Source organism: Columba livia, chromosome 3 (genome assembly GCF_036013475.1).
Source record: "Columba livia isolate bColLiv1 breed racing homer chromosome 3, bColLiv1.pat.W.v2, whole genome shotgun sequence".
NCBI lineage: Eukaryota > Metazoa > Chordata > Aves > Columbiformes > Columbidae > Columba > Columba livia.
The window spans coordinates 60,496,297-61,073,012 of NC_088604.1; the positions used below are offsets into that span (position 1 = coordinate 60,496,297).

General features: G+C 40.4%; 10 protein-coding genes and 1 long non-coding RNA gene across 58 annotated transcripts; 4 read left to right on the forward strand and 7 right to left on the reverse strand.

Annotated features, from left to right (window-relative positions):
• Positions 1–7,655: 7,655 nt before the first annotated feature.
• On the reverse strand, positions 7,656–18,368 carry MTFR2 (mitochondrial fission regulator 2). The gene is made up of 8 exons (XM_065057122.1): positions 18,078–18,368; positions 17,374–17,505; positions 16,847–16,951; positions 16,493–16,617; positions 14,287–14,504; positions 12,871–13,171; positions 10,894–11,077; positions 7,656–8,834 (listed from the first exon to the last, which is right to left on the reverse strand). The coding sequence occupies exons 1-8, from the start codon at positions 18,138–18,140 to the stop codon at positions 8,736–8,738; spliced, it is 1,227 nt and encodes a 408-aa protein (XP_064913194.1). The 5' UTR covers positions 18,141–18,368; the 3' UTR covers positions 7,656–8,735.
• Positions 18,369–22,420: 4,052 nt separating this feature from the next.
• BCLAF1 (BCL2 associated transcription factor 1) lies at positions 22,421–48,868 on the reverse strand. 20 transcript variants are annotated; one of them, XM_065057080.1, is made up of 14 exons: positions 48,640–48,846; positions 41,337–41,410; positions 40,139–40,226; positions 39,164–39,287; positions 37,402–38,307; positions 35,271–35,942; positions 34,986–35,155; positions 32,155–32,260; positions 31,135–31,219; positions 30,252–30,427; positions 28,918–29,098; positions 25,274–25,420; positions 22,932–23,141; positions 22,421–22,793 (listed from the first exon to the last, which is right to left on the reverse strand). In XM_065057080.1, exons 4-14 carry the CDS (start codon positions 39,265–39,267, stop codon positions 22,788–22,790), a joined length of 2,763 nt encoding a protein of 920 aa, XP_064913152.1. In that variant the 5' UTR covers positions 39,268–39,287; positions 40,139–40,226; positions 41,337–41,410; positions 48,640–48,846; the 3' UTR covers positions 22,421–22,787. The 20 variants fall into 20 exon arrangements, 18 of the variants coding, with proteins under 18 accessions (XP_064913152.1, XP_064913162.1, XP_064913150.1 ...); XM_065057090.1 differs by having other exon boundaries at positions 35,271–35,417; positions 48,640–48,844; XM_065057078.1 differs by lacking the exon at positions 48,640–48,846 and adding an exon at positions 48,185–48,411.
• A 4,787-nt stretch (positions 48,869–53,655) lies between these two features.
• Positions 53,656–81,665, forward strand: LOC102096500 (uncharacterized). Of its 2 annotated transcripts, none has more exons than XM_065057116.1 (14): positions 53,656–54,344; positions 58,952–59,071; positions 60,018–60,137; positions 61,289–61,408; positions 66,337–66,459; positions 67,483–67,565; positions 68,791–68,916; positions 69,772–69,817; positions 70,983–71,116; positions 75,238–75,366; positions 76,732–76,846; positions 77,742–77,876; positions 79,077–79,202; positions 80,408–81,665. In XM_065057116.1, exons 1-14 carry the CDS (start codon positions 54,119–54,121, stop codon positions 80,527–80,529), a joined length of 1,725 nt encoding a protein of 574 aa, XP_064913188.1. In that variant the 5' UTR covers positions 53,656–54,118; the 3' UTR covers positions 80,530–81,665. The 2 variants fall into 2 exon arrangements, with proteins under 2 accessions (XP_064913188.1, XP_064913189.1); XM_065057117.1 differs by having other exon boundaries at positions 53,693–54,344; positions 70,986–71,116.
• A 1,816-nt stretch (positions 81,666–83,481) lies between these two features.
• On the reverse strand, positions 83,482–202,994 carry MAP7 (microtubule associated protein 7). 22 transcript variants are annotated; one of them, XM_065057096.1, is made up of 21 exons: positions 202,847–202,979; positions 188,278–188,424; positions 180,133–180,210; positions 135,842–135,910; positions 130,437–130,514; positions 119,645–119,808; positions 118,730–118,841; positions 117,735–117,821; positions 115,216–115,326; positions 109,651–109,764; positions 106,055–106,203; positions 102,947–103,062; positions 102,255–102,535; positions 98,374–98,554; positions 96,309–96,504; positions 94,694–94,795; positions 94,355–94,405; positions 94,208–94,265; positions 92,978–93,116; positions 85,969–86,195; positions 83,482–85,293 (listed from the first exon to the last, which is right to left on the reverse strand). In XM_065057096.1, the coding sequence occupies exons 1-21, from the start codon at positions 202,890–202,892 to the stop codon at positions 85,283–85,285; spliced, it is 2,517 nt and encodes an 838-aa protein (XP_064913168.1). In that variant the 5' UTR covers positions 202,893–202,979; the 3' UTR covers positions 83,482–85,282. The 22 variants fall into 22 exon arrangements, with proteins under 22 accessions (XP_064913168.1, XP_064913172.1, XP_064913167.1 ...); XM_065057100.1 differs by having other exon boundaries at positions 106,055–106,179; positions 202,847–202,978; XM_065057095.1 differs by having other exon boundaries at positions 98,374–98,557; positions 202,847–202,977.
• A 2,694-nt stretch (positions 202,995–205,688) lies between these two features.
• On the reverse strand, positions 205,689–309,705 carry MAP3K5 (mitogen-activated protein kinase kinase kinase 5). Its single transcript, XM_005509432.3, has 30 exons — positions 308,694–309,705; positions 277,570–277,709; positions 274,769–274,792; positions 265,078–265,271; positions 264,641–264,809; positions 263,561–263,667; positions 259,881–260,051; positions 254,995–255,107; positions 248,704–248,863; positions 246,383–246,533; positions 243,289–243,396; positions 238,935–238,984; positions 234,558–234,653; positions 233,743–233,824; positions 231,666–231,799; positions 227,221–227,348; positions 226,310–226,446; positions 225,575–225,680; positions 224,456–224,613; positions 223,793–223,970; positions 222,985–223,005; positions 221,708–221,885; positions 221,439–221,607; positions 218,267–218,452; positions 214,539–214,644; positions 211,926–212,166; positions 209,297–209,409; positions 208,304–208,416; positions 207,342–207,418; positions 205,689–206,515 (listed from the first exon to the last, which is right to left on the reverse strand). The coding sequence occupies exons 1-30, from the start codon at positions 309,688–309,690 to the stop codon at positions 206,455–206,457; spliced, it is 4,668 nt and encodes a 1,555-aa protein (XP_005509489.3). The 5' UTR covers positions 309,691–309,705; the 3' UTR covers positions 205,689–206,454.
• Positions 309,706–315,811: 6,106 nt separating this feature from the next.
• PEX7 (peroxisomal biogenesis factor 7) lies at positions 315,812–362,237 on the forward strand. Of its 4 annotated transcripts, XR_010471391.1 has the most exons (11): positions 315,812–316,054; positions 317,418–317,475; positions 318,964–319,114; positions 322,447–322,524; positions 322,832–322,940; positions 332,707–332,813; positions 333,208–333,321; positions 335,561–335,616; positions 346,359–346,458; positions 351,211–351,407; positions 359,944–360,079. XR_010471391.1 is itself a non-coding variant. In XM_065057123.1 (10 exons), exons 1-10 carry the CDS (start codon positions 315,928–315,930, stop codon positions 360,010–360,012), a joined length of 969 nt encoding a protein of 322 aa, XP_064913195.1. In that variant the 5' UTR covers positions 315,813–315,927; the 3' UTR covers positions 360,013–362,237. The 4 variants fall into 4 exon arrangements, 3 of the variants coding, with proteins under 3 accessions (XP_064913197.1, XP_064913196.1, XP_064913195.1); XM_065057123.1 differs by lacking the exon at positions 351,211–351,407 and having other exon boundaries at positions 315,813–316,054; positions 359,944–362,237; XM_065057125.1 differs by lacking the exons at positions 346,359–346,458; positions 351,211–351,407 and having other exon boundaries at positions 359,944–362,237.
• A 4,944-nt stretch (positions 362,238–367,181) lies between these two features.
• SLC35D3 (solute carrier family 35 member D3) lies at positions 367,182–372,246 on the forward strand. The gene is made up of 2 exons (XM_065057121.1): positions 367,182–367,724; positions 368,871–372,246. Exons 1-2 carry the CDS (start codon positions 367,289–367,291, stop codon positions 369,698–369,700), a joined length of 1,266 nt encoding a protein of 421 aa, XP_064913193.1. The 5' UTR covers positions 367,182–367,288; the 3' UTR covers positions 369,701–372,246.
• Positions 372,247–403,393: 31,147 nt separating this feature from the next.
• IL20RA (interleukin 20 receptor subunit alpha) lies at positions 403,394–426,883 on the reverse strand. Of its 3 annotated transcripts, none has more exons than XM_065057127.1 (7): positions 426,695–426,883; positions 411,533–411,631; positions 409,476–409,654; positions 408,611–408,786; positions 407,507–407,651; positions 406,810–406,871; positions 403,394–404,688 (listed from the first exon to the last, which is right to left on the reverse strand). In XM_065057127.1, the coding sequence occupies exons 2-7, from the start codon at positions 411,604–411,606 to the stop codon at positions 403,750–403,752; spliced, it is 1,575 nt and encodes a 524-aa protein (XP_064913199.1). In that variant the 5' UTR covers positions 411,607–411,631; positions 426,695–426,883; the 3' UTR covers positions 403,394–403,749. The 3 variants fall into 3 exon arrangements, with proteins under 3 accessions (XP_064913199.1, XP_064913198.1, XP_064913200.1); XM_065057126.1 differs by having other exon boundaries at positions 406,810–406,949; XM_065057128.1 differs by having other exon boundaries at positions 406,810–406,949; positions 411,533–411,662; positions 426,695–426,880.
• A 16,504-nt stretch (positions 426,884–443,387) lies between these two features.
• IL22RA2 (interleukin 22 receptor subunit alpha 2) lies at positions 443,388–460,240 on the reverse strand. The gene is given in 7 exon segments (XM_005509414.3): positions 443,388–454,550; positions 455,640–455,818; positions 456,242–456,411; positions 457,681–457,859; positions 458,675–458,825; positions 459,756–459,831; positions 459,833–460,240. Coding segments are annotated over 6 exon segments (771 nt in total). The 5' UTR covers positions 459,872–460,240; the 3' UTR covers positions 443,388–454,550; positions 455,640–455,662.
• A 5,362-nt stretch (positions 460,241–465,602) lies between these two features.
• On the reverse strand, positions 465,603–495,540 carry IFNGR1 (interferon gamma receptor 1). Of its 2 annotated transcripts, XM_065057131.1 has the most exons (8): positions 495,140–495,289; positions 485,445–485,617; positions 484,943–485,057; positions 484,363–484,535; positions 482,708–482,868; positions 481,802–481,979; positions 477,782–477,903; positions 465,603–471,167 (listed from the first exon to the last, which is right to left on the reverse strand). In XM_065057131.1, the coding sequence occupies exons 3-8, from the start codon at positions 485,044–485,046 to the stop codon at positions 470,673–470,675; spliced, it is 1,233 nt and encodes a 410-aa protein (XP_064913203.1). In that variant the 5' UTR covers positions 485,047–485,057; positions 485,445–485,617; positions 495,140–495,289; the 3' UTR covers positions 465,603–470,672. The 2 variants fall into 2 exon arrangements, with proteins under 2 accessions (XP_064913203.1, XP_064913201.1); XM_065057129.1 differs by lacking the exon at positions 485,445–485,617 and having other exon boundaries at positions 495,140–495,540.
• LOC110363913 (uncharacterized) lies at positions 495,222–497,456 on the forward strand. The gene is made up of 2 exons (XR_010471392.1): positions 495,222–495,423; positions 495,623–497,456. It is a non-coding gene; the product is annotated as an uncharacterized LOC110363913 (long non-coding RNA).
• Positions 497,457–576,716: the final 79,260 nt, after the last annotated feature.

A 576,716-nucleotide genomic window follows, 5' to 3' on the forward strand; every position in this document is an offset into this window, starting at 1 on the left:
GATGTTTGTCACTCTTCTTGACTTTGACACATTTCTAAAGCCCGAACTTACTTGTACCTCGAAGTCTTCAGTATCAACATTCATATAGTTTGTGCTGTGCAAACACTACAGTTGAACTTCATATAGGAGCTGGAAATACATTGTTTCAATGTTATATAGCCAACATGTCAAGTTTACTTTCTTAAAACAAAGAAGCATCCTTCAGAATCATAATAAAACATGTTTTAACATGTTCACCACCCACAAGTTGAATTGCAGAATGGATTTTAGAATGAAGCCCCTGAGAGACCTGTATACGTCCTACATATGAATGGAGATGTGATGATTTATCCAAGAGAAGTTTTACATAGTCAACATTGGAAAATCACTCACAATTTTCCACAATGGATTTAGCAGTGTTGTTTTCACATACAGCAAGATCAATATATCTCCCTGCTCTGCACAGGCGGTGTATGTATGGATGCTAATGTTCAGTCAGTCAAAACAAATAATAAGTTGAAATGAAGTCACTGAACAGCAAAAGAAAAAAATAATAACATGGCAATTTTTTTTGTCCTGGCCAAAGTGACTAAGCTGTGGTTTAAAACTCAGGCAGAAAATCTTGACAATGTAACTACTCATTAAGAAAAGAAGCAATACAGTATACATGGGACAAACATTTAGGTGTCAGACACTCCATTTCCCTAAAAGGTGAGGAAGGCAGGGTCTCTCCAATGTCCAATATAGTCCAGTCCTCTCTGAGTTAACACGGGTGTAGTTAAAAAACATGCTGGTTTTAACGACTAGGCAGGCTTATAGTGTTCCCACTCCTACACCTCTCAGTCTTTAAGTGGTGTTGTGTACAGTACAGTCTCAAGCAGCTATTTAGGGACAGACAGAAAATGAACCACAGGATAGAGAAGAAAGGGCTTAAATGGGCTCTGCCACTAAAACCAATGGATCACCTGGATATCCTGGGCTAGTTTGGGTCCCAGGCAGAGTTTTACTAAGCACCATGCAACAGCTACGTCCATGACAACTGCATTTTGTTACCAGCAGCCCCACTTCCTAAAAGCCACCTTGGGTGTCTACAGAGGGCCACGCAGACCTAAACACATGAAGAAGGGAATATCACAACAGCAGATGAATTTCATGTCAGACAATTTTATGGTAATACACTTTAGAGAGAAGAGATGAATATTTTACCTTAGAGGGCTCTAAATATATTGTACTATTCGTAGATTAGGAAGGGGGCCTGAGTGCCACACAAAGTTGCAACTAAAATGGAGTATTAGAATTCATACAAACAGGGATAAAGAAGAGTTATACTATTATTTCCACCTCTCCTACCACCCCGAAATAAATCCTACGTCACCATTTTCACACTAATCACCCCTCTCTAGAAAGTGCAAGTACAAGAGTGGGAAGCGCAAAGAAGGGTGGCAAAAAGCAATTGGAATCATGAAATGCCTCCAGAAAGTAGAGATGGAAGAAAAAAGACTCTGTAGCTTCATTAGTGCCGCCTATTAAAAACTGAACATTTGGGCAGATTGAGAGCTTCTTTTTTCCCCCCTAATCAAAACAAAAGTAAAACAAAGTCAAGCAATGCACATGGAAATCATTGTCACAAGAATACATTAACATTTAACCACACAGCAAAACTTAAAACCAGACATGAAGGGAGCCAAAGAGACTTCACTGCAACTCCAAAAGGTACTGAGGTAAGTGGAAGCAAGGACTTACATACAGGGGCACCCCCATCCCGCTTTTTTTCCTGTTCTATCTTCCTTGGTCATTTCCAAGTTCTCCCTTGTTAAAATTACAGAGGTTTTATTGCAATAAAACCTGTCTTTCGACTTCAGGAGAAACATTTTCCTGAGGGCTCAGCTCAGCTTCAATTCCTGTCACACTTTTTGTTAAGCACAGTTCAAAACAATATGATTTTTGGGTTTTTTTGGTAGGAGATTCCTGTATACATTTAATTTTCTCAGTTTTAAGGATTCAGAGTTAAAAATATTACTATTCGTGTTTGCTTAGGAAGGATTGTAGGAAAAGTATCTGGACTTCATCTGTCTTTTGCCAAATCCTCCATCTGCACAAGACTGAAACACATCATAATGTAACCTGGTGTTACCAACAGCCTTCATTTTCTTCTGAACAGTCCCACTACTTCAGCCTACATGTTTGCAGGCTTTGAAATATAAACCCCTAACAAAACGATCTGGCATTTTGACTATTACAGCTCAACAGTCACATTGTACATGAAATGCTAGATAAAAGCGGAATTTGTTTATTTGCACTGTGGTTACACTTTGGAGCACCCTAGTTATAGATCAGGTCCCCACGGTGCGTGTCATGCTCATCACTGAAATGCACTCATTGAAGTCGTTTTAGTTTTAACCTCCTGTTACTGGTTAGTATTATGTTTTTCCCTGTCAGAGAAGGGGCTTTAGTACCTTTTTTTTTCCTCTTCATGCATTCACAGACAAACCAGGGAACTGCAAACACATTTTCTGAACAAAACCCATCCATAGTTTTCCAACTGACTGTACTAGAATCTACTTATTTTCTGAAGACCTAACGTACTCTGGCATTACCGTCGTGGCTCTGCACCATCATTCCCATCTTCGTTATGTCTCACAATGTAATTTCTGTTTTTAATTATCCATAAATTTTATCACTTATTTCATAACTAAAAATATGAAACCACATTAGCCTAGAACCATTCCCTATAACCCAGGGAACTGAAATAGTTCTTTTCAGTGATTACTATTACCTGCCAGTCAATCAGTTCTACATCCATTTAACATATACTTTGTGGATAATATGAATGCTATATTTTAATTAACACTATTCTATTACAGCCATTTTTGTCAAAGCCTATTAAAAATATCTATTTTCCAACAAAGTCACATGAGATCACTCCTGTTGTTATCTAAGTATTTCCAAATTTCCAATAGGATCTCATCGTACAGATTTTTTGCCTAGAATTGATATGTGCTAATTGACTTATTTTCACCTGGTTTACCCCACTTCTCTTAGAAAGAAAACTCGGATGGCACAAAATATGTTTTATTTCCGTATTACTCTTATGATTACTCAAAGTGAAGAAAAAAGGCCAGATTTAACCAACTTCTTCAGAATTTGCAGATTCAAATTGCTTAACCATCTGCAGGTTAAAGCTTTTGTTCCTAGTGAGCAGAGTTTAACTTATTCATCCATTAGAGAATTACCTTAGCAAGTAGCGATCCTGCTTTTTTTGAAGTAAATACTTTTCCCTTTTCCTAAAATCTATGCAATTTGTGAGACTTTGATTTGTGTTTTAGCAAGAGAAGGGCAACAACTTCCAAATGAAAGTGCCAGTGAACATTACTAGGTGTGATGTTCATGATCCTCTACTCATATCGGGGTCAACTATTCACAATTATTGTGCTCAGTCAGGGTCTGGCTAAATACCATTTTCTTCAAAGCTACTGGGTCTTTATCGGAAGAGAAACTTGTGTGCTGGAGAATGAGAAAGGACTTGGTCCTATCATCAAGATGCAATTTCCTACATCCACAGCTTTTATTGTGCTAGAAAGAGAAGAAAATGGGAGCAGAGGGAAGAAAAAGATTGTCTGTGAGATTGTACAGATGTGTAGAAATAGCACAAGTTTCTGTGGGTTCCCCAGGCAACTACTGGCTTAGAAAACTGTTAACATGCTCTTCTCCTAGCAACAGCACAATAGCTTACAAAGCACAAAACAGGATCCCCCGAATTCTGTTCATTTAGTTTACCATGTGTTAATATCTTTCTTTTCTTTGTGACCTCAAAATCCTAATCAACATCAAAAATTATGATATCAGACACAAACTAGGTTATAAAGTAGATTATTTGGTAGAGATCAGTCTCACCAGCAGCCTCATTGTTCCAACATAATAAATACAAAGAATACTCTTCAAATCTTAAAAAAGAAAAAGGAAAAAAAAAAAAGACGATGACTATGCCACTAGAGAAATAACAAAGTGGCTGAAGATTTACTAGAAGCTGTGGGGGGAAAAAAGACCCTGCAGAAACATAACAAGTAAAATCTTACTATAAATTCACTTACATGCAGACAGCACATATGAGAGGAATAGAAGACGTAAGAAGCAAACACGACCAGACAAAAAACAGTTGAGTGGTTAAATGGGCAGATAAGGAACAAGGGTTGTTGATAACGCTCACATTTAACCTGAGTTAATTCAAAGTACAACTTCAAACCAGCTATTTTCACTATCACAAAATCCCGACTTTCAGATTACTTTCCCGCTGCTCATGCTGGTGAGGCAGCTCCTCACTTAACAAAACTGAAAACAAGGACATTGAGCTTGACCTCTATTCAGAAACACTTCCTCAAGGGCAAGGAAAGGGCATAACAAAAACAGCCCGGCTTATCAAGCCCACCCCAGTAGATGGCAGTCAAACATGGCATATAAGTCAAGCAATACACCTACTAGAAAAAGTGTAACGGAAAAAGATGACTAAAATACCAGTGAGACAAAATTCAATAAGAAACTATAGAACAGGCATACAAAATCCCCCAGTATTCTAAAGGACAAAAAAACCCTCACTTCAGTAATAGAACACACCACCGGCCTCACTGATTCATACTGCTATTTTGGAACTTTTAACACACATTCCTACAGCTCTCACTATCAAAACCCACAACAAATACAGGCTATAAACTATAAGGTGACAACACGTCAAGCAAGTCTAAGGCAACAATAACATGCAGCTTACTTCGAGTTTCTTCCTGCTCTTCCCTTGTCCCAGCAGCTGCTGCTCAGTGGCAACTGCCTCCCAGCAAATCCAGCTGTTGTGTTACCGCATTAAGTATTAAAAAAAAGCAGGAACAATCAACCTGGTTTAACTTTCCCTGTTGAGTAAAATGCAGAGTACTCAAGAAGAAGCACAGATGGCAAGAAGAAAAATCTTGACTGTACACGTTCTCCACAGGTCAAGGTGTGTGCTGTAACACAAACAGAAATTTTCTCCAATAGCCATTTTACGTGGGATATGAGAGAATATTTCTTCAGGAAAAGACTACTGCCAGATGAAGCTCTTTTCTAACTCACCACATAAATTCTTCTGTCTGTTTTCCTAGAAAACAAAGTAGCAGATTTATTTTGTGAATAACAGAAAAAACCAGGCTGGTGTTGACTTTTTACTAATCCAAACACGCATAAATATAGTTCACCATAACGCTAGTAAGTTAGAAGCATATACTTCTACAATTTAGTGAACACCACCAAAAAGACAAAACTACGAAGGTATTAAAATTTTGCTCTTAAGACTTATTACTGACCAAACATCATTACTTTTAAATTTAAGACTAGCAACATCTATCTGGTATAACACTGCTCTCTTGTGGTTAAATACATGCAGTTCATCTGCAGAATGTATCACCTATTTACATCAATTCTTTCCAAAATTTTCAGATATATTTGATTCTAAGACATTTTTTGCTGATAAGAGGTTTACCATAACCAGTGCCAACTCCACTCCTGCACACTGTGCTGCTACCTCTCTGTTACCTAAAGGGGGAATTCAGACTCCTGTTTTTTCTGCTCACATACAGAAATAATCTTCTTTTAAAGCCTCCTTCAGCCTTCCAGGCAAATAGCCTGAATGAAAATGTAAGCAGAAATTCAAATGTAAAGAGGACTAGAAACATAGCTGGAACAAAAGCACCACATTGTTTTCCTTAAAAAACAATAAAAAATATCCCCATTGCAGGAGAGATCCTGCTGACAGGATTACTGGGGAAAATAACGAATATCAAAATAAAGGCCTTTTGATTATTATAATTAGCTATCAGAACTAATTCTCTAAATAAAGAATACTGTGGAAACTAAAGTCCAGTTCAATCAAAAACGTCTCTCAGCTAAATAGCTAAATTATAGCTAGGTGAAACAGTATTGTCACTGAGCAATTCAGTCAGGGACCACATGTAAACAAAGTTACTTGAAGGTAAACAAGGCAGGGATAACCTAAGTTGCTTTCAAGCTGTTGATACAAATGTTTTAGTCAAAGAAAATAAGATGACAAAGCCATGTTTCCATTAGTTCTGAACGAGAAAAATCTCTGCAATGGTTGATAACCTTTTCATTAGTAAACATCATTGTCTAAGTTTTGCCACTTCTTGGTATTGAAAACTGTCAGATATTATCAGGTGCCACCCACAGACTTCTCAGGGTGTACCAGGGCTCAATACCTAACCTAATTTACATCTGGAACCACATAAAAAAAAAAAGAATCTCTACTTCTAACAAGTGTAGGTGCTATATAGTTGGAAAAATAATAAAAATCACATGGACCATAACTACTTCTTTTCCCTAAGGAAGCAGATCAGCTATGTAAACTACATTACTACATCCAGATCAGACTTTCACACAAAAATCAGAGATTGTACCCAACAACCTGAAGGGTCACAAAGCTTACTGAAATTTGCAGATGTTTCTGACATCTGACACTAGGTCCTTGGCTTAAGATGTACTAAGAAATTTTTGAGATAATTCCCTCCCAAATGAAAATATAACACTTTCAAATTCAAAATTCCCACTGCAAAACACTCCTGCAGGCCAAACTTGTAAAATGATGAAGTCTGAAGAGAATAGAAAACACATACGAGTTCAAAATAGTTCTTCCTGAAGAGCATAAACTGCTGGTCACATAAAGCAAAGTTGTAGCACTTTTGCAGCAAAATCAGAGCTTTGCAGATTAATTCAGCCTCTCACAGCCAGAATTCTCCCTTCCTGTTTGTCAGTCACAACAGAAGGACCACAAACCCCGAGATGCCCCGGACCTACGAAAGCCGGTGTAACGCAGGAGATAACTCACCACCCTGCAAACATCAAGCAAAAGGGACCCCATTCAGAGGCGTCATGCTCACCAGGACTCACCTGCCCCCGTGCCCCTTGTGCAGGCAGCGCATGGGCCTCCTTCAGTGTTGCGCTCTGCTGTCCTCCTGCATCAGCGACCAGAGCAGAAGACAAGGCAGACAGAGCTTTGGCAGAAGGGGTAACACTGCTAAGGAGGGGGCCAAGTTCTGCACGGATGTCACAGCAGTTGTCAAATTTAGGTAGAGAATGCAGCAAATGTGTATTTTGAAAGTGGAAAGAAAGCGAAGGTCAAACTGTTATGGACTGAGAGAGGAATGGGAGAATGTCATAAAGTTCAATAATACCTGAATTCAGAAAAAAAAAAAATCTAGATTACATTTTAGAAGTATAAAATAGCAAGTCACTTAAGCTCCGCTTTTAGTCAAAAGATAACTTTAAAAACTAAAAACAGAAGTATGGGATTTGCACAGTAATTTCTTACAACTGTGCAAATAAGTCTCAGCAGCACGAGGAAATCCAGCTGCCAGTCTGCTTTGTGCACATGGGCATGGAAATAGAAGACACACAGGATATACAGGCTAATTATATATATATATAATTATATATCAGGATCATTAGACAAAAGATTAAGTGAAGGCAGCTACTGTAAGCAAGAGAGTGAAATAAATTTGTAAATAAGGGACTCCATCAAGTACTCTGGCAGGAAAAAAAAATGTAAGCTCTATTTTAATTCATTTTAGACAATACAATCTATTTAAGTTGGTCAGCTCTTGAGATACAAAAGAAGACAAAACCCCAGTACCACACACAGCTGTGATATAAAGAAAATTTTATTTCATAAACTCTTGTGAACTAAACAGACTTCATGTGGAGAACCCAAGGAGGGAGTTCAGGTTTATACACACATGGAATTCAAACTATTCACTAGCAGATCTCTACAAGGTCTTTTTTATCTCAGAACAGAACTCAATGTTATCAGCATTTAACAGACAGCCTGCAGTTTCCTTACAGCATGACCCATTTTCACAAACATAGAAGTCTATCTACTGACCCAAAATAAGTTAGAATACTGTTTGCACATGGAATATGGAGTTGCATCAGTAAACTACAAAGAAAACTGAGGCAACTATACCATTCTAACGAAACAGTATTAGCTGCCATTAATTACATACAGTCAGATACATATAACACATCAAAAAAAGTTTGCACTTCTTCATTTTTTACACTGAACTGCAAACAGAGTGCACACCTCAGCTGCCACACTAATAATTATTTTTCTTTCACATACACTTATTGCCTGCATCTCCCAGGTTTCAAACACACTGCACCATAGCAATAAAAACCTTGTTTTGGCTGTGTGCATCACATTCACAAGTTTGGCTGCTGGGAAACTGTGGAGGGGTTTCTGTTAGATGGAGATTTGTTGTTGAACCAGCCAGGCCCAAAGGAATTTCATGGCCAACTCAAAAGCTGAAAACAGGACCTGCCATGGGAGAGAAGCACTTCTACAATAACAAGGCCCTAACATGATGTAAATCACAGACCCTTCAGCAGTGAGACTCCAGCATGTGGACAGCTCATGAACATAGATGATATCCAATCAGTGAATGCATGACTGGAGCGTGGATGCGTAATCAGAGAATAGTTGCATATATAAGGAGGCTTGTTTCTGTAATAAAAGGCTCTAGTGTGATTCACATTGAATCAGAGTGCAGGGTCCTTTATTCACTCCAACAGGAAACAAAGGAGAAGGAAGAGGCAATTTTAGAAACTCTGCAACCCAAACTTCAACAGCCTGGAAGAGACATGTCCTAGAACAGCACCTTACAGGAATTTCAAAGTGGACCTGCCACTTATACACGCTATTAAATTTCTTCAGAAGTCTCCATCAGTTAAATATGAGCTCTCACTTTCCACGTTGATACCTGATCAACTTCATCAGTTCTTATAAGGCTCGATTTTGCATTTGGCTTCAGACTGCAATGTCCAACCTGGGCAGCAGGGATGGAATTAAACAAAATTATACCCATGACAAATGAATGAGAAGGTATTTAAAACAGACAGTTTGGAAGAGTTGTTGCACTTAGGAAAAATAAAATAGTAAGTCTGTGCAATTGCCTTAAGTACATTTATTCTTCAAAACACTCAAGAGTAAACAATCAGAAGCTTGATTATAAACTGTTCCAGGACCTAACTTTGTATGTATTATAGAATCAGGCATATCACCTATGCAATGCAATGGTCTGCAGCATCCAAAATACAAGCCTGGTTGTTTTTAACAAGTTCTAAGTTTTCCTTTGGGGAAAAAAAAAAGTCCACAGGGAAATTTATTAAGACTGCACCAGAGATGTTGACTCAGTACAGTCTGCAAAATAAAAGAAATACTTGTGGCAGCTAAAATAAAAAAAAAATAAAAATTATATCTGCAAATAGAAACACACGCCTTAATTTTCCTTAAATTTCCAGCCAGGCAGCTAGCCACTCATATAAGCAGCCTTCAAAGAATGTCTGGTTCTCCACAATATGTTTCACATTATTTTCCTCCATTATGCTAACAAAAGACGGAGTCCAAATCTTTCTCTCGCTCCTAAGATACAAAGATAGAATTGCTAAACATAGAGACACAGTTTTAATTACTACCACCTATTTGTATCTATCCCTACTAAGCAGTTCTGCAGTTTGTGGAAGTCTCTAACAAATAACCAACAGTAGTGTTGGACACTAAGTTGAAGTAGCTTGTACAGGCTGCTCCACAGAAACTAGTGCTCAGGATCACCTCAGCCCAATGGCTTTTTCTGCTGCACTTTTCTTGTTCATAACAAAACCTGTATTTTTCATAGGCTTTGCAACAGCCTTCAGAATCACACCTCATTCTGGGTAAAGATGCAAACTATGGAAATTATGCTACCTCAAAGAAAAATATTAAAGCAAATGCTTTCATTTTAAATTTCTGAACCCATAGCATGTGTTGCTCAGACCTCTCTGTACCACCCGAGCATCTTTATTGGTAAAATTAATAAGTCAATAAGTAGATAGTATTCCTAACTAGGCACAGTTTCCATGTGTGGATACTTGCCAGTTACCATCAAAGCAAATGTCCATATTTCAATTAACCATGAGCTGAATTGTGAAGGTCAGTCTTCTAAAATTTTTCCTCTTGGAGCATCTAGAAGTATATTTACCAGTCTAAATCCACCCAAAATAATTAACCTTTGAGGTTCCCTGCCTTGACTAATCCTTGAAAAAAGTAACTACCTACGTTGATGGCCTAAAAATATTGCAGAAAAGATGTAGACTCTCAAAAAAAAAGAAAGCAACTATCAATGTGTCCTGGTTTTGTTAAAAAACAAGTTTCTCTTTTAGTGAATTTGCCTGTCAGCTAAAGCCTTCTTATTAGCTGCATTTTCGTTGAGAACCAGATACATGTTTTGGTAAACATAGCAATGGAATGTGAAGTTATTGATAACGAATGGATACAGGTCTCCTGAGAGGGGCAACGAGAAACAGGTGACCAAGAAACTGAACAACAAAGCATAATATCCCATTCACGTGAATACTTCATATAAAAGCAGGAGATCACAAGGATCTCATCCCTTTTCATCCCTTTCTTTTCCTTTTTGTTTACGGCCAACATTAGGAGAGGACCTTGCTAGTCGTCCCTGCAAACTGAGGCCTAGTGAGAGACTGAATCCAGTTCCTGTTGGCTGCAGAGTCCAGTCCAGGACTTTGGATGCTGGCTCTGCAGTTGCTGAGACTTTCAAGATTGGTTCTGTATATTTTGTATTATTTTCTCTATTCTTATTAGTAGCATTAGTAAAACATTGTTAATTTTTCCAACTCTCTTCTCTCTGTCCTTCTTTCCCTCCCGATCGCCTGTCCTGAGTGGGAAGGGGGGAGAGGGAGGGGCCAAAAGGGGAAGGAGGAGGGAACACGGGGGTTAACAATACATCTGCCACAGTTTTATTGTCACCCCGCAATCAAAACCCTTGACACAATGGAAACAGCAGTCACTTCAAGAACATAAGAACACATTCTTATATAAAAACATACCAGTGGGATCTCTGGACTAGAAAATGGGGAGCTTTCAAAAGATCGATTTTCTTTGTCCAAAGAATCATCTTCATCATCTCTATGTGCAAATTTCTGCTTTAGTGCATGAGTTAGTACAGCAACTGGATCCCAACCTGAACTTTGCCTCTTTTTGGGTCTAGAAAGAGGAGTACCTCCAGGTGACCTATGGAAAATAAATAAATAAATAAATAAAGATTTTTGTCTCCTGACCACAATCCTGTGCTGAGTGATCTAAAAATCCAGAAACACAACTTTTGTATACACCCTATCCTATAAATCCTTGATTACACAAACAATGCTCCTAATGTTACTTTACAGAAATTCACCAAACAGGACTAACACAAGTACACCAAACAACTTGACAGCCAGATTCTGAGCTTGAAAATATAACTTGATGCTGCTCCATAAAGAGAAATAGCAGTAAATTAACACAAAATATTGAAGTAATACAAATTACTGAGGAAAAAAAGCAAAATGTGCAGTTCTCATAGCAGGTCTCATTTGTAAGTTATATTAAGGTATGTTAGTGGGAATCTCCCACTAAAATTTTTTTCATAACCAGTGTGAACATAATTTGATTTAAACTTCATTAATTTCAAGTTCAGAACAGAGTGCCTTTCTATGGTCTCACAAGAAAGAACAATCTTAGACAATTCCTCAGAGCAATTACATTTAAAGAAAACAACCACTTTAAGTCAAATATGTAGCCAGGTGACCACAAAACCCCATTGATAAACCACACTTGAACTCAAGTTCCATTACCAAAACAAAAAAATCATCAGATTTGGCACAAAGGTTTCAAAGACTCTTTTTTCCCTCCAAATGAGCACCTGAGCATCCAAATCTGACAATTTATGGGCAAGAAATAAGAAGTAGAGTTTGCATTTTAATTTAGAAAGAAACTGTTATTTTCAAATTAAAAAAAAAAATCAACAGATAGCAAAGACATGCAAAATCAAAATAGGACCTGCAACCCAAATCCTAACAAATGTGCAAATTAGTGACCAGTCCAAGAAAATGAATCATAAGAAAGGCTTCCTAACCACTGAGATATTTTAAATAAATAAATCTAGAGATATTCACACTTCTGCTAGTAAGGTGCCAAAAAAATTATTGTACCTATTTACACCTACAGACAGCACCGAGCTCAAAGTCTGGCAGTTACAGCAGAGATCATTTAATGTGAAACTTAAAAAGACTGATTTCACCCTTCCTATAAAAATTAAGCTGTTAGAACACTTGCCCAATGAATAAGCTGGTGCTCAGGTGGTAAAAACTGGGATCTCCAGACTCACAGCTTCCGAGAACAGAAGTTCAGAAAAGACATCTGACAACCTCTATTACACCTAGCACAGCAGAGCAACACTGACCCTAAGAGGTACTGCAGTCTTTAGTAATGCAATTCTGTAACATGTCAACTGTGCTTACCCTCAAAACGATAGACCATTAAAATTTTGTATAATCCAGCTTCACTATTGAAATACAAATTTACAAAACACTTTCAATAAAATATACTGCATGTATTTTTACACTTTGATGCCAGAACCAGAATACTTTGGGTACATTAAAAGTAGTTTTCCAATGTAAGGATTTGTCCTTTCACAGCAAAGGCAAAAATTTATTTGTTCAGATCAATTTCCTGTGACTGTGTAGGCAACTTTGCAAGTGATCTCCAGACAGCAACACAGCCACTTATCCACAGCAACCTGAGATTTGCATGCTAAAGCCGCAGACTAGTTTTAAATGCTGTGATATTCAGTGTCTTTTAAATGCATCTAAAAGCCATGTCACAAGTATCTATATTTCAAACTGTGAACTTACAAGTTGCCAACTTAAGTTTGTCAGCAGTAGCTGCCCATTAAATGAAGTTTCACACTGGTGTTCTCTGGTGCTTCTTAAGCGCTGCAATGCTTACACAGGCTTGGCTCATTCAGACACACATTTAATTCAACCCACCTCTCAGTAGCTCTCAGCTGAACTTTGTTTAGGTCTTTCAAAACATCCATCATACTAGGAACAGTCTTTGTCCTCTGGGGATCAGCACTATCAGCTGCAGTTGAACCACTGTTTCTTGTAGCACGACGTTGTTTTATAAGTTCAATTGCTGAATTACTAGCACCAACACCAGATGGTGCACCAGAAGGAAGCGGAGGAGGTGAGGGGATTACAAAGTGATTGTGAGACACAGACAATGGTGTAGAAGTCATGGCTGGCACTGGGTAAAATCCATCTGGAGTGTTGAATGTTTTAAAGAGTTCTGGATGCAATGATAAAAGAAAAACAGTGATTTTATTTTTAGTAAGTGTACCTTCAATTAACAATATTAAGCAACACCTAGGATGACTCAGTTATAAGTCAAGACATGATGGCCCTCTTAAGGCACTTTCTCACACGCCTCACACATTGTAACACAGAAGAATTATATTTAAAACAAACAACATGATTAATTTCAAAGTTACATATTAAGAACACACGAAATAACGGATCTGAGGTGTCTTTTGCTGCCCTGATTTTCTGCATTTGCCTTCAGTCTAAACACTATATAAATCAGCAAAGCAGCACTGCAACAGCAAAGCAGCCTGCTACTACATAGTCCATTCTCAGTGGTCTGAATGTAAGAATACCTTGCATGAAGCAAAGATAACCACAAAACACAAAGCAGACTGCAACACTGAGCACAATGGAGAACAGACAAAAGAGCCAACGGAACACCTAAATGAAGCACAGAGGTGCCTGCACTGTTTAAGTTCACTTGGCACAACGCACACAAATGTAACTCACTCATGCCAGTTCAAATGTTTTAACAATCACAGCGCAAGTAAGACAATCAAGACCTCAACACTTTCTTTTCTGGAGCAAGGAACTAAAAAAGAGATCACAAGGCATATGAACTCCAATCTTTGATACTCTCTCTAGTGGCTGTTAGACATAACTATTGCAGTATTTGTTTTTGTTAAAACCTAACTTCCTTGGAATATTTTTTTAATCTATTATTTTAACAACTTGTCAGAAACAGTACAAAAACCCCAAATATCTAATTAATAGTCTGTAACCTTTTAAAGTAGTAATTGGTAATCTATGGACAGGGTTGTTACTAAGATTCTTCACAAACATGGAAATGAGTATAAAGATCAGTTAGGATCAGCTACATTCAAAATTGGCATACAGGCCACAAAAAAAAAAGTGGAGGGCTACAGTGCCAAACACCAAAAAGAGACAAAAAATACTATATCCTTTAAATTTTGTTGGTGTAACTTCATTTAGCGAAATTAAGAGATGTTCTCTATTGACATCAGACACAGCAAGCTGTGAGCAAGCACTCTAAAGCAAAAAAAAGGAACACTGGTCTGCTTCAAACCAGGAAGGGCTTACTTGAGGGAACGCTTCCCAATGTCTGCGCTGAAACAATCGCAGCAATCTGCATGCGAAGAAAAGTCAGCTCATCTTCAAGCGCAGAAATCTTCTGTAGGGCTACTTGATCAACAAGGCTGTCCTTTTGTGTAATGTTTTTTGGAACACTTTTTATTGAACCTACAGATGGATGTAGGTCACAATAAGCTGTACTTTTTTCTTTTCTCCATAATTCAGTCCTAGAAAGCAACAAAAGATACAGTTTCAAAAGGCTCAGCCAGCAATGGAAACCTCAAAACTTACTGTCTGCTCAAGCAAGTTATCATCATTGAGCAAGACATAAGTTTGCAAACTATTTAAGAAAACACTATACTTTTAACAACTCATAACCTTTAAAATAGTTTTTAAGTCTCCCTTTGCTCAGGTATGATGCAGGTCTTTGAAAAGGCATCATAAAAATAGTCAGATAATCTACTCAGGGATAAACTACACATTGTAAGGTCACTATATAAGACTGAGCTGTTATTATTCAATGGCTATTAGACTGAAACCATAAGGGGGGGATCTCCCTCCTCCCTACCTGAAACATTAGATAGGAAAGGCAGGGAGAGTCAAATAATAATGACCTCTTAATTTGGCTTCACACACTTTAGCCACTTATCAAACTCTAAAAGGTGAACACTGCAAGCAGTAACAAAGTTGCAATTTTTCAGAAAATGTATTGGAGAATAATAATGAATTTTAATACGCACTTACAAAATAATAAACTCATCTTCTGTAAGCTACATATGAACACAGACTGCATTAGAAAATTGTGCTACAAGCCTCAGGTTTTAATTTTAGAAATTGTTTAAAGTCTGTGCCTAAAGAAATAACCTCAAAATATAGAGTATAGACTCAAACTATCAGAAATTCATTGTAAAATAAAGAACTAAATTTACTTTTTTTTTTTTTTTTTCAAGATGCACTAATTTTTTTGATTGAAACAAAACCAGACTGTTTCCCTTACACTAATCATCCTTTTACTTCAAATCAGACCTGCAGCATTGCTTTCCAATATGCCAAAATCCCTTGCGCTGCATACTGACTCAGAAGGAAAAGATATCAGTTAGAATACTCCTTCTCGACAAACATCCCACAGAGTCAGGAGAGGAGGAAGTAAAAAGAAAACAATTGAAACAACAAAAGAACAAACTTTCATGGATCTGTGAACCAGCTGAAGAACAGCACAAGGAAGACACAACGGGGCACAGCTCCTTTTAACAGTATTCTCACTCTTGCAGTGTTTTACAGCTGCTGCAAAAAAGACCCCCATAATTCAAGAGTAACATCTCAGGAATAATAAGATGAAACATGACTTTTTATTCAGGAAGTTTTTATAAAGTGTGTGATTTCATCAGTTTCTTGTAGTTTCACTACAAGCAAGCACCACAACGATTACAAACAAATGCAAATATGAAGTAGAATTACATTGTGTGATACAGATGTAGTACAGGACAATATAACTGTCCAAATATTAATCTTGGTTCTGGCTGGCTCATCCTCTGCTATTGAACATATCCTTTACTAGAACACTAAGGCAACTTTCTACTTTTTCTCTAGTGAGGGGAAAAAAATGAAAAGACTTGTATGCTACTTGTGTCTGAAAATTCCTGGAAAATTTGTCATTTCACAATACTTGTAATATTTTAAGATTGTAATGATATTTCCTTTAGCACTCCACAAAAGCTAGAAAGAATTTTAAAAATTTACTTTGAATATACTTTATATAATAAAGAAATCATGTTTTTCTTTCCATCAAAGCAACCATCAATGTTTATACACATAGCACTGTAGTAATCAAAGTCAAAAGGAGATATTTAAGTAATTTTTCTTGTTCTCCCCTTTATAACATTTGTCAAAATGCCTGTAAACTAAATGATAAGAATAACATTATTGTATGTTGCAATACACAAGTTTCTCTTAAACTCCATCTCTCACAAATTACTTTGCGAGTGAAAACAAATTAAAATACTAGTAATGCATCTGATGTTGTGTTATTAGGAAGAGAAAACTGAGGAGTAAATTTCAGAAATCTTTCACATAAAAATACTTTACATAGCAAGAATTTTAAGATAAGCAGGACCTGCATCTCCCTGCAAGGGCTAGGGAAAAAAAAATAAAAAGAAAGGAAGACATTGGTTACTTTTATTACTCCTTTTTATGCGTATAGTCTACTTTTACTTACCTAAGTCTAGTATATGCTTGTCCCTCATCATTTGCCACCCACAGGACATCAGCAAGTGATGGGGCTACAGGAGCTGGACCTCTACTTTGTTCATGGTAACTCAATGGACTTGGGTCTTGAACAAGCTAAAAACAAACAAGGGCAAAAAGGTATTAAGAGAAACCAGATTCAGCACATACTACAAGTTCTGCCTCAGCAACAGTAATTTTTAAACAGTGCTGTAAGCAAGTTGATAACAGTGAGCATAAAGGACACAACACAAGAGCTACGCAAACTGAAAAGAACAGGAAAGCTATCGCTAAATTAAGCAACTAGAAAGCTTAAATAGCTGAAGTATAACAATAAATCACTTACTTGAAAATAAGGTCTTGGGGAGAGCTTTAAGGAAAGAATTGTTCCAAGTCTACGAACAACACTTCGAGTAGATCCATATTCCTTCTTTTGGTAAAAAGATGTGACCTAAAAATCAGAATACCTTTTAAACTGAGACGGAAAATCAAAGCCCTCCATTCTTATAATCAAAGTTATTAAGCAATTCAATGTTATATGCCATAAAATACAACGCAGTTAGGTTAATATAACTTTTCAATTTAACTTTTCAATGTACTCCTCAAGCTGAAAGTTCAAAGAGGCCTACACTGGTTTTAACAGACTGTTTCCAAAACACTGCCAAGTTACAGCCTGTGTATATATATAGATAAATATATATATGCAGCCTGTACCCAGTATATTCTAGAGTGGCACAAAGAATGTAGAAGCCACAGCATGTAGAAAGTCATATTCTAAGCTATCGACAAAAGTGCACATTTGAGTAACCATTTGCATCCATATAAGTCTCGAGGAAAAAAAATTAGCCAAGACATTAAATAAGTTTAATGTACCTTGACTTGACACTTCCTTAGGACTGCATATAACTGCTGGAAATGCCTTCTTGATGCGATTGCTGAGGGAAGGCACGTTCTGACTGTATGACTGATACTCCTGCCGAATATGCGACTTTCCAAAAATATGGCCTGTCAAAACAAACGAGAATCCCCGACAACGAAACAAGAAAATAATCGGGATAACTCTGCCAAACTAACACTCCTAGAGATGCTGCAGTAGTTTCACATAAATAAACTAAGGATTTCCTGATGACAAGCCTCGGCTACTGACACTCCTCAGCGCAGAGCTGCCCATCCACTCCCGCTGTCACATCAGCCCCGGCCCTGCCGCAGTTCACCTCTCCCGTTTCCCACACAATAGGTTTCCCAGGCCTCTGAAAACACAGGATTAGCTGGTACTTGGTGATCTTTACACAGTCTTTCATTTAACATAGCAAAACGTTAACATCTGAAGTTTCTGATTTTTTTCTTTTTCCCGTTCAGATGAAAAAGAACACCTTGAACAGCGGTATCAGAACAGAGACCCCACGAGACCCTGCATGCGGGCAGCGTGCCTCATTACACCCGCGAAACTCCCTCAACGACAGACCCCACGGTGCTCCCGGAGCGCAGCCCACCCGGCCACCCAAGCTGGCGCCCGCTCCTCCCCCGACCCACAGCGGCTGCGGACCAGCCGCCCCAGCCCCGCCTCAGAGCCTCACCTGGTCGGGCGGCCAGCCGAAGTACTCCAGCACCCGCCTGAGGAGATCCAGCACCAGCGCCATGGCCGCCGCGCCCGCTGCAGGGCGGAAGGGAGAAGTGACCGCACCCCGCAGGCAGGGACAGGGCGCCTGTCCTTCCTCACCAGAAGCAGCCGGCGCTCTCCCTCTTCCGCGGGAGCCGACAGCGGGCAGCGGAGAGCCCGCACGCCTCCTCTTTTCAGGCCGCGGCCGACGGGGGCAAAAGGCGGCCCGCAGCCCGCTCGGGCTGACAGCACCAGCCAGGAGCAGGGGTTGGACAGAAAGGAAATCAGGCCAATAGGAAGCAGGCGTGCTCAGCGTAGAGCCAATGAGAGGGCGAGGGTGGGCGGCCCTCGCGGGGGGTGTCGGGAGGGGGGCACGTTTGAATGCCGACGCTACGCCAGGCGGGTGCTGTGGGAAGCCCGACCGGTCTCCGCCCGAGGGACGCGCCCGGGTGGTGATGGCAGCCCGATCTGGGCCAGAGACAGCAGCTTTTTCGTGACACACACTGCCTGTTGAGTGGCTTCCAGTGAGCGTGGCTGGCGTGCGCTGAGATGGGGGATCTCGCACCGAGGCAATTCTACCCCCGGGAAAATGAAACTTCAGTGCGTGCCACAGCAGAGGTCATACACAGTAACAGGGAAAACTCAGCAGGGCAGCAGGACATGACCAAATTCATGATGAGTCAGTGTTAAAGAGCTAAACTTAAACGACGTGTTTTAGGTTGCTGTAGCAGGATGCAAACCCCCCTTTCTCCCCCTCCCTCCTTCAGTATGGAAGGAGTGGGCACATCTCCCTCTCTCTCTGCTACTTGAGGCTAACAGCGGCTTTTGTTTGGCCCAGAGCACCCTGGCCAGGGCCGTTAGGAGAAGGGAGTGCCGAGGCGCCAGTGAGCCGCTGGGTGCCCGCGGCCAGTGTGGGGGATGTTTGGAGGCTTCAGGGGCACCCACAGCCAGTGTGGGGGTGCAGGGAAGCTTCTGGAATGCCTACAGTCAGATCTGATCAGCCAATAAAAAACGTGACTCTCGTCGAGACTCCGCCCATTGTTGCGGGTCTCTCGGAGCAAGATGCTGCCGCCGAGAGGCCCCCTCCCCGGGATGGGGACTGCGCTTGCCCTGCCGCCACGGGTGTGAGTAAAACTTCTCCTCGCAGGATTGTGAGTGTATTTACTTTCCGTGCTCAATATGAGCACGTGTAAAATTAATCCTCGCATAATCGCAGGTGTATTTTCCTCCCGTGCTTCCACATAAGCACACGTAACTTTCCATGCACATTTGCACACGTACTTTCCGTGCTTAATACAAGCACGTGTAAAATTAACCCTCGCAGGATTGCAAGTGTATTATAAATTTACCCTTGCAGAATCACGAGTGTACACTTCCCGTACTCAATACGAGTACATGTATCCCTTTAAAAATAATCCCACACCGTGTCCAGGCAAGTGTGTACTCCTCCCGGACACAGAGACAGCTCCAGCGTTGTTTTGGTGAAGCCATGTGCACGCACTCTGGACCGCCTGTTGTATTAGTTGCTGCCCCTTAATAATTTTCTTCAACTGATACCCGAACCCGTATTTAGGTCACTTTCGGAGTGCTAAAACCCTGTTTCTCACCAGTTTAATAAAAGTTGTTTTGGACCCTGTTGTCCCTTAAACTAACCTCGGGGTGCCTCCATGACAGTTGCTAATGTAGTAAACTTCTAATTAGTGAATCCAAAGAACTAAAAAGCAAGATAGGTGTACAGTTTCAATACACAAAGTATCCTCAAAACACAGACGTTACTTGGTAGCCTCTGACCAAAATGAGCGAGCTTCACAATAAATTTGGCTTTGGACACTGTACTTGCTCACACTAGAGGCTATTTCATTTTTATCTTCTCAACACTTCGGTTGTTTTGCTTAAGAAACTGAAAACTTCAAAAAAAGTAAGTGCTTCTACTCTGAAGAAACTAGGAGATCTTCTTCCTCCAGCTATGCAGTTAGTGTTATCTGCTCATAACTACACATTATTTCAAAGACAGTGTTCCCAGTAACACTAATTTCAAAGCTTTCAATAAATTAAGATAAATTATTAGACATTTTATTTATTCACTTATTTATGGCTGTCACCATGTGTTCTGTAATCAACAAATGACACTTTTAATAAGCTGCACCGAAAAAAGGATTTCTATGACTTAACCTACAGACAGGTAGGTAGGTAGACAGGTCTGTAGGATCAAACGCCACTAGCAAAGCAATCCCTACCAGATGTTGTTAGACAGGCAACTGAAGCAGAGAACTTAAATTTGCCCCATCATGTAGGAATTATCTTGCCTTATGACACACAGACCACAACAATCCACTTTCAACTTGACCTAGATGATACAGATTATCTGTTCTAAGGTTGTGATACAGTACATCTTGGTTTATTTGTTAGTTTCAGAATTATGTCTAATTTCACTTCATTAGGACAGATTTTTATGCTGCTGCCAAATTTGTTCTGTTCCTTTTCTTGCTTATTCTGAATTAATATACACAAATCCTGGGTCAGCTTTGCTATAAATACAAGGAATCATCAGTTCTACATTTCAAACAGCTATTAAATAATGTATCGCACATGTAAGCGCAGATCTTGTAAAAGCAGTATAGTTTGCCTAAACTCCCTAAAACATAAAGTGGTAATGACCCTTTAGTAACTACTAGAGCAGGGCAAGTAGTATTCCTATTTCCCTCTCTACACAGGTGCTAGCAAACTAGTGCAATTCAAAGTACAACTTCCTCAACTACAGTTAGGACTAGTGACAGTACTACATTGTTCTGTGTTCTAGTGTTTAGTTTTTAATTTGGATAGGGCAGATGGTTAACTACTGCCTAACAGTAAAGACAGTAAGAGGGCATACATAACACATGCATTTAATACTAACACCTCTACCAAAGCTTTTCCAGTATGCCACTCCAAGGGACAAACTAAGAACAACTACACTTTTAACTCCATACAACATTTAAGATTTACTATATTTATCGCAGTCTGAGAAAGGAAACGTAAGTGGTCTCGTAGCAGAATGTCCTTGTTCTGGTAATTCTGTTACTGCCATCCTTAACATTTTGTAGGTTAAAAGTGTACCTATCCCTAAAATAAGTTTGTGTGTTTGTTGTTTTTGTTAAAAAAAAAAGTGAACTTATGCAATTCGGCTACAAAAATACTAGAATCACAACTACTTAGAAATCCATGCCAAAGAAAGTAAGACTCATTTCTCACACCTTTTGCTAACTTAACATTTACCAACTTGAAATCTGTACATTCTATAAAGTGAAATACCAAAGGAAAGTACTTCCAGAGCACTGGGATGGAATTAACACTTCATAGAATGTTTAATACATCTGAAGTATCTTCACCAACTCAGGTTTTAACATATCTTGCTTTACTTTTTCAAGGATTTTTGTGGTGTTTTTCTGTTTTGTTTCTCCCTTACCCTTGACAGCCTCCCCACCCCCAATTTCACTTAAGGCTGTAAATGTGATAGAAGATTCAAAGACCCACTCTTGCCTCTCCAGGTATGTAATCTGACAAGTCCACATAAGGAAATTAAAGAGGCAGTTTTAACAAACAGGAATAAAAATTGATAAAAAGGAAGCTTACTACTACTGCCACCAATTTCTTAACTAGAATGTTCTATTGCTGATTAAGCTATCAGCAGAAAGCTGAAACTATAATTGCTAGTGGCCATGAAAATGCCACTTGTATTTCATACTTTATGGATGATACACTTCTCTTGCAGCGAGCTAAAACTCCAGGTTTATAAAACCTTAAAAATTGTAGTAAGTTACCCTTGACAAGAGAAGAGTCTTTAATGACAAAGCAAATCACAAGGTATCCATATATACAGGACTGATCTGTTCTAGAGAGAAGCCACAGGAATCAAGCTGCTTGCAGGTAGATCTGTACTAACTACAAAGAGGGGAGAGAATTCCAGTTTTCAGATCTGTTTCCAGCAGCAATGACTTGGAAATATGTTTATAAAATTCACATTCCAGAAGGGAAATAATACACTTGAAACTCACTTCAATATTTATATACAGATGTATTTCTTTTAGGCTACTAAAGAAGAGTGACAATTTAACTCTCAAAGATTAAATTCTTGCTGCACTCTCTAGCAGGGTGGAATAAGAATCCAGGTTTATCACTGACACACTATGTAAATGTGATTCTCATGCACTAACGTATAATCAGCATTTTGCACAACTGTTTGTACTTACACTGTGACTGGATAACTACCCTTAAATATACTTCTTATAAAGTGGTAACACAGAAGTAGTAATCAGTTTATAAAAAAATGCTGCTCCAAGATTTCAGGTGTGCAGAGCTGTAAGTTTACTTCAGAATAAAACACAGACATAGGGGAGAATCAAAACTTTTAGAGTTGTACTTGACCATATATTTGGACAAAGCAGAATTACAATGCATATAACAAACAGTAAAATTTCTTAAAAGTTGTTACAAATATTTTACTTTCTACCTGTACGATCATTAACATAGTTTACTATATCAAGATTTTTTTTCTAAAGGCTTAAAACAAAAACGATCCCTCTAAACTACTTTCCAACAGTAAAATTTAAGTAAAATGCTTACATTCATTTGACAACAAAAAAACATATTAAAAATGTTGTGTGGGTGGTGCAAGAGCTGCTCTTTCAGCTACAACTTTCTTCCAGGGTTATTCCTGGGGAAAGAAAGAAAACAGTTTTGTTGGAAACTGTTAATAACCAAACTCCAAAACCTTTTAAAGTGATCCCCCCACACAATTACTTCAGATACTGCAAAATACACTGTCTAATCTGCAATTCACTAAACTGTTTACCTTTTCCTCTTTGCGTCTGTCCTTTTCTTCATTATTTTCAATCGTTTCTTCTTCATCTTCCACAATCCCATCCCCTTGATACTTGTCATGTGTCCACTTCGGACTGCTACCTGACTTCTTGAAGTTAAAACGCCCTCTGCCACGCTGGAAAGTACCACGGCCTCTTCCTCTTTTGGCCCAATAATCCACACCATCATCTCTGTCATCATGCTACAATAATACCAGACAAAGAACAAGCTTAGAACATCCCTTAAATGCACCTCTTCAATGTTAGTACTCTGTGTCGTATTTATACTATACATAGAAACAAACAAACAAAAAACTTAACAGAACTTTTACCCGTTCAGATCATAATCTATAGAATATATTGTGAAGCATACAATTCATGATCCTATAACTAAAACCACAACAATAAATTGTTTTAAGAGCCCTTACTAGCTGTGGGCCTGCTCAACTGATATGAGTAACTAATCAGTTACTGTCACTCATCTTCAGTCAGAAGAAAGAATTGCTCACCGGTTTTGATGAAAAATATAAGCCTGTGATTTTAAAGGAAGAAGCTCTAGCAATGTGGTGTTTTTTTAATTTTTACTTTAATGCAGAGATAAGAGTTCTTTATACTTAAGGAACGATAATTGATGGCAGTTTTCAGAAACTCTGTTTCACCTGAGCAATGGGGCAAATGAAGTTTAAACTGTTTAAATCTGACATTAACAAACAACAGAGTTTCCCTGCTTAGTAAGTTAAGAGTTTGCTATCTTGCTACCCAATATAGCCTTACACAGTCTGATAAGTCTTCTAACAGTTCACTGCATGAATACTGTAATTATTTAATACAAAAAAAGTTTCTATTTATAAGGTATACCTGCTTCAACACCCGCTTTTTTTACTTGTGATTTGGAAAGAAATCTGTACTATTAAACACATACACCTATATAGAGTAGTTTATTAACAATTATGTATTACAAGTTAAAGGGTGCTTTTTTAAAATTTAAGAACATTTTTGGAGATGAGGAAGAAGTTTAGTAGCTATAGTTGTTTGTTCTAGCTATCACAGAATTTCTTAATTAATAGATTATCACATCTCTATGTTTACAGATCAGAAAAGTTCATATATGTGGGGAAAACTTCTATAAATATCTCAATTGGGACTGCAATATCTCTTACACCACCTGCTAACATATTTGTGACAAACTACATAGCTACAGGAGAAGGTCTAGTTAGTCTTCACTACTTAACATTTTTCAATTGTGAAACAATATCCTTAGTCTGCATTATTAAGGCAATCAAATGGAACAGAGGCTACGTATTCAGTACACTACACAACATCCACACTCCTCCTCTTGTAAACGCGGGTGTTAATGCATCAGTTCTGGGCCCCTCAGTTCAAGAAGGATGGGGAACTGCTGGAGAGACTCCAGCACAGGGCAACAAAAATCATTAAGGGAGTGAAGCATCTCCCTTATGAGGAAAGGCTGGGGGAGCTGGGTCTCTCTAGCTTGGAGAAGAGGAGACTGAGGGGTGACCTTATTAGTGTTTACAAATAAATAAAAGGTGAGTATCACAAGGATGGAGGCAGGCTCTTCTCAGTGACAACCAATGGTAGGACAACGGTTAATCGGTTCAAATTGGAACACAAGAGGTTCCACTTAAATTTGAGAAGAAACTTCTTCTCAGTGAGGGTAACAGAGCACTGGAACAGGCTGCCCAGGGGGGTTGTGGAGTCTCCTACTCTGGAGACACTGGAAGCGTGCCTGGACACATTCTTGTATAGTCTCATGTAAGTGTTCCTGCTCCAGCAGGGATTTGGACTAGCTGATCTTTCGAGGTCCCTTCTAATCTCTAACACTCTGTGATTTTGTGAAAACTAAGGTGATTTTCTTACGACTGTCACAACTGTACTCAACTAAGAACAGAAGGACTGCTAATATCAGAGTCATCCTACATACATCCACAAATACTGTCAGCTTTTCCTGGTCTTCTGCTTTTGCAGACTTCTAGACAAATCTAAGACAAAGCTTTAATGCCATACAGACATAAATCCAGGAAAACACAGTACAACGCTTTTTGGTTTAAAATTTATTTTTTAATAATTTTAGCCTGAGTCTGCCTTCTTTCACACTCACTGATGAAAATCTTGGAGATTAATTCCATCAGGCCCCAGTTATTGCCAGGCTGCTGCAGAAAGATACAAGCAAAGCAGAACCAGGCACTACAACCACGCTGAAATTCCCATGGCTGCATAACTCAAGTCCCTGACTATACATGCATGCTACTTCCACACTTGTAGAAAGCTTGAAAAAACAAAAGCATGCATAAGACATTGAGTTCTCCACACCCACCAAGAAGTATTTCTTGCTTTTTGGGGTATATTCAGGATCCCATTCCTCTTCTTTCGGTCTCTTCTGAAAAGTAGTATTTGAGTTGCTGGGACCAGTATTTGTTCCAGCAAAGACTCCTCTGGCTCTTCCTCTGCCCCTAATTCGAAACTGATTAACCAAAATGTCATTTAATTCATTTACATAAAGCCACAAAGAAGAGTTCAAGTTCTCAACTACTGAAAATGCTCTTTCTGTGCTTAATTACAGCATTTGGAAGTGTAAAACCATTTTCAAATTTACATATTACTTTAAGTAATATATTCAGTCATTCACTTTGAAATAATTATTCTATTAAACTTAATGAAACATATTTGAGTTCTTGGCATAAATTCACCCACAACCACCAAAAAAATGTCCTTTGACTGCTGCTACACTGGTGTGTTGCAACAACAGGTCAGAAGAAGCTTCTGAAGCTGTTCACAGACAAAACCAAAAAAACTGAACTGAAATAGGGAGAAAACTGTCAGCAGGAAAGGTCATTTATGGAGTCAGTCATACCAATTATAAGAAAATTATCCTAGAATACATACGAACAATGCCATTTTCAAGTAAGTATATCTACTTTGTGTGACTCAAACATTTGCAACTGAGATTTAGAAATGTACTTTAGGCCAAATTAAATTTCAGGTGAGCAAATTCTTTACTCAGAAAAAAATCAACCATATGTACTGTACAAAGTAGCAATACTTGAAGTGAAAAGTAATGTCTTAAATATTCTTTATAATGAATTAACAGGTTTTTAAAATGTTAGGCTATAAATTCTCACAGCAATAAAGAAAATATTTAACTTGGAATATAGTAAGTATAATACATACAGTTCCCTCAGCATACATAATTTTAGCTTGTAGAAAACATTAAACAAGAGTTTATATCCTACATTCAAGGCAAGAAGAAAGGTTAGGTTGGGAAGACAGACTGCTAAAACATGCAGTTACTGCAGAACACGATTTCCATAAACAGTCTACTTAAAGACACAGCAACCGTACAAAAGTATGGCCAGAAATTAATTTGTTAAAAGTATGTTTCATAAACCTAGACCAGAGCAAGATATAATTAACTAACTGGAAAGAGGAGTATTATGTACACTGGCTTCCACAAAGCGTCTATATTTCTAATGTAGAATTTATGCTGGACAGTTTTAAACCCACTCTGAAATCAAACAGACCGAAAAACAATCCATGAAAGGCTCATAAGACCTACCCTACTGTAGGCAAAGGAGGGAAGAAAAAAATTGCTTGGAGAATCACATGGAAAGTGTCAGAATATCAACTGAAAAAACCTGTACAAGACAGGAAATACTACATGCTTTACTTCCACTAGCTTTAAAACTTCTACAAAGTTAGGGCACAACAAGCAGTATCACATAGTGGGAAGGGAAAGGATGTAGAGACAAAATCACAACAGGATTGAAAAACCCAAAAATCAACAAAACAAGCACAGCAACCACCAAAAAAGAAAAAAAAAAAAAAAAAAGAGAGAAAAGAAAAAAGAAAAAATAGAAAAGAATACCCACCCCACAACACAAGATCAGCATTTCCTGGCATTAGGTCCTATTATTAGATTCCCTTTAAGAAAAATATCTAGAACTTTCCTCACCATTGTATTAGCACTCCTCTACCCATCAGCTCATCTTTCAGTAAAGAAATACAGAAGCACGTTATCTTTACAGGCTTACTTACTGCAAAGACCATCACAAAAAGGACAGAGTACATTTTCTATAGAAAAAGAAAACACCTTTTACACAGAACTGTTACACACAGAGTTCTTTAGGAGCTAGATATTAATGACAGTGTCATTAAAAGATCCTTCTTAACCTTATTTCTGTGTTCTTACTTCAAAACTATTCATGATGTTTACGTACAAGAAGGCTAGAATTAAGCATAGTCTATCAGCATTAGTGAAAAATCATTGCCAACCTAACATGAAATAGACAGCTTAGCTTTCACTAAAGCCCCTATATTCGGCAAGTTATGCTCTCTCAGTGTCTCAGGTCTTCCTGCTCCTGGAACAATTCACAACCAAAACATTTACTTCAAAATTAAAGCAGTATTTACTGGAACACAGCCACTATTAGCCTGAATTACAAGGACATTCCTACACTAGCCAGCACGTACGTTTCAATACTATCCAAGCTGTATCCCTAAAGAGAAGATCTGAGTCAACAGTGGCCTATTTAGATTCTTCGGTTCAGACACACTTTGTTCAATAAGTCTGTGTGTGACCACCTATATTATTAGGAAACATTAACCAGTTAATATTGCACAGGTAGAACTGGCAGTCACCAGTAGTTAAATTAGTAAAAGTCTACTAAATTTACAATTCGCATCTACTACATATCCAATTTGATGTTAAGTGGAATCTCTTTCACAACATGTACAATCTGGTTTTATAAAGCAGTAAGGCTTCCACCAATTACAAGTTTACTTCAACCAGTTCTCTTGGGGATGGGGGATATTTTTGCTTACTCAGTGCCGGTAGCTTATACAGCTAGAAACTGTGCTCGTATTATCATGTTTGATGCCTATACCATCTAAGCATTTATACATTCAAGTCACATAGCTGTTCCTTAATATAATTATATAAAAAAAATAACAAGGAAGGAGGAAATGATGCATTTTTACTGTTATAAATTTTGAACTCTGAATTTTCTTCTAAGTAGCTACAGTGTTTTTGATGGAAGATTCAAGCCTTAACTCAAGTGTTGTACACCCCACATGCATTTCAGACACCCTTCTGTGTAGTTTTTTTACCCTACTACAAACAATTCAGTGTACATTTATACCAAACTATGCATTTGAGCATTATTTAGTCTTAATTACAGGCTACATGAAGAAATTACTGTGAAAGTATGAAATTACTCCTACCCAATTTGTAAGTCTGATGCTTTCTCCCCATCCAAACATTGAACTTTCTACTTTTGGGCATTTTGTTTTGGGGTTTTGTTGTTGTTTCGGTTTGTTAGTTTTGTTTAGTTTGTTTATGGTGTTGTTTTTTGTTTGTTTGTTTGTTTAAGTGCTCCTTATCTTTTCAAGGCCTCCTTTATTCATTTCTAGTCTTTACTAATGCTTCTACATTTCCCAATTAAATTAAAGAAACACTAAAAAACAAGTATACTATCTCCTCAGTACAGCCATTTCAAGCTTGAGGTATATTTTTAATTTTGTGTCTTTATTTAACAAGTTGCAGGCATCACACACAAAGGAAGGCAAGACTAAACTGAAAATGACACAGAAAAACAGGGTGCAGGGAGCTAACTAACAGATCGCAACATTCAGTTTTTACAGAAAGGTAAATTTTCAGGTCCTGTCAGGAAACAACAAAATTACAAAAGAACAAGGAATACGCAAGAAATCATTCTTCCCATCCTTACACCAGGGTCTCTACTGTGTATACTAACACATATTTATACAGCAATTAACCACTATTGGTCGGTGCCGGGAAAAAAAAACAAACAACTTTTCAGGTTTGGTACATCACATAAAAGAACTCAAGAACCACTACTATGAAAGAAGTCTAGCCTAACGTTAATCGCTGCAACACTTACATATGTTATGCTATTAGTCAAGTGTTTGTAATTTTGGGGGAAGAGTAAGAGAGTAACTTACAAAGGTGCCTCTTGGCCTGTTGACTCCTGCAAAACCAGAGTATTCTTTCTGTTCATGGTGGGTTTTGAACTCTTCATCTCTTTCTTTCTTGCTATCCTTTTCTTCTCGAGAACTCGATGAGGAAGAAGATGGAGAGGAAGATGGGGAGGACCGGGTACGGTCTTGATCTCTTTTTTGTTTACTGAAAAATAAAAATATACACTCTGTGCTATTTTAAAAGTGATAGATAGTCCATAACATGCTATACTATAAGGTGTCTATATTTTATGTAAAACCATCCCCCTTCTGGTTATAAAGTCACATATCTGTTACATATTTCAGCTGTTACATTTGAAGTATAGTTCCGCTTTCCAGCCGCCTCTTACACATTTAAATGCACATTTTAAAAGTATATTATTGCTAGCGACTTGGAAAGCAGCAGTCTGCAAACTGCAAATACAGTTTTTCTAGGTTTTGATGCCCTGAAGAGATTCTGTTACTTTTAAGCTCTGCCCTTCTTCTGAGGCAGAAAAACAGAAACTGAACAGAAGAAAATCCTCAAGGCAAAGTTTTACAGTAACTTTACATAGTTCAGTTTGCACACTACTGAGAAGATTTAGTGTGGGCTTCCCTACATAGATGGCTGTATGGAATTAGGCAGGGGAAAATAACATGGATACCAAAGTCAGAAAGTGAATGAGAAACAGGAAGCGTAAGTAAAAATTCATTGTATATCCAAGTACAAAGCAGGGGGAAAATATCCTACAGCAAGACTTTTAGTAACCCCCACAGTGGTACTAATTTGACCCAATTTACAAGATTTTTAATATTCTATTCAAAGGAAGGTCATACCTGAAGTAACTCTTACCACTGCTACACAGTATCCACTGAGATATGCTAACATTTTTTTCTTAGAAACAGCCCACTAGCTTTAGACAAAACCAAAAATTCCCCTTCTCACCCATGTTAAAACCTAAGTATCAGTAAGATTCTCATACTCTGGGTGTTACGAGTTGAAAAAGTGCGGAATCAAGCATAACGAACCAAAGTTCTTACACAAACTGTTTATAGAAATGTACTGCATTGAAGTCCAACCTCCTGATGTAGCCTGGATAATAGGACAGATTAATTTGTCATTTTTTTTTTCAGTGTTAGCTTGCTATTCCAAAGTTTTTGTCCTCATCCACCATAAGCCGTGTAAAAGACAGATAATACATATTTGCTGTAAAACAAATAATTTTAATTGTTTAAATTTAAATGTTCCATTATACATTGAAAATTGAAAGCAATTAAGCTTACAATTACAAAAGGCTAATTAGAAGCTAAAAACCGATATAGGGACTTCAAATATTTACCTGTCGTCTTTGTAAGATTTGTAATCCTTGTAATCTTTTGGAGTTTTCTCCCGTTTTCTTGACCCACTGGATTCCCTGGAACCCTTTGAGTCTCCTCGCTCTTTACTTCGCTCTTTTCTACGCCGGTCAATGTCATGCCGAAGATCAGTAGAATCACACTTTAATTTTTTATCTCCCTGTAAACAAATATATATTTTGGAACAAAATTTTGAAATAAAACCTCCAGAAGATAATCTGAATGAAAAGACAAACTGTGCATCAGTTTTCAAAAAAGTGAGATGTATTTATCTATTTTTCAACAAACTCTTCAACACACAAATGGACTTGAAGTGAACGCCCTTTATCTGCAATGGCTGGATCTAAGAAAACCGCAAAGCAATTTCATCTTCAAAGAAGCGTTCCCATCAAGCCAACAGGATATCTATTTTTTGATGCAGACAGACCATAATACATGGTTTGGGAGTATGTTTAAGTATTAATTTCTTCTGGTGAATTGTCTTTAACAGAGTATAAGCACCTTTACAATTCAACCATACCACTGTCTGACCACCTCAGTACTTTTTTTTTCTTCTTCTATTCTTTATCCTTGGGTAGCTTAGAGCCACAAAATTGGTCAAGAGATGTCCACGAACAAAGGCGAGGTGAGAGAACACTTGACCTTACATGCCACTTTATCAACATAGCAAAATCATGCTATAGAAACTGGCTTCCTGGTAACATGTTTTACTCAATAGAAAAAAAAATATTCTAAATGCAAGTACTCCAGATACAATACATACTTGTTATCTTTGTATTTGTATACACAAAGTTAAAGTTCAGATTTAAAGGGAAACACAATAAATTAAGTTAGGAAATACAGCCAGGATGTTTACTTAGAACCTACTTTTTGACTTTCTTCTTTAAAGACTCTCTCTTCACCTGCTAAACGGGTGTGCTTCCTCAGAGTACTTGGAGAGATGTCAATCCTCCTAAATGTAAAATAAAAGTGGTGTCTTGCCACACATGTATGTGACTGTTAACGGCCTCAGGCATTTCAACAGAAAACTGAGAAACAAGGCATTTTTACAGCAGAACAAACTTTTTTATGTTAAGCCCCAACATGAGAATACAGAAGCAGACCAAAAATTAAAAACCTCGGTTGTGTTCTGTGTCAAGTATGCTAAAAATGCAAATACAGAAAATAGGCAGTTTGCATTTTCACATTTTAAGTGCAGCTTTGAAGATATAAAAAAATGTTTAATGAGTTATTTCAAAAGATCAGTATATGTAGCCAGTTGAAAATCCATCCCCCCAAGAAGTCATCAACACCACGACAGTTTGCTGTAAAGCCAATAATATTTAACAGTTGAGAAAACTTATAAAGTTGGATACTGAAAACAAAGATAATATATCCTCACATGCAACACAAATGCAGCACAGAGCATCATAAAACTATAGCATATGATCAGAAAACTACACCTGCATGCCTACCTTCTTTTTAGGCTCTAAGATTTAAGCAAAAAAAATGCTGTAAATTAACACACACAAAAACTAAAGTAATATGAGATGGAACATTTCACACTGAAGAATAAAGATGCATGTATGGGGCTTCTTTTCATCTTCAAGACATATGCCCCTCAATATTTGAGCACTGCATGTGAGGACAGTAAATATATCCCAAATGAGATCCAGAGGTAGAGAAGACATCTGCTAGAAAGCCATAGATTAAGTCAGACTTAGCTCAGATATCCAAGTTCTCTTTGACAAAAGACAGTGTTGGTGGGGTTTTCTTGTATTTTCTGTTTTCACAAGAAACTGACAAATAATTCAGTACAGACTGAAAAAATAATTGGGGTTCTCAGAAGAAATATTAGCAAGCACTTATTTGAAACACAAAGTATCTACCTATGCAGTTAACATGTACCTATGTATTTCTGGGCTCTTTTGCCGGGTGCAGTGTTCTTCAGTAGCTTTTTGATACGCAGTGAATCTCTCATTTAGGGTCATTCCAGCTGACTTGAAGTATTGCTCTGTTGGTTACAACAGAAAAACACTGATTCATTAGTTTAATTCAACTGACAGGTATTTTGCTCTCGACAGAAAGGCAAGTAGCAGGCAAAACCATAATATTTTCAATAAATTTATCAGGACAAGCAAATGTGGTGTTTTCCCTATATTTACACATTCTGAAACCCAAACAAATTAACAGTGCACAGCATCACTGCAAGTCTACTTATAAATATGCCATGACTGTATTATATCTAATTCAAGCATCATTTACTGATTGGACTTGCTCATTTTCAATGACATTTTCAACTAACGCATTAGAAAGAAGCCATTTCTCAACAGTTATTTTATACTTTGCCCACAAGAGAAAATGAAGTCACTTTGAGTCATGAATACTTGCAATAAGTAAATTTTACTATTCATCACATTTTTAACTTAAAATTTAATTCAGTGAAAACACTTAAGTAATGTATGCTTCAATAACTACATGACTGACCTAACAAGTAATTTCTTAAAAGAATACAATTTCTTGATTTGAAGTTGTGATGATAAACGATCCAAGACAATTAACACACCTATATATAAATAAACTCATTTAAGCATCTGGCATCTTGGCAAACTTGACAATTTCTCTGACAAATTTTCTCTTTCCTTCAGAGACAGTTAAACTAGCAACAGCAAAATTCAGTTTTTAAACCAGCTCAACAAATGTGTTTAAATGTAATATAGAAATACATAAAGTCATGAGCTATGAAATGTTACATATGAAGCAAGCTATCTGCTTAACAGGTCAACATACATCTGTATCAACTTACCGCCCGGCATCCAGTATTTGTCTCATAACCAACCATTAAAACTTGAAACGGCCACTACAAGGGTAGTGCCTCAATCACAATTCCATCAAACACAGGAATTTGATCTAGAAACTCTGTTTTTATGCCATTTTTGCCAGGAAGACAGAAGGTTCAACTGTGCCTGTTTGGCATCTGTATCTTTCAACAGCTATTTTACTTTTGTAACATGGATTTTGCCATTTCAAAACACATTCCAGGACCTAGTTATAATGAAAAAGAAAACATCACTGGGCATTTTCAGCTCTGCATTAATAAAGAGCTGTTCAGACTGGTCGCATCACACCAATAATGAACATAACTTCAATTTGTCAAGAGAGTTACTAAATTCTGATCACAGACAACAGTCAATTTGAAACTTAAAGAGAGGTTCTGCTTTCAAAAACAACCATAACTGTACATATTCTAGTAACTTGACCAGACAGGCTGTTAAGCTGTTACATTTACCAGGTATTTGTTTAACATACAAACGTTTACAGAAAACAGAGAGTTTCAGGAATATTATTTCACCTACAGCCTACATATGCACCATACAAGCAAAAACTTACACAAGCTCTCATTGGATTGAGCCTTAAATCTCTTTACATATCAATAAAACAGATACTTTCACAACAAAAATCATTATACGCTGAACAGGTATCCTACTAAGAATTTTTTTTAATCTAATACATTATCATAATCTATTATTGTTGACTATTACTTTCTTCATAAGTAATTCAAAACACAGGAAGTCATTTGGCCTTAGTAATATGAATTTTGCTAAAAAATGGGGCTTTTAAGGGAATCTTTGCACATACTTCTAGCACTCAAATTCTTGCAATTTTAGAAGCTAAAGCATCTTAAAAAACAACGTTTACAGACAGATACACTAAAACTGGTCACCTAATTAACATCTCCACATTCCCACTTTGTATGATGATATGGCAAAACTATTTTCACAAGCAAATTCTTTCACATTATCTCAGTACATAAGAATGAGACAACAACCCAGTGAAATAAAATAAATGCTATGGGAAGAAAAAACAAAACAAAACAAAAAACCACACATTTAAAGAACTCTCCAGATATCCTCACTGAATTTTAAGGAATTATCTATTTTTCCATGAGAAAACTTTGACAAGATATGTGACTTAAATAAAATAAATCAATAGTATGGGTTTGTTTTTTGGTGGGGGGTAAGGGAGGCAGGTTTTTTGGGGGCTCGGAGGTGTTTATATTAAGCCACAGCTACTACCTTTAAATCAGAAAATAATTAAGTCTATAATTAATTTAATAGAGACTTATTTATCTACTGCCAAGTTCTTTTAAGTGAAATTCCTGGCTCCAGCACTACAATACTGCCAAAGGGGAATAAGATGAAATATCACAGCGTATTTTACTATAATTTTAAGTGCAATTTTTCTTAAATCTTATTATTTTGACACACACACACAAAAATTTATTCTAATAAGAACCTGGAAATGAGTTCTGGGATGCTCCAAAACAAATGTCATCGTATTTACAGAGCAAAAGACACCTGTCAACCCATATTGCACCACTTAATATACGATTGTATGTTAGTGTCATTAAAATAAAACTAAATAAGATTGACTGAAGTAGTATGTTTTAAACTGCACTACAAAAATTCAAACTTGATATGCTACTTAGACTCAAAATTTTATCCAGAAACACAGTATAACTGCTATTATGCTTGACATTGCTTGGGGGTTTCTGACACTAGCTTCTGTGGCTATTATTTTTCTAATTCTTTTTCTGTGTTGTGTACCTCAAAAGGAAGAAAGCATGACTAAATAAATCAACATGAAAATAGGGTTGAAATCTTCATGTACTAGAGATAGCAAACAGGCTTAAAAGAAATTGTCAGATGTGTATTTGGTACAATAAACTGAATACATACCTTTGACATGATGAACCAAGGACACAATGTGCTGAATAAAAGACTCTGACGTGCTTTTGCTGGCCTGTGGCAACTTTATGTGGTCAAAGATGGATCGGAACTCTTGCTCCTTCTTGACGGAATGGACAAGTGTGCTAGCAAGCAGCCTGTCTTTAGTCAAGGAAGCAGGTCTAAAAATGCATCAATAACAAAAAAAAAAGACACACAAAAAGAAACCACTAGTTTAAATAAAGATGAATGACACCACAGGCAGGTGGAGAACCACTGTAAAGTGGAATAATTTACCTATTGGAATCATCAAGAGGTACTGGTGCCATTTTGAGTTTAACTTCAGGACGATGGGAGTCACTGGCTATCATTTTGATCCTAAGTGGGCTCTCCTCTCTGAAGGTGGATTTTTCTCTCGCATCCAGATTCTTGTGTAGAGGGGGACTGTAATCAAAGAGTTCTTTGAGCTTTTCAGACTTTACCTGCTCAGGTGACTGACTTTCTTTCTTCATCATTTGTTTCTCAGAACTCTTGTCTTCTTCCTTGTGCTTATCTTTTGTTGTACTAGGCCTTTCCACTACATAGCCAGTCTCTTTAAGCTTATAACTTTTCTCATCTCTAAATCCATCGCTCTCTCTATTGCCCTTGACTGATATTTTAGATTTGTATTTGGCTCCTTCCTCCTCAGCATTCCGGTGAGATGCAGTAGGAAAATTTTTACCCTGATCTGCCAGGACAGACTTTCTGAACTGTCTGTAATCCTCTGTCTCCTCTGTGTCCTCCCCTTCAGAGTCATTAAACTTTTCTTTCCCAGTCTCTTTATCAACAAAAAAATCTAAAGTTTCCTGTTCCTCCCATTCCCTTTCTCCCTCTGTCCTCCCTTTTTCTGATCCTCTCTCCTTCTGGGCCTCCTTCTCCCTGGTATTACCCCTATCAAGCAGGTATACTCTAGACTCTTCATCTGTGTACCTGTGGATAGCAAAGAAGAGACTGGTAACTCTGGATTGCATTCATTCCAGTTCACCTGCATCCCTCTTTTCTGTCAATCCCATATCAAGAAAAAAACACAGTCCTCTGAGCAATTAAACTTCAGCATGCAATGCTTCACACACCATTCATACAAAGCGTACTGTTTGTACGGTACCACTGGAGGCAACTGAAGAATATAATGTCTTTCTGTAGAACAGCTAGAAATTCTCTGCTTGAGTGTATAAAAAACGCTATTGGGTCTTTTATTTGTTCTTTCTTAACCGGCACCCAGTTTTACATTCTCTTATACCAGTCATTTTTTTCCATCAAATTCACAAGAAATTTGATAATCCAGACTGTAATTCATTGTCGTACTACTTTCAGTTAAAAAGTTAAAGGAGTACCATAAAAAGAAGTAAATGGTTTTCATGATCTTGCACATTTTTAAGACAATCCTAAAATCTGACACAGGCTTAATAAATTCGCTGTATTGTTTACAAGCAAGGAACCTTTAGAAAGCAGCTCTCCTAAACACAGAAACACACCAATTAATTACTTCAACCACTGCCTTATCTATGTGCTTATTTCCATACAGCTCCTGATACATTCACCAACTCTAATACATCTAATCCAGAGGAAGTTGTATTTTTGATCTTCTAAGCAGTATTTTTTTCACAATGAATCACTGACTGGACAAATTAAAAGTCTACAATCAAACCTACATAGCACAGTGAAGCTGTGCTCAAGAATTCATTTTGTAAGAAATTCACTGAAGTACAAGTCACATTATAAAGAAACCGCTGAATGTTATTAAGATCTTTACGACTTCTAAAAAATACTACTATATCAAACATTTTAAGAGCAAATTTAAGATTTAAGTTAATTGGAAAACACGTATTCAACTTCAAAGATGTTGTCCTTTGCATCAACAGAATTATGGTCCAATAATACTAAGACCTACCCTCTTTCATGAGTAATGCAAGTCAAGGCAAAGGTGTCATATTGCACCACACAATTAGCAACGGATGCTGTTTGTGTTAACAAAGAAATCATTGCACAACATCTGCATTTTTAGACTTCCAGAAGATTTGCACTTCAAACTACAAAAAGCATTAATATCTTAAACTACTAGAACAGAATTCACTATCAATGAAGTCTGATGCACTACTCCAATTAAGAGTTTTCTTAACAGTAAATGGCATACAACAAAGTATACTGTAAAGGAAAAGCACAAAACATTTTTTCCTCAGGGATACAGGACCCTATCTCCACTATCCAACAGCAAAGGCCTTGATATATCTTAGGAGGAAAAGGCATGTTTCAAACTAAATTCCAACGAGACTAAAATTAGTAATATTTACTCCATAGTATTCCATATGGCACTTCCCAAGGCACAGTGATGATCTTGTCAAAACTCAGAATTTTAAAGGCAACATTAGGCTTATAATTTAATTCTTACCTTTTCATAAACTTTCCACCTTTTGCAGCTTCCTGTTCACCACCCTCAGGATAAAATGACCGCACTCGAGCCTCCTCACGGGGAGCACTCTGTGATGGGATTGTCTTTGCAGGGCTTCTCCTTGAAGGGACGTGATGCAATGGGCTATTCTGAGAAGGGCTATAACGGCTAGAACCATTTCCAAGAGAACCAGAGCCAGACCTCTCCGGACTATGCTGAATGGAATGGGAATGTTGAGGTGTGTCTTTTGCTGAGTGGGCTGTGCCAAGCAAAGGGGCATCAGAGCAAGATGAACTCTGACTAGGTGGGGAGGCAATAGAGGGACTATGGGGTGACCTTGGACTGTTATCATATGCTGAAAGGCCAGGCCAAATGTCGCCAGAAGCTGCTGCTGACTTGTTAAAATCATCAAGAGGCTCTGATGGGTCATGTTCAAATGTATCTTTCTGTTCATCTTGTGATTTATTTTTCAAAGGGCTATCTTGCAAAGGAGCCCCTTCAGTTTTCTTTGCCTGCTTTTCCAGAGACGCACGTCTTTTGGAAGAGACAGGTGATTTGCTGTATGGGGATGAAGAACGAGATGAAGAGGACCTTGGGGACCTGGAAGATCTGTAAGATCGACGAGATCTGCTCCGGGACCTCTGGGAAGACACAGACCTTCGTTTTGGGCTTCTGGAACGTGAACGGCCACGCCTAGGACTTCGGGAGTGTCTTCGGTTCCAGACAGGCCTATAACCTCCACGATGGTATCTACCACCTCCTCCTTGATAATACCCTCTACCTCTTCCTCTGTAACCATAGGGACGTCTCATTCCTCTATTATTTCTGTAATCTCTGCGATAATCTCTAGAATAAACACGATCCCTACTGCGAGATCGTGAATATGTTCTTGACCGAGACCTAGAACTAAAATTAAAAAGCAAACATTAATATTTTACAATTAAAAACAAAATGCCTTGGCACTAAATGCTTGATTTCACAAATGCAGTCAGAACAGTAAAGGAAGCTGACTAACAGTCTTAAAGTAACTTCTAAAATCTCTATTATTTCTGTCTCGAAGGTTTATAATAAACATGTCTATACTCCTAAGGACAGTGAAACTTAGACTTCAGCATCACATGATTAAGACATTACCAGCCTCAGCGGCCTACCCTGCCATTTTATTAAGGATTATAATCATTCTGGAGCACAGGACTCAGTTCCTCTGCCACCACAATTCACAGCCTGGAACATGAAGTTACATGACCCCTGGTTTAACATGCCAGCCTGTGGACGGCAGCTGAAAAGGCAGTAAACATTCAATTCAGCCACTTCTTTCAAAGGAGATGGTAATGTCCACTAGTAAGAAAGATGAGGAAAAGGCCAGAGGCAACTGAGAAGACAAGACACAGCAAAGCTTATCTGCTGAAGCCTTAAGTTACTCCAGATCTGAAAAGCTGCATGAGAAATACAGAACAAATCACAGGGAAAGAGACTAGACAAAGAAAACATCACGCGAAGGGAGAGGGAAGAATCAAGCCACAAATCACTAAGAACCATTAGCATTCTAAAATTATCTTTAGATAAAGGAAAACAAAAAAACAGCCAAGTATTAAACAATCAAAGTAACATAAATTACACCCAAAGCAGAATTTACATACTGCCTAAAATGAAATAAGATCCCAGGCCCACCTTCACCAGAGGATCATGCAAGTGAAAAATGATTTCCAGACAAAAACTAATATACTAAACCCAGTTTTCATGCAGTAAGACATCAATTTACCTGTATCGCTTTTTTCTAGAATGGGATCTGGATCTTGACCTAGAGCTGGAATGAGATCTGGACTTCGATCTTGAAGAATGTGATCTAGAGTTAGATCGACCCATTTTTCCCAGTAGATATACTCCTTCCCAAAAGGAAAAGCAGCAAGGAGAGAGAAAAAAAAAAGTTAAGTGACTATTTAGGGTCTATGTAAATTACAAATGAACAAAATTTTTCTATGTTAAAGTGAGAATACTAGAAAGAAGTATAGCATTTCCTAAACAAAATAACTTGGAAGATTAGTATATTAAAAGCCCAACCACGTTTTAAAGAATTTAATGTAGCTACAGTACACGCAGTTTATCTGAAACTATAACAGGTTCTCCACATTTAATTTCAAACTGGTCCTGTAGGAGGAGAGCTGAAGCAACAAAAAAAAAAAAAAGTCTGCAAATTAAGGCAAGAAATAATGTGAGTCTGGACAATTACACATTTCAATATATTTTAAACAAAGTTCTTGGTATTTGCATGATTTATAGTTCCCTTGCATTTTCAATGCACCAATCCTTCTGTGGAAGGACTTTATAGTCCCCTACAATGCATTTTTTGCATAAGCAAAGAAAAAGCCCTGAGGAGTTTTGTCCAGCAGTTGTTGGTTTCAGCCAGGGGTATTATTTCTCTTAACCACATGTACTAAATCACTCTGACCAAATTTTGCACTGGTCAATATGCCCACTCTGCATCTTTTTAGGCTAGCTTTGCTTTTTAAACTACATGTAAAATGCACAGCCAACTTAAAGACTTTAACAACTTGTTAAATAATATGGCTTACAACATAATTCAACATTTTTCAGCTCAAATTAAGCTACAGAACTACAATTTATTCTATAGCAGTGAGTCCTGAAAGAAAATAAACTCATAATAACTACTTCTTCTTACGTACAGTCATAATAAATATTTAGAATTAATGAGTACTAACCATAAAAAAATACACACCTTTTTCTTTTCAGATCATTGGCTAAAAATCCCCAGTTTAATTAATAAAAACTTTGACCCATTACCATGTTCTTTTGAAAATGCTCAGCTTTAAAAAAAAAAAAAAAAAAAAAAGGGTCACATTAGACAACCTGAATATAAACTGTGAACAAGTAACTACATGTTTTCAGGCCTTTGTATGCTCAATCTCTATAATTACCATTGTTTAATAATAATTAAAACAAAAAATGGAAAACACAAACATTTAGCTTTTGTACTGCAAAAAAGTGTAAAAGCCTAAAATTATTGTATTGAAAATACAAACTCAACACAACAAGCACTCTCTGTCACAAGGTACTTTATATAATTTTTCTTGTTACCTGGGTGATATTTCAATTATGTAAGGACAAATAAACAGCACTGGAGCTTAAAGTTGAGAAAATTTCAGAGATTCTAGATACATCAAAGCAAACCAAAAAGAAAAAGCAGACCAAACTTTCCCCTCTCAACTGGTCCCTCATGCCCCATATAACTTTCCCCACCGCAGTAGCACAACAGTTCACACAGCCCCAAAGAGATTGTAACCTCATCTAAAACTAACCCAGCAAATACATGATCTTAACCTAAACTAGCTTTCCATTTAAATAAGAACAAAAATTATATACCTTGGAGAAGAATATGTTGAATGCTGGTTTTTTTATTGGCTCCTTCCATTAAAAAGCAAATTTACATAACCTATACTCAGAAGATGGCTTCTAATTCATTATGTTCAATTAAACTCACAGAAAATATCTTATCTCTTAGGCCCATGTACTCACAGGCAACATAAATTTAGAGTTTTTAAACTGTTGTAAGACATGAGGCATACCAATTTTGCAAGAGTGATATAAAAAAGACCTCTGTTTTTTTCTATTACAAGTAATTTTCAGACCAAACTTTAGGTGCACAGTAAGTTTATAATACAACCCAATTTCAGCTTTACAGGAACTCTGTTTTATTTTCCCTGTATTCAAAAACATTTATACATTTTCATTCTACGTGCAGCAAGTATGTATATACTGTACAACAGTTGACCTTCACCAGAGATGCAATTTTCAAAAAGATTTATATATTTCAGTTTCTTATTGCACATATAAAATTTAGGAAAACAAAATCAATTCTCATTTTAAATGGTTGGATTCAATCAGAACATTTAAAATTAGAATTAAGTTAATCTTACCTCAAACGGTTAGTTGGTTCCAACAAAGCAATTATTTCAAAACTCTCTATTTCTGCTTTCAGCAATACTGATCCCTATAGAATAGAAAAAGAGACTGTCAAAGGTATCAACTCTCACTAAAGGGCAGGTAATACCTTTGCTTAAATGGGTTCAAAAATTAACTTATCATGAAAAGACAACACATAAGGAACGCCAAATTTTCTGTTGGACTCAGTGAAGCTGCATGTTAGGACTGGAGCAGCTCAAGAGCCAGCCACTGCCAAGGGGCAAACCATGCTTCCCTTCCACACATAATCATTCCTCCTTCAGCCTTGCTTACAGGGCTGTATAACGCACTATCCTCGCCTTCACAACAGCCCTGACACCCTTCGGGTCCTTCAGTGAGCAGGCTCTCGATACCCAGGAATCACATCCATATGGCCAGGTTATCAAACTGGCTTAATGAAGGGCCAAACAATTGCCAGAGCTGGATTATGGAGTAAAGAACAGAGTCAGGAGGAGGAAGCAAAAAGGACAGTGGCAAACTCTTAGAGCAGTCTGAACTTTACAGCTTTGCACTTAACTGGTGCTACCTTCATTGAAAAAAAAATTAGGCATGAGGGCTTAAGACAACAGGTTTCTCTGCAATATTTATACAAGCATTACTCTCTTATATCTTCTTGTTTAAATTGCATACATACATGAGTTTAACTAAATAACCAACATCTCCTCCTTCAAAAATAAGCTCTTTCACAGATATACAGGAACAAAGCATAATCATTATAATTAAACAAGTCTCGAAAGTACAAAATTGTCACTGGCTTCAGCTTTTAATTACCTCAAAGCCTTAAAACTGCTTATACATCTGTAGTCTGGCTCAACATTAAGCAAACTTTCCAATTTCACTCAAGCAACTCAGAATTTTGTCCTAATTCAATACAGACAGAAAGGATCTCCCAGAAATTCTGCATCTCAATAATTTATTCATTAAAGCCAAAGCTGTAAGACATCCACTGCTCCTAAATGACACTTTCACACTTGTTCACAGACGTTTTCAATGTTTTCTTCATCTAAAAGAAATACTGCTTTCAAAAGTCCACTTACCATTCACTACTAGTGACCAAGAGGTTTCCAATTTCTACAAAATATATGCTTAATAAGATTAAGTTTTTATTTCTCAGCAGCAGCAAGCATGAGCCTCTGAAGGAACAGGGTAGTGTACTGGACCACTTCAGATCTTGTCTAGACAACAGGTGAGATGGTATTGGCTAGCAAAGGTTAGTTAAGGTATTCAGAAGTCTAGCACAGAAAAAGTGATACAAACTTCAGCTAAATGGTTTAAGTTCAGTTCAAGATTTTAAATCAATATTTAAATCAACTCTACTTCTGACTTTTAAAAACAATCTCTTGGTGTCAGCTGAAATCCAAAATCCTAAGTTAGCCAAGTCTTTAGATCTTTGGGATATAGAACAAGATAACTGCATCACCTTTAAAACCTCTATGCAGAAGACAGGATCTTAAATCACTATAGCTCAAACTCTGACAGTCAGTTCTGCACAGTTTCAGGAATCTTTTCTAGCAACTGGCAAAAGAGAGAAGTAACCACACTTCTTTATTTTTTTAAACAGCCATTGGATATACCATGTCCAATTCCGGCAGCCAAAATATATATTTGATACCCTTCTATTTTTTTTTTTTTAAGAAAAGTATGGATCTCACATTTTAAAATAAAAAGAGTTTGGAATATAAAACCTTAAATATTGAAAAAAGACTCCTCAATTATTTTCAGCTTTTGTTTCTATTTAATTGTAATAAGTAAAAGCTTGACACAAAACCCCCTTTTCCAAACAATGCTCATACTTAGGAACAGAACTGAAGAGACTACATAGCTGTTTTTTGAATAAAGGTTTGTCTGTGTAAATACTCCCAAAATAAGCAAGAATCTAAAATTTTACTAACCTCTGTTAAAACTAATTTAGAGGAATAGTGGCAGATAAAGAGATGAGTAGGAAAACTGTTCCTTTGTAACAGTAAGCATATACATGCTTTACACTTCTGCAGAAAACATACACGTTCCTCTGAACGTATCACAACTATAAAATATTGTTTCATGGTATCAAATAAAATCACCCACAGCCTTTTCCTGTAGAGTGCTCCTTGTCAGTCTGTAGTGGCTACACCGTGTCAAGTAAGGGCACAGTAGTAAAAGGCAATGAAAAAGAGGTGCTAAGAATCGTATGCTGCTATACAACAACATAAATCACTAAATCAAGAGACTAGTTGCCTCTCTCACTTCAGTGCATGAAGTTTATCTCTGGACTAGTTTCAGAAGAGACCCAGAGTCTGCCAAAGGTGCATATTAAGGATGTGGTACAAGACATCATCACTAAACACCAAGCATTTTTAAGAGAGGACCATGACTACTATGAACGTGGCCTATGCCTGAAACACCTCGGCTGTAATCCACACACTTTTTGCAACTCAAGCTTCATTTGTCCTTGCTTTCTGCCCTAAACATAGGAAAAGAGATGCTTGGCTCTCAACCATTTCACTGTGCTAGAAAATCTGGATATTACAAATGAAGCTGCTATAGCTTCACTGTGCTTTAAACCAGAATAAGCTGGCAACACTAGTTTAAAGAAACAGCCCATCTCTCATTTCCTTACATTCCTCACGAATCCTTCCTTACCACAGCACAAGTATTTCTGCAGGCATATAGTGAATTAGATCACCAAATATATGGACCACCTGGATTAGCTTCAATACAAATTACTTTTTTCCGATGTCATTCGTAACACAGCCCCACAAACATTTGGGCCAACACAGACGAGTTGCAATTGCAGCCAGACAGGACTGCTTCTTTTGGCAGCACTGCAATTTTAAAGCTTCCCTGAAACCAGCTTGGCAAAGCTAGCAGCAGCAGCAAATTTGGAAGTTAAGCTTTTTAACCGTACTTGCAAGCAGCTAGTGGAAAGGAAAAAAAAAAAAAAAACACACACACAGACAAAAAAAACCACACCACCCAACACCAAAACCCCACACAAACAAAATGAAACACGAAAACCCACACACAGACAAAAAAAAAAAAAACAAAAAAAACCCCACCCTAGACAACTTTAACACAGAAACCTGGGCATTTAAAAAAAAATGATAGTCCAGTACCTGTCAGATACTAGAGTCACATTCACGACCAAAGAGAGCCAATGAAAGTTTCTTAACGACATTAACAGCAGGATCTCGGGTGTCTTAAATCAGTCTCAGCCAGCAAGTGTGACCATCAAGCAAAAAAACTATACACATCACAATCAGGTCTATCCCACAGCAAGCAACAAAATAACAAGGATGTAAATGTTGCTGTGTTTAAAAGAAAAATGGACAAAGAGAACTGCTTCCAGTTCCTTTTACATATTACTTTTAAGAGTCTTTACTCCATCACTGAAGTTTAAGTTTTCTCAGAGTACACAGACTGAATATGCAATATATCTGTAGAGCCATTTTTAAAGTTTTTGAAGACATTTTAAGACAGCTATCCCCACTTACACTAGCAAAACACCGCTTCCTCTTAGCTTCATTATTTTAGTTATCCTTCAGTTATAGTTATTTAGTAGTCTACACCTCTCTTGCTTAAGCATTACTTGAAAGATGTCAGGAAGATTTAAGTCAAAATCTTGTTAAAGTAGTTCACAAGCTGTTGCCAAAATGCATTTTCATTCAGAGATTCAGGCTTCAAAATAAATTAGGATTATACATCCAGGACAAAACAAAAGGGGATAGGACAGTCTTCAACAAATCTCACTGAATTTGTAGTATTCTCTCATAATACCTACACTGAATTAAAGAAATTCAGTCTTACTGAGACAGTAGTGTAATGCGTCTATTCAGTTCTTGTACATCTGCCATGCTTTCTTATCCATTCTTTACATCCCTCCACTTTTTTTTTTTAATGGCCACAAGCTTAACAGCAGCACATCACAAATAAGAACAGAATGCATTTCATTTGTGACTGTAATCTCCTATCACTCAGATCATCAATTACTAGAATCCTACAAATACTAAAATACCATAGCAAATTTACCCAAACTAACTTGGAATGTATAAATTAGAGCTTGGAAGCATATTTTCCCCCATTATACATTCTTGTTATATAATGGTATCTTGATACCATATATACACAGTTACAAAGACAAAACAGACACATAAGAACTACAGCATGAAAAGTCAACTGGAACAGTAAAACATACATTCATTCATTTCTTTATAGAAAACAATATAAAATATTTGCAAATTAAGTAAAAAAAGAGCACCAAACAAAAAAAATCAGCTCTGCAAAACTATCATATGATTGACAGCTGTTCTTTTATGTAATACTATCGGCAAACAAAAGCATGTTTCTCCTCTAACCGAAAAAAAAAACAAAAAACAAAAAACAAAAAACAAAAAACAAAACAAAAACAAACAAACAAAAAAAAACAGAAAGGAAAGTGACTCTTTCTAAGAATTTTTTCAATACACAAAGAGGAATAGCCATTTCTTTTATGTTTTGGTTAGTGTTTTAAACACTGTGTTTTCATACACAAACGGTGGTTTGCAGTCTCTTTGCAATAAGCTATGAGCATACTGCTGCAGAAAAGGCTATTTTCCCTCCCTCATTCATTCCAAGATTCATATTCATATAGGTGCTTGGTGAGCTGGACCAGTGACCTAATCCAGAATAAAACTACTCTGGATGAAAAGACAAAGTTGACTTAGCCACACTACCCCACACATCCCATTTACCACAAGGCTGTATGAAGGCCAGTGCCAGCAAAATGAACAAGGCCACAACACACTTTTGAGAATATCTTTGGGAGAAACTGTTGCACAAATAAAGTGAATACAGCTGTAACCCAAAGGCTTACTTTGATAGTTTCTTTCACCTGTCTCCACTACTTGTAAACCAACTTCAAATATTTTCTTGTATTCTTCATACCCTTATAACACCATATCTCCCTGACAACAAGCCCAAATCAAATCCATCCTAACACCTGCACCCTAGCTCCAAACATGAGCTCCCTGCTGACCCTTTCTAAATTCCTACGATCACCCGAAGCTTTCTCAGTCACCAGCGGCAACACACCTTTCCCTGTGGTACGTTCTCCCCACAGCTCACCCTTCCGCAAGGCCTCAGCCACGGCCTCCACCCAAGCAACTGTTCCTTAGAGCCAGGCTCACTAAAGCCTTGTTCAAGCCATGAAAACAGTGCTCAGAGGAGAGGCAATCAGGCCCCAAGTAACAATATATGTAACACATTAAGCATCTTCCTGCCATTCAGCACAGCCTGTCACTCCACATCAAAAGGGACGAGTAGGAGGAAGCAATTCCTACCACCCCTGCCACAAGAAGCTGCATGCTTGGAGTGCACCTCAGAGCCAGAGCCTTTACCCCTTATTTTCCCTGCTTTTATCTAAAGCAACATGATTATCAGAGAGGAGAAAGATGAGGAAGGAGGAGAAAGACAACAGCTGAAAGGAGGAGAAAGACAACAGCTAGACAGCATTTTCCTGGAATCCCACACTGTTTAGCCAATCCTTCCCACACTGACAACAACTATTCAAAGGGATGATTTTATGTATTTATGATAAAGCAGTGCTACTTACAGTGTCAAAACCTCCTTTGTTTTGCATGCCCTCGGGTCTTTCTGTAGTAGAATTTAACTGCCATCGTTAAGGTAAAACTTTGATGTCAGAGATAAACAGACGACAAGTTGTACTGCCTTGGTAAAGGATTACCGTGACACACAAACAACAATCTAATTTTCATACGAAAATTATAGGCAAAGAGTAAGTGGCTTACAAAGCAAATGAGGAATAAAGGACAAGATCCCACAAAGGTTGTATACCAAGGTATGATCAGCACCAGGAATATAATAACCTCTTTTCAGCAAGGGGCATAAAACCCACTCCAGCCCCTCACCGGCTCTTGTAGGCATTTCTATACAGGGCAGTCAAGACGCAGGAAGACAAGCAGGAGCAGAGTGTTTAAGTCACAAGCGCCTGAACCGCAGTCATGCCCGAAGGGAAGTTCCTCTAACGAGCGCAAAGGCTGATCCAATACCGGGAAGCATTCTTTCACCTCAGCACCGTTTCCCTCCCCGGAGTCACACCCGCAAGGATAACGGGCAGATTTCACACTCCCGTCAGCGGCGCGGCTCGGCGATCCCCTGAGGCCTGGCCCCCACAGGGCGGGCGGAGAGGTTGGAAACCCAGGTCGGCCGGGGTGCAGGCCCAACGGGGCAGGCCGCCCGTTCCACGCCCCCCGCGCCCCCCCCCACCTCCCCGCCCCACAGCGCGGCGGGCTCCCAGGAGCGGCGAACCAGCACAAGGCAACTCCACGGCCGCCTCCCGCCGCCCCTTCCTTCTCTACCTTCGCTCTCCGGGGCGCCGTCCAGGCCCAGGGAGGAGCGACGACGGCTCGGCCCGACTCCCGCCGAAAGCGGCGGCGGCTGTCCGCGTCAGGGCGGTGACGACGGGCAGCGGGACCCGGGCTGCCCGGCCCGTCCCGGGGGATCGGCGGGGCCCGTCGCTGTGGGGCTAACGCGGGGAGGGGGCGCGGAGGATAATGGCTGCGCAGCGCCCAGGTCACGCGGCGGGGGAGGGCGGGACGGCGCGGCGCGCGGGCACCGCGCGGCCGCGGGGGGAGGGGAGGAGAGGCGAGGCAGGCGGTACGGGGGGCGCGAGCGCCGCGGGAAGCGGGGGGGGTGGGGAGGGCTGCTCCCCCTCAGCCTCCTCCCGCCATCTTCCCCCCGCCCCGGGGCCGGCTCGGCCGCGGCTACGCACACCACCGTCCCCCAAAACATCCCCGCGGCCCCTTCACCTCCGCCTCTTCCTCACCTGGCGGACGGAACTCCCGGCAACCCCGCTCCCCTATCGCGGCTAGGCGGCCATTTCCCGTCTGGCCGGGAGAAGAGACGTGAGGCCCAACTGGAAAAAGAAAAAAAACTAGCATAGAGAGTGGGGGGCGGCTGCCGCCGTGGATGCGTCACTTCCGCCGTGGGCGGGGGAACACCGGCTCCGCTCACCGCCTGAGCGCCATCTTGGTTTTGGGTAGCGGTCCGCAAGGAAGATGGCGGTTGGTGACCGACCCAGGCCGCCCCCGGGCCTGGGGGAGTGGCGTGGCCTGGCCACACGTCCCCTAACCCTGCCCCGCGGCAGCGGCTTCGTAGCCCGTCGGCTGCAGCTCTTATCTCCGCTCGCACCGCCGCGACTAAAAGCTGTCGCCTTTTCTTTCCCTGAGCAGTGCCCCAACGGGCCTGCTCCCTCCCCCGGCCCAGCCGCTGCCTCGTTACCTGTTGAGGGCGGGTGCGCATCCATCCACAAGAGCTGCTTGAAGAGGCTTGTTTGTAAAGCGGGGCCCACGCAGCGCGTCACCATCAAGCGGCATTTGCAGGCGCCGCTCCCAGGCAGCGGGCGGGCGGCCGCGCAGCAGCGGTGCTTCACTGCAGCTCCTTCTGCGGCAGGTGTGCGCCCGGGGGCGACACCGCGGCGCCGAGCTTCCGAAAAGGGTGCCCGAAGAACGGCCGGGGGGGCGGCTCTGTAGCACCAAAAAAAGTGCGGCAAAGGGCTGAGGGTGAAGAGTAGCGACTGGTGCACAAAGATGGGTGGCAGCTGAGTAGGTGATAAAATTTACACTCCTCAAATCTTACACAGTTTATTTCTTTTTTTTTTAATTTTTTTTTTTTTAAGGCTAATACAGATTATTTCTGAGGCAAGGGGAAAACCTATAAAATAAACGAGTGCATCAAAAGATGCATATGCACAATTTTCAGTTTTTAAAATCGGGACAATGACTGAGAGACAGCCAAAACAACTGATGGAGAGAAAAGGCACGGAAGACAGGCAGCAGACACAATCCTCAAACATCGGCTTGCTGTTTCTCGCATAGGAAAAGTAATGCACTGCTTAGATCTATTTATTTTGGCTACCAAGTTCTTTAAACGCAGCCTTCTATGGAGCCAGCAACCTGTGAGTTGCTGGTGCTGAAACAAACACAGTGAAAGATTTTAGTTCTGACTATTTAATTGATGAACAGCCCGGCCTGGGGAGACACACATTCCCTCTCTCCTTCTTTTAAGGTCTCTCCCTTTTACAGGGGTAGCGGTGACTAACCTGTATCTCAAGTGCAGCGTGTGTGCTACAGCTTTTGCTGTAACCAACAATAAGACACTATTAATGTGGAGACTGCTTGATAATGTACTTGTGGGAGGAAGCTGCCTTGCTAGGGCCGGTAAGGTTTTCAGAACTGTTGTGGGATTTGGCTGCACACAACCCCCCTGCCTCCACACACACGTGTATATTGGTTAATGATCCTGAAGGCCTGTGGGATGCTCATGTTGTTTCCCTTCACTGATGGAGCTCTCTTTTCTGAGATATGTCAGATATATCTTATTGGGACAGAAAGAGTTCACTTCTGCTCTTTCAGTTCTCCATTGTATTTAAGAAAACATACTATGGGCACAGAAGGAAAAAAAGAACCACAACACTATAATGTGAAACATTTTGCAGATATATTTAAATTATTTCAAATATATTTGTCTAATTACAGGTAGTTCAAATTGTTTCAAGACTTTTTCACTCCTTGTTTTATCAAGAAGTTGATATTTGGTTCTTCACTGCAGCCCCTTGTTAGCAAAAGCATCACGACTTGCACCTGTGCCTGAAACACATCAAAAAACTGAGGTTGTTTTTAATCTCTTCATAAAACTGGAGCGTACACTTGTAGAAGTCGGGTGTTACCATCTTTGGTCTGGTCCTTTACTTGCAGGTCTCACTTTGCAATAGAGATTCACACCTAAAGCAGCTTCTCTACCTGTTAGACCCTTGTTCAATTTTACAGCCCCCTGGGGTAGATTTTGTCAATCCGTGAGTGGGACAAAGCTCAAGGGAGCTGTGCAAAGGGGATGCCTCAGTAGATGGCACTCTCCCTCTGAGTGAGGATGAGCAAATACCTCAGCCAAGGCGTTTGATGCAGTGAAAGCAACTTTATTTATAATCTACAGAAATTGAGGGGAATGCAAACAGAGCGCTGCCTGGCTGTGCAACAAAGTAACCCCTGGCAGTTTTTCACAAATCTGGACCTATCAAATCATATCTGGCTTCATTTCTTCTTAAATGACTCTAATCTGTTTCTGTTAAGCCTGAAGTCCTCCTGAAATCTTCATGGTGAGTATACACACACACACACATATATATACGCATACATGTATTTAGAAGATCTATGTATATCTAAAAGAGCTCAGTAGTAATATAAGTTACATGAGACTCAAAGTTTAGAACTCATTGCTTCTTCAAACATTTTTTTTTTAATGCAATATTTTATTTTACTATTCTGTCTAGGGTAGATCCCATTTAAGAACTTAAGGCCTTTGGTTTGTTGATTGCTTTTCGTTGTTATTTTGAAGCCACAAAACTTCATAGATCCAGTTGAAAGAGCAGTTGAACTGAATTAGTACAAGCAAGGAGGCCTTAACTATAGGTATGAGGACAATAAAGATCTGCAATGTATTAGGGGAAACATCACCTTTTAGATAAAAATCTGTTGCTAACCAAGCAGTAATGCACAACCATCATCTTACAGCTTCCTAAACTGTACAATGTTTTCCTCGCTCCTGAACAGAAGGGTGAGAGATGAGAATGAAGGAAACAATGCAAAGGTGACAATAAAAAATTACATGGGATAGATTCAAATAACGCAAATTTAAAGTTTGTGGTTTTTTTAAAGTTTTGGATTCTTGAGTAATGTATTTTTCAATTTACTGCTTTTTAAGCATTCCTGTAAGTATCTATTTTCTTACTTGATTGGCACACAAGTCAAATAAGACTCCGTATGTTCTTAATCCCTGCCTCTCTCTTACACTACTTAAAAATCCTTTTCCATCATAAATATCACAGCGATAACGTTTCTAAAATTCAGAACCTGGAGCTATCATTTTCTTCCTTTAAGAAGGAAGCATTTGCTACCATAGTTCAAATAAAGCGGTTGACCCATTTTTTCCAATATTCATGTCAGAGTCTGTTGGTTTTGGGGCCTGTTAGAATGAAAAGGCCCCAGGTCATGTATGAAAGAGGAGTATAAAGGATATTTGTGAACATCCCTCCAGTGCCATTCAACCTTTGAGCAATCAAAAGTTATGCACCATTGCAAACTAGATAAGGGAATTTCTATTATAATAAGTGGTTCAAGCTATAGCATGCTGCATGAGTGAAATGGCACATTAATTTAGTGGTGAATAAATATATTTTTAGATTTCCTGTTTTTCATTCAAAGCAAAACAAACCTGCTGTGAGTGTCAGATGCTTAAAGGACTGTGCCCAAAAGCAATATTTTCTGTCCTTTGCAGAGGAGCTACATGTCAGATAAAAAGCTGGAACAGTGGAAGCTCCCTGTTGAAAATGCCACTTAGTTACAACATTTATCTATTATTTGGAAAATAGATTTAAACTTCCAAATGCATCTTACACATAATTCCAAATAGTCTTTGTACACTAAGGTTACTACTTGGAAGCCTCTTTTGCACACAATTGAATGGAAATGGAGAAGCTTTCTTAATACTTTACAAATAAACTTTTTTTTTCCTTTGGGAAAAAAAAATCAGGATGTGGGGTATGGGGCTTCTACTATTTGGAATACATTCTTCAGAAGAATAAAAGCAAAATGGTTTAACGCTATTATAGTACTACTGTTTTTTTACCTTTCTGCAGTGTTGAGCTGGCATTTTGTTCAGTCAGATAAGGAAACATATCTCAGTCATGAAACTAATAAAAACATTAGGTTTATGTTTGCAGCAGCTACTGTAAATTCAGAGAAGGTTTGAAGATCCACAAACCAGCCTTCTGCACTGGCTTTCAAGTAGTAGTTTCAAATCAAAGTAGAACGATTTCCTGACTGAGTCATCAAACTAGGTATTGGGACACCTGAGTTTTATGCCTTCAAGCAAATCATAGCCTAATGTTCAGGTGTGGCGCATTTCTTTGACTCCATTGATTTCAAATGGAGTTACAAGAGCTCAGCATCTCTGAAACTTGTTTTTAAACCATTTGGGGAATATCTTCCCTACAGATATATTAGAAAGCTGTTTTAATGCTTGTAATATATTTTTAAATGCTTAGTAAGAATATGTGGAAGACATATCCAGAGATGGAAGACATATTCAATGGATTCCCAGGGATCTGCTACCTCCCTGCATTTAGAATGGAAGCTGAAGGGTGAAAGATCATGAGTAAAAGCTGAAGAGCAAGTGGTGCCAGAAGCAGGACCTGGTAATCACATGAGTTCCCTGTAGTTTAGAAGATCCCTACTGAAAGGATCCAGAAGACATGGTGAGAAAGTAAGAATATTAGCCTTGCTTTTGATAGTATCAGAAGCCAGACAGAGATCAGAACTCAGTGGGCTTGCAGAACTGGTCAATTAAGTAGCCAGAAAAATCAAAGTCTTGATTCCTTGTAGTGGATTGCATTGTGTAGTAGAGGTCTCATACTTTTTGGTTTATGGGTGTAGATGGGTTCATCTGTGCCACGTGGTATTTCTGTTTAGGGAAATTACATTGAGTGTAAGGTAAGAGAAGAAATAGCAGTAGCTGGACAGACCAATGAAATTTGGGTGAGCCTGTTCATCAGTGTTTGGAGATGGGTGCAGAACAAAGGGTTGATTTTCAAACATGATTTATTTAGAAACTTAAGATCTGTTCAGAGACAGGCTAAAACGTACCAACAAATGTATCAAATGCAATAGTTAGAATAAATCCATCAAATCCATGGATAACGACAAGTTATTAAAAGTGATCAACGCTCAGCAGACCAGTACTTACTGGTTCCCTAACAAAAGCAATCTTTAATCAGAGCAGATTTTGCTGGAAACCTCAAGAATATTACAAATATCACTTCATGCTACATTAATTAGACCAAGGTCATTTGTAAAACTGTTCAGCCAAGGATGGGCACCTGCATCAGAAAGGTGCAAAAGGATGGAACAACAGGAGAACTGGTATTTTTCCTTCTTCTGCCTTTTTCTGCATGAAAACAGCAGATGATTTATGCATCTTCCCATTTGCTACCTTACCCAGCCCACTCTGCAGGATTTGCTTGACAGGATGAAAGCATAGTTCTAAATTCATTTGGCCACTCTATTTTTTTTTCAGTTTTCTAGTCGTGCTGATTTGCAAAGTCTCAGTTGACTCTGAATTATGAGCTGTTTATCCAACAGGGCCTTTGTTCTGGTCTGTGCTTCAGCAAAAACTGGAAAAACCTGTTCTAGTGCTCCTTTTTTTTTTTTTTGGATCTTCCTCTCCCATTGGCAGCTGCAGCTTGTACACATGCAGACAAGGTGGTGCTTACCTTTCATGTGGAAAGCTGCCTTACAAAAACAGAGGTTGCTTGGTCCATTATCCCAGAGCTTTTCTAGCCTCATGAAGGCTTTGGTGGATGCTCCAGAAGTTAAACTCTGTTTTCCACGAAATGCATTTAGGTTATAATTTTATTTTTCTTCAATCAAGGGAAGGGTGCTGGAGTGTGGCTCCAGTACAGCCTTTTAAATAATATTTTGTAAACTCTAGGAGATTTGCAGAAACCAGCCTTGCTGTGCAATGTAGCTTTTTGGATACAGCAGCTTGTCTACTTTACAGCAGCTGCGGATTATGTAGTGTTAACATCTTGTAAGACAGGACAAACAGTGAGGCAGCAAGTTAGTGGAAAAAGTGGACAGGTTGAGAAGAAACTTTTGTTTCCATCTGCTTCTTTTTTCTCTTGCTTTGTGCTGCTGTTGGAACAAGAATGGGTCAACTGTGTGGACGATGCATGCAGCTGCTGCGGGACTTCGTGGCGTTTGTTCAGAGGATGTCCTCTGACTTGGTGCGCAGCGTCAAGGAATGCTTGACTCTGATAAGCAAATGCTCGTGCTTGAAACAAAACAGCTCTAAAGCCAGACAGCTTTACAAGCCCATCCTGCAGCCTCATGAGAGAGTTACAGCGCAGGAGTTTCTGCAGCATATTGAAACAGGTAAGAAGGCTTGTTTTTGTCTAAAGCGATGTGAGAGAACAAGGAGGTTCGTTTTGTGTGTTGAAAACAGATTGCTGGTTGAACTGCTCTGCCACAGTGTGGAGCACCTTTATGGTGATGTAGGAAAGGCCAGAGCTACAGAGCATTTTCTTTGTGTACAGGACACCAAGGGCTGAAGTGGCAGGACAGCTGGATCTAGGTAGAAATAGTCACATTCTTGCTCTGCCACTACTGTTAATAAATACCTCATGCAAATATGCTTCATAAAAGTTAGTCCTAATGATTGAAGTTAATTTTTTGAAGTTGGTCACTGAGGTCACAAAGTTGGAGACAGCCTGTACCGGCACTGGATGCTTCTTGAGTGCTGAGCTGTGAGCAGGAAACTCACAGCGTGGTCCTGTCTGAGTTGTGCCCATCCATGTTGGCTGCTGCAGAACACCTGGGCTTGCGCTGGGGGTGTCTGTGCTCTGCATGGGGGAGGTCAAAGTCACCCCAGGGAAAGCACCATTGGGCTCCCAGGACTTCCTCAGATTCCAGGCGACTGGTCTTCCAAAGTGCTTTTGTGCAAACGTTTTAGATACAAGGCTTGAACACAATCATGGGATTCTGCTTGAATCAAAGTAGATCCATAACTCTTATGTATCTCTTCTGCTTTACAGGCTACCTGCCTAATTCCCTTGTTTATCTATCTGTGATATCCTCTCTATCCTGTCCTAGGATACAACAATATCAATAGGACAACTTTTTAATTTCACTCTTGCAGTAACAAAATACCGTCTTGGACTAGTGTGTTTTGTCAGTTGTCTTACCTAAAAAACATTCTTTGTCTTAAGCTTAGGTAGGGGCCAGGCCATTGCTTGTTTGGTTTTGCTTTGCCTGACAGCTAACTGGGTATATTGCTTTAAGTTTAACAACCCTGGGCTGAAGCTACTACACAAAAATTGCATAGCCCTCTACTTTCGTTTGTGTGAAGGGTGTGGAACACAAAATACTCTTGCTTTATTTGTCTTTTTGTGGACATAAAACCATCTTGTGAGTGGGACCAGGAGAGATACTTTTCCTTGGTGTGACACTGTGGAGGGGTTTTGATAGATAAAGATTTGTTGCTGAATTAGTCAGGCTCAAAGGAACCTCAAGGCCTCTTAGAGAAGCTGAGAACAGAATCTGCTGTGAGAGAGAGGGGCGTTCCTCAATCACCGGGGTCCTGGCGTGGCGTGAATCATCGGACGTATCATCAGTGAGACTCCAGTGCATGGACAGCCCACGATACTCATTTAGCGAATCCATGCTTGGAGCGTGGACACGTGATTAGAATATAGTTACATATATAAGGAGACTTGTTTCTGTAATAAATGGCTTTAGCGTGATTCACATTGAATCGACTTGTTTTGCTGAGTCCTTATCTCGTTCCTACATGACACAATTAACACTGTTTGATCTGTCATGGAACAACCTTTGGAATAATTGCTCTGACGCTGGTTGTTGGGAACATGCGTGAATTAGCTTCAGCTGGTATTAGCTGGTGTAATTACCCCACGAATGTGGCGGGTCCCATGCTGCTGATACGGTTCACTAGTTGTTGTACTTTAAGCACTGGCTAAATCCTGAAGTCTGTATCCAGAATAGGACCAGACTTTTGTCCTGATCTACAGTGAGGATCTTCCAGGGCTGAACTTTTTCTTCCAAAGGTTAGCATGCTCCTGATTATATAAGAGACAGTCTTAGCAGTACCCCAGCTCAGCTGATGGCTGAAGTGCAACGAAGGGGTGGTCTAAAAAACTGGTGAGGCTGGAATGGCCCTTTGCAGCACTCACTAGCCTTTCCTGAAGAGTCAATGTGTATGCTTTCTTGTGAAATCCTTTCCTCTCTGAAACAAGTATTCAAAAAGCTGGTCTGTCTTGGGTCCTCAGGAGCTGGGCTACAGCAGCAGGAAGCCTAGAGCTTCTGTGACAGCAGTGCACAGATGACAATGTGTGCTCTCAGGGGGGTCCTAATGTCTGTGATAGGAGAAGTACCCAGGAAGAAGAATCAAGGTTAACTCTCTAAGTGGCCAAATCCTGCTGCCAACACAGATAGAGACAGGGAAGCCTCACAAAGAGAACCAAGACACATACCTCTTGCTTTAGTGCTCACCTGTATATTTTATTCTGAGATGGACAAATCCCATCCTCAGTTCCGGGCAAACAATAATAAGCAGGGAGCTAACATTTGCACAGTTTAGGTGCAAGGAGAGATTTTGTTGCTGACCATTAGCTGTCTGCTAGGGCAGCAAATGCTTGATAGAAGCAGATGAAGATTTTGAGTAGTTTCTGCTTCATCACTCTTCCAAACAAAAACACATAGATGTGTGGGAGATTTGGATAGTCACTGTGTAAGGAAGAGAATTAAACCACATTAAGAGATATATTTTTTTCTCCAAAACCTTGCACATGATCACACAGTATCACAGTATGTATGTTTGGGATTGGAAGGGACCTCAAAAGATCTTCTAGTCCAATCCCCCTGCTGGAGCAGGAACGCCTAGGTGAGGTCGCACAGGAACATGTCCAGGCGGGTTTTGAATGTCTCCAGAGTAGGAGACTCCACAACCTCCCTGGGCAGCCTGTTCCAGTGCTCTGTCACGCTCACTGAGAAGAAGTTTTTTCTCAAATTTAAGTGGAACCTCTTGTGTTCCAGCTTGATCCCATTACCCCTTGTCCTATCATTGTTTGCCACCGAGAAGAGCCTGGCTCCATCCTCGTGGCACTCACCCTTTGTATATTTATAAACATTAATGAGGTCACCCCTCAGTCTCCTCTTCTCCAAACTAAAGAGACCCAGCTCCCTCAGCCTTTCTTCATAAGAGAGATGCTCCACTCCCTTCATCATCTTTGTTGCCCTGTGCTGGACCCTCTCCAACAGTTCCCTGTCGTTCTTGAACTGAGGGGCCCAGAACTGGACACAATATTCCAGATGGGGTCTCACCAGGGCAGAGTAGAGGGGAAGGAGGACCTCTGTCGATCTACTAACCACCCCCCTTGTAATACACCCCAGGATGCCATTGGCCTTCCTGGCCACAAGGGCACAGTGCTGGCTCATGGTCACCCTGTTGTCCACCAGAACCCCCAGGTCCCTTTCCCCTACACTGCTCTCTAATATGTAATTTCCCAACCTATACTGGAACCTGGGGTTGTTCCTGCCCAGATACAGGACTCTACACTTGCCCTTGTTAAATTTCATCAGGTTATTCCCCACCCAACTCTCCAGCCTGTCCAGGTCCTGCTGGATGGCAGCACAGCCTTCTGGCGTGTCAGCCACTCCTCCCAGCTTAGTGTCATCAGCAAACTTGCTGACAGTACACTCTATTCCCTTGTCTAAATTGTTAATGAATATATTGAATAATATTGGCCCCAGTACTGGCCCCTGAGGCACTCCACTAGATACTGGCCTCCAACTAGACTCTGCACCGTTGACTACCACTCTCTGGCTTCTCTCCTTAAGCCAGTTTGCAATCCACCTCACTACTCTATTGTCTAGACCACACCTCTTCAACTTAGCTGTGAGGATGCTGTGGGAGACTGGCTAGTCCTTCCTCTTGTGTTTATTGTTAATTATTGTTATTGCTAATTATTGTAAATTACTAAACAAAATTGATCTTTATATGAAGCAGTTCTGTGAAGCCCACTTACCTGATCCTGAAGGTGGGAGTTGGTTGCTCTTGACATGTCAGCAGCTTCTAATGGCTTGGAATATCGATCGAGTTCTGCACTGAGGCATGAAAGCTCACACCCCTCACATCTCTTTATCCCAGGGAAGGTAAAAGTAGGCAGATCTTGATCATAGAGATATTTCAATATTTAATACACTCCTTTCATCTCTTGTCTGAAAATATATCTTATAATTGTGTGCCCCACCAGTCAATTTATACTACGTTTCTTTTTCAACTGTTTATACTATTGAGCATTGGTTCAATGGCCTTTTTTTCTCCCTTTCTGCTGCTCCATTCTACACATTACATAGTGACTTACAGAAGTCATGCTTGAATGCTCTTGCTGTATTCTTGATGGCTGTTGCTGAACATCTGGTTTATTCATAGGGGAGCTATCATACTCAAGAACAGGTAGATTCATGATAGAAATTTGAGCCTGAGGCAAGCCAGTTTACAATCCATGTTGCTATTCCCTGAAATCCTGTAGTGTAATACCCAGGATAGGAAACGTGGTGAACGTAAAATGTAGTAAATTAAAAATATATACTCTTTCTATAGCTTATAACTATGAATATTGTGTTCACTAGATTTTTTTTTTTTTACAAATATGTTCTACAATTCAGGAAAAGATAAAGATTTTTATGGAGAACAGGAACACTTGCATTTATACTGGATAGCATAAAAGTGTCTAAAGGTTATAATTTACCTTACTTCCAGTCACTAGCTTCATGAGCTTCACAAGAGGCATTGCCAAGGACAAGTTATTCCAGGTTCATTTATTGCTTCTGCTCATGGAAACATGAATAAGGATGCCTCTCTGGAGTTCTTGCAATACAAAAATCTGTATGTGTTTGGTTGGCTGTAAATTTTGATTTATTTTTTGAGAACTCTGTAATTGTGCTGTCATTGTACATTGTAGGTTTTGAAATGTCACCACTTGGAAAGGACTCTCTGGAAGCCTTGAGGACCTTAGCATTTTCAGAAAACCCGGGTTTACAGCAGTCTGCTGCCCTCTATTACTTGCATATGAGTCAGCACAGTAAGTTATCTCAATGCCTTAGAAAATTTTCACATAATTATAAATAAAATATGTTTCCGACTGTGAAACTCCCTCTGGTTCATTAAGCAAAGTTCTTTTTTTTTTTTTCTTTCATGCTATGTTGTTTGCTAAGGGAAATGGAAATGCTGTCATTGCCACATGGGCAGTCTTTCTGGGTTTTGCAATGAAGCGATATCTTATGATTATAAAAGACTGTCATTTATGTAATTGTAATACTTGTGTAAAACTCAGCAGAAGCCAAAGTAGTTAGATTCAGTCTATACTGAAACTCCTGAGAGCAACAGAGTCAAAATATGGTGGAAGGAAATGGATATAGTGATCATTTAAGTTTTTTATATTATATAGTTTTTTGGAAGGGGACGAAGCTCTAGAGGCCAGATTGTAGTGGAAGTTTATGAATGAAACATTCTCCTTTGTTCCAGTTATTCTGTGGGAGCACTTGGCTCCTGAGGTAATTTGTAAATGGTTTGAAGTCAGCCTAGATATGCCAAATAAGATTGCAGCAAGAGTTTGGGTCCCACAAAAAGGCAGAAATACCAGCAAAAAGCAGGATATGATTTATTTATTCGATTGTTTTAAATTTACTTCAAGGAGAATATTCTGGCACTTGGCTTGATAGCTTTATCCCATGTATTTTTTGCTGGATGAAAGGTGCAGATAACCACAACATGGGGACCTGCTATGAGGTGGAATGACTTGTTTGGTAGTGAGGCATATTACTTCCCTTCCCATGATGTTTTTGAAGTAGTTGATTATTCAAAACCTTTTCAGGAGACTTGCCCTATTTTGCTGGTAGCAATGGTATTTAAATGAAGTGGAACATCACTCAGCCTATGTGTGGTAGCACCTGAGGCTTAAGACCAACGAGAAAAATGTGACTGCTATGAACCATGAGACTCCTGAGTGTTTTCTCTCATTCCTGCAGTGAACATCCCCCTGCCTGTGGAGCATCTGGAATCCTTCTATGCCTTACTACGGTCTGCTGACCTGGAGGTGCAGCAGATGTCTTCCTTGTCCCTTGTCAATATCTTGCTGGAAGGAAATAGTGAGTAATTAACTACACTTCTCTGTTCAGGTGAAAAAGTATGTCTTCAGACACAAGGATGGCACACCTGCACAAATCCAAATTCTGTTTTTTGTGTTCCTGGTGGGACAGGTATGAGCCTGTTTCAGTCTGCACGCCACATAGATTCTGGTGGCACCAAGATATATCAGATCCCTCCAGATAGGTAATATCATATGCAAGAGATCTTGGATCTGTGTGCAAAAGCTGATAAACTATTCCCAGACTGGTGTGAGAACAGCTATACTATTTTCATTCTTGGGTCGAGAGCCCACCACTTACCCTTTCAAGCAACAGATACAGCTATAGAAATAAACTCTGAGACAGTGCTCATTCCCTTGTTATTTATTAACTGAAACTTGGTCTTACATTGCTTTCAGATTTAAAAAAAAAAAAAAAAAAAGAAGTTTCATAGAATTCACTTTATTCTGTAGCTAATAGGGCAAACGTAGTTGAGATAGGATCTGAGAGCTGCAGATTAAAAACTTCCAATAAAGTTTGTGCTGATAGACAGGGCATGAACACCCTACACCTCATCACCAGTGTCCTTGTTGCATCTGCTGCTGCACTCCCTGGCACCTGGATCATTACAAGTATTCCATCACGCTATCCAATAACAGCAGAAGACAGTCAGTCTAGCTATTTTTTGTTTGTTTCTTTTTTTTTCTCTTTGTTTTCCTTTTTGTTTCTCTTTGTTTTCCTTTTTGTTTCTTTTTAAGGATCTTACTGTAAATAATATGTCACAATTTACAAGTTTAAAAAGTATTTAAAAGGTAGACTTTAGAAGAAAAAGAGTGGGGGCTGAGTAAATTGTGAACCTATTGGAAAGCTGCAGTTACACTTTCCTCAGTTTGGAGACCTTAGGTTTGAAAACAGGCTTGCTAGCAGAAATATTTGGGACCTTCTGAACTAGAACCTATGAACATCTCTTACGCTCTTTCCTGAGTCTGAAGAGGAAACAAGCAAACCAAGCTAGGGACTGTGAGTGCCTTTCAGACCATTTCCATCCTAGGTCCATTTTGCCTAATCATAATATAGACCCCCAAAGCAGTCGAAAGAAGGTATATTCTTTTCACAAAGGCATTAACTGCTTACTATTCTGTTTGTCCATTTTCTCTTGAATGTATCAATAGTCGACAAGGAATTAGTTGTTCAAATGGGTTTACTTGAGCCAGTTCTGGATCTGCTTGAGTCAGAGGATCCCACCGTCCAGTGTAACTCCTGTGCCTGCACCATGATTTTGGCTGTTTCAGGTGAGTGTGCTGTTCTTTCCCTTTGTCCTCTGCAGTGGATTCATTCAACTCTCAACATCATATTTCAAGGTGAAACAACTTATTTGCAATTGGTGTAAGAGTCATAAGATGCAGCAGCAAATTGTGGTATTCCTACATCATAAATTCAACCTCTCGAGATTCCAGCTAAGTAAGGTCTTTTTCTCAGCATTTCTGACATTCATTTGCTTATGATTACAAGCTTTCTTCTGATTTCCAACGTAAATATATTAATGACCAGCTTATCTTATTTAGTGTCTACACTGGTTTTTGCTTCAGCAGTTTTTCCTCTCTAATGTTTATGTTGATCAGGATCCTTCATTTTACTAGACTGAAAAAGCCAAGCCCATTTAAGACTCCTCTTGTAAGCAAGACTCTCTGTTCATCTTCATAGCCCTTCTGGGTGTAAATGATATGTTCCAGAAATAGAACACAGTGATTGCATCTGCTGTTGTGATACCACAGACCTCAGGCATTGTTACAGTCCCAAGATGTACATAAATGCTGTGGGAGTTCCAGTTTGACTTAGTCTCTGCTGAAAGAGAGGTTGCCAGGAATGTGCAGACACAATCACCTGTATCTTTTATTGTGGCTTTTGTGGTACATCTCATGATAACACGTGCTTTTTTTTTGTGAGTGCATTGTGGTGATGTCGTCATCCATCTTTCTCCTCCTTTGCTGCTATTTTCAGCAGAGACCATTTGATTAAGGATCTGCAACAAAAGTTTCTAAGCATGTGTCCCTGCATTTTGTACTGTAAGGTTTAATTCTGTTCCTCTTGCTTCAGTCTTCTAACTCATCTGTGATTTGTAAATTATTCCAGTCCTCCACCACACTGACAATACTGCACTCACACCTTTGTATTAACTTCTAGTTCAAAACCAACAACAGACCAGTCCCTGTGGAATTCCAATTGTTGCCTCCTTTCAGATGGTCATTCCCATTCAGCAAAACCTGCTGCTAGTCAGTTCCTTATTCACCATGCACTACTTGCATTTAGCACTATCTTCTCTTGCTTAACTATGCATTAGTGTGACATCACTACATTTTTAGGTACTTGGCACTAGGAGGGCTTTCTATATGTATGGTCAGTGGAGCTATGCGCCTGAAGATGTACAGATTTCACCTGATTTAAGCAGCCCACAGACAACATGACTTCTTGGGGCACCTAAGGATGTTCTTTAGTCCTGAAGGCACTCTGGCCCTCCTAAATATCTCTGTCTTTAGCCCAGAGTATGGGGAACCCTCAGCCACTCCAGATCCAATGCACCTTCATTCTCTGTTGAGGGTGGTCATCTAATGCCATCGCACACTCCCCTAAGTGTCACTGTAGTGCTGAGCACAAGCAGTTCAAATTAAGTCCTCAAGGAGCTTTCAAACTAGATATGAAGGTATCTGCTGCACATAGAGGTAGGTGCATAGGCTGGGTTGCTGTCTGGGATACAGATCAGTTTTGAGGATCTCTGTCCCAGTTTAAAGAGCATTTAAATGGACTGGATCCATTTATTTCTTTTTCAGACTATATTTAGCTACTGCAACAATGAGACTAAATCAAGTGGCAATTCTCTAGCGTTTGCTTTCGTTTTAACTTGCAGATTCTGATATCTTAAAAAATACTCTGTTCAACCATGTCCTTTAAGTAAGCCATTCATTCTTCAGAGTAATTTAAAAAAGATAAATATAGAAGCACAATCAAATTAGAAAGATCCTTTAAATAGCTTTAAGGTGACTAAAATTCCAAATCCAAGAATGGTAAAAATGTCTTAATTCTGCTGCATAAGCATGCAAGACTGTGTACAGAGTGAAGCTGTTTAGCAGTGTGACTGTAAGCTGGGTTGTCTCATACTTAGCCACCGCAATAGGTAGCCAAAAATAAAAGGAGCAAACAAACCCATTCAGAGGAAAAGAATTTGAAGGTCAGTTTGTTCCAACACTAACATTTGTCCACACAGCAAGAGGACATGTGCACAGTTGCAATTATCTGCATGTTTTCAATCTGTGGATGAAAGTAATGTGTTCTGGGATAAGAACTCTTCTCAGAGAACATAGGAACAGAACAAAACATTCACAACAAGGGCTTAGGGAGGCCTGAACACCTGCATTAAACTGAACAAGGAAGACGCACTGAATGCAGAGCGTGTTTGAAGTTGTACTGACAGGAGAATTTTCAAGCATACAAATGGCAGAGTGGAAAGAAAGAATTCATAAATGCATGTTTCAAGGTGAGTTATTCAAACCCAGCTTGAGTAGATGTTATTGATTTTCCCACTTAAGAGTAGTGTCTGAATACAGGGTTCCCTTCTAAAAGCACTCTAAGGGGCATCAGTGGTTGTGGTGACATCAGTGGAGACACTGCATTACTTAGATAAACAGGTGGCCCAGGAGAGAAATATAACCTAGCCTACCCAATCACTTATGGAGATGATAGTACAATTACACATCTTGGTGAGACAGATATCTCCATCCATTCTGACATAAGTTGACGAAACAGATAGTGTTCAGCCACATTATCTGACCAAAACTAGAATGAGAATGGAGAGGATAAGGGAAAACGGCGTATGTAAATTAAATCCAGCAAACCCACACTAACAGGCACTAACAAAGACTGCAGGGAGAACTTGTCAGCTAGTGAGTGACCCAAGGGAAAAAAAAAATATATATATATATATATATTATTTTTTTTTTCATCACATAGGTTTCCATCATGTGGGTACCTATCATTGTCTTTCCACTCCTCCACAATGAGAGTGGGCGCTCCAGTCCTTCCCAGGCAGAATGGGGTGCCTGGGTCTCCATGTGCCACCCCCGACCAAAGCAGGCTGCAGGAGCTCATCCTGCCACTGTAGACTTCCAGTGTTGACCGCCACCTCTGAGCCCTCAGGCAGAAAAATTCTTCGAGCTGTTGCAGATGTGAAGCCTTTCCAAATCAAGCCAGTTATCTTTCTTTAAGGAAGGAAAACCTTTGAAGCACTCAACAGCTCCTATTCTGTCATGTTTTGTCTGAAAGTTTTTAAGCAAATGTGAGGTTCTTAAACAACATTCATGAAGTGTGTTGTGTGAAAGAATGAAGGAAGCAGCAATATCTGAATACTCAATCTTTTTACCTCTCTTCTTTACTCAGCTAATTAGAGTTTCCATCACACCAGACTGGTTTCTATCAGTTGCATCTGCACAAAAGAATTTCTGCTTCTGCTTAGGGAAACAAAAGAACAATATGTAGGCAGATTAGATCGAAGAAAGGCTTGTCCACAAAATTGGCCAGAAAATTTCACCAGAATAATAGCTTCCCACATGGAAAATCTATTTTTAAATACACGACTCTTCCCAGAATAATCATTTGCTCAAAAATTAGAGTGTGCTTTTCCAGAATAAAAGGTATTTTTTTGAGTATAAAATATCCATATAAAGGCAGAAAGGGCTTTGTCCTGGAATATTAACCTGATAGTGGCTGAACTATACTTGAATAGATATCCTGGATTATTTGTGTATATCAGTTCCCCAGTATAGATAGGCTCCAGGTATAGAAATAGTGGCTTTGATTTCTTAACTCTCTAAGTTAGTTGGCATGTGAAGAGTTGATCTCATCCAAACATCCAAATACCTTCACATTTCTTGCTTTCTTCTGCTTCACGTTTCTCCCAGCAAACCTGCAGAGACTGGCCATTGTTGAAACTGTCCAGAAACGTAAATAAATAAAGCAATACTCAGGCAAAACTCCTGTGGTCTTCAGTGGCAGTTTGGCCAGTGGAAGATGTAGACTATGGGTTTTGCTTTTTCCTTTTATAAAATAATCTGCAGAATACTATGATATTAAGAGAATGCTTAATTGGTCTAATTCCCATTTAAATCTCATCAACTTCAAAGAACACTACTGTCAACACCTTTTTTTTTTTTTTTTTCAAAATTATGACACTAGAATGCTTATAGATACAAATACAGATAATGTATAGATATAAATAAGACAGTAAAGAGGAGAGAACCATAGACAGCTGTCTCAGTATGGCAGCAAGCTATGTGTTGAAAATGTTTTTATGACCTCAGAGTAGAGAAGTAAGGAAGAGCACAATGGAAGGATTCTTTTCTATACACCACAACTGAGGCTACCTTCAGTAAGTCTAAAACAAGGGCAGTAGAAGTAAAAGCAGATTTTTTAAAAATCTAAATTGTATTATATTTTATAGCACAGTATAACTTTATCATATGTAATATACACAGTTTATAAATATGTTATATAGTATTTTATAGTAGATAGTTAATTTTATAGCATTATTTAAGTATTATAGTTATTTTTTCCCCAGTTTTTCATACAAGACTCTAAGGGACTCTGCAGATCTATTTTTTGAATTTTTCTTGTCCTCTAGGATGTTGAATACAACAGTACAACTTAATACACTGCTGTGCAAGGAAGCATCACCACTTCAGAGAAGATGTATCTTTTCAAATTCCAGTGGTTAAGTCAAATTCTGTTTGTAGAAACCTCTGCATTTTTTGTGGCTGTCGAAGGAGTGTCACAAGCACATTCAAAGAGGGAAGCTGGCCCTCAGTACACCCTGCTAAATAGATGCAGTCTTCCTGCAGTTACTCATGTAGTTTTTGGTTGGCACACTGTGAATAGCTTGATCAGACATTCCAGGGTTACAAGACAAGTACAACACCTTGCTACCTGTTTAAGGGGTGTTATGGTCCCAATCCAGTCTGTGCCCAATCCAGAAGACATGAGTGAGTTTCTTTCCCATTAAGCTCTTAGGATTTTTAAGAGGTTCCTTTGAGCATGCAGAGAAATTTGGATGTATATATAACAAAGAAACAGAGAAGCGAACACCAAAGAAATCTAGTCCTGCTATATGTCCTGCTTCTGGCTCACAGTAATATGACAACATAATCTTTCTTTCGCTGGTTCTTTTCTCCAGAGTCCAACCGAGAGGCTATTTGTGCTGCTCGAGGAGTTACACCCCTACTGTCTCTTGCCAATTCCTGTGATCCTAGAGTCCAACAAAATGCAGTTGGTGCTATTCTCAGCCTCACACAATCAGGTACTTTCTGACTAATGGTTTATCTAAAATTGCTGAAAGAAACTTCTCACTGATAGAAAAATAATTCAAAAGGGTTAAGGCAAGAACAGGAGTATATCTGAGCAACAAATTATTTCCTTTGCATATCATGTTCATGTTGATACCATAGGCTGGCGATTTAAATTTGGCCTCTCTTTAGCTACAACCATTTTTGCCTAGTACCAAAGAAGAAAGGCTTGATTTTCAACCCCAACAGTCTAATGTACAAGCACTTATATCATCAGTCAAAGAAACAGGAAAAATAAAAATAGATAACTTGGTCTAAAAAGTCAGCAGCACATTTGGTGGTCCTTTGTAGCAATCTCAGAAGCTTGTCAAGCTCTAGGAACATTTGACTTGCATCCCTAACTTGAGGTTGGAAGATGCAAAATATAACTATTATGGGCCAGATGTTAAAGGCTGCTTGGATATATGCCAACAGCTTTAGCAAAAGGGGTATTTGGTCCTCTGCAGTAACTTGCGGACTACCATACATTAACTCTGAAACAAGCCAGCATTAGCTCTCACCTATCTAGACGATACCATTGTCCCACACAGCTAAACAATACAGCCATAAGTAATGTTTCTTATCTTTATATGGTAGAATGGAACAATAGACAAGAACTTCTACAGTTGGCTATTACACTTTTGTTATTATTCAGAATTTTTAAAATAATTTGATTTTTTTTTAACACAGAAATCACAGTGAATATGCTACCTGAGGTTTTTCAGCTGCTCATAACAGTCTTTAGCATAAAACCAGCAAGAACTCAATTGATCAAACAGCCTGCTAGTCATTTTCCTAGAATGTCTGCATACTGCTACATTGCACAAGCTCTGAATTATAATACTCTCCAATCACACTGCTTGGCAAATAGTTGAACAACATCAACACTCTCTAGAATTCAAGGATTGTGCATATCACTTTTAAATAGTGCCTCCAGAGGAGAGAGGGTGAAGGGAAAGGATACACTAACAGCACTTTTTGTTTATGTCTAATGGCAGAGAAAATACAACAGGTCCTATGCAAGGAAGGAGCTCTACCAGTTCTTGCCTTGCTGCTGGAATCTCCTGACTCAGAAGTGCAGGTACGGTTCAGACAAATCAGATTTTTAAACAGTAACAGTGTGTAAGGAGAGCGTAAACCACAGCATGCAGAAATGTAAAGGTGGAGAGGAGGGAAGGTTCCTCCAGAGAAAGGGGGAAATATGAGAGCATCTTGGTGAAACTCAGCTCAGTTAGATAACGTATATTCAGAACGCTCCTTTTGTCTAGCTCCACAGAAGAAAGTTCATGATGCAGAAGTTCATCTGCCAGCACGATAACACAGTTGTTACGTGGTTGTCTTTCAGATCAGATAAGTTGTAGATAGGGCTCTTCCTATGTGTTTTTTGTGTGGGTGTTGTGTGTGTTTGTGTGTTTGGTTTGGTTTCTTTTAATCCTAACTTTGCTCTTCCACTCTAAGCACTTTTACTAAGTGTTCTGAGAAGGCATAGCTTGCAAAGATTTTTTTATTATTATTGTTGTAAATGTCTGGGGAGTCTTCCTATTTTATGCCTACTATGGACACCTGTTTGTGATTCTGCACACTTAACAGAGAGCTGGTCTTGGTTCAAAAGTCTGCTAATGAAAAACAATGAATCAGCATTGTAAACCTTAAAATCCACTAGTTCATTCATTTGGTCCTCTAAGTAGTATGGGGCAGTTTCCTCCATTGTTGTTGTTACTCAGTTCTCTCTTTAATGTCTGAAGTGATGGAGCCTCTGGAATTGCTTTCTGCAAACTGCTTCAGCACCATGAGCTTTCTGTGAGATTCATCTTAAAATTTCCCTCTCTGCAGTTCAACCTGTTTCTTCTAATTGTACCTCCCTAGTAATCCATACTCATATATATAATTCTCTCTAGCATTAATGTTTAAGTCATTTGAAAATGAGCTCTTGGCATGCTAGGGCAATGACTACATCCAGTTTGAGTAAATCACTGTAAACATATAATACAGCAGATGTAGATGAGCTCACTTGAGTGCCAACAGCAGTGTTGTTGCAGCAGCACAGCACATTCCCAAATATACAGAGTCCCATTGGGTTTGTACAGAGCAGTGCCACAGCCTGGCTGCAATTGGAGCTACAGCAGGTGGCATTGCTGTGCTTGGAGGAAGCCTACTCAGGCTGTTATCACATCTACACAATAAAACACTCTTAAGACGAAAAAGCACTTTATTTCCATCAGCTCTAAATCTGAGCATTTATCCAAGTTATTTTCTTCAGCATGTCACTGCTGTGACCTCTCTACTTTTTTCTTGGTTCTCTGCAGTATTACAGCTGTGCTGCCCTAAGCAACATGGCAGCCAATGCTCAGCACCATGAAGCAATGCTGAGACCTGGCAACAGATTCCTGCTGCGGACACTTATCTCTCTCCTATCCTCTTCTGTGGGCAAGGTAAAGCTGTAGCTTTTTATCTTTGTGTAAAGACATAGCATCAGAGTAGAGCTATAAAACTGGGGTTCCAGTTTCAGTCTTGCACAATTCTGCTCATCTACTGTACAGGTCCCTATGCAGCATGTTTCCCATGAAAAAAGATGTATGCTATAAGAAACATAGGTTCTACAAGGTCAGTGTACAGCGAAAGAGGAAGAGAAAGGAAGTCATTACAGTAGTTCCACAGCCTCAGACACCTCCTTTATACTAGACTGGCCTGTATTTTTTAAACTTCAAACTACATGTGTGAAGTGCCCTATCAAGGCCCTCAACTATCTTCAGTCATTGTGTCTGTGACAGAAACTATCTGAAGCATCTATTATGCTATATTTTTCTTTTTGGTATCCATAACCTTGACTATATGGCTTCAAAGAATAACATCTTGAAAATTTTGCTTTGTTAGGAGCCACACCGAAGAAACTTCAGTAAGCCACAGTTTGGGATTTAAAGGACGGAATCTTAAATTCTGTGTAGAAGGGAGGTATAAAAAGGCAAATCAGACAAATTTACTCCTCTTCATTTTCCTATAACTTATCTGACATGCCCAAAATAAACCAGCATCTGAACCCCATTGGCTGTTCCTCATCAACAACAGAATGACTGATAATAGAGGAGGTTGAAAAAAAAATCTAAACTTTGGGAAAAAAAGAGTCCCAAAATTTGTTCTCCGAAGATAATGTAATAGCTTGCTAGTGTTGTCACATTTATTGTGTGTACAGTAGGCGAGAACATGCATTACTGAAACCACTCTTTTTTTTCCCCCACCCTCTCTTTCCCGTTTGTGGCCCTCCCCCCACCCCTTTTTGGCACAAGCAGGTCTCAAGCCAGGCATGTGTTTGCCTAAGAAATTTGGCTACCAGTGGTAAGCAATATATTGGAGATAGATAAACAACACTATTTCTTTTTCTTTCTCTCTCTCTGTCTTTCGGAGTGAGCACAGTGGGCTGGGAATCTTTCATAGTAAAAGCAAAGAGATAACATCCAATTAAAATGTAGAGAAAAGGGTAAAGGAAGAGGGAGGTGCAGGTTTACTAACTAGACCAGTCTCAGAGCTCTCAGGTAGCAAGGGGAAGTACCTGGAAAAGTGAGAGAAAAAGCAGAGGTCTCATGCACAGAGCCTTTGCAACTGTCTTTTTTTCCCCTTCCATGTTTTCCTGGGCATTAAACTTGCTTAGGACAGAATGTCTCCTGAAATTGCTGCTTGAATAAGGATCTGCCTTCTCCCAAGGCATGAATCTGTCATTAAATATAATTTTCTCCCAAGTGTTTGTCATCCTCTTAAAAAAAAATCATATCCTATTAATGCCCAAGATCAGTTCCTACAGCATACTTGAAAGATGAAAGCAGAGGACTGGCACACTCAACGCTAGAGCCCTAGGGCCCATGGTAGAGTTGTTCATTTAGAAAGCATAGAGGTGCTTCATTTTCAAGCAACCACAGTTACAGTGGATCTGGAAGTGAAGGAACTGTTGTGCTGCTCCTTGGCATGGTTGAAAACCCCTGGTCTGCTTGGCCTTTTGGAACTATCACTCCATCTGCTTGCTGCTCTGGCATTGCCTGTAGTATCCAAAAGCACTTGCTGAGGTTGCAGGGACAAATGGGATATACAGATTCAGCCAGGATGGCTGATCTCTCCCCCGCTAACTGCTGACTCTGTGAGACAGGTGATGTTTGGGGAGGTCTTTCTATCTGTCCAGCAGAAACTGCATCTCCCTACCAGGCCTTATGCCAGTAAAGGACTCAGAAAATTTCCTTCATTTCTTCTCACTGAGGTTCAGACACAAACTGAGGAGTACACAAAGCTACATTCTGCTCTCAAGCCAATATTAATCATTTGGAAAAAGGACCCAGAACAAGTGAGTGTTTCTTTTTATAACCAAACATGCAGCATTGTCCCATCCCACAGAGATGAGGAAGTCCCCTCTAATTTCAGCACTGAGGCACAGTCAAATGTTTATGAGTCAGGACCCAAATACCACCTTGTGGTACCCTGAAACTCCCTGACCACAGTCATTTTCCCAAACCAGCAGACATCCAGGCCGAGATGGTTGCTGAGGATGTCCTGCCCAAGCTGTGCTCTCTCCTGGCATCCGGCAACGAGGACGTGCGTCATGCTTCCATCGCCCTGCTCTGGATACTGTCCCAGCACCCGCGCAACCAGGTAGGGGAGGTCATTTCCCAAGACCGGGGGAAAGAGTAGCTCTGTCCACCATCTGGGTTAATTGTCATGATGGCAAAACCGCAAACAAAACACATTTTGTGACTGACTGATAGACTCTGAGGGGCTTCCCAACCCTTCGGTCTCCCACCGTAGTGGTGGGGTTTTGCCTGCTGCATCTGCACCGTCACTAACTGCCTGAGGAGCCTTTCTGTTGTGGTGAGTGGGATCCAAAGGATCCCAAAATTAATCAGGTTACCTATAACAGGATCAAGGGGAGGGTAGAGGGGAAGACGGGTGTCAGATTCTTTGGATGAGTAAACACTGCCCCGCAGTCTCTGCAACTCCCTATGGTCCCCTCCATTACCAGGCTGTGCATCTCTAGGTGGGTATTCAAGGTGCAGGACACAGGTTTGGCACCATGAGAGACTGCAGCCGTGGAGACAGCTGAGGAAGTTATTCCTTGGCTACAGAGCTTCCCCACACATTGAAAAGCAGAGAAACTAAATTAGACTGTGCATTTAAAGTGCATCAGTGTGAAATAAAGTGCAAAAATACATTCTTTCCCTATATGGACAGTTATTCAAAAGTACATTTGCATAAATATGACATCTTGTGAATTAGGATCAAGACAGGAAGGGTGATTAATGCAATTTGAAATCTTATCTGTCTTTAGCTAATTCACAAGGGCTTTCCTGTGTCTTAGTTACAGAATGGTTCTTTTGCCCAGATTCAGGATAAACACTACCATTAACAGTGCAACACTATGCAAACACATTAAGAAGTCTAACTAGAAATAAACTCTAGCAAATAAACAAAACAGATACTTCTGCTGTACTTTCAATATTCCACATAAAATAGCAAACCCAGTAAGTAGCAACTGACAAATTATTATCTTTAAATGTGCTTTTCCATTACAATAATTAAAGACATTGTTAGGAATATGGATATGAAAGCTTTTTTTGATAGGTGTCGTAGGCTAACAACCCTTTAAGAGAGAGTTTAGGGTAAAGCAAAAAAATGTGAGAACCTTTCCTGCCAGATTGCTTTAAGCAGCAGTGACAGACAGTCTGAGTAACCATAGCTGGGCTTAGGTGCTTCTTGTGGTTGAAACACACTCAGTCTGATTTCAAACATCCTTGGGGAATTACATCTCAGTTGCACGTACACAGCGCAGTATGAACCCAATTGCACCTCCTGTGACTTCAAGAGGGGATGGCAAAAATGGGTAAGCTCAACCCCTGGGAATCAGCAACTAGAGTACAGAGCTCTTCACAGGCACTGTGGCTTCACAGGGTTTGTGCTGGCTGCATTAGCACAAAGCATCTTCACTGCATGAGGCAGTTTGACAAGCAATCAAAACACAATTTGCTCTTAACAAACTTACAACTGAAATACATTAAGTTAGTTGGAGGCTACTTGCAAAGTAAAAACGTTGCTCAGTATGAGGCATTATGCTGAAACATTGTCCTCGCTCGTATTTGCTTTTCTTGCTCCCAAACATCATTTACACTTTTTGTTCTTCCAGAAAAGAGTGCCCACAGCTCCTTTCTTCCCTGATCCTGAATCCAGCCTTTAGCAGTGCTTCAAACTCCCAGCTACAAAGGGCATGTTGTAGCGTCAGTGGGAACAGCCAAAAGCACTGGGAGCTCACACTTGTTACCCCAACAATGAAACAGCCCGTCCTTCATGGGGGAAAAGGGTGAGCAGCAGGAGGCTGGAAAGCAAAGCATCCCCCTCAAGGATTTGTTCTCCAGTGAGAAGTATCTACATCTCAAAATTTGTTTTAGTGAGCAAACACGGCTGTCCCTGATTGCTGAATGTTGCTGCTTTGTGCAAGGGAGCCCCAGGCACTCTGAGAAGAGGCTGACCTCTTCTTACTCATATCCTGCCTCCCCACCTCCATGCCTCTTCTGGCCTGTTTTTCAAACCTTTTCAAGGTTTCTTTCTCTAACCCAGGCTGAATTCTTAGTGAGTGAAAGCGGGACTTCTCCATGGGAACAGCTGTTAGAAAACAAACCACCGAACAAAGCTAACCTTTACAAGCAAGTCAAGTGATGCTTGAATTATTACAAATACTACCCAGGATACAATAGGGCAGAATTCATCTGCCCTTTCGTTACCATGAAGCAAATCCCTAGGAATGTTTCACAGGAGCTCCCCTATCTGCTTAACCCCTTTTTTGCAATCTCCTGGCCAGGCTGTTGACAACAATTCCAAACAAGTGCTGGAAAACTTCCCTCTTGCAGCAGGACTTTAATTCAGTTCTCCCAAGGACAGCCCAGCCTTGAAACACTAAAGAAAGAGTCAGGCATTTTTGAGAAAACAACTTTTTAAATCATATTCCTTTGAGCAAAGGCCTGGAAGTCAGGGTGGCAGGGGCTTGTCTAATCTAGATGATGCCACTGATTTCCCCACTCCAGGTACAAAATAACCTTGCCTTCCCATCTTGCAACCTGGCAAATGGCATAATATTTACCTTGGCAAGAAATCCCTGGATAAGGGGTGCAAGTACAGCATTGCAGTTGTAAGCACAATTGCTGCTGGAATGCTTTTCCCTTTTTTTTTTTTCTTTCTTTAATAATGTTGGGAGAAGTTAGATCAATATCCATCTGAACCACCCAATCCATTTTTACTCAGTTTTATCATGATTCTCTTGCACTGTGGAAGACTGAGCCAGAAAACAAAATCTGGATCCCAGCCACTTGCCAGCCAAAAAAGAGGTTCGTCAAAATTTAAAGTAATGTTGCTTGCAAACATAGGTCCTAAACAAATAGAAGAAGTTGGCAGGGAAGTCATTCTATATTAGAAAGTTCATTTATAATCTGTAGACGACTTCTTTCTCTCAGGCTGTAGCAAATCAAATAAGTATACCGTATGTAGTTAATGGGATTACATAGAAAAGAGGACAGTTGGTCCAAAAGCACAGTACGCAGTCATCATGGTAATTTAATTGGGTTATCTAATTTTTTTTTTTCTGCCTTTGAAAAGAAGGAAGAATAAAAATAGAGAAAATTTACAGCTATAGTTGCATATAGGATTCTTTAAATGCCCTGAATTTAGGCATAGCACTGCCCTTTCCATCTATTTACATGTTTTATTTTAGGAATGCTGGTTGTGACAGTTCTGTAAATGAACGTAAGTGAAGATGTCAGCTGATGTTAAAGGAAAATAAGATGCATTTTTTCAATTTAAGCTAAGTAAAAGAAAGATGCAAGTTAAACTAATTTTTAAAGACATCTATCTATCAGTGCTGTTTCAGTGATCCTGACATTTCACAGAATTCACAGTTTCAGAATGAGATTTTCCTCAGTTTAGATAGGACCAATGATTTGTTTTATATTGCACACTCTTGCTAATGTGCCTCAGTTTCTAAGTAGGACAAATAATATAGTTGATTGTTAACAAACATATGAACTGCATAAAGACCTCAGATTCCTAAGGGAAAGAGAGAGAAAGAAAAAAACACTTCCAAGAGGAAATCTTTTGCTTTTTACTGTGGACCTAACCCAAAGGCTGCTGGTATCAGGTTTGTCTTATAAACAGCAGCGCCCCCTTAATCCATCCTGTTATTGAAGAACTACCAGGGCAGTAATCCAAACTCAGAACATCTGATTCAATTAATATTAGTGGTAACTGAAGGAAGACTACATTCAAAGAGATATCTGTTAGCAGAGAAACGTATGTATGAACTCAGAAGATGCTGTTCAGAACATGTTACTGAAGTGGTGCCTGATCACAAACTGATCTAGACAGTCCACTGTTGTAGGTAAGGTCACGCTGCTGCTTCTACTACTACCACGTACTTTTGCCTTTCACACCTATCCTGACTACTGTTCCTTCCAGTCAGGATCGCACGTCCTTCCCCTGCCTACCAACAACCTCTGAGAAGCATTCAGTGCAAACTACCGGACCTTAAAGACTCCAGCTTTCCATAGCAAGTGCTCTATAGATCAATGCCAGTCAGTAGACTGTATAGACCCAGCCCCTACACTGTCGGTTTAAATGAGCTAAGTACTGCTCCTTTCAGAGCTAAGATCTGTCTATCTATAGTTTGCTTCAAAGTTGCATTGTGTTGCCTGTACTGGATCTAATGATGTAATTGAGATACCGGTTGTTCTCAGGACACTCTGGCGTGTGCCGAGCTACTACAGAGCCTGGGGATGTTACTGTCACTGCATAAAACAGACCCTGTAATAGTTGCCCATGCCGCTTGCATCATCAAAAACCTGAGCCTTTCCAAAAATACAGAGGTAGGTACCCAATATTTTTCACTGAGCTAGACCTGGGAGGTTGCAGTTATGTTTATGTCAAATCAGCATTTCCCACAGAAATGTATGTTTGTTTGTGTTGTGGTTTTCTTGTTTGTTTGGTTTTTTAAATGAAACATACACCAAAGATACTCTACACAAAATTATAAGTATGAAGAAAAGGACATGATGTGCCATAATGAAAAGGGGGTTTACTTTTATTTTTCCAATACAATACAGCAATGCTAATAAAAATAAATGTCTATTTTTTTCCTATGAAGGGAGGTGGTTCACCTTCATAAAGCTTTATAATGTGCCGTGCAATGTATTTAGCTGTCACTGCACAAGTGAATCCACAGACATGAGTGGGAGTGCCAGGTTTCCAGGGTCAATTCTAAGGAACCATCCCTAAAATACATAAGAGTCCTTGGAACAAGAGGGAAAAAAAGTGGTGTTTTTATGCCAGCCAGACACAAACAGTGTGGGAGCTGGAAAGGCAGCAGTCTGGAATCCAGCTTTAACCACTAAGCAGCAAGTTAAAAAACTGCAATGTAAAATGAGCACACAGAAAAGATATTCCTTTTTGATGACTGACACCTGAGCTCCCTCATGGAGACGTGTTATTAGGACCTCCTAGAGAGCTGATGACTTTGGATTCAACTTCACTAGTAACCAGTCACCTCCAGGTGACTCAGGACTCATTCCTTGGTCTCATGTGCTTTTAATCCTGGTCAGCACACACTAAGTCTCCTATCTATTTTCTGCTCACTTTCTAAAATACATATCACAGTACAGAGACATGCTGTCCAACACCACTTTTAGCATAGCAGATTCAACCTAAGAGATAAGAGATGCATAGAAATGTTTAATTCATACCATTTCTCTCCAGAAACAGAACCCACCTTTGCTAGTCAGAGGTCATCTCATATTTCTGCAGATCAGAGCATTTCAACACCAGAAAGTTTTCAAAGCCTTGGAGGCACTTAAAAACTGAAAAACTTCCACTTTCCTAATGTTTTGCCCTGGAGCACTCAGCTTATTCACCTCTGCAGCAAGACTTGAGCAAATGACAGCTAAATGACACAGAGCCTGGTACAGCAGCAATAGGTCAGGAAATTCTTTGAGCTCAGAGTGATCTGTGATCTTGATAACATCCCACAGACAGAGCAAGCCCTGAGAAACGCCTAAAATACGGTGATCTCTGAACAATCCAAGGTGGTTTTCACCTGGCTGTGGTAGATCTGAGAGGAGACATTTCCATTACTGATGTTTTAGCCTTTGGTAAGAGTTATTCAGTACTTCTGAGGTCCTTGGACACCACAAAAATGACAATGGAAGTGCTAAACATGAATCTCTTTCTTGTTGCAGAGAATCATCGAAAGCCGATGTGTTGAAAGTCTCCTCCAGACTATGCTTTCTACCGACACTGAAGAAGACTCTCTTCATTATGTGACATCTTGCCTTGCTGAGCTATCAAAGCAAGGTAGGGAAGCAACCCCACCAGAAATGGCTTAATCTGAGAAGCGTGCATATCGCTCATTAATCCTAATAGGAGATAAAGCACAGGTGGATGTACAGCCCAAGTCTTTTCCTTTAAATTCACTGGGAGTTTTGCCATGAGCTTCAAGAAGAGAAAGATCTGACTCCCTGGCAGGACACATGGGCTCTGTAGTTTGCACTTTTCTCTGTTGAACTGCGTAAAATTTTTTACTCAAATTCTTTGTGCTGAACTTTATTGCTGTACTCTCTCTTTTTATTTGTAACGTCACCCAGTTTCTCCAACTGAATTCATTTCACAATAGCAGAAACTAATATGAGCAAAAAAATAAAATACAAAGTGGCTCTAAGTTTTTTGCACATAGATTTTATGAGATTCTAGATTAGCACCCGTGGAATGTAGAGCACTCCCCATGGCAGAGAAGATCAATATCAATTTTCTCAGCCTGCTCCAGCATTGGATATTGTCTGTCAAACATGTCATCTCTTTTATGTGGTGTAACTGCCATGCAACTGGTGACATGTCACATTTAATTTTGAAAGAGGTGCCCAGGAGCTGCTGGACAGACTAAGCCCACTAGGCAAGAGTAGATATCGTACATGAAGTATTTCTTTCTTTCAGAACATAAAACCAACAAAATAAAAATCCACTAGCCTTTCTGTGAATCAAATCCACAGCCCTGCCTTACTGAGAGTGTAACCTCAGGACATGACCCTGTTTTACAACCTAAACATATTGTGCAAGTTCAGCACTTATTTTGCTTCTCCAGTGGCTTCATGGATTTCCTATTTAGGCAGTATGGTTTATGGCAGACCTCTCACCTTTATTTCTTTGACACTGGAGTTTCTGTTTACTGACCATTCTCTTATCTGTCTTCCAGAGGGAGCCACATTACACATGGTCCAGTGGATAGATGAACCCCTGACAAAGTGCTTGGTGAGACTGGCTGGCCAGCTGAAACATACTGAGACATCCTTTCAAGCTGCCTCCATCATCCAGCACGTGATAGGTCATGGTAACTGTCACACAGCATTAACTGTGCTTTCAAATATATTTATGGCTACCTGGAGTGAAGTAAGCCTTTTCCCAAAGGAGTTAACTGCCAAAAAACCTTTAACATTCCTTCAGCATCCTTCACCTGGTCTCTACAATTTTATTAACATAAAAAGCACCTACAGCCATCCTTGAAATACACATAAAACAGCACTGAGTGCATAAGGAAGCCCAGGGATAAAAAAGGACCGCAGATAAAAATCTGATTCAGGTGTTTGTTGCCTTCTTCAAGCACCACACCATTCTGCAGTGCTGGTCTGAAGCCAATTTGGAGGTCCTTAAACACAACTTAAGTAGGAAGGTGAGAGAGCATAAAATACTCCTTACCAAGGGAAAGATGAGAACATGTTTCAGACAAGAGGCATTGTTGCATCTTTCTGTTTGACCCTCCTCCTCAGTATATTCAAGGTGATGGCATTCCCCACAAATAGGAGCAGAGGTTGGTAGAGACAATGACAAGTGAATGGTTGTGTTCCAAAATTTTAAGACATCTCTGCTCCCTGAAAGCATCTTACTGAACCAAATGCTGCTGTTGTAATTCAAGACTAGATTAGCAGAAGTGAAGTGGATTTTAAGAACATAGCCTGTTTTTTTAAGTTTTGGTGAGAGAGAATGAAAAAAGCATTATTTTTGTCTTCAGAAACAAATTACTCTATGCCTAATATCATTGTCCCATGCAGCTGAGGGCCTTTAAGTCTGGCAAAAAAAAAAAAGTTCAGATAATTCTTGCCACGTTCTCTAAAAAAGCATGGTTAAGATTTTCATCCTCAGATGTGAGAGAAACTTAAGTCTATAATGAGTTTCTTATTAGAGAAAACACAAAACCGTTTCAATTCTACCATCAAGGATTTGCAGAGTCCCAAGTGGTGAACAGAGCACAACAGCCTAAGGGCTTCACAGGTGGGTTTGCATGACAAGTGGGACCAGTCTGTAAGTCGACATGTGTGCCCCTCGCACAAAGACCAGCTTCCCAGCACCACACCCACCCAGCCTTTTGTTTACCTCGGGTATCAGCTATGCCGTTAGAGGCTGTAGTATGTGGAAGTCCTTTGCCATTCTTTGCAGTTGGTTGTCGCTGGAGATAGATGAGTCATTACAAAAATCAGTTTTCAGTGTGTTAAAGGCTCCTACTGATCTCCCCTTGGTTCTCCCATTTATGCAGAAAAAATGGTACTTTTGTTGAAGCATCACATCGGGGAGATTCAGGCCTACCTCAAGAATTTTCTTGTCCACCAAGAGATCCGCTTTCAGCAGCTGGGCATCGCCACTTTCTGCAGACTGCAAGCAGGTATGTCCTTACTGGTGGGTGAGCCCCTCAGGGGGCTGCCTGCTCCTGTCAAAATTTGTAACAGAAATGACCAGCTCCACTCAGTTAAGCAAACAGAATAATCTCAAGGATAGCTCTTGCCTGTTTTTAAGTAACTAAGAGTATCTTATGATAAAGGCAGGGAGTGAGTTTGTTTCCTTGGAGCACAAGTCTTATGAGGAGCGGATGGGGGAACTGGGGCTGTTTAACCTGGAGAAGAAACTGAGGGGAGACCTTATCGCTGTCTACAAATACCTGAAAGGAGGTTGTAGCATGGAGGGTGTTGGTCTCTTCTCCCAAGTAGCAATTGATAGGACAAGAGGAAATGGCCTCAAGTTGTGCCAGGTGAGGTTTAGGTTGGATATTAGGAAAAAATTCTTCACGAAAATGGTTGTGAGGCAGTGGAACAGGCTGCCCAGGAAGTGGTGGAGTCACCATCCCTGGAGGTGTTTAAAAGGTGTTTAAACGAGGTTCTTAGGGACATGGTTTAGTGCTAGAGTTGGTTAGGTTATGGTTGGACTCGATGATCCTGAGGGTCTGTTCCAACCAAAATGATTTTATGATTCTATAAAGGCTGATTAGCAGGGAAACAGGACTACAGGTACAGATGTTTTTACCTGATATAAGAATGCATTTGGGTTGCTAGATGCAACCCAAAAACTTTTCAAATATGAATCTAGTTTATTTTCATAAAGGAAGCAAACAAGCAAATTGCATGATTAGCTATTAAAGTTAGCAATTCTCACATCTTTTTCATACTTTAAATTTTGTTCCTTGGGTTTTTTTCCCTCTTTAGTTTCCTCTCCATGTTTTTGGGTAGAAGTTGCATACAGATGAGAGTTATAATATGGTAATAAATGTATATAGCATGTATCTTCACATATGCAGAGTCAAGACCCTACTACATCATGATATGCATTTGTTGCATCAGGCTGAATTTGGCAACTGAGCTTTAGACATCTGGATCAGGAGAACTTTGCAGCAAGCCATCTTGAATGGCCACAAGGATGAAAACGGAATTTGTATCTGCTTTGTGTGGTAGATGAATATTGTTCTACTTTCACTATACTTCACACTGTAATAAGACCCATCAACTGCATCTAACCTGAAATATAAGCATTCTAAGCATCTGCATTAGAACACAGGGAAAAGCAGCAGGTTGCCTAACACTTGTTTTTTCTCTTCAGATCCAGAATTTGCATTAGCATTCAGAAAAAGCCAAATGGCCAAACTCCTTGAGCAAGTCCGTCAGCAAACAGAAGAAACTCAAGAGCTCCTCAGGGCAGCTAATTGCCATGAAGACAGTTAATATATAAGCCAGATGGCATATGAAAATTTACCAGATCAAAGAGCTTGAACTTTCAGAGAAGACAAGTCTTTCATTGGTTCCTGTAGTTAAAGTTTTCCTGCTATTTGCAGTTTCATCACACAGAAAGAGATGTTCTGATAACAAGAATCAGAGCAGGTCAAAAGACAATCCCTTAAACGCTTTGGCTGGCTGCTTATGTGTGCTTGAGGACTACAGCTGCATTCCTTCCAGTGGCTTGGAAAACACCTGTTACGCTTGGGTAATCTTCTGTGCTTTGTTTTGGGTTTCCTAATTGCCCCCTCCAAAAAGCAAGTGCTGTATTCCTGAGGTTTTACTCCCAAAATAAGCCAACTCTGCTGAAGAGGCATCTCCCAAGTACACAGGTTACTCTGCATTCATCTCTATTTTGTTTCTGTTCTGTGTCCCTTATTTCAGAGCACGCTCCAGGGACTTGACTTTAGAAAATAACTGAATTAACATATAGTATAAAAGTTGTAAACGGGTTACTACAGGAAATAACTGCTGAGGAACAACTGAAAGAAATTTTAAGAAATTCGTAAGAAACAAGAATGGAGCAAGCCTTGAGGCTGACCCTTGATATGCTGTAGGCACTACTTTCCAGTAGAAAATCAAAGGCACATTGAGGCAGATAAATGCTGCAGAGAGCGCATTCAGAATATAGCAGCCACTGCAAAAGATTTGGGTGGCAGTTGTCTGAATATAGAAATCTGTGTTCTGCAGATGGCAAAATATTTCCAAAGGTACTTACAACAGGTAAAAAGCAAAGAAATCTTGCAAAATTAGGAATTGATCTTACATTTTGATATTGATGCTTTATTTTAAAAGGAGTTAAAGAACAAAAGTAGTAGAAGTATGCTTAAATTCAAATAATTTTCTTACGTATATACAAGACACTGAGCAATCTCACCTCTCTTCTCCAGAGGGTAAGAATCTCACAGACCTTTCAGCCAATCAAAATAGTATTTTTCAGGGAAAAAAAAAGTAGCATAGAGCCTTGAAATTATGGAACACTAGTTTTATAATGTAGGTTTTAATGTGTAAGAGAACAGTTATCTATTATCTATTAAATCTATCTATTATCTATTAAATATAAGAATCCTGCTGGAACACTGACACTTCGGAGTCACTCTTCTGACAAACATCTGCTCGCAGATAGCGAAGTTTCTTATGAAAACATTTCAGAAGAGTTTCCTGTTTTCTGAGGTGTTTCTGACCATGGTGTAACTCTTACATGCAAGTAGAGCTCTAGAGCTGCTACTACCTACAAACATGGCATAAAAGGGAGATTAAAAATAATAATAAAAAAACATAATTCTGTCAACTAAGAGCTCAACAGTACATTTTACAGTGCCCAAAATCTAAGCTTAGTTTTGATGCCTAGAGGAGGCGTTTCTGTTAATGATGTGGTTTAGTAACTGAAATTCCTCTCCAATAGTAGCGTTAAAAAAACAACCAAACAAAAAGCCCACCACACACACAAAAAAACCCCAAACAACAACAACAAACACACCAAAAAGCAAACAAAAAACCCCCCTGAGAACAACAAAAACAAACACACATGAAAGCCACACTCAAAATCCTCTGTGCAGAACAGTAAAAATACCTGAAGAACAGGGCAGCCAGAAACCAGATAAAGCGGTATGGTATTTTCAATATTGATGTGTGATGGGAATTTTCTTTTGGGATCTCATGTCAAAGACCCACGTGCTCAGCCGTGGGCATTTGGGCTTATTAAAACAGAGGACTACAAAGAGCTGAATGACACAGCTAGGAACAAAACCAGACAAATCTCAAACTTCAGGCCACCTCCTTGGGTGACTTTAGGCGATGTTCCAAAACGAAAATCAGTGCAATATTAAGCAACGACATTAGAATCTGCCTGTTTTTCTCAGGCATTACAAACATTACTTCAAGGTCTTAGTAAGAATGAAAAAAATAAAGCATTCTTCATGAGGACCGAGGAGACAAAAGACATGTGAAACAGGCAAAGCAAATTAACAACCCAGTAGCTGTGATCTGTTGAACTAAACTCCCTGAGTGTCACCTCCCGAGCATTCCTGTTGCACTATCAAGATGTGAGCAAGGAGCCAAGTCTTTCTCAAGCCCAGCTGAGCTGCTGTGCAAGGTCACTGCTCCCAGCCTTCAGAACAGCCGCCTGTCGCTTTACAGTTGTTCCTTCTACCTGGCTGAGCAGTTAAGTGTTGCCTCTGATAGCGCAAACAACAAAACCAGTTGCAGCAGCAGGCAGAGGAGCTGGCCTTCATTTGATATCATTTTTTTTAATCACAAACAACATTCAAAGTACTTTTCCCTGCATTTAAATTAAGGACCTTAAACCAAGACTTAATTTTTATCACTTTTCATTTTTTTAAGGTTCTTTTGATTCATACACCTAATTCCACTCCCAAATCCCTAGCTTTTAGCTTGTATTGTCAGGCTCTTGAAAAGGAGGAAATTTTCTCAAATGAAGCAAACCTGGAATGAATACTATTATATTTAAATACATATATTTTTTTATTATTTTTTTTTTTTTACTGCAATCCTGTTCAAGAACAAAACCAAAAAACAGCCACACACATGAGAAACAAAGCAGGCTCTTCATCTCTGTACTGCAAACATGGAAGCAAACATTCTGAAGTCTCACAAGAAACAGATCAGCGAAATTTATACCTGAGCCTATATGGATCAAGATCAACATAAATTTAAACCTGAGCCTAAGTGAATCCTCAGACTTAAAAGTGAAGCTAAACCTTACTGGCTATTTCTTCGCTCTGTTTCTAGCCATAAGTAACCCTGTACTGATTCTAAATAAAGAGATTAAAGGAAACTTGAAGAAAAGTTTTAAGCAGACCAGGAGTAGCAGGAAGAATCTTTCCACCACAGATAAACATCTGCTTCAACTATGCAAGAAAAGGAAAATATAAATAAAAGTAAATATTTCAAACAAGTTTTATTTGGTACTTACATGCTATATATAGGTTTAAAGAAAAACTACATATTTTAGACACTTCAAAATATTGTGGCTATGTACGTGGAAAACTAAAGAAAGCAAGAAAGGAACCCAATTCATTTCACTGTGTCACAAGCTACTACGGAAAGCATTCTGACTGAATGGCTGTTTTTTCCCTTCCGTATATATTCTGGCAGATGAAGTCTCTTTTCTGTTGCATTTCTGTTGATTTTATCCCATCTCCTGAATAAGATGAACACTTGGCAGTGGCAGAAAGCAATTTCTTCAAAAATTCTTCAGTTTTTGTCTCAGAGGATTTCTTCCGCTGGCACAGACTTTCTGCACAGCCTCCTACAGGCCCAGCTTGGTGCTCATCAAAGGCAAGTGCAGGAATCTTCACAGTATATTCTCTGGTAGCACCAACCTCCGTTTCCACTAGCCAAGGTTTCAGTGAGCAATGCATCAAGCCCTGCTTGGTGCTTTAAACTCAAATACCAAGTGAGCTCTACCTGCAACAGCATTGTTTATCAAAGTACAAAAAGGTTCAAGAATTTACAGTTCTGCCCAATAGCAACCAAAGGTGAGGGATGGAACAATGACAGTAGAAATTAGCATCAAACTAAAGAGAAAGCAACCTCCATTGCTTCTCTTATCACTCAAGCTGTACTGCTTCATAAAAATCACACACTACAGGAAAAGCACAAACAGTGACCATTTTCCATTTGCTCTGAAACGAGCAAAACCGAAAAATCCCCGAACCAACCTACTTCATCATCCAAAAATCAAATATTTCGGGTTTCACACAGTCTTCAGTAGTCTGATAAGGCAAAGGAAAATCTTCCATCATTGGGAACAGCAGCAATTTACAGGACTCAGAACAAGGTATTTCCTTGTGTGTGTGTGTGTGTGTGCACGTGTGTGCGCATACGCGTACACATCTTTTATAGTATAGTGAACATGGATGTAACTTAAAAAAATCAAGTTTGCAGTATCATTTTACCACATTTTTCTAATTTATTCAATTAAACAATTTATTTCTGCACTGAACAAAATTCATAAATACATAATCTAGGAGAACAATAGGTTTTCCTCTTGTCCATGAAAAAATAATCCTTTCAAATCGTCACATTTTAAAACCTGCCTTTTGTTTTTAGAGAAAATGCGAGAAGATCATAGTGACGTCTCAATTTACAGAATGTCCCTGTGGGAATTACATTTACAAGAACCTGATACAGAAGCCTATACTTTGCCCCCATAATTAGAGTTCTCTGCAATAATAGTTAAACCAACAGGTTTAAATAAAACACCCCATTAACTCTACTTGTAGAGCAATGAGGTATTTATTTTTCAAGTATTAGAACCACGAAGTGTAAAAGATTCTTTGCCAACTTTACAATTATACCATTCAAACCAACACCAACCTTTTTAAAAAAAGAATCAGTCCCACCACCCAAATCAGCCCATTGCTTTCAGATTCCAGTGTCCTGTGTCTTAAGGAATGCAGGAATATCCATTTACTAACAGAAAAGCTCGTTGGAAAAAGCCATATTAAGTAATGCACGTGAAGCATGATTTTTCTAGTGATGAAAGCTATTAGAAAGGTGATCCAAATCTATTCCCATCATTTCTTCTGCTGGTTTTACTAAAGTCCTTCCAAAAAAGATATTCAAGAAATCTTTAAAAAACTGGAGAGAAAAAAATAAAACACTCCTTCATAGCATGGAAGAAATTCCACTGACTGCAGAGATGCTCGTAATCACCTTTGGTTCTTCAGAGAAACAATCAGATCACTTCTACAACAGAATGTATCAAAAATGACAGGTCAGCAGAGTGGCAACGCTTACTTCAAAATGCAATGCATTTGTGCAATTATTTTACTGTAAGATGATTTGCCTTACATTTTTGAGCCACAAAAAAAGAAAATGGTAACCAAATTTCGCTTGCTAAATTAGTATTTGCTTGCTTAACATCCTTTAAAAGTTGTGATGTAATTCAGAAACATCTAGTGTGCTGCAAATTATCCCTCAGTATTCATGTCAGCAAGAACTCAGCGTGGGAAGTACATCCCAAATTTTACAGAGAAGGTAGGTACCAGCTCCCCTTCTACATGTACGTATCAGACGTTACACTTGCAGAAGCGGATGATGATTACTGACCATAAGCTCAGAATGGCAGTTGTCACTGTTACTGATTCTGTTTGAAAGCACATGGCAAATGTTTTCAAGCAACTGTGAATGGCAGAAACTGCAGCATAACGGAGAACCCCCCTCAAATAAAAGATAAGGCCTCACCATAATTTGCACAGCATCTGTATGCACTTGGCATGCATGGCTTTACAAAGAGATATACTCCTTTCCCAATATTATATGGGGTTTAAAAATGCTTAAATTAATTAGCTTGTATCAATTAAGAGCTCTAGGTCCTCTGACAATTACAGTACAAACATTAATGAACCAAGGCAGACCTACCTGCTGTTTGATGTGTCTGAACACTGTCTACCTGAGGCAAAAGAGTCCCCTTATCTTCAAAGGCTAGAATTGGATTCAAAGGAATTTCGGGACTATTGCTTCCATCATTGTTCATGGCATCCAGCCGGGATGGTTTGGAACCGACAGGCAGGTTTATGATCTCTTCAAAGTTATCATTCTGCATAGACATTCCATTTTCATTTGCATTTTTCTCTGGATTTTGATTGCTGAAAGAGAAAAGTAGGTATTTCCTCATACGCTTCATGTAGAAGAGAATCGTAGTCCCACTCAAAGCAATATTACAAATTGACAAGTCTGCATTAATCTAGAGCATTCCTTTAGCCAGTAAAAACAAAACTATGCTTCTACCACAGCAGAAAAACTGTTTTTGCAGCCAAGTACTAGATAGGCCTTCCCTCAAACACAGCATAGTTGTTACACGTAGTTGCACGATAGCCAGAACTACAAAGAGCTTTATGGACACCGCGCTTCTGAGAAGCAACTGCCCTGGGAAGCAATAATCAAACTCTGCAGCACCACCACTACTACCTCGAGCCACCCACCTTATTGCAAATCAATGCAATTGCTCTTAAATAATATCATTATCATTTTTGTTATTCTTTGGATCACCTGCCCCCAGTTTTGGAGCAGCCCCTTCTACCTGCCACTCAGCCAGAGAAAAAGCTCTCTTACTAGCACAGTTCTTTCAGTTCCTCCTCCCCTACAAGTTCTTAGGGTGTATTTCCAAGGCACTACCCACTCTGCACTCCTCCTGCTTATCATGCCCAAGCCAAAAGAAACACCTCTCAGCATCCCCCATGTCAATCTGCACTTGCTTTCTCTATCTCCCACTTGACAGAGACACCCGATGAGCAAACTCTTGTCTGTCTCCCCCAGTCAGGAGGGTACCAGTACAGACATTCTCTGGTTATACAGACTCTCCCAAAAACACATGATCATACCTCACAGTCTTGTCCCTCCCCTCTCAACCCTTGTACTAGGTGCTGTATTGTCAAATCCTGCTGCCTTTGCAGACAGCAAATGCCGTCTCGCCAGAGGGAAGAAACTAGGGTGCCTCCTTAGTGAACAGCATGACAATAATGGGACCACAAGATCCTCAAGAAAGAGCAAGTTCTCAACTGACACTCAAAAATCATGTGATCTTTCACAGGTGCTTCTTAAGGCCCTCAATACTTAGATCCTGACAATGCTGGGTACCTGTTCACTATTCAGAACTCCCTGTTCATGTTGTTAGGAAATGCCTCAGCCACAAAGGCTCAGATGCAATTTTCTAGATTGAAACTAGGCTGTCGCTCTCCTTGGGTCATTTCTGAGCAGGTGACTTTGTTTCACAGGCTAATTTTCTCCTGACAGTATGTTTGCTAGTCTTAAAAACAAACAGAAAAACAACCAAACAAACAAACCACCAAAACCCACACCAACAAAAATACAACCTGCTTGTAATTGACATAAGTTATTTTCATTTGCTGGCTTCTTTGGGTTTGCAACTCATCACAAATGATTACAGAACTATTTTAAAGTACTCTCCAAGAGACAGCAAATAATTATTGCTCTTTTGAAAGTGTCAACACTTTATCCAAAGCCCTGATTTTCTGTGAGCACAACATGCTGGCTTTCCTATCAGCCTTTCCCCGTTTTTCAAACCATCACCAGTTCTTTTTCAGAAGAGCGCTCACCTTCTGCTCATTTGTGGATACATTGAACAATTTTCAAAGTGAAAAGTATGTTTGACTGCACTGAGTTTGCAAGCAGACACAGAAACCCTGACGTCTGACTTGGAGAGGTCACAAGTCACATCACCCTTTTGTGCCAGAGATCCACATCGGTAAGCTGAGGAGCAGAATCTGTGAAATGCTTTAGGACTAATAAAACCTGCTTTATCATGTACAGTTATTAGGTTATTTATCACTATAACGTATCCTATTACTTATTTCATTCCCATCTATTACCAATAACCTTACCAGAGCTACGATAACACGGCAACCTTGATGGATAGGGTAAGAAAGAGGGAGGCAAAAGAGCAACTGCTCATTCATACAAATTAGACAGCACAGTACTTCAACAAGCATTGGTAGAATGAAGAAGCCTCTTGCTTCTGCAAAGAGATGTTAATGTTTCTGTCTGATTGATCAGCTAACTTCACAGAGAAACAATTCTTCACATTTATTTGTCACTGCACTGCCAGTATTGCATACTTAGACCAGATTTCACAGATTTGAAAGATGTCTGAGACAGGAGAGTCTATAAAATCAGAAAGGGGGTAAAGAAGAGGAAACCATGACTATGAATCTTCTGCATTTTATGCTATAAAATCTATATTATGCACTATTTGCTATATCGGATTACTAGGGGAATAACTTTAGAAGAAACAAAAGGAAAAACAGGACACTGGAATTATTTCTAGTGGACATCTTAGAGGACACAAACTCAAAAGGAGATTAGACAAATTCCTAGGAGACTGGTATAGCCTCCAGCTTCTGGTAATTAGCAGCTTAGGGACTACTGGAGCCTGTAGTTGTGTTTGGACCACAGTGCTCAGTAACCCTTCAGTGACCAGCAGATCTTCTGGTACTCCCTTTCCCCCCCCCCACCTTTACCATCTCTCCCTATGACTGCTACAGGCCATTAAAGCAAAGAACACAACAAAGTAATGGATTTTTGACCCGATACAGCTGTTCTTACTGTCTTAGCAATGCCTCAGTATCCAGCACACTGGAGATACCCCTTTCAGGTGTACAATATTGCAGGTCTGTTTCTAAGACATGGATAATTTTGGCATTCTAATATATTCCATAAGTGTGCTTGTAGCAAGACAGCTACGAAATTAAAAAAAAAACCAAGTCTAAGCTACTCTGAGTGCATTTTCAAATGTAACAGTCTTGCAAACATCTGAAGCTTCACAGCAACTAAAAAACCCAGTATCTGTACAGCTTCACATTTTGAATGCAACACATTAATATTCACAAGACAGACTAGAGGAAGTTGAGAAAAGAGCAGCTAATTTAAGGAACTGCAACAGCCAAAAGTTAAACACCACTGAAATTTATTTCTCATGTAGATAATTTTAGCCAAAACTCTGTGTGGACATAATCTGTATGTAAATAATTTGAAAAGAGTAAAGAAAAAAGACCAGAATTTCTTAAGATACTGATTTGGAGGCCTTTGGAAAGTGCCAAAATATTTCTGTGCCTGCTATTCCTGATATGAAAGATAATGTCAGTCGCTTTATTTATTGACATTATATTAAAGATAGATATTAACAGCAAAATGAACCTCAGACTTTTGGATTATTTAAAGAAGTGTTCATTTTTAATCCACTGAGACAACACCACTGAAATCAGCCAGGAATGAGGAGCTGGAGGCCTAAGGAAGGGAAGGCAGCGCTAAAGAAAATTTGAAGTGGGCTGTCCCACAGACTGAGCAGTGAACACTACACAAGAATTTAAACCCAATAACATTCTTTTCCAGGACAATCACCTTGTCTAACTCTAATATTTCTAAAAACTGGCGGGGAAGAAGGAATTACATTATAAGAATAACTATACGGAAAATATTGTCAACATGAAGCACTGTACTGAAATAACTTTCTGAGAAGTAGCAGACAAGATCTAACTTGGGCAAAGAATTAGAAAGAGAAGAAGCAAAAATCTGCAAGTGGGAGATGGATTAGGCAGCTGTGTTGGTTATCCAGCTCCAACTCCTACCACTGTCTTACTTCCAGGATTCTACCATTCAGTAAAGCAAGAAAAAATAAGAATCTGGAAAACATCTTGATGGAATATTTTATAATTTACAAAAAGTTTGAAAATACTTAAACATTATATCTTATTTTCAAACAACTGTTTGTTTTGGTTGTGGGGTTTTTTTGTGGGTTGTTGTTTGTTTTTTTTTTTTTTTTTTTTTTTTTTTAAATCCAACCCCAGAATCTAGCTGGAAGTTAACATGCCACTAGTAATATTGTAGCCTCCATGAACCACCAAGTTTTCTTGGCAATTCTAGATACATTACTAACTGGAAAATTTCCATGGTATGCTCCATCTAAAAATATATTTAGTGTCGCCTTTTCCATAGTACTGCACCCAGATGAGAAATGTCTTCATTTAAGTTCAATTAGTTCAATTGTGAGTCTTCTCCTCGCAGACTTAGGTCAGACATAAGGTCACTCTCCCCACCCCAATAATTCCCTATGCTTCATTAGCATTTGAGCATTAAATTGTGTAACTAAATATACTTGAGAAGAAGATACTCAGAGGAAGCACAGGTGGCAAAATCAGAACCCTTGCAGCACCACTGAAAACTATGTACCACAAAAACCATGTTCATGTTCAGAAACATCATTTTAACTCAGATAACTACAAAAAGAGAAATTGGTTTTATCGATTGAGAATTCATGTAAGATCTATTTGAGAACGTTCAGCACTAACATGGTAAAGGAGCTCAATTCACAAGCACATATATCTGCGTTTTAATTTCACAATGCAAAGCGATAAAGCTTTAAGCCTAAAGAAAAGTGATTATTGTTCATTTGTTTAAAACATAGGAGGAGCAATACCAATAAAAATGTTGACAAACTGTTAGGTGGGATAGATAACAGCAACAATCACTGCAATTTATTATTTATCAATAAAACTAATAATTGTTAACAATAGATATACAATAAATAATGCAGATCACAGAATTTTCCGTAGTGTTTATGAAGATTAATTGCCTTAGAAAGCTAATGAAGTTCCAGTACAATATCTGCATTGCTGATCAAAAGCAGCAACAGAGAATGGTGAAGTATTTAAATCAATTGCTTTAACTCCACCAGAATTCTTTCATTTTTTGTCAGTTGCATTGCATTCATGGCAGTGGAAGTAAACATGCTATTTCCAACTGAATCACAGCCACAGAGCTGACACAGGATGGATGACATGATGTGGAAGAACAGGGATGAAGGTTCAGCACGGTCAGCGGCTGGGCCACTTCTTACTAGCCCCTCCAGAATAGCACTCCTGATCTTCACACAGACCTCTAGTGGCCTCTTCCAGGGCACCTTCTTTCAACACTACCGCTGCAAGGGACAGAACATTTGCAGTGTGTGGGGAGTGACCCCCAAATATAGGCATTCTGACCCCCAGCAGAGGTACTTGGGGTTTGGTGGCTGAACACCAACCACCAGTCCTGTTTAAAGACACGCATTCAGGCCAGATCCCAGTGTTGTACAGAACAGACCCACCAACACTTCTTCTGGCCTGGACCCAATGAAACTTCCCACACTTCCTACAACGTAAGAGGAGAACAAGACTGGCTGTTGTTCTAGGCCTGAGGACAACTCCTTTCCTTCACCCTCTCGCCCACACATGCACGTGCCAGAAGTCCCCAAGGCAAAGCCCTTTTCGAGTTCTGGTCAAAAATCTGAGCTATCCTGCCCTTAAAAAATGCTCAAGTCTCTTCCAGACAAAAGCTAAAACTTCCTTGGGGCTGGAGTGAGGTTGTCACACAGGAGACCATCTCCACCTGTTGCTGTTGTGTGCGTGCTACAATATCATGTACATTTATATGCCAGAAAACCACAGCACATGAGATGCAGTACCAGTGGTGTTGTACCTGCTGCTTTTATCATGTCATAAAATCCATGCCACTTTATATTCCCTACAGCAGTTTTGAGCTCAGCTGACACTGTGGTGCTACCAAGCACTTCAGCCATTGCATTCCCAGTCAGTGTGGATGCATTTTTAAAGCCTCCGCACCCTGACTTGGTGCACGAGTTTCCCCTTATACACAGAGCCTGCTTTAGTTGCTGTTCTTCAGTCTCATTTGTTCGTTCTTCACCTCGGCCACTCTGAGCTTCCTTTCACAGGGGTTATAGCGCTACAGAACAGCATTCATTAGCATGGCACATCTAATATCATGAACATCCAGGTGTATATAAATAAGGCTGTGAGTGATTAACATTTAATAGCTGCCTGAGACAATTATGAGGCAGCTCTGTGCAGCTCATCCAATGCAGCTCAGTGTCACTGACAGAACTTATCCCAGCAGGAGCATCCATGTCAGCATGACTGCAGGCTAAGATCCCCCAGGCATATGGAGGGACTGAGAGGGGGCAAATTCCTCCTTCAATTAGTGCCAATCACACCCTGAAGCATACCACCCCATCACAGACTCTGTGATGCCATGCATATTCTGGCACTTCCTGCATAAAACATGAAAGGACTGAGGGATTATTTGGCTTTCTGCATTGCTGAAACTGAAATAACTGACAGCTCATGCTTATGTAACAGATTTCACTCAATTCAACACCAAGGTTTCAAGCATTTCGAGGGTTTCTCAAAGGCTGAGTGACTTGCTTCATGGCTACAGAGAGCTCCTCATGTTAAATATTTCCCTCTCCAAATTCTCCTTATAGGGGACAAAGGGTTTTTTGTTTTTGTTTTGGTTTTTTTTTGTTTTGTTTTTTTTGTTTGTTTGTTTGTTTGTTTGTTTTTTAATGCAAAGCCAAAATGAGTAGCTCTGTATCTCACATGAGGGACTTCCGCTTGGTAAGCAAAACTTGCTAATGCTTCAAGTACTTCAGAAACTGAAACATCTGGGCTGAAAGCACAGTATTTATTATTCCAATCAAGAAAACTTGCATTGCAAATCCAGAGTGGTTTTTATGAAGGTTAATTCATGGAAAAGAACAGAAGTTTGCCCTTTCTATTAAGTTTTGATTTATGTAATATTAATAATTGCTAGCAAATACCACATTGTACCAAACACTGTAAAGAATGCACTGTATTTTCACAAAATTCTTCCCTATCAGTTAGTAAAAACAGGTTACTGCTAAGAGAAAGATGATAAACGCTCTTTTCTGTACACCGGAAAAGATAAAACTAAACAGGAAACACAGCAGATTGAACAGCTGTCTCTTATTTAGTCAATGAATACACGGATCTGAAAATAATCTGTCACTCTAGTAACCCTCATCCTCCAAATACCCTCCAATACTTATCAGTGTTCTTACCTGTCCACATTTACAGTGGGTTGGTGCGAAACAATCACGCGTGTGCAGGTGACGGGTTTCCCATTGTGCGGAGGTTGTGCTGCGTGCTGAAGCTGAGGTCCAACTGCGGGTTCCAAGGGAGATGCAGGACTGGTTACGACTAGAGAGAGGAAACAGGTTTTCATAAAACCAAGCAACATCATGTACCTGAAGATTAGGATAAAACCTTTACTACGAAAGACAGCACAATCAAGGCAAGCTACAGCTTTAAAAAAATAGAGTCACCACCTTCCCAAAAAAAAGTTCCCAAACTTTTTTTTTTTTTCACCTAAGACAATACATAAACAAATAAGTTCCAAACATGTGTAGTGAAATACGTAACAAAAGTTTTCCTGGAAGTGCTAATTATAGCATTCACTTCAAACATTAAAAAAAAGCAATACAGGCAGCCAGTGCTGTTGTTTGTCCTCTGTGTTACTCAAAAACAAAAGAGAAATAAAGATTAATGTCATTTAATATGTGACACTACAATAGGATAAGCCACTTGATAGCTTGACTTCTGTGTCTTTAAATACTTCTAATTCATACTCAGTGATTGTCGAATGTGAGCTACATTTTCTTTTGCTTCCTTCATTCCAAGTATGAAAATCTTATATAAAACTTTACCTAAAATGAACTGAGGGGGGAAAAAAAAGATAAGAGGGAACAGAAGGGAAGACTAAAGTGTGGCTGTGACAGGGAGACTCTAAGCTTTTGCAGGAGCTGAATTTTGAAAGGAATAGAAATTAAGACCAAGTGAATAAGGCAGCAGGTGTGGAAGACAAATCACAGGGAGATGTTTGTATAATGAACAGTTTGTTTTCATGACCAAGATGAAATAACCCTTTACGAAAGGGGAATGAGTCTGCAACAACCACATCTGTAATACTATGTAAAAGAAACTATAGAATCAGTTTCTTTTGTGATCAGAAAAGTATTTGTTTATTTTCACTTTATAAATAAACTGGGTAAGCAACTCCCTCTCCTTAAACACCAATGTGACTAAGCCACCAAAAGAGCTGACTCATTTAGTAATGGCTAACTACCTGTACAGGAAGGCTGAATAAATAATGTTTGCTAAGACTTCAGTTATACTCTCATGGGTTTTGTTACTGCAATTAGCGTGCCAAGTTTCTGAACTGTATCTCAAATCATTGTGCTTAGTAGGTGTTTATTCACCTGTTTTGCTCAGAACACAGTTAAACACAATACCTGCTTCTCCAGAAATATTTGTCTTTGATATATGTCCATTTTGCTGGTCACTTGGTTTCTACAAAGGAAGCACAGTTTTGTAAATTAAAAATGGCACTGAAGAAGTGAAACATGCCCAATATTTACACGTTAAGAAGCAGCACTGACCTTATCTACAGCTTCTACACGCCTAGTTCTCTTCATGATCTCCTCAAGCCTCTACAATGAAATGTAAAGGGGTAAAATAATGTTTGTTGGTGTTAATTTAAAAACATCTCTCCCAAACCACAACTGCTTGACATTTATCAGTTGCATCTGTTTATTGCAAAAAGATAAATTATTTACGACTGTTGGCAATATTCCCTTCACTTTCAGATCACGCTACAAAGATGAGGACTGCAGCTTTTCTGAGGGCACATTTGTATCATGGGCAACTTTCTACAGTTGAGGTGGAAGAAAACTGCTAAGGCAAAACCAATTATAGTTTTTCTGCATGTACTGAGTTACCTTCTTCCTTTCCAAGCGCTCTTGCTCTTCTCTTTGGAAATGCTTTTCACGTTCTAATCGAACCCGCTCTGCCTCCTCACGTAGGCGAGCTTCCTCTTCTTTCTGAGCAAGCGGTAAAAGAAAGAGAAGTGAGAAAGAATTTACTCCTTAAGGACAGACTTACACTGATATCTGCTTAACTGTGCATATCTACAACACCCTGAAAAGACATTTTTGAGGCTTACACGTCACCAACAATCTTTTCAGACCAAACTGCACATTTTTTTAAATTATTCTCCATGTTTTATATAGCATTAAGAGATGTATAACTAAACAAGGGACATCATATTTGGTTCTATACCTGTTCTCAGACATGTGCCTGAAAGCACACCAGATGACAAATAAGGAATACATATCCTAACCTTCACCATTAAAACAACAGCCAGGAAAGTATTAAAGAGATTCATGTTTTGAGTGGTGGATGCTTTACAAAGTCAAACAAAAGCAGCAGAATGTTTTCTTTGGCTAGAGTCATCACTTAATGAGACCAAGGACAAACAGCCACAGGTACCTTTGCACAAGCTTTCCATTCCTGCTTTTTTAAAATTAAACGTAAAGCTTCTCTGGAATATACTGTAGAGAGGCCTTGCTCCCTGACAGTCACAATGTTGTGTGATAGAAATACGACTCATTTGTTACAACTGTAGCATTCAAAAATACTTGGCCATGCGTTATCTCTGAGTGCTAACCTGGGGATGTACCTCAGTTTAGCATTTCAAAGAAAGCAGCATACATCTTCTGAAAAAGAAAAATGCAGTCTTTAAGCTATTTTCACTAACACGATCCTTTAAGCATTTATTTTCAGAAGCATACATTTAATTACATACCAGAAGAAAAAAAACTAATGTCTATGAGGCAGACTGCAGTGCTGAATTTTGCAGGCGAGAAAGTGCACGTAAAAACAGTATGTGCAAGAAGAATCATATCCAAAATGCTTACCACAGCCTCTCCTGAAGTCAGTAAACCAACACTATGCCCAGCAAAAATGAGAGTACGTGAAAAATTTTATTTTGATGTATTTACTATTGTATCTTTCGAGTAGCTGCTCCAATTTCAGGAGGACTGCACCATGTAAAGCTTATCCTTGGCTTGATTAAAGTGATCAAAACCTACACCTTCTCGCTAGCCACACATAAAAGCAATACTGGACATAAGATTAAAACTCAGTGTTATGTCTTCAATGCTCTAAGTAGTTTGTCACCTTGACATCTAGACTTTCTATGACTGTGGGGACAAAGAGTTCTCTGCTATAACACTATTCATCAAAAAGCCCCAATACGACTCTATTGATTTTTTTCATCACGATTTATCAAGAGAAGGAAAAGATTTGTTCTAAATAATTGAATTCTACAGGGAAAAAAGACAAAACGACCCTGTACGATATGTTTTTGTCAAGAAGAAATATCTTCACTCTTTGAACCACTCTGTGGAATGAACTCTGCCCCAAACCTATTCACTTTGTCTGTAGCACTTGAATTTTAGATATCCCCCTTATCTAGGTGCTGCACAGGAGGTGTTCTGTAATGCACTTTGCTGCTAACCAGACTGGCACAGAAATCCCCAGAGATGACCATACTTGTTTCTGAATGCGCTCCATCTCTTCTTTCTCCTTCTGTTCTCTCTCTTCTGCCTGTCGGCGCAGCCGTTCTTCCTTCTCCCGCTCCTCCTCTGCATCCTTTCGTTTTTTCTCCGCTTCCTGTCTGCGAGCTTCTTCCTCCTCTCGGCGAGCTCGTTCTTCAGCTATGCGCTGTGATAGCTCTTCCTTCTTTTGCCTGCAATCATGAAACAAGCATAGGAAATATTAAACAAAACAAAAAAAAAAGTGGGGTGGGGGGAACAAACCACCAGACTCCTGACCCGCGACACCGGCACTGCAGAGCAGCTGCATGGAGGTTGCACTGCTGCCTCATTCATACGTTGTCTGTTTTGCTTCCAGCAGGGCACAGAGGCAAAGCCCCATGGAACACAAAAACTTTGCAAGGCAATACCAATACTTCTCTGGCTTCCACTGATCTATGACTTGGGTACTTTCTGAATCAGAAACAATATAATTGACTTTAATACATCTTGCAGAAAACTTCTTTCTGTAATTTCATTTAATCATCTTTTGAAATAGTATATACTTTGGCACCCATTTTATCCTGTGTCAACGGCTCCTGAATTTGAAAAAAAAAAAAAGTCTCATTCTGCTGATTTTTGAATGCTGCCTCCCAACCTCACTTAATGGCCCCTCATAATTGTATTATGAGAGTGAATAACTTTTCCCTTTCACCTTTGATATTACCCAAATTATTAGGACTTTGTAGCTTATAATATCCCCACTCAGAAGTAGAGAGCAGATGGTCGTCTCAGCTGACGAATCCTCACCTGTTTGGTAGGTTTTCATATGGGAGCTGCTCTATACTTCTGATCTTCCTTGATGTCTGTCTGAACTTATTTTGCTAGTTTTACTATCTCAAAACCATAAAACTTAACATTGAAGATATGGATTCACCTCAGATAGTTCAGAATGACATTTTCATTTTGTTCTCCTTTTCTAGTAACTCATAACAGTTCATTTATTTTTGTTGACCGTGACTTAGCTGATACTTTCATATACATAACTACAAACAAGATTTTTTCCCTCAAAAATAATTAGCCCAGAGACCAACACATGAGATAAGCTAGGACTATTTCCTTGTACGCATTCCTTTATGCATAGTAGTATTGAAACTCAACTTCCATTTTGTATCTCAGCAACATAAGGTTCATCTGAAACTCTTCACAACTCCTTTATCTCACTAAAGACCTCACTGACCACAACTCCTTTCAAGCTCATATATGAAGGCACTGAACAGAAGCTGAAAACTCCTTTAACGGTGAAAATGGATTATTCTTTACCTTTTGTTTTCCATCTTTCAGCCTTAGTATTTATTCTCTATATTACTCCTATGCCACAGCAGCTTGTTTTCTTCAAAACCCCTTTTGAGGGGGGCCATGCTGTGAGCCTTGTGGCAAGCCAGACTATTCTAACTGGCTCTGCCTTGTTCCTGTGTTCAGTGATGATGTTAAAAAACTCCAACAAATTCCAGCGGCATGGCATCCCTCTGAGAAGGGGTTTAACTCATGTTACTGCCAGAGTCTTAAGTATCGAAATAGTATTCTACTAGAAAGTGAGATGCAACATCAGGTAGTTGCCAAAACTGTTGGGGATCTTGATTTTAAATGAGAAAATAAAGCGTTTTAAGTAACAGCTGTTGGAGAACTAAACACCACCCATGGTAGAGATCTTACAATTTCAAGTAAGCAACATTGTCCCAATCACAAAGTTGAAAACAGTTGTGCATAGTTCCCTAGCTGGAATAAACAAGTATAGCTTTGGAAATCTCTGAGAAAACAAAGAATCACTACAGCAAGTATCTGCTTTCTCATCCTATTTTTAAAGCATTATTAAGATAAGTTTTAACATTACAGATCTGTTTAGGCATAAGTTGTACCTATGAAAAGCCCCAACAGGACAATTTGGTTTTGGGGAGGAATTTGTGCCTCCTGCACTTCAATACTATGATTTACATATCACAATAAAACAACAGAATACACACAATAGGCTGCTAGGAGGCTGCTGAAAACATCTCTTTTCCACTCCAGAGGTCTAGAATCACCTTTCAAGCTCTTCTCTCTCTCTCCTTTCTTGCTCCTCCCGTTCCCGCTGCTCACGGGCAAGGCGCCTCTTCTCAGTCAGCAGCCTTGTTGCTTCTTCGGGGTCAGTTGTACCTGCAGAGGTCTTTGGGGGGACTGGGGGTGAGGAAATAGCTGGAGGAGCAGGAGGCAGGGACGGGTTGGCTGCTGAAAAAGATGGGAAGGAGAAGTAATTTGTACAGACACAGTAGCCAAGATGACACTCTCTTACAAGGAATAGAAAATAGTTTCAAATACTCTATAAAATATATTCAAGCTTGCGTGGTTTTACCAACGATTCAGAGGAAGAACAAATTTCTAGATGCTAGGGGTTCATGTTCCCTAAGGGAATTTCATTTTTACAGGATACATGTAAACAGCCGCAGCTGAAAATTTAAGCCAACTCCTCTGTCAGAAGAATAAATGCTGACAGCTGTTCATCCGGAGTTATGCTGACTCAGCAAGTTCCTACCATCACATTTCTTAAGTTTTCCCTATTCTGTATGGAGAGCAGAGATGAGACATTGTGATGTTATATTTTCTTCTGTCTGGTGGTCTACATTTGAAGAGCAGAGCCAGACTCTTTGGTGATAAACCAGTAACTTTTGGTGACTTGGTGATCTCAAATATCAACTGCCTGAAGTGATCTGCAGTAAGGGTAGGACACAAACCATCATAAATTTTGCAGTTACTCCAACCTGAGGCAACTCATGGAACCAGAACACAGCCTCTTAACCAGCCATGCCACTACTGGTGAACTATGGCTTATGTTCAAACCTTCATAGTGTCTTCAGGTAAGTTCTTTATTCAGGACCAGATTGGGTCGCCTGGTAGACAACATGTTACAGGTTTTTCTCAAGTAAAACACTAGTTCACATTTCTGTAAGTTTGCCTGGCACTCTCCAGCACAGGTACAGAGCACCTCAACTGTGTTTCTTTCTCTGGAGGCCAGGGACCATCACCCACACACAAGTTAACTGAAAGCAGCATTCCCAGGGTAATCACATCTGGTAACACAGACAAACGTGGACAGGGAAGACTTTGAACTGCCAATGGAACCAGATTCCAATCTAGGAACATACATTTAAAATAAATCACCTCCTGGCTGTTCCTGATGACTTTAAATTTACCTTTTTAACCAACCTCTGGCTTGTTACAGCATTTTCCACACCTCACTAACAACTTCCAAGAGGGGTTTCCTCCCTGATTCCCCCTCCTACACCTCGTGTATACAAACACAAATTCAGCTGCTTTCTCTGCGCTGAACGCTCATCTCCTGACCTCTCTGCTCTCTTCTTCTATAAAGGAAAAACTATGCAGGTCTTTCTACAGCTGCTTCAGGGCTTCCACCTTGAATTCAAATGATACACGTACACCAGTAATTTAAAGAGTGCCAGGGCCTGTTTTCTCACCCTAGGGTGAATGGGCATAGTTTAGGCTCAGCCAGAACACTCTACTCTCACATTACAAAACAGGTATTCAGTCCACCCCAAGGGAACAGTCCAGGTCTGGGCTAACTTCCAAGAACTCAAAAAACTCTGGAATGGTCAAACATAAAAAGGTAAGTAATCTAATCATCGTAAAGCTTGGGAGCCCTTTAGAGCTGCGCTCTTAGCAGCCTTGGGGACAGAAAGTAAGAAAATGTTGGGCTGCAGTTACAGCCTGGATCAGAAACATAGGAGAGCGCCTCTGTAATAGTTAAACAGTATAAATTACAGCATTCCTACACCTTAGCCCTTTGTAATTTACTAATATGGACCGAGGCATGGCTGTCACTCCTGAAGCGAGTGGAGCTTTGTGCTGCTTGGGGCTCACTTCTTGCCTCAGGTGCTGAAGCTGGCAGAGAAACAAGTAGCCTGTTGAATGCACACCTGCCCCACTGTCAGAAAAGATAACAACTTGCACAGGCACACCCAAAATACCTTTAAAAACCGCACTGATACTAGTAAAGTCATGTGAGATTTGCCTGCACAAGCTTGAAAACCTCCGTCAGTGATCACTACCAGCTGATCTCCTGGCTCCTGTGACCACACAGCCAGCAGGTAGCGGAGCTAGAGAGGTTACTGGCCAGTTCAGGTAACTGGCAGAAATCAACTATGTTAATCTGCAATGCAGACCTAGGAGAATTAGCAATGTGCCTGTAGCCCCAAATGCTACACTTGCCCCTCTCTAGATTCTTGCATTCAAGCAGTGGCTAAGCTCTGGCACTTTGGGCCTTCATCTGCATACACAGCCTGTCCTCTAACCTCACATGTAAAATGTTCAGTGCAATGTCTCAGTCTTTGGTCCCAGGGATCATTTCCTCTGGCTTCATCAAAAGACCTCCAGTTTGAAGTGCTGCTTACCATTTTGACTACAGTATCCTAGTATCCTTCTCTTTTGCCTCACTCTACTACTTGTTTCTTTGCTATGAATAAAAAATACTTCGCTTTTGAATCTCTATCACACATAACCTGTCTCCATACTAAGTGACCTTGTCACAAACTCCAATATCGACTGAATCTGCAATGAAGTTGAACCTCTCTTCCTCCTGAGCTAAACCGTCAAACAAACATGACTATGTTTTGCTGGTCTGCACCTTGTACTGGTGAACTACAACTTGTAAACATTTGCAAAGTTATCTCAGCAGTATCCCTGAAGCCCTTTTAAAAGGAAGCTTTCTCCTTAAAAGAAAGCAGGCAAAAGGCTATCAGAAAAGCACTGAAAACTCATGCTAACATAGCAATTATCTCTTATCTTCTTTACCTGCCCACAGCCAACAGATGCATCCATTTATTATTGTAAATCTCTAGCTTGGGTAGCAGACAGGAACTACTGTAATATAACTTATCAGAACAAAAGAAATCAATTCACATCAGGTTGTCTTGCAGAAGAACAACCCTTAACTACACATCTTGCGGCTAAATGCAGGATTATTAATATTTAAAACTGTTTTCTGAAGGATAATCACAGGGGAATCTCTGAATTTTAAATTCAGAATCCTAAGTAACACGTGCTGGGAATCTCAGGGGCCACAATAGTCATTCTATCCCATCAGCAAGACAGTTTATGCCATGTTTACAACTGACTCAAATATCTGCTAGAGTGAACCTACATTCTTCATTTTCAGGTTTACCTTTTGTCTGTCCTACACTTTATGATAATTATTTTGCATGTACATCCTTTTCTGCTTTTCAGAGTTGGTATGGTTTGGTGTGGGGTTTTTGTTTGTTGGTGGTGATTGGTTGGTTGGTTTTGGTTGTTTGGCTTGTTTTGTGTTTTATTTTTGTTTTGTTCTTTGTGTTTTTTTTTGTTTTGTTTTGTTTTTTTTTTAAACTCGTTTTCCCTGAAAAATTCTTCCTACTCCTCTTTACTCTTCTCCTTGGTTCTCCTCTGCATTTCACTTTTTCCTGCTAATCTCTCCCATGATGTGGTACTCTTGCAATATTACAGGTAAACTGGTAGTAGTGTCGGCACAACTGTACTGAGTGTCTAGCAGAGCTGGACATTGTCACTGCTCACACTAGCTTATGCAATGGCTTCCTGTACCATAAGTCTTCAGATGATTATTATTCTACTTCAACAATTCAAAAAGCAGCCATGTTGTGATGCGAGAGACAAAATCCCTGTCCAAAAGGGCAGAGAATAGGGCTGTGAAGCCACACTGTGTGAGGCAGGTCTGGATGTTGTTTTGACTGTTAAAAGCAGGAGGGCTTCAATCCGTTTACACTTTCCTCATAATGAATGTACACCTGCAGGAACGTTCTGAAGAATTTAGACCAACATTTGATAGAAAACTACCAAAAGATACATTGTTTCAGAGAAAGGGAGGGAAGAACATGAGACCTTTGGGTTAAGAAATGTCTGAAGGAGGGTCTCTCCTTACCTTGAGCAAGCTCTGCCTGGACAGTGGGCTCTTCCTGACTTGCAGATTCTCTGGCACCTGCTGAAGTTCCTTTACTCTCTTCTGTCCTCTCCTCGTTGGCCTTTTCAGCCTCCTTTTCTGGTCTGTTCTTCTCACCCTCTGGTTTGGCCTCTTTTTTGACCGGCCGAATGTTGCCAGGGGAAGGAGGACGTGCCTGAGCAGAGGAAACTTTGGAGGAACCAGGTGGGGAAGTTACCTGCCTGGGTGTGCCAGGCAAAAAAGGCAAAGACTTGGATGCGTGCCTGTGTAACCAAAGAATGATAATCACAATCAGACACGCTGTGCTGTACACCACCTACATATCACTCCTACAACTATAATAGCTAAAAATTTAAAAACATCTCTCTTTCTCTGCTATCAAGCAGGACTTTTAGAGCAACCAATTAGATTCCATGCAAAAAGCTTCTCTTTGCAGCTCTCCACATGTGTGAGAACTGAGCCAAGCTAAGAGGGAAGAAACCAGGCATCCTCATCCTCCTCCCCCCTTCCTCAAAGCAGCAGTAATATTTTTCTAAAAGCAAGACTATCTTTCCGTTATTGCAGAAAGAAAACATCTACATCACCAAATAAGTTTGCACTGTTTCACATTTAATTAATAGAACATTCAGAGCTGTCTACAGCTCAACCCCCAGCTAAGCATGTACTTGGCTTACCAAACTGGAGAGGGAGCTGGTGATCTAGCTTTGGGGTTGGAAGAAAAGTGACCTCCTTTAAAGTTGGCTGAGAGGCTGGATGACAAATGGTCTCTCTCCTTTTCCTTTTTGTCAGTCTATAGTTCAGCAAACAAAAAGACAAAAGTCAAGCCAGAGTTCACACGGCTAAAGAAAGCAAAGCAAGCTCAGTTAAGGATGTGGCTGAGAAAAAGCTGTGCTGAGTCTGTCATTTCTACAGCCTGTTTAGCAAGTGCTCCTGTAATCTGCTACCATCTTTGTCAGTAAATATCCACTTTACAACAAGAATCCTTCTTAATCATGCTTTTGACTCTCTTAGGATGTAATGGGCTAGTTTGCAGAGGCTTATTTTCACATGGGAAAAAATGACCTTTTAAGGTTAAATCTTTGCTGATTACCATATTGTACCTTCTGCTACTCCCCATAAACCCTGGATTTCATTTGAACAAAGAGCAAAACACTCTTCCTGCCACACACACACTCCCCTAAGCTCACACCTAGTCACAGTCCCTATTCAGCACAAGCTTTCTGCTTTTGTGCTTAGATGTGTGTACCTCGGATGCCCTCAGATGTGGTACAACAGCTATCCTTTTTTTCTTGGGTAATTCCACAGCACATGCTTTTTTTGCCATTGATTCTTAATACATGGTAGCAATTTCCTCTTTTTCCTTCTTTATTTCTCTTCTCTGGATTTTAGTTTTTAAAATATTTCCATTATAGCTCTAGTATGAATTCACAGAAGTGTTGATTTAAAGGGATGTATCAGAACTTAGAAAACATATACTTCCTCCACTTAGGTGAAAATGGAAGATGAACTACTGAAGGTCTTTGGAATAATGAGCTCAGACTCTGGGAGTCTGAAGAACGGAAACACTGGAGAGGTCACTGAGCTGCCACTGAGTGGGCGCGATGCAGAGGGGCTGCTACTCACTCCTTGGGCTGGGGCTTAAGCACAAATCCCTGCAGTGCCTGTTCCATGCTGCTTTAGAGCCTCACCAGCCCAGAGCTCTGCAATGCTCGTCTCCTGAACTGAAAACCAAGCTAACAACTGAAAAATAAAAACTGAAAATAACTTCATGAGCACATAAGCCCTTTGTTTATCTTCATAAATCCAACAGGCTCTTTGGGGTCATTAAAGTCTTGATCCTGAAATCATTACTCAAGAATAATTAGCCTGTTCTTTGGCAGCATAACTTACCAGATATTTACTGATTAATATGATGACAATCTGAGTTATCAAAGCATACACAGCCAGAATAAACACATTGCAATAAAAAATAATTTTGGCTTACTAGCAACAACTCTATATTGGATCTACTTTGTTTGTCTCAAAAATAGAGCATCAGAATTTTTATCTTAATATAAGCAAAACACTGAACTCTTATAAAAGTTAACAGAAAAAGTAAGATACTCCACACCACACAGGCTACCAGAAACAGCTCTTAACTCAGTCATTTTGTATAAACATATTTACACTGTCTCTTTCACCAAAATGTAGCAACTTTTCTTCTTTGTAATTAAAAACAAAACCAAACACAAAAACATTTGCAATGAGAAAACCCAAGAGATGCTAAACTGATAGACCTGGAGATTGCAAGACACTTTTGTGCATACTATGAGATTTCTCTACAGATACATCCCGATGCTGTGCCTTAACTTAAAATTCAATATACTACCATCTGCCTGAAAGATTAAGTAGTGGCTATAATTCATATGACTTTCATTAACACTGCTTCTAACAAGAATGTCAATAGCAGCACTGCCTCTTGATATTTTGCCCATCAGGCCAAATGAAAACGCAAGCCCCTCTCACACAATCATTTGCAGAGATTACCTCATTTGCACTCTAAACAAACTCAGGCTGTACAGTACAAGGAAAAACATAACTGCTCAGGTCCAGCAAATCGTATCTGAGCTGAAGCTGACTGCATCCTATTGGATTGGAACACAGCCAACATGAATTTAGTCTGCCTGTATCATACTGTTCTGATTTTCCCTGAAAGCTCAGGTCAGTCACAGACCTGCTACCAAATCATTCAGAACAAACAGGGCATCTGTGGAAAGCTTCACTTACAAAACCATGTTCCTAAACCAGCCTCTTCCTTCTCTATGGGGAAAAGTTTACTAGCCTGGTCTCTTAGGCACACACTGTGACTGCCTCTGTGCCTCACGAGACGACAAAGCAGCCACTCTGCAAACATGGGTGTTTTTCTGTGTGCATTCTTTGGTGAATAATCAGGCCCTGTGACCACGTAGTGATACTTCAGTTAAAATCCAGCCAACTATGAAAACTATGGGGGTCCTGGTGGACAACAGGATGACCATGAGCCAGCACTGTGCCCTTGTGGCCAGGAAGGCCAATGGCATCCTGGGGTGTATTAGAAGGGGGGTGGCTAGTAGACCGAGAGAGGTCCTCCTTCCCCTCTACTCTGCCCTGGTGAGACCACATCTGGAATATTGTGTCCAGTTCTGGGCCCCTCAGTTCAAGAATGACAGGGAAATGTTGGAGAGGGTCCAGCATAGGGCAACAAAGATGATTAAGGGAGTGGAGCATCTCCCTTATGAAGAAAGGCTGAGGGAGCTGGGTCTCTTCAGTTTGGAGAAGAAGAGACTGAGGGGTGACCTTATTAATGTTTATAAAGGGTGAGTGCCACGAGGATGGAGCCAGGCTCTTCTCGGTGGCAAACAATGATAGGACAAGGGGTAATGGGATCAAGCTGGAACACAAGAGGTTCCACTTAAATTTGAGAAAAAACTTCTCAGTGAGGGTGACAGAGCACTGGAACAGGCTGCCCAGGGAGGTTGTGAAGTCTCCTTCTCTGGAAACATTCAAAACCCGCCCGGACATGTTCCTGTGCGACCTCACCTAGGCGTTCCTGCTCCAGCAGGGGGATTGGACTAGAAGATCTTTTGAGATCCCTTCCAATCCCAAACATACTGTGATACTGTGAAAATGAAGAGGGTGGGGACAGCACAGGGGGGAAGATCAGAATTAATCAAGTATACTTGCAACTACTCCTGGCCTAACAAGCAATGCAAGCAGGTGGTCAGGGCACAAGGCAGCAGCTTACATACGACCGGTGCACTTACCCCTGCAAGATGCGTTGTTCTCCTGCGTCCAACAGCATCGGTAGAGGCATAAAGTTTTGCTCGGTCTCCTGAATTCCTGCAGCTCATGGCCTTGTAGGACAGAGGACTGATGGGGCTGCAAGATGCTGAACGGGGACAAATGGGGATAACTACGGTGTTGGTTGGTTTTGTTATTTATTAATTTTAATTACAGAGCAGCATTGGAGAATAGACAGAGGAAAGCCAGCAGGAACAGAAACAACAGAGAAAGACAGAAAAGAAAGAAGGTATTAATACAAAGAGGAATGACTAATTCTCAAGTCAGAACCATCATTTGATACTTTAGTTTGTCCACGCATATAGCAATGATACAATTTCAATAGGCACTTGTGTACTTTTCCATTTTGTAAACTAATAATTTCTTTTAAATAAATTAAGTACGCCGCATAACCAGGTAGTAGAAAGTAACAGTTTTTCTGTTAAGTTTTTATACAACTGGTGGTTCTGGAAAAGCAGTGGACACAATGACTGGTCTGACTGGCTAGCTTAGTATATGCATTGACATGAGTTTCAATCACATTCAGAATAGAAAACAAAGTAAAATCAAAATGTCTATTAATTGGTCTTGGAAGCAGAGGAAAATGAAAGGAGACATACACAAAGATCAAAACACATTAACAACACAAAACAGTTTCATCTAGGAAAGAAATGAAATTGCTGTCTACAATTTTTAGCACGTGATGTGTTTTTTTTTTTTAAATCCCTCTTTTAGGAATATTTGAAGCCCATCCATTTAAGAACTTTCAATATTTCTTGATAACACCAGAATAACACCTGACTTGAGTACTTTCTCAACAGGAAACTATTTTACCCATTTCAGAAAGCAGACTCACAACAACAAATCAGCTTGGAAATTAATATTTGTACAAGTAATCAGGATGGCTCAGTTTGCACAAGGACAAAGATGATTACCGAAAGATTTCCTGCCAATGGCAGGTTATCATGTATATGGTGTTGTGATCACATATTCAAAGAGAACTGTAACACTGTAAAATGTATAATGAGGTACTTCCTGCAGCAAAGCTCTCTTGGACTTTCTCTTGATTTAACTGAAGGAGAAGGCTGGGGAAAACAATGTTATTATTGCAGAGTTGTATTTGTCTGCTCCTGTTCGTGTTTCCTGGTCATTTAATATAGTCTTAGCATAATTATTTTTCAGTATGTTACTTGAAGGAAAAGCAGAGCTTCTACATGGTATCTTTCCTATTCCTCTCCCCTTTTTGTTTTGTTGTTATTGTTTTTTGTTTTATTTTGTTTGTGTTTTGGTTTTTTGTCTGTTTGTTTGTGGGGTTTTTGTTTGTTTGTTTCTGTTGGGTTTTTTTTTAAGGAAAAGAGAATTACATCCTCAGTTTCCTTGCCTGTAGATCCCTCTCTGAGCACACTTGAGAGAATGCAGTTCTACATATAGTTAATTCTTCCAGTCTTAGAACAGTACAGCTGCTGCTACAGGAAGAGCTCATAGACTTAACAGTATTAACACTGCAAATTCTCCTGCACTGAGAGATTAATATTAAGAGAGTCTCATGTAAGTGTTACAGCAAGGGCACTCATGTTTGCTTTATCATTTAGAGGAGTGTATGTTTAATGAGATATTATAAGATGACTGACTTAAAAAAAAAATCAAGAAACAAGAAAACAGGGCTTTTTTGTCATTATTTGTTCTGTTTGTTTGTTGTGGTTTTTTGTTGTTAAGCATATCTAAACCAGACAGGAGGAAGTGGCACAACATATGTTTTAAACAGCTTATAATTCGTGTGGTTCCCACCCTCTGTGAATCAATTGTCTTGCTGCACACCAATTATCTGGTTATCACCAAGGATGACATCATAAGTATTAAAAGAGAAGCAGTTCATTTCCATTTGAGATGTTGCCAAACAATGCTTTAGGAAGCACTCTCAGTGACGCCTGTATCAACAGGATTACATCTATTCAGAGAAGCTTTTAGTCATTTAAAAAACATTTTGGTTTCGCAAAGTTATTTAGATAAAGATCCAGACATACTCTTATGCTGGATGTCCCTAATAGCTCACTTAAAATTTGAGGACATGAATCCATATTAATTTCGATTTTTTGCGTTGTAATTTGTCTTTACAGCCAAAGGGCAGGGTAATTTTCCAGAGAATAATGACCGGTTGGGATGAGCTGAATGCTCAGAGCACAGCTGTGGGCCATTACCACCACCTGATCATTAATCTCCAGGAAGTGCCCTGCACAAAAGGACTGCAGTTATTGCTCTCAAAGAATAATACCTGTAAACCAATGAGCAGTTGGATCATTCTTCTGGGTGGTACAGTTCCAGTTGGCACAGAGAAGGCACTTCAGGGGAATTACCTCAGACTGACGACCAACAAATCAATCATTCCTGCTATTTGCCATCTTTCTCAATATTCTACTCAGTTTAGAGCTCATTGCACAACATAAGCAATAGCAGTCACACACCAAAAAAAAAAAAATCTTCATGCTTGCTCCAGTAACCGGTCACAAAATTAAGTCACTGCTTTCTGAACTATTCCTCAATGAAGAGCTGAATTTCCAATAACCTGCTGGCTAGATAACATTAAGTATTCATTTTACAAGCTTTGTTTGTGAATAGTGAAAAGGAATTTTGCACTTGTTAATTCACTGTTTGCAAAATATCAGCCACATTTGTGCTCCTACAGCACTACCCTTGCGGAAATATACTGTAGCCTAATTAGTTATAAGAGTTCTTAAGTGCAAGCTTCTTTAAAAGTAATCTTAGTAGATCTCTATTCCTTCTTACGTTCTACATCCTTTAATTAGAATAAAAATCCTGTCCATATCAGACAGGAAAGACCTGCCTAGACTTAAACATTCAGCATGTACAGCAACATACTATTGTAATGGTAAAGTCCCACATGCACGACCATAAAAAAATTACTATAAAAGAAGAGGCAGCTGTCACCCGCCTAAAGCACGCTATAAGGAAGTATGGCCTAGTAGTCTTTGGAATACAGTTTTGCCTGGACTTTAAGTTACCACCTAGCAAAATTTTCACATTTCTACACAGCAGTTTTCCCCTTGGGAGTACATCAGAGAACTTTATAATTACTGTAACCTCATTAAACCTGCACATTTAACTTCATGTGCTATTATATCCACTGCAAACAGAGCTTATCTCTCTGCAAGTCTAATGTGTTCCAACGTGGGAATTTCTCTGGTACAGAGTGAAACTGTTTTTTGCAGGAAGCAGCTCACAGCCTAAGCACGGGGTGTGCTGAATCAGCTCTTTACAGCACTGTGGGTATTTCCTTAAACAGCCACGGACAGCGTGGCATTGTTGACCTGTGTGTGCTGCATTGATTTATTGCATTAATGACGAGGCAAAAGAAATTAAGAAAGGTGGTGGGAGAAAGAGGCACAGTGAACAAGTGTACAAACAAGCTTTCATGCTGTCACACAAGGCAATCATTGACATTCAAGCTCATTCTGGGATGCTACAGTACACTCATAATTAGATCAATAACTTTACAGCATACCACAGGGAATCTGGAAAAACAAGTGGCTGAGACATAAAGCCTCTGTTCTCACAGGTTTACCTGCATCTCCAGACAATGCAGCCGTGCTTTTACTTCGGGCCAGGAATGAGTGAGTGGGCGTCAGAAGCCTGCTAACGATGCTGCTCTCCCATGGACTGAGCTGTAGGCGGCGAGCTGAACATGCACCATACAAGCAAGATGTTAGTTCAAACACACGATTAACTACATGTTGCAGAAGCATTAGTATTATCTTCTCACTACTACATACCAGGAAAATCTTGACACTGTCCTTCAGAGATCAAAAACATACAATCATTCAGTGTTTTGCATTTTATTCTGACTCCATTTCAGTAGGAATTCCTATAGGAATGCACATATCTCAACGTTTAATTTGTGTACTGCCTGTGGCATAACAGCAAATTGTTACGAAATAAATATTGATATTTATGTGCACATATGCCACATTCCCTATTAGGAATGATATGATAACTTCTGCACTAGGAGAGCAGTTGCCACTCCTACGTATAGACTTTGACAGAGTTGTTCAGGTCCCAAGTTCTTCCCACACAAAGTATTTCGTCTTCTAATTACAAGATAGATGAATTACTAAAACACCGTCCATGGTCTGCCAGTCTAGCTAGAAAGAAAGAAAAGTTTCTTACAGAGAATCGAGTCAAAGAAAGAGGTTTTGTAAAAACACCACAAAAGGTTACAAGTGCTTCGCCTACAGATACCAAGCTCAGCAGCTACAGTCATCTCAGTGATACATGAAGCCACAGAATACAGTAAGTACATTTGATCATTAATTCTTTGTTAAAAAAAATGCTAATGATAATTTTCAATTTACAACAGTAAAAGAGCCAACTTTTTGCACTACTAGCCTGTTTTGAAAACGTACTACACATTGACCTGGCTGCATTGACCCTTGCCTTGCTTTTCCCAGTATTGCCTAATGCAAATTTAGCTTGTCAATATATTCCTTTTGCCTTGTGAAATTTCTTTACTTTTTTTTTTTTTTCTTTTTAAATACTGTTTAAACATTGATCATGGTGAAGTAAAACCAAAAAAGACCTTAAAGTTATATTTTATATCAAACTAGACATTTCTTTTATATTCTGATGCAACATATTGTATTATAATGAGCATCACAAACCAAAACATTCAACTAGTTCCCACAGTAGTTCATTATAAAAATCTTGGACCACAGCAGTAATCTTGATGTTATAAGTGAATTCGGGTCTTCTCACATCTCGGCATTCATTAGCCTTAGCTTGGTGTCTACAGCAACAAAACTGCATCTGGAATTTACGGGGCTCAGTCTCTAAAACATTCATTGAAGTGACAGGCTGTAATAAACTTGAGATTAATTTGCATTTTTCAAGGTAGAGATCCATCATTTTTAATAGCCATAAACTCTGAATCTGTCTTTAATCTACTCCATGCTGAGCCCCATGAAAAGAAGGGCCAATCTCAATCTCACCCTATGAAAATGTAATTGCCTAATCTGTCCTCAATGCTGTTTTTCACTTCTCAAATTGCTCTCCTAAATTCTGCTAACTCAATAAGGGGCATTTCTATAGAAATATAGGATTCTCAAACCCAGCAGGCTCTCTGGGTAAGTGTCCTTACACAATGTACTACTGCCAGAGCTCTCTGTGATTAATAGTTCCATTCTGTGTTGGTACAGATTACACAGAGACACAAAATACCCTACAGAGACCTCCATTATAGCACACGCATTATCATTAAGCTTGTAATTTAACAATGAAGAAAAAGCACAGAGCTACCATTAAACTGCATGCAATAATTGTAAACTCTTTGCTTCCTTTCTTCTTCAGGCATCGTGCTCAGTGTGATTAATGTTCAAAGCTACTCTTGAAAGACAACAAATTCTTTTTTTGTGGTCTCAGGCTTTACTAGGTCAGGCTCATAGGCACAAGCATGGCTGAGTCTGGAGAAACTCTTCTACTGTAGGTTAAGACAAAGATCATACAATTTCTCAGAAGAACAAGAGTGTTGCACAAAATTGCACCCATACCACAGAAAGCAAGCTCTGAAATTGTAGGCCAATAAATCAGTACTATGCATACAATCTGTCCCCTAGAACTCATCTGTACAGTTGCAGGCACCTGACAAGTAAATGTCACTATGTAATATGGCCCTGTGGGCCAGACACAGACCTTAGAGGTGAGGCCCCAGAGATGAAGTAGTCTCAAGAGGACACAGCTAAGAGACTGATGACCCACAACACTAAATTGCCATGTCTCACCTATCCCATGTCACTTGCCCTAAAGGTGAGTATGGTTTAATGCTCTTATCTTTGTCTCTAACACGGGGAATCTTATATCCACATCACCCACTGGAAACAATTGTGTGTCCACAGTTACCAACACTGAGGCAGTGTTTGGGAGCAACCCAGCTGATATGCACTAACAGTGAGCTAAGGAAAACCAACAAAAACTTTCTTCCCCATATAACCAACAGGCCTGATTCAGAGGTGCCAAAATAATTTTTGCCAGGAGGCTGGAGTGAAGTCTTCCTAAATCTCTAAAAGGGGGTATATATCAGAACTCATTTACATACATCTCAGCTTTGTGGATCAAGGTCATCACATACTGAATTTTCGAAAAACACAGCTCCCTGAAAGCACCATATTTGACACTTAAAATGTAAAGTCTAACAGTCATTAGTATCACCATTAACCTAGAACAGCCAAATAAACTTTTGCCCAATGAGTTGCAAGTACAAGAATACTAACACCTAAATGCTTTGAACAACTTAAATTTGGTGTCCAATTCACACTGAAGCAAACTGAATAAAAAACAAAGAGCATCACAAAACAAGATCAACTTTAAAAAAATGAGGTAGATTTTTTCCTTGCACTTTTTGCTTTTAATGTCTTAGAGTGATATTTTCAAGATTTAGTCCTTTAAACCATTTGACAAACATGGGGAAATTACATCTGTTTTTCTCATGCTGAGTTAGGCTATCACTCTAAGGGCTGTTTGTTCCTTGTTTCCACACAAGAAGCATATTTGTGATAGGGTTGCTTGTGCAAGTATCTCTACCCTCCAGCTACAAGCAGGTGAGTTTAAACAAATTAAAGACAACCTTTATACCCTAACTTCTAACTGAAAAACACACCAAGTCCCAGGGAGCTGGCAACAGTAAATTGATTACAGTCATCTCTATTTATCTTCAGGATATACCAACTGAACACTGGAAAGTTGTCTTAGCAGCTGCAGAATAAATTGTAAGTAAGCAAACAGCAGCATCTGATTAGTTCTAGGAACAGATGGGAGGCAGGGATTTAACAGGTCTCCTGATGAGCACCACCAAGGAGACTCCCACTGATAACACTGGTGTTTGCTTATACAGAGTCACAAATGTGGTGAGGAGTAGATGGGGAAAAGCTACTCTATGCTTTGATTCTCTTTCAACAGAAAACAATACTAGAGACCCTGAATTTCTTCTATAGAGGTGGCAAGGGTAATTTAGTGATCAAGACCATCACCTGTTTGAAAGGAAAAGCCCTGCAGAGAGGAAGAGGAACACAACTATGGTGCAAGTTTTCAAAACTGGGTAACTTACACCTAATCTAAAGTTATTATCTACCTGCTAAGCTTTCCTTAAAGACCACAATTACCAACATTTACAGTAGCTTTCTCCACTTGAATATGCGTGTTCATATTTTGTTACAGTTTCAACTACTCTGTACCAATCACATAAAAGCATAATGAGAAGCCTATTATAGCTGCCCAATCGTAAAACTGTGATAAAGAGCTATATAGCAATAATATACTTGAAAAGGAATTAACAGATCTTTTAGGCAATTAGTTTATGAAAGTTTTTGTCTTTTGCTGGGCCAAAAAAAAACCCAACTTGTCCTTCAAGTGGTAAAAAAGGTGCTGCTTAACAGAAGACGTTCTTGATGACAGCTGTAAGCCACTTAGGGTAAGCTTATCATCCTCATCTCCAACTTGCTGTTTTGCAGGTAGGAGTGTGAATGACAGCCACAGTGTGACTGGGTGCCTTCTGGAAGGTGAAATTGGGAGCAGACAGTTTGACCCTTTAAGTGTTTGCCTTAAGTTGTTGAGGCCACTGGGGAAACAAGTGGCACTTCTCCAGACATGCCCAGCTAGATTTAAGTATATGGCTTTGCACAAGAAAGAAGGCATTTAAAGGGTTTGGATTTGCTTTCTGTCTTGGAGTTTGAAAAAGACTTAAGAGACTTCTGAATGGTTCCGTGCTGTTTTAATGAAAATGCCAAACAAAAACTGCCTCAACATTTAAAGTTTTTGACATATGGCCATCACTTCCATATTCCTTCTCTTTCCCCACCACCAGACTGCCTACTATTCAGTCTAACTTCTGAACTTGAAATTGGTGGCAAAAACTATCACACACTGAGTTACAGTCCATAAGAGACTATCCTTCATATTTAATGCCTGCTGCTGTTTCCCCTTCTAGTTCCCCAAGATCCTTGCTTAGAGAAGCATCCCCTGACAAACAACAGCAACCGTCTAGAAAAAAAGAAATATACATGTACGTCTGAAAAGCTAAGAAAATTAGGACTGGATTTCAACATCTAGAGTGAAAAAATTATTGGAGTTTTGGAGTAAATTATTTCATAATGTAATGTATTTTTCACAAGTTGCCAGACTCTACAGCTAGGTTAGCCCACTAGGATTAACATGGCTCATCAAATCATCCAGATACACACATACAAGCATGCATATAAAACACAACACTTAGTTAAGACACAAAAGTAATGAAATCTACCAGTTTTGCAACAATCGAAGTTCCATTCTAAAAACTGATTTTGAAAACATGCACTTATCTGGATTGAAATGGGACAGAACATATCATTCTCAATAGAGGACTAAAATCCCTCCCTGAGGACTTTCCTGTAAAGCTCTTTGCACAAGTTATACAAGAGACATTCTTCTATAAAAGTCCTTTAAGCTCAATGCTTCAATCTCTCAAATCCTCAGAACAGAGGCAGCAATTCAGCTACATTAATTTTTGAAAGCTTGATAGTTTATCATTTGTGCAGAGTTGTAAACATCAAAAACACACACTGAAATAAAGTAATCTTTGAAAAGTAACTGGACACAAAAAGTCAATAAACAGACCATAAGAAAAACATCCGTACCTCTTCAATAAAAATAATGAGAAATGGTAATAAAATAACTACTTGAAAGCGTCATGCAACATGTTCTTAGATATTCAAGAACTACTACCAAAGAAGAAAGGAAAACAAAATAACAACGAAATGACCTAATGCAAATAAAAGGTCACACATGATTGCATGCACTGTGGAGCAATGTATTCTTTCAATAGTTGTACCTCATTTACTAAAAACCTGACAGAAGCACTACTTTTATCATTTCTGATGTGAGATTGTTTAGGTAAGTTTTCTTGTTATAAAAAAAACCCAAGAAATATTTATTCTCACAGGAAAAAATGTTCAGCTATTTACTTTTCACATTTGAAGTCTTTTCACTCCCACTTAGATGAAGTACAGAAAATGACTTCAGAAGCTTGCTGTATGTGCAAAGTAATACATCAATATAGAACATTCTTTCTTGCTTTTTTTTTTTTTTTTCTCCTTTGAAACTGTACCTCTGTCTGGAGAATTTAGTAATGTTGCAGATGAGGAGGAGAGCCGCTTGTTAATGACTGGATCAACATGTTTCGAAAGGTTCATTGTTGAAACAGACCTCCTGTCTGGATCTAAAACAAATGGAAATAATGCTAATTGACAGCCCGTATGCAGTAGTGCAAGTTCCTAGCTCACTAGTGGAAGGAGGAAAACATGACTAAGTCACTCCTGCTCTACCGTAAGAACTTTCAAAATAGAATGCACTTCTCAGCAGACATTGTACAGGTGACTCAAAGACTGGGCACAACACCATTTAGGTTTCAAACATCTAAAATATTCTGTTCGTTGATTATCATTCAATCAGGTTGCAATCCAAGGACTTAATAGAGGATCTCAAGAGGATATTGGTAGACAAGATGATATTTCCTTGTTCCTTTCAACATTCTCAGAAAAATCTTGCTCATGACTTAGAACAGAAAGCTTCAGAGAAGGACCGATATGCTAGGAAATGTGAAGTTATTGATAAAAAAAGCCCTTTGCTCCTGAATGAAAGGTGCACAAGGCACTGTTACTGGGAAGGTCAGTATTGTGACAATACAATACTGAAAAATTAAGGGAAGACTAGTACACAAGGGAAGCAAGGCTAAGCACAAAAGGAATTAAAAGATTTAGTTAAAAATCCAGTAGTTACGTATAAGTGCTAAACTTCCCACCCCAGAATCATTTTCTACCTGCTGTGAATGAAGCTGTAATTAGTCAATCCAAAACAGCACACAGCTGAGCAGATAAAGACGACAAGTCTCCATGGAAGACTAGACACTACTTGGTAATGCACATGCTTGGTATATAACACTAAAGGGTTTTATCTTGCTTTTAGGTTTGTACATTTTAGAGCAGTATGACATCATTTGCCTGCGCATCTGCTGCAGAGTCAGCATCTGCACCCCACTGAGGGTGGGATGGTTATTTCTTGCACACACTTTGTGCACATGCTTGTGTCACGTGGAGGTTGCTGGCAATGGCAGAAGAGGAGGAATGAGCTGAACAGGTCACCTATATCCTGTTATCTCAGAAAAATGCTACATGCATCAACTACACGGCCTGTATTGCAAGTTTCCATTTGGAAATCTGACATTTGGCAAGTGTTGGAAGAGTCATTTCTGCTTTTGCCTACATTTTAGCATGTGCTGAACCTCAGTACTACTCAGCAGAGTATTCAACCATGTTGAAATGCAACAAGGCTTGAGCATATGCCTAAATGCTCTGTTGATTCATATTCTGTGTGTGCAAAAACATGTCTACATACTGTTTTGGAAGCAAATACAAACTCAGGACAGTGACAACATTAAGGAGGATGTTGCTGAAATTTATCTGCAATTGTTTATTTATGACAAGTACATCAACATTGTATGTAGCTGTTCCGACCTAGTGGATTAAGGTATACTCATTGCATACGAAGTATTTCATAGAAATACCTCAACTCTCCCCAGATCTACAAACTATATAGGATTCACTGCTACTGGTTGGGGAGAAGAAAGATTCTCCCCCACCCCATGTGATTATTTGTCCACTTCATCTAATGTTAGAATGACTCTCAGTTTATAAAGCCAGTAAACTGGGCCCTGGAAAGGGGATAAAACTCAGGGGTTTTAAAAGGAGAAATCTGAACATTATAGCTAAGAACAAGAACTCTGTAGGCTGGCAAGATTATCCCAAATTGATCTATGGGGTATATTGAAGAGTGCTGTGTGTAAAATGGTGCTGGAGACAATACTTGGGCTTCACATGCCACAGATCTTTGTCAGAACAATATTTGTGGGAATGGAAATTTTGATCTCTTTACATTTGTATAGCATATCAGTAGAGCCAAAAAGTTTCTATATTGGGCATAAAGGATGTACTACATAAAACAGCTTTCTGACAATGACAAATGACAATATAAAAAAGTCACCTCTTGGATTTGGCATGCCACATGCCAATGCTACTCTTGTGTCCATGAATTTTATTTAAGTGAATGAAATTCAGCATGAGGATTTGTGTGTAAGTGTCGGCAATATGAACGCTATAAATGCAGAAGAGGTAATGAATTTCATTTGGCCTATAAGATTGTTGGTTTCTTTGTTCTTAAAAAAAAAAAAAATAAAATAAAAATTGAAATATCTACAAGCAACACATCAGCCAGTGCAGCTGGTCATATGCCTGTATTCATGCACAAAATAAATGTAAACCCTGCACATATGTAGTATCCAAAATGATTTTAGATAAGACCAAAATATTTAAATTGGGTCTCCTTGGATTCCAGTAGACAGAATATTACTCTTCAGTGAAGTGTGCCCAGTCTTTAGAGTCAGCGAGTAGTAATTGCCAATAGTAAAAATAAGAACAATGAAAAAAGTCTGGTACGAACAACAGTTCTAATCTACCAGCATGATGTTAAGCATGCACTGCAACTACATGAGGGTGGTTTAGTTACTGATGATCTCATTTCCTGAGAACTAGCTATGGCTAAAGGAATCAACAAACCACAGCAATTATGTACCAGGTTTTCTAGCACCACCCAGAGCTCTGAAGTGGTGCTCCAGGCCTGCTAAATCGAGAAAGGTGAATGATGATTCAAAAAAATAACCTAGGAATAGAATGCAAGATAATGATTTTTCACAGGAAAGAAAATAAAAATCAAATAAGTTATACAGAGCTAAGCAAAAAAAGCAACCTTTTATGAAAAGCAAAACAAAAACAACTGTTTATTGAACTTCCATATGAAAAAGATTTCAGAGGATCCTTTTCTCAACTTTTTTTTTTTTTTTTTTCTTTCCTCCTTGATGGACACTTTGAAATGTGTACATTAGAGTAAGAAGAGAAGAATTCCAAGTATTGCTTTCTGGTTAAAGAAATAAAAGACAAGTTCTCTTTTTTGGGTTTGAGTAACGTTTAACAGAGCATATACACATTAATGATTGGCAGGTTAAGTTAGAGAAGATAACTGAGGGGGGGAAAAAGGATATAGTTAAAATTCACTTAAACTTAATTTGCCCGTCTTTAAGTTTTTCTAGGGAAAGAACTGGAATTCTATCTCCCAAAATATCTGTGCAAGATACAGATAGCTTATTACAAAGAACAATTTTCTCTCCTTGTGTTTGCTTTAATCTCGGTAATCTCTTTTCCGCCAGATTTATTTTTCAAGCCATGATATTTAGCATTTGCACATAGTAGCTCATATGACAAGATTGACACAGCAGAAGCACACACACATACATACACAACAGCAAAGCAGAAGGGAGAAGCTGTAGTGAAACAGAGTTACAGAATTACTCAACTCCAGAAACAAGTTTTAACTTTGTTTAGATTTCTTGTTATCTTTTTTTGCTACACAAGAATGTCAGAAACATGGTATTGCTAGCAATAGTAAGGTCAAGAAGAAAGAATTTAATGCAACGTACAATTAATCATCTTTCCTTCTAACAGAACGAAAGTAAATTCCAGTTAATTGGCAGGGCATGGAAACTGGCCAGCAGACCAAGCCTCCCTCTTTACCTGTGTTATTAATGCGGTTATGCAGTGCTCCTCCCCAGGACCACCTGTTTTGCTTTTGTTTTGGCTTCTGGCTTCTTTCAATTGTGCGACGTACAACAGCTTCATGGCGTTCCTTCAGTATGACAGGATAACACATTTGGATATTTTTGGGTGTTTAACTTAATCTTCTCATCAAACCCTGCTACCTTCCATTAACAAAATCTAGCAGGCAGCTTGGAGTTGTGTTCAAGCTTATGTGCTACCTACTAAGACACACACTAGAACAGGACTAGGCAGTAATTAAACCATAAATACATTAAAATACTAACTGTAATTTTTGCTCTGTTTGAGACCTGCAGAACTGCAGGGAAAAACAGTGGCAGCTGCTACAGGAACACACCCAAGGCTACTCCCCACCTTGTATCTCCCACCTACTAAATACTAGAACAGTGGGAGAGACAGGAAACAAAAAAACCCCACAAGGATGAGCTGACTTACATGGGATCACACTGCATGTAGTTCCAAACTTTAATTATAGAAATCAGCCAAGAGCATATTTCATTACACACTCACTGTCTTCAAGATTTTGTTAGGTCAACTAGTATTTAGCTACCCTTATACTGAATGGCTAAGAACTGACAGATAACTATAACACACCAACACATTTTATATTTTTCTGCATGAGTTTCTGCGGTGCCATACTCTATAACCCAGACATGTTCAACTTAGCTGCATTTGATTCCTAAAGGGCACTTTAAGAAGCAGCATTTGTGCAAGTAAGGCTTAAAATCTTTTTTTTTTTTTTTTTTGCATGCTTTCTCATACTGATCATGGCTTATGCTGCATCCTTTCCATCAACAATTAAAGAAAAAGTTGAATAGTACCATGTCTTATAGTAAAAGCAAGCTGAAGAGTGTCTATGACATTTATTCTTACCTTATCTTCTTCTATTCTCTGCCTTCGCTTTTCTTCTACAGCAGCGCGTCTTCTCTCTTCCTTTAATCTCTGCTCTTCTAGCTTCTTTCTGCGTTCCTCTAGGTGTTTTTCATAATGTTGCCGGGCTCTCTCTTCTCTTTCTAACCAGATGGATTCTCTTGCAGCTGTGAGAAAAATCAGAAAGGAAAGTATTAACATGCTACATGTGATGAAATCTTTAATATAATTTGAATAACCAAGCTAGATGAAAAAACTTTTGAACTCATTTTCTTAAGACATACATATATGATATCCTAATATCTCCTCGCATATTAAAACATTGTGTACCCTTAGTCACGCATTCATTTTATCTCAGCTTACTGTGAATCACCATCAGAAATAGATAGAAACTATATGCTCAAATAATTTATGTGGAAGAAAGGCTTATTGTTATAATCACATACTCTAGAACAGCAACTCCAGCCTTCAATTAAGAGAGATTTGTGTGGACACAAGCATGTACTAAAACCAAAAAACCCAATGCCTCTAGGTGGTCAGAGCAGACATTGCAATAGCTTTTTATGACACTAGGACTCATCTTCACCAAACTGCTCTTCTGCACTTGCCTACCTAACTCAAAAAAAATCCCCTGCTCCCTTAAATTGCACTCTAAACCTTATGTATTTGCATATGCAGCCTCATGAAAAATCTCTGTCCTAAATAGATCAGTTCATATGTCAAGCATCTCCCTTAAGAAAACAGCTTTCTGCCATTTCAGATGTCAAATAATTTGCTAGGAAATGCGGACAGCGTGTTTAGCTTTGCTGTGCAAACTCCCAGAGAGATATTTTTTCAGCAGCTACAAGTAACCATAAGACAACCTCCTGGTAAGACGGGTGAAAGTTCAGCAAGATGTTAGCAGGAAATTTAACAATCATAGCTAGAATAATTACAACAACAAGGAACACTGCAGTCACTTAGATAATTACTAACAATAGGTGTGACAAGTGACACCTATAAATGTGAAATACTAATGCAAGAGCCACCAGAACATTTATAGAAATACTTTTCTATGCTAAACTAGTTAAATAACTTGAAGGACTTGTAGAGTAAGGCAGAAAATAGCAGAACACAGCAGAAAAAAAGCAGTTCAAGGCCAGCTGAAAACTGCAAAGTCTCCTTCTTCTACCTTACAAAACAAAATATATCCCAAATGCAAGACTAATTTGTAAAACAGGAACATATATCTGCTGCCCCTTCTTGGGAGCCAACAGCTCACCAGGAGAATAGATGGACAGAGAGATAACTCTCACTATGGTCTGCCCTTCTCCTGGGACTACCTGACCCCTCACGATGCTGTCTCTCTGTTGCCCAGGTCCAGAGAAGACTGAGTAAAGAGCCCACTCAACAATTTGAGTTACATTCTGAACAACTGAAGTGTAAGACATGTCACCTCTGAGGTACCATTCTCTCTTTTAGTATTTGCCTTCTGCTCAACGGTCCAGCTTAGCTAACCAGCGCCTTGGGCAGAACCACTGTCAGCCTGTCACCAGAAAGGTAGTGATTTTTGCTAAAGCTTACTCTTCCTATTAGCTTCTGCACACTCAGATTGCAAAATAGGGTCAGCCCAAGAATGGTCAGCCACATCGATGAACCATACTGTTCTTTACACTTACTCAATGTGCATTTCTCTTGTTTTCTTCAGCAAATTCAGATAACATTCTCTAAAAGCAGAAACCCAGTTAACTTCAAACAACTACTTAAAAATAAACAAAAACAAACAAACAAAAAACACACCAAAAAACCCCACACAACCAAAAAACCCCCAACAACTTATCTTTAATACCATCTAAAAACTGGCAAAATACGTTTCTGAAGTGCTTACACTTAAAGAGAAACAGAATAAAGAGCATTGCTAATATTTGAATTCCGCACTGCAAATATTTAATGTTAACTCCTCCTTTCACGTGAATCTCTGACGAAAATTTCAGAGAAAGTTGGCACTTATTATTACAGGATAGGATCACTTCAGATCTCCCTATTCAAAACACACACATTTAAAAATTGTATTAACTTTTACCCATTTTGGTGACTTTCATGACCATTTTAACCAAAGCTCTGGCTGACACCAAGAGGAGCAGCATCTGACCTCCTCTAGAGCCTGATGTTGTACTCCTCCTCCCCATTCTAAAAATGCTGCTCACGAGACTGAGAGAGCAGGTGGGCCAAGGAAACAATGTGGTTAAAATCAGGTTGCTTCCATGCCTTCTTTCTTCCCACACTCCTAGCTGCAGCTGATCCTAGTGGAGATAGGTCAGCCTAGGCAGGTGGGGGAACAGATATGGTGCCAAGGGGTGTGGGGGCTTCTGAAACCAGAGAAAGTCATGGGGCAGAAAGGGGATGCTGGCTGATGCAGCAGAGCCTGCCTGAGCTCTCCTGAAGCAAGACAGGGCTCACTAGCTTGTTGAATTTCACAGAAGATTAATGCAATACACGCTGAAAAGCTGATTTCACCTTGATGACACTAGACTATGACTCCAGAGTAATTCAGGCCCATGCTACACCTAAAAGGAGGGTTACAGAATATGGCTTCTCTGTATTGCAAAGATTTATAAGAGCCTCTGCCCCAAGCTCTCAGTCATTACTTAATTCTGCATAAATCAAATTTGAAAGTTTTTGTCTCATCTTCAAAGACCTCTGCAGTTCTGTTTTGAGCAATATCACACATTACTGCTTCTCTGACAAGTCATACTCTTAGCTTAGGACTAATTTTTGGAGAAAATATATCCTTTCTCCTCCAACAACAGAACCAATTACTATATAGTGAATGCCTGTCTGAAGACAGAATTTTCATAAAAGGCACAGTGAGGCTGGGAAATCATGCCTATTACTCATGAGGACACAAAAGGAAAGAAAGAGACATTCAGGGCCTGAGTTTACAGGCCTGAACAGAACTCAACTAATAATTCACTGTGAACAACAGAATACTTTTAATAATTTTTTTTTGCATTTCAACCCTAGGTTTTTATCTTCCTCCTTTTCCTCAAATAATTGTTCATTAGTGCTAGACTGCAGTACTGTTAAATAACTGTTAAATGACATTCCTGGAAGATACGGTATTACTCTCTCCTTCTGTTCTTCCTGTATAATTACTTCCTTTTCCTACCAGTTTCCATCTTCAAAATTGTTTCCTATTTGAGTTTACTGCTACATTACATTTCTGATACAGAAATGTTTACAGTGTTTGTTTCAGTTCTGCAGATAGCACCGCACAGGTACTTATAGAAGCAGAGCTTGTAATACTTTAAATTTTAAAAGTTATATGATTTTATGGGCTTATTTTATTATAACATGCACAAACTACAACAATTAGTTTTACTTTCAAGTCTTTATTATTTGTCTATCTGTAAATATCACAGAAAAGGACCTTGGAAAAAAATGAGAACCATCTCCTATATTTTTCTTAGAAGGAAATCAGGAGTCCATTTCATTTATTGCATGCAAAATTTGCATAATTTGATCTTTGTTATAAGCTTTTGCTTCCCTTGCTAAACATTCAAGAGTAGAATTAGATTGTTCCCTTATGCAACATCATACGTTTGCAATCTAAGTTAGACCTACCTTCACACAGAAAATGCTCTAGGTTCTTGCAGCATTCTATCACCACAGTGCTATACAGAAGAATTAAAAAAACCTAACAGTGCACATACCCTGTTACATGGACTCTCAACACACTAAGTAACCTAAACAATGTAGTTGTTCAAAACAGTCAAACTGTTTTGCAGAAGGTTTGAAACACCCTTTCTCCTTGAAAAAGCTAGGAGCACTTAAGGACCTTAGTAGGTATCTCAAAAGTCTATCTTGCTGCAGCGTGTTGGCTATTACTCAATAGGCACTATATGTACAGACACTAATGACCATAGCAAGACAAGCCACTGCTCTGAGACAAAAAGTCATCTGCAGATCCTGAGATGTTCTGGATCTTTTGTGCCCAGAATCTGCTTACAACAGCAATCCAGCATCAACAAGCTCTTTGGTTCACTACCGAAAATAAAGCACTTCCTGAAGGACACAAGAAATTTAAAAAATCAAAGAACAAAACCCCAACAACTTTCTTAACTAATGTCTCTTTAATATTCATCTGCCTATAAAAGACATGGAGGCTGTTTGTTCTTTCTGTCATTAATGTAAATGGCTAGGCCTTCTTAGGGCATTTTTTGTGGTGATTTCCATAGGCTTCAACCCGTCACGTTGTTTAGAAAAATAATGAAAATAGTATATTTGAACTGAAAACATTTTTATATTTCGGTATGTAAGAGTTAACTTTCACATATCCTCTCACTGCTGGGAAGACAATCAGAATGCTAAACCTCTGTATGGAACACTGATCTTTAGCTTCCTGCTCCTCAGAGAAGGGATGATAAAGATCTTACTTTTTGATAAGGAAATACAGCTCAGTAACAGAAACATACATTATTGATGAATTAACCTAGGCAAATGGACAGGTTAGGCTGGAATAAATTATTTTAAAAAGCAGATCTGTTTTCAAACATACAAAAGCTACCTCTTTCTACCACCTTTAAGTTACAACCAAAAGGTGGCAGAAAATATACACCCATCTGTTCACATGAGGAAGCTATTAATACATAGACCAAGTATTTAACTAGTATTTAACATTTTCTTTTATTAGATAACCAATGAAGAATATATGCTTTGTTTTCACTGCTTCCTATATGAACTACAGACATTCTTGCATGAACATAAGGGCTCAGGTTTTTGACATCTACAATGTAGGTACATACAGTGACATAAGTTAGTGTCCTTAGACATATGATGATGTCTTCTCAAAAAAAAACAACCAAGGTTAAAATAATCTTTTCATTTCATTCTCATGACCCTAGTTATGAATTTGCAGAAACTTTTTTCCTGCTACCCAGGACAGGAACTAACAAAATGTATTCCAGTGTAAAATTTGAAGTTTACTTAAGGGTTAAAAAAAGCCTACTCTAAGGTAAAAAAAAAAAAAAAGAATATTAAGCCCTATTCTGAATATACAGGTGTGCTTCTAGAAGCACAGCAAGCTGTGTTTCATAGAGACACATACATCAAATGCATTGCTGATAGAAGAAATCAGCAGACAAGCCTACAGGAAACCAAAGACACCACTAAAAGGTCTGGTCAGCTTGGAAGAGCAGTCAACTTGCAGAATGTGGAAGGAGAAAAAACCCACTTATATGATGGCTCATCCAGAAGCTGTGCTAAGATCTATGCTGAGTATTGAGCCAATGCTGCACTCCAGCATGGGTACAGTCCAACAAAAAGGCTTTTACTTAGCACCGAGCCTTAACAACGTCACGATACCTTTCTCCCTTGTAATAGCACACACTGTTGTGACAACATGCAAGAATCATTCAAAGAAAGCTTGGTTGTTGTTAAGCTAGTACCTGCATGTTGAAAGCTGAAATAGCATAGGAATATTTATGTCAAAACTGGAAAATACAAAGAAAAGTCACAATCTGATCCTCGTTCTGTCTCATTACTTAGTACAATCTACAAACTTGAACACAGCCATGTGATACAATGACACAAAATTAGAGCATAAAAACAAGATCTAGAAATTGAGCCCCAGACATGCTGTTAATACCTTCTACTTGTTTGTAAACTAGTAATGCTGGATTACATTACAAAGCAACATAATTAAGGCTGTATTTCTGGCACCTCTGAAATGAATAACAGATCAAAAGAAAACAAGGTCAATCAAGAAACATTCCAATATTAAGAGACATGTAAGACTTTAAACCAACCACTTTACACTAGAATTAACTAATTTAACATAGATGTTAACTGCAAACCACGCACATTTCCTTTGTGGAAATAATTTCATAGTTTCTTTGCCCAATCGTGCACACAGAGAACAATTCTTTGCAGGGGCTTTAGGCTGTGAGGGAAAGGGGAGCATACAGTAAGTGTCAAGGCTTCTATTTTCTGTTTATCCATATGAAGCAAGAAAGTCCCCCCAGCTCTTCTGCAGTCCCTTCTGCTGTCTCTTCACATTCTCTTCACTTCTGCTTTACTACCTATATGAAGGCAGATGAGTCTTGCGCTGCACTTTCTTCATCTGCCTTTTGCATCCACCTTGGACAGACAGCTCACCTGAGTAAAGATCCTATAGCTTTTGTCAATCTTTCCAGCCTTTATATTTTCTGACTTTACAGCAATAACCTCAGCAATCGCTTTCTCCTCTGACCGCTGTTTCACCTTTCCTCACTGTGCCAGCTCCGCACTGCCTGAGACTGTGATCACCTCCTTGCTGCATTAGCAGAAAAATGGATCAGTGATGCTTTAACTGTACCTAAAAATGGGAATATTCCATTAGGCCACAGAAATGGCTGACTAAATAAATTAAAAGGTGAACTTCAGAGCTGTAATTAAAGCTGAAGTTAACATTAGATTGCCTAAGCCAGCCTTTTCCCAGTAGCCATGCTCTGAGGGACATTCAGCCCAGAAATTTTTAAACTAATCTTCCTTAAAAATAGTTTTCTTGTCTTACAAACCCTTCTGACACTTAAGTTTTCTAAGGATATCCCAAAATGATTCATATTCCAGGCCCACTGATTCTCAGTTTCTGTGGGGCTTCTGACTGTGGAAATGTTGGATAAAGTTCTGTCCCCAGCTGTCAGAGAAGACAAAAAGCCACAAGGAATTCACTGTCAGAAAAAGAAAAATAATTTTTATTAATGTGATCACTTTCAAATGTGTTCTTTTAAAATATTATTGTGATGCTTATGCATTGTAAGTATTGCAGGTTCCCAGTGCCAGAAACTGAATGAGCCCTGTGTCCTTGTCAGGATCATAACTGTGATACAGCAAGGTCAGTCTTCATGCAGGATTCATGTAGGTAAAATATGCACAGATGGAAGATGTAAAATGGTTTTCTCAAGAACCAGGGACTGAGATACTGCAAAGTAAAAACACGAATTCCCAACCCAACTCTTCCTCTTTTCTAGGCCACTACTTAAGGCCATCAGAATGAAACCTATTTTTAAATCTCAGTTACGTTTCCTGTTGAAAAACACATTTTGATTTTTCTTTCCAGTTATAGAAAACCAGCTCTATGCTAATAAATAGAATGTGCCCAGAGACCAATAGGCATAGAAAAACTTTCACCTGTACTACTAGCCTTCTAGCCTCCAGAAATAGCAACAGTACTCAAACAACATGAGTAAAAGCCCATCAGCCTCTCCTGCCCATTCTCAAACCTTGCCTGGGAATCAGCGAGGGGATAACTAGGGGCTGGAGTCAAAACCCTACCAGGATCCATCATAACAGTTTAATAGCAAGAACAATTGAGTTTCAGCACCAGGGAATGCTCTTTAGCACTGTTTAATTTGCCAGTACACATACAACCAATATGTAAAGGTGAAGCCCCTCTACTGAAAGAGCAGAAACTTGTATTGAACTTTACCAGTTTGACCAGGCCATCTATCATGCTTGCCTTCACAAACAACTCAGTTCTGACACGTGTGTCTCACACAGCCTCCGGTGCCAAACGCAGGCAGTCAGCCTGACACATGCAGAGAAGGAACCACAGTGCGGGGCTGGAGCCAGGCGAGTGTGACAGCTCCCTTCACTCCTGGAAGAACAGCCCCCTTTGACAGCTGTCACCCTCACCTACCACTGCCTCAGTTGGGATTCCGGTCTTGTACAACCCATGAGGGTTGGTCTCACACAGAGAAATCCAATATTTATATTTTAAATGGACAGATGTTAACTTCGTGCACAGGGACTGTGGGAGAGAGTGCTAGCAAAACCAGTACAAAATGCAAATGTGATTACTAAAGAGCAAGTGACACATTGGAAGTATTATTTATAGAATCAAAGGGTAAAGGTTACCCTAATAATCCTTTAGAGGTCTCAATGTGCATATCAAAATTACCAAATGGTCAGGGGAATAAAAAGTCCTGAAGCACAGCTGCTAAGCAATTCCCTTATTTCTGCCCACATGAAAAGGTGAGTCTAAGAACAGAATAAAGCTAAAATCCTCCAAATCCATACAGCTTATTAGTCATAAAAATACACATTGCAAAGAAAAAAAAACAAATAATTTATCTTTCAGGGGTATTTGGATGGCATTTCAAAGCAATGCCTTTCCTACAGTGAAGGAACTAAACAATCCTTCCTTTTTTTGTGGGTTGATTAGCCAAAATAGCATATGTGTCTCTGTGTGCCTTCTATGTTTCCTAAAAGAGTTCCAAAATTAGACATGAATATACTAAGGTAAAAGGGGAATTTCTGTAGAAGCCTTTTTATTCTTTTTCATTAGGTAGCATAACTTGATCCTAAGGAAACAGCAGATACCGACAGTCCTGCCACACAAATGCTATATGTATCCAGACAAAAAAAAGATAGCACTCAACTTTTCTACTCTCTAAACCCTAACTTAAAAAGAGAAGAGGTAGAGACCCAAGTATGGTAAGTAAAATAAGACTGCTAAAATACCACTGCTGGGTGAAAGCAAGTCACATACTGAACTATTCTACTAGTGAAAGCTACATCTATCACAGCACAGCAGAACCTGAAAAAAACAAACAAACAAACAAAAGCTTGAGAGTAAACAAAAGGGGGTAAAACCAGTTCTCAAATCAACCCTCCTGTAACGTCAGAACATTGCCCAGTAAAGAAATATAATCATTATTAGACTGGTACTCCACACAATCTCAAAAGGGTCAGACAACTTAATCTTCATGAAAAGATAGATAACACGACCTCCTGCAGTTCAAGCTACTTAAAGTACAAAACAAAATGGTTACTGATTGCTACAAGCTCTACACTTACAGGACTGAACATTGTCCTTTTTTGGCAGCAGAGAATAATTTCACTTGAGATGTGACAGAAATTCTCAACTTCTGCTTAAAAAGAAGCCTTCACTAAACTTGACAGATCCTCTGAATCAAAACAAAAGTAATCAAGTTTAAATCAAACTTAATCCTATTTAAAAAATATCCTTCCTTTAGTTGCTTTACTCTCATGGCTGATGTCCCAGTATTAACAAAATCCAACTCTAATTTTCAGCAAAATACATTTATGTAACAACATTACACAACTTGATGTTTAAGATAGACAGCTTAGGCACTTCTTTGCTATGATTCACATGACATGAGTGACTAATTATCTAGACTCTGCACTAAAAACAAAATATAAAGCTTGCATGCCATTGTAAAAATAATTTCTTTGCTGTACTGGAACACAAATCTCAAGAGACAGCTCCTAAATCAATGTTGGAAGACAAATGTACAGATGAAAGTACAACATGACTTTCAATTTTCTTGTTAGTTGAAAATAATTCTTCATGCAACACAAAATACACTCACACATTACGGGGACATGCAGTACTCTCCCATTCAGTTTAATGTTGCTTTTAAAATATACCACACAAAATAACATTTCTCAACAGAAGTCATGTCCTTCCAGTAAGAGATAGTCATTTATCAATAACTAGAAAAATCAGAGTTCAGGAAAGCTTAAGAAAAGCATCTCTCTCTACACTTGAGTAAAGCATTGTTACTACACAAGGATTGAACCTGAAAAAATAACAAATTCAAGACATGGAAGTGTAATCTACAAAAAATTAATTAAAACTTGACAGTATCCTCCATTTGCTCTGGAACCTGAAGAAACTAAGCCTATGCATACCATCAGCCTCAACTCCAGGAGCAGCTGTTTAGGGATTGGCAAACATCCTGTCATGTTATCCCTCTCAGCAACCCAAAACCAAAGCTTTCTTTTGCCGCTCCAAAACAACACTAGTGATTCATGCATGGCTAGTACCATGTTACAAGGTGCTGTAAAGAAGAAGGGAAATTAATGCCATTAAGACATAAGTGGCAATAAATCACTGCTCTCCAGGTAAGAAAAAGCAGTGTAACCCTGGCTGGAGTTATGATATAGTTCTATAATGTTACAGAAGATAGAAAATGGAAATAACTTCTGTTTCTCAAGCCATAAGACCAATGCAGCATCCAAAGAAATCAGGGTGAATGTGCAAAAAATAATAGGAAATACTTGTGCTCCCCTACCTCCCAATTGCCATAGATTGTTGTAGCAGTCAGGCATATAAATAGTTTTCAGAAAGCCATCAATTTGTCTTCACATATTCTATAATTCTCCTACCACCTCGCTCAATATACTGCCCATCACCAGCTGCTTGTTAAGTAAACTCATTTGAATAGTGTTATGCATGCTCGTGCACAGGTTACATTTTATAAGATATTGAGTACATCTATTTGATGTCTACTAAAGATTTTACCTGAAAAAAATATAAACTTATGTAGAAAAATTCAAACCATGCATTGGCAACGTATTTTGCAATTCTATTTTATGACAATAAAGGATGCATTCAGCATATTAAGAAGTCTAATCTTAATTGGTAGAAAGAACTCTAAAACTTGAAATTCTATTTACATCAGTGAAGCTTCCTTGCATGATTTCAGAAATCAACCCATTTTTCATTTATATTCACAAAAGTAAAGTAATAGGTAAATGACAGGTATATGAATGATTAATCCCAAGACATGCGCTGGGAAAAACACTGGATGCAGATGATAGTTCATTAAAAAACAAACAAAACCCAAACAAACCAAAAACAACAAAAGACACACACAAAAGACCCCAAACAAACAAACAAAAATCCCTAACCCCAAAATAAAACAAACAAAAAACCCCCAGAAAACAAAAAAAAATCCATCAACAACAACAAAAGACAAACATCTCTCCCCACCCCCCGCAAAAAAACCCAAACCAGAGTAAGCCTTACCTAGCTGTTTTTCTCGTTCTTCTCTCCGTTCCCTAGCAAGGCGTTGCCTGTCATCAACCCTTAGTATTGTTGGATGGTCTGCAAATGAAGTGAGGGGGAAAATATTAGACATATAGCATAAAATCAAATAGTAGTATAAACAAGCTTTTAGAAGAATTATCATTAAAAAACTCCAGTTATTCTACTTTCAAAGTAGCTCGCATTTCTGGAAATCCATCTTACGAAAAAATAGATAATATGAATGAATTCTAATTATAAAGACGTAAAACACTCCCAAAGAATGGATTACGTTGTAACTCTGAATTCCTACCCAGGAAGAAGTTCCCTTGTTTCCAAGCCTATAACAACTCACTAACTTGAGGACATTCTGACAAAATACTGTTTGTTATTCCGTAACATCTCTCCAAAATGCATCCACAGAAACTTCTATTATAATGCAGAGTCCTCTTCCCACCAGTATTGCCTCAAAAAAAGCCAATAAGCCCTATTTCACAAGGCTGACTGAGCTCACTGCTCAAGAAAAATAGTTTGGATCAAAGCACTGTAGCAGTTCTGGCTGAGCATCTGAAGACAACATGAAATTGATCTCCACAGATATATATATGCGTGTGTGCGTGTGTTAAAAGCTCTGGTGAACATGTTAAGACAGTTTATCACAGGCATGGACTGGGATAATTCCAGTAAAGTAAGGTGATAATTTCCTCAACTATCCTTGTAAATTGAAACTTAGCTACATGATATATTTAAAAAATATCTTCAGCTGGCCACTTGGATCACAGTAATAAGACGAAGAATAACATGAAAATTTCTGTCAGAGCCCAGGCTTGACTATAAAAATTGGACTTGGCTAGAAAAGCATCACTTGCTCAGAGAGTTCTCTGGATAACAGCAAAATGCTCAACAGCTAGCAGCACCCTACTTCCAGCCTCAGCAGTGGACCTGTTCCAGACAAATAGGGAACAAAATCCAAGTTACCAATTCATCTCAGCATGCTGCCAAAACTAATTTCCTATTCATCCTTTGCCTGTTCTGTTAAACCTGAAAAGCTGTTCATCTTATGCTTTTTCATTAGCACTGAAAAAGTCTGCTTTGAACGAAAACACAAGTAAACAAGAAGACCCACAGAAAAATAAAAGAAAAAAGATTTCTGGGTATAAAGAAATAGTCTGATTTATTTTAGTATTGAGGGGAACTCAGGTTTTAAGTATTTTAAGATAAAGAACTATCAAGAATACTGTCACCACGGAAGTGCACATAAAATTAAGACAACAGATCCTTTTCACTATTCAGTGCAAATACAAGAGTAAACAATTTGTAAAAACACGTAAAGTCAGCCTCCCGGTGCATAGACTGCATACCTATGAAAAAAGTTAGTAGCAAAATAATAACATCGATCATAAAAATGAGGTTAAAGACAAATGCAAAAATAAATCCCTGAAGTGAGGATGTGCTAGACAGATTTTTGAATAGTTATTTGCATTAGACAAAAAAAAAAAAAAAAAAATAAAAAAAAAAATCAGTAATGCACATCTCACACTCTAACAAAAGTTTCTGTAGCAGGATGACAAGATTTCTTGGATGAAAGAGTTCACTGACAAGTAGCTTCAGTTTAATTATTAGTATTCTTGAACTCTCGTCAGTGAAAAACTATCATCTCAACAACAGTCAGACTACAGCCCCAAATAATAACATCAACAGTGATGCCAAATAAGAGTTGCAAGGAGAAAACTCATTGCATAGCTGATAGGAAGAATGTTCAAACATAATAGTCCAAATGAAAGGTGCAACAAGTGAACAAGTCACCAGCAAAGATAAAGATAATCAACCCATCACCTATGTACAGATCAAGCTTTTAATGTTGGTTGAATAGCACAGTGTTGCGATGTATGAGACTATACCTGGCCATGCATTGCACAGATTCGTCTGATGTCTGGTGTAGATAAACATCTGGCTGAAGTTAAGAAATGTGCTGATTGCATACAGTCTCTTCAACAGGCAGAAACAGATCAAAAGGGTAGTAATATTCCTTCACTATTATGGCTGGCACGGAGATTCACAAAACATGAATTTCTGTAGCATGCGTAACTAGTGCTAGTGGAATAATGCACACCCAATATGAATTCCCCTCAAAAACAAGAATTCCCTTCAAGGGCTGTCAGCAAAGTCAAGGTAACATCAAGCTGACAGAGAATGATGAGATACTGGGGAATAGCAAAATCCTGTTCTTTCAGAATGTACTATTCTCCTTCCTTTTTTTTTTTTTTTGTCTCTTTACTTTAGAGTAGATATTTTCCTGTCAGGGAGAAGCAACAATTCTTCAAAGAGGCATGAGGGTTACATGGACAGGCAAACAGGTCTCCCTTAAGAATTCCTAATTGTAAGCAACAGAAGGAATAAAATAAATATTTAAAGCTGCCCTCTGTCATTCTTTTTGAAGATATCCAATTATTTTTTCTATATCAGACACCTGATAGTATTCACACACAGAGCCTCCCTCCCAACACCCAGGGATGTTAGACCAAACCAAAAGAATTCACGTTAATGTGCAAGCTATGGAATGTGTAAGTATGTCTCCAGTAACAAGCTATTTTGCATACATTCCTGAGCACAAAGAACTAAATCAATATTGGCACAGAGATGGGGATAACACCCGTGTAGCAGGCCAGCATTGCCATTGCTCTGCTAGACGTGGAAGCATACATTACTGGTGCAAATCTTACACAGTTAATTAAATGTCTTTTCTAAGCCTTGAAAAATGATCCTTCATACTTTGGCTACAAGCCCAGCCTCCAGCAATTGCATTCTGAATCCAGCTGATTTGCTGACACCCCCAGTACACAGCTTCACTAGCTTCAAATTGTGGCAGAACAAGAAAGTTCACTTGGCCTGCTCCCCGTTTTATTTCTCATGGCTCTGCTCGTTAACAACGCGCCAGGCACGTCCCTGCAGGACTGGCATTTCTTATTCAGTAGGAATACCAGGACAAACACACAAGGTACTTTGTACTCTTCTTTTGTTCACATTCGTCATCAGGCAATAGCTTTGAGTGGCTGCACAAGGAGATGGGAAACATGATTTGCAACAAATCCTGCAATTATTCCTCAGTTCTTACAGAAATAATTGATAACTGGGCATATGCAAAGCCTTACAGAGAACACCCCAAGACGACCCACATGCTGCTGTAGAAGATATCCGGTTATGACGCAATGCACATGAACTCACGCTCAGCTTAATATTATGCCTGAGAGGGGTGTTTGAAGATTGAATAAGCCATAGCTCTATATAAAAGGGAAAATAATTTTGTACCTTTTGCTGGAAATTAAGCCTCTAAACTACATATGAAAACAGTATTTTTCATTAACTTACAGCACTTATGGTTAGTTGGAAATTAATTTTAAGAATTTACTTCTCATTTAAGAGAGCTTAGAAGCCATGAATGGTATTTTGCAGATATTCAGCACTGAAAGGTCAGTCATTTTTGGTCCCTAATTACATTAACAAATGGAAAATACAAGCTTTTCAAATCTTCTATATAATTAATACTCACTGAACTATGAAGCACAATGACATTTCTAGAAATTAGGTTGTAATTTTGCTAATTTAGTAATGGTCATATTTGTGGCTGCACTCAATGTGACTTCAAATGTCAGACTACTACTATTCTTTATTTCCATCTATAATTCTCTCCATCTCTTCTCACAAATGGCTCCTTCCTTTCTGCCCTTGACTCCCAGGGTGCTAATTTCTTGTACTAAAGGAACTAAAAGAGATGTAAAGTGGAACACAACAGCCAGCTCCTATGTTAGTTCACAGAGGTGGCTGCAGCGAAAAAGAAATGTAAGCCACAGCATTACTTGAAAAAATACATTGCCTGGATCTCAAAGTCTCTTCCCTTTGCACTGCTATGCACACATTCAGAGTTGTCTTGAACTCCAAATACTTGTTCAGCCTGTAGACACCTTCCAGCCAATAATGACACTGTCTATAGTGACAGCTGTCACTCCTGCTGCAAACTGTTTGTTTTTTTAACCAAAATACTGTTTGACACCAAATTCATATGCAGTCTAAAAAAACAAAACAAACCAACCACAAACAACAAAAAACAACCAAACACACCCCCCCCCCCCCCACACACACAAAAACCACCACCACCCCCCAAAAAACACCATTAAAAAAAAAAAAAAAAAAAAAAAAATCAAGCCACCAGATCTCAGGAACTCTCTCTTCAATGTGGATTCTCCCCAGTTGGGTGCAGAGCCAAACCCTGCACACATGCCTCCGCCCTCCCTCTCTCCAGCCCCAGGAATTTTACATTCCTTTCTCCACATCAGCATAGATGAATGGAACGCAGAAGCAGCTAGGACACCCTCCTGAGAAATGAAAACTGGGATTGAACCACTGTAGGATAAGGGGGATATTGAACACTGTCCAACACCAAAAGTTCTGGTCTTGCCACAGAAGCAGGTAATCTTATCCAAGTTCTCTCCTTTTTCCCATTGCCTTTCTGATTGAGAGCAGCCATGAATGCTGCACTTTGTGCTGGACGCAGCGCTGCCTGGCAGAGCATGTGAGGTGGGATCTGAATGTAGACAGCACTGGAATAGCTTCCCTCTAGGGACACAGGCCAAAAGTACCCAGTTTGGGGACACAGAAGAGTCCATCAGTACAAAACAGCCACTGAGTTGCCAGGCTGCAAAGAGCTGAAACAACGTGCTTACAGTGTGTCTAGTCTTCAGCATCATAGGTACCTCTACTTCCTCAGGCATCTATAAAGATCATTATTAATTGCATATTTTAAGCTTGGGTGTACCTGAATTGCTATACAGGCAGAATTTAGATATTTAAGTGTTCTTCTGGATCTTGGTCTAAGCACACAAGTGCAACAGACTCGTGGCATCAAGGACTACATTGAGCATTTTAGTTCATATGCTTTTGACTGTGTAAGTGAACATAGAATTAAATCCCCACAATGTACCAATCAGGTATAGTGAAGTAATGACAAACATCTGCCCACCGCATAGAGCGTATTACAGAATAAGGATGCTTTGCAGTAAGTGAAGAAATGTCTGCACGGAAGCACATTTATATAAAGCTGTAAATCTTTGCTTATAGCAGATAATACTCCTGCAAGCACACACGCAAGTATAGTGGCTTCTGTTGCCTTGTCTCACTTCTAAACGCTCATTCCTAAGCTGTACTAAAATAGAAGTAGATTTTCAGTTTTGCTTCTTTGCAAACAATCAGGGATTCCAGCCTAACTAAATATAGTCACTGATGCCAGTTTTGACTGAAACAGTAAGACAGAGATAAGAGTGAACATTTTAAAAGTTCCTAAGATGACAGCTGTTCTCCATACACCATTGAAACAAATGGCCTAATAACACGACACATGTGGAATGGCATACCTGGCTTAGTTCCGGTGTTACTTTGTCCTGAAGTGACTTTCTTGTCTTGTATTTTAGAACCTTCAGCTCCTAAAATAAGGAACAAAAGTGAAGAAATTAATTAACCATATTACTGAACAGTTGAACCACTCTATTACAACACAACTTAAACATCACCAAATTATCTCTAAAACCAGACTGTTCTGAAATACCACTTTAATAACATTCTACATCAATTTGCACAGGAAAAACCCTGAAGGTTACACAGAAAACACTGAAGCTATGCTCATGCTACATGTGCAGATAATTTTTCCTCTTCATTCTCAATGGTACTTTGGAAACCACTACTTCCAAAGAACAGCAGTCTTCAAAGTCTTAAAATTTAATTTCCCTTGGAGGAAGCCGGATTAATCACACCGATAAAAGCAAACTAGTGGAAATAACAGAATGAAACTGCGGAGTGACTTTGAGGAAGCAAAAATTCAAACATGTTGCAATGTTTGGATGTAATAGAGAAAAGGTGACTTGCAGATCCCATGTTTCTAAAGATATGGTACAAGATACTGGTAAAAGCTTCATAAACTCTTTACAAATTGCTAACATACTCCATTATGCAGAACTGAATTTATGACCTGAATGAAATCTAAGAGAAGAGATATTCCCACTGTTTTGAATAGGCTTTTGATGAGGCCCTGTCAGTCTAAAAAAGATCCTTTATAGTGCTCTGAATGCCCTTTCGAAAACCTTTAAAGTAAACCCCAAAGATTCATTATTATACTTCAAATCATAACCATACCCTTGGCTCAAAATCTATTTATAATTAAAAGCCAAGTCAGGAAATTAGATGCTGTAATTTTCTCAGCTTATTACTCATGTTCATGTCCAGCAGCTCCACTATATGTTGGAGTCCAGAATACAACAGATTGTAACAACTCAAAGAACTCTTCCACAAAGAAGCTTGAAAGTATTTGCAAGCAAAGATAAGAAGAAAGTTGTATCAATAAAGTTGGGAGGGATACATACATACATATATATATATATATATATATATATATATATATATATATATATACACATATATATATATACACACGTATATATATATACATATATATACGTATATATATGTGTGTATATATATATATACACACATATATATATACACACGTATATATATATATATATATATATATATTTAAAATATGACCACAAATCAAAATTGAAAAAATGATTACTCAAGCCTCAGGAGCTAAACAGGCATTACTGTATTAGATCAACTTTAGGAAACATAATTTAAAGATTTTTTTCTTTTTTTCAGAAGACTGCAAGCAATTTCCTATACTTGTCAGCTTCAACAATATATACACAGGCCTTAGTGTAGTGCCTCTGAGTTCATTCCCCTTCATGGCCTGACAACAGTCTCTTTGCCCTTTATCTCCTTCCACAGGCATGTTTCAGGATGAACATAAAGGATAAAAGGTTGCAGGAGGAACTGATGTGACATTTACTATACCTTTTTTGCAGGGGGCAGGCAGGTAAGGGAAACAAGAATAGGGTTGATCAAATAGTGTTCAAGAGCAATGTCTTACTGAGAGCAGTGTTAAAAAAAAAAAATCAGGTGTGACATTTTAAGTCAAAAAAAAGACACTCCTCTCCCTGACAACTGTCTTAAGTCTTTTGTGATCAATAGAATTTATTGTTGAACCTAACAAATATTAATTCCAAATCACAAAAAGAATTGTCACACTTTAAAGGCAGCCCAACAAAAGATTTTAGAATTTTGCCACTTTAAAGGCCTCATGCAAAGAATTAGTTTGACCTATAGGCAGATGAGTGATTTTTGGCAAGATAATCCGAGCAACACTGATTACTTGCACCTTCAAGCTTTGTAAGATCTATCATTATCAAAATCTATATTTTCCTCAGTGTTCCAAATGGATAGTATTAAGCCTAGAAAAAGAGTATTTTATTCACCAGAGTAAGTATATGTAAGCTCTCTATATCTTACTATCTTGAGTGAGGAAGGAGCCATTTAGAACATTTTCAGACAAAGTCCCACTGTAATGCATGGGGAACCTACATCATGATTCACATCAGCCTGGCCTAGGGCATCATATAGAAGAGGAAACTTATAAAATAGTGAAAATATTGTTTTGGAGCATTAGCAAGAGCACTGATGTTCTAATAGCTTCAGCACAAGTTTCTTTGCATCTCAACACAATGCACGCACATTATTTCCTTCAAGCATTACTCCATGGGATTATGCAATACTCCAACTTCAAAACAATGGTTTAAATGCCATGCAGATAATACACTTGTAACAGAGTCCAGGTACACAAAGTAACTTTTTTTTTTTGCCTTTTTTCCTCTTCTCTGATATTTCCTTTGAATATTTTGTGACAGTTTGAGTACACATTCATATGACCACTCATGTGACAAGTGATAAAGAAAAGAGCAGATGGCACAACCATAAATTTTAACAATGCTGGATATCAAATAAGAATTGGCACAAGTATTTAGTAACTAGTGTAGGTGTGTTCCCACATAGAATACCTCTTGCTCTAAGATACAAAGGGATTAATCAGGCAGACAACTAAACATTTAAAATCCAAACCTAAACATTGACAACACTGGTTCCAGCAAGACTCAGTATCTTAACACATCAGGCAAAAAATCATTTAACCAACTAATACTTGCTCTTTTACTTATCTTGAACCACCATCTTTATATGGAGGGAATAAAAGTTGCACAAAGAAGTGTTAGAAATAAGACGACATTTTTCTGTGAAGCATTCTGGAAACTTAAAAAGCTGAGGACAGCCTGGCTAATAGTGTAGCTATATTAGGGAAAACAATCACAGAATCCAAGTTGCTGAGCCTGGAAAGGATACGGAGATCATCTAGACCATCCCCTCTGTTCAACATGGAGTTGGCCTTGAGTAGGCCATACCCAGTTGGGTTTTGGTTGTCTCTTAAGCACAGAAACTCCACAACCACTCTGAGCAACCTGTGCCAGTCTTTAACCACTCTTCTCAGCAGACAAGTTTCTCTTATGTCTGAACGGTATTTCCTGTATTTCAGTTTTGTGCCCATCACCTACTGTTTTGTCACTGCGTGCCACAAAGAGGAGTCTGGCTCTGTCTTTTATTCTACCCCATTAGGTATCTTCTGATATGTTGTTCTTCTGATTTTCCTTTTTTTTTTTTTTTTAATTTTCCTCACAGAGTTTTGATGTTGAAACAACACACTAAGCAATTTGCCCGGAGTCACACAGGAACCACACTACCCACCCATCCCAACTGAAGGGGAAATCATATGGGCAAACATTCCACCTCAACTTTCCAGTGATGGGAAAGGCTACAGAGCTGCACCACTCCATGCCCTCTCTTTGCAAGGACCTGTTTCAGTGAATGGTCTTCCAACAGCCATCCACAAATGAACTCTCCAAACCAGGATGTTCTGGTCAGTTATTAAACTCTTCTCTTTGGCCTTCCTCCCCAAGTGAGATGTTATCTAACATCTGTCTTCTTGGATAACACTTTCAGATAAGAAACTCAAATGAAAAGCACTGTCTAAGCAGTGCCTACAAGGGCTTAAAAATATGTGACTTTACCTATCTATCCAGCACATGGATTTCAGGGACTGCACAGAAATCACCAACTGACTGAAGCACTGGCAGAATCGAAGCCTTGTTTCCTTTCTAAACACATCAATGCAACATTCTATTATTGTGGTATAATAGCAGGAAGTATTTTTAAAAAGCTGTTCCATGACAGACTGCAAGGTTTTTAAAGGCACTTTTCCTAAGGTGTTTCTCTTGAAGAAATCAGCTTCTCTAGAGAAGGTCTGTGTGAGCAGAAATAGGAATTACTAGCAAAGGGAAGCAAAACACATGCAAAGAGAAATTCTATCTTAAAAGATGCAAAGCTGAGGAAAAGTCTCAACAGCAAACACTGGAAAAAAAAGAGGAAAACCATAAACTTTTAAGGTATCTTTACCTGTGAGGTAAGCTCCGGTCAACAGAGAGTGGCCTGAGACATTAAGCAAAAGAGCACCTCTAAAGGGAAAAGCCTGACTAAGAAGTGGAGACCCTGGGAAGCAGGAAGCACATTCACCCAGACTCTGGAAAAACCAACCAGTGCCAAGGGAACACTGAACAGGGAAGCATCACACTGGCATTTTGACAGGTTTTTTACAAAACTCAAGAGCTGTGCAGATTACAATTGTTTGCTTTTCAGACAGTGGCAAATCAAGTGCCTGTTTGCACAACATGAACCAGCTATCCCCAGTGAGGTGAATGGCAAACCAGAGCCCCCACAGCAAGGCTGGAGACCTGTAAAGATGCTGATAAAGCTCTGTTCCATTGAAGGAGGACATCAACCACAGGACACAGGCAGCTGTGCTATCAGGTCTCCACTTCCAGAAGTGGAATCTTCAACAGATGCAGAAGACGATGCTTGGATCTGTGTCAGGGTCAGGATGTGCACAGCAGCCTCCCCAGAACAGCACCCAAGCAAAAATCTGAAGAGAGGAACTGTACAAGGGCTGCACAGCTGTGGATGAGACTGCAGGCACAGGTAAGCCCAAGGAACATGTGCAAACAGCTACATGCGCCTGAGAGTTCAGATACGCCTCTGGGTAAAGGGTGCACTTAGCAGTAAAAAGGAAATACTGTCCTTCAGTTTCTTGGTCTAATTCCACAAGTGAGACAGAAGTAGTAAAAGCTAGGAGAACAAAAAAAAACAATAGCTAGAAGAGAAGGGACTAAAGGGGAGGGTGGGGTGGGGGGGAACAACTAGCTATTCTGCCTGTGCCACTTGTCAGCTAATCCTTCAGTTACATGTAACTGTCAAAGAGTGACAGGAGGTGCCTGTTGGGAGATAGAGAAGGCATTGTAAGTGAGAACTTGAATGAACTAGTGCCTCAGTCAAAAAGTGTTGTCAGTATGTATGACCTGGGAAATTTACGACAGAATTAACTGAGAACTGCTACATGCCTTACTTCTTAGCATCCAGTTCCACTACTTCCAATTACTTCCCTACAAATATTGCTCCAAAACCAGAGCAACTTTAGTCCACATGTATATTTTATACAGTATCTTACGCCTGATATGCACAACGTAAAAATACATAGTTTGAAGTAGCCAACATTAAGCAGAGAACAGAGCTTCCCAGGTCTGTATAAGCAAGAATGAAGAAGTGGGGCTACTCTAGAGTTTTATCTAGCCACTAGGAACAGCTGCTGGCTAGCATATCAATCAAATCAGAGATATGACTGTGCTGGGTGAAGTATGTTAAAAGTGCAGACCCAGGTCAGAGCTGACAAAGTTTATCAGTTTAAATCCAGAACCACATTAAGACCAAAATCCTAAGTACCTGACTTGGAATAAGAGTCTGAGTATTCAGTAACTGGTTGTTCTATTCTAAAACAACAGCACTGACCTTTAAGACTAAAGAGTAAGTTTGGATGTGAAATTCTCTCTGATGGCAAAACTGGAGAGTTTATCCTGCTAACGAATTCAGAGGAGCCACGATCCAGGGGCTGGATACAGGGAAAACAAAGTTTAACACAAATAAAAGCTTTCCCGCTGCTTGTGACTTCTGCCTTTTTTTACATTCACAACTTATGAATAAGACTTTGGTAATATGTACACATGGAAAAATCTACTCTCCGTGTTTACAGTACAAAGTATCTTGCAAGTATTTAGCACTTCTTATTCTTTGCATTACCAATAATGTCCATTTATATACTTAGACAAACAATGTATTATAATAATACTTTAATGCCATTTATTGCTCTAGAGTTAAGTCCCACATTCACTCCATGCTTGCACTTCAGACTTATCTTTTACTTGTGTTCTCAAATTGGAAGCTTGGGAACAAAGGACAGTGATGTCTCCAGAGATAAACAGGCCTGAAAGTCCTATGGCTGGCCAAAATTTATCAAGATGCTGCAGCTCAGCTAATAAAGATGTTAAAAACCAAGCAGCTGGATGTCTAATATTGAAATCTTCAGAGTAAGTCAGGACAAAGTTATTATCTCCTCTTCAGAAACATGGGAGGCAGTAAGTCTTAAAAAATACACACAAAAACCCACTACATGAACACTTGTTAATAATGATAGTTTTCACAAAATCCACTTGTCAAAAACAACTGTGAAACTACACCTCAAGTTGAGGTTGGGGAGAAGTAGAGGCAATCTGTTCCAGCACAGCTGGAGAGAATGTCTTCTGGTACTGCTGCACCATACTGGAAGTTGAACTGACCTTGGACAGACCAACTGGCTCATGCTGCTGCTTCTACCAGCCGAGTCTGAACTGAACACTGAGTCGAGGCTCCTCCTTGGTCCCCTTCATTCACTCACTGTGTAAGCACACTCTGGAGCCCCAGCCTTTGAGTGTACCAAACTTCAACCAGTGCTAGCTTTGCTTTTGTAAACTGTCATGCACACATACACAACAGCTGTCAAAGTCCTTCAAAGCAAGATAGCAAGAAAATTCTTACTTTCAGCTAACACACACTACAGTACAGCCTTTCTGAATGACATGGAGATTGATCAAGTAGAGATGCAAAAACAAAATCTTGAACACAAACCCAGACTATCTCCTTTTCTCACTACTGAAATCCATGTGAACACACTACTCAGAATAGCTGTGTTTGAGACATTTACTCTGACACTTGAGCTGCACAGGAACTATGCACCAAGCACTTTATTCATATAAAACATCTCCTTTTCTTCACCTCCTCTACAACAACTTAGAATTTCCCTTCCCTGCAGGATGTAATAAATGGTAGCTTGTGGATTGCTGCTGGCCTCCAAAGAGTAAGTAGCCTGCCAGCAGTGAGCTCCTATCCACACCCTGTTCTGAAGCAAACTTCAGAATTTAAAAATCTTGCTGCAGAACCCTTCCTGTGCAGTGGATGTGCTGTCCTGGTAGACAGCAGGTGATCCCTGAGCAGTTGCTGAGGACAGGAGAAAACAGCACCTACTCTCAGTCGCTAAGAGCTTCATGGTGTCCCCAGGAAGGTTCAGAGACCAGTTCAGTGAGGAGTTCAGCTGGGAGGCTCAGAGCAGTGCTGGGGGTGAGCTCAGAACACAAGATTTTTTTTTAGCACAATGGGATGGGAAAGCAAGGGAAATATCTGGGGATGGCAGGACTGTAGGACTGAGCAATAGGTTGCAGAAAGTACAAGGAGAATATCAGAGGACTCCTATAGGATGGGAGGCCTGCACGACATTAACGAGCATTTTGCAGTAGACATGAGCATTTCAGCAAAGGGGGAATCAAGACACTGATAGTGTACTGGCTTTCAGGTTAATCATCTGGGGAAGAGCATACAGATAGAAACAGAACCAAAGCATCACAATGCAAAGTCTATACTCTGCACACTTACTGTCAAATGCCAAAAGAATCCAAGCCCTCTTAAAAGCCCAGGTGCAGAGAGTTCATAGACACTAGAAAGATTTCCCTAACAGAGCTATCACTTTAGAAGAAAAATAGAAACACATCCAAATCAACATCCTCAGACTTCTTAAGTTAAATGCTTCGGAAAACCGCTAGCAGAGTGGTTCTGGTTATACAATTAGAGGTCCAATCAAAATCCTTTTGTAACAAAATGTTCTAATTAGCAACACTGACAAAATTATTTAAAACAAAATTTTGCAAGGTTCTGCCCATTACTACAGCAGTGAGGCAGTAAGAACTGTGATGTGTGAATTCTCTAAAAGGCTTAGATCTAATGCACTCCAGTGATTTTAAAGCTAAGATCCAAGCAGTTGTACTTGCTTTAGCAGGTGGGTTGGACTAGGTGATCTCCAGAGGTCCCTTCCAGCCCCAACCATTCTGTGATTCTGTGATCTAGACTCCTGTTTTGAAAGAATATAGAGATATGGCTAATTTTGGTTAGATGTCAACACTTAGATTATCTTGTTAAGAGAAGCAGGTCAAAGGAACTGCTGAGGGAACTAGGGTAAAGCAAAGAGTACTTGCAGACTATGGACCAGTTTGCTAGTTTTAGTACAGGCAATACAACTCTTCACAATTTCAGATAAAAACTGCTGAAATTTCCATCATTAGCAAAAGGAAAATGCCTGTTCTTTTAAAGTCTAAACAACAGGGCTTCCAGAGTAAATTTGCAAGTTAAGAGGTTTGACTCAGAAGAGTGCCAGAATAGCTGTATGTTATTTCTACTCACTGAAACAGTAAAGCAAGGTTCATGCCATATTTAAATAACTTACGAATTAATTTTGCATTTAAATATTTACAGTTCTTAGAAGCTCAAAGCAGAAGTACATCTTTACATACTTCCAACATGGTAGAACTCAGGGTTTGGTTTGCAACCGTAAATAAATTAAAAGACAACAAGCTGCAGTGCCTATCCCAGTTCTTTTTGCTCTGGCACTTATCATGGAAGTCTACTATCAGAGTTGCTATATGAAGCATTGTTACTAATGTTCTTAACCTCTGGTGTCAAGTCTGAGCTACATAGAAATTAAAACTCAGCATTAGTGTTTACTACTCATCAAATAGTATAAGAGTTATCATTGTTTTCATCATATCGTAGACTAGGAAGATAAACGGATTATTTAAATTTGTCACAGCTAATTCAGCACTAAGTTGTAAAACACTAAAACCAGAAGCATAAATAGATTTATTTGGAAACAATCCACAGACATGAAGCTGGATGACGCAAGCAACTACAGGGAAAGTGAAACATTTTTAAATATTAAAATTGTGTAACTATTCTACTGAGAGATGTACATTTATAAAAGATTACTTTTAGCTGCCTGTATTGGATTTAAAAAGCATTGCATCCTAAAAATCTTAAATAATGTAAGAGAACATACCAAACTGAGTGCCTTTGTAGGGAGAGCCCCTATGCTGCTCAGAGTCTCTTAAAGATTATAAAAGAAACACAATAACTGTAGTAGCATTTACAAAAAGCTAACGCTTGCATTATTTCCTCTGCTTAATTATACCGCATCATCTTACTGCAACATAAAACAACAATATTAACATAAAAGGACCACTGGAAGAAAAGGTCCCTGTTATCTGCTGGAAAAGCCTGTGCTGTGAAGCTGGTTCTGCAGCTGACCAAGCAGGCAAGCTCAGTCAGATACAGATGAGACAAACCAATGGAAGCTTTTTAATTACGCATCACCGAAATAAAAGCTGAAATGTCACCACCTGAGTGCAAGCAGGACAACCTCAGTTTCAGACTTTTTCTGCTGTGCAGTCTGTCTTTGGCCATGTACTTCTCCAACACCAAGACTGGGCAATATACAACCTGCAGTGATTTACTTGTGACCCTGTTGCTCAAGGGCAAAATGCTTTCAGCCAAGGTGCAAGAGTTCCAGCTGCCTCTCCTCCTCAGATTTCTGACTGCTGCAGGCAGCATTTGCTACCACCGTGTTCGACAGATCCTCACATCCAGGATCTGTGTCAGTGTATTGTTATAAGACTTGTACACAGAAGGTCACCTCAGAGATTATGAAATGGAGCACCTGTACATTTCTCTAGATGAAAACACTTTTCTGGACTTCAACTAGAAAGCTTGCTCCAAACTATGAGGTAATTCCTGTGAGTATTTCCAAGTCACGATGAAGCTTACACCTACCGCTGAGAACTGGAGAATTAGGCACAGACCAAGCTGCTTTCAATATCACACTGATCCTAAGGTCATATTGCTTGAGCTGGGGAGAGCAACTTGAGTATTCATTATTTGATAGCCTTGTTCAGAGGGCATGATGATCAAAGCACATTGCAGCCTTTGCGTTCTACAAGAACACAGATAGCAACTGCAGTAAATACAGGGATAGAAAGAAGGGGAAAATGGATATATTGCTATACATCACTCTATGAAGCAATTTTATCTTGAAATGTAAACATTTTTTTTAAGATAATGCAGTCTCTTTGGTCTCAGTTTTGCAACAAGAGAAGGTAATGATTTCTCCCCCCCAAAGTAAAATAAAATGTTATTTTTTTGCAATATGTATTTTTAACATGAATGTCACAAAATGAACAATATCTACTAATTTATCTAGGAGACTCCCACAACCTCCCAGACCAACACAGTGCTTTCTTCTTGCCAGCCCACTGACATACAAAGCCATCACATCCCTACTTAGCTCAGGCATATCTGTGCCTCTGACTCTTCCCAGATTTGTTCAGGTTGCACTAGTCTGACAAGACTCAACACCACGTGTATCAAGGCTCATCCCAGGGACTTCACGTGTAAGATACAAAGCAGGCCTGTAATGGTGGATAACTTCTGCCATGGCAACATACTGACCATTCAAAATCAAGGCACAAGTCTTTTTCTATCTCTCAGTAATTAATCCCTTTCTACAGTAACAAAGTGATCCTGTTGCCATATGGGGACATGCCCACATACACATACCATATACAGATGCAGGTTGAATATGGCCTGTGTAAGAACAAACACGTATTTTCTCACTGACATCTCAGTCTACTGAGCTTTGCTCTTGAGAGGCAAGGTTTAGACCATGGAAGCAAAGTGAGGGTTTGGAACTGCTTTTTTCTATAGGGAGCAAACTCAGATAGGTACTTACTTTCTGAACATGATACAGTAGAGACAGACTTTAACAGTTTATTTTTATGCTTTAATGATCTCCCTCTGGTGTGTGTGTAACTGCGGGCATATTCTAAATACTAGGGTGCTTCTAGCATTTTCACACACACACACACAAAGGGCTGCAAGTGTTTTTAAAAGGCATAAAACACTGCAAAAATGAAGTTATATGTACTCGACAAGCAGAAAAAAGTTACCTCAAAAATAGGACTATTCCTTTTCAAACCTTCTGTTTAGTCAGGTTACTCTGCATTGTCACCTTACACAACTACACAAGGGAGACATACAACACCACAGCTCTCCTACTGCATTACTTTTAGAACACATTCACCAGCTCCCTGACCTCCTGGGTACCTCCAACCACTTGTCTTTCCACCGATCTTCTACTAGCAGTACAACAGCTCTCTCACTTGCCACCCCACTAAAAGACACCTACTGTAAAGCTTCAGATATTACCATTATCCAAGATTTCCCCTCCTCTGCTTTCAACTACTTGAAACTCAGAATCACTGTATCCACTGAACTAAGTGGATTCCTGGCCTTCATCCCATAATGTCTTTAAATCATCTTCAGTCTCATACTTTCGCTTCTATGAAGAAAATTGTGTTGCAACAGAAACTGTTGAATTACATCATTTGTGTGAGAATGAAGTCCATCACAAGAGAAACTGTATAATTTCCACCTAGTCTATGGATTTAGTGGCTATTTTCATTTTGCAATCAGCAACAACAGAAACACATTTGCAAAAACTGACGAGTGACTTGAGATTGAAAGTTTTACTCCCAAATAAACTGCTCTGCACAGGCTCTAACAACTGCATTTGGAGAGATCTTATCAAATCTTTTACCCAGGAATCAGTAAAAATAAGGATGTTCAAAATGCAAGAAGGAAGTATGTGGGGAAAAAATGAAGTAGTGGTAGTATTTAATGCTAACAGCCTAAGGCATTTAGTGCTGCATGCAAAGGAGCATGGGGTAAAATTGACTATAATTGTCTATAGAAGCTGCAGAGATATCTGCAAAATGCAGCTTTTTAAATAACGAATTACCATGACCTTGTTTGCTAAAGAAAAAGTTCATTGCCGTGTGGGTTTTATCTCCTGACTCAGCAGCCCAAGCTAACTCAGGTACTGAAATAAGAGAGCATTGTCAACACTGGACTTCAATACAGGAGCTTATATTGGCTGAAAAATCAACTTCAGCAGTGCACTGAGGTAGCTACACTGCTCCTGGTACCTAATTATCTTCACACAACACCACATTACCCCACTTAGATTTGTGCCTGGGACATCTGCTGGGATTGCTCTTCCCAAGAGAGATAAATTACAAACCACCTACAAATCATAGGATCAATACAAGCAACGTAGATAACTGTTTGACCACTGCAGAGTTTCCTGGGCAAAGCTCTACAGATTTTTGCAGAGATGTTCAGTGTTCTCCTTTCAGCCTTAGGAAAATAACACATGAATAATGCCTGCCAATCGCTATAGCAACCACCACCTCTCAACTAAAGACAGCAGGAATATTCACAGAAGCCGCACTTTCTTTATGTAACCTACCCTGTGCAGACAATTATTTCTGAATCGGTTAAACCTACAGAGTCTGCATGCTATTATTTAGCAGTTAAGTTCCTGGATGCCCACATCCAAGCCATTACTCTAATAATGAGTACACTTGCCTGAGGTAAACAGGCAGTTCTCTGTTAACCTGCCTCTACCTTGCTGGAAGGGATTCTGTAACTCCTTAAAGCAAGTGCAACACTCCATTTTCTAATTCTTCTCCTTTTCTTTTATATAAAGATATACCCTACTACAGTAAGCAAAATAAAACAAGCATTTAATATGATGCAAAGTGCATACATTCAAAAACAGCAAAGCAAAAAGGAATGTTTCCTACTGTTGCTGGGCAAGGAACAAAGATGAAACACCAACTTAAGATAATATATTTTTGTTGCATGACTTATTCTTAATCACTTCAATCACTGTCAAAAATAAAAACTGCGCCAGGACTACACTATCTTGTTTAAGAAAGCACAAGATAAATATAACTACTATCAGCCAAAAGCTCAACTAAATTCTCATGACATCACTTACTGGAAAAAACTTGTCTTTCAAAGTGAACATCATAGTAAACTGGAAAATTCTGTTTTCAATCCATAGACCAGTTCTTTACTGTAATCTTTATTACGATCTTTACTGTTATCTAGCTGCCAGGAAATAGAATTTCCTGAAGGGTACGGTATTGCTTGGCATAAGGGCAGCAGACTAATAGATAATTACAATACTGCCTATGCAGAACCTAGGCTGCATAAATAACCTTAACTATTTCTGAGCTCCAAGTCTTTGGAAAAACTATATAAATGAATATGTGTTTAGAAAGGCAGTTATATATTTGAACAGGAAGGTACTCGCATACAATCTTTAAATAACACTAACATTTACTTTTAAAGTGTCTTTACCAGGAACACATCAAATGGTTACTAAAGCTCTTTGGCCTTCATGTTATAAGAATAATTCATCACTTCAGGTATGCTAGCAAAATCAAAGTATATTTTTTCCTCAGGTTCTTTTAGAGAGATGAGGCTGAGTGTAACACCACTAAAAAGAGCAGCTTATCTTTATATGTTGCCCCCTCCCTTCCACATGCAAAAGCTTTTTAAAAAGGCAAATCTTATGTCTCTGAAGAATCTCTATGGGCATCTGATTTCTCTAAGACATGGACTACTCTATTGGCAGCTCAAATATTTGCCTTACATCCAAAACTCTGACAGCTCTTTAAACATCATAAAAGCATAAGTCTTTTCTTTTAGTTCCTTAAGCATTTGGTGTCATAGGCTTTCCAAACACATGCTTGCTAACTGTCTTGGTGACCACCAGAATTTGCAGCTCTTGGCCTTCAGAGACATAAATTTCCCTTTTTTCCTCCTCCAGTCTTCAGGGAAACCTTTTGTTTCTGATTAGCTAGCTTTATTTTAAGCACGTTCCATGATTTCAAAACCAATGTAAGAGGATACAGCCATATTCAGGTTTTAACAACCCCTGAAAATTAAGTCTCCTAGAGAAATAACACACATAAGAATGGGTTGCTAGAGAAAATAAATCAAACTGGCATTTCTCAGTCTACTTTCTTAACAAAAGCAACCAAAACCTTACCTTACCTCACCCCATTGTTTTTAGTCCAATATACCTACATAGTCTGTCTATCCACCAAATCAAAAAGGGTGTTTAAAAAAGTATTATTGTCATTGTATTTGGTGACTTAGTTACATGGGGGAAATCCACCATGGTGCTGGTTGGATTGTGACTAATAGAAGAAAAAAAAAAGAATAGGATAAGTGTTAAACTTATTGTTCTTCAGATCTAATTTTCTGTTGTTCTATAAGGATGACACGACAGAATACATAATGTAAAACATCTGACTAAGCACTGCATCAAAAGAAATCTATTTAAACACCAATTTGTAGGTATTCAAGAAAAGCAAACCCAGAAGTTATTTCAAACCAAAACCCTCAACTCTCCAGTATTTTGCAACAAATGCCTCTCAGTCTTGGTACTAAGACATGCACAAATCTTTGTATTGGGACCCACAAACTCTTTCAAATCCCACAAGGTTTTTAGACACTGACCTAGAAAAAAGTTGAAATTAATTTTCTACTAATCTGTATCTCCACAACTTTAGGTATGCAGTACTGCTGAGACAGATCAAAGCCTGACTTCATTCACAGTTGTTTAGCCTTACTGATGAGTAGGCTATTAACTTCCAAGAGCACAATCACATGCTTAAGTATTCAACAGTATATATTAATACGTGCATATGTTATATTAAGTTGCAGAAGCAAGTTTCCCTCTGAGGTTTCCTAACTTTTCAGTGCTTGAACTTGGAACTTTAAAAGTTAACAAGAAGCCTGCAGGTATATCACAGAATGTTAGCGATTGGAAGGGACCTCGAAAGGTCATCTAGTCCAATCCCCCAGGAACACCTAGATGAGGTTACACAGGAAGGCATCCAGGTGCGTTTTGAATGTCTCCAGAGAAGTAGACTCCACAACCGCCCTGGGCAGCCTGTTCCAGTGTTCTGTCACCCTCACTGAGAAGAAATTTCTTCTCAAATTTTATGTGGAACCTTTTGTGTTCCAGTTCGTACCCATTGCCCCTTGTCCTATCGTTGGTTGTCACCGAGAAGAGCCTGGCTCCATGCTCGTGACACTCACCCTTTACATATTTATAAACATTAATGAGGTCACCCCTCAGTCTCCTCTTCTCCAAGCTAAAGAGACCCAGCTCCCTCAGCCTTTCCTCATAAGGGAGGTGCTCCACTCCCTTCATCATCTTCGTTGCCCTGCGCTGGACTCTCTCCAGCAGTTCCCTGTCATCCTTGAACTGAGGGGTCCAGAACTGGACACAATATTCCAGGTGTGGTCTCACCAGGGCAGAGTAGAGGGGAAGGAGAACCTCTCTCGACCTACTAACCACTCCCCTTCTAATACACCCCAGGATGCCATTGGCCTTCCTGGCCACAAGGGCACAGTGCTGGCTCATGGTCATCCTGCTGTCCACCAGGACCCCCAGGTCCCTTTTCCCTACACTGCTCTCTGATAGGTCATTTCCCAACTTATACTGAAACCTGGGGCTGTTCCTGCCCAGATGCAAGACTCTACACTTGCCCTTGTTATATTGCATTACATTTCTGCCCTCCCCCCAACTCTCCAACCTGTCCAGGTCAATTAAGTACTGACATATATCAGTCATCTAAAATTAAAAACATAACATTTTAAAAGGTACTTTTACATACTACCACCATTTCCACTCACCCCAGCCCACCAATTATCAAACGAGTTCAGGAAATCCTGCTGTGTTCTTTGAGGTAGCAGAAATTGATTTGGCAAACTTCCCACCCCACCATTAGATAGAGAAAACAATGTGTTTGCCAATACTTTCCACTAGTGCATTCCTGCTCCCCTTTCCCTATCGAACAGCACCCTTTGCTCCTTTACTGATCTTACATAACCCCCTCCACACCTCCTCAGGTTCTGTCTCAACCTCCTTTTCTTGTTCCTGAACCTGCCACTCTGGAGGTCTCTTCTCCTGCTGCTCTATTTTTCACCCCTGTAGCTTTCTGGCTAGCCTTGTTCCAACCCAAACACCTCCTCCTTCCCACATTTCCTTGTTGGCATCAGATCACTTCTCCTGCATACCAGCAGCAGGTACCAGGGCAGCACTGGAGCAGAAGAGGCCTCCACGCTCGGTGGGTGTGCCTGGTGCCAGAACAGCTGGCAGAGACTGGAAGCAGCTGGGGAAAGAAAGTCCCACTCAGCCCCAGGAGCTCCAGGGATGAACATGGTCACTCATTCCATGGGGATGGTGAATCATGCAAACACTGATAAGCCAGATGCATCTGAAAGAAAAAACTGCTGCCTTAGTTCAGCCAAAAAACCTGAACAGAAATATAGCACTGAAATGCTGAATGCATCCCTATCAGGCATGAACTGTGACTTTTTATGTGGCCAGGTTGGATGGCTTTTCACAGGGACAGGAGAAGGTGCAGCTCTGAAACCAAATTTATACTGTTCCCAGTTTCAGATCTTTCCTCTAAAGCATGGTGGCCTTAAGCCATCCCTATGAGGTTGCTATTAAAATTTTTTCAAGAAGCAAAAGTCCCCATTACTTTCCCATGTCTCATTGTTCAGCAATTAGTCCATTTGCTGAAGATGAATAAAATAAAAAGGGAGTGAGAGAACATGGCAAAAGAGAAACAGATAGCAAACCATTTAAATCTAGCAAAGTTATAAAGAAACTGAAACAAGGCTCTTCTAATGGGAAATGTTATGCAATCTTAATTATTTGTCATCTGCCTTGTAAAATTCAAATCAAGCATGAGAAGTACAAAATTCTCACTTAGGGTTATTTCATTATGCAAAACATCCTGGGTTTACAACAACATCACTGAAATGCTTCATGGAATTACACTTATTTAATTCATAGTGGCTTTCTCTTTATTGTAGATGAAGAAAACCAAAGAATTCAGACCCCTAAGCCACATACTTCATTGCAGCAGCTTATTCATGACAGACTGTTACCAACAAAAATGAAATAATACCACTCTCTGTGATAGCAGAACTAAACATTTAATTTCATGAAGGTTATTTGAATTTGCCCCCAGAAACAATGAGAACATGTTGGCAATATTTTACACATTAGTTGGGTCCCTGCCTTAAAAGATTAGATCTTTTACAAGGATTGCTAGATTATACTATAGTTTACCATATATATCTCCAGAGCTTTTTATAGAACATGTTTTTGGTCTCAATACTTTTGTTCGGTCAACAAAAACAGAGAAAACTCGGACTGTCAAATAAGAGTGTTTGTTGCAAGTGACTTAACTATGTCACCGCAATAGTTCAAAACCAATCTATTGCTCTATAACGTGCATTAAATATTCCACTTCAGCACAGAAAAAAAAATGGCATTGCATAAAAAAATATATACATTACATAAACATTGGGGGGCGGGCGCAGAAGGGAGGAAAAAAGGGATAAGCAACATAATGCTTAAGTCATAGTACCTGGCTCCACACAGTAATACATCACTCACCATGCTTAAGTCATATTTCTTAGAAGCCCAGGCAGCAAGTGCTTGGTAGCCAACGGTCCAGTAACTTCAGATAGAGTGAATGGGCTTCCCCTCTTTGCCCTTAAGAGAGGAGGTGGGGATAGAAAAACGCTCAAGACTGCTTCACCTGCAGGCAAATCCCTCAAGCACTGTCCTCTAGCTCTTCCCTTCGCTCATGTAGACAGCAGTTGAGAAGCCAGTTGCCAGAGCCATTAAGTTTTCTTGTGTGCAGCCACTGAACAGAACTGGCTCCATACCAACTATGCAATGGTTCTGACAAGCCACCTTCTGTATCCCCAAATGGACAGTTTCCTGGCTTGACTAAATGCTATAAAGGTTTTGCTTATCTGGGAGACAGACACCAGGTTTGCTTGCACAAAACTTGGGACCATGTAGATCAACTACTGCTGACATCAGGTCATATACTAACTGCTTCCTGGGTTCTCCGCATTGCACTGGTGGAAATTATTTTTAAGGGGGCAAATGGTCTTACGTACAAGCTTATTCTTTGAACCTCGCCCTTTTAATTGCCGTTCTACAGGGAGACAGAGACTCATCAAGCCTGCTTCAGTCCTTCATAGAGGTATTTTTCATCACAAAGGACTATAATACAGACTCAAAATGACTCACTGAGATTAAATACTAGCAGACTTCCAATTAGCATCTCAGACAAAGCTTTCGTAATTAATGGAGTTTCACCAATTACAAACAGCTCCAGACCAGTGTTTTAGTACTTTCCATCATTCTGCCAGTCTTGCACAGTGAACCAAGTCTAGGATAATTTGCTATGCAGAGTTTCACTTGAGAACAGAGCATTAGTTCTTCATGACCATGCTCCATAGATCTTTTTACACAGTTGTTGTCTTCCTGTTGATCCAGATGGCAATTGGGTTGTAGTTGCTCATATCCTGTACCTGCTTATCTTTCAATCAAATTGCTATTCCTATATGCATACCTGTTGCACTATCCAAGCAGACTTAGACACTTATGCTGTGAGTAAAATAAATAAATAAATAAACATTTCAGAGCAGACATCATATATTGCCGCTTTATCTCAGGACAGCTCTTCTTAGTAAGCTCACATCTCATCCATTTCATCTGTAAGAACACAATGTTTTCCACGGGTCTGGGCAGTCAATAGCTGACTGGGCAGTGAGGGTCCAGGCTACAAAAAGAGTAAAGTTCTACAGAATGTGACTAAAATAACATAATACACATCCACCTTACTGGTTTGTCTTCATTCACAGAATGGATGTTTCAAAACCAATCACTTTAAAACAGTCACATGGCATCCTGCTGTGTAACAGAGATCACCTTGCTCTACAGCCCCTTGATCGGCACAGACAGGTAACTCCAGAACACGACTGTCCATGATCTGAACAATTAGGATTCATATCACAGCTATACAAATAGAGGACACAATAACAAGAGGCAAGCCATTTCTGTCTGAGACACTTTAAAACATTAGTTCCAGAAACAGGAGTGACAGCTAACTTACTTTCATTAGTGCTTACCTACTGCCAGCTTTGCAATTCAAAAAATCAAACACCAAAACGAACTTGTCAGCACTTTTTACTTCCAACAAGCATTTATCTTGCTTTTAATAGAACATCAGTGCCAGAAGCTGATGCAACTAGAGACAAACACTCTGCAAGACCAAAGTTTGTAAGACAGCAGTTTAAAGGTGCCCTCAACCCTTACACCATTCACAAGCTCTTGTGTGTGAGAAGCAGGTCCAGCAGAGCATGTCCACATGTCAGTTCACCGATTGCCTGCATCAAGAATTGTTCTGGAATGCATTCAACTCATCTCCTGGTTTTCAACACCTGGTTGCATTGCCAATACAGAGAAGTGGCTAAGAGACATCCACGAGTACTGCAGCCTGGGACTGTGAGGTTCTCTCCAGCCACCTACAGGTCCCCCTTATTAATCGGGAGGTCTGCAGCAGACACAGACTACAGCATCGCCTGTGCCCCTTACCCACAAGATTTCTACTGGCTTGTCACCTGCCCAAGGCAAAGCTCCAATCATTCAGGCCATTCCTTCACGTAGAGCACAACCCCTCTTTTCTTTACCTGTCCACCCTATTTTTCCTCTTTTCACCCAGTGAATTTAGGCCTGAAACGCCCCTCGGGGCTCTTCAGTTGACAAGCCCCACCACTTATTGCCAGGCCATGCATTTTTAAAGTTCCAAAAGTCACTAGCAATAAAAAAAAAAAAAAAAACCAAACCCATGCATTTTCAAACTACGTGTAATTAACAGTAATTAAAATCACAGTGAACTGATACATCTGTATAATTAGCAGTAGGTCATCCTAGCTGTCATCTCCTCCTAACCTTCTGCAAATTAAAAGCAGTCTAAATTTAGCTATACCAGTTAAATCTTCTGCTATTGCTATATCTAGATAAGGAAATGGCTAAAAATAATATTTAATTTATTTGTGATTTTAGGAAGAAAACATATTAATTTTCACAGTATATAAAAATTTTATTTTCTTCCACATTTGATTTTATTTTGACCATGTGAACAGTCTCACAAAACAGTGAGATTTGATCCTGAACTGGGAGTTAATTTTGAGGAAAAAAGGTCTCCCTGGTTTCTGTTGACAAATAATGTGAAATAACAGGAATTAGAGCAGTCCAACTTTTTACCTGGCTTATCAGGTTAATTAATAAGATTATTTTAATTTTAGGAGAAGACTAGACCTGTGTAATTAGACTTTGTTAACTTATGTAATTTGTTTCCACTTGCAGGATGTGCATCACTTCATTCTTCTCCCCATAGTTGTCCTCTGTGTGTACTGGAATAAAGTAATACATTTTTAAGGGCAAAACAATATCATACCACCTCATAAGAACAGAAGTTCTAGTGAAGAGGGCAGAGCACTTGTCAATTACCTGTTTGGAAGAAATTCAGGTAGTATGTGGAGTTACACATACCAGTGAATATGATTGAGAAGATAACTCCAGTAAAATTGCAAAAATAAAAAACATTCTAGGCATTTACATGATCTTCCTCTTGGAAGAATTAATGTTATATTTAGATGACATGAACTTGTCTGTGATGCTTTCGGATCTGAGCTAGAACATAATCTTCCATGGATGTTCCAAGCAAATCTCTTAAAGACATGCTAGTGAGTCACCTGGTCATGTGCTAATGAACACTATGACAGGCTTTGGAAACTCTTCTTCCTCAACATTTCATCTGGGATTAGAAATTGTAATAATTAAGAGACTGTAAGCAACCTGGGAGAATGACACTGTATTTCAAGTAGACCACACATCGCAGAGTGCTGTGAGTCAGCCTATAGGACATATTCAGTAGGAAGCTAAATAGTTTATATATTTGCAGATGTTAAAAATTTTTCTGCATAGTAGTAGAAATCAAAGTTTCTACCCTGCAAGCACTTCCTCCTGAATATTAGCTTAGATCTGTGTCCCTTCTTGGCCAAGAGACCATTGTGCATAAACTCAAGCACATTCAGACTCTTCAGAACTGGATCTGAACTGACTGGCGAATCCATAACTGCTCCAGAGTAGACTCTTATTCTGTTTAACAAAACTGGAAAGTAAGGTAAGTCACAGGGACAGACAGAACAGGTAACAGCTATAGCCTCCTCTGAGCTAGTTACAAATCAGAAGCAACGATAGTAGTTGAATAGGAACAAAATGCTTCTTTGATTTCAATAATGTCACCCAGAAAGTCTTGAATATGTCCCAAATTCACTAGTGTCTAAGTGCTACTACAGGACCAGTTACCATTTTACCCCAAAAAAACCTTTTAAAACAAGTATTATGAGATCTCAGTTTTCTAAACATTTGAAACGCTGGACAAGTAGTCAACTATAATGCAACACGTACATTGCTCACATTTACTCATAAAACTGCTTTCAAAAGTATTGTGTACTGTTGTTAATAGATACTTTCCATGCCTGATGAGACCTGAAGCTCACTGCATTCTATAGATCATTTACTATTAACAATTCCTACCACAAAATTTCTGGATACAAAGAAGTGCCCAAGATATTCCATCCTACCTCCTACTTCAGGATGTCCCTAGTTCTACCATGAGCATATGACAGCCCCTTCTCCTACAGAAGTGGCTCTGGCTGTTCCTGCTAGGAGGTGGCCAAGCAGCCAACTACATTTTAATTCAACACCACCAAAAGGTAGCACACCACCAAAACTCACTGTAATACAGCAGGCAGCCCAGGTTGTCATGCTCCATCCTACTCTTCAAAGCAAATGGTTGAAAATATTTGCATTTATATTCCTCTCCCTCCTTTTGTCTAAGCCACACAAGTGACCTGAAGTAATAAGTGTGGGCTGATTAATCACTGTATGTGTTCTCTTCTGCAGAGCTGAAAGGTCAGTTAGGGTAAAAGCAAAGGGTGACATGACGTATCATACTAAACACGCCTGTTTTTAAGCAGCCACCTTGTTCAATGAACCACACACAAACCAAGAAAGAATTCTTTTCACTACATGCGCTGAGGCTTAAATGGACCAGCTGAGAAACAGTCGCTGAACTCCAAAGATGGAAAAACAGCCTCATGTGGGCCTCCCTCTGCAAGGCTAAGCACTTAATGGCATATTAAAAATGTAGACATCTTAGTGCAGATTTCCAAGGATTTCTCAACATTTACATAATAGTTAGCAGCTCTCTCATCTGTGGTTGGGGTTGTTTGCTCATTTTGGCGGTTGTTTTTTGTGTTTTGTTGTTGTTTGTTTTGGTTTAGGGTTTTTTTGTGGTTTTTGAGGTTTGTCTGTTTGTGGTTAGTTTTTTCCTGGTCTTCATAAAACCATCTGCAATAGTGTACTTGCCTTTAAAATTTTGTTTCTGAGGAAGAGATCTCCAACTGTGTCTTCTTTTATTAACTGCCACAGATGTTAATACACTGCTGGGTATGAGGCCAGAGATGTAACAAACAGCAGCCACCACCTCAAAGTCGCTTAATCTAAGATTATATTTTCAAAATATTATTTCAATACTTTCTAGACATGATTTTGTACATTACTACTGTTTTTGTTTAGTATTTGTGTAGGCAAACCTGCAGCATATGCTTTCCAGAAGCACTTCATGTTATGCTGATTGTGGACTGGCTGAAGACTAAACCAGTCAGAACAGAGTAAGGCATCACAGAGGTAAATCAGAAAATTTTAAAATTTCAACCAACAAAAAATAAATATTTCATTCTCCTACCCAAAAGCGATCTTCCTTGTTTCCACAAGGTATAGGAAAATTTACTGTGAAGAGGTTTCAACTCCAATCTCTGACAGTCCCCAAAGTCCCAAAAGCTAGCACTGAATCCATTCCCAGTTTTGCCATCAGAATATCATATTCTGTCTTTCCACAAACTAACTAGAGAGCAAATAAGAGAGCTTTGAATCTAGCAAGGTGATTATACGAATGAGTTTTTCAAGCTATATAATTATAAAATTCTTATATCATTTATTTCAGAGGCTGTAACAAGAAAAGGCATGTAGGCAGGTACAGCTGTGTAGATTAAGCAACATAAATGTTAATTAAGAGAGGTGGAGAAGGGAAAGGAAATCATGCAATCCCTGTGCATTAGCATGTGGAGCCCTGGGCCCAGTCACTATATGGTGAGGGAAAGTCTTTCTAAGAGAAAAACAAGTAGAAAGCAGAGGTCAGACTCAGGAAACGGAAAAGAGAGGGTCAAATTTCTTTGTGCTGTTTCCTGTCCTCAGCCCTTCCACAACCTTCTCCATGCCCAGAAGAGGAGTGGCAGTCTTTCACAAAAAAAGAGCAGACATTGATGCCAACGCACACCATATCACACCAGCCTTGAGAGGGTCTGTGTCTGTATCAGCCAGCTGCAAGGTTGAAGCATCAAGGAAAGATCCTGATAAGCACAACCTCTGCTTCCCCATCTTGTTTTTATTTTACAGATGTTTACTTTATTGCAAATACACATATTTCACCATGACTAGACAGAATGGGTAAAATGTGTTGGGTTTTCTTCCAGGACAGGTGAACAGGTGTCATAAATGATGGGTGTACCACTCACTTGAGGCTGACAAACTCATCTAGGTCACATTAGCACATGGAGGGCTCTACATCATGCACAAGTTTGCAACCCCTGGGAGTCTGAGTACACAGCTTGGTTAAGTAACATGAGCTTGCTAACACTGTCTGCAAGGCTTTGGGACCAGGTATCACTTGGCCGCTATATGAAAGCAACAGAAAATACAGAAAGGGTCTAAGACTCATTAATCACTTGGGAGAGTCACAGCCTTGTTTACAGGTCATGTTTATGTATATCACTTTTGGTCTGCTGCACTCCTATGGGATATCATCTTTGTTTCCATGTATGCATTCAGGATTAAGAATTACATTTGCATTTTGTACAGCTGATGAAAACACTTCCTTATGATTTAATTAGACAAAGTTGCCCCCTCCAAGTCTGTCCTCATAAGACTACCAGTGGCCCTTCTCTGTCTGTGTGTAATTATAGATTAAAGCAGCAGAAATGTTATATTTATTATGGCACAAAAATATAGCACACTTCAGCACAAATACACAGCACTTTTCTCAGCTAAAAGCATACAGATAATGTGTGGCTGTGAGAGTACTAAGTTATTTCACAATAACATAGTTTCTGAACTACTCATCTGGCAAACCCAGCAGCAATATTTCTTGTTCAGGACATTCAAACCTCCTACTCCTGTCCCAATATCCTGCTTAATGCGCTCTTTGATTGCTCTGCAGTTTGGTGCAGTAGTCTAGATGAAGCATTAAGAAATTGAGAACAGGAGCATGTCACCAAGCTGAAAAGCTCTCTCAGTAAAGTGAGTAGAGTGCAGTGAAAAATCTGACTGTCACATCACCAGCCCTTAGAAGATTAAATCTAGCATGTGCCAACAAGCCTAACAACAACTTGTCACTGAAGTCCAGAGAAACTCAGCTTTTTGAGTGACTGCATCTTCAAGTTGAGCTCTCACCTCCTACGTGCCTTCTTAAGAATTTCCCAGAGTTATCCTAAGTTTTATCAGGAAGCAGAAACACTCTCGGAATACTAAGACATTTTCACATGCATATGGTCTCACTGAAAAGATGCTAGATTTTTATGTGTCATCAATGAACTGGTTATTTATATGCTTGCTGTCTTTTCCACATGCTATTTGCAGGTATTAAAGCAGTAAACTAAGAACACTAAAGTAGGCTTTGCAATAAGAGCCTTAGAAACACCAGATACCGTGAGCTACCAGCCTCAAGGACTCCTTCAGCTTTCAGCAAAGAATCTCTCTGACATCTCTTGAAAATCTTCCATATTCTAGTACACATTTTTGTCCTTCAACTTGCTAGGAAGGACTTACACTCAGTTATAATAACTAGAGGAGCATAAGGAAGTTTAGAATGCATCTCAAGAGACCACATTAAAATTTTGTCCTTTCTTTGCCTCCTACCAAACTACTTGAGATTTTTATATCTGTCAATACTTACATAATTTCAGCCCTTTGAGTGCTGAAGTCGATAACAAAACTGAGTGAGAGGACAGGCACAAGTGCTTGAGTACTCCTGCAGAGAATTGACAGCAGAGGACAACAGTGGCAAATGTGCATCCTCAGCGTAGCTGGGCAGCACCCACTGAGGCTACACTTGGGCTGCACTCTTCCTGTCACTGCCGAACAGAATATATTCCCTTGAAAAGGACATTTTGTGAACAGATAGAACAGTCAGAACAGGTTTTCGTGTTTGCTAAGTTTAAATACATTTTCATGCAAATGACATGTTAACCTGAAGAAAGATTCTGACTTCTGATTTCTGCCTCTAGCTGGCTCAAATTAATCTCTGGTTAACTGCTGGAATTGACCAGGGATAAATTCTAGCTGCTGAATAACTTAACTGTAAAACTTAAAACATGAATCAACACCTTTCACTCACTTCAAAGAATCACAGAATCATTTCAGCTGGAAGAGACCCTCAGGATCATCAAGTCCAACCATAACTCTAGCACTAAACCATGTCCCTAAAAACCTCATCTAAATGCCCGTTTAAACCCCTCCAGAGATGGTGACTTCCCTGGGCAGCCTGTTCCAATGCCCAACAATGCTTTCCATGAGGAATTTTTTCCTAATATCCAATCTAAACCTCCCCTGGTGCAACTTGAGGCCATTTCCTCTTGTCCTATCACTTGCTACTTGGGAGAAGATACCAGCACCCTCCATGCTACAACCTCCTTCCAGGTAGTTGTAGACAGCGATAAGGTCTCCCCTCAGCCTCCTTTTCTCCAGGCTAAACAGCCCCAGTTCCCTCAGCCGCTCCTCATCAGACTTGTGCTCCAGGCCCCTCACCAGCTTCATCACCCTCCTCTGCACCCTCTCTAGTTCTTTTACCTTAAAAAAAGAAGTGCAGGAAACAAGCACGCTGAAATACTATGCCTTTTTTTCATTAATCACCAGCTATATTAAATTATTTCCAGTTATCTGCACGAGAACACCAATGCTTTGTCACCATCTCTAGACACGCTATTGTAGTTATATACATTAAAAAGGCAGCTGTCCTGCTAAACAGAAAAAAAACAAAACCAACAACAAACACCCCCCCCCACACACACACACAAAAAACCAACCCACAACAAAACAAAAAAAACCAAACAAACCAAACACACCGAACATGCTTTAGTGCTTGTTAAGACTAATACCAACATTGGTCTCCTCATCTCAGTCCCCAGTTAGAAGAAAAGCTTCAGTTTGAATTCTGCTAGGCAGCTCAAGTATTTACAGGATTTGAAGTTAAATAATTTAACTCCCTGTCTTTCCTTCTTCACAGAAGAAAAGTTTGGGAACAGTTAGCCATCACCAACTTCTAGTAAAGTCTGGAAAAATATATGATACAATGCATAAATCAAAAGAAATAAAGCTAACAGACAAGTCAACATCTGGATGGACTCCACAATTCTCTGCAGCTTTTTTTTTTTAAAAAAAAGCAAACAAAAAAAACCCACAACCCTGTCCACCCCCTCCAAAAAAAAAAACAATCCAAGCACCAGCCACAGCTCTGAAACAGGTTTTCACCTCCTATTTCAGTGATGTATCCCTGTGTCATGACATTGGTTTCAGCACCAGGTAAAAGCCCAAATCCTAGCACAGGATTTTAACTCACTGTAACCATCTGTTTCAAGAGGATTATGTGGATTTTTTTTTTAAAGTGCTAGGCACATTAAAAATAGCAGAGAGTTGTTTCAAATACTTTTTCAGCTACCTCGTGTTAAAAATATCACCTAGGCTTGAAAGTTGAAGCAGCACGACCCTTTAAATCTGCTGTGCCTATTGATGTCCTCTGACATGTTAAAAAAACCCAAAAAGCAAAAACCAAAACAACGTTGTGAAAGAAGAAGTAGCAACTATTTATTAACATCTCCACATTTGCTTTTCACAGTATCACAGTATCGCAGTATGCTAGGGATTGGAAGGGAACTCAAAAGATCATCTAGTCCAATCCCCCTGCTGGAGCAGGAACGCCTAGGTGAGGTCGCACATTACTAAAGGAAGCACAAATAGTCACTAACTCTCAGCTACACTCAGGCTTTCATTTAATAGCACAATTTTAATCCCCAAAATGGTACAATTTAAAATACTATGTCTGTTTGGGTTTTTTTTGACAACTTAATGCTGAAGTTTTCCAAAGAACATCCGTTACCAACTCTGCAAGTCTCATTTTGCTTCATTTACTTCTTTTATGGCACCGTTTCAAACAACAAGCTGCACACTCCTTTCATGCAGGTGAATAAATGTCTTTTTCTAAGACATTTTGTTGCTGGACAACATGACTATTTCAAATCTTCTACTGCTTAGAAAAAAAACTACACAGTAATTTTGGTTCTTTTGCTTCAGGTACCTGAAACAGATTCAGTTTCTGTCAGAGCTGGGACTTGCACTGCGTACATGAGAAAAAATTGCTTCCATCCTATTGCCATATGCAGAACAAGCAGCAATTCAGTGGCTACTCCGTTTATATTCTGATCTACGGATTATTTTTTTTTCTTTTTGACCAAGAAATCTGTACTCTTTTTTATAGGCAAAATAAAGAGCCCAAAAGAAGCATTTTCTTTCCAAAGAGCTCAACAACCTATTTGATCAAATGGGACTGTACAATGGCTTTCTTATCCCAATAATCCCACACCTCCCTAACCACAAGAAGTAAGGACACAAGCAAAGTTATACTTCATTACATGACACCAAGTTTTCAAAAGCCATGACAAAGAACCAAACCTTCTGTTTCACAGGAATGGCACCTCCAGTTGGCATCTTTCTGTTAATACAGATCTGCTTTGCAACTAGGACAGGGGAGCAGGGAGACAAGTACTTGTGAGATACATTCACAGGCACATTCCTATATGCAAAAGCTACTCCAAGCCTCCAGCCCCTCCCCTTGCATCATTTTACACAGCCGTGGCCTCTGCTTTTGTTTCTCACTAACAAATGTTGGTCACCGCACGTTTTAAAAACTGTAGCAGCTTTGATTTTGTAACACTGATTATAAGTACATGACCGCACTGAATAAAACAAGAGAAGCCTAAAAACCTCACTTTGTAGTATTTTCCTCATAAATGCTAAAGATTTTGATAAAGCTGTATATTTTTCTTTTATACTAAATTAGTCCAAAAATATAGGAACTTACTGTTTAATTTGGGAATTCTAGCATTATGTTTACTAAAAACTGTTAAAGAAATATCAACATAAATTATAACAGCCTAAAAGTTTGCCTAATTTTCTGTCAATTCATTCAATCAAGGCTTTACAACAAAATGCTCTGTGTTCACATCCTCCAATAATGTTGTTCTTATTACAGCACTTCCGTTTCTACTTTACAACATTATCTGATAGCTGCAGAATTCCACTGCTTTTGCAACCAATATTAATAATTCAGATTAATTCAATTTCCAAAGATTTTGGCAATGATACAACAGATTAAAGCAACAGCCTTTCACATCTGAAGTTCCCAATTATGTTTGAAATTAAAGTGAGGCAGGCGGTCCCAGTTTACTTCCACTGCTTGTTTTCTTCACAATTACTTCCAAGCTCAGCACCCCCTTCCTTCCCCACTCCTTAAGTCTTCCACTCCCAAGAGGAAAAGCCTGCAATCTAAGCTCAGTAATAATAATAATAATAATAAAAAGTTTAAAAAATTCCCCATCAGGGAAAGTAGTTATGTGTGCTTGTACCCTAGTAAGTCGTTTGATAGTGCCAGCAATCCTTTATTTCCAGGAACACTAAGCTTCACTTGCCCCACTTAACTAACACATGGAAAAAACCCCAGATAATTCATTGTCATGACTTCACAACATGATTTGGAGACTAAAGAAGTTTTAGCTCAATTCACTTTCAGAACAATTCCAGTATGACAGCCACAATTTAAGCAAATAAAAGTTGCAGACCTCAAATCAGGCAACATGGACTAGGACCTCTGTGCAATGAGTGAAATGCACATGCAACATGTGCTGGGGCTGCACCCCCTGGAATTGGGCTGTATGATGGACAAACACCTGTCAATCACTGCCGTGTGCCAGGGCAGGCACCATAACATCGGGCAACATCTGGTGACATTGACCCCTCAGTTTGAAGGGTATATGCTGGCTTCCACCCCTCCACATTAGCTCTAGAGCCTGACATGCCAGATGGTAATTGCCAAAGAAAAAAATTCTGCTGCTTGTACCTGAGATACAGAATATGAAGAAAAGTCAAATCTCTGTACAGGGACTGTGAGCTACCAACACCATAAAGGGAAATGAGGGTCAGGTTGCACACAGAAAGCAGGATAGCACCAAGCTGCTATTCAAAATCAGGCTAGTTCCAGGCATGTTAACTAGCATTTATAGCAAAGGAAAAAAGCAATCCATTTATTACTTCAGAGATAGTTCATAGCAAACAAAAAGGACACCCACACAGCATAACCCAAAGTTTACAGAGCAAACACAGCATGCAGCCACTAAAGAGGAAAACAGACACAATGAATGACAAAATAAGGCAGCGAAAAAAACATTTTCATTGGAAATAATTTTAATTTTTTTTTCTTAGTTTAGTCACCAGAAAATAAACTAAATGGGGGTAAAAGGGAAACATAAAATAATATTCTTGTTTTCGTGCTCTGCATGTACAAACTCAAATAACTAAAGAGATTAAGAGTTACAAAAAGCTTTACTAATTCTCCATTCAAGGAGTAACTCCTCACACAGAACTTCCACACCATAGAACACTCCTCCAGGTGTCTGGTCAAGGGCAGATGAAGAAAAGGAAGCATTCTGATGCCAAAGTTGCTACAACATGACATCCCAATCCCAAAAGCAGTAGCTGTTTTAACAACTGCAGTCCTTAGTTTACGCAAAAGATTTAATTACAGACAAACAGGCCCATTCCTGTTCTGTGTATTACCATCCTTAGTTTCCGTCCATCTTGCAAATTTGTAGTTAAAAATAATTAGACTGAATGATGTTGTGAGCAAGTACGTAACTACACTACATATCAAGAGTATGGGTACTTAAAACCAAAAAGTCAACTTAAATAAGAAATCTGGTGTTTTGGAAAACAATCAGTAGTTAGTTATTAACAGCAGATATTGAAAAAAGATAAAACCTTCAATTTGATAACGTATCTTAAAATCAAAATATCAGTGTTCTCACAGATTATTCTTCTGCAAGACCTTGTATCATGCTAGACTCCTTACAATTAATTAGAAAATGAAATTACAAAGGGAAAAAAAAGTACATGACTAGAGATAGTGTTTTCCATTTACAAATTTTAATCGGGAAGCCATTTAAGAGGATTATTTCCAGAAATATGAGGAGCGAGGTGCTTACCTATTTCGTCCATTATATTCAGTGCTGTACATTCATTTGCACTGCAGAGGTCTACTGTGAATCCATAGCATGATCCACATCACCCCATATGCATGACTTCAGTCTCCCATCCTGCATTTAAAAAATGCAGGCCAGCAATTATGCAAACCAGGAGCAGGAAGGAGGAGGCGTCATGGGAGCAAAAGGTGCAGCTTCAGACAGTGTCAAAAACTCATGCCATCAAAGTATCCTTCTGAGGTGAAATCTGACACCGCTCTCACCATTTCTGGCCCAACATCTGATCAAAATGGAGTTTGTCACATCCCCAGCATTCATGAGATTATATGCAAGGATAGGGAGGGGGGAGAAGTCTGCCGAGCACTTCCCCGTGCTCTGCGTCAATAGATTTGGGCTTAGCCGCTGTTAAGCAGCTCAAGGCACCGGTTATTGGTGCTGGCAGCTGTTCTACCACACTGCCCCACTTCCTATTGCAAAACACTCTGCCCAAGAGGGAGGCCTTGGGCAGGCAGCTCCAACCTGCCTCCAAATAAAACAGAGAAGTAGGACAGTAGGGTTTCCATGTTTGTCTTGGACAACCCTTCAATAGTTTAAAATACTCTTCCCCCTCCTTTCAAACAGCTTAGTGCAAAGATCAGTTACAGCACTACTGAAAAAAAACAATATTCATTTCAAGACAACACTAAATTGAGATGGAACCTTGGTTTTGGTGAAGGATTTTTTGCACGTGTACATAAGCAGGTTGTTTTCTTCACTATTTCCAATATTTTCATATTAGGTATACTATGCAGCATTCTAGCATTTCTTGGACATCAGGCAGTTCTTGATGTGTTTCTATTGGCTTGATGACAAATGAGCCTTTTCAAGAAGCACAGTCATTAATGTCAACACTTTGTCCAATATTATAGCAAATCAGTTCCTAGCAGCTTAACAGCAACTGCATCATCCTCAAAAAAATGCTAATAGTGCATTCAATCCAGACTTCAAGATATACCTGTGCTACAGTGTCGTGTTTTCTATATCACATTTTACTTGGCATCATAAGATATAATACAGAACTATATAATATGACCAAACACAGTTCTCCTCTGAAACTACCTCATTATAAATTTTGTTACAAAAGAATTAAAATTGGATTTGTTACACCAACAGGATCTTGTCATTGTTAGACCTCCCATTTCAATACCAACAGCTTGTAAACACTCTGGTTCTGCAATCATCATTTATTAAGCCATAATTACTACCCTACTCATGTGACACAAGGACATCTCTCACCCACTCTGCATGCTGGTCAATCCACATGACCTTAAAAAGGCCCACAGAAGTCAAAGCTCTGTCCTGCCACCATTGTCAGACCTGGGCTGACACATAAACAGCCTTGTGATATGTTTAGGGAGCCTGGGACTGAGCATCTGGTCCTGCCAGAGCCTTCCCAGACAACCGTAGCAATGGTAACCCCAGGAACAATAGCCCCACTTGCCTCTCAACTTGGATCTGTCTCTCTAGATGGAAACTTTTACATTTTCAGCTTTTTAGTATCTCATTTATTCAAATTATTGATGCTGATCCAAACATTCTCCTCCAGCCACAAAATTGGAACAACTGGGCCCAAATTTTTGCTGGGGACCTGGCTACTCCATGGTGAAAACAGTAACTACAGCTCTAGAGCTCTTCCTGTGAAGCTGTGAGCCTGAAGCAAGTAGGTTTTATGGAATATTAGGGAGGTAGATTGCTAAACACTGTGTAGTTTGAGTTGCAAACTCAAAACAGAGTGTAAGCATTAATTATCTTTGATTATGAATACTAAAGATTAATTATCATTAATTAATTATATCATCCTTGTTCAGATGATGAGCAGGTAACTTGCTCTGCAAGTAGCCCCCTTGAGGTACAGCACATGGAGTGTAGAAAACACACAAACAAAAACAAAACCAAGCTCATTCAGAACATGTTCCAAAAAGCCCCCATTGACACCCACTGTAAAACAGAATTAATAACCTAGGGAGAGAACAGGTTAAACCACCCCCCTGCTACAATGGTTCTAAAAATAAAAAGCAGTGTTTGTGTATTCCAATGCATTCACATTCAAGTTCAGATCACATGGCCTCGGGAGGTAAAAGCTATTCTGTCACTGACATGTAGGGTAAATTAACTTGCTAATTCACTTTCTGATGCACAGTCCACTGAGCACACAATTACATAAAAAAGGAAAATGAAAACTCATGCACAGTCAAGCATTTTAAATTTTTATGGGCTCTAACATTATACAGAGCTTTTTTAAATAAATAAATAAATAGATAGATAGATAGATACACTTTTTTTAAAAAAAACAAACCACACCATTCACCCTTAAATCAGTCACAAGCACAGCATGTATACACTGAGCATATGCCATCCTTCTCCGTTACTGCCAGACAAAAGCTACATTGCCAAAAATAGCCAGTGTACTAGAGCTGCTGCAGAATGCCCTAGATACATTTAGGCCATGAAGATTGAGCAGCCCTGCTGCAAGGAAGGGTTTGGCACTAACCGTCACAATAGGCCAGGGCTGAAGACAGAGAGGATGATGAATTTCCACTCTTGAAGTTAATTTTTAATAAACATGATTTAGCTGAGTTTAAAAGTGAGAGTCATCTGAAAGTTGTTTCCATGCAAAGCTGGAATATACATGTGCATATGCACAAAACCTAACAGGAAAAGGGTGTATTAAAATACTTGGTACAGGTTTTCAATGAAAAGGTCATGCAAAGAAAAAGTTGTAAATTTTTTTTGTGTGCGTGTGGTTTTTGTTTGTTTGTTTAACCATGAAACATCATACAGAGTTGACTTTACAAGAGTACGGTCCCAAAATTTAATAGATGTTTCCCCTATTTGATTTCTCAAGTATATTTTAAATGTGGTTTCTTCCTACTCTTTCTGCAGAGATTAGTAAAAGCTACCAGTTGACATTTTCTCTACATCAGGTAAAATACTATAAGCTGGAAGAGTTAAACAAGTAAAGATCAGTGTACTAAGTATTCAGAGGGATCAAAGATAGATTGTGGCTCAGCGTGCCAGACAGAGCCCCTCAAATCCCTCATCAAATTTCAGGTTCATCCACAATTTATCTTTCCCCACTATTCCAACACTCCATCCTGCATGTCAGAAGGCAGCATCTTGAACTATAGGAGTTGAGCGTTACAGCACTGCAATAACAAACAACACAGCCATGATAAAGTGGCAGTAATGTAAGGTGTTTAATGAACTAACAAGCTAGTGACATCCGAGAGTCATAAACTTCAGGCATTTACTTTCAACAGATTTTTGATCCACTCTAACGACAACAAGTGTATGTTTTTCTCAGTAAAATACTGAGTGTGACCAGAGCTAACACACTTTAAGCTCTGCAGCGGAGAGGACAGCGCCCTGTCTTTCTAATGCTACCCTCCAAGTCACCTCTGAGGAAGAAAGCTCAGTCTGAGTGAAGAGATCATTGCCTATATCAACTGACTGAGACAAAATGGATTTCTCCAGATTAGCAGAGGATTGCCCCACACTGGCAGGCAAGGCTTCACCTTGAGCCAGATGAGCAGTAGAAAAACACAAGAGCAATATCCACCCATGCCTTGCACCCCTCACGAGCCCAGCTCTGCAGGTGGGCCTTGCTACATTGCCTGCGAACCACCCAGCGTTTCAAAAAAACACACATACTACCAGCTTGTTCTTCTCACTGAAGATTACACGTTTTTTGTTTGGTTTATTTTGTTTTGTTTGTGTTTTGTTTTTGTTTTTACCCTGAGATCAATGCAATAGAAAGCAGAGGGTTGGAAACTTCATGTTAGCTAAGACAGTCTTACAGACCTACATGTTGAGGTACAGTCATCAGCCTTGAAAGTGTAAATATCAGCTTACATCAAAGTCTTTATAAAATTAATAATACAACAACAGTACAGTATTTAATGAGCAAGTTGCTGTTATAGCTTGATACTTAACTTCCTAGACCTATTTCTATGAAGGTTCAGCACAGAAAGCACTGAACAGAAAAGAAAGAAATCATTCAAGTGGCAGGCAAGACTTGATGCTCCTGTCATTCTGCATTTCTGACAAGGCTATTGTACGCCTAGGGGATCACATGTGAAAAAAGCAAGCTGTTTCTGCTCTAACCTGTCTTCACAAAGAGGGAGACTGCTTGGGGGAAAATGCAAGTGCCAGAAAACCAAAAGAATCCCTGAAAATTCAAATATATACTCCGCAGCCTATCCTGAGGAAGAAAACTTCAGTAGGTTGGTATGTAATAATCTTAAAACTGCCTGAAAAGAGTGTAATTCAGTTAGTGCTGCCAAACAGCAGCAGAAAAATGGTTTGGGGGGAGATTCCATCATCAGTTATATTCCCTAGTCTACCTCTGCTTCATTGGGTCTTTCATTACACTGACCAAAGAATTAAACCCTACATTTAAATAATAAAGAGAAATTCACTACAACAGTTTTCCCAAGTCTTAACAAAGACCTTCACTCTGCCTCCTTTGCAAGGTGTGTAAAAGAATCTACGGTTTCTTAAAAACATTGTACATGGAGGAAACTGTTCAAGTGAAATTTTCATATTTCAGTCTACAAGTACTAAATCAGAAGACACTGATATATACATATATATAGCTACTATATCTAGCTTAGTATTTAGGAACTTGGTCCCCCACCCTCTAAATCTACAATGCTCACATTTGTGTGAACTGTATAATCCTGCAGAATTAACTGCAAATAGAAGTGTCAATCTTTCCTTTGTGTCTATAAATGTCTCCATAATAAATTAGTCCATCAGTTACTTTTCATACATGTACAGAGTTGTTGTGTGGTTTTTTTTTTTTTTTTTTTTTTTGGTTGGTTGGTTTTGTTTGTTTTTTTCTTTTTTGCATTTCTTACATATCAAAATATATTTATATTTTTCATTACTTCTGTTTTGGTAACCAGGAGGCAACCACATGGGACTGAAAACTCTCCTGATAAGACATATGCTTCCACTGTAGATACAGTGTCATCATTAAATTATTTTAGTATGTTAACAGAAAAAGCTCCTTAAAATCTGGAAAAGTAGTAATTTCCTTTCCTCTCACCCACCCATAGAAGTAATAACACTATAACACAACCTATTTTATTTTTTTTTTCTGTAGAAGTCAAAATTCACTGTGGCATGAGAATAAGTGGACAGGGCTCCTTGACTGTACTGTTGGCTTTTCTCCTGGCCCACTGTGAGTTCCGTCCTTCCTTTATCCAATTCCCTAAAAAAACAGTCTTCTTCATTTCTTAAAAAAAGAAGAAAAAAAAAAAAAAAGGCTTTCTGAATCTTAATAGCTTATTTTCTTTTGTTTTAATGCTTTGATAAAAGTTTCCTTTCCCTGTATTACACAGGCCCTCAACTGCATACATGGGGTGAGAGCAAGCTAGTATATAAACACCAAAGAGAACAATGTAATAATAGCAGTGATACTCTGAGAGCAGGTCTCTCATGTTATAAACACTCCCCAAACTCCAAAGAGCATTTGCTAAAAACAGCTGAGTGCAATGGCTTCAGACCAAGAAGAACAATGTAAAGATCCCTTCTGCCCTTGTTGAAAGTTTAAGCATTTCCATGGCCACCCTGAAACAACTTGTGTAAGGCAGAAGTGTAGCCAAAAGAAGAGAACAGCCAGGGAATAAGCTGGCAGCTGATGGATACCAGAAGTGCTCTGCAGTTCCCATTCCAGGAACAGGAACAACACATCTTTGAGTCCTCATGAACCATTTGCCAGGAACAAGGCCTGGACATGACTCAGGTAGTCTGAGAAATTTCATTAGGTGGTGAAAAAAGCCCTCTGTGCCCCAAAATGTAACCCAAATGTACAGCATAATCATTGTTATTAACCCAGAACTACACATTTGATTACAGAGTTTTAGCAAAGTAACTTCCTTCAGCCATACTGTTATGAGCCTTAAGGTATAAGTCTAGTTTTAAGCATTTCTACTGTAAAGTGTTATGCAATTCTATATCCACAGAATCCATATTAAAAAACATAAAAAATAGTTTTATTGATTAATAAAATGGATATGAGGGAATTCACTCAAGTCTGAGATTTGTTTCTCTCCTACCCAGTGTGCTAGAGGAGGAGAGAATTTAAGAGTTATTCCACACATTTATATACTAAGCAATGTCAGATAAACTCTTCAGTAGGAGGTTGTCAGGAAAGTCATGACTTCCACTGTTGAGCAAAACCAGGCAAGTTTCAGTTACAAGAAGTCAGCATTAAGCAAACAGTGTACATAGGCTTCATTAATAAGAATGAAATCAGAAGCAGAATCCAGAAGTTTGAAGTGCCATAATTTGCAGTTAAGTAGTGTTAGGAAAAGTATTTACTACCATCATTTTGGAGCTCCCACAAATGCAGGCTACAGCAGCTAAAGTTGGTTCACTAGGATGTTATTACTGCAAAGACATGGAAACTTCAGCTAACAGCTCAGGGGCTACACTCTTTTCCTTAGGAAATACACACATTTTGCAAAATAACACTTTAGTGTAGCGTCACAAGATGTTATACATGTAGTTACTCTACCCATGTAGTTACTCTAACCATGGTGTACACACACCCTTTTGAAACACTATCCATTCACTTCTGTTGTAAGCGCATCTGTTTCTAAATGTAACTACACACCTACACATCTTTTCTGGGAGAACTGTCAGGAACTGCAACTTGCATGCTGGTGCATATTTCCTCCAAGCTATTCCTCTTCCTCCTACCGAACAAAATGCTGTGGAAGGAACAACCTATTCTGCATTTCGCTAAGCTGTACGTTTGGCAACTCTTTGAGGAAACAGCTCTTAAATGAGGAATTTGTGAAGATTTAGAACACAGAGCCACACTATCGAACAAAGCAATTACTGGAACAGTGAATAGAGCCTGAACAGACATGCAGCAGTTCAGTATTTGATTTAGTAGCAAGAGTAGGTAGCCTCATTGCTCCCCAAAGTGTTATTTCAGGCAGTCAGTAAGCTGCAGTCAAAGCTTAGTCTTAAAGCAGCAGCCTGATTTGCACAAGTATAATACTTGCCACAAACAAAACAAAGCAAAAACCCCCCCCCAAAAAAAACCAAAAAAAAACACACACACACACACACACACACACACACACAAAAACCAAAAACACACAAAAAATCACAAACCAAAAAGCCTCCCAAGTTTCCAAAACTAGCCAATAACTTTTGGATCTGGTTCACTATTAAATAACTCAGACTTCAGAGACTACACGTGAAAGAACTGAGTGTACCACTTTTTTGTGATGCTGTCTCTAAGGCACAGGCTAACTGCATCAGTACAGTCACTTCTAGCTTTTGTGTTTGGAAGTGCTGACTTTGTACACACCAGATGACATTCCCAATCCACCATTTTAACACTTCTATCTCTCTCTCTCTAGCTCATGATGAATTGTTTGCAATACAATAAATGCAATAGAGTCAAATCCAGTCCCAGGTCTCCACAGCTTAAGCAGTGCAGCAAATTGATAGTGTGGCTGCAAAACTATCTAGCCATTTACTGCCAATAGCATAAGAACAAACCCAAGGAATCTGTACCTAGTCCAGCATGGTGTCTCTCCAGTTCTCATAAATGCAGCTTTGATCTTAGGCAAACTCAAAGCATCAGTCAGAAGAGCTAGTAGCTCACAAACAGACACTATACCAAGTAAACAGACTCTGCAACCTTCTAGGAAGCCTGGGTAAGTATTGATTTCAGCAAAGAAACAAGTGTGAAAAAGCAAGATTTCAGAAATTAAAAAATACAAATAAAGTAGAAATAACTCCTTCATAACGCCTGTCTTCCCTGTGTCTGACACTCAAGTTATTTCTCCGTTAAATCCTATGACAAGTAGCAGGCTGTGCGCTTCAGGACTGAAGCCCTTTGTTTTTCCACACAAGCAATACCAGGCTGTGCAGGAGCAGCACTGCCCACAGTCCTGCCCATGTTGCTCATTCCTGGCTGAGGGGAGGGATGATTCATACCATTCAACAAGCACCCTGCTCCAGACTCCCTTTCTGTAAGAACGTAATAATGACCCACTTTCCAATAAAAGATTTTTTTGATCAAGTAATTATTCCAGTGCAAAATTATAAAGCTTCTTATAGTTCTACTATTTTGAGATTTAACTAAATGTGATAGCAGGATGTATAGACCCATCATTACTTCAGAAGATAAACAGATCTAGGATTTAAAGACCGATGAGAAATTTGCACCAATTCCTTCAAGGCAGTTTCAGGTACTCTACAACTATACCCGTTCTTGGAAGTTGTCTCTTTCTTTGAAATGGATACTGTATGGTTCTTTCTTTCAAGCAAGAATTAGACCACTCATTGTTTTCCTGAAAAACACAGTAAAGCCACAGAGATCCAGAACAGGATGGTAAGTGCTTTCAGTCCATTACCAAGACAAAAAGATAAGTGCTCTAAGCCTGAAAACAGGTGGTCAGATTCATTACTTTTTCAATTTAATTCACTTCAGAGGAATTACAACAGGGACAAAGTAGGCCCAGCCTTTTTAATGGTTTTGCACAAGTCTTATCTTGCATCTTCTTGCCCAATATACTTTAACATTCCCCACACACAGCACCTCTTCTTAGGAGATCTGCGCTACTCATGAGTTACAACTACATAAGACAGGATTACAGTCATGCAAAACATCTGTAGCTCTGAAAAGATCAGACTACCCAGTTACAACTACCTCATGAAATATTTTAGCTACTTCAAGGTCAGTAAGCCTAGTTTTTTCCTCATACACTTTTTTAATTCTTGGTTTCAACTCCTATTCAGAGAAGGCTTCATTAAAAGACTTTGGAAGAGGTTTTAAAGACTATGGGAAGGGAACACACATGAAGTCTAGCTTTTCAGTGCTCAAAACCTGAAGTACCTCAGTTCTGTAATTGGTGGGCTTCAACTGATACCACAGGACACCTTTCCAGCTGTGACAGCAGACTACAAAATTCAGTGTTCAGCTATTTGTAGCATTAACTACTGCAGGCAATAGTCTATTAGGGTTTTCCCACTCTCTTAGCAGGAAAGTATTTGACTTAACAGAGCAAGAACAGGATACAGAATCAATGTCTGCAATCTTTGTGTTTCATTCTTCCAAAGCTTGTGATGAAATCTCTAGTGTAACCTCTTCCCACACTAGTTGTTTAGAAACAATAGCCCTTTAAAAAGAAGAGAGACATCATCAATAAGTGTTCCTACTTTGTTTACCTGGGAGTCGGGGAATGCCTTCGCAATACTTATCTATTTTCTTTCTCACATAATCAGACTTCAAGTACTGGAATATTTTTCAATGATGCCTTGCAATACACTTTTATTATAGTACATGGGTGAGGCATACTACCCTGCTTGCATAAGGGCAGATGCTGGAAGAAAGGCTTCTCCATGTCAAAAAAGTCAACTTTCACCCTGCTTTCAGGCTAAGCAGTTTACCACAGCACTGCTTACTACTTTGCTACAGAGGCTTGGAATTAGGAACACTGGTACAGTAGCAATCCTTGCATGCAGAAAGCTTTGGGGATCAGCTGATATTAAGATTTCTCCCCAAAGGTACCCACAGACAGTGGGAACATTTACACAAACACCACCGATGAAAAGACTTTAGCCCGTATACTTCACCAAAATCACAAACCACACTATAATGTTATGATGCCTTACCTGGGTGGGACAGGGCATGGAAATACTTTCAAATTTTTGATCAGTTATTTGTGATTTTCTAGGCAGACTTGGCAGGACTGCATCTGCAATGTTTACCAAAAGAAATTCAATCTGTTTAAAAGACTAACAACCAACATATCTACATCTCATCAAATCCATGAATAGGCAATCCAGAGCGGTGGCAGCAGACCTGCTCAGCAAATCAACCTGGCAGCAACCTCCTCCGCCATCTGCTTGGCCAGCAGCACCTCAGCACACACAACTTTTGGTTCTACTGGCACGTGAAAGGCAGAGCTCAGTGGACCACAACCAACACACCATGCAAGCAGCCCATCAAAGCTGCCCAACTTTGCAAGCATCAATGCTTGAGCAGCTCTGACCAGCTACAGCTCATGTTGGCCCTTCCCTGCCAGGCCATGGAGAGTACAGCACAGGGGAAACAGCAGAAAAGGCCCCCCTGCCAATTAACATAAGCCTCAATGCTTCACTTCCTCAGCTGTGAGTTGTATCCAACACAAATTAACTTCTCTTTCAGCAGAAAGTCCCAATTAATTTTGAAGGCATTCTGAACACCAACACCCTTCTTATTCTGCTCATGTTATTTTTCCCCCTTTAAAAAGCAAAGCATAAAACATAATCCAGCATTGCACAATTTTACAGCAGCACAAAATAAGGGTATTTGAAAGGTGGCTTCTGCACTTAGAATTGCACAGTAGTGTGTTACATAATGGGAAAGCCAGATCTCATTGGATTTTGCCATTTAAAGATCCAAGAGCACAACAGAGTGAAAGTTTAAACATATTCAGACAGTGATTTCACATCTTTTAACACCTGCAGCTAGCATAGTCTTCTCAAAAGGCTTACAGGGAAAACATTTTGTTCTCATTTTGTAAAAAATAATTTTCTGATAAATATACACATATATACGTGTTTGTGATATATTATATTACATATGAAACCCTTTTGGCGTATATAATTAATGCAGTTTTAATTTAAAGAACATTCAAGCAACAGGTCAATGAAGGAAGCTGGGACAACGGAAAGGGAGAAAATGCTGTGCAGAGAGTAGAAATTAGGTGCACTGTTGCTCAGCCACAAGTAATCACAGCATCATTGGCTGGCTATTTTTCTACAGACTATATTCAATAATCCCTACACAGCCTGCAATATTTGAGTCAGACAGGATAGCTCTCATTATACTCACTATTGTCAGGATGTCCTGCAAAAACAAGTTTCCCCTCCCCAGAGAAAGAAGCAGAGACTGTTCCTGTAAATGTTACTAGACATGATATTTATCACCAGTTATTCTCTAAGTCACTAGAATTTTCATGTGAAAAGGCAGTCTTTGCAACACGGGTCTCAGAAGGACTGTTAATCAACAGACTGGTGATTGTACAACCAGTTAAGACAGTTGCTTTAAAAATAAAAATTAAGCCTTCCTCAAGTGAAGAACATGCCTCTGTGTTTACATTGTTACGTCGTCTCTTGACTTTCATGGCACTCACTCACTCCCGGCCTCCTGTGTCATTGCATTTTTGTACTGCTTCAGTCCATGAAAGCGAGCAGGTGAGGCTGGATATTCTGTGGCAGAGAATTGGTTGAGAATGGGGAAGGACGAAGGGTTTAAAAAAATAAGTAAATGGACCCCCACACAGGCACGTATTACGAAAGGTTTTGTAACCAAAGAGAAAAACTGAAAATCTGACTTTGAACTACAGCTGTCATATCCTGCTTACTCCACAAAACAGCCCATTTCTTAGTATGCAGTAACTCTGCCAACCCACTTTAACTATTCTACAGCATCACTATAAGAAATATCTCTCTTTGAGGACTGATAAAGCAAATGTCATCAACATCAAATACAAAAGTAAACCTCCTGATCAAGTTGCTCACTAGCTCGTTTCTTTCTAAAGCTATGTTAGCTTACATGGTTTTGAGAACAGGTGCCTGCTTATGTGCCTCACTGGTTGGAATGTGTCAGATCAGACTCCTGGGAGCCACAACAAGGGCAAGCAAGAATAAACAGCCACAAAAAGATGAGGGGAACCTCTCCCATTAACACAGATCCCCTTCTTGAAGCTTTTGGTAGCTTACCAGGGTCCAGCTTACAAGGCCATATAGTTGCTCCCCCTGCTTTAAAAAACAAACAAAAAAACATACCACAAATAAACAAAACCCACAAAATAAACACACACACACACACACACAAAATAACCACACCGCAAACAACAAAAAACCCACACACTAACCACAAACAAAAGAGGTCAAAAACATCTGAAAATACCTCCAACAACTCCACTAAAAACTGGCCTGCAGACTTCCACATTTCATCAACATAACTTTCTTGCCTTGTTTTATGGAAAAAAGCTACAGTCTCACCATCTGGGGCTAAATTAGTGATAAGAACTTCCTACTGGCAATTATCTGCATCTTTTTGAAAAGAAATCCTAGAACAAGTTTAAGAAAACTCCATAATCAAAGCCTGGAGTATAAAGCGAAAGACCAAAGAACAGGACTTCCTCAAAATGTAAGCTAAATCTTCACCAAGTGTTAAAAGGAACTTCTAGTAGCAGCAAGATACACTGAGCCCCTTCACAGCCAGGCAATAGCAGGGCCTGTTTGCTGAGCTAAGATAAGCATAAATCACCTCAGAAAACCTTGAGGTCGAGAGTCTATTCAGAACTCCAACACATTATAATCATGGAGATGCTGTCTTCATTTCTCAAGAGAGGAAGATAAACCTTTCTTACTGTCACCCTAAATATTTCAACCTTGAAATGTTACTCATCACACAGATGCCACAAACAAGTGAAATCTGTAAGGATGGTGATTAAACAAAACTGCAACAGAAAAAGAAGGCATCCATAAGCAACACAAGGGTGTGAGAGTTACAATCTTCACTACCCTGCTTTCCTATGCTCTGCATCAGTTATTGGTAGAAAGACTTATGTTAAACATAGTGCAGTGAAAAGCCAAGCTACTCTGTATGATCTTCAGTGACACTGAGCATCTGAGATGTGGTTTACAGCAGCAATCCAGGTAAGTCACAGCGAGGCTAACACTGAACACAAAGTAGCTGACAGTTGTGTTTATTAACCTCAAGAATAACCTGGTGATGAAAAATTCTGGCACAAAAGTAAATAAATACATTATGGAGCATTTCAGAAAAGACAGATTTGAAGTGTAAGAACATACCAAAATGCTGATATCCCAGGCACAATGACAAGTACAAGCTGCCTGGTCTGCAGCCTAGTTTTATTGCCAATACCTCACTCAGCAGCTGGTTGTTGCTGTCCTTTTCTGGTTTACAGATGGCAACTGCCATCTGCTTTTTCTTTACCCCTTTACCCTCTCATTTTGCAGTTCATTCGGCAACTAAACACAGAAGTTTAACATCGATAGATGGAGGTTTGTTTTGGAGTTGGGGTTTTGTTTGTTTGCTTTTTAAAACACAAACTACTTTTTCTTCCTTCGCTGCAGGGAATAAGAGACTGAGGTAGACATGCTTTGGTTTCTCTAGTGAAAGGGAATGCATACAAAATGTGAAAGTAGCATTGTCTAGAGTTCGTGTGGACTCCATGTCCAAGATGGGGATGCACATTCCTTATTGAAACACCCGTTACAATTAAGAAGGAATAACAGGCAAGAAGGTTCAGCAGTTTGTTTTCCACTATACTGCCACTACTGCACTCAGAAATATAAACAAGTGAGAACTCCACCGACATCACACCTCTGTCTTCAAAACCAGCTCAGACACAGCTGATGTCATTCATGGCGTCTCAGCATACAAGCCAAAACTTAGTGTTGTCATTTTCATCAGTGCATTAGTCAGCACGCAGCCAATAGGGAAACCGACTTTGAAAAAAAAAAAAAAAGCTAGAATTGGCTGTGTGAAAGGATGAGTTCTCATGTCAAGGGCGGGTAACCGGATAAACCTGCATTTCCAAAACAGCTTTCTGAAAAGCCCTCTGAAGCAGAATTGAGAAACAAGATAGCTTTGTACACTAAAATACAACAGTGTGAAATAAGTTCTGTCAGCACTTCTATAATAAAACTTGCCTGTGCTGAAAAAGATCTGCAACTCAAGAATGGAAAAACCAAGCCTCTTCAGCACACTTAACAGTGTGGTTCTGAGATTTTTAGGTCCAGGATCTTTCACTGCACTTTCAACTAGTCAGACTGTCTCTGCCCAAGACATGAGCACTACAATCACATTCCCATCAATTAAATTAGAATTCAGGCAGTCTGCAGAAGTGTTATTTTTGGAAGTATATGTTACTTCCTCACTCCTCTTCCTCATTGTCTCCCAGCACACAGATAATAAAAATTCTCATTCATATTTTATGTGTCATCCACTATCCTCAGATCCTTCAGCAGGCATCATGGTTCCTGGTAAGGAAAGAGAGCACACTTCTAGCACAGCATACCATGCAATAGGAGGTGGCTATGGCACTAGGCTGCAGCAAGGTTCTTCTGAGGCAAAACTCCACCAGCCAAATATTTCCTGGCTGCAGAGGTGTGCAACGGCACCAGCTTTGTTCCACAACCTCCCAATGCTAAACAAAAAAATCAGCTGCAGATCACTGAAGAGATGTGTGAGCAGCTTTACCTGGCATGCCAGATTGTGGAAGAACAGTTGCTCCCATATCTGCTTCAGATGTGAAAGGAAGACCCAGAAGAAAGTTGACTGTGAAAAAAACAAAACAAAACAACACAACATCCATGTGAAGGACTAGGCCAATTAGCAGGCATGACTGGAGATTCAGAGTGCAGTGGTATTAAACAAGAGAAATAAAGACTGAAGACCAGACAGCCAGCAACCAAACTACAAATTCAGTACATAGAGTCCTTCTGGGACTTCCAGTACCTTGAGTATTTCCCCTGGGTTGTTGAGGTTTTGGGGTAACTCTCAACTCCTAAGAAAACTGACTTGTCACCTTCTCTTGCAAGCTAATTGTAAATCTGGCCTCCAACATACAGTATTGAAAACCACTTACTGAGATTAAGGACCAATTGTAAATCCACAACTATTAATATAACTTCTAACAGGAAACTCCTGCTTTCCATGAAGGCAGCTGTACAGACACTGTTACTAGAAAAGGAAAAGTGCTTCAGCTAATTAAATTTTTATTCTTAAGTGAAGGGCATCAACTGAAAGATTTCTATGGTTTGGATTCTCTACTACTTCCCACCAGTCTCAGCCGATATTATACCTGTGCTTGATTTGCTCAAAATCTTGATTCCAAACCCAGTTTCCACTTGTTGACACCTGCACAGTTAAACTCTAGGAATTAGACATGAACTCAAATCTACAGAAGCATAGCTAATCACTGAGAAAAACTGTGTTGCCTCTACAGAGCTAAAGGGCAAAACTGGGCTTCAACAGATCTGGAACAACTAGAAGGTAATCTATTTGCCCAGCACTAATAAAATTGAACAAAAACTTCAATGTACTTTTAATCTGACAGACAATCAGAGAGAGAGAATCTTGTACTATCATCCCATTGAAGCTACAGAAGGTTTTATTCTAGTTCAAAACAACTGAACAGTTCCCCAGCACACACACAAACGGCAGCTACACCTGTGTCAGTACTGACACAGCAGTTCAGCTTTCCACCAGCACAGCCTGCCCCAAACCCCTTGTCTCCTTTTAGTACAGGGACACAAATTCTACTTTCTGGAGAACCCTGCATTCAGGTTAAGCTGCTATGACCTGCCTACTGGAACTTTCTTTATTGTAGCCATTATCAGCAAGTCAATCATTGAGAGGAGAAAGTGAAGCTTGCATTCCGGTGCGTCTCCTCTGAAACTGCTAGTATAAAAAGAAAATTTGAACAATCTGCATGCTATCCCTAGTCATTCCTACCTTGACTAAGCAGTTATGCTGTATCTATGCATTCAGGTCACCAAGATGGGTTTGGGGACAATCTGGATATTCAATGGTTGTCATAGCCAAACCTATAAATCAATGAGATGGGACTTTTGTGTAGAATTTGGTAAAAGTGATTCCTCTCCTCTGAAAGAGAAAAATACATTGTCTCAAGCAACAAGATGTGAAAGCCTGAGTTTTAGTGTACTCCTTAATTTAGTTTCTGATGTTTCATCTGCATTTCTATTTGCTTGTTAAAGATCGCCCATAGCCTCCCTCACCTTCCTGACACGAGATCTGACCTACAGACATTAGTATCTACTCACACCATGCTTCAACTCAACACAGGTGAAACTCATGAGTTTCAAGTAGTGCTCACTGCAAAAATAGCACACCATGAGATGCACTTTCAGTGAGTGAAGGCAGTCCATTAAAATACTGCAAATTGCATCAATCATTGTGGCATTTTTTCTCCTGCCACATTACTGTTGTGGCCTGAGGTTGAGTAGACTACGTTAAATAATTCCTTAACATGGCTTAAAAAACATAAATCACTTCTGAAGAGGCTTCTGACAATAAAACAACACTCTCTTGAGATGCTTCCATTTAGAACTTTTAATTCTCCAATACCAGAAAAACAAGTTCTCCAGTTGTACAGATTGAATTTAAATAAGCAGGAAAGAAAAATAATATATATATGTACACACACATATATATATAAAGGACTCTGTGGGCAGCTGAGTAAGCAAAGAATGTACACATGTGAATTTGTGCAGGAAGAAAAATTATGTACTACCACTGATTCATCAAGCCCAGTAAGGAGCAGAGTTCCATCATTGCTTGCTCATGGCCAGAAGCAACACACTAGGCCAGTGCTCATTAATTTCTCTGGAGTTTGATTTGACAAGCAAAAGGTTTTATCTTAAAAATAAAGCCAGACTTCTAGGTACCCGGATACAAAGGTAACTCGGAAGGAGCAAATGGATGCAGCAATTTCTGAGCAAGCTTGCAAACAACAGCAGGAGTGCCAAGACTCTCAACAACATCACAATCACAAAAACATCAGGGGATCTAACTGCAACATATTTATTTTAAAAATACATGCTTAGCTCCAGCCTCATTTATTCACTGCAAAATACTACCCAGGCATGCGTAGTATGGTACAGATAGGGCACGGAACTCCATTTCTTCTTGCTGTCATCTTATTCCAATGGCACATTACTGTATAAACCCCTTGAAAGAGTATTCTTTTTATATTTTCAGGGAAAAAAAAATACAAGACCTCGGGGAATGTCAAGATCCTTGGACAGACCTACTGTGCTACACATTTCTCTCTTCCCCATAAGAAGCTACCATAAACCTACATTGCTTTTGTATGTATTTTCCACACAGTTGGAATCACATAGCCAATTCAAGGTTTTTAAAGCCACTACTCTTACAGTGGTAAGAGTGAATAAGGAAGAAACTCCACTGCTTGCTATCAACTTGTCATGAGTGCCGTTTCTTCTTATATGGAGCTTTCTTGAGAACTGTCTAAATTAAGCTCTACTTTTTTTGCAACACTGACAAGCATTCTCTCTTGCAAGTACAGTAACCAAATACCGCACCCTGTTTTCACATGGACAGCTCTGATGAATACTCTGTTATCGTTTATATCTTGGTTCAAATGACCCTGTTTACTTACAAAAGTTACTTTGCAAAATTCAATCTTTTCCCTAATTAGGATTATCCTCAGTTCACATGCCAAGTTAACCTGAATTCCTTTTAACAAATATCTTAAAGACTTAGTTGTATTTTTTTGGGCTTTTGCCATCCACACACTCAATTCAAGTATGCTCCCTGAGTACATGAATAGATCACAAGCTGTTTCCTCCCACAAAAACAGCTAACAAAATACATGAACACAATCCTCTAGAATCAGCAGTGGAAGCCTCTTCTTATGGAGCTGAGCTAGAAGTGTAAGATGATTCTTAGCCAGCATAGATAAGCTCTCAGTAATCCTAGCACACACTTTGATGAACAGACTGTGTTACAATACAAGCCAACTCCTCAGACCTGGGACTTTCACTCTGAAAGCCAGAGGGACTGAGCAAATCAGATTTGCTCCACTGGTCTGCAGACATATTCCCTGCTATCCTCAAGACTTCCAGCACAGTCTCTTTGCTTCACTGCAAATAAATTACTTCATGTTAGGATCTCTTTGTCTGTTACAAATAAGTTGTTTTGTGCTACCCAGCACCTACAGCTATGAACTGCGAAATTCTACAAAGGAGACAGCTTTGTAGCTTCCTGAAAAAAAAGCCACAACTTCCTTCTGCACCTTCAACAGCTATAAATTAGGTAATTAATACAGAGTTTTGTTGTTGTTTTTTTAAGAATGCACATCCCAGATACTTGGAGAGCCATTTTAAAATAAACATCCAGAAAAATCACAGATACTTTTGGACCCTTCTTCTTCTGGCCTTGGCTAGCAGAAAAACAGAGGAAGTATAAAGAAACATAGCAGCACTCACTGGAAGGTGCAGGATAAGTAACCACACTGTCCAGGTTCTCTGCCCTGCCCCTTTACGCAACAAGCATTGTAATGAGACTTGGTATCCTTCCTTCCTTCCACCCACTCTTCCCCCTAACTTTGCCTCAAATGCAGATGGGCAAGATAATGCTAGCAACTGCCAAGAAAACCTCCAATACTTGATTTTGGTAAGCCAGTTCACCAGCCTTTAACAGCTGCTCAGTGTTCTGCCCAAAACAAACTGGCGGTCATTCTACTGACCCAGTGGGAAAGCCACCATCCCAGGCAGTTTTGTTGGTGTGCAGTGTGGTGGAGGCAAGAGACCAAGCTGTCATTCTGGATTCAGCCTGAGGCACAGACTCCACAGTGTGGGATAAGATTACTCTTCCACACCCCATGCAGTACCTGTTTTGTAGGTATACAGTTTCAGTTTCCAGGACTATCAGTTTAATGCCCTTGAAGATGACGAATTCCCTTTTCTTTCCAGTATCTTAAGTCTGTGTTTGGGTACAGACACACAGCAACAAAATAACAACTGAATTAAAAGTTAGCCAATCTGATTTTCCCCAATACATTCAGAACACTGAGACTAAGTACACAAACAGTCATACTAGAAAAATCTCTCTCATCTCTCTGGATGAACAAACCTTACATCTGAAATGAGCATTACACAAAAACATTACCTCCGCACAACAGCAGCAAAATCTGGTAATCACAAACATCGCTGCCATGCACCAAAGGACTGAAAAATCCCTTTTGTTTTCAAGATGACAAAGAATCAGTGCTACTGTTCAGAGACATAAAGCACGTATGTCTAACTTGGTATTAGCAGCAATAATCACTCAGCAGATTAGAGTTATAGTCGCTTGATAAGTTTTAACGAAGCAGGCAGGTGAAGGATTCTTTTGTTAGTTTAGTTGAGGCTTGTTTTCATTTGTTTGCCATAAGTCTCATATGGCAGCTATTTCAGTTATTAATTATGCTAATATTTCTGGATTATAAATTTGGATAACTTTTCTACGCTCTTCAAATGATGATAATGTTGTGTCTCTAAAATTAACAGTCTGAGAAGGTATCCCCCTCTCCCCCAAGAGGAAGGAGAGGAGACATCACTTACAAATTTCATAAAATTGACTGAGAGTTAAGACCACATCCGAGGTGCACAAAAATCAACGTATCAGAGCAGGAAAATACTAAGGTGAATTGAATTGTTCGTGCCTGAATGTAAAAAAAGGGATGAGGCCAAAGTTCACACACACAGGATGGATACCTTTAATTAAACACTAATCTACCTGGACACATCTTTGCAATTTACATAAAGAATGACATTCACACACTATCTTCAGTCACAGAAACAGTATTTGTTTTACAACAGAAGCTTTATGGGAACACTGAAGCTGTTGAGTGTGTGGTTTTGTGTCTGTTTTGTCTGGTTTCTCTGTGGATATAGTTGCAGAATTGCTTGTGACTGAAAGTGAAAACAATTCCAGTGCAAAATAAGGTTCTGCAAACTCATACATATTGTAATTGAAGAGTGCAGTATGTATTGAAATTACTGTATAACAAGAGAGGAGAACAGAGGCTGCTAACACAAGCAAGAAGCAATTGAAAGTAATTTTTATTGGCACTGTTCTACCACGCAACAGCTGGACCTCAATACCCTGCAATAGTGGCTGCTATACAGACATGTAACAAAAATGCAGGCCTCCTTATCTCAAAGACAAGAGGAGGAAGGAAGTTAAAATACTTGGTGAAAAAGCAGTGAGTACAATTCCTATCAAAGAAAATGAAGTATCGGGAGCACATGGCTACAAACATCATTGAGGGCTTTTAACCATCTCCAGATTAAAAAAAATCATTGACAAATATTTTAATTTCATTATTTGTTTACACTGGAGGAACAAACTCATTGTCTACCAGAGTTCTCAGACTAAAATACAGACACAAACAAGAAATGCTGAGATCAAAATCAGTTCACAGAAAATCTCACAACTGTTAATCACTTTATGATCCACACAACTATTTGTTTCCCGGATGACAAAAAACACTCTCATACAAACTCTAATCAAGTCTTAGTGGGCCAAGACAACCTGAACTACCAAAATTATTATTTTACAACTTGTGATGATATTCAAATATCCTTAATGGAAGAACAAGCTGCTTTATTACTTTGGAGTATCAGACCCATCAAAGGCCTCTTGGTACAGCTGTACCAAGGACAGGTCCAGCATGATTATAGGATATGCAGATGAAGATGTGTAGCCCGCTTCTCATGAAGATGACACTGACTCAGTATGTGCTAGAGTGGGAAAAGAAACATCTCAGCATCTGCAGGAGCTTGCTGAGTGAACAGGACAGGTAAAGAACTAAGACAAAGCAAACACTGTAAAGTAGCAACAGACTTTAACAACTCAAGGAAGCTGCACATGGGTACATCACACATCTTATGTTTCTGCTCAGAGCTGGACTGGACTGACCTCAGTTGGTACCATGTAGGGAAGGGAGACCACCGCCCTGAGTACATGCATTCTCCATGACCAGATATTCCAGTTCTAACCCATCCAACCCCTGATAACACATTCAAATGTACAGAAGGGCAAATAACTACATGTATTAGTGTATAATTGGTGTTCTAGAGACAGTATGAGCCATTTCAAGTATCTAGTAAAAGAAAATCAGTATGCTTTCAAAATATTTTGTACAGCCTCCTGTATTATTTGTCACTCAAAGCACTCAAGGTAAGCCACCAAAGTTTTATCTTATTAAAACCATATGCACTTGTTAGTTTGCTGTCTGTGCTCCTGGGCACATTTGTCTACCTACATTTCACAGCAAGAGGAGGAAAAATGAATAATCAAAAATTGAATCTCAGCTATAACAACAGAAGCAAAGGATAGGCACATCTGTATAATTGCTGCAAGCAGGAAACACTAGCTAAGTCAACAAGAACTTTTACCCTGGGAAACTATCAGTGCCACTGAACAAAACCAGGAAAATTGATTCTTAGCTCTGTGGACTGTTGACTCTGGAAGTTAACCAGTGGGTGATAAAGTAACATGCTTCTTAAAACATTAAAAACTCAACCTCACACTAGAGTTTCTATCTCAATTTTATATGGGCAGTTTCAAATACACAGAAGAGCAGGTAACTATATACACAATACCCTAATACATTAGGCACATTCACAATGACTAGCAATACATATTTTATCACAACGCTCAAATCTGTCAGGTTCTTTACTACTCTGAGTTTAAAAGTACAAGCTGCAAACTCAAAAAAAAAAATCTTAAGTTCTGAGTTTGTTTTTAACAGCTACCAGCTTCTTTCCTTCAAGAAAAAGAAAATAACTAGTTAGATGTAAATTATTCAGCTCTAATAAATATACATACTATAAATTTGCTATTTAAATGCTTGCTAACCGCTCCTGTTACATGGTAGAATGGTAACCTCTGAAATTTGAAACACTGTCTTGAGGCTACAAACTACCATTTGTGTTGTAAACAAACAAACCAACCCCCCACCCTCCCTCCCCCTGAAGACCAGAAAAAGGAGTGCTCATATAACTTGAATCACTCGATCACAAAAAAAACACAAGAATAAAAAAAATACAATGATAAAACTTAAAATTCTAGTCTCAATTGTAAGGTGCAAGATCCCTGCCACACCAACAGGATTTAAACACTAGGATCCATGTGGAAAACATTAATTACATTATATAAGTCAGACAGTGGTTACACATGCTTGACAGACCTCTTATAAATCAATGGCCATCAGCATCCCTCCACCACCAGCACTCACCTACTTTAAACACCTTAAATAATTTTCTTTAGCAGTTACAATTTGGTAGGTTTGTTGGTTGGTTGGGGTTTTTTGTCAGACTGCTCAAAGTCAACATATTTGAACACTATTTTTCTACACTCCCCCAAAGGCATGCTGCCCCTTATGCACACAAATGGAAGTATCACTAATTTTACACTGTCTTTGGCAAAGCTGTCTTCTGTAATTGGCCGGTATTGCATTCTGTATTCTCCAAGCCCAGAATCACCTTTTTTTGTAGGTATTCATCCAGACAGTGCACAGAAATCAAAGACAACACACATAAATTCACTGATACGTGTTTCTGATGCAGGACCCTTATCCCTACCAGAAAAAAAATGTGGTTAATAACTGAAAAGTATTTTTTTTCTTCATCTCCAGAACAGATTATTGCATAACAATCCATGCACAGTGCATTTGTGGGTGCCAATATGCACTGCCAAACTGCACCAGTCACTTACACACTCTCTAAGGCACACAGAAGAGCTAATAAAATGTACCTCCTGTGCAGTGTATTTCACACACAGCCCTGATGGCCCTGCAGAACCACAACATACCTTTCAGTATTTTGGAACTCCCATTCTTTTGCTGCTCATCCTCTTCGTTAATGGTGAATAAACCCAGAGGATTTGGCCTGGTACTTTTCTTCAGTCTCTCTTGTCGGAGGGCAGTAACTGCACCAGGCATGTTGCAGTTGTCTGTTGCTTATAAAAAAAGAAAAAGTAAGAAACTGCAGCCCTTGCTTAGCTGCTAGCTGCAACACTGGCTGTTCATTTGAGCACTTGTAATAGATCCTCTGTGGATAATCAGTATGCAAACAGCTGACAAATACTAATATCCAGTCGGCAGCAAAAGGTTTGCAGTCTTTCCCCACCTTCAAGAAAAGCTCTAATTCAAAAGGCACATTGGTTTGGATGCTGCTCGTTGTTGTCTTAACCTGTTCAATCAGATCCCAGCCCACAGCTCCGAGTTCCTTGCCGCAGCACCTTTTCCCCCGCAGCTCTCTTCCAGCTACAGCACACTAAAATATTCAGCACATAACACAAGAGGAGGAAAATATGATACGCCGCCGTTAACAGTTACCCTGACAACACTGACACATCCTAATCAAAGAGGGTCTTATGAGCGTTGTCTCCTCAGCTGCAGCAGGCCAGGCTTGGGAACACAGCACTCCCGCACGCTTGCGGGGAGCTGGGAGCACCTCGGCAGCCAGGGCTGCGCCTTCCTCCTGGCAGGGCGGCGGGAGGATGGGGCTCTGCTTGCACAAGCAGATGAGCACTGAGTGAAAAGAAGCCTGGAAGGCTCCAGGCACAAACCTGTGTTTTGCCAGCTGCTCTGTTTACTCGTGGTTAGAAATTTTAGCTTAATCTAAACCAAGACAATGAGGATGAGTCTTCTTCCATATATGCATGTGTTGGGTGTCCCTCACCCCCCCCACCTTAACCTTCCTATGCAGTGCATACCTTTTGCATTAGGAATGCATACACCCACAATTACAGGCAGGTGTTGGGACATTCTTTTCCGCGTGTAAAAACTCAAAAATCAGGATTTCTAGCTTGTACAGACACAAGACAACAAAAGGACTTTCGGAGTGAATATTCTGTACTGCACCATCAGTTTTACAGCACCAACCATTAACATTTGCTTTGCAAAATGAACAAAATACAAATAACCTAGGTGGCTTTAGTTAGTTGAATTTCCTTCATATGCTGGCTTTCTGGATTTTCTTTAGCTGTTTGTGACAGAGCATTTGCTTATAGGTTTTGCAATCTGCATGTTCCATCCTTCACAGCTCCAAATAACACTATGCAGCATGCTGGATGTTTTACCCGCGAGACCTTAATTTTTATCCACTTCTAGCTCTCTAAATCAATGCGCGATCACCATTTCAAAATGCTGCTGAAGAAAAACTGCAAGCTAGAACATCTCCATGATGTTAAAACTACAGGATTTTCCCCACATCAGATTTAAGAGAAACTCGATGTAATGTGATCGGCTGCCACAAGATGGCACATACGTTAGCTGACAAGTCTGCAGGTGCCTCATATTGAAAATGCAAAATTATGCAGACATATATGATCACCTCAACAGCATGGGTAACAATACTCAAGAAGAAGGGCCAGAGTTTATGACAGTCAACACATTATATGGATCACAATGGCCTGGGATGCTCTTTACAGAGGAATCCTGGATCACGCTCAGCTGGCAGGACAACTCTATTCTCACATACCTCAGGCTCATCAGCCAGGAACCCAGTGGATGGAGAAGAACACAGCACCACCTGAAGGCCCAGCTGGACCGTTCTTCCTTCTCCAGCACGGGCAGAAAGCACTCAACCAAAACAGAAGTATTCAGCAGGAGAGCAGCAGTTCTGAACAAAGCCCACAGCCCGCATTCACAAGGTGATTCCTCCTGGCTACATCCTGCTGCTTGGCTACACCTTGGACTCCCTGGGCGTACACGGAAGCTACACATGATGACATCTGTCTACAGTTAAAGACACTTTGTACTAAAGGGTGTGGACAAAAACAACAACAACAAAAAAAAAAAAAAAAAAAAAACAACACACAACACAAAAAACCCCAAAACCTGTAACAGAAACCATTATTTAGCTCAGCAATTTGCCTCCTGTGGTTTATACAAGCTACTACTTTGTCCTGTAAGAAAAACAGCTCCATTCCTCAAATCCCATACACTTGGTACCTACTACAAATACTACATGACAGTACATAGCAACAAAAAGAGGACAGTAGTTAGTACCATGAGCACTTTTCACATATGCCTAAGACTTGCCAACAGAACAGAAGTAACAGAAAACAACACTTACATGTCAACTTAGTTAACTATCAGAGTCATAGAGTCATCCACTCCCTTTCACTGTTTTAAGTCACTAAGTATTCCTGTCCCTTTTAAACATTCTGTTCAATCAATCACCTTTAATTGCTAAACTACTTAAATAGGCATTTTTACACATATAAGAACTATTTAATACACATAAAAACCACCAGGCTGGAGGTGCTTTCAAGCCTACAGGTATGATAACTGTTTCAGCATCTCCATTTTCCTATTATATGAGGAGTCATGGACAACAGCCACAGGATTGAGAATGCCTTCCTTGGTCCCTGCAGGATCCCCTGCACCCATAAGAGTGACTTGCTCTGAATACAAAACATAACAATGACTAAGTTTGATACTTCTGGGACTTGTGGAGATGGATTTGGGCTATAACACATAGGCAACTGAGGCGTTGGTGCATATTTCTTCCTGATGACTTGCTAATGCAGAAGTGAACTCTGACAGAGGAAAAGATCAACAGCACATTCAGCTTGTGCAGCCTGATTTTATTTCAAGGCCCCTGTGGTTAAAAACTATGCCAGCCCACAACATGTTTCCAAATGCCTAATAAAATGACAGCATAGCCACCTGCTATGTCTTACAAATAAACGACATCTATTACAATGGCAGATACCACATAACTTTAGGTACTTGGTTATTTGTAAAAAAGCCTTCCTAATAACACTGCATGCATAAAAAGATGCCAATGCTGCATAAAACTAGACTGTACTAACAAATCTTATCCCTCCATCCATTGGTTTAGGGCAGAAAAAGAAATTTCTGAGGTATTCCTAGCAGGAAAGCTTTGCTATTTCAGCCTTGTCTCAGCTATGTGGGAGCTTCTATATAAAAACTGGGATGAAAGCAACATTCCCCTGAGGGAATGAAGTGGTGGATAATTTTAGTAGCAAGGCTGTTAAATTATTTTAAAAAGATCACCATTTGCTTACACAGCCTCTATTAGTCTTTTTCCCCCTCTAACCATTAGTCATACCGTGTACCAATAAAATCACAGTTGAGCTCTAACTGATGCAGTGAGACTCTTTCAAGAGATGGAATGAGCGCAACTGTGTATCTTGAGGGCACTGGATAATTTTTGGGTTTTCCTTTCTACAACACTTTCAAACTCATCAGTTAAACCACTACACTTAAACACACCCACTTCCACCCACTGTATTCTACAGGTATAATTACCTGCGCAATACATTACCTGATATGCAACAGTCTTAAGCAACAGCTAGAACAAAGGCTCTTAGGATAATTATATTGTGATCTGGGAAATGTAAATATTTATAACAATGTGCTAATTGATGTTTCTGCTTTAACATCAGGTATTAAAGTTTGATATCTCTACCTGTGAAATGAAAAGCAGGCTGAAGCCAGTCACCATGATACCTACGTGCAGTCTGCTATGGTTAACCTGATAATTTTCAATGGCTGAACTCTGGATTTGCTATCTTCTTTCATTCACAGGGCTGTTTCAGTCCCCGTAAACTATCCAAACACTACAGGAAGCTCATTACTGTGATTTAGAGTATAATGAGTTGCTCATGATAAGTTCATGTTCTGCAGCCACTGCCTTGTGAAACACACTGCCAGGCTGAACTTACTAAAGTGAATCTTTTTGCTCTTTCACAGGGGGAGGGAAGACAAAAGACAGCATGCAACACAAGTTAGCTAACTAACAGAAACGAAAAACCTTGTGAAGACAAGACAATTTGTATCTTTCACAAGAGCTGGCAGGCTGTGATAACTGGGACTGGGTATGTTTTCAAGAAAGAAAGCACTTGATATATCACTAACTGCAAACCATCTTGTATCATTTGGCACATCTGATTACATTACAGAAAATCAAGTCAACTGAATGCATGGTCATATACTATTGCAAAAGGGGCAAAAGAAATTAATAGACAAAATGCCTATGAAAAGCCCAGCAAACAGAAACACTTGTAAGACATTACTGAATCACAATATGGAGATTTTTTTCCTCCCATTGCGTAAGACACCCATTGTATGTTCATCAAGCTACATTTTATAGGAATTCCATGTCTTTCTCCTGCTATTTTCTTAGGATAAGAACAGTTAAAATACTGGTTTAAAAGAGTGCTACACCTAAGGAGCAAGCAACCAAGAAGTCAGGGTTTGATGGGGGAGCCTCCCCTCTGACCCCTCCCCTAAAAAAACACACCAAAAAGAAAAAAAAAGGTGCCCAACCCTTCAACACTTTCAGGTCTAATAATCCCTCAGCCTTAACACACACAAACATGTACTGTCTGCCATGATTGTGAAATCCAGGTATGATCATCCATTGATTAGACAACCAGTTAATCTCCTGCCTTCAAGCTCCTCTTCCTTTCCACTGCTAGATAGAGGGATTAAGAAAAACAAAGTTCTAGGCACTGATGCATCAAGCCAGTTTCAAAAGCCAGGGCAGACTGCTCACTGCTGCTTTTCTTCTGACACTTAAGCTCTCTGAAGCCTGATGTAAGTTACAACCTTGAGCCTCAGTTTCCCCAGTTATAAGATGAAATAAAATGTTCAGGAAAAAAAAAAAAAAAAATCTTCTGAAAGAAATAATGGATTCCTATAAAATATTTTTCTCTTCTAAAATACTTTATATGACATTACTTTTATGAGAGCTACCCAGCAACTATTCAACTATTGAAACGAAGAGAAGTTTGGATTGTGAAAACCACAAGCCGAACAGAGAAGTCACACACATGCTCTAGCGCTTTAAAAGCATTAGCCACAATCCTTTCCTTATCCATTTCTTCAGTTTTATGCAAAACTGCTAACAACAGAAGATAATTTCCTTGTAGAATACCCAAAAAAAAACCACCCAAAAAACCTCACCACAACCCACAAAAAACACCACCCACAAAAGTCCAATGACCAAACACCCCAACCACCAAAAAAAGTCACAAATTGAGACATGTCTGGGTATGACAAGTGCACTCAACCCCTTGACCAGATCAGCAGTGGTTTGGTACAGGCTCCAGAGGAGGCAAAGGCCTGAGCTGTAGCCAGGCCACGAACTCTTCCTACTCACGCACAAAGGTGCAGAGCGGTACAGTGGGCACCAATGCCTATGAGCTTGGAACACCAATCACACAAGAGATGTATGAATAGTGGGTGACTTTTCCAAGACTCGCTTATCAGGGAACAAAGAAAATTGTGGGTACAGAGAGTCTCATGCACACCTTTCCTGCCACATATGATTTGACTATGACTTTGTTCCATCAATATGACAGCCTAAGTGAGTCTTGGAGCTCTCCCTGCTCAACAGTGCGGTTGCATGGCCATGATCTCCCCTTGAGCTAGGACACCTCTCAAGGTTGCTCCTCAGGACAGAGAGACCCTCTCCTTCTACCAACAGCAGATCTTTCGCAAGTGACCGGTATTGTGTATAACCCCATAGCACAGTGTCTTTGAGTTTGCCTTGGTAACTCTTGATTGCATACTGAACTGATACTAATGAAACATAACTCAAGGGGTGAGTTTTCCCTGCCCTTTGCATCTCAGGTCTCCACGTGAAACATTCTGACTCAAAGCTAACTCAATTTTCCTCTGTATATTTCCTCCATGCAGTAATTAATACAGTGAACCTTGCCATCAAACTTGTTGAACCTTGTCAAACCACTGTTAACTTCGTTAATTTCCATCAAATTCATTGAACTGTGTCAAATTATTATTTTACCACAATAAAACGTATCACTGCTTCTCTCTTTCAAGTGAGGTGTATTCCACTCATCTGCAACAATGGGTCACGGTATTTGTAAAGCAAAATAAACACTGTTATACGTCCTCTGGATGCTGTTCTAAGGCCTTTTAACATAAAAGGAAAGCTTCCTCTCAACTTAAGTGTGTTTTATATCAAGAATTAGATTAAGTCAATATATTATTTTAACATATGCTCCTTTCCAGATTGCCAATATTTCATTAAGTTATTTCTGATTTTCTTAGTACTGAGAGGTTCAGGTCAAGGTAGGTATCTTACTTACATTGCAGCATTAAGAAAGGATACGACATTTTGCATTTAGAGACATTTTCCTAGCATGAAACAATAACATTCCATTGGGAACTGGGTTCCATATGTTTCTTGGGAAGAAAGATCAGGAAAGTCAAGGTATAGTTAAAAGCTCCCATCCTGTTCTGTGAAAACAGTACACCAAAAAATTTCAGTGTACCTACCCATCAAAGCACACAATCATATTTTGTACAGAATTTTCAACATTAATCATCTATGTCAAGAGCTTTTTTCTTTTAAGAACTCATTTAAAAATGCATAATATAGACAGCACTACACCACAGAATATCTCAAGTTGCAAGGGACCAATAAGCATCAAGTCCAGCTCCCTATTCCTCACAGAATAATACTGGAATATATGGATACTAACTGAACTCGAAGCCAAATCTCTTAGTAATTCCCTTCAGGAGACTCATCTCTTTGCATTTACTTTCCATTTCCCTAGGCTTTCAATCAGGCCAAAAGAACCAAGAAAGCAGGCAGGGCCTTTTTTTCCTTCATGAGAATAGCTATTTACTCAGCATCAAAGGACTGGAATCTAGGACAGAGCAAAATAGCCTTTAAAAGGCAGACAGGAATTTTCTTCCTCTCTAGAAAAAGAAAAAAAAAAAAAAAAAAAAGGCGTGAAGTTGGAAATAGCCACTTACACCCACAAAAAAATACTTGCTTCCATAAAGCCAACCACGATCTGAAAACTCAGGCACACCTGATTTTTTTCCACTGCTATTCTTATATTCTCTCCTGCTTCCACCTCTTATTATCAAAAAAGGACAAAATAACCTCACCTTTACAGAGGTTTCTAAGTCTACAAAGACATCCCTAGGGCCTCACTTTTATATACATGATAATAAAGGGCTGGCAGGTTATTTTTACATTGATTTTTTTAAGCAACTTCAGTATTCAGTTTATAAACATATGATATAAGAATCATTTATTCTTTCCACCTTTTCGGAAGGAAAAAAGGCCCCTTGAATTAATCAGTAAGATTGAATATAAAATGATAGAGAATAGGAAGGGAACCTTTCATCTTTTTGACTTATGAGAATCTTGCTGTCAAGAGTATAGATGCATTCTGAATAGCTTTAAATAAGCAATTAGTCAACTCACTTCTAAAAGTCAAGGCCATAAAACCATGGTAGTTTCTTGAACTTATTCTTCATTCATCCATCAAATTAGGTGTTTCAATTAAAGAAAGAACTGTGCAGTCTTTCTAAGCAAACATCCACTTAAATATGTGCTGGGGAAACAGGGGAGCAACAGCGGATTATTAAGGTTCTTCAGAAAGCCAACTTCAAAAGGTAGGTTCAGCTCTTTTCTCTCCTGAAATCTGAACAAACATCTTTATTCTGGTTTCATATCTCAGTATCTCCCTTTCCAATATATTGAATTCAGAATTATTATCCCTATCTCCCTAAGAGACAATGAATTTCAAATAAGCTAGGTCTGGAAACAAAACACAGACCTCAGGTCTTCATTTTCCTATCAGTCATCCTGACTACACTGGTGCCTTTAGTTTGCCCATCTGCTTTTGCATCCCATCATATACGTGCTGCAAAGAGTGCATATTCTAGACAACACTTTGACCTCTTCTCAGTTTCAGCTGTCCCTGACATGCACAGTACCACACGCTGGTCCAAGAGATGTTAAAAGCTCTTCAGAAGTGATTAGACAGAAGGTAAGCTTTAACTATTTTCCCTTTTGTCAATTAAAACCGAACTTGTTTGAATTCCCACACACAGGAAAATCAAGGAGAAGGCTGGAAGCCCTGCCCTGTGCTGACTCAGACTCACTCATCAGAGTAAAAGCCACGTGAACATGGAGGTAAGAGTCTCATCATCTACAAACACTTTGAACACATACACACCAATCAAACAATCAAATACAAGATGTACATTAACAAGTCTTGTTACTTGTTTTAAATTAAATAGATTTGCATACTATGAGTAATAAAAATTGCACAATATGTACCATGATGAATAAAAACATATTAGATCATTCTTAGCCAACTTTTTTTATTTATATATAACGATGATATTTGATCAGGTCCTCTAGAACATGCCATGCACTTCATCCAATGCTAAGCTAAAAAAGGAAAGGTAGCGAGAAATGGGGACTTCATAGGGCAGAAGGAAACAGAGGAATTCAGCTGAAGGGTGCTAATTGCCCTACTAATTAACAGCCTAGGCAGTGTTGTCACTGTTTCTGCCCGTAAAAAAAGCTTATTTTTGAAATACCTGGTTTGTATACATGTTGAGACAACGAAGCACTTGTAATGCTCTTAAAATTAAGAGCACTTACATACATACGAAGCTTTTTAGTAGATTTGACTGTACTTCAGAGGAAAGGCACTAAGCTTTTTCATAGAAACATGAACATACTTCAAAGAAAAGGCAATATGCCAAGACCAAATTAAAATTTCCTCTGTTGTACTACTGACAGTATCCAATGACTGTAATCCTGTGAAATACTTTGTGCTGTGTTCATTATCAGTGCTCTCCTGACATCTTACTTCCCAATGCATTTCTTAGAAGGTGACCAAGAAGTCTGGACTTTTGGATTCCACTAACTTTGAGGAAGAACACTTTATAGTATCAAACACACACGTAAGAAATACTTTGAGACATCAGTGCTTAATTTCTTCCCTCCATATACTACTCTGTCGTGGTTTAACTCCAGCCAGCAACTAAGCACCACACAACCAGTCACTCACTCTTCCCCCAGTGGGGTGGGGGAGAGAATCAGAAAAGTAAAAGTGAGAAAACTCATGGGCTGAGATAAAGGCAGTTTGATAGGTAAAGCAAAATCCATGCACACAAGCAAGCAAAACAAGGGATTCATTCACTACTTCCCATGGGCAGGCAGGTGTTCAGCCATCTCTGGGCAAGCTGGGCTCCCTCACGTGTAACAGTTACTTGGGAAGACAAACACCATAACTCCAAACATGCCCCATTCCTTTTCCTTCCCCCCAAATATATGCTGAGCATGACATAGGATATGGAATATCCCTTTGGCCAGTTTGGGCCAGCTGTCCTTGCTGTGCCCTCTCCCAGCTTCTTGTGTGTCCCCAGCCATCTTGTTGAAGAGTTCTTGACCTAATATAAACATTGCTTGGCAACAACCAAAAAAAAAAATCAGTTTATTATCAACTTTCTTTTAACACTAAATCCAAACCACAGCACTATATCAGTTTCTAGGAAGAAAATTAACTCTATCCCAGGACAAGTCTCACAGTCACTATCATTCTGGAACATAAATCATGCCACCACTTACATCTCTGAAGAATCTCAAAGTCAACAGGAGTCAGGGTTGTTAATGCCATCTATCTGAATAGTGTGGCAACCTATCCCCCGTATGTCATCTTCACAGACAGTTTAGGGTCATTTTCCTTGAACTCTGATAAATCTCCTAGGATACATACTTTCAAGATTTTTCTCCAAGGCCACAAAGTATATAAATACACGTTCTACTTATTTTAATTAAAGTGAAGACTGATTTTAACGAAAGCAAATATGCCATGACTTCAGAATTAATACTGAGGAACAGTCACAGAATTAAATCTGAACCAGTTTAACAAACGCACCATCTTCTCCTAGTATTTTTCAGCCTAAACATGTATATATACCTGTAGCCTATCCTGCCACAGGTTCCTAGCAGGCCACTGTATCTAACCAAAGTCACATACAGGGGGTGTCCTTCCAGGGGGAAAGGTGATTGTACGAAGGCAGTTACCGCAACATTAGCATCACCCTGTGGCTTGTACTGTGGGTCCAGACCTAGGTACATTTTTTCAAGTGGAAAAGAAGATACATTGTTGCAAAATTGCACACTGTTTACATAATTGAGGCGATTATTGCAGTGATCATACTTAATACCACAAATAATTTTCAGCTGTATTAAACTTGTTTATCTATGATAGTAACAAACCAGCCATAATACAAATACAATGGTAACCACCTCAGGTTATTATAAATTTACAATTTTTACATTCTGAAACAGCACATATTAAAGAACATACATTTTCAATATTGAGCCCAAGTAAAACAACAATACATACTATTTCAGCTAGATTAAGAGAAGCTCTTTTCCTGCAGAGGAAGCAGCACATGAACCAGCAGCATTTAACAGGCCTGATTCTTCATGAACTCAGGAAGTGTTTTTTGTTGCAGTGTTTGGTTTGGGGTTTTCTGTTTGTATTTATTTTTATGGGATTTAATTGTTGTTAGTTTTTGTGTTTGCTGATTTTTTTTTTCCTTCCCACCTTTTTTTTTTTCTTCTTTTAAACACTACCAGTCCTGGGAGTAGGTGGGTAGAGAAAAACAGCCTGACTCACATTACACAATATGCATATAAAATGGCTTGTTCCGATTTTTACAGTGTGTAATCCTTGTAAAAACATTACTTGACCAACGAAAGACACCAAGAGACAGCAATTTAGCAGCTTCCTAAAGCTGGGGGATAGCTTCTGTAAGGGTTTCAACACACTCATTCACACTTTTAAATTTAAATTTAGTTGTAGCATTTTCATTCTACAAGCTACTGATAAATCAGAGTCTCTGCCTTCAGAGCTAAAGTACCAACTCAGGAAACTGACAATGTAAAAGCAATTAGGTATCTGTAAGGTTTGGTACGAAAGTTCGAAGTTTTAACAGGTTTTAATGAGAGAGGGGTGGCAATAGAAGAATTACAGACCCTCAATTTAATTTATATACTAAAAGATAGGAAATACTCTCAGTAGGGCTAACGTTTGAATAATTACGGATGGAAACGACAGTACCCTAACAACATACAGACTTCCAACACTTTCAGCCGTTTGTGAGCACGCACCATTCACGGCAGCGGAACCCGCCGCTTCCCGCCACCGTTACCTCATGACGCCCCGCTCCCCGACAGCCGAGGTTGAAGTAGCAGCGCGGAGCAGCTGCCGGGGCGCCGGTACCTCCCGGCCCGTTCCCCGCACCGGTGGCCCCGCTCAGGCCGCGCGGCGACGGCGGCGCCCGCTGGCGAACCGAGCGCGCAGCACCTCCCCCGGCCCGCTCCCGTCCTCCCCATCAAACCCGCTTCAGCACCGCCGGGAAGGAGCCGTGGCGAACCGGGCAGCGCTTTCAGCTGCCGCCTGCGGTGTTCCTTCCGTACCCCGTGTTTTTCCCTAAAGCGCATCTATTTGCTAAAAAAAACACAAAACATCGATAACGCAATAGGATAAAACTTGATTTATTCTCAGATGGAGAAAATACCAGGATAAACAAGTGATAGTTGAAAAGTCTCACTAGCTGCTACAGGGAGAACATCTCAGTGTTTAACAGGCCAACTAGCACTGACATCAAAGTTCAGGCTTGCTTTGCTGCAAAAAGAACCAGAATAATACTAAACTCACTTAAAAGAAAAAGCTATTTAGAAGAGTATGGAAACAAAAAAATCATTACTTTATAGTTTTCTTGCACCGACCCCAGCACGTTGCTCTCTCTGGTCTCCCAGCACCCGAGCAACTTGTTACCCGCACACAGAGCGGGCCGAGGTGGCTCAAAGCGCACACCGAGGAGGCTCCCGGGCAGACGCATGCCCGTGTTTGTGGGTGGGTAGCCATCGAACAAGGTGCCTTAAAAGCTTCTCTGCTTGGTATTCCCCACAAGAGGGCCCCTCATCTCGGGAATCACTGAAAAGCTTTTGAGCACTGTGAGATGATCAGATAGTTATGATTTAAAATATTAACTGGCATAAGTTAGAGTACCCCCTTAGCACTGTACTCAGTTTGCCATCTGTGCATTTATGAATCGTAGAGTAAAAAAAAAAAAAACCTCAGCCGGGTAATTAAAGGCATTTACCTGAAGAGAGCTATTTAAGTGCAGCAGCCCACCTGCCTAACAATAAAGGGATCCCCTTGTAACACCTGTACAAGGATCTCACAGTGCTGTTAAAGCTTTACCCAGCATCAGCTCTGAAAGTCCATATATCCAGCCAGAGGAGGGAAAAAAAGATACCAAACACACACCACAACACCAACAGAGCTATTTAGCTATCTGTTTTGGGTTTTTAAACAGCAGCAATAAGTCAACCAGTAGGTAATTTCACCAAACCAGGACGGGAGGTTGACCTTCCTGAGGAGCTGGATCCAGACACACGCGTTGGGCTTGCAGAGCAGCCCGCAGCCCAAAGCCATCCGCACGGCCCTTGCTGGGCACATGCATCTGCTCACTCACGGACAGATCAGACAGCCGCAGAGCAGCTCCCTGACATGCTATGAGGGTGTTCCTGTTTGCGAACAGCCTGGAAAGCAGCCTCTGTGATAACTCAGAGACCTGAAAGAACCTCAACAGAAAACAAACAGCTTTGCAGAAGTTGTTTAACTGGGGCATTTCACACATGAGGAAGTTTCGAATGAACTTTGACAGCACAAACCGTTTTAAACTCAAAATACTCAACAATTCATGTCAGGAGATCTACCTCCTGTCTACAAATACATCCTAATGAGTAAAAGTTCAACACAATCAGATGAAATGAAACAAGGCAAACTCAGAATACATCTTTGGCAAGTAAGTCCTTTTAAAACTACTACGTATGTAAAATACATGTCATCTTGCAGCTCATCTCCAGTTTCTCAGTGATTAAAAATACCGATAATGCAGTTTATGAAAAAAAAAGGCACATCAACAAGGTAAGAGAGAGAACTTGACAAGAGTTTGTCAAATGTGACAACCAGTTATTCCTGTGGACAGTGAAGTCAATGTGGCTGCAAACTCTAAAACATGTAGGATAACAAACTCACATCCTTTCTGCAGCTGAATTTCAGAGTGATGGCTGGAAGTGATTTGTAAAAACGATTTCTGAGCAAAAATACTATGCTTCTAACTTTAATAAAAAGGACAACATTTGGATCGGTCTGCCCACAGTTGTTGCTTGTGACTGCATGCCCACATTATATAAAATATGTATTAAAAATATTATACTGTGGAAACACAGTTAATCACCCAACAGCCATATGGCCTATTCATATGTTGGTTTGATGAAAAACCTCACTCTGTGGTTTAGAGATAAACTTGGATGCATGTTAGAGAAGTGAAGGACTGGCAAAGGATAAGTGGAATTGTACTGTAGAAAGAAGAAAGAAAAAAAAAGGAAAAAAAAAAAAAAAGAAAAACAAGAGAAAATCGAAAACTAGTCAGACCTCATAGTCTAGAAAGCAGCACTCCCAGTGAACATACCAGAAAGGCAACCCCTCCACCGCCTGCAAAAGCAAACAGCATCTGTGCCTACAACAGTGATACAGCGGTCGATCTGCTTGCGTAAGCCAAAAATCTCCTCCCTACACCCTCCTCGCCCTTAGGACAAAATAAAAGGGTTTCAAAATGCACTTGCAGCGTACATCCCTCCCTAGAGAAGATGTAAAGTCACCTCCCTGCCTTTCCCATAGTGATGGGCTTATAGAAGCCCATCGCTTACACGCTTTTAAGGCAAAGCCAAAACCCTGTGCTCCCGCACACTGCCCTCCTGCGGGGCGCAGGCCCGGGCCTCGCTTCGAGAGCCGCCTCCGTCACCGGGTACCTGAACCCCGCCGAGACATCCCTTCTCCCTGGCCGGGGCTTACGTCGGCCCCGTTAGCTGGATGCTGTAGGACCTCGCCCCAACTGCAACTCGCCCCGACCTCAAGTCCCTCTGCCCCGCACGCCTCGGGCTCCCGCACCGCGGCCCAGCGGCCGCCCCTGCTGGCCCCTTCGCTGCCGGCCAGCCCGGGCCTCCCCCGCGCGGCTCCGCGCCCCCGCGTTATCTCCGTCGCGGTGAAGGCGTCGCGCAGCGCACCGAGCCCCGAACGCTGCGGAGGTCAGAACAACAAACGGCGCCCCGAGCACGACAGCGCACATTCGCCGGCTCCCCTCCGCGGGGCCGGGGAGTCTCGCCGTGACTGCGGGGTGCGGGCCGGACGCGCCGTCCCCACGGACACGGCACAGCTCTGCCCGCCGCCCGGGCCGGGCCGCAGCGTCCCTGCGTGGGGCTGCCCCTACGGCCGGCTCCGGGCCAGTTCTGCAGGCGGCGGTTCGCGATAGGAGACCACCGTGGGGAGAAAGGAAAACACCATCACAGCCCGGCGCACGGCAGGCACGGGCAGCCGCGGGGCGGCCCCGCACCTGTTGCGGGAAGAGGCCGCCGCCGGGCCCCGCTGCGCTCCCTCCCCTTACGGCCGCCCATAGCCGGCCGGATGCGCAGGGCGACCTGCAGCCACCGAACCGCACCGCTCTCCCGACGCAGCCCGAGCGCCGGCGGCAACTCACCTGCGGGGCGCCGGCACCCGCCGCTCCTGCCCGCGGCCTCCGCCATGTCTCCTCCTCGCCGAGCGGCTGCTCCGCCCCGCGGATCCGCAGCTCCGGGCAGGTGAGAGCGCCACGTCCCCCCCCCCGCTTCCTCCCCCACCGGCAGCAGCGGGATCTGCCTGGGAGCAGGTGAGGGCGGGACCAGCGCTCACATCGCCCGTGGGCGTGGTAGGAGCCGCCCCCCACAGAAGGGAGCCCCCGCCGCCCCCGCGGCGGTTTTAAAGCGGCAGGGAGGGAGCGGGCGGTTGGCAACCTGCCCGCACAGCTGGCCCCCTCGGCAGCCATGGCCCCAGGTGTTTTTGGTGGGTCCTTTTGACCCTCAGAGTTGCTCCCGCCGCATCTACACAGCTCATTAAGTACCAGCAGGGAGAGAAACAACAGTTTTTGGGGATGATTAAATTCCCCGCCAGTGTCCCGACAGCAGGTGGGAGGTGCGGCGGCCACCTAATAAGCCCCGGCAGCTGTGCTGCATCCTTTGGGAAAGAACGGTAGCGCTGTAGCGTCGTTTCTAGGGCATATGCTTTTAAACGGCCAGCTGCCTGCAACACCTTGCTTCCAAAAAATGGCTCTGTCAAAGTATCACTCTTTTCTGTAAAGGTGCATGGTCTCGTTACCTTTCCCATGAGTTTGCCTAAACTTACCCTAAGCTACTTTCTGGAGACCATAGGAGTATTTCTCTCTTAAAAGTGTTCTAGATCTAGATTAAAACATAATTTCATTTTGCATCTGCTTGCAGATAGTACCAGTCATCAAAACTACAGCTAAAACAGGGTGAATTAATTGGTAACTTGTGGTACACACTTGTGTCACACCTGTAGGCAAGCAGATGGAGAGGTGCAGCTCCCTTGGGCTGGTGTATTGGACAAAGCAAACTTCCACCCCTATGCAGAACATCCTCCTTTCGCAAACAGTTAAATTCAGGGCGCGAGACCTTTTTCCAGGGTAAGGGGGGGACAAATGTTTTGTTGCACCAGGAGCCATCTATGCTCTAAAACAGAAGGAGCTGGGCCTTGGGTGATAAACATGCCCTCTGGTTTGTGGGTAGGAGAGTGTGTGAACACTACAAGAACAGCCTAGGCTCTATGCTGAAAGGTGCAAGACACTCCAAAAGCAGCACTGCATTGGTCAAGCTTTCACTCTGTGTTCTGCCTGGCTGTCTTAACAGGGGTGGAAAGGTGTCCCTCAGTCAGGCTGAGCTCTGGATTACAACAGCACTAGTCAAGGACCAAGAAACTACCCAAATTCAAAGGAAATGGAACGTTCTATAGCCAAAAGGTTGCCCTTGGTAAAACCCTGCACTAAAACGTAACATGTCCTTACAACATAATCTCAAATCCTTCACTTGGGGTGCAGCATATTCAGGGAGCCAGGCTGAATCCAAGGCTGACCTGTAGGATTCACTGTCTCAAAATGTCTCTTCACATTCTGTCCAAGGATATAAAAAGTAACGCGTCTGGCACCATCTATACAAAGTAGCCTGAAGTGGGGATATTACATAAGCTTTTTGTGCACAGATGGATAAGCTGTGCTGTCGAGGACACATTCAGACCAGTTCACGCTCTCCAAAGTAGCACAAGTGTACATGGCCCAGCCTGGGCACACATCAGACCGTATCTCGTCTTAGAGCAGGGAACACAGAACTGATTGCCGAGCAGCCCTGCAGAAGCCACCTTGGTTCTGGTGAGGCTAGCCATGAACTACAGGAATTAATTCCCAGCTGGTTCCAAGTTCGGTCTCATGGAGACATTAAAATGATTCCTCAGTCATACTCCCTTCTGTTACACATAGCTGGAATTACTGAGCACCCTGAGTCACAGCTAATAGAGAACACACTGCATGCTTTCAAAGCATCAACACACAAAGAAAGCAACGCAATTATATTCTGGTCTATTGACGCTGCATGAAATCTGAGGTTTTCAAACTGTAGTCATGGACTGATACAGGATCATGTTTCACACAAAAAATCAAATCAGGGGAGGTCATTGTCCTAGGGTCATTTTTTCAGGGGTAGATAGTGTAGTTGCTTCAGGTTTCACAAGTAAAACTCCACTACTGTTTTTTCCAGTGCTTAAAACTACCTTAAAATTGTACTGGTTTGTGCTGTAATAGCTACTGTTCAACAATTTCTGCTGCTATGTTTCTCCTGAAATGTAGTTGGGTCTTTGGAAGGAGTTGAACCTCCCTCTGGCTCAAACATCAGTGGAACCATCCTCAGAGTAATAATAATAATAAAATCTACTTTATGTACTGTTCTTTGTTTAGCCTTTTTTTTTTTTTATACTAAATTGTTTGGTTTTAGTCAGCAAAAGTTACTACATACATGTTAGGACAACATGTTTATGTTTAGAAAAAATACTTAATTTTCTTTGAAAATACTTGCTAGACCTGAAAAATTCAGGGCATAAGCTGTTCACGGATTACCACAGTTTACGAAGAAAGAAGCAGCTTCTTGTCCAGGCAAGTCTTACTCACAATGGAATTTTTTACAGCCATCCCATAAGAATCTGATGATACCCAGTGCTAGAATGCTGGAGTGGCAGTGAGAGAGGAATATCCACCATCCTTTCTCATTATATGTGAGAAAAGACATATTGCATAAACAAAAGCAGAAGAAAACAATGGTTCAGTGTGTGGAGGCAGGACACTCATTTCTCAAGTTGAGCACCCAGAGAAGAATTTTGTTTAGCCCTGGATTGTCAGTTCAGGAATTAGACTGAACAGGAACACCAAGAAAATATTCAATGCTATTACCAAACTCAAAACACAGTAACATATGTCAGAAAGGTTCACTTGATACTCAGGATTATTTTTTTCTCTTTTTTTTTTTTATTCCAATGTTTTCCAGTTGTACACCTTTATTATTTTACAAGTCCAAAAAATATAAGAAAAAGTAAGCCTCAGGTTCTTTTTATTTTCAACTGTGTATTTCAGAGATAGCTTTAGAACAAGCTAACATTACTGTGGTTCAGGTGTATGCAACTGGTACAGTTCAGTAGTACATAAACAACTCTAAAACAAATGCACCATAGAACTTAAATTACCAAAAATAAACAATATTAAACTATGTAGGGTAGTAGGTAAAAGCAGTTACCTTTAGGTCTTGCACACTAAAAGAAAAATATCTAATTATGATTGAAATTATGAAGGTCTACTACAGATTATTGAGTTACATTACAAAGAAAAAGAAACTTCAGAAGTTGTTGTCACATTTTGGTTTTGTTCCAGTGATATACAGTCACATGAAATCTTACATCAGTTTTTTACAGAATTAACATCTGGTTATTTTAACTACAATATTTTATGAGTTTAATGGGTTCTGGTGTTGTGTTTGGTTTTTTTTATTTTTGAAAAACTTGCATGTAAAAATATTTAAGAGTAAAATAATGTTGCAGGTTGTTTACAGATTCCTTATGGATTATAGGAGTAAAAGCAGTCAGGAAGCTGCAGTGTTTTTAACATCGGTAAACAAATACTGGATTAAAGTGCAACAGTCCTTTTGACAGCACACCTGCTCTGCACTGAAGGGAAATCTTTTCCCCTCTGCAGAGAAGTGAAGAAAAATGTCAGCGTCAGGTGTGTTTCTCTCTAAAGTCAGTGATGGCCTTCCAGAGCGTGCAGAGCATTCCTCCTCTGTAAAGGAAAAAATCAGAAAGATGCTCAGGTACAAAGATAGTCTCTAGCCTAAAAGCATTGCAACTTAGCTGCCTTCTGATTTTACTGCTCTGTTTTTGACCAATGAAATTCAGTGGGAAGGCTGATCAAAGGTGAAATTCAACATGCAATACTCAAATAGAGAACAGAGTCCTTTTCTGATTACAGTACAGGGCAATCTTTCCACTTCTCGGATGCCTGCTTTCTGGAATTCAGACCTCTGGTCCAAAGGACCTGCATAACCCACAGCAGACTTCCAACATTATGAAAAAAAAAAATCTTACCACCTATCATACTTTTTTAGAATTCTTATTTAGGTATTTATTTTTAAACTGACTAGACACACACAGAGTGTTTGGTAACTTCTACTGTCTTTACTTACGCTTGGTTCAGCTGTGACCCACACACATAACATGATTAGGTGAAATCTAGTGTTAGTTGCAGTCTATGAGTAGTATTTCTGAAGCTTGATAATGATGACAGCAAAATTTTCTGTATCCTATCTCTACCTTTTTAAATAAAAGCAAGGCTCTAATGGAATATCCAGTGTCTCCAACTGTAAAGTAAAAGTTTTACTTTAACATTTTCTCTTTGCTTTCCTTGAATAGAAAAGCTTATTTTAAAATTTAAACAGTATGAGCTGTTTATCAGGAATGCATCCATATACAAAAACATACTGGACAGTGTTACTTATTTTAAATTAATACAGCACAATCCAATAAACAAAGACTTAGTATCAGTTATTTGCTCTTGTAATAAAACACACTCCTGGTTCAGCACTGTTAATTTAGCTGTGAAGCATTACCTCAGTCTCAAACATTTCAGATCATCTCGTGTAACATAGCAGAGAACATCCATTAATGTATAGTCTTCAGCCAAGAACTACAAAAAGAAGTTTAACATTTTGTTAGAAATATAATCTTACTTTCCAAGTTTTATGTACCATCTGCTCTTAAAAATAGAAGTTTAAGTTCAGAATAAACCTAAAATTGGGCCAAAATGTGGTAGGTGTAACAAATTAATACACATTATTTCTTGAAATACATTGAAACTACTTATTTTTTATATTGTATATTCCACATCGGCATACAAGGCACAACTTGAAAGGCGTAATGCTTTTACAGCTACTCAAAACTACTGTCAACTGGCATTTCTATTGTTATCACTGATACCTCTCAGTTACAGACTTCAATGAACACAAATTAGAGCACAATTAATGCCACATTTCACCCACAGGGAAATTAAAAACAAGTGATGAGATACCTTTTAAAAAATGGCATCTAAATTTAATGTACTTGACCTTTGATCTGATCTGTAGGAGTGATAAGCACATGCAGGTTTTCCCAAGTCAGCTGAAATTCTGAGATGCACAACACCTCTAAGATTATATAATTTGCTGCAGAGCAGACCCGTCTACTGCAGGAGATCTCACTTCAACACAGTTAGCCAAGGGTGAACATGTACCCTGTATCCAGGCCATGATCAGCAGAAACTGCTGCAATGTGTAATGATACTGAACAATTATGAACCAAAGCAATGCTGTCTCTACCAGGACATCTTGTTCCCTTATTCCTCAGCAGATATAGGAATTATTAGTAAGACTGCATTTTCATTAATGCCTTCATATTCACGGCTTTTTCCTATACTCTGAAAACAAATTAGTCTCTGAAAATGTGCTGAAGTAATTTAAAAGGTTTGGTAACTTTTTGCATTGAGTCACAAAGCAGCACTGCAGCTGCATCACAGTGTGAACAGAATCTTTGCTACCTTGTTTATTGTGGCCTCATCAGCTCCTTGAACACTCAGCCAGTTTATGAGATCAGGGTCTCCAGTCCCTGTACCAGTGGAATGACGATGACAGACAGACAATCCAGGAATATCTAGGACAAGAATTTTGAGAAAAGGTTTTGAGTTCCCAGAGTAACCTCTTGTCATTTTAGACTGCTGGAGCACTTTCTTCAGTGAGCTTTCCCTTTAAGCTTAGCACACCAGTGTCCCCATAAATAGAGATAACTGAGAATCCCAAAAGCACAGACTTAATTACAGTTTATAGACAGTTAATACACCAATTACACTAGTAGGTTAGGAATACAGTCGTGTGAACATTGATACAGATACACTTTTTGTCTTCTTTGGAAAATGACTTTAGTACGATGCACATCAATGTAACTGCTTCTACACTGAGGTTGTTGCGTCAATTTAACTAAACTGTTCAGGGTAACTCATACAACTGGCATGCAGGCAATGCCTTAGACTGAGGATCAGCTGCTTTTGGAAAGCAACGCTTCTTTGAAGCACATTACATAGAAAAAAGCTGCATTAGCATTTCCACCTTCTTCAGGGCACATGCATATCAAACTCAGTTTCCCTTGGTAAACCTGAAGTTGTATTTACATCTCACTGATTAGATCCTCTTGAACTTTCACTGTAACAATTGGAACAGTCTGTAATTCAAAGAACACATACCTAAACATACTAGATTATCCTCTTTAGAAATAATATTTATTCTGTAGGATATAAGCCTCATACTCTTCCATATAAACACAAGCCAAAAGATTTAAATCATACCATTCCTCATACTGTGATTAACAAGTTCAGAAATTTGTTTCCACAACATACATTCTTACTTCAAGGCAAACCCTAACAGGAGCAGTTTAATAAAGTATCTTCACTGAGACTGGCTCAATAAAAAGAAGTTTAGCTGCCACTGTCTTAACCTGTAGCCAGTGTGAAACTTTTTTGAAAACTCTTCTCACTTACCTATTGGCTGTGACCTAAGCCGTAGGCTTCTGATTTCTTGATCTTTTTCTTCTATAGCTTGATGTAAGAGGACTTGAAATTCTCTCTCCTTTTGAACCAACTCCTCCAATAACCTGTGAAGTATCAGGAAGGAAGCACACATTTCCTTAAGTCATTTCAAATTTACAGGAAAGCAAAGATCTTGCTACACTCAAACTGGAAACCTTGACAGAGGCAAGGACAGAGTTCTTCAGCTTCGACAGGAAAATCCTCTCACTATAGATTTATTATGACTGATATCAAGACAAACATTCGCTGGTTCCTAAAGCTATAGCTCTGAAAAAAAAAAAACAAGCCCCAAACATGCCAGCCTCCATATACACGTCCACCCACTAAACAGGTGGTATGGTACAAAATTTCAGTGAAATTTCTACAGCCAGCATTCTGTTTTAAAAAAAACTGTAACTAAGTAGAGTAAGTATTGAAGTGTTTCATAAACCAAGGGCTAGACTTTATGACACAATCCTTTTTAAGGAAAAATGCCAGTTCATAGCTCCCCAGCAGACCTTTTCAAAGGCATGACAAGGGTGAAGCTGTAATGAAAATGTAGTGAAAACTTACGGTTGCATTTCTTAAATAGGGAAAATATGTTCTCATCCACACAAGGGCTGCCCCTTCCTCACATACTAGGCACACTTTGTGCTTATCCTTCTGTGTTATATAAAGAGTTAGAAAAGAGGAGGCAAAATACCTTGTGTCTTCTCCTAAGCAATAATTTTTGAGAACGTCAAGCAGAAACAAATTGGAACCCATATTTGACCTTCATTCATAACACAAACCCAGACAGAAACCCAGAGAGATTCAGTGTCAGCACCTTTCAAACCGATCAAAGGAAAACAATCAGAATACAATGCAAAAATCAGTATGTGAAACTGCTGCAATCTGTTATTTCAAAAAAGAGCTTCAGTAAAGATGAGGACTCATGAACAATATGCATCCAGGAACTCGGTCAGAGAAACTGCACACAGAGAACACACGCATAAACCTATCACTGACTTAGAAAGTTCAGCCTTTAAAGAACTGCAGCACCTTCATCCCTTCCTTGAAGCCTTTGTCAGCCTTAGAACCATCCGTGTGCTAACTCTTCCTTTGTAGTATGATTGTTCCCACAGCTTCATCTCTCTGCAGATCCATATTCTGTCCAGACAGGTGTGCTGTCACCTTTCAGTTCATTTATTCCTCCTCTATCCATTCTGATTGAAAAAGGCCTTCAGGCCAACAACAAAATCAACTATTTTCTCTTGATAACTTCTTGCTGCTTAAGCCAATAAAGCTTTAATTAATACTTTAACAACCACCCATATTATTTACCTCAATTTTTTTGCACGAATGACAGGATGTGATTATTTGGCAAAAGGCTTCTCATTTGAGAAAATTACAAAAAGCAAAGTGCTAAAAAAGAGTATCTCTACAAGTTTATAATTTCTGATGCTACTCCCCATCATAAATTCGGGAAACAAAGTGAAACAATCTAAATTATTTATGTATTTAAGTATATCAATAAGGCCATTAACATATTTCTCAGTGGTCATCACAAGCAAAAAAAACCTCAAAAATACTGATACTTTATTAAGAACAGTACAGTCTAACCATGGCAAAATTCTCAGACACATTTAAAAGTGCAATATAACAATTTAAATCGGAACAATAACTACAATAACTACAACGAATATTCTAGCAGCATAAGATCTGCCTTATTGAAGAAATACTGTCTTCCTATCAAGGTCATATTCAAAATATACTGAGGTCAGCAGGAAATCCAGTGTCAAATCAGATGCAGTCAAAGCTAAAGTACCTACTTTAACCAGACTATCTGGTATATTTTATTGAAAACAAAATTTTGTAGAAAATTATTTGGATAAAATAATGGAAACAAATTCATCTCTGACACTTCTTAAACAAAAAAAAAAAACCAAACAAACAAAAAACAAACAAACAAACAAAAAAAACCACAACAAAATAATTGCTTCTCAGGTTTAAAGTAGAATATATATATTTATGAAAAAATCCAATATCCAAATTTTTGGCTTATTTCTTCTTTTAAAGAAAATATCAATTTCCCCCCATCTTTCTCTGATGAAAAAAATTTATTTAATAAAAAGCTATCGCTTGCTGGTAAGCACAGAACCTGCTGCAGTGAATTCTGTGCACAAAACAAGTCTGAAGCAGTTTCCCTGTGGAGTTCACGTGTGGCTGTTGACTAGCTTGAGTTCATTCCCCAAGAATAACTATAGAAAAGAACAGCAAGCTCTGCCTCAATGGAAACAAAACATAATACCATTCATCAGCCACACACAGCATATGAAGGAGAGAAAAACCAGAAGCTTGGCAGCAAGCTCATTTTTTTCCAGACCTTCCTTGAAAGGGCACCTGAAATCAAGGCTGACCTTAACTTGCATCACTCTTGCTCTGAAATGAATAAAACTAATGTAAGTGGTCGATAACAGCTGAACAATGACTAATTTAAATTAATAACTTGCAGTACTATGGCATTTTTATACTGTCTCTAGTATTCTAGCACATATATATTAAAAGCAAACTAATACATACTGTCACAAGTAGGCTAGTGTCTCCTGGTGTCCAGACTTACCTGTTTGTCTCTAATTTTAGCCTGCCCAGCTGGACGCTCAGTGACCTGTGAGCAGCCTGGGAATCATGGGACACTGTAGAGCTGAGTGTGCTTACACCTGAGGTAGCTACTGCATCCTCCATGACAATGCAAGGCTGTTGGATAGTTTGAGTCTGGGGCTGTTCATCTTGATCTTCAACCTCTATGTCATCTTGATCTGCAGTATCACTTTCAGATGCAAGACTAAAATGTGGCCTCAATTCTATTAGTAACATTAAAATATAAGCAAAAGAAAAAAAACCAAATGTTAAAGGTGTTGACCATTAATACAAAAGTGACCTAAGTGACTATTTACAGATCATGCTACAACACTGGTTAAACCAGACCCGAAATTTCTGTTGCAAGAGAACAGATGATATCTCCTAGGGGTTTAAGACCACTCAGACCATAACAGCATCTTAGTTTATTGTTGGTTATTATTCAGCCTAACAAATGTTCAAAAGCTCTCCAAAACAAAAATCTGAATAGGATACTAGATTTGGCTCACATTTCATGTCAAATTGTGCTGAAGTACTATGTGCAACATATGTAATTTCCTTATGCTTTATTCCATTCTCAGTGGTTTGTAATTTCTAACATGTCTGACCTGAAACGTTTTATTAAACAAATAACCATTATTTCTCTTATATTCAGCTATTTGTGTTGTTGCTACTCTGGTACATTTGGCATTCTCTCATTATAAGAATATCATGTTTATCTAAAAATTGTATTCAAAGATACAGAGAGGAAACAACAAACAGACCCCTTTCCTGACAATTAAAAGTAGCACATTTACCTTCTACTTAGCAGAGAGAACACAATTTATTTTGTAATGAAGTACATTCACAGAACAGCACACACAAAGTTGTATGTGTACTCTGGTTTCTGTTATTCCCTGTTCAAACTACCTACCAGAGCTTAGCAGGTATGCAAGACATGTACACAAGATCTTACACTCCTACACAACCTATTATTGCAGAAACATCTGTTTGTTAATTCTAACTATTTAATATAAACCTTCCTTCCTTCAATTGTGGCTTCTTACTGCTGAGCATTCCCTCCCTTTAGCGTCTTCACCAATACATGTTCTCTTTTTTTCTGAATCACACTTGGTTTTGTAAACTTTTGTCCTTTCTGCTGAAGAACAAGTACATATCTCCTCTTTAGAAGAGGGATATTCATTCCTCAACCCATTTTGTCTCCATTTCAATCCTATGTGCCTTCTTCAAGACAACATACTAAGATCAGCAGAGCTGTGCTTCCTCAAAGAAGGGAGATTTATTATAACAGCAGTTACTCAAATATTGCCAAGCAAATGTCTGAATTTGCTTTGAATTTCTGCATCACACTAATAAGAACAGAAGTTCATTTTGCCACTGTTCACCACCAGCCAGTATAACCATACAACATATGCTTCTTACCACACCTAAAACATCCTGTAACTTACAGAAGTGTTAAGGTCAGAGATAAATCTTCACATCATTTTTAAAGAAGAGAGGAAAAAAATAAGAAAAAAGCCAGACATGGGCAAGGGGATGCAATCAGAAGTAGGACAAGACAATTAGAGAAGAGGCAGATGATCAGTGCCCAAAAGCTACCAGGGCACAGAGGCTTCTAAGTTTGATCATGTACAATTAATGCTGATACTGAGCTGTATGGGGAAGAACAGCCTATTAGGGAAGAATTCTACATCTCTCCTGTTATATAGCAATAAAGTACATGCCTGCTAAAGGTGTTTGGCATTCTAATCAAAAGACAGATTTTCCTTACAGCTCAAAAGTAAAACAAACACCCTATTTATGCCTTGCTGGTTGTGCTAGGGATATGGAAAATATTAAGGAAAACAGAAAGAGCTGTAACATCTGTTAGAATTTTCAGATCCCCTTGTTGATAGCTTAAGACTTATTCTGCTGCAGAAAACAGCAACATAAGTATTCTGACTTCAGACTTAATCATGTATTTGAAAACTCCATCACTAATTCCAGTGCAGGGAACAGTCAAATCACAAGGTAATAAGTTAGAAGCAGCAGAAAAACTAACTCTGGAAATAGAGTAATAACAGAATAGGCTACAGATTCTTCCACATAGACTCCTTCTCTCAGCTAAGCCATGCATTCAACTTACACAACATTGACAATACAATATTCGAACTGCATTTAAAAAAAATATTTTATTCTTCCCCTCCTTCAGACAGCTTCTGACCAGGAGCCAAGAGACTCTTCAGTGCCCCAAATGCACATCATCAATTTGCACTTTGTCAAACACCTTCCAAAAATCAAGCACATGCTGGCAAGCATTCTGTCCTTTGGATTTCAAGAGGCAGCACTGTACACCTCAAAAAAAATTCAGCCCCAGAGCACTGTAGCCTACTACAGCTTACTGCGTTGCAGAATGGTTTAGAAGACACACCTTGGAAAAGTGCTTTCCAAAATAACTTGGACGATACACTGATCAGTTTTTGAGTTGCAAAACTGACAGTGAACAGGAAAGGCCACTGCTGGTTTCAAAATCTTAAGTGATGCATCATATTTACAGCTCTAAAGCATGTTTAAAGAGAACAGCTAATAAATATTTGAGTATTAAGAAATGACTCACCTGGGACCAGAATAGTAATAGCAGTCTGCACAGCTTTTCGGATTATGCTGTCCAATGCAAACATCCAATGTGGCTTGATGTTATGATTTCGGAGAACTTTATTGACCTAGCAACAAAGAATTCAGTTCAGATGTTATATCCCCCCCAACTTAAAACTATAATATATGTCAGCATTATATAAAGTGTTTAAACTTACAGATGCTGTATCAAATCAGGCAATTAAAACTACTTCATGTTGTCATTAAAAGAAGAAAAACAGAAATATTGCAAACTGCCACTATTTTATTACAAGTCATGCGGTATTTCGTATTTTTTATCAAGTACTAGTGCCTATGTTAAGTGATTACTGATAACTGCAATACTGAAGTTTATTTAACCTTCATGGGTGTGGAGAGAAACTTAAAAGGAATGCAGGCAAGACAAATACCAAGGACCATATTATGAAAGGGTTGTAACTTAAGCTAATTATTCTTGTTATTTTTTGGCATAATTTTCAGTGCTTGCTCTGAGCAGTACTTATCTATTTTGAAGTACAATTGTAGGAAATATCAAATAACTAGTGTAATGCTACCCCTTGACTCAGAAAATAATTAATGTTAGTTTAAATAGTCAGGGGACTTCAGTTGCATGCTGTGTTGTTCTCTTTCTTTCTGCTTTTTACTTTGTACAGTAAGATAGTTTTCTACACTGGGTTGCTCCCCATTCCCTGCAGTCCTGCTTTCAAACCACTTTCATTTTTTACTCCCAGGTGCCTCTATGGATTCTCCATGTCACTTGCAAGAATGTTTCTACTTTGGGAAAAAAGTTTTCCAATTCCCAAATGACAGAGAAGAAGAAACATTGAGCTACAGTAAGCGGCAACAGCACAAAACAGACTTGGTGCTGTTTTCCAGGCACAGCAGCAATCCAAAGCAACAGACTCTGCAGGAGTAGAACTTCAGAAGTTGCAGGAAGATAAAAATGTAACTCTATTTAGAAAATTATGAAGTTACTCAAAATCTTACAAAGAAAAAAAGTAGCAACTACACCACTGCTTACTAAAAAAAATGTGGCAAGAAGATAACTTTACTTAGGTCTTCCAAAAAAACGGATTAGCTTAACTCTTTCATATTTTTATAACTTCTCTGTAAAAAATGACTGAAGTTATACAAATAATGCGTTCAGAAGATGTGCAAGAGTTAAGATAATATGATCAATAACATTTCTTAACTGCCCCAAAGCAACAGTATTCAGTAATGCAGTAATTAATGTGGGCACCTGTAGTGGGTTTGGCTGGGATGGAGTTAATTTTCTTCCCAGCAGCTCACACAGTGCCATTTTTCAGACTGGTGACTAAAACAGCCTTGATAACACACCCGTGTTGTTTTAGCTATTGCTCAGCAGAGCTTACACAGCCTCACCGACTTCTCTGTTTCTTCCCCTGCCCCACCAGTGAGTAGGCTGGGGGTGGACTAAAGGCTGGAAGGGGACACGGCCAGGACAGCTGACCTGAACAGACTGAAGTTCTGCAATAAAAGTAGGTGGGTAGTTTTACCAAAGGAGCTGTTGCTCAGGGACTGGCTGGGCATTAGTCTACTGGTGGTGGCTGACTGCTTTTGCATCACTTGTGCATTTTTTATTTTTTGTTTTTGCTTGTTGTGGGGTTTTGTGTTGGCTTGTTTGGTTGGGTTTCCCTTCATTTATTAAGCAGTCTTTATCTGGACCCACAAGTTTCCTCACTTTTTTTGCCTTTCCAGTTCTCTCTCCATCCTTTTGGGAGGGAATGAACAAGTGACTGGGTAAGGGCTTTCTCATACCTGCCAGCCAGGGCAAACCCACCATGGTACCCGTGTCTCCTCAGTTCTGCTGCCAATGGCCACGAGATGGCACTTGGACACCAGGCTTGGACTTGGGGAGCTACCAGCAGCCCCAGGAGCCTGCCTTGGGCCTGGCAGCTGGCAAGAGCTGGCCAAAGTCCCCCAAGACTTGCCCATAGCCCTCCCGGGCAGCATAGCTACTCTTTGCAAGCACCTCACACCTTCCTGTACTGACTCCTATTACCAAAACATTGACATGCATTTAGCTAAGTTCAGCCTATTTAAGACCTGAAGAAGCATGATGTAACTTTGTCAAAACACAACAATCCACTGTGATGAGATTTAGCTATTTGGATTACAGCACAAAACTACTTTTTCTTGGTTGCTCTGATGAGAATATTGTGATTATTAAACCTTGTTACTTGAGATTACCTTATTAAGTCCTGAGAACAAGGCAACTACTTTTCCTCATTTTGAGCAATATCCTAGTCTCTGCAGAATCTGAGGTTTTGATACTGATCTGGATTTCAGATTTCTATTACAGAAATCTAACGTATGTCAAAAATAAAAATTAACAGTGGGCACATAGAAAGCAAAGTTTTTCTTTGAACTTTCTGTGTGTTATCTTAGTTAAATAATACATAGTAATGGAAGACAATTTTATCAGTTAAAACTCAGAAACTTGTAATGATGAAGTTAACAGAAGAGGATAAAAAAAATTATAGAAAAGAACACGACTTAGGCAATTACCACTGAACAACTGATGCCCAACAACAGCTCTATTAGGAAAAAAATCAACCCAGATGATTATACTTCCCCCATCTCAATTTTTTTCTTGTCCTTGATTTTTTTTTTCTTTCAGGTGTCAAAACAGTAGTAATATGAGGCTAAACAGAATGGAGAGCTGAAATGTACTCAAAGTGAAGACTCAAAGAAAATTTCATTTGTGGAAGCCTCTCTTTTACAGATTCATTTCAGACAGGTTTTTTTGTAAACAGCATCTCATTCTTGTCAGTGTAGTCGACAAAAACAGTTTACATGCTATGCAATCCTTCTGACAGCTCTTGTACTTGTCAGAGTGCCTCAGGCTTAAATGTTAATAGAATCACCCACCTCAAATGCCTACCTGGATTGCCATTTCATTTTTACTACTTCAGTCTGGACAAGTTATGCCCAACACAGCTTCACCTTCCCGTGCTGGTTATTCATCTTAAGAAAATGTATTTGTTTTTCTTCTTAATGTATTTAAATGTTACTTCACAAGCAAATAGGCTTAATGCTTTCAGTAAACTAACTGCTTAAAGGGTATAATGTGTGTGTTTGCTTGCTCACTGTAGGAAATAATAAATTTTGCATTAATTATTAACAGAAAAGTAACCTGTTTTTCTTCCTTCTTATCCTGCTTATTACAAATTGAAATGAAAATGTCTAGTTTTTGTAGAAATCTGCTGCTAACCAAAAATACTAGAATAAGAACTCAATACAATATTGTAAGGTAGACTACTACTGGCTGCATAGAGTGGTTTAATGCATTAGTTTACAAGGGAGGCCAAATTCAAGAGATCTACATTTATGTAGGATAAGCCTGACATTCAGTGTTGGTCTTATTTACCAGAAAACTCTCCAAAACAAGGGTTTAAAAGGGCTTTTAAAAAGGCTTTACTGCTTTAGTATTATGACATAATGTTTACACAACCATGCTGAACCTTCTAGATCTTTAATCAGCAAAATCTCAACAGTTGTGTTCAGGGTCTGTGTCCTGCCAAAGGATCACTTGGCAACCCAACCAAGTCATGGCTGCGGGCTGGGTTTTGTTATTATAGCCCTCAAATATTATTGTTTCAGTAACTCTGAATGGAAGTTAACAAAGTTGCTTCTGGCTTCAAGCTTTTGGCAGTTTTGTGCAAGAAGTTCTTAGTAAAAATGACTTACAGCATCTTGAAAACCAAACAGCACAAGCTGCACTTGACTGATACCATGGCTGTCAAAGTCGAGCTCCAGTTTCAATTTTGAAAGAGTGTTTGCGATGATTTTGCGATCAGTGGACCGTACAAACTCTCTGAGGCTGGAAACCAGCGTTGTGATATGTTCCCATTTTAGCTTGGGTTCTTCAGCTCCCTGGTGGAAGAGAGAGGAAAATCAAGTTTTCATAGCCACCTTTTGAAATGTACACCCAGAGGGACTCTAGTCAATAACATCAGCTGGCAAAATGGATTTTCAGAAACTCTCCTGCTGCTGTTAAGGGAAAGGTGTGCAGCTGCAGGCCAGGTAACGGTAGCAGCATAACTACAGCAGCACAGCTCCCTGATAATGCAGATGACTTGACCAGAAAGTGGTCAACTTGGGTTTATATCAGTTACTGAAGTATGCGTGCACACTATAGTCTGTGTGTCTCATTTTACAGGAGTGAAAGGAAATTAATAAATATGCACCAAATATTACACCCTACTTCTAGTTGCAAATGTGTACTTTGCAATGCCTCTGATTTCAGAGTGCCTCTAAGAGACAACATGCACAGTCTGACAGTAGCATTTAAAAGAAGGGATTAGTCAAAGTTACACAAAAAGCTCAGCAAGACACTGGTTCTTCCCCACATAATTTTCCTTGATATGGAACTTTTAGACTTAGCTATTCTTAAAGCAGGTCTACTTGTCTCTCACCTTCCTATTACAATACCTAAGTACCTATTTTTAAAATTGTTGGTGTTTTTGAATGAGCTACCAAAGTAACAAAAAGCTCAAAAGCATTAATCAGAATAACCAGTGTAAGTAACTAGGAAGCAGAGGGCTGTATTCACTCTCTAAATTTAAGCCAACTGAATACAAATTTTAACTCCAAATCTTGAAAAATTAAGCCAGAGATAGAAAACCATAATATTTCATGTTGAACAACTAGTATGTGCTTATTCTGAAGGAAGTAATTATTTATATAGACTAAAGATATCTAACATTGATCTCTGTAACAGGAGGACATATGGTGTTTGGTTCTGCTGTATTTGCCTGTTCCATGCCATGATTATTACAGCTGGCCAGACATCAAGAACTTTTTGCCAAAATGCTGAGGTTTTAACTACAGTTGATTAATTCTTATCAGGATGAAGCAAAAACAATTCGATTATATGAGAGAGAAAGAAACTAAAAAAAGAAAAGCAGCTCTAGAGCAGTCAAACAGCCCATAGGCGAAAGAATCCATTTCTGACATAAAGGATCCTAGCCTCTGATCCTGATCTGCTTTGATTTGGTGTTTCCTCACTTCCTCAGCTGTGGCCGGGAACACCTGATGATTTGCTATACTGAAGTGGATGCCACATTCTGTCATGCAGTAGCTGATCTCTTTTTTTCGTGTAAATTTAAAAGCCATTAGGGCAGATAGGTGGACACACATCACACTGTAGCCATAGACTAGAACATCCAAGTCTAACAAGGTGCGCTGGGGACAGGGAAACCAGTATGGCTCTCTAATATGGAACAGTGAGCTATTCTGGGAGGGTCATTCTCCTCCCCTAGCTGCCACACCCAATGACCTAGTAGAAATCATTCTTACGAAAAAGCTTTTGTGAAGGGAAAAGTACTATCAAAGTCTAAATCCTGATGAGGCGTAACAAGCAAATCAGGCTTCCATCTATTGGTAACTTCTTGCATTTAAGCAGGACATATGAAACCAACTCAGCGTCCCCTTAGCTGCAGTTACCACCACTTTCTTGTAGTTTGAGTGGGCTTCCTACTCTTTGACCAGGGTCCCTCTCTCAAGGGAAAAAGTGGTGTTTGGGAGTCAGAGTTCTACATCCTCTGGAAGGGCAGATGCTTTGAACTCTTCAGGTCTACAACTCCGTGTCTCTGCTCCCACCTTGGGCTGTTCCAGCCACAGCTGAGGAAGTGAGGAAACACCAAGCATCCTCTCTGGATCTTGTGATTGAGTTTCAGCCTCTTGGAATCACTGATAATTCCTTTCATCCACATGCTAACAACTGCATCTATTATAGCAACACTGCAGCACAGCACAGATCACAGGCATCTCTTACTGCCTTCTATTTTAACACTTTCTATAGTTACCAGGACTATAGTCACCAGGACAACTGTGGGTTCGCCCCCCAATGCCACCAGGAGTTAAAAGCTCTTTTTATTGGTATGGCAGCAATTTCCAATTTCATTAACTGTTGTACATGCAGAAGAATCATATTGGTTTGCCTCATTTTCTAAACAGTACTATCTTTAGAAGATGAGTTGTCACATTTTATACAAACATGTTTTAGAGCAGCAATACTTCACCTTGAGAACGAAGAGAGTCAATTAACTACTAACACATCACAAACAATAACAAAAAAAATCATGTCATCCAATTACGGTGTTGCAACATTTAGCAGTGTGGTCATGACCTGTCATTCTGAACCAACACATCACCATGAATCACCCCACGAAGGAGTGGCAAAAGGTCATTCTGCAATTATTTTGTTGTTTGCTCTTACTCCATCTTCCCTCCCCTCCATATGTGCTCCCAACTGCTGTAAAGAATAGCTGCAACTTATTTTCTCACTAGCCTCCCCCTTTTCCCTGTTATGCTGTTAACTAGAAGGCAATGGTTTACCAGTTAGCCCCATTTTTTCTACACAATAACCTAACATAAGGCCAGAGCAGGCCAAAAGACCTAAACCTCCCTCTGTTAAACCAGTCAGACAGAAGATGGAACTATACTAAAAAGGGGGGCAAGGTAATTACCTCCTGGGGATGATCTGTCTTGCATGAGTTGAACCAACAGCCTCAGTCCCATTTAAAAAAAAACAAAAACAAACAAAAAAACACAGGCGAAATATAATACCATGAAATACCATTTTTTTTCTGTTGTCTGGCCAACACTAACACGCAGGCATACATATAATATTTACAAACAACACAAAAGGCATATGTAATGCAGTATAAACAAGTGTAAAGCCTATTTTTCATAGCCCACATAAAACAAACTGAAAGCTCACACAGTGTATGCTTTCTAGTTTAACTGAACTTTCTTCTTTAATTGCTTTACTATGTGTAATTTCAAAAGTTCCAGGTAATTGCAGATAAGTCTTCAAATTCCATAATGTTTTTGCTGCCTTTTGAAATTACTTTACCTGAGCCAAAGCTTCCATCAAGTTCCTCACCACCTGCTCTTGGTCCTCAGTTAGTATCCTGTGAAGGGTGGCTCTCCTTTCGCTATCCTTCTTCAGCATGAAAAACCCAGAATCTTTCTCTTCTGGTGAAGGAGGTGCACTGTGATCCTCAAAATTTTCATCTGGGATGCTGAATGAAAGATACTCGGTGAAAAGAAACTCTATGAAAACCACCCCAATGCACATATTCCTAATCTACTGTGTCATGTAAATGCCAGATAGCTCTTTACCTCAGAAAAAGGGACCGAATTCCCTTCCCGTCTTTTTCTCCACAGGATTTGGCTCTTGTTTTGAAAGAGAATGGATCAATTTTTAATTCCGTATCAGGTGAGACTGAACCATATTCACTGCTGCTACTTGTATCTTCCACCAGAACAGGGACAGGCAAGGATATACTCCGAAGATACTCTATTCACATAGGAATATTCAGAAATTAGAACTTAATGGTGCCATCACAGTTCTGAAGTGTTATTGAAGGTTATTCTTTTCAGAGGAAACAGAAAGACTCCAAATCTTCTCCTACACCATAACAAAATATTAAAAACAAAATTGACAAAAAACTTCCTCAAGCTTATTCTCCTGGAACAGTGTTATCTTTCAGTTATGTTTTATTCAAAAGCTTCCCAAAACAGGCAAACGCTGGGATCTTTTCAAGTTCACTTAGAAAACTTCACCACTGGAGTGAATGCAAATCTCAGACCACCAGTATACACTTTCAGAAGTAGCAAAATATTTCTACAGGGTAAGCACCTTCCAAAATCTTAATTTCATGTCTATTAAAAAAAAAATATATATATTTTATACAACACATAGAAATATAAATACTATAACACACATAGGATACATTTTAAATCAGATTATTTTGTATAAGTTTAATTAGTTCATAGTCTTCGACCAAACATAAACATGCACGTTAAGTCAGAACTTTCATTTTTAAATCCAGAGCACACACTAATGTCGCAAGAAACTATTCCTACCTATATCACATGTGCACATTTCAAAATGTACTTTGATAGCAACTTGCCATGAAGTTAACTATGTGTTTGTTTGTTTCCACCCCCCAGTTAATTTCCTGAAAGATATGACTGTCTCATAGCCAGGCCTGAAAAAGGGTCTCAAATGCATTATACTTTTTTCAGGTATAGAATTTAACCTAATAAAATTCTGTGTTATCTGCCTCCAAAAACCTTGGATCTATTTCTACTACAAACCAGCCATTTGGTTTCTTGTTTGGATTTCCACTAAAAGGCCCTGTAGCAACAGGGCAGCTCTTCAGGCCTGTATTACCCACCTGCCCAGACAAGTCAGTCATAGTCCGGTAGGATAACAAACAGTATTTTAAATTTGCACAATGAATTAGAAGTTCCTAACAGAGAAAGGTCACTTCTTTTTCATAATTGTGACCACTTCTCTTTGCACTATTTTAGTGTGACAAATTACACCAGAGTAAGTGATAACCATGGTATCTACACAGTTACATTTTCACAGAGAAAATGTTAAAACTCACCATTTGTGTTAGCTGAAAGAACTGTGGGAGAAAAACAAAGAAAAAAAGAAAGTTGAATGTGCAGAAATAAACTGAGAAAATAAGCACAGTCTACAGGATCACTCTCTTCCAATTATTATGGACTACCTGGACTCTCTCGTCTACAATCTCTAAAAGTGTAATTTATTATTATTTAAAGTTAATTTGAATCTGGCGGGTGGAAATCAAGTTAAAAGCACTCATCCAATGTCATCTTCGTTACCTAGTATTTTTCTTTTAGGTATCATGTTAAAAATATACAAAAGATATTTTCATATGTATATATGCACAGACACAGACTATGTCATTTGTACTCTCTAAACTTCTTTATTACTTTACGTAATTTACGACACTACAGGAAATGAGTACATGAAACAAAAATAATGCAGTGCATGCACATTTATGATGGGACAAAATTATTTTCCTCTTGTAGAAAATTCCCCTGAGGCTCAATAGCATGTTCTATCCTTTCACATAATGTACTCTATGCAAACATTCTTCGAGTGAAAACATATGCAACTGAAAAACAAACACAAAAGCCACACAAAACCATAAATAGACTTTTAGAAACCTTATTGGAAATATTTATATAAATCTCCACTGTGACAACAGAACAGAGTTCTGCAGTGTGTCTGCAGCAAGTTGCTAGAACAGAAGGTTAAAACTGAATAGTCATCGGGCATGGGGATCTGCTGTGTTCATTTTAAAGGTTAAGTCTCCAGTTTCAGGAAACAGTACCATCAGGAGAAGAGAAAAAAAAAAAATCAAGATTAAATTTAGCAATGCTTACCTGACAGTTTTGATGGAGACTTTCTTTTTTTGCTTGAAACCTTCAAGAATTCATCTATAAGTAGCTCGTGAGCAAAAGCTCGTTTATCAGGATCTGGTTCGAAGCAACGCAGTATGAAAGCCTTGGCTTCTGCAGACATGGATTCAGGAATCTCCGGGTGTATTTTAAACATTCCCACCTGTGGCAAATAAAGGGAGAAACAATGACATACATTGCTCTTTTCCCAAACATTAAATAGCATCCAAAAAGTGTTTACATAGTAAAAGTGGTATATTGCTCTCTAGTTTTGATATTACCTTTTGTAACTAATTTATTAATTAAAAGGACAAACTATTATAAACTGAATAAATAATTACATTTTTAAAGAAAAAAATGCAAGTAGAGGCTCCTGCAAAGCAGAAAACTGCTTCTTTCCTCAGTTTTTTTTTTGTTTTGTTTTCATCACCCAGGCTGCTGAATAGCTGCTGTTGCTCCATTACTCTCTTCAAAACTCCATAGCACTCCCACTCAGTGAATCAGCTCATTCTTCTTAGCATCTTCACTAACCAAGCATTTCCTTTATCTTCTTTTCCTGCAATCTCTAATTCTAGTTTCTCCAAAACAGTCATATGATTTCCTGTGTTAACAAATACTGGTCTGAGCTGCACAAGGAAGATGCCTGACCTTAAACATAGCTGCTTGTGGTTCGCCCAGTTCGTAAAATGGGGGCTTCCCTGTAGCCATCTCAATGATTGTGCATCCCAAGGACCAGATGTCTGCAGCCTTCCCATAGCCGCGTGGCCCTTTGTCTATGATTTCTGGTGCCATATACTGAAGGGTACCTGTTTAAAACATACTCATTTTTACTTAGGTGCAGTAATGACACAGACAGCTAAAGGACAAGAGGAACAAAAATCACTGTAGAGTGAGTGAGCAATATCGGGGGAGTTAAAAATAATACTCTTTATTATTAAAAAATTTCCATATCCATCCTACATAAAACTCAACATACTATTAAAAATATTACTTGTGCTAAAAGCATCTGATATGATCTACTGATCCAATGATATCACTTTTCAAAGTCAATGACAATTAGTAAGATGCTTCACAAGAAGCTTTGGATCAGACACAATTTTCACTTACTGTACTATAAATTCAGACTAAAATAAAGAAGATCACTCTGAATTGTATCCAGAGAGAAACAGGATGTGAAGCCCAGAACCTGAACCAAAATCTGCAGATAATATGAACATTTTTTTCTCAAGTAAGGGCATCAACTTGACACATCATTCTGCATTCTGTTCCATTTAGAGCAGAAATAGAAGAGCAGAGGATGGATTTAAAATAATAGTCATTTCTCATTTTGTATAATTATTTAATGCAGTGCAACTGTATGATTTAACATCCAAACCAAATTACCAAGCAGAACGAGGATCAAGTTAATGACAGGCTCAGTAGATTAGCAATTCTGGAGCTGGAAGCTAGAATGTCCAAGCCAGTCAGGAAAGAAAAACGTTAGTCTTCTATCAGCAAGATGAAAAAAACACGCACACAGAAGAGACAGACTCAAATACAACACAGGCAAGAAACAGCTCTTCTGTTGTAAAGGACTTTCACATCTCAAGTAGAACTTCCAAAACAGCATTCTCTTTGGACAGTTTATAGCTTAAGATTGGATATACAAAGAGTTATTCTTGCAGAAACATTTTATATCACTTTGAAGTCAATGAAAGTTCAGCAGCTGTGGATTCTGACCCTACAAGCACAGTTTGAATGAGGGAAGAGCCTCCTTTGGGCACATACCAGTGAAAGTTTCAGTACATGGGTTGATTCCTGCAAGTCTCTTTGAAGTTCCAAAATCTGAAATCTTTAACACTCCACTGTACGTGTTGATAAGCACATTATCACCCTGAGGAACAGAACATTCAGAGCAATTATTTTTCACTGCTGACTCTTCATCTAAGACTTTTTGAATAGCCTGTTTCTACAATGCACTTGTTAGTAACAATTACTTCCTAAGGCTCTTAAGAGGGGAGATGAAAGAGGAATCAATAGTGTTCTTGCTTTACGTAATCCCATAATCAGAAACTTTATCTCAAAGTGAACTTCCCCTACTACAGAAATTCAGTTGACAAATACTAAGAGAGAGAAAACATAATTTTATTTTATTTTTTTAAAGGAAGCCTTTTCATCTGCAATCTCTTCGGAAAAGAGCCTGTTAACATCTCATCCACAACCATCTCCACTTCTAATATGCTTTATGAAAGTTTGACCATGTAATTGAAAACAGAAATAAAAATATCCACTTTATCACATCTTAAGTATCTACACATCAGTTCTTCTAAAATAAAAACAATATATTTTGTTGGTGCAAGTTCAAATCCACAACAGTTCACTTACTAACCCACACTTCAGAACAGCAGAGAAGGTATGTGACAAGGAAGAACTTTCAGAAAAAAAGCTTTTAAATTACAGGACAAATAAATGGTTATGCAGTTACATAACACTATCAGACTTAAAGTCCCTGTAAATCCTTACCTTTATGTCTCGATGCACTATTTGATTATCATGGAGGTATTTTAATCCTTCAAGAATCTGCTTGGTGTAAAAGCCAATTGTCTGCTCATTGTTTTTTAATGGTCCCCATTTTGATCGTAGAAGAGCAGAAAGGCTGCCTATAATTTTGGAAAGCAAAAATGTGAGAGTAAAAGTCTAATTAAATTCTGCCTTCTCCCCCAAAGGAAAAAAAAAAGTAATAAACATCAATCCCAAACCAAGTGTTGGCACCTCTACTATAACCAAAGGCCCCTCCAGGAGAATGCTTACTTGCATCATAACTTGCCTGAATAATTAAAAAGAGTCTCAGTATCTCCACTGGCCTCAGCTGCAGCAGAGCAGCACATCAGAAACCACTAAACAACGTGCTCATGTCTCTCCTCTGCCTGGAGAGTAGTTGCCCCAGAGGAATGTTGTAAAAGAATGAAGAGGGGTGGATGCGCATACGCATGTCTTTGTACATACACCAAATCCACCGTTTCTTGAGAAGTGGGATTTTTGTTGTGTCTGGTTGCTGCGAGTTCTTTGGTCTCAAACAGAAGCAATAATCATCACTCTCCATTCACTGTGTCAGATACCCAGGGAAGGCTCAGCCATCTGAGACTCAATACAGCCTTTCCAGTAGGATATAACCACAGGTCATCTCACCTGTAGCTAAAAGGAGCCCACTTGCCACAGCAATGATCTGTAGCACATCCCATCTAAATACTGAATTAGAGGACTCAAAGCACTTTGAAGACACACTCTTCCCCATTAATTTAGGAAAGAGATATTAAAGAATATTACATTTGCATGGAATATATCTGGTTGCAGTACTACAAGTTTTTATATTTTTAAAATATTAAAAAACCCAAAACCAACCAACCACTACACCAGTCTCCCCTACAACTTACCTCCTGGCACCTGTTCCATGAATATCTTAATGAAGCCATTCTCACTAAGAGAGCCTAAATACTGGACAATGTTCTTATGTTTGAGATGCTTATGCAAAGCTATTTCTTCATGCAGAGGCTGGGAGTACCTGGAAAGAAAAGCAACAGTGTATTCAACATTGACCTTCAGGAAGGAAGTCTTGTGTTTACTGCAGTAGCTGAAGTTCTACTTTAGGTCCCATGAAACACATTTACACTGAAAATGACTGTTAGATGCATTTAGCAACAGGGGTTGTGGCCACCACATACTAAAAAAAAAAAAAAAAAAAATCATATATACATAGACATAACATATATAAAATATACATAATATTGTGTATTCATACACACAAAATGTTGTAACTCTACATAGATGGACTGAGTAAAACAAAGGCTGTGGAAGTAACTCCTCTCCAGCCTAACTCAAAGAAAATAAACAGTTGGGCAAGCAGTCGGCTTCAGACTAGTGCCAAAGTGAACTAGTAAGTCAGAAAGTTACTCTGGAATTAAAATCTATAATGAAAACAAATCACCATATAGATTTTAATTAAAGTAGGAGTCTTATTTGAAAGCAAGAGTGGATATCTATCAGAGTAAGAAACCAGGAATCATTTCACAGGGAGATATTCAGAAGAACTGATCAAAACAATTTCAAATGTAATTTAGTTCAATGTCAAGTATTTTTTCCAGAGACAAACTTTTCAGCTGCCCTTTTGCCAAGAAGGTTTCTGGAGTCCAGATCCTTCTGTGTTGTGGAACACTACCAGAGCTCAGCAGCTGATGAGCTCTCTGAGCCAGCCTGAACACTGCTCTTCTAACCAGGGGTGAGCTAGGAGCAGGTCAGCTCCCAGGTTTGCATATTGTCTGGCAAAACGTAGACAATGCACCAAGAATCTGGTGGAGTTTTCACTAAAACACTAACACCTGCAGTCAGACTTTCAGGGTAGCTGACATAGATGAAGGACACAGACCTTCTTCTATCCGTCCAGATGTGAGAAGGAGCTGCAGAGTCTTGAGCAAGCAGAAGATATTCAGATGCTTATACTGAGGGAGAACTGAATGTAACTGCAAACTCAACCTTGCAGCTACTTGCCACCAAAAGGAATAGTTTTACTGACACCTTCACCAGGTTACTCTCAGCACAGACTTCACACCAACACTGTTACATTCTCATCCTCTAATGAACTAGCAGAAAACTTATTTTATTTATTGGGGCTTGAGGAGATAGCTTCCTGCTGCCTTGGTTCCAGGAGTCTGCTGTCCCTGGACCCAGTGAGGTGCCAGTGCCAGGAATACAATCAAAGCACAAATGCAATGGAAGTTTTTAGGGGAACACTGCCTGCGAACTCCCCTCCCTTTTGGGGTAGGTAGTTACCAGCTCACCCTATCAACAGCATCAAGTTAGAAGTGGAGGCTGAACTCTAAAGAAAAAAAAAAAAGATAAAAGAAAAGGTGGCCATCTGAAAGTCCCTCTGGAAAACAACTGTTGCAGAAAACAAGGAAAGCAAAGTATTTGGTTAATGAAAACTGTGAATATGCAGCTCCAAGTCTTTACTAAAAACTCATTTGAGTTTTGGCTTGCCTCTCCGCACATGACTTCAAAGATTCTGACTACACTGTTAGTCATTCAGAAATGAAAATCAAATATTATATCCCTGAGTCCTACTAATGGGATATTCATTCAGAGCAGCAACAGCAAGGCCATTATAATTCTTCCCTCTGCACAGTTAATTGCATCTTGAGCAACTAAAATAATTTAGCAAATAAAGCCGTAAGAATATTCTCCAGGGGGATGAAGCATTTGTAATTTTAGAACTAAGTCATTAGAAGATTTTAAATGGTATAAAGAAGAAAAACCTCTAAATCCTAGAAAGCTAAATCTTATTACCTACCTAATATGATTTTACTTTAACTTGAAAGTTGATATGGCCACTGGTATGATTTTGTAGTACTGGAAATGCATTTGAGGGCAACAGTACTGCAGGCATGTTTCCTTTTCTTTCACAATGTCTCCATAATCTAACATTTCCTGACAATTAAGTAAATTATTCAGTGGTTTATATTTAACTTACAGTGGTATAAAAAACCTCACTGTTTTTGTACAGAAATCATTGCATTTCTAGCCATGTTCTGACTCAGAACTAAGTTAATTCTTACAAATCCAAAATACGGTGATTTCTACTTTGGAAGTGGTAAGAATTAACTTTGGAGATTAACCCTTTTCTTTCTATAGATTTCTTTCAAAGTACTAAAAGATCAGGTTATAAATAATCAGAAATAAAATAATAAATTTTAATACTTGAAATTTGTCCTGGAAGCCTGTAAATATTTTTGAAAGTCTACAAGAAAGACTAAGAGCTTCTTAATGATCTCTTTTCCAGTATGCTTTACACATTGAACCTGAAACCTTTTCTATTGAAAATTCTTTTAAAATGTTTATTGGAAAAAAAAAAAAAAATCTGTGGTTTGTTCCCCACCTCCTTTTAAAGTATTTAATGCTCTATTCAGGCTATCTTTCTATTAACCACAGTCACTACAAACAAACTTCTTAGCATATACAAAACTTGCAACTCTGCTTTTGAGCCAAGAGGTTGTTTTACATAATTTCTCAGAAAGTAAGGACTCATTATAACACATCTTGAAGTTAAATTTACAGTAACAATCTAGAGGATGGCAAGGATTCCCTTTTCCATTATCTATGTTCTACTATCTTTAAAATATGAGTATGGAAAAATTATTAGATCACACATGTATCCATACTGAACAGCCAATATACACATTAATTCAAAAAGATTTCGTAGGATTCATTTTTAAACATCAATGAAAAGAACAACTAAGTGAGGACAGAATAACCAAAGGAAGGTCCACAAGAGAGACCCATGAAAAAGAAACTGAGCTAAGACACAGGGAAATTACACAAAGAAAACTTTAAAAGAGTTATCGCACAGTGTCCTGTCAACATCTAGGCTCCACTACAATTTAAATAACAGTATTTGATGCGGGATAGGTTGTAGAGAACAATGGTCCTTTTCCACAAACAGCAGTTTTACCCAAGGGACATCCATTCTAGATATAAGTGAGTGGAATAACAGCCATTGTGGTGGGTTAGAACAGCCTCTTGTATCTGTTTTGAATACCAGCACTCTAAGATGCCTGCTTTGCAGGGACGGGTAAAACCAGATTTCTTCCTGATATTAGCTGTAGATTGAACACTGCACAAACAAGGATACAGCTATTTCCTCCTGTGGAGGAAATGCAGTATGCCAAAATATGAAAAATCCTGCTGAAGGACAAGCTATCCCTTAGATCACAGTAGTAAACAAAAAAAGCCAAATCGGTAAAAGTAGACAAGAAACTTGGAAATACGGATTCCATTCCTGATTGAAATGATGGGCAAAAATTCACCAGTTGGTACACTCAGTATTTTACCTACATGCATTTAGTATGCAATTCCTCCTACTACCCAAGAGGTGTTCTGTCTTCATCAGATCTTCCTTCTTAAAAATTATTTGTTTAACCAAGGGATTTATCTTTCTGTTACCAACCACGGCAATGACTATTTCCTGCTTTTTAAAATTTTCCTGAACATGAGCCTGAGTTACAGTCTTGATAATATTCCACAGTCTGTCTGAAAGGTACTTTAAAGATCCAGGCCCTCAAGTTACTTGTTAAGAAGCAGCTTGTACAGCACTTGACTACAAAAATCAAAGGCTAATGTAGAATTTAAGAATAACTTGACAGTTTAATACAGTCAGTTTCATTTGAAAAAAACCTTTATATTTCCTGTCACTTTTATCACAGTATCTGTGGAAAGCGAGGTATTCAAAATAGGATATACTGCAAGCTTTCAGATATACAAGTACCAAGGACATCAAGTGTCTGCTCTTCACAAGGCAGCTTTTATAAGTGAGTGAGAGCAATATATATAAAGAGACTCTGCTTTAAAAAAAATGGTGATAAAAATGTAATTCCAGGTGATTCATTCTAATGTTAAAGGGTTTCATAATAAATGATGCACAAACAGGAAAGGAAAATGCGTCTACCAGCAGTTCATAGTTTTAAAGGACACCACAAATAATGAATTTCAATAATTCTTTTACAAGGACTTGCCTAAGCAAACAGGGCTGATCACTAAGTGTTTGAGTGTGATTTTTGTAATTCAGCAATATTTATTTTGCAAAGAAAAAATATTATTAAGTACTAGTACCAAAACCGGTAAACATCTAAAGTCTCAGTTGTGATTATAATTTATACTGCAACTTGGAAACATCTAATCATAACAATAGGAAACACTACTATATACCACAGACAGGTAATGTATGGGCAGCTTTGTAGAAGAGGTACTCTCCGATCAGCAAACTGGTTGATCACATTACTGATGAAATTATGTAACGCACAAAATCTGGAATCAGCCATAGTTACTATACCTGCTGTCTCTCTCTGGTATTTCTTTAATAGCGATTCTGACTTGATTGCTCAGATCTCGTCCTGCATATACAATACCGTAAGTTCCTTTCCCCAGAACAACTCGTTCACCGTTTTCATCATATTCATAATCATACTGCAAAGCAAACAACAACGTGAAATGAAACAGAGGGATACAATTTATTCCATCTGACACTGTGCTCAGAACCAAGGCACCTAGGGTGCTAGTTGCTTTCTGCAGACCACGGAGTAAAAAAGAAAAACACTTCAAGAAGACAATTCGGATACCATACCGAGATGCCTACATTTCTGCAGTGGCTGTACAGGGAGCACTGGCTTCTGAGGTATCCATTGCAGGTAAGCACATAAAGCTACGCTGTTCCGTGCAGTTATTATACAATCATCTGTCTTCCTCAACAGCATCTGCTACTTGCTGGCAGCTGCTGTAGAGACCAAAGAAGATGACAGAGGGCACTCCACACCCAGTGGAGAACTCCAGCTCCCACACACACAGCACGCAAGGCAGGATGCACTTAATTTGCTCCAGATGCTCTCCTGACCTGACCACATCTTCCAAAAACAGCACAACCTCAATTTGGTCAGTACCAGGTCAGCCAGCAGAGCATGCCAACAGAGGTTAGTCAGGATTGCAGTGTATTAAGTGCAGTTTCGGGTGAATCTGAATTTCAAAGAGTTTAAAGCCAGTCAGGGAATGGTCATTAGATAGATTATCTGTTCTGTCCTCTTGTGTAACACAGACATGTAATTTCACACGCTCACTCCCATGCTAAGCCCAGTAGCTTATGCCTAGATAAAGTATTTTTTCTTTTCTTCCAAATAAAGACTGCTATCTTTTTAATAGAAGAGAGAATCCACTACTTCTTTACTATTTTGTTTCAACAATTAATTACCCTCATGGTAAAGTCATGCCTCTTAATTCAAATTTCTGTGGTGTTACTGTATTTCATTATGTTTTTCTTCAATAGACTAAAGAGACCATTAGCACATAGTAATTTTCCATGTAAAATAATTACCCACTGTAACCAAGTTACCCACTGCTTTTCTTTTTGCTAAAACAAACAAATTAGACACCCTGAGGTTCTCATTATGGGCTATTTTTCTATCCCACAAGTTACTCTAGTGGTTTCTCTTTGTCTCATCTCCAATTTCAGATGTATTATAAAATGCTAACATCGAAACTGGGACAGAGGACTGTCTGTATTCATTATCCTGCCTGACTCTCTCAGGTGGTTCTGGGTGTCTCTGGATCTTTGGGACACCAGATTTTCATGTGGGTACACAAGTTTTGATATTCTATGCTGTTCCCTGCCACCTGAAAGAAAGCCTGAACACCCCAAGTACCGCATTGCAACTAATGGCCCTGTACTCACTTCTCAACTATGTGTACACTCAGACAGAAGCCCAAGGTAAGAACAGCGGGTACTGGCATGCACCGGCAAGCTATAAACAGGCTAAGAGGGGTGGCAGCAGCAGGAGGGCATCCTAAGCTTCAGCGTGAGTTAGCGATACAAGGGTACACACAGACACCCAGCAGCACCAACATCATCCAATGTGAGTTTGCTGTTCATTGCCCTGCTCGCCTACAGATGGTAACCAGCAAGGACAACCCTTCCCCTACCACAGTCACATCCTAACTTCTTATGCAGGTGACCTGCCAATAATGTCAGCATACATGATTCCAGTGATGCATGAAATAGACAACATATAGTCTTTAAAATCTGAAGAGATGCTAATGCTGCCAGGCTGTGATTACACTCTGAGGTAACTGTTACAAGAGTTGCTCTGTAACGACTTGAGAATTCTAAAGTACCTTCTCAAGTGAGTATGCTAACTGAAATAAGAGCGATAAAGTTAGGCTGCTATAAGAACTACATGAGGACCATTAAAAATAATCATTAATTTATAAACAGTAGACAATAAAATTTTGTAAACAATAACTTGTTTAACTTCTTCCAAAGAAGGGACGAGTAATTTACTCCCTTCAGTGAAATGCTATGCTAGAAGCCCCAAATTCTTGGTATGCTGGGGAAGAACAAAAAGATAAAGTAGTAAAAATACCTCTAGAGAGTCTCCATCACATTCCCCTTCCTCTGTAGTCTTCCCTATTTCTTCAGTGATACTGTTCACCATGTCAAAAAACCTGTTAAAAGGGGGCAGGGGGAAAGGCAAAAACACACTTGAGATTGTAAGGAGAAAGAGAATGCTTCTCACTAAAGTAATGAATGAACGAAGCTGCAGCCTTTTTTAGCACAAAAAGACATGAAGTTTCCTCCGGGAGTGCCTTCTGGATCAATTCAAGACCACAGCCCTCAAGCTTATGGAGCAGAGATACAGCTTAGAGAAGCTGAGCCACTGCTAATTTTGTGCAACAAACCCTTGCTAAGTTTCCTCTAGGGATACTGGTACAACCTTACATATGTAAACATGATGTTAATGTAAAGGAAATTAAGTATGCCTTATCATAATCATAAATACGATTTTAGTTACAGTGAAAGAAAAATCTTAACCAGGTCTTGTTGTTACCCCAAATGTTCCCATTTAAAATTTAGGATGCTTTGTCAGATTCGGGGAAACAAACATTTGTAGTAAGCCTTAATATGACTATGAGAAAAATAATCCCAAAGTGTGTAAAAACAAAAACGTCATCATATTTGTTTCTCATGTTTATCTGAGCCTGCACTTTGACTCTTCAAACCTCGTAGATGTCCAGGGTATGGCAGAACTAAGCCTTTGCAAGAAAGATGGTGATCACAGAGGGTGCTCCAATCAGCTTCCACCACAGTTCTGAAACAGTCAACCCCTGCTGTGTATGCAGCCACCATCTACCCCATAACAAGTCTTATTTTTTGTCTGAAATAATAACAGTGACACACCTTCTGCAATGAAGTTCTGTGCAGAAATAGATTTGAAAGTCATCCGAGTTGTGCAGCACATAGAGGAAACAGCACCGTTCTTCAAACTTCGAAATGCTGAAAGAACAGCCAAGCGGAACATGTTATTGGAAAGATGCATTTGGACTTTTATCGGCTGTCAGACCATACAAATCAGCCCATTTAATAAGGGAAAGCACCAGACTAAACCTAAGTAAGCATAGTTTTTCCTTACTGTAAAATTACACTCTTGTATCCTCCAAAGTTCACATTCTGCTGTTTCCTATCATCTGGCTTGCCCACTAGTCCATACATTGTCCAAGAAAGAATAAAAGCAAAGAAGTTAATCAAATTATTTCCATTGACTTAAGTATTTTTTGTCTCCAGTGCATTTAGGTAAGGCCCCTAATTTCTACTCCTGCAGCCAATATGAAACATCCTTTCAGGATGACATCAGAAAGCTGGACTTTGAACTCAAATCATGAGTTCTTCCCGCTTTAGAGATCAACTGCAGCTCAACCCTAAACACAAAAATTTCTGATTTGCTCCTCGTGAACTGGTACATTGATAGTATGTTGGAAAAACATTTTCAAGCGAAGATAGCATCAAAATATGGGGCAAATTATTTTACCAGTCCTGGCCAACCATGCCTTTCTTCAGTTTTGGTTTTATCTGCTATAACAGAACAAAGATAATGAAGAAATACATATGCCATTTTCTTATGGATGCACAGATGTCTCCACAGAAGAGGTGCAAACTCTGGTACAGTTGTCATTACTGTGCTCCTTAGAGAAAATATTAAACATTATTTGAAATACTTCTTTCTGCAACTTGGTCATATGTTGAGTGCCAGGTGTCAAGCTGGCAAATACTTGTAATTTTCAACCTTTAATAGGTTGTCTGATTCTTTCTTCCTTTTATGATTCCTCTACTGTAGAGTCCCGTAACTTTTGATAAACAAATGGCTCTTTAGACAAGCTGGGGCTGCCTTTCATAAAGCTACTTATGAGAAGAGCAAGCTTTATTATAAGAGTATTTGTCTTTCGGTGTGGTGACTGATTTATTTTTATGTTAGGAAAAATTTGTAAGTGCTAAGTAATGTACGGATCTGGGAAGACAGTCACTGTCTCCAATTTATAAACTAACTTTTAATTCAAATGTTTTCAAGCATAAAGGTAAACTCTCCAGATATGGAGTAACTTGGGTTTGAACTTCTGTGCAATAGGGTTCCTTACTGCCACTGACTCTGCTCAGCATCCTGAAGACCAACACCACCTGGAAGAAAGTAGCTACTAAATAGAGATTACAAAAATATGGACTGTTTGACCAATGCAATTCTCATTATTTCCAAACAAACTAAACTAAAAGTAACTCATGTATTTCAAGTTTAATGTGAGTTTAAACATTTCACTGATTAAACTGTCAGTTTAAACCTGATGTGCACAGAAGTCACTATCACAGCAGTAAATTAAAGGGTAAGAATGTGGAGTGTACACAGAGGGCAGGCAAATCCATAAACATTTAAGGCCTTTAAGTGAGTATTTATATTGCTTATACATTGCTTTCCTGCCTGGGGGAAAAAATAAAATGTTAAAGTGAAAAAAAGATTAAAAAAATACTAGGTCATAAAGAGACAAGGTAATTCACTCAGGAAATGCCTCGTTCTTACGGTTCTTAAGTGCACATAGTACCCACCAACTTCTACAACAGCAGAATTGGGGCTGAATTTGCAAAAGTCAGAAGACAAACAGGGAAGCACAATGCAATGTGGCCTTGTGCCCAGCTCCCGTGTGTCCAGAACTGCCCTTAGTCCAGGAGAAATACTACGAATGCTGTAACTGCTGCTTTCTAACACTTCCCGATGAAGCAGCAGATAAAACAGTTGAGCACTGGCAGCAACGACGGAAGAGCAGCTTTGTGGAACTTTTGTCTGTTTTCTAGAAGTGTAGCAGTACAGACACCTCTCACTGTCATAATTAAGCAGTCTGATGAGATTCCAAGCTCCAAGAACTTGGAATGGAAGATGAACATCCTTGTTGTCAATTCTTAAGCTACCAAGAAAACTGGATGCAGATCTGAATCCAACTTTTTCGCCGTTTCTAACACCACATTCATCAGCATGACCTCTGAGGCACCCTCCCACAGAAACAACACAAGGAGCAGTTATTTCACAATGCAGGGCTTGTCCCAAACACTTAGAAAAAGCCAAGTGGTAGTATAGCAACTTCAGTCTGCTACTTTATTTTTTTATTTTTAAATTGGAAAAAAATAAGATGTTCTCTTCTTGCTCATATGATATCGGCTCTGCAGAGCACTAAGGACTTTTCTGGATAACCTAAGATGCAAAGCACCTTTGGGTAGCAGCCATGTTCCAAAAGCTCTGATGAAGCCCTTCAAGATTAACCCTACTTTTTGAGCTGATTCAATATTAAACATTTCTGTTTAAGAGGTCAAGAAGATATATGACAAAACCAGAGTTATTTACATGGGCACACAAACCAATAATCAATGAGTTCATTAAGCTAAACCAAATTACCATGACTCCCTGCACACAGAGTGAGACTTAACACTGCGCTGCTCAGAGAACTCCATCTACTTGCCAGGTCCCTTTGCAGTTCTTGAGAGTCAAACTCTTACTCATGAAATAAGACACCTATTACACTGGCTGATATGCAGCACACAGAAGTAGTGACCCCTCAGCCACCTCCTTGAAGTATTTACCAAAAACACTTGCCATTTCCTCAGACCTGCTGCCTCCCTATGTGATGCAGTAAATATTTATGGAGTCCGCTACTGAAAAAGCCTCCAAGAGGTACAAAGACTTGCCTTGTACATTAATAAGTGAGAGGGGAAGGCAGAGAAAAAAGGACAATAAATAAATACTTCTTCCTTTTTTAGAAGCACATAAAAACATACTGTAACCAAAACCCAAACCAGACTGAACTAAGCATATCATTCCAATTTTTGCCTAAAATAAGCTGGATCCCACAGGACTGAACTGCTATGCCTATTGATAGTTTGTTTTTTTAAGTTACTTTTTGGAAAGAAAAAGAATCATCCATCTGTGCAAAAATGTACTGCAGACATAGCAACAGCTTTGTGTATGGAACAGTTATTATTAGAACAGGGCAATGACTACCAAAAAAACGCAAGATTTCTGGCCTTTATTTTTTTTTTTTTTTCTCTAAATTACACTAAAAGCAAACACCAAAGTGGAAAGTTGCAGGATGCCAAAGCACAGAGAAATTCTAGGGAAAAAGAACAGACCAAGATGAAGAACTGATATGAAGGGGTCACAGCAGTGGTTGAACACTATTTCCTTGCTATCAGAAGACACAAATTGCAAGGGTGTACCCTGTCAAAAAGGATGCATGCTATGCTCAACCTGGGCTAGCAAAGCAGACCCACTAGCTCAAATTCAGTTGTTCTCTACTGACAATATTCACACAACCCTCGCCCCCAGTGAAGAATTCTCCCTAGGAGAAGTCTCCTTTATAGACAAAAAACATTTTGCTGAAATCAAACAAGTAGATGGCAAAGTCCCATCCCAAAGGGGAAAGCATGCTAAAGAAAGATGGCCTTCAACATATAACATCTTCTCCTCTAATTGGGTCAAGCCGGTCTTGCACATGACCTATGATCCGTTAATTCATTTGTATCTACTCCACCATGAATAATCTTTGGGAGGTTTGGGATTTTTGTATGGTTTTTGTTTTGGTAGTGTTTTGTTGTTGTTGTGGGTTCTGTGGCTGTTCTCCCCCCCTTTCTTCTTCTTCTTCTATTGACTCCCTTTTCTGTTCTCTCAATCTTCAACCCTTCACTTCATGGTCTATCCACCACCTTGCATTGACAGACTCCTCTCCTTATAGGCCTTCTCTAAAACAGTTTTGCTGCTGTACACATGGACAGACAGAAGCAAAATTAAAGCCAAACATACACACTCATGTCAAAACCCTACAACAGGTAAGCAATTAGGATACTGCAAGACAGCCCAATCCTTCCAGTTCCTCATATCCTCCTGCTCTGCATCCACATATTACTGTCTGGCTGTGACAGAATTCAGGTAAAATGGCACAAAACTTTGGCAGTTATTTTAATTCAATCTCAATGAGCATAAAGTGACTACCAACATTTTGAAAATATTGGTTCTTTAAATTAATGAGCTATGTTTGCAAGCTTTTACATAATGCAAGTGATCTTTTCTGAATCAGGAATAAGCCTCCTGGGGCTTCACGTAGAGCAGGGCACCCGTGAAAGCACCTGCAATACTATGCTCCAGTTCTGTGCCTGTTACTCTACCAAGGTCCAACAGTATCAGCTTAATACCATACTTATTCAATTACTCTTCTCATTTCAAAAAATGAAAACAAAAAGACCTACCTTACTCCCCTAATAGAAGCAGCACTGAAGTTCCATTCATGGATACCTTTCTGCAACACACAGAATAAAATAAATAAATAAAACATTGCCTTTTATGAACAAAGCACCAGTAGGCATATCTTCTAGTCTGAAACTCAAGACATGAAAAGAGAAAAACTTGAATTATAAACAGCCTATCACCTTTTAACAGGTTTGGGTTTTTTTAAATGGTGCTGTGGGTTGTTTGTTTGTGTTTTGGTGGGGTTTTTTTGCTTGTTGGTTTGTTTTTTACCCCAAAGCAACAGAAGGTCTGGATTGAAGTTTTCCTTTGTTTGTTTCTTCACTGCTTACTCTGCAAACATGATATACTATTTAGAAAGCATGCAAAACAGCAGATTAGAAGGGCTGCCAGTAGAGCCTGGTCTGGGTGCTAAACCTGGGGGTCACACACGACCCACTCGAAAGTGTGGGGGGAGAAAATTCCACGAGGCTGCTCTGCACACTTAGTGCCCTGGTGTGTGGGAAGACCAGACAGAGAGAGCCCTGAGCAGGAAGCCTGACTCTGGAGAGCAAAGCAGGAAATTCTTGGAAAGTAAGAGGAATTGCCCAGGGAAGAAGCAAATCGGAAGGTCAAGCGTCCAAAGAGAGAGAAAGGAGATTATTACCCTCAGAATCCAGATGACAGCAGTTAAGAAAGTACTGAAACCCCCAAGAGCTGCTGGAAAGAAAGAAAGAAGCTGCTCTATGAAAACACAAAGGGCCAGGAGGCCTCACTTATTTTCAGATCTTTAAAATTTACATCTGTCACATTCAGCAGAACTGAGTTCTCTCTGTAGACAGTCATATTACTCTATGTTTATATTCTATCATAATAAAACTTCACTGTAGGAAACAGAAGTCTTTTGTATCTTCTCATGAAAACATTCTTCTTACAGGAGAAGGTGGAACTACGCCACCCCAAAGTCCTGGCAACCTTGGGATCCCACCACAATGAGCAACATATTTGAAGAAACTCTGCTTTCTAGAGCTGAATTTTATTTGGCATTTTAGTGACCTGTGCAAGTAAAAGGCACATTTCTTGCTGAGATGTAATATTATAGCATAAGGGAATAGTGTCAAATACAACCAGAATCAAATGTACTCCAAAAGAAGACATGAAAATGTGTAGCTTATAAAACATTTAATGAATAGTGAAATACACAGAAGTCAGAATGGATGCACTGCCAAGATAGTTGCACAATATGCAGCAAATAACAGAGAAAATTATTCTCCCAGCTAAAACAGCTTGCTTTAAGGCTTCTTACATAAATTTTCTCCTCATCTGTAATTCTCTCCTTCCTGTTCAAATCACAGTAAAGACTGTGATGCTAATACAAAATGCCTAACACAACACACCAAAAATACAAGTAAACATCTCTCTTGAAGCACAAGCTTCACACCATTATATTTGTGAAGAACAAAGCAGTAACTCCAGTATCTCTTCAATGCTAAATGGGGGAAAGGGTTTCTTCACTTGGGAACATGGACAGGAGAACAGCCTGACATTAAGACAACGTGGGATTGCATCTTAGAGGTACCAACTAATGCTAGTGTGAAGTCTATGTGAAACTAGACTTGCCTGGCTCTCTTGCATGAAGAAATATCCCCAACTCAATCCCTCTGCTAATAAGGAAGGTATATCTGCACTGTCTTTTACTCCTCCCTCCATATACAAATTCTGCCACTTCCCAATTTTCCATGCTTGAAAACTTTCTTCAGAGCTCAGCTATTGGTACTTGTCCAATTCCCACTATTTGGAATAATATAAAATCTAAATAAGTTAAAATATATGTCCTGACAGGCAGAAATACTCAAGAAGCATAACAAGAAGCCCAAGTATTCTGGGTTTTACCTGTCACCTATGTGGAACTAATCTCTCACAGATTCATACATCTTTTATGTACCACATGATGTTCTCTGACAACAAAATAATATAACAGTTATGTCCCTCACGATCTTGCCAAATTTTGAATACACTGGAGTAAACATATCAGGCATGCTATCCAAATTCAGCATCTGTTCTTTGGTTAGGCAAAAAAAACACCAACCACCCAAAAGAAAACTCAAAACGGGTTCAGAAGCCAACATGAAACAGAGACAGGCTGTTCTATTTCAAACTTGCAAACAACACTGTTGCATTCCTGTAATCCCAAGCAGAAAGGGCTGCAAAAAATAGGGAACTGCAAGGCAAAAGTAACATGCATTCTACAAAATATAATGCTATCTGATTTTTATAGGCATTTGTTTATGTTAAACTTGGTATTACTGAAGGCATAAATACTAAGGTGTACTGCTAAAAAAAGCCACAGAAAAGGAAGAAGCCAATTTTTTTATCCTGGTATTGACTGCCATTTGCCTATTTATTACAAATCTGCTTGTTGCATGTTCCAACTGAGTTCCACTTAGGACTTCAAATGGAAATTCATATTATTTGTGCATGAAACAAAGTTCATACACCTCATAACTCACAATTCTTATTCTTAGAGCACTGATTGAATTTTGGAAAACAAGTAGAATCATTAATTTACGAGCCAAAATGAACTGAAATCTGAAGTGTGAGCTGGTAAACCTCTGACAGACCTATGGTTGGTAGACCGAAACTAGATAGTTGAAGCAGTTTCCAAACCCAGCTGTTTAACCTGTCCTTGTAGTCAGGATACATGATCTTTGCTTGTTAATCAGTGCCTAAAACGCCTGTTTTTAGACTAGTAAGGATCAAACCAAGACACTTCCTCTTTGCTGTGCACTGATAAATAATATATCAATTTCCCTCATAAAATCTCTTACCAAAGGCAAACATAGTCAGTACTTAATACTGACTAGTATTCAGACAGAGTCTGATCACTTTATGTGAATGATTATATTGCAAGAATGTCTGTGACAGAGGTGAACAGGACTCAACAGTCCAGAAAATTCCTTCTAGTCCTATGTTCCTTCTTATATTATACATAAGCCACTTAACAGACTGGAAATTATCATTCAGGGGGTGAACTACATACACACACAAAAAGGCCTACCAAAAAAAAAAAAAAAAAAAGCATGAATAAGTAGTTTCTAAACAGAATAAGTTCTGAATATAGAAATACTTTCAGAACAGATATTTTACAATAGCAAGGTTTACTTTGTAGTACTGACAAATCATTATTTGTGACAAATTCTGGTTTTGTTCAAGAATTGCATAAATTTATTTTTTATATTATTCTCTGATGCTGAGCCTACTTGGAAAAACATCAGTCAGAATAAACCACAAATAAACAGAAATTCTTTGGTCTAGGCAAACATTTCAGCTTGTGCTCTAAATACGCTATTTCAGACACTGCCCATTTACATTTTCTCATGAATGCACAAGAAAAATCCTAACCGGTATGGCCACACTTATTCTGCATGCAATAATGTTGCTCCTTTAACAGACTACGAGTATGAAGGTTGAGGGGTGGATTACCTGAAAAATTAGGGTCTTCATTGTCCTATATTGCAGGCAAACAAAATACTGTCAGGGAGGAACAGTGCTAGTTTTTACAAATCACACCATGTCCAGCGTTGTGCCTCCAGCTGACTCAGCCTCCATTAACTCTTCACATACTTCCCCCAAGTTTCCGTGCTCCCATCCTTCTCTGAGGTTCTGTGATGTCCTCCCTGTCCTCTTACTAACAATTTGCTTCCCAAACATCCCAGAATGCAATAGACATTCCTGGTTTTCCACTCCCCTTGCATCTCCAGATTTTCTAAGCTCCTTTCCAAAGAGGTCTGGCTATCTCACACCTTGACATACGGACCTCCCAGCTTTTCCAGTCTCTAGACCTCCTGAGCATCTACCTATTCTTCTCCCAAATGCTGCTTTGACTTTTCATTGATTCTGCTCTTATTTTAAGACACCAACCTCTACTTAATATTAAAGGAGTATTTACCACAGCTGACAAGTAATACTGCAAGTACAGGAAGAAGATAATTCTGTTTGTATAAGTAACTTCATGCCACATTATTTGTATGATGACAGTACGTGGTAAATTACTTTAAAAGTCTTAAGCAACAGACTTCTTGTATGTTCTACACTGTTTTAAAACAACCTGAAAGAAGATGCAAGTTACTTTAAAAAAATGGAGACACAAGATCCATTGAACAACAGTACAAACTTACCATGGCATTCTTAATTTTTTCTATTAAAAAAAAGAAAGCATGGCAACATATGTCCACAGCATCTTCCTGTGCATTACTAAAACACTTCTCCTTTGCAGAATCTATCATTAGATGCAAGTGTCTACATGCTATATGCCTTCTGTACCATGCACACTTCTAAATTGTGAAAAAAGTTACTACAGACAACATCATGGCATACCTTGTCATCAGGCAGAACATGCCAGATAGATACAGTCTTCTCCTCAGCTTCACTATTGATGGAGAGATACGAGGGCTGATAGATTTTTGTTGGTTCTAATATTAAAACCTTGTAGAGAAAGAAAAAAAAAAAAGAGTTAGCACAAAATATGTAGAACTTTAAAAAGTATTAAATGTGTTACACTATTTCTGTAGTTATACTATAGCAGAAAAAAAAGTGTAAACAGAATGCAAGGTAAAATTGTAGGTACTGGGCTAGTTTAGCATAGCTCACAGATACTTAAGATTAAAAAAGAGAAAGCAAATTTTCATTTAGCTTTTTATGTAAGGCTATTATGTCACACAATTTTCCAAATTATTTCTCTGACAACTATCAGATTTTGAAATATTTCTGCCACAATTCATTCTCTTGCAATGCCAATCAAGAACATCCATCTCCCATGTGGACACGATTCATGGTATAGCTTTATCATCTTTTGGTAGAAGCGCATTTGGGTAAATAAGAAAAATACATCAAACTAGAGCTAGACTGAACTGCTTTTGATTTAGACCACTGTGGACTGTAGCCACCAGATCAAATTATTTGCTCAAAAAGGAACAAGCACACCACTGCAAGAGGCTGACAGCTAAAGATTCTTGAAAATTTCCTGGAATAAGTGAAACAAAACAAAGCAACACCATGTAAAAGAGATAAGATGCAATGCAGCAAGATTTAGTCTAACATAAGCACTTAGCAAATGAAGCCAGCCACCCAGACACTTTAAAAATGTTCTGCCAGAACAACTTCCAGATTTTAAAGCTCCCAGAAATGCTTTAAAGAAGAAATGTTCTAAATAAAAAAGTCAAAGTTCGGCTATTTGAAAAAATGTTGTTTGCCATCATACTTATTTATTTTACATTTTCAGTGGTTAAGATCTGATATCTAAACCACCAAATCTATATTGTCTGTGTTGAAGATATTCTCATTCTTCAGAATGTCAAGTATTGTTATTAATTCAAGAAAAAGCTACTCTCTTCCACTGCAGAATGGATAGGAAGATTTCTGACCCTCAGAGATTAGCTGATGTTTATAAAATGGGACTAAGTTATAGATGGTAAACAAGCTGATAATCTTTGTTTTTTCTGTACTTCCTTGTCCTAATAAAAATTCCGATCATACACCATCTCCAAAATATCCATGATATAGAATTTCTCATTTGAAAATTTTTGGAGTTCAAAGAATTGCTGTAGGAAATGATGACTGACTGGGGCAACTTGGTGTACATGTATTTTAAAAAATATTACATAAAAAACTAAGCAGGCAGTCTTGGAAAGAGTCACAGGCTTAGAGTCAAATCTAAGCCACGTCACCTCCTACAGAGTCAATGAAGACACAGATACCCTGGAAAAAGTGCAAAGCCAAGTTCTGAAAAACAGCTAGCCGTTTAACCCTGTAGATTATGACCAGCGGGATTTCAAATGTGTCACTTGGCATCTCCAGACACTTAAAATGTCTAAAATCTGGTTTAGACCACTTTACAAATTGGGGTCTTCAGCCTATGGCAAGTTACTCACACATTGTGTCATTTCTTCCTCTAATGCCAAAAAGAGGGTGATGACACTGATGCTACCACACAAGAGAGCAACTGACAGCCAAGCAAGTGCTGATGGACAGTGAAGTCCTTAAGTTCAAGCTCCAAGAACAATTCAAAACCAGGAAATCTGCAAGAAATTTCTTTTAGTCTAAATTATTTGCAAGAACCTGAGAGAAGGGAAGATAAACAAAGTTACTGCGTTTCATTTTGTGGACTTGTTCCAGGGTGTGATTTTCCTTGTGAATATGCAGAAATAGAATTTTTGTAGTATGAGAGATCATGTATGTCTCTATGCAACAACATAGTAGTTTCCTATACAACACAGTCAAACTTTCGGCTCACGTTATCACAACGATCAGCTTCAATTAGTCTCATTAATAAAAATCCAAACCATTTGACTTGGACAATTTTATAACTTAGAGCCCATTTAAAGTATCTTATTGGACCATTTCATCAAGAAAACAAAACAAAACAAAAAACCCACCACCAACAACAAACAATCCACTAAAAAGAATATGGCCTTGTCTTTTGTAAAAAAAAAACAGGGCATTCAAAATATTTTTTGCTTCCCTGCAGAACTTTACATCTATTCTCCTTGGAGAAGGGGAACCAGACATCCTAGAGAGGCTCATGTTGCTTTTACTTTACTGCCTCAAGCTGTTGCTGTTCAACACTAGAATCTTCCTTATGGATTATTAACCCATCTACACATGGAAACCAAAAGAACTGTACCAAGCAACCAGTATGCACTTCATGGATCTGAGAGGCAATGAAAACTTCTATTTAAGTAAAAACCAAAAACAAACCAGCAGCTGTATTTGCTAGTGGCCAGCTAAAAGGAATACCCCAGACATTATTTCCTGTACGTGTGTGTATATACATATGTATATATATGTATGTATATAACTAATATGTACAGGGAACAAAGATCATTTTACAGTATACTTTTAGGACATTGTACAACACCAGAATATCTCATGAAAAAAATCAGCACAGTATTTGTGAAAGAAATTAGAAAAGTATGTACATACTTATAGTGCAATGTTGTTGAAATACATTGTCTAGTATCTGGAACAACAGATTTCTGACTGCTTAGGCTGATTTTTGACCTCTAACAGAGTGCAGGCTTGATTGGCAGTAGAATATGCAAAGCCTGCTGAGCTAGCAAGAGACTAAATTCAATATCTTTTCTTCAAAACACAATGTAGTTAATACAGTGCCACCTGGAATACACTGCAAATGTTTGCTTTACAAGGATACCTATCAGCAGCAAACACTAAATAGCCAAGTTCTATCTTGACTTTTTTCATCATTACTTTCATATGGAACACACTGTGCAATCCCATTGTAGCCACATGCAATCATTTAAAACCAATCTAATATGCAGGCCCAACAAACTCCTCTCTGGACAAGCAGTTTATTGTCTGGCAACCTAAAAACAAACAATGTTTCATGTTTATTTCCTTGATGCCACCATTTATTAAACAAAACAAAACACCACCAAAAAAAACAATCACTTACTGGGAATCTTACTACAGACACATCTGTCTTTGTGGCTTCAACAAGGAAGTCCATCCAGAAGTCCACAAGTTCCTGTTTGGCCGTGTGTTCTGGAGTCAGCTTCTTAAAATGCTGATATATCAAAATAGTCTCTACAATAGACTTCAGGTACCTGTGATCATCCAAGCACACAAAGAGAGTAAATTTAATACACTTTGTAAATAATGTCTATCTTTAATCACAATGGAAGCATTCACCATTGCAACACCACGGCAGCAGGTAAAATTTTGGTTCTCTAGGATTGCTTTTAATAATACCAATTCCCCATTTAGAACTGCTATATTAGTAATCTGAAATACAAATGAGTTCTGAGACACTCCTTCCTGCATATATTCCTGCTTCCATATACTGTCTCCTAGCCTAAATCATGAAAGCTTCATGAAATAGCTAAATCCTCTACCTCTGGACCAAACTGAGCCTACATCAACCTTGTGTCAGTAGTGACCAACCTCAAAAACCTCAGTGAAAAGTCCACTAGTTTAACTTTCTACACTGTTCTGCCTTCTGCATTGTATCTGCAATTGTTTAACAGAGATTTCTAAAACATGACAGTTTTGAAACTGATTACCCTACAAATACGATAACAGCTACACTAAGCAGTCTGTTGGCATTGCCAGGGAAAGGACAGTGATGCTGAATGTCTCCCCTAAACGTAGCTCATCCCTCTCTCTGCTGTTGATTTATGGAGCTCCTCATAACAGTGCTTTCTGTTGGCATTTAAAAAAAAAAGTTGTAAAGATAATCTTACACAAATTTAATGAAAACCACAGAAATGAGATCTATAACATATTCTTAAAGAGGACTTATTACAGCTATCACTTTATTGTGCTGTTAAGCTATTCATGGAAACTTTGTTTCCAGGCTTATGACAAGAAGGTATAATGTAAACTCAGAGCCTTTTTGTAACAGTTCCATAGCTGTGCATTTTCCAAACATCCTTCCTTCTTAGGCCATGGGGATATCTGGCTTAAGGTACTGTATCTACCCCCTTTGGCATCAAGTGGGGTCTGCTGAACAGCAGGTAACAGACTAGGAAGAATTGCTCACTGGAGAAATCCTTCCCGAAGCACAAATGAGCGTGCTCTATTTTCAAAGTCCATAGACTTAAATCCCAAAGGCACCAGTACATAAAATCCTGAGAACAAGGCATTCATAAACTCCTGAAAACTGTATAAGCAGACTTCCAGAGAGTGCTATCCAGCTTCTCAGTAAAACATGCACATAGTAAAAATGGAAAACCTTGTAGATAAATACCCTGTAAACAGCATTTATAAGATATTTGGTAAGAAAACTGAAGTTCTTAATTTTGACAGTTTCCTATCTTATGTCAATATAGAAATTGAGTATTTCCATATATTAGCACATATACATACATTCTCCTCTGATCAGCTTTTTGAGACGCTTTCTAGCCTTTATAAAAGGACAAAAATACAGACTGTGACATATGCACTCTTTCAGTTGGCAGAGTGACAACTTCTTCAGTCGGAAAGAAATCTTTGTTCTCCCCAGCTAACAGAATCCCAGCCCTTGACAAGTAGGTTACTTGCTGGCTATATCCAAAGCAGAACAGGTGCTGGGAGGCCACTGTCAGTCTCCTGGCCTTTGCATAACAGGTGTTGAACCTACAGGGCTGCCTTTAACACTATACTTACAACCTTTCTGGTAACTGGACTTTAATGTATGTTCTTCTCAATCACCCTGTTCCAATGCCTGACAACCCTTTTCGTGAATATTTTTTTCCTATTATAATAGCGAATCTAAACCTCGCCTGGTGCAATTGAGGCTATTTCCTCTTGTCCTATCACTTGCCACTTGGGAGAAGAGACCAACACCCTCCATGCTACAACCTTCTTTCAGGTAGCTGTAGACAGGGATAAGGTCTCCCCTCAGCCTCCTTTTCTCCAGGCTAATGCCACTACCACTTCTCTTCAGCAATGTAACCACTGAAGCACAGTGCCCACAAACAACCCCTCCTTTCCACCTTGCCTCCAGAAGAGCCTGGAGCTAATGGTGAATCTGCCCTGCTCAGATATCAAATTAAAGACCCACATCAAATGAATTCCCAAATAAGGGCAAAAGGGGAAAAGAATTCCTTGTCTGGCTTCAGTGAAACAATACAGACAGCAAAATCTGTCAAAAAAACCAAACAAACAACTAAACAACAAACAAACAAACCCCCAAAACCAATCTCCTTTCAGCTAAATAAAATACTGAATGTGAAAGCTGGAGGGGTCCAATGTTTTAATACATAGTAATGTATGTGATCTCATTTATCACCTTACCATGCCGGTGCCTTTAGCTTAAACAGCTTTTCTGAAGCCTGGATCACTCTTATGTGGTCATTAGCCAACATACTGGCCCCCAAGAAAGATCCCACTTCCCAATAGCTCTGCAGTTTCTCCAAGCTCCCCTTTTTACCAAGCAGGCTGCTGATCTTTACTCCTGTAGTAAAAAGAATAACAGGTCACAGGAATGTATCAATGCAGTTTTAAAATAACAATTTCCCTGACTTGAAATCTATTGCTTAAATTACTGTAGCCTCACCATTTCAATGAAGTAAGACCAAAATCGTACTTACCAGTTAATGTGATATGCCTTCCAAACACCCTAGCAGTAGCAGATTTTTTTTTTTCCCCTCCCCCTCTTCCTAAAGGCTTTCTCAAGAAAGGAACTTTCAGACATCACTGTCAGGACAAGGCCACAGTCATACTACCTATGTTCTTGCATGGACCTCATCTGTAAAGGTAAATTGGGGCCTTAGGCTACACAAAATAGCTGTAAAAACTTAACAGATGCTGAATGAGGCACCTATTATGTTTTTTTCTGCTTCGTTTTTTTGACTTACAAGCCCCAAGCCCCAAACTTACCTTTATAGACAAGGTCCCATGCAGAAGGAACAGATGATCCACTGGGCTTCCTCCAGCAGTGATGTTCTTTTAATTGCCGCAAGTCCTACCCCAATGAAAGACATCTATTAATATTCATAAGTCCCTCAGCAACTCAAGATTATGGAGAGCCTCAGGCTTTATTTTGACTTGCTAAGTTTTCCGAGAAATACAAGTTTCCCTGTGGCCTTCAGGATGATTTTTAGCTATGAATATGCAGCAGCTAATATGAACTAACATGAGATTGTCTTATTTGAGGGGGATAGTGTAGGTTATCTGCAGCTTACAAGACAAGTCTCTTCACCACCAGAGCCTTTTATTCACTTTTCCCTACACTACTCCACTATGACAGTTCCCCTCCCACATCATCATCTTTTGTCCTTGATGCTAGGGCTGAGTATTCACAAGAATTTCAATGCAACTGTTGATCTTCATTTTTTCCTTGACTTTCCTTATGCATCTAGCAGACTAAACTTCATGCTGAAAGCAGCAATAAGTCTCATTAAAATGGCTATCTTTACATTAGCTACATTTCAGTCTATAGAATTCATCTTGTTTTCTCATGTTTTTCACATTATGTTATCAACAGACAATTGTTTTTAAAATGATAAATTGTATTCAAGTGGTCTATAGCCACATCTATATTGCACACTTCATGTTCTCTTGCTAACAAAAAATTGTCAGGCTTGAGTAACATACAGAACAAAACAACACTTAAATCATATAAAAACATTATTTGTTCAGTTCTTGTGAAAGAAGTTTGTTCAGTTATTCCTGAAGATAAAAAAAATGCAATAGATTTTACAAAATATCTCAGATCTACCTGAGACATGATGTAATGTACATCACATCCACAATTCCACAACATAGCGTAGTGACCATCTCTACGTATTAGGTTGGTGCAAAAGTAATAGCAGGTTTTGCATTTTTGAAATTTGCTGTTTGATACATCATTTTAATGCACTTTTTTTTTTGCTACTGACTTATTACTTGCTGTTTATATTTATTTTAGGCTATGGAAACTATGTCAGACCAAAAGCCAACATGAGCAATTTTCTTATTTGAGTTCAAAATGGGTCGTACAGCAGCAGAGACAACTCGCAACATCAACCACACATGTGGCCCAGGAACTGCTAATGAATGTAAAGTGCAGTGGTGGTTCCAGAAGTTTTGCAAAGTAGACAAGAGCCTTGAAGGTCAGTAACATAGTGGCCAGCCATCCAAAGTTGACAATGACCAATGGAGAGCAATCAGCAAAGCCGATCCTCTTAAAACTACACCAGAAGCTGCCAAAGAACTCCATGTTGACCATTCTATGGTCATTTGGCATTTGAAGCAAACTGGAAAGGTGAAAAAGCTCAATAGATGGGGGCCTCATGAGCTGATCGGAAACCAAAACAATTGGCTCTTTGAAGTGCCATCTTTTCTTCTATGCAACAACAACGAACCATTTATTGATCAGATTGTGACGTGCAACAAAAGGTGGATTTTATACGACAACCAGTGATGACCAGCTCAGCAGCTGGCCTGAGAACCACCTCCAAAGCAAATCCCAGAGCCAAACTTGCACCAAACAAAGGTCATGGTCACTATTTGATGATCCGCTGCCAGTCTGATCCACTACAGCTTTCTGAATCCTGGTGAAGCCATGACACTCGAGAAGTATGCTCAGCAAATCAATGAGATGCACCAAAAACTGCAACACCTGCAGCTGGCATCCATCATCAGAAATAGCCTAATTCTTCTCCATAACAATGCCTGAATGCATGTTGCACAACCCCCACTTCAAAAGTGGAATGAATTGGGCTGTGAAGTTTTGACGCATCCGTCATGTTCACCTGACCTCTCACCAACCAACCACCACTTCAAGTATCTTGACAACTTTTTGCAGGGAAAACGCTTCCAGAACCAGCAGGATGCAGAAAATGCTTTCCAAGAGTTTGTCGAATCCCAAAGCAGGGATTTTTATGCTACAAGAATAACCAAACTTACCTCTCATCGGCAAAACTGTGTTGATTGTAATGGTTCCTATTTTGATTAATAAAGATGTGTTTGAGTCTAGTTATAATGATTCAAAATTCACAGTAGGAAACTGCAATTACTTTTGCACCAACCTAAAATTTCAGCTCTGCAGGTCTTTAAGCCAGGGTGCTAGACACAAGTACATCGCCAAGAGACCACTTGAAGATGTACACCTACACTTGTCCATGTAGGATACGATGAGGAAATTTATGTTAAATGTGTTCAACTTCAGTTGGGTTCTAGAAACCAAAACCTACACACTATCCACGTAACACAGTAAACAGAAAGTATTAATCTCCCCCAGGACCCTACAGTAACAATAACAGCCTCTCACCAATTTTTTTCTAAGAAAGATGAGGTACTCAGTGCTAAACCTCATCCTAGTTTGCTGACCTTCCTCTATAAAGCTCATCTACAACTTACTTATCCCTGAAAGGCAAGCTGGAAAAATGCACTTATAATGTGGAGACATTAGCCACAGGTTCTAAAGACTGTAACTCTAATTTAGAGAAGTGGATATTTTTGTTTTATTTTGTCTTCCAGTGGGTTTTGGTCTTTCAGGGGGTGACAGAAGAAAAAAAACCTTTCTGTGCAAACATGCAAAGTGAATACCTTCATGAATTTCACTCTGAGTTTGTGGTCTCCTTAAAAAATTTCTCTTCTCTAGTTTATTTTAATTTCACCATCTTTTAAAGCTTTTTGAGAGTATAAGAAAATCCAGGTAAACACAAGACATTCTCTCCTTCCATGATAAATTTGGCATTCACAGGGGAGAGAAAAAAAAAAAGAAGCAGGTGAATTCCAGTATATTTTATCAAAAATATTTTGGCTTAAAAATAAATAAGCCAAAATAGAGGAACCATTAATGCCAGAAAAGCCACTGTTTTTATAATGCAAAGAATATACCCACAGCTTGTGACAAAAATAAGCCAAAATACAGCAAGTAGATATTACCAGTTAAATATTGCCATGAAGGCTTCATAAATGAACTGTTTTCCTTGCTCAAATATTGATAGAACAATTCATGTTATAGGATGGTTTGTGTGTCAAAGTTGCACAGCCTGCAGAGATCACTACTGTCAATGCAAAGCATTGCATTTTTGTTTTGGTCTCAAAGTTCTCAAATTTTCGTAGAGTTAAGAAAGCAATACTATTCAGAAAAATAGAAGGATTTTCATCAATGCTTCGTATGAGCATCTAGTTGTGAACAATTGTCTGACAAGTAGAGGTAGCAAATTTTGCAAGGCAAATTTTCTGATCTGATGTAGGTTGGTGAAAATTCTCTTGGATACTGAACTTATTATTAGTTTTATTTGAGTTATTACATTTTTGCCAATGTAATCAGATATGCATCTTTTAATTCCAGCCTCATTGACCCTCTGAAGTGCTGTTACAAACCATATCCTTCCTTAGCCTTTCCCAACCTACCAATATTATTTCCATATAACCTGGACTGAACTTGACCAGCTGGCTCTGGTCTCTCTCTTCATCTCCCACCAGAAGCCAGACTTCCTCTAATTTCTATGTGTTACAGATAATGCTGAAAGCACTGCCAGGCAAATCTAACTACTGCTAACAAATGGTCTCATATACACAGATCTAAACAAGAGGTGACATCAAAAGAATGACACACATGTAAGAGATTCTTGGGACAGAAGAAAAATCAAAACATTTTCCCACACAATCTCTGTGGTTTTACTTAGTTTCGTTTAAAACATTAACATTAGCACAATACAAAGAAAATGTTAAGCTATCCTCAGAATCTAGCACAACCCAAGCCAGCCGAGAAACCTCATCATATCTGCAGTGACCACAGTATTGTCTACAAGAAACCAAGGACCAATGACACACAGAGTCCATATTATTTATCTATTTGAGAACTTGTTTAAGAGTACCTAAGTCAGTCTGAGGCAATATTGTGACAATATTTTGATAACAAAATAAGGAAGATAAACACTAACATATAACAGGAGGGGCTGCTATATCAAAGGCTTTCAGCAGACACCAGGTAAACGTTTACATAAGAGGGAGGCACACCGACAGCTCAGAAAAGAAACTTTCCACCAAATAGCTGCTGGATATTTCTCCACTAAATCATTCATCAGCCATGGATGGAACCTTAAATAATAAGGCACCTTAATTTCTTCAACCTTCTCCATACCAACAATAGGGAAAACCAACACTAGACTGACTCAAGAGAAGATGATACCAGACACCTGATCCCTACAAATAACACCCAGATTTCAGCAGTACAATTAATTTGTCCAAATCTAGTTGGCTGTAGCCGGTGTGCAATTTAGGAGTTTCTTCAAAGCACAAGGATTCAAATTAAACCACAATAAACATAGCCCAGGTTTGCTAAACTTTAATTTAAAATTAGGCCAGCTAAGTAGAAAGCAAGACATTTTTACCTCCTACAACAGCACAAGAATTTCAATTTCAGTGTAGGAGAGGAAGGTCTTCTATATAACCCAAAAAGCAAAATCTCACTCACTCACAGAAAGGCAAATACAGTAGTTGGGACAACTCTAAGCAGCCTATCGCATCCAAATGAACACCTTCATTCACACCAGACAATTTCAATCCCATTTCCTTTATCCATGTGAAAGTAACCATCTCACTCTGAGCTTCACACTCAAAAAACTTCTCTATCTAGAAAATTACTTTCAGACATATAGCGCACACCTGACTTCTAAACTAGAGCAGTAGCTGGTTGCAGATACATGCTGTGGAGTAAAGAACATGGTTTCTTTCTCATTTGACAACCTCCTCAGGAGACAGAAGGATAAAAACACTGTACAATGAGTCAAGAAATATATGAATTAATGGAGAAGAATGCCAACTACAAAGGGTATGTTAGTACATATTACAAAATTCAGTCCTTTCTCCCATACATTCCCTGAAAGTATTAGTGACTAATTTTGGTTTAACACTCTCCTCAAATCCAGCAAAATCACAAACAAAATGGACCCCTTAGTTCTTCCTTCTTAAAAAGACAGTTTTTACAGGGAGGGTGGTGAGATATTGGACCGGGTTGCCCAGAGAAGTTGTGAATGCCTCATAATTGGAAGTGTTCAAGTCCAGGCTGAGCAACCTGATATAGTTGAAGATGTCCCTGCTCACAGCAGTGGGGTTGGCCTAGACAATCTTCAAAGGTCCCTTCCAACCCAAACCATTCTGTGATTCAATGATTCTATGAAAACAACATTCAAAAAACGTCAAAGACAGCAGCTGAAACATTCTTCTCTCAGCCCATTCCAAGCTCAAGTCAAGCGCATTTTCCCCACTGTTAGGATGGGCTTTCTGTCCATATTTCCTACAGTTCTACAAGGGGGTTGGTTTATTTGTTTTAAGGAATGCTAGCTGGAACTGGATTCCACCTTCAGGTGTTCCTGTTTCATACAAATGATGCCATTGCGAAGAAGGGCTGTTGGCTTTCACTAAGCTCTGGTAACCAGTTAAGACACTGAAACTGGAAACAGGTCTTCATGACAGCACTCACCTGCAATCAGGTGGGATCAGTGGTGGGAGGGGAGATCATCTTAAATATTCACATGCTTGCTATCAAAGCACTCGTATGCAACCATCAGATTTTACTGTGATAGTGGGTGGTGTCACACTTTCACTAGAATGTGATTTCCCTGTGAATTTGCAAGCTATAATTACCAACTTTCCGCAGCTCAAAAGAAGTATCAAAGCAATGTCCAGCTGCCAGGAGGAGTACTGCATAATTAATTCCTGACTGTAAAGTTGGCTCCGACTCAAACGCCTTCTTGAACCTAGAAGAAACAAGTGTACAAGTTTACTTTCTAAATAACGCAATCTAATAGGAACATAATTATACTTTTAGGTACTTCAAGTGCTTATCTTCTGTTTACACACCAAGAATCCATGGAAGTAAAAATATTTTACTGTTTTCCACACATGCTTTGTGGTTATTTTTAGAGGTCTGTTGTTTATAAATCCTCCTCCCATTTCCTTTCCCCCACACAACAAGCACAGACCCTACTTATCCATTCCAGCAAAGTTATAGTATCTTACTAGATCAAAAGAAAAACCAAACAAAACACCACCACCACAAAGCTTGTAAGAGACCTGTTTTACAGTTATAGCTATTAATAAGCTCACTAATGTACTGTTAAATACATTAATTTTCACTGACTTGAAACCTTAGATTCACTTGTGGATCTGCTACAGTGACATACAAGCATTTCAAAATGCATAAGCAGAAAGGCAAGTGATACAAGAACATACTACAATTTCAGTTACTTAACATTTTATTCCCTACTGGCTGCCACATTGACATTGTCTTATAAGTCTATACACACAAAAAAGGACTATACAAGATTTTATTCTCCTCAGGATGAACTAAGCAAGCAAGAGGAATAGCCATGGTATTCACCTAGCCTAAATCTTATCTTAGAAGAAGCTGAGGAGCTTCACACAAACAGAGCACACACTATCCTGATGCTTGCAATGCAAGTTGTGGTGACAACAGCAACAGCAGATCTACAGCACTTTAAACTTATTCTACAGAATAAGAACATGTTTGGTTGCACACGTGTATACACACACGTCTCTGGAAGACACAAACAAGACTGTATGAGTTAAGGAGAACAAGAGATTCAGTCAACACAACTCAGGTACAGTAAAAGCAACCGAGTTTTAAAGTACTTTCAAAAGAATGGGAAAAATACAAACAAATGGATTATCTTGAAGTTCAGCAGGTTTTGAGATTAATACATAAGGAGGGAAAGAAAAATCATCTATGCAAAAACTAAGAATTTGGATTCCAGACCACTCTTTGTGTACGTAAAGCTAAGGCCTTTTAATCCTAACAGGCCAAAAATATGGCTGCTTTAAAAATTCTTTTAATTTTCTTCATTGTTTTCCCTGCTCTAATTATTCAGGACTTTGTATCCTTTAACATAAGCTCTACTTCCTAAATCTGCAAGACAGGCTCCTCTTCAGTCTGCTACATACGTACTTTTTCTACAGTCCAGTTGCCCATCTCAGTAGACTAGAGTCTAGTTCTCTAAAACAACCAACCATCCAACCACAAGCAAACAAAAAGCAACAACAAAAAACTGATGAACAAAGTCTCATTTTCTTATTTTCTTTCATCGTCTGCCTTTCTTCTACTGTGAGTTACAACAAAACAGGAAAGTACCTGAAAAACATTTTTGCTCACTTAAAACAAACCAAACCACTCACAATAAAAAAAAATTGAAGCCCCATAAAATCCTACCAACCAAACAGGACAACATCCTCATTGATTCTAAGCATATATAGCTGGAAGATCTCTTAGCTGGTGTAATCTGTTTGGAGACATCATGATGCTGGGAGCTGTATTCTCTTTTATTTTTTTCCCTAGAGAAATTCATGGCGTAACCCTCATGTAGTATCAAGAAAAGGAGAGACAAAAGATTGACAGAGGAAGAAAAAAATGTGAAGATAAGCATGTTTGTTCCAATACAAGAGAGTCTATTTTCACTTTTTTTAAATTTGCCCAAAATTGCCTAGTTTCTGGCATGACTATCAAAATTTCTGTAGTCCTTGGACAGATACATAGAAAACTTCAAAACTAAAAGACTAAAATAAGTATCTCTCATGCGAATCAACAGGCAGGCACATTTGTGCTGTAAAAAATGTTAATCATACAGGCAAAGGAGGTGGAGATGGGCAGAAGTTTGCAAAACAGTTACTGCTTGCAGAAGTAATTGGGGAAACAGCCTCCAAAAAGCCTTTCTTAAATATGTTATCACAGAGGCACCACCGGCACTGCTGATGTGTCCAGTTTTGGCCAGCAATGAGCCCATTTGACCTGGCTGGAACCAGCCGTATCCAACACAGAGCAGCTCCTGGTCTCTCTCCACAGATGCCACCCCTCCAGTCCCTTGCCACTTGCTCCCAGCAGACCAGAAGGCACATCCTGGGAATTCCTGTCGCTGGCTTCTGCCTTTTCATTCCAACTTGCTTCCAAATCTCCCACCCCAAAGCAAAACTCATCTTTCTGCTGATCTTTATGTGCCACTAACACCAAGAAATACCAGTATCTTGGACCTCCGTGGTCCTATTTACCACTCCTGAATAATTACAATTAAAAGTGTAATTTTATATCTGGTGTGATCCTGCACTGACATTCTTAAACCTTATATCTCCATAATTCATACAGCAAAGATTTACAGGCAAAAAATCCCCGTAATAATTAATTCTGAATAAATTAAATTGCTTGGCTTCCCAAGCAACTCACAAGTCACTTCTATTGACTGAACCAATTTGAATTCAACTGGTACAATTGCTGTACATTGTCATGCCTCAAATAGCACTGGCGGAACCCACACAATACTATGGAAAGGCATGAAAGTTTAAAAGTCTGCCTATAAAGTAGAGGCTGGCTTAGCTGACGCAATTATAAATGCCATCAAGAAATCGAAAGCTGACATTTGAGAAAATGTTGCAGTGCAGACACTGAATTAGGGAGGTAGCAGTGAAAATATTTGAATAAAGGCTTGATGGCTTGAGTAAGTCCGATTTACACTGCCAGTATGCAACAAGAAAGTGACAGTTAATAATTAATCTTTCATTTCTTATCTCATATTTATATGAAATGATGCCTTTTATTCTGCTTTTCAATTGTCAGGAAAGCATACTGACTCCCTATTTCCTTCCCCCCGCCTTTTCTGGGGGAGAAGGAGAGGGAATAGATCGAAGTACCTGCACACACCTCCGCCCGTGGTGGCCTGCAGCAGCACTAGGGTAGGTCTGCTCCTTCCCAAGAGCCTTTAACTGAGTTATGAGTCAACTCTTCAGCCACGTCAACCCTGTTGTATGACTAACACTAGAATTCAAATCAATATCCAGCATCAAGCACAAAACAAAAGCAACAGTCCCATGGTCCCATGTGGTACAGCAGCCAGCTAAACTCCAGCTCGACTTGAGAGAGGTGACCCTGTTCTAAGGCAGCAGGAGCATGGAGCAGTCTGTACAGAGTCTCACTTGCCAGAGACTTCAGGGATGATTTTGGGGTGGCTGGTCAGCATCCCACCCCGCTGCATGAGCTGCCAGCTGCTGTCCCCTCCCAAGCTGGTCTGTCTGACTGCAATCACTTCCCATCATTCAAAGGTATCAATATCCAGATTGCTACAACGAATCTCGTGTGTTAAACATGTCCTAGAAGTAACCACCACTATTATACATATCATTCTTAGTTCAACTCACTTTGAAAATCTCAAAGTTTCTGTTCGTTAGGCACTATGAATAAGTAAAAAGCAACAGCAAAAGTAATTTCTATTTATTCCATTTAACCTGTGATAATGCCTAGTATTTGTACACAAGATAACAGTTTAATGGTTTTCTTATTATATAAGTTCTTGAGATTTTTTTAAAACAGCCTCTGGAAGGTTTGTTATGGGTCTTGCCTTAGAGGAAACAAATTTTTTCTTTAATCCAAAATTATGAAGGCAGAACCATGACAATATGCTACATTCCTCTCATTTCAACGTATTGTTTAAAAAAATCCACTAAGCATTGCAAAACTGTAAAGCATGACCAGCAATTATAAACTGCACTTAAATTCTGAGGCCATAAATGGTAAGTGACCACATCTTTTATGAAAGAGTTCTAATCTTAAGTTTACTGAAAACAAGTGATAAATGAAGAAGAGAGAAGAAAGCTTTCTATTCTAAGCAATTACTTCAACAGGCAGCTGATGAGCACAAGACCAGAACTAGGATCTGATGTGCAGGATACATAAACAGAGATTGTCTGTACCCTCATCTTAATCATAATGGAGAAAAGCAGCTCATCCTGACAGAAGTCTAGGATGGTGTCCAGTGCCTCCATTTCAAGTACATTGCTTTTGGAAATTAAAAGCCAGAAGGATAAGAGACAGAAACTATTTTTTTAACCTATTCCACATAAGAGTGTTTTAGTGTATTTCAAAAGCAATAGAATTATAGAGGCAAATATCATGTTTTAAGATAAGAATTTGCCTAGACTATTGTGTGCTTCTTCAACTATCAACAGTATTGTAGTCCACTGTAATATGCACATATTTTATGGTGATGGCGTGATAAAACTTTTGCCATCGTAAGTTTGGAACACTTACATTGCTTGTGAGCATGGAAGCCAAAAAAAAGATAGAATGGGACATCCTAAACATCAGTGCAGAGTTAAATCTCAGCACCTTTAAGTCCAGCTAGCTAATATCTACCAGATTAGAGATATACCAGTTGATTCACACTGATTATTGTCTGGCCTAGATTCCTAAGAATCATATTGTAAGGTATGCTAAGAATAATATAGAGGAGGAAAATACACTGCTGAGAGCTAGCTAAACTTCCAAATCTGAGGCACTTCAATAACTTTGCAGATCCAGATTTGTGAACAACATAAATCTCTCATTCTTAACAAATACGTGAAAATTAGAAGATTCAGTGGATCCCTTAGTAAAGCCAAATATTTGGAACAAAAACCAGTTGAAATATCTTCTTTAAGGAGTATTTTCCCAAAGCTAACAAAAGGACCGATATCAGGAAAACAGTACTCACCAGAATGTCCCTTTGTCCCTGCTTTCTGTATCTATGAACCCAGACTCCAAAAACATGTCCTTGTAAATTCGACCAACCAGGCAGTACATATCTGAAGCTACTTGGTCTTCCTGTTCTACCAGAGGAATCATAATTTCTAGAGCTTTCTGTCTGTCTCCAGGCAGATTTCGCCTATTAAAAAAATAAAAATTCTGGTTAAAAAAGTTAACAAGAAATACTTTTTTCATTACCATGTTTGGATATATATGATTGACTTCATCCATGTAAAATGTACACAATGGACCACATTATACATAGACTTTCCCCCAACTTTCTTCTTTTTTTCCCCCCCTCTCTCTCCTTTTCTTAATATCATGGGACACCTTTATGAAAGCCCCCAAACATGGGATTTTTTCTCTCTCTCTCATGAAGCCTCAGCCAGAGCAAAGCACTGACAACAGCAACAGGAGCCTCAAGAATAATTTTTAGAAAGATCATGTATTACTTTCTGACACAATGAAAAGATATGAACCTAGGTTTCATATGTAATATTTCTTTCATAGTAATTCATTCATTAAAGGAAATAAAGACTCCATTTTGCGTTTGTGGGATTTTTTTTTATATATACACACATTTTGAATGTGAAGCAAAAGGAAACAAAAAGCACAAACCAGACTGAATTCCCATGATAGGGAAGATTAAGATGTGAAGCCAATAAGGTAGTGTTAACAGAAGTACTTCAGACAAATAAACCACATAACTGCAAGCATTAGACACTTCCTGGTGACTCACACTTTGGATACATACATCATTCAGTATCAAGAGATTAGGATTTTTTACTTATTTGTGTACTGAACAAGCAAATGACTCCTTTTTCAGAAAAAAATCTACTCTTCAGTGGTTTGGGGAAAGTAATATATCCTTTTGGAGAAACTGCTTGTAATATTTGAGTGGCTACAACTTGAGCTGGGAGGAATGCATAAAAGTGGAGGTTTTATCTGTCTTGCAAGCTTTGCATTGAAGAAGCTTGCAAGAGAAGGCTACCTCAGAAAGAAAAACAACACATCAAAAGCCACAGCCACCTTAAAACAGATACTACTTGATCAGAGGTTCAGTAGTGGACTTTTTTCCTTCCCTCTACAAGAACATATCAAAGTTTTGATGCATCTGCACAGGCAGTATCAATGTCAAACCTTTGATATCAGAGCCTGTGTACTCTAAGAGATACCTGAGCTTGTGAGCTCTGAGATCATGTATGCAGCTCCAGAAGGAAGTGATGTGGAAGAAAAGGTTTACATCAAGCAGAATGAGTAACAGAGGAAGAATGAGCACTTGCATAAAAAAAAAAAATAATTAAGGAAACAGAGCAAAGGTAGTTGTTTGAGCAGACAGTATAAACTGCTTTCCTGAGGGAAAAAAAAAAAAAAAAAGGCTCTGCAAGTCTGGGCCAACCTCTATTGATGTCTCAGCCTAATGAGAAAGATAAACGAAACCAAGTGCCCTCTCTTGCCAACCTTCAGACTAATCAAATTCTAACAAATTAGGAAAAAATCAACTCAGCCTACAGAGCTGCAGTAGGCTCCCCCAGAACTTCTACAGTAGCACAGCAAGGCTGGGGTACTTATTTAAGATGGACAAGTGCTTCCAGTTCCAGGGAGAGAAATCAAGTGCTCCTGGTAGATCAATTAACAGAGTCCTTCAGATCTGTGCTATTTTGGCTCCCCTGCCAAATGATCCCAGTTGTTGAATGTTTGCTGCCTTTTGTTTTCTCATATTGACCACTCAAGTAAACCAACAATGGGAAGTCTGCATCATCTTTGCTTTTTAGAGTGAACTTTCATTACAGAAGGGCGATTTTCAGAATGGAGTTTCAGGTGGATAACTCTTCCACATCTTGTATTGACTGACACTAATCCAGATCAAACCAACAGCTAGCTGAACTTAATGACAACAGAACCAGTAAGACACACCAGTGTTTTGTGATATGAGCCTTTTACACTTTGATCTCCAGAGACAGAGGTCCCTACTTCTCCTTCCTTCCATCAGCAATGTCCTCACACACTCAATCTAGGCCAGACTAATCTTGACTAATCGAGCTGCTCTATCCTTCCGTACTAGTGACCTGGATTATAAGCAGCAGGACAGCTTCTTCCACAGCAAACATTCAGCTGCACAGAGTTCTCCAGACCTATCTCAACTCAGGAAACATCCTCTATATTCCCCAAAAGGTGAAAGCTACAGTTAGCCCAAGTAATTCTTTCTTGGCATATGCCAAAGCATGAACATTGCTGTCATGGATTCCAGTTAAATTCACACTCTGAGAAGGAAGGGAGAGGAAAATCTGATCTGAACTCCTTTGGAGGTACTACACAGACCTTTCATATGCCACTACCCTCAAAGGCTACATCTTACAGTCATATCTATAAAAAACAGGTCTTTCAGTCTACAGGAAGTCCCAACAGAACCAACATAGTGTAAGAATTTGCCTGAAAAGTTTATACTGTGGTTTTGCAGGTTTTTTCTAGTGCCCCAGTGAACTAGGCAAGTCCTGTTTTCAAAGGCAACTTTGTTTTAGAAAATGGTGACCTCACGCTCTAAATAACTTGTTAAAACTCCAAGATACACCTAGTGACTTTACTGAAGGCTGTGTAGAAGTGGCAGATACATGCTCGATTATTTAATTTGCAAAGGTCCACATATGCAAAACACGAACAAAAAGAGCAGTGTATTTATACCTTCATCTATCTGGTACAAAAGAGCAAGAAAGGACCTGGACATTATTCAGACAGAACAATGGCAGATAGCTCATTTTGTTTTCTTTGTTTGGTTTATTTGTTTTAGAAAACAGGTGGTTATTTTTCAATTAATTACGTGTGACATAGTTTTGACATCACTTTGACATGAGATGCAGTTTCTTCCTCCTCTGTGAACCTGAATTACAATATCCAAATCCATGAGAGAAACAGAAAGTTCTGCAGACATTTTCTATATTTGAGAGTTTTAAACACCTGCTGACACATGGTCTACTCCTCTAACGTCAATAGAAAAACAGTCATTGTGATAACAGCAAGGGAGCAGAAAACCTCTGCCGTTTCCTCTGAGAAAACTCGCCTTTTAATGCCTTGCCCAATTGCCAGTATCCCAGGAAAAAAAAGTCAGGGCTTGGATCTCATTTAGCCCAATAAATTAGTGCATGTGGCACATTTTGAGCATGTTATCAAAGAACATGAAAATATGTTTACTAATATAATGAAGTCTATCGACTGACATTTGATGAACATTCTCCTCTTGTCTCCTTACAGTGTCAGAACTCAGGCTCGAATGAGGATGTCTTCAGTTAGCACAAATGCTGCAGCACTGCCACCCAAACAGCAATATTAAAACTGTAATTTACAAAGGTAAAATAGTGCTAGGTCTCTGTACCTCCAAATGAGGTACTGAAATGAAAAAATGATGCAGACCTATGAAAAGACAAACAAAACACTCTTGCTTAAAGAAAGATGAATGGAATTTGACAGTGTGAAAGTTAAAGAAAGCTTAAATTGATCATGAAGCTCAGAGTCCCCAACATTGCTTCACTAAAAGCCCTGGACCTGCATATGAAGACTCCAGTAGGGAACTTCATCCACGACCGCCAACTCTACATGAAGTTTTCAGTTCCGATTTACTGTCCAACAGCAGAAGGAAGGGTGGATTCTTACCTGTTCAGCGCAAATGCATAATGAAACCTCACATGGTGGTGGGAAGCCAAGTCAAAAGTAGGTAGTTTTTCTAAAGTTTTCACCAGTTTCACAATGGAATCATAATCCTTCCAAAAGAAGGGAATAATGAAGTTTTAGGTGGCTGTACTGAGGTATGCCTATATAAACTTATCTTTGAACTAAGCACCTAGTATTTCACACCAAAAGGTATTTTAATGGATTTCAGTTCCAACTGTAAATGGCCTGGCACTCATCAGAAACATGAACATGCACGCTATTTAACCTGGAAATACAGTTTGGTCTCCTGTACTGCTTCAGTGTGAACCCGTGGAAATTTTAGTACATATATTTAATGACTGAAGTTAGCTTCAGGGGCTAAACACATATCGGAGTTCATACTGGACAGACATTAAAATGTTAGTTACATCTGTATTAAGGCCTCCCAAAACTCTGAAGTAGGCATGAGCTACAAAAACAAAGTGAAAGAATCTTTCAATGCCACAGTTTTTAAAGTGGCTTAGTTACTGACATATTAAAAACGAACAAACAACACCACACAAACAGACAAAAAACACACAGAAAATATCTTCAAAACATTTAAAGAGCAACAGCTGAAACTCCATATAACAAAGTAAGCAAGCACTAGCACCCCTCAGAGAAGCCAAAATGATATAAACATGTTTTGCTGCCATGAGAAATACCACAAGCATGGTGACAAGGCTCACTCATAATAAGAATGTGTATGCATATCAATAGCACAATGCTACCACAGCCTTTAAGCAGGACATACTACAGGCTGTTCATCACATAGTAATGCTGAGATGGAGAAAAGTTATATGTTATTTTATAACAGCACCTGAAAAGTACACAACACTCTTCTGCTACATAAAGGCAAACTATAAACAGTAAAACTGCAAAATAAAGTAAAAAGCATCAGTGAGACTACCGTAAAAGAGTTTTACTAGCGTGTGTTATCCATACAGTCTGCTAGTAAATCCGTGCAAGATGCACTAAGAATTTCACCGAGAATGAAGTTTAATTTTCTACATTTTAGATGATATTTGAGCAGAGGATTCATACCTGGATGTCTCTGTAGGACAGCAGCAAGTTTATTACAATGTCAGCAGACAAGACTTCAACATTATCCACTCGCTGTCGGATCCTCGCCAGCTCGGCTGCAAGCTCTTTGCCTGTGTAGAGGGTTCGGGCTTTCCTGATGTCGTTCAGAATGGATTCCCGGAAATACTGGCTGGAGAGCAACAACTTCACATCAGCAACTGGGGACAGCTCCCTTGCATTTGTTTTTCTGGCCCTGCAGCTCTCCCACAACGTATAAGTGGAACATGTATTGATAGAGCAGTGTCAATGGAGAGAAGACTCTGTCAAGCTAAATTATTCATTATCCATTTGTCTCAGCAGAAGGCAAAACATCACATCACCCTGACACAACAATCTGATATTTATATCACCAGCAGGAATATATGAATTTTACACAGAGATACAAAAAGACAACTCACCTTGAACTGGCCTGTGCCACCTTCAAGAGCTGAACAAATCGATCCACCAGAGGTAAGCATATAGGTCCAAGCAGTGACTCAAAACTGGGCTGCATCAGCTCTGTTAGTCCCTTCATAAAACTGCTGTCACAACAGTACACCTTGTTATGTGGAGTTATCATGTAAGGAACAAACGTGTAGTTACCAGTGCACATCTGTAGAGAAACAAGGTGCAATATGTAGGGCAGTTATGGTTTGACAAGCCTAAGCACGAAACAACTTCACATACTGCTTGCAGAATTTCACTTGTTAAAGGGAGATCTGCTGCTTACTTCAGCAAGACCACCATTTTACCTATGAAGCCTAGGATTACATAAATTCAATTTTCATCTCAAGTGTGATATACACCTGAAATGTATTCTTTCAGATTTCTGAACTGCTTCCTGTAAGAGGAGTCTTTTTAGAAGCACCACGTTGACCTTAAAATAGTCATCGGCTCAACAGCAAAACAATTCTGAGGGCACACCCTTGTCACCCTGACACTGCAGGGAGACTCAAGCGAAGCTGCTGTACACTGTTTTCAAGGTGACTGATATTCAGAAAAGACAAAGCACTCTGCAATTTAGTATAGTTAGGCTCACAGATGTTGAAAACAATAACGCAATCTAGTTGCCTCACAACAGCAAAACTGTAGAGAAAACTAATCCTCATATGAACTGCAAAATGACTCAAATAGTTCAACATAACAAAGACAAATTCCCTGGTATGTAGCAAACCTCCCTGGCCAGTCAGACTTAAAGCTAGATGTATTTCAGAATACTCATTTATGTGCGTATATATATTCAGCATTACCAAACTGTATTGATTTCCGTATCAATGTATCACCGATACCTGTTGCAAAAATAATCATTTAAGTTTATCTTCCAGGAAAGAGGGAGGCAAGATGTCCAGTGCCTGCTAGTACAGATTTACGTACACAGAAAGCTTACAGAATGTTTGTGGTTCCCAAGTGTCTTAACTATGAGACAGCATACCATCAGAATCAGGAGGAGTTCTGCCATTTGGCTCTCAAAGCTCAGATTGCACTACAAAGTGGTCAGCAGCCTGGCAAGAAAAGTCTTAAGGAAGCAATTATTGAGACCCATCATTTTGGTACCCCTAAATTACTTCCAAGGTTAATCACTCTCTGGTCAGCTGCTTCTGCTGTATTGACTTCTAGAGAGCAATGAGGACATCACTTCAGAGTCCTCTGTTGAGCTGAGCTCCAGGCACTGAGAGAGCAGTGACCAAATAGTTTTCAAATGCACAATACCAGCCGTGTGCTTAAAGCATGCATTTTAACATGCATTATTAGATTTTAAAAACATGAAAGCATTGAGGTACTCTAGTCTGTATAAATCTATGTGTACAGATGTATCAGTAAACACATTTGTGTACAGATCAGAGGTTGACTACAAAGAGTACAGGAAATACATTTTTTTATTACACCTCTTGTTTTATGAAACTACACAACCATGCTATAAAGGCAATCCCACCCCCAGTTCTGAGGGTTATAGACAAACTCTATAAAGTTTAAAAGTAATTGATGCCAGCATTTACATGAGGTCCACTGAGCTCAGCTAACTCAGAACCTGGTTGGAGATTATTACATACACAGACTTGAATGAGGATGAATTTAGTTTTTCTTCCTCAACAACTGTGAATTAGCTGAATAGCTAGGACAAAATTTTTCTGTGCATCAGTGTAACAATTCCAAAGGAAACTTGAGAACTGGGAGGCGTATGACAATATTTTTAACAAGAAGTTAAGAAGTTTGATGCTAGATCCCAAACTGCTCACCTTTACAATGGAGAACTGAGTGAACACTTCTGATCAAGAATATGCTAACATGTAGGGTGATCACACACTCAAGTGTGAATGGATGAAACTTCGACCCTGCTAAAACCTAATAAGCCCCACAGTCCAAAGCAGAAAGGAAATTATTAATTTGCGGGAACTGGTTTCAGCCCACAGGGTGGGCAGTGACTGGCAAAGGAGCCACTATTAAGCACAGGCAGACTATTCCCTGATTTTCCTTTTGTTAAATAAAGGAAAAGTTTGGGAAGTCAGAGCCAAGAGAAAGGGTGAAATAGCTACAGATATCCTGGGGCAGGCATTTTACTTCCCAATGTTTATTCAGTGCCTTAAAAATAGAATTGAAGACTGCTTGCAGCAAGGCCTTCTCAGACCTCTGGCACACTATTTCCAAAGCTCAGGTCTCAATTAAAAATCAACTCTAAAAAAGGATGTTTCCAGCTTTTGAAATCCACAGAACCCAAAGTTTATCCTGGCATAATAGTCAGGCCACCTACAGAGGCAGTACTGGAGTCTTCAGAAATAATCCTACTAGCAGGAAAACTACTCTTCCTGCAGAGGCCAAGTGCCTGACTCCATTGCTGAGCAAGAGCTCCTTTAAACTAATCCCCAGTGCACCTTCTGTAGGAAGCAGCTATCTATTTCAGTGGAACAAGAGAGCCAACAAAAATTAGTTTGCCTTCATTCTTCCTGCTACTTGAGGAGAGAAAAAAGCTGGTTATATTATAGCTATAGCCTCCTATAGAAGACACAGAGACCCAGTAGCCTTTGGAAGCAGTGGAAAAGGAAGAACTTGACAGTGAAAGACGGGAGGAATCACTACAGAATCACAGAATGGCTGGGGTTGGAAGGGACCTCTGGAGATCAGCTAGTCCAACACACCTGCTAAAGCAGGTTCACCAGAGCAGATCACACATGAATGTGTCCAGGTGGGTTTTGAATGTCTCCAAAGGAGACTCAACAACCTCTCTGGGCAACCTGTTCCAGTGCTCTGGAAGAGGCCCATGGGAAGAAAACAGAAGAAAAGAAAATCCATTTATTGTTGTTCAGAAGGCCCCCAGGATTCTCAGAGAGTTGTCTCAAGGTACCATCTCACCTAGATCCTCAGCAGCAAACAGTGTGGGAAACACAGTGGCCTTTCACTCAGCCAGGTCATTAGTTTGGTTGTTAGCTTAACCTAGACAGTTATGTTTTATGGGGAGCTCTGTATCTCCAAACTTCTCAAGTTTGGCTGAAATTCATCAGACAGACAAAACAGGCAGATATAGAAAGAGGGTGGAGGATGAAAAAGCAGTGCAAGTTCTTAAGTTTCATTTCCTTAGGAAATAGGCTTAAAAAAAAAAAAATATCCCCCACACAGCAAAGTTAAGAAATATAAGAAATATTGACCTCAATTTCTCTTTCCTAGCTAAAGAGTACATTAGATATTTTACAGCTGAACCAGACAAATGCAGACAAGCAAGAGCTCTATTGACAAAAGGAAAAAAGGACTCAAAAGTTATATATTATTTACTGAAGGCGGTGGTTGAAGATAGAGAACAGTGACGGCAAGCCTGCTCTTGTATAATAAAATCTACAGCCTTTCACTATGGAGAAACATATTTTGTCACCATCACAAATTTAACTACAAAGAGCCCAACCCTGAGTGCATTTGGGCAATGACTGGGACGGGAGCCAGAGGGGACCAGGCTTAGGGGCAGCAGCTGAGAAGCTGCTCCAGTGTCAGACAGCTCTACACCTTCTGCCCTGACGCAGAGCACATGGACTTGCTTCTTTCCTCATTCCCAGGCAATGCAACCTGTCTCAGCCACTTTTACTTCCTTTCCCACCTTTCTTCATCAAAATATAAAGTTACATTAACTGAAGTCAGAAGGGATCAGACGGTCTTACAGGCACACACTTCCTATCTGCTCATACATTACATTTTGACTTACTGCACATTATTCCACTTAGATGTTTAAATACATTCCACTTATCCTATTAAAACCTGCTCTGTAACACTCCATCCCACCTGTGATCTCTCAAACTGATATTCTTTCCTAACCCTAATTAACTTCACTCTATATTCTAAGTTTGCTGAGCAGCCAAGACAAAATCATTGTTTTCCTCTCCTCTGACTCATCACACCATGTACAGTCTAACAGAATCAAGCCATTCAAGAAAAATGGGCAATTTTTGAAGGAGTAACACCTTAAACCCAATTGCAGTATTCCCAGTTACATCTATACCCTTTAAAAAACAAACAAACAAACCCAAAAACATGAGTAGCATAAAAGAGGTTCAAAAGTGGGTGGGAATAGATCTTCCCAATCTACAACATGTGCTATTAGTTTCATTCTCCAGCCCTCTTTCTTTATAAAGCCCTCATTATTTAAGGTTTAAAGTTCAAATTACACTAATGAAAGTTCCAATGTGATTGCAGGTCACCTGAGTTGAAAGCTGAAAGGCATTACTGAGCATATCAGGGGCCAGGACAGGCCATGAGTGTGCACGCAGATTGTTACTATGGCTCAGCCTAATGCACAAGAACTCAGGACATTAGATACGGTAAACTTGGTCTGAGCTCTCAGATCAGTTGAACTGGTTATATCAAGGAGATATGAATGTATGTATCTTTGAAGGTTTTGGGCCAGCACACTCAGTACCTGGTGACATCAGGCCATGTTCTGAAAGATTATCTGTGTCACAGCCCATTTCATCAAATCAGTCAGACAAATCAGAAGGCAGAAGTACTGGCTGGAGACAGCTACACAGGCATTAAGTGCTTACCACAAAGTGATAAAAATCTGTAGTTCGGTTTTGCAAATGTTTTAATTGGTTTATATTTTACTAACCTCCCTTCCTAACTTACTGTGCAAAATTTAAAAATTCCAGAGTGTGTGTAATTTCCATTTAAATACAACCGCAAGATTGTCTTAATGCCTCTACAGTCACAGAATTTAAGACTATGCTGCTACTAGCTAGACCTATTGGTCACTGGAACATTAAACACTTCCTTCTTGTTCGATATCCTTTCTCAGCATGTGAAAATAAAATATAGCACCTACTTGTATTTGAAATAATAAAAATACATAGCACATAGTTATATTTTAACAATCACAAAAGGAATATAAAACAACTCTTTCAATAACCCTCTCTAATACACAGCTGTCACTTCCGAAAGTGGTTGCCTTCTGGAAATTCAGTTTGGAGACGTCGTCTTATTAGAAAGAACATTATGCAATAAGGTAAACACTGTTCTCTCTTCCACAAATACATCTGACATAGTACAGAAGATTTTTCTCAGGAAGTTGTACAATAAAGACGACATGGTACTACACAAATGAGCATTTGAGTTCTGCCCAATTAATTCTAAGATCTTGAATTTTGCTTCAAAAGCAGGGAGAACAATCTGCAAAATCCTAAGCAAAGGTGTGCAATCCTCTCAGTTCCCTGAAGCTCTTTACTAACGCTGCTCAGTTGGAATTATTTAACTGTCAATATCCACAAACAGAAGAAAACTGCATTCAAAGACATGAAGTGACAAGCAAAACAGAAATCCCCCAAACAAAAACATGATGCTTTACTCATGGATGGGAGAACCTGACAGACTGCCACCTACTTGCCTGAGCTTCAAGTCAGCGTCCACCAATGTAACTTTAGAGGTTTTTTAAATAAATAAAATCAGCTGAGGTAATAAAAATAATCAGTATCTCTCGCAGTAGGAACTGTTCTTCCTGCTGACTCTCCTCTAATTAAGATCAGCTTTTTTACATTTCTCCCAATAGTTCTTTTGAGAAATATTTGCTTTTATTTAAGTTCTTCTGATGAGATTTTTCTTAAACGCAATTCTTTGACTGCACAAGGTGTTGGATGTAGCAGATGACAAAGTCCTAAACCAAGTTATTAAATCTGTTTCCTCCATCCTCCAAATACACAGTAAATCAACATGTGCTGATGTTTAGATGAATACAAGTCTTAGTTTGGGTTTACTTCGAATCCCGCTCACATGAACGACAGCCTTGCTATTGATTTGAAAAGAAACACAAGTAAGCCTCACACCTCAAATGAACTGAAGCACAGAAACGGAGTCTACTCTTTAAAATACTTCACATTTTCTTTGGTAATACATTCCTTCTTTATATGCTCAGCAATAACATTCTATTGCAGCCATGCCACATCCTAAATGCTTGTTACAGATCAGTATATACTCCATATGTACCTTTTATCATATTCACACAGGAAAAAAAAATGATCAAACTTTTTTCAGTGAAGTATGCGCCAAATATTTAAGTCAAAGAATTCGAAAAATGAAAGAATAAGCAAGAGATAGTGATGTATCATAAATAACAAGAAATACCACAGCTGTAATCAAACTATTTACTGAAAGTTACTATGTAGCATTTTTACATACAGAATCACAGAATGTTAGGGATTGGAAGGGACCTTGAAAGACCATCTAGTCCAATCCCCCTGCCAGAGCAGGAACACCCAGATGAGGTTACACAGGAAGGCGTCCAGGTGGGTTTTGAATGTCTCCGAGAAGGAGACTCCACAAGCCCCCTGGGCAGCCTGTTCTGCTGAGTCAGTCAGCTGGGTGAGGAGTATTAAAAATATTTCCCCCTGTTTTCACAATAACCAATAGCTGAACACATCCTCTAGAATCTACAGTCGTCCAGTAGTACCTATACAGAGGCTCCAAGCTTGCAGATACCTGAAAGAGTGCTGCACCAAGTACCAGTCTACACCCTAAACCGGAGGTAGTCAGGAAGGGCTGGGGAAAACCAGTAAAAGTTAAAATCTCTGGTCCCCCCCAAGTGTCAGAAAAGGAAAACACTAGTAAGTGTCCTCAGCCATATAACGTTAACCCTGTTGCTTAATCTCTGTCTGTGAGTCAGCTGCCCAACAGAACAGTCCCTGTTGCCCCTGGATGGTCCTTCCAACCAGACCAGCAGCCATACCAGGATCTGACCCCCTGGGTAGCTCCAACCTGGGGCAAGCAAGCAGCCTGAACTGAATGGTGAGCACTGTTTCAAGGTGTTAATTACTGCAGCTGTTTACAAACCATACATGTAATGCATGCACATTGAAGTTCCTCAGATTCAGCAAGAAGTGAAATTAAAACAAAAAAAAACATGACACCAAAAACACGAGACAAAAAAACCCCACACAACTGGCTATTTTGAACCTGACCTTCAGCTTTTCTCCAAAGTTGATAAGATTCAAACTAGGGAGAAGCAGGATGAAATAAAAACTGGTGAGCTAAAACAAGCAAAGTACAGCCATGCACTGTAACCTTTATACCAACATCTCCTTGTGACTGAAACTCTTTACTAGTAATTTCTAGAATGCCTCTGCTGCTTGGTTGACCTCAAAAATCAGATAACAGCAAAAACTAAACTTGAGCTTTCAAATATCAAACTGCCTCTTGTTGAAGTATCACTCCCTGTAAAAATGTATTACATGTTTTTGGTGTTATTGCAACATTTGGAAAAGGTCCAACTAAATAGCTATGAAACCGCATACAACAGGAAACGAGCCCATGTTATCTTGTACTGCTCTGCCCTGATAGGGTCCAGGCAGTTTATCCTAGCTATGCAACATCATATCGACTATTGATAGGAAGCACAAAAATCCAGTCAGAACAAAGAACATAACAGTTGGTAATGGATTTTTTTTCTTTTTCTCCCCACCAGTTTTAGGAATACAAGGTTCGGGCAAAGAAAACACAAGGTGCTCCAGTTAGATATATATAGATACACATACACGCACTTGTTTTACAGCCTTTTTAATCCCCTGGTGCCAAGGATACCATTGTCCTGTTACAGCCAATTTCTGCATGCTATTAAAAAACATGTTAGAGAACAGCAGGACTAAACTCCTGGTTTATTTATATATGAACTCTATTTTTTCATATTTGCAACCTCACAATCATTTGTATAGCTATTTTTGGTAAGGGTGGGCATCACAGTCTCAGCCTCTCAAGAACAATACCTCTGTCCTACCAGTTTATCCAAAAGTCATATGATTTACAAAGCAACATGATTTTCTTGAAGTAGGAATAGTTAGGTATGCACTAACACTACAGAAAGACTCCTTCCTGGCAGTTTGGCTCACAACATGCCAAAAAAAATAAAGAAGAAGAAAAAAAAAATCCACAGCAGTTTCTAGGCCAGTTTTAGTGACTTCCCTATTCCAGTCCCTGGGAAAATACTTCCTCCCAGAAAAGATGTTATGTGGGTGTGCTTGGAAACATCCAAGACTCTCAAGGAACACATTTGTTTTGTGGCACACGTTGAAACATTTCTAAAAGTGATAAATGACAGTTTCACAGCCACCTATCCAAATTTAAATGGAAAACAGAACAATCCTTTCTCAAACAGATGACAGCAAAGTTACCCTACCTCTCCTTGAGCTTCAGAGACTGTCATTTAAAAATAGGACAAGATGACATCTCACCTTTATTCTACTGTACAAGTTGTCATCTGCTGGTTTCCTGCTAACGGAGCTCTTGCCCCTGTCCTCCCAGGGACACTAGATCAGTCACTCACCATTTTCCCTAGATCTGGGACCACCGGAACAAAAATACAGAATGCATTTACAAGAAAGGCCTTACTGTTCTCTCTTATTGTTTGTAAAACTGTAACTGATCATTTACTCCACTTTCATTAAAGAAAGGCAATAGATTTTTAGTCTAACATCATTCACAGCATTCTGAGGGTCTCTGAAAAGCACTTTATGGTTAAGAACTATACAGAAACTCTTTATGGAACCCTCTTTGCCTCTTTTTTAAATTTAAAAAAACATAACTTAAAATGTAGCGTTAGGAACAATGCCTGCACTGGTGTTTAAGCCACCTTTAGAAACTCTATCAGCTATAGTAGATAACTGCATCCTTTTCAAATGGTGTTTCATACTGGCAGAAGTCAGCAGTTAATCCAGAAATAATCCAGTTTTTATGGCAGTTTCAACACTGTGGGAAATAAAACCTGACCAATTTCTAAAATTAAATGCTTCATATGCCCCTTAGAAAAGTTAATTCAAATATATGGAATTGTACGGCATACAAATAGCACCTCAAGGTACCTGCACACCACTGACTAACCGCTATAAAATTATATTTTAGCATATATGGCTACTAGTAAGTCTCAAAAGCGAAGCCAAGAACAACTCAACATGCCAGATAATATATTCTGACAGGACTGGCCCCGCTGCTCCACAACTAACCACAGTGAGACAGCAGTGTTCTCACAGTCACAGGTCTGCCCCCCTTGAATGCAGCAGGGAAAAAGCGGATTCACAAGGCCAACCTCAGAAACCAAAGGGAACCCGACGTGCAGAAACCTGCAGTTACATGACTGACAGTCACTGACAGACTGCTGGGATCTGCACTCCACTTGGACTAACAGGCTCCAGGACCCAACTTCCAGAAATAAACACACACGCGCTCTCTTTATAAATATATATATATTTTCATAGGTGTATCCATGGGTTTCTAAAACAAGCACCAGTTTCCAAATAACTCTCCTTTTCAATAGAGTATTTCTTAAAAACACTGAAGAACACTGTACAGAAAAAGGCAACAGAAAAAAGATGACAGATGTAAATGGCACATGAAAAAAATATGGCAGATATGTAAAGGCAGCAGGAAAATATCACTGATAGATGGAGGTAAGGTAAGAAGCAAGCCTGGTATCTAGCAACAAAGTGATATACACAGATTTGCTGCTAAGATTTCCAGAATTCTCCATGTAAACTCTATAAAATACGGCATGACAGTGAGAAATGATTCAAGTGGAAAACATAAGACAAACAACATTAAACAGAACAGAAACTTGCAATGTCTAAAATTCAACTGGCACAGAGAAATCATACTTACATTATTCTTCTGGCAAATAATTTCCTGGAATAAAAAACAAAGAAAAAATGCATCATTAAACAACTACTAAGAAAGATATCTGATCAGTATGACTTTCTAATATTCATGTCTACAGACACAGGACAGGAAAGGCTGGTGGTTAGATGTTTCCTATGCCTGTCAAATCAATATAAATCAAGTACTGTCCCAGGAGAGACAAAACAACTATGGAACCAAGTAAATATGTACATCCTATATATGCAGAGGAACATTTGTAGTGTGTGCATCTTTATACACATACACATACATACATGTATATATAAGAACATTTACATAGGGAAGAGTATGTACGAAGAGTTATGCTGTCCAAAAAATTGACTATTAATACACATCTACTCATATTTGAAAAGTTAAATATAGTAACATTTTGCTGCCAGCAGAAAAAAACTGTAGAGAATAATAAATGCAGTATCTCTATGAGGTTTTAAAATATTCCAAACCTGACTGAAATTCACATTGCTCCAGTATCTAATGCAAAGAATTTATCTTCTTATTTTAAATGTAAATTTTCAGAGAACAAGAAGCCAGGGCACACACAGACAGAGAGAGCTGGTTCTTGCACACTAATCTGGGTGGTACAGGCTGAGTGTGAACCACTTTTGGACAGCAAACTCACTTTCAGGGAGATTTGTCAGCAAATTCTGATCCCAGCAACCGATAACCCTGCCAGATTTATCAAACAGCTACGCTACACCTCTGCTACTGGGACTGCTGAGCAGCTTCACCTATACCACAGCATGAAAAACAGAGTGTCAAACCAAGTCACCTCATATTTTCCACATTGCCCAAGTCAGGCTTCCATAAAACTGCTCTTGCCCCTGTTGAGGGGGGAAGTTTCAAATAAGACTCTTGCTAGCTTTCTAAGTGTGGGATATAAATCTATTTGTATACACAAATAGACAAACCTATACATGTACATATATAGAACCATAGGATGGTTTGGAGTGGAAGGGACCTTTAAAGGTTACCTACTCAAACTCCCCAGCATGGGCAGGGACATCTCTCACTAGATCAGTTTGTTGCGAGCCCCGTCCAATCTGCCCTGAATGTTCACACAGAAGAATATTCCACCAGCAAAAGTTCACCTGTATTGCTTGGCACCCCAGTTAAATCATGTTCTACAGCTTTGTGTTTCGTGCATTTCCATGATCATTTCCAGATTTTGAATTCATCACCTTCTACACAAGACTAAAACCGCACACACACTCCTGCATTGCTTCTACTCTATCTGCTGACTGTAACAAATAGGAACAAACACGGCCTCAAAAAATGCTCAGGCATGCCCACAACTATTTTTTTTTCAGGCAGTCACTAAATAATACAGAAAAGGTCTTGCTCTCTGACAACTTGTCTGCAAACAACCTAAAGCAGAAACATGGGCCCAGCTCAAAGCTAAAGGAAACCAAAGAGAGGTTTTTGAGTACTATACTGGCAGCAACTGGGACATCCAAGTCTCCTTGTGCAGAACTGGGCTTTCACTGACATCAGTGGGAATCCTGCGAAGTCCAGCTCCTAAACTAGTAAAAAGTTCTCCCAAGTGCCCAAGGAAGCTTGGTGCCTCACTCCAAACTATAGCCAGTGGGAGCTGGGTATCTTGGCACCTTAACCAGCACAATGAAATTCTGCTCTGCTTATACTGTAGGTCATTGTACTTGCATAATTGAATTCAATGCACACAGAGGTATTTTGTCATTTGCAGTTTTATTTTTAGGGCTTTTTTTTCTATATACTCTGTGTTGCAAAAAGAAAGGAAATCACTCCAGTTCGCTGAGAAAATCTGAAGGGAAGAAACTGAGTTCATCAAGGTATGCCCCTTCCAAAAGATGGCCAAGCTGCAAATAATGGGACAGACTCAAAACCAAATATCCTACACTCACTAGGCAGCAGCACTGGAAGCAAGCACTTCATGAGAGGCGGCAGTTCCCAGACTGCAGTCTGACTCACCAAGCTGCTTACTAAAATGCTTCTTTTCAGCAACGCCTAGAATGGAAGTGCAATAGCATAAAACACGTCCTGATCAGAGCCCATTAATCCGAGGGAGGGCAAGTAACTGAAAAGACTGCCATCCACATTGTCTGCCCTCCCCCATCTGCAGGGAAGTTAAACCTTTAGCAGAGTCAGAAAGAGGAAGCAAGTATCAACTCCTTGGCCAACACAATTCACAGCCCCATAGGTTATCTTAAACCATCATCTTGCCTTAAACCAAACTCCCATACTGTGAACTGTGACCCTGAGGAGGAGGCACACGTTTTGTTTTTAACCAACTCTGCTACAGCTATAACTCAGCAAGGCATAACAGAGACCATCTGGGGCCCCATCAGGTTTAGCCAGAGAACTGCTGCTTTACACAGGGGCTAAAACTTACTCTGCTGCCCCCTACACAATACCATTCTCATCCACTTGTTACTACTATAACAATTTACCCCAAACACCAGTAACTCTCTAGAATAACAAAACCACATATTTCATTTCTTATCTGAAATTTGTCAAACTTCTGTTTCTAGAAAGAGCTATTTAACACATAGGTGTTTACAGACCGATAAAATAATCTACATCTTTTTCTTGGGAGAAAAGAAACTGAGTTTTTCAGCATCACACTGTGGCTATGTTTCCCAGGCCTCAGAACACTTTTGCTTTACTTTTGTGAAACACCAGTGGCATCTGTATTTCCTATGCAAACAGACAACCCATTTCAAGAGCTGGACCAACTGTGACTTCCTCCCCCCCACAACCAAACACCCCATTTTTCTAATCAAAGCTACCTTCAGTGACTGCAGAGACTCTGCATTGGTATCACAGTAGAGGATGATGTTGTTGGCCATGCTGAAGCTCTCCCTGACTCCCAGATGGTAGAACAGGGAAGGCTGACGGAAGGCATCACTCATCTCTACAACAGCAATATCTGCAGAAAGAAATGAGAAATGGTCAATGCCACACTTTTCTGGCAGCCAAATACTTCTACACCATGCCTCTTCACACAATTTCTTTGATAAGACGACCCAATTTTAAGTAGGAAATAAGTGATCTAGAGGGATTTCCCTATTTTAGCTGTTATGTCTGAATTTTGAAGATAGTCAGCAGGATGTGGTGGTGGTTGATTTTTTTTTTTTCCCCTCTTTCTTTCTTCCTTCCTCCCGCTACCTTTTTTTGGTTTTTTATTTTTTCTTTTCTTTTTAAGTGAGACCTTGATTTCCTCAGGTAAAAACATCACTAATCAAGAAAAAGCAAAAAGTTCATTTGGTGCCTTGGAGAATAAAATCTCTTTGCTTAATTTACACATGATGATTGATGACCTTACAGAAAAAAAAAAAAAAAAGAAAAACAAAAGAAAAAAATTACATTGAATGCGTATTTTCACCCTCTGTGCAAGTTGCAATAAAATGTCATGCAATATATTTACATCACTGCAGAACATACTGTACACATTCTGTATTAGAATCTTGGAAGAAAACAGCTGTAAACTGAACGAAAGGCAAAAGTAAACTTTCAATATAAGTTACCACCCAGATCTATTTTGATTCATATAAGAAGACCAGAGAGGGAGAGAGAAAAGGAAAAGGTACAGCAGAATAGAAGGAAAGATGGAATGAATATGTAAAGCCACAGAAACCCTCATATCAGTAAGAATTTCATTGTGCAGAGAATTGTGTTCATCACAACTTTTACTTGCATGACTAAAACTAAACACACGCACAAATGCTTACAGTACAAGGAATGTAGCCCATAATTTATCTTAAAACATTTGTTTCATTTGCCCAGATTCACACCAAAGTAAAACAAGAGGCAAAGTGTCAGCAGAAGTATTTAAGGTTATTATAACAGGCAGCACATCTCTACTGCAAAAGGCTTGTGGGATCAAGAGAACAAAACAAGAAAATTGACTCAACTCCACCTCTCCTGCAAACACACTTCTGTCTCTACAATCAATTAAAATTTTTTGTTCCTTTTCTTTCAGGAAAAAATAAAACGGAATTCAGAGAAATGCAGTTCTGTGAAGAGCAGAACAAAAAAAGCAGCCCGGTTTCCAGTGTCTCTCCCTGCTTTCCCCTCCCTACAGACACTTTTATGACAGAAAAGACAGGTAGCAAGACGAGCTCAGCAGGCAAAAAGCTTTATGTACCATCAAGTTTCTCTACTCTAATGGATTTAATAAGGGCTTCTACCTCTAACCACAACTTTCGCCTTGCCTATTTCCTTAGATCATCAAAACTGCTAAGAAGCTATTCAATAAAAGATAAGCCTCGTGGCCATGCTCTCAACTGGGAAGGCAGCAATGGTGTGTCTCCAACTTGTTGAAAAGTAACATCTTTGAGACATCTACTCTTTAGCTGTACTTTACTTCAACTGGCCTACAGGCTTAGAAATTATTAAAAAGCTGAAGAAAGGATAGATACACACAGGGCATTAATAGACAGCACATGCATATGCAAGCTTAGGTTCTTCAAGAAACAATATTAAAGGACAGGAGAGTAACAGTAATAAAAAAGGATTTTTTTCCCTCAAAAAGCAAATATTGAATTATGTTTTCTAAAAGTTCCATAACTTCTATTTTAAGAATCTTCCTCAGCCTGATTTCATATCAAATATTTGAAGTATGCATTGCATCAGACACATTTTATTGAAGTGAAAAAGGCAGTGCATTGCTATGACCATACAGACGCTGACTTTCTTTAATTTTAGGAAACTGAGACATCACAAAAGCCAAACAAAAATAACAATATTGCTACTATATTTTGCTCAGATGAGATTAGGGTTTGTTTGGGTTTTTTTAGGAAGTTGCCGAAATACAAGCTCTATTTTTAACTACTCTTATTCATATAAAAGTCTGATCTTGAGCAACTGTAAGTCTACAATTGTGACATGGAGCAGGAGGAAGATTTGCACAACTTGCCATGACTAATTCTCAAACCTTGCAAGATAACGTGCTCTCATGAGGGATGCAAAACTAAAAGAGAAATACTACTTAAAGGAAAAAAAAAAAGTGATAGAGCCTGATCAAACTCAGAACACAGAAAATACTTGAGATATCTTACATTAAAATGGCAAGTTCTCAGAACCAGGAAGAACAACTACTCTTAAAATATGTACATGTATATATGTGTGCATATATATACACACACCACTGTCAAAATCAGCTGGCCAAAACTGTTTAACACAATTGTTAGAACAAATCTGACTGCAGGCTGCACTGCAAGAAATGTTCTTGGGTCTTGTTCTATCCCTATCACAGCAATTAAAAAATTAAAAAACCTACTACTCATAAAAGAAAACACCACCAAAACCTCAAGTTACTTCAACAGAGGAGGGAAGTACCACAAGAATAAGGAAACATTTGTAAAAAAAATTACACTAAGATACTGGTATAAACTCTGTTGTGATACTTATATTTCTTATGTAACTAAGAGGATCTCTTTCCTTTATATATAAAGACCTCTGTGAAATCCAGGTCTTCTGGATAATCTCATTTGATAACACAGTATCTTCCTTAAAATAGGTTCAACTTCAAAGAAGTTTTCCTTCTTGCTCTAGCAGTTACATATTTTAAGATGAAGTTGTCATTCATGACAAAGAGACCAGATTTCTGAAGTCCAGGTTAGCCCTCAGGGCTGGTATCACAGTTTGAGGGGAACAGCCCAATTCTTACCTGCAATTCCAACAAGCCACAAAAAATATGTGCACTTTTGGAATCAAGTGTCTATCCAATAAATAAAAAAAACCAAAACAATGTACACCCCTAAACCAACTCTTCTGACAGACCCATTTCTGACTGTCTTCTTTCACAACATTGGGAGAGAAATTCCTCTGACCTAAGGAAGGATCAGTGTACGGAGCACCGGTCAGAAGTCAAATACAAACCACCAAGTAGAAGCTCATTTAAAAAAAAAAAAAAAATTAAAAAACCAGTGCTAATGATTCCTATAAAGCACCTGAACTGTACTGTCAAGCACACTATAAAGCAGCTAAATACTATATTCAGTTACATAAATACGATTACAAGTTTAGCAAAGCTCAGTAAGACTGATGGCTTCCAAGACAAATGTAACTCAATTAAACATTCATAAAAATTCACTAGCTCAGAAAAATCAGGATTTAGCTAAGCCCAAAAGAACTGCTCAGTCTTCAGTACGCAAACCATCAGAATCCCATTTATCAGGCTCTCACTCACATTTCCCCCAGATGAAATTAATCTAACAGGCTGCTGCAATGAAAGATACACTTTCCATTCACTGGAAAATACAAATTCACAAGTGGCAAAATGGCATTTCAATAAAGGCGGAAGAATTATGTCTGCAGTTACACTGAATAAAACCCACTTAAAATATTGGCAATTTCGCTTTCAAGGTAAGTAAAATAATAACTGACCAAGAATATGAATCAGAGTAGAGCCCTATCAACACCTAAGCCCTCAAGATGAACCACTCTGAAGACCATGGATTGACAATTCACTCCAAGTGCTCTTTTCTTTGCTGCAATACAGAAGATGTAAAGTCTGTTCAGACTCCAGCAGCCCAATGAGCAGGGTGAGGATGGAGGTTCACTGCATAGAACATGAGCAAGAGACAGGTAAGGGAAGAACTGCAAGTCTTGCAACCCCACAGGTTGCACGAAAGAATAAATTTTATACCTTATTCTGGTCTTAGGCACAAGATTAAATTTCCCTTTCTCTACCTCCTGACAGCAGACCTAGCTACAGGTCACTAATCTTACTTAAAGAAACCAGGGTAAGTATGGTATTTGCTAGCCATCTTTCACATTATGGGTAAAAGTCTCATAATAGAGTAAATTGTGTCTTGCTACTTTACAAACAATAGAGTATGCCTAGCCATAACCTTCTCTCCCACCTCCTTAAACAACTGGCATGCCCACAAGGATGTAACAGAAGCGTAACTTAAGCGTGAGACTAGAGCTTAGATCTGGCCTTGGTAAGAGAAAAAGCACAAATGCAGCAGCAGGCAGTTGAGCAAAGCACTCCAAGCTCTACCTGTCTGCCAACAGCAGCAAATCCACCTGTAATGAAGCTGCCTACACCTACAGACTAGCTTGGACAACCCCACACTGTGCTGCTGACATAGCAAACACACACAGAGCAGTCACCCTCTATGTTATTAGGTTAACTAACATCTATATCAGCAAGAGCTTGAAACACACCATTACACACTCAAGAGAACAAAATACCACTACACTGGGAATCGGCTTCTTATTATCCCGGGAAACCAGATTCACATGATGGGATTGGAGACAGTTGACTTGACCCTTCTTTCCTGAGAAGCAGCAGAAAATGACACATCTGTGAAGCCTGACATATATTACAATTGTGTTAGCAATAATTCTTACCTGCAGTGTAAATCTGGTTAGCTCTTTCTAAGCTATCTGTACAAAGAGTGAGAATTTCACGTATAAAAATCTCCACAATTTTTTTAGGAAAGGTTGATTAGTAAAAACTTAAGATTATACACAATGATATGGTCAAGAGGGGCAAGTGTCCGTTAGTGGATTTAATGCCCTTTGCTCTTGGTTATTGCCAATGCCTTTAGTCACCAAGAACGCAATAAATTAAATGCAATGGTCAAAGTTCATCACGTATTCATTGTTTAAAACATGACAGGGCAAAGAATGTTTGAACAAATACTCAGATATCACACACATACACCCTATTTTTTGACACTACCTGCTTACTACAGTGCTGCCAGGAAAAATAATTAATGCAAACAGAGCAACTATAAAACTAATGAATGTTTATGTTTAGTATTATCATCTAATTAATTGGTATGAAACACATGGCCATTGCCTTACATTCACTGTCCCACAATTAATCAGGGCAAAAGGAAAGCTGATAACAGCAGCGTCCGAGACAGTCCAATATTTAGGATTCTTTTCCACTTGGGGATTAAAAGACAGTAAGATATTTCTCTGACAAAGATATAGAAAGAAAAGCTCTTGTGACAAAATTTATTCAACGTAAGTCTGAACACTAAACGTTTTTCATACTGCAGTAGCAGCTCTTCATTCAGCATTATAACAGTGGTTTCGATAAGCCATGATGACATGTACTATTGGGTAAGCTTTCAGAACCAAGCAAACAACATCCTTATCTACTTCAACTTCTTCATGGCTCTCTATGTTTGGCACAGATATCTTCCTCTTTATCCAGAGACTGCCTGCATGAGGTAGGAAATGTGCTTTGGAAATCCCAACACCACGTCAGTACAGGTTGATATTTCTGGTTCAGCTGTGCAAACCACAGCATCACTGACGTGTCAGAATCACTGGAATCGGATATTTCCTGATGGGAGCCACTGGGATGAACACATGTGAATGGTTGGACCTCCCAGGAAAGCCATCCAGCCAAGCTGGTCTGGTGGGAGAGGCTAGCCAGAAAAAGAACCTTATAAAGGTGCCTGAGGCTTGGATTTGGGTAAGGAAAAACGTGTAATGACTGTACAGGCCAGTTAAATATGCCATATATTAGAGGAAAAGCACAATATTTGCAGATGCTCCAACTGATGTACAAAGCATGCTCAAGTGCACTAAGACAGAGACGTAACAGACATATGCTAGTTCTTATCTAGCATAAAGCATTGTGGATCGGGATCCTTATAGTAATCTTGGCTCAAGCAGCCTCATTTTTATGAAATGGAAGCAGGGCTGCTGTATCACTGAAGTACAAACCAGAGCCAGCCCTGCAATCTACTCAAAGGGAAATTTCTGAGCACACCTTCCCAGCAGATGCTACACAAGCCCAGCAGCTTGGTGGGTACCCCTTTCTGGATGCTGTGTGGCACAAAGTAGAGATATAAATAATTAGAGTACCTAATACCCCAAAAATCAACAAGTTACCTTTAAATACAACAGTGCCATACTGCACCCACATCAGTATTGAGCTCACTGCTCCCTGAATAGCTAAAACTGTGCCAAACTTCTCTTGAATTTCCAAGTGAGCTTCTACACCTAAACTCATAAGCAAACAGTATGATTTCAGATTAACAACTAGACGTTCAAAGGGTTTGTGTTAGAGGTGCTCTTGGCCCTCCCCCACATGTTTGTATCAGACCTAGTATGGTTAATACCCACTGAGACAACTGAGTAAGTCTATCTGCTGGCTTGGGCAGGGTTAAGAGCACAGGATCAGTTAGATGATCTCACTTTCCAGCCATATGGTCACTAGGTCCTACACAAAGAAGGCACCAGACCCCACAATATCTGCAGGGATGCAGCTGAATACCTCCCTGCTTCTGCTTAAGACAGAATCACATATTGTTCCAGTGGGTAAAGAAATGTTATCCTCTGTCCAGACATGGATGCAACATCCACTTGTTCAGGAACCCCAAACATAACATCACAGGAAGAAGAGTTCCTTGAGGCACAACACAGAAAATAAATGAACAAACAAGTAAACACACACACACCAGTCCACCTCACTACAGATACAAATTAAGCATCTATATACATATAAACAGGTTCTATATGAAACTTAATTTAGATCTCTGGGAATCTGCTCAATAACTTAGCTATTCACTTAAAAAGCAACCTTTCATCTTTTTAAACATTGATAGCTGCTGATTTCTTGATAGATAAGGTAAGAAATAAGAACTGCTTAAGCTAAAGGGACGATAACATGGCACAAGAGCAAATAAAAGCTGTGCCTGTATGAATTTAAACCAGAAATCACAAGGAAGTTTATAACCCATAAATCATTATATTCTGGAGCACCTCCCAAAATGTTTAATTGATCTGTAGAGTTCACTCTGCTGTCACACTGGAGCATTGCAAAACTTGCCCTCTCCCACAATACAGCGAGGTGCTGCTTCAAAAAACCCATGTGAATAGATTCTTGCCAACTTTTGTAGCTAATTGGCTCAGATCATTCTCATAAACACAAGTGCAAGACTTCAGCAAGCAGAACCACCCAGACAAGGAGAAAAAACCAACTGATTGGTTTGTTTACAACCACTGCATTGTAGACCAAGAGCCTCTGAGTGAAACCCTGGGCTTGTTGACTGCACGACACTTCAAGGATACGAAGGGAAAAGAACCTCTCACTTTTGTAATGCAAGGCTGATGGGAGCAAAGAAGAGCGTACTGACTGAAAACAGCAGAAGCTGGCAAGTAAGTGGTAGCACAAAGAAAGCTCATACAGATGGTAAGAAAGGAATGAGAGGGGGGAGGAAAATATGTAGATGATAAGCATGAAAGAGGAGTGTGTAGGAATTAACACAGCAAACTACATGGCAAAATCTAAACTACTGTATCAATGTTCTGAAGACATCTGGGACAATATAGAAAGGCTTTCTGCTGATGGGAAGAAAAAAAAAGAGAAGAAAGCTTGAGATTCAAAAAATCCACTCTCTGTTGGCCCAAAACAAAGCACTGTGATGTTATCACATGATTTCAACCCCCAACAATTGAAAAAACCCACTGTCAGCTTGATGCATGTGGGAGGAACTCTGGATTAGGAAAGAATAAAAGATGACAAGCAAACAAAGAGCCATTTATTTAAAAATAACCTCAGTGCGTTCAGGCTCACTGCATCTGTATCAGTCCCAGTGAAACAGACTCCCTTGTGCCAGGAACACCAAATACTAAATACTCTCTCAACTCCAAACTTCGCAATCAGAAAAAATATTCTGAGCTCAAAGAGGTAATTAACAAGGATCAGCTGAAGGCTTGAGCACAGTGCAGGGCTAGTAAGTGTCATGACCTGTACCAAATGTTCAAACAACCTGCAAACACAACAGCAGAAAAAGTCAATGAAAACAAGGCAAGCTGTAGTAACTCAGTTCTACATTTAGAAGTTTTGTCCAAAGAATCTACATCACTGCATTTTTTTTTCCAATGAAGACCAAGAACTCCTTTGGCCTAGACAAGATCTTAAGTAGATAAAAAACCCCAAACAAATAAATTACCAATGTGGTGGTATCTGTGTGATTGTTTTGGTTTATATTAACTACCCAAGAAGAAAGTACTTGTGGGACCACAGGTGTGCCAAAAGAAGAACTCAGAGAAGACAGTCCTACAAAAAGCAAACAGCCAGGCCTCGGAGGCGATGGGAAGATGTCCTGAAATCTAAAGGAACTGTAGAGAGTTTGCCACAGCTCCAAAGCTGCAGAGTTCACTAAAACCAAGGCAGGAAACAACAATCCACCTCAAAGACAGGATGGCCAGGAGGAAAGCTGATCAAAAGTTTTTTATTTCTGTTTATTTCTTCCCTACTGACCTGAAGATTTCTCCATTTAAGAAGTATTCTAATTTTGATTCAAATACGATCTGCCCATTTTTGTTTGTAACATGGTTATTTATTTGGCTTTTTTGAGCAGCTCTCTGTGACAAGAATGTCTAGGCAGATCCACCTCCAAGCTTCAAAAACCAGCTCTGGGTTTAATCACAGCAGCTACTGGGATTAGATCAAACATCTCTTTAGCTCAATATCTCCTCTCCACCAGAAGCCAGCAAGCAGTGTTGCAGACACTATAAGAATGGGGCAAATAAAGACTCAATCAACAATCCAGACATATTTCCAGAAAACTCTTGAGCTAACTAGAAAACTGAATAGCAACAACTAAATTAGCAGTTAATATTGTGTGATTAACTACAGCTGCTTTTCTTCATATATGTTACTTCACATTCAGTATCACTGAACTTCAGCTATCCTTTATCTGCCCATTTACCTGGTACCATACGACTTGCTGCAATTCTTTACAGCCAAATTATCATTTTGATTAGCCTGCACGTCAGCAAACATTGCCATCACACCAGCAGGAAGTTTCCAGATCCATGAATCCTCTGAAAAGCCCAATTCAAAAAGAAAGTACAGACCAATCCATTCACCAGCACACTTTTCCATTGGTTTTGTAATGAAGCAAGGTTGCCTATCTTCTGTTCCATTCTTTTACGAACTCATTGATCTGAGAGAGTAAAGATGTAATCTCTACTAATTTTGTCTCTACAGAGTCTTCAGTAAGGCATCCCATCGAAAGCTTTTTGACATCCCAATACACAATCTTAAATGGATCACCCTTAAGTACAGACTCACATAACAAAGGGTGATTTCCCTCTACAAAAAAGCCATGTCAGCTCTTCCCTACTGTCGCTTTTTATCCATGTGTCTATGCAATGCATTCTTTATTTATATTTTCAGGCTGTTTGTCCTATTAGTATTTATTACATTGCCATCTCGCTATGCCACCAACATCAACTAAAGTCAGCAGTCACACACCATGATTAACAGCTCATTTCTGTCCGAGCTCCTTGACAACTTTTAAGTCATCATCACATAGTTCCTGTGATTTGTTACAGTTCATTTTAAAACCTTTTCTCCTGGCAATTTCAATCTGAGGCAGGTCCTCAGCCATATCCCTTTTAAGAAAATATTTCTTAAGCTCATGGCAGGAAAGCTGCATCTTCAAGTCCTCCTTTTCCATCTTGACTGCACAGGATCCCTATCTTGTTCCCTGTTGGTAAAGCATTCGTGAATGTTTTCTTTGTAGTCAGTCTTCAGTAAGTATTGCTCAAACTCTTCTGGAAGCTGCCTTACTATGGTGTACATTTACTTTGACATAGTTCATGGAGTTTTTAAAACTTGTTTCTTCATCTGGACAAAAGTCCTCCTTTCAAAGGGCTTCATTCCATTCCTTCATCCTCTTGGCAATGCCGCCTTCTGTATGTTACTTTAAAACTTCTTTTACTAAGTAGGATGCATTTTCTGGAAGCAATGTTCCATAAGATGTCTTCAAGCTATCTGAAAGCTCTTCCTCTTTTTAGTTACTCCATTCAATTTCTTGTTAAGAAATTTGCTCATTTTTACATAGGATCGAGTAGAAATGTGATCTGCACCAAGCCAAACAAAACGCTAAGGCAGAGTGTGTAGAACCTTCTGAAGAAAATCAGAGCCATGCCCATTAAACTGCTAAAAAAACCCTGAAGTGTTTTTAATCTGAAGATGTTGAATTATTTTTTATGACATTATTTTCAAGTCATGGGAGTTAACATCTCCCAATCCCGTGATACCAAAAATGGTTTAAACATAGGAGATTCATGAACAGCAAGCACCGACTGAAAAACAAATACGCAGTATTTCAAGAATATGATGAGCAGCAGCTGGAATGCCTAGACAAAATAGGAATCTTTCCAGGCTTTTGAAAATTTTGAAGGATTCTAAGGTGTAAACAAACACATTTGTTAGATGCCTTCACCTAGCCAAGAAAATATTTCTATCCTAAGAAAATACATCTCATAAGTAATACAATATCCGAGAATTTTAGTCCCCAAGTCTCACCATAACCAAAGGTACAAGATACATCTACTATCCCTGGTTCTTCTCCACAAAAGTCTCCGCATTGCAGTATTTTCACTGCTGTGTCCAATGTTTTCCCAAGAACAGAAAGACACTGAGAAAACTAAATGCCCAAGAGCTTAGGAGTCTCACATGCCATGTTTCTGATAGAAAACACAATTATATTTTATGAAGTGCACAAATCTTTATTCATTAGGCTTGATCCAGAAACAAGTATATTCCTAGTTGCTCTGCTGCAAAGTAATCCTAAAATTTCATATTCTGTTAGAAAACTGATTTGAGAAGTCTCATCTAAAGTACCTGATCATAACTATTAAGCTGGCAATATGCTGTGTTGCTTAAACTTAAGGCTGCATCCAGGACTGAGGAATTTAAATGGCTCACTCCTACTTTTGCAGTTTGCTCTTGAATATTAATATAAGCTCCAAGTTCTATAAAAACCACACAATTTTTTGTTACAGCATGAGAGTATTCACCCATGATTCACTGTCAAACTGCAGCACAATATCACAAGAAACTGTGCAAAGTCATACTGGCATTTCTGACTTGTATGTCAATTGAGCTGGAATTTGCCCATGGCACCCCTTTGGGAAGCACCCTCAAGGACAGGAGGGGATCTTGTTCTGAAGTGAGACTGACAACATTCAGTAAATGTATTTCTTTTTTCCCTTATGCTTTATTTATTATGCCCTATACTCAGGGATGCTGAAATAAAATGTAAAACTGTCTGGGCAGCATTCAAGAAAAACAGAACAAAAACAAATCCTCCACACATTTTTTGCACTCACTAGCAGCCACAGAACAAATGAGCCAGCACTGTAGGCTACTGCAAAAAAACCCCACTTTCTGTACTGTGTGAAGGAGAGTTTCATACAAAGAAACCCACAAGACATCATTACCCTCCTCTACCTGGCACTCCTGAGACAACAAATGAAATACCATGAACAATCTGCAGCATAACTGAAGGAAGAAAGTCAAGCTGGCAAAGTATCCAGAAAAAAAAAAAAAGGAAAAAAACATGCGTAAAAAGAGATTTAAAGACACATGATCAAGGAGGAATTATTGAAGACAGCTAGAGTTATTTCAACTACGAGAAAAAAATATTGCTGGACATGTCATACACTAACTCTTCATTGCATAAAAAGTTGCTGCCAAGCAGAAGCATAGGAAATCTTCCCTGTGTTTATGGACATTAAAAGAACAATAGGACTAAATAAAAAATTAAATTAAAACATAGAATAACATAATAGGGTTTTTTAAACTTCTGTTCAAATACATCCTGTTCCAAAGTAAAGGAGATTTAGAACCAAATGAGGAAAAGCAGTCTACCTTTAAAAGCAACTGTGTCCATGCAGGGTTTAGGGGAGGTTGAAGATGCCTTGCTACTGGAGATTTCCAATACCAGATTGGATTCCTCATAGTGGGTTATGGGCATCAATACCTGATCCATCCCTGGAGTTCAAGGTCAATTAGCTACTCCACGGACTCCCCACCAACCCGACATTCTTCTATGATTTGCATTGCCCTTTTTGTATTTGCGAGCCACATAATTCTCATTTAACAAAACCATACTGCACTGCTGCTTCTGACTGCACAGAATTAGCATGCTAACTTTTGTCAGTTTTCTTCATATTTAAAATGCATTCGTAACAATTTAATGATGCTTAAATAAAACAGGAATGCTTTTATACCAATATATACATTGCAGGTATTCCAAACAGTCGGTCTACACAGGTCTGAGCTAGTACATTTGGCTATATATAAGGAGCTTTCATGAAATATAGAAATTAATATTTACAATAAAGAAGCAGACAACAAACACTTCCAGCAGTCTGAGACCTCCTTTCATTTATTCTTTATGAAAAAAACGCTCTTCTCCAAATTGGATGGATTAAAACAGGTAGAGAACCCCCCTTTAAAATTTCTGTGGAATGAAAAGACAAAATTTGCTCAGACCATACTCAACCACACTAATTTGTTTCAGCACAGAAAGCAAATTGCACCACAGTAAAACAAGATGTCCCATAGAAAGTGCTCCTTATACTCCAGCATGTTCTACATATCTCTGATGTACTGTCGGTGTTTTTGCACAAATTAAGGGTTGCATAATACCTCCCTCACACGCCCCAACCAAAAGAATTTCCTAGAAGCACCTTCCACAAAACGTTCCTTATGTGTCTGAGTTACCAGACAGCTACACTCTAGGAGGCACAATGAAGGATGTTGCCTTCAGAAACACTCCATATTAACCAAACTTTCTTCCACTTAAGTCAAAGGCAGTTACTGAAGGAGAAAGGCATTAAGTTACTGCTAAGAACTTTTAAAAACAAACAACTCCCTTCCAAATAGCAGAAAATTTTCCTGGGACAAAACATCCAGAGATTTATTGCCATTTAAAGAACCATGATTAGTTTGTATCCTTTACCAACAACAGCTACATCAGAAACCCTTTTTCAGTGCTTTTATCCAACTCCAACATATCTAGAGGCACCACTAACCACAAAAACACAGTTGTGAGAAACTGGACTGTGAAAAGTGTGTGTGCTAAAGCACACAGAGCCTAATCACCAAAAGGAAATCCAGTCAAAATGTGCTTCATTTCACCAGAACCCAGGTTGCCTCAAGCACCTACAAGGTCTCAGCACATCCTGAGGAGGTCCTCTCAGATACACTCCTCAGTGTATTTCCTGATTCTGGTCTACAGATCTCAATTGTACGTTGATTGAATTCATGCTTCAAAAACCATGAGCTTAAACACTGAATTCCCTGGCTTCATTCTGAAAGTGACCCACAAATCAAAGACACAGAGCTATTGCCAGAGAAAAGCATCCTGACAGGAGAGCTCCTGGAGCTCTGCTGTGATGAAGCTAAGGAGGTCAGCCAGGCGGCAGCACAACCATGCACAGAAAACATATCCCAAAGCCTGGCACTACCCTTGCACCAGTTTTCCTGCTACTTCAGATGCCAGATCCTCACCCAGCATACAACAACGTGCTTCCATGAATCAGGTTGTATTAGCTGGTTATTTGCCCTCACCTGGCATTAAATAGGTCAGCCTTCATCATCATTTGCATCTACTTCTGGAAAACATTTACCATTTCATTTGTCTAGCAAATTAGTCAGAAAATTGTCAATGAACTGTGTCAGTTTGGTCTCAAGGGTAGCAGCATTAAGTCAGATCACAAAGACCATCTAGTGCAGAATCTTATCTCTGCCACTGCCAACAGCAGTTATTAGGGAAAACAAACAGCAACTGCAAAGCCACCTGGTACATCCTTAAAGCTTAGGGAAATTCAACACCCTGAAAAGCTCCCAAGTCATTTCATGTGTCCACTACACATAACAGGTCTCAGTAAACCCACCCCTCATGAATTTTCATCCTTTAGAAGACTATTAAACTATGTCCTTGCATGGAAAAATGCTTCCCTTGAAGTTGTTCGCAGATAAGAGTTAGGCAGTCAAAATTTTAAAATAAGTAATTGTTCCTTAATCATTCTTTCCTTCCCATTCCTGATTTTAAATTATATCACCTGTCTCTTTGTTTTCCTTCTGAAGGGACCATATTGATTCAGTCTCCATCTGCAGGGAAACAATTCCGTGAATGCGTCTGATAATCCTGTTTTCCACTGTCTTCCACCAAGCTACAAATTCTTTTTTTTGAAGGAGATGAGCAGAGATGCATGCATTAATAAAGATGACAAAACACAGATTTATACAGCAAGTGACTTTTCTAGTTTTTCCTCTTTTTCTTTACTAGTAACTCCTGATATTTTTATTTATTGCTCCTGTGAGGTTTTCAGAAATTTACTAACAGTTCTAACCTCTGTTAGACATCCTAAGAGATTAGAAAATAAGCATAGCCGACAGCATTTAGCCCTTTCCTGTCTCTGTCTATTTGTTTTCTTTTAAAATCTGACTAGTGACCACAACAAACCCATGTAAACATAGTCTATCAGTTGCTTCATTCCTCACAGGTTCCCAGGGAGTAAAGCACATTCTTTCCCTACAGGCACAACATTAAATTCACCATGTCTAACACATATGATTTATTGTCTACATGCAATGTCCTCAAATAGTCATTGTTTAAATTCAAAAGTTTATTTCTATTTTTACTACTCATCCGCACCTTACAGAGCCTACTTATGTCCCATTTCAAATAAGTCCTTGAAAAAGCAGACAGACATACCTGCTCCCATAACTCACATACTTTATCCATTTCCAGGTTGCTCTTTTAAAAAGAAAAAAAGTTAAAGAGAAACCGCCAACACTTTGTTTCAAAGGCAAGGTACAGATCTACAGTTAAGTGACCACTTAACACCAGTACTAAGGCCTCACAAGTCAAACACGACTCGAAAACAGGTAGAACAATCCTCCCAGGGTTGAGTCAGACCTTATCAACCTGTAAATCACGAGCACGAGTTTTGCGTGCAGCCCTCCCAGCAATTTAGCAGGGGAAAAAATTCTGAATCCTTTGTACCACCAGCTGCACTCAGCCGCACAAATCAATTTACTTCAGTCAACACAGAGAAAGTGCAGAGTAAACACTGCAGAACTGATTAAACTTAATTTGAAAAAAATCCTCAAGGCTACACCAAAACTACTGCGCGAAAGTATCTGCTTCACACAAAAAATAAAAGCTCATATTTAAAGATCAAACTATAGCTTGGTCTATTCAGAAATTATAAAACCAACCCTCCATCAGAACCTTACAAATGTCACTAATGCGGCACATGGCTCTATTACTTGTATCACAACTACTGTCAAAAGAACTAGCTGGAATCAGCGGTTTGCTTTGCAAAGCACTCCACAGCATAGGCTTGAGTAATCTTGCCCCGTGACACAAAAGCCTCGAACCCTTTTAAAAATTGAAAGGGCCTTGTTAGAAGCTAACAAGGACGAGTTTATCTCCAGCAAAAAGAAGCAAAGTTGCAGTCTTGTACACAGTTGCAGATGTACAAGTTTGATTACAGTGCGAGTATTCTTGCTGGCTACAATAAAGTTTTGAATGGCTGCCCTTTTGTAAACATCATCTCTTGCTGGTTCCTGAGCACAATAACAGCAGCTTATTTAGAAGCAGAATATCTTTAAGTTCAAACAGACACAGATTCATGCAGGCTGCTTTGTTCAGCCTAAGTTCGTCTCCCTTATACATAGATCAAGTTTGAAATTAATTTCAGAATTTGAGATATGGCTTTGGTTTAGCCAAGCAGAGCACAGATCACATGGCTACCCCTCATGTTTCAAGCCTGTCAGGGTCAAGAGTGAGAGTATCAGTAAGGGGGAAGAGGAGGAGATAAATGCCTTACTCATATTGAGGAGGACAAAACTTCACACTATTTGCTCTACCAAAATAATTGTGTGTGAACATAAGACATTACTATACATAAGAAAATACTATACTATACACCTCAAATTACTAGTGCTGACCCCACCACACCACCTGCCCAGCCTCACAAGGAACTGCACTGTTGCCTCCACCACAGAAAACGGATATGACTCATCCCAGTTAAATTCTTAACGCTTGACATGATGGCTGCTAATTGCTGCAAAATGAGATTAAACGGGTCTGATAAGCAGATCCGCATTTGTCTTTGTCAATGGTAACTCCAGGTGCCCTACAATAGCTATGATTTCATTCTCATTCAATTCAGTTTTACAGCAAAAAGAACAGCTTGCCTTAGTGTTGCTTTTTTCACTCTCTATTTGAATAGATAAATGCTCGAACTTTACTTCCAGAGGAAAACCATCTTTGCACATGATTCCAGTACCAAAACCCGCTTTTATTTTCCACAACATTGATGTAGAATTACTGCAGTACTATCTAATATCCAACCATTCTGTCAGAGTTTTAAAAACTTTCCTTCTGATTTTAAGTATCATAGGTGTTCCTGTCTTCTTAACAGAAATGAGCCATATCTAAATCACCAATAATCACATGAGCAGCATATCTGATATAGCCAGCAGTTCACAAACTCTGGAAACACAAGTTCTCTCCTCAGCTCTTGCTACAGTCCACTGCCAAACCTCAGCAAGTCACCTTATACTCTACTGCTCTGGTTTCACTATCCTTAAAATTATGAGCTTGCTATGCATTTCCTCCATAAAGGATCTATAGAAGAAATCCATAACTTGGCATATGACCCACAAAGAGGAATGGCCAGTGTTGTAGCTGCTAGACACAACTTTGAGACAGAGCACCTGAAGCACTGCAAGTGCTGAATTTTATTCTGAAGTGTTTATGCATAGACTTTCAGTAACCCGGCCGTGTTCAATTCCATGTTTAGAAAAAAATATTGTTCTAGTAGCAGTTTTTGAAATAGAACTAGCACCATAACTATAAATGACATTATGCATTTTAAGTGTCTTGCATAGCATCATATTTGAGTGAGAATAAGGACCAAAAGAATAGGAGCACAGTCAGACATTTTGAGAAAATAGACTACAAACTCATCTATCACCTAGATTTCTTGAATCACAGCAGACAGCAAAAACCCATCCTAGCTAGACCACAACTGAACCAAGGAAATTATACTATTATGAATTCACATTAACTCCAACTGGCTAAATCAGTGGTCCAAGAGAAAGTTTGATGACTGGCATAGATAAGTAGAGCCAAAATGGTAGAAATGACCATTCACATATTTAACAGGTTATTTATTTAATCTTATATTTCTTTTCCATCTGTATTCTGTGTACAGGTTGAAATGCTTTCATTCCAAATAATTTCTGGAATTCAATTAGTATTCTGAGTGGCCTGGTACCAATTAACTAAAATATCTCAGCATGCAAGATCTAAGTGCAAGATTCAATGTAGGCTTCAAGCTCCATTCAAGCTGAACTGATGAACTGGTGATATAATAGTCATTTATACTAAAAATAGAATTATTTTTTCCTACAACAACTACTGATGTGAATAGAAAAGCTACACAGATGTGAGTCTCCAAATAATTGCCAGCAAAATAGATATTCAGCTTTACACAAACTAAATAATAGGCACAGCTGGTACAAAATGCATCTCATTTTGCATTTGTACAGTATTGACACTTGAATTCTCATACTGCAGCCTCTTCTTCAGCTTCTGAAGAGTAGAAAAGATAATCATTTAGGATTTAGAAATATTACAGACACTGTAAAAAAAGAAGTGACAGCAACCACCACCTACTCCCACATTCACTTTGAGGAGAGTATTTACTCTTTCACTTTACGGAATACTGAGATTTGTCCAGAAATAGCCAGATAGAGAGGCCAACACTTTAAACCATGAAACTTAGAAACCAATTTTGTCAGCATTGAACAAATAATTTACAACAGCTTGAGTCCAAATTAAGGACCTGAAACTTCATTCATTTTTTTCATATTCAATCTTCTTCATTTTCCACACTGAAGGCTTTTCAGTGTAACTGCACTAACACAAAGCACTTTTATTATACTGAAATTAATGACTGGAAAACACATTTATCAAAACAGGAACTAAGAGGTGCTCTCATTTATGTCTTACAGTAGGACTGAAAGCCCAAATGCATTAAAACAGAAAATAAAATTTTTGCACCATATTCAGTCATGACTTTTTGCATGTTACAAGCAGATACAAAGGAACTGATGATCCACACTGGAAGAGACACACAAATGCTGTACTTGCAACCTAGTTCTGTAACGTGCTTTTTGGAAAGATTCCTTTTCAACAGACAGCACATTCAGCAGATTATTTGCTTGATGACTACTGAGGCCTAAGACTTGCAACAGCTACCCACTGCCCTTCCTTTAGTTTAAGTGCTCCAGGAAAGACTGTGAATTTGGAAGCCAAGAAAGCTGCTGGACTGGCGCATTCACAGGCACAGTATCTTTAGCCCACCTCCCTGAACAGATACGGCACTGCAACTCTACATATTCTCTTTCGTTAAGTCTCTTCAAAGGAGCACACTTGTTACACAAACTCGGAAACCAGCAGAGCAATGCTGATTGATTAAACACACTCCAAAACTCACTTCTGCATGAGGACCAAGTAACGTGGAATGGCTTACATCATAAATTGACCTGCCTCAGACTGCTGCCTTCAGACTGGCCACTGGGAACGCTACCGAGGCTGTAATAGTTAGCCCAGGCCAAAAGCATAGAATAATAGTTTGCGTTGGAAGGGACCTTTAAAGGTCATCTAGTCCCCTGTCCCCCACCCCCCTGCCATGAGCAGGGACATCTTCAACTAGATCAGGTTCCTCAGAGCCCCATCCAGCCTTGCCTTGAATGTCTCCAGGAATGGGGTATCTGCCACCATTCTGGGCAACCTGTGCCTGTGTTTTATTGGCCTCACTGTAAAAAATTTCTTTGTTACACCTAGCCTAAATTTCCCCTCTCTTAGTTTAAAACCAACATCTCTTGTCCTATCACAACAGGCCCTGCTAAAATGTTCGTCCCAATCTTTCTTATGAGCCGTCTAAGTTCTGCCAGAAGTAATAACAACAACAGAGGCAGCCAAGCTTTGGTAACCATGCATGTTCTCATTTGATAGCAGCGATGCGGTCCCAAATTTCAGTTTGAGTGGCAGAATCTTCCAATTTCCCAGTTGATGAGATGTCCTGAAGTTGTGGGGGTTTTTTTTGTTGTTTTGTTTTGGGTTTTTTTGTTTGTTTGTTTTTTTTTTTTTTTTTGTTTTTGTTTCTCCAGTCCAGAGCAAAACCCAAACAATGTTTTCAAACCTTCCTGTAAACTGAAAGTTTCTAAAAAACATCAGTCTAAGAGCACAAACATCTGGCACAGCTAACATAAAATCCACTCCTTAGCCACGGTTCCCGGAAGAGGAAAGGATATGAGGCAACCCGCAATGAGACAGGATCAGGAATAACATGAAACCACACCTTTGGGCAATTTCAACCCAGGTTGCTGCAGTCCTGCTTTGGGTCTGATCTCAGGAACTCATGCTCAGCTCAGAGAACTTATTCAACAGAAAGCTAACCTGAAAGCAATGAAGGAATGAGTTAGCAATCAGGTCAGCTCCCTGACCTACCTCATCATGTAACTCTCTGAACGCTGAAAGCAGCACCAGGGAGAAGTGTGTTAGGCCAGTTTTTCATCCACTTAAGCTGCCATGGGACAGCACCTCAAAGGGATACAATACACTCAGTTCTTCCAGCAGTCCTACTTACTGAGAGTAAGTGCATACAAAAATGGATTTTATTATCATCTTTACCCACTTAGCAATGCAGATAGAGGGAGGAAGCAGTATACTCTTAGCAGAAGGATAAGTCTCTTTTCTGATATTGATATGCATATTGCAGCGACTGTCACCTTGCTTTTATTTATTTATCAGCATTCAAGATTATTTGAAAATATGCCATGTCAGCTAGGCCTTTTAGTCTGAGACAGTTCTATTGCAAAGTACAGCTAGAAATTACTATGGCAGTAGCCCTAAATCAATAGCTTCAATTCATAATAGAAAAACAATAAATAATTTCTTATGAACTGAATTAAAGCCTGAAGACAAGCACCTGCCAGCTCACAACCAGACACAGCATAAACTGAAATCCACCAAGGCTTGGGAAGTCTGACTACCAGGAAATTTTTCCATTGGATCTACTATTAAAGTACTCAAACAGAGAAGAAACATGCACAAAATATCAGGTTGTCAACACACATCATTCAAAACAGCTTCTGGGACACTACAGAAAACAGACCAAAACACAAGCAGTTAAGCAACAAAAAGGACTGGAAGTTTTCCAGTTACACACCCATCTGGCAAGGTTTGTGCTAGAAACTCTTGCTTTAGATTAGTCCATTTTCCTAGCGCTTTTATTGCATTTTGGCCTTCTTGCATCAGTTGGAAAAGAGAGATCATGGGTTCTGGTAACAGAATTACTGGCAAGAATCCTTATTTTCTTGCTTCTTTTGTGGAACACTTTTAGAATGCATACTTCTAAAACTTCCTCCATTTTCCTCAAAATTGTGAAGTATACCCAAGTGCGTTGAGGTATTCAAACCACGTTAAAATTGCTTCACACTTAATGACCTCCACAAACTTCTGTTGTTATTAAGCCCTAAAGAAATAAGTGCATCCAAGTAAAACTTCAATACAAGCTTTGAGTGGCAGCTCTTTGAGTGGCAGCTAAATCCAGCCCCTGAGGAACTTGAAAACCCTGGTGCAAATAGAGAGTTCCGCCATACATCGCAAGACCAGTCCAGAAAAAGGTCGCTAAAGCTGCTGGGCTGGGCTGCCTCACCTCACAGAGTCTCAACCCTGGACAGTGCTTCCCATATCAGGTTCAGCCTTGGAGAAGGCTTGTCCAGAACCCACTGTACACCACCCACCCCTAGCCCAGACCAGCGGGCTTCCTCCCTCATGCCGAGAGGCTGAGGAAGGACATTTTCCCCAGCTACAGACCTGGACTCCGCAATGCCACGTGAAGTTCGGACTTCACCACCAGAGACGGCCTTCTATGGCTGTAGTTAGACAGGACACCCATGTGCTGTCATTCATCTGTGCAAATAAGCAGCAGAAGAAAAAAAGCCAGTCTTCTCCTACCCCTCGATCCCAGTGAGCACCCTCTCAAAAAAAAAATAAAAATCTTGCTTCGTACAGCAGTGCTATAACCATACAGGATATTTTGGAAGTGCCACATTTTTTTTCTGGTGTGCCCTGCAGTCTGTCCTACGCTTCCTATGACAACATTGACTACACCTAGAGTTGTTACTCCTGGTTAATAAAAATCAGGAAAATTCCAAAGTCCAGTGACAACCCTGAAAGACATAAAAGGAATAAAAAACTCCAGCAGAAATAAATGAAATGAGAACCACCAAGGTTTTGAGTTACACAGTCTCAAAATAAAAAAGAAAAATAAACAAATCTTTAAGAAGTTCTGTTCTCCTAAATAACATACACTCAAACAGCTGTGGAAGGTAAAGGGCTTCCCAATCTTGTAAATAACATACAAAATATTGAATGAATTGAACAGGGACCTTCATGTCCTGAAATAAGTTCCATCATCATAGGCAAATAAAATAGTTTCTGCACAGCACTTTGTGTGATTTGCAAGGTCACTAAATACCCTTGTAAGAGACTACACGTTAAAGGACTCCAAGTATCACAGAATTATATTTGTTATTGTAAACCACCAACAGAGTAGAGCTCTGCAGAAAACAAAAATTGAAACTAACCTAAAGGAAACAGAACATAAACGAACAGGACTTCAGTTTATTTACACAGGTAACAACCACTTCTTTTCTAGTGAAAGTGATTGGTACAGTGTCACTGAACCTTTTGCAATTGCACTTGACCCAGGAATGCTGATTATGTTCTGATATGACCAAATTCCACTCCCAAGGAGACTTGGAAGGATTCCCCTTCACACCAACTGCCTGGCAAAAATTTATCATTTACAACCGTGATCTGGAAGACGAGGTTACATTTGGGAGACAAATAGCTTCTGCCCTTCTCCACAGATGCCACATGTCACTTCCACTGATGGCACAAGCTGCAAGGAGTGAGCACAGACAGGATGCAGCACACAACCAAAAACCTGGCTTTCACCAGCATGCCACATTATCACCAGCATGTGGAAGCAGAACCAGTGGTCCACACACACAGAGCCAGATCGAAGGCAATCCACTTGCATATGAATCACCTGTAAGGTTCCTGGAGGACAGCTGAGAAACCTTATCTTAGATACTGCATTGAAAGGCAGTAATAAACCAATAAAACACAAAATTATGGTGTACATCTAGCATGCTTCCTCTCAGACATATTTCACTAGAGGGGTGAACACAGTACTGTCATGCTTTTAAAAGTGTGTGTATCTATAAAAATCATATCAGAGGTGGAGCAATGGAAGTAGAAGCTTTTAATTTTATGGGTGTGCCTCTATGGTGGAGTTAAATGAAGCACTTTGCCACTGTGTCAACATAACTGGATAAATTTATCCCAAGCATAAGGGGCCCCGGGTCAGAACCATAAGTGAATACCTACAGCAGTACAAGTGTTCCTTTCCTTTTGGTACATGAGAGTCTTCCTTCTTTACTTTTTGTGTTGCTGTCAGACAACAAACTTGGGCACTCTCACACATTGCAGAATACACTTCTGTTGGAAGCCTATAAATCCACAGAAAAGTGCTGGAGGACTTTCAACTCTTGAGAATTATTTAACCTGCATCTTCACACTTCACAGACTGCAAGTTTCAGTTTACAGTCCCTAGGAAGCCAGAAAAATTGTACTGAAAGCAGTGCTATACCTCTATCAGACAGGTATTGGGGCAAGAGTACACATAGCTCTCCACAAGATCTGTGGACAACTCTTCTGTGAAGGTGTCACTGAAAATGTGTCTTCATCACTGAAAGCACCAGCTGCTTACTCACCCCAAGTGCACTCTCTGCAAGAGACATCCACTGATGCTATCAGCAGGCAAGTCCCAGAGCAACTCATTTATTTCATTACAGTAAGGGAGAAATGCAGAGCCAAGTTTTTACAAGGGTATCTAGTTCCTAAACCAAAACGTGCGTTTCTTGTGGGATTTGAAAGACTGTCGATTCCCACCAACTTCAAATGAGTCAGTCTGTGGGAAATCTTTAAGCCCCATGCCACATCTAAATGCATCCCAAAGGTTATTCATAAAGGCAGACATGATTTAGAAGAGAATTCAGCTCTCGCACGCTGTCCTTAGTAGACGATCAGCAGCTCTTCAAAACTGAAAGAAGTATATCTGCTCCAGTTAAGGAATAAATTTGGTCTCAGAGGGAAAAAAGTAATATACACTAAAAAGCGGCAGCCTGTACTCACGTGTCAAACTCAGCCTGAGGTTCATTTTCTCTTGGAATACAAATAATTACAAACTTCTTACAGAGATCTACCCGTCAGTGATTACCAGAAAATTCCACAATTGTCAAAACAGATTCTGCTATCATCTGTCACACACACGTTCCGCTGTACAAGACGACTTCACTGATGACTTCATACGTCTGTCTCATTCTAACAAAAGCTGTATCACTGTGTCTGTATCACTGAATATAAAGCTCCCAAGAAGCCATACAAAATAAGCAGTAGGAGACTACAGGGGATGTTCAGAGACAATCTAAAGCAGGCAGTCTATTATGAAAGATGAGAATCCCAGCAATAACTTCTATTTTATTAACTACGAATGTGCAAAATCCCTATCATTGTTAAGCCACTAGGTTTTTTTATTTATGCATGTATAACTTACAAGAACAACCCGCAGGTTCCCTACGCATGCAAATACAGCAGTGCTAAATAGCAACTGTTGTTCCAAAGGGCTGGGGAAAATAAGGAAGATTTAAATGACCATCACTACTGAATACACTTAAAACTCAGCTCCACTCAGAGACAAGAGAAAATGAACTGCCCTAAAACTGAAACTTTCACTTGCTTAATTTTATTTAAGATCAAAACAGGAAAATTTACTGATGGGGCCTTTTCTATTCTTCATTTGATCCTTTCAGCTTTGCTACCTATACAGCTTCTTGTATTGTGCTGCTTTACTGCATAAAGTGAGTGAAAAGAGAAGTAAAATTCTTAACATGGCTGCGGTAAATTCAGTAGTCATTTCTGTATGACACATCCTGTTCAGAGCTACAGAAATGCAAACTGCAGAAAATCCAGTCACAGACTTTTTCTGCATTATTCTCAAAAAGTATTTATCTAGGTCCAGTCAGTCTTCTCTCCACTGGGGAATATATTTTCATGATGTCTGCTCATAAAGATGCCTCACAGTGAGTTTTATATCTTTAACTGTATTTTAAGGGACTCTAATAATTTCACAACCTGCATTTCTCCCCCACCACTTGAAATATTATGCAGCACATAGTATTTGAAAACTAGCTCTAACACTCTGACACACTTAACATACCAGGTAGCATTTCAAAAGCCTGTAACTTCCAATAATCCAACAAAAGCCTGGATGTGGACCATCTATCCAGGTGTCTCACTGATAATCACTGTGAGATTTAGTAAATGAGCACTGCAAGAGCATACTCTTAATATTATTTACATTATAGAAATGGCTGGAAATTCATGCTGGCATCAGGGCTTCTGTGCCCAGGGCACCACCCATGCTACACACACAAGTGTTGCGGTTAGGGAAGAGGCCCAAGGAAGCTCTTGCCGCACAGCAGGGCTACAATTGCTATGACAGGTCAGCGTTGAAGTTTGAAACAGAACCCAGGTGTCACAGCCACATACATCCACTCTATACATGCCCTCCATGCATCTGCTGTGCTCCTCCTAGTTCATACAGAAACTGATGGAATACTGGTCTTCCAGACACCTATTGACAAGGGAGTCTGATGGAAGTTATGCGTACAGTACCAATATTTGAATCTCGTTATAAAATTTACAGTTGGTCCAGCAATTCAAGTATTTACATTATTTCAAATCCGTAATTTTCTCATAAACTCAGAAGTTCTCCACCAGCACTAACTATGAACAGACAAAAGAAGCTTTCTATCAGGACAGGTTGTGGGGTTTTTTTGTTTGGTTGGTTTTTTTTGGTTTGTTTGTGTTTTTGGGGGTTTTTTGTTTGTTTGTTTTCAAACTCATTATAATAATTTCTGTTGTAGATTACATTCAGGTGCTTCAGAATGAAATAGTCTTTTATGTTGAAGATGTATCATGCATTTGTTTTAGGTTTCTAACACTGCCTTCTAATAGTGTTGAGAATCAATATCCAGAATCAAAAGAAGCTGTATAACCCACCCCACCTAAGTGTTACAATATAGGCATTCAGATACAAGACACAAAGATTCTGTAGTCATACTATAATACCTCACATCCCTGACATGTCTATCTTGACAGTATGGCTATAATCATCAGCTCTATTCTGCACACCATCTGCATTATTAAATAACTCAGCATTTCTTGCTCCAGCTCATCACTTGCAACACAGTGCTGCTTAAATGCAAGATTCTTTCAACATGAGTTCCACTGCCAGTGGTAGTTGCCCTTGACCCTGAAATTGGGCAAGAATAATGCATCAGGATAATGTCTTCTGCTATGTTAATAAGAACTATCATGTAGAATGGGGATTCTCCAGTCATGATGCTATAGAAACAGTAGTAGTGATTCAGCAGCACCCTGGGGAATGGGAGGGTGTGGTTGTCAAAAAAGTAAAGTAAGTGATGGATGCAGGTGCTGCATAATCACATTAAGTATGTGCAGTAATTTAAGAGTCTGACAAAAAGCTTAGGGAAATGAAAAAATAATAATCAGGAAGTACAGAAGAAAAAAAAAAAAAAAGGGTGAAAAAAACCCTAATCATTCTGAGACAATGTGGAATAGAATAAAGTCTCCAGTTACTATCTTCCTGGTAGTGGGTTTTTGCTCCTACAAACAGCTAATATGATAAGAAGCATGTCTCATTTTACCATGGTAAACATTTACGCCAACTGCTAGAATCGAGAACATCAGTTCTGAAAAGAACATCACCTCTTCTGGTTTTAAGAGCAGAGTCTGCATTAGTGTGTCACAATCACAGAACTTACAGGAAACTTATATAAAGGCATAAATCACTTTAAAAAAATAGCATCATAGAACTTAGATTATTTAGAGAAAAACTGGAAGAAACTTCAAGAATGCAGTTGAGCCCTGGTACTGCTTTATTGCATTTGTGTGCCTGTAAATGACTATAAATGCACAATCCGGAAATGTTCTGTAAAGTCTATAGAAAAATTCAGGTGTAGAACATCTTCCAAGCAAAGTTCACTTGCACAGAAGTGGCTGTACTGGCTCTCTGAAGACTTTGTCACTTTGTGTGCCAAGATTCTCCCCAAGCACGTTGCACAATATGTTTCTTAAGCCCAGTAAGCTGACTATAACAATTTCTACCCCAAGCCTACATGAATTCTAAAAACAATTATGCTGAATTGCAGAAACAAAGGTAAGAGACTAAATCTATTTTATTATCTGTTATTTGATTAACTCTATTTTACTCAACCATTGCTGTTTCAGGGAATTACCTCAATACCCCCCCCCCCAACAGTGTTAGTACAAAATATTATTATAAGGGCCATTGATTCATGAAGCTTGAGCAGAAGAAGCTGAAGAAAAGGAAACTCGCAAATGTAAGACAACCTTAAAGTTACAAGGAGATATTTGTATGACAAGCACATCAGTCAAGCTGTTTAGCCTGAGAATCATCCTAAAACAAGTGACTGTATAGATTAGAAAACCCAGATCCTCCTCAGTCACTGACTGTGTGATCTAATTTTCCATCAGTTGCTCTGAGACCACACAAAAGTCAAAATGTTTGATACTTTGCTTCTGATGAGTTCTTACTAAAAAATAAAAAAAAAAAAAAAAAATACATATTCACAAGGTAAAGATGCTCTGTAGCTTAATCTTGCAAGGCAGACAATCACAAGGAACACACATCTGAAAATATTAAACAAATGATCCCTGTGTCCATGCACTGTAAGTCAACACAAGTTTCTCCAAAAGAGGATGCAAGATACTCCAGAATAAGGCAAATTTCTGATAAAGTTTCTCTCTATCTCCTTATGGTGTATTTCCCTCAAAATACAAGATTACTAACCTCTTCAAGAGGAAAGAGCACAGCTTTTTTCTTCACCGTAGTGTACTCTAAAAGCCATTCCAAACCCCTCCCTTTATTATCCTTGTTTTGACACTTGTACACCACTTGTCTTGCTAATCAACTGCTCATCCCTAACTTACCCTGTCCTTTAATATCAAAACAATTTAAAAGTAATTTACAGATTACAATCAGGTGAGACATTTGTTTCATCAGCAAAACCCTGCCTAATCCTTCAAAGCCTGTGTAAAGAACTTAGAGCACCTCTCTCCCATGAAGAGCTGACCCAGGTCACTGATTCATGCTACTTTTTTCCTTTTATGGTGCTTTTCCCATTTTGTTTTCTAAACCACTCTGCTCAGCTAGTTCTCAATGCATATGTGCAATATAAAATGACTGTGTACAGAAAGCAAATAATCTTAATTTCAATTGCTAAAGCAAAAAAATAATGCTTATCCAAGCCAAACAAACTCTAAGTACTCTATACTCATTTATGGCTCAGTTTCAAAAGGAACTGAGCAATCAAAAAAATAATCAAGAGCATATGCAAATCTGGTCATTACAATGCAGAGAAAATGTCATTTAATTACAAATATCAATGGTTATAAAACTTTGGAAACACCATGACTATCTACTGCATCATAGAAAGGTTTCCCTGCTATATTTTGGGATGTCTAATTGCCTGACAATTTAAATATTCCTGAATTGTGTAAAAAAAAAGCTGAATTTAAGCTGCTGCAGGTGAATTGCAGGTCACCTAATACAACTGCAAAAGCAAACAAAAAAAACCAAACAAACACCCCCAAACTCCAAATACCCTTTTCATGAGGGGGGGAAAAAAGATCTTGAGACAACTGATCAAACCCAGATACATCAAGTTTTGCAAGAAATCAGACTAGATTTCCTCTCCTCACCTATCTATTATTTAAGTGGAAGAAATGTGATAAACTTTGAAATATATTTTTGCCAGACTCTTTTTCACCAATTTCTAGGGCTAATTTGTCACCTGTTTCCTCAATAAGCAGGTTCTTTTGCTGAAATCAAGCAGAATTTAAACCATGCAAGCAGAAATGCTAAAATAGGCTCATTCTTGATATCTGGTGCATGAATGGTTCAATTACATATAGTTGAGACCTACTCACTAATCATATCCATTTCTAATTATGTCTCAGCATTTAAGGACCATCAGTTGACTGAAGCTGGGAGAAGATTATTAGTAGGCTCATCTACATTTAGAGCGGATGATGAGTATTTACATCTGAGATTAGATTCTATTTAATACTCCTTGATGGTTTTCTTTGAAGCAGTGAAAGGCACGAAGTGAACCTACATCAGAGATCACCAAGAGTCCAGACTATGTGATACAAAGCAGAAACAAGATATTAAAAAGGGAAAGCTTGATGATAGACATATGTTATACTGTAGCTCTTCTCCCCCTCCCCAATCGCAGTTGATTTACAGGCATAAATTGAGATGTTTATTGTTTTATCTCATTCAAACACAGTTACAAGCTTGATTTTCCAAACCTTCATGAGATTACATCATGCCTTGTAACTTAGTTGCCCTTTACACTTAGTCCAGTAAGACTTGATACCTTGAATAAGACAAATTAACCATTTCTTAATTTGAAAGTACTTTTACTGTTAAATTCTTATTTGACATTTGGTCATGCTGTACTACTTTAATATACTATATTATTTAAATATTGTAGTGTGCAGACATTCTTTATGAATATTACTATCTCTGATCACTGAAAGCACACAGCAAAAGAGAGGACAAGGGGAAGTGGGAAAGAGTTCAGGTGACCTACAAATGCTCCTTCACACCACTGTGTTAAAGCAGTTAAAAAAAAAGAAAATCTGTGCTATAGTTACACCCTCCATGACTGTTTTCATTCTGTTCCCTATACTGCTCCCCATCCCCATTTCTACCTTTCAGTTTCTACTTTTTAATGCTGTTCTGTTCCTAACCTGGGAAACATTTTTTCACCAGCCTAAAATTCCTGTACAACTAGTTCGTAAAAATATACACAGAGTGCGTATAAAATGCAACAGGAATAAAGAAACAAGTATGAAAACTCAGATATTTCTAGACCTAAGTCCAGCCTTTGAGTCAGCAGCACGAAATAGCTTTGGGATCACAGCTGGTTTATGACTCGTCAGCTCAGACAGCATAGAGTATATGTGGAGCAGCCACAAACTTCTGCGTCCTGCTCTCCTCAGTCCAGGAGCTGGATATTTCTCTCCTGGTTCTTTACATGTTTATGGGCTTTGCTGCTAAAGCTGAATGGCAAAGTGTTTTGCCTGTTTTGCAACCCTTTGAATGAATTCCCACAGCCAAACACTACTGGAAAAAAAAAGTAATGCTTTCACATTTACGCAGTTTGTTCAAAAGCTACTGAAAGAAAAGTAAATTATATTACATAAGTGTGCAGTTATGTAGCACTATATGCCAGATGCCTACTGCCAAAATTAAATGGGGCCCACTTCAAGTCAAGTCTCCCATTACAAGAAAACACTCCATGAACCACCGAGACCCACCTATTGCACAGCTCAGAAGCTAAAAATTAACCAACGTAAGCGGCAAAAACATCATGGATAATTCAGCTCCATGAGCCTCAATACACAACAGCTTCTACAACCAAACCAAAACAGACTGTCAGGTTTCACCTGTCCTGGAAAGATGTCGGGGTGTTTGAAATCTGAAGTCTCTCTTATCTGTATATGGAAAGTACAGAATCTATAATGAAGCTCTATGGCCTTCCTATTTCCACCTGTGAGGACAGCTCCTCTGACTCTTCTAACACCACAGCTCTGCAAGGGGCACAAGGAATAAGCTGTGACTGCACATTTCACAATAACCCACCTCACTGAACTGAAAGCAGTAGTCCATGAGAAAAAAACTTGCAGTTTCAAAGACATGACATGCATATGCATGTCCATGCTGAAGGATCTTCTCTGTAAACTGGCTACAGTTCCAGCAGGTTGGGGTTTTTTCCTTCTTCCCCTCTCCCCAGGAGAAAAGAAAACTACAATATCAGCCAAAGCTTTTTAAATTCCCCTTTTTTCACATGTATTTCACATAGACAAAAACCAAGCCACACCATAAGCTGAAAATTGTAGATCGAGTCAATTTCCTGCTTCTGATTTTTTTAAAGCAAGAAGATAATAATTCAGTACTATAACTTTAGCTGTATGAAGTCTTTACAAATCTAGTAAATAGGCTTTTTCATTCCACATTCACATCGTATATCTGTCAATAAAATAAAAAAGACAGGAGGAAGTTTTGTGTTATTACTTTTAAAAATGGGGCCAGGTCAATCATACATTACAACCTCGGGTCACTACACCTTCAAACAAGGGTGTTACAACCTCATCGCTGGGAAAGCTGGCAAACCGGGGTGAGAGGATGCAGCTCAAGGCATTCGTGCCAACTAACCGGATCAGCGCGCGTCACTCTTTGTTCAAGCCCATCCATCATAAATGTTTTAGGCAACCAATATCAGAAGCACTAATTTCCAAGCACAAACACTCCTAGCGTTCCAGATACTGTGTCAGCACAAAGAAATTGTCAAGCTACACAGCTGGTGCCAAATCTGCTTTCAAAGCTCCCGGGGCCTCGTAGCTCCTGCTCGTTCCAGCCAGAGTGCAGCACATCAGTAAAAACTTGCATCCCTGCACTTTGTTGGGAGGCTGGGAGAAAACAGCCAGATCACGTTTAACACACAGGTACAAATCACAAGCGCCTATTCACAGCACGCTTGATGACAGGGAGTTTCTTCCAAAAACACTTTAGCGGGGGGCACAAAACCAAGCTTTGACGCACTTTTGCCTCTCTAGGTAACCGCCGCGGCTGCCCGAAGGGTGTCACTGAAGCCCGGGGCAGCAAGGGCACCCAGGGCCTCGGCCCCCGGAGGGCTCTGCGGCCAGAGCTGACCCCGCAGCGGGGCGGGGGGGCCGCGCCTGCTCCCGCCGCCCCGCGGTGAACTCAGGGGGGGCCGGGACAGGGAGGTGAGGGCGAGCCCGAGCCGAACCGCTCCCGCGGCGGCGATCTAGCCCCGGCAGGTCGCTCTCACCTGCGTTGTAGAAGCGGTCCAGCACCGCCGTCTCGCCGAAGTCCAGCTTGCCGAAGTGCAGGGTCTCCAGCGCAGCCCCCACCACCTCGCACGCCTCCCGCAGGCTCTGCAGGGCGCCGCTCTCTGCCGCCAGCAGCGGCCCCTGGCTCGCCTCGTTGATCACGTAGGTGACCGCTGTCCGCCTGCCGCCAGCCTTGGCCCGCGCCGCGATGCCCGGGCCAGTGGCGGCAGCGCCGTCCTCAGCCCAGAGGGTACCGGGCGGCGGCGGGGCCAAGTCGGGCAGGAGGCTGCGGGCGCCACCGTCGGCCCCTTGCGCCCGCCTGCCGAGCACCTCCTCGCAAGGGGGGCCGCTGCCGGGAGAGCTGGGCACCGGCAAGCTGATCATCCCCTCGCTGCTGTCACTCATCCCGGCGGAGGAGCAGCCGCCGCGGCGCGTCCCTGGCTCTGCTGCGCTGGCCAGGGTTAGGCGGATGCCATGCCGAGCCGCCTGCCACAGAACGGTCCCGCTGAGCTGCTGCAAGGGAGAAGCGGCCGGGCTGAAGCGAGGGGCTCCCCCTCGGGCGCTAGCGAAGGCTGCCGGAGGCGGGGAGACGAGCACAACAGCCTCCTTCAGTGTCTGCCGCCGGCACCATGGCGCGCCGCTCCCTTCTCCCCCGCACCTGCAGGGAGTGCCCGCTGAGCCGACCCCCAGCAGTTCGGCTTCCTTCTCCTGCTGGTCCCTGGCACCTCGCTCTTCCTGCGGCCGCTCCGCTCCCCGGGCGAAATCACTCGGCCGCGGGGAGAAACCACTTGTCGGATCGCTCTCCGGCGCCCCCGCTTTAGCCGAGCGACAGCTGCGAGGCCACTGGCGGCGCGGGCTGGGGCGGCCCCAGCGCCGGGCACCTCCCTCCGGCCCCGCCTCAGAAACAACCACCCGCCCCCCGCTCCGGGTGCTGCGTGTCCCGAGTGTGGGCTCTCGGGGTGGGTGAGCCACGCCGCGTCCCCACGGGGACCGCATGAGTAAGTGCTTTGGGCATCTGCACTGAGTTCAGAGCAGTGGCAGGATTTAATATCCATTAGTCCTTGTCTTCTATTATAATTCCTCTTTAAACCTCCCTCTGTGTTCCCAAACGGCTTCAACTTCACCGAAGGGTTTGTGGCTGACTTCAGCAGCATCGGCCTCATGCTTTTCAAGTGTTGTGTCTGGAAACTGGAAAACTGCCCCTGTATGTTGATTAAATATGTCATCTCTTACATTCACCTGTAATTTACCTGTCGAGAACACTCAAATGCTTGATAATTAAGAAAATATTTATTCGTGGCAAAGGAAACTAGTTGGAATAACTAGCATATACCCCTAAATTGTGCTAACTCTGTATGATAGGCTGCCCAGTTGAGGGAAAGGTTCTTTAACGTGAAATAATACATAACGTAATGTGAAATAATACGTAACCTAATGTGAAATCATACATAACATGAAGGGTGAAAATCCCAAACTTTCAGATTATTTGTAGGGGAAGCAGGAATCTCTAGGGAATTCAAAATGGATTTGAAAAGGAAATGAGGTTGAGATTTGTACAGTTTGTTTTTGAACAGAAATACTGTGAAACTGGATTTTTTAAAATACTATGTTTCTATTAAATAGTGGAGAAAAGGAGGGGGGAAAAGTACTCGACATATTTACAGTTATGTTTATATGCCATATCAATAGGACCATACTGCTAAAATTGATCTTGTTAAGACGAATCAATTTGTTGGGCACAAAGGCTGCTCTTGTATCATTGTTTGCCATGGCTTCTGTAGACAGGGGATCAATTCTGGAATCATTAGAAAAATTAGTCACTGCAGTGCCTTCAGTAGCTCTGTTTGCTTTTGTGTTGAGCAGTCCCCTTTTTCGACGAGATATGCCTGGCATTTGCTTCTGCTGATAAGAAATGGGTAAAAGGGGTGGGAAGATGACAAGCAAACTAAAGACTAATTTACAGAGAAAAGTTAATATTTGCTTATCTGCCCGATACAGTAAGTTATTGTTTCTTGTCTGAATGGCAATCGGTGTTTCTCTAAATAATGTCGTTTTCCACAAAATGCAGAATTGGTGTTAATCCATTCAGCATTGCAGTTACATCACCTTACAGGAAGCAAGAACAATATGTCTGTGTTGCTCTCGAGAACAGCCCGTGTTTGTCAAGTGCAAAAGGAAGTCTCCAACTGAAAGAAGACGGAAGCAGCATGCTATTCCACTTAGCATTACTGTCTTGTAGGGCTTGTTCACTATTACCACTGCATCTATTCCAAATTCAAGTTAGTTTTTCTATTGATTTGGCTGGGAATGAGGTTGGGCCCTAAACCAGAAAAAAAAAAAAAATCAAAATGCTGTTGAATCTGGAATAACAAACAAAAATTACCCACATTTTTAAAACTAAAAATGTGTATTTTAATCTGTTAACTCTTTGAAGTGAATGATCAGACATTCAGGAGCTCTTGTGTCCTAATATTTGATTAGGACATAATAATTCCACAGATTTTTTTTAAACCACAGTAACACCCCATTTTTTATCAGAAATATGCTTACCTTGTTCACTTGTTTCTCAAGTGCTGTACAACAAAATCTTTAGCACCAGATGGTTTGCATATAATCATGATTCAGTATCACCCTGTTCTGGCTGGGTTTTTTTAACAACAAAAACTTCTAACAAGTAGTTAGCTGTAAATTTGTTTAAATAATGACCCTCTCTTCATTATACGTTTTTACAGCTATACATCATTGCCCTCTACGTTTAACCCTAATTGTAGTTTTAACATCCAAGAATTTGCCAACTTTATTAATTGCAAATATAAATGCAATTTTTGATAAGTGACAAACAGGATATGACAGATGCCACGGGCTTGATTTAGCCACTCAAACTAGTGTAAACAAGATGCAAGACCGAAAAAGGCAGTTCCAATGTATCATGTTTATAGAGATTAAATTCAAAACATATGCATTAAATGTAACTCTGTCCAAATAATAATTTTCATGTATTATGGCCATCATTGTTCAGTAGAGGCAGAAAAATTATTCTAGACTAATCTGCATTTTGAATTTTGTTTACCGTAGTGCTGGTGAAATTGATAGAATGGACTAAAATACATCATTACAAATATTTGGTTTAAAACGGATGCTAAATTTCATCCATACTTTAAGGGCCTCTTATTTAACTACAGGATAACATACATGAATGAGAGATTGGTGATGTACCATAACCACTTTATTGATAAGCAGGACAAAGAAGTTTGCAGGACTAAAGTCCAGTATGCTTCAATTATGGGTAAAAAAAAAAAAAGGTAATTAAATTTGCGGATACAAAAATATGAATAAGATATTGAAAGCACATAAACTAATGCAATTTCTGTAAGCTTTAGACCAGAACTCTCACAAGCAGCAGAAATTATTAAACTGAAATTAAAAACTTCTTTCTAAAAACTGTCCCTAAAAGTTAAAGTAAATACATCACTGTAGACAATCAGAAGTAGCCTTGTGTTCAATCGAGAGAGGGCAATATTTTCTTATGAGGTAGACGGCTGCCAGTCTTTAAGATGAGGTAAATCTATGATTACATGGAACATTGAAAGCAATATTTAAGAACAAAGGGGTAGGTAAATAGAGACCAGTGGCCATTGTGTAGGGATGCAGTTGATCACGTAATGAGGAATCGACTTACCAAATGACAGCATGGTGCACATAAATGGCAGTCAGCAAAAACCAGTGGAGTGGTCTGGATACATCATTGGGGATGGATATTTCATCAGTCAGGACTGTCCGTGGAGGATGGTGAAGAATTGTGCAGTGTTCTTCCTTCATGCCCTTTTCCCCCACAACTCTCACTCTGCTCTGCTCCAGCCCTTCCTCTTGCCTCTTTTATTCTTTTAAACTTCCTGGAAAGTCTCTGTGCTAACTTTCTCTTCCTTCCATCTTCCACAACCTTCATTCCCCTGTATGAGGAGCCTTTTCCTTTTGCGTTCATGCCTGCAACCCCCTGGGTTACTTTCATTTGTTTATCTTCAGTGTAGCCAGTTTTGCTATCTTATCAGGAACCTTGGGACACTAAATGCTTTTCTTAAAGCTCAACTCATACAGCTGTATAACTGTGCAGGAATTTCATCTGGGAAAATCTCTATGTTTCTGTAAGTCAATAGACATTCACTGTTGTAGAAGAAAACCTTGATAGCATGAAGCTTAATGAATGCCTCAATAAGTACAAGACAGAAAAAAGGTTTACTGTGGTCCCTGAGTATTTTCAGTGGTTTAAGCTGCCTGTCCTTGCACGTGAGGGAATAGTTCACAATCTTATTTCTCTGGTAGAAAAGCTTTTTTTCATATCTTCTTTAAATACTTGGACTGAAGCCATCCTGATTACTGTTTCTGCTGATCAGAAAGACTTTTTTTTCCGGGATTGGTATATACAGCAGTGATGTTTACCAGCCCAGTTCACACCTAAGCTAGCTGTCAGCCAGCATGCTGAGGAAATGAGAAACATGTTTGTAACAGAACAGAGCTCAGTGGGCTGAAAAAAAGGTGATGCAGATGCAGAGATACTGCTGTAAGCATCTCAGCTACATGTTCTAATGCTAACGAGGGGTAAGATCATGAGCTGAGCTCAGAAAAATGACTGCAACAGCAATATAGCCAAAAGTTACATACTAAACAACATTCTGGTGTTGTTTGTGCGTTTTGTTGTTGTTTTTGTTTTGGTGGTGTGTTTGTTTGTGTTTTTGTGGGGTTGGTTTGTTGGTTGTTCGTTTGGTTTTGTTTTTTTTATTCATTGAAATGATGTTGGAAAAAACCAACCTCGGTGCAGTTGGGGATTTATTTCCCCGCAGGGCTTTCCGTGGAAGATGGGTGCCACCTACCGCCGCCCGCGGGACACGGCTGGCGGGTGTCCGCCCGTCGAAAGAGCTGCCCGGTGCACCATTTGGTTTCAAGAGCTGCTTCTAAAGTGCTACTGTGATTGCTGGTCCTTCACGTTTCTTGAATTTACTCAGCTGCGCAGGAGCTGAGGAGGAAATACAGTCACGTCTGGATCTTTATTTTGCCCTTGTCTCTTTGCTTGTAAAATAGCTTTCATTTCTTTAGTTGTTATTCTGCCTTGAATTCTTCAGCGCAAATACCTTCACTGGCTGTATTATTTTGCTTCCAACTTCTAAGTATCTTCAAAACCTGAACTTAAAAGCTTTTACGTGGATCAAAAAACAAAACAAGTTTTGTGAACTAGTCCTTCTCTCAGGACTTCCTTGTAACCTTTTATCCACTTCTTGATCTTTATGTCTACAAAATTCTTTTGATCTGTCTTTTAAAAATAAGCTGGGCCACTGATAAGAACTGCTTCCTCTTTGTATGACCTGTTTGCAGAATTTCACTCATTACAATAGATCAATTAGGTTTGAAAATGCACTTGATGAAACCTTTCCAGTACTTGGATATATCCAGAATAAACTGTTTATAGTGTAACTGAACTTTACACCATGAAGCTCAAGAACTTTAAGCCAAACACCACCTCACAAAGGGCTGTGTCCAAATTTACTCACTGCACCACTGCAGCCACCGTGTATCTTTTCAAATGTTGCTATTGACATTCCAGCCACAAAGGGCAACTATTGAAAAAAACATTTGCTCAGAAAATTGCCATGTAGCTTGCACTTTGAGAAGACACAATGATTTAAACAGATTCCACAGAGGCTAAAATTGGTGGAATATGGCCCGGAACAGCCAATTCAGTAGGGTATTCCTTTGCTCCAGGGTTAAAAAAATCTTATCTTATATGATGTCTGTCAATAGATTAAGTCTATAAATTGCCAGTTTTGAGGCTTTGGGAGCTGCTGGGATAATCCAAAGGATAAATCAAACTGAGCTTCACTTGCACTGATTTGGGATTGATTTTATTCTAAAATCCTGGAGGCCGTTTGATAAACATATTTCTTTTTACTTTTACCATGAGATCAAGGAGTTAGTAGAACTATGTGGTTCAGTGATCTGCATCTGAGTGACAGTTTAAGCAATTAGGCATTTGTATGGCTTTACAACAGATTTTTGTAGTCAAGGTTTAATTTTAAATAAAATGCTGAGTGGCAAGGGTACGTAACTATACTCCAAGCTCCATGATGTAACCTTGATTAAATAATCTAATTTGCCTCTGCTGTACTTTCCTAACAGGTAAAAGAATACTTTTGCGCTTTTATCTCTTCATACATAGATGGGTCATTATAGCTAATTAAGGTAGACTGTGTCCAACTGGAATAATCTCTGAATCTGGATGGTATAGTCCTGTATAACACACACAGGCTAGAATATAACAAAAGCTGTAGTTGCTGCTCTGCTGAAATATTTTCTAAGCCTCAACCCCCACTTCCTTTCAAAGGCAAAATTCCCACTGACTTACACAGAAGTTGTCACAGGTGTAAGAAAACTTGAGTTTGTTCATGAAAAGGCTTCCATAAAGCATAATTGCATCACAAAAAAAAAAAAAAGTTAAAACATGCAGATCTATTGAAGAAATTAGAGAATGAAATAGTTTAGAAGGGCTTTTTAGAAGGAAAAATGACAGGTAACATACATATACAATTGAAACACCTCATGTATTCAAGCTGGTGCACAGAGGATGAGCTGATATACAGGTTAAATGGCATATAAAAGAACAGACTGACTTTCAAGTTTGGAGTCATCTCCTTTTCACCCGAAGGTTATTTTGCAGAATTGTTTATCATGAAAAACAGGCCGCAAGTGGTCAGAGGCCTGGTCTGGCCCAGATGACCTTTAATTACAAATCACACTGGGCTACGTATAAAAGCCTGACAGTAGTGAATAATACAGTTCTCAGCAGGCCCCCCCTAAGCTTACGGCTTTGCTATGAAGAGGTCAGAGGACACGGCGGCGCCACAGAGGCCTCAGGCACAGCCGGTCAGAGCAGAACCCGGCAGCCACTGGGGGGCGCCTGGCACAGCGAGGCCGAGCGGGATAACCCCTCAGCGCTAGCAGCACTTCCCCTGGAGCCCAGGGACCCTTGGCGGCAGCAGCGACACCTTCTCCAGCCGGGCCCGCCGGCGCAGCCCGCCACGCTGACAGCGCACCATGCCGCCCTCTACCATCACCAAAAATGGCGGCAGGGCCGCAGCTTCAGCACCGCCCACCGGGCGGGGCGCTTCCGGCGGGGCCGTGCGCGCGGCGGGGAGGCGGTGGCATCTCCGCGCCGGGGCCTGGGCCGGGGCCCGGGCTGCGGCCATGGGCACGGCGGGCGGCGGTGCCGGTGCCCTGCGGCTGCCCGGGCTGCACGGCTACGCGGTGGAGTTCTCGCCCTACTGGCCGGGGCGCGTGGCCTGCGCCGCCTCACAGTACTACGGCATCGCAGGTGCGGGCGGGGCCTCCGCGGCGGGGGGCGGAGGGTGCGGATAGAGATGCGGGTGTCTGGAGCGGCAGTCGGTGTCTGTAAAAAAGGGATTTATTTCCCTTTTCGCTGCGCCGGTTTTGCCTTGCACAGCGCCTGCTCCCCGTGGCCGGGTGGGGGTGGGTGCCGGAGCAGCTGCCCAGCCCGGGGCCTCCTCTCGACCGCCTCAGACCCTGTCAGAGGAGTGTTAATTTTATATGGTCGAGAGTAAACATAGCGGTGGAGGCATACACAACGTGAATGAAACGTGCACGGATCTTTTCACCTTAAGACATTAACCACAGTAGAGGCAGAGCTGTCTCAGCGTTGGGCCCTTCTTCATTAGCAGAGGGAGCGTTGCTACTGAAAGCATTCAATTTAAATAAAGTTTCCTAATGTGGAATTACTTTGACGAAATCCCAGTTATGTGGGAAACTGGTGAGGGGCCTGGAGCACAAATCTGATGGGAACCGGGGCTGTTTAGCCTGGAGAAAAGGAGGCTGAGGGGAGACCTTATCGCTGTCTGCAACTACCTGACAGGAGGTTGTAGCATGGAGGGTGTTGGTCTCTTCTCCCAAGTAGCAAGTGATAGGACAAGAGGAAATGGCCTCAAGTTGCGCAAGGGCAGGTTCAGATTGGATATTAGGAAATAATTCTTCATGGAAAGGGTTGCCAGGCATTGGAACAGGCTGTCCAAGGAAGTGGTGGAGTCACCATCCCTGGAGGTGTTTAAAAGGCATTTAGACGAGTTTCTTAGTGACATGGTTTAGTGCTAGAGTTGGTTAGGTTTGGTTGGGCTCGATGATCCTGAGGGTCTCTTCCAACTGAAATGATTTTATGGGAGAGCAGATATCCATGTGTGTTTTCTCAGAACTTAATTATTTGTTTCACATCTGGTAAGCTGTGTTTGTATTGCTAGTTTCAGAGGGAAACAAAGGTGTTATGTCTGCTGTCTTAGCAAAAGATAAAAAGGAGCCCCATGCTGGTCTGTAACGTAAGGCCCCGGGGAAACCACATTTTTATGCTTTATAAACAAGTTGTTTCTTTTCCAATCTCAACTATGGGTATACTGGAGTAAAAAACCAAAACAAAACCCAAGAAACAAACAACCAAAACCAAACAAACCAAACCAACCAAACAAAACCAAGAGAGAAAGAAAAACGAGCAATCTTATGTAAATTAATTAGAGTTTTAGAGAACGTGAGACAATAAAGTGGTTATTTATGCAGCTGATTGGCCTCTCAAAGTTCAGATTGTATTTGCACACTGAAGCTACCTCAGAACCATAGTAGTTTCTTTTGGCTCGAGGGAACTAGTTGTGATGTATTGGTTTTATTTATTGGTTTAGGTTGTGGAACTCTGGCAGTGCTGGAACAAAATGAAGCTGGGATTGTTCTGCTCAGAAGGTTTGTGTTTTATCTTTGCAAGAGAAAAACTAATTACATATCAGTGAGAACAAGACACAACCCAAATATTTTGGCTTATTGTTAGTGATAAAAAGTATTGTTTTCATACTATGCTATCTACTGAATGCTTGTCTTTGAATTTACTTACAAATTATAGGTTTACATTGCATAGGTTGTGTTATAGGAAGTAATCTGTATTGCACCCTTTCTGTAATGTAAACCATTTTATAGAAAACTGACAATGTAAATGGAAAAAAAAACCCTCTCTGCCCTAGCGTGAAATAAGAAGTTCTACCTTTTTAGGAGCAGTGCATTGCCATATAAATATATGCACTTATGGTTGACTTATACTGAAAATAGAGCAGGAAGCTCCATAAAGTCATGGAGGTCCTTCTTCAGAGATCCAGTATTCTGAGGGTTTGAGAGGATTTTGATGGATGTTCTGAGTGGGAGGAAAAATGGTTAGGAAGGAGAGGGTTTAATACTTGACCATCATTGACCTAATTTTTTTTTTAAAGAAAGCTTTAAAACAGCAGTTGTTTAGATTAAGAAGCCAGAAAAAGAAATGTTTAACAAATAGTCATATTCAAGGAGACTGTTTTTATTTCATAGTTATAAAGCTAGACTCTTTGAAGCTGTTCAGCACTGCTAGTTCTGCTAAATGCTCTGGTTTAGTACTGTTCATTTCTATATCTCTAGTAACGCCACTTAATTTGTGGTACAAAGTCCTGTAACTTCCTGAGTCATAAGCTGTGTCATTTTCTCAATCAAAACGTTCTGTGTGCCTGCCTTTCCCTTGTCATTACTGCAGGGTGCCATGAAGTTTAGTTTAGCTTTAGCTTAGCTGAGCCTTCGGTGAAAAGGTGGTAAATAAATTCATATTTACCATCAGATAACAGCACAGTCATTGATAGTTGTTGCAGAGCAACTAATATATGGTATCAGATCCCATATAATGAATTGTTGGTGTGTTGAAAGCCCTTTTAAGGGAGTGTAGTGATTTTTAGTATGTTCGTGACAATCTTTCTGTTGGTTTTTCATTGTGACTCAACTTCTTAATGGTGTTGCAAATTGGATAGAGCTCTCCCAACACACAGTTTTATTTCTTTGTTTACCATAGTTGTCACAGTTGTACCTCTGTAGCAACATCTTGGAGAACTGGTAGATCAGACTGGTACATGTGGTACCTCTGTCTCTGTTTGCTTGGCAAGGTTAAGACTGAAATCAGATTTCATTCTCTGTATGTGGAAGGTGCTCGGCTCATTTATCCTTTAGCTTAATCAACCTGTTCTGACATACAGTTGTAAAAGTTGATATTATAACAAGTAAGTAACTTGTAAGGAGATTTACTGGAAACTAAACGCGTAAAAAATGTTGTTTAGAATGGTAAAAAGGGTGATTTAATGAAATGCCGTCTTTGCGTGTAGCTAGTTCAGACTTTTATGTCGTGTTTTCTCACAGACAGATATCTTTATTGTTCTGATTTAGTTTTGACTGGAATGATGGCCTGTTTGATGTGACCTGGAGTGAGAATAATGAACATGTGTTGATCACTTCCAGTGGAGATGGATCTCTGCAAATCTGGGATACAGCTAAAACCAAAGGTCCACTGCAAGTCTATAAAGAGCACGCTCAGGAGGTAAATCGGGCAAACTTGAAAAATTTAATGGACGTTTTAATGTTTGGATTATTAAAAGATTTATTTGTGGGCTTGTAATCAAAAGTGGCTTTTGCTGTCTATTTTTTTATCTCTGTTTGTGTCCATGGTTTAAATTTATAATTTAACATTATTTTGAATATAAAGTGAATTACCTGATGTACATATTTGTATGTACATTCATACACTGTATTAGTTATCTCTTAATTACGTAAATCTAATATATTTGGAAATAGTGTCTGTGATTTCTTATAGGCTAAGTAATCACTGTTCTGTGAAAGTACTGTAGTCATTTTTTGATTTTTTTCAGAGAGCATTATTAGGTAGATCTAAGTCAGACAGCTGATGTATATAACAGTGTTATCCTTGAGGGTCTAGAGTGATACACATATGCGGATCCTTAGGACTTCTGCTTATCTTTTTCTGTTTTAGAATCTGAGAGATCCTACTCAAATAAAAGTAGTGAAATATTGGGACAACGTGTATTTTTTTAGCCTTGGTTTGATACTGTTGCATTTGATATTTTAAAATCTCGGTTTCTTTATGTAGTGCAATATGGGTAATGAAAAATATTATATTCATATTCATAAATGTATTTGCATATTTTAAGGACATTTATGCTTAGGATATTTATCTTCACAAAGGCCTCAAGAATTTTTCAGATATGTAGCGTAAAGATAAAAGCTGAGTGACTGCAGTTACATGACTGTATTCTGTACCTTATTTCTTGTAATTTTGCTACTTTAGTTTAATGCAGATACTGCATCAATAAAGAATTTTGAGACGTGAGTCTGTATTTGTGATCAGGATTTTATTACAGTGTTCAAAGGCTGGTGGTACTAATAGAAAAATGTAGGCAAAGAATACAATTTTTTTGTTGTTGTTTCTCAGTTTCTCATGGAAATTCTGTCCATAAGTTTATTTTGGTTTTGCTACACCATCTCTTGCTAGTGAAGTAAACATTACTGTGTGCAAGTCCTAGTTTAGCAGGTGGATGCATTCAGCCATGAGTTAGAAAGACAGTGTAGGAAATATGGATTGAGTGCTTATTGTGAGATACGAAAGGTTTCTATTGATTCTTTATAAATGTGCATTAAGAGAATAGATCTCAGAGGGAATATACCTAATGGTTTGTGGTAGACACTGACAGACAGTGCTCTTTAAAATTATTGACTGACTTCCTAGTCCTTAATCCCTGTCTGACATTCCTAATGACAATTTTGTCACTGCATTTTTTAATATTTCTAATGCAAGATTGACAGGGATCTGTTTCTGGTTTTCTAAATGAGATCATTGTTCCTCCTCAAAAAAAAAGTGCATTTTTAATTTTAAAGGCCATCTTTATTGTCAAAGGACAATGAGTTTTATTCTAACACTAGCCAACTGCTGAATCTCATTAATAAATTAGTCTAATTTACTTTGTTTTGATGAAGTCTCACAGAAATGTGAGACAATAGAATGCTTGAATTAAATTTGTCTTGTAAAGTGAGCCTGAACGTTTATTTTGAACTATTTTAATGTTTTTACATCTCTTTTCATCATCTGTTCATCTTGCCTGAGGCATTTCTTGCTGCTGTTTAGGCATAAACTAGTATTAATGTGTTTTGTGGTTGAAGATAAAACACTAAAGATTAACAACTAAGGTTTATGTGATGTTATTAGTCTTTCCCAGTTGCTTGACACAGCTTCTGTTGAAGTGTCTGTAGATGTATGTTGGATGATAGTATGAGAAGGAAGAAAGGATAAAAGTGAACATTACTTGGTTCTTGATACCTTCTCATCATTCTCTTCCCATTACCTGGATCTGTCACGTGCCAAGTGGAAAATAGCGCTTGCTGTTTATAATCATGTTTCTGAGCCTGTTGTCTGTTCTGTTTGTAATTCTTGCCTGAAGGAGAATTTTCCCAGGTCCTCTGATGCAGCTGCAGAGTGCTGGGCAGTCCCCATCCCACGTCTGCCATATGTACACAGATCCACATCACAACACGGCTTCAACGGGCCGATGTGCTGACAGCTTGCGAGTGAGCTGTGAGCCATGAGTGCGCTTTGCCTTATCAGTCCAAGAGATGTGATATAGCCCAAAGATGTGGGGCTGGGTGAATTGTGTGATACAGGTGCTTGTTTCTCAGAAATGTGTTTATTTCAGGAAAATTTCGGACGTGAATTTGAGAGCCAAACACTTCAGCTAAGCTGACTTCATAGGGCTGTTGTGTGGAAGAGGCACACTATGTAGTGATATGTTTAAGGGGCATTTCCCAACAGCAGCAACTTAGGAGTTGAACACAGGCCATCATACAGAGGCAAATGTTTCTTAGGAGCTTGGGAGCCACTTTGGAGACCTGGGATGTCTTCAGCTAATATTTATCCACCTTAGCACTGAAATTGTTCATGTCCCGCTGCAGCTTATTGAGCCATTTTGATGTTACATAAAACTAGATAGAATAGAATGCACCATTCATGTAGGTAGAGATATGCTGCATTTGAAGGTTGAATCATAGAAGCATAGAATCATTTCAGTTGGAAGAGACCCCCAGGATCATCAACTCCAACCATAACCGAACTCTAGTGAAGGGTGGAGTTAAGGTATCCTCTGTCACGGTGGGGACCAACATTACAATTAGACTATCAGAGAAGAGGGAGCTTTCTTCAACCACACAGTGAAATGCAATTTCTTAATAGCCGAAATGATTAGTCATGAGGGAAATTGAGTTTTTAATTTTATTTTACTTGTTTGAGGATATTAATGGTAAGAAAAGAATGTCATAGAATGTGGAAAATATGAAAATCAAGAGTATTTTATGGCATGTATTTCTTACAAAAATTAGATATCATTAAAAAGTTGAGATATCATTAAAAAGGATTTATTGTTAGCTAAAACCTCAAAGTCAACTCCATAGTCAGTTCTGAAGAGAGATGGCATTTACATTTCTAGCAATTAGAAAATGTAGATGTTTGAATGAAATTGGATCAGAGATAAGAAATCAGTCTGAATTATGGCTTTTTACAGTGGCAGAAACTTCTAGTGATGGTGGGTCTTCTTTTTTTTTCTCCTCTGTTTGGGCTTATCTTTGCTTTTTTTTGGATACTTTTCTAAGCCTCTATATGACTTCAATGCCAGACTGAGATGTTAAATTTAATTTTTCTTCAGGTAAATGGCATTGTTGGCAGCTTTTTGGTGCTTGACCGGCATGTTTTTTCAGCTGATTATTATACAATCTGCAAATCCAACTCTGTTTTGTGAAACTTTGCTTAACTAGAGTCTCAAACTTGTATTCTGATTCTCTTTCTAAACTAGGCTGTTATATCATTTGTAGGCATATAGTGTTGACTGGAGCCAAACTAGAGGCGAGCAACTAGTGGTGTCTGGTTCATGGGATCAAACAGCCAAGCTGGTATGTTGGTTTTCTGTTGAAGGTGATAAATGTGTTTTGTTTTGGATCTGATAGTGCTTTGCGTTAAGAAGCAGCATTGATTCACTTTTCCTCTTTATTTTTATACTGAGGCTGAAATTCTGTTTTAACTGAGATGTTGCTTCATCCCTTGGTTGATATCAGTTTATGTATACAAATGCTTTTCATGTTATATAGCAAAAAGAAGTTCATTTAGTCCTTTCTGTATGTATAAAGCTCTTTTATGTGTGAAACCCTTTCCTTTCTTACGGAATGTGTACCTGAACAGTTTTCTTTTTACTTTATTCAGTGGGATCCAGCTGTGGGGAAGTCATTATGCACTTTTAAAGGCCACGAAGGGGTCATTTACAGCACTATATGGTCTCCACACATCCCAGGTTGCTTTGCATCTGCCTCAGGTAAATATGCTGGTAAAGGGGTAGTCACAACAAAAAAATCCTTATAAGTTATTGGATTAGTTCAGCACTTTGTCCAGCAGATGGTAGTGTGTGTCATATATAAAAATGGAAGAAGGACAGATAAATGTATTGCTGCAGCTGGATTCATAGGTTGTTACAATCTGTAAATCATCCTTTTGGACATTTAAACAGGGATCAGCAGTTTTTTAGCAGTCACTTCAGCGAACTTTTGGCTTTTTTTTTTTGTTATTTTATGTAGCTCTCTTGCATTCATCTCACTCATGTTATTGACCACTAAATCATGTTACATGCTTTATTTTGTGTTCTGGCTTACATTTTTGTGCAAATTATCTCCGATGTCAGTAGACTGTTAGTTCTGTGAGAAACATAGCCAGTTCCCATTGAACTGTTCTAAGTACTGCTGGAGATCTCTGTGCCTTCTTCTGTGGGAAAGGTAATAATCAATTTTACTTTTCTGCTTTGGCCAGTGCTAAGAATCTTGCTGGTCAATACAATAATGATTGAGTTGGGTGTACCTAGAGGCAAGGAGATGGTATGGTGAGGTGGCAGTGCTTTCCCAACACTGCTCCTGCCCCACAGGCACAAGGAGAGCTCTGGGGTGAGACCTGGAGACCTGGAGACTGCTGAATAACTGGGCAAGGGGTGCTCTGAGCCAGAGTTTGCTTGGGAAGCAGAGGGGCAGTAAGACACTGCCTATAGACAAATATTGGTAGATTAACTACAAGGGCTTAAATTTCTCTGATTTCAAGTCAGTTTGACTTTGTACTGATTTAAATAGAAATTGTTTAGCTCTTGTATCAAGAAGGTAAGCAAGTATAAATGTTTTCCTGTTAGTGAAATTAAAGAGAGACAGCGAGTGCGCACCAATGCTGGTCTTCCCTGTTCCCTGAGAAGTTTGAAAAAGCATACATGGCTTTCATAAAATTTCAGTCTGGCTGTTTCCATCTGACTCTGCTTGCAGAGCTGAACTAGAATGACTAACAAGTTACATGTATTTGTTCTGACATAGTAGTGCTTGGAAGCCAGATGCTGGTGCACAGATACTTTCAACTTGTTTGAAGATTCATTGAGGTAATGCTTAGTGAGGTACCTGTCTAGTAGGATGTGCAGAAACTTAGAGGGTTGAGCCCTGTATGCTGTATGAACAGTTCTACTGAAATGCAGCTATATACTACAAAATACCATTTGGCCAAAGGTAAGTGGGGAAAACAGTGCTTAGTGTTTTTTTGCAAGTTCTAGGCAATGTTATGGTCTCTTTGGAGTCCTCCTCAGAAGCCTCCCTTCCACAGTAGTCTTACTCATACAAAATTGCTGACATTCTAGATTAACAACAAGGCTTTACTGATCCAGCTAGTTATTTCAAATTTGATTCTCTAGGCTATGAAGCCAAACTCTCTTCTTACATATTGCCACTTGAACAATTTTGGGAAACGCTGATTGTTAGATGCTGTGTGTGGTAGTACTTAAATTAGGTTCAGCTACATACAGTCGACCTGTTCTTTGAGTGACTCAGTGAGTGCAGCTGTTGCGAGTTTTGACTAAAACACTGAAGAGTCCCTATTATTTTGTGAATTTTGCTTTGACTCTTGAAAGGCACTAACATACACTGCTGGAGCCAGAAGCTATTTGCAGTCAGTTTTCATTGATCAATGACTCCATAGTATTTTTTCAGAAAAACAACACACAAAAGACACAATATCTTTCTTCTGTAAGTACTACTCAGGTGTGAAATTAAAATCTTATAGAGTAATGGTAAGTGTAAAATCATTAGGTAAGAGAAAAAGAAGTCCTCAAAATTATGGTGAACTTTCTTACAGTTTCCAAAATAAAACATCTGGCGTGCTTCTAAATGAAATAACTTCAAACCAAAGATCTTGCATACAAATTGTGACATGTCAATGTAGAAAACGTTTCTTTGTTTGATTTTTATTTTAATTTGCTTTTGGTTTTAGTTTATGTTGGAATTTTCCAGTGGTTTGATAAGATTACTTCACTACAGAAAATGCATATTGGGAGTTTTTTCTTTGGTCAGCAGGACTGTAGGTAGGAGAAGCACTCATGACCCTCTAGCTGTGGGTATAAATGCTATTATTGTAAGAAAGGCATATCAGTTTATCTTTAGAGAGTTTACTTCACTGTTTAATGGCATTCTGCTCTGTCAGTCAAGATATGTGATGAAAGTCGAATGGAACTGTTCAGGAGGCTAGACTTCCTCATTTGAAACTTTGCATGACCAATACATTTTATAAGGATGACAGAAAATTATGAGTCAGCTTAATTTCACTAGTGACTGGTCTTCTATTGAACTAAAGTTGGAGCTGGTGAAAAATTGCAATCTCAATGTGATAGTACTGTGTCAAATTTACAGCTGTTCCCTTCTTTGATACACTTGCTGCAAGGTTTGACCTGAAGCTTTGTGGTCTTCTTTTGCAGCTTTGTGTTGTCTGAAAAGTAGTATCTGAAAATGTGTCTGGAGAGAAACTTTTTGTACCTCCTTTCAACTCCCTTGTTTTTTTTAACTTTTTAAAAGAATGGCTTGTTGAAGGGTATTGAAACTTTCCCCTTTTGATGGAGACTGTGCTGCTTTAGGATTGTAGCGTGTGTGTATTCTTTCTTTTTCCTGGCCCTCTTTGTCTCCTTTCTCTCATCCTCCCTCACACTTACCTACTCACAAACACTCACAAACATCTTAATAGTATAAAGTCTTAACACTGTAGACCAGAAATGAACTGTTTCATGTTGCAGCATCTTCAGTTTTGCAGGTATTAGTAAAGTAAGTTAGGTGTGTTGTTAACCATCAATTGGAAAAAATGTTGGTCTTGAAATGCTTCCGATTTGACTAAATTTAAGTAAGGCAATGCACTTAAAATAAATAAATAAATAAAGAAAGAAAACAAGTAAGAGGGAAGGAGGTTTTGGAATCTTTTGCATGCCTCACCCCTGCCCTTTTTTCTGCCTTTATTTGAATCTACATCGATGCCAGCAGAAGTTTAATTTCCACGTAACTAATTAGCTTGTAAGCACTGAAAACAGAAAACCAAACGCAGCTGCCAGCCACAGTAAAATAGCTGCTCAGAAGGACCATTATGTGCCTAGACAACTTTTGCTTGAAGCTGGTAAGGTTAAATCTTTGGGTTTGGAATATTACTTCTTCACAATTATGAGTGAAAAAATGAGAAACCTAAGACTGTAATATAAAGCAATTGAAAAAGAATTTGATACTAAGGGTGGTTATTTTGCTTCATTAAGTCTCTGATCTGAATACATACAAGAAAACTAAGTTTACAGTGTACAATAAAATGTAATTGAATTAAAGAAGACAAATATGTCTGATGCTTCAGTTAAAGTAGCTTTTATTCAGCATGTGATACACTTGCATTTAGCATTTACAGGGATGTATGAGTTACTTTACAATGCTGTTGTCTTCATGTCCAATCATTTGTACTCTCAAAAAACAAGTGAATTATTTATTTATTTATTTATTTATTTAAATCGGGAGTTAATAGCAACAGAACAAACTGTTAATTCTGTATATGTAAATAACTGCTGTTGTGATGTCAGTAGCAATTTCTGAGCTGATAAGATAAGCAGGATGTTCAGGTGTACGTGCGGCACAAAACCAGAGCCCTGGTCTGCCTCACACTGAAAAAACAGTGATGTGGAAAATGTCGTTAAAGAAGTGCCACAAATGTTTAACAGCATCTTCATGGCTAAAAGGGTTTAATGAGTCATTGTGTCATTTGCCCAGAAGGTCTGTCTTTTTTTTTTTTCTTTAAACCCGGAAAGCAAATTGGTGAGAAGCACATAAAGTACCAGATGCAGACAACGTTAGTGTATAGTCAAACATAAATCAGTTCTGCTAAATGATTCTCTGTAACTGCAGAGCAATAGGCCTTGTTTGGTCCTGTGGTTTATAAAGAAAGCATAGTTTATAGTATCAACTGGTTTTATTACCCTTTAAATTTAACAGTGGGAAGTAATTAATGAGTACCATTTTACCCTCATCTGCATAACTGTTGTATCCCTTGATACAGATATGACACTGGCAAATGAAAATATGATTGTTTTTGATTAAAGAAAGCCCAGATTTAGCTTTTATTTTAGCTAATGGGACCTCAGTTTTAATGCTGCATTCATTTAAAAATCATTGCTAAATTCCTCAGGTTTACTGATCGCAGCAGATACATAGTTTTCATAACATCTTAAGGAAATAATGAATAATGGAAAAAGGTGTTTCTTAAATCTGCAAGATAATGGCTGTATTCATTGTTATTTAGATAGATTAATTGTATTCTTTGCTCTAAGATTTATTTTTCAGACTGAGAGCCCAGGGTAAAAAGTCTTCTCATACCACAAGACGGTATGATCATTTCTGGTAAACTTGTGTTGACAAAAGCGTTGTGGAACTGTAGCTTTGCTGGTTTACAGATGAACTCATAAATCCAGCCTCTGCACTTCATAAGCCTTTGCATTCATAGCTAGACATTAAGGTTAAAATTAAAAACACATTGTTAATCTCTATTCTGTTTTATTGCCAGCCCTGACATAGTGAGTTGCCTTTTTAAAAGTTTGTCTTCTTGCCTACTGGTCTCTTAGTGACAAATGTGTGTAGTTAATGGGTTGTCAAGCTGTGGTTTCATAAATAAGGCTGGCATGTATTCTTGGCATGCCTTTCTGTGTTTGGGATCCAAATTGTGAAAGAAAATTAGAAATGAGCAAATTCTTTTGCATGAAATAATGAGCTGGGAAAGGTGTACATTTACTAAGAGGCTGGTTACTGAATTAACTGGAAACTGATAGCCTTGAGTGCAGCTGCTCAAGATATCTATGTTTGTTCAGGTTCCTAAAAAAACTGAAGGAAATTCTGCTATCACAGTGGTTTGTCTTGAGTTCGAAAACACTTTACTGGAGGCTTATATTGCATTGGTTTGGTGTGGGTCCACTCTTTGCTTATTATGAGTTCTTTCCTAGTTATTTGCTTGTTGAATGTACTAGAAAAAATGCCATCATGAACAAGGTTCAAGGCTTTGCAAAACTTGTCATTTTTGGAATCCAAATCCTTGATAGATAAAAGAATAAGAGGCTTCTATCTACTGCATGGTACCTTGTTGTACAAATTGAGCATCTAGAGAGCAAACTGATTATGGAGTTACTGTCTTTTGTTGCAGTTTAGCTAAACTGCTGTTTATGCTAGAAGCTATTAAAATAAAATTTATTGCTTGCTTTCTTGTGTCTAATCTGTGTGGTGAAGTGAGGTGGCTGTTTTCATTTGCAATCCATTGCTTCAAGACATACCAGCACAGTATGGAATTCATCTGAGTCTTGTGCTCAGTAAGCTTTACTAAATCAGCCTCTAATGTGCAAGCTGAAATATTTCTCAGGAAATTAGTTTGACCCTCAATTTATAGTACGTGCTAACCATAGTAAAGTGTTGTATGCACGACATGCTAGAATATAAAGCACTTTCAGGTTATAGTATTTTATATTAGAATCTTGTAAAATAGTGTTTCAATTTTGAAAAAAAAAAAGGGTAACACTTTTTTTTGCAGTGAATTAATATGTTTTGGGTCATTTGGGTTAGAGATAGTTACCTAGCCAATACTGCCATTTGTGGAAGAATGGTTTAATAGTAAGTCACAAGTTAGATGAATTTTGAAATATAAGATTTGTCCCAAGATTTATGTTAAATCATATTGGAAAACACTGAAATAAAAGTTTTCACTGATTTTTTTTTTTAATTACTCTTTTCAGAAAAAGACTGTTGAGGTCTTCTCTGAAATAATGAAAAGCTCGTTTGATTTTTAGCTTTACGGCATTTTGTATCAGACCGAGAAATTACTGGTTGGAAAGTATAATACGTTTCTACTGGTAGTTATATTTACTTGATGTCTAGGTTGTGCCACATGGAACTATATTGTTGGATGATTTAAATAAAGCTGCTATTTGTGTCACTCTGTTTCTGACCCTCTGTGTGGGATCTCATGAGCTTTATTAATCCTGTTCTAGGTTTGCTTATACTAGCTATGATAGAAGTGGACAGCCTGATAATTTTAACATACCTAAAAAGATTTGTTTTGAGAAACATGAGATTTGGGTTCTGTTCTTTAATCTCCCACAGATTTTCTGTTTGATTCTGGCTAATTTAGTCTGGTTTCGTATTTAAAAAATACATACAAGTAAGCAATTAATGTTAACTTGTAATCATTCAGTGGCACTTCAGAAGTACTTACTTTGAGATTTCTTTGACGTTACACCATATATGTCAGTGCATGTGTGTTTTATGCTGAATTATTTTCCTACAATAAATTAAAGATTGGGTTTTGGTTTTCCTCTTGATGAGAGAACATTGTCAGAAGATCAGATCTCATGCTTTAGAATTTAAAAAAAATAATCAGGTTCATTTTTTTAAGTAAAACTTTAAACTTTGGTTCTTGAGAAACATACTATCTATCCTGGTTAGAATCCTTTTTGCCTTCAGATAGTGTTTAAGGTTTTTTGGGTTCTTATTGATCTCCCAAATATATAACTGCTTTTTATAGTTAATGTTGCAGCTCTGCACTGTCTGGCAATGATTGCTTAGCTGGTTGTTGTTACAGAACTTAGGAGATTATGATTTATGAATTTGATTAAAATACATCTGCGAGTAAAAAGTCAGTATAAAACCTACGTGAAATTTAAATCTTAAACAGACTGTATCTTTTCACTATTGTGCATTGTCATTCACATTTGCAGTCTTTATCCCATGTGTGGGGGTGATGTACTTGTAGATCAGCATCTCTTTCAAAAATTTTGAATAGATGAGTATGTATTGTGTAGTTCTATTGATTCGTCCAAGATTTCACAAATATTCATTAAAATGAAAGAAAGCAAAATACAATATACAAACAAATCTGAAATCATAATTGTCGTAACAGACCAGCAAAAATCTGTTGCCATAGAGAAATTGCTTCTTACAAAAATAGAAATATTTTGTGGGGAAACGTTGGCAACTTTTGTGGTTGCTTACTTTGGGATACCAACTGGAAGTGGCTGGTAATGAATATGATTGTGCTAGGTGTGCTTTATTTGTTCTTTCTATTATTATTATCCTACTTCTGCTTTACCTTATGGAAGAAATACATCCTTTGTAATGCAGATTTGAAGGAATAATGGAATTGTGGAAATTCCAAAATTTTTAACAGAATTTTTTTTTTTAATGAAATGTTAAAAAAATATATACATATATGCATTGTGAGGTCATGCAAAGATGTTTAAGGTAAAAAAAAAGTTTCTTAAAATGTGTAAGGGGTCAGGATGACACTGTCAGTTTTGGTTTTTTGTGTTTTTGTTTGTTTGTTTGTTTTGGGGTTTTTTTGTGTGTTTTTTTTTTGTGTGTGTGTGTGTGTGGTTTTTTGTTGTTGTTGTTTTGTTGTTTTTTTTGTTTTATTTCTAGTTAATTAATCTGATTCTTCCACTTAGAGCCTAAATGGAAAAAAATGGATCTGCCTTTAGCTTTAATTCAATCTGTGTATTCACAGAAAGGTTCACTTACATGTTGTGTTACTCCATTAAAAACATTTCACAAATGGTGCCAGCCAGAATTAACAACAGCTAAGTCTAGCATTTTCAAAGAAATTAAAAAAAAAGGAAAATAATTATCTTTCTTGTGCATCAGCATTTTCAATTAAAAAATAAATAATTGAGGCTATTGTATATTTAGTGTCAAAATTGTTATTGGCTGAGTAACTTTACCAAATGTTTTTGGCCCTCATAATGCTACTGTGCCCCATCTCTCTAGCAGTTCATTCTAGTTCACCTGGATTTCTATATTTATTTGCTTGGGAAAAAATGATCCTGTCTGTAGTGAATTATGTGTTTCCCTTTCAGTTCTATGTTATCTGATGAAATTAAAAGAAAAGCTTTTTAAGAAGCCCATTATAGTATCTCTGAAAGACTTAAAGACTCAAACTGAAATCTGTCTTCTGCAGGCAAGCAGATTAGCAAGACTAATGGTGGGTGGATGGGCATTACTACCTTTATTTTTTTGCCAAGACCCTGCTGGTCATGTTTCCTCCTCTCCATATGTTTCCCTGTTTTTAGAAGCTCTGGAGAGATGTCTGGGGCTTCAGCTGCCTGCGAGGGAGGTGTCATTGGCAGGAGTGCTGTGCATACACTGAGCAGCAGTCTTGTTCTTGACAGTGTTAAAATAGGTGAGGGGAGTGAAAACCATGAGAAATCATGTGTCGTTCCCACCTCACAGAGCGGGATTTTAGCCACCGAGAGAGTACAGGGTCTCTCACAATCATGGAGTCCCAGGGAAAAACAACCAACCATGAGAGCAAAGCTTCCCGCCATCTGTGTGGTACCACAGCCACGAGGCCAGTCTTGTGGCACGTAGTGGAACCGAGCTCTGTCTAGCTTCACTTTTGTACTCAAAATTCCCAAATGTTTCCTGTCTTTTTGCGAAGTCTGTGTGGCCCGGTAGTTTCAGGAATGTTGGTTTTATGTCTCTAGGGATGGTTTTGTTTGAACTATAGCCAGTTTTTTGAAAAGAGCTATGATTTTGTGTGCACAGCTGTATGTTTTAAGGCCAGTGACCAACTGGGTACTAAAACCATCAAAATGCTTGTACCTAAACAGCATAAAAATCATAATTATTGGTGACAGCCAATTTGAGGATTTCCAGAAGTGTTTCTGGTAAAGAAACATTAGTAATTTCTTCAGTAGCAAGGTAGTATTGATACATGCTTTCTGTAGAAATCATGGGTGTTTGGATGCGATTCCTAGTGATTTCCTTTGTCTGTTGAATGAACACAGGCATAATCATGGCATAATCTAAATAATTTTCTCTTCCCGTAAACAATTGAGCTGGATAATCCATTTTTGCTGATATAAAACTAAATATTCAGGGTTAATGAGAGAATCACGATTAAAAAAATTAAAAAGCATGGTGGTCTTGTCAGTTGATGCAGTTTTCCATGTCTTTGTAAGTTATTCAGAACTTAATTTGTAAGAAGGGTATAAACAAATGCCAAAGATCTTTAACGGTAGAAGACGATTTGTGGCTGGAGGTGAAGAGAGAGGCTCAGGTGATTCACAGCGCTTAAGTAAAGGGGGATCCCCTTCATGGCTTTCTGAAGAGCTCTGAGTGTGTGCTTGTGCTCCAAGGTTAAAGCAGACATTGCTTTTAATATGTGGACATGTTACAGCAGAATTACTTCTAATATCCCAATAAATGAGAGTACCTCTGCAGGTTTTGCACAAAATGGCTACAGGTAATGCATCTTATATTTTCCTTTCATTGAAAGAATTGGGAGATAAGTTGCATTTTTAAATACTGTTCACTTTTCTGCATGCCAGAAGCATATATCTAGGTACTTTTTCTCACCTGGCTTGCAGAGAATGCTTTTTTCTGATTCTGGTCTTCTAAATCCGTTTCCAAATGAACCCTAAGCTCCTACTTTAATTAAATGTTATTTAAGTATTTTACCCCATTTCCTTTTAAGCAAATCAGAGTTAAAAAATAATGAAAGTGTTAGTAATAAAATGAAGGGTTTTTTCTAATGAAAGAGCAATTCTAAGTTGATTCCTTTTGTGCATCAGTCTGATCTGTGTCTGTAATGTCCCTGCTTTATTTGGCGTGAGTGCCCTCATATAATAGTTTGTGTTTCATGCAGCAAAGACACCACTGTCTACTAAGTACTAGTGGATTAACTGTATCGCATAACTGATTCAACAATTTTGAATTAATGTCTTTTTATTTCAGGTGACCAAACTTTACGAGTTTGGGATGTGAAAGCCCCTGGAGTTAAACTTGTGATACCGGCCCACCAGGCTGAGATCTTGAGCTGTGACTGGTGCAAATATGATGAGGTATAAACCTATTCATCCAACAGTTTTCCTGATTGAACCACTCATTAAATAGTGTTTTGTTTTGTTTTGTTTTTTTGCTGCAACCTTAATGCATCTTCTCTTTATAAAAAAATGTCTAGTTGCTTTGCTCTCATTCACTACTACATCTTCAGAAGGTCATTGTTCTAACAGATGGAAGGCCCAAGTAGATCAGAGGTTTTGCTTATTCTTATGTATAGCGAATAGAATAGTCCATAGTGGAGAAACAGTTTGTATTTCTCTGTTCTCTTTAATTTACACACTGGAGGCCTCATTTATGGTTATTCATCTGTATTGTTTGATTTATCTAACTTTTGTAGCCAACATATACATCTTTGCAATTTAATTGTCTCTATTTGTTTTATCAAATTATCAGAACTTGCTGGTAACTGGTGCAGTTGACTGTAGCTTGAAAGGCTGGGACTTGCGGAATGTCCGGCAACCAGTATTTGTCTTGCTTGGTCATACCTATGCTATCAGAAGAGTAAAAGTAAGTTCTATTTTATTTGCCTTTGACCACCACTGAATTGTTATGCATTTCTTTTTTGAAAGTAGTAATATTTTATATTGTCTAATAACTAGGAAAAAAACAACAGGTGTTGAATATTTTAGATGCTATGGTGACTGTTGTTGGAAACTTTCAGTTTAGCACTGTAAAACATTTTGGTATTTAGCAGATTGCTGGAATTTCACAGTAAATGACATCTTTGGAGTCAATATATTTCCATGAGTGTTCAAGAGCTTGAGAGAGGGTTAGAAGGTTTACTTCAGCTAAGTTATATGGGAAGTTTTAGATAGAGAAAATACCTTCCCTTATCCATTTTTTAAATGCTGCTGTGCCTTTTTCTTTCTGTACAAAGGATTGGTATTAACATAAAGCAAGTTATAGAACTCATTGTGATTATGTATTTTTGCGTATACAAAGAAAATATCAATACATTCAAAAAGATTTAGAAACTTTATGTGTAAAAGGCTACAGATGCCTATACTGGATCTGTGTACTACTAGATCACCCACCAGCAGGATGCACCATGTTCTAGATGCATGATGACAATTTTTTCATATTAGCACTTATTATTTTTATATATTAGTGAAAGAATACCTGATCCTTTTAAAGCTTTTCAGGAACAGGTATGTTTACTAATATTTTCTAGGAAGTCTGAGCTGGCAGAAAAAAATTAATCCTGGTCAGTATTTTACTTCGCATGCACTTGGAATTTTTGATCTGTTTCTAACAACTTTAAAAGTTACTACACTTAAGTTTTAATTTGTCAGAAAATGGTGTGACTCGGGGTGTGGTTCCATATCACAAATCCTGTTTGTGGCCAGACAGCCTCAGAATCTCCTGCTCTTCCTTATCTCAGCTGCTCTTGCCTGCTGTCCCTACTGGCGGTTGCTGTCTGGTCTTATTTTTTCTAGTTTAATTCCTGCATGACCATGCTGTAATCTGGCTCGATGAAATGTTCTTCATATCAGAAGAACATATACCAGTGGTGCTTGAGATTGTGGTTTTTGGTTTGTTTGTTTGTTTGTTTTTTAAACTAGATCATTTTGCAACTCCAATTTGACAGCCATTAAGATGCATCAGTACAGTATCAATCCATACAAACTATCATATTCTTACTCTCTGACAGTGAGATCTTTTTAAAACAACTTTGCCACTAAGGGATTCATAGCACATTGTCTTCATGATAAAATGAAGAAAGGGAATGCAGAATTGTTATTCACCTTAACCTGTGATAACAGAACTTAAGGACACTTGATGAAAGTAATAGAAGATGGATTTACAAACAAATAGAAGTACTGATTTTACACATTTGGATAGCAGACTTCTTGAATTAGCACCATGCACAAAAGGTGGCATAGGCAGGCAGTGTCATCAGGTTCATGGATAGCAGCTGGTCAATAAACAGGTACTAGAAGAGCTAGACATGGATACCATCTCTAATTTCTCTACTCTCTATCATCCTGGGCTACATTAGGAAGAGTATTGCTACCAGATTGAGGGGAATGATCCTTCCCTGCTCCTCCCTGTACCAGTGAGACCACATGTGGAATACTGGATCTAGTTCTGGGCTTGCCAGTGGAAGGGAGACATGGACATACTGGAGTAAATACAGCAAAGGGGCACAAAGAAAGTTAAGAGACTGGTGTCTCTGTCCTACCAGGAGAGGCTGAGATAGCTGGGATTTGGTTAGTGTGGAGAAGACAAGGCTTAGGAAAGGTCTTATCACTGTGTATGAATGATTGGGGGGAAATAGAGAATGCAAAGCCTGATTCTTCTCAGGGACATCTAGTGAGAGTACGAGATTGGTACAAACTGAAATACAGAAGATGCCATGTAAACATAGACTACTGGGTTCAAAGACTGTTGGCCTGAACAGGTGGCTATTTTTTATGTTCTTATACCATCTCATTGAAATTTCCAATTTTGGCCTATCATGCTCTCTGTTTTCTTACAATGCCTTGACATTATTATTAGCAGTTGACCAGCAGCAGAACTGTCTTTGCACCAGCCTCTGAGATCAGTTTACTAAGTGACTTTAAGCAGACAGTGGGGAGGCTGTATATCCATACATATGCAAAGGAGAGGTATGTGAGAGTACATGATGTGGTATTTGCCAAGACGGTTTAAATATTTGAACTTTGGTAACTTTCTACTTACAGTAAGTCTATATATGTTCATAGGACTTTTACTTTAAAAGTTGTTCTGTTTTGTTTTCTTGCAGTTTTCACCGTTCCATGCAACCTTATTGGCCTCTTGCTCCTATGATTTTACTGTGAGGTACAGTATTTTTTTAATTGAATAAAAATGGAAAGATAATCTATCTTCATGTGGCTTGCAATAGAAAATAGTTCTAGAGTGGACATACTGACATGCAGTTGATGTTGCTATCAGGTATTTTCTCTCTTCTTAAGCTATATTAAAAAAGCATGGGTTCTTCACTGAAAGGCTAGGTCAGTCACTCTTCTGAATTATTTCTGCTCTGACGGATGTTTTCTGTAATCCTTTTCACATCATTCTACTTAACATAGATGTGTCCAGCTGTGATAGCATCTGATAAGTAAGTAGTAACCTCTTGAATGTAGGTGGGTGACTTCATATGTTTCTGTGACTTATTTTTATCTAAGCTTTTCATGAACAAAGCTTTTGTCCTATCAGTATCTGTGGAAGCTTTAGTATTGTCCCACAGTCTGTATGCCGAAGTTATTTAGATATTAATTCTGCAGGTTCCCCTTACTGCCAAATATGTCTGATATCACTGAGGATTTTATAATACAGCTGATCTAAGGCTGATTAAAAATGCTATGAAAGTTTGACTTGTGTTAGCACTTCTCTAAGATACACAGTGTCATAAGTTAATCCACACAAAGTACATTCCTGGTTATTTCAATCACATACTTTGATCTGCATTTTAATTTTGTAACATGAATATAGTAGCCACCACAAGTGACTGCAAAGTTGTCCCACTCACCCGAATCGTCCCAATTTGTGTCACTTCTGGCTGTGTCCTGAGTGGTCTGACACCAGACACAGAGAGTTTCTGTTTCCTAAGGGAAACATTGCTAACTCCCAGTGCCTGTATGTGTTTCTCAACCATAAATCCATATAGGTTTGTGCCATAACATCATACAAAGTTGCATCATGAAGTTAGTGTGTTAAGCATTTTAGGAATTTTTTATATTTTCAGAAATATTACTGGAAGAGTGTTACAGCTGAAATACTCTGTTTTCATCCAGCCTCTTAGTTGCAGCTCTCAGAGTGCAGCAAACAGAAACATGCAGGGATGCAAAGGGGCTCTGAAGCTCTGCTATGGATACTGTGGGACTGCTTGAGACTGTACAGTGACAGTGGTAACATTCCACGGGGAGACAGTTGCTGGAGCAGTTGTCCTTGGCACATGTGAGTCCTCAACCTCAGTAGCACTAGAGAGGGTCCTAGGCTGCAGAGAGTGCCTGGTGCCTCTTCCTGGGGCTGGAGGTGATGGTGACCTCGCCTGCAGGAGATGCACTCTCTTTGTGGTACTGTATCATCAAGGATAGTGAATGCAAGGTTGACAGAGTCTTCCCAGGTATCCTTCAGAGGTGAGAGCTCAAATCCCACAATGCAAGGAAGGAGGGATAGCTAGAGACTATGCCTCAAGAAGTAGAGGATAAGGATGAAGATTCCCATGATGGGGAAGACTGGAAACTTCTGACTTCTAGCAACACAAGCTGGAGCTATGGAACAGATTTAGAGCTCTGGAAATGGGTGAGCAAGAACAGGCTCAGTCTGGGGAGGTGTCGAAGCCAGCTGAGCCTGAATCAAGTGTCTGCACCAAAACAGAAATGTGCATCATCGCTGGAGACTACCCCCTGTTGCATTCCCTCTTGAAGCATCTGCCTGCCAGCCCGACTTGTTGTCATAGAAGCTCCATTGGTTGAGGTTTAGGAGGCTGTGGAGAGACTGCTAGGATTTGTCCAGATTCAAAACACTGCCTTTTCCCACTTACCTATATGGGTTCTCATGTCACTGTAAGAGGTGACCACAAATATATCAATAGTGGCTACATGGAATTGGGGGCCTGGGTGATGTTTTCCTTGATCTTGTCGGTGAAGGAGAAAGGTTCAGGGAGGAAGAGACATCTCCAACAAGTCAACACTTGGCTTCACAGCTTGTGTCACAAGCAGGGCTTTGTCTCTTAAAACTTCTTCTAAGTATTTGCGTACTGCGAGGCAGGCATAGGATCCATCTGACAAAGTAGGGCGAGTGCATCTTTGCCAACAGGCTCGCTAACTCAGTGAGGAGATTTTTAAACTGCAGATATCAGGGCAGAGTGACCATAACTTGAAGAGTGGTGAAAATGTGAGGATCAGGAGAAGAGTGTGGGGAACAGCATAATCCCAGAGGCTTTTGCACTTTCTCTGCAAAAGCAGCCTGACACCTGTAGACAGCAGAGGAGACAAATGGGGAATTTAGAAGTCCATGTGTAGTGGCAGAGCTGTGGCCTCTTGGGGATTACAGAGAAGTGGTGGGACCAGTCACAAGACTGTCGTGCTGCAATGGATAAAGGCTCATCAGAAAAGAGAGGCTAGGGGCTGAGGTGGTGATAATGGTAAAACTGGAAGTTCAGCAGTCCAGTCACCCCTTAAATTTTCAGTCCCTGCATGGGCTTGATCCTTTCAGAACTCGTGCCTTTCTCTTGTAGATTAGAACTGGATGGTAAACTTGCATAATAGTCCTGTCTCCCATAGGCATGTCATTATTTCAGTAAAGGACTTAAGTGCTTGAGAACCTTTCCTAAGTTTATGTTAATTGTTATTCTTTTACTTACTGTATAAAGGAGTGGTGCCTTGCCAGTGATATCCACTGTTCTGTGGTTGGTGCCAGGAGTCTGACAGTGTGAGTGCTGAGATGTCCATATGTATATAACTTTCTAGACTGCTGTACCAGCATTCTGTCTACATGAAGCACTTAGTTTTATTTATATTTAAAATGCACTTCTCACAGAATACAGCACAGTGGTCTGAGGAAGCTTATTTATGGGATCTTACTTAACATCCTTTACTGATGCAGTGCCAGCTGGTTGGCAGCATATCGTTTCTCAAAAAACTTTTTAGTCAAAAAGTGGTAATTGGTTTATTCCAGTGGCCTTGTCTGAGCAATAAGACTAATAATCATCATGCTGATGCATTGAAGTGACTTGATTTTGTTGTCATGCTCACAACTTTTGATACCAACTATATATCCTTCAGGTTTGGCACTAATGTGCTTCACACAGTATCAAAATCTAGTGCAATTTCCGCTCTGACATTTTTGTGTGTGGAAACTGTCAACAAAGATGAGGAGAGCTCCTAGCTCATATACCGGGGTGTCTGTAAATGCAACGCTTGGGGACCTTTTCACAAAGTGCCCCTCTAGACATCATTTTTTTTGTGTCCAAACAATTAGTTGTTGTGACCAGGGACAAAGGGTGGGGTTGAAGAGATGAAATACAGATTTTTAGCAGTTTTCTAAAACTATTAGTTACTGTGTTTGGTATGACTCAACACACAACAGAGAAGGCTGGATGAAAGTATTTGGAAAAGGTGGCACAGGCAAAATATTCTGTATAATTGGGGAAGCTTGTTACCACAACACTTTGGGAATATCTCTTTTAAAGAATGTAATACTGTGACTGTGTTGTACTTCTACTCCATATCCTGTACCGTCATTTACAGGAAGGAATGTAGCTCACAGTCAGAAGTAGAATTCACTTAGGAATGTTCAGAATTTGAGTGGATGCACCATACACTCTACATGCACACATGCTGACATGTCTGCACACACATGTACACACACGTGTGTATGTGTAAACATGACTACATACACATATTTTAACTTAAGAACAAAATGCATTATAAATATATAAAAGTGGAAGAGAAGTAGGGATTCCAGTACATGGTATTGATTTCAGATCTTGCTGAATCTACACAAGACCTGTGATTTTTTATTTAACCACATTTGATAGTAATTCATAGAACATTTTGTTCTTTTATTTAACATTTCTATTTGAAGCTCAGAATTGTCTGTAAGTATTAACAGATAGTAGATAAATTGGATACAGCATAGCTTACTGTTTAAGCTTTGTAATCTTAAATGTTACTGAAGCTTTGCAGTTTAACCAAACAAATGCAAATAGTGAATAAGATGCCCAAACTGCAGCGTTTTTGTTTTTTTCAGGTAACACAGCTAATTTGGCATCTAATCACAACGGACTGTCAAAAAGCAAAAACTAGTAGCTCAAAAGCAAAGTTAACAATGTTTAACTTCATCTTTTGAAAATATTATGATGGCTCCATGTGTGTGCTATATAGTTAAGGTACTGAAAAGAAAGCTGATTCACATGCCATCTTGATACTGGGGGCTAAGAAAAGAGGTGGTAGATTTGAACTTGAGCCTTTTCATACTTGAGTATGATGATTTGGATTTAACCTATCTTATAAATACTTCATTGAGACAAATCTTTCCTATGTGATTTCCTTAGTTTTCAGAATAGTTCTGGAAAAATGTAGGTCGATTAAAGAGGAGTTTTAACACAAACGAATAATTAAAATGCCAGGAAATGCACAAAGTACTGTCATGTTTCCAGGACTTTTTTGGTCAGCATGAATGTTCTTAAACCTTATCTCTATCAAAATTCAGTTTGAAAGAAAGACAGTGTCATCTCTTACTGGAATCACTGTTTTATATTTTTGGACTCTCTTCAGTATATATAAAAAAAATCTTGGTGCATTAGGCATGACAGTGCTCACCAAAATCTAAACAGAAGATCTCTTAAATTATAGAACTTCATTAAGCTAGTATCAGGCCAGATCTGGAAATAAATGCACAGAGGCTTGCCTCTGAGGCAAAAAGCTGGTTTTTGTTGAAAGGTTTACTGTATTGGACATCATCTCTGCAAGATGTTTTAAGGTAAACATGTATCTCCAGCTCTCCATCACTATGTACAAGTTCAGTAACTTGGGTCACAAAGAAGTCTTGAGAACTTCTGGAATAATGCTGCTCATAAAAGAAACAAGCTTTCATTTCATTTAATCATCCTTGTCTTTTTTTGTTTCTTCAAGGTGAAAAGATGGGTGTTTGCTCATTTGCTGTTTGGTTTTTTTTCCCCTTCACCCCCAAATGGAAAGTGGCTTCCTGCTGATCAAAATGCTTGTCACTGGTGGTTTCCAGTATGAGACTGAAAACTCTGCAGTAGAAGAACCTGTTAGTTTGAATGTCTGGGTTGATGATAGCTCCTGTGTCATTATAAAAAGTCTTTGATAGCAGAGTTTCTAGTGGTAGTCAGAGCTTTAGGCATTACATCTGATGAAACTTAACAAAATTAAAAACTGACTGTACTTTTCAATTACTATTTAACTTCATTGCAACTATAGAGTTAGTCAGATTCACTCATACACCAGTGTGAAGCATATCTGTTCTCTTACACGTTTACTTTTTGGATTAAAACAAGAATTACAATTTCAGTAAATATTTTGACATATAAATGAATGCTCAGGTTCTTGTATTTTTTAAATTCACTGGCATTTTCCTGCCTGCACATGCTAGGTGTTTTTTTTAAGTAAGTCTTATGAGATGGATTTTCTCTTAAAACTAGGAGAGTGGTCACAGGAGCTACTCATCAAATGATCCAACCTCATAAACAGATTCATATTTTTTATCTATGAAAGGAAATTTTCTGGTGCAATGAATAGCACTATAATATTGTTTAACAATAGAGCAAAGGGATATTTGTATTTTTTTCCCTCTTCATTTCTCTTAAGAAACAGGTCTGTGTAAGTTTTAAATATTTGTAATTAAAATGTTCAAGTATTTATACTTGAACTGTGGCAGCATCTGAATAGTTTTTCTTATGGAAAGTACATATTTTTTCTTCTACGTAATGCTTTTTGCTTTTTGGTTGTGAAGCTGTCTATTATTTCTCAGTTTGTCCTACAAATACATTTAAATCTCTCTTTAAAAAATGTATTTTGTCTGTCTGAAAGGCAAAATTAGGATTTTTTTTGTGGGCAGATGAGAAAACAGAACTATTGAGAGAGACCATATATACCTACAGTATTATCTGTATGTTCTTGTCAACCAGTTCTGTATTTCTCAGCCATCTGACTTACCATTTTTAGCCAACTGACCTTTCCCAGTGCTTGATGAAGAGTGGGGCATGTGTCAAAGTGAACTGAAGCTCCAGTCTAGAATTCTGGTACTAAAAGATAGGGAACATTTAGAAGCTCTTATGAGACCATATATGTCTCCAAGTTAGGGGTTTGCATCCTCTTTTTAGTTAACTCATGTTTGGGGAGAAATGAGGAAATAAAGAGTAAACTGGATAAATTCAGTCTCATAATTACGCTTAAATTTCAGTGTATCAGCAGCAACGAAATTGTTATTCCTGTACACCAACCATGTACAGGCTCGTGTCTTCATCTTTCAAGAAGGGAGTAGCACATGATGCTGCCTATTTGGCTGCACCTTGTTTTAAGGTAGAAGTACTAGAGAAGTCTTGTGCTTGCCTAAATGGAGCTTCTTACGTTCATTTTTTAGATCAGATTGAACTTTCTGCTGGCAAGAAGTATCTTCATTTTGTGAGCATGCCCTATTTTTCATGGCACTCTGTTTCTGGGCTGGGATCTTTGGCTCATACCTCAATAGAATAATGGTGGAAATATGTTCTGAGGTTGGCTTTAAGCCCATGATGATTCTCAAATCATTGTTTGGAGGAAAGTATTAAAGTTACTAATAAATTTTGCAAATTTAAAGATCTTCAAAAGCAGAAGGGATACTATGAAGGCTAATCGCTACTTGTTCTTAAACATTACTCTGTTACATTCTAGCAGAAGAACTGAAACAAACGTAACTCACAATCTGCCATTTTACCTTATAGGTGAGATGTTTGTATGGTATTTTATTGTCGTCAACTCACATATTTAATAAGGAAAAACAGTGGTGTGTATGCAGTTCTACTAGAGTAGGGTTATAAAAGTGTAAGTGGTGTGCTTTGTTTTCCCATAGAGTTCGTGAGAAGTAACCTAAAGTTAGCATTTCAGCAAGAATTACTTTGAAATAAAGCTTGTAAGTTAAGTCCTTAAAGAAGAACTATGCTACTGGAGCAAACTCAAAAGTAAAACCTATTTCAGGATTACTTTTTTGGATCCTCTTCCATTTGATTTGGCTCTAAGCAATTCTTCCTCTTTGATGCTTATGGAAGATAATACTTCAAATAAAGGCTTTCTTCTATACCTGAGCTGATTCATGATGTTGATAATTTACTGGAACTCTAATTAAATAATCTCTTAAGGATATTATTGTGGAAATAGTTAGATGTCCCCAGTTAATGCCTGAAGTAACAACATTGCCCTTATTGGCCTGTATCCAGAAGTAGCTTGACACTCAGTTCTGCTCAGACAGAAGTTTTTCCAGTTTGGAGGAAGAACTTTTGCAGGTAGCTATCTTTGCCCAGGACTTAGAGAATGGGAGCAGGAAGATGAATTGCATGATACATGTGTAGTAAACTGAGTTCTGGATTGCTCTTAAAAACTTCTTGGTTATATACATCCATATGCTACTGTGACCTTTGCCTGATGTGGTTGCATGTGCGTGGTGGAATTAGTCGTTGAGTGGGCTTTTATGGAAAGCAGCCTCTAAATAGCTGATTCACACCCACCTAAAAACACAATGTATGAAGACATCTTCTCTTTGAAACCTAAGAGTAGTAGTAAAGCTTTCATGCAGACATATTTATCTTTTTGTTGTGTTTGTTCCCTAGAAGGAAATGGGCTTGAGGAGTTGTGTTCTTTGTGCTTCCAACTGTGCATTTTCCCTGAATAATTTCCTGAAGCAACTTTAGAACCTATTGAAAACTTAATTAGATTTAACACAGAAGTTGTAGCCTAAATTTACTAGACTTGTACAAATTTAATGGGAACTCACAAGCATACAAGAGAGGGAAATCCAAAGTATTGCCTTAAGGATGCCAAAATACGTAGCATGAATTCACCACCTGTCTAATCTGGCTGGTAATCGGCAAGCTCCTCAGCATGCATGAGCAGGCTGCCACAACATGTGCATCGTGCTGACTTGTACAGACAGTGAAACTTGAACTGATACTGGCTGCTTTTTGTAGCCCAACCAGTGGTGAAGGTGCAGAGGCAGGCAGTAAGGGCAGAGTGGGAAGGAGGACAAGGTAGGAGAAACTATATTGGGGCTGGTAAGTGTTTTGGTAGGGGAACACAGGAGATATGTGTGCTAAGACAGATCTATGTGATATTGCCATGGGTGGGACAAAATCCATAGGATGACAGGCTTTTTCTTTTAACATCATGGCTTGTTTACAGTAAGCAGTCCATTTGCAATGTATGTGCAGCTTATGAATTGCATGTGAAGAATCTGTAAAACAAATAAGAAACTATCAGGAAATGAGGGAAAAGGTATACTTTCAACAGTTTCAGTGGAAAAAAGGTTTAAGAAAATGCACGCATATAGGTTGCAGGGTCACTGCAGATGTGACTGCATTTGTGTGTGCTAGTTTTAATTTACCTAATATGGGTAAAAATGTCAGTTCTGATGAAGTGGCACATTTCTGACTGTATTGGTCCATAAAAACATGATTGTCTGGCCCACTGTTGAAGTTAATGCTGCCAACTGCATAGATATACCTATAGCTAAAATAGTACAAGCATCCCTATTTGCACTGTGAATGTGATTTTTATTTTGCTATATAGCCATCCTGCTGGATGGCTTGGAAAACCTGCACTATGCTTTTAGTCTTCAGAATGCAACAGCAGTTCACTCGAAGTAAAATACTGTTGTCACCATGCTAGTCTTGGAAGCTGGGCTGTAGATAGTGTGGATTGCAAAATTGTTATGAGTGCCATCATTAACTTATCATCAATGGTTCCCAGTCCTGAGACTGTACATTTTGTTGACTTTCACTAGTAATTATTTATATATCAAAAAATGAAGGTCCCAGACAGTTTGTGGCACTTGAACTATGTTTCAGTATTCTTGAACTGTATACTGCTGCTGAATTTTTGCAAATGTGACTCCATACAACAAACAGCAAAATGCCCTATTTTTAAAATTGATTGGAACATCTTTTCTAAATTTCCGTTCATGTAGATCTGAAGTTGTCTTCTTTAGTCTTAGTTTTCAGTTATGAGCTTGTGTCTTTCAGGATTTAGTAGAGAGCTAATGTGGTAAGGAAGGCTATCGCTATAACTTAGAAATAACAAGATTTGTTTCCTTACCTTCTTATGAACAAATGTGGGAGGATGAAAATGCTGAGATGGCCTTTTGCCCTCTGTTCTGCAAAATAAGTTGTTATCTTAGATCTTGGATACTAGGAAAAAGTGAAGAGGGTTGTTGCTGTGGCGTAGCCATTATGCTGATACCACTCTGCTCATTTATGAAGGACATAACATCTACACATTAAGCAAACTGATCCTGGTGGCTCCAGTGTTTGCTATTTTACTTGAACTGGTTTGAATATACAGTGCTTTCAGTGTAGTTATTCTGATAATGAACTGTTTTTATTAAGTATTGTCACTTTTCCCAATAGGAGCAAGGCAGGGAGACCTCTGAGGTTGTTAAAGAAGAAATAAAGCGTATGAGTGACCCCTGTGAGAAGATTTGAACTGTAGAAAATTGGATTACAGCTGGCAGCCCACAAAATGTGCTGTGCTTTGCAGTCTATGGACTTTTCTAAGCAGTATACACAACCCAAAAAAGAAAAACAAATCTTTCTGTTGTGCCATCTTATCAGTATGTTATTATTAGTGTCCAGAAGAGGACTACAAAGTTGGTGAAGGGTTTGGAGGGGACGCTGTACGAGGAGCATCTAAAGTCACTTGGTTTGTTCAGCCTGGAGGAGACTGAGAGGAGATCTCATCGCATTACTCACCAGGGGAGGAGGAAGGGCAGGCGCCGAACTCTGCTCTTTAGTGACCAGTGACAGAACCCAAGAGAATGTCAGGAAGATGTGCCAGGGGAGGTTCAGGTTGGACATTAGGAAAAGATTCTTCCCCCAGAGGGTGGTGGAGCACTGGAACAGGCTCCCCAGGGAGGTGTCACACCCCAAGCCTGACAGTGTTCAAGAAGAGACTGGACAACACCCTCAGACACATGGTGTGAACTGTGGAGCTGTCATATGCAGGGACAGGAGTTGGACTCGATGTTCCTTGTGGGTCTCTTCCAACTCAGGACATTCTATGATTCTGTCTGAAAGTCCTATTCCTGAATATTTTCTTTCATGACTGAGATTTCTTGTACCTGTATTTCATCCCATCTTTTATACTTCTCCTATCCATGCTGTTAACTGCCTTGATGGACATTGCACCTAACAGGGGAGTAGCTGGGAGAAGTAGAAGCTTCAGAAATCTCTTTTCTAAGTGTTTATAGCGACCAAGCCTGGAAAGAAAAAAATTTTTTTGAAATATGAATTAGTGGAATTAACTGTATAATGCAACTGATCTTTGTAGTACAAATTTATTATTAAATTATAATATTAAATTCTGTTTTACAGGAACATAGTCTCAAACTTGAGACTAGGAACGACAATGAATGTGTAATTTTCAATAAAGACAGACCTCATAGTGAACAATACCAAGAACTGATAAAACTCCTAAATTGTGCTAATCTCTTTGAGGGATAGTATTCCCCAGTCATCAAAAAATATAACGAGTATTCTATCCTCTCTTTCATTCTGTTTTAATAATGTCCCAACGGCTGCTCTTCGGTGCCAACTTTGATCTCAGTTTCTGCAACAGGAGACAAAGCTGGTTTTGCCCAGTGGGGTTTAATTTATGCAAATCTGCAGATGGTTTTGCAGGAATATGATTTGTTATGTTTCCTAAGTGGATGAGTTTGCCTTTTTAAATACCTTGGCAGCAACAGATTTGTCAATATCTTGCATTATGTTTTTGAAATGGCCTTTCAATTACTTTAATTGTGGTTTGTTTAATTCCACACCCCCGCCCCCCCCACTTCTTCCCTCCCTCCCTTTCTCTCTATAGATTCTGGGACTTTTCCAAGCCCAACCCTTTGCTGGAAACAGTCGAGCATCATACTGAATTTACATGTGGACTGGATTTAAGTCTTCACAACCGTGGCCAGGTGAGAGCTGGGATGAATTTACTTTTCACTTGCCTATTATGGCCAGTGTGGTCATGACTGGACTGCAGGACTCAGATGCTGAATAAGAGCCACCAGACTGCAGAAAGCTTCTGGAAGTGGGTCTAGCTGAATGCTTATTAAATAAACCTCACTTCAGATCCGTTTTTATTTATAAAGCAGTTACTTGCATTGGGCAGGGAAAAAGGGCAGGACAGACAGAATTGCAAAATCAGATAGCTGAAAGCCACAGTGAGCTCAGGGAAAATGAGATCGTTTTGTTTCAGAAGGAAGAGTAATAGAGAAGGGCCTAGAATGCCAAGCTGAGATACAGAGCATTCTTCCTTCTACTTAGAGTGTCAAGTTAAGCATTGGTAGTGTCACATGTGATACCTAGACCTGGTTTGTCATAATATTTGAAGTACTAAAAGAGTACAGGTGGACTTCTGCAAAGCATTTGACACTGTCCTGCACAATGTCCTTGTCTCTAAACTGGAGAGACATGGATTTGACAAATGGACCACGTGGTGGATAAGGAATTGGCTGGATGGTCGCACTCAAAGAGTTGCAGTCAACAGCTTGATGTCCAAGTGGAGAACAGTGACGAGTGGCATTTCTCAGGATTCAGTATTGGAACTGATGTTATTTAACATCTTTGTCAGTGACATGGACAGTGGCACTGAGTGCACGCTCAGCATGTTTGCTGACAACACCAAGCTGTGTGGTGCTGTCAACACACTGGATGGAAGAGATGCCATCCAGAGGGACCTTGACAGGCTGGATAGGTGGGACTGTGAAACTCATGAAGTTCAGGAAGGCCAAGTGCAAGGTCCTGCACATGGGCTGGGACAATCCCAAGCATAAATACAGGCTGGGCAGAGAATGGATTGAGAGCAGCCCTGAGGAGAAGGACTTGGGGATGTTCGTTGATGAGAAGCTCAACATGGTCTGCCAGTTTGCACTTGCTGCCCCAAAAGCCAGTTGTGTCCTGGGCTGCATAAAAACACATGGAACCAGCAGGTCAATGGAGGTAATTCTCCCCTTCTGCTCTGCTCTCATGAGACCTTACCTGAAGTACTGTGTCCAGCTATAGGGCCCTTGACATAAGAAGGACATGGTTGGGGTGAGTCCAGAGAAGGGTCACAGAGATGATCAGAGGGCTGGAGCACCTCTCCTCTGAAGACAGGCTGAGAGAATTGAGGTTGTTCAGCCTGGAGAAGAAAAGGCTCCAGTGAGACCTTATAGCATCCTTCCAGGTCCTAAAGGGGGCTACAAGAAAGCTGGAGATGGACTTTTTACAAGGGCCTGTTGTGATAGGACAAGGGGTAATGGCTTTAAACTGAAAGAGGGTAGATTTAGGTTAGATACAAGGAGGAAATTCTTTGCCATAAGGGTGGTGAGGCACAGGAACAGGCTGCCCAGAGAAGCTGTGGATCCCCCATCCCTGGGAGTGTTCAAGGCCGAGTTGGATGGGGCTTTGAGCAGCCTGCTCTAGTGGAAGGTGTCCTTGCCCATGGCAGGAGACTTGAAACTAGATTATCTTTAAGGTCCCTCCCAACCAAAACCCTTCTATGATCATTCTAAGAGGCTTAATATGTAGTTAGAATTCTAAAACCCTCAGCTATTGATGTGAAAGGGTGGAACCCATTTTATCAGGGGCAGTTGTTTATTTACTGGTTGTGGTAGGGATCCTCCTCTGCTTCTGTTGCTACAGTTGTTTCTGTTTTGTAAACAGATGATTGTTGTTTGTAGTATAAACTGTGTTTTCAGACAAGAAAGGCAGGAAAAACTAAAGCTAATTATTTGCTTGAAAACAAGAAAACCTATGTTTTTCATACAGAAATAACTGTCACTGAGTTAACTGTAACTAATATATTATTTAATGTACCACAGATATTATTTGCATCTAGATTCCTTTGTACTTCACAGTGAAATTAAATTTTTACCCCAGATAAAAATTACTTGTAATTACTTGAAATTGTGATTGGACAAGTCAAGTAAAACCATCATAATTTCTTGCACTGATAAAAGGACACAGGAGAAAGTTGTAAGTTTGGCAAAATGCTTAGTTTAATGCATGTGGAACTATTGTTGCCAAATGCTAACTTGAAGAGTTTCTTGCCCAATCACTTGTTCCCTTAATTCTGTTGCCTCAGAGGTTCTGCGGTAACTGTTCACGAGGCCATGCTCTGAACCACGTGGAATTTGTAAAGCTGAAAAGAATTCTCAAGTTTCAGGTTAGTTTTCATCATGGCAGGGCAAGAACAGTTTAAAGGCCAGTCGCTGGGAATTAAACTTCATCCCAAGTGGCTGCACAGGTATGATTCTGGCTAAATTTGGTCCAGAGGGAGCAGCATGCGTAGTATAGTACAGCAGAGCCTTACAGTGCTTACATCAGTGCGTGCTCTGAGCCCACTTCAGCTTTCTATGAAGGTGGTGAGGGTTTTGCCATGGATCTGAATGATGCAAGAAGATTTTTCTTCATTTCGTATCGAGGATGTGATTACATCTTGATTATAAGCCTGTTGCAAAGAGCTCTGTGTGCTACAGAATGGGCCTCAGTGGATGATGTTTCTGACTATGTGGCTAGATATGACTTCTTTTTGTGTGATTTATCTGTCAAACTTGGAGTTGCTGCTACCTAAATATTCTGTCCTTTGTAACTGCAATGTATGGAGTAGCCTTCTTGGAACAATGTCAAGTAAATGCTCAATGATGATAGATAATGAATTGAGAGCAAACAGCTGCACATGCACTTGTGTGTTGGAAACAGGAGAATGATGGTGTGCATACCCATCTACATAAGGACATTCGTGCATCCAGGTATTTTTTTTTCAACACAAAAATTCTGCAAGTCCAGTTGGACTTAATGCACAAAATGTGTAAATATGGATACGTATCTATATACACTGCCTTCCAGACAGAAGTTTGGCATCTACAACAGCTTTAATATACCTATGTTTTTTCCTATTGAGTTGATTTAATGTATTGTGAAGGCTGGATATCACAGCAATGCAAACTGTAAACATTCTGGTTTTTAAAAGAAGTTTAAAAACCTGTGATAGAATTAAAGTATAACTAGAAGATAAAGAATTAACACAGAATTGTTGCTTCCAGTATGAGCACTTGCAGCCTTTCCCTGGCTTCTACATCTATCCAACGAAGATTATGTGCTTCAGTTTTATGCCTTTGTTCCAAATATGTAGGTTGCCTTTGTGTCTGCTCTTTATCAAGACCTGATAATGAGCCTCATTCATTGTTGTTTTTCATGCATTTGTATTAGGTTGATACAAAAGTAACTGCAGTTTTGGACCATGAATTTTAAATCATTATAACTAGGCTCAAACACATCTTTATTAATCAAAATAGGAACCATTACAATCATTTGCCATTTTTTTGACAACAAGAAATAAGTTTGTTTATTCCTGTAGCATAAAAGTGCAGGCTTCAGGATTCAACGAACTCTTGGAAAGCATTTTCTGTATCCTGCTGGTTGTGGAAGCATTTTCCCTGCAAAAAGTTTTTGAGATACTTGAAGAAGTGGCAGTTGGTTGGCAAGAGGTCAGGTGAATGTGGCTGAGGAGGCAAAACTTCGTAGCCCAAATGGTTCAACTTTTGAAGCGTTGGTTGTATGACGTGTGGTTGGGCGTTGTCATGGAGAAGAAGTGTGCCCTTTTTTTTGACCAATGCTGGCTGCAGGTGTTGCAGTTTTCAGTGCATGTCATCGATTTGCTGAGCATCCTTCTCAGATGTCATGGTCTTGCCAGGATTCAGAAAGCTGTAGTGGATCAGACTGGCAGCAGACCACCAAACAGTGACCATGACCTTTTCTTGGTGCAGGTTTGGCTCTGGGAAGTGCTTTGCACGTTCTTCTTGGTCCAACCATTGAGCTGGTCATCACCAGTTGTATAAAATCCACTTCTTGTTGCATGTCACAATCCAATCAAGAAATGGTTCATTGTTCTTGCATAGAAGTAGAGAAGATGACACTTCAAAAGGATGATATTTTTTTATTTTCAGTCAGCTCATGAGGCACCCACATATCGAGCTTTTTCACCTTTCCAATTTGCTTCAAATGCCAAATGACTGTACAGTGGTCGACACTGAGTTCTTTGGCAACTTCTGGTGTAGTTTTAAGAGGATCAGCTTTGATGGTTGCTCTCTATTGGTTGTTGTCAACTTTGGATGGGTGGCCACTATGCTCCTTATCTTCAGTGCTCGCCTCCTCTGCAGAACTTCTGGAACCACCACTGCTCTGTATGTTCATTAGCAGTTCCTGGGCTATGTGTGGTTGATGTTGCGAGTTGTCTCTGCTGCTTTACGAACCATTTTGAACTCGAATAAGAAAATTGCTCAATTTGCTTTTTATCTAACATAATTTCCATAGTCTAAAATAAATATAAAATAAACAGCAAGTAATAAGTCAGTAGCAAAAAAAAAAAAAAGACGAGAAAAGTGCATTAAAATTATGTATAACATAACCACATTTATTTGTTGTAAGAATGTATTTCAGTATCAAACAGCAATTTTCAAAAATGCAAAAACTGCAATTCCTTTTGCACCAACTTAATATGATTTGTGATTTTCACTCTGTGCTTTATAAGGAGTTATGACTTGAGATTTGAACTGCATCTCTCCTCCATGGATACAGGGTATTTTATTTATAATGGACAAGCTATTAATTTCTAGTCAAATTAAGTACCATTCTGGTCAGTAACCTTTGCTTTCGTTCTTAATGATATTTTTGTTGTCTAGCCAGAAGGTGTTTTCCTTGGCTGTGCCAAATGAACTTCAGCATTTTTGAAGGATATTTTACATGTCATGAGAAAACCAGTCTCTACTTTGAGAAAGTGTTCAAAACAGATACTGTGATTAAGTGTCAGATGGAGGAATTACAAGACATTCCTGTGGAACCGATCGAGCTTTGAACAGAACGCACAGGCAGAGAGTAGGTACGTGCAGGCAGGCTGGTTTTTGTACAGTGTCCTCCTAAGGGGAGGCAACATGTGGGAGAGAGATTTGGTCATAAGGAACGGGTCCCAGTTGTCAAGGTAAGTATTAGCTAGATGAAATAGAAAACTCCTTTGTCCTTAATTAAGATTCTGATATCTGTTTGGGGGTATCTGACTCTACATAAACTGTTTGTTGAAAGCTTTGCATTTTAATAAAATCACTGCTGTTTGGCTTGTTTTTCTTTCCGTCATAATATTGGTGGTCAGGTTCATAGCCATTTCAGGCAACTAACAAACTTTCAGGTGCATAGGAAAATGTGCATTTTACAGTGCAAAGCATTAACAGAAATGGTTCTCATGTTATTCAGGATATTTCTCTGTTAAACTGCAAGTGCTGATGTGAGAACTTGCAAGGCACGTTGTCTAGGAGAAAATACTCCCAACTCCAACTTTCAGCCAAAGCAGCTTTGCCAGGCACAAGAGCAGTGACAAGACCTAAGCACCAAAAATCTATTAAATCAGTAAGGGTGTACAGTATTAAGAACTGAACAAATCCATCTACCTTGTCAGCAGTATTAAGAGTATGCAGTTTTTTAAACCAGACATGGTAGTTCTTTCCAAAGTTTGGGATAAGGAAAACAATTAAACCTTGCTCCTTTCTATATGTACTAGATAGTTGTAGGGTATATATAGAGAATATGAAAATTATAATCAGCTATATACTACTCCTCGCTAGGGGCTGATAATGCTAGGCCATGTATTGGAATTGTACTCTGTAGCTCACCATATTTCTTATTTCTCTCCTTTCCCTGTATGTGATCTGTGAATGTTCTGCCAAATTAAAATATAATACTCCTTTAAGCCTAGCTCCTACTGGGATTTTGCTGTGCTTACCTATAGCATGTAAGCATGAGCCTAACTTCTTTTGGCGTTATTTGTGCAGCTTTTAAAAGCAGCCTTTTTCTTCTGATGTGGGTTGAATGTGATACAGCAGTCATGAATTAATTTTAAATATCTTTTAGGCAATCCATCAATGACACAGATAAAAAGTACAGATACTGTGAACAGTCAGTACTTCTTGTCTTGATTTTGAAATTATTTCAATAGGTATATAAAAAACAGAAAATTCTTTAAATCATGGACAAAAATACTTTAACCCTTTCTGTTGTAGTTATAATATTGCTTAACACAAATGTAAGGAAAGCAAGCTCTGAATTCTGTCTGAAAACCTTTCTCAACCTGCACTTTATGTCTATTCTGAATTCTGCAAAGCGGCCAGTGGAAAGTATAAATTAATGCTTTCCATTGAGCCAGGCTTTCTGTCTTGCTGCTGGCAACGGGATTAAGTATTTAGAAAGATTCCTCCCCTATTCCCACTATTTCTCTGTACTTTTACACTATGAACAATGACATTTCTAAATTGCAAGGATATGTGATTTTCAGTCGAAATGTTGTCAAATGGTGTAGTGGCTTAGAACGCTTTGTACTTGAAGGGCACATTCAACATCAGAGACGTGCCAAATCAGAACAGAACTTCAACAATATACAATACTGAGGTAGTCCCTTTAGAAATTAAAATTGTTCTACACCAAATGAGGATTAGCCAAATATTTGTTCTCTAGTCCAAACTCATCTGTTATCAGAATGTGTGCTAAATAACTTCTGTACAACACAAATAGCGATCACTCATTATTTTCTTTTCCTCTGGTTGTATGTGTTTGGGTGGTAATTATATCACAAATGGGCAGCCAGCCATCTGCATAACGGTTTGTGTCAACGTGGTTTGAGAGGCAAACATGTTTCCTCTTAACCCTCTGTGTGGCTGTACCTCTTTGTGTAAATATTCCCCCAGAGTAGATTAGCTAACATAAATCTGATTTCCCTTAATTCTAGATCTTACCTGGAGATCTAGGATGTATGGATGCAAGGAAGGGCCTGGACACAATTCTTCTGTTTTTGCATTTGGAGATGGTGATGGGTGTTATGGCAACACACACATGACACTAAATAATATCAAGACAGTGATAATACCAGTGCAGTACCCAAGAAACTGGGCTTGCGCTCCGTGTTACACTGTCCTTGCGATCCAGCTTCTCCCTAAAGCTGCAGGGTATCACCAGCATGTTGTGCTGTACCACAACCTGCTCCTTCCTTTCACCCGGTCAGAGGCAGTTAGAACTCAGCAGAGATGCCTACTTTGTAGCATTGGCTTGTTGGTCACATGAAACAGTGCTCTACTGATGATATAATGACTATTTTTATGGCATCAGTATCACTAAAATTTTAAAAGCTGTAATTTCTTATTAGTTGGGGGGAGGCCATAGCCAAACTATATACACTTGAGCTGTATCCTCTGAAGGTAACTGAAATCTAATCCTCCATTCTTATGGTTTTATGGGGAAATGTTTGATCATCTGTCAAGTTTTGGTGTACAGGTTTGTTCTGCTGCCTGTTTTCTCTGTGCAGCTTGTGTGATGTGCTGCATTAGCTGTGCCACCACAGCAAGCAGAACGGGCACGAGAGGGGCTGCTGGAGTTGGCTTCACCAGCACAGCCAAGTATAAATGTAGAAGATGTCTTTAGTGAGGCTGTTTTGCTCTGTATTTTATTGTTCATTTAAATTAATTTTGCTCAGGCAGGCCCAGAAATGTTGACTGTTTCATTTAAAAGTGGAGTTAAATCTTGTGGAAATGTGCAGAAAAACAGAGACTTTCTCTGCTTTTTTTCTTGTGATGGCTTGCTCTTATCTTTTACACTTAATTGCCAATGAACTGATATCTTCCACCCAGCTGTTGTGGCTATCACACTGCTATAATTATATCACTATCTTTACTTCATTTTAATCATCTCCTTATGGTCCTTCTCCAGGATGCTACTAAAGTTTTGCAGTTATTGATCCTTTGAGATGAAAAAATCCTATAGCATCTGTCCTTTTACTTAATTTCAGAGTGGATTTTTGCATGAAAATATCAGATTTAACCAGCTGTAAATGTTAAATAAATTTGAACTGCCTTACAGAGTTGGAGCAGGGAAAGGGAGGTGACATTTCTTACTGGTGCTTATTGTATGTTTTTTCCAAATTGTTAAAATTAAATTTTCACTGCCTAAGTCAAAGCTAGCCATTCATGAATAATGGTCACTCTTTGCCACTATCAGCATAAGTCTCATCTTAAGATGCTTGGAAAAGTTGCTGTCATGCATCACAGTTCTGTAAAAGCTGCAGTGTCAGTGTATGGAGAGGAAAATGCACTTTGATTTTTGGTTCTGAAGTACTGGGAAGAGATAGGAGGCAGCAGTTTCTTAATAATTGTGTTGCTTGTGCATTGTATTTGATTCAGTGCCTTACAAATGCTTTCTGCTTCTGTGAGCCTCGTCTTTCATTCAGCACAATCAGATTTTGTTTCTTTTCTGCGTGATCAATAAATCTGTTTGAGAAGTCCCAGGAAATTGCACTAGTGAAACTCAATGGAAGACGATGGGATTTTGCAGCTGTTACTGAAAACATGGTTTGTCTTACAGTTATCTGTGATTATATCCCAAAAGGGAGAAACTTAGCTTAACTCTGAGTTTGAGGATTGGATGGGTCATTAGGAAACACAGTTTCATTGTATGTAAATTGGCTGCATTTGGGGTCACCAAGGTCAGTATCACCACAGAAGGGCATTTTGCAGTTGCAGTGTATCTTCTACAGAACTTATGATTGACTTCACTGATTAAAAACAGTTCTTGAAAGAATGGGGAAATGTCTTTCCCCTTGTCTGTAGAGTACGGAGGAATTGCTACAAATTCTGTGGAGATTCCAAGGATTTCTTTCTAACATGCAACTCATCTCAGTTTCCTTTACGTTTCACTGAGGAAATGCAAGCTCAGGAGACTTGCATCTAGAAATACATAGTGTGACTGTATTTTGAGCCTAGATCTTTAAAAGAACTTCTGGTCCAGGCTTTCTTTAGTTCTGTCTTTACTGGAAATAATAATTAATTCAATATATGTTTTCTCAAAAGTAAATTAAAAAATGCTCAGGGTTAGTGAACATTGAAAATAAGAAGTTTTAATTTACAAACTTCCATCACTTTCACTCTAGGGTAAAGGCAAACATCATGTGCAGTTCACCCCAGCAACTGTTGACCAAACACTAGTGTTTTGGATTTTCTAGGACAAAATAGCTATTGAATGCATTTAAATTCATATGTGATCCATTATGCACTTAATCAACCTGTTTCAATGATCACCTGCAAAAGTAATTTGATGAGTAGCAAACCTAGAAGCTTGCTTTATCTCTGCTTAATCTCCATCCTACATGTTTACAGAGGATGCTCAGGACCCTTCAAAAATCTGTAATAATGATATAAACAGACAAATTCTGTATGAAAAGACACAGAAGATAAGAAACTTAAAGGGGAAAGGAAACACAGCATTGGTGAAAGCAGAGAACTGAATACTTTTTCTGCTGTCTCTTCTACAGAAAAAAAAAATACAGATCTTACAAGTTTTATCTGAAAACAGGGTGGGATGGAGAAAAGCTGAGAAGAGAAATGGGTCAGTCTCAGACACTTTTGTTTATTATCCTATAATTGATTATGAGCACTCTGGAAGCCGAATGGCACCAAGATACTTCCAAAAAAAATACTAATCTAGAATTGCTGTACTTTCTTTGATTAAACCCCTTCATAAAGGTGTTACTGAACTCAAAGTTTTTAGTTGTTCTTTTGAACGTATTTAATCTTAGTTAGGGCTTGGGGATTTATTATGCCTTCAAATATTGAAAAAAAGTTAGCTACTAACTTGGGAGATTTCTCTTGTTTTCTTACTTCTGAACAGTAGAGAGGCAGAATGTCATTCAGGTAATTGCAGTCGCCTGAATGGATTGGCCTCGGGTGCTGGAAAAGGTCTAAGTCTATTGCAGAGGAGGATGATTGTGATGAATAAGGAACAGAGGGCCTGTCAGAGGGGCAAATCGGTTAGTGAGGAAATGGAAATGGCTTTGATAAATGAATGGTTGTCAATATTAAATCAGCTGGTGGGAAACATTGTTATACTCTGGGAAAAGGAGAAGCACTTTGATAAAACACAGGATAGCTGTTTCATTTGAGTTAAACTATGATTTTCTAATCAAGCAATCAGCTTCCTCTGATGACCGCCGTTTTCTGTTTGCTTGCTTTTTGGCTTTACTTGGAGGGAAATACAGTGATCCCCATTTCATGTGCTTCAGATAGACTTGCTTAAGTCGCTACTGGCAGATGACTTGGCATGGTGATTATTCTGCAGTAATAACAGTGCAGTACCCCTCGCATATATACTGGTACTGCAACTTTGCTACTGAAATAAAAGCATTAGAGACAAGCAGTAAATGTCATTTTGTTAGACTGCCTTTGTCCCATATAGCTTTAGTTAAAATTACCAGGTTTAGAATGCTTTTTCTATTTGCATTATTTCTTGATGTAATTTACTAGTCAGCGTAAGGTAGAATATTATTGTTTTACAATTAAGCGCTAGTTATTCTGCTTTTCCCTGCAATTTCTGATAGTTAAAATTTACTATAGTAGATTTTTATTCCATAGTTACAAGAGCAATTTAGTATTCATAAATGATAATGCAAATTGCATGGCATATGAGTGTACAAAATATTCACTCGTATGAGGATATTGTAATTTATACAGTTCTTTGCAATTGAAGTAAACTGTCTTCTACTTCGTTTGCATGTCAGCTTAAAAACAAACAAACAAAAATGTAGATCATCCACCCTCTAAATACTGAACTCAGTGAGATTTTTTTCAATCTGGGAGTAAAATTTGTCCCCAGGACAGGTGACATTTTCAAAGAAAGACAAACCTTCATATCTTCGTGTTCCTAATGGCAAGGACTTTTATCATGTATTTAAATAATGTGTGAGTCTGTTTTAAATTTTCCTTTGTCTTTCATGCTATCGCAGAAGGATTTTCTCTGCCTGTTAGTTACATAATCTCGTTGACGAAAATATAAACGCTAGGAACTTTTTAAATGCCGTATTTATTTACTGTGGTATGCTGGATCAGCGCTCATCCCAATGGAATTTCTGCTGCTATTTTAATATTTAAAATAAGTAGCATTTACTTTATTAAAAAGTTGGCTGAAGTGCTTTAAAGCATGTATTTAAAATGTTCATGTGTCACATGAGAACTGACATTTTTAAATACTTTTAAAGCACTTACATTCAATATCCTATGTTCCACTCTTCTGGGGAAAGGCAGGCAACGGTCATCAGAGCATTGTATAAGATGGGTCATAAGAAAAAGGCAAAATAAAAGGAGAAGACGTTTTGGAAACTGAAGCAGTAGCTGCATGAACAGGCACTTCTCTTTATCCTGGGGTTCATTTTAGTCATTTGTGTTTGAGGCAGCAATAATCTATGAGATACTGCAAAGGGGCATGGAGCAGCTGTCCATCAGTCAATGCCGGCTGTCACACTGTTAGCTTACAGTTGTCCCCTTTCTCTTACAGTCTTGGCTGTATTTTGGAGAAAGAATTATGGAGAAAGGGAAATGCTATTATATTTTGTAATGCTGTTCCATGCTGCAGTGTCCCAGTTTCCCATACGTATCTGTTTGCTGTTCTTTGCATGTGTATTTTCATCAAGGTTTCTGCTATCAGTATTCCATTATAGACTTCCTGCTGCACAAGAGAACTTGATACGCTGTTATTTGCAGTAGCTTTTGTTTTCCTTTTGTTTGCTGCTTATGTTTTCATCTTTCATGTGCTATCATTAAGTCAATGAGTTGGGCAAATTACCACAAGTGATCCTTTTCAAACTTCCTTTTAATATCCCGTTTATTTTTAGTGTTGCTAGATTAAATGGTTGTGTAACTGTGTTTGTTCAGAGGCTACTTCAAGGATGCTAATTACATTGATAACAGGTGGGAATTCCCATGGGATATTTTCCAAATGTTATCTCTGTTTCTTTATGAAAGTAGGAATTGGAATTGTTGCCTATAGAAATACAGATATTGATCCAGAGCTGTGTAGAATATTAAAAAAACCCAAACCTGTGTTTTATGTGATTGCCAGTGTCTACATGGCATTTAGTGGAGAACTCATTTTCTTTTTGGTATGATCTGGGGGACTGCAATGCAGCAGAACATTATAATACACAAAGCTCTATTATGTTGTATGAATAGACAGACACGTTGTCAAGAGATTTTTTTTGATCCATTTAGATGTATATGGCAAGCACTCCAAATAACTAAGTAGAACCAGCTAAGGAAGCAATAAAGATGAATAATAGTGCAGTATAGTAAACAGAAAATGGGCTAATTATAGTCTGAAATCAAATATTGAAGTTGGATTTCCAAATTTTTAGTGTGCAGCTGTTCATTCTGGCTCTAGAAGAGAACAGGAATTGCAGTCTGCAGCAGAAGGAAGCTGCTTGTGCAGAGGATCCAATACTGTATCTTTTGTGATCCCAACCGGAAAGGACATTGTAGAGATAATGCAAGATAGATTCAGCCAGATTATCTGGCATATATTTGTGGGGCTCATCAGCTTTTTCTCTTTAGCCCTACTCTTCTTCTCTTTGACTTAGTTCTTATCTCCCACTATATTTTGTGAATATATATTACAGTTCATCTACTTGAGTAATGGACAGTGTGGTTAACCCTTTCACTTTGTTACAGACTATAAAGGGCATTATCGAGTAATTTTCAAACCTAAAGCATTCTCTAGTCTTCTTCTGTGGAATCTTGTTGTTAAAACCGTTTAATGGTATAGAATTAGGTTAACCTTCTGGTTTTGTGATTTTAGGTTCAAGATCTTGGGACTTGTAATTTGGAAAAGTTTCAGTTCTATTAGAATCATTTGCTGTGGTTTATAAGATGACAGGGGCACAAGGGCATCACTTCTCATCACGCTAGTGGTATGTAGGTAGTGCTTGAAGCAACAGCACCACCTCCAATTCTCAGTGCTCGGCAAACAGACACCTCTTTTCACAACAAAAGACTGATATCACTGCTTATTAGTGTGAGACCGAAGTTCTGGATTAATTCTTCAAGAAACTTCCTGTGTCATACTGGTGAATTTCTTTGTTTTCCCATTCTTCAGCTATCCATAAGGAAAACGTCTCTGACAACTTGCTATACCTGCAAGTATAAGAAAGTTGTTCAGATTTGGTCATGAAGTGTTTAGATATCATGGTAGAAGGGTCCTGAGACTCTGTAAAGAGAAGAAACACCACAAGATCTGGACTTTTGTGTGTCCTTCGGTTCATTCTCAGTTACATTCTTTAGCCTATTTGGAACAATCAGTTGAAACACAGAGTTTTCCCTGCTTTCCTCATGGGGAGTTTGAAAAATAGGAGACGGTTAATTTTCATGCATCTCAGCAAAATTATGAGGAAGCTTTGAAAAACAAAACCAACTGCATTATTACATAATTTTGAGGCATTGTAAATCAGAGTACCAATGAGCATTAACTCTACAACATGCATTAATTTCTTTTAAGTTCCTTCTGTTTTTTGTAAAAATGACACTTATGAAGGATCTAAATAGATTTTGTTTGCTTTGTAGGTGGTGGATTGTGCTTGGGATGAACTAGTCAAGATCTATACTCCGTCATGTCTGGCAGTTCCTGTCTAGAGAAAAAGTGAAGAAGATCTGACACACCAGGAAACTTTCTCTCTTCCCCCACACCCAGACTTGCTCTGAAGTGTCAAGTGTGTCACTAATCTTAGTGTCTCTTTTTAAGTAAAACTCTCTTGAATGGAGTGTTGTGCACTTTAACGATGTGGAGATATTAGGGCTGGGTTTACTGGACAAGTAGTACTTGAGCCAGCAAAACATTCAACAGCTACTGAATGGCCAAAGAGTGGCTGTAGCAGATATGAGCTGGTGTCTTTAGAGTAAAATTGCCAACGCAGTTTTGTGATCTGTCTGGCAAATATGAGAGCAGAGGCCTGAATCTTCTTGGTCCTTATAAAGAATAAAAGTAACTGGTTGTGTATTTGGAGATAATGTCACTGTAGAAAAGAAACGAGTGGCTTTTCGCTGTAAAGTGCTATAATGTCAACTGAGGTTTGTATCACTTGGATGCATTAATATTTATATGTTTTGCTGTGACTCATGTTGCATTAATTTCCTGTGCAATATGATGAATACTCTTGATAGACAGTAAATGTCATAGTTTATTGCCAGCTGATTTGTTTGACCTTTTTAATTGCCACTTCACAAATATGATAAAGATTATTTTCATGCATTTTTTCTGTTGTATCTCCTTGAGTAAAACAGTCGATGAAGTCATGCAGAAAGATACTCTGATGATAGAGAAGACCCTTAGGAAAAAATGAAACATATACAACACTAATTGGATCACAATCTTCAAGATTTAGAGATAGAACAACCATCTCTTCTATTAGACTTGTCTTCTGTTTTCACTTAGAAAATTTTTCGAAGAGATAGAAGAGGAACGTTGCTGTGTATTCAGTGTTTCTGGACCTCTGACAGCCTGGCCAAAGTGAGAGCTGATGTCCAGACCAGTTGAACATGCAGGTTAGCTGCGTGACATAAACATAGCAGATCCAGTATGGCCAAGCTATTATACTTAAAAGAATATGCCCAGCATGCCTGTGACTCTTTGCAGGTCAGGTCTTTGCAGATCCTTGGACAAGTTTTCATTGTCTCCTGTTAATGAATGCCATACACTTCTGGGTTGCACCACTCATATATCAAGCAATAGCAGACATTGCCAGATCTGCTGGATGCTTTGAAGAAATGAAAGAGAGAATTCAGCAGAGCTAAGATCTGCAGATTGCAAGGGAAGAATGATTGTGCTGTCTTTGAGAAAGAGCCAGGGAACTAGTGGGTAGCCACAGGGAGATACACATATATCAGTTTGGTCGTAGGGCAAGATAGAAAGAAACCCGCTTCTACAACATGAGAATTTGGATCCTGATAGGATCGTATAGTTTTCTGGGTCGGTGCAAAGTGACCCCAGAATGCCATCTTCTTGAGCTGAATTGATAACCAAAAGTAGATTTTCTGCATACAGCTTTCAGCAATACTATAAGCCATAACATCTAATTTTAGGCGTTAAAATTGATTATTTCAACTTGAATAGTTACTCCACTCTTCTGCTTTATCTCCCTTTTCTGCTTAGACTACAAGTTACTTGTCTGAGGGAGTGGAACATTTTGGTGGTGGGTATGTACTTTATGTATGTATTTCTGGGGGGAAGGAAATGGTATATTCCAAAATGCTGCCATAGCCTATCAGTTGGAAGGGCACATTTAGAAAACCTCACATGGGGGAAAAAAAGGAATTATGAACACATACACTCAACACATGAATTAAACCTTTTCTTAACTGCCTGTTCTCCCCGTATGTCCTGGTTAGCTTCAGTGCTGAGGGTTGCTGTGTCTGGCTTTAATTCTCTTGAAAAATGAGCACATCTAGAAGATGTACATAGTAAATAAAAACTCTGGCCTTTAATCTTCCTTTGTGATTTTTGAATGGAGAGAATGTGCTGTAACATTTCTGCATTGTAACAGAAAAAACAATCCGGCAATAGTTGTTGCTGATTCTTAATTCTCAGGGAATGTTTGCTGTAATTGTTTTAAAGAACTGCTTTTATGACCACAATACTAACTTGTGATCTTTTTTTTTTCTGTTTGTTTATTGAGACAGACTTTTAACAACAACAGTCTTAAAAATGTAATGTGTTCTGCTTTTAAACTTGCTCCTGTGGAAGATTTAGTTTTATGGGAGCCCATAGGTTTCTCCTTGGTTCAAGAAACATATTGATTAATCATGATCTAAAGGAGTGGATTTGCTGTTCTACAATGCTATTAAATTAATTGCACACAGTGTCTTGGCTACACTCTTTTATTCACTTCCCCAATTAAGAAATGCTGATCAAAAAGTAAAGGCAGTGAAAAATACTGAGAGTATTGTGTAAGTGGAGCATATTGTACTCATGGTCTGTGTCTTGTGTGGATGCTGGATGACAGTTGCAGTTTTCCTCTCTGCTTTTAGAGACCATACTTACATGCAGCTTCGCCTAGCTGTATGTCACGTCAGGTCTGCATATTGATAAAGGAAAGCTATTTTAAATTATTCTTTTTGTGTGGTTGTGCAGACTACATGCCAGTGATGAAGTGTACTCTTTCTTCTAGCCAAGTACAATGCTGGTCTCAAATTTTGCTGTGTAGGCATGGGTGTACTAAGCCTTTCAGCACTGCTCAGTTGTGAATGTGCTCAGGGTCATTTGCTAGGGAATGGATACAACTCTGCAGAACACTTCCCCCGTATACCTCATGGCTGCATTAGACCCTAATTAAAGCAAACTGTCCATTAAACATTATATATAGACATAGATATAATCTTTACTATTTTCATCCAATAAACCATTTTTAAAAAATTATGCCCTGAGGAAATTGGCACCAATTTGCTCTACATTTTTTTTTCTCTCACCCTTGTCATTGTACCTAGATGAAAGGCAGAACTCAGCATAATTTGCATCAAAGAATTAGAGTTGAGGCATCATCATAATCTCGTTGCTCTACAGAACCACAAAGTTTTGGATTACTATGATGTGTGCCCCACTACTAGGTCACAGTTTTGTAACAGAGTCAATTTACGGACTGAGGACCCACTGCTCTCTCTGGACACAAGAACAGCTGGTGTAAGGGAAGTACCATCACTGCACCGTTCCTTCAAATGATGTCTCTCCCGGTTGCTTTATCCCATTCCTTCCCAGTGAAGTGCAGGAGAACTCATCCCTTCTGAGTGTGGAGAGGCAGTGGGAGACTAGTGCTGGCTGTGGCCTGAATCCATGTTGAGAAACAGGTGGTTTGGGAAGGGACAGCACTTTCACCCGCCCTTGCTGTGTATAGGCTGGACTAAAATCAGGAACACCATGAGAGATGTTGCAAGAGAAGCTGGCCTTGCAGCACTGGTGAGTTCTGAGAGATGGCATATGGTACTTGGGACATGGACGCTGGAATTCCCCCAATTCAGCATTGGTGTGGCCTCATCTTGAGTACTGTGTGCAGTTCTGGGCACCACAGTTCAAGAAGGATGTGAAGGTCCTTCCAGAGGAGGGCAAAAAAGCTGGTGACATGGCTGGAAGTCATGTCTGTGAGGAGTGGCTAAGGACTTCGCGCTTGTCTAGTTTGGAGAAAAGGAGACTGAGAGGGGAGTGATCTCCCCGGAATCCAGTGACAGGATGGGTGGAAATGGCTCAAAGCTGCACTGGACATTAGGAAGCATTTATTTACTGAGAGGGTGGTCAAATACTGAAACAGGCTTCCTAAAGATGTGGTCAATGCCCCGAGCCTGACAGTGTTTAAGAGGCATTTGAACAATGCTCTTAATAACATGCTGTACCTTCTGGTCATGCCTGAATTGGTCAGGCAGTGGGACTGGATGATCGTTGTAGGTCCCTTCCAAGTGAAATAGTCTTATTTAAATGTTTATCCTTCTGTTTATACTTTTCTGTTTCAATCACGGAACTGTTTCGCCCCCAGTGCAGAGTTGTAGCCTGGTCCTCTGCAATGTCAGCGACTCACTTCTTCAGTGATAATTTCACTGGTGGGGGGACAAAATTGTCTCTTCCAAAGTTTATGCTTAGGTGGAGTCACAATTACTACAGTATTTCCGGAAAGCACAATTAGATTATTTTCCATCTGCACCTATTTGGTAGCAGGGGATTTTTTTTCTCCCACGTGCAAACACTGTTCCAGTGATGCACACGTTCCTTTAAATGGTGTTCTGTGTGGGCTTGAGATGAGTCCAAATGGAGGCTGGTGTAAATGCATTGGCACAGTTCTCTCAGTGGGTTTTGAAGCCAGACTTCATCTCCAGTAAGTTTAAATGAGAGTTTCAACCTTCATATGCCTATTATTTCAGGCCACTTAACCGTGAGTTTACATTTTATGCTGCAGTGCAGCTGCTGAAGTGGGTGAAAGCCCCCGAGGTGGAGTGTCCCATGACACCAGGGAGGTGACCACAACTGATGTGTCATTTTCCCTGAAAACTTCTGGGTTTCAGTGCATGCTTTCTTATTACCCTGAGTTAGCAAAGAATAAACATCCAAGTATCTTGATTGCATCCATGGCTTTTACAACTGAGGTAACCTAAGAAATTCAGATAGGTATTACTTTCACCTTGTAAAAGAAGGCATAGACACAGTCGTGGTGGTTGTGGGTTTCTTTGTTTTCTTTTGTTTCGTTGTTGTTTTTTTTTTTTCCCAGTGTTTGAATATTTCAATCAGTGCAATTTTTAATCAATAGAAATGTAAGTACTCAAATATTAAAACTAAATATTTGCATGTAAAAATAAGATGGAAATACGACTACTTTGGTAAGAACCAGAGAGAGAACAAAATGGAAAATAAACTGTTTTATAAACTCTTTTATAATTAGGGAACACCTAAAGTCAAAAGGGAAAAAGCCAATTTTAAACGACAGATATCAGGAGAGTCATCCCATAGGTTCTGTAAATATGGAGGTGAAGGATGAAAAGAGAGGCTGCAGTTTTGGGTTGGGTGAGTATTACAGTGGTCCTTACAATGTTAGTCTTGTCCTTGCATTGATGTCAGGCTTTGTGACAGGAATGGGGAAAGGAAGGTGAGAAAATGCCAGGAAAGAAAGAGCGAGTGAGAACAGTAGCTTGACGAAATATGAATAACTGGAAGACTGAAAAATAAAAGGCAGGCAAGCTAGAAACAGCCTCTAGTGAGAAAGAATATTTATCCAGGAACACGTCAAAAAGCAGAAGACAGCACTGCTGTGTCTGCACCAAGCACGGGCAGAGCCAGCAGTGGCTGCTGGGCCCCGCACAAGCAGGCTTATGGCACTGAAGTGCAAGGTGGACTCGCACTCAGCCCCAGCTTCTGGAAGCAGACTGCAGGTTAGATTTCCAAACCGCTTCTGTCTCCATCCAGCTGTTTATGCCAAAGGCTGGAAAAAATAAGTTCCTTTAGTTTTTGCTTGGCGAATATTGTTTCTCTTGTGGTTTAGCTCCGTTGTTTAGTTTCAACAGTACCTTTGTTTGCCTTTCCCTCATTACCAATTTCCATCTTCAAACACTCAGGCCTTCATCTGTACATCCCATTTCATTTTATAAACCTTGTCCTGCCTCTTTTCTCTGCCTGTACCAGCTCTACTGCTAGTTGTAACCCGTGAAATTTATAACACATCCTCTTTGGTGTAACTGATCCCTGTGACCACCAAGATCCCCTTAGTGCACCCAGCAATAAGCCTGGGCACACACAGCTTCTCTTGGTTTGGATGAAGAGCTCACCACTGCAGGTCCAGAGTGTTTTTCCTGCCACTCCTCCATTCTAGCATGGTCATTCCATGCACACTTGCTTGCCTGGCAGTCCTAACGCCTGCCCTACTTACTGTTGTGGAGAGCTGTTGGCATCAATAGCCCTTTTCTGTGATTGCTGCAGGTCTCACCCAAAAGCCAAGCTATGCAAGAGTTTCCAGCTGGGTGTGTCTAGTGAGGTCTTTGAACTGAACTAAGACCGAAATGTAACATTTTTCCACAGAAATTTCACAGAAAACAGTTGTGCCTTTTTGCTACTGCTGAAATGCAATGCCGCGCTTATGCTAAATTCCGTGGAAGCCCAACAGAACTGGCAAACCTGGTCAGGATGTGGTCCACTCTTTTTATTAATATGGTAAGTCTTTTAAAAACACGCTTTGGGTGTCAAGTGTGCCATCTTCCCCCAGGCTGGTTCTTTCTAATACCATTCTTGTGGAGGGGAAGGCTTTAAAATAAAGACTGACTTTGCTAATCTCATATTGATGGGTGAAAGGCAGTCTTACTGCTAATGACAGAGACCTGACGCATATGATGTTAAAAGAAGGCTCAAGATTATAAGGCAGTTTGTAAAACAAGTATAGTTTGAATTCCCTGATGTTGCCTGTCACTGCAGGTGACTGGTAGAGGACTGGATGTCCGAGAAAACTGCTTTTGCTTTTCTGTAGAGTCGAGGTGATCTATTGCAGTCTCCTGTTAAAACCTTAATCTGGCAAATCAAGACAAGGGATTAGTTTATTTAAACTTTACCAGGCTTTAAAACATCACTTTCGAAGGCTCTGTGTGGTTAGTTAGTGACTTTTCAAGGAAAAGTCTCCCTGACAGAAACAGTTTCTCCCTGCTTCCTTAGCAGCGGCTCACGTCTCTTTGCCGTTCACCGCCCGAGAAGCGGCTCCCTTTGGCCAGCCGGAGGGCCGGGACCCCAAAGCGAGGAAGCTGCAGCGGGGGGCTGCAGGCGGGATGTGCCGGTAGGCTCGATTGGGTGCTCTTTCCGGGGGGACGTGCGCTTTTGGGGAGAGAAAAGCGGCGCTGCCCTGCTCAAGCACGCGTGGGGGCGCGGCTCGCACTGACCTCCCAGTTCTGGCAAACGTGGGGTCTCCTGCCGGTCTCCCACGCTATTTTCGGGTCGGTCGCGCTCCGCCGCGATGTTGCGGGCGCCCCGCGCTCATATCCGTGGCTGAGAGCGCAGCCGTGCGCGCTGCCACCACCCGCCCCTCCTGCTCCCGGACGGGCTTGGGAGGGCTTGCGGCCGGCGGGGGGGGGGCTTTCCCACCCCCGCTGAGCCAGGGCGTGCCCCGGGGGACACCGAAGGCGGCTGCGGAGACACACTAGAGATGGCGGGGGAACACACCGGGGGCGGCGGCGGCGGGGAGGGGACAGGAGAGGCGGGGGTGCGGGGAGGAGGGGGGACACGTCGGGGGCGGCGCGGGGGGAACACGTTGGGGACAGCGGCCGCCCTGCTGGGAGCGCGTCCTCCCTCCGCCCGCCCCCTGCCTCCGCCCGTCCTCGTCTCCCCCCGCCGCCGCCGCGGCGGGTGGCCGGGCGGGCGGCAGTGCCGCGGGCCCCGGCGGCGGGGCCGTGCGCTGGGAGGATGGGCCGGTGGCGGGGCCGGGCGCGGGGCGTCGCGGTGGCGGTGGCACACGGGCTATGCTCGGGCTCGCTGAACATCCTCCTGAAGTTCCTGCTGGCCCGCTACCACTTCGCCTTCCTGACACTACTGCAGTGCCTGAGCAGCGCGGCCGCGGCGCTGGGGCTGGAGGCGCTGCGGCGGCGGGGGTTGGCAGCGCTGCCGCCCTTCGGGCTCCGCCTGGCGCGCCCCTTCGCCGCCGTGGCCGCCCTGGCCACGCTGCAGTCCACCCTCACCCTCTGGTCGCTGCGCGGCCTCAGCCTCCCCATGTACGTCGTCTTCAAGCGCTGCTTGCCCCTCGTCACCCTCCTCACCGGCGCCCTGGTGCTCCGCGACGGCATGCCCTCGCCCGGCGTCCTTGTCGCCGTCCTCATCACCACCTGCGGCGCGGCGCTGGCCGGTGAGTGCGAAAGCCACCGCGCCGGCGGGACGGGACGCGGCGGGACGGGGCGGGCGGCTGCGGGGCCCCCCGACGGCGGAGCCGCCTCGGCACCAGCAGCCGCTGCCGCGCTGGCTGCGCTTCGGGACGGGACGGAGTTGCGACGATATGGGGGGCGTGCAACCCCGGGGGTGCAGCGTCTACCCCACTGTGGTAGACGCAGCCTTACGGGGACAGGTGCAACCTTGCGCTGTGACAGAAACAATCTTACAGGGCTCAGTGCAATCTTACGGAGATAGGTGCATCCTTTTGGGGGTCCGTGCAGCCCTTTGGGGGTTCGGTGTAAAACTATGGGAGTAGGTGCAACCTTACTGCAACCCTGTTAGTGAAGGTGCAACCCTATAGAGGGAGATATGGTCTTACAGGGGGTGGGTGCAACCTTACAGAGGCAGCTGTAATCTTCTGGGGGCAACTGCAGCGCTGTGGGCTTAAGTGTAGTCTTACAGGAGTAGGTGCAACCCTTGTGGTCAGTTGCAACCTTGTGGGACCAGGGGCCCGCCTTGTGTTGATTTCCAGCTGATGTGTGGGTGAGGTGGGAGGCAAAGCTGGCTCTGCGTGGCCTGGCAACACTCTTGGGTTAGGGGCTGCCCCAAGGAACAGAGCACACACACATGACAAGTAGCTTAATCTGCAAAGAAGCCTGACTGGGGGCACACTGTGAGAGCCCCACACAGCTTGGCCTTGCTGGGGTGAGCAGGAAGGCAGAAGGAGGGCCAGGGAGCTGGAGGGCAGGCAGTCTGACCAGCCAGAGCTGATCTGTGCACACACTGGCAAGAGGATGCCCAGCATTGCTGTGTGTATATGCGATTCCACCTGCAAATCTCCCATAGTGTCTTCACAAAAGGGAGAATGCAGTCTGATTTTGGCTGCAGGATTCAGGGTGAGGGTGGGTGATGTTCATTAGGTTTGCAGTGCACATGCACCAAAAAAATATAAACTGTTGGGAGGTTAAGTTTATCTAGCCTTGGGAAAAACATGACACATCTTAGGAGTTATGGAAGGGCCACTGGTGCCTATTTCTTATATATCCCCCTAGCCCAAAACACTGCTCTCTTTCTGCCTCATGTGCAAAAACCATGCTTGTTTCTTTCTGTGACTTTCTGACAGGAGCTGGTGACCTGACTGGGGATGCTATGGGCTATGTGACAGGTGTGCTGGCTGTGCTGATACACGCTGCCTACCTGGTGCTCATACAGAAGACCAGTATAGATAGTGAATACGGACCCCTGACAGCTCAGTACGCCATCGCTGTTTCAGCCACCCCTTTTCTCATCATCTGCTCCTTTGCCAGCATGGATTCCATCAATGTCTGGTCATTCCCGGGCTGGAAGGACCCTGCCATGGTATGCATCTTTATCGCGTGTGTCCTGATTAGCTGTGCCATGAACTTTACCACCCTTCACTGCACTTATATTAACTCAGCTGTGACCACCAGCTTCGTAGGGGTGGTGAAGAGCATAGCAACCATCACAGTGGGCATGGTGGCATTCAATGATGTGGAGCCCACAAAGTTATTTATAGCCGGTGTTGTGGTCAACACGTTGGGGTCTATCATTTACTGCGTGGCCAAGTACATTGAGACGAGACAGCAAAGCAATTATGAGGACCTGGAGAAAGACACTAGAGAAGAGGAGGGGAAGAGGCAGGCTGGGGACCAAGCACTGTTTTCAATGGAGACAGTTTCCCATGAGAAAGGAGCTGAGGAAGCAGCAGTGGAAGGATCAACCATGGAGGACAGCCGGAGCAGAGAGGAAGAGAAGGACGGCACTGAGAAACCTGCCGAGGGATCAGCGACCCGTGGAAAAGGCACCAGCACACAAGAAGTGAACAGGAGCTCACTGAAGGATGCCTATCTTGGAGTATGGAGGTTGGTGAGGGGTGCTAATTATATAAAGAAGGATTATTTGATAGAAAATGAAGAGGTACCAAACCCTTAAAAAGCAGGTTTGAAAACCTGTTACTTGAGGACAGACACCTGGTTCTCTGTACAGGGGGAAGGGCAGAGCATACATTTCCACGTCAATGCCGACAAATCCAAATCATGTAGGATAACTTTACCTCATTGTCAAAAAGCAGAAAGTCAGAGTTCACTCATGCTTTGGGCTTGCTCTCAGCTGCTTTCAGTACATCAGCTTAGACGCGCCACAGGTAGAGATGCTGAGTCCTCTGCTGTGGATATAGAGAGAGCTGGGTAACGGCAAGTGACGGGGCGCTTGCCCAGCAGCCTGGGCCATGGGGAACACCAGTACCATTAAGTTAGTCAGCAGTGCCAATGACACAGCAGTGGACTGTAGCTTAGCTTGCATCTGGAGCCTTGTGATTTTAAGACCGTTCGGAGGCTCTGTCAGTGTGCTTCCGTATCTGTATCCATCCAATTATAAGTACTCAATATAAATACATTTCTGCAATATATAAGCTCCTATTAACTGTACTTTTGTGTGCTCCTCTGTGTCAATGCAATTGCAACAGAGCTAGAGGTTGTGCCACTTCAATTATATTGGTGTAAAATCACCCTCTTAACTAAAGAATTGAAACTCTCCCTGATTCTGTTGCCAGGCTTGGCCTTGGACCTGGTTTACATTGAGTGGTTTGTGTCTTCAATAGAAACATTTTTGTCTTGAGGTGGTGTGCATCAGAGCAGAACCTGATCTGAACTTTTGAGAAGCTGTGGTCAGCAAAGGAAGGGTGTTCTTTTATGACCTTTAACTACATGTAATATTGGAAATATTATTTTGACCCAAATAAAATTAATTGGAGATGTTGATATATCAATTTGATCTGGAGGGCTATAAAAAAAATAGGGAGACAGTGCAGTGTGCCTTGTGCTATCCCCTCCTTGTACCCTAAACTCGGGTGAATCAGAACCTGGCCTGGAACTTCGGTGTCCTCTCCATCTTCCTCTCTCAGAAGTACAGGCTGATAGGAGTACTGGGGGCACCACCTCTGCTGGGGTTCCCAGAATTGCTTTTGCAGGACAGTTTTGCTGTATCCTGACTGCATGTTGGGATGTGGCTTTGTGTGTATCAGCCTGCACTGTCCCTGTGCTGTGGTGTCCAGTGGAAGAAAGTGCAGGCGGGTGGGCAGGAGCTGTGGTGTGCTCTGGCAGGGCCTCTGCTCAACGTGCCAGTATTTTGTACCACATGCACTAGGGAAATAAGCATTTGAGTGTTTCTCAGACTGGGGTTACCCTTTTGGGAGGCAGAGTCCTTGGGTGGAACCTTTGCTCAGAACCAAGCAGAGAGGAGATTTGACTCTGAGTCTTCTTCATCCCAAAAGGGTGCCCTGTCCTTCTGTCCATCTTCACCACAGGCTGAAACAAGTTGTTATTATCTCCTGAAAAAATGAACCAAGTTTGTTGTAGCTATTATTGTTATTGTTGTTGTTATTATTTATTAAGCCACTGAACTGAAAATCGTTTATTCCCACAGCCCTGATTAAGCAGTGCCTAGCCCAATGCCTTCTCCAGCCAAGCAGGCAGCATTAAGCCTCACAGCGTGTTCAGCGCTGAAATTCAAAATGAGCCATTTACCCAGCAGGGAATATTTGCAAAACTGATCTCTGGGGGAGCTTTAGATTCTTGTCGATAAATGCAGGCAGAAACATGGGGTGCAACAGTGTGGCTTTCGAGTGAGTGCAGAGGTTGGGTGACCTGGCATCGCCCACGAATTTTGAAAGAGATGACCATAAAGACATTCAGGCTAAAAGCCTGTAACTGGTGAGCTGAGAGATTGGGCATGGAGACCTGTACATCACACCTTATGTATAGCTTGTGTTTAAGAGTCGAGAGATACTGTCTGTATGCCAAATTATGTTTACTTTCTCTTCAGGCTCCATATGGTATATTTTTCAGTAAAAACACTATTTATTGTTTATAGGCTAATATAATAGGGGTTTTATTAATTTTTCAAGTGCATCCCAGAGTGAAGAAGTTTGTGCCTATGACTTACAATTGCTGTATTACTGAACTCATTATGATATTGAACTGTATTGTAATCGTACGGATGGCTGAAGAGAAGCCCACACTTCTGATCTGTCCTCACTGTGCTCAGTGTTTTCTGTCCACAAGAAATGTGGATCTTTCTACCACCTGGATGTGAGCCTTAGATCCCGTAGTGCACGCTCCATGTTTGGCACCTGCTTTAGGAAGCTCTCCCCTGCAATCCTGTTGCAGGACTTTTCCCTGGGAGAGTTCAGTGTTTTGCTGCTTACTGTTGTTGAAGTATTAATAGAAACTTGCAGAAATTTGAAGAGTTTTGACTGTTGTACGTTTGCATGTATAGTTGAAATGTGATTATATTGTATTCTGTTTATACCTGTAAATTCCCTGAACTAAAATGGGAATTGGCAAATGCAAACCACTTTTTCAGTAACAGAGACTGTCACACAATAAAATAAAAATACTGCCTCGTGCTGAGGTATTTTTATAACATCAGCGGAAGACTGCAGAATGAGATGTGGGAATAAAATGCACTGCTTTCCAAAAGCCTTCTGGTTTTCTTATTGTTGCCACTCCGGGGTGCTCATTTTTCGTTCATTTGTAGTTATTCTTGTGCCTTTTTACCATCCAAGTTTCCTCAACATGTGACCGCACACTATAAATACTATCGTGGACAGAGGCACTGAGGGCAGACAAAAGGAACACAGGAATCTGAAGTGGCTGAGTCCTCTGTATGGTCTGAAGTTTCTGTGGTTCTTAGCAGTGATTTCTTCGGTTACATATTTAAGGCGATATACTATCACTAGTATAACTGCTGTAACTTTAGAATAAATAAAAATAAGATTATGCTTGTTATTAATAGTTATATTATAAAATCATTGCATTATTAAAGGACTTAATTTTGATTTTATTTTACAATGTTAAGTGTTTGTATTACCAGCTATTTCACATGGCAACCCTAGGAGTTGACTTAAGCATTAATTTTTACCTGTGTGCCTTGGATAAAAGGTATGTAGTGTGCCTGTGGCTGAATCGGGGCTGTGCCAGACACGGGCTGGTGATTATTGCAGAATTCATCTTAGAGCTCCACACAAACGTGCCTGAAGGACCGTTTACAAAAAGAAACTGTACTTGTTCCAGGATAATGAATGAACCTGATGCACAATGACTGCTTTGAGAATAAGCATCAATTTTAGTGTCAACACATCATCGAGTAACACCTGCTCTAGCACTACTGTATACACATACACATTCACACGCACGCACACAAATACACCTGCAACAGGAAAATGAAAGCCAGACTGGCTGTCTTTTCTATAGTATATTGTTTTCTCAAAGAAATTTAAGAGAGGTCAGGTTATTTGGAGGCAGGGGCAGTTAAAATTTCTAAAGATAAGTCAAAAATGTGCATATATCACTGTCAAACTGATCCTGCATTTACCATCGCTTCCAGAAGGAAAATGAACAGCAACCTGCAAAAAAGAACAGGTGAGAGTGAGAGAAATTTTACAGTTTATTGAGCAACACTCCACAGCCCTGTGTATGTCCAGGGATAGTTTATTGCCAGTGCTTAACAGCCTCCTGTAATTCGATTATGTCTGTTTGCTGCAGGCAAACGCTTCAGTAGGCAGAAAGGTGCAAGCTCTTCAGCTCCAGGCTCTAAATTAACAGCTGAATATTTTGCTGCTTGTCGTGGTTAGGGTCTAACACCACGGATTCCTGTCTTCTTGCCCACTCTGTCTGTGTCGTGTGTAATTTGACATACTGCTTTGAGGTTTCTTCTGTGTTTTGTTGTTTGTTTGGTTTTTTACTTTTTAACATGAAGCCTTTAAGGGCAGAGCAGGCAATCAACTCTGCCTCTCTATTAGCTGTTATATTCATGCTTCAGTAGCTTGTTGGAGGTCAGCAGGAAGCTTTTCACTTCAACCTCGTGCCTGTCGGGAACTGATGAGCGTGCACATGCCCTCCTTTCTCTTCCCTTATTCCTGCTGTATATCCCAGATCTCGTTTCCTGTGTTCAGCCTGAAAACGTCTGCCAATGGCAGAGGACTTGCCATAGAGGCTTCTGCCTTATTGTTATAATTTTTCTTTTTTCTAGGAGGGGGTGGACCAGCAGGATCTTGTATGTCCAGATTGCTTCTTGCTACCTTTGTGCATGTTTCGGCACCAGCTCCCTGCTTCCCAGCTCCCTACATAGCTCAGCTGTGGCTGCGTACCAGCTCCTTGTGGAGCTGGGCCAGGGCTGGGTACCAGCATCCTGCAGAGCTGGGCTGTGCGCAGCACGGACGCAGGAGTGAGAGCCCTCATGCTGCCAGGCAGCCAGTGCCGAAATCTCCTGCTCATGCACTCTGGTCTGGATATTTGTTATACCTGTAAAACCAGAAGGAGATTTCTTCGCAGTAAGAGAATTTTTATTAATAAAGCCATAAACCTGAAAAGGAGTTGCTATCATTATCGCTGTTGAGCCAGGCTCGTTTTTATTATACGTGGAGACTAGGAAAGCCAGTCACACTTTAACGCTGAGTATTGTATTTGAATAGGAGAGAGACTGTATAAGAGCTGAACACCCAGGCAGAGAGCATGAAAACTCTGCTTGAAGAGGTACATGCCATTGGGATTGGATGGATGGGGAAAATATGACAGTTACAGATCAGGACAGATGGAGAAAATGTGAGAGTTTGCGGAAGAACAAAATATTTCAGTTCATATCCCTCTCCTATACCTACATCCCTGAGGAGATGGAAGCCAGACCCTCCACCAAATTTTAGTTTGTCACTGTTCTTACAGGGAAAGAAGCAGTGACAGCATCAGAAACACAGGGCTAAACAGTGCAGGGAATCTGCAGTGAATGCACTTGAATTTGGGGCCCTGGAAGAGTGACACACATGAAGGAGAGGGCAGAACAAATGACCTGGTGGGGGGAAGATGGGTGGATCTGCTCTTTGTGGCCCTGTGATTTCTTTTCTTACTGGACAGATGTAAGGAATTCTGCTCTGGGCATGTTAATTTTATTGATAAGTTTGTCCTTTATCAAATAAAAACAATGCCAGTTTTGTTCTCTAAATTACACCATTTATTTTTTATTAGGTGCTATTGATTTTGTTCCTGACAAAACAAGACATTTCAACAATTCTTTAACACAATTCAGGATTTATCTGAAAAAGAGTGATAACTCCTAAGGTCATAGACCGATTCTTACCTGACACTGGAGCGGGTCAAATGAGAGAGAATAATAAACTGAAACTGGTCATGATAGTAAGCCAGTCAGGTTTACCAGCTGCTGTAAATATTGAGTATCATCAATAAATAAAAATGGCTACAGGGTGCTGTGTATATCACCATTAACTCCTTGCATCTTGAATTGGCTTAAGTGAATTTTTGATCTTCAGAGTATCTCTGCAAATCTGTTACTACGGTCTGTTCAATTCCAAATCATGTACGCTTGGTTAAAACATAAAATATGGTTTTTTCCTTCTCATTATCACACGACTAGTCAACCCGGGCTCTGAAGGGGAGAGAGGTTCCTCTGTCAATGCAGCATCTTGGTGAGTGAACATTTAGTGGCACAGAAAAGATCCAACAACACACATTACCACAAACATACAAAAAGGAGCTAAATATGTCCTTATCACACTTCTACAGGAAAAAGATTGCATTTCCTCAAACATAGTGGCTGATAGGCCCCTGGGTCTGAATATTCATTTAACATCAGAAGACTGATGCACACACAACACACCAAAACTGGCAGGGCACAGTCACACATTTTTGGCCCTGGGATTTACGAAGTTTTCTAAACCAAAAGAGACTGGGATGCATTTGCCTGGCATCATGGAAGAAATTGCTTTATTTAGGAAACCTGAGGTGCAGGTCTTTGTGAAGAGCTCTTCTCCAAAGAATCGTCACTTCCAAGCCAGCAACACATTTCAAGGCCCAAGACAGGATTGGACTTTCAAAGTCGCTCAACTGAGTTGTTTTTATTTTTGTTTTTGTGTGGGGATGTGTGTTGTTGTTGTTGTTGTTGTTATTATTATTATTATTATTATTATTATTATTATTATTATTATTATTATTATTATTATTATTATTATTATTATTATTATATTAATAACAGTTGGGCATCAGCAGAATGGTCTGTAATATCTGGTTGTATTCTGCAGTGCCTTCTGGCTACTGGACTCTCCCGAACCATGTGAATGTTGCAGTGGTTCGATCAAACCAAGGCTAATCATGCTTTTATCCAGCTCTGTCACCCAACACAACCAGCACAGTTTTGGGGTTTTTTTCCAATTTGGAGCATCTACTTAACAGTGATTAAGTATACTGGTACACTCATAAAGATCTTTTATAGAATCAGCTACTCCAAGTATTCAGTGCTACACTTCAGGAGAGATACTAAGTGATAGCTAGCTACCAAAGAGCAGTCTTGGTTTCATGTGTATTTATCACAAGAAATTTGTTGCCTCTGGTTTATCGCATTTTCCTTTAAGATGTTTTCCTTTAAGATGAAAATGACAGCTGGAACAGGCTTTTTGACAGAAGATTTTGCAGAAGGACTATGGGTTATTTATATCCAAGCTTTAGACTTTCCCCAGCTTTATCTACTTCAGTGCCTTTCCTCAAAACTTGGACATTTGGGTCTTGACTGAGGTTTGGTGTTGATTTGGCACCACTCTTTTTTTATTCCCTTTCTGCAAACTTCACCTCTGCCTGTCCTGGCTGGCCAGGTATGACACAATGTGGTCCTGGACCTGACATGCACCCTGTGAGTCCTATTCAGGGAAATCAAAGCAGCAGTCAGCAGACAAAAAGCATCAGATCCCACTCTCCTGGACAAAGACAAGGACACGCTGTTCTGTGATTGAGCTTCATTACTGATTTATACTGATTTGTTCTCATCATGAACAAGCACAGTGAGTAAGACTTTCAGAGCCATGGAGGCTTCACTGCATCCCTGCATTTAAAGCATGGGTTGAAACTGGAGATTATTTCTTGGTGGGTCTCCTCTTGGTGCATTGTGCAGATCCGACATGCTGACATGTAAATGGGTGAACTTTGAGGACTTGGGTTGCTGTGTGAATGCAGATTCCTAGGTGGCAATATAGAGCAGTCACTGCAACGCCTTTCTGGTTGCTGTCATGGATGCTCTCATTTAGTAGTTCCAGCCTTTGTACCTAAAAACATCGAAGCATATGTTTAATTTGTGCCTTGAGGTAGCCCTCAGTCAGTGGGATGTGAACCTAAATGAAAGCATTTTACTACATTAGGGGCTCAGTAGTGTCTGATGTTTCACCTCCCCAACCGGAGGTTTCACCTCTACCCCACCAAGCAGAGATCTGTGCTTGAGCAGCTAATGCTTACAGTTCCAGCAGTGCAAAGTTAAAGAAACATCCTCTCCCCCCAGAATCTATCTACTGACATATCTGTGGCAGGAGAACCAACAGTAAAAGCACTTCCCACAGGAGAAAGGGGGATTTTGCCAACTCAGTATGTGCCACTGGGGGGGGTGACACAGCTGTGCCACTTAGACAGGACCACCAGCCACTGGGGCTGTGCCGGCACCCTTGAACGAGCACAGCTGTACCTGCAGAGACTTTGGGGGGCAGCTCTTGCCACTAATGGGTGAGTGTTCTCTTGTGGGGTCGAGGCTTTGCCCCTTTCCTGAAACACCTCAGAGGGAGCTGGCAGGTGGCAGCTCTCCCAGCCCCTTCCCCACGCAGGGTAACAGGTCAGCCCGGCTGTTCAGTGACATCGCGGCGAGGGAGGAGAATGGTACAAATTTTACCTGTGCAATCCAGGCAAGCTATTACCAGAGAAGAAATGGTTCCTTTATTACTATTTTTTTTTTTTCCCAGTCACAGCTCCCTCTATATTTCTGAAAGGAAAAATGCAAATCTGCTAATAGTTTTTCCAGAAGAAAAGATTTCTTTAAGAAGGACCTTCCTGCAGGCAATACAGTACTGTCTGAGCTTGCAAAATAATTCAGTATATGGAATGGATTAGGTTGGTGGCTGCCTTATTTTCATTGCCTTCAAAGTGGCTAGGAAAACGAAGATGTAAAGGTAAGGACTGTAATAAAGAATTAGCTCCGTAAAGCGTCTTTGCTACACAAACCTTCAAACCCACTTGAGAACGTCAGGGATTTAGCATTATTCTTTAGCTGACTTGACAAACAAATCTGGCATCTTTGCAACTGAGCCTTAGAATAAAAAATGCCATAAACTCAATCTCCTGCAAGATAAGGAGTAGCCAGCTGATTCCCAGGGTGCAGGTGGCACTGATAAGCCCCTGCTTTCGGTGCACTCTGCTGCAATGGGATATCTAATTTAAGTAAGTGCAGTTCCAGCACTAGGGCACATGAAGTCTGACTCGTGGATCAGTGCCAGTAGAGATACACAAGATCAATTTTGCAGATTCACGTGGAAAGCTGCTCTCATTTTAACTAAAATGCTAAGCTTGAGTAGCAATATAAGAATATTATAAGCTATCAAGAAAGAAGGAAAGCCAAGAGAAGAAAAAAACCTAGGGTCCCACAGACACATTTCCAAAGACTTACATTGCTGTTGCTCTGCATTATCCGTCAGAATAACGAGTAAACATTTGAGTACTAATGAGACAGACATAGATAATTTGGATTATTTTAAATCCAGTGTCACTGTCTGATCCAAATGCAGGTGCAGGGAGCTCATGAGGTGCTTCAGCAGGAGCTACCTGGCTCTGAGGTATCAGCATCCCAGCACAACATAGCACTTTTAGGAGCCTATGGCTGGCTGGAGCAGCCCCCATCCATGGCATGCAGGGGCCTGGGAGAGTGGAAATAAATGCACCTGCTGCCTCCTTCTGTTCGAGGATGCTTTTGTGTATCCAGCCAAAATGTTAAATTTCACAACCATTTCAGGTCAGTGGTCCTGTTTGCTACCCTTTTGCTTTCAGGGACAAATCTCTCCCCACCCGTATATTTTTGTGACAATGCCTAAAGTGACATTCATGTTGCAGTATTGCAAGGAAAAAAATAAAAAAGCCAGAAGCGTTCATTTGGGGGGGGCGGGCAGGGTGGGGGTGGGGGGAACACCACAGCCTTCAGGCTAATTTAGTCATCTTTGGTTCTGCTAAATTGCATTCTTAGAGATTAGTGAGGGTTTGGGTGTACTGTTCTATTTGCTTTTAGTCTGTCTGATATGTGAGATAAAGGTTGGATGATCCACCAAAGCTGGCATTTTTGTTACACCAGTTGTGACATGAGTTGCTGTGTTCCAGGGCTGGCATGTATGTTTACATGAAGTCCATTAAACTAGGACTATAGCCAGGTCTTTCCTTGCTGAGCTCTTTTCAACTCTAAACAGAATTGCACTCCCTCTGAAATCGTTCTGTCACTTGCTTTTGCAAGAGGAGGCATGAGTATTTGGGGATTTCATGCATTGATTTGTACTGTGGGTTAATTCTGTAGATTTGGTGAGATCAATGTGCTTCAAAAAAAAGTAAAGAGTCTATTCTCTTCTGCTACATTGACACAGCCCCATAATGACAGTGAAATTGATTGGGAAGAAGTTGGTTCAGGACAAATAGGTCCCCCGTGAGCTGTAAGTAACTCTCCCGGTCAAGAAACGATGCACATAAAGCTGCAGAGTTCTTTGCTCTGGTAGCAGAGAGAAGTGTAAAAAAACTCCTGAGGAGAGTGTGATGTGGTGTACCTGTCACAAGGGCTGCTGGGGTATTGCTCAGGATTTTTGCCTCGTTGCAATTTCCCATGTTGTGGAGCAGTGTCTTGTGGGAATCATTGTCTCCCTGCATTTAGTGATCTTAAATAGAGACCTTTTTACTATGTTTTCTCTTGGTGCAATACAGTTTGCTGTCATTTTGTCATTAACTCCCTGTGCCCGGCCACAAACTCTGTGCTGGGAGATGCCTGCCTCTTGAGTTCAAATGCAGTCTACAAGTTGTGAATCTGTTATATTTGGCAAAATTCGGAGGCAGGGATGTCTGATGCAGGAAATGGGGAGTGGATGAACTCAATGGGGGCTAAAAACTTCCTCCATCAATGGCAGAGGTAACTGCCCTTCTCCTCCTTCCAATTGCACACTGACAGGCTCCCCATCTCAGTCACAGGCTTCCTTGTAGCAGGTCCTGAATAAACAGTGTATGGGGTTGGGGAAACAAAACCTTCACTGTTTGGTGGGGAGATAAAAAATGTAACCTAAAAAAAGCCACAATTTCTTAATTTATTTTTATTAAATATTTACTAAAATAAGGAATTGCTTATGCACTAAAATTAGCTTCCCTATTTGTACTGCAGCTATGCCTAGACATTCTGATGCATCCTTATGGTGCTAGATATACCCTGTGAATTCCTGGGTAGTATTAGTGGTGGAAGCAATGTGAGCATTAGGTCCTGAGCTGCAACCAAGCCTGAACTGCTCAGCTTTCCACGTTACCTAACACGCAGTCTAGCTACACATTTATTAATAACTGTTCTCTCTGTTACCACTCCTATATAGTGATCAACACCAAATAAAACTCACATGGGTAAAAGGATTCAGAGCTGTCCTGCATTGGCAGGTGGAAGATGTTGGTTACATTTCTGTAATTCTAGAAATGTTTGTGATTACAGGGATTACTGAAATCCATTATTCCTATTGGACCTTGTATCAGTAAGGCAGTTCTGTATTAGCAACCAGCAAGCTCAGCAGACCATGGGTAGCGTGGTTTTGTACAATAGCATTTGCTTCAGTTATAAATGGTCTCTTGGGTGACTGCACATAATTCTGTCTGAAACAAAAAGGGGCTAAAACCACTAAATCATGTAATTCATGGACTGACTTCAAGGGCTGATTTTTAACTTGTCTGATCCCTGCTAAGAAAGTCCAGTGGTACAGAACTGGTTGAATTGATTTTGGTTTGGTGGTTTGGTACCTTCAAAGTAAAGAACGGGACATAGGTAAGCTAACAGACTAAAGGCAGAGCATTTATACTGGCATTAACTGGAATTCATTTGCTTTAAGTAGGAGCATCTCAAATTGAAATAACTGTCAGCTGAAGATTTGCAATGGTTAATTTTTAGTTTAGCTAAAAGATACATTCTTCTATTTTTTACTGTTCTGCTGCATTTCACACTGCCAAATCTTGGGCCTGTCTTGCACCGTTGGCCATTCTGGACATACCTGTACTGCAGAGTGATTGTGTCCATGTTAAATGACTATTTGGTGCAATTGAGGGCAGACTGGCCTTGTCCACATTTGGCTCCGAGTTTTCTTTGGGTCTCATTGGCCTCAGGTATAACTATCATTTTCATTGTGGCTTTTTCTTTTCCAAGTAAATTCAGCTGATATAATGTGAGGACTGTGCTGTAGCTCTGGGTTTAAAACAGATAGAAATGCCCTTCACACAGGAGCCAGTAGACAGATGGCACTTGATGCTAAAGGATGTGGTGGAAGTTAAAACTTTATGACACAGGTACGTGGAAGAGAACTCCACAGTAGGTTCACAAATATAGAAAACCACACATAGATCAGAAAATCCTTTAAGAAGGGAATATATTGAGTCTGGGAGAGTATTCAGAAGATGTACCATGCACAGCCTCCTGTTTTCATCCCAAACACCTGCTTATGGTGCTGCTGAGGATGGGACACCAGGGAAGGTGGACCTTTGGTTTGACCCAGTATGGGCCTCAAACACCTTCTCTGGGAATAAATCCTGCAAAGGTTTCTTCAAGTTATTCTCCATCTTTATAGGTCTTAGAAAACCTCCACTTCAGCAAATTACTTACTCCTTTCTGCCCCCGATCCTTACTTTAACAACTGGGCTTACCTGCTGCTAATTTCTATGTAGCACTCTCTGGCTTTGTGTTTATCCTCTGCTGTGCCAAAATAGTGAGTCAGCATCATTAGAAGTAAAGAAAGACTCTCTCAGAGGCCATTGGATTCTGGTGAAAAAGTTCACCAGCACTGACTGCATTTGAGTGAATGCCTGGCTGGAATACTCCTCTGCTATTAAACACCACAGTAATAATAAATAGATATATAACATTTATAATTATGATGGGCAGTGCCCATTTACCCTGTGCATGAACGATGTACCTGCTCCATGCCCCTCAAGGAACTGCTAGACAGTCCCCAGTTCACAAGCACAACATAGAGCTGTGTCAATGGTGATCAAAACTTCCATTTTACTACTCCCATCCATCATGTCTACAAAACACCTAACTGGAATTGGGCTGATGGCTTGTTGTGCAACACTGAGCAGTTGTGAGCACTTGCAGCTGTAGGAGGTAATGGTCTTATACGCTTCCCTTTGTTGTATCCACCATTTGTTTTCTGCTCCCACATCCATTGCAGGCACCAGCTCTTTGCATTGCAGAATGGAGGGGATGTGCTAGGGCTTCGGGGTACTTTGTAGCACAAAGAATACTCAAAAGTTGCTCATGATCATGATCTGCATGATGGATGTGGCCAGATCTTATGTGTGACAGAAGACGACAGTTTCAAAACAGCAAAATCCTATAGTAAATTTTACACACATGAGCTTTTAATTACAGTACAGCCCAGAGCCAGACACCTCCAATATTCTGATGCTCAGACTTATGAAGGCCTGAAGTCAACAGAGAAGAACCTTGATCTAGCCAGGCTTAAGGCTGTAGGAAATCAAAACTTCCTTAATTGTCCTTCTGCTCTGGTTTTCCCTAGTGATGAGCCTACACTTGATGACTCAAGGTTGGTTTGGTCTCCAGTAAGACACACCCATCCTGGTACCAATCTATAAGAACTTTGTTTTCAGAAATTTCCCAGATGGTGAGGCCTGTTTGCTGACCCAGAAGCAGAAAATGTATATGTGCCATGGGCTGCAGATGAATGGTCAGACATCAAATTTATGCTCTGTGTGTGTGTGCCCAGCCCAGGAGTATGTTACCCAGATGAGCAACAGCCATGTGTGTGTGCAGAAGGTAAGCAGCGGCATGACTCTAGATGGAAAGATACTCCTGGGCTCTGCAGTCAACCATGGCTGACTGAAATCTGTAACTGCATCTCTCAAACAATCCCAAGAGTGCAATAGTAAGATGCTTCAATTGATTTTTATATTTAACATTTTAATTTGAAGACTAACACTTGATCTAATTTGAAACGACTGGATTCAATGACAATTTGATTCACATGGCTGAAAGACCCATTAAAGCACTAAAAGTTGAATGTATGCAGGGCTGTACTTTCCAAAGGCACAAAACAAACAGTAGTACAAAGATATATGGTCACAGATGGCAAAACCTGATTTTAATTGCTCTTCCTTCTGTGGAGCTCTCCAGCCCAACATTAAGATGACCAGCCCCTCCTGGGGGAAAAGGTATGTATATATGCTGAGTAGATGAGATGATGGATGGGAGTAGTAAAATGGAAGTTTTGATCACTATTGACACAGTTCTACATTGTGCTTGTGAACTGGGAACCCATAGCTTTCCTGAGCTAGGTGCAAGAGGGCTGCAAAAATCAGGGTGGGGAGCACTCAACCTAAGGCTTGATCTTAGGAGCTGAACTCTGTACCCTCTGGCTGTATCAGTCAATTCAGAGCTCAGCAGTTGTGTCCTGTCCCTCAGAGAGAGCTGAAACAGTCACCGTGGTAATTTTCTAACTGCTGCAGCAAGGAGACCAGAGCCCATCCAAGAAGATGTCAACACATGCTCCTTTGGTGCAGGACTGTAGGTTGTTTCAGCAGCTGAGTGGGTACCTGTTCCCACTGGGACTCTTCGTTCTGGTCCTTTCCTGAAGCCAAGGATCTCAGCTGGTTCAGTTCCTCATCTCTCCGTGTCTGCCCAAATTAGATACTCAACTACAGTGCTCACCAAAGAATGAAGTGATGGGAGGACTTGGTCTGGGTCTTATTGGCAATGGTTGGATATAGAGGTGGAAACTGGTAATGGGACCAAAGTGTTGTAGGTGGTTGGTGGTTTTGGAAGTGGTTTTGCTTTGGCCAGTGACAGGAAATTCAATGAATATGGACTTAGGAGACAGACAGCAGGTGAGGAGTATTTCTGTAAACACCTGGACATATATGTGTGTGTGTGTTTCTCCTTGGGCACGTAGCTTTTATTTTTCCCTTGTGCTTTTGCAGTAAATGCACAAAGGCTTAATTTTGTAAAGCAATTGACACAACACCGAGTGGATTATACCAACTTTAAGCAGTGGAAGGACTCAGGAATAGTTTGGTCTTGTGGACTGGTAATGTTTAGAATTTTAATCCCAGAAGTACCTGGATGTCACAGACAAAATCAGGTCCCTATTGTGTCAGACTCTGCTTATAGAAGAAATAGTCTCTGTCCAAAGACTCTGCAATCAAAATAAAATGTTGAGTGATCCACTGCAATTGTATGTGCTACTAGAAGACAAAACTGCATCAAGTGCATAATAAAATTGCTCACAGTTCACAAACCTGTCAAGGCAGATAGATAGCATTGCCTCATCTAATATGGGTTTCCATCTGTGGGTAACCTCTTATTAGTAAAACACATTATGCAATAATGCTTAACAATTCACAATAGCTTGTGTATGAGGCAAGGAAGATGAACTAATGAAGACAGCTCACAGGTGCAGAAGTGAGATAAAGAAGGTGCAGTGAGTCCTTCTGTAGAGCAGCTGCCCACATGCTCTTTTCCTCTACACAGAGAAGTCCTCTGAGCCCACAGGGTATTGTTTGCAGTGAAAAGCTCAGCTGAGCTGTCACTTGGGATCCTACTGTCTGGTGTTCTGTAGCAGTGAGCTGAGTACAGATATGGCAGGTAGAAATTATTGCTGCTACCTCTAACAACACTTTTCACTCTTCGTTAGAAGAAAAAAATTCTACTTCTGACTGTAAACCCATGTAAAACAGGGTAAATTGTGTTTTGATTTCTTTTTTTTTTTTTAACACTGTTGCTTCAGAGAAATACTCCTGCCTGTTGAGTTACTGACCACATAGACTTGGGCATGTATAAGCATCACTTATTTTAGAAGATAAATGGAGTGTGAGTGATAAACAGCTTTTAGTACATGCTTCTTGTCTGGTTAATAGAGCTTCACAGGTGACTCCAATAGGACCAAACAGACCAGTAATGAATGGTCATTTGAAAAATTTCAGCTGAATTTCCTACTGTGACAAAAGATGGTTAATGTGTTTCACTAGTATTAGTCTATGCTATACTTCTATACTATGAATCCCTTGTGGTTTGGAGGGTCTCTGCTCACTATGTTTTGGAGATGATATTTCTGTGGTAACATAATGAAGAGCAAGCAGCTCCAGGACACAGGTTAGTGCTCATTAGCTCTACAAAAATTACCAAATGGCAGAGTTCAAGCTAGGGACAAATTACCATGGGCACCAAGCAAATGGAAGAACTGAAATACCTTGTCAACTGTGATCTTCAAATGCACTGCCCTGTTTAGCATTACCTATGTTGGCAGGTGCAGGCTGGCACCAGGAGTCTCTAACTCCCACATTTTTGGCACCCATCCCTGCCCTGAGCCACCCACAGGCCTGCTGGGGCAGAAGACTCCGCCAGGCAACATGGAGCACTCGAAACTGGGCACTGTGGCTCCCAAAACCTTCTGCTCAGCTTTGAAGTCCTTGTTCTTCCTCTGTAAAAGGGGTTGTGACACTCCTGGGTTGCCTGGCTCTGGGGATTAGTGTTAGTGAGTTAATCTCAATTATTCCTATTGTGCCTGGGAAGATTATCTAAAGTAGCGATTGCCTCAGGTGCAGAGATATCTGAGGTAGCTCTCTGTGACAGTGTGGGATTACTTGGACTGATTTACATGGGTGTAGCACCATGTGAATAGAGCCGCACTGCTTCTGGGCTGCCCGACTCAGCTCTATCTATTATACTATGCCTAATAACAGAGAGCATGCTATAGCAATAGCTACCCAGACGTTTGTGACAGTGTACCTGCTGTCCGTATCACAGACAACTGCTTCTACCGAAGGGAACAATATAACCTCCGGAAGCAAGTGAAAATGGATGTTAGCACCATATGCTGTGGATGGAGAATGAAGGGGTACCAACTGTCTTAAAGTTGTAAAATAATTTGTTTTCCCCAGAGACTTCCTATGCAGTCGTCAGTCTGGGGCTGTCCATGAGAGAGGGAAAAGCCCTCAGTGGGCTCAGGCTTTACCCTACTATTTCCCTGTCTTTAGAGCTGGAGGGTTTGGGAGTTTGAAATCTGGAGCTGGAGACCTCATGGAAGGGGGTACATTTTGTGAGAGGCAGGAGGTGGTTGCCCTGTGCCCAGGAAAGCAGTAGCAGCAGCATTGCTCTGTCACAGCTGAGCAAAGCAAATTATTTTCTTCAAATCATGCTGTCACTGCCAGCAAATGCAGTTCCTGGCTCCCCTCATCACTTCACAAAGTAACAGGTGTGGCAAAGGCTTGAAATATGTTGAACAGCAAGTAGCTCTTCCACCTACTCTGATATTTGCTCTAATACATTGCATCGCATTAGTGCCGTGCTCCAGCCTCAGATTTTCCTGCAGCTTCTGCAGCTTTTCCAGTCTCTGATCCTTCCTCAGTGTTTATGTGAAGTCACTTGCGATTTCTCAAACAATGTGTCTCTGCAAAAGAATTGGCTCCAACAAATGAAAAAAAGTTCTTCACTCTAAAAATAAAATGAAATTTTAGAAGGGCTATAAAAAACTGAGTCTTTGACTGGATCCGGATGATCTACATGAAAGAGAACAATATTCAATTTGTCTAAAACCCCAAGTTCTTCTCAAAAGGCACTGTAGAAAACCATTCAGAGGCATAATGTAAAATAGAAGGACACCAACACAGCTCATACTTGAATGAAACTAATTTACACAGGATGCAGCAAATACGGTATAACTACAACACCACTATTAATTTTTTATGCCATCAAGCCTTTCCTTCCTTTGAAGATGGGTAATTGTAAGGAATACAGTACTTTTGACTTCCTATGTAGAATTATTCTCCCCAGTCTTTCTATATTGCACAGTGTATTAGCTACAAATGATTAAAGCTGGTCTCCTACCCCTTTGGTTGTTTTTCAGAGACTGTCAGTGTCTCCAATGGGCTGAAGTTACACAGCAGAAGATTCTGTGTATGAACATAAAAGCACGCTATTTATCTTCAAAGAGAAAACCAATTGAGAAGTCTTGACAGATCTCTTGATTATTTTGGTATCTCTGAAAAAGGGATTGCTTTTATTTGACTAGATTTTAAAAAGAAAGTAAACTCAAAGCAAAATATGAATTATTATCTCTACAGGATTGTTACTAGGTCCACATCCTCGTTCTACCTATGGTGTTCATGCCTTCTGAAAATTTGTGAATAATGAGCCATTGATTCAAAGCAAGATCAGGTTGTTTACAGTGATCTAAAAGTGTTCCAGGGAGCCTGGGCAGTATCAGCTTTATCTTCCAGAACACTTGCCCTTCCAGAAACAGAGCCCCCATTTTCTAGCGACTCCATAGGGAAAATTATGCAAGGACCATTATTTGCTTTTTTTTCCTGATGCACTAGCCCGGAAGCCAAGAGGTGTGTACTGTGGCTACATGCCCAAGTGCTAGTGCAAGGTGAACACTGTTTGCAGGCCTCAAAGGCACTTTTGTGCTCCAGCAAAAGGGGGAAGCACTCCCTGTAGAAGAGACATCCTTCCCATCACTGCATGTGAGGTGTTACTGCTTCCCTGGATCCACAGCCCCATGCTCTGGTACCACTGCTACCTCATGGTGGCAGGACATGGAGGGTTGCTGGCAGCATCCATTTTTGAGTACAATGGTAACAAAATGTTCCCGCTCATTTCAGGGACTCATGCCTGCATGCAATCATGGAGGACACAAGGAGATGGTGCAGAATTTGAATGGAACATATTAATTATATACCACAGCCAAGAATGGGAACTTCACTCATATGTAATGTAAAATTCGAAGAACTGGAACCAAAATTTGGCTTTGTCTGTGCTATTATTTGATCTGGCTGAAATTTGATTCTACTCTAACACTTTTTTTTGATCACACAGAAGGGTGATGGTGATTAGCCTCTCAGAGACTTTGATGAGTCTCTGTTCCCTGGTCCATAAACATGGACCTATAATTGCTAAGGATATCTAGGGACATTTTGGTCCAGTCTTTAATATAATCACTTTCACTAATTTATGAAGCTCTTAAAAAAAGCCAGGTTTGGGCACTTTCTGCTATTGAAAGACCTTTCCAGAGCTTTAACTCTCCAATAATGAGAAACTTTGTTCTCATTTCTAGTCTATTTTTTCTCTCTGTGATTACATTCTCTCTTTCCAAATCATGGATAGCAATTTACAGTTTAGCATATCCATTCCCCTAAACCCTTTTGGCTATGTCCTCCTACTCATCATGTTCTACATCATTTTCAGTGGTAACAGCTGAAATAAAGGTTTCCTACCATCTTTGGATTATCCCCGGATTTATATGCTTGGTTCAAGCCTTTCTGCTTTCTCAAACTGTAATAGTATGGGGGTTTTTCTTACGTGGTTGCTATGAATACTTCTCTTCCCTGAGACAACTTTTGCTGTGGAATGTCTTTGTCTTCTATGGTTCCTATTATTTTGTTGAAAGAAAAGAAAAATTGTTGAAAATATTTTTCAATGGCTGGAGGTATGGTGTGTGTGGAATCGAGGTATTGAAATAGTGAAAAAGATAGGTTAAGGTTTGTCAATGCCTGAGTCTTGGCAGGACATATACTTCAATTATGTTTCAGCCTGGCTGGGATCCAGAAATAATTTTTTTCGTTCCTAAATTTCCCTAAGGGTTTTCTCAGTTTGCCTGTTCTGAGAATGCCTCCTACATAGTGACAAGTCTGGTCTCCCCACAAATCATGCACTGGCTGCTCTGTTCTACAGAGCATTCACAGGAGACACCATTCTTTCCATTGTAGCTGGCATTTACATTTATGAATAAAATAGATAACAAGTACTGAGAGCAGAGACAAGAAAAGACTACTTCCCACTGCTAAGAAGAAATTACACAGTTGTTTCCTCTTGTGTTCTTCAAGAGAGATGGAAAGTCTTCCTCCTTGAATTGCTATATAGACTCAAATGTTCCCAGCGTGTGGAACATTCCAATTTGGCATGGATTTGGATTCCTCTTTGGGCAGAGGAAGACATTAAATTCTGTGACCCAATTCCTGGGTGAATGACCCAATCTTTCAAATATACTGGTGAGACCATTACCAACTGGTGATCTTGCTTAAGATGAGACTGAGCCCTTCTTGCTTTGAATACCTGTTTTCAGGAGGCATAATATTATTTCACAGCTCAGGATACTGAGTGTAGGAGCTTCCTTTCTTGACATTTAGCACAAGGTGTTGACATCCCAGAAAGGCATGAGATTTCCCCTTGCACATTCCTGTTTGATGACTTGGCTTGGTGACTTAAGATGGGATCTCTGCCTTGAACACTGATTGCTCTGGCACACTGAGACACCTAACTGTCATTGTTCCTAAAACAGCAAATCTGGGCACCAAATCAGGGTTTGGAGAACACTCTGGGGCATGTTTCTGTATTTAAGGTCTTTACTGGATCTTGCTTTGCTCTGTTTGTCAGGAAACTGAGAAATACAAATCCAAAAAAAACCAGACACAGAAATAGTGAGAAAATAATGAGAAAATAGTGAGCACTCACTGCATATGGAATTACTAAAAATCTCAGACTACGTCTCTGCTATCCAGAAATAGGAAGCCAGCGACAACCTCAAAACAGAGAAGAACCTGGTGGGCAGCTTCTAGACAGACAAATAGAAAGAGCTTCAATATGTGTTCTCTTCTGTGAGCCAGCTTTCTGTGTGTTCTTCAGCCAGCACGTTGATGATTGTCGTGTGTGATATAGGGCAGAGATGGTGGCTGGTAAAAGCTACATTCAATCTACTTCCCTTTCCAAAATCCTGCTGATGTGAGGACATTTGTCACAAATTCCTCTCTGAGAAGAATAAAGTGAAAAAATAACCCCTGTGAGGCTATTTCAAACCTAGGAACACTTGTGCAATTAGAATATCTGCCAAGTGCAGACTATACTTTATTTCGCTTGGAGGATACACAGCAGAGCTGGCTTGAGCTGTGTACTTTCTGAGCAGATATTTGAGCTGCTTTCACCAGCTTAGGGGGAGATCTAAGCAATGTGTGTTTCTCTAAGGTGAATCACAGAATCACAGAATGTTAGGGATTGGAAAGGACCTCAAAAGATCATCTAGTCCAATCCCCCTGCCGGAGCAGGAACACCTAGGTGAGGTTACACAAGAAGGTGTCCAGGCAGGTTTTGAATGTCTCCAGAGTAGGAGACCCCACAACCCCCCTGGGCAGCCTGTTCCAGTGCTCTGTTACCCTCACTGAGATGAAGTTTCTTCTCATATTTTAGTGGAATCTCCTGTGTTCCAGTTTGTACCCATTGGCCCTTGTCCTATCACTGGTTGTCACTGAGAAGAGCCTGGCTCCATGCTCGTGACACTCACCCTTTACATATTTATAAGCATTAATGAGGTTACCCCTCAGTCTCCTCCAAGCTGAAGAGAACAGATAGTCTGTAGAGATAGTTCCAGAATTTAAGGAAACTTAACCCCAGAGGATTCACTCCAAACCAGGCCAGGTAATTGCTAGAACCTGTCTGGTAAGAGGGGTGCATTCCATCCTGCCCTAGTAGTTACCTTTCTTTACTGAACCAGGTGTAGTTCACTATGTGTGGTAATGGCTGTATTTCACCTCAAAGACAGTTGTGTTTGTGTTGTGGGAAATCATTCCTCCAACGTCCTCACTGGATACAGATGGGGACACTGAGACTAGTAGAACTTCAGGAGAATAAAGCAACAGCAGGATGTGGCAAGTCCTGCAATCCACCCAGTGCACATGCTGCAGGTGCGTTTCCTTCCCGCATGTCTTTAAGAACTTTTAAAGTGCTGAAGTTCAAAAAAAATACACAAGAAACACACAGCTGGGGGAAGAAAATGTGTTTTGTTTCTGTTTTGTTTTGTCCCCCCCGCCATGGGTACGGAAGGGCAGGTACCGGCCACACCGCCGCCTCCAGGTGGCGTCAGGGGCCGCCGCGCCCCGCCGCGCGGCCTCGGGGGCGGGGCCAGGCGGGGCGGGTCGGGGCCGGGGGTGTCGCACGCCGGTAAGCGGCCTCTGAGGGGTGATGGAGGGATGTGCCCCGGGGGGGGCGAGGAAACCCGTGTTTCTGGGTGGAACGGTCTTTTTCGAAAGCCTTGTGTCTTAAAAATGTAATGGAATAAGAGAAGTTACCGGCTTAAGTTCAAAGTAAAAGACTGTCTTGCGGCAAAAACGTTCATGGCAAAAACTTCAGACAGGCGCTGAAGGCTGGGGTTGTCTCTGCTTGGGCATCCTAAGCAAGCTAAATATAAATAAATTTGGGGTAAATGCTAAAATATCACTATAACTTTCCAAAATTTGATCAAGGATAATGTTGTCCAAATACACAAGAAGTACTTAAGCAAAAAAATACATTGAATCAAATAATAGAATCATAGAATCATTTAGGTTGGAAGAGACACTAAAGATTATCGACTCCAACTCTTAACCTAACACTGTCACTAAACCATGTTCCTAAGAACCTCATCTACACAAAGCTTTGTAGGTGTCTTTAAAAAAAATAATACAAAGGAAAGCTCTGATTGTTTCCCCACAACCTGCAGGAGCCACCTGAGAGGCATTTCTAATGCCACAGCTGAGGTGCAGAGGGGACAAACGGGCTCCAGCAGCTCCATGGGTTTCAGTGTGCTAACCCACTTCAAAATAACTTGCTCACACAAAGTACAGCAACGCAAAAAGCTGTTGCCCCACCTAAAAGCTTGTCAACAGTCTGGCTTGCAGGGTTGTGCATCACAAGGACCGTTTATTTACTTGGGTGTTTAGACAGGTAAGTCCAGCTACCAATTGTGCTGGTTTAAATCTTCCCTTGAATGTCCGTGTGTGGGGAAGGTGCTGACAAACCTGGAGGCAGTTTCTCACTTAGTGACCAAAAAGGAGAGGGAAACAGGTTTGCAAGTAATCTGTGTGGTCGTGTATGCCAGGTCTTGAAGGTGTTTGAGTCCAGGTGTACATCAGATTTGTTCTTCAGAGGTTTTCAGACTTTCCTATAAAACTGCTAATATGGCAGTAACCAAGGCCTGAAACTTTCTAGACCCTTGATCTGTACCTCTCTGTGTACTGCATCACACTTATCATACTTCCTCATAAAAAGACCTCTTTAAGAAGTCCCAGGTGATATGATTTACCTTTACACAATGATCAAGGTTTGTGGCTGAGCCCTTGTAGACTGACTAGCAGAAGAAAGAAAAGTATAAAAACCTGTGTGCAGAGAAGCTCTTCTTTCAGTCTCTTGGTGTTACCTGATATGGAAATGCACATGTAGTCCTGCTAGTTTTGAATTTATACACCTTATACAAAGAAAAATGCATTTCAGAGATACTGATGCACAACTGTTTGGTGATTAGGACCATTAAATATACTGTTATAGCAAGATGCTGGGTTAGCTAATCCTGAAGAGAGGGTGTAGGTGAGGAAGGCGAGCTGTCCGTCCTGGGTCTGCAACCATGCTTTGAGCTGTGTTGTTCGGTGTTTTTCCCTGGAAGAGTTTCTAGCAGGTCTGTACTGGATTTGGCTGGGATGGAGTTAATTTTCTTCATAGCAGCTGGTATGGTGCTGTGTTTTGCATTTGTGACCAAATCGATGTTGATAACACAGGGATGTTTAAGTTCTTGCTAAACAGTGTCAAGGCCTTCTCTCTTTCACATTGAACCCCAGCAATTAGGCTGGGGGTGCACAAGATGAGATGGGTCTGAACTATGCTCCAAAGCTCTTACAACCTAGACAACACAGGAATGAAGTAGCTGAGAAAAAAAGGGGGTGAACAGTGGGGTTCAGCATGTCAGTGGCACCAAATTCCCAGTCATGTATTCTCGTTGAAACTCTGTGACTGATGGGTGTCTGGCTCTCTACGTCCTCCTGCACTGCTGGCAATAGCTTAAAAATGTCAAAAAACCTGCAGTTGATTTAGTCTATCCATTTAATCTATCCATGTAGTGATTTTAACTTCCTATTCCATTTGTGCAGAGGTTTTCATTTGATGGGCAACTTCTCTGGGAGGGCTTCCCACTGCCTGGGAAGAATGAAGCAGCTTTGGTTTCTTTAGCGTACAAAGGACATGGACACCATCCCTCCCTCTGGGAAAATGAGGGCAAGGCTTTGGGAAGGTAGGACATCTCATCTTGGGGCATTCACAGGCCTTTAGCCAGGCTCTCAGGTGCTGCCCTGGCTTCCCCACTCAGTAACATGACACATTTCTGTCAAGCAGTTTTCATGGTTTGGAGAATGAATCAAAGGATTTCCCCTGCATTTCCTGGTGTTACAAGAAGTTGCAATGTATTTTGGAAGCCAAAATGCTTCTGTTTCCTTCAGTTCTGCTTCAGCTGGATGAAAACTGCCCAAGGCAGAAGCTGAGTCCCTGCATGTACTGCACAAGGCAGACCAAAGCTGAGAGAGGTTTGGGGAGCTTTCTAAATAGTAAACACAGAATTATAGAGACAGAAATGTAAAACAGGAAGAAACAATTTGGTTTGCCTGAAGTCCTAGTGAAGTCTGTTGCAAGTCTGAGGATTAAATGCTAAATCCCTGTCTTGGCTCTGAACTGCTAACAGTTTTCCATCCCCGACTGAAGCTGCATGTTCATGTTGGTATTTCTACCATGCTTGCTGCCATGAGATTTCTGTTTCTTAGAGATAAAGTTCAGACTACCTAGTTTAGATGCTTAGTTTAGCTGAATTTCAACCGTCTACACTGTCTTTTTATGTTTCTTCGCTACTAGGAGCATTGGAGAGGGGACTGGATTGTGGAGGAACAAGATTACCCTGGTGAGACTGTTAGGATGAGATCCTTTGCAGCTAACTCAGTGTGGAGTCTTACGTAGTCCCTTGCAGAAGAGACAAAAACAAGTAGTAATCAAATCAGACTGAAAGAAATCTAGCCATCTGCCCCATGTCACAGTTACCAGAAGTTAGAAGATAAAATTTACAAACCTAGTCTCAATGAGGTTCCTTGTTTCGGTCTTTATATATATTTCCCAGGAACGCTGATGGCCTCACTATGGCAGATAGCTTTCTGATAAATGCTAACGAAGTTATGAGGAACAGATCTGCCTTCTTACTAATGAAAAGCATAACAGTAAAAAGCTAGGGAAAACAAGTCACAACTGGTCCATCCACATTAAGTTTTTTTATTATTGCCATTTACTGGAATATTTGGCTTTGGATCAGTCAGGAGCCTCTAAGACACATTTTTAATCTCTGTTTGGCACTTAAACCACTCATTTTTAAGGGAGCCAGTAGTAGCATGACCTGATCACTGCACAAACTACAGACGATAGGTGGGATGGTGTTGTTTTTACAGGGTGGACTTCAAAACAATCACAGGTATTAAGAAGACACCTAGCAATGGGAGATTCTGCATTCTTGAATGCCACAGAATTGTCAGGAAATTAGCCCATGTTAGAGAGTGTTCCAGGCCTCCAGAACAAAATCTTTGGTTCCCATTTTCTATCTTAATTGTATCTGTCATCACACGTAGGACTGAGTCCCCTTTCATGGGAGAAGGTGGAGTTTCTCTTCCAAATGCTCCAGTGTCATTGGGAAGGAGTGTGCAGTGCCCGGTGTAATCACTGAGGATCTCAGGTGCTGACCATGCTGCTTTTCAGACCCTTCAGCCCTGGCAGAAGCAAAGGATCTCTCTCTTTCCTTGTTCATGTGGTGTTGAGAAGGAAGCTGGCAATTTGGCAATAGCTTCTTAATGTTCTGATTGCTCGCTTGGCCAGGATGCACACTGGATCTGAGAGAAGCACTAAAATGTCACCGTTTTGCTGAGATTTCCTTTGGGGTTAAGTAGGAAAAGAAAACTGGTGTTAACCTTGACAAACTTGAGGGAACTTAGCATGGCACAAGCAACAGGGTGAAACATAGGCTGCTGTAATGATGTTCCAGTGCCAGAAGAATAGGAAAAATAGAACCTATTCAGACCTAAAGCCAACTGTGATGTCACACAGCCATTCTGCTCTAGAGGGAGGTTGTGGGTTGGCTGCTCTGTGTCACTTAATCTTGGGTCAGCTTCTTTTTGTTAATAGTGTTGATAGAATCTTGGAAAAGAGGAGTATTTTTTAACTCCACAATCCTACCCTGCATTTTCAAAAATAAAAGCTTTTGATTTCTCTTTAGAAGCAGGCTTAGATCAAACTTCTGTTGATTATGGAAAGGTTTCTACTAAAGATATTGGTATAAATGAGGTAGAACTGGTCCCTCCTGAAGGACCTGTTTATGAGAAATTATTAGTTGGCATAATGGAAGCAACAGTCTTTTCTCTTTGCCACACAAATCATGTTTACTGATTGGGCAAAAGGTGATTGCCTCACCGCACCTGGTGTGTTGGACTGGAGTGTGTTTACAGAGACCCGGGACTGTTTTGACAAGGGCCAGGAGGTTGGGTAGTTCTGACACCTGCGTTTTTGATAGACTAGAAGTACAGTTGTCTCAAAAGATTGTGATGAAATATTTGTGATGGCAAAGAGAAGTTAAGGATGTTGCAAACACAGGAAGGACACAAATGCAAGTAACCAAAGTTTAACCTAGTGAAAAGGTAGAGTGGACTACCCATCAAATGATGAACACAGCAGATCATTTGGAGGGCATGTTCAAAAATGTTTGGGATTTTCAGGTTCGTGCTCACATTCATATTCTGAAAACCAAGGGGTCAGTTTGCTGACAAACCTCTGCTTCCTTGATTCCAGAGGCTCAGTGGAGTGGGTGGCACTGCTGGAGGTGACATCGTTGCAGGTGACATTGCTGCAGGCCCTTCCTCAGCAACTGCAGTAAAGTCTCTTCGCAAGCAGGAGATGAGAGAAAGAAGCAGAAGTCAGATTTCCCATCACTACCCCTATTGTTCCCTAGAAGTGCCTGTGCTTGTAATCCTTACAGAAACTTGAGGCAGAGGCTAAACTTGTAGCTGTAATTAATTGGGAGCCTTTTGTCAAATGCTTTCATTACTGCCTATTGAGAATCCCAGTAGGGCAGCACTGGGATGTAGGCACTCCTGTTTCCAGATGGCAACAAGTTCCTGCCAAAAAGAGGGTAGAATTCTCCTGTCATTGCTGTGGGGCAGGCGCAGGGCTTCTCTGCTCCCCTCCATCATGATTAAATTCCTGATTCTGCAGAACAGAAAACAACAGCTTTTACTATTTCCCTCTGCTCTTTGGCAACACGCACCATCTTTACCGCAACCAACTGCACTGCCTGAAATTAATTTTGCTCATTATCCCTGAACAGTTGCTGACTATCCCTTTCTGACTGAAAACTGCTGCCCTACTCTCAGGCTGCTTCTTGGCTACAGCTTAAAAATGTGAGACCCAGGAAAACAGGATGTGGGAGGATGAGAGAATAGCATTGAGCAGCAGAACAGACTGTTACCCGTGTTCTCCAACAGCTAAATATAGAGGGAGTGGTGGTGAAAAAAATTTATAATTTACCATGAAAACTCTGTAAAGTTTACTAAAATTCGTATCATGTCTTTATGGAGCTAGGTAAATAGCAAACATTTGATTCCATCAGTCTGTGAGTTATGCAATCCTGCGCAACTGGGAAAAGGTCACCCCAAGAGTTTTTAAGATCTATCCTTAGGACCTATTGTAAAAACAAAGTTTTGCTTTCTGTTAGGATGCTTATAAAGTGTGGTAACTGATTAAAGAGTAAAATGTCTCTGTGACCACACAGGAAAACACAGGCACATTCAGTCTAGAAGGACAATTATTTTGGGGTGTTTGTGTAAGTCATTTTAGCAGGAGACAAATAGAGCACCATGTATTATTAAATCCAGTGGGAGAACAGTATACAGTCTCTACATTTCATTGCACAAGCTGAGTCCTGAGGATCTTTTTGTAGATGTAATGAATCACAGAATCAAAGAATGTTAGGAATTGGAAGGGACCTTGAAAGATCATCTAGTCCAATCCCCCTGCCAGACATTCAAAACCCCCCTGGACACATTCCTGTGTAACCTCATCTAGGCATTTCTGCTCTGGCAGTCTAAGAAACATAATTTTCCTGGAGCCAGGATGAGAAATAGATGTACAGGAATATTCTAACTGTTCATTTTGTACCGAGAATAACTAAGCCAACTTACAAATACATAAATCCTCCCAACATTTTCCAACAATTAGAGTACTGGTGAAAAAGCTTTTATCTCTTGAGAGCTTGCACAGCAGAGCTCATTCAGGAGCAGAAGCCTGGAAGCTGTTGCAGGTAGTGACGGGCATGACAGAAACCTGAACACTGGTGGAAAGGACTACAACTCAGCACAGACAATGGGTTCGCAAGAGTACTACCACTTCCCTCAACCCAAGTCTCATCTAAGGCCAAGAGCAAAGGAGAGGTGTAGAAGCAGTCCCACTGATAGCTTGACTGATTAGTGCAATTTTGCTTTGCTGTTCAGGTTGATGCAGCTTGCTATAGAGTAGCATTGGCTGGCAATGTTCACTGATAGGAAAAAGGAGTAGTTAATTTGATTCTTACCCTGCTGCCTGGCAAGTTCAACTGTATTTAAACCACCCCTGACTGACATTTCTCTCCTTCATTTTTTAAAACTGTAAAGGCCTATCCCCTCGTCCAAGGCTATCTACTTCACTGGTCTACGGTCCTTCTTTGAAGAAAGCAGTGTTACGAAATAGACAAGCATACAAACCACATCCAGCAAAATGCCATCAATGTCAGCATTAATGAGGTGGTGGGGCAGAATGGGGGCAGTGGGGAGCTCACCCCTCTCAGCACAGCAGAGATCAATGCCACACTAAGGTGGATGCATGGCATGGATTCTGACCGTGTCTTGCCTAGAGAGCAGCATTCCTGGATCAGTTTGGCTGACTTTGCTTTGGAGGTTGTGTTTACCAGACCTCGGATCATTTTGTTGGTAATTTCTGGACTCTACAGTGAGTTCACATAGTAAATTTTCATTTAATTCAAACCAAATTGTGTATGTGTTTAGCTTTATACATCCAGCAAATCCGAGTAACCTGCACTATGGTGACATATTGGTGAGAGGAACTGTGACCTTGGTGGTTAATGCTTGGCACTGGGAGAGGGAGATGTGTGATTGTTCTCTTCCACCCTATACCCCACACTTACTTTATGATAGTTTTCAAGCCATTTTAGCCTTTCCATGTATCAGTTTCCCTGACTGTAAAACTGGGATAGTAACTGCTCTTTTTTTGTATTTAATAACTGCAAAATGTTTGGAGGGCCTGAAATATGATCAGAAATAAAAACAAGGACAAAATTAAAATACACAAAAGATGTATTGAAGTACTAACTTTCCTACTACATAATGATCATAAATACTTAAAACTTTGGATCTCTTTCTGTAACACTGAAAGAGTCCAGGTATTTTTTAGAGTTCCCTGCTAAACATTTTCCTCTTCTCCCAGCTTCCAATGACATGATCATTGAGAATTTTTAAACCCAAAGCAATTTTCTGCCCTGATGCTGGGCAACGCTGCTGGCAACATGCTGACTTACTTTGGACAGCTGGAAGATGTTGTTTGTTAGTGCCAGGTTTTGGAAGGCAGAGCTGATGATGCACATTTACAGCACAGGCTGCTGCTGCTAAAGCCAGTACCTGGGCGAGTTACTGTGGGATGAGAATGGGGTTTGGCACGACGGGAGTCACTGCAGCAACTTTGGATGCTTGTAGGCAGCATTTGCTGAAACTGCTGTCAGAGATGAGGAGCAGTGCGAGCTTTCTACTTCGTTGAATAACTCCTTGTAACTATGACAAGGTAACTAGTACGGCAGAGTGAGATCTAGGAGGCTATCTTGCAAGTGGTACAGAATTAGAGCTGTTCCCTTCCTGCAGGTTTCTCAGCCTGCAGAAACCTTACAGTGTTGTAAAGAGCAGTGGCCAGCAACGTGCATCCAGAGCAGGAACAGTGTGATTGAAAACGATTGCTGTAATTCAGGATATTGCCCACCGAGCAGAATGGATGCAAAAGCTGAGAGCTGAAGCAGCGCTACTGGAATGTGCCTTCTCTCAGCAAGCAAGGGTTTTCACAGCTATGTGGTGCTAAGGAGCAAGTCCGCTTCTTAAAATCTAACTTAGTCCAGGAAAATCTCTCAGCTAAACCGATTCTATAGGTTTTAGAAAACGGAAGTCTGTACTTTTTGTTCTCCTTTTTTTTTGTACCAGAAGGGGAAAAGACAGTGAGAAATTAAGGAGACCAGCTTAGTGTTACTGCTGGTACAAATTACCAAAAATTGTTGTGGTTTCTAGGTGACACTAAACATGAAAATGACTTCTTACACTTACTGTTATGTGATCCTGGGCTGATGAAGCTTGAAACCTATATGCAAAAACAAAGCAAAAATCTTGACTTGCTACGTCTTCCTTTTATGGAGAACGTTGATATTTTGAATGGACAATGGGAGATAGCTTTTAACTCTTTGACTTTGCAAGAATGAATCATGTCAGCCATAGAAGCTGTAATTGTGCAAAAATATGGTTCTTGGAATAACAGTTTTTTAACTCCACTATAGAGATGAGCCAACATTTCTTATTTAAGGGGGGAAAAAATAATGAATCAGTTTTACGACTTGACAGCATCTGAGCATCGTTATACCATTCAGCATATTCTGGGCAAGAAATGTCACCCATCTGTTAGCATTACTATTTGAAAGACCTACAGGCACCAGAACATTTTCACAGCCCTTTGTAAACAGTCGTCCTTGTTTTAAAATGTTTGAACCATACTGCCATTCTGTTTTAAGTTTTGCTTGCTTTACATTCCAGTCATTTCATCTGGTTAAGCCTGTATTTGCAGGTTAGACCTTATGGAAGTAATGACTTTTCTCTTTTGATAAACTTTGATAGATTTTGTCCATCTCAAAATCAGAAATGCATTTCTCTTTAGAGAAGTGCTAAAGCATAAGGTTAATTTAAAATTTAATTTGAAATCAGTAGAAACTGAGCATGTTTCTGTGCAGTCATTTATTAATAATGTAATCTGAAGTATTTCCTTGCTCAGGATGTTTTCATATTGTGCATTTTCCAGCCCCTGAGAATGTTCTTCAGAGCTTTTGCTGGACGTACCTTGATATTCGTAGGAAAATCTGTGCTATCTGATTAGCAGTGTTAGCTATTCTTTGCAGAGCCCACCTCTCCTTCTAACGACTGTACTACCAGTGTGTTGCAAGTTACTGGACCATCACAGGTGCTAATGTACTGCTGACACCTCCAAAATGTACCCGCTTACCCTCTACCCACAGTGAGCCCCTCCAAGAACTCTTTCTGATCCCACTTTTGCAGAGAACATCCTCATCCCAGCCTTCTCCAGCCACCCATGCTCCTTTAGTGATCCTCTGGTGAGGTGATCAGAGAGCCCCATGAAGTCCAGGGAATCCAGCTGCTTGCATCTAATGGCTGTGTAATCTAGTTTTCCTTTAAATGATTCGATCATTTCCCCGGGCTTTGTGTTACAGGTTATCCTGCATCATGTATTAGGCAGTCACCACGTATTCCTTACCTGGTTAATCTCATGCACTGAGCAGGCACTCTGGCTGCAGTCCGTACTGTGCCAGGCACACAGCTTGTGTTGCATCTTTGCCTGCTGTATTTGGACTTTTCCATCTGCTTGTTCTCATTGTACGGTAGTTTTTCCAGGGCCACTGTAAGTTAGACCACAGGTATCCTGCACTCAGCTGCCTCTTTCTGTCTCTCCTTCAAGAACTCTGTCACTAAGTTGTAGGCAGCAAAACCACACTTAGAAATTATAGTTCCTTTTCAAAAACTGTGTGTGCCCACACCTACCTATCAGTTTCATCACCATTAGATCTCATTTTGATAGCTAAGCTTCCTGTTTTTCAAGCTCAAAAGCGCATTAGCTTAGCCTTTTATAGTAGTATTTGCCTTCTTTCTTCATGGCTTGGCTTATTTTGTAATCTGGATGCTGTTTTTCCAGTAATGGTGACGTCAGCCCTGCAGACACAGAGGAAATTATATTTTCATTGCCATTTTAGTCAAGAAATACCCAGCCATTTGTCCTCAATATACCACTACTTGGTTCTATTAATCTCCCCCACAATTTTAAAAATAATGGATTTCAAGGCTACGGGCAGCTTTGTGTTTGAATATGGTTTGTAGTCTTTGCCACTGGATATATTCCCTTGGTTTGGCTGCATTAAGTCTATTAAATGTGGCTAACCAAAGTTTAATGAAGTGTAATAAAGACCAGGAACATGCCAGTTCTCTTATTGTTTGGATTTTCTTTGTAATTAATAGTGCCTCTAGTCTGAAATGTTGAAAGTAGAACAACAATTTTATATGGAAGTATTTTGCTCCTTGCTGATTGTTTGGCTTGCTGAAGGTAACATGTTTCACTTGTTTAATATAATTAGAAGATTTTAAGGCAAAATCTGAGTAACTCTGAGGATATTAAAAACACCATCAACAATTTAGTGGTTCTATATTGATTGAAATTGGCACAATTTTTTTCTACCTCACCAATTCCAGAACTTGACTAGCTAACCTGGAAAATTATTTTGCATATAAAACAAAGTTCTTAGCTTCATTTACTTACTTTTTTTCCCTTGCCTTTTTTTTTTCCTGTGATTATCCTGAGAACATTTTGAAAGTATATCTTATAAATCTGAAGAAGGACTGTTTGCATAATCTAATACCAGTTCTGAATTTAATGTAAATTCAGACCAAAAGGATAAGACACTGAAAGTACTTCAAACTTCTATTACAAATATTTTGGTAAAAGAAAAATTAACCAATATTCCAACGTACAGATTTATCATGAAAGTGCATCTGAGATTGCAAGAATCTCAGTATCTTGTGCCCCGATCACAAGTAATTTTAACTAGAAAGGTGATGCCTTTTCAAGTACAAGAGAGGAAACAAATGCTATACAACTTAACTGTAACTGAAAAGTTTTAAAAAAAGGGGATAAGATGCAGAAAAAGGAGATTACAACAATTAACAAACTGAATGAAATGACATTCTGTGGTTTAGCTACCAAGTTTTCCAATTTCAATCAGCAGTGACTTGATTTTGGTAAGTGTCCTTACATGTAGTAACTGCTGGGGCAAGGCTTCTTTATCTAATAAAAAAAGCAGCAGCAGACACCAGCAATTAAGACCAGGGGAAATAGAAACAAAAAATAAGGGATACCTCCCTCTTTGAGGAAGGTTGATTGGCAGCTCCACCAAACTATTGAGGGAACTGGAGCATCCTCATCCTTCCGTATAGAAGATATACACTAAACACAAGCAATTAGTCTTAGGGCGGCACTAACTGGATAAAATTCAACAGACTACAGAAAAAAAGTAAATAATTGTTCCCTACCTATGAGTCAGAGCCCTCACATCACAATAATTAGGAGATTATGCACAAGGAGTTTAGTTAAGAAATCTTCAGGAAATATTGTGAGAGGTATTAGATGGCTTAAATGAGGCTGGTAGTAGAAGAAATTTTGACCCTTTCACATCTCCAACTATTTTCTTCTTTGACACTGAGCTATAACCCTCCCCTGTGAATTTCCCAATGCACAAATGCATTGATATAAGTATTTAGGTATAACATTGCTGCATTATCTATATCTTCATTATAAAAGCAGTTGAGGACATTTTCTTACATCAGGTAAGGAGTCATCAGCTTGAAATATTTTACTGTCATTCCTAGTTTTAAATTCTATGATTACAATTGAAATATTCCAGAGAATGAATAGCTGCAGAAAATGCCAATGTCATGCAACGTCATGCAACAAAAACATTACCTGAGAGAAAAAATATCGGTAAAGGCCTTCCTTCAAAAAGATACCTAACCAGGTACCTAGTTTGGAGGCTACAAGTTTTAAGCACCATAGAAAATGTTTTTCTCCTTTTTTTTTTTTTCTCTTCTTCAAAACAAAACAAATAATTACTGTTATTTTTGTGTGTGTGTTGGGAAAAAAGTTCCATTGTGAACAAAAGTGGCAGATACACTCTGAAAAGAAAAATATCATCTGCCCTAGTAAATAATTTCTAGAATATCTGTAATTTTACTATCCTAAATAAATATCACATGACATGGAGAAAAAGCAAACTTGCATTAGAAGTCCCAGTCAGAACATCAGATAACCGGAAAAAACCCACAGGTACACTTTCTGGGTACCTGCCACAGCAAGTGAGACGTGTCTGAAGAAGCAGCGGTGTGTCTGGGGCAGACGTCTCCATGTGAGCGAGTCATGCCAGCCTGCCACTGAAGTCACCTGCAGGACGTGAGTCACACAGAGGCTGTACTGTGAGTGTCTAAGGCTGAGTGAGACACAGTCTGTCCAGGAATATTATAGGCGTTTCACCACATCCCTGTGTCACCTTTTCCCCCAGTTAAAAATGCAACTAATGCTTATTTGCTTCTCCCTTACGTCTGTCGAGCCTGTAGGCACATCTGCTAAAAGAACTGCTGCTGGCTGAGTATCTGTGCGACATAGTATGGCCAGCACCCTGCACCTCACATGAGACTTTCAAGAGAAATACATAAGAACTTCATTAAGTAGAAGAATGTTTATAAAACAGAAACAAAATATACTGGCATGCCCTTAACTTCCACAAAAGTCAGCTCAAACCATTACATGTAGCAGGAGTAAGACCTATAAAGGACTGCATTGTGTCAAAACAGCTCATCGAAATGTCGTACTTTTGCTTTTTATTTGCTAAACATAACTGCTTTCAAATGCTGATCATTTGTTTCGGTAGAAATTATAGTGTGAAAATCCTAACAGCATCCTCTGTAAAGATAGATATATATTTTTTAAAAGTAGAGAATCTCATAACCTGAGGGGTTTCTGATGGGAGATGAAATCACTTATATTATGCCTAGAAACTGTTATAAATAACGCATCATGAATAAGTTGTTCAACTGAGATGGTTCTGAAAGCTTTAATACATTAAGAAGTGTTCGCTCCACTGAGTCCATCACTCTCTTTGGCAAAGGTAACAAGATTTTGCATTTTAGAACATTCTAGAAAACTACCGTTCAGTCTTCCATTTCTACATGCAGTTCCCATTGTTCCTTGAATTGTAGGAGATACATTTCTTGGTCCTCTGATGATTCATCAGATACTTCTTTCTCATACAGTCTGGACAAAATTCCCTCTTTGTCATGGTCATCACACTTGAATACTCCTTCACACGCCTGATTTTCAACACTGGACAAGGTAGGAATATACAGTCTTCCAGTGTGGGGATCCCAGTCTACTAATATGGTCTGTCCACACTCTTTGTCCATGAGGCCCTGCTCTGTTTTTTCCAGCTGAGGATAGGACGTCTGCCCCAATTTTTCAGTATCCAAGTCCACCAAGTTGATTTGGGTCTCACCCAGCAATTCATCTGCTGCATCAACCACCTTCCAACTAGGTTCCTCTGTTTCCTGTCCCAAACAAGAGTCTGTTGCCCGCAACTCTAGCTGGGGACAATATGGCTGTCCTGTTTTCATATTAATCAAGTCCTCCAAAGCAATCTGTCGCTCATCTAGTAGTCCCCTGGGGGGAGAGGAATTCTCTTTCAAACCGAGGTCTTCTAGTTTCTGACCAGGACTGAAGTCTTCAGCCCTTACATCATGTTCATATTCTACAGCCTCCGCATTTTTCTGTCTCAAAGTATTCTTTGTTCCAGGCTGGCTATAAGATCGCTGCTTCCCATTTTGGTCCCCTTCTGCTAAAATATCCTTTTCATGCGAATTCTCTTCAGGTAAAATGTCAAGCAAGTGTTTTGTTTCTAGCACTTCTTTTGAAGGCAAATCCTTTCCTTCGGTGCCATTGTAAACAGTGTAATAGTGGGGACTTTTCCTTTCTGATAGAGGATTGGATTCCTGAGATGGTTTGTACTCATCCATGTTAACACTGATAAGGTTGATCACTATTTTTTCACATGGTATGAAAACCTTTTCCTTGCATTTGTCAGTGTAGTGCCACACCTGGAAAGGAAAAAAAAAATATTTTGAATGAAGTATAGTAAAAACACCATCTTGGTGCTTCTTATAGTGTCATATATTTTTAAATAGAAGGCTGGACTAGACCATAATAGGAGGTTATTTCGATTTAGAGAAGTAGTAAGTTTATCATATAAACCTACAGGAGTGTTAATATGTTTGACTTTTTTTATTCTATCCAAAGTAAAATATTATGACCAGCTCCAATAACCATTTTCTCATCTTCTCCTTGTCAAAGTATATGGTTAGAAAAATTTTGTCAAATTGAGGTTTTGTTTCCAGCAGTACAAACTCAAGTGACTTTGGAGAAAATATTCAAGTTGTCATTGGGTCACAGATTTCGGAGTCTATTCCACTCTTTTTAGCCAGTGATGAGGAAGTACACTCAAAACCACATCCCACAAGCACAGAGTCAGGTACCATGTTAAGGCATAGCTTACAGAGAATTTAATAATATCACGGTTCCTTTCAGAGAGGAAGCTATACACAAGGTTGAAGTGGAGTGTATGGAGCCTGCATTGTGCAGTCTGTCACAGGCTGCTTTTGTGACTCTGTGATAAATCATCTAGTTAAACAATAGGAATCTTCCTGAAATGAATAATATTTCTAACAGGGATAAATACTGTATGAGCAGTCACTAAAGGAAAGTGCAATGGAAAAACAACGACCAGAATCTGCACTTCAGTGCTTTCAAGCTTAAACGGGAGACTAAGAGCACTTATCCATGCACCAGGTAGTCTGAAAGGTCCCCCAGGTCAAAACAAACTGCTTATTCCACCTCCCCCTGACCCACAGGGAACAGTCTGTAGGTTGAGAAAGCCAGAGAGCATCATTAAAATACCAGGTCTATAGTAGTTTGTTACCTTAACATCAACTGAATCCAGAGGTGGAGAAAGAAAATTGAAGCTTCAAGGTGGTCATTAAAAAAAACAAAACAACAAACCCAACATACAAACTATACATTTATTGGAGAGAAAATACCTCCTGGAGTTGGAGTTTAGTCTGGTATCGAGTGGCAATTTTTCACTTTACATTCTTGGATGCTGTGATAAAGCTGGTGCCTTGTCAGGTGCAGGTGTCTCCTTGCACAACTGAACACAATACAGCAGTAGCTGCTCTGCTCCTTCTGAACCCACAGTCCCTTTGTGAACATTTCTCCTGCCACCTCTGTGCTGCTCTAGATTCCTTCAGAAAGAGCAGCATGTTGAAACCATCTCACTTATATCTCCCATCCCACGGTGTCACGCAGATTGCATTAACCTCAAAGTGTTCATTCATTTTTGTAATTGCATGTTTATGCTTGAGCAACTTGTTTAGAGGTAACTGTGAGAAAGCTCTGCTGGGCTCATGAGCTGGAAACCCAGAGTGTTTCTTAGACTTTGGTGGTGGTTTTTTGTTGTTTGTTTGTTTTTTTCCTAAAAATTAGCAAAATTTGCAGCTCTAAGAAACTTGCAAACACTTTTACAAAGAAAGTATATTTGGATTGTGTAAATAACAAAATGTGCTTTTTGGTACATTTTGGGGTGTTACAAAATGGTGCAGTATTGTAAAGTATTATTGAAATCCAGATTAAATTATCCGTATGATGCATGTGTGCTTCACAATAACAATTAAATGGTAAGATGTGGTAATACCCAGTAATAGTCCCAGAAAACATAACGGAGTTTCTGCACTGCTTAATTATCTTCTCTTCTTGTTTCTGATTTCAGCCAATTAATTCACTGAATCTCTACTTTGTTTCTTCTTAGGTCAACTTAGGGAGTGCTGACTTCCTAACAGGATTTGCCTCAGTGCACCTCAAACCTTGCTTCTGGCAATGACTCTTCCCAAACCAACAGCTCTGTTCTGATCCTCATTAGCGCTGGTCATCTTTTCAGACCTGGGCATCTTTTTAGACACAGTTGCTAACTTGAGTTATTACTTTATTTTTCTTGCATTTAATAACCCTCAATGTGATTTTTTTTTTCTTGATCTGAATGGCAACTAGAGCTTTTATTTGTAAGTAGCTATGGTTTTCCTCCCAGTCAACTCGGAGCCCTGGAAAATGCACAGCTGTCCTGTGAGTGCCAAGGTTGGCAGTGACCTGCTGCAACAGTGAACACTTACCAGATTTGTTGGATGTTTCTGTTTGCTGATGTGAATATACCTGTGCACACAATAACATGTCACTGAAATAAAAAGGACGGCAAGCATGATAGGCAGAACATATCCAAATATGATTGTTACAGTCTCATCTGCTGTTTTATCTGTTAACAAAACAAAAGTTTTCATTGTACTGAGTAACTTTTAAATGTATTCAGGTAGTCATGTGCATTCACCACACTGATTTTTGGATATGAGGTAAAAATGTTTTAGATAAACAGAGAATATACAGAATTTTTTTTTAAATTACATTTTGAGCTACAGGACAATTCTGTATTACTACCTAAATTATAAATTAAATTCTAAACAATAAGTAACAATCCCTCCCTCAGGTCCTCCTGTTACTGACTTCTGACCCATGAGACTGACGCAGCTCTGCTGCTCTCAGACCTCATTCAAGGAGAAAAAATATTCTTCTTTCACTAAGACTCAAAGAATGTAGATCCTTTTATTCTGAGGTACTGTCGTACCTTCCAGTCAGCAGACCCCAGCTACGTTATTAAAGGCAAAGATTCTTTTCATCAGTACAGATGCACAGAGAGAGGAGAAACAGTGCTAGTTTTTCACTCTCAGAATGGATACATTAAGAAATTACAAAGTCAATCACCATGATTTTTTGTAACTTGGATCTTCCTTTTGTAATTTGCCAGCTTACACATACCTTTCAAAGTAGCAATGCAATATTCTTCAGAGAACCCACTGTGCAGAAGTGGTGTGGTAACATATATCTGTGCACTGACACAATAAGCTGTTCCAGGCTCTAACCAAGGCACAACCAAGGTGTTGTTGCTGATGGAGAAGAACCACTGGAAAACATAAAAAAAAGGAATTTTTTTCCCCTTTAACTCCTCACTTATGGGAAGGTAAAGATCTTATATACAAAACATGTCACAAGCACACAAATTTTCTGGAAAGAATAATGATAGTTTAAGAACTGCCAGCTGCACCCTTTTTTTCCAGATACAATTATGTTATGTCCTCTCTGAATATTTTATCATTCTTCTACCACTACTGAACAATTTCATGTTTTATATGAAGTAGGACTGTGTACTAGCACTAGTCCACATTCTCGTGCTGATGTTGCAATGGAGCAAAAGTGTCACTCCCACCCTGTCCTGACGTCTATGCCAACAAAAGGCACAAGGTACAGTTCCACAAAATCTTTCAAATTGGGATGTTCTGTTAAAGAACAGAAAATACTGACAAACTGGAGTGAGTTTAGTAGAGGATCACCAGATGGCTGAGGCTGGAGCACTTGCCCTGAGGGGGAAGGATGAGGACCTGGAGTTTGTTCCACTCGGGGAAGAAGGCCTGGCTTCAGGGGGACCTAATAACAGCCTCCAGGATGACCCAGGTAGATCATCAAGGAGATGAAACCAGACTCTTCACAGTGCTGGATGATGGGAGGATGAGAGACAGTTGACCTAAGTTCAAAAAGAGAGGTTGAGATTGGATATAAAGAAACACTTTTTTCCTAAGAGGAAAAGCAGGCAATGGAACAGGTTGTGCAGTCTCCATCCTTGAAGGTTTTCAGGATACAACTGGACAAACTCTGAGTGACCTGGTCTGAGCTCAGAGCTGATCCTGCTTTGAACAGGACTTTGAAGTAGAGACTTCCTGAGCTTCCTTCCAACCTGAATGATTCCACAGTTCCTATTAGTCTATGAATTCTGTTTCGATCCATGCTGCTATGGACAAAGCACATTTCAGTGAGCAGAGAGGACAGATATAGCTGGTGCAGTTCTTCAGACTTGTCAAAGCTTACCCGCTTCTTTGTTTTTTTGTTGAGGACAGACACGTTGTATTGCAGGCCAGGATACACTTGAAGCAGAGATATGGATTCTCTCTCAGGACTTCCCTTCCACTTCTCAGGAGCAGTCAGAATGATAGAAATAGATTTTTCAGTGGAAGATACACTTAGAGTGGGTGGACCAATTTTAGCTGGAAAAATGAAAATGTACAAAAAGCAGTCAAATGCAGCAGAGGCACAATGATTTGCCCATACAGTTTATTAAAACAGATGATATTAAATTTTTGTAATGTTTTGGGGGGGGTCTAAGTAGGACTTAAAATAATTTTCTACCAATATAAATCAATTGTTTGATCAGATAAGTAACTAACGTTTTATAAGATAACTAACTTTACAGTGTAAGAAGGTGGACACAGACTTGGAATTTTGCCTAGAAATTCCTTTGACTTCACAGGATAAACAACCTTGAAAATCAATTTGTAAAACAAGCTAAATTACCAGTATGTTCTCAGGTTATCTGACACAGATAAGAGATATTTTGCTCTGGAGTATGATTACTGCTTGCTTTAGTAGAGCCTTTTCAATATCAGAGCTCTTTATACTGTGGATGTGCCACAACTTTTATTTGCCTTGAGTAAAGTTTTACCATAGCATAAAAGAGTATCCAGTATATATAAGACCATATATATAACACACATCCAAATTCTATTATGATTATTTCAAATACTTCTGCCAAAAGCATAAATGTCAAACAACTGCAAAAAATCTAATTGCTCTACATAACCTCATGTTAAAAATAAAATATTATATGCATGAAGTCTGAGCAGACAGTATTAATCAAGGCCATTGAACATCTGGCTGTGTGATTTGCTTTCCTTACTGTCTGTAAGAGGGTTGAATCGTGTGGTCTCCATCCAGTCAGAGCACATCCCATTTAGAAAGGCTTTCACGCTTGCGTAGTATTGTTCTTCATAGTCAGATGTCTCACTGGAGAGGTCACACCATGTTCTGTTGATATTCCTGCATTCTGGCTTTCTAATCCATTTGCCAACACCATATCTATATTGAAAAAGAAAGAGAAAGGAGCTGTTGAAATGCTATTGCCATGATATTAGTAACCTGATAATATAGCACAGTAACTGGTATTATGGCTGATAAGACAGTTTACTTGTTTTGCAGGAATCTGCAATTTCAAGGGATTCCCAACTTCAGCTGAGATAAAACAATGTATTTCCACAAGTTTTTAATGAAAAATAAATCAGAGTAGGCCCTATCCAGAAGAGGTCATATGGAACTAACTGGGATGTTACTGATAGCAATCTGAGTTTTGCTTACATAGACCAGAGATCTCTCAACTCCAGCCTCCACAGCTTTAGTTTAAACTCTAAACACAGAATAACAGAGACAGGATAACTATTTAGTTAGAGACAAAGAGTTCTGTCAGAATGGCCAGTGGCTCATCTTGGTGTAGGGAGACAGACAATGTTCAGGGTCTCCAAGGTGAGTGGACAGGAGACTACTCATTGCTGGCTGTTACTTCTTTTCCTTGTTTAAAAGAAAGACTCCATTGGAACACAATGAACTTCAAAGCACCCCAGCTGAAAAAGGGGCATATACATGTCACCAACAATGTCTCAGTACTGACCAACTCTCACACACTAGTAGAAGAAATCAAAGTTTCCTTGGAAAATTCCTGCCTGGATTTGCTGAGAAGCTCCTACTCCTCAAATGCAAGTTATGCTGAAAATAATTCCCCTTTGGCTGCTAATTAGTGAGGGCATGTGGCAGCTTCTGTGTGACAGCAGGAGAGTATTGCTCACCAGCATTTTCCATCAAGCTGAAGACCTTGCTCTCCTAGACAGATAGGAGCACATATGAGTATTTTCATCTTCAGTGTGAGAGGTGGCCGTACCTGTGACTACAGACTCTTCTGTGGGCCAACTGACCCTGCAGAGTCAGCATAGCTTGTGCTTCCTAAGCATTTTACCTTCTATACGATTACTGTTCATTCCACAATTACTGAGCACACTTCCCTTTTCTGGGAGGTGGACGGTGTCATTCCTCTGTTAGCACAGCAAGAAAGATCTGGACAAAAGAGGTTGCAGTCTCTGACTGCAGAAACAGTTCCTTCCTTTTTTAGTAGCCAGTACGTGTTACAGGAAACTTCTGGAGGTCTAAAGTTTTTTTAGTGCCATGAAAAAATTACTAGACTGAGGGAATTGTCCGTGTTAGAGGTAAAAACTGGGAGCATTATGTCATCCATGACTTCAGTGTGACAAATGTTTATAAGCTAAACTTCTATCACTGTCCTGCAGAATGACCCAATGCTCCCTCAGTGAGAATAAGGGAAATGGATTCTGGTCCTTGCTCAGATTCCTTGATATCCTGCAAGGATGCAAACTTTGGAAACAGAAAGGCCTGATTCTAATCACATTACGTGTTTTTCTACAATACTTCTTAAATTCAGTGGATTTTCTCCTAGACTAGAGAGACTTGAGGGATCAGAAGAAAACTGTGGGACTTGTGTCTGTTAGAAAAGACCAACAAAACACTGGGTGGTGTTAATATTCTATTAAATACTACATCTCCAGATCCATTTAAATGTGTACAGAAGACTAATTTGTACAGATGCCAATCCACAGCACAGTCCTTGTTTGTCCTGCTGTCTCATTTCTCAGGAATGCCCCTAAAAGCTTCCATGTTGCATCCTACACTTCTTTAATAGGAAGAAATTCTCCTTATAATTTTTTTAAACCAAATCTAAAGTAAGCAGTACCAGAAGTAAAAGCTGAAAACTATAGTGCTTAAATCTGATGCACATTTTAATTCTCCTTTCTTTACTTTTCAGCAGCCCTATCTTGGTTGAGATTTTAAAAATTATTATTTTAAGTGCCAAAATAAAAGTCAGTGGGGGTTAAAACAGACAAACCAACTTACACTGTGTACTTCACCCTGTAGAGTACTCCGTCTCCTGTGCCTTCTGGTGCTGACCAGTGAAGGACATTCTTCATGTTTATAGATTCAAAATGCACATTCCTAGGGTTAGGCAAAGAACAATACAACTCTCCTGAGAAAGAAAATGAGAAAGGAACAATATACACTAAGAATCTGCTAATACATATGCTTCCAAGTGAAACAAAATAGGTACATATTTTAAAGTAAGGCATACAATTCTATATACTACCTTTCTTACAATTAAAAGCACAAAGTTGTTAGCCATGGAAATTCAGTCTCTTTTGAAAGTGTCCCTAGCTAGTGCAGTCCATCTCTATGGGTTTTTTCTCTAGCAAAAATAGCTTTGCCATTTATGACAGCCATTGGCATGGACATATTCAGGGACTGGAAGCTAAAGCTGGAAAAGTTTGGCCTAGAAAAGGCATGCATTTCATAAAAGCATTTGAGTATCAGAAAAATTTAACACTGGAAATCGTAAAAATATCCTTGATGCTTCAGTAGAATTCTTGTTGTAGCTGAGTGGACTTTTAAAAATCAAACCAGGTATTTTTGAAAAGACACACAGAGTCTACTGCAAACACAGCTTTATCAACAGCCGTGTGACTTCACACTGGAGGATCAGACTGGTTAATCACAATAGCCCCAGTGTCACTTGACCATCCATGGTGATTCTCCAGAAAGTCAAAAGTGAACACCTACTGTTAGGACCCTCATCTAAACTGCTGTTCATTGCACCAGCTTTCGAAATGAACAAACCAGCAAGCCTGGGGCTCTTCAGAATCCAGTTTCATTTCTTCCTAACACACACTCCTCATCTCATAAATCAAATGGAGATGCTCACTTTGCTAAATTACTTGTGAAGTGGAGGCCTGTGGGCTCAGGGGTAGCATCCCAAGCTCCAAGTTGTGACTCAGTCCCAGCACCTCCTGCCATGAGAACTGCGCCCATGGGAGCAACCTGAAGCTGCAGCTCCTGGGAAGGAGCTTCTACTTGAGAGTGGCCATAGGAGCATAATGGGGAAGAGAAAAAGTGAATCTGTGGTTTTTCAGGACTTTTCAAAACCCTTTAAGATCTTCCTCCAGGGATGAAATTTTAGTTCTTAAGATAAGAAAAAGAGACAAAGGGGGAAATAACACATATTAACACAAACAGAGGGAACCTCCTTGACCTTTGTGACTTCTAAAGCAGACCTTAAAGGGTTTTTGTAGCATATTTCATTATCACTAGAGTAATAGTATGCGTCCGCCTGTATATGTACCATACAGTTGTTTTTCTAAGCAAAAGTCACAACCATTTTCCACCATTAACTTGCTGACTCCTAGCTGTCTTTGAGCCAGACAGTAAAAGCTTTTTGATACATTTATTAAAACAATCTCCTTGCAATTCCATAGAGACCAATTACTTTAAATTGTCTAGGTGGAAACTCTGGGTTTTCCAAGTCTCTAGCTGTATGTTAATGTTCAAAAAGAAACTCTGATATATGCCTGCGCTCGTATCTTCAGATCATAAAGCTGTTCATGGAGGGTATTTCTAATTTTGCTCTATCTTTAGCAGTTAGCAGCTAGTTCAGTGGCTTTCAATTTTTTTCTAGTCAGAGAACAAGTTTCATCGGGTATAGTCCTTAGGGCAAGCTTATTCATTTACAAAACCTATGTGGAAACTCCCACTTCCTTGAACACCTGGACACAGAAATGCTCAGTGACAGTCATTTTGCAAGCGCTCGAACTATAGACTCAGTTATACAGAAATTTTAAAAAGCTTTGGGATGCCAGGGAATGTGAAAGCAGTAGAAAGAGATCTCCAGGAACCTGCCTTACTCTAACATTTGCTTCCAAGTGGGAGATACAGAACCTAGAAAACAAAAGGTTTTGATTTCCCCCCAAATAAATGTCCTCTGCAACTGCTTTAGGTGAAACTAATCTAAATGTAAATATGAAGCTGCCAAAAAGAGCAAAGAAAATGGCCAAAAATTTGAAACATCTGTTCAGTAAAACAGAGAACTCTTAAACCACTAATGTGCATGCTACTAAGAAAAACAAAACAAAACCAGCATTACATGAACTACAAGAAGTCATCTCTTCATCAAGTTTCATTCTTTGTACCACATTCCAGCACTAAAGTGTATGAAACTTCAGGAAGCCCATGAACTGCATAATCAACAACCAGGAATAAGGGATTCGAAAAAAAAATCAAAAATGAAACCCACCAAACCAAAAGCCAAAGTCACACAATCCTACCCAAACCCTGAGAAAGGCAACCAGGTAATCCATGTAGAAAGGGAGGGAGGGAGGGACTGAGGCACAAACAAATTTGCTGCTGCAATTCTCAAGTAGGAGGAAATACAACATAGGTATTTTCTTAGATTTCCAGGAATCAAAGCCCTAAAAGGCTTCTCATTAAAATCAATATAGAAAAGAACAAGAAAAAGCCCAGCCAGGAGAGATTTAAAAATGAAACAGAGTCTGGAGGAGAATGGATGTTCCAAAAACCTCTGGTGGAAAGCCTAAAAAAATTCTAGCACTTAAACAGCAGCAGATGAAGAGTAGATTTGTCTCTGGTAACTTGGGCTCTGAGCAATGCATCTACTCTGCAGTGGTCATGAAGAGCACAGGAAGATAAACTTTTCCATAAGTTTGTTCATCTCTCTAGTTAGGATGGACCAGGCCAGGTGTATCTCTCTCCCTCCAGCGGAGATGGTGGTCAGCCCACCAGCTTTCATCTCTGCTTCCTCAGCAATTAAACTTAGCAGAGGTGCACCTTGTCTGGGGAGGAGTGGCAGGAAACACTGTAAATATTCACATGAGAAGGATAATCTGTCCTACACGTCCACCCTGAACTAACAGGAAAAAGAAAGGAGTTCAGTTTCTGCAAAAAGAGGGGCACTGAGAGTAACCCCTTAATGGGAAGAGGAGCAACATGTGAGAATGGGTCAGCTGGGAGGTCTGCCAAATGTTTTGAAGGGCAGATTAGGGAAACACCTGCCAGAAATGACACTAATTTAGTTGATTCTGCCTAGGGGCAGGGGGACAAGCTGGGTGATCTCTTAAGGTCACTGCCAACCCCATTTTGATATGTTTTCTTATGCTATCTGACAAATCTGGCTTCACACTGTGTAGTAATAAATTTGGCAGGGGTACTGCTGAATCAGGTACAGGACAGCTAAAAACTTCCCTAACAGCTCACTTTCCACACCTTTTTTCTTTAACATTTTTGAAATGTGTATTGCTTATATGGCTAATCCATAGTCACCAAATTGAATTGTCTGGAGGCAGCCAGCTCATCACAGGCAAGGGAAATTACTTCCACTGTTTTTGTAGATAGTTTTTGTAGATAGTTTTTGTTTGCCTGTACCTTTTGACATTTGTCCATCCTTACATAAAAACACTTATATTCCTCGAGCACATTTTAAAGTAGCAAGAGTCATGTATTTGTCTATGACATTAAAATATTTTTAAATTAGTAGCAAGTAAGGGTGTTTTTTGTTGATTTTTTTTTAAATTTCCCTCCTCGCAGTGTGGTTTCTGCTGTGGTAAGTGAAGTTTCAAAACACAAACACTGACTGCAGCAGTCGAGCCAATCTCAGCATGTAGAACCCACAGTGTGTATCTTTACAAGATCTAAAGCAGTATAACACTGTTCCCACATGTCCCCAGCTCTGTGTGATTTGGAAGGCAGAGGGACTGAGACTGTTAACTTTCCATTTGCTGCAAAAGCAGAGATTTGGTTTCTATTTCTGGTCTTGCTAGTAAAGGCTTCTGTTTGCCCTTACAACAAATCATGCAAGTGTTTTATTCCTCAGTTCTGCATGTGTAAAGCATGAATAAAACTACCATGCTCCTCTATTTCTCCAGGAAGAGTTAAGAATAAACTCTTTCATGTTTATTTGATGCTCAATAGTATCAGGAGGCATGCGTAGAAAATAGATCATACATAGAGCTTGGATGTTTCATGGTTACCAGTCAGGAGAGGACTCAAATATGTGCACCAGCTGCTTATTTCAGTATCTTGTCTTAAAACACAATGCATTCAGTTATATTCTGATTTTATTTCTTTTAACAGGGATTAATGGCATGGGTGTCACAAGGAGTATTTTCAGGTTGTTCTGGCCTACGTGAGAACAGAAATCAGTCACACATGTTGTTTTGCTAGGTTTAGTCTGTCTCATCGATAGTCTGCAATGGCTGTCATCACTTCCCAGTATAACTAAGTCACTTTATTTGTTTATTGCATGGAAAAACCTAAAGCCGTTATTACTGTCTTTGGAAATGCTGTAAATCAAACCTTGAGTAATATCATTCTTTAAATCTTCATGACTCTGCACACCTGGATTGGAAAGAAAGCAATAATACAGGCTTGCAAACTTCACCACCACAAGGAAGAGCCCAGTTCTGAGCTTAGATTAAGCTGTTGCCAGACTCTTCAAAATAGATGTGACTTAGCCTGAAAACACCTTCACGTGTGAGCCAAAAACCCCACTGACGTCAGTGAGATTATTCACATGAGTAAAAGATGGCACGGCAGGTGCCCCATCTTCTCTTTGTGAAAGTGTCTGCTGGGTTTAAAAACCTGGCCAGTTTTAATCACGTAGGGCTCCCTGCCAGGTATGTGCCTTGCTCAAGTCAGTACTGTTCAAAGCTTTGTTTTAGTTACAGCCCTATCTATCTATCTCTAACCACATAAATACACATACACAAATACAAATATAAACACACATAATTTCCACGTTACAACTATTATCCATGCAGTGTATCTATTTTTTATCTGCTAGGAGGCACCACTGCCTATGTCGATGACAGAGAGCTGTGTTTAATGTCAATACTGCAGAACAAACACAACTGCAACTACCTGTGCCCTCTTGCTAGAAACAGTTTTGTTAACTTTTCATTTGAGTTGTGTGACCTAGCAGCTGCAAAGCATGAAAACACATAAATATATACAAACATAATTTTTTTTTTTCCTGTATATTGGCTAAAGTTCTGGGGTAGAGAGAAGACAGAGGACCCACTGAAAGCTGACCTTTTGGTACAGAAATGACTCCTTTTGTACTGCTCTCAAGAAGAGCAATCATCTGCTGGATTTTACTGTGGCATGGCTACAAGGTTGCAAACACCAAATTATCCAATAAAATAAAACAACAGAGAAGGTCACAGGGTTTCTCTTATAATTTAAGACAGTGAGTGGTGTGGAAAGCATTAAGACAGAAAGGTGATCCTTACTGCAACACAACTTTTCCCCATGGCCACAGCAGTAAAAGCCAAGGACTACTCCCCTACAATCACCCCAGAATTTAAGCAAGGAACTCCTTTTCTGACAGAGACTTTGGCTTCAATTACTGTTGTATTTTCTTACTTGAAAGCAGCCCTTGGGAGCACCTCTGATGGAAGCAGCTCCTTTGTGCTGTGCACCGAATTTACAGGCAATGCTGCAGGCTCTCCCTGTGCTTCACCATTTGCAGGTGCCACTTCAAGGCCATGGATCTAATCCACACTCACACACCTTGGTGAGAAGGCAGCCTCTCAAACAGGCTGACTCCCCACTTCACCTTTTCCCAATGTGAGCTTAGACCCACCAGTGAAGCATCAAGCAATTTGGGAGCAATCTAGGACACCAAACATTTTATACTGGCAGTGCTGTAAGCCACTGCCTTTCCTTTAGCCTTTCTGTTCAGCTTTGAGTGACTTCCACCAAAGTCCGGCAAAATCTTGCTTGCTCGTTCCGTGTTGCTGCTCTTCATTTTTAAAGGAATTGTAGCTCTCTTTTCTTCCTCCAGCTCATCTGTTTCAATGGTTATGTTGTTCTCAGTGAAAAACTACTCCCTCAAATGCATGTTTAAGTGTAATGTAAAAATGGTCATAGAACAAATGTCTACTGAGCATCGAGTTCAGTGGTGCTCTTAGCAGAGCGTTGGGCCTGCCTTTTGTGGCACATCTGCAGCCTGAAGCAAGCTGACACTGCCATACAGGAATGTGAGGGAGTACACCAAGCGGTAAACAGGGGAACCAAGCCAAAATTGGAGATCAGAAATTACAGAGAGGAAGGGAAACCCAGCAAAGCCAGGAATACGTATTGGTAAATGTCATTACCTGCTATTAGTCATCTTAGCAACCATTTCAATAAATGAGTTAACTTTTTAAAAATTGAGTGGGCTTGATAGTTTTTCTCTGTGCTGATTCTTTTAGACTAGAACTCAATGGGCTGGATAACGAGGAGGAGGAGTCATTACAGCTGAGTTGCCTTTCTCCTGGTGGGTTGCTGGAGTTCTGAGAGCGCTGGGTACGAAGCCGGGTTAGCGAAACCCTGTGACTCAAGCAGCGCTGGTGGGAATGTGGGGAGGAGCACAGAGGTTATTTCCTGTTCGAGTCATAGCAGTGCTTGAGAGCAAACCACAAAGCACACTCTTGCCCTCCCAGGACCGGAGCCCATCACTTCAGAAGGGGCACAGAGGAGAGAAAGTAATGGACAGGCACAGAGTTGTATGACTCAATTTAAACCAGGCAGTGGAGGAGACAGAAAAGCATGAGAGAAGTGGTGGGGAAATGTGAGAGAAGGATGAGACTGGGGCCATGTGGGGTTTGTTTGTGAAGAAATAAGCAGGCTGCTATTGAAAAGAGGGGAACCCCTGGAGGTCATTTGGGGAAAAAGCACGGGTAGAAATATGGCTTGAAGAATGGGAGGGATGCAGAAAAGGATCTGAAGCTGTGGCTTGCCCTGACATGCTCTCCCCCTCCGTGTGAAGTCTTGCATTAATCCATCCAAACCATGTCCTAACTTATAGAAACAGCCCTACAGAGAAAATTTCGGACTCAGTCCAGAAAGATCCAACTTCAAAAGGGATGAGAAAATCTTCCCAGTTCATTGAAGACTTGCTAGGAGATAGCTGTGGCAGCTAACATCCATTCCTTTTTGCTAACTTGAATGACAGAAACAAAATAAACTGAATTTTCTTCCGATGTGTTGAAGGTTTGCAAGTGCAAGAGTAGAGCTTGTACTACATAACCACACCCTGCTACAAAAACCTCTCCTTGATACACTCCAACAGGAGAAAAGTAGGTATGTTTTTTATTGATGCTTAGTGATCAATACTGGCCTGAAACAAGGTGAGTGAAACTCAAGGTGTGCTTCTCTAAAATTACTTACAACCCCTTCAAGGCTTTTGGGGTCATAACCCATCAGAAGAGTTTTGTGTTTTGTTGTTTTTTTTTTTTTTAATTATTAAATTTAATGTGGTTTTGTTAAGTTTAGAATGCAAAAACATTTTCTGTCAAAAAGAACTAAATTAATTTTCAAAGCCCACTGTTGACAGAATTTCGTGAGACAATAACTGCTTTTTAAAATAGAAGTTTTGAAGTTATATAAAGTATTAAAAATAGCCCGACTGTCCAGCATTTAATTTTGAGGATTTTCTTTTCTCCTTAGAACATGTTTAGCATTACCAATTTATTGCTGCTTAGATCAATCATAACCCAACAGTCAAGAAAAACGAAAACTTAATTTGAATACCTCTGACATTTTAAACTTGTTTTTCAAAATACCTAAAGGTTAAGTAAGTTTTCTACTTGAAATATTGTAAAAAATACGCTGTGTGACAGTTATCAGACAAATTCTGATACACCACATTTTGGAACTCTTAATCCATCCTTACATGAAATATCTATTTTTTTCCACACATAAACTGAGAAAAAAATTACTTTTGGCTTTCATCATTTAGTGCTGGTTAATATCTATTAGGCAAAAACAGTCCAGTTAGAACTGACAGCACTATATTTATTGCCTAAAAGGTGTTGCTGTTTGCTCTCTGATCTACTGATGGCTTGCCTAGAGAAGGGATTTTGCTCTTCTTGGAGACCAAATTAATTTAATTAGTGAAAACCCCTCTTCTGAATCTGAATCTCCCCTTGAGCAGAAGATTGAGTGTGGTGTCAACAGAGGATGAGTACTTGCCTTCGTTTCTGGGGGAAAGGCAATCTTGGAAAGATGTAAATCAAACACCACCTTCTGCATTCAAGATCTGAGAGAAAGGACCAGCACCCCCAGCAAATTTGCAGTGCCTCATCTCTTACAGGCAATCAGTCTGATGGGGTCACACAGTCACCTCTGTCTGAACAACCATTAACAGCCCATCTCCAGCCCCAGCCAGTACTTGCAAACAGCAAGAGGCAATTTCAGGTTCACCCTGTGGAAGAGCCAGCACGGCTCTAGGTTTGATCTCTTGCATGGTGCTGGAGACTGGCCAGTAGATGTGAAGGAGCATGTGCTGGAGACTCCAGCAGATGTGAAGGAGCCCATTGGGCATCTGTGCTACTCAAAGTACTCACAGAATTATTTTTTCCCTCTTGTCTCCCACATTTACGCTTCTCCCCACAGATGATGAAGGACATAAGTGCCTTTGGGAATCAACTACCTGTAGAGAACTCACAAGAGATGAATGTTTCCTGGGGTACATTTCTGTTGGTCTCCTGTCAGGTGCGGGCTGGTGTATTTTGAGGCACTATATGACTGTTCAGAGTGTCCCACAGTAATTTCAGACATGAACAAGTCAGTATCTAATTATAGGTGTAGTACTATTTTTACTGTTTTTCCTGTACTCAACAAGAATTTTTTGTTAAAACCACCACTCATGATTTTCAGGCTCATTTACCCATCTATAGATTCAAAGTGATTTTGCTGTACAGAGGAAGTTATTCAGCATAATCACCTACATCTTTTACACATAAGTTCTGAAAGATTGCCTCAGAAATGGTGTTAAATGTAAATGGTGTTATGTGTAACATACACAGCTGGATCCAAAGGACAGTGTGGTGTCATAGACCTTCCAGGGAACAGCCAGCACACTGTGATGAGCTCAGGAACCTGACCTGGGCTGATGAAGGCGGCAGCTCATGGTCATGTTTGAGCTGTTGCAAGTTGATTTATACTCAAAGAGCTGAACAGGTCTATTCCTGCACCTGTCTGCTACCTTCTTAAAGTGGGGGAAAGCCCTGTCAGCAATTACATGTGTCTCTGGCAGTTTTAAGTGCTTCCGAGCTTCCTGTACTTCACTATTTTGACTACACAGCCCCACAAGAGCAGGATATTGATGTATTTTTGGAAAAGACAAGGAAAGCCAAGAGAATTGAAGTCTTATGCAAAGCAAATGCAATAATAAACACTGGCTCAAGTGCTTCCTCCAGCCTTTAAGAAACCAGTACGAAATAAATTAACCCCTTTCATCTAAGAGCTGTAATACCCACTTGTGTGTGTTTTTGTGCACAGAGTGTGATCAAGCTCAAACACATAAACCATGGTGTCAGCATAGAGGATCCTTGCACTTCCTGAAGTAACATTCTTCTTCTCTTACTTCCCTTTGGACACATTCCTGTTCCCATTGCAGAAATCGGAGTGGAAAATAGAAGGTTGAAAAATAGCTGAGCTATCAGGTGAAATTTAACTCAAAGTGCTAGGGTATAAAAAAGAGAAGAAGGAACTACAGTATTCCTCCTGTTCTTTTATTGACCTTAAAATACTCTTGCAGTAGCCAGACAGACAGCAAAAATGTTTTCCATGAGGAAGAGATATAGTTTATTTAATCCCTTCATATATAAACTATCCCATATGTCCTGTCCTAAAACTTGTTTCCATTTCCTACTGTACTTTTTTCAAGATAGGATGAACAGTGGATAAAAACCTGCAAGTTGCTGGTATGCCAAGTATAAAGCACAAACAGATCTGTATATCTTTTAAACTCAGCTCTCTAATGAAACCTAATTTTTGCCTAGAGATGAGCCTGGCTTCCAGAATTTAGGCTCTTACAAAGCTAAGCTTAAAATATGGGAGCTCTTGTTTGGCTCACAAAGAGTGATTTTTCTCTCTCTTAGGTATTAATCCTGTAGTTGTAGATAACCAACACTTGGAGAGAAATCAACCAGCAGAAATCAAACTGTACAAGGCACAGCTATAAAAACAAACATAAACTGGAACCACACATGCACAAATGACTTGAGTAATCCTAACCACTTGCTTTTCTTGGAATTAAGACTATAAAGGCCACTAGAGAACAACAGTCACAGAAGGGTAATGTCAACAGCTAGAATGATGAATCTGGATGTTCACATGGGGAACTGCAAAGCACATCTGAGTTTTAGAGTTTAATCACAAATCCCAATAGTGTTTGAAGTTCCTCTATAGAATGAACTACCTCCCTCAACCATTTCCATTCCTAATTAACAGGCAATAAGAATCTGCTACGTCGTGGAAATCACAAGCAATGCCAAACACCAGGACACAGATCACAGCATTGTCCAAAACAGCCTGGCATGAAATTGGAAGGTGGAGATGAAAAGGGTGAGCCTTTTGATTATATGAACATGACACTCCTTCTTCATATACCGTATTTCTCCTTATGCCAACATCCCTTTTTATTTACTACTGTTTAATTTATTCTTCTCTCCTTCATGCTGGCAGAGAGCCAGGAAATAACACATAAAAACACAAGATCAGCCCCCCCCTATACTTCCACTCTTATTCCTGAAGCTTAATGCCCCTTCCAGTAAACACACAAATTATCACCACCACAAACGCAGTTCAATCCTGCTGAGTATATAGACATATACTGGGTAACACAAAATACTACATGCACAAAATAGTCAAGGTTTCTGAGGGTTCAAAAATTATTGTATTTTACCATATCTTTCCCCACTTCTCTACCTTTGCATGAACATTTTTTTTTTCTTTGAATCATTAAGCTAATCAAAGAAGACAATTTTCTGTGAGTTCTTTCTGTGTTTGGGTAACATACAGCCACAACTTCAAGTGCAATTTATAAACTTCCCAGGACATGGACATTACAGAGTATATCCACAGGGCAATTAGCCTATTTATCATGTGTGCAGGCCTTATGTATGAAATAACCTGATGTTTCTGTATGTTATTTAATACTTTACCTAATATTTACTGTCTGTGTCAACACAACAGATCAGCCGCTTTTCAGATCCAAAAGGTACCTTAAATCATCTTGTGTCAATATCTAAAAATCTCAGCACTGTTAAACGTGGAGCTAAGCATTTCACTTCTGTCCTTCACGAATTATGACTGGTGCTCAAAGGCTATTCATGGAGGAATAGAAGTGGTTGTTCAGGCTTTGTTTCTGTCACAATAAGCTGAACCAAGTTGCTTCTGCTGTTCTGGTTTTTGGGGGGAGTGAATTGTAAATGTCAGTCTCTCAAACTCTTCTCTCAAATCCAGGAGCAGCATCCACACAGGATTTAAAGTTTTTAAAGCCCTGCATGTGTGCTGACATCAGGAAGCCTTCTCAAGGATTAACTGTGGGTATGCAAGAAGGAAAGGATGTGGATTATTAGCACTGGAATCCTGCCTGCCTTCTGGATGGCTTTAACATGACAAAATATGTCTGGGCATCAATGTGGTCCCTGAACTCCATCTCAATAGCATAACTGCAAATCCATGACCCCTTTTATCCATTTATTCTGTATTTCCCAGGGCAACATCTTGAGCAAAAGGGATGTTTTGCACCTTTCATCACTCTAGTAACTGTGAAAGAAAACATGTTGACGTTTGCTTAAAGAGATGCCTGAAGCTGCTTCTCAGAGTGTAGATCTATTTATTAGTAAAAAACTATGATAAAGTGGAAGATGAAAGACAAGTAAAATAAATCAGATGTGTCAATGCAGACCAAGAAACTCATGCAACTGCTAGAAAACATTAAAAGGGGGAAGATTTCAAGGTCCCATCATAAAAAACCATAGTTGGTATAGCCACATACCAACTCCAGTGAGACCTAAGGCTATGTCTACATTACTGAGTAATAAAACCCATCAGGAACAGATCTGTTACATGAAAACATTGGTATTGAGAAAACCTTGTCTACACTACACACATTACTGTTTTTTTCTTTTTAACATTGGACTAGCTCTACTTGTATTAGATATGCTGATGGAGCACATACTTGAGAAGAACTCTAGTTCCAAGACTGCATCACCATACAGACAAAAGCAGTTAGTGAAATAATAGAGCGATTTGCTTCAAAATCATATGCCTTATCTGAACAAAAATATTAAGTACACCTTCAATATATCAAAAGGCTTCCATTTTTGCAGTACAGCATTCAGGCTCATTTTCCCCTCCTCGTAATAAGTATATATTTTAGTGTCTGGGTTGGTTTTTGTTCTTGGTGGTGGTGGTGGTGGTTGGTTGGTTTGCTTTTTAATTTTTCTGTGTAGATCTACAGGACAGAGACTGGAATCTATGAGCTAGAAAATTAAAGGTTGCTCTAATTTCAGAATAATGAGGTCAGGGAAATCTCCTCTAGGAGCATGGAGAATGATTTAAGATGGGGCTTGGTAAACTAATAGATAAAGATCCTACTGCTTCCAAAATTCAGGGTGTTCCTTCCTATTCTTATGAGTTGCATGCAAAAAATTACTAAACTCATGTGGTGAAGAAGAACATGCTACATTCCTTGATCCTGTCAATTAAACAATGAATTTTCCATTTTCCCCATTTTCTTTTCCATCTCGCATTTTCCATGATTTTTCATTTGTTTTCGAGTACAGTGAGTGGAACACCAGTTTACAAAAATCCTCCTCAAGTGCTATGTCAAGTAAAAATTTGTCCTGTGCAAAACCAGATAATGCTTAGATAGCCCGTAAGAATAAGATTGTACTACTAACACACCACAGTGAAAACAATAGGTATTTTGCAAAGGTTCTACTGTAAATTCAGAGTTCAGGAAGGAACTCAATAAGAGAACCGAATGGGACAGATCCCGTAAGATGCAAGAATTTGAGAACGAAGTCCTGCTGTAGAACTGCTTTCCATGGCACTTGGGCTCCTGTGCAGTCTGTTCCTACTTCAGCACCAGATCAAGCCCTCAGGACAACTGCAGTATTTTCAGGACCGCATCTGCTTGCAGCTGGCACCCATGCTGCTTCTCTTGAAAGAAAGTAGCCAAAAGAGACTCCTTTACCTATCATTTCACTTTGGAGAAAGCAGGACATGCTACGACACTTCTGCATCTCATATTTTTTTTTCCATTATTAGCAAAATACTGATAGGCTGAATTGACAGAATCACAGAATCGACTGGGTTGGAAAAGACGTCAGAGATCATCGAGTCCAACCCTTGGTCCAACTCTAGTCCGTTTACTAGATCATGGCACTAAGTACCATGTCCAATCTCAGTTTAAAAACCTCCAGGGACGGCGAGTCCACCACCTCCCTGGGCAGGCCATTCCAATGCCTGACCACTCTCTCTGTAAAGAATTTCTTTCTAATATCCAGCCTAAATTTCCCCTGGCAGAGTTTAAGCCCATGCCCCCTTGTCCTATTGCTAACTGCCTGGGAGAAGAGACCAATCCCCACCTGGCTATAACTTCCCTTCAGGTAGTTATAGAGAGTGATGAGGTCACCTCTAAGCCTCCTCTTCTCTAGACTAAACAACCCCAGCTCCCTCAGCCTCTCCCCATAGGTCTTATGTTCAAGTCCCTTCACCAGTCATGTTGCTCTTCTCTGGACCTGCTCCAGCACCATTAAAACATTAAACAACCATTAAAACAACCTTTACTGTTTCACACTGAAGAGGTGAAAATGGAAGCTCTAAGCCTTTAGTGAAAGGGTCAGCTGTCCCTTCCATGTGGGTATTTCTGTCAAAAAAACCCTGAAATCACATCCAGCTAAAAACCACTAGTCAAAACCAACTTAACTCCCTTGATATTTTTCCAAACCTTCTTTAGAAGCAAAACCAGTATTAATCAAATTTTAAATTTTTGTTTTAAGGGTAACTCAATGCCAGTTATACAGATTTTCCAAAACACTTGCACTGATGACTTAAATAAAACGAAAACAATGTGGTCAGTTACCTAAAAAGAAGCTGGCCTTGGTATCTCTGAAAGCCACTAAAAATCACTGATGCATAATGGAGCAGTTTGCCAAAAGAGTTACTGGAGACACAGTACTTAGCACTACTCAAAAGCATTCAGGTTATGAAGAACAATCCTTACTGCCATCCAGCTCTCACAGGAGCTGGAAAGTTTTGGTGTGGCTTTGAATGGGAGCAGAGTCTACCCTTATGTATTTAGTTTTGGAGGCAACGTTTGCAGCAGAGAAAATAGCACAGAATCGGTTTCTCAGAACACCTGATAATCTCTGCAATGCCTTGCCCAGTTTTATACTCTAGGAGTATACAAAAAGAAATAGTGTCTGATGCTTTTAACAGTAGCAGGGGAACCACCATGCACACACATTCAACAGCTACAGTTTACAAGCTCATTCCTACTCAATAGCATCATTACTCATGCCAAAGACTGTTGTTAGAGCTGTTCCCACAGCCCATGCCAGCTGTCACCTTTGCTGCTCCCTGTGTCTCCTTGTGTTTGGATGGGTGGCTGTCACCGAAGGAGTGCTCTAGTCTCCAGATGGGAGAAGGGAAGCAGAGTCACTCAGAACACTGGCATATGAGCTGAATTTCTCTACCAAAAAGCCATCCTGCCTTTTGTTTTAATCTGGCTCTTCACTGCTCAGGTAGGACTGCTGGGTTTGGTCACTGTCAAACACAAAGGAAATTACAAACACCAAAGATATATGGGGAGTTAACCTGATGCATATTACAAGGACTATCTCAACAGCATGCTATCAATTTATCATTTTTTTTAGTGTGTGGTGAGAAAAATGAGGTTTCTAGCTTCGATTCTGTTTCCACAGACAAAACATAGCTTCTCAAAGTTCAAAGCCATGGTCACAAAAGTAAATTAGCATACAGCTTGTAAAACCTAATCCCAGGATAACTACGGAGAAAAGAAAAAGGTGAAGCAACATTGTGGAAATACCAGTCCTCTTCTTCCAGTGAAGTATCAGAGGCCAGAAACACCAATATTAAATAAAAGCACCGCTGTCTCACACGAACGGCACGCAGCGCCCCAGCCTTGGCAGAAGCCGCCTCCCGGGCCGCCTACAAGCAGAGGGAGCGGGGCGGCACGGAGCGGCACAGCGGGGCCGGCGTGCCACGACAACCGAGCGCGGAGACGACCCCGGGGACCCGCGGCGCGGGGGGTCCCGGCTCCCACCCCCAGCCCGGGGAGTGATGCGCATCCCCCGCGGGCCTAGGGCGGCCCCGCAGGACCGGGCGGTGGGACGGAGCAGCGCCGCCACCTACCTGCGTGCGCCGCGGGGGACGGCAGCAGGATCAGCGGGAGGACCAGCAGCCAGGCCGCCCCCCGCCGCGGCCGGCCGGCGCCCATGGGGCTCACATCTCCCAGCCCGGGGGTGCCCCGGCTGCCCAGCGCAGTCGCCGCGCAGGTGGAAGGAGCCGAGCGCCGGCGGGCGGGGCGGGGAGGGCAGGAGAGGAGAGGAGGAGCCGGGCGGGCAGCGCTGCGTTGCGCGGGGGCGGGAGTGAGGGTGCACCCGCGGAGGCATGCGGGGGGCTGCGCGTCGGGCTGCGAGTCCCGCCTGGGCAAGTGGCGCCTTCTCCAAGGCGAGGGATGTCTTCCACTACACCCCTCAGTGCTTTCACTGATAAGTAACCCCCCCCCCCCTTTTTTTTTTCCAGAGGAAGCTGATTGTCAATATGCTACATCTTTGGGTGTTCACAGAATCATAGAATCACAGAATGTTAGGGACTGGAAGGGACCTCAAAAGATCATCTAGTCCAATCCCCCTGCCGGAGCAGGAACACCTAGATGAGGCTACACGGGACCAGGTGGGTTTTGAATGTTTCCAGAGTAGGAGACTCCGCAACTCCCCTGGGCAGCCTGTTCCAGTGTTCTGTCACCCTCACTGAGAAGTTTCTCCTCAGTGGAAGAAAGTGGAACCTCTTGTGTTCCAGTTTGAACCCATGATGCCTGATTTTTTCCCATTACTTTGCACTGGTGTGTTTGAACATGGGGAGAGACGATGGAGTCTTCATCCTTGGAGATACTCAAAATCCAACTGATCACAGAGCTGACCGCCCTGCTCCATCTGACCCTGGTGGGACCAGAAGGTCTGCAGAGGTGCGTTCCCACCTCAGCATCTCTGGGATTGTGAGAAATAACACATTTTATGCTGTGAACAGAACTCTTGCTGTCTTTTATGTGCAGCTGCTCAGTGCAACTGTCAGTGAGAGCGGAAGGAGCTGAGGGAACCTTAAAGGGAGCATGCTGCGCTTGTGGGGTGCTATAGACTGAATACTTGGGTTGAAAGTGCTGTGACATGGGCACATCTCCTTCCCTCGGATGGACCCCTGCCAGCTCCTTTCCTGCCAACTGACCTGATTTGTTGTCCTCCCAGTTCCTTTATTCCCTTCTATCTTATCTCATCTATCTCGGCACCTTTTTTGCCAGTTTTTGGTTTCTCAGTGTTTCATTGCTATTTGTGTTTCATCGCTTTTTATGTCTCTGGCATTCTCCTCTTAGGCTTTTCTGTATAAAAGGAAGATCAAGCAAACAAGAGCTGATACCCAACTGCTATGTATCAATGTGCTTTGAAGTGATAGCATGGTTTGTGTTGACTAGTAAAATGAGAGACTGCATCTGGAAATTAATGTCTTGTTTGTTTGTCTAATTCTAATTTGCAGGAGGTTAGAAACTAAAAACTGCATATGGTAAATACATGATGCCTGTTACTACAGTGAAGCTCCTGATGGACCACTCTCCCCAGTCACTATTTCCATGTGTTCCACACCAGTTTCTGTACCAACTAGCTGTCTCCGTTGCTCCATGCCTCCTCCCTGCAGCTCCTGCAGCTTTACACATTCTGCCATCTGTGTTAAAAATGGGGCACTTGGTGGCATTGTCCAGATACAAGGCCTACTCTGCAGGTGTGTGGTGAGAAAAATGAGGTTTCTAGCTTCGATTCTGTTTCCACAGACAAAACATAGCTTCTCAAAGTTCAAAGCCATGGTCACAAAGCAAATAAACCTGCTTGCTCTTGGACTTAAGTATACAGGCAGCAATGAAAAGACCTAAACCAAGTTCAAGTACTTAAATGGACAATGTGTCCCAATGAATTTGGCCAGATTTTTCACAAAGACCAAAAAGCTGCTTTGATGAAAGATCACACAGCTTTTTCTAAACAGAATTTTTTCCACATTCTGTTGAAGCTTCTTGATCGCTTGTAGATAAACATCACTGGCATTTTAAGCAGAAATGGGGGGCAGAGGCCTTCTGGTGTTTTTTTGTTCCCCTATCCTTGTTGTTGGAAATGTCCCTGCTGACTTCGCTTAAAACCTGAGAAAGACCAGCCTGGCTTCTAGAGTGGAAACATTGTCACACAAGGTTGAGTCTGTCAGTGTTACAAGGAGTGAAATTAGCCCCTCAGTTCCAGTGTCTGTCTCTCTTTTTTGTTTTAAAGGGAAAAAAAAATACAAAATCAACCAACCAAATTGTGTATCTTTGCTCCCTGACAGAGTTTGGCACTGCCCATACTCTGCTGTCACCTCTGGCTGCCTCTATCACCCATCGCAGTGGAGCTTTGTTTTCACCGCAATTTGTTCTTTTTCTTCTGCAACTCCACTTTTTTTCTAAGATAAAGGATATATGTAACAACTTATTGGTCGAAGAATGTAACTAATTTTAGCTGGACAGTGTCTCTCACATTTACATCACAGCAAATTTGGATTAGACCTTAACTTCTGTGGGTTTACTCCATATAAATTGTAGAAGAGGGTGGTTAAGAGCAAAATTAGCTTCTACCCAAAGTGACTGAGTTGGTTGAATAATTTGTTCATTGTTATAAAAGAGTAGTTCAAGATGTGAAGTTATTTATACAATAGAAAAAGTCAGAAGTCCATTTAGGGCTATGTACCAATTAATTTTGCCAAAAAATCCAGTCCTTGATATGTTGATTTATACTCCTTTTTAGTTGTTTGGGCTATGAGATGGTGCTTGGATTAGCTCCTGCCTTTGTCAGACAAGCCTGGGAAAGAGATTATAATCTCTGCTGATAAGATGCTGTGTGATGGGTGTTAAGGAGCAGTTTACGTCTCCAAGGAACTTTCTGGCAGGCTTGGGGTGTTTCTTTGCTTCTTAAACCTGGGCTTTCTTAGCCCCAGAAGCCCAGCAGGAGGGAGGAGATGCTGAACATGACAGGGTTGAGGGTGTCAATCAGCCTTAATACCATCAGTCCGGGACTACAAGTGTCCTTTTCTTTCTCCCTCTTTCCTTGATCATGAGAAATGCAACCAAAATCAAGTCATAGTTGTGCTTTTCAGCAATCTCCCTCTCATTCTGAGTATGACTCAAGTTTCTACAAAATATGTTTATTTTATGGAATGGTGCATATTTATGCCTGTATATATGAATGCACACAACTTCCGGCTTCAACACTATCTGTAATCCTATGTTCCTTTCTCAGCCTAAGTTGCTGTTGGCTTCCATAGGAGGTTTGCCTAAGTGAGTCTTGCAGAGTTTGGTTTTGCATTTATGTCAGATGATGGTGACATATTGACTACACTTGGGTGATGACTATTATTGTGTGTGTTGATGGACAAAAAGTGAGGTAGATGGGCTGCACATATATTACTACAGATCATGTTTATTGTCTGTAAGCAATATAAAACCCCATTTGGACAAAATAGAATTTGATTTTAGTCTAGAAAAAGAAGCTGCTGACGCATTCCTCCTGAATCTGTGCCTGCTGAACAGTGAAGACAAAACCTTCTCAGATAATTTTACTCCCACCAATAAACAGAGCAATTGCCTCAGCAAATGGCAGCCTACACTTTACTCTGTAAACAGTTTAACTCAGGAGTGTAAATAAAAAACTAATTTTGATGCAGATAACATCAGACATTGTGGAACGTAAACACAAAGGAAAATGTGAGTGTTAGGAGGGTACTGGAAAGTTCAGACAAATGGCTGCAATTCAATGCAGCTTTGCAAAACTGATCTTTCTATGGAAATATTTAAATGGCTGTAATTAAACAGACAGCAAGGTTGTCCTGGCCAATTTTTAAATTATACATGGAAAAGACAAACCTACACTGTTACTCAGAAAACATTTCAGGAAATTTTTGCCTTTGCATTAATTCAATACGACAGTAGAAGCTTAGTTTTCTTAAGTGTGACTTAGAGTGTGTGAAAAGATGCTATAAGATTGAAGTTTTGAAACCTCTACATAGAATTGAGAAACACATCATTTGTGTTTTGTACTCCTTATAGCAACAGACCTGTGTGTCTTGTATGTCCTGAATGCCAGTAATTGATTAAGGGTTAGACTGAGATGCTTTTGCTTTACGTTTGCAACCTTCTTTGCGTACTCATCAGTACTGTGCTGTAAATTTCTATTCTGCCAGCCAGGCTTTTCTGGTGTAATCGAGAGGAAACAGTCTTCCCCTTCAGCTCAACAGAAGACAAATGGCCAAGCGTATCTTTTGCCAGGCCCTGCTTTTTGTTGCTTTGCTGGTAAGTGCCTCTGATGCTGTCCGTGTCAATGAAAAGACTGCCTGACTGCTAGCTTTCCTGCCCTCCATCATGTTCTTTAAAAAAATCATAAGAAGAAAGTATCTGAAGGAAAATAGAAACAGAACTCATGCATTTATGATTCATCCTTTCTGATTACGAAATTCAGTCACATTTTGACAATAAAAGAAATATATACTTAGGCAACAATAAGTTCAATAGCATTTTTTTCCTTTCTTGATTTGTGAGTTAGTCAGAGCTTTCAAAGTGAAAGCTGGGGAGGGCAAAACAAAATTTTTGAGTGTTACTGGAGAGAGTTTTGAGTGATGAATCCAAACAGAGTTTATAGGTTATTCCTCATGCTACTAGTTTCAGTGTAACAATGGTTATTCATCTTCCCCATAAAGTACCTCTTGTGAAAGAAATACTTCATCATCTTGTTTCCTAACATACTTTTGTCATTTACTATAAAAGGTTTATATAAAAGTTCATTACTTCCAAGGTATACAAGACAGCACAGGTATTTTTGGTCACAGGATCAAGTGCATGAAATGTTTATATTTCACTAAGGACTTGGGTAAGAGATCAATAGATCCCATTTAAGTAGTGGTCTTCTCCAGAACTTTGGAAAAGGAAACATCTCAGAAAGTGCTGCTGTTGCTCAGTGAATTGAAACACCTTAAAAATTACTTGTTACATCCTCCCTTGCTCTGAGTACATTGAGTGACTGATCAAGTATTTTTAAGCTCATGAGTAAAACAAATCAGCATCAATCAAAAAATCATTCATATACAGAGCTGTAATTAGAAATACACCTGTACAGAGCACTCTCTAAATCACAGGCTCAGGTGAATGAGATTAGTAAATATTTTAAACCCTGAGGATCATTTAACTGTTGATGTTTTGCCTCTTGCCTCTTTTAGCTGTTGCTAAAAAAATGCAAACTTGACCAAGGAAAAAGGTCGAACGTCCAAGATCCAGAGTGTGTGTGAATGCTTTGCATATAGTCTCCCTTAAGTGACAAAGGTGGAAATGGAGATATACCTCCTTGTCCACCCCTCTCCCCTTCCACAGCAGCCAGAATGACAGTGCTACCTGTGCCAGATGGAATGGTCCCACCTGCAGCTGACCATCATCTCCTCCACATCATGGCTGAATTGAAGCAAGTCCTCCCCAGGAAACTCTCTTGACTGTTGCAGGTCAGTGCAGAGATAGCTATACACACACTCTGCTCTGGATTTTTTAACGAGGAAATTCCAAAATAAGTGATCTTCTCCCAGCAAAATGCCTCGGACAACTGAATCTACCTTTCTGTCAATAATCCCTATAAAAGCAAACTGCTTTTCAATAAGGACTAACAGAGCAGGAAAGCATGGTAAGCCTTCCAGTAACTATACTTGTTAATACCCTTACAGAGTTGTTCCCTGTCTCTAGTTCAACTAAGAATACTAATTATGATTCACCATCATATTACATCAGGTGTTACATGTAGGAGGATATGGCATGTGGTCTTGATTTGACTCCTTCTACTGGTATTACCAAAACCCGTAAAGTTAAAAAATTTTAATAAGGGAAGTGAAAATTATTCTTCCACCCTTCAAAGTTTCAGCTGCAGGGCTATTTTGAACAACGTATTTACAAATCCTGATTTGCATAGTCCAGACAGCAGGCCCAAACACTGACCACAGCCAAAAGCACTCCTCCTGTTTTGTAAAACCAAATCCAAGGTGAGTTCACTGAAGTGGAAAAATCTGACCTAGACAGAGAAGTAATAATAATATCAGGACTACCTCTGGTGGACCTTGACCCAGGACAGTCACTGGAGCACAAAGAGCTCTGAGAAATGTTTGTGCCCAGTGGTGTGCAATATGAAGTGTGCCTCTAAATTTCTCTCCTGGTGGAAATCAATTAATACCTCCTTCAAGAAGAAAGCAACTGAGATCCTTCCTGAAGAGACTTAGTTTCTCCTGGCCTCAGAAAACAACGCCCAGAATGTCAGAAGGTTGCACCCAAGTGTGATCAAGCACTGCCTGAATGGATTGACCATGAATTGTATATCGCCCTGCTGTCTCTTGGGGAGGAGTTAGGAGAGGAAAATAATGATTCAATGAGTCATTTGTATGTGTAGGTCTCACTCAGCTCATTAAGCTATTTCATTTCTTTCATCTCCTTCTCTTTATGAATTTGTCAGATAATTAAGTGGTGCAGTGAGACATAGCAAGAGAAATCCTGCGTGCCTCCCAAGTGATCCCTCATGAACCTCCAGAAGGCCAGGCTCATGGTATGCAAAGAAGTGTACCTATCCTGCAAACCAGACTTCTTGTTTATCAGAAACATTTATAACCTTAAGATACAGTATTGTAGAACAGAAATGAGCCTAGAAAACACCTGAAATAGGAGGGAAATGTATTCTAGCCTCAAACCTCAGAGTATAACTTGTCCTTCATATTGTGGCACCTGGCCTAGAAACTGCAGACAGGTGTCTCAGCTATGTCCCCTGCTGCTATATGCATCATTCCTGACCTGAGATGAGAAGAATGATGCAATCTCAGCTGAGCTTAGGTCAGACAAATGTGTTTGTGGGCTTAGCCAGTGTTCACAAATTATTTTTAAGCAGCTGTGGGTTTTTTAAGGCTGTTTGGGGCCTTACCATATTTGGATGGCTAACATGCCTGAGGTTTGAAAAGCCCGATTTTCAGTCACCTGTTAAAGTGTTCGTGTTTCAACACCAATTCTAGGTGTCTTCCTGAAAAAGAGGCCTCCAATTCACTGTGGAAGACTTTGTTGTGATTAGTGTCCTTGCTCATGCAGCTAGAAAGCCACATGTAACTATTAATGTAGGTGCCCAGAGTCAGACGTGTCTTAAGAATCAGAGGAGCCTGAATCTGAATAACTTGCATTGCCAAGGCTCTTAATCAAGTGTGCAATAAGATTGGAGCCACCACATGCAGAGCAGGGTTTATTGTGTATGTGTAGGTTGAATGGCCATCACACAAGTAGGCAAGGCACATCTAGAATTGTACTGCAAGTGTGCTTGCTGTGAGGATCATCTTCCAGAGCAAGGCTCAGTTACTTGGCCTGGTTAGCCCAGGCAGCACTGCCATCTAAGAATTACATCTGTGAAAATATGGGTATACTCAAGAAACCATGAATAAAAACCCATGTGTTTAAAGGTTTCACCATAACATAATCAACATAGACATTATGTTGCTCCGTTACCTCCCCCTGGGAACAGAGTGGAAACCATCCCATTCAAAGTGATACTGATGTGTTATGATAATATAACAAAGAAAAAGAAAAACATTGCAAATGCTTAATAAATTATAAGAGACGGTTGAAACAGTCATTCAAATGAATGAAGAAAGCTTAGTTCCATATAAATAATGAATGGCTTCCCTTGTATTGAAGGGAAGATGGCAAGTATGTAAGGGGGAGCAGTGTCACTGTAGCAGAGTTTTATTAAGGCAGAGGAACACTAGAGAGATGCCTGAAGACAGTTTTGTCCTAAACGTCAGGAAAAGTGATTCCAGTGAAGCAGGAGCATGCACGGCTGATATGACAAGGTAATTCCCATCAGCTGCTTTGGATGCAACACACACCTGAAATTAGGTTGTTGGCATTAAAGACCAGCTGGATGCTGTGTGATATATGAGCTACCATGGCTAGTTGTTGCATAGCACCTTACTTGAGTCAGTAGTATTTGCTGGTTTGTGGTAAAAGCTTGAAGGTTCCTGAGACTTAGCAGAGGCAGAAGACCCCTGGCACTGCAATGTTGAGGGCTTCTGTACCACAGAGAGCAGTTCAGGAGGGTGGGCTTCCTCCAGTTCCCTCCATCCACTCTGCCCCAGGTGCTGAGTGCATCTGCACCACACACGCACTGAATCTGGCCTCCTTCAGGGTTGGATGTGAGCTGCACATCTCCAGGGAGGCTCTGCACTGTGGGTATGGTGCAGCCAGACTCTCTGGGGTGATAGTTGGCAAAGCATTGACCATTGAAACATACGCATCTTGCACAGACATTCCTTCTTGGGTAGAGGAATTTAAGTTCTCCCATGTCTTAGTGGTTGCCATCCTTCCAGGGTCAGGTGGTAAAGGCAGTTATTGCCACCATTTCCATGTTTAATTGAACTCAGCACTGAGTATCACAGAGTCAGAAGTGTTGGTTGAAAGAATTTGATCCAGCCTCCTGCCTTGGCATGGTCCAGCCTCCCAGGTTTGGTATGAACACATTTTGTTGCTTGAGTTCCTCCCAAGCACACATTCCCAGTAGTCTTCAGTAAGATACTTGTGCCTGGGTGTCACCAGTCAGCAAAGGCAAAGATGCAACTGAACAGCTTCAAAGGTCTTACCATCCTGTATGAGTCAGGCTGACTTGTTTTCCTGAGTCTACACTGTTCCTCAGTCACCAAGTGGGAGTTTTGGCTCACCCGTGGACAGCTGTAGTTGGAAGTAAGTGCTAATGAACATCTGCAGAGGAAACTGGAGCAGATCATTCATGAAGAGAGCACTAAAAAGGAAATATTACCAAGGATGTTGGAGTACTGTCCTTGGCTGGAACAGGGTTACCAGGAGGAGACTTTCCTGCATTGCTGCAGCAAAAACGAACCGAGGAGACTCTGAGGTGTCTCAACATCATCTGGAAGATCTAAAAAAAACCTAGGTAACAACATGGTGTTTGCTGGTTTCTGTTAAGCGTAATGTGAAGCCAAGTACCCTGATGGCCACCTCTCCCGCAGTGTAGACTTTCTGAAATTACTGCCTACATCAAGCCTGCATTTGCTGTGTCTGGAGGCAATGGAGGGTAGCACATTTAAAGTACCTAGATGAGTGTTAATTGTCCTAGAGTTTTAATAAAATACTTTATTGGATTTTTCTTTCATGATTATTTTTCTTCACTGTGAAAGTGATTTGCTATCTTTCATCTGGTGAAATCCCTTGTGAAGCCCACAGCTGGATGTCTCAGGACAGTCACACCCATGACCATGTTTCTTAGGAACAGGACATGACACCCTACTCCTTGAAAGCAGCTGCTAATTTGCGAAGGTATTGGGAAAGATCGTAGGCATCTTACTGTGGACAGAAAAGGGAATTAGAATAAATTAATGGATTCATTAATAGTCTGTAATCTACTGCCACTGTGTGCAATAATTGTTGCTATGATGCACGCAAGTCCTTTGAAATGCATGGAAGGGTGATTTTAAGGCTCACAGAAGCAGCAATATAGTGAATATATGCACATGGAGAAGTTTAACACTGCAGTAATTTAAATACTCTACCAATTAGAAATTAGACATATGAATCACAACTTTGTTTCTCAAAGGCTAGAAGATGAGTTTGCATTTATAGTAGTAACAGCAATAACCTAAACAGAATTTTGGCTCCGTTATAGGTATTCAGAAAATAAGCAAATCTCATAGCTAGTTCATTTTATTTTCTCTGCTTAACTCCAGTATCAGACTGTTAACCCTCAAGATCCAGTTTTTACAAGTATTTTGTTGCTGTCGGAAATTGAAAGAAAAAAAAATCCTATGAAGATTCTGTAATAGTATATTTTTGAAGGCACTAGCTGTAATTCAGACTGTTAACTTCTGCAGGAAACAAGCATTGTTGCTACTTTATCTCCATACAATGGTAAAGAAATTGATATGATCACACAAATGCTTGATAGCAGGAATACTTAAGTCATTGTAAATTCCATTAAATCTGACTTTTAAAATGTCGACAATTCACTCTGCAGGAAACTGCAACTTCTGAATAACATTTATCAACATCAATGTCATACAAAACACAGAAGAGCATTTTAGCTTCAGAAAGATAAGTGCTAAAATTACATTTGCTACATAAAACTCAAAGACTTCAAAGATAAGCTATGTTTATGTTTGCTATACCAGCTCTAATTAAAAAAATAATAGAATATCTGTATTCATTGCTCTAGAGCAGTGTTCTTTAAGGAAGTTGTACTCAAAAAACATCAACTTAAATTTAATATGAAATACTAAGCAAAATAGGTGATAAAAGTTGAAGTTGCAACTCTGAGTAAGATCAGTCTCAAAACTGGTGTCCAGTTAGCCAATTGATGAGGATTGGCAAGCCTTTTGTGGGTTTCAGTAGTGTCCTGCCAAATAGGTGGCAACATTAATCTCATCAAAAAGAAAGAATTACCTAAATGTAGACAATGGATTTGTGGTCTAAGTTGGCTTCTCTTCTTTGCTGTTATTATGTGAAGAAATATCCTTTCATTTGTTTATTTCATTTTTGCTTTTCCACAGAGAGAGTCCTGTGGTTTGTGAGCAATAAGCCTCTTGCTCCTGCCAGCTTGAGAGTTATTCCTGATTTCTGCTGGACTTGCTGAAAGCCAGAGAATGTTGTTGTTGAGTTCACATCTGCCCTAATGTGTGCATTTGACTTTGTAACAAAGTGATTTTTACTGTTACCCACTCTGTCACCACAGGTGATTTCTAAGCTTCTGCAGCTGTTCGGTGCTCAGTTGATGTGGAGTTCACTCACACGGCTCTGTCTCAATGGCAAGGTACAGTCCATAGAGAGCTGTTGAGACTTCTCCTGATGATCCCACATTATGACATTTTACCAGTTACTTTCACCTCACAAAGTATTTATTTAGCTAAAAGTGAAAATGTAGTTTAAAACATTTATTAAGGATGCAGCGCGACTCCATCATTTGCTTTTTCTTTAGAAGGCTCCTGCCGTGACATTTCCTCCGCGTGGACTTTTTTATGAGATGGAATCACTTTCTCAGGCAAGAGTCTTAGAGCAAAGGTTAGAACCTCTTATCTTGCTCAGATAGATATGTGTTGTCAGGATGGGCTTCTGTATAAGTTTTTTTTCTCTGACAGTACTCCTGCTTCTTTCCCTCTCTTTCTGAAACGTCCAAATGAACTAAAAAATTACCTAAGTAGCACCTGAATGTCACCCTTTTTCTCACAATTTCTACTGTGGCTTTTTTACTGCAGTGTTGTAACTCTTGAGGACTGGCAATGAACCTGTAATGTGAGCCTGAAGTCAAGGCAGGCTGAGATTCTGTGTCCCTAGCAGTGACGTCCTCAGGGACTCACTTTGAAATTAAACTAAAGCCATTTTCAATATGGAATCGTTTTATTGTGTGGGTCCATCTGCACATAAACTTTACATTGGGTTCTGAACAGCATTTAAAGGCTTGCAAGAGATAAATTAAGCCAAGTATAGCACTCATCATTAATCAGGGTACTAAACAAGCATGAGCACTAGAGAATGAACACAGCTGCCCCTTCATTTATCTTTCTGTCAGAAGGTAACTCTCCTACAGAGAGAAGCTCAGAAGTGGTGGCTTAGGGTCTTTTGTGTCTTTCAGCTTGCAGAGAATATATATGCTCATATATAATAAATACATATCTATGTCACACGCATACATAGACAAAAATGCCATATATAAGAGCACATTTTTGTACTGGTGTGTGTATGCAGACGTATGTGTTCTAAATTCTAGTTTTGAGCTGAAAAGTGAGAGATATTCTTGTTTATTTCAAAGAAAAAATATTTACTATTTTTTTTCTGTTCACACTGAGTATTCTGACTCAGTAACAGAAACCTTGGCTACAGTCTTACTGTAGAGTTATCTTCTGTGATAACCTTCATCAATTCCACCCTCATGAAGATGTGATGTATGCATAGCTGATACTGTCAATCAGAAAGTCTTAGCTTTCATTTCAGAGTTAATATGTGATGCTGGAATGTAATAAAATCTAATTTCTCATTTGCTTCAGGGAAAAGCAGATAAGTGAAGTACAAGTTACTGAAAGTCTCCAAGTGTTATTTTTATAGCAGCTTCTCTGTGTTAAAGGATGTTTTGAATACAAGCTAACCAATGGCTTGGCAGATACTAAGCTTATAGGGCAACAGACTCTGGTGGCTGGTCTTCCTTAGTCTGACCTTTTGCATGAAAGCAATAAATCAGCTAGCCTTCCATGTCTCTTGTATTGTCCTGAGCTCTTGGGAAAAGGATGATTGAATAGGAAGAATTAGTGCTGCTGCATGGGATTTAGCATAATGGATAGATCATTAACCTTTTAAGTGTGGTATCCTGGATTTTGCACTGGCCTACCATGGCTGCTTTGAGCAAGCAGAAATCTCCATACATAGGAGGGGTGTTTTGTGCAGGGAAGAGGAGAGTTTTCCTGGCCTGAAGTCATGAGAAGGGGTGGTCTGCGAGACCTGGTAGCACTGCAGCCACAGTGGGACAGCAGTGTGAAGGACACATGCCTGAGGAGCATAGTCTGGGACATGACACAGTGCAGTGGTACTCCACACTGCACAACCAGAGCTATGCACCCACTGTGACCAGGGTTATGCTATCTTGTGATGGCATCTAGACCTATATCTGAGGTATCTGAAATATCTAAAGCAATGTGACTGTGGGAATACAGAGCTCTGCATGTGCTGCAATACCCATGTGGTTAGCTTTTTTGAGCATTTTCATGACTACCCTGCTAACTGCATCCAAACTAGGTAATCTGAAGTCAGTGTAAGAGTGAACATCTAAACACTGATGCAGAACCTGCACTCCGGTTGACTGCAGTTTATTTGAACAAGGATGTGTGTTTCACATGTGCAATTCATAGTACCTCAGCTAAGAACTTGCAGGAGAGAAATACATGGCCACCTAAGAGGACAGAGATATGCATCACTCTGGTAGCTGATAATATTAGATACTTAGTTTATCATGCCCTTGGGTATCCAAGACATCTGCAAGAACAGGTATAGGGAGACCTATGTGCTATAGGAAGACCTCAAGTCTCTTTTGCAGTGGCAACTGGAGGCCAGGTGTGATATCCTCAGTACCTAAAATGTATTCTCTGCCCTAATTTAGGTAACTACATCCTGCCAAGTCGTATATTTTTAGTGGAGTCCTGTTAAAATTAAATGAAACTTCAAGTCTCCTGTGTAATGTTTGGTCTGAAAGAGATAGCTCAGTGGTACAACATCAGCTCCATTTGATATGAATTTACCTCATAAGAATGTGTTTCAACACTTGAAAACATATGTCAGAGAATCAGCTTGACAGGGCTTCTCAGAAGATAAATCAGCTAGACATAGGCAAAGCTAAATTGGTGACACATAATCAGATCAACCCCAAAAATACCCATCAGCTAAGCATGATCTTAATTTCTGGTAATTTTGGTGAGGCCAGATTGGAAGCATGTCCATAATGTAGTTCGTCCAATAAAATTCTAGACTTTATGGTCCAGAATCTTTAATTCATGTCTTAGCGACACCCCACACTGATTGCAACAATGCTTTCTGTGTCATCTTGCCATCTGCCTACAGAGGGAAATTATAGTCCCATTGCATTATACTGGTGGGACCACACTAAAACACAAAAAAATACCTGAGCAGGTTTCTGTGTGGTTGATGCTGTGATGTTTTCTCAAGTAATGATAAAGGTAGCAAGCATGTCAGTCTAAGCTGACTTACACCTCACATTCGCAATCTCATGGAGATCTCATCGCTGGGATATTTTGTACTTCCTCCTTTCTTACTGCATCTTACCAGCAAGCAGCAATAATACAAGAGGTTAGAGTGACAGGCTGATTTCAAAGTAACTGAGAACGGACTTGTTTCCAGCTATGGTGACACCTCTTCCAGCAAATCACATGGCAAGGTGGGGAATTTACAGAAGGACCAAAGCTGGAGCCTGACTGGACTGCTGAGACTGCCTGCTTCAGAAATGATCAAGTGTCTAGTCAGCTACTTGGCTGTCTGAATTGTGTACGTGTTCACAGAACTTTGTATAAAATCTCTGGGCATATATTAGGTACAGGTTTCTCTTTTTAAAAATGGCTTATTCATGTGTAATCTTGTCCTCCTGGTGTTTTACTGTTACTGCCTTTATATGGTCCCCTGAGCTTTGTTATCATCACACAGCAGGTGTACAGTCACTTGCCCATTGCCTGACAAACCTCACTTTATGGAACCTTCTGTGATAGGTACTATTTCTGTACTCTACTCAAGTCATGTCCTTACCAGTCTGGTTTTGCTGCTGTGGAAAAGTTCTTCTCAGTTTTACTAAAAGTGTAAAACCAAATTGCTTAAGTAGCAGTGAGTGTCATAAGCATCTGAATTTCTACCAATTATCTTCTGTCATTGGCATGTGTACTCATAATGTAAGAGGTTTCACCCTTGGGAAATCTGATTTTCAGCTTCTACATCTGTTTTGTGGACTGTTAATTTCAGCATATCAGGGTAGGAGTCAAGGACTTAAGCTTGTCCCATAAATAAAACTGAAAAAAGTCAGAGTGTAGACCTGCCTATGTGCAGAAGCTTAAAATTCACATGTCAACCACTGAAACTTTCTTGCATGGGAAAGGGGTGAGTGTCAAGAAACCAGAGGACTGTCACACTGTTACTGCCCGAGGTCTGCAGTCGGCCAGGCAGTGCGAATGTCCTCTGCGCTCCCCCTTCCGAGGAGATGCAGAAGTTCAAGAGGAAAGTTAGGCTTTCTGCCTTCTCACGTTTCTTTTGAAAGATTGTTGATACTGTGTGTAGCAGCCAGATTTGCTAGTCAGCACATGGCTTGTGCAAGCCTTTATCTAAAAACATCTTCTGTGCTTTTGCCAGAACTCCAGGGGATAGGGAGACAAATAGGATTCATGCATTGCAGCATTCAGCATTGAAGCATCCAGCATTGTAACGCTTAATTTCTAGGCATCGTGCCTAGTGCAGTGCACCATCTCAGGTGAAGTGCCCAGCTTGCCAGCGAAAAATTTCATTGCTGTTACTGTCTCTTTCTTATTGCCATACTCCCATGCTGGAATTTTTCTGTGCCTTGCCTCTCTTGTTATATTCTGCTCTATTTGTACTACTTGACTGCTGCTTTCTCACTCTGGCCTTGCCTTCCTAGCATTCTGGAGTGACTGGGCAGAGCCAGAAGCTGTCCCTTCAGCAAGCTGTTGAAGGGGGGATGCAGCAGTGCAGGCCCTTCATCTCACCGCTGCTGTTTGCAGGACCAGGAGCCCACAGATGTTGGAGGGATGCTGCTGCTCCCCTGTGGGTGCAGCCTCTGGCACAGCTTGAGAGGACCTGCTGTGCTGCTGCCTGCTCACGCCCCATGGCTACTGGAGAGGTAGAAATGGTTGTTTACCAAAATCAGGCTGCTGGCCCCGCAGTGTGTGGTGGGTGGGCTGCACAAGTGCCTGTGGGGCTCCCCCCAGCTGGGGGCAGCCCATGCACCCAGCAGTTTCATGTGCTCCTCCAGGATCTGGGCGCTGTCTCGTACAGAGCAGGAGGGTGACATTCGGCTGTGCTAACCAGAGAGCCATATATTGCCTGGGGTGGCTTTTTCTGGTCTCTGCAGCAACATAAAATACTAAATAATTACTAGTGCAAGGGAGCAGAGTACTACGTGAGCACCAGAATCATAGAATCATTTTGGTTGGAAGAGACACTTAAGATCATTGGGTCCAACCATAACCTCACCCTAGCATCAAACCATGTCCCTAAGAACCTCATCCTTATGTCTTTTAAACACCTCTAGGGATGGTGACTCAACCACTTCCCTGGGCAGCCTGTTCCAACACTTCACAACCCTTTCTGTGAAGGAATTATTCCTAATATCCAATCTGAACCTTCCCCGGTGCAACCTGAGGCCATTGCCTCTCATCTTATCACTTGCTACTTGGGGAAGCAGAAGCATGGGGCTGCGGAGTAGCTTTTCTCAACCTTTGTGTCTCTGGCCCAGGAAATATATTAAAGTGATACAGATTTTAACTGTGTTATTTTAACTATATTTAACTGTATGTAACTTTATTTTATATTAGAGGAATACAGATTTAAGCCCCTTCACCTCCAGTGTATTCTGACTGTTTTAAGGGTAATGCTTTTTATTTTTCTTGCAAAGAATCTGCAAGCCATTTGGTATTTGTACCTGTATTTATTCTGACAATTGACATTTATGTCAGGACATAAAGAAGAATTCTGCACCTTTGTCAGGTGCCAGCAGCCATAGAAAAATTTTTCTTTTACTATAGGTAATAATGCCACATGTGGTTCACTCCCAGAAAACATTTCCTCAGTAAGTGGGACAGGCATTGCCTACTCATTTGTGTAGACTGCAGGTTTCTTACAGAAACAGTCCTGGCTCTGCTGTAGCCGTATGCTCCTCTGTGCCTGAGGAGCCCAAGTACTGTGTGAGGTAACGGTGAATAACCAAGCTAAATTCTCTTCAACATAAAGTTCAGCAGAGTAAAACCCACTGCTGCTGCATGCAGTTCACTACTACATAGTAGTGCCATTTGTAGGAATCTGGTTTTAATTACAACAAAGGGTAAAAATCAGGACATAGCAGTGGTTAAAACTTATCAAGCTGTAGATTGAGACTCCCTATTTTTGCTGATCTGAGAAAAAAATTAATGGGCATTTTCTGCTGAAGCAGAAAACACACTTTTTTTGCTCAGTGAAAATGTTTTGCTGCTTGTTTAGTGTTTTCTTCCAAGCATCAAAAAAAAAAAACCAAACCCAAAACCAAAAAAAGGGATGTGTCTTTAGTTATTCAGGGTGGTCTCAGATAAGGGAGTGTCATTTCTGCTGCTGAGGCAGCTGTTCTGTAGCTTTCTGTGCCTTTGAAACACAGCAAGACAGAATGGATATTTCCCCTTTAAATGACTTGGCACTTATGATTCAGGGTGAACTTTAACCACTGAGTCTGTTGACTGTGCTATGAACTCCATAATTATCTTTGTTGCAAAGGAGACTTTCGTTCAACTTTGGCATTCATGTATATTTTGATAATTATTTATGAGTGATAGGCAGTGTCACAGAAGTCTAGTATTTGAGATCCTCAGAAGAGAGAAAAAAAGGTCCAGTTCCCAGCACTGCCCATAATCTTTCCCAGAAATCTTAGCAAATCCCTTAGTTCAAAGGTGTTTTGGTGCCTGTATATCTTTACAAACACCTCTGAATATCTTTATAGATGAGATTAGAGCCCTTCCCTGTTTTACAGGGATACTGCAAAGATAAATACATTAAAGGTTTCAAAGCGCTCTGAAAACAGAGGTATTTAAATCAGTAATTTCCACTGAAGAAAACGATCTCTGAAAAGTGTTCCTCACGGAAACATCTTTCCTCTTACCTAGGATACATGAGCTCTGCTGACTGGTTTTCTGTTTAAATGACTGTGGTCTCTGCGGTCATACAAAGAGGCTCAGTGTCTGAAACTTTTCTCATAGCCCAGAAAGAAGGCTGCAGCTGTGGCTGTGCACCAAGTAACGCTGCAGAAGTCTCCCAGCTTGTGCAACTGATGTTGTGGTGGAACTATGATGGGTTAACCTTGGTTCACATCACCCTTCACCCTCCTACTACAACTGTTCTCTGGTTAGGACGAGTTGCAGCTCTCTGTCACTAAGTCTGATTCTTCTGAGTCCATGGATTGAAAGGCTTCAAAGTCCATGCTAGATGACAAAAATAGTGCCAGAAGTCATTAGAAGGAGCTGACAATATTTTATTATTAATAGTCTAGGGCATTTGCTGGGAAGACAAAGGAGGAGTTCCAACTAGTGATGAAACTGCACTGGGAGAGATATATAGTGATCATGCTCACAATATGTGTTCTTATTTGAAAAGGCTAAAATTGTTAAAACTGCAGTTCTGAGCTCTGCAGGCTGGGGGGGTCCTGCCTGACTACTTCTTACTGTGGCCAACGGGACTTTCAGTCCAGATGGATTATTCCCAGTTCTGGGAATTATTTTGTCATCATGCTCTTTTTTCCTCTGAAAATGTGGTGTCTCAACTTTTTTCATCATGTCTGAACATTTTTCCAAAACATCAATGATGTGGGAAAGATTATTCAACTGAGTTACTCATGGATAATTTCTTGGAAAACAAAGAGATTTCTGGCTGGCTGAAAGCTCAGAGGTTGGAGGCCTCCAAAGCCACAGCTGCAGCTGTGTGGGGTGTAGGGATTTCAGCTCTGGATTCAAAGACAGAGACACAATCTGCTCTACCTCTCCATAACTGGACAAGGATTTTCAGTATGGTAAGATGTGGAAATGATTCAGTTGTCTCAGATACTATGGCTGGAAGCACTGGAAGGATCCAGTCATGAGGTCTTGCTTATATATTTTCTCAGGTTTCTTGTCCCTGTCTTTAGTTTGGGACTAAGGACTCCATACTTCTTCAACCAGAGGGAGGGGAGTAGCAGAGGAGTTTAAGGACACAGAAGTGATTAAGGCATTGCATTACTACTGTCTTGCCACAACATGTCAGTATAATCTCATGTATGGTTCAGCCATACTGTTATCTTTAGAGTACTCTGATTTCCTTAGAAAACGTTGCCTTGGGATTTTGGATTTTGCTGTTGTTCTTTTCATCTCCTCCCCCCAGTCTGTGGAGATATAGCTGTGTTCACTGAATAGAAATATACATCTTCCCAGAAAATAAAACCAAACCTGTTTCAGGAACAAAAAAATCTACTCAAGCTCATTTGGTTCTCAGGTTTATTTATGCTTTTATTTGAACAAATGAGGGGACTGCAAACATTCATTTAAGCTTCAGTTCTGAAACACACTTTTCCAGGTACAGCTCATGCCAAGCTATGTAAGTTTAGCAAATAAAAGAAATTACGCCTATGACTGTGGTTTGATTTTTTTTTTCCTTGTTGTTTTGAAAATGGGATTGTGTTTACCAAGCAATTCTGATTTTTCTATGGCAGTGAAACACTCACATCAGATGTTTTTACACACACCATGACTAAGAACGCAGATGGCCTGTGTCATGGCGTGAAGTTAGCCATGGGATTGTGAAAGCCAGTTCAAATTTTGGCAGAGCCTATAGCAAGTGAAGAGTCTGACTCTACTTGTGCTCCACAGCCTCTCTGCAATAGCTGCAATAGCATCCCAGATTTACGGTCATCCACACCCATTATGTCTGGTGCCACTTGTGGGGTTACTTATGCAGCCCCCCTGAGTAATGGCAGCCAATGCAAGATGGACCAGAAAGAAGAGTGAGCCTCTCACTCTTTTCTCTTACTTGGCCATTAAGAAACTGTAAACAATGCTAGGACATTCTGTATTCTCCATATCCCAAGGGTACCTTAGGACTTACACTCACAGGAGTGGCTGACCTTCTCTCAGCGAGCCTGCCCGTTCTACTCTCCAGCTAACTGAAATGCTTTAAGGCAGGTAGTGACATAATCCGTAGATGGCCTTGATAAGAGCCTCTTAAAACACTTCTACTTAAGAAATGTTACTATTTATATAGTATAATACAAGCAGTTAGTTTCTGTATTCTGTTGTGCCTGCTTGCAGATTGCCCTGGGGATATGGATTTAATGACTTCCAGTCCCTTCTTTTTCCCACTGGTTGGTCATACTTGTGGTCACACTTCAGCTTGCTCAAGCCTTGAAATTCATTAGAAATACTGGCAGTGCCATTTGAACATTAAACAGATTATTTTAATAGTGGTTATTTATGAAGGTACACCCTATTCTGCACTATTTTGAAATGAAATGTAGAGTGGGAAGTTAATACTGTTGGTTAGGTGCAAGCCTCAGCAAGCTGCCCGGACCCTCGTGATTACATACATAGCAGAAGTTTCTTTTTGTTTTGTTTTGTGGGGTTTTTGTTTGTTTGTTTGGTTTGTTTTGTTTTGCTTTTGGTTTGGTTTGGTTTTGGTGGTGGTGGTGGTTGGGGGGGGTGGGAGGGGCGCATTGTTGTTTTTGTTTTTCTTTTCTAGCCAGGAAATCAGGTGTTGCAAGGTGTAATCTGTGAAACTTGCATGGAGTGAGCAGGAGCAAAGACCTTACAGCAGGGAAGAAGCCTGACCCAAGGTGTGGGAGATTCTTTGTTTTCATGTCAACATAATGCTGATAGGTCAGTCTCTGTTAGTGAAGTCACTGGGTGTCATTAATAAGAAGCAGAGGATGATCGGAGTAACCTCAACTTCTGACATGAGTGTCCCTCTTAGGACTGAAGGCCATGCAGGACAATGTCCTCTTTCTTACCTCCTGCCTCGGGTCATGGATGTACACTGTTTTCCAGGAAGGGTTACTGAACTATTCTACTTTCAGAGAAATAACAACTTCCTGAAAACATTCCCAAAGCTTACTGTTTGGAGTATGAACTCTGGCTGGATGTGTTATATAAAGACTGCCCAGAGCTGTCAAGGAAAATTTCCACTCCTGTCCTACTCCAGGAAATTTAGACATGGCATTGGAAATCTTACAGACTGGAAAATTAAGGACGTGGGTTTTTGGCCACAGAGAAAAGAAACTTGTTTTGTTTTCTCACTTGAAAAACATGATGTTATGGAAGATACTTTAACAAATATATTTTTCTTTCAGTAAAATTCCAAGTTTTCATTAGAAATACTTGTCAGGAAGTGTTTCAATCGATCCTATTCACATACAATGTGGGGGCATAGGGAAAATGAACTGAAGCTTCTCTGCTATTCAATTTGCCCTTCCCTGTTTGGCTTATTTCCCCACTTTAACTTGTAACATGACTAGCTATCATTGGACCTTGAGAGGTCATGTTTCTGGCCACAGCTTGCCAGGTCATGGTTTCACTAAGACAGGGCCTCATGTTGATGGCCTGGCTCTAAAATTCTACTTTTCCTACTTTATCGGGAAGTAGCAGCATGGTTTCTGCTCTAATGGTCAGTTGTGGTAAAATAAACTACAAAATGTTCCTTTAGATAGCTGCTGGTAATATGAGTTAGTGCTTTCAGCTGTCTTTAATACACAACAGATATAAAAATTAGGGAAAAAAACTTTCCCAACCTAAGCCATTTTGGTCAGCTTTACTCCAGTGCATCACAGGTACTGTTTGCACACACTAAAGGAGTGCACTGCTGCAGCAGCTCTTGCTTGCTTGTGGCTCTTTCCTTCTTTTCTTTGGGGGGTGGTAGCATGGCTTGCAGAGCAAGGAGGTGCATGCATGGAACGTGCAATAACAGCTCTCCCTGTTTCTCCCAGGTGGACTTCCTAGCCTTGGGGATGTCCTGCTCAGCATTTCCCATATTGCTTCTGCTTGATCCCAGCCTCTTCTGTGTCAAAACTTGAGGACTCAAAGTACATTACACTTTATGGCATTGTATCTCCTGTTATTTCTAGAAATCTGTCTTTTGGGGGCAAACACCATTAAGGGGCAACTTGGCAAGAGATGGTGGCCTTGTGCTCTCAGGGATGACATTATGATACATGTCATTGTGTGGCTGAAAGATTTTAACTTATTTAATCATTTTCTGTGCTTTTGACATTATTTTTAATGGTATTTATCAAAGTGGAGCAATACTTTAGCAGGTGAGAGAATCAGCTTCAAGAAGGTATTCAGAAGGAACATGCCATAAAGCAGTACCAAACTAGCATCTAATTCTATTTCTGCAGTCTCTTCACATGCACTCTTCAGAGTTCCATTCTTCATACTCCATTTGCCACGAGATCATTCAAATGTATAAGTCATAATTCAAATGCAAAGGGAAGGCCCTCCTCATTAGAAAGACTAAGGCACCCAAGGCTCTCTCTAACTCCAGTGTACCCACCAAGATTTTCTCATCTGTGTTCCATCCCCATAAAAAGATTTTATCTTCAAATTTATTAATGTAACCATATAAATCATATACACATGACTTCAGGGTCCAGTTTGTACTTTGTAACTATCCCACTAGTACATTACAGTAGCATTTCACTAACTGGGGTAGAGCTTCAGTCACCCAAACACAGACGTTTAGTGCACGCCTATGGGACATCTCCTCATGACTTCAGCTGCCAACTGTGGAGATGTAGGTCTCCTGAAGAACCTTTGCTGTATCTGCCAACCATGTGCAAATGTTCTGGAAACTCAGAGGTATATTAAATAGCACTGGGCACTTATGTTGAGGTGACTGAGTCCCACTGCATGTCTATGCCTGTTTCTTGAACAGCTGCAATGAGTAAGCCTTTCCAGTAACTGGTGCTGCTTCTTCCAGTGACAAATTTCTCTCTCCAGCTTTTGAAATCCTCTTGGTAATTGCTGTTTGCCCTCTAAAATCTCTAGTGAAATAGCCGAAATTGTCTCTCTGAGCAGAACACATAAATGTTGAGTCCTTACAGGCGTATCTTTTCCTTGGCTATGGGTACGTATAAAATAGTTTTGCTTTGTAAAATACAGCAGTCCTTTTCCAAGGCAGAACCTGTTTAGCGCCTGTGCCAGCAGTTATACTGTATTGCTGGCCAAATCACTTTTCTCCTATTTTATAAGCTTGTTGAAATACACATTTCTGCTCTGGTGCTGAAAGGCACTTTGCTTCCCAGCCCCTCTCTGTGCACACTTCGTTTTGTCTCCGTGTATTAGTCGCCCTGCTGCTCTGCAGCCTCTTTCTGATGCTTCAGAGCTTAAATCAGCTTTTTCCAGCTGTTTCTTACCCAGGTTTGTCTCTCTGATTCTCATTCTACTCAGGGCATGATTACTGACTCACAGACCCTCTGAAAAGGTTTAAGAGTGATTCAACAGAGACAACCTTATTGTTTTTCTTTTTACTGATATCTTTTAGGAGCTTTATTCTTCCCAATGTAAGAATTTATAGTGAGAATTTGGCCCAGAAATAAGAGCTTAGCCCAGTTCTATAACAATAATGTACTTGTCAGCTATTAAACCAACCCAGTGTCCCATAACAAACAATGCTTAAAAATATTCTTCTGTTGTTACAAAATGAAAAAAGAAGAGCTTATGACTGTTTTTTGGAAATTGGCATGATTTATATGATTTCTTAACCCACCCCCCGCCCAAAAAAACCCAAAAAAATAAGGCGCTGTGTCAGAATGACGTTGTTTGACACAAATTAATGACAGTTTTCCCATTACCCCTTTGTAGGTATAGCAATTATCACAATGGCTCTTCATTTTCATCCTCTTCCTGTGTTTAAAAGTAAGGACAATTCTGAAGAGTCTGGTCATCATAGAATCATAGAATAGTTTGGGTTGGAAGGGACCTTCAAAGGTCATCTAGCCCAAGCCCTGCAATGATCAGGGACATCTTCAACTAGATCAGGTTGCTCAGAGCCCCGTCCAGCCCGGCCTGGAATGTTTTCAGGGATGGGGCATCTACCAATTCTCTAGGCAACCTGTTCCGGTACTTTACCACACCTGTAAAAAAATTCTGCTTTATGTCTAGCCTGAATCCCTCATCTTCTAGTTTAAAACCATTACCCCTTGTTCTGTTATAACACACCCTGCTAAAAAGTCTGTCTTTCTTATAGGTCTCTTTAAAGTACTGATAGGCTGCAATAAGGTCTCCCTGGAGCTTTCTCTTCTCTGGGCTGAAAAACCCCAATTGTCTCAGGAATTCCCTTTTTGAACTTTCCTTGTAAGCATCAGGGATCAAGCTTTCCATTTTTCCCCATCCAAAGCCAAAATTCTGGCAGCAATGACTGGTTGAGCTTGGCCTACAGTGGACTCAAAACACAGGAGTTGCAATAAAACAGCCAATGATTTCATCAGTCATGGAATTAAATTTTCAAGGTGTTGTTTTCTTTTTTTCCTTTGAAGCACTTTGTAAAAGATTCTGAAAACAAGTTATGAAGGAGACTGTAACTTTCCCTATGATGAACACCAGTGCAACTTCTTTCCCTCTGCTTTTCTGCAGAAGTACTCTTGCTCTATGTCTTGTATCCTTCGTGGCAAACTAGACCTCAGGAATCTGGGGGTTTATTTTCTCCTTTCTTCTTTTTTTATTATCAGACAGATTTTACAGATTAGTATCTTTGTTCATCGTAGCAAATGTTGAAAATATAGAAAATTCACAGAAACACTCACCTGTAACTTGGAATACTTGATAATGTCTAGTAGATCTGTGGCAAAAACCTATGCCATTTCACAACAGGACCCCACCCCTGGGCCACGAGAGCAGTTCTTAGCTGAGATCAAGTCATACAAATAAATAAACCTCAAGTCCATCTCTGATTAGAGCAGATATATGGGAGGTATGAACAGGACTGGCCAGATGCTAGACCATATGATAAACACTGAGGATCATGGCATCATATAAAACTGGGCATTTATATGGTACAGCTGGTTATGCATAATCTTCTCCTAATTTATAAGGCTGGAGCATCTGGTTCATTGCTGTTGTTCTATCAGCTTTTCCGGAGTCCCATTCTTGAATTTCTCGTAGCTGGCTACTGCTCTTGTGAGTGCTGGTGGAATGGGAAGTGTAAGCCATTTATAGTGGGAGACAAGATCTTACTCCATCCAACAGACAACATAATATTCAGCCATGATCATGAAAGAAAGAAGGGTAGACCCTTGTGGGATGGGCTCTACTTCACACGAAGATCAATAGCTGCAGACTTCTAAAGATATGATGTTTATTCCTCATTGGCAGGACACTCAGCTTCAACAAAGGGACTTGGCCAGATGAGGCCATTGCGACAGGCTGTGCCCATGACTGCAGACATCCCCTGGTAACACCACATGCAAGGCCTCACAGAGTTAGTTGCACAAGTCCTGCTTTTGCCACACTGCTTAATCGTCCCCACCCTATGCCATAGTCCTAGAAGCCATAATTTATTTCTCTCTTTCCTGAAAGAGAAGCTGGCATTTGACACATGGTTAGAAAGTGCTCTGTAGCTAAAACACCAAGAGAAGGGTGTTTTCAGCTGGGCCTTGCAAACCTATGGTCAGAAGTCAAGCTGACAATGTAAAGGTGTCCTGCACTGAGTGGTGTGCCTGTGCGCTGACCACCATGGAGCCATGTGTCACCCCAGGTAGCTCTGGAGAGGTGGACCCACAGCAGATTGCCTCTTGGTGTCCTCAGGTGAAGCCAGAAGGAAAGTGAGCCACAGCTCACTTTTCCAGGTATTTCCAAACTGTAAGAAAGCCCCAGCTGTAGTTTAGAGCCTGGGAGAGCTCTTCTTTTGTTACCCCCTCATGGAGATATAAACAGCAATGCAGCATGCAAGCTAAGGCACCAACGAAGTTGTATTTAAAAACTACGTTATCAACACTGTCTAGAAGCTGTGGGTGCAGATCACCCAACTGGTATGTGCTCCTGCAAAGTACTTCTCCCTGCAGGAGCCCCATCCTGCAAGCCCAGTGAAGCATGTTTTGGGAACATGCCACTACAGCTAATTGCAGGGAAAAAATACAGCAACAGTCATTTTACCAAACCCTTTCCAAGTAAAATTACATGTCAGAGCAGAGCTGAAAGGAAGTTTGTATTTCAAACTGAAAGAGAAAATTGGTTTCTGCAGAACATCACGGGGTTGGCAATAATAAATCCTGGTACCATCAGAATAGAAGTGGATTGTTCCTGCAACACTTGCATGACTTTCTGTAAACCTGCATTATTGCTAAGGAGGTGAAATCTGGCTAGCAAGCATAACAGCGCAAGATTTCTCCAGACCTTTTATTGGTTTTCCCAGTATAAGTGCTGCACATTTTGTATAGTTTCATCAAATAGAAAAACTTTCAGGTTTCTGATGTTTCCATAGATTCATAGCATGGCAGCTACTATATTTCCAGCCAGGCCTGAATGCTTCCAGCACACCTATAGATCTACCACTGTTATTTTTTTATTTTTTTAAATTTCTTCTTTAAGATTTAGAGCCCTAAATAGTTTCAGCCTCTGCGTCTAACATAGGTGCAGTATCCAGCATTGCCAGAGTCTCTTCCCAGACTAGGGTTAGTAGATGTTACGTTAATAAAACTTTATCTTTGTGTAACAATGGCAATATGAGTCATCCTAAGGAAAGAAGTGAATTTGAGAAAGAACTTGAATTACTGCAGATACTGTTTTCAGGCTGTGACAGCCCATAAGTGGATGAAGTCACCAATGTTGAAATATAAGACAGGCTATTTTGTAATAGTTTGCCTGGATGGTTTTAATGTGGCTCTGCCCAGTGCAAGAGTGGTGCCAGGACAATTCTGGACCTGAGACTTGTCATGGTGCTGGGTACTATACAGAGATTTAATAAGTCCCATTTCCCAAAGAAACTTACCTAAATTAAGAAACTGAGTTATGTGGGCAGGGTAAAATAATTGGAAAAAATGTAAGAGCAAAAAGGGAAGCATGGTGAAAGGAACCTGGCTTTGTGGGCTAGATACATGGATGCAGTTATATGCCGGCAAATCTAGTCATTCAAATATATCACATTAGAATCAGATAGTGGAAATATTTAATATGTAATGCTTTTTTTCATTTTGGTGAACATGAAAGTGACCAGCATTCACTTACTTAAGCACAATCTTCTCCCAAATGTCCTGGTGCAGCTCTCAGGAGAGCTACCTCCACATAAGGTGTTAGCAACAGACCATGAAAATTCATGGTCTTGATGGTTTCAGTGTAGCTTAAGTGAACTCAAGGTCTGTTACTTAAAGTGAACTGATCCACCCTTGTGTATGTGAATTAAGGGAAAAGTGATAGTGATTATGTACTAGGGAAGCTCCTTTTTCCCCAGCCTTGCTTTGCCATCTTGTGTCTGTCCCACTCTTACCTCCTCTCATTTAATTTGCAATAGTAGAATGTAGTTAAGTATTAAGATTCTCATTAGCTACAGACCTTGCAAATGTGAAAAAGCCACTTCATCTCTCCATTCTGGGGTAACTTAGTGGATAATTACCCAGACCTTGCCCAGGAAATCTTCTCATTTATGAGATGAAGACTTGTAGGAATAAAATCATTTAGGGCTACAAAGATGATTAGGGGTCTGGAGTATCTTTCTTATGAAGAGAGACTGGGACAGCTGGGTCTGTTCAGCCTGGAGAAGACTGAGAGGGGATCTCATCAATGCTTATAAATATCTAAAGGGTGGGTGTCAAGAGGATGGGACCAGACTCCTTTCAATGGTGCCTAATGATAGGATCAGGGGCAATGGGCACAGATGGAAGTAAAGGAGGTTTCATCTAAACATGAGGAGAAACTTCTTTACTTTGAGGGTGCCAGAGCACTGGAACAGGCTGCCCAGAGAGGCTGTGGAGTCTCCTTCTCTGGAGACATTCAAAACCCACCTGGACACATTCCTGTGTGATCTGCTCTGGTGAACCTGCTTTAGCAGGTGGGTTGGACTAGATGATCTCTAGAGGTCACTTCCAACCTGAACTATTCTGTGATTAGAAATCACAGGTGATGGTCACCATCCATTCATCATTTACTGTGAAAGAGTTGAAATAGAGGTGTTTTCCATTTAAAAATCTGTTATTGACTGAGAGTGAGCACCTTTTCTGTTTTAGTTTAAATGAGCTCTGCCTAATCATAGACTATTCTTATTTTAAAGAAAGGATGCTTTTTTTGTCTTCTCTTGCAACTTTTGTTGTAGAAGAAATAAATAATCCAAAACTTCTATTTTATAAATTTAATTTCAAGGCTTAAAATAAAAAAAGCCCTGGAAACAATCTTAAGGATATTTTCACAAGTGTTTTTTGCCTTCTTTTTATTACAGTACATGACTATTTCCTTTCTAAATGCAAATATATACCATTTTAAATTGTAATATAGGTCATACAAAGTTTCCTTGGCCCTTGTGTGACATAAAATGTTTATGATGAATCAAATCATTGAATGCAGCAAAGGTTAATTTAGAAAGTATCCAAGTATGTATTCCAGACATAGACCACAGATGATGATTTACAGCTGGATCTCTGATGGGAGGCACCTTCTGCCATTATTCCTATAACTGGGAAGAGAAAGAGAATGGCCACTGGAGTGTGCATTTAAGCTGGATGGTATTCAATTTAATTGCAAATGCAACACATGCGATTTGCACGCATCTGTCCTGTACCTCTGCAGGTTGTTCAGCAGTCCAGCTCTAACCAGAACTTCCAGCCTTTCACAGTACTGGGAAAGTAAGCAAAACTGCAGGAAAATCACCTAGAAACCAACTCCCTCTTTAGCCTAAAGCCACTGATCACGTCTCAAGAGAGACCAATGTTATACATCATATTATGGAGTAGAAGAAATAAAATCTTTTCTAGTAAATGGACCAAATTGAGAACAGAAGCACAGGTTCAAACTTTTATGCTTTTCCAGTTTTTCCCTCTTATCCCTAGAAAGGACACAAATCTGAGCTTGCTAAAGCAAATGACACTGAATTCAACTTTGGCTTAGGTCTTAATACACTCTGTGCCTTGGCACCTGCAAGGCAAGATTGATAATAATTCTCTCTGCTGGGCATATGATATGTGAAGATAGTCTAGTAATTGATGTAAGTAAACAGATTTTTCAGACCGGCTAATTGAGCTAACTCTTGCATTTTGGCTCATGGAAACTCATGAAATTTGATAACTGATTTATTTTTAAACACATTACACCTGAAGAATGGCCATGAAAAGAGGACAGGCTCATTTGAATTAAATACATCAGATAAATCCCTGAAACAGAATTGCAGAGCTTGCAGCATATTTGCATATTAATAAAGTTGGAGGTCATTCATTTTCCTAGATAATTATTACTTGATAGCAATAAAAAACAATGAAAGCAATACTAGGTATTACCGCTTAAAGAAAAGGAAGAGGGAGGCATCTCTGAGCACAGCGGCAGCATGAAAATAATTACGCATGCCATTCCTATAATCTCCTTAGCCCTACCATTCTTACCTGGTGTGAAGTTAGCTGAGATGGGTGTAAGAACTCTAGGTGATGTTGTCATATGGGATGGCAGTTTTCACGCCTACACCTGTTTTTTCTCCTTTTGGAGAGTATCTGCCTTTGGTGAAGTGATAGCTCTTGACTTCCAGAGTCATCTCCAGTTTCAGCTGGTAACTTACCTGTTGCAGAGGTGCCATCACTGTCAGTGCAGCACGGTGCATTGCCTGCTGCTGTAGGCACTGCTGCGGTCCAGCATCGGCACGTATGTTTTAGCCACGATGCAGTAGCTGACTCCAGGCCTCAAGTCTTCTATTTTAATAATCTTGTTTTTTCCTTCATACACCAGGACTCTGTGTTGCTTTTGGTGGAGCAGAGTGAAAACAGCCAGTCAGGCACATTGCCCTAGCAAGCATGTCTGTGACTGAAGTTTGGTAAGAACAGAGGCTGCAGAGCAGCATGTGGACTTGCACAAAGTCAACAACATCAATAGTTAATACTTTTAAAAAATTCCCTTCAAAATTCCCCTTTTGTCCCCTTTTTTCTTTTATTCATGGCTTAGAGTATGAAATACTAAGTTGATGGGAAAGAATAAAGGGAGGAATTACAACTCAATTCAAATTCAATTCCTGAAAAACAAGTCTACCTTGTTTTCAAATGCGTATGCAGTCTTTTGTATTCCCACAATCCCAGAAGACAATTTCAACTGTAAAAGAAGAATGGTGTGCCCATACTTTCCTGGCTTTTCAATGGTAAAGGGTATTATATTTGAATATGCATTTACCTCGTCTAGCAAGTTGTTTATTATGAAGACTTGATATAGCAGATCGTAATAATTTGTCATTGGTATCTTGCTGCCTCTCTTCCTTTTGTAAGGAGACCGTGGAGCCTGGAGTTTTAGGGTTATGGACTTGTTGCTATGAATCACAGTTACTGTCGGAGGTCCTATCATAGCTAAGGAAAAAAAACAAAGCTATGAACACAATTGTAGTTTGTTAATGTTTCACAGAATACAATTACAATCCATTAAACAATTTAATGTTCTTCTTCCCACAATATATTATGCTGTATTTACTATTAAAGTGCCACTTTGTAAATCCTTACTTCTTAGTACTTATTTCTTGGGACATTTTGGGGGTGATGTTTCCTGTGTTTGTAAATCTATCTTTGAGCCTAACTTTGTGAAATCTCTCTGAGTTGCATGTTGCTGACTGCAGCCAGGTCAAACAAATGCCTTGGATTTTTTCCCTGACTTTTTTTTTTCCATATTCGCATGCCTGGATTGCACAAAACAGCTATCTGAACCATTTTGCTTATGCCAAAGATGCAACTTCAATAATTACTTTCAAATTTTTTGCAATCTGCTTGGTTAAACACACCTAAGGGTTCAAGCTAGTGCCTAGATACTTGTGTGTGCGGTCTCCAAGACATGGGGAGCCAGGACAGCAGCTGCCCTGTGTGTCTCTCCAGGAAGAGGAGGTGGCACAGGGTGAGATGGGCTGCTGCTGCTGCAAGGTGCTGCTTTATGTCAAAGCTTGTGGTTTCATTTATTCAGGAGGCTCAATGTAGTTTGCACTGCAAGACTGTGAAGTGACCTTCATTCACGTTCACAATTCAACTTTGCATTGGCTAGTGAGGGAAAACTGGTTAATTCATGGGGAACTTACTGGTAGGTACACTGTTCAGAACTTATGTTGGTGTTTTGACAGTCTTCTGATTTCTAACATACTATGGCACCATAATGAGTGTACTAGCTAACAGCTTGGCTCATGTCCTTTCTAAATACACTGCAGTCAGGAAAACACATAAATGTGAGAAGAATGGCGGCCACACAGCTCTCAGTTCTTGTCTCCCTTTTCTCCTCAAGCAAAGAACTTCTCCTTCTTTTCCATCTTGTGCCCTTCCAGCAGCTCCAAAACCAACTGAAAATAATTTCTATAGTTCCATGCCTCTAGGAAGGAGTTGCATTAGAGGGAGACACACATTTCTAATCCCCTAAGTATGGATAAGTGGCTACTTATCCACAATAGGTTGGCTTCCAAGTGTGAGGAACATGATTTTATTTCAACCCTTCACCTGAGAGCTATTGACTCGCAATTTCTTCTGCAGCTTTGTAGCTGGAAAAGGATTACTCATATTTGCAAACTGTAAGCAGAAATGATACATTCCATGCCACAGAAATTCCAGTTCCTTTCTCAGAGGGACCCATATGTTTGCACTTACTTTCTCGCCAGGGAGTGAATCTGCAGCTGAGGCTCCAGTCAGAATAGACGCCAGCTGATGCGGCTTTCACTCTGCCGTAATAAGGCTCTTGGATATCAGAGGTCTCATTTGTCAGGTCACAGACATGGTTTTGAATCCCCCAGCAGTCATCTTTGTTTTGCCATGTGCTCTGCCCATACCTATGGAGAAAGAGAAGGACGGATGTAAGCTTCAGATGTCGCCAACTGGGTTCATACTGATCTTTAATTATCTGTTTTAACTTGGTGGTACTGGCAAGCATTCTGCCATGGAAATGAACTCTCTTCTTCAATCTAATGGCAGGGAAGACTGATTGCATGGCTGTTTAGGAACTACAGGTTTGTGTCTTTTCTGAAAGAAACCTAAAGTGGAGATGCAGGTCACCAGCCCTGTAGGAAACTGCTGCACACTTGCCTCTCAGGAGAGGCGGGTGAGCTTTGGCGTAGCTGGTGTGTTCAATGATGAACAGAATGCTGTTTTGCACTGACTCAAAGGTGATTTCAGGTGCTCAACAGGCATGCCAGGAATGGGAGCATAACTCCTCTGAGGACCAGCCCCTAGTGCTGCCTCAAGTTTGCTGTGCAAGCACTGCTGTGGGCAAGGTGGGCCACCAAAATACCCTAAATGCACTATTGCAGAGACACCTGGCCTAGTTAGACCTGCTTCAGGCAGAGGGTTGGACCTGGTGACCTCCACAAGTCCCTTGCAAACAACATTTTTCTGCAACTCTATGGTGCAATGAGGGTGCAGAGCGTGCTGCTGGAGGTGGTTGTTCCCCTCCAGTCTTGGGCTGTTCAGCTGCCCCTTTTGGGCTGTTGATAACTGCAGCAACAACTGAGACGTGGCAGCTGAGCAGGGCGTGGCTGTTCCCCACATGTGGGGAGATACATCTCTTGTCACCTGAGAAATTCCTTTGATATTCCAAGCAGAGCCAGGCGCCAGCCCCATGGGAGGCTGGGGTTCCCCCAGTACTTACACTTTATACTGCACAAAGTAGACTGTGTCTCCTGCCACTCTGGCTCTCCCAGGCTGCCAATGCAGAGTGCTGTTGAAGTTTAATGAATGAAACTCTACCTTCTGCGGCTTAATCGAATCTTGCAGGTCTTGATTTTCCAAAACTAAAATCACTGCAAGTAATAAGGACCAATAACTTAATGAGTTTGTCACAGACACGCTCCTTCACATTTAAACATGGGGTTATTGCTACATCTCATTAGGCTTCATGACCAGAAGACTTCAGGGAATTGAATCTCCTGTACCTCATGTTCAAAACTTTCCAAGTCAGGGTGATGAGATCCAGCAGTTACAGAACAGACACACTTAATAATATGAAAGGAACATTTTTATGTGTAGGTTGTTTTGGTTTTGTTTTTGTTTGGTTGTTTGGTTGATTTGGTGGTTGTTTTGTTTTTAATTTTTCCTTAGTGAGTTTACTGCTCTGAAAAGTTCCTGATGAACATCCCAGGAAACAAACTCTTTGGATCTGTTCACAGAGTCTGCAGAAAGCAGACACATCAATAATCAAAGCTGAGTGCTCTTTCCTCCACATCTCAACTTTAACCTGCAGGGATCATAGCTATTTTAATAATTGCCACAGTCACGTTTATCAGCTCTTGCCTAATAAAAAATAACCTGAGATTCACTGCTTTTCCAATCTGAACTTCTGGAAAAGCTGCCTGACAATTTTCAAGACAGTCTGTTTTCAAAGTGTGATGGTTACAGGAGCACAGAATCAGTGAACAGCCTCTCTGAAGCATCCGAATCCTAGCATTTTTTCTGGGTTTTGTGACCCAGATGACTGTCTATTACTGCAGATTTATCCCTGGCATACCACAGAATCAGTTAAGACTTGTTCTAATTGAACTGAAAATGGTGATGCAGCTATGAATAAATTAAATGAGCCACATACTTGAAAGGCAAAATAACAGACTAATTTGGAAATGACAGGACTTTTGAAACCCACCAAAAGATTCAGAGATTTGACTCATTCAGAGATTCAATAACAGACCCAGCACCCCCCTTGTCACATAAGAAAAGAGCAGAAAGCCTTTACTTACTAGTTATCTCATCCTGAAGCAGGTGCATCAGTAAGCAGAGGGAAGAAAGCCTGATCCCCTTCATGCTTAGGAGAGCAGCTCCATGACTGAAGAGCATCTCTCTTCCTCTTGGGCATGTCTTATGAGGAAGTAATTATTAAACACTCTAGAGTTCCCCTTATTTCCCGTGGTTTCCAAAATCCCCCGATTTGGCTTTGGTTTACTTTAGCTGGAAAACATATGAGTTGCTCCAAATTAAACATAAGCAAATATTCTTACTTGGCAGCTGGTGGTCACTCTGGAGTTTGGAACTAATTATGAAGCAAACCAGCATGAAAACAGTCCTTTTTTTTTTTTTTTGGCACTAATTCCCACATGATGTCTGGCAATTTTGCTTTAATACCATGAATTTGTCACAGAAGCTTGCTTGCTTGCCATGCTATTTTTTGTTTGTTTGTTTATTTGTTTTCCCAACTTGCTAGTCACTCAGCACTGAAGAGCATAAATTTTGCAGTAAACAAGTAAGAAACCTACCGATGGGATGTCATCTGATTTGGTCGCCTTTCTTCCTGTTGAACGCAAGCGGATGGAGTTTGCAGGCCTATTTGTGGCAGAACGTCACCTGGGCATTTACCATGGGAGGAACGAGGGGCTGTGGGATCACTGCCAGTCCCACTGTGGGGCACCGTTTCCACATCACGCCGGCTGCTGGAGAGATGCTGGGGCAGCCACAGTGCTGCCAAACCCTGGGCAGGGAACGGGGAGGACAGCCCAGCCTATGGGACCAAAGTGCCGCTCTATGTTGGACTTTCAGACTGCCAGGAGTCATATGTCCCAGCTGGTGCGGGTGTGTCGTGACGCTGCCTGCACAAATATTGGCATTTGTTGCAGCTGTCCTCCAAATCTGCCTTTCCTGTATGGGCATCCCTGAGAGACTGACCTCAGGGCTGGGGATGCCGGGGGCTCCCTGGTGAAACTGTTTGTAAACACTTCAATGCCACATGTGCACCTGCCCAGTGGGAGTCGGGTTTTGTGCTCTTGGGGTGCGTGGAAAGCTCAGTCAAGTCAGCTTCTGGCAGCAAATGTGGTGCTTGCTCACCCTCTTTTCCAGCCTTGCCCCTCACTCTTCCCTTCCCAAAAGATCCCCAGCACTGATGTCCACACGTGCTTTACCGCTCGCATACCAGAGTACCTGAGCAAAAGCCTGGATGCCTACTCCTTTCACCAGCTCTCCTTGACAAGCAAGAACAGACAACCCCAATTTGGTATGCCCTAGCACAGCCCTGTGTCACGTCATCCACCAAAGAAATAATTTGTGTGAAGACTACCTCTCTGGAAAAACAAGATTTTGCCCAATAATCATCTTTATTTTGGGAAAAGTTGGGAAAAAAACACATACCAGGTCAAAAAAATGCAAGTTATGGCTCAAATTAAAGTATTGTTTTATTTAAAGGCATTTTGTTAGCAAACTGGACAACTTCCAGTCAAGAAGCTAGCCTCAGTTGGATTCATGGGCACAGACTCTCAGTTCAGCCAGTCACCTCTACCTCATTGTCCAAGAACTGAATCTGCAACAGCTGTATTAAAACTCTAGATGTATAGCTTTAAATAATTAACTAGTTCACCCAATTAAGGGAATTAAAGAACTGAAAAGGAATGCAGAAAAGAAACAACAACTACCAACAAAAACAACAACAACAAAAGGAGGTAGAACGCAGAAAGGCCATTCTGCCACTACTATCTTGGAATTTTTAATCTATCCATTTCCCAAACGCATTCTCAAAATCCAATGACCTTTAGGTAGTTCCCCACACCAAATGCAATTAGTATTTCATCATGTTATATGAGCTCAAGTGCGGGAATAGGGAACTTCTATAAACCAAACATCAGACTGAAATGTCATCAAAGTTTAGTCACGCTTGTCACAGGTTGCGTATTTGCTGACTTGAATTGTACCAACACACCTTCCCGTACCCCGTGTAACAGCTCATTGTCAGGAGCTGAAGCATGGAGCTTTGCCAAAATTGCTTTTGATGGCAATTTCTCCTTTTTGATGGCGAACGCAGAGCTGAGGAACAGCCTCCGTGATGTTGGTGGGTTTTGCTCAGAAAAGGCTGCTCTACTCTCTGGTGAAATGGGGAAAGAAACACCTATTCCATGGAAAAATTCAGGGTTTCCTGCGCACTGCACTCTCATAGAGCTTTATCTGCGACTGGTCTTGGCACTCTGAAGTAGTCAGTAACCCCTCACATAATTTTTTGTGATGACTGAAACAGCCGCTGGTAATCCCCAGGTTATTGGCATCCATAAAAAATGTCCTACACATCAACTTCAGTCATGCTTCTTCAGTGCTCTGTGGATTAAAAATAGCTACAGTCAAATGAGTACCAGCTACACACACACATATATAGACATCTACATACATACACGTCTTCAGTTTCACAGATGACACATATAGTACATTTAAAAATGTGAACAACTAAAGAACATTATAGGATGACATGCACTGCAATGCTCTTTAAAATATGAATGAGAACTTTCAAAAAGCAGCACTGTTTAAAAATACTCTGAACAGCACTTTATGAAGAATGGAAAATACATTGCTTTCCCCGGTAGAGTCCAAGTAATTAGATATGCTACTAGCTCATCCTAGCTTACACTGAAACATCTTTTTGATCCAAATCTTTGTGAAACAGCAGTACTGATGTTTTTGTGAACTGACACAGAATTGCAGGCATGAATTTTTTTTCCTTTCCTGGAACAAAAACCTATCTGAATGCTGGGTAAACAGACCTTTTTCTCTTGAGGATTGACTATTGCTACACAGAGGTAAAAGTCAAGTACATTCTTGCGGTAAGCTCTCTGACTCATCCAGTCTGATAGCATCACCTCATTGTTGTTTTTTTTTCCTTCCCCCTTGAATGAGTTGTTTCCCATCCACCTGGAGGTTTAACTCTGGAACTGGTCCTGCAGCACCATCTTTGGCTTTTCGGATGAAAGTCTCTGATATTTGCAGTGGATGCGAGGGTGGGTTTTGCTTGCACACCTGGATGAAGGCATGGAAGATGAAGGAAGCAGAAGAGCTCCTAAATCAGACACAGAATACTTCTAGGAACCAGCAGAGGCCAGACGAGTCTCTCTCACGTGCAGCATTTCACACAAACTCAAAATAAAAATTGAGTGGTTCAGATTATTCTGGACCCAAAGACTATTCTCAGCTGGAGCTGTAGTTTTCAGTCTTTTACCTTTCTAAGCAACCAACGCGGGCTCACAGAAAGACTTGTCTTGGGAGAGGGCTCTGGAGGTCAGCCAGTCCAGTCTAATGCCCAGGGCTGGACTAATGGCAGACTTACTCCATGCTTAACCATTTTCAGTGAGAGGTTTTCCCCCATACGTCTAAGTGGGACACCCCTGCTGAAGCTTATGACAGCAGCTTTTTGTGTTTTGATTGGGACACTTCAGAGAAAACTTTGTCTTTTCTGCAAATGTCTATATAGTCGCCAAATGCAATTGGATCCCCTCCCCAGCCATTGCCCCTGCCAGCTCCCTCAGCATCTTCTGGTGTGTCATGTGCAGCAGGGAAACCCTTCAACAGCCCAGTGGGGAGTGGGAGAATGAATAACTGCACACGCACAATAAAAAAAAAAAAAAAGGAAAACCCCAGAGTTGGGCAGGAGGGACTTTTTGGGGTTTTTTTCCCCGCCCTTCAGGGAAGAGATATTGCACCATATTGGTTCTTACAGAGCAGTTTCTCAGGAAGCAAGGCTGACTTTCACCATGCAGTGCATGCCTTCCCTGCTTCCTGCCCACAGGTGCTAACGGTTATAAGGGCTTGGGTCAACATTTTAAAGATTACAACTAGAAATACCCAACGCCATAGCTACACCTCAACAGTGAGACATTTGAACATATTAAAGATGAAGATCCGCTGAGGGATTGCTTTGTAACAAGTCATTATTTGCACATATAATATTTATTTAACAATGTGCAAGACAATGAATTGCACCAGAAAGTTAGTAACCAACGCTAACATTCATTAGGAACTGTAGGTAATAACAAACCCTAAAATAACTCAAAGCCTTTTAAATTACAAGTTTCTTTAAAATTGTCAGTTTTTCTAATTTGCAAAGCCATATGATTTTTTTTCCGATCTCTAAGGAGTGCTGTATCTTGTTTAAGCCCACTGAGAAAAGACCTGCTTTTTTTTAAGTTGGGGGTACCTTCCCAAATCATATAAAGACAAAACCCCACCAGTTTAGAGACATGTGGAATTAATATTCCATAGTTTGTTCATTTTGCTTGGGTAATCTCAATAGTAAAGATGCCAAGTGATCACTGATTCAGCAGAAACCAGAGATAAGCCCGGATAGGTACAAGACAAACATTGCTCGTGCTTTCTTCATCCACCTACTAGAGTAAATAAACGAAGGCTGAAAGCCTGGTAGTGCCAATGCTCTCTCTATCACACCACCAGCAGTAACGCCTGAACTATTACCAGTGTGGGTAGGAGATGATCCACACGTGCATTTTTTTGTAGGTGGCGGTGGCTGGAAGTCTCTGTGCCAGATCACTGAAACCCCATCCAGACCGCAGATGGCATCGGGCTGACCCTCCAGGCAGCAGGAGAAGGCCGAAAGTTTGGCAGGCGCTCCTTGGGGAAAGAGAGAGAAGGAACTGGGATGGCCGACCTCCACATCTGTAATCAGGGTTTGAAGAAAGAGCAAATGATTCTGCTAGCTACTTGGGCCAATAGAACTTTGAAATAGGCAAGTTTGATGGGTTTCCCGGACCAAGGGAAAAAAATTTAAAAAAACCCAAACACTTCAGAAACAAACAAACCAACCAACCCAAACAAACAACAGAAAAAGAAACTGCCTTTCACTTACCCCTTCTGCCAGTGTAGGTTTGTAAGCAGCACACTTCCCAGCCAGTGGCTTAGTTCTGTGGCTGTCTCACAAGTTCTCAGTATCATCTCTCTATCATCCAAGAAGTGTGAACTCTAGAAAAGGACTCTATTCTTACCAACAATCTCCACCACCACCACCTCCAAATTACTATTGAATTTGTAAACATACTGTACTTTTATGAGCCTTTTTTTTAATACAATGTCTCCAATCTTGTGTAGATACAGTCTCCTGGCATTCAGGAATCAGCATGCTGAGCTTTTCAGGACAGAATCCTCCATGCTCAGTGTAACTGGTTTTCACACTTCTCAGAGGTGTTAGTTTCGCGTTTACTGCAACATGACCATTTAACCAGAAAATTTAGATCACACTGTGATACTTACTTGCCAAAAAGTTTCGTTCTGTATTATTTTTCTTATAGGAAATGAAATTGGGCATCGCAAAAAAAATTGCTAGTTTTGCTGTTCACCCTGGAAGCAGTTGATAAAGTCACTCAGTAATTAACCACCTAAATCCACAGTGTTTTGTTCCAATTTCTATTCAGACTTGGGAAGGAAACAGATACTGTACCAGTGCCTGACATAAGGCCGGATTGATTCCTGGGATTAATCCACCTGGAAGCAGGGACTGAGGAGTGGCAAAGATGCTCTCTGCCTCCATCCTGGTGCCAGCATCACTCTCTTAGGCATCCACGTGAACTTTTACAACCCTTCCTCACCTGTTACAATTTATCTCACATTTAATTGTATTGCAGCAAGTTGCAATCACAGCTTTTGTTGTCACAGGTCTCAGCTCTACCAAAACTGGTAGAAGAAAGTACATAACACTACATACAGTTACCATCTGTTGTGATGGGACTCCACAAGCCCTCCACCCTTCCAATAATTAACTGAGTGTTATTAACTTAAAAAAACAAAACAACTCCCCAAAACGTAACAGGGAACAGTCATACCCAAAAAGAAAATCTGGTGTGTTAGATTTTTATTATTTTCACTCTGTATTTTCAAACTGAAAGGATTCTATATACTCTTTGTGGAAGGGTATTTTTGAAGGGGCAGAATTTGTTCAAGCAACCTTTCAGAGTCTGTGGTACCCAAGAGATGTCAGTAGTGGAATAAACCAGATCAGACATGACACTGGTGCTTACTGCTCTGCTGTACACGTTGCAAGTATTTGACAGCTGCAGGATTATCTTTGCAGAACACTGAGCAAGTTGGCTGGCAGAACCGTCTGGCTCGTCTGCTCGTTGTTTTCTGTGTGTAATGCATTTCCTCTTTTAAGCTGTGGCTGGACAGTAGAAAATAAAATTTCTTTGCCCCCACATAAGTGCAAAGTTAATTTTCAGTCTGATCAGCTATCCTGTCATTGTCCAATTATACAAATGGGCAAGTTACATCAGGGTGAGAACGGTGTTCTGATGAGATAAAAAACCCCAGAACCTCAGGAAACAAAACTGTTTTGACTATAATTCATAATGGGTTAATAAAAACACCAATCCATTACTAAAACTCACAGAATCTATGTTACAAATATAAATGTAGCAATTAATGCAGACATACCATAAATTCAAGTTTTTCCATGTGTTCTGACTCCGCTCAATCTGGAACAGGTTGCCCAGAGAAGTGGTAGATGTGGCCCCCCCCTGCCCCCGCCCCGCTGCCCGGAGACATTTCAGGCCAGGCTGGATGGGGCTCTCAGCAACCTGATCTAGTTGAAGATGTCCGTGATCATTACAGCGGTTGGGCTAGATGACCTTTGAAGATCCCTTCCAACCCCAACTGTTCTATCATTCTATGGTTCTAATCTGCACAGCCACTTGTAAGAGAGTCTGAATTCCTAAGGTATGACTGTTCTTACTGGATTCAGTCCAGAAATAGCACTAGTCATAATCTTAAGAAGTTACTTGGAAGGACTAAACATGCTGATGAGGAGTAGAAAACATTTTTAAATTGCACATTCTAGATTTGACAGACAAGTGAAACCAAAATTCTTCTAACAGTAGGCTACATTCTTTTGGGTAAATTATCATGATGCTCAAAGACAAATGGCTCATTTCCAGGATGAACATAAGAATGCACATGCTCACTATTAAGAAGTAAACACCAGGTAAATAAGACTTTTATGATCACTTAAACTTCAAATACAGTGACCAGTAAGTTTCAAGGAAGCCCAGCTTTCCTTGCTCTGTAGTAATAAATCCATTGGAATGGTGTGACCATTTAATCCTTGTCCATAGCTTTTGAATACAACATAAGGAGAGTCCCCAGGCTCAAGCAACAGAATGGGACTGACATTATCTGAGGCTGCATCAATAGCGTCAGAGGACAGAAAAGAAATTGCAAAGCCAATGGTGTAGTGAGAATCAATGTGTCACAAAGAGCTGCTGTGCATCAACCCTCATCCCTCTCCACAATCAGCTACTGGGGTGAGAGAGGGAGAGAGAGAGAGAGAAAGCAGAATACTGTAATTGGCTATGTTTAATTACATGCACACTATACGTATTTACAGTATTTACAGTATTTACAAGTAGTTTAGTTACAGATTTCACACAAGAACTAAAGTATGTTTCAGCAGTTCCATTATGGATCATTTAATTTCTGAAGTCAGAAAGACTTCCATTAAACACTAGAAAACACTTTTTAGGCATAAAAACTCCTAGAATGGGGTCATGGAGTTTTTAGACAAATGCATAGTAGGAAGTTCTGGGGAGAAGAATGAACTGTGGACCCCTCCAGTTCCCACCTAGCCCAACGATTGCATTGATTTAGAGAATATTGAAAGCATATTAATAAAAATTGGCTCCATAATTAAAGGACTGAGTTTTTAAAAAAACATTCAAAAAATATATGTGCAGGTCACTTATAAGAGGAAAGGTCCTTTGTGCTTGACTTGTTTGTTTAAGACATGCTGAAACTATTAATTTGAACAAAGTACAATGGCTTATTTACTAATACTAAACTGTTTACATGACACCACTTCAGAGTAGCTGGTGATTTCTAGCCTTGAGAAAAACAGCTCTTCTCATGCAAGTTCCCCTTCCTGCAACCTTACCTAGTGAAGGACTACATACAAATATGCATGTTTGTTCTAAGCAACTGGGACACTACAGGACATCCTGATTTCATAGATGTCAGTAGCTTCAACAAGAATGATTTTTTTTTTTTTAACTGCATTATCGATTTATGTGGAAAAAGCACAAAAGCAGAACACTCAATGCTTCTGTGGCAGCACGCAGTACTACCACAGTGCTTCATTCTTAGTTGTATGTCTGAAGACAAAAAGTTACAATGACCATGCAAAAATGAGAACTAAAGAAATATTGTCAGGTATTAGGTCGATGTGCTGTGTGTGATGTCTCTAACAGAGGATATAATGTTTTGGAGTCTTAGATTAGATTCCATTATCTTTAGCAGACAGGAAGAATGCTGAGCAGCCATGACGAGCAAAAATCAACCGAAACATCTCGTGTTATACGGGATAGCTGATATATCTGTATAAGGCATGAATACAAAATAATTTTGAACCTGTAAGTGTTAGCCACTGACAGCTCATGCCAAGTTGTCATGCGTGAATATCCAGAATTTAAGCAAACTACTTCTTCATCACAAGAATATTAATTTATTTAAACTCACTTACTAGTTAAGTGAAAATGCAGAGACAAATACTACCTGACAGCTTTCAAACCACATCTCAGGTATTTGGTATTACAGAACAGCAAAAGCAAATCTAACCAGCTGTAGCTGGGTAGGCATGTCTGTGTTCCCTGTCCCAAGAAGTCCTAACACTGCAGGCTGCTCGACTGTATTCTTGCAGAAATACCATCATGCACTTGCGCTGGTTTTAGGCTCTCTCTTAGTATCACTACTAACAACTGCAGGAAAGACGACTAGGGGAAATAGGGCTTATTGACCCAGGGAACACATTCTTGTGTCAATTTTCAGCTGGTCACAGCTAATACAAGAATCTGGTGCTTTGCGCACCCTTAAACGTATTTATTTCGCAATTATAAAATCTGCAAGCTGGCCTGAGCAATTTAAACATCTAAACTGTCCCTGTGCTATTGGCTACTTATTGGTTACACAGCGTACAGAAGACATAACCTACAAGGAGGGTGCTACTTCAGTGGCTTTTACAATTACAATTCAGAAAATTTAATTAAACAAAATACATTTAACCTTGTAATAGTAAACAGGAAGAGGTCAGTTGTACGTATATATGTATTATGCATGTTGTATGGCACAAGGCACTGCTGTGCCTGATTTTCAGCTTACAGAACAGTGTTTTTCCATGATAGGTAACCACCTGCCATGCCATTTTTTTTCTGTGTATTTCTGTGTCATTGCTGATCCATCTTAACATCTTTGTCTTTACATTTATCCTAGCACCATACTATTAACTGAACAGTCAGTTTAGTTGAAATTTCAAGTACAAGTTAATTCTGATTTCTAAAGCCTTCTTCTAACACTAAGAGTTATTTCCTGCAATGGAGATATCGACACACTAGCAGATGCTGAGCAGTAAGTTTCAAACAATGCCTTCCAGGAATGCAACCCAGAACATGCCATTATACAAGTTAATAGAGAGTCTCACTACATTTGAATGTAATGCAGAAACAAATCTAAGCCAGCTAACAGATACTGAAGTCTTTCTAGTTGGGCTTTCCATTACGCCATAACTATAAAATTTGGCTTTTCCTAAAATTATCAAAACCCTGCTAACAGATCTGTTATTTTTGTGTGAGTAGAGAAAGGAAAAATAGCTATTGTATTTCAATCTTTTGGAATGTGTATGTGCTACTGTAGGTTCATGTCTGATATCTGCAGGAACGGAAGCAGTCCAGAAATTGCTGTATAAACTAACTTTATCTCAGGAATACTCATAACACTGAGAAACGGAAGGACCGAAGTACTAGGATACTGGTTTTCCTTTAAAATCACCAGCTATAACATGCAAACATTTCTGATAATCCTACAAAAAAAAAAAAGTATTTTAAAATAAAGACAGCTTTGTATAAAAGCAACACCTTGTGTCTGTAAAACAACAACTTCTTTCTGAACTAAGCTTCATTAAGAGCTATTGTAAACTTTCCTGACAAACAGAAAATACCCACCAATTCTTGACTGCAGGGAAATAACTGGATGGCAGGCATTAGATTCAAAAGTTTTTAAATATAAAAAAATAAAATGCTGATCCTTCAGTTTTCAAAACTATAACCTCATGCTACAAAATTCAGAGGGTTGCAAGATGACAACTTACAAACCACAACTTATGACACCACCTTTCCATTGCCCTGGGATATCTTTTGAGAGCAAGGTAATTCGGTGTAGTTTCTGAATTACATAATAAAAAGAGGGGAAAATGGCACTTACTTTCAACCTGCTGGAAAACGTGTTTGGAAGAAGTATTGCTGATTTCTATTAAAAAAAAAATCATACTGTTTTAAAAATTAGGATAAAAATGTTCTGGGGAAAAGCAGCCTTTTGAATTTTGAAAACATTTTCTAAAGAATTTGTGCAATCACCTGTTAGATTTTTCTTTCTTTTCCAATGACAAAGAGCCAGCATGCTAATACAAGAATTAACCAGAATGTGACATCTCTACACAACATATCTAAGTGATCCAAATGGATGCAGCTATACACAAATAGCAGCATTTTAAAAAAGAGCTTTTTAGTCATAAGACTTATGTTACCAAGGAAAAAAATGATACAGCTGGTGTTTTTTATATCTCCATGAAGTTTGTTCTCCACAGAGTACTGTTAAAAACAAACAAACAAATTCCCTTTCAAACAGGAAATATAAGTGTTTGTGTATATCACATAAATCACTAAACTGATCATGAAACTTCCTTCCACTCTTTATGGTCTTTTCAGGTGCTACTTTCAGTCCTATTTAATCCCTCTGCATGATGTTGTTACTTTGATAGGCTCAGAACAAACACACCTTGTACATGTTCATGATATAATGAAGACTTTACATTATCTTCAGTAATACAGTTCTTCCTGAGTCCTGGTTAAACGCTTCAGCTATCCTGGTTAGTCAGTCAGCCTGTAACCTTTCACAGGCTGTTCTTCACCAACATCTACCAACATATCTAATGGCACATGAGGCTTGTCATAGCCAGAAAACTTGGGACAGCTGCTTGGAATTACTGTTTGGCATATTTCTGTGGCAGAAACATCTGCACCTGAAGAGTTACTGAATGTATCCATTTGGCCACTGTCAGATATGACATAAGTCTCCTTTACTTGGTGGTTATGTTCATCATCAGTAGGTATCTCCTCTGTGCCTTCCTGCACAAACACCTCTTCTGTTTTGGCTGGTGACTCTGGGGGAGGAACAGAAGATGCTCCTTCACGGGAACTGTCAGGACTAACAGTTTCATCTTCTGGCTCCACCTCCAGCGAGGTTACTTCACCATTCAGTGGCAACGCTGACTGGCCAGACATGAAGCTTATTACAGATGTGTATCTTGCCTCAGATCTTGAGTCGACAATGGTGTCTGTGTTCAGGTTTCTTATCACAGTGACCTTAAATGGAGAGGAAAAATAAAAATAATCACTTTTGGTTCCACACAATCTACTAATTTATCTGGTTTATCTTGTGTCAAAGTTTAGATTTTTTTTTTTAAAAAAAGATTGATGTTTATAGTACAAATTTAGTGTCATTACAAGCAATCCCAACAGAAATCAGCAAAATTAGAATCTGGCAAGGTCATTAGCCTGTGTCTATGACTTCAACTGTTTCATTAACATTTTTGTGCAAGCTCTTAAAAATGCTTTCTACGTGCACAAACATTTGCAAGGACCAAATCCACTTCATGTCACCCACTATATTTTAAGTCATTTGAAGTTTGCAATGTAGAGGAAAATAGTGAAGGACGAAAAAGCTGTAACGCTCTTCAACTAGTGGAAGAAACCTTTCACACTCTATAGCTAATGAGTGCAACTTACAAGGACTGTAATATTTTGTGTCAACTGCGATGGAAGCGAATTGTGGAAAGAGATCTTTAAAATGACATGAGAACTTTTATGCATATGCAGTCATCATAAATATGCTGAAGTCTTCCCAGTTATTTCTCCTGTGTTACCAAGCCGTCCCCCAAACTTTAATGTTTCACTTTGAAACCACTTCACATGAAGAACATAACAACTCCTTTGGTGGCCAGGCTCCAGCTTGTTTTAAATGATGATGACATGCCTTTAGGATGTTTAGATTTTTTTTAAGGAAAAAGGGTGTTTGCAAGAATACATATGAAAAACAAACGATGGTAAATTTTCAGCTGTATGATGGTATACACTAAAGCTAACAGAAAGCATAGCAAGAAAGGGATACTCAATTAATAGTTCACTTTTCCAAATTTTACTATATATATCACAGACTATCAAGTACTATACATAAGCTTATTTCTTAATAAAATGTACACAATTGCTGCTGAGATACTTGGTAAAAAATAAATTGACTGAAGATACAGGTTGAGGCAAATTTGGAAGAAAGGGACGTAGGTACAAGGAGGAAAGGGGGAAAAAAAAAAAATGTGTTTAAGAAAAGCAAAAAGAACCACCCAGTCTGTATTAGTGTAAGAACTGAGGGAGCCTTCAGAACCAGATGATAAAATCTGACCATGCTTTTCAAAAATCTTCCTTGATCAGAAAGTTGTGAGGCTGTATCTTTATACATATACCTTCAGAATCTGCTGACAGAATTTGCCTTCATCTCTCACTGCAGCCCCATACGTTTCCCCTCAGTTGCCCTGATACCTGTTGGGGCACTGTGGTTTATGCTGGATCAATGAAACTACTGTAGTTTAAAAAAAAAAACAAGAACAAAACCAAAACCAAACCAAACAAACAACAAACATCACCACAAAGCAAACAAACACTCCCTGGAGAGCAGAGAGTTTTATGAAGAGCTGTGTCAGCACCACTAAGGTGAGGTGATCTCCTTAGGAATCAAGGACTACCACTGGAAAACTAGTAAAAAGAGCATTAAGGTGGCTCCTGACACTGAGAATAAACCACACTACAAACTAACTGTTATTCAGCCATCATTCTCTCTGGATGCTCATTTTCTGTTATGCACAATCAGTCAGAATACAATATCAAGAATATTCAGAGTATGTATGGAAACCTCCCATTCATAAGCAGCAGATGCCTTAGTTGCAGAAACCAGAAAACAATTAATAATGTGTAGATGCTGAAAATGTTATGAACAGCTGGCAGAATTAACGTATCTTCTGAAAACAAGTTTATAAAGGTATATGAAAAAATATTGGATATTTCTACCATGCTGACACTGACCTTGAAGGGACCAGCATATGAAGGTTTATTTGGGGGGGAAGTAGCAAAAATCTGACTCCAATAGTTACACAATAAGCGACAGGAGAAGGCAATTCTCTGTGCAAGCTGGAATACTTGAGGAATGTGAACTAAACCAAAATGCTACAGAAACTATGGCTAAAAGCTGCATTTACAACTTCACATCTCTCCCCATACCAAAGTTAAAACCAAAACCCAAGTTATTGTTTCTGTCCTTTTGGGATTTTTACATGGCTCTAAAAATCATAGTCCTAAAATGTGTTAAGGGAATGTCTCATACTTTATGCAGGTTCTGCATTCCACAGTGCCAGCCGGCAAAGCTTATATATCTACCCCAAGGACAAAGTAAGCACCGTCTATCAAACTACATCCAAGATTTTTGTTCTCAAAAAGGAAACATGTTTTTCTCTTGGTGAGCTTTTGACCAAAGCAGGATGGTGCAGAGACACTCCTATTCCATGAAAGAAGGAAGCCATCAGAAAAAAAAAACAAAACAAAAAACCAAAAAAACCAACAACAAAAACCCAACTCTTGTGGGTTTCCTGATGCCAAAGGCTCTTTAGTAGTCACTGAGTCATGATTACAAGACAATTTAGCAATTCATGCAGTTATTTCCAGCTTCTAAGAGAAGAATCACAGCTTACTACACTAACTGGAATGCCATTCAAAGCGTGTCAGGTTACAAGGGTAATTAAGATACGGTTGCTGTTTGAAGAAAAGCATTTACCGTAGGTAAGGTAATATTTTCTTTCATACACCTTATCTATTACTAGCAAACTGACAGTCAATGAGCTTAAGCTGGACGTCAGCAGTATTTCCTGGCATGTGCAGGTGCTCAGATATCTTCCTGTCTCCACTGAGAGCAGCTGAGCTTTCAGGTCTTTCACTGTCTAAACAGACCAGGGAGATGCACCAGTGGAAGCCAGGCTCAAGGATACGTTCAAGTAACATATCCCCACACAGTTAAGGTAATCAGTAACTTCTTTTTTCTTAACTTGCATTTCTAAGGGCTTGTCTACCTATAAATTCCGAGTAACTTTCAGGTGCACATTTTCTGGAGGCAAGTTTGAGAAGTCCATTTCCACTCTTATTAGGACCTTGACAAAATCTGCATGGCCTTTGCATGGTTCCACAACAAATTAATGCTGGCTAAATGTATAAATAGGAGACTATGTTACTGCCCTAATGAAGCAGCTTCTCTCTTGTAAGATGACAATTATTTGTGGTGAATATCAGTCAAAGTTACAGGACCAACTGCAGTTTCTCCAAATCAAAAATCTATGTTGTATAAACAAAAAGCCAGACACAAAGAAAACACTTAAGTGTTTCATGAACATCCACAAGCGTTCTACAAATATAGTGAGAGAGCACAGCCTTGTCATTCCTGTCAAGCTTAGAAAAGACATCAGTGATAGCTTTAGTATAAGCTAAAAATGAAAGTTCTGTTGTTCAATCAGTCTATCATAGAGTGTTTTCTACCCACTAAAATATTTGCTGCTATTTAGAGAGAAAAGGCACTGAAAAAAAGACAGTCAAGAGGGAGATGCCCACAGGGTATCAGTGAGTTAAGTACCAGGCTCCTTTTAAAGTGGATAAGCCCTCACCACAAATCTTACAACAAAAATGTAGCACAAGGCAAACCACACACATGACAATCTGGAATGACTGAAGATGACCGAAGACTGGAGATGGCCTCTTGAAATACTTTCTGTGAGATAAATGAAAGAAAATGAACAGCTCTGACTATAGCTGGACTGCTGAAACATCAGATCCCTGTGATCCCACAGAAGACCATAATGATGAAGTCTTGTAAAGGAATCTGTCCCATTTCACTAGATGCAAATGCCTGGTAGGATACTACCATGCATAAGGATGTTTAAAACACTTAAATGAACATTTTCTCTAAGGAAGATAATCATTCAATGCCCATACTGAAATACATTTGCACTGTGTAAGTAGGATCTACACATAACCGACATGTTATTCTTGGGAGTCACAAACTGCAGAGATAAGGTCTTGAGATCTAAATGCCACTGGATTTTTTTTCCTTTTCTTTGGGTAAATGAGACTCTCAGCAAAGGCAGCTGCTTGATCATTTTTCTTGCTTATTTTTCCTAATGTTGCACAATTCCAACTTGCTGGAAGTCACTCAAATGATGTTTTAGCATCTACTTAAAGCCACCAGGAAGGAGATCACTGGAAGGCAGCAGTCCTAACCAGGACACAGACAGAAAAACTCCCTAGATGTTTCATTTTCAGAGAAGCTCAGGTAAAGCATGATGGTCATAACGTGTATGGAAGGAAATGTCTAGTACACATTCAATGGTCAGGTTCTCAGCTCCAAGACGTCTAACAGAGATAACTTCATATCATTAAACTTATTATGAATATTAATTATTTACAAAAATTATTAATTACTTTCTTAATTTTCAGTATAAAGACAATCAATAATTATTCAGAAGTTATTAATTATTCTTTTAACTTTACCACATTATTCACATCACCTGTATTGAAAATATCCTTATGAGCTCTGCAATTTATATTTGTCACTAGAGACTTAAATGGGAATGGACAGAATCACAGAATATCCTGAGTTGGAGGGGACCCAAAAGGATCATAGAGATCGACTGCTGACTCAAGGCATCCTAGAAGTTAAACCATACATCTAAGAGCATGGTCCAAATGCTTCTTGAACATTGACAGGCTCGGGACCATGACCATATCCCTGGGGAACTTGTCTCAGCGCTTGACCACCCAGGTAATGCTCTTTATGAACAGCTGTTTTCATTTGGCTCCTTAGCAACAAGGCATGATGTGGAATGTGAATCAGATTGTGGTACACCGGAACCCAAGAATCACAAGATAACATATAGCCCAGTAAACTGAGAACATGGGCACACAAAGGAGTTTCTACAAGGTCAGCCAGAGCGTCAACTTGCAGCATGCATTGGGAAGATCACAAGCGTTAGGGAGCACACATTCTATTTGTGTGATATTCTTTTCCTGATTCTTTAGGAAGCACTACTGGGAAGCCAGAGTACCTATGGATCCATTGAACATAGCACTGTCATTTTGAATGAGCTGTCTTCTGCTAAAACAAACAGTCTTCACAAGAATTACTCTGTGTGCATAGGATGTAATGTTATGTATTCAGACAGATACTGGTGTGAAGATGAAAAAAGTCTCCAGTGTCTCACTTTTCCTACAGACCTGTGTGTTTTGGTACTGGAGTATAGTGGCAGATTCCATCAGACAGGTTTATTTCAGCCATTCACACTGTAGATGTTAAAAAATCAGGTATCTCTGAACTAGTTTCATGGCTCCATCACAGTCCATGGAAAGAAACAGGCATTTGAGAGAGACCAGACATGCACATTATTTTAGAATTAGATTAATCACCTTGTGCTGCACAAATTCATAGACTAGATTACTGTTTACTACCAAGGGACTCACCTAGCATCATTGGCTTGGAGATCTCACCTCCTAATATTCTACTACAAAGAAAGCAGGCTCCAGGAGGAGCTACCCTGCAACTATGAAGGAGGCACTTTAAAAGGGTCTTGTAGTTGAAGAGCATAGAATTGAAGATCATCACCTCTTCTCTCTAGAAGTCTTACAATACTTCCAGCATCCACTGAGAAGATACTCTTGATAGGATTACCATTTACTACTGCCTCACATGGCAGTTCTTGGAAGCTGTTTCAACTGCTGCTGATTGTTCAGTTGTTGTGACCAATGAGACACCAGGAAGGTATTATATTATAAACAGTACTTGTCAGATACTCCACTCTTGCCTGATGGGAAAGCAAGGAGTGCTGCTGCTGCTCTTTGAGGAACACCCACTCTGTTTCCTAAAGATGGCTACAGGGAGCTTTTAAGGCAGAGCAGCTACTGACCTCTCTTCCCTGTGACTGCTCAGCATGACAACAGACTTCTCTGGTTATTCTTCCCTCCTTCTACAACACTATTACTCCTCTACCTCAGCTCCCCTTACTCTGCACATCACTTTAGGGGCATCGTAGCACTTAGCAGTATTGCAATATTACCATGTAACTAAGTAATCTCACAGGTGTCCAGTGACAAGAGGAAACAGGCACAAACTGAAACGAGAGAGTGGTCAGGCATTGGAATGGCCTGCCCAGGGAGGTGGTGGACTCGCCGTCCCTGGAGGTTTTTAAACTGAGACTGGACATGGCACTTAGTGCCATGATCTAGTAAACGGACTAGAGTTGGACCAAGGGTTGGACTCGATGATCTCTGAGGTCTTTTCCAACCCAGTCGATTCTGTGATTCTGCATGGATTTTGATCTGAATGTAAGAAAACAATTTTTACTGTGAGGGTAGTTAAGCACTGGAATAGGTTGCCCAGAGAGATTGTGGAATCTCCTTTCTTGGAGGTATTCAAAACCCAACTGGACAAAGTCCTGGGTCTGGGCAACCTGCTCTCATTGACCACGCTTGAGCAAAATGGTTAGACTAGATGATCTCAAAGTTTTTTCTAACCCCAGCAATTCTGTGGTTCTGTGTCTCCACTACTAGAAGGAACACAAACCTGTCTAGGTACACATTGACTTTTTAAGAACTAAGTTCTCAAACTAGATCAACTACAGCTGCTTCAGTTAAAGAGACTGATGTCTAGCCTAAAACAAACACAAGGCTTTTGTAGAGGCTGTGAGAATATTAGACTGGTATAAATCCTAAATATGTACAAAACCATGGTGTAAAAAAAAAAAAAAAAAAAAAAGACAGGCATTAGGATGTTATTGTTATAAAAGTTACCTAGTTGGATATTAAAAATATGATCCAGATAAGAAGTCTGAACTTACCAAAGACTTTGGCAGCTTTATGTTGTTCTTCCTCAGGTTCTTGCAGACATAAATTAGACTCACAATCAAAATTAGACTCACGCCCAGAATAACACCACAGAGAATGAAGGTGTCTATTGTGCCTAAGAAATTAGAGCAAAATCTGTTAAGAAGTTTGGAAAAATAAACCACTGCTGTATCATTTAGAATAACTTCAGAAACTGTAATAGCTCAGAATGGTTAGCTGTAACATGTGAATTTGTCAATTTACCACCATTTTTAACTCCAGAAAACTTATTCATAAAGCATTATATCAAGTAAATAAAAATTAGAATAACAAAAGGTTTTCGATTTATATTAAAACAATCATGTTTTTATAGAGGTAAATGTATTTTATAACTAACCTTTTTTTCTTTAGAGATAACAAATGGAAATGAACAGATTTGTACATTTTTCCATGTGATAGCATTCTGACATAATAATTACACATAATCTATGTAAAATAAAATTAAAATGTGAAATCTTCCAAAACATCAAACCGTCAACTATCACTAGTCTAACTCTCCGTAGTGTTCTCCCCCTCAACCATACCACTGCTCTTGTGCACAAAAGAACACACAGGGTGACAACGGGAGATTTAAAAGCAGTTGAAACCCGAAACTAGGGTTTTAGTCCCCAAGGTCAGCTGATCAGAGCCTGCTCTGCCGGAGCCGTTCCAGCCAGCGGATCCTGAGGTACAGGGGGGTTTTGCGCTTCCTTGGGTTTCGATTTTGCGACTCGGAAGCCCCTGGCAGCCCTTGCAAGAGCGGCTGACGAGGCGTGGGCATTTCCACGGTGACGGCGATCACACGCCCGCTCCTCACTTTGAAAAAGCCTCCAAGAGGGCAGCGTCGCTGCACACCAGGTGCTGGTAGGGGAAACCAGCTTGTGAAGCAGGTGAGCACCACCCACACTGTGCTGCAGCAGCAGGTGTGGTAGCTCGTGTAGTAGGGTGCAGAGACCGCTGCCGACTATGATCTCCTCCAGAAAGAGAGATTGTCACAAAAAGACTGTGGGAACACAGAGGCCCTGCCCTGAACCGTGGCTGTTCAGGTCTTGGGCTGCAGGGAGTGCCAGAGCCTGCTGCTGCCGGGTAAGGATGGCCAGCATCCCACCTGCATGAGGTGCAAGCAAGTGCAAGATCTGCTCAGCATGGTCACGAAACTTAACGAGGAGGTCGAGACACTGAGGTCCATCAGGGAGTGTGAAAGGAGATTGACTGGTGGAGTAACTCCCTCCCTCCCAATCAGAAAGGTCCCGTGGAGATAGCCCCCAAAAGGTGATGGACCCCCTGCCCTGCTGGGCACAGGGGGAGACCCGAGACAGCCCCTGCCCTGTCGCTGTTGGGCAGAGGCAGGGGACCAAAAAGATGATGAGGGTTGGAAGCAAGTTCCAGTTTGGTGTCACACGCAACCCCTCTCCCTACCTTCTTTGCTTCCCCAGGTGCCCTTCCATAATAGTTTGAGGCCCTGGATCTTGAAGAAGAGGTAGGTGAGGATGTGGTGCAAGGCCCGCCTACAAGGTCACATAGGAAGAGGCAGTTGACTCCACACCTCAAGACTGCCTCAAATAAGAAAGAAAAAAAAGGTAATTGTAGTAGGCGATTCCCTTCTGAGAGGGACAGAGGGCCCAATATGCAGAGTTGACTTCCCTCACCATAGGGAAGTTTGTAGCCTACACAGAGCCTGGATCAGGGATATCAGCAGGGTGCTCCACAGCCTGGTGCACCCAACAGACTGCTACCCACTACTGATCTTCCAGACAAGTGGGGAGGAAGCTGCATCTTGTAGTCTGAGGAGAATGAAGAAAGATTTCAAGGCATTGGGACGGATGGTGAAAGAGTCTGGGGCTCAAGTGATTTTATCTTCCTTCCTTCTTTCCATTTTCAGGTGACGATGTGGGATGGAATAGAAAAATTCAGTCCATAAATGATTGGCTACAGGACTGGTGCTACAGGCAGGGCTTTGGATTCTTTGATAATGGTTGGTTTTACAAGACAGCAGTCTGAACAGTGGTACGTGGGAAAGGTTTATCTCACAGGGGCAAAAGGATGCTGGGGAAGGAATTAGCAGGATTCATTTGGAGAGCTTTAAAACAGATTTGAAGGGGGATGGGGTTGTAGCTGGGCTTGCACTAGTGAAGCAGCGCTCTAGAATTGATGAAGACTGGGAGGCCTCCCATCCCCCTAGGGTGAAATCAGTGTGCTCAGCTTGCTCCCTGAAATGCCTGTACACCAATGCGCACAGCATGGGCAATAAGCAGGAGGAGTTAGAAACCTGTGTTTGGTTGGGAGATTATGATCTGGTGGCAGTTACAGAGACATGGTGGGACAGCTCACGTGACTGGAATGTGGTCATGGATGGCTATGTCCTTTTCAGGAAAGACCACTGAAGGAACTGACTGAAGGAAAGAAGCCAGAGAGTTGTGGTCAATGGGGCAGAGTCTAGTTGGAGGCTTGTACCTAGTGGAGTGCCTCAAGGGTCAGTACTGGGATCAGTATTATTCAATATATTCATCAATGACTTGGATGAGGGAATAGAGTGCACTGTCAGCAAGTTTGCTGATGACAACAAACTGGGGGGAGTGGCTGACACGCCAGAAGGCTGTGCTGCCATCCAGCAAGACCTGGACAGGCTGGAGAGTTGGGCAGGGAAAAATTTAATGCAATATAACACGGGCAAGCGTAGAGTCTTGCATCTGGGTAGGAACAACCCCACATTCCAGTATCAGTTGGGGAATGACCTATTAGAGAGCAGCGTAGGGGAAAGGGACCTGGGGGTCCTGGTGGACAGCAGGATGACCATGAGCCAGCACTGTGCCCTTGTGGCCAGGAAGGCCAATGGCATCCTGGGGTGTATTAGAAGGGGGGTGGTTAGTAGATCGAGAGAGGTTCTCCTTCCCCTCTACTCCGCCCTGGTGAGACCACATCTGGAATATTGTGTCCAGTTCTGGGCCTCTCAGTTCAAGAAGGACAGGGAACTGCTGGAGAGAGTCCAGTGTAGGGCAACGAAGATGATTAACGGAGTGGAGCATCTCCTTTATGAGGAAAGGCTGAAGGAGCTCGGTCTCTTTAGCTTGGAGAAGAGAAGACTGAAGGGTGACGTCATTAATGTAAAGGGTGAGTGTCATGAGGATGGAGCCAGGCTCTTCTCAGTGACAACCAATGGTAAGACAAGGGGTAATGGGTTCAAACTGGAACACAAAAGGTTCCACTTAATCTGAGAAGAAACTTCTTCTCAGTGAGGGTGACAGAGCACTGGAACAGGCTGCCCAGGGAGGTTGTGGAGTCTCCTCTGGAGATATTCAAAACCCATCTGGACACATCCCTGTGTAACCTCATGTAGGTGTTCCTGCTCTGGCAGGGGGAATTGGACTAGATGATCTTTTGAGGTCCCTTCCAACCCCTAACATGCTGTGATTCTGTGTAACTGCTTTTATCAATTTTATTTCTTTTTCTCTAGTGACATTATAGGCCATATGAAGTATCATGAAAAAGTTTTAAGAGGTTATCAGAGATATAAAGTTGGGTCACTAGCCACCTTTGTTTTATTTAATTAAGAATAATATGTTAATACCTCAATTTTATGACTCCAAGTTGCTTCAAACTCGAGAAAGTCTATACACATTTTCCCACTGATAAGACTGAGCAAAAAGCCATTTGTTACAAGAGAGAGAGAGAAAGACAATGCTCCTGAGAATCATGTAACTTGGTGAATGAATAATTTGTTAATTACACCAATGATGAGGTGCAATGGAAACAAGTTTTGTTATACCAGTGAAGAAGGAAAAGCACCCCCAAAAAAGTCAGGGTTACTTGAAAATAATACATGATCTTTAGAGGTCTTTAGACCTGGGAAAGTGCATTTGGAAAAGAATGACTATGATTTCCCTTTTTTGTATTGTCCCATAAGCATCCAAGTCATCCCATGGCTATATCAGAGCTCAAATACTTTGTTAGAACCAACTCAGTATGCTCTTATTAAAGTTTTAGAATCCTCTTACTCAGTGTCTGCTTGAGAGGAACATGAATACAGGTTTCTTCTGATGGGGCACCAAACATCACATAGTCTTCTAAAGTTCCCTTCGCTGAAACACAGTAAGTGGAACCTTCAGTAGGAACTGAGATGTTGAGGTTACATTTATCTATGGTACAGGTGACTTCATGGAACTCTTGTTTACTCTGCAAAAAAATGACAGTTACATTATGTCATTTGACTCAATACAACAATGTAAGTGTTACAGTACATTCCACCACCTCCAAAACTGTTAGAACACTATTAGATGTGGCTCCTGTATCATCTATATGCCTTGCAAAATCTGTGTGAACTTCAACTGCCAGCTTCTGAGCTACCTTAAGATATTATATTTGATCAGACTGTGGTGCTTTCAGCTACAGTGTGTGCTGTTCTTAGTCTAGATTCGCATTCCTAATTCTCTTGTTAAACTTGTAGCTGGATGCATATGAAAAGGTAACTGTAAATAAACATAGCTACTATAATTTTCCTCAAGTTCACCCTCCATGATTGCTAAATAAAGTGGTATCAATATCTTCAAAGGTAATCTTAAATGAAAGATCTAGACAAGTGAAAAGGGCACAAGTAAAGTTATCAATGTTTAAGCATGTATGCAGAAACAATAGCACGGGATCTGGTAACTATCTTGTATACAGCTAATGCAATAAACTCATTTTTTGTTGTAAGACACCCACTTGGACAACTAAAATCCAGACCTTCCAGTCACATATGTCACTGTGGCACCATTCACATTTTAGGGCTTCAGTAGTCCTATGTTACATTCAACTGTTATCTTGGTATCTGTTTTCTCTGTGTGCCATAGGAATAAACCCCTTGTTTATGCATTTAAGGTAAACAAGTATTTTTGAGTTGAAGTTTTCACTTTGGAACTTACCTTATTTTCACTATCCCGAAATGTCACCGAGTATGTGAGGTCTGAATAAATCTCTTTGATCCAAGGAAGACGTTCCACAGATGGGAATGCAGGATGGTAAATATTAACTACAATTTTATTAACATCCCTTGAGAGACTCAGTTTTGGTGGTCCTATTTTTCCTGCAACACATTGCACCTTTGCTATTAGGCCAAAGCTTTTGACATAAAACATGCTACTTATAGTTAGCTTTCCAAAATTCATCTATGATTTGAGAAGAATTACATGTTTAGTTCAATGCTGTTAACATCACACAGCTCTGACACTCAGAAGTAATAAAGATGCATTAGGATACACTCATGAATCTGCTTCTAAAACGGAAACAGAGATTGTCCATGTAGAATTTTACTGTTAAGCAATCCAGCTTTCCTATGCACATAAGGCCACAAGAATTCAGCTCACTGACAATGGAAAAAAATAACAAAGCAATTGAAATACATATGTTAATGAGAACAGAACACAAAGTACTGCTGACTAGATCCCACCATACATCACACTCAGCTAAAAACAATACTGCACTGAAACAAAAACTATCTGAAAATCTGAAAAAATGTCATCTTGAGCAACAGTACTTGGGAAGCCTGATTGCCCATGGCAATGGCCTGCATGAATTTTTGGTATCTAATTATCTGACTGAACAGGAGTTTCTTGTTCAATGGGAAAAGGATTTTGCATCTCTCCTCCACACATGGCTACCAATTTTCTGGAAACTGTCCAGCTCAGCATTATTACCACGACCTCTGGCCTTTTGACAAAACACTAGAAGCCAGCCACTGATTCCAAGTCATTAGAGCAATGAGTTGGGAGGAAACCATAGTAGAAAACAAGTAAGGACTCCACTCTTTCAGCTCCAGCAATGCACAAATACACGTCTGTCTACAGCACAGCCCAAGTCCGGGAAAATATCATGGGCAACATCCTGCCTGAAAGCTACATGATGAGAATGGAGCAAGTACAAGAAGAAGTCTCTCAGTCTTCTTCTCACTCTTTTGCATCTGCTTTGCACTGCCCATGCAATGCTGGGGCCTGCCCCACTGCTTTGGATGGGCTGGTCTGGAATCTAGACACACAAATTACTTTCACAGTATTGACATCAAAAACTGTTACTTCTCCTGAAGCAGCCCAAAGGATTTACATGAAAAAGGAGTAACAGTTGGTTATTCAGCTACAGTGGACTCCTATAGCTTCTAGATAGTATCTAGACACCCAAAGCTGTCAGTACACAGTATTATAGTGTCAAGCAAGGCATCACCAACCACCTGAATACTACTTCAATGATGCCTAAAGGTCCACAAGCTTCCAGTGGCAGTTTCCTACTCTAAACTGGTGTCTGGGACACCAGGCAAGAATATGGGAAGGAAGCCATCAGCATCACTTTCTTGCCTTTAGAAGTTTGGAAAAAAAATACTCAGATACCACTGTGAGGGGGCTAACAAGTCCCTGCAGAGGCAGAACTACAGAAGTCCCTACTGAACAACCATCATGCTTCATTTCATCTTAGACTCATGACTTCACAATATTTCCAAATGAGACACAATAATACAGCAAAAAGGATAATTACTAACATTTTAAATTTTGAGAAAAAATGACAAGGTTTAGTTTATGGTGGAACTTACCATGCTTTCGCAAAATAAACTCATCTGTCTCAACGTACTCAGACTGTTGTGACCCAACAACAGCTTTAACTCGAAACCAGTGAGATTCAAGGGGCTTATCTATTTCCCTTGAGAGATCACAAGAATGAGCCGAGATGTTCGCACACGTTGAGACAATCTCATAGCGACCTGGACTGCAGAAGAGATTAAGTAACGCTTAATACAATTTCATTTGCGCAATACTGTACGATACGCTGACTGTGACAAAACACCTCTGATGGTGACCATGCACTGGCACAGGTTGCCAAGGGAGGTTGTGGAGTCTCCACCCCTAGAGATATTCAAAAGACATCTAGACATGGTACTGGGCAGCCTGGTCTTGGTGACCCTGCTTGAACAGGAGGTATGCACCAGATGACCTCCAGAGGCCCGTGCCAGCCTCAATCATCCTGGTTTTGGACAAATTTTGCCTTAATTTACACTTAGGTAACCTTCACCCTACCTGATTTCACCACATAGAAACAAAAGAATTTACCACAGACTGATTGCTTTTACGTGCTTCTAGAGAATACCAGGTACAGGAAATGACAAAAGAACTTACTTGTAAGGTTTGATTTCCACAATAAAATGAGGAGTTTCAGACGTAGATGGATATTGCCAATGCAAGACAGTTTTGAAATTTTCTGATGTTACTACAGTCTGCATTGGTGAAGGCACTAGAAGAAAGAGAACAAATGCACTTGGATAAACAGACCTAGTCAAACATACGAACAGTCAAATATATTTCTAAATTTTGGAAAAGTCAACATGCTAGAAATGACTGGAAAAATTAGATGTAAAATCGCAAATACTTCCCCCCAAGTGGATTGGTTTGTCACCAGTATGAACACGCATGAGCCTTACAGGCTGATTTATTATTCTTCTCTCCTACAGAGACAGTTTTCTTCCTGTTTGCAACCCAGAACCTCAGATAACCCCATGCTCATTGAAACTAAGTCCATCAAATAGCCCAGTTCAGGTTCATAAACTGTGATGATTGTACCCCTGTGTTGATATTATACAGATATAGCAGCAGACAGACAGTATGAATTTAATGAAATTACAGAAGATTAGCCCAGGTCCTGTAGGTTTTTCTTTCTCTTCAGGAACTGTATCAGAGACGAGGTGGAGAGAGAGAGAAGCTCCCAAAACTGCAGTACTGGGGTCTGCGCTTCACAGGAGTCCTAGTAGATCCTACCACCTCCTGACTCAGCCTCGCCAGAAAACAACAAGCCTGCTGGAGAAAGCCTGGATTCAACATCCATTTCTGGCAAAGCCATTTTTACCACTTCAGCAGTATTTTCAGAAAGCTGTGATATTAATAATAAAGATAAACTACTAAGACTTGTAAGGAATTTGAACACTGAAGCTGTAATGTAGTTGCATATACAGGAAAGCATTTGAAGTAACATTTAATTAAAAACATTGGAGGTAATGCAGTAAGCGATACAAAACCAAAAAGCAGCCTTGACAGTTTACTCCTACAGTAAGCTTCTGTTGTAAGCACTAACAGTGACAGATATTGGGGGGAGCAGCTGCAGGGGAAGGAAAATTACATAATTCTGTAACTATTGAAGGCTGAAAAAAAAATGAAGGTCACTCAACTGATTTTAATTGTTACTTCTCAGCTTCTCATTGTCTGGTTAAAATATTAAAACATTAAATCCTTAGTATTTTCTTACCATAACTTCTGTGAAATGTTGACAGGTAACCTATATTTGACCTGCCCTAGACCACTGCTTGTTCATAAAGCAAGTGTTCCAACTTTACTGCTATATATTGAGAGAAAGTAAACAAATGTAACATCTTGAGAACAAGACCACAAAATGGTCTATGAAAAGTAATACGTGGAGGCTGAAATATGCTATTAACCACAAAGGCTTGATACACGTAACATACATCGCTCTGGAAATGGTGCTGTGGTTTAGTTACGTTTTAATATGTACAAAAGTGGTATTTCAGTTATTGGAAAAAAGGAACACAATCTTCAAATTCTCAACCACAAGAAAACAAAGGTGACAAGTTGATAAAAGAGGTGTCAAAGCACACAAATGTTTCTTCAAATATTTAGCTTCAAGTCATGGTGTAGTAAGTCTTAGAAAATTCACTTTTCTGTACTATTACACAAACTACGATTAACAAAAGAGTGGAAAATGAAATCCTAGAATGTATTTGAACTTCCAGTAAAAAGTACATGGCTTTTAGTCATGTAATTATTTAGCACTGTGTTTTCTCCTTCCTCGTTCTTTCTCTCATCACCACATTTCTGTTTTATTTTCCTACATAGAGTTGTTACCCTGGATTTCAAGAGACGAAATTTTAAGCTACTCAGGGAGCTACTTAGCAACGTCCCCTGGGAATCTGCTTTTGAGGGCTTAGGGGTCCATAAGTGCTGGTCAGCTTTTAAGAACCACGTTTTAATAGCAGAGAAGCAGGCAATCCTACAGAATCTTAAAATGACCAGCTTGGCTGAATGGGGAACTGCTCATGGAGCTCAGGAGGAAAAAGAAATTGTATGATCTCTGGAAGCAAGGCCAGATTTTGCAGGAAGATTACAGAGTCATGATTCGCTGGGAGAAGACACAAAAGGCCCAAGCTGAACTAGAGTCAAAACTGGCCGATGTTGTTCCAGAAGACAAGAAGGGTTTTTTTAAGTATGCTAATTGCAAGTAGAGGTCTAAGGAAAACATTGGACCAATAGTTGAAGACGGTCACCTGACTAAAAGCAATGAGAAAAAGCAGAGGCATTATTTTTTGTTTGGTTTGGGTTGTTTTGTTTAGTTTTTCCCCTCTCAGTCTTTAATAATACTGATAAACCTTGGGATGTTCAGTTGTCTGAGTCAGGGGCTCTCAGGTGCAAGAACAATGACTTACCATTTGTGGACATGGAAATTGTAAGGGGCCAGCTGTATCAGCCAAATTTTCACAAGTCCATGGGGCCTGATGGGATTCACCCCAGAGCACTGAAGGAGCTGGCAGATGTTACAGTAGGACTCCCCTCAATGACCTACCAGAGGTCTCTGGAGGTCCCTGGTGACTGGAAGCTGGCCAACACTACTCAAATTCACAAGAAGGGCATGAGGGAAGACCAAGAAAACTACAGACCTGTTAGTCTAACCTCAATACCTGGAAAAATTACAGAGAAGATCATACTGGATGTGATAGAAAGATACTTAAAGAACAATACAATCATCAGGCACAGTCGAGATGGGTTCACAAGTGGAAAGTCCTGTTTAACTAACAAATATCCTCCTACAATAAGGTCACCTGTCTAGTGGATGAAGGGAAGGTGCTGCATGTAGTTTTCCTGTATTTTAATAAGGCTTTTGATACTGTCCCTCATAGCATCCTTCTTGTCAAGTTGTGCAACTATGAGATGAGAAGGTATCTGGTACTCTGGGTGAAGAAATAGCTGGAGGGAGCTACATCTGCCTGGTGAGCCCTCACCAGTGGTGTTCCTCAGGGCCTAATTCTACAGCCTGTTTTGTTCAGTATTTTTACCAATGATCTGCATGCAGGAGTTGAATGCACCATTAGCAAATCTGCCAATGATACTGAACTGGGAGGTGCTGTTGACTCTCAAGGCATGACAGGCCTTGCAGGGGAATCTAGATAGACTGGAGCACTAGGTAATGATTAATGGGATGAAATTTAACAAGTCCAAATGCCAGATTCTGCACCTGGGATGGAGTATCACTAAGCACAAGTATAAACCAGGAGAGGACTTGCACAAGAATGTGAGACTCTGAAGTACTTGTGAATGCTGAGCAACCAACCAGAACTGAAAATAACCTACCAAGTCACTCCTCCACAGCACCATAAAAGACTTACTCAATCTCATTGTCCACTCTTCCATCCAGAGATGATTTTTAACATGTTCCAGCTCTGAGACTACAAAGGAACAAGCAGAAAACAAGCTTTTCTCATGAAAAGACAACTTTCTTCACGAATTGTATCACCATATAAACAACCGTACCAGCCAACACGGCAAGATCTCTGATGGCACTACAAGTTGGCCTTGATCACTTACAGGAATGAGTTTACACATACCCTCATCTCATCCTTTTCATTCTCACTTTTAACAACTTTGTTTTAGTAACCAAGTTAGTCAAGCACTATCTCCCTCTCTAATCTTTCACTCCACTCCATGTTTAACAGACCAAGAGTTATCTCCCTTTTTCTAAGGGATGACACCTTATTACAACTTCTGCCGCTTCCCTTATTCTCTATAGACACCAGCCATCTTGTCTCTCAAGTGGTCTAATGGATATGTAGTCAAGTAAAACGTAAGTTGTTCTCTTATTTTTGAGGTTTTCTGGTTCTACTTTAAAGCTAGAGAAAGCTTGAAAGCTCATCTCCTTTCCCTAATGACACCGGTTATTTTCACAGAAGACTATCTCTCCATCTGCAAACCTTGCCTAACCAATCTGAGTGACCAAGGACCTTACTCTTCAGCTCATTTAGCAACAGCACACAAAAATTAGTGCAAGCAACAGCAGCTTGAGATGCAGAAGTGAGTGCTTGGCACTGCAACAGTTCAGACCAAAGGACCTCAAAATGGGCACAGAAAATGGATCAGCTTATGATACTTTTTACACCATGGCCAGACAATTCTAGTCCTTCAGGTTTGTTATCTGCCCTGAATGCCCCCCTCCAACCAATTGTCCTTCATTGTCCTGCTCACAGCTCCTTTACTCAGGTTGTCTACCTGATTTTGAATGGTTTCTTCTCCAGCCAGTGCAGAGTCAGAGCCTTGGGACACCCCAGCCTCACTTCACTCCAGCATCAAGACTACAGACCACAGAGAACACTGCAGATTTTCAAAGTGCTACAGTATAATCTTCATAGATGCTATTTCTGCATATTGCCAGTTAAAATGTCATAATACTTTACGTGAACACTGTTTTACTTAACCCATAATGAAGCACTAATTTTTTTAAACATGTCACACTATGTTCCATGCTGTTCAACAGGCACAACCAGAGGACAATAATAGTGGCTAGTGCCACAATCTTTAAACATAAAATTCCTTCTAATTTATAATAAAAACAAATGCAGCAATGCTCAAGGTGCAAATTCAAACAGTGAGAAACAAAGGGTGGAAAAAGTGAGAAGAAAATGCATCTGCAATTCATGTCATGATGCACAGGACACACAACAAGTTCTAATTTGCCTCCAGCTCAAATGCAGCAACTTCCACCAACAGTTAGCTTCATTCGGCTTGCCCTGTAAAACAGCAATACTGGCTCATAGAACGGCAACAGAGACATCAGCAAGAACATTTTTTTTTCCACAGAAATAAAGAAATTGAATTGTGGATGTGCATTGTAGAACAACATAAGAGGAACTTCAGACATCATCTCTATGTCCAGAGAATAAAAGGCAAAAGTAGGCCAGTCAGATTTACACTTTTTTAAGAGTCCTAAAACAAACTGAACATGCCTGGATTTTTAGAAAAAAGAACTCCAATCTTGGAAGCAAAGGTAGGAGTAAGGCAGAGGTAAAAGCAAACACAAGCATGACCACAGGGTGATCTAGAAGTTGAGCATTTAATAGAGAACAGATGTGGGAATGCAACCACACAGTTTATCTCAGCAAGCTCACACTTTCATCAGTTTAGAAACAACATACATAACTCAGAGAAATGTGAATATTTGTTCATATACTAACAATCCAGACTAACTATTCCTGCCATATTGGTGGCAAAGACCTCAGCATGTGGTATGTGTGTATATATACATACTCAATTGTGAAATTATATTAACTAATGTATTTAAGTTTTGGAGACATTTACATCTTCAGCAAACTTGCACAGCAGACAGGAAGGAAGTACCTGTGGTAGGAAATTAAAAACCAAATGCCACTGAAAGACTTTTGTTTTACTGCAAATGTCTGCTGCTTGGTTTCAGGCTGCTGAGAAATAAGGTTTTAGGAGGAACAATTGCACCTAGTTGCATCTTCTAAGACTAAGAAAGAAAACTCACAGAACTAATCCAGTAGTTGCACACAATATATGATAGAATTCGGCTTCCAATGCATCCATCAAACCAGAAAACACTTGTATCTACAAGACAAGTCTAATTTGTCTTGTTTTGTACATTGACTTCCCCAAGACAAAAACACCACACTGAACATCTTTCACAAATCTCAGCAGGGTCAGAGACATGCAAAACAAGAAAGATTTCTATATTACCTTGAAACTAGACTAAATTGCTCACTCTGTAACCATCCCCGAACAATACCACCTATGGAAAGTACTCATGAAATATGAGTTTGAAACAGACATATATTCAATGAAATCTATTTTTAAAGCATATACAGAAGGACTGCATTTTTTTTATACATATGAAGATGTCCCATCTGTTCATTAAGCCTCAGCAATGCATCACCCAACAGTAAAAATTCAAAGAACTGAAGAATGGGACATTTCCAAGACATAAAAATGAGTAAGCCTTTAAACTGATATTTATACCTTGTACAACAAGTTCCTTCCCTCATTCTGGCAGAGGCCATGAGGCATTACTGCATACACAGAGGCATTCGTCAGCATTTAACTGGAAGTGCAATAATGCATATAACAGACCAGGTCCTGATGAGTCCACAATGCAGACTCTATGGCACAGCCATCTGAGACAACAGCAACTTAACCACAGAGTTCGTTCAAGTTGCATGTGCCTGTTAAACATCATTTAGGCACCAAAATATGGATTGAAAGCACAAATTGAAAGCTTCAAATGACAAACTGTGGGGGAAAAAAAAAAAAAAGTAAAAATATATTTTTGAAAGGCTGCTTCTTTTTTGCACCTGGAAAGTGTAGCAGCTTTGGTGACTTCACATACATTAAAAAGTGATTCTCCTTAGTTTTCACCACCACTGAAGAAGACAAGGAAAACAAGATCAGACAAATCTGTACTACCCAAGAAAGCTTCTGCAGGACTCTGCAGGAATACACATGGGGAAAAAAAATGACATGAAGGTTGCCCATACCCTGGAAAATAGATACAGAGTAGCGAGTCTATGCTAAAAGTGCAAAATACCATATAAAAATAATTTAGCCCAATTCTTAAAGCTGTATTTCCTTACACAGTGGAGCTTTTTGAAGCGAGGCTCTGAACAATCAATCTGTTCTGAATCAAACAAAATTGCCCTGCATTAAAGCAGAGAACAGCCACCTAGGGACTAGAATTTAGCTAGGAGCACTGCCCAGAACTGTAGGACAGAATTTTAGCAGGCAGAGGATGGTGCTCAGTACAGGCTGCAGGTGCACCAAGTGTGTGCCATGGGGACAAATGGGGGACAACTGTTAGGGAGGGGGCTCCATCCACTGCCATGTTCCCCCTCGGGGCAGCACACCTGGGTCAGCATGCATCCATCTCTACCAGGTGCTTCTGGCAGGCCATGCACAAAACAACCCAGCTCTGCTCTTGTCAGACCACTGGAGGGGAGACTGCCTGTGGGCTGGAGCTCGACAGAGCAGCAAACACCAAGCAGCAAGGTGCTGAATGAAGAATGTTGTTCCTGATACCTGCCTGGCCTTCTTCTAAGTGGCAGCAGTCACACAGCGTATGTGGAGAGGTTTGCACATGCTTGCCTTCACTTGCTTTCATTTATCCCTCCAAGAGAAACCCAGGACATACACTTCTTGTGTAATGCTGCTCCTATAACTTGATGGTACTTCCTTAACAAAGCCATAAAGAACAAGCTTAAATTAGTGCATGTAACAGCAATTATATGCAGAAGGTTCTATCAAAAGTTCTCAAAAGATCTTGAATTCAAAAAGGAAACCACATTCAATTTACAAATGAAGGAAGTACAAAGACTAGACATAAAATTTAAAGCTATTAATTTTTAAATATCTAGGGAAATGAACTTAAATGATTTCACAGGAATCAGAAATAAAAACTATACGCAGTACTTAGTGCATTTTTACAGCTTCTATTTACAACAGGTTTTTATCTTTTCAGGGCTCAGAGGTTTGACATTGTTCCACAGAGCTTTTAAAATTGTTCTTTATGACAAAAATCTCTGCAAGGTGGTATGCTGTACTAAGAGAAGAGGTAGACCTAGATCACCATCTTAAAAAAAAAATCACAATAAGTGATTTTCGCTGTGATAATAAGTGATAATCACTGCACAAGACAGACATTTTAAAAACTGCTGTCATAGTAGAAGCTAAATACTGCTTTATCTATTTTAAGACTTCCATTTTGTTATAGCTGAGAAGTCATTATAATAGACGATATCTAAATACAGGACTTTATAATCTGTTTTTATTTGCAGCTGGACAGATAACTTCTATGACTGCCAATAATCTGAACCATAAAAGAAAAAATCAAGACCACCAGGATCATCACACACAACAGGAAGCCAGCAGCAAAACTGAAGTACATATCTCCTTGGAAACCTGGCTTTCAATGTGCAAGAAATACCCGAACTGCTGTCAGAGTCTCCAAATCTTCTCCTACTATTAGAATTTTGATTGGGGACCTCTGTGTCCAGTATACTTAAATGCAGACTGAGAGTTCCCATCAACAAGTGTGGAGCTCCACTGATGAGTCACAGGCCTATCTATGAAAATATGTTAAGCATCCAGCCATAAGAAACACAGAGGGTGTTCAGTGATTGAGACAACAGCTGCTAGGTTGTCTGGTTTTTCCATGGAAAATTGTGTCCTACAACAGAAGGTGAAGATAGCTGGGAATTTCCTCATTACACACTCTGCCTTGAGATATGTATTACACTATTGGCACACTGAAAGTCTTACTAAGACTTAAGAAATAAAATCACTGCACAGGAAAGCATCATAAACATGCTTCAGAATTCCCCTTCTACTTTAATCCTTCCACTGTAAACCAGCACATCTGCTTGCAATGTAATGATGAAGTAAGGACATAGTATTAGTTCGCCACTACAGATATAACCAGCATTTTCATTCAGCTAGAACACAGTAGTATCTATTAGAATTATCTTCATCATGTTTCTGTTCACTAAAACACTAAGTTTTTGCTTAAATGATGAAGTCTCTGAAAGGTATGGTTATATAAAGAGGCTGCGGCCAACCTGAGTGCAAGTCACTAGGAAAACTCTGTGTTTTCAAAACCTAACACAAAACTATATTCTGCTCCTTTCATCTGAGGGCTTGCTGCACTCAAAAATGAGCTTTTTGCTTCTAGGCAGCTGGCTACATCAACTACACCACCATATTGTTCTATACTCTTACACCAAGGTAACTGTTGTGCTGGACTAGGCTGGATTATGGCAGGTTTGTTTCATGAATGATTTACTGGTGTTTTTACCTTAAAAATGCAACATAAAAGTAGCATATTCTATCAGCAATAAAAGCATGCCCTTAAAATAGGTGAAATCAGACCTCAAAAGACTGTATTTAACATATCAAGCCTCCTTACTGCTCAAATGTGAAAATAAGGAGTTTCCATGCAAGGTTTACTGGTTAACAATCATCCACTATCTTGAACAAACTGGATACTCAGGATGCAAACTACCAACGGACAAGTTAGCAGGCAGATTACCATTTTCACTGCTCCTAGTCCATGTCAGGTAAACTTAAGCAGACTTCCAAAGTCCCATACGGTGTGGGCTGTCCCCAAGGGCAACAGAGTTCCATCACTCCACTTGGGCATGGATCTAGACTGCACAAAGTCCCAGCAAATCTGCATTATGCATTTGCAGAATCTAAGGAACCTGGACACATAATGGATGTTTCTGCAAGCAGCATTTTAGGTAAATTGATCTTGCTCTGGGGGTAAATCTCAAGAGAGTACCACTTAATTGAACTAATGTGTGGACTGCTGTGTTTTCAGTTTCAAGCTCATGAATAGTACAGCATGCCGCACTCTACATATAGCTCTCAATGTTCTTAAAAATTAAGTGCATGCTCCCTTTTGACCTGAGCTGTAAGACAGCAATTTCTGGTTTTAATGAGCTGTTGCAGTTTATTTATAAAAACTCTGCCCAGAGACAAAACTCAGATGCTCTTTGCTGGCAGGACACCCATCCTTCCCCATCTGTGCTTGGCTGAAAGGTGCTCCCACACCTGTGGTCGTGATCCCAATGCCTTCTTTGGACTCTCTGGTCTTGCACTCCTCACTTTTACTATGAAATTCCCAGTTTCTCTGCTTTTTTAGGCATACACATTTATAAAGCACAGTGGAGCAGGCCTGTTCCATGCACATCCCACTCCTGTTTTACACGATAAAATACACAAACACCTGAAATAACAGCTGGTATCAGCCACCTCATCCTGAAGGACTTCAACCGCTGATCACAGCTGCCATAAAGTCGGGTGTTACGCCTGCCACAAGAACCAGGCAGCCCAGGCAGGTTTCAAAACGCACTGTCGGTGCTGTTACCAGAAGTGCTTTGCACGCCACCAGACCGCTTCCACGGCAAACCTTCATCCCGCAGCCCCAGAGAGCGGCACCGGCACCAGCTCACCCCGGCGGAACAACACGGCGCAGCCCGCGGGGGGCGGCTGCGGAGCCGAACAAAGCGGGACTCGGTTCTCTCACCGCCGCCCGGCTGCTCGTTCCCCAGGGGACAAACGAGTTCCGCCGCTTCCCCTCCGCCCCCCGCGCCGGATGGCTGCAGGGGATCCGGCGGCCCCACCGCGGCCCCGGCGGCGCTCCGTCACGAACGACTCCGCGAAAGGCGCAGGGGTGCGGGACCAGCCCCACCGCGCCCCTCAGGAGACCCGCGCGGGGCGGCTGTCCCGTCCGTCCAGCCCAGCCCAGCGCGTTACCTGCGGGCGGCTGCTCGCCGCGGGAGGCCGCGCTCCGGCGAGGCACTAGCAGCGCCTCGAGCACCAGCAGGGCCAGCGCCACCCACATGGCGCCCAGCGGCGGTGGCTGGGGACCACCGCAGGCCGCGGTCGCCCGTCGCGATCCTCTCGGCTCAGCTCCGCTCCGGCGCCTGCGCGTTGCGCTCCCTACGGGCACGCCGGGAAGGGGCAGGCAGCCCCGGCCCCGCCCTGACCGGGAAGCCGCGCAGTGCGGGGGCAGGCTGCGGCGCTGGGGGTGACTGCCGGTCAGCGGTGGCGTTACGGCGGTGGGGGTGGGTGAGGGTTGTTTTGGGGCCGGGGTAGAGCTGCCCGTGCAGGGGAGGAGGCCGGTGCGGAGCCGGGGTGGGCTGCAGCCTGGCGGCGTCTCTGGGACGGCGGCGGCGGGGGGGGCGTGGGCCTCCGCGGGGGCCTGGCTGTGTTAATTTTGTGGTTTTTGTTTTGAAGTGCCGATACGGTGTCAAACCGGTCAGTCACAAGCGCCTGAAGAAGCCTCATCATCCTGTTTGTCACGTTGGGACCTCTCTCTATTCTAATTTCTAAAAAAAAAAACAAAAACACCCACGAAGTGTTCATCCTGTGGAGTCTTTCAGAAACAATACTTTGAGCTTCTGTCTGCACAGGAATCCTAATTTATGCTGAGAGATTTTATTCTTTCATGCAATAAACCTAAAGTTATATGCACTTCAAAAAAGTTGAAGGAAGTGCCTCCAAAAAAGACAGAGATTGCAGCTTTTTTCACCTTCCTGTTTCTGTGTCTCCCACCCAGCGTCCCAATGGCAGATAATTCTGCACCTTAACCATTCAATCTCAAGGCCACCCTGGGCCAGATGAGGACACAAAGGGCACAGAAGAAACCTTCTGCTACACCTCAGCTGTAAGGAGGATATAGCAGCTTTTTAAGCTACTGACAGAGATTCTGCAGAGAACCCTTTTTCCAGACCTGAATTAAGAGGCAGCTTGAGCAATCCTTAACACCCACAATTCTTCCCAGCCTTTCAAAGAGACAGGAAAGAGGAAACAAAGCTGCTGGTCAGAGTCATTACACTTCATCTTTATCATGACTCTATTGGGAAATGTTAACTTCAGCTGCTCCCTTACCTCTATTTTCTATCCCAGACTTTGGCCCATTTCTTGGAGAAAAGTGTGGAGGATTTGCCTTTTTTTGCCATTTGCCATCTGCAGAGCAGGGGAGACAGCAGGACTGGCTGTGTGGGAGGGAATGAGTAGTGAGGAGAGGGGAGATTGTAAGCCAGCCCCCCTGCTGAAGAAAAGGCCCCACTGGTACAGCTTCAGAAATGGTGATGTTCCCATAAGGTGATGGGGTGGTGCTGTGAAGGGTAGGGTCCATGTGGGTTAGAAAGCCAGCATCTCCTCACAGCTGCCCTAAGGCTGAAGAAATTGGACTGTGAAACATTATGTAGTAACATTATGCTCACTGACTGATCTTTGTGCTTAATGAATGATGAGCTTCATAACCAACAAATGCTGTCTTGATTGAAAGACTGGCTGCTCACTGGCACGTTGCTGAATGGTTGCATGCTTGCATGATTTTTTCTAATGCATAATACATTTTCTAGCACGTAACAATAGGAAGAGAGGAAATGGCCTCAAGCTCTGCCAGAGGAGGTTTAGATTCGGTATAAGGAAAAATTTCTTCACCAAAAGGGTTGCCAAGCACTAGAACCAGGAAGTGGTTGGTTGAGTCATCATCCCTGGAGGTATTTAAAAGATGTGCTGATGTGGCACTTAGAGACATGGTTTAGTGGTGGACTTGGCAGTGTTACTTTAGCAGTTGGACTTGATGATCTCAGGGGTCTTTTCCAACCTAAATGATCCTATGATTGAAATGTTATTTTACACAAAAGTGAGAACAAGGAATCAGCAGCCCTGGGTAGAAGTCAGGTATTCTGACAGTCACATCAAGAGCTGACAGTGTGCCCAAAGTAGGTGTGTCACACCACCAGAGCTCAGTAAGGTTACGTTTTCTTATGGCAATACTGCACAGACTTGACAGAACCTTATGAACAGTGACGACAATGAACAAAAATTACATCCGCTCTGTACAGAGAAATTAAAGAAATGTAATTCTGGTTGTGGCAGTTTTCCCTGCACATCTTCTGCCTGTGCCACCAGAACCCCCGAACGCAGATCCTGGCCAGGGCTGCTCTCCCTTTGATGCCAGTGGAGTCCATCCCCACCCGAACTTGCTAAAATTTTTCCTTGTCTTGAAATGTTAAACACTGGAAAAGAGAAAAAAGAATGGCCATTATCATGTAAAGTGTCTTGTATCTTCTTCCTTTGCACTCCTTTTTGTGCTCAGCCCAAGTGGTGGTCACGTGCCTCCCTGTGAGAAAGATCTTGACAAGATAACTTGTCACATCACGGGACTAGTTCTCATAGCCTCTTGCTTGCTTGGTTGTTTGCTTGTTTGTTTTGCAGCTATCACTTAGTTGTCTCACAGAGTTATTGTGCCTTCATGTACACGTGCAGTAGCGCTCCTTGGGGTTTTGCTGTCCTTGCAGACATGGGTACAGGAGGATTTCCACCTCACTTCCACTCCTCACTTCCTCCTTCAGCTACTTCTCTGATTCATCGTGACAGTCATTGCGGTTACCTACATGCTTTCTCGCAAATCAAGCTATGTTCCGGACCTTCAGGGTTTTGGCTTTGAAATATCGCCCAAGGACTTTTGAAACAGAAAGGTAGATACAGTATCAGTGTTGTAACAAGTTTGGAGCCCCTATGAGGCTGTACAAGAACACCCTTAGGAAAAGCATGTTTCAGAGGTAAACGCCACCTTCTCTTTACATGCTATCACAAAGAGAAATCACAGACAAAAATAAGTTCTCCATAACCAGACCTTTCCCTAATGATTCAAAGCACTATCTGTGTGTTCACCTTCAAAAGGTACAAACGATGAGAAGTGCTCCCTCCTCCCCACCCTGCCTGCCCCCCCCAAAAAAAAAAAAAAAAAAACAAAAAAAAGTGCTCAGTGATCATTTAGCTTCTATACATCCCATGAATCTGTCAGGAAGTTTAGTGATCTTCTCATACAGACTTAGGGTAAAAATACACATTTTGATTTTCCAGGAGCATCATTCCTAACTCTCTAGCAGTCATAAATTTCTGCCCACTTCGATACTTCTCAACTACCCATTCTTTCAAAATTCACAGTTCCAGGAACCAGAGAACTGAAGCAATGAGACCTGAAGCAGTCTAAGCTGTGCTTTTATCAGGGACTTCTCTCACTCATTCCAGAAGAGAAAGAAAATGTCCCACTAGCTGGTAAATTATCTGTATCCTAGATTTAAAGCTCTTTTAAATGCCCATGCTGCATATCCTGTAATTATGCTTGCACTGAATCCTGAAGGAAGTAGATAAATAATGCACCGTGGAAATCGTGGTATCACCAAATGCTGTTATCCATCTAGCGGCAGCTGACAAGGATGGTCACCTCTGCAGTAGAGCAGCAGCAATGAGCACTGCTTGGAAGTCAACCACCAAGTCAAAGACAACAGGTTTATTTGCTGCTGAGGAAGGTAACTGCTTGAACCATGAGGTAAAAGAGAACAAAGAGAGAAAGGTAGCAAGGATATCTCAAGAAGACAGGGTTGTGAGCTGATGAGCAAGTCTCTAAAAGGCTGCAGTGTTTCCAGTGTAGCAGCTGCTCCGCTGTAGCTGCTGTGGTGGCAGATGATCTCTCATGCTATGTGACTTGTGTTGGTCTTGTGCATGGGTGATCTGATATGCACCATGAGACAAAACTAGCCCCATGGACATTGATGCAGGACCTGCTTCTGCATGACAGCGCTTTGCTCTCAGGCTGGGTGGGGTACTGTGGTGGCTTGGGATAGAAAGGAGAGCCATTAACCTTCATCAGTAAGAGGAGAGGGCCTAAGTTTAGTTGGAGCTCTGAATGAAGTAAAAGCGGAAAACCGAGGAGCTTCTCACTTTCTTAAATATATTTGAACATTCTGAGACCCTTAAGAAAAGAGAAAGCTGGAGACAGTTGCTGCAATTGGGAGGTTGGCTTTTTGGTTTGGTTATTTTTTCTCCTAATACTGTAGTCTTTTGTGCTTTATAGATGAAGTTATAGTGCAAACCTTACTGACTGTTAGTGTGATTGCAGGTCCCCTCCCCAGATACAGGTATGAGTAAAAGGCTTACCACCTTGCTTGGCAGTGGTAATAGCACTGACACAGAAATGAGACTAATCTATTCTTTTGGTTAAGAGGCAAGGAAAGAGTATCTAAGCATGTCCTTCCCTGAACAAGGGAAAGACAAACACGATAAACAAAATAATGATTCAGTCAAAAGTTCTGTGCGAGGTGATTGTGAACTTCTGTATAATTACATCTGGCCTAGACCTCATAAGAGTTAAAGCATAGACCAGGAAGATCATCCCTTCTATGACTTTCTGGAAAAGAGTGCCATTGATCTAGCTACAATTTGCTTTTTGGATAAAGAGTGCCACATCATAAAACAGGCTAGCAATATAATCAGTCTCAGAAGAAAATATGTTGGGTCCTTTGTTCTCTTTCAGTAATCCAATGTCTCTGTCTGATGTGGAAAGTCCCATGCAAAATAATTGCCAAAGATTAGCTACGTTTTAGAGATAATGCATATAGTGCCTTTAAAGACACATAATTATTTTATTATGTAAATAAATTTTCTACACCTACTTCATCAGAGGCCCTTTTTTATTTTAAAGTAATCTAATAAACATTTCCTAGTGAGAGGAAAGTATGCAATATATTTTCTTTGGCAACAACCACAAGAACATGATATCTGACTGGTTGTGCAATGTATATGGACTACTGAGCCAAGCAGCAAGTGTGTGACTCATATTGGCCATCTAAAGCACTGGTTTTGCGTAGTGAAGATGTCATAGGAGACAGGATGCGAGGATGGAACTTGGGAATCAGCAACATAAATCCATAGGAAACCAGGCCTCATTAGTTCTGCTGCTCACAGAAAAAAAAAATTTATGAGAATATGTGTTTCCAGGGGCAAGTTCTGTTCTCTGGAAATGGAGGATGCCAAAGAAACTGTAGTTGAAACAAGTACCAGAAAAAGAATGTGTAGTCAAACGGGACTGGGATGGGGGGGGAAGCCAGTGTGTGTACTGATAACAGCCGAGTTTTTGTTTCTTTTTCACAAACATCTGAAGAGAACTAAACAAACATTGCAATAGATCACCTGGAGTTGATTAGCAACAAGAAGAGGAAGCTAAGGATTGCCAGGTGCCCACTTGTACACAATGTTATGCTGTTACCCTTCAGCAGACTCGAGATGGGGTAGGGGTCAGTTCAGGATCCCACAAGGAATGTGAGCAGTCCTGAGCCAGGATGCTGCTGGGCTTGCCCATGGACATGTGTTGCTGAGAGATGTCTCAGAGAAATCGCAGGTGGCAGAGCCTAGTTTTCAGGGTATTTTTAGAAATATTTTACATTTGCACCTGTCTTGCCAAATTTATCAACAATACTGTATCACATTAACTCTTTGTTAGATATAATTTTTTGGTGTTACGCTTCTGCTGTTTAAAGAGAACTACAGCACATTTGATAAATAAATGGTGGGTCAGGAAACTGGCTAGAAAACATGACTTTTGCATTCCAGTGCATTTGACTCGGTAGAACAAACTTCTATAGATAGAACAACAGATTTGAAAACCATGTTGGAGAGCAGCTGATCACACCATGGACTATTTCACAATTTGGTTCCCTAAACGTCCTGTTCCCAAAGCAAAACAGAACTCTGTCGTTTGGGCAAATCTTTGAACCTACACTGTGAATACATTGGAATCAGAACTACCCACAATCACATCAGAAAATCATAAATTGTTCTTTGTTCTCATCCAAGGCATTTGTTTTTACAGAGGTCAACCAGGAATGAAAAAAAAAATCCCAAACTTCAGATATCTTAGATAAGAAATGCACCTTTGAGCTTCTTTGTTTCAGTACAAGTATTCAGTGTTTGGGTACGTGCATCCATAAAAACACATGCAGGTCCACAAGCATACAGAACAGGTAATAGAAAAGCAGTCATTCTTGGCGTGTTGCTCTTAATTACCGAGACAGCGAAACTTCGCTACAGGTGGTGGACACAACTGCAGTCCTGCATGGAGGGCATGCATGCTTTTTATAGCTGAAACAGCAGAAGCTGCTGTTCAAACACAGGCCACTACGCAAGTCAGGAGCTGAGCCTGGTGAACATGGTAGCTGGAGATGTGTGGCTATGAGCAGATATCCTTGTAGAAACAAGGCTCAGAAGCACGTGGAGAACAGGAAGGAAAGGCAGAAAACAAACAAACAAAACCAAACTATGAGCAGAAGAAAGAGTTAATAGGAAAAAAAAAAAAAACAACCTTGAAGAACAGAAATATGTTAATATGTTTTGGAAAAAGCTTGAAGATCTTAGAAAAGCCATTTATTCTTCTTGCTTGTTTCTTACGGTGTTCACGTTCTGTTAGTAAAGAAACCATGACTCAGTGTCAAATTTTGCTCATAAAGGAAACCAAAATCACTGTAAGTTTCTACAAGCTAGAATCAAAAGGAATAATAGTATGTTCATTAAATAACAGTAGATATTAGATAAACAATGAAGACCTGAGATAGCCCTTCAGACACAGTGGATCTTGTTAATATAAAGTAAATGTCAACTTTGTTTTTACGTTACAGATCAAGGAGAAAGCTTTTCTTTTCATATTGGTGTCAAAACACCTATAGTATGGTAAGAAGAAAAACATGTTTTTAAAAAACATTTCCTCTTTTTTCTCCTAATTCTATGCATTTGAACAAAATTCAATGAATCTTAAGACATCTAATGAAAATCTAATGAAAAACCTCTCAGATGTTAAACCATGACATAAAAGTACCCAAGAAGAGACTTTGTTTATGAGGAACTCCTTTGTCAATGCAGAGACGTTGGCCTGAGACTGAAGTTTATCAGCAATTTTGGGTTGCAAAACAGTTCCTGTACTTTCTGTTAACTTCTTAAGCTTCTGGATGAAGGCCAAAAATACATCTGTCTTTTTTGATATAAATATATATTTTTTTTGGCAGCCTATCATGTGCTGAAATGTTTCGTCATATGCTGCAAGTCCAGCCTTGATATACTGTCAATGCTCTGTATACACCAGAGTTTTAAAGTTCATGTTGTGGCTGGGAGCGGACTGGTGTTGGCTGATAACACAGGAAAAAAACTGTAGGTTACAGAAATATGGGGTGGGTTTAAAAGGAAGCCAGACACAATTACTTAGTTTTTAAATGCAAGGATGTAGTCACAGAGGACTGTGTTCATTGCAAGTTTTTGGATTATTTTGGCCAAAGAGGAAGTGGATATTTTTTCCTCAATAGGCGAAAATGACAGACAAACACTTGCATACCCAGTTTGCTGCTATTCTGAAAGACCAGTAACTCAGCTGGGAAAATGGACCCAGGAACCTGAATGTTACTCTTTGTGCTGACACTTCAAAATATTAAGCTTTTTGCTGAAAAACAAATATTAGCTGCTGTTGTGCTTCAAGGCATAAAAAGTAGATGAATAGATTTAATCATCTGAATAGATTCAATGATCTATCATAAAGTAGATTATTAAATTGCTCCTGTATTTAAATAAGGGGTGGTGATTGATGCTGTCGTCTTGACGATTTCTGTTGAAAAAGTGAGGCAAGCAAGTAGAATCTGATGATTTAAAACAGCATACAGACTAGAAGGCTTTTGCAGAGGGAAACCAACATAAACATAATAACTGCTCTTATTTTCCTGTTTTAACACATAACCAAGTGATCTGGTTTGCATCCAAAATTCTCCTCACAACCTGACCATAATGAAGGTTTTGCTATGTGTTTGCGTCTTGGGGAATAAACAGAAGTGGATGGCTGGGGAGAGGAGCCCTCTGCTTTTTATTGTGTGTCTCTCCATGGCTGTTGTGATGACTGGGCAAAATGTCTGCATTCTTTTCCTTATGACATTAATGAATGAGTCAAATCTCCTGTGAATTTTCAAATCCATGGCTGCCAGGTTTATGTACAATCTTCAGGACAAATACAAATAAATCAGAGGAGGCTGTAGGGAGGGGGCTAGAGAACCAGCAAGGAGTACTTACACAATAATGCCTAAGCTAGCCTCAGGTGCACAGTTTCAGAACTAAGACAAAAAGAGCTGGCAGCATATTGATTAAAACACTTCATTGTTCTAGAGGCAAGAGTGCAGAATAGAAACTTTTATGGAATTTCAAGTGCTGCTCAAGCGTGTCAGTGAAAATGCTAACTTGCTGGTATGACCTGTAGAAAGAGAGATAACATTGCAAGTAGTAAAGGGAGTTTGGGTTGGTTGCTTGCTTGGCTGTAGTTTTGTGCTTTGGTTGTGTTTTTTTTTTTTCTTTTTTTTCTCCAGAGATGAAGAATGTCAGCAACAGTATGATAAGAAAATGTAAGGGAGAAGACCCCTAGATCTCTTTGTTGATTTTGTGCTTTAGTCTTGCATTCTTGTAAATTTAGTTGAAGGGATAAATAATGCTTTAATCTAGAGAAATGGATAGCAAGTCCCTCTGATCAGCTGTGTCAAAGGTCTTTGTGGAAATCCCTAGGTGAGTCTGACTGCAAAGTGAAAGGGTGGCTGATGACTCTGGGACCTTCAAAGTCAGGGACTTTGGGATCACATTCCAAGACAGACATAGATTTATCAAGGATTACAAGGGCTTTTGCCTGTTCGTTATCATTTCATCTGGCTTGATTTCCACCTCTCCGTTGTGTTACAGATGGTGCATCCCTCCAGCAGCTTCCCTCCAGCTCCTCCACAGCTACCAGACTGCACAGCAGCTTCTGCCACATCCAGTCCCTGTGGTTTCCCCCTTCTGCTCCTAAAGCCCATTGCTTTGACATAGTGTCTCTCACAGGAAGATAAAGGGGAATTTAAGCCCCCCTTTCATCATTTTTGATGGCTATAGTAAGCCTGTGGGAGATGCCCAAGTCCTGACTCCTGTGGAGGTACACTTGGGCAAGCCTTCGGGACTGAGACTGGAGCAGATAGCCCAGCAATCATGATAAACACAGCACTTCCATTTTTATTTCCTCACATCCAAATGGCTCAGGCGGTGACATCCGGAACATGTTGGTTTTAATCTCTTGCTGTATTTGTTTAGAGATACCTGTGCTAAGTTATGTCAGGGTTGGGGAAGCATAGCTGGTGTGTGAAACTGTACAGATGAAGCGTCTTTCTCCCACCTGTGACTTCCTCTGGAGCTGCTTTGCTGCTACAGCCATTTGTTCAAGATCATTTTGCTAACCAGCAACACACAACTCGATGTAAGTGCACAGGGAAGTCAAAACTGCCTCCTTTCTCAGCACTCAGACCCTGCAAACTAATCCCCTCTCCTCCTGCATTACCATGAAAGACTGTGTTTCAACCGTCTGTTCGCTTGACTTGAAGGATTTGTAAGCCCTACTGTAAAATCGGCTGCTGCCGAGATAGGCTGTCCACTGAGGGCATCAGTTTGTGGCTTTCTACATTATCACCCTGTGCCCACAGAGGCATCTGTCAGATGGAAGCTGAGGGCTATTTGTGTGAGGTATGATCCTTCTTGTGGGATTGCGGGAGTATTAAGAGCTGGAGTTCTAGTGTTGTAGTATTGGTAGTACATCTAAGTAGAAAAGAAATAGCCTGGTGTAGAGAGTAAAGGAGGAAGCAAAAAGAAGGAAAAAAGGAAAGCACTGGCCTAAGGCTTAGGAGCCAGGGATCTATTTCTGGTCCAGCTGCTGGCCTTGTCAAATGACTTTTTACAAGTGACATCTTCCACCGCTTCCTGAGTTTCCCTCTTTCTAATGAGACAAACAAATAGCTGCTATTGTTAGCACATGTGTCATTCAATAACTATAGAAGAAAACACATCTGTGTTTGAAAGGCAGTGAATAAAACACTGAATTTTGTTTCTGTCTATAGTTAGGTGCCCTTGAAGTTTGCATTAAAAGCACACATGCGGAGATAAATGGATGTAGCTACTTCACTAATGTGCATTTTTAACATTGTAAAATCTGCAAGTTAAGCACCGAAGGGCTGCTAAATCTAACACAAAGGGGTTTACATCACATTTAAGTTGACTGACTACAGTGTCATTACTTTAATGACAAATAAACATTCTCAAGAAACAGTTTCTGTTCTCAAAACAGGGACTGGAAAACTAATAAGATCCCATCTGTATGGTCTTCTGAAGGTAAATGTATGTTTGGCTGAGATTACAGCAAGCCTATTTTATTTTTACTTCATATCACTTGCTTTTTGTTTTGTGTAAATCAGAATGTTATAAACATACATAAAGATAATTCTGTAGGAGAGCAGTAAACAATTCATAGGTCTTCCATCCTGCCAGTGAGCACTCACAAATCAAAATGAGCTCTGCAGGTCTGACCTTTTGTCTTGCTAGCTTCTCTTTAAATTTAGTTACATCTGTTCCATTAAAGTCAAAATGAAACTTCATATGGGAACACACTGAAGCCATCAACTGGATGCAGTTTGCATTTAGGAAAATCTAGAAGTGTTATCATTGAACTTAATGTTTGGGGCATATGCTTGTGGTGAGGATTTTTATTTAATTGAGGTCGCTGTACTACTTCTAGCAAAATTGTACACAAATGTCTTTATACCTTTATTTCGTAGGAAAAGAAATATCAAAAAAAGCACTTCCTCTCTGTCAAACAATGACTTCGGAAGGACAGCATCTTTGCAAGGAAGTTGTCCAGCATGCTGTTTAAAGTAACAACATAAAATATTTTCTTACTTTTCCTTCAAATCAAGTAGAATTCACAATGTGTATATCAGGTTGTTTGTGGAGGAAAAGACAAGACATTGATATTGCAGATTCTACCTATTTAGCATCACATGGTGCTGGTAACGGCTGGATGTGGAAAGCTTTGTTGAGTTTGCTGGTGAGGTACTTTCTTATATACTAGGTTATGTTATCAAGGAGGGGGATCTCTCTATGTGTCCTGTATGTAAATGAGTGCACGTACCTTATTCTGAGCACCTATGCACCCTCTCCTAAGTGCTACTGTGAGAATGAGGTCAGAGGGACATTTGATTTTATTTAGGATGTTTCTTCTCATGAGCTCCCAATAGGAAGCTGCATGTCAGAGAGCTAATGTAACTCTGGAATGCATAAACAGAAGAACATCAGACAAGCATGTAAGACATACCATGTTATAGCCACAGATAAAATAATTGGGATAGATAATTCAAGTTAGTGACTATTTATGGTGCCTGGATTGCTTTAAAATTGCAGATTGTACAGAAGAGAACAGTTTAAGATAAAGAGATAAAAGAGATAAAGAGAAACCAAGCCAAGTTGGTTTGTACAGTTTATCTGATAGAAGGAAAATTGGGGTCTCCCTAGTTGTGGAAGTGGTTTCTTACAGAAGACAGATCAATATAAGGGAAGAGTTGTAGAGAGATGCAATGCAATAAAGTATCTGTATATTTTTTCAACAATACGTCCCATCAGAATGAATTATGCAGGGAACTAATGGAATTTTCAGCACTTGATACTAAATCAGGAGTAAGCATCTTTCTAGAAAATATGCTATAACTTAACTAAACTTCTAGGATTAATGCAGAAACTAAGGAGTGTAACACAGAAATTAGTAAGTGCTTACATTGTGCATAAAGACGGACCAGGTAATCATGATGGTGTGTTTGGATATTCAACTTTACAAGAGTACATAAGAGTCTGCAAAAATTGCCAACCACGGTTAGTAAGAGAATGCACACTGTGCAAGAATGCTCCATGATACAGAATGTTTCAACTACCACTTCCCTGAAACAGTTTTGAAATCCTTTTTCTATGTTGACTGCGGAACTGTAAAAATAGGAGAGAACCTCTGTTCCTAATTAAGCTGACATTACACACCACAGGACATGCAAAAGACAGAAGAACCCTCACAGATTTAATAAAAAACGTTTCTTGCCCCTTGTAGTGCTGACTGTGTTGTGCTGCCTCTTCTTGACCGAAGCTGTTGAACTATGAGTGGCTAGCAGGAAGAAAAACTCATGACAGAGCAAGTTATTTTCCCACAAAATCATGTTTATTTGCAATACTGTATCATAACTTGATTGTTTTGTTTTTAACTTGGGATTTAAAGAGCTGGAGATAGACTTCCTGTTTGTTGTTGGGATTTTGTGTGTGTGTGTGTATGCGTTGTCTTTTCCATTTGTTTTTAGAGAAATTGCAGCTGCCTCTTGAGACAAGGAGGGATGCTATGGAGAGATGATGACAGTCAAATAGTCCCAAGTGGTTTAGATTATTGCCATGATGCAACCTGATTTCATGCTGTGTAAGTGTACCTTTTCTCGGCTGTGGAAGCTGTGCCTCATTGCTCAGGATGGTGGGAAGGTAGCTTGGGTGACCTTGTTCTCATGCCAGCTCTGCAGAAACCATGGAAAACTTTAATGGCATTAGAAATTCTAGCATCACACCTGTCCGTTAGGGTGCTGGTTTGCCATTAGCAGACCAAACTTATTCTGTGTTGCTGCCTAGCAGGAGTTTAACACTTGACTATCTTGGCTGTGTGGCCCAGAGTTGTTCAGGCAGGCCTGCCTTCCTTAGGAAATCCTGGCACAGCCCCTCATAGCAGCAGACCTCCTTTTCTGTGGAACAACTGGCATCCTGGCACCAGCTAGCCATGGCAACAAGAAGTTTGGTTTGCCTATGGAGGTCTTGCTTTTTAATTAAAACAAAGATACGACTGTTGCTTAAGATTTTCCTGCAACCCAGGCTTCTCCTTCTGACTCTAGGAAATGAAAATACAAATGTACTGGTCACTCTTTGAAAGTTGTTCTTCCTCAACCTCAAAAATACATGATAGCTCTTGAGAATAAGACTTTTTTTTTTTTTTTTTTTTTGAGGAAGAGCAGAAGAATTGACATTGGCAGAATAAGTATGGTTCAACAGTAGGAAAATATGGAAACAAAATTGATACGGTGTCATGGTTTATCTCCAGATGGCAACTAAGCACAACACAGCCACTTGCTCGCTACCTCCCACTGGCATGATGGAGAGAATCAGAAGAGTGAGGAAACTCACGGGTTGAGATAGAGATAGCTTAATAAGGAAAACAAAAGCAACGCACACAAGCAAAACAAAAAAAGGGATTCATTCACTACTTCCCATAGGCAGGCAGGTGTGCAGCCATCTCCAGGAAAACCAGGCTCCATCATGCATAACCTTTATTTGGGAAGACAAACACCGTCACTCCAAATGTCCCGCTCTTACTTCTTCTTCCCCCAAAATGCACACTGAACATCATGTCATATGGTATGGAATATCCCTTTGACCAGTTTGGGTCAGCTGCGGCCCCTCCCAGCTTCTTGTACACCTGGAACAGCCTGAGAAGCTGAACAGTCCTTGGCTACTCAGCAACAACTAAAACATCAATGTACTATCAACATTCTCCTCATACTAAATCCAAAACAAAGCACTATACCAGCTACTAGGAAGAAAATTAACTCTATCCCAGCTGAAACCAGGATTTACAAGCACTCAACACATTTAACATCAGAGTAGCTTCACTAAAAGGCATAGGCTGCCAAGTTCCTGTGCTCTGGTGACTGTGATTTGTTTCTTATTGCTTCAGCACTAATATGGCATTTCCAGAATGCAACAGACCATTTGTGTAGAACTACAGGAAATAACTGAGCAGTGCCTTTGTTCCACCTCTCTTTCATGTGAAAGAAGCAGAGATTTCTGTACTTGCAGGAATGTTCTTATGCAATGTTTTTTGGAGCCAGCTGAAGCATTGGAAAAAATTGCCAGCTGTTCATTATGACTTCTTATCTGGATGTTGTTTCCAACACAGCTGAGCTGCTGAAACAGATCTGCTGGGTGTTCCCTACATCATAAAACTGGCCATGTTAGTGCAAGTTTGACAGTGGTTTCAACTAAACAAGCTGAATGTCTTCAGGAGCAGATTGAGGGTGCTTATACAATCTATCCGTGTTCAGCTTCTGGAACTGGGGATTACATCTGAGTGAGCAGAAACTTTCCTTTAAAGTTTCATTTAAAGCGTGAGTGTTTGGATCAGCTTTTTCATCTTTTGTTATGAATGAGGAAATTTTGTTTCAAGACTGTTTGGTCCTGGCTCTTCTGTTGTTGAGAACATTCAGAGGTTTCATTAACCAATACAAAAGCTGAGGGTACAGAAAACAACTGAGATTTCTGCATAAGCTTTGGCCTCTGCCCAGTCCTTCTTCTATTCTACACCCAGGTTTTACTTGTCCATTCTCTGAGAAACAGTGTAGTAAGGCGATTGTATCTTGGCTGTCCATGGATCTGCATTTTCTGGTGTCTTATAAGACTTTTCCTGCAACTGAAACAGTCAGAATGTGTGTGTGCACATCTCTCCCTTTCCTGCAGTTTCTGATGAGTAGCAAGGGTGGAGCCTGCACTGCAGCTTTCCTTTCAGCAGGAGCTAGAATCTCTTTCTTCTATCTATGGCTTTTTATTTTCATGATATTTGTAAAAAATTAGATGTTATTTAATTGAAATTGTCCAATTCATTAGAGAGTTTTTGGAAAGGAGGATGATCAGTCATGCAGAAGTACACACCAGGGGGTGCACTCATTTGTGCACATACATACCCACACCCCCCACACCTCCCCCTAATGGAAATGAGGCTATAAATAATTTTTGTTTTATCTGTAAACTGTGTTTGCAGCTATCACAACAATTTCAATTAAAAAATAAACAAAAACAAGTGTATGGGAAAAAATAAAGCTGCTTTTCCTTGCTGATCCTGAGTTAAGTGGCAAAACCAGAAACCAGTGCTAATACAAAAAATAAACATCTATTTAACCTTTTTTTTTTCATTGTTGTTCTGCTCATCTGGCATAAATTAAAAAAGAATAAATCTTTTGGGAGCTGTGGTTGTTTTAACCTGCCAGTAACCCCCTTGAGTTCATCAGAGCAAAAGACAGTGAAAGCCTGTTTATTGTCCAGCAGGCACCTACACATGTTGTAAGCGCAGTTCCATCTGGTCACAACATCATGGATCATCTGGGTAACAGCCAGGGTTCATTTGCTTCATGTCCTGGACAGCATGGAGGCAGCCGAATAGGAATATTTAAATGGCTGACCAACCGCAACCACTTTTTCCCCTGAGGATTCATCTAATAATGGCTCCTCACGATGGAGCAGTAGTGGCTCTGTGAGCTGTTTTCTTTTTTAAATGACTCAAGCTGGGCTCTGCGGAATGATTTAGCCGTTTTATTAGGTGCTGACAATTTACTGGAGACATGGTCTGGAGGTGGATGTTGATTGTGCCTGAAGTTCTTCCTGGAATGTGTTTGTAAGCAAAAACCTGAAGAAATCTGGATTGAGTAGCACAGCTGTTATTCTGGGCCTAACAGGCTGCTTGTACGGAGTGTATTTCACACCTATGTGGAGGGCATGTAAAGCACTGCCGTATCAGAATTTCCGAGGCACTTGAAATCATTCACACCTGTTTCGCATGAGGGCAAAAGACAGAGAAAGCAGATGCAACACTTAGTTCTGCTTAACCCATGACCTGAGAACCTCAGAGAGACTTTCAGTGGCCAGCACTGCCATCATAATGGCAGCGGTGGGTGGGCAGGGACCCCCAGGGAAGCATTGCCTCTGCTGTCAGAGCTTCCCCTGCTCCCCAGGCTGGGCAGGAGCCTCTCACTGCTAGCAGTGCTGCCTCCCACCCCAGTGGGGTGTCCTGCTGCCAGGTGAATGACCCTCTTAAAAAGAACACCTCTGTTCTAGTCTAGAGGTGGATGTTAAGCTGTGAAAGTGCAGCATGTGGGTCCTAATGCAAACACACGCAGTTCAATAACTAATGTTGATGGAGACAGTGCTTGCTAGGTGAGTAATACCCTTCTCCCAGGGCTAGGAGGATGTGCATATCCAAACGTGCTGCATGAACAGTAATAAAAGCTTCTAAAAATTCAGTCTATTGGAGGTGTAAAAATACTCTATTGGAGGTGCCAAAAGAAGCCTTTTTAAACACAGCAATTCTTTTGAAGTTCTGTACATGGCTCACTGCTTCTTTATGATAACAAACTTATTCAATGAGTGATATGGAGAAGTACTGTAATTTACTTCCAGAAGTATCTGTAAGAGGTATTCCTTTCTGCTTTTAAATGTGGACATCTTCTATAAATCTGTCATTCATGTAAGACCTTGGAGTAAAAAATACCCAGGAAAAATGGCTGAGATACCACAGAAACATCTATAGGGATAGTGTGTAGGCCATTCCTTTCAGAAAATCTCAGGAAGAAAATATCTAGATTAATTACAGGGGCAAGTTCTTATGCAATTTGCAGTTAGTTGGTGGAGAAGCCACAGAGTATTTGGGGGATTTCACTCACCCAGCAGCTGTGAGGCACATACGTGTGCCTACTCCATCCCATGGCCAGATCTACAGTCAGCAGGGCCACCTGGCAGCAGAGAAAGGTGTGCTTAAAAGTTCACAGAGGTTTCAGACCTTTTATGTCTGTATATGCATATATATATACGTATATATATGTCCTGTATCTAAAGATTGTGATGGAGGTGTGCACATAAACACCTTTCTTCAGATACGTAAGGACAATAAAGCCAGGTTCTTTACTCACCGGATAAAATGATGCCCGAGCCTAAGGAAGCATTAAATGGTGAATTTCAATCAGTTTAATGAAACCGCCCCGAAGTACCGTTTCCTTCCTCGGGCGCGGCAATAGCGGTACGAATCCGCTTGGAGTCACTGTGACACAGCGGCCGGGACGGGACCGGGGCCGGGGCCGGGGCCGGGGCCGGGCAGGGGCGGGGGTCGGCGGACGCGGCCCCGGGCTCTGGCCCCCGCACCACGGAACGGCCCGTTCGTGAGCGGCCGGACTGACCACGCAGGACTGTCTTGTCCGAGTTACCGATAAGGAGTTGACCCTCCTTTTACAGTTACGTTAGGTGGTGTGCTTGAGTTTAAAAGGAGATATTGATGTAGTGTATTTTGCTAAATATTTAAGGAATATCTTTATGCTTTGCAAAGTGGTGTAAAAGCAAAGTGCTAACCTGTTAGAAAAACAAAACAAAACAAAAAAAAAAAACCAAGAAAATTGTTTCATATCTGCTTGTGCACTTAGGTATGTGCTCACATGAGGTGTGCGGTCCCATCGAAGGGATGGAATTGCTGGCACACTCGCCTCCGCAGCCGTGTGCTGCTGCAGGGCTGGAAGCTTTGGGAGGAAAGGAAAGGCGATTAGGAAAAAAGCAACTCGGTGTCAAATGAAGGTTGTGAAACTGGACAGAGATAGGTAGAGCATAGCTATTGAGAAAAGTGTTTGCCTCAGGTTTTAAGGTATGAGCAGCAAATGGTGTATTTTATTTGGATAATCTTATTTTTAAACTTCCATCTTTTTCCCCCCCTTACTGTTATACAGGAAGTCTCAGAAATGCTGCAGTGGTTAAGAGAGATTAAAACACAAAGCATTTTATGCACTAGTCTGAATTGATAAAAAGGATTTCTAGTATGTTATTTAACAAGAGAACATGCTATTTAACAAGTCAACATGCTATATAACAAACCAACATTAAAATAAGTAATTTACAATGGTTCAGTTGGCAGAGAGGTGAATAAACTTTCTAACTCTAAGCAACAGTATTAAAAGCCTATTAAATTATTGCCTTATAGTTTCAGTGACTAATGATGACTTGAATGGACATGAATCCATTTCAGTTTTGTAACGAAATCTTGTGTGCATTTCAGAGACAGGATGATTTTCCCTCGGTGGTAAAAGCATGGTCATGTCTGTCATGAAATATTCTGTCCCTGTCCTTCTCCACATTATAATTTACAATTCAGATATTTAGACCATCCTGAATTAACAAATGAGATGTTTACAGTGCCACTGCTGCCCCAGTTCCTACATTTCTTTTTGTCTCGAGCATTCTTATTTCAAGGGTGATGTATTTGCTTCCGAACAATCTCCTAAGCCACCAGACAAATGCATATTGAGTTTGTTTAGCAAAGGGTCGAACAGGAATGCAGAACCGATGCTGAGCAGGCTGTGACTGCAGGCTGTAATTCTCTGGGCAGTTCCAGAGAGGCTGTGGCAATTGGTGTTTAAAAGCATTTGTTGGAAGGGTGAATGTGATGTAAAATGCTGAATAAGAAGGAAGCTACTGCCGTTAGCCTATTGATGGCAAAGGAAATTTCAAAACTAACTTTAAAAATGCACATCAGTTTTTGTCATTCTGAATAGACAATATACTGCATTTCTGCGTAAGACTGATGCCAAGTAAAAAATAATAATAATAAAATTTATCTCACCAAAAACCAAAATACTTTTTTTAAATAATGATCACATAATTATATCCTTGCATATATTTACTTTTCAGATTAACATTATTTTACATTTAGAAGTGATCTATTTATTTGAAATTGCTTTCAACACTGCAGTTTTAATGTCACAGCACTGATCTTGTCAAGAGAATATGCTAAAAGAAACCAGAGGATTCTACCTTGAATATTTCTATAAATGTGCCTACTTACCACAGAACAGACTGTAGTATTTTGCGGAGTTCCAAGTGCAAAATAGCCTGCAGTGCTGTGTAGGGGAACATCAAAATGGAGACTTCCACAGCTTCTGGAGGAATCTGAAAACCTTTCTCACAGAACTATTCAGGAAAAATGCTATATTTTGCTCCTGCCTGTGTACAATCTCAATCCAGCTACCACAGACCTGAATCTTAAGAATGCAAAGGGTAATATATAATTATGTTCTTTTTCTCCAGCTACTTACTTACCCTGAATTATGCTTTCCATCTGAAGCCTAATTTGTCTCTGCTGAATGGCATTATTTCCACTATCTGTATAGTTGAAAATGGACAAATACACCTTTAAGAATTTCCACTGTGGCAAATGACACATTTAATTTCATTTATTTACCTTCATTCTGTCTGCTCAATCCAGCCCCAGTTAACATGGTCTCTATTTCTACAGCAAACCCTCTTCTGATATGTTACACATATGGAGGCGGTATATAGTATTTGTCACTTGCTTTAGGCTTCTGCGGATTTCATAAAGAGACTGAATGCAGAGTAATTGAAGAATCTGAAATATTCTCAAGAAATATGGGTCCAAGCAAATGTGCACATTTTCAATTTAAGCATTTTTAAAATGAAGATAAACCCTTCAATAAACTTCCATAAATGTGCAGTCACTTTTCAGAGAAGTGCTATTGCAGTAACTGTATTAACTGTAATTTAGGATTGTTTATACTATAAATGTGGTCATTTGGCTCTTTTTAGCAAGTGGTGACAGGTTAGAATTATCCAAATGAACTGTATCACAGCATTTTTCCAGGTAATTGTTGCACTAACTTTTTTATTTGCTAGGTAGAGAGTACTCAATGTTCAATAAAACATAACTTTAAGGAATTAATGAATTGATGACTAATGTAAATACATAAAAAATTCTCTTTAACATAATCGGAAGCACTCTCGGACCTGGAAGGCGAAGAACTTGGTCAGGTAAATTTTACTGTGTGCTGCCAGTACCTATTGCACCATGAAAGAGTCTTCAGTGCAAAGCCTGGAGTCTCATAGCTGGCAATGAAACTGCCCCAAATCCCAGGCAATTATGTTTTGCTCTTCTTACTGTGACATTTCCTGGGTTAAACCACTGACATTAGTTTGACCTGACAATTGCTACTAGATTTTAGGGGACATTTGAGGTGTTAATAATTTAATAAAGAGTAACCAATTCCTTGTGTTACACTCCCTAGTGGAAAGTTTCAGGAGCTTTTAAAGCTAAATTTGCAACAACCACCCAGGACACTCTCCCAGGGCACCTCTGGGGTCATCCTTCAGCTGCTCTGCTGTAATGAGGCTGCTCCCTCCTCTTTGCAAGGAGAAGAGTACCTCAGGTAACCCCTCTCTGGAAGCAGAGGAGCATTAATTAATGAAAAATTGGGAAGTGTCCTAAAAGGGTGAGGACACTGCTTTTGGCTTTTCACAGCCATATAAAAATAGAGGAGACAGAAATGTAGCCCAGGGAGCAACAGGACAGGGCAGGTCTGTGGGTTCTTGTGGAGATGTGCCAGCAGCTCCCAGCCAGTCTTTCCTGCCTGCTTTTGGCATGTTGAGCATTGCCATGGAGAGAGGAGACCCGACCCTGGAGCAGGCACAGGGCTGGTGGCCACCCAGTGTGGCCTCTCGACAGGGACCCCCCAGCCCAGAGGACTTCCAGGGGACTTGGAGGAGCCAGCATGTCTGGAATTCATCAGAGGATGGATGTGTCCTGAGGAAGCCAACATCGTCTTGGCATTGTTGGAACATCTGCTCTGGCTATTGCTTTGTGGTGTACAATGCATGAAGGAGATATTACATTGCTCCCCTCCAACCCAGCTTGTAAAACATTGCAGATAGGCTCATTCGAATGTGAAATCCCCTGGTGCTTCTCCACATTGAGCTGCTCGGAAGGGACAGGCTGGGCTTTAGGATGGTGGAATGAAAGCCGCCTGAGCCCATCAAGGCACAAGGAAAATCCTCATTTTGCTACGGAATGTGCCTTATCCCCTCAGTATTGTTATTATTATGTTTGCACTGGACCAAGAATCCAGTACTATCCCACCTAGCAGCAGGGCTGCCCTTTGCCAAAGACCCTTTGGAAAGCAGACTGTCTTGTCCAAAAAGGCAGATACCTCCTCCTGGGACTTCAGTGAGGTAAAGACTCAGTCTAAGGGCATAATTCTGCACCTGATGGAGCCAGGGAGAAAAACCCTGTTTGCCCCAATAGGACTGGATTAAGCTCACCAAGTGATGATTTGAAGGTTGGTCTCCCAGGGACTAACCTGTGACTGCAGAGACAACAGCCCTGGCAGCAGTGGGAATAGTCACACTTCCGATAGAGCAGCCTCAAGGAAATTTTCTCCCAAAAGACATGTATTCTGTTTTGGTTGCCTTAACCTTAAAGACACTTCCTCACACATTTGGGGGCTCTTATGGAAAAAAAATGAAAGAGAGAAAAAATTAGAAAATTAAAAATTACCTCTAACAGACAAATTGATAATTTTAACTAGTAGGAAAGTATTTATTGTTTTCAGATAAAAACTAATCTGTTGGATGTCGGGTTTTTTAGTGTCTGCTTTATTTTCTTTACAGGCTTTAAAAGTGGTAATAATGATAATGATTTTGATAATCTTATCTGAAAAAGATGACTCTTACAGTGTTTTTCTGTTAAAAATACCCAGCAAAATTAATTTTCTACTCATCTATCTTAATTAATTGAAGCAGCAATATAGATAGTTTTTCTTTGGTAGCTCAAATTGTTAAAATTGCTGAAAACCAGACTTATTATCTCTGCATAGAAGTAATTTAAGGGACGAAAATGTAATTTATTATCGTGTCATGTGCCATGTGACAAAACCAAAGCTCTTCAGACCACAGCTCACTCTTGCCAGCTCTAGCATGTGATTGCTTCTTCTACCTTACCTATGTGTGTTGGTGTGCATTACAAATACTAGGCTGCCATATAATTTGCAAACTCACATGATGATCATAAAGTCTGTGTCCCTCTTGAGTCTCCGGCAGCGTTCCCCACCCAGCTGCAACTCTTTCCCAGTTCTGCCAGTTGCTGTGATGTTAATGCTGCTCTTCAAAACTCTCACTGAGCACAGCAAAGCCTCAGCTGCCCCTTCAAAAGCAGATGGGTTTTTCTTGTCAGCAGAGGTGGTGAAAAGAAGCTGGAAGAGTTGACCCCTAAGTTCTGCCCACCAAAAACCTTCCAGAGTTTCAATGAACTTTAAATGAAGCTCATAATATTTCTTCATTTTAAGCATTATGGAAACATCCATTATGTGTTCTGTGGATGTACTATTTTTTTTTTCCCCGACAGTGAGGGGCCCAGGATTCTTCTTCATTATTTCTCTAAGATGCTAAGGACTCAAATGTTCACTAATGAGCTGCTCCTGTCTTTGCTTGGGATCACTCCGACAGCTTTGTTCACATCTGCGTGATACCATAAACTCTTTCATTGCTTTCTGTTATCTGTCAGTGTGAGAGGTGAGGCAGATATTTTGCAGTTCTCAGTTTTCATTCATAAATATCCTACAGGCTAGCCTCTACCTTTTCACCTGGAAATCACAGAAATGTTTTATGGAGTCCAAACCATTACTTATCACAAATATTAATAAATAGAAATCTCTGCCATTGGAAAGGGGAGGAAGAAAAGAAAACCAGTGAAAACACCGAAGAAGGGAGGTTAAAAGCTCTGCAGATAGTATTTTTTGTTAGCACTGTGAATATGAACACTATAGTGACTTGCTGAGCTTCTTATTTTAGATATCCTCCTGTAAGCCTTTGCAATCAAACCTGACAGAGACCAGCAGCCAAAGCAATTTGTTTCGGTCTGATCTTTTGGGCAGGCTGGGGAAAGGCGGCTGCCCAGGAAAGCATCCTTGGGAAGTTTTTTTAATCGGGCTGTAAAATACATTCCCAATAGTGCCAATGAATTGTAGCACCACTAAACAGTGATAAAACTGACTTGAGCAGTTATGATATCAAATGGCACTGAAGGCATGGAAAGACAGTTTTCAATATCTCATCCTCCCCTACTGATCCGAAAAAGTAGGAGAAAGAGAAGAGGGGAGCACTAAGATGGCCATTCATCCTGTAGGAAAAGGGAAAACCCCAGCTTCTTGCCAAAAGCCCCAGAAAGCTTGTTTTCTTTTGCTTAATGCCATTGCATACATTTTTGCTGCAGAGTAGGATGAGCACTCTTTCCATTTAATTGCCTGGGACAGGAGTTGTTAAGTATCACATCCCACGTATCTATGCAGTGAGTGGGTCCTCACGCAGAGCTGGGAGCAGATCCCATCTGCAGGGGCTGGGAGAACGCGAGGGCAGGCTGAGTCATCCGTTGTCTCCCCATCCTCCCCAGTTGTGTCTCCTGCTTGGGCTCCTTTCAGCCTTATTCATGAGCAGATTACTGAGAGAAGGGAACGGGGAAGGTTATTTGCATTCCAACATTACATTTAAAAGCTATAAATTACTGGCAACTATAAACAATCTCCGTGCTGACAGCACAGCTCATAAAAATCTGGGTTTGCATATGTGTTACATTCGCATGTGTGTGTGCATATTCAGCCTTGTGGGATTTTTCTGCTGGTTATGATAATATTAATTTTTCTGGACTCTAAATGCAATGCCCAATGAAGATTTTTGCTCCTTTTTCTGGTTTGACATAGGTCTAGATGAACAGTAGTCATTCTCACTGCTTTGAGTTAAGCTCTGACTTAAACTGGGAGAAAAGATTGTAGGGACCTTGTCTAAAAGCTAGACAAGTGGCAGAAAAGCTTTTGAACTAGAGATATTTACCATAGCTACGAGGCTGCTCACTCCAAATTACTGCTGAAGAGGAAAATGTGTGAGGCAGAGGGAAAAGGAGGAGGAGAGCAAAACCACAATGTTTGCTGTGTGTCCACAGTCTTACTAATGAGTGCTTCAGAGTGGGGTTTGAAATGAAGTGTAAACTGCTTCATTTCTGTCACTGCTCTGCCCCAGCCTAAAGATGTGAATGTGGAAGTAAACTGAGAGCAGTGATGATGAGAGGTCTGTATCTCTGCTCTGCTAAACTCTGTCAGGTATATATTATGAGGTGGTCACAGGAATGCAGTGATCCTCCAGCTTCATGGATTCCTGGGATCCAGTGTGATTTTTAAAGTTTGCTCAGGTCCTCAGATTGGGAAGAATGAAATTCTGATGGAAAAAATCAGTCTGTTTTTTATGTATTTTAGTCACATATTCTCTTAGGTAAATGTACAATAACGAACTGACAGACTTTTCCCTCATGGGATTTAATTCCTGACTTTCCTTCATCGTGTAGATATACATAATGTCCCCAAGCCAGCAGAGTCCTTAGTCCTTGTGTTTGGGAGGTTTGAAGACTTTGACTGTCACACTCCACTTCTGCAGCAAGCAAGCTAAAAAAAAACCACAGAAAGAAAAACAAACAAACAAACAAACAACAAAAGAGTTAAAGCCAATTCTGCTGCAACAGACTGACAGTCATCTGTGTACATCAAGGGTGGGCTGCATATGCTGGGGTAGCCTGACAGACGACCAGGGAAGAGGAGCATTGCATCTGACCATTTCATAACCAGGCAGGGAAAGGCAAGAGTGCTGCGAGTGCGGTGGAGGGATTCATGGCAAGAACTTCTGTTTAAAAGAGTTCTTGGCTGAGGAATAGCTGTGGTCTGAGATGTTTTTTTCCCACAGTTTCAGCTAAGTGTGGTTAAAACTATGGGTAGAAAAAACATACACAAAACCCTGTCAGACCACGGTTATGGGGTAAGGACAGAATTCTGTTGTGATTAACATGGTTTCCAAGCGGGGTTAGTATTTTCAGCCTCCAAATGAGAGGTCCAAAAAAAAGGGTCCAAAGACCCTTTCTGTCTTTGGCCAACAGTAAGTACAGCGTCGTAGCTCCTCTGCTTTGGTGGCATGTCCTGCATGGGAAGACTGAGCATGCATGGCCTATTAAAAAGATGGAGACGGATGTTTTAGCAGGGCCTGTTACAACAGGAAAAGGGGAATTGGTTTTAAACAAAAGGAGGGGAGATTCAGGCTAGATGTGAGGAAGAATTTTTTTACAATGAGGGTGGTGAAATACTGTAACAGGTTGCCCAGAGGTGGTAGATGCTGCATCCCTGGAGACATTCAAGGCCAGGCTGGACAAGGCTCCAAGCAACCTGATCTAGTTGCAGGGTGGTTGGACTAGTTGACCTTTAAAGGCCCCTTCCAACCCAACCTATTCTATGGTTCTCTGATCCATCTATGGCACTCATGTCCCAGCTAACAGCCAAATTCTTAGTGAAAAGCCACCTGGGAGCTAGTGCCAATGTTGGACTGAGAATTAATGTCCCCATCATACCTTTGGAGCACCTCAGGGAGGGCCCAGGCACAGAGATGTAAAAAATGAAGAACTGGGGAGAAAGGATGAAGGAGATGGGGAAGCATGCCAGCATGCCAGCATGGTGCACTGGTCATTCTCTAAACACAGGGCATCACCCTTCATCTGTTCCCTGGTCACCTCTAAGGAGAAGACGGGCAGAAATTGCATGTGTCATCTCACAGGGTATTTAGAGATTATCTTTCCTGGATCTTGCTCGCATGCAGCCCATTAGCAACATCTGTCAGGTCATTTTCCATGCCCTGCATTGGGCAACTAAACCTAGAGCAAGAGACAAGGTGGGATCATGGCTGCCCTTCACAGGGCTGATGCCGTGTGCTGGACACCCATCAGCTTGTCTCCAAATAAAGAGGTAAGGGCTGGCTGGGCCACCTCCCCAGGAAAGGCAGGGCTTCCCTTACCATGCAATCTACACTGAAGCACAGGTCATTCATCTCATTGCAAACCAAAATTTGGCCCGTGTCAGCTCAGGGTAGTATCAGGGCTAATTTCACTGGCAAAAATACCCCCCTGTTTGAATCTGTGGTGGTTTGGGATAACAGCATGACAGAATCATGAGCTTGGATGCTGGGCATCTCCAAGTGGATGCTACAGTTCATAGAGAATTTCCTCTCTGTATCCCTTCAGCCCTACAAGCCATTACTGGAGGAAAGCAGTGAAGTGAAAGTCAAGTGAGAAAAAGTAAATCAAGTTCGGGTGTCTGCCTTTCATATGGCTCTGCGATCTTTCCATGAGATTATCTGTTGCTGTGCTGCTGCTCTTCGCATCTACCCACAACATCAGACCAAGTCTCCAGTGGGGGTTATCAAGGTCTGATCTCCCACCCTGTGCATCAAAAGAATGCAACATTGTGTGTGTTGCCAGATAAGATGTTCCTACACAGATCTGTGGCTGAAGGAGATGCTGGTGAGGAGCGTATGATGCTTGAGTGGCTTCCATGCTGGATGGAAGGGCCTGGTTAAAAACCTGAAAAATCAGAAGTAGGGCCTGGCCAGCCATTTGCGGGTGGTGAGGGGGAGCAAGCAGGCCTTATAGATCTCCATGAGAAACGCCACTCGCTCGGCAGGGAGAGCGGAGCAGGCTACGCCTGCGGTTCACATCTCTTTGTCAATGGCATCCAGCCCCTGGCCTTGGGAACTGACTGGCGGCAGTTTGCAAATGTATGTGCTTGGCTGGGAGCCTGCAGTTCCCTTTGTCCCGGCGGCGCAGGGGGGCTAATAGGGAAGCCGGAGCATGTCATCCCCGACTGCCAGAGCTTCCAAGCAGTAACATGACGGGCAACTTTTCAGACAATATCCAACATGAACATTCAAGGCTGAGCCTATTCTTCTTCTAGACACTGGTACTGACTGATTCCACATGCTGTTTTCCAGACTCTGTTGCCGTAACAAGCTCCGATCTTGAACATGGACTATCCTCCCAGGGAAAAATCCCATCGAATTTGAAAGGGTCAGCACTTTTTGGGATCATTAGAAGCTGAATGTCTTTGAACATCATATAGAATGCTGTGGATGCAAAGAAACAAAGTATTTGTACAGAGCATCATGTAACATACACAAAATTATTTGTGTTTGTTCAACTCTGCTTTGCACAACCCACTCCTGGTGCTTACATTCAACTTGCACAAATGTGCATACAGATAAATTGTGCTGTGCTGCTCTGTGTTTTAAGGTGAAATAATTGCAAGTTAGAGAGTGTCTGAGATGGGAGTGATAATGACAGAGGAAATATTCACCTTTTCTTCATTCACAGAAAAATTTGAATCAGGTGGCTGTAGTGAAAAAGCTTTCATTGAACTTCAAATTTAAGTTGAGAAATTTTGGTTTTCTGGAAGACTAATTCTTCTGGGATTTGCTAACGGGCAAAGACAATTAGTAGAGAGACCTATTGCTTTCTGGATTTGATACTGGATCCCATCGCTTCCAGGTAAAGATTTAATGTTGCCCCTGCCTGCTACTGTCATCACTGCTCTTCCAAACCACGTGCTGGTGGATCGTATGTCATGAAAGCAAGGCAAATGGAAACATTCATAGAGACACAAGTGGCTTGGAGACTTATGGATGAGCTGTATTTAGACTTACGTGTAATCTTCTGATGAATGCACAACTGCCACGGCTGACTTGATCCCGTGCTGAGGATGGTCCTGCTTTGAGTGGGAGACTGGGTAACATGACCTCCAGGGGTCCCTTCCAACCAGCATTACTCCAGTCTGTGGGTCCATAATACCTGACCCAGTAGAAGTATGTGCTGCCTACATTTACAATAAGGTGCAATTCCCTTCAACTAGCAGATAGTACTTGTAAATAGCATGGAAGTTCCACTGCATTTGGTGCGTTCTTATTCCTTCTTTCCTTGTTGCCAAAAGCTAAATGTAAAGGCATCTTGGGACAATTTCTACCTGAAAGGCTCAATCAGTTGGGAGTGCTTTCTCCAGCTCTGCCCTTCAGACTCCTGAAAAGGCTCCAGTGGAGACCAGCCTGAATTTCAGCATTGCTTCTCTGGAAAAAAAATGCAATCTCATATCCCTGTCTGCAAATGCTGTCAGGTGACTGTGAAAGCCAGACGTTTTACAGTACTGTAGTTACAGCACTGATTTCTTCTGCCAGAAGCACAGTAGTGGTAACATTTGATTTGCAAATCTGGTGTACAAGGCATCAGCCTGGTTGAAAGCAATCAACAGAAGCCATTTTCTTAGTGCAAGTAAATATATTGACATGTGTTGACAATAAACTGATTTTGTGCACTTTTGGAAAGGCAGACGGCAGCTCACATGTTTTAACTGCTTAGTTCCTCTAAAGCAGTATGCCGAAAAATGTCTTTCATCAGCTATATAAGGCAGTTCTTCTTTCATATCTCTGGAGTAGTCATGATGTCCTCTAATTACAAGAATATGATTTTTACAGACCGTTCATGTTGCATTGAGCATGACAATAATATGTTAAAAAGTATGTATAAAACATATGTTTTAAGGTATGTGATGAAGTTAGGGTTGTTAAATAATATTTTTTATCCTGTTACTTCCAGTTAACATATATAAAAGTATTAGTAAAGGCTTAGAAATCATTTGCTGTCTTTGTTTTCACTTCAATGCGTTTGTTCCTTGCTGAATGATTAAACAGCATAACCAACCTTCTGTTATTGTCAATAATCAAGAAATAGATTACTTTGTAATAACTGAGGCCCCGATTCAGTGAGGCCCTAAATCTTGTGTTTAATTATGGTACTCTTACTCTGAGGCAGGCTGGCGAGCAGGCAGGCACTGCAGCGCAGCACGGCGTTCGGCTGGCAGCCCAGGCTGGTGGGAAGTGCCTGCTGTGCCTGGTCCTGCTGGCAATCCCTGGCAACAGGGCTGAGGCCCTTGCCCTCAGGAACCAGACCCCCCAAATCCTCACTCCTGGTGTGGTGTCACTGCCTGAACTGCCGTATGGTGCCATACACCACCCCCCGACCAGCAGATCCTCTGTGCGAGCACAGGTGCAGCCCTGGGGGAGATGCCAATATTGCCTGGGATGCACATTGAGCCAGCGTGGGGGTGAGCAAGGCTGGGCATCAAAACAAAACCCCTTTACTCAGGGATGTTTTTGAGCTGCAACCTGGCAGCAGCCTGCTGAGGTGGGAACCACCTTGTTACAATCACAAAAAGGCCAGTAAAACAACAACAACAACAACAATAATAATCTGATCTAGTACTTCTCATCACTAGATCTCAAATTTACTCTGTTCACCCAAATATCCACATACGTGAAGGATTGTCTTGATGCCTCGAGGAATCAAAGAAATAGCAACTGACCTGTCTGGCATATTTCAGAAGCAGACCCTGAGAGGGTGGCTTGTGCTTGGCGGGTTTCCTGATAGAGAGCCAACCAAGAAAAGGCTGCTGGATCCTGCCCACATCTCTGTTGGAGCTTCAGAGGCTGCTGTGGCCCTCCCAGGGGAAGCAGAGATCCATCACTCTTTCACCAGCAATCATCTATCAGCCTACGGTTGTGCCAGCACATCTATATTAAGTGGAAATTGCAACAAAACCCTAACATAGTTCTACTGCGTTGCAGTGACATTATGTCTCTGTGCCTTTGGGTTCCCAGCTGCTGAGTTGGAGGGAGCATAACAGTGATTTTTATGGTGGAACGTCTATTCTTTATGATCAAAGAATTATTTCTGAAACCAGCCAAAGCCTGGCAGAAACTTTGCTAGAAGGAATCTTCATGTACTGAAAATGACCTGCCATGACAACGGAGAGAACTCCTGGAACTCCTCAGACTTCAAATACTTCAAAATCTGGCTGCACCTCTCAGGCTCCATTGACATGAACATGTAGTAAACTGATGGGAAGAACTCTAACACTGCAAACAAAATGCCTCACCTGTAATTTCAGTCAGTGTTCGAAGATAAGGTAAGCAGACTGAGGATGCAGTCAAACAGATTGGTTTTATCCACTTTCACTTTTCTGTTCTAAAATTTTCTTTATGATGTGGACATTATAAACTGCTCAGTGAAATTCTCACTTGCAAAAAGATGTGATCCTCTGATAGTCCTTTGCTGCAGCTGTTGCCTTACAGGCGAAGAGCTCCCCATGCAGCGGCTTTTGCACTTGAATGCACTCACTGAGACAAAGACCTAATCTCAGCCTCTGCTGTGGAAGTCAGGGATCTGGTGGATGCTGTGCTAGAGGGAGACGTGTTTAAACAAAAAGCAGCACCTTAAACGCAAGCTCTTCACTTCTTCATTAGACCAGTGTAACAGCAGCTAGTAACACTACTGCTGCAGGAGGGGTAGCATTAGCTCATCGAAGAAGAAGATTTTTACTTCATCATCTAAATCGGGCAGTCAAATCTGCACCCATTGTAATTGCATTTACTCCTCTAGCTCCTGATATTGCCTGGAGAGATCTGTGGAGGAAACAGACATGAGTGTGTAGACAGGCTATTTGCTGAAGGCATTAATTTACTAATTAATGAAGTGTCAATGCAGCTATTTAGCATTACATTTAGGCTGTATTTAACTTTAAGCACGGGCTTCAGCCATTTGATGTCAAGGATGCTGCTAATGCTGAGTTACCACCTGAAACTGGCAAGCAATTCTGCATTGCACTCTCAGAGTATTGGCTTCGCACAGGCTACTGCCCTTTGAAGACCAAGAAGCATTTTCTGTAACACGAGGATAAAAAAGGGCATCACATTTTTGAAAATTTGAACCCATATTTTCTTGGGCTGTATTTTACCAATGAGTTAGACAGATATTGCTCAGCACAGCTGAGTGGAAAATGTCAGTTATTTTTCCTTTTTTTTTTTTACTTTCTAATTTCTGTCAAAATTTACAGAGGTTTATGATTTTGTTGTCACTACAGAACTAAAAATGAAACTGTAATGGCCCCAGCTTTCAACAAGCAGTTTCAGGTAAACATTTTGACTGTGATTGAAAAAAGAAAATCTGGGAAAATCTTACAGAACTGTTTTTCAGTTTTAACTGTTGACATTATCTTCCATTAAAAAATACTGAAAAAGAGATTTTCCTGCAGGAACTTTATGTCTAAGAATCAGTTCTCATTTGAATTACTTTTTGAAAAGGGAAAAATTCAGCTAGCTCTCATTTCAAGCTGCCTGGGAACAAGTTCCTTGCAGAAGGGAAAAAAAGAAAAAAAATTGCCTTTGAAGCACCAAGCTGAGGGGAATAATGGCACTTCCAGTTGTCTCTAAAGGTCTTCCCTAGAGATTATGCTTTAATTTAGGAGAACTTCACAGGGTTTATTCCCTCTCATCTTCTGGGCATCTCCTTAAAACTACACAGACGGACAACATCTTTTCCTTAGTGCAACCCTGACCTGCTCCCATGTACCAGAGGAGTGCATGTCAGCCTGTTTAAAGACAGGGCTGAGCTGTAGCAAACAGTTAAAAAATTATGAACAGTACAACCTCTGCTCAAGTTTTAATGGAAAATAATTGTTGAAATACTTATTTTGCCCAGACATATCCAAAGTGTCTGTGCATTGTTCTATCTTATACCTCCCATTGAAATAATTGGCTTACATCTTGTATAACTCACATAAAAAGCTTCAGTTAAAAACATTTAAAATATTTCACTGTGACTCTGCTTTGCTGTGAAACTAAGTGACAAAAAGAATCCCTGCCAGGTGTATGAAGTAGGTGTGATAAACCCAGAGCTCAACAACCACTGCAGTCAAGTGGAAATCCCAGTATTTTTATAAAAAGGACCGTGGCTTTTAATATAAATTCAATTCTGTTATAATTTCCTCAGAGCTCATATTAAAGAAAGAAACATTCTAAATAACATTTGACTGAGTCGGAATTTAGCATGGATTTGTTTTTATAAACAAAATGAAGAAAACAAGTTTATTTTTTTATAAGCACTTAACTTTCTCAGATTACAGTGGTGGCTATTTTGTTTCAGTCCTGTTGGCAGACACAGTTAGCTTTACCCATACTCTTTCTCAAATGATGCAAATGACTTTCCTGAGCTGTTTGCAAAGTGCATGAAACATAGCAAGCAATGTGGTTATACTATTTGTATGATTTAATTCTTTTGCCGCACAAGAAAGCAACTAGTTATTTTACCATGCCAGAAGATTGCTAACTATTTATTTACACATTTATTATCTGCTCTACTCTGAGAATAAAGAATGAGCCTGAACTACAAAAGCTGAGCCTGCATGAAGGCCCATCAGTCTCTCCACACTTCTGCTGTCAACCCTATTATGGAGGAAACATTATTCAAACTGCAGGCTCCAAACTCCCAGGTAACTGGAGACAGCAGGAAGCTCTGTTTGATATCAAGTATATTCTTTATCAACCTTTTTGTTGCGATGGGAAGAAATGATCGAACTTTACTTTCATCTTACTCTGTCCTCACATCACCCAGTAGGTGAATTGCTTTATTGGTGAGCCTTGGCCAAAAGCTCTTTGATATACGCTGCCCTTTGCAGCCATAAATTTTCCATCTTTCAGACAAGGTTTGAGACTTTCCTTGTCCTGCTATTCCACCCCTAAGTGATTAGATGCTCTTTTCAAAATGAAAGATGAGCTTTCAAGGAAACTCTTGGCCCTCTCCTAGGTACCATAAAATAGCCATAATTTGATTTTCCTAGCACTGATAAAAGTTGTGGGTTTCAGACCCAGGCTCATCACGTGGAAACTGTTTGGTGCTGAGCCTCACGCCGGCACAGCTGCGGCTCGGAGGGATGAGGAGCTTGTCCCCAGAGGCACAGCTGAAAAGAGAAACTGAGTCTTGCTGGGCAGGGTCTGCCAGTGGCCCTGTGCTCATGGCTGAGCGGGGAGCAGATAGCACAGCATACCCTGGCCAAGCCCTGACCGTGCTCCCAGTTCTTACACCTGCCTCTGCCCTCTGTCACCCCTGTGCCCCGGCCCAGCTCTGCCACTCTGCCCCTTGTCCCGAGCCAACAGGGAGACCTAGATGAACAGCGGTGCTGCATGGTGTTCAATTGCTTTTGAAGTGGCCTGAAGTGGGGGTCTGCACCCAGCCCTTGCTGCTGACCCATGGGAAGCAGGTGGAGACGGCCCAATGGTCCCTGCCAAAGGGAACAGCCACCAGCCAACAACCATCATCTGCTGCACACAAGGCTTTGAGGAGAGGGTCCCCAGTCCTGGCACAGAGATTTGCCATGTGGCTGTGGGCAAGTGTCTCGAAACCCCTCTCGCTCCAGCAACAACCTCCAGGTCTTCAAAGGTGTCAGCTGGAGCTCTGTGAGCCTGGACGCTTCATCCTCCACTGTTATTTACCTCTGTGACGTGTTGAATATGGCAGCTAACTGCTTGCTCTTCTGCTGTCTGGAGGGGTTAACTGCATGGGCAGTGTCAGTACAGAACCAGTTCCTGCTCATACAGGGTTTTGGACATAGAAGCATCTGGCATTGCTGAGGGTTATTTCCTAGGGACATCAAGAGAACCAGCAAAGATTTGACAGCATCCTGCCTTCACAATTAGATGTCTGCAATTTAATAAGGACAGCTGGGGAATTCTTTATTTATTCCTCTCCTGGAAAAGACCAATGAAAACAATTTTTCTTTGTCTTGCCAAAATATTTCTTTGACAGATTTTGTGTTTTCATTAAAAGCAAAACCATAAAATGTAGTTGTCTGAAAACAGCATAAAAGCCTTTCAGATTACAGTAATACTAATGTATGAATATTTCTGCTCAAACAGGAGTTTTGAAAGAAAGCAGTAGGCCAAGCACCAGTTGTGTTGTGCCCCAGACTCTCATGAGCTGGAGAACCTGATACTGTTGCCTGACGTCCAGGGTGTCATGTTATTTCTTCTTGGTTTCACCCTTGTTGTGATTCAGATGCTTGGTGGTGGCTGGGGATGATTAGCACTGGCAAATAGGTTGGGAAGTCCCGAGTTAGTCTGCATACTCCTCTGCTCTAATGCTGCCTGTACATTACACTGATCCCACCTAAAGCAGCCCAAAGTCTGCTCCCAACTGCAGTGCCTGATAGTGCTCCTTGAGGCTGTAAAGTTGAGCAGGGATCAGTGAGCCAGAAATAAAGGTATTCACACAGTCTTTCAGAGATGACACCAGAGAACCAGATGGAGAAAGAATACAAGGCTGTTGTCAGAGGATGTAGGGAGGCAACTAAGAAAGCTAAGGCCTCCTTAGAATTAAACCTTGCGAGAGGGGTCAAGGACAACAGAAAGAAATTCTTCAAATACATGGTAGATAAAACTAACACCAGAGGCCATGTAGGTCCACTGATGAATGATGTGGGTGCTCTGGTGACAGCAGATACAGAGAAGGCAGAGTTACTGAGTGCCTTCTTTGTCTCTGTCTACACTGCCAGAGGCTGTCCTGAGAAGTCCCGTACCCCTGAGGCCCCAGAGGAAGGCAGGACAATGGAGGAGTTTACCTTAGATGATGAGGACAGGGTTAGGGAGCAATTAAGCAATCTGGACATCCATAACTCCATGAGTCCAGACGGGATGCACCCACAGGTGCTGAGGGAGCTGGCTGAGGTCATTGCTGGACCACTCCCCATCATCTTTGCTAAGTTGTTGGAAAAGGGAGAGGTGCCCGAGGACTGGAGGAAAGCAAAGGTCACTCCAGTCTTCAAAAAGGGCAAGAAGAAGGACCTGGGTAACTATTGACTGGTCAGCCTCACCTCCATCCCTAGGAAAGTGATGGAACAACTTATCCTGGGTGCCATCTCAAGGCATATCAAGGATAAGAGGGTCATTAGGGACAGTCAGCATGGCTTCACCAAGGGGAAGTCATGCTTAATCAAACTCATAGCCTTTGATGAGGGAATAACCAGGTGGATAGATGATGGCAAAGCAGTGGATGTGGTCTATCTTGATTTCAGTAAAGCGTTTGACACAGTCTCCCACAGCATCCTTGCTGTTAAACTGAGGGAGTGCAGTCTGGACAATAGGGTAGTGAGGTGGACTGCAAATTGGCTGAAGGAAAGAAGCCAGAGAGTTGTGGTCAATGGGGCAGAGTCTAGTTGGAGGCCTGTATCTAGTGGAGTCCCTCAGGGGTCACTGCTGGGACCAGTACTGTTCAATATATTCATCAATGACTTGGATGAGGGAATAGAGTGCACTGTCAGCAAGTTTGCTGATGACACCAAGCTGGGAGGAGTGGCTGACACGCCAGAAGGCTGTGCTGCCATCCAGCAAGACCTGGACAGGCTGGAGAGTTGGGCAAGGAAAAATCTAATGAAATATAACAAGGGAAACTGTAGAGTATTGCATCTGGGTAAGAACAACCCCAGGTTCCAGTGTAAGTTGGGGAATGACCTGTTAGAGAGCAGCATAGAGGAAAGGGACCTAGGGGTCCTGGTGGACAACAGGATGACCACAAGCCAGCACTGTGCCCTTGTGGCCAGGAAGGCCAATGGCATCCTGGGGTGTATTAGAAGGGGGGTGGTTAGTAGGTTGAGAGAGGTTCTCCTCCCCCTCTACTCTGCCCTGGTGAGACTCACCCTGGTCAGTGTCACGAGGATGGAGCCAGGCTCTTTTTGGTGACAACCAATGATAAGACAAGGGGCGATGAGTATAAACTGGAACACAGGAGGTTCCACTTAAGTATGAGAAGAAACTTCTTCACAGTGAGGGTGACAGAACACTGGAACAGGCTGCCCAGGGCGGTTGTGTAGTCTCCTTCTCTGGAGACATTCAAAACCCACCTGGACATACTCCTGTGTAACCTCATCGAGGTGTTCCTGCTCTGGTGGGGCAATTGGACTAGATGATCTTTCAAGGTCCCTTCCAATCCCTAACATTCTGTGATTCTGTACAAGATGACAGAAGAGTTGGCCCTCTGCCTCTGTGTTGCTGAAAGGTCCTCGTGGCACAAGGATCGTGGAGATGATTAATCAGATTTTAGCTGCTGGTAGTAAGGATGCTAGGCCCTTTACAGCTGAGTACCTCTTTAAGTAGAGAACTCAGTGGTCTGAAATGGTGTAAATTCGCTGAAATATAACCCCTCATGCTCACGAAAAGTCAGTTATTTTGAAAAACTGAACAAAATGTGCCCTAACTGCTTACCTTTGGGGTGGCTACTGCTTTTAAAAAGGTCAGAATTTTTTCCCTGCGCAGCCCCTGACAGCCCGCAGGAGTTGCTGAGCTAACACCCGGACTTTCATGCTGGGCCACTTCAGCCACTTCTTTCCCCATCACTCTGAAAATGTGGATCGTGCCCTCTGTCCCCATGAGATGCCAGTGTCCTGTCAAAATTAACCTATTAGTTGATTATTCGCTTTTGAATGGGAAGCGAATAGGAATGTCATTCAGTGTTTCCAAGCTGGAGCGGCAAAAAGGATGCTTTCCAGATGAATGGAGGTCATTGTGCACTCTCTGGCATGGGGCTGAGCATACATGTTGAGGACTTTAAACTAACATCCTTTGCTCTAAAAATAAAGGCCAGCCCTTTTGCTCAGGGGTGATGATGGAGACCATCATACTCATAGCCTCTTTTTTTCCCAAAGGACGCAGTTCTGATCTCAGTTTTGGCAATGCAGTGTCAGGAGTAGTTCTGGCTAAGTCGTGTGCTGATGCTGGAGCAGAGTGGGGACAGAGGGGACATGAGCAAACCCATCATCTGCCCACTACAAATCCTGATTCTTTCAGCATATAAGCTGTCAACTGGCCGTGCTCGGCCTGGCTGGCCGGGCTGACCCCAGGCGCACTGGGAGGACTGGGGGCCAGCAGGCTACCCTGTGCCAGCAGCACCCGGGCTAAGTGGCTCCGGCCAGAGCCCTCAAGAATGGAGTGGGTCCTTCAAAAAGAGACCAACCTTCGACCCGCAGTCATCATTTTGGCCATCAGGTCAACAGTTGTTCCACAGAACATCGGCAATTGTCTTTCTCCTTGTGTCAGGAGGCTCTTGAAACATTATACAAGGATAATTAAGTGGTGAATAAGGGTCAGCATGGACAAATAAATCAAACTGATAGTTTGAACACAGACTGATTGAGCAAAAACAAGGAATTGTGCCATGCCTGTTAGCGCTGCTCTTGATGTTAACTGACTTTGTTAACATTACATCCAAAGGCAGCAAGTGGGAAAGCTTTGTGAGGAATCAAAAGCTGAGCAAAGAGACACGGGCTTTAATTGTTCAGCTTTATTTTTGAAATAAAGACATGCAGTGCATCAATTTAACTGACTTTAATGGACCACAAAACTGAACCTATTCTTTAAAATGCTAATTGAGTTTGAAGATTCTCGCCTCTCACAGAAGAAGGATGCAAGAAATGCCAGTGCCACATTCAGACATGTCGGGAGCTGTTGTACAGTTTCATTCAAAAGAAGTGGGTAAAGCACATACCATCAGGCAAGAGGAATGCCTGATAATCTGTCCACAGAGGAGATTATAGCACCCAGGCAAATAACATATCTGTGTATACAGTCTGATACAGAGGAGTGTGTCTTTACAATACTATAAAACCAATGTGTGGGACTTCATAACAAACACTGTGTTGCAAACCTGCAAGGTGGCCTGTGTGGAAGCTTTCACACTCAAACCCGGAAAAATAAAGGTCATTAACTTATTTTAAGGAGCAAAAAACTGTCAGTCAGTACTTAAAATACTTTTTTAGGGAAAACTATGCATCCACAAGTTCATGGGTTCCTAAGGAAAAATGCAGCTGGACATGGCGGGGTGGATGCATTTTGCTCTCTCATCAGTAAAGAGAGGGCTGGGTACAAACCATATGAATTCTGACTTCCAGGATGAAGGTAATGTATTTCAAGAAGGAAACTCATCTTTCCGCACATTATAGTAATGTTTCATTAAAAAATAATCAGTGTCTTTCCATGCTGCTATATTTCATTATCAACACACATAGCAATTATTTAAGCAAACTATTTAAACTGGTAAAAATCAATTTTGAAATTAAAACACAAGTTTTTTCTCATTTTTTTATGTAACACTGATCTTCTCTAAAGCAAAGTTAGCAGCAAAAATTAATAATGCCATTATTATTTTCTTTCTTACTTATAAGGTACTGTGCGTTGCACATTATAGATACATAAAATGTATCTGCCCCAATACTTTACAGTCTAGTTCAGACATATTCAAAATGTGGACCTAATGTAATAAAGTTCACAGTTTTCATGTGTCTGGGGTCTGTTATTTTTCCACTGCAGGTCAGTATATAGTATCTTTGCATGTATTTATTGCTGTACCGCAGAAACTTTCCTTCTGAATGTGTTCCTACAAATTTATTATTGTTGGGCTTTTACACTGCAAAGCACAGAATTACTTCTGAGGCAGGACGCTGTGAATGCTTCAACATAGGGAGCTGACACTTCACATCGCAACTGGACCATGCAAAGACAAGTAAGTTATAAGAGATAAATTTAATGATAAGCATGTAAAAAAATTCTATGGGAAATGTATCTGTGCAGCTACATGAATTACGAGGGTTTGCCAAGAAAGGTGTAATGGATTATGGTGGAAGATGAAGGGGAGCTCCCACCATATCCAATCAGCCTTTTACTTAAAGGTCAGGACATTCTGTCTGGGTCCACTTGAGTTTTTGATTCTGCCGTTTCACTATTCAGTGGCACAATGTAACTGTCAGTCTCAACAACGGTTCCTCGAGCCACTGGCTCCACTGCTCACAGGGCAACACACAATATTTCACAGCCACAAAACAATTCACTGTCTGCATAGGCAAACCATATGATTTCCATGGGGAGCAATATTGACACACCCTACTGAGCACTCTTAAGGGGACTCTTAAAAGAGTTACATCTTTAAAAATAAAAAAGAAAAAAGGCCTATGGTTCTACTATTCTTCTCTATGACTAAGTTACCAAATAGCGTTTTAATGTTCTGTCTCCATGAGATGAAGTTAAATGCAAATATCCTCTATGCTTTCTACCCCCTTTCTCGTTTTACCAGAGGGAGACAGTTTTACTGCTATGCAGTCTTTCTGGCCAGTAAGTAGTAGCATGATAGGTACTAGGAAAAGATTTAGCACATGAATGATGGTCAGTTTGGATTTTCCCCAGTGAGTATTTATTGTGTTATATTATTCATTTCCAGCTCTAAGATAAATCCAGAGACTGGTATGAATTTATAAAGGCAGAGGACCCTGCTGATGGCATATGAAGCACAGCGCTGAGGTTCTGGTCTGCGCCTCACCTCCTCTTACTGGAGTTACCTGCAGAAAAATTTGTGAGCACCCTGGGGGAATTGCTGTCATACAGCAGATTTGTCCTGGAAGTTGAAAGGGAGGAAGAAACATGGAAGCAAAGAGTAGAGGTACCAAGAGAGGAAGAGTCACTGCAGAAACCTGGCAGCCCAGCTGCCTTTTGAAAGCCCTTTAACTGGACTTTTATTTAAGTTTTAAAGTCACATGCTTTGCTTACAACAAGTTTAATGTGTTAGGTAGTGGGGAGTGCCACGTGCCCCTGCCTACCAGCAGACCGCTACCCAGGCAGGTTTTCTACCCTGACACCATCATATCTTTTTAGAAATGAATTTTCTCTCATTGTCCCCATGGTGCTCTCCAGCTCTATTCAGATTATGCAGCCAACTGCAAAATGAAAAGGGCGTCAGACCATTGTCGATGCCTCACTCTGGCCCCTGATTTCAGGGGAAGCAACATCCTGACGCCACAGCAAAAGGAGAGGGGTGAGGGCTGCTCCACTGAGATGTGGGCACAGAGAGCTGCATCACTGTAAGGTCAGGTCCTGGACACTGGGCAGGCTGCAGCCAGACTGCTGCCAAAGTGGTTCAAGGGGTGCAGGCTTGGATCAGTGCCAGCTCCGGTGCGCTGGGTGGGCCACCTTTCTTAGAATCATAGAATAGTTTGTGGTAGAAGAGACCTTCGAAGGTCATCTAGTCCAACCACCCTTCAATGAGCAGGAACATCTTCAACTAACTCAGGTTGCTCAGAGTCTTGTCCAGGCTGGTCTTGAATGTTTCCAGGGATGGGGCATCACCTGTGTGGTGCATTTCTGGCCTGTGGTGCTCGTGAGCACTACAGGGAGAAATTTCTTGCAAGAACTGCACTTGGGGGCTAACTGTGACTTTGCAGACACCTTTCCAACATTGGCACACAGGGTTTCTGTGCTTGCATGGGGCACGGCACAGCAGAGGCTGGCTGCCACGCTGGGTGATGCAGATGGGCTGGAGAGATGTCTGGGGCTTGCCATGCCCATGTTAGCCAAGCACATTCCTGGGGACCCTGAGATGCCTCCACCAGATTGCTCCACTCCCAGTGCTGGGAAGCCACCTTACCTAAAGGGCAGGTAACCCAGAGGACCTGGGACTACTTTAGCCCTCAGTCCTGAGTGATTTCCTCCTGACAGTTGCCTCCCTGGAAGCTTAAACATCAACTCTGCCACCTGGAGAGGTAACGTTGTGCTGCACAGCTTCACGAGCAGTGGCAATCCACAGCTCCTCTGAGGACATGCAGCTTTGCAACAGCACGGTCTGAGCCTTCAGAAAAGTTCTGACCCACTTGAATACCCCCCACTGCCAGCACTAGACTATCTTATGGCCAAAAAGCTTCCCACTGTTAAAAGGGGGATGAAAGAGTCTGGCAGCTGCTAAGAGCCCAAAGGAACCTGATTTGTTTTAAAAACATGTTCTGATTCTTCCAGAACAAAATATTGCAGTGATTTTTTTCCCCTTGCTGTTAAAGCTCTATACAGAATTTTAGGATTTCCTGGGTTTGGGTTGCCTTTTTTTTTTTTTTTTTTTTTTTTTCCTGAGGAATTACTATAAAGCAGAATTTTTTTCTCATGATGAACTTCACTTACATTTCAGACATTTGTTGCCTGGGCACCCCTAGCCGGGGCTGGTGATGACATGATGTAATGGTCCCTTCTGGCCTTCCAAGCTCTGAAACCAGTGCGGCAGGATTCTGCTCAGCTGCAAGAGTAGGACAAACATAAGGACCAAGCTCCACTGCTGCTTCTTCAGTCATGCTGGACTGCTGCTGGCCAGCATACGCTGGCCTTCCTTGGCATCACTATTCAAGCTATATATTGTGATAATTTTGCTTTGTCAAGTAGCAACTTGATTCTTATTTGCACCAGAAATGAGATTGCAGACATTCGTACATCAAATCTGGTTTAATCATCTGCAGGCATTATCTTTGATGTTCCACCACATGCAGTGGATGCTGAGGTGTACCCTGGTACCTCCTTTCCTTCCCATCAGAAAGGGCTTGCCATGAAGGAAGATAGTTCTGTGCTTGTCTTGCATTGATATGTGGGTGTGATGTACTCAGTTTATAAGAAGAAAAATGTTTATTTTCCTTTGCAAGCTATGAAGGAATGGGAAAGTCAGGCTAACTTTACAGTTGCTAATGGATTTCCACCAGTACCACAAAAAAAGTGCCTCCAAACCACCTTTGCTGAGCAGCTCTTTTGGATGCACAGAGTCCTACCACCTTTCCCTGATCTGTGCTAGTTCTGCACTGTGAATAGGTGTAAAGCATTTGGCAAACTTTCTGCTCAGTAAAATCTAGATTATTTGCTATTTAACAGGGGTACTTAATACTCATGTACTACTGTTAGGTGGGGAGCATACAGTCTGTGGCTGGATATAGCCCATGATTTTATCTGATCCAGCCTATCATTGGCTGGCAGAAGACCCTTCCATGGCCACTGCCAGAAGAGTGTAAGTTAGATTTGCCCACAGGTTGCTCTAAATTTAGCCCAGAGCTGGGACTCAGCAAGTCTTGGGGATGAGTAAGAGCACCTGAGACCTATCAGTAGCTCCCTAACACCTGCCTTTTTCCACTGCATATAATTTCATCAGAGCAGAAAATCTTACTTTACCGTGCAGTCACACAGGATTATACAGTTGGTTATTAAGCAATCAAATGCCACTATTGGTAGAAAATAGTTGAGGTCAAAGAGACCTTGAGACCTGAGTCCTTGTAAAACTCCTTACGGCAATTACACTAAAGTTAGGAGTTCCCCAAGCCGCTCAGCAAAGGCAAGAAAATGAAGAAAACAAAAAATGTAGGATAATAAATAACACTAGAAGCCAAATACACGTCTGTGCAGTGTAGTAAGGGACTGGATTATTTATGAAAAGAAGCTAGCCATAAATAGACTTGTTTCTTGTCAGGAAGGATATGGTCAAAATATCTCTTACAAGATGGGAAAACTTGCATGTGCAGCAGTCCATGACAGGCACATGTTGCGCCAGACAGCCCCGCGCTGGAACAGTGCTTGCCTGATGGACATGCAGTGTCAGAGTGATTTGTGATGGTAACGGCTCTGTCTGTTGCCTTCCAGCCCAGGCAGCAAGAGACAGATAGTGGCTCCAAGTGCTGAAACTTATTTCTCGCTGTCTGGGAGCTGCTTCACCACACTCACTTGGCCTGAGGTCTCTCCTGCATCTCAGGTTGGTCCCACGGTTTTGCCTGGTGGAGGAGGAAAGTGATGCCTGTAAATCTGGATTAAAATTGCCCTAACAGATCTGAGAGGCTACAATAACACAGATGCTGCAAGCCATGCTTCAAATAGCAATTACCTAATCTTCCCTTGATTAATAGGCAACTATCAGTCCCAAAGGGCATCAGGTCCTCCATGTATTTTTGGTGTGAATATGACCCTGTGGCCACAGTCTTGAGACACCTCAGAATGTGCTGTATATTCTTCCTGGCAGCTCCCCTGCAATGGGGTAGGACTTGTCTTTCTGGTTCCCAGACAGAGAAACCAGGGCTATGCCGACACTGCCAGCTAGCTGCAGGGCTGAGTCTCAGGTGCCCCTGTTGCTGAGGTGTTTGGAAGAGGCGCTCAGGGTTTGTACCTGATTTTCATGCCTGTCCACACATCCTTGGTGGTTTGAATGTATGTGTGTGCATTTGAACCTCATGCATCCTCAGGTTTGCCCAGCTCAGTATTTGCTAAATCCTGGGTTAGCATCCTAATCCCTTGCTTCTCAGGCAGTGCCCTCCACCAAACAATGTAATTTGTGCTTTGTCCCCTGGCAAAGTGAAGAGGGGCAGCATTGCAGTGTACCTCCTGTGCAGTGGGAGAGTCCCCAGGACTTGCCCCGTAGGAACAGAGCTATTCAGCCATAACCAGATTTGGGGTACTGCTGCTGACACACAATACGCTGTGCCCTGTGCAAATTCAGAGTATGCTGGATGTGTGATTTCAGACATATTCTGAATTATTAATCAAAGAACAAAGAATGGCTCCAAGCTGCAGCCCCCTGACAGTGGAAAGGAGCTCTGCCATTAACTTCCCTGAGAGCAGAACTTGGCACAAAGTGTATGTCTCTGTTTTCAGCATAATTTTAAGTATGCATTGATACTCTACACTATGGAGTATTTGCTGTGTATCAGTTGGTGATGGATTTCCTCAACATATTTGAACTTCCTAGTGTCACAGACACCCAGGAGTGATGAAAAAGAATAGGGTAAATAGATGACAACGCTCTGTTTCAAGCCATATTCATATTGGTTCTCATCATGCCTTCCTCCAGCGAGATGACAGAAGCAATCATAAACCAGGCAGTTTATTTCCCCCTTTGTGTACTTATTCATTAAAACCAGCCAAGCCTTTAAAAATGCTCTAAAAACCTGTGAATGGCAGAGGCAAGAGGGTGGGAGGTGAGAGGAGGGGGAGAGGAGGGGTAGGAAACTTCCTAGGAGAAAAGCACTCATTCTTCTCCAATTCTTTGAAGCTTTGCATGTTCAGCCTCAGGGATGTGTAAAACTCTTTCATTTATACACCAAAACCAGGTAAGTGGGGGAGCTGCCATGCAGCAGGCTAGGAACTGGGCAGCACTGCACTTCATCTGGCATGGTACCTTTGGAAGGGCTGAAATGCCAAAGAATGTTGTATTGCAAGAAGTAATTTATCTCTCACATTTGTATTTCCTGCCTTGCCCCCCAACCACACGCTTAACACTTCCATGTAAGTAATATGTGGTGATGAAGTATGTTGATCTGGAAGAACTGGAAGGTCTGATTTGCAATATCAGACATATTAATTTGGTTTTGATTATGTCTGTGCTGAATCAAATATATCCATTCACTCTGTCCTTTTGATTTAAACATATGACTTTTATATACACTAAGGACACATTAGACCACTCTGGAAGCACAGAGGGACCTTAATCCGTGAGCAAATTATTTTTTATACGCACTTTAAGGTCCATTTATTCTAATTGAGCAAAACCCTAACTCTACTGGAAATCAGTGGGAATTCTGCCACTGACTTCAGAAGCTCCAAGATTTTGCCCAAGCACAGTGTAAAATGCTTTATATAGAAGTGACCACCAGTATTTTTTCTAGGAATTGTGATCTAAAGGTTCAAAAATCCCCTTTTACTGCAGAAACAAAGCAGATTGTTTTATTCTTTTTATGTGGTGCTGGAGTGCTTACTGTTTTCTGCTTAAAAAAAAAATAATCAATTCAGTTTCAGAGTATTAGCAGACTCCTCAGTTGCCCAGGGGGGCAGTGGGAAGGGTGGGAGTCAAAAGAAGCTTGTTTGCCACTTGTATTGAAAAGCTTTCAGTGTACAACACTGTACAGGAGAGATTAAAAAAAAAAGTGAAATTTGGCCTGTAACATGGTACAGGGGAGAATGTGTCCCCAGGGCGCCTCTACGCCAGGCTACAGAGTGCCATCCCCCAGCTCTGACAGATGCCCAGCAGAGAAGCTCCAGGCCCTAAACCTCACCATAGTCTCTTGTGTTAATGAGGACTCTTGATGCAGTTTAAGGTACACTGGTGAGCGGCCCTAAATCAGAGCTCATCCTGCCCAGGAAAGGTCCTGGTGTCTGCAGAGGCAGGTCTGTTTGCATTCCAGATGTGGTGCCTCCAGCCCGCCTCTGACCAGCATTCATTTCTGCACTCCACAGCTGGTCCATGTAAATGTGCCATATTGCAGCCCATCTGCTCAGAGAGTGCACAGTGGCACATCTCTCTCTGACAGTGGACCATTTTATTGAACGCTATAAATATTGAAATTCATAGGCATGAAGCAGCAGATTTTTAATGTTACTTAGAGAGACATTTGAGCCACAACCTTTGGCAGCAGCACACGCTGCGAATATCTCAGTACACTGTGCGCCATTTGGTTCAGACTCATGAACAACTTTTCCAGAGATTTCATGGCTCTCCAATCCCAGGTAAAATGGAGTACAGACCCTGTGGGATGATATTTAGTGTGAATGTCACCCTGCATACAATGTGCATTTGGGATATGGACTTTCCAGCCCTGTGCTGTGTTAAACCATATGTTAATGTTTTCATACTCAGAAAAGATTAGATTGGGGACCAATAAAGTTTCAAAACTACAAATAATAGGCTAACCAAAATGAAATGTGAGGTATTCCTAAGCCTGAGTGTTGTTTCTTTTTCTCCCAAAGTCTCTGCAGTTTTTGTTTTTGAAATGGCAGCACTGTATTTTGCCACAGGAAACTGGCATATTCATATTTTATAAGCTAATACATGTAAATTTTGTATTAGCAAGTAAACATCTCTATTAATTTGAAATTCATGGCATCTTATCTGGAAAAGAAGCAAAACACCACTTTGTGGTTTTCTGTTTGTCAAGTAGTCCCTAGTAAGTGTTCAGTGAGCTGGAGAGAGTCAAACCCCGAACTGGTATAAATGTATGTATTATTTGGGTGGATTTTTTTTTCCTTTCGCCAAGCCAGCAGTTCCTGCGGAGCATCAAACTCCAGCGTTTTCCCTTTTGGAACCCAAAGGAATTTTTCCATCTCCATTAATTAGAGAAGGATCAGTTCCTTCATGAGACAAACTGCATTAAAAAGGTAGAACATATTTGAAATTCTCTAAAATGCTTCGGAAAAAAAGTGTTTATTTTTATGTGGGGTATTGAGCCTGCCGTGACTTCCACAATGTTTTCTACTCCCGGAGCTGTTCAGGCAGTAAATAACATTGCACTCAGCGGGCAGTAGCTCGGGGACTGAGATGGGGCATTTGTTTTATTCAAAAGTGTGTATCCCAGCTCCTGCGACAGGCAGGCTAAAAGTTGTCTGAACATGCGGAGTAAAGTGGGGACAGGAAAAAAAAAAGGCAAAGCAAAAAATATCTGCTGAGGATATTGTATTGACATGCACATTTCTCAAAACTGCACTGCTTTCTAAATTCGCTTAATTATGTCTTCTGCAGTTGCTCCATTGTCTTCATTATAATTTAAAAAGAGGAAGGAAAGACGGCATCTTTAATAGCAAAGTCGTACCGTTTGGACAATAAGCTGTGTCACTGCTGAAGCCGGTCCCCCAGTTCCCAATCAGCAGTGTTATGTAAGGTGGCAGGTTAATAAATGCGACACACTGAAATCATTTGTACCAGATTATCTCTCCTTCCAAACTCTGACAGATGCTAAGTCCAGCTGGTAAAAAAAGTTTATAGGCGAGTTGGATCTGGGGCCTTCACACACTCCACAATGTTGGCTACCAATGCTTGTTTTAATGAGTCACGAATTGCCTGTTTATCTTCTGCTCCCTGCTGTTTCTGCATTTTCTCTTCCAGAACAATCCTAGAAACACATGCTGCTACAGACGCTGGAGCAATGTGTGTAGACATTTGAGCCAAATTATTATAAAGAACTCTTTCTTCTCAGATATTAAAAAAAAAAAAAGGCGAGAATTGCACATTGCCTAGCAAATCGTTATCTCAGATGTTCACTGTGACATGCTCAATATGGCCTACCAGAGAAAGTTGGAGACATTTGAAACCTTAACAACTACACAAAATGACACTGTAATTGGCGGGTTTTGTTGTTCATGTTCTGGCTCTGTGAAAACTGCTCTAAACACTTTGTTTAATGATGTTACATTATGACAACACATGGCTTCTATAGAGCAAGTCATCATGCTGAACATGCGACATCACAGGAAGGGAAGTGGGGGGCCAGCAGGGCTCGGTGCCAGGCAGAGGGACAAGGTGTCCACCAGTGCTAGCACACGTGTGCACACATGGGCAAAGGGATGGCCTGGGGCTGACATGCTCCCCTATGGACAGGCTCCTCTGCCCATCCCAGTAACACAAAGTGATCTGCAATGCCATTCCAGGAGAGCTGCTGGCTGTGGGGTGCATGAGGGCACTGGCCCTCACAATGCAGCACCCTCTGTCACTCTCTGCCTCTTCTGCTGCTGTGCTTGTACCCCATCATTTGGGGTACACCATTGGGCTCCCTGGACAGAGACATGTGCCCCACCACCCAACTGGGCTGGGAGCAGCCACAGTCCAGAGCTGAGACTCTCTCTGCTGGCAACAGCCCATCTTGGGAGCAAGCAACCATGTGTTATTTCCATGCGTGTCATGTCAAAGCAGATTTCCCCCGACTGTAACCCAAAGATGATCCCGCCATGATCCTTTTTAAAAGAGATTCCCCATGTACACTCTGAAATAACATGCATGCACAGCATGGGATACAGACGCAAGAATGGATCTCTGGGTGACAGACCCAGGCACCACATCTGCCCCATGTCTACAGAGATGCCACATGTAACTGCACATGGAGCTCCAGGACAACCCTGGCCTGAGCCCCCCACCACGAGCAGGGGCATTGCTGTCCTCATGCAGTGTGGTGAGGTGCTGGATCCCTCTGGTCCTGTAGGAGACCTTCTGGCCAGGAGGACGCAGGGTCTCCATGCAGTTGCAAGGGCTATGTGCAGGAGGGCAATGGCACAGGGTAGGTCCAGGGGGGCTGAGCTTCAGGTAGATTCTAGAGGGGCAGAAATGGACATGTAGGAATTATTAGTCATATGTTGCAACATGATCCTGCACTGCTCCTGTTTTGTCTATGTGTGCTGAGCACACAGAGATAAACCTGCCACATCTGATGCCTTTGTGGAAAGGGACCCCAATGCTGTGGATCTCTGCACAGCCTCATCTTCCTTGGGTGCACTGAAAACAACTGGATGGATCACTTCTCTGGTGGCATGAGAAACTTTCTCTAGCTGAGGCTGCTATGTTTAGCATGGCTTTGCATGGGGCTGCAGCAGTGGCTCCCCTGTTCCCAGGTTTCCCAAGGCTTCTTTGTGTGTCGGCTGCCTGACTGAATGGCCTCTCTGACGTACTCAGAAAGAAAACAGTGAGGAACTCGTTTTTGCCAGCGCTTCTGGTTATTAATAGAATGTTTCAAATTTGTCTATTCTTTGCACATGGGAAACTGTATGGTCATTTGGCAGATGTTGAAACTCACTGATTTTATATCCAGCAGCTTGGAAAAACAATGGATGTCATACTCTGTTTAACAAAATATATGCTAGGCAGAGTCCATCTTCTATGCTAGCAAAGTGAATCTTACTCCTACCAATCACTCACTGTCATGAAGCCGAAGGAACCATAGTTATGCCAGGAGATGATTTGTTTGCAGTTTCAGCTTTCACCTTAAACAGTGCAGCTCTCCAATACAGCAAAATGCAGTTATTGTCAATGTTGCCTTATGTCTAGCTTCTCTTTTTATTAAACTGGTATAACACTATGCTAATGACAGGAAGAAAACATACATATAAAATATTGTAAACATCAAGACTTGGAAGAAGAAGGTAAATTTGGCTCCCAACCATGAAATCTTATTCTGCAGTTGCCTTCTTAATGGCATCTCTTGAGGTCAGTGGCTTTGAATTCTCCCAATTGTATAGGGTCACTCTGGCAGCATTGACCAAGTAGAAAAGATTCAGCCAGAGGAAACAATGGCAGAAGTCACCCTTTAAATGTCCTGCCTTCTATATCATGCAATTGATTCCAAGGCTCCCCACCACGATGTCACTGTTTGACCAGTTTGCTTTAAAACAGCTTAATTAGCTGAAAGGAAAGCTATGTCTGAGCATGTTTGTGTGAAAAAAACAAAAAGCTCTTGCCTTTCAGAAAGCTCATGCTCTGTCTTGTCGGAAATCTCTGGTTCTGAAATGAAACAACATTCCTTTCATACAGAGTTAAGTCCCTGACAACAAATTTTCCCAGATTGGGGAAACAACCAGTTCTGCAGTGCACTGATGTCAGCTACACTGGTTTGGTTTGGTTTGGTTTGGTTTGGTTTGGTTTGGTTTGGTTTGGTTTGGTTTGGTTTGGTTTGGTTTGGGAGACTGAGTGATCTGCACCTCGGATAACTGCAGGGACACTGCGGGAGCAGATTGTGGGAGCTGTAAACAGCCCAATTGCTCCTGAGCTGAGAGGCAGGCAATACTGACTGCTTCAGTACTTTGGTGCCACTTGTGTACTAATGTCCAGGCCATCAACTAGAGAGGGTTTGAATATGCAGGAAGGAGAAATATAGGCCCTCAAATGCTTAAACCAAACTTTTCTGAGAGAGTTCTTCATTTTCCCAAACCCTGGGCACAAGGCCAGCCAGTACAATCCCCCTGCTCTGGCAGGGGGATTGGATTAGATGATATTTCGAGGTCCCTTCCAGTCCCTAACGTGATTCTGCAATTCTGTGAGGCCAGTGGGATGAGAACTGGTTGGAGTGGAATACAAGGCACCTGTTGTCCACTGGGAAGAAACCAAAACCAGTGGTGCCAGCCTAGCCTGCCTAAGCCTGACTCAGAGAAAACGGTGCTACCTCAGGGTCTGGAGGCAGCAAAATACTCAGTACACCAAGTGATGCAGCCGCTAAAGTAAAATATGCAGAGGGATGTGCTGCCCTGCCTTTGATTTCCTCGTTTGCTCTCTGAGCTGCAGCTTTTGCAGTGTGAAGGTTAAAATACAACCTTCAGACCACCATGTGCTCTCTCCAGCAACCAAACATCTCCCAAAAGAAGGAACATGATCACTGAGGGGCTTTGTTCTGTGATGGTCATGGCAGCTTTTTGGTGTTAACAGGCTGTAGGAACTGATGTCCCTCCTGAGGCACCAGAGAAGTTTTAGTAAGTTACCCAAGGCTTTAGGAGAAATAAATTTTAAAGCTTGATCTGCTCTGTAAAAAAAAAAGGCACGGTTTTTCTGTTCAGTCTATTTATCCACAGTACCTTGTCAGGCTTTTTTTTGCACATATATTTGCACAGCGTGTCTAGCGCCAGTATTGATGGAAAATATGGGAAACCAGCATCAGAGGTGGTTGCATGGGGAAGTGAAGCACATAAACTCAAAGCAAATCACAAAAAGAACCATTTAGACAGAAAATAGGATTAGGTTAACATGCTCCCTGAGACTGCCTACACATGGTGATTTTATGCAAGTATATAGCTGTACCAGGTTCAGTGAAATTATGCCCTGAATGTAATTACAAATGGGAGTAAAACTTTGCAACATTGAGGTTTTAGTGTATTTTGTAACATTTCTACAGAAACTCATCCCTGTCGTTCATTTTCCTGGGCGTTTATGACAAATTTCAGTTAATTGCAGCTCATTTTTCATGTCCATAACAACGACAACAAAAAAAAAAAGTATTCTTAAGTAATTTTGCTTTCACCGCATGAAGGATTCTGGCTGAGGAAACAAGGTAAAGATATGTCTCACCACTGCTGAATTAAAAGCTTTAGTTAAAATATTTTCTTTGTAGATTTTTTTTTTCAAAAAACCCAAATATCTTTTAATTCATATGCTTATATTTGAAACAATAACCTGCTTAAAATGAGATGTTTATGAGCATTTTTTCCTTTCTCAGTGTTACAGAAAGGTGAAGGAAAGGATGATTAAATCAGAAACAGAGTCAGTAATTAGCAGTATAAATCTCTCAGTGATTTCAGTAGGTCACGAAATTAACTGGTACAGGCTTCGGACACATCTGCTCTTTTGGCAAGTGGTGCCCTCCGTGAGCCTGCTCATTGGCTCGCACTAACCATACGATGGGTCTCAGGGAACATATTTGCTCTCCCTAAGCAAAACACAGAGCAGTGATGAAACCCTGTGATTTCTGAAATGCTGAAGCACGTACGAGGGCTGAACATTCCCAGTAACTGCAAGGCAGCCTTGCACCGTTTTGAAGGGCTGCACTATCGCCTCTGGAGTGAGTGGGATGTGAGAGTTTATTGTGTGTGGTTGAATGATACTTTGCAAGGCTTGGATTCAGGAAATAATTTGGAGGTTTAGGGAAGAGGGACTCGGTTGCTGCACCACAGCCTGCTGTCAGGAAGGGGTCTATGCCCCAAGCCAGCAAGGAGAGCCCCAGCACCAGAGTTACTGCTTGTTTTTCATCTTGGCCACAGCTTCACTTTCCTGGTGGCAGAGCAGCAGAGAAGCAAGAGGCTTAAAGTGACAGAAATAGGGAAATGGTGGTGGGGGAGGGAGGAAACCGTCAGTTCTGCCTCCTTTCAGCCTCAAAGTGTAAGGCAGCAATGCAGTGTTGCATTGCATCGAGTCTTGTCGGCTGTCATGTCAGGCCACAGGGCACAGGTCAAGTGCCTGCTGCAAACCCATCTCCAGGCTGCTTGTCTCAAGTAAGCCATTCCCCTCTCTGCCTGTTGGCAGGCAGGTAAAAACAGCCACAAAAGCTGTCAGCCCAACATGTGTTTGCCTTTCTCTAGTTATTGTTATGGGTGTAACTAACTCACTGCTTCTGAATTGACCACTCAGACACCTTGGAGGATGAAAACTGTGAGGTGCTGTTCCAAGGGATTGTGCTTGGGACCCTGTTCCCTTTATCTCACTATTTCAGCACAATTTAGAATAATGACTGGGCTGTGTGGCAGCATCCAGAAGCAGCAGTGCTATCTGCAACTATCAGAGGAAGGAGGGCTGGCTCTGCCTGGGTTGGCTCCTGATTCACAGAGAAATTAATCTGGGAACTTAGATATTCTCACTTTTGTGTAGAAATCCCAGAGATCCATCAGCTATGAAATTCATGGTTGTAGTTCCAAATACATGCACTTTATATGCAGAAACCCTAGACCTAGACTGGGCTCCGGTGCCTTGAGGAGACTTCTAGGGAGCACAGTGTAGCAGTAAGTGGGCACATGTGGCTCTTTGAAACTCAATAATGTTTGCTCCCTTTTTAGTTTCATTGGAAACCTCTGATGTCCTAAGGCCATCAGTGCAAAGGCTGTTGGTGGGACCAGAGAGGGGCTAACAGATTTTCCTCAAAGCAAAGCATATCAGCACTATGCAAGTGGCTGTTCTTCAAGTATTTGTACAACATGGAGTGTGGAGTGCTTCGCTAAAAGCAGAGACAGTGGCTAGCTGTGACCTGGGGAGGGAAGCTTGCAGAGCCATTGTGGTACTAGTGCTGTTCTGATCAAGGAGACAAAAAAAGGAAACCGAATAAAAAAAAAATCTACTCTTTCTGAAAGCTCTCCTGATATTTTTTAGCATCTCATTTGAGCTTTCTTCTTTCTTTCTTTCTCTCTCTTTCTTTCTTTCTTTCTTTCTCTTTCGTTCTTTCTTTCTTTCTTTCTTTCTTTCTTTCTTTCTTTCTTTCTTTCTTTCTTTCTTTCTTTCTTTCTTTCTTTCTTTCTTTCTTTCTTTCTCTTTCTGTCTTTCTGTCATCTTTCTGTCTTTCTTTGTCTTTCTTTCCCTTCCTTCCCCTTCCTTCCTTCCTTCCTCTCTTTCTCTCTTTCTCTCTTTCTTTTTCTTTTTTTTCTTTTTCTTTTTCTTTTTCTTTTTCTTTTTCTTTTTCTTTTTCTTTTTCTTTTTCTTTTTCTTTTTCTTTTTCTTTTTCTTTTTCTTTTTCTTTTTCTTTTTCTTTTTCTTTTTCTTTTTCTTTTTCTTTTCTTTTTTTCTTTTCCTTGTCCTTTTTTCTTTTTTCTTTTTTCTTTTTTCTTTTTTCTTTTTTCTTTTTTCTTTTTTCTTTTTTCTTTTTTCTTTTTTCTTTTTTCTTTTTCTTCTATTTTTTTTTCTCTCTCCACACATGAAACAATATAAAGATGGGACACTGGAAGAGCTGGACTGGTGCTGTGTCCTACTACTGTGTCTTCTGTGGTCTTTGATATGACATAGTGTCTAGGGCATAAAAAACTGTCAGCGTTATGGAACCTCATACAAGTTTACTGTATCTGCACCTCAGCATCTCTGTGTCACAGGAGAAACATTTATTGTTTATTATGTGAGAAGAGTTAGATTTTATGTGGATTTAAAATGTGTATTTTGATACTATTCTTAAAAGCTTTTTGCATTCAAGCTGTAGTTTCCTGGTATGAGGACTCACCTACATATTATAGCCAAAGATGGGGAACTTATTATCCTGAGCTGAATGTACTCCTCTATAACAGATAAACTGGGCTTCCAAATCTGCTTTGTGGATCTTCACATATAAATATCTCCTATTATTTTGATTACTCTTTGAACTGTGTCAGTACAAAGTAGTTGGTCATAGCCTTGTGATTCCTGGTTAGCATTTTATTGCACAATCTCATATTAACTTCACTGGGCTGAGGCACTGGCTTTTATACCATACTGTATGAGGGCAGTCCATTGTGGTCACCAGCTTCCCTGTTCTTCTAATGGTCCTAGTTGTTACTGCACCAATAAAAGGTAGTTAACTGATCTGTGTGAAGTTTATTGAATTGCAGCTTTCCAAGGCCCAGTGAGCTGGGAGGACTAACAAGCTGTAACTTTCATCAGTGCTGTGGTGAGGAGGCGTTAATGCAATCTCTTGGCTTGAAATGCACTGAGATGCTCAGATATGTTTTAGGGGTTGTATTATACCATACAGCATCGCTGCCTTCAATTCTCCCACACTGACTCAGCAGTAGCCTGCTAGCTGGAAAATCATCCAGTTCCCTTTTATGACCTTGTAATGCTTTTAAAGCTCCTCCAAGGGCCTTAAAAGAGTAAGAAAGTCCCAGGAAATCCTGTTCCGCTGACAAGCTATACTGCTGTACTCTTTTGGTCTTGCCAGTAAGTCTCAAAAATCCCTTGATCACTAAAGAGGCACAACTAAGACCACTGGAAGCGGGTTAGAGAGCTCTGGGATAAAGCGCATTATTCAGATTATTTTTCTGTCTTGGAGCTCTGGTGAAAGAGATCTAAACTGAGCCATAATACCAGAGCACAGCATTTGTTTTCCAAGGCCACTAGGCACTTATAGATTTCGTCACTGGAGGAGCAAAGCTGCCTGTTTAACCATCAGCAGAGCTGCCAAGATGTGTGACCCTGTTGCTGCTGGGCTGGAGGGCAGAGCCCAGAGGGCTGGGAGCTGCCCTTGGGTCCCTGCTCAGCGCTGCCACCACTCCATTGCTCTTGACAGTGAATGCAGGTCCCTAACCAGTCTCTGGAAACACACAGTTTTATAGACATAGGTTTTAAACTCCATCATCTCACTGCCCCTGTGGGTGGTTTGCACCCTCTGCTCCAGCCAGGCACCCTGGCTCACATGGATGGAAAATCAGGAGTCATTTTGTATTTTCAGGGCACCTTCCAGCCCCCCTGCTCTGCCCCTTGTTTCACAAGAGCTGGACATGAAGATGGTGACCACCCCAACACGCTCTGTGCGGTTTTAAGGGAGGCGGTTCACAGGGGAGCTGGTTTTCTTTCTCTTGCACCGCGGCCATTGTGCGAGTGTCAAAGGAGCATCCCTCTCATCTCTCAGATTGATGGCATCGTCTAGGACTTCCAGCATAGACAAGATAAACTAAAGGCTTCTGCAGACAGGTATGTAACTGTGGAGACAGCAGCGCTGCAGAAGAGGCTTCTGATCAGGGCAATGTTTGTCCCACAGTCAACTCTCTGGCATAGCGGTCACCTTTGACATGACTTGCTGAATAGGAGTTTGTTTTCTAATTTCCATGGTTCAGCCACAGGCCACACAAAGTAAATACAAGTAAATGGGCAACAGTGGGTTCAAAGGAACATAAGAAAAGTATTTGCCCCCTTGGAGGACAGCTTGGGTAGTGTTCACATGTGAATCAATCTGGTTTGGGTCTTTGAAGTGATTTTGATTAAAAAGAGTGTGGCAGAATACTGAAAATCGACAAGATCAACAGAAGATTGCCTGTCTTTTGGGGCATACTCCATAGGCAAACTGCTGGCATGCTGTTGCAGAGCTGCCAGTGGTGCTGTCACACAGATGTGAACTCTCAAATAATTTAATAAGAAAGGCAAGAGACCTCCTCCGGAACCAGCACCAAGCCCGGGCAGCTCAGGAGAGGGATACTGCCAGATCATGGCTTGCCACCTTGTCATTTTCAGGGTTCTTCCCTTACCCTAGCTGGCCGTGAGGGCACATCTCTGAATGTGACAGCTCTGTGTCATCAAGTGCAGGTCAGATCAGTGGGTTTAAGTGACTTCAAGCTGTACTGAATACATAAAGAGCTTCACTCCCTGCCTGGATGCACCACTACAAGTTGTCAATCTCTCCCACGTGATCCAGGATGGAAACAAACTTCTGCGGCAGAAACTAAGGATTGTGGTTTTGGGTGACACACCTTTGCAGGTTGCTGGAGTCACAAAGGGGAGCCTTTGCCAGAGGCTTTAGGCTGTTTCCAGCTCAGTACAGCCCCCAGACTGACTGCCCTTGGAGATCTGTTTTTCTTCATTTGTTGTTGTTTGTTTTCACTAAGTGCCTTATTTCACTGCTGTTGGCTTTGAGGGAAAGAAAATACCAAGTATCATAATTAGCATTTCTTTGACTGTTACAGAAATACCATGATGCACATCTTATCAAAAGGCATTCTGGCTAGGAAGCCTGTTTTCTGGAGGCTCTACCTTTCCCTGGCACCTTCATGCCTTTACCATTATACGCAACTTTCTTTCTGCTAAGGTACAGCATATTGTCTTCGGGGAGAGGTTCTGATATATTTTATCAATCTGTGATCCGATGGATCTGGTCACTGTTGCTCTTCTCCCGAAATTAAGAGTGTGCTAACCCTGTACATAAGTAAAGCCCATTTGTCAGCATGAATGATACATTTGGGATGAGGCAAAAATGTGGATCCTGAGCATAGTTGGTCAGTGATCATTCCACAACAGATATCACAGGGCAACATGTAAAGTGACCTGAGCAGAGACAATTAGACTAATTTCTTACTTGCTTGTGTGTAGTAATTATTTATTTCCTGTGCTTACTAGCAGCAATAGCTACATTGAGAGTGTGTATATAATTACAGATTTTAAAAGGGTTTTAGTATCTTTCAGGATAAAAGCAATTGCCTGAACAAAATAAATCTTTACATTAGACTGATCCTTCTGAAAAGCTGCAAGTGGGAGAAGTTTCCATAGCTGGTCATCATTGCACCTTGCAGACTCATAAAGAAAAGTAGAGGCTGGTCAAGGAGAAGGTGTGCTGTTTTTGCAATGCAGGGGAACTCAGTGTGCAGATGAGGCTGTCACAGAGCAGGCAGGTGCAGGCTATTTCAGAGCAGTGCTCCTGAAATCCTGCTGAGGAAGCCCTGATGTAGCCATCCGCTCATTTGTAGCTAGCCTCGCTCCCCTCCAGCAGCTCTGCTGATGTGGCAGGACTGAAAAGCCAATTTTGAGATGTGGGAAAGGCACCTGGCTGATGTCTTGGCCAATTTGAAGATGAACATGAAACTAGTGATGACAGTCTCGAAACCCTGTTGCCATCTGAAATTCTCAAAGTGCCTGACTGAACCTGGAGACATGGGGCAGGAGCTGGCATGGGAACATCCCTGCAGCTGCTGGGGCCAAAGCCCTGTCTCCCCACTTACAAGTGAGCCTGGTCTTCAACGTACAAGTGGAAAACCAAGGAGGAATAAGCCGGGAGGGGAGAGGAGCTTCTGTTTGTCTTATTCCTATGAAAATGCAGAGCCTCCTCCAAGAGTATTGCACCCTCTGAACCTCTTGGGAAAACTGTCTCTCAAGTTTGAGCTTAGAAAACATATGCACACATGCACACACATGCAGACATGCCTGTATACACACACACTGCTCCCTGAGGCTGCTCTTGCTGCATGGTAAACAGGAGTGTGGGGTAGTGTATGGAGAAAGGCAGGAACGACCAGAGGAAAAAGACAAGTTTCCCTGCACTGCCTTCTCAGTGGCCAGGGAACAGATGTGCTCCGTCTGCTGTCTCATCCTTTGTTAACTCCATCTCCCACCCCTTTGAACCTCATTAACTGATTACGGAAAAGAGGACACTGATTATTACCCCAAGTGATAACCCAATTACTTGGGATAATAAAGTGCCTGTGGTTTTATACAACAGAGTTCAGAGGAACCACAGTTGGTTGGAAAAGGAGTTTAAAAATCACAAAAACACCTCCAAAACTTTTCCCTCCCCTGACCCATGGATTCAGTTTCCAGCCAATCCTAGCCACTGCTCACAGGACCCTTCTGAGACAGCCTTGTCTGTAACCCATTCTCTTTCATAGCGTAGATCCCTGAATCCTCAGCTGACACCAGAAAGAGTCCAGGGAAGGAAAAAGATGGTGAGGGGTACAGCACATAGACTTGGGGGAGAGGGCAGCAGAAGCACCCCCAGTGTTACTGCCAAGGTGGGCCTCTTGTCTTGTGCTCACTCCTGTGGCATTTTGCCTCCAGTGACCACTGACCCCCTTGTGGTGCCTGAGTCTGATATTACTGGGTGCAGAATTTAAATGCTGTAAATGTAATTTCCTGCCCAACATGCACAAAAACAAATTTAGTTCAGAATAGTGAGGGAACTTCTCACATGGTTATTGTTACTGCTTGTACGCCTGGGCTTTGAACGTGCCCCTGGGAAAACCCTTGTCTTTTTAGGTAAAAACAAGCAGTGATGCACTGCTAAATAAGACTTCATTTCAGCTGCTGATGTTCTGGTACTGAACCAGAACATCAAACCAGTTTTTGTCCTACAGCAACAATTCTCTCACATGTCTCTGGAAAAGGTGTCGCATGAGGATGAAAAAAAAAGGCAAAGTGAGTTGATTTATCCATTCCAAAACAACTTCGCAGAGACATAGCTGTGATGCAACAGTACCAAAAACGTCTGTATAAAGTCCTGGGCTTTCCCAGTTGAAGGAATCCAGTTCCTAAGAAAGATGAGTGATGCTTATCTATTTTCCTTTTTGCTTTCTTCCAAGGAAGGAAAATTGTGAGGAGGGTGTGACTTTGTTGGGAGCTGAGGTAGCAGGAGTAATAGAAGGGCACAAAGGGTTCATTGTTGGGCCAGCAATCTGTCATGGGAGGGTTGTCAGGAGTCTCCAAGGGGCCAGCAACAAAACGCTGCCGCTACATTGCAGAAGGAGACGTTAGCTTACCTTGGGCTGCCCAGCTCTGCTCCCCATGTGGGACCACCCGCCAGCAGTGGTGGGGGTGCTGACTGACCACCCAAAGCACTGGCAGAGGTAGAGCAGCACACAGGGCGAGAGGGTCTGCGGGCTGGGTGAGGAGGGAGCGAGATTTATACCTATCCAGTATTTCTCTCTTTTTAAAATTAAATGGCATATTAGAGAAAATAAAAGAGTCAATGGGAGGGGCTGGGCCACTTCATTCTTCAGCGCTGAGTGGACGAATGGTTTAAATACAGCAGTTTAGTTATTGTGGTGGAGGAGAAGGGCTGCACCATGAAGGGTGGGGAGCACACCTGGGCTGTTAGTGAGCCTCCTGCCCCAGGTGCCAGCAGCACAGCGCAGACAGAGATGGCAGCCTGGGGGCAGATATGTCAGCCAGCACCCACAGAGGCTCTGGCCCTTGGAGTGACTTTGCTGGGCTCAGCTGCCAGCTGCCTGCTGGGACACCAGCCTTTGGCTTTTGCTGGTGTAAGAGGCTGAATGGGTGGAAAAGTAGACTTCGTGCTTGCAAAGAGAATGGAAACTTTGAGATTTTCACCAATACCTGTGCAACTGACATTTTGGTGGCTTGTGAGGAAACATTCAGTGAGGGTTTACTTCGGTAAAACACATTTGTCCCCTGGGATGGGAAATGAAGTGCCAGGCAAGAAGACCGTCTGTCCTGCCTGAATGTCCCAAGCCACCAACAACTGGTGTAAAGCAGCACGGCTTTGTAGAAGGCAATCCTGCAATGACCAGTTTACATCAGCTGAGGATCCAGGCTTTTGTGTCATTAAAGACATAATAGAAAAAATTGTGCTGTGAATGAAGGAACTTCTGGCTAAAAAGTCCCAACAAGTTAGCTCTTTATCAGTGAAGTCTGCACACAATGAAAACATGGACAAGGGAAATTTGCACAGCATTTAACTTAGGTCAAAAAAACAAGTAATTTGTTAAGTGGCAAGGGCACCAACGCGTGCCATGTCACGCTGGATTTTCTTTAAAAATAAAAAAAAATAACAAAGTTAAACTTCCAGTCAACCTGAAAATATTTGCTTTTTATGGGGGCAGTGCGGAACGAATGGGACAGCAAATCTTTCTTCGGTCGCTCGTTTACAGAGACTGAAAAGCTCTATAGAGACAGTGGGAAAAGAAGGAAAAAAGAGGGGTTGCAGAAAGAAAGAAGGAAGGAAAGAGAAGGGAAGGAAAGAAGAAAAAGAGGGCAAGAGGAAAGGAGGGATGGAGGGAAGGAGAGTGGAAGAAAGAAATGCACGAGGTCTGAGGATTTTTGCTAATACAATGCTATCAAGGATTGTTCAAAAATATACCAGACTGAGAAAGCAAATTCCTTGGACTACTTGATGCATTTCTCACTGATGACTCTTGAAGAAACAGAGACTGCAGCAAAAGACTGTGATTAAGAGCTTAAATGCAAGAGGAAACATGAAATTTCCCCAGGAAGGAAACTGGGAGATACCCAGAGGGAAGAGGGAAACCCTCATGCCCATATTGTATAGCATGAAAACTTACAGATATAAGTTCCAGCTCTTAAATGCCAGGCACTCATTCTCTCTATTTTTTCTAGTTTAGCTGATTTGCTTACATTTGGAAAACATTGTAAGTGTGAATTCTCAGAGGGACTGATGACTGGTCATTGGAAACTCATTTTCATGAACTCGTCCAAACTCACATAGATGGGGGAACTACCAAACCAGATATTCTGATGTTTTGGTCTTGATTTTTTCTTCCTTCTGGTACTGTTCCATTGAACTGAAACATTTTCCTTCCCTTTTCAAATACGTATTCCATTCTCCTTGTCATCAATAATCTTGTTTCTGTGTTTAGTTTGGATTTCTTCTTTAGTTTCTCAGAATTTTTTCATTCCATCCCCCTTACTGACAATAAACTCATGTTCACCTGGCAGACATTTCTATTTATTTACATTTATAATTTCATTCTTCTCTTTTCTGGATGCAAGTTCAGAAAGCCAGATAGCTCTTACTACCCACCTATGAGAACATGAAAGCCCATTTAATCTGCACTTGCTGTCTCGAAGTGCTGTATTTTAAGATAGCAAGTATGTATCTTTATGCCTCTATTTCCATCTCCACCATCTCTCTATCATCTCTATCTCTATCTCTATCTCTATCTCTATCTCTATCTCTATCTCTATCTCTATCTCTATCTCTATCTCTATCTCTATCTCTATCTCTATCTCTATCTCTATCTCTATCTCTATCTCTATCTCTATCTCTATCATCTCTATCTCTATCTCTATCTCTATCTATCTATCTCTGTCTCTATCATCTGTCATCTCTATGTGTAATACACATATGCACAGTCCCAGTGCTTTTGAAATGTCTTTCACCCTATGAATTATGGCCTAGAATGGTGAAGTAAAGCAGCACTGTGGTGTAACCTTGCACTGCCTTTTGCTCACACTCTGACACACACACAGGAGCACACACACTGAGACACAAGTGTGGGGAAAGCAGGAATGCGGGTGAGTTTTGACCTCTGGTGTCTGCACAATGAGCCGCGGACGATGCAGAAGTTTGGCTGCTTCTTTACAAACCTGCTTTTGTGCTCTTGTCCAGGGCTTGATCCTTGGAGCCCTGTGTGCTCAGTAGACGCCAGAGAGATAGATGTGATCTGTTAGCCTCATCCAGCGCCAGCAGCTGAGCCGTTTTCACACAGGCAGGCAGGTATGGCAAAGCCTGGGTAACAGATGAGAACCCATGGGGAGCTCTTGACTATGGAGAATGAAAAATCAAAAGAAACCATATTGGACACAGATACAAAAGGAGTCCCCTGTTCCTTTTTTTAACCCCCGCTCCTTGTTTCTTTTCTCCTCTTCCTTACCAGGCTGTAACGAATGTGGAAAACTGCTTTCCCCCTCAAAGTGTTTGAGGACATAGAGATTCCAGATGCTATTCTATGCAAATACTTCCACCCTTCCCTGCCCAGCAGCATTCTGAGTTAACCCTTCTGCCTAGCTGTGTGCTGCCATTTGCTTTCCACACTGTAGTAGGAAAGAAAAAAAAAAAACCACTTTTAAAAAAACACTTAATAATTGTTCTCAAAAGACTGATTTACACCCTACATAGTGCATTTGGGCTCAGCACAGCTGGAGACACAAAGCAGCACTTAACACATTTCTGGCATTGAAGAGAGTTTAATGTTTTAATCACATAATATAATGAAAAAAGAAAGGTTAATTCCTAATAGTGTTCACACTCTGAGCTCTCTCTCGAAAACACAGTTTGTAGCATGTTCAGAGTCAAAGACATTTGTCTGAGGAAAAACAGCCTGTAGAATACTTTTAACATAAATGCATGTAATTTAAAAGGGATTAAAATAATGTATTTAAAGCACAAGAACCTTAAGGATCTGTTCCTCAGACGGCTGCGAGTCTTTTGTCTCCCACTGGCAGTTTGGTGAGCCTTGCTTCACACCAGCCATAACCCAAAATGTTTTTGCTTGGTAGCTAGTACAGGAGTGACTGCCTTACTCCTAGTGATTGCCACTTGTGCAGAAGCCTTACAAAAGTCTTTTCCATATGCAAAAAGAAAAGAGAGATGTGGAGAGCAACAGGAATAGCTAATCTAACTGAAATTACTTTTCTTTCCAAAGAAAGAAATACCCCTCCTGAGACTCTTCTACCACCTAAAATTGCTTTCATGCTTACTATTTATAAGCCCTTAGCTCATGAGTGTGTCTGTCTGGACACATATACCCCAGGATCAACCTAATGACCAGCAGTGCAGTTTCAGAGTTCTGATCAGTATGAACTACAATTTGATTTATTCCCTTGCTGAACTCAGATCACTTAGTTTTGTTGTGACAGATTGATGGTAAGATTTGAGAAAGTATGGCAAGAGACAGAGAGGTCTCAGGCATGAGCACAGAAGGCTCAAATATTCAAACATTTATTGATAAAGAGACAGATACATTCTCCTCAACCAAATAAATATGCTTTTTGTATGGCTCTCACACACTGTGATTCACACAGCAATAGCCCTCTACACATCAGGTTTTGTGGGAATGAGATACCTGCAAGGCTGTTTTGTTAGTGTTTCATTAGGCTTTTCAGGGTTTCCTTAAGTTGCAGGATATATTCTTCTCCATGAAATATGTTTTATCTAATTTGCATTTGAGATCCTGCATAGAGATGACATTGACTCTCTGTATTGATTTGCACTAGACATCAAGAACACACAACACTTCTTTATGAAACTTACTTCGATCATAAAATGCAAAAGCATCTTAAAATTTGGGGATTCTTACCACTTTGGCTATAAACCTTTCTTACAATTGCTCTAAAAGAAACCATTGAGTCAAGAAAGTGTGTTAGGCAATCAAATGAGTCTTGTGTTGAAATAGTTTCCCCTGTTTCCTAAGTGACTGATGGAAGACGACTAAGGGCGCTCATCAGATTTTCCAAGCAAGTTTGCTCCTTCTTGTTTCAAGTAATTAGTTGAATGGCAGTGAACACCATATTTCTATTTATTTATATATTTATTTTAGCTTGCATGGACAAAGATGAGTTTTTCATCTATTGCACCTCTCAATTTCCTTAAAATGGAGCTCTGGTATTTCCTTACCTCACATAGATGGTGTGGTGCTATATTAAGAACTTTAGATGACTATGAGAGGTGGTAACCATTTTATCTGTTTTGAGTTATGCTGATTTTGTTTAAGAAGCAACTGGCTGGAGTCCCTTGAAGGATGGGGAACTTGAAGATGAACCCGAAGCAGTGAAAATTAACTTAGAGGATTAAAAAAACCCCACAGTTTGGCTACATGTGTAACAAATTTCAGTCTATGCTGGACTTATTGCAAACACAGAGTTTCACTGATAGGGCTGATGTACAGCTTCTGCTAACCCAGTGTCTGCTGCAGAGCTGATGGAAGTCCAGCAAAATGTTCTGATAAAAAGTCATCTCCTTCCCTTGAGATACCTGTCCCTTCTCATCTTTATTTCTGTGGTGACTTACCAGACTCCTGTCTTACAGGCCTTCTTGATGTGAACCAACAAACAGAAGCACGAAAGCAGCAGAGGCATTGCAATGTTGTGATTTCTTTGATGTCTGCCTGAATGTCTCTTCCTAGCCACAGAGCTGTGCAAGCCTGGCTTTTGTTTTTGCTCCACTGACCACGAAAAGGGCATAAGAAATGGATGATGAGGACTGGTAGCAGTATTCTTGGTCACTTGAATGTGGTTGTGAGCTATGAAAAAGGGGAAGTTCTTCCATAATTCCTCAAGAAACAACCTTCTCCACACTTAATGAAAGCTGAACAGAACCCATCTCATCGCAGGTGCAACCAGACAAAAATATTAGGGTAAATAATCAGTTCTAGCTAGAAGATGAGGAAGAGTCATCAAATGTTTCTCTCATCCATCCATGTCCTTCTTGTTTTACATTTGTGTTCAAAAAGTGCATGCATTGCCTGTGGGGGTAGGTTGCTGTACGTGTGACTTCATCTCTGTGTGTGGTTATATGTGACAGAGTTTGATAACATTTAAATTTCCTCTAGGAACTGTGTTTCTCTCAACACAGAGGAGGTATATCATGTATATCATGAATACATTTTTATCTTCTCTACTTTGAATCCTTCAGTGAGAGCTTATTGTGCTCCTCAGTAGTCTCAGTGCCTGCCTTGCTCATGTTTCTGTATCATCTCAGAGCAGCCCCCATGGCTTGTGGCCTCAGAGTTCTAGATGTTGCTGCTATGGCAAACCTTTCCAGAAGATGGGTGGGTCATTAAGTAAAACAAAGCTTAAGTAAATAAGTGAAGCTTAAGGAAGACATGTGAAAAACACTGAAAACAGTAACTAATTTGGAAACCATAAAGCAGTGGCTGTTGGACCTAGGAAGTGGTTGAGGTAATCTATCTTAAATCTTCATCTGGTAAACTGGTAGAAATGATGTGGAGGATTTTGACGTTTGTAAAGGTGGATTCATGCTCATGAGAGTTTTTATATTGTCTTTGGAAACAGATGTGGAACTTTGTGGAATGAAATGGAACTTCACATTTTTCCCAAAAGGCAAGAACTAGAGATCCCCTGCCTGAGAGTGGTGCAGTGCACAGATATTCAATGTGCCTAAGAGGCAGTGTGTTCCACTGAAATGAAATCGGCTGACCATAAATACAAAATAATACGTATGAGAAGCTTTATTGGAAACCTAACCGCTTATGGAAGAAGCTTGTTGAAACCTTCTACTTCCCTAATGTTTCAGTTTTTATGAGATGGCAATTCACAGATACAAAAACGATCCAGCACATGTCATTATTTCAATGTGTCAACGTCATAAAAAATAATGGAGAGCTCCTTGATCTAATACAGTCAGACTTTCCATATGGCCTTGTATAAAATGTTATGAAAGAATCTGAGAATTAGGAATGAAAAATATTGCTGAGAGACAGGAAACAAAGAATAAATGGCATTTTGTCATTGTCACACAAGCTAATGATGGTCTCTCCTGAGGTTATGTGCATTATGTTTCCCATTGTAAAGCTACTTGGAGATATACTTGTGCTTGGACTAAATAGTTCCCTACAAACAAAAATTTCTCACAAAATCTCATCAATTCAATTTGGAAAAAATCTGGAGAAAGAAAAGTTCTGGCATTGTTCCATCTGAATGACTGGGAAATAAAATAGCCATTTGTATTTGAATATATTTTCTTTCAAAAAAAAATTGTCTTCAAATGCTATGTTGTGCCATATTATGCCTTATAATTAGAAAAAAATTCAGAAATTGAAAGTTGGTCACATTTGTGTAGGTGAAGCATTTGAGGTAAGCCAAATGCTGCATCTTCTATAGTGTTCCTTCAAAGATAATTTCAAACTACAGACCCATATGAGACAACACATAGCACGTTGGCAAAAGAACTGTGGTGCCAAGAATTGAAAAGTTTATTAAAGAAAAAAATATTATATGTATCAGAGGAAAAATACCAATGTGCAACTACAGTCGAAAAATCAATATTAAGGTACAATGAGAAATTAACAGGAATAGTAACAAGACCAGTTCAAAGACCTGTTTTTATAGCAAAACAAATTACAACAAAATCAACAAGTCTGAGATTGCCTGTTTTAGAAAGATCATTGATAAAGGAAAAGAAAAAGTAGGAAATTCCAACCACGACCAATAATAGACTGGGTGGAGCTGGTGTGTGATCTGGTGTTGTATTTCCAGAGACGGTGTGACTTTGAACCTTGTCTGGGATTTGGGGATTTGCATTTTAGAAACCCCTAGTGTTATTTCTGCAAGCTGCGGGATGGGGGCAGCTTTGCTGGAAGGAGGAACTGGTTTATGAAAAGGTGAGATTAGTTCCCCAGTGAAAAGCACATCAGATAATGGAGGAGGACATTGCTGACATTTTTGGATGCTGAGCTGATTGCCCACACATCTTGGCTCCTTTGGTCCATGAAGCATCATCACAGGCCAGCTCTGCCTGCTGGTGCTGCCATCCTGCTGGCTTTGATGGGTACAAAGCGCACTCCAAAACAAAAAGAAGCACTGGTAGATTTAAAACAGGAGATTGATTGCTGACAGATTTTACTATTGACAAATCACTTATTTCTCTCCTTTTTCTATCTATAATTTCTCTGCAGAATGATTTGGTTATGCATTGCCATATAAAGGAGGCGAAATGTTCTTCTTCATTATGAGGTGGCTAAAAGCTGAAACTCCAGGTTAAATTCACCTGCTGAGCAAATTCCTTTTTTTTAAATCTGCAAAACAGCAGCAGCAAAAAGGTCTTGGAACCTATCAGCATAGAGGAGAGTCTAATTACAGACTTGGGAGTAATTACAAGTGAGAAAAAAATTAAAACGTTCCATTTAGGAAGCATGAGCTCTCCCTTTGGGGTTCACAGGAGTGTTTGAAGTGTTTAGGAAGGATTCTGATTTAACACCTAAACAGTGAGGGGTTCATTTGTCACCATTGTGCTGTCACATAAGGGTTTGCTTCCTTCATTAGTGAAGTGATAGCCCAAGCTGCCTATGCAACTCAAGTGTGTTTAGAGCTCAGTCTAATCTCTTTATAAAATTGATAAGACTTTCCTGATTGTTCCATATTTTATCTCTAGTTCAGAGGAAGCTGAGGTCCTGTGCACATGGGTTGGCCTGTCCCACCAGTTAGGGAAGGGAAAAAGCAATTGTGGGCAGTCGCTGCTCCCTGCTCTGCAGAGCACACACGGGATATCATGTCCTGAGCAGTACAAGTCATGTTCTTCATAGTCTCATCTATGGGCCAGGCAAGGTAATTTAATTTCACTCCAATACCAATCTTTACTGTAATTATTTATGACATTTTGATCTGTGCTTCCCCGCTAGTCTATCAGCATTAAAGAAATAGTTTCTCCTAATTATGGTGCCTTGTGACAAGAAGAATGGTGCTGAAGTGAATGACATCACCTCTCCTTGCTCTGTAACATATGAGGTCATTTGCCCACCATATCAATTTTCCTGGAAAAAAATAAAACCAGCAGCTCCCATTTCAGACCATTTGGGGAGTCCTTCCTTATCCAGGTTGTATTCTGGGCATGAACTGGATAAACTCAATCAATGCAAAAGAGGCTCATTGATGTCAAATAGATGGTTCCTAGTCCCAGATGTGTCATGCTCAGTTAGTGAATAACAGAGTGTCAAATAAAGCAATAAATCTTCTTACTTGCTGACTGCTGTGCAGGGCTGCCATGCAAAGACACTCACATGCTCACTAATTCTGTGTGATGAGTGAGGCTGGCTGCATCCCCATCATTTCCAGAGGCCAGCAGAGAGGTACAAACATATTGAGTTGGGACGAGTGCTGGATCAGTGTCTCTTTCTCCACACCTTGAGGCCATTCTTGGAAATCTGACAGCAATATGCCATGGAAACACTGTCAATTTTAAGCGTGATTTCAGTGAAGGTGTACATGGTGCAAGGTGGTGCCTAGAGCAGGAAGAAGTGGTGCAGATGGGCTGTGTATTTGCTAAATAATTGACACTGTTCCCACTTCTTAGCAAATATTCATGCTGGGGGACACTCTGGCATGATCTGGGCAGAGGGTACCAACAGATAGGGCTTGGGGAGGAGCTCAAGCATAGATTGCACTTAGTCCTTAAGCTGTTTTCTGGGTATTCTGGATGAATCATATGGAAAGAAAAACAAACTCAATGTTTGGGGCAAACCAGTCTTTGATGTCTGTGTTGCACCCTTGGGTAAGAAAACTGAAGCGGCATATAGGGATGGTACATATTGATAGAACTGTGCCAGAAGCCACGGATTCACTCCAGACAAAAAGCTGACAGAAAGGTCTCTGGGCAAAAGCAGGAGAGCAAGGAGTCTTAAATACCTTAGGAACATCTCGGCAGAAATGCAAAAGCAAGGGATCAGACTTCAACAGGTTGTTGCATGGCCTTAGTCTTGAAATATTTGTTATCTCTGCCACATGGTGGTGATCCCCAGTTGACAGTGGCCTGCTTGGATTCAGACTGCTGCAAGCTTCAGTTATCCAAACTCCAAGACCTGCTATGTTAGGACTGTGAATTGAGACACCTCAAAGAAAACTTAAGTTGTGCAAGGACACTGAGTGTCATAGCTGAAACTCATCAAAGGGCTAATTAGCCCTTAACCCATTCTAGTGTAATATGTAGGCAGGTGTTCATGCAGATAAGTCAGTATGAGGCGTTATCAAGAAACAAAACTCAAGTTTTAACAATTACTATTTATGTTTCAGCCCCTTATTGCAGTGTGTTTTGCCTGTTTCTTGACTGTGGGTGGTGGCTGTGCTGTACTCCATGGCTTTCAGTGAAGGATGGCTGACTTGCCTAATATTATACTTTACTCCTCTGTTCAGTTTGGGTAAATTCTGCTCCACATTCTCCCTCTCCCTTTTTTATTTGTTGTCCATGCCCTAGGTCAATTTAACCTTTGAGTGTACTTGAGAAAAGAAACAATGCTGGAAGCAGAGAAGAAAGAGGTTTCGAGTTTGCTTGAGTTGATCAGCACTTCATGTCTCTGAGAATCCAAAACTACCACTGGCACGAAGTGTCAGCACTTAAAAATGAATACTGTCATTTAACAGGGAACAACCAGGCTGACCAGGAGCACTGTTTGAGTACACAAGGATTTTGCTTTGAAATAGTTACTGTAGCCTTCCTTCAGAAAAACACTGGAGTCCATGCTTCATTCTAAAGCTTTATGTTAAAAATTATTTCAGCAGGACTTCAGCGTGTACACTTAAACTGGAGCAGAAGAGGAAAACCAGCTGCCAGGAAAGGCTGTGGACAACTGCATCCTTTGGCCAGCACCAGTGGCAACAGGGAGCTGGTGCAGCCTGCCTGTCACTTGTGATGTGTCTGGTAGATTGTGAGTGGGTTTCTGCTGTTAATGATGGCAGAAGGAGAAGAGAGGCAACAAAACCAAATTGCAAGACTTACGTTTGTCCTTTGGAAGTGTGAATGTGTTCTGGACAAAGCAAGATGACTTTCTTCAACTGTCTTACCTCTACCTTAATTTTTCTTTAAGATTAGTATCACTGTAAATAGTTCTTCAAGTCTCCAGGGTGCTATACAGGTAGGAGTCCCACTGTGTGTTGCTGTTACACCCCTGATTCAAACACTAAGGTGCATAAGCACAGATTTTGTTTACGCATGTCACTCAGCCCATTGCCTCCAGAAAGTGAGATATGTACAAAATCAGGACTTTTGCCCATGAAAGGGATAGTCAAAGGGAGCTGTTAGGACAGTAAAGGGGAAAAGCAGAAACAGAAATCTCAGTCTCTCTTTCCTGAACCACAGAACAAAACACCCTGCCTCCTTTCTAAGATATTTTGTTTCCTGTCACTTAATGTGGAAAATCTGACACTATTTCACCTTACTGAAAACAAAGGGTATATTTTGTAAATTCTGTAGCCGATCCTTTTCTTTCCTCCTCTAGCTCAAATATTCAGCCATTTTAAAGGAGGTAAAGGAGGAAAAATGCAGGGAAAAATGAGGAAGTGCAGCAAAGGCTTTGATTTGTCTGTGGCATAAAACTGGATTATAATGTCATTTGCTAACTGACAGATCATTTAGTGTCCTGGAAGAGTCTGTTTTCACACCGCTGAAGCTCTCACAGGGGAATTCTGTGTGGACTCCTTATTGTCAGAGCTATTTTTCACCCAATTTGTTTCCAAATGATGTCTAACCTGAGGTCTTTCCACTGAGAGGGCTTTAAGCAATGATTAATGAGAAGTGTTTTGCCAGACCCACCTGGGGAATGGCCCATCTGCGAACTCAGGTAAGATGGAGCTGCCTACAAGGCACTGGCTTGTGAATGGCAGGCAGCTTCCCATGGCTTGAGGCACAGCTCACAGCAAAGGCAAGGTGTTCACTGTTTGCATCTCAGTGATTCAGAGAAGGACCAGAGATAAATGTCACTCACTCTAACATTATCATCTAGTTTGAAGAAACAGTCTCCCTCTCCTGGGACTAATCCCCTTCCTGTTCCATATTCAATTATATTATGCATTCAGCATATGTACAGCACCTACGTGGGATACATTTGAAGTGGCCTAAGACTGCCAGTCATATTAAGACTATTTAAAGGTGGCAAGTTAAAGCAGGCACATCTTCAAACGTCCACCTGGCTTTCTAATACTTTCTTGTTTGAGCTACGAGCTCTCATCTCTTCATTCCAGTGGTGGCTCTGTGTGCAGCTACATTTTCACTCCTACCTATATCAGCTGCATAGTAAAGCAAGTGGGAAAACTGTGATTTTTAGCCTATATTAATTTTGGCAATCAGACAGCTTTGTTCTGTCAGTTATTCCTGACATCTAAAATGGAGATCTTTTCTGACTTGAGCCTCTTAGTTACATGGAGGCAGGACAACCTTATATTTTACTTTCCTAAGAGACTACTCATGTGCATAACGTTGCTAATAGTAAATGTGAATTTCTTGGTAGCTGCCTAAAACAATCATTAAAATGCTCACATAAAAGTTAAGAAGCCCTGAAAATTTGGTTTCGCTCTATATTTATGAGGCTAAATCTAAGCATATTTCTTACAGAATAATTTCCCTCCCCTGATTTATGTGGAAGCTCCAGGCTCAGCCATCATCTGGAAATACATTCCTATACAGTCTGTGTCATTTAAATGCAGCATCCTACTGTCCCGTCTGTCAGGACCAGAACATAATGGGTCCAACTGTCTATGAATAAAACAGATTGTTTGTAGGGAATATTTATTGACGATAAAGAGCAAGAGTTTATATTGGCAAAAGCCGTCCTTCTTGTAAATAGCTAGAGGCGCCCGACATCCCCTGACTTTCAGCAGCGTTTATTCTGTTGAATGTGGATCCAAAGCATTTCTCACTCATGGCTTGGCAAGTTGAGTTTGACAACGGTTTTCTAACCAACTGTTGTGACATCAGCAATGCATTTTGCCTGAAATTTCACCTGCAAAGCAATCTCCCACTTTCTTTAACTACTTCTCTTGCCAGCAACATGTTTACCGTGATTTAGATGTCTATTATACGCATGAACGACTTGTCTACTTAATTTCATCAAAAAAATGAACCCTCATAAGTGGCACAGATGCTGGTATGATGGTAATCAAATTAGGTTTTGGACAGGTTTATGGCCACTTGCTGTCAGTTAAGCTCTCTTTGGCTATCTTCACTCCTAATACAGTTTTGATGGTGATTAATGGCTCCATTAATATACTGGGTTTGCTATGATAGACACCACATTATGGTCTTGTTTGCTGACCACAGCTGATCATGTATTTTTGTAAATTCAGTTCTGAAGAAAATATTAGTCATATTTAATATGTCACCATTACACATTGCCATGCAGAGGTGACACAGAGAGATCTTGCTCTTATACTCTCCTCACCATGGATGAGCTTCTGTGCTGCTAAGAGAGGCAGAAGCCCCATGAAGAATGTGCCTGGATTAAATGTTCATCAAGTTTCCTCATGCTGGGAACATGCCAAGGATCTCACTACATCTTTTCTGGGCTCTACTGCCATGCTGCTCATCCTGCTTTTCTCTTTTGCATCCTTCTAACATAGTTTCTTTGTCTCGAGACTCAGGAAAGATGGCTAGTTTCAGGGGGTTTAGTTGTTGTTGTTGCAGGGCAGGGGGAAAGGTCCCCTTTTCTAGCCTTCTCTATGCTCATTTTAAGATTCTTCTCTCAATTTTACCCCTTTCACAGGCTTTTCTGAGCTGCCCACAGTTAACAAGTGAGTCTAGTCCAATCATTTTAAACTCATCTTCAACCATTGATACTCTACCACTAACTGTATGGAAACAGGGTAGAAACTGATATTTCCTTTGGATGATTTAATGGAACAAGTTGTTGGTCACATTAGTGATGGACAAATTACAGCTGGAAGGAGACCATGCGAGATAAAAAGTGCCACTGAATTTCCCACAATGCACGCATGGGACACAGTGCAAGAGCAATGTCTGGGTGAATTTCTGACATTAAAAGAGCTGTAGCTATTTTTTAACCTGTGTCATTGTGAAGCAGGCTTTATTTGGGAACAGTGCTGTAGACACCTCCCTGCATACCCACAGAAGCACATTTGTATATTCTCAGACTATTCACTTGCAAATGAAATAGTGCAGGGTGCTAGAACAAGCCCACAAATTCCTCATTATCAGTCAGTGAGGAACTGAAAGAAAATTATGACCCTGGAATGAGGCAAATGGAAATATTAGAGGTATTTGCACTGATTTTTTTTTAAGTAGTTGAAGAAATATGGGGGGGTTGTTTTGTTTTTTGTTTTCCTACAGTGATTAGGCCTAGTTTCTTTCTAGCCATATTTGACTTTTATGTTCATCTGTGCACTTGCCTAAACCCCACCCACTTGCTCCTCTGCAAATATTTATTATGCAAATGGTTTGTTTTGAATTGGGTGATCTGAACAGATGCCCATTTCTGCATAACTGTTCTTTAGGAAAACTGCAGACTAGCTGGGTAACATATTAGCGAACTAGTTAAATAGTTATGATTGGTGCTGAATTGATATAAATGCTCCTTGTAGAGTTCAGATTTCCAGTAGTGATGTTTAGACATTTTCTGCCTACAGTTACATCTAACTATATTCCCCTGTCAGGCCAGCACCTGCAATTCTCCAGCTCTTTTTCTGGAAGCAATGGCTCTCCCCACTTTCTTTAAATCCAAAGAAATTTCAATAATACCCCTTCACATAGGCAACCAGGGTCTCAATGGCCACTGAAATTGTTTTGAACTTTTACTTTATCTTCTGATAACGAAAATATTAAAAGCTGTTACTAAATTTCTCTTCCTCTATAAATTCTGAATTCTGTCTGGCCCACCTTAAAATAAGTCCTTCATTTCCTGATCTTCTTCTGGACTCCTGATGAGTCCAGGAGGAAAAAAAAGAACGGAACAATGTGAGAACTTCTGTCCTTGGAAGAGGCAGAATCGAGGGGTGCAAGGGAAGAGTTTCCACAGAGCAGCCATCTGGATGGAGCACAGCAAAGGCTCCAGGTAAGACACTTAAGAAGGGAGAAACTGTAAAGTCATGTAGAGATGACTCATTTCATCCATTCTTCTTAAAAGTAATCAAAGAGATTATTGAATGAGGGCAGATTATTTGCATACACTCATATAGATCAGCATATATTGAAATATGCATACATATACATAGACACACACATGCTTGTCCACATACATACTTATGTACAAACATATACAGTTTCTACTAGGTAACTACTTCATGGGCTTTCTTGGCCATTCTGTCACCTGACTTTCATTCAGGACACTTTTGCTAAGGTAGTCACATGCTTCCCCATTTTTTTCCAAATGATACATAAAATCGCAACTCCAGAAAATATCCTCCAGTTTGTCTGATACAGCACTGTTATGAAATCAGGTGAACTAACTAGAAGCCAAAGTTATTTCACAGCTGTCTTTCATTATCCTGCTGTATTGGCGACTCTTCCCATTTATTACCTGCCACGAATATAAGTTAAAGACCTATTGTAAGACCTTGACATTATTTCTTAATTTGTTTGTTAGTAAGTGAGAGAGATATTGTTCTTCTTCACTGCAATGAGATTCCCTTTCCACTTGCCTTCCTGTGGCCCTATAATAAATATTATCAGCATGTTGTAAAAGCACTTACTTTGCATAAAAACAAAGATTTGTTGGTCTATTCAAATCTCAGCTTTGAAAATCAGTGTTCCTTTGGTGAAGTAATACATATTGTTATATTACTTGAGAGTTAAATCTAAAAAGGCCATATATGAATGAATACACAGGAAAAGAGCTTTTAATTGATTGAATACTACCAATAGTTAACCATTTCTGAATGGTAACCCTTTGGGTTACATCCTGACTATAAAAGTAACAAAAACAAGTAAAGTTCAGAATTCACAATTTCTGTGAGAATATATAATTTAGCTTACTTTGCTTTACCTGAATAGGTTATTTCTTGGTCACTATATTTACTTATTCTCTCAGCTGTTTAGTGGAGAAATTGTATGTGTTACATATAGACACATACAGTGCAGACATGGGTGCACACAGGTGTTTACACAGATATTTGCATGCTTCTACATATAAACTCTGTCATAAAGAAGCCAGTAAACTCATATTTGCTGATTACTTTTGTCACTCCGTATAAGACTGGCTGATGGGATGGAATATTCTGGTATAATCTGATATTTAAGATATTTTTATACTTAAAATGTAGGTAAGACTACACAGAGATGTATCCATGATGATGGGTAGATATACACATATCTGGAGGAAAAAAAAAAAGTCTGATTGCTTCTTGCCACACACCCACATAACATGAAAATGGAAGAATTTGCAAACCCCATCTACCTTTGGTGTCCAAGGTGATAGCATAAAGAATCCCTGGCACTCATCTCTTTGCCAAAAGCCAGTGAGATGGTTTACAGGAAGCCATTGAGAATTTGCCTTATGTCTCCACAGCTTTCTGCTTTACACGTACTCATACACATACACACACAAGACAACTTTGTGGAAAGGTTTTTAATGGTTATTTTAGGAGAACTGGATGAGTGAAAAAAACAGTCAACAAATCACTTCAGAACACACTGTGGGTGTTTTGAGTCTACAGAGAAAATGTTGCTTCTCCCCAAAGAGACCAAAAACTCATGGGCTCACTGTGTGTGGCTGTGCTGAAGCATGGCATTACTTCTGGTGCACACCAGTCATCTCCTTGCTGGATATACTGGTGAGCTTGGCAATCCTGCTGCAGGAGCTGGAGATGCTCCATCTGAACCCAGCCTGGCACCTCCACCTGATATAGTATCCACATCTATGGTCTCACTGTGGGAGGCTCCACAGTGCAATGGAATTCATGTAATGGAAAACAAAAAAGAAGCATTAGGTGGTTTAGATTTGACCCCTGCCCCCAGGTCCTCATATTTCACCCAGTTATTATAGTACTCAACAAAATGACTGTGTCTGAGCTGAGCACAGCTCATGTTTGGCTATAGTCTGGTTCTTGTCCAATGTCATGACACTTAAAATTTAAGAGGCTAAAATCTTCTTGTTTAGGATACAGACCCAGTAATCTATGGGAAAATGGGCAACACTAGGAATCCAAATTGCCACTGCTTGCTTGTAGTTCAAAATCCGGTGTCTCTGAACATGCATGGGAGCCAACAAGTACATATAGGAAAGCTCTTTGAAGGGTGGATTTCAATACTGAAAGAAAGGGTTATAAGAAGTGAGGACACTGTGAACATGTCAACTAATATAATTCAAAGACTGGTAAATTTTTTCCTACTAAAATGGCATTTCAATGGAAAGCCATTGGTTTTGACGTAATGTATTTTTGGGTTTTTTTTCTGTGAAAAGTTTTCTTTCCTTAGAATATGTCAGCTTTTAATAAAATTCTTTTACTTGAACACAGACTATTTTTTTTGCCCAAGGTACTCAGTTTCCCAAATGAAAAGAAATAGAAATAAATTCTATTATGTTCACTTAATTAATTATTTATATGAAGTCATTTTATTAACACAGATCTTTTCTCCACCTTCAACTATGGGAACTACATGGAGTCCATTTAAAAGCAGAATTATTTAGTAATCCTTTTGGCATCCCTGTGAAGTTACTATTATCTTGCTTCATCTTTTGGTCATTGCTTTGTAGAATGGAAGAGGTGGAAAATATGGTGACATAACCCCCTTTTCTCTCCCTTCTCACATCCCAATTCCAGTGTCTGCTGGAGGATGCTCTGGTATCTTTGATAACATTTTAGCCCCTGAGATGCATCACTGTGCTGTGTTCTTTTCTTAGTTGTCCTCATCTTCATCATTCAGGAAATTCTTCATCTCACTGAAGATCATAGCCATCAAGATCAGTATGAGATGAGCAGGCTTCATGAAATGGCATAGCTCACAAGATTTCACAAAATATAGCAGGGACATATTTGGTCTGTTTGCCACACACTCTGCTACACCTGATCCAGAGGAGGGGCACAGCTTTAATACTGACTTCAATGCAGGCTGTAAATAGCACCCCTAGGACGGGGCACCGACTTTGGCTTCTGCTCAAGAACAAGACATGACTGGTCCATCACTATGAATATGATAGAAAACTAGATCTGGAGCTCCCTTTGCTTCATTTTTGTTCATTCACAGGCAACAGTAGGCTGTGATTCTTCTCTGCAGTGCTCACCAGGTTTTCTTGTTCCAGAAGAGAAAAAAAAATATTATAAGTCTTCAGAAATGAAGCATAAACTTGGAAGAGTTAATGCAGGGTCAAATCTGCTGGAGGAGGGTGGTGATATTGTGTGTGTGGCCACTTCAAACCATTTTTTCATATCGGATTGAAGTAAAATAATTGTTTGTGATGAACCACATTGTAAATGGATGGTGAGGCTGGGAAGGAGGTTGGAGAGAGGGGAATCAAATTACATGTGGAAACAAAAGCTTTAACTTCTGGCACCTAGACAATTAGTTTTTGCTTCTTCTGTTGTTGGTCCTCGTGGTTTCATCTGTAATATGTATGGTGATTGTTTGCAGCCTGGCAACAGCGTGAAGTTCTGTGGGGGAGGGAAAACTCTACCCCTTCTTAGCTGGGATCCAAACTTCAAAGGCTTTGGGGACATTGAGCAGACAGGTTTCAGCCGCCATTAAGGCAGACATGTGAACAAAAGGGCTCCTTCCATTGCTGTGGAGCAGGGGTGACTCTTTGGCCCATTTTTTTTTTGTTTTAATTTTGTCAGGCATGGGGGGAGGAAAGCTCCTGGCACTGGGGACGATGCTTTCTGCCCATGACTGCGTGCCCTTCTCCTTTCCACGTCAGAAGCAGATATGGGCATTTATGGCCCCATAAATCACAGGCTAAGCCATACATGAGCAGCTGGTACATGTGCTAATAACTATAATTATTAATCATGTCGATTTCACACCCTTCAAATTTCCGCGTGGGGCTTTCTGCTGGAGAGGCAGCCCCGGCGCCTTGAGCTGCTTATGGTATGAAAATATGATGAGCTGATGGTCTTTGATGATTGTCCTATGACAGTATTGATCTCCCTACAATTGGGTTTGCGGGGTATCGCTACCCAACAAAAGTGACTCTCCTCGCCTCCTGGTATATATCATTGTCACACATGCCCCATTGTTATGGAGGGGAGTGAATTACTTTCAGTATTCGTCCCAGTCTTTAGCTACTTGGTCACCATTATTCTACCCTTATGTCAGTGTGGGGACATTTACTTTGATGTTTTCCTTTTGTATCTTTCTTAGGGTGAAAGCATTTGGCTATATAGAGCTGCTCAAAAAAAAAAAAAAGAAAAAAAAGTAGAAGAAAAAGTCAGCAGTTCAGGTTGGGTGTCTGGTGGGAGCCAGGGAAATATTCCTCTTGGAGGGTGCAGGAATCCCACCTTCCCGGTCCTTGGTGCTGGCTACCTTCACCATTGAGTACTTCACCCAGCAGCAGCCCGAGCACCACGTCCAGCCCCAGCTTGGTCCCTGGCTGGTGACTCCTCAGCCACTGAGGAGAAAAGAAACAAAAGCAATGTCCCATCAGCCTCACTTCAATGGCATACACTTGCCACCATAGGGCTTGCTAGCATTTTGCTGTTTAGTGGAAATGCAGCTGGCGATGCTCATCAATACAGCAGAAACAGCTTTATAGGCAACATTACTGGAGGAGAGAATATAGTAGTAACAACAATAACCTCCCTTACAGCAAAATAACCCTTTTGAGGCCAGTGGGAGCACCTCTCAGGCTAATCTGCATGTTAACGTGACACGGTGGTGGCCAGTCGTCTCCCACTGGCCTGAACAAGAGCATGGGACTCTCCCCACTTGTTCCAAAATCTGCACGGCCCCCATCACGCAGCTTCTAAATTGCTCCTGCTGTCTTTACAGCTGCTCCATTCCAGTGACCCCCAGAAGGGCCCAGGAATTGTCAGGAGAAATTTCTATTAATCAACCCCAAACAGACTGTTACAATTTCACACTTTTTCTCCTGTCATTTCACACATTTAATGCATTTCTGAGTCTGCTACTTTCAAAACAGTTACACTCAAGGCCACTAAAAATTAATTAATAATAATAATAATGTACAAAAATAAAATGCTGAGGTAAACAAACAACCCCTCAGCTGTCAGCAGCAGGACAGGGAACACCCCTTCCAATGTGCTACCAAATGGGCCCAGAAAGGAGCTGAAGGGCAATCTGGTACAATTCAGGCAGCAGATTTCTGCCTGCTTGGGGCCTGATCCTGTCTTGTTTTTCTCAAGACTAATTTCACCTTTTACATCACTGTGAACTAAATAGGCCAGGAAACAGTTAGGGACAAAACCCATAAACCTGATTTGCTTCCGGGCTGACACCCACTTGCGATTACCCAGGATTAAAAGGTGGGCTGCTATGTCAAAGGCCTGCATGGTCTCATTGCTGGTTACTGTAAGGTCATTTGTTTTTTTTCCCTGGGGGCATAAACACATCATAGTTGCTACTGACAGACAGTCCCAAAGACTGGACTGCAAGTCTCACCTCCTAGTCCGTCACTTCCACTCCATTCAGTGATGCTGGAGTCTGCTGCAGATTTCAGGAACTTTTGAATGTTACTGAAAGCCTCTTCTTACTCCTGAGCTGATTCAGATTTCAACTAGACAAAAGTCTACCTTGCTTTTGGGTGCTCTTTTATTCATGTATTTCAGGGCCAGGCTGCCAGAAATGGAGCACAGAGTGGGACTTTGTGCAAATGGCACCCACCAGACTCGCTCATAAATTGGGCACCAGGCAATGAGTTGTCTCCATTCTCACGTGCCTTTGCTAGAGGAGGGAGGTGGTGACTGGGGGAGGAGGAAAGCAGAGCGAGAGCATGTCAGGCTTTAGCAGGCAAGACTGATTTACATTTGTTGACTGTAAAGTTACACATGTATTTTTACCTCAAGTTTGCATTATGCAATCCTTCTGTTCTGCCTTGGGTGTACTATGCAGGCAAGTGATCTCCATCTGCATGTCTCCAAATCTAGGTAAAGGTTTATGTTTACAAAGAGATGCTAAGGAAGGGAGCTGAGTACTTATCCCTCCGGACTGAGGACAGGACAAGCACCTCTCCTGAATTTATCTTCTCTAGCATATGAGGTGTACGCTTTTGAGCTCTCCCTGTGACAATTTGTACTTCTTCCTTTTCCCTTTTTCTCATGCAAGTCTAATGCAGAAAGGAACATTAGCAGTTAATCATGGAATAAGAGTCACCAAGGATAGAGAGCAGGATAAACCAGTCAAACCTTCCGACAAGTAGGATTATAATGTTGCTTATTGGACATCCATTACCAAGCACAGCACTCCAGCATCACTAACTACGTGCCTACATGGTCCCTTCCTGTAGTCTCTGCTTGCTGCTCTCCCCATGTTGTGGAGGCACCACCAGGCAGGTGTATGCTCCTCATTGCACCCTAGACACTACAAGAGGAACAAGCACATAGGGGTGCACATAGGCCTAACTCAATGTAGGACATGATATCCTGAAGCCACTCTTGATTGACTGCTGCAGATTATTGAATTTACCATGATATTTACCATGCTATTTAGGATGGAAATGAACTTGACAACTAACCAGTGCAACCTGTGCAGTGAAGTCTCAGTATGATGTACTTGGCAGGTATGAGCAGAGCGAGGGTCTCTGAGCCCATCTAGAACCACTGGATACACCCCATCAGCAAGGTAAAATGCAAGAGTACAGCTCAGGACAAGGGATGCAGACCACCAATGAGAGGAAACTCTTCCTGCCCCAGGGGTGCCAGGGACTAGCAGGATTTTATTTGGTGTTGTGTTGGTTTTGGGAATTTTACACTCACCTGTGAAACAGCTCTTGATCCCAGCCAGTGTTAAGTACCTTAAACTCTACCCAATACCTCAGAATTCCTACAGGGATCCTATGAATTAGAAGTGGACAGGTAATGGTTTTTCACTGTAGAAATACATGCCTTTTGAGATTTCTCATATTTCTGGCAGGGCTTCACTTCTGACTACTTGGAAAAAGTGGCCATCCCTCTCAAGCATCCAGCTCTTCACTAAGCAGTGTCCTATTAGTGGCTGGAGTTGGCAGAGGCTTAAATCATAGAATCATAGAATGTCTCGAGGTGGAAGGGACCCACAAGGATCATTGAGACTAACTCCTGTCCCTGCATGTGACAACCCCACAGTTCACACCATGTGTCTGAGTCTCTTCTTGAACACTGTCAGGCTTGGAGCCGTGACACCTCCCTGGGAAGCCTGCTCCAGTGCTCCACCAGCCTCTGGGTGAAGAACCTTTTCCTAATGTCTAGCCTAAATCCCTACTCTGAATCAGTTTCTCCCATTGCAGCCAAATATTCTCACACTTGGATTATTACCCTATTAATGCTCCATCTCCTATGTGCTTCTGACAATCTGACAAAGGAACTTTCATGGTCACTGTAACCCCTTCATGAAGTTTGTCATGTATTAAGTCTGTGGTTTCCAATATTAATCCTGCACTCAATTTTGTTTTAGCTTAAGTGAATGATTTGCCATCTCCTAATTCCTGGAATTTTGGCCTGACAATGTCTGTAAGAAGTCTTCTCAAATGCAGCAGATTCATCTATAGATTCAGTACATTACTATACAAGGAGAAAGACTTCTCCTGGTCATCCATGTATTATTATGCCTTCGTGCCTCTACACAGGTAGCCTTTATTGTTCTCCTTTGTGTGATAGCTGTCTCCATCAGAGACTGGGTGGCCAGGTCTAAACTAGGAACTATGGTCAGCGTGTGGGCTCAGCACTATCCCATAGTCACCCCCACCACATAGTAGTTAGTATCTGCCTCAACAAAGCTCTATTTGAGTGAGGCAGTGCTTTCCTAGGCAATGCCTCCATTTGGAGGATAGTATAAAGTGTGTATTGTCCCTGGAGGGTGCTGTGAACTAGGTCATGCAGGTCTACGGGGAGGCAACTTTAGTCATATGTACATGAGCTGCATTGTGCCACTTAGCCTTGGAGCCAGAAAACACAGTAATAGTCCATTTTATTTAGTATTAATGTCACCTGCAGCCCTCATACAAACATATTCTCTACCTGCTACATGTAAACCACCTAGAGTTCAGCTTCAGTCTGGGGAGACATAGAAATTGCCCAGATGTTCAATGTCTCGGATAAATTATTCCACCTAGAGTTTACCAGATTTATCTTGTTTCCTCGCATCTAGCCTATCTTCTTATTGCAGATGGATGGCAATATAGACACTGCCCCCAGACAGCAATTCACCCCTGAAGATATACCCCAACTAGACAGAACAAGAGACCCACTGGCAATCCCCTGGAAGACAAAGAACAAATGGGACCATGGCAATGAGCTGAAAGCACAATCAAAATGCCTGCACAGCTCACGTTCACCAGGGTCAGACTCTCCCCTTCAGTGAGCACCCTGATAGACAACCTCTTCTACACCACCCCTACATTTCTTAAATTCCTGTCACAGGCCAAGGCGATGGATGCATTTGCTTTGTGTCTCCAAGTTTCACCATCACTTTCAGCTTGGTACCCCAGTTCCTGCCCTTCCCAGGCACTCACTTTCAGAATATCCCAGATGTCTTTGTGCTTGCTGATTAGTAGTTGTGCCATAAGTGACTCTTCTTGGAAGGATGTTCCACAGTCTTGACTAATTTACTTCTGAAATGTGATGTTGAGGGATGGAAGAGGCTAACTAAGTTTACAACAGCCTGAAGTTAAGATAGTCATCCCAGTACCTATCCATTTAGGCAGTGGAGAATATCAGAGCTCTCTGGCGGGCTAGATAATGGTTCTCAGAGTGCCTAAAACTGGACTTAGACTGGGTTCTTTTGACCATTTTTCTAAGCTACAGTGAATGCCTATTTGCTGAACATTATTGCCAACATCTATAGCAGAAATGCCCCATGGTTTAGTTCAGCAGTTGGTTTCTTGACTAGAAAAGGCATTTATACATTATTCTTGCATGGAGGATGATATTCCTGGAATGTGTTAAAGATTTGCCTAGTGATCTGTCTCACTGTCTACAGTCCCTTCATGCTCCCACTGCCTGGGATTTCTGATGCTGGTGTCTCTGGGCTGCCACATACAGCAAAGTGGGGATTTGGATGTCTCTGGCAGAAAACTGTGAGAACTGCATTTGCACTGGTGGTCTGCCTGGTGCTTTCCCATGGCAGCTTCCCTTCCAGGCTGAGTGATTAAAATGAGTTCATCTGCTGTACTTCTGCCAAAGGTCCTTGATGTTGTGTTGTGGAGGAGTGGCCCAACAGTGTGTCAAGACTGATTTTTGGGTTTTGTTTGTTTGGTTGGTTGGTTGGTTTGTTTTGGTTTTCTTAAGAAAAAAAGTCCTTATCTGAAAATGGAAATTAGTACATACAGTTTTGTGCTGTGCATGAGACAGAAGTTTCTGAGTTGTAACTACTTAGTTTGAGGACTTTTCAGTTCTTGGCTCTCAGGCCTTTCCTATTCCCACACTGCTTATTTATCTTCTGTCTCTCACTCCTCCATTCTTCTCATTTTTTTCTAATACATCTGGTGATGCAAGAAGAAAAAACCAAGAGGCGGGAAAGATGGAAAA

Bases quoted from the DNA above. Each gene is read 5' to 3' on its own strand.
- LOC102096500 (XM_065057116.1), top strand. From the start codon at position 54,119: ATGGGTCAACTGTGTGGACGATGCATGCAGCTGCTGCGGGACTTCGTG. The intron at 68,917-69,771 runs GTAAAGCTGTAG...TGGCACAAGCAG, and splicing joins TATCCTCTTCTGTGGGCAAG to GTCTCAAGCCAGGCATGTGT. The intron at 75,367-76,731 runs GTAGGTACCCAA...TTCTTGTTGCAG, and splicing joins GCCTTTCCAAAAATACAGAG to AGAATCATCGAAAGCCGATG.
- IFNGR1 (XM_065057129.1), bottom strand. From the start codon at position 495,227: ATGTGGGTGGCGCTGGCCCTGCTGGTGCTCGAGGCGCTGCTAGTGCCT. The intron at 484,536-484,942 runs GTAAGTTCTTTT...TCTCTTCTGCAG, and splicing joins GTGGAAATCAAACCTTACAA to TCCAGGTCGCTATGAGATTG. The intron at 471,168-477,781 runs GTAAGTTCAGAC...TCTCCATTTAAG, and splicing joins TAAAGCTGCCAAAGTCTTTG to GTCACTGTGATAAGAAACCT.
- IL20RA (XM_065057128.1), bottom strand. From the start codon at position 426,779: ATGGGCGCCGGCCGGCCGCGGCGGGGGGCGGCCTGGCTGCTGGTCCTC. The intron at 411,663-426,694 runs GTAGGTGGCGGC...TTTCTTTCTCAG, and splicing joins GTCCCCCGCGGCGCACGCAG to GAGAGTTGTATTGTTCTTTG. The intron at 409,655-411,532 runs GTAAGTTGGTTT...TTTTCAATATAG, and splicing joins TACAGGGTGAAGTACACAGT to ATATGGTGTTGGCAAATGGA.
- MAP3K5 (XM_005509432.3), bottom strand. From the start codon at position 309,690: ATGCGGTCCCCGTGGGGACGCGGCGTGGCTCACCCACCCCGAGAGCCC. The intron at 264,810-265,077 runs GTGAGTTGTCTT...GTTGCTCTCCAG, and splicing joins GTGGCACAGGCCAGTTCAAG to CCAGTATTTCCGGGAATCCA. The intron at 225,681-226,309 runs GTAAGGATTTAC...TCTGTTCCTCAG, and splicing joins TAGTGCATCGAGACATAAAG to GGTGATAATGTGCTTATCAA.
- MAP7 (XM_065057095.1), bottom strand. From the start codon at position 202,892: ATGGCGGAGGCCGCGGGCAGGAGCGGCGGGTGCCGGCGCCCCGCAG. The intron at 102,536-102,946 runs GTAAGCCAAGTA...TTGGTTACACAG, and splicing joins CCAGCTCCCTCTCCAGTTTG to GCACGCATCCAAGTCTTTGC. The intron at 86,196-92,977 runs GTAAGAACACTG...TTTCTCTTTCAG, and splicing joins CCCACTGTAAATGTGGACAG to CAATCAAAATCCAGAGAAAA.
- MTFR2 (XM_065057122.1), bottom strand. From the start codon at position 18,140: ATGGCGCTGGTGCTGGATCTCCTCAGGCGGGTGCTGGAGTACTTCGGC. The intron at 17,506-18,077 runs GTGAGGCTCTGA...TTGTTTTGACAG, and splicing joins TCGGCTGGCCGCCCGACCAG to GCCATATTTTTGGAAAGTCG. The intron at 8,835-10,893 runs GTATGTTTTTAT...CCTGCTGCCCAG, and splicing joins CTAGTCCAGAGATCCCACTG to GTTGGACATTGCAGTCTGAA.
- PEX7 (XM_065057123.1), top strand. From the start codon at position 315,928: ATGGGCACGGCGGGCGGCGGTGCCGGTGCCCTGCGGCTGCCCGGGCTG. The intron at 319,115-322,446 runs GTAAATCGGGCA...TATCATTTGTAG, and splicing joins ATAAAGAGCACGCTCAGGAG to GCATATAGTGTTGACTGGAG. The intron at 335,617-346,358 runs GTACAGTATTTT...TTCTCTCTATAG, and splicing joins TCCTATGATTTTACTGTGAG to ATTCTGGGACTTTTCCAAGC.
- BCLAF1 (XM_065057082.1), bottom strand. From the start codon at position 39,267: ATGGGTCGATCTAACTCTAGATCACATTCTTCAAGATCGAAGTCCAGA. The intron at 31,220-32,154 runs GTACATGTTAAC...TTTTACATTTAG, and splicing joins AAGAGCCCAGAAATACATAG to GAGGATTGACATCTCTCCAA. The intron at 29,099-30,251 runs GTAAATATTTGA...TTTATTTTTCAG, and splicing joins AAATCTTACAAAGACGACAG to TAAACAAAAAAGAGATCAAG.
- SLC35D3 (XM_065057121.1), top strand. From the start codon at position 367,289: ATGGGCCGGTGGCGGGGCCGGGCGCGGGGCGTCGCGGTGGCGGTGGCA. The intron at 367,725-368,870 runs GTGAGTGCGAAA...ACTTTCTGACAG, and splicing joins CTGCGGCGCGGCGCTGGCCG to GAGCTGGTGACCTGACTGGG.